At 41.6% G+C, this 495,578-nt stretch overlaps 3 protein-coding genes, 1 long non-coding RNA gene and 1 pseudogene across 19 annotated transcripts; 4 read left to right on the forward strand and 1 right to left on the reverse strand.

The window, feature by feature from the left end:
* The first annotated feature begins 4,233 nt into the window (after nucleotides 1–4,233).
* Nucleotides 4,234–45,548, forward strand: BDH1 (3-hydroxybutyrate dehydrogenase 1). Of its 6 annotated transcripts, none has more exons than XM_087861529.1 (7): nucleotides 4,234–4,441; nucleotides 17,171–17,297; nucleotides 24,016–24,088; nucleotides 24,748–24,858; nucleotides 36,434–36,575; nucleotides 42,754–42,906; nucleotides 44,127–45,548. In XM_087861529.1, the coding sequence occupies exons 2-7, from the start codon at nucleotides 17,215–17,217 to the stop codon at nucleotides 44,594–44,596; spliced, it is 1,032 nt and encodes a 343-aa protein (XP_087717655.1). In that variant the 5' UTR covers nucleotides 4,234–4,441; nucleotides 17,171–17,214; the 3' UTR covers nucleotides 44,597–45,548. The 6 variants fall into 6 exon arrangements, with proteins under 6 accessions (XP_087717655.1, XP_045668580.2, XP_045668578.2 ...); XM_045812624.2 differs by lacking the exon at nucleotides 4,234–4,441 and adding an exon at nucleotides 8,776–8,923; XM_045812622.2 differs by lacking the exon at nucleotides 4,234–4,441 and adding an exon at nucleotides 8,957–9,091 and having other exon boundaries at nucleotides 44,127–45,547.
* Nucleotides 45,549–117,333: 71,785 nt separating this feature from the next.
* On the forward strand, nucleotides 117,334–184,479 carry LOC123802199 (uncharacterized). Of its 2 annotated transcripts, none has more exons than XR_006782455.2 (4): nucleotides 117,334–117,614; nucleotides 129,089–129,253; nucleotides 151,122–151,268; nucleotides 181,372–184,479. It is a non-coding gene; the product is annotated as an uncharacterized LOC123802199 (long non-coding RNA). The 2 variants fall into 2 exon arrangements; XR_015724175.1 differs by lacking the exon at nucleotides 181,372–184,479 and adding an exon at nucleotides 152,894–153,565.
* Nucleotides 184,480–197,699: 13,220 nt separating this feature from the next.
* DLG1 (discs large MAGUK scaffold protein 1) lies at nucleotides 197,700–455,420 on the forward strand. Of its 8 annotated transcripts, none has more exons than XM_045812516.2 (26): nucleotides 197,700–197,872; nucleotides 199,738–199,787; nucleotides 200,450–200,581; nucleotides 220,352–220,518; nucleotides 296,944–297,108; nucleotides 334,957–335,055; nucleotides 345,114–345,167; nucleotides 353,435–353,485; nucleotides 355,769–355,893; nucleotides 358,114–358,283; nucleotides 359,800–359,936; nucleotides 364,352–364,496; nucleotides 376,434–376,554; nucleotides 380,467–380,623; nucleotides 394,571–394,673; nucleotides 412,058–412,172; nucleotides 417,377–417,553; nucleotides 420,321–420,387; nucleotides 424,138–424,237; nucleotides 431,209–431,250; nucleotides 433,600–433,650; nucleotides 434,558–434,659; nucleotides 434,896–435,068; nucleotides 443,761–443,870; nucleotides 452,606–452,697; nucleotides 453,589–455,420. In XM_045812516.2, exons 2-26 carry the CDS (start codon nucleotides 199,769–199,771, stop codon nucleotides 453,693–453,695), a joined length of 2,781 nt encoding a protein of 926 aa, XP_045668472.2. In that variant the 5' UTR covers nucleotides 197,700–197,872; nucleotides 199,738–199,768; the 3' UTR covers nucleotides 453,696–455,420. The 8 variants fall into 8 exon arrangements, with proteins under 8 accessions (XP_045668472.2, XP_045668471.2, XP_045668473.2 ...); XM_045812515.2 differs by lacking the exon at nucleotides 197,700–197,872 and adding an exon at nucleotides 198,848–199,275; XM_045812517.2 differs by lacking the exon at nucleotides 197,700–197,872 and adding an exon at nucleotides 198,848–199,275 and having other exon boundaries at nucleotides 424,141–424,237.
* Nucleotides 214,246–214,451, reverse strand: LOC123802100 (copper transport protein ATOX1 pseudogene; annotated as a pseudogene).
* Nucleotides 455,421–465,343: 9,923 nt separating the features above from the next.
* MELTF (melanotransferrin) lies at nucleotides 465,344–489,831 on the forward strand. Of its 3 annotated transcripts, XR_006782438.2 has the most exons (17): nucleotides 465,344–465,506; nucleotides 466,562–466,716; nucleotides 467,665–467,767; nucleotides 470,069–470,251; nucleotides 472,239–472,395; nucleotides 473,553–473,620; nucleotides 477,096–477,283; nucleotides 477,998–478,178; nucleotides 478,908–479,059; nucleotides 481,374–481,470; nucleotides 482,369–482,563; nucleotides 483,539–483,695; nucleotides 483,784–483,851; nucleotides 485,594–485,781; nucleotides 487,249–487,447; nucleotides 487,933–488,840; nucleotides 488,941–489,831. XR_006782438.2 is itself a non-coding variant. In XM_045812614.2 (16 exons), the coding sequence occupies exons 1-16, from the start codon at nucleotides 465,458–465,460 to the stop codon at nucleotides 488,013–488,015; spliced, it is 2,223 nt and encodes a 740-aa protein (XP_045668570.2). In that variant the 5' UTR covers nucleotides 465,344–465,457; the 3' UTR covers nucleotides 488,016–489,831. The 3 variants fall into 3 exon arrangements, 2 of the variants coding, with proteins under 2 accessions (XP_045668570.2, XP_045668571.2); XM_045812614.2 differs by having other exon boundaries at nucleotides 487,933–489,831; XM_045812615.2 differs by having other exon boundaries at nucleotides 467,668–467,767; nucleotides 487,933–489,831.
* The last annotated feature ends 5,747 nt before the right edge of the window (nucleotides 489,832–495,578 follow it).

Consider the following 495,578-nt stretch of genomic DNA (forward strand, 5'->3'; position numbering starts at 1 on the left):
AATGTCATCTGAGTTAAGTTATGTCAATAATATATATCCTTGATATATGATGAGGAAGGCACTTCACCTCTGTAGTATTCTCCCCCCCCCCCCAGATCAAATCCCGGTCTAACCATGAGAAAAACATCAAACAATTGAGGAGTAGTTGACAGAATATCTGATGCAGTCTTTCAGACTATCAAAGTCCCGAAAATCACAGCAAGACTGAGAAGCTACCATAAATTAGAAGAAACTAGGAGATGACATCTAAATGTGATGTGGTTTTTAGATTAGATCCCAGGACGGAAAAGGGACATTGTGAAAAAAAAACTAGTGTAATCTAAATAAAGCCTGGAATTCAGTTAATAGTGATGTGCCAATATTAGTTTCTCAGTTTTGACAGAAACACTATGTTTATATAAAATGTTCACATTAGGGGAAATTAGGTGAAGAGTATATGGGAATTTTTCTGTACATCTAAAAATATTCAAAATAAAAATTTTATTAAAGCGTAAAAGAAGCAGCATATTTTTTTAAGATTTTATTTATTCATCAGAGAGAGAATGAGAGAACAAGCAGGGGGAGCAGCAAGCAGAGGGAGAAGCAGGCACCCCCCTGAGCAAGGAGCCTGATGCGGGATTCGATCCCAGGACCCTGGAATCATGACCTGAGCCGAAGGCAGACGCTTAACCAACTGAGCCACCCAGGTGCCCCCAAACTCCATTATTATTCTAATAGCTATGGTGTTCACTATCCTGAATAGTCTGGATTAATAATTATAGGGCTGGCGTAATAGTAGCTTTGACTCCTTTCCTTTATACTTCATTTCCTTTTCTTAACTTTCAGCCGTGCCACTGAGTGTCTGGGCGTAGTGTGTCTCTTTGGCACTCCTTTGGGGCCATGACACTGGGACTCTGCCTTCCTGCTGCAAGTCCTTCAACCGTGGGTGAAGCTCTATTACTATGGTGTGCGTGTGAGTGGGACCCATCCCCTGAACCAGCTTCTACTTATCAGAACACACTGCCTGCAAGCATGGCTCACATCCTTCTCTCTTGTGGCTGCTGCGGCCTCACGTCATGCGAGAAAATGAGCAGCCATTTGAGGAAACACCCCTAAGGAGGACCTGCTATACCCCGAATGCCAGCAAACATCTCACTTCCCTTCACACTGCCAGTTCTGCCTTTGCTTCTGGTTCACTCGGTACTAGAAGACTGGGCTGCTCAGTTTGCTTCCAGCATACCCTGTGCCCCTTTGTACGTCTCCTCATGTCCCCTACACTCTTTGATTCCTCTCTCATTGACTCACTAGGATGCCAACTTGTGTGTCCATCCTCCGCCTCCCCAGACCTGAGCCAGCGATGAGGGAGAAGGAACGAGAATGCTGGGCAGCAGCAATGGAGGCTGGCTGCAGAACCTGGTGAAATGGGAGGGATGAAGAAGCAAGGAGAGGTTCCAGAAACTCTTGGTCTGCCTGAAATAGTTTCCCGCTATGAGGAAACATTGTGCTAGGATAACCCAGAGATAGATACCCCAGCTGGCCAGGGGCCCCTAAAAAAGGACAGGTTGCTGGGTGGTTGTATAACCTTAAGAACACACCTGTTATCACCCAGTGAATCCGCCAGGAGTCAGGGGGACACTGCAAACACCATGAAATTCAAGTTTCCCAGCTCCCCAGCCCAGCCCACCCCACCCTAGCCCAGCCACTCCTCAGCCTCATCTCTTTAGACTCTTCATTTCTACAAGCTCTTCCTTCCAGTTTGGCCACTGGCTGGGCCCACAACTAGCCTGGACTCATCGATCTGTCAATATCATGAATGACCCTGTCCCCAAAAAGAAAAAGCAGGCTACCATTCTAGATTAAGAGAAACTAAAGAGATATGATAACTAAATGTAAGTCATTATCCTTAGTTGGAATCTTGACTGAGGGAAAAAACTACAAAACTACAAAAGGACATTATTGGGGCAACTGAAAAACATCTGAGTATAGATAACTGGATCCTGCTATTGTTATCAATGTTAAATTTCTTGAGTGTGACAATATAGTATCATGGTTATGTAGGAGAATTGCCTTATCGCCTTGCTCCTTTGAAATAGATTCTGAAATATTTGGGAGTGGTGTGTCGTGATGTCTGTCTGCAACATACTTTCAAATGACTCAGTAAAGTGTCTAAGTGTTAGTGTATGTATGTGTGTATAGGGAGGGCAGACGTGCCCAACTCTTAACAATTGGGACTTTAGATTATGGCTGTATGGCTGTTCATTATACTTTTCATCTTTTTTGTAAGTTTAAACTCTTTCAAGATAAAAATTTGGAGGAAAAATATTCTATCAGTCTTTGTCCGTATTCCAAGGCAATCACCTCCTCTATGAAGCCTGCTGCTTGGCCCCAATCTGAGGGAACAGCTCCCTCTTCCATCCTCCCAGAGCCCATGGTTTTGCCTGTTACATCATGGAGTCCAAGCTGTCCTGGAGTGCCACAGTCCCTCTCCTTGGGTTGTGAGCACCTGGAGCTCAGTGACTGCAGGGAATCAGGAGAAGGAGAGGGTGAAAAGCAAGACTTGCCATAGCCAAGCTTAGTCTAGCAGCAACCCTCTTGCCTCTGACCTGTGCTCTGAGTCCCCAAGTAATGGCCCTCCCTGCTCCTTTGGGGTCCTACCCTCCCAGACAGAAAGAGAGACCAATTCCAGAGTAGGGGGATTTATTTCAATGTTGTCTCAGGGTCTAATTAGGGAAGCAGACCAGTCTGAGTGGGTGTATTAGGGTTAGGGTTCTCCTGAGGAACAGAACCAACAGGATGTATATAGATGAAGAGAGGGGTGGGAAGAGCGAGGGTTTGGGGGAGGAAGAGGGAAAGAGAAAAAGATTTTAAGGAATTGACTTCCATGATTGTAGAGGCTTGGCAAGTTCAAAATCGTCAGCATAGGCCAGCAGGGTGGAGATCCAAGGAAGAGCTCCAGAGAAGAGTCCAAATGTGGTCTGTTGGCAGAATTCCCTCTCCTGAGGAGGTCAGTCTTCCCATTAAGACCTTCATTTGGTTGGATGAGGCCATCCACGCTATGAAGGGTAATCTGCTTTACTCAAAGTCCACTGATTTAAATATTCATTTCATCTGAAAACATCTTCACAAAAACATTCAGAATAACGTTTGACCAAATACATGGGCACTGTGGACTAGCCAAGTTGACATATAAAATTAAACATCAACAGCCATTCCGTGTCAACTTGGCACCCATACATATCTCCTTAAACCATACTTAGTCTCCAAATACAGACAATAATAAGGTAATAATTCCACCTAACTTGATATGACTACCCTGTATACAATTGAAAATGCACTAACCCTTTCCCTAGAAGAGGATGCAAAGTTTGTGGGCAATGTTTACTCTTCTCCTTGCTATCCCATAACTTAAATACAATGCTATAAAGTTAACAATACTATGATATATATGATATGAAGTCAAAACATCTTATGTTACATAAGGGAATAATAGAGGAAAGAAAACAAAGATATTAAATACACACACACACACACACACCACAAAATAAGGAAGAAATCCTCATGACAATTACAGCCCTTATTTTCTGTAACTGATCACGTGGTTGTAGCTGGTATTTATAATTACTTTTTCCTATTGCCCATTTCATATTCCCTTTGTCCTTGTCTGTTTGTGCTTCTTTACCTGGTAGGATGCCCTGGACCTTCATTCATGGAGGATCAAGGTCATTAGCATCCTGCCTGAATTTGATTGTTGTAATTTTCCACTGACTTTAATGACAGGGCATGGTAATACTAAGAGACACCCTTAAGGGATCTCCTATACTCCAGACATACTCTTCCTTACCTCCATCGTGATGTTCAAGGGGTATGTTTTTACCCCATCCTCTCACAACTAACTCTGTCTAAAGCTACTTGGCCATCTTGAAATCTTTCTCAGGTCCTGATTCTGGGTCATGCTCAGGACTTCTCTGGATATTTCTTTCTGTTCAGACCATTTCCTATGGTCCTATGTCTACATATACCTGGCAGGAGGAGCTTGAGGTGACGTCAGCTGGAGCTGCCCTTTGGCATAATTTTTTCTGAATAGTCCCTAATCAGTGGCGTTTACTCTTGACCCTCTGCTTATCAGAGGGCTAAACTCACAGACATTTTAAGCTTAAAACAAACATTTACAAAGCTGAACTTTGCCTATTTAATGACAAACACACAAACATCCACAACTCTAAACATTGTATTTTGTCATTAGTTTGTTTTATCAAATGAGTGTGAGAGTTTCCCTTCTCTGCTAAAGGCAAGCATTGAAATAATACACATACATTTTGGAAGAGGTTTCCAGGGGTGTGTATTACACCCTATTAACTGAGCATTAAGGGGACTCCAGGTGTATCTGCCTTGGACCTTACCTGGAGAGTACCCTGCGTGCTGATAGTGCTGAGGGGACACTGCTACCCCACCACCGGCGAAGGTGAGTGAATACTGAATGTGAGAAATATCAACAGAAGGAAAACCTTCAAGTCTTGGGAAGAGCCTGGTTGAGGGGAGGGAGTTGGGGAGGGAAAGAGGTTCTGGCAACCCAAAATAGAGAGGCAGCGCCTTGGCAATTTGATTACCCTTTCAAAATAGTAGGCCCAATCCTTGGTGCAAGAAGCAGAAAATACTTTAAAAAGTACATATTCGTTTGAAAAAAATTGAAGAGATGAATAAAAATAAGCATATGGTTTGATATCCTGATTTTTAAGGGTTTACTGTAGCAAATATTCTTTGAAAAAACAGAATTTGAAGGTCAGAAAATTAGATTTAAGGGTTGAGAATCTTGTCCCATATTTTTCTCTTTCGAAGTTGATATGGTCAATTAGAACCTATAATTACTTTTCCTAGGTGAGGGCATCAGATCTTGGCACCTGTGTCGTATTTGTTGAAAGAAATTTCCGTGTAATAAGGCATTTGAGCTCCTGCTAGATCACTTACAGAAACAATGCCCAAAACAATTTTATAAAAAATTCTCTATTCCAAAGACCCTTATAAACTGGAATTTTCATCTTTTGTTTAAGCAAGAACCTTAGGGCAATTGGCGGTAGGCTTAAAAAAAGTCTTTGGAGGGCGCCTGGGTGGCTCAGTCCGTTGAGCGTCCATCTTGATTTCAGCTCAGGTCATGATCTCAGGGTGGTGAGATGAAGCCCCTCGTCAGGCTCCTGCTTGAGATTCTTTCTCTCTCTATCCCCGGCTTGTGCACATTCTCTCTCTCTCAAAAAAGAAAGAAATAAGGAAAGAAAGTCTATGGAATAGGGTGGACTTATGTGGTATCTGTCTCTGTCACTTGCCAATTGTATTCCTGTGGGCAATTTTTTGACCTCTCTAGGCCTCAACTTCCTTAGATGCAAAATGGGGATAATCTTAGGTCACTTTTAAGACGGTTACAGAGATTAAGTGCAATAACGCACACAAAGCTCTTGACGTGGTGTCTGGTACGTAGCAATTAACTGCTAAGTTGTGCTGTTGAAGCCGGGGACCCCACATTCGGTTATCACTGTATACTGAGAACAAAGCACAATGCCTGTAATATATAATAAGGCTCAGATGTAAACTGAAAGAAGGAAGGAAGGAGATTTATGGATTGCGCTAGCTTGGGGTGAATGGACAGAGGCGGGGACACTGTTTTTTACCTTCTCATACTTACCGCCTTCAAAGATTCCAATTACCTCAAAGAAACTTTGCTTAAATTTCCAAACTACTGGGGCATCCGCTTGGCTTACTTCGTAGAGCATGTGACTCTTGATTTCAGGGTCCTGAGTTTAGGCCCCATGTTGGGCAAGGAGCCCACTCAAAAAAAAAAAAGAAAATTTCTAAACCACTCCTCATACCAAACTGTTGTTAAAAAAAACCCCAAAATTTTAGTTAAAGACATTGGAGTCAAGAGACAGAAAGGGGGTGAGGATGCGGGTGCCTGACACCGCCCCTCCTTTTCCAGGAAAGGCCAAGCTCTTGTTTTGCTTGCTCATTCACTGCAGGGCAAAGCCTGGGTCTCCAGTTCTCATTCATGGGCAGAATTCAGTATTACAGTCACGTCGGGATCAAGGGCTCTTTTCAGCGCATTAGATTCTGAGCACGCACGGCAGCTTTTAGAATAATCCTTTGAGCTTTTTCTTCGTTTCACTGTCAATTATAGAAAAAAGCTGCTTGATACTTTAAAAATTCTGCAGAATTAAGAACATGATATTTAGCCACCTCCCCATTTTTTTTTTTAAGAAAATTCAATTGTTTCAAAACAAACAGAAGCCCTGTAGGGTTTGGAATAGTAAACGGTGTTATTCTTCTCTCTTCCCCAGCAACGCTCAGCACAGAGGGCTGCACAGGTGGGCTCCCGGAGGGCTTCGAGGTGGCTGGCCAAGGGCAGGATTTAACCTGCGCCATTTGACATTCAACACTTAACACTGAGGGCAGAGAAGACGAAGGGCATTCAGAGATGGGACAGGGCCAGGTCTAAAGGGGGAGGGCTGGGGCCTCGGAAGATGAGGGAATGATTAGCTTGACTGGGATTCAGGAACTGTGTGAGCCAGGAGGCAATTAGGAACTGATATGGACGGGAGCAAACACTGTGGCTCTCGGGGCAGTGGGGGTCTCTTAAGGGGGCTTCGTTCCAACAGAGTCTTTCAGGATGCTACCTCTTCTACAAAGCCCGTCCTGAAGTCCTGCCAGAACTCCCACTACACTTACATATCCCTCTTTTAGAAGACTTATGGGACTTCTAATGATTCATTAACTTCTGTGCATGTCTCATTTCCCTTGAAGGCAGAGGTGAAGGGCCGCTTCCCTCCCAGACTAGCTGCATAATTTGCAACAGCACCATGGGTGTTGAAATGAGATGAAACGTGCTAGGTGCCTCACACCATGCATGGCCTGAGACCTTGTATCTGGGTAGAGGAACAGCTTTTACAAGAGGGTGAGGGGAAGAGGAGGGCAGAAAGGAGACAGAATCTCAGCACACACTGTATTGGGAGTGAATTGGGTCCCACATCATCTCCGCTTCCATGTTCAACCCCAGAGCTGAGCGTTCCTCCAGTTTCAAAGTCAGCAGCCAGGACCTCGGAAACAGGGGAGAGATTTAAGGGTTGCTGAGAATGACCTTGTCAGACTCATTTAGATCCAGGCCTTCAGCTGGCCCTGTCTCTTGGGAGTCCCCATGCCTTTTGCCCGTCTCCGAGAGCTTACTGGTGATCCCTAGAGGGCAGGGCAACTGGGAGATAAAAGGAGCAAAAGCCCAGGCTGAACAAACTGAGTCCTTGTTAGCAGACTTGGGAACGGTCTGCTGAGAATGACCCCGACAGGTGGGCAGAGATGCCTCTTTTGGGTTGATTGGCTTAGTCTGGTTTCCTGAAAAACACTCTGAGCAAGAATTTTCATACAGGTAGTTTATTTTGGGATCAAAGCCCAAGGAACAGGAATGGAGGGGTGGGAAGATCAGGCAAGGAAGGAAGAACAGACAAAAGCAAACCAAGGGTGCAGTACTGAACTGATAAAGTTGGGCACCACCGTGGGCTCTATCCTCTCAGGAGCTATGCAGAATACGCCTTAGAACTGCGCACCAGAAGAATGGAAGAGGGGAGTATTTCTCCATCAGCTCGTTTCTGCCTCAAAGCTTGTCCCAAGAAGTGTTAGTTCTTTGACAATTTGTAGGTATGCACATGTGTCAGAATGGGCAGGGATTTTCCGCAGAGGTCCCTGGCTGCTGTGACAGGTAAGACTAGAGGCAAGACGACACCAGGTGCAGCCCAGGCAAGGTGCTCACAGGTAACACCTGTATGCAGTCGTTTGTCACAGCAAAGCTCGAACAAAAAGATGGGCTGGGAAGCTGTGAGGTCAGCCACAGGTGCAGTCTGATATAACTAACTGCAGATCAAATGTCCTTTCTGTGTCTTCCATAAATAGAGCTACATTTCCATTTAATTCTCAGTCCAAAGTCAGGACTTCCGGTTTTTCTAGGTGGAAACAGTAATTCCTCCTTTAATTAAATGCTTTCTTAGCAATGCATAACCCTCAGAGTGTAACCAGCAACCCAATATAATGATTTATGTTATGCCTGTGGCTGGGCGTACCGAGTGAGTATTCTGAAACGCAGCACTGAAGAAAGTACATTGGTTTGAGTTTGTCTGTAAAATAGGTACAGAGAATCAAGTGCATCCTGCCTTTGGGACCCTCGCATTCTTCAAGACTCTATGCGTCAGGAGCTGGGGATAAAGAAGAAATAGTAACTCTCAAGAAGCTCATGGAACGGAGCTGAGAAGTTCCTTTTAAAGCCCCACCAGGTCAGCGCTTCCCTCCCTTTTTCATCTGCGTTGCCCCTTTCCAATCAACGCTTCTGTAATTTGACGGAAACATAGCCGCTGTCACGAGTTTGTCCATAGTTTCCTTCTCTCCTTAGGCGGTTTTTCATCCTAGAAACTTGGCGCGGTCATCCTGATCTGTGGGCAATTGGCCCTGACGTTCTATTGTTCAAACTCTGGTAGCTGTGCTATTAAATTACTTTTTAAAATTCATAGGAGTAATTCTTTAAATGCATTTCATCCGATCAAAAGACAAATATAAAAACCACCCAACCAACTCCGATGAGTCCTTAAGTCAGCCAACATGCGCAGAAGCTGGAAGGAGCCTCATTTCTCACCAGGTTCCCTCAGTTCCTGGTGCGGCACCTGCTCCTCCCAGTCCGAGAGCCAGCCTTTCCAGAACGCGGCTGACGATGGAGATCAGCGCCTGGCAAGGGGTTAATCTCGGGCTGGGAGCCGGATTGGTGGTACCCTCTGCGGGAGGAGGGCGAGGCGGGACGCCGGAGGAGGAAGGAGAAAGCGCAGGAGCACTCCCCGCCCCGGCGACGCCCGCCGTCCGCCCCGCCCCGCGCAGCCAGACAGCTTGCACCCACTGTGTCTAGGCTCGGCGGCATCCGGTAGCCCAGGTAGGAAGCCGCAGCCGTGGGAACGTGTACAGGGGGCTTCGAGAAGGAAACGGCGGCAGCGCTCCCACTCGGCGGTCCAAGCCAGGAGTACCCGCGAAGGGTCAGGCTCAGGGGAACGCGCCAGCTGGGCCCTCCGCAGCCGGAACCCCTCCACCCATTTGGTTTGGGGTAAGAGGAGGGGTCCACATCTCTGCAGCGCGGGCGGGATGCGCCGACACCCCCTGCTCTGTTTGGTTTGGCCTTGCGCGGCCCCTTGGCCGCGTCGCCCGGATGCGGGTGGGTAATGCAGATTCCTATAGGTCTGGCCCTGCAGCTGCGGCCGGGGAAAGGGTGGGGAGATGGACGGATCCTGCCCAGATCCGTCTCAATCCCAGGTGGTCCTCACCCACCGCCTTCCTGGGCCTTCTACCCGCGCTCTGGGAGCCTGCCTGGCGTTTATTATTGGGCACAATGTGCTCCGCAGGAGGAGGCCCAGGCTGAACACGCAGCCAGCCGCGAGGCGCCCAGGGGAAACTCTCGGCACTCATCCTTCCCCGCCTCCGCATTTTACAGAAGACCACCCCGGCCCTCCAAAGGGAAGGAAGGGGCCCAAGGTCATTTCATAGTCGGAAGCCGAGCCGGTACCGAAGCCGGGCGTTCCAGCCGCAGGCTCGGCCCACCCCCTTCTTCACCGCATCTCCCTCCTCCTGCCCCACATCGCGTCCTCCTCGAACCCCTGCTGGGGAGTGTTCCTCCTCTGCCGCTGGGCCCTCGGGAAGGATGGGAGACGGTGGTTAGGCTGCCGGTCGAGCACGAGCTGCGCCTGCTGTTGCTGGAGGACCAGACAGGCAGCAGGACGGGGAGGAGAGCGGGGGGAGGGGTGCAGGGGAGGCGCCGCGGGGCCAGCCTGCGGCTGCTGAGGTGCTGTCAAGCCCCGGCCCGCCAAGCCGCCCGCGCGCACCGCGGGGCTTTGTCTGGGCGGCTTCGTCTCAGCCAATGGGAGCGCGGCTCGAGCCGAGCCTCCTGGCTCCCGCCTCCTGCCGGCGGGAAGGAAGGGCGGCGCTGCCATTGGCTGCGCGGCCGTCCGCGCGGTGTGGAGCGAGGTGGCGGCGCCGGCGCCTCGGGCTCCGTAGCGTTCTGCTTGAGTGCCCGAGCGTGCGGGAGAAGGTGTCCTGGCTGTCCGCCCGCAGCCGCCTCGGGGAGGGCTTGGCGCTGCGCGTGTCGTTGAGCTCTGCGCGTTTTTTCCAGCCAGTCGGCCAAAACCGGCCTCGAGTCAGCTGATGGGAGTCATGGGCTCGCCCTGCTTGGGGGGTAGTTGCAGAGGCACGTGTTTCATTACGGAGGGCAGCCTGCAGGCTTCCTGCTGTCACGATCCTTTATGACGCAGCATATGTCCTACTTTCTACCTGAGCTTTGGAGGCCGGCCTTTCATGGGTTTATATACACCCTGGCGGGCGTGGAAGCCGACCTTGGGAATTTGTGCAGCTTTCATATTCTCTCCATACACATGTGTACAGTGGCTGTTTCCTGGCAGACACCAGAGTAGGTATTTTGGAGGAGGCGGAAGTCAATGATGGAACACGCGGATCCTATCTGTGGGGAACTCACAGTGCAGGTGGGAGTCGGTGAATAGGGGCTGTGAATGTTTATAAACAGAAAGACCTCTAATACTACTTGCTTAGGTAAGTGCTGTGCTAAGTGCTGTTACAGAGGCACAGAAGGAAGGGATGGAATGGAAATGTAGGCGAGAGACTGAGTTTTTAAAGTTAGGACGTCAGGAAAGGCATCTTGGAGGAGTGTCCTTTGAATCAGGACTTGGTCATATGAACAAGTCAGATGTGGTATGGGATGAGCAAAACATGGAAACTGGAGAGTACAGGGCTTGTCGAGCCATGGTGTAGCAAATGGTAATGAGTAGATGAGAAAAGTACAGTGATTTGGAGGGGCCAGGTGAGGCCTGGCTTGTTTACCCAGATTTGAAATGTGGGAAGCACTTATAAATAGAATGACTCTTCAATTTCTCAGTTGTGCTGATATTATTATTTTTTTATATCTGCACCACAAATCTTGGAAATATCTTTGATTTTTCATTCTTGCGCATTCTCCATTAAGTTTGTCAGTTAAATCATATGGGGCTCTACCTTCAAAACGTAGCCAGACTTTGACCATTTCTAATTACCTTCCTAGTTTCCACAAGGGCTGGCAGCCCTTCTGTATATCTCCAGAGAGTGCCTTTTCACATTTCACTGGAGTTGTGCAGTGCACAACTGGGATTACTGCCGCAGCATATAAATGGTCTCTCTGCTTTTCTTCATCCTCGGTTTATTCTTAACCTGGTGAGATTTATTGTATTAAAACGTAAGTCTGATCATAGTATTCCTCTGCTGAAAACCCCCTTAAGTAACTCACATATTATGTGCCAACTATGTTGAGAGCACTGTTAGGTGTTGGGAGAATGACAGTGACCAAAGCAGACAAAACCCCCTGCTCTCAGAGTTTACATTCTAATGGGACTGAAAGATAACAAGTAATTTAAATAAGTACAATGTGTATACTGTTATAAGGTAGTAAGTCAAGGAAGGGGGGGGGAGTGGAAGTGGGGAAGGGGGAATAGAAAATGCCAGGGTGGGGGTGGGGTTGAGGGGGTAGCCAGGGAATGAGGGGGTAGCCAGGAAACATCTGAGTAAAAGACTGACGTGAGAGAAGGAGCCCTGTGGTTTGGGAAGGGGGAAGAATGTTCCAAGTAAGGGCAAAGTTTCCGAAGCAGGAGCTTACTTGTCATGTTCTAAGGATAGCAAGAAGGTGCTGTGAACGGGGGTGGGGGGGGGAGGACCCAAGATCATGGAGGGTCTTGGGGCCAATCTGTAGTGATTTGGGCTTTTCCTGCGAGCAAGAGTTTGGTGCAGGAGTGACACGATCTGAGTGGTATTTCACAGGATCATCCAGGCCTGTGTTGAGCCGTGTCTGAAGGTGGACAAAGGTGGAAGCCAGGAGCCAAGTCGGGTGGCGACTGCAGTAATCCTGGCAAGAAGTGAAGACGGCTTAGGCAAAGACGGTATCAGAGGGCTCTAGCTATATTGTGAAGGTGGGGTTAGGATGTGCTCACAGCTTGGCTGTGGAGTGTGCAAAAAACCAGAGGGATCGAGAATGAGGAAGGCGCAGAGAAGCAGATATTCAGTGCCATAGCACAAGCTCAATTTGGGACAGGTTATTATAAATTAGAATAGATAACCTATTAAATATTCCAGTGGAGATGTTGGATGGGCAGGTGGATATGTAAGTCTGAAGTTTGGAGGAGGAGGCAGGTAGGAGGTAAACATTTAGGAGCTGGCAGCATGTAAATCCTATTTGAAGCTCTGAGAACTCACCATGGGTGTGTGAAGAGCCCGCCGATGGAACCCTGAGACTCCCACCGTTCAGCGGTCTGACTTGAATTTGCTAGGCAAGCCCTATTATCCTAGGGATGGAATGCCTGCTTAACCTGGCAATTTTGACGGCTCTGGTAACACTTTTTCTGGGGCAGGACAGATGAGAAGTGGAGAGGAGGAGGCACGGGTTCCTGTTATCACTGCAAGATCTACAGCGTGGCATTCTCAGAAGATGGGGCGAGCTTAAGAATTAGTCATAATGCTCTGCAGAAAAAACCTGTTTCCGTGCATGTCAGCTGGTATTGTTTTGGCTGCAAGGAACAGAGACTTTAGGTTTATTTAAATCCCATGGAGAATAAAGACCTTGAGTGCCTTACAGAGCTGAAGGACAGGAGGGCAAATGGGTCTCAGAAGCAGCCCTGCCCTGAGGAGGCTCTGCTGTTGTGTTTCTCTTTTTTCTCTCTGTCCATCTCTCCTCCTTTCTGCCTGTGTGCCTGACTCTTCTCTCTGCAGGTCGGCTTTCTCCATCCTTTCTGGCTTCAGGCCCAGTGTGGCATGGCTGGGCGCTCCCCACTACTGAGCACTTGTCCCTGCCCCTTCCCCAGAGGCCAGTTTGCATTCTTCCACAGAGCCAGGGGACAGAATGATGGGTTCACTGTGTCCTCCAGTCCTCCATGGCCAGACGGCAGGTCTCACTGGCCAACTACAGCTGCGGAGGCCAAATCCTGTGGGCGAGAGACAGGTCTGAGAGGGCAGGAATCAGGTGAGCAGGACCCAAAAGATGACCACCTCAGAGAGTGTTGGTGCTGTGTTGTCTGAGGAGAGCTGGCATCACCTGAGTTTAATCAGGCGACTGGACTGTCTGTCACACTAACTGAAGTGTCTGCGTTAGGTTTGCCTTCGCTGAACTAGGCTGTACAGGTAAACCCTTGGCTTTTACTGAAGATCTGTCACACAGCTATGAGTCACCTCTGTATCTATGATAAAATGGTGGTGAGACCGTCGTCTACTATATCATTTAATGTTCCTCTATATAAGACTTTGGTTCCAGAATAGTCCTCTCTGTAAGGAATAATGGTCATCTTTTTTGAATTAGGGCTTTAACCCATGTCAGGTTTCCCTTTTGCATGGCCTTAAGGAAGCCCCTGTTAACTGTGCGGTTAGCCTGTGTAGCTGAGCTGGGCTGGAACTTTCAGGCAAGCCTATACTACGTAACCAGAAGGGAAATAGCCAAAGGATAATATATATCTATCTGGGTAGGGGTTTCAAACTCAAATGCCCGCAGAGTCCAGGAAGTTAACAAAGGGGACTGCGGTTAGGCTGAAGATAGAGAGTAAGTGTAAACCTTGTATTGAGTTCAGGCATAACTTAGCTGCCTAGTTACATTGCCTTTTAAAACACTAGGCTGGACAAACAGAAACAGCCAGGTAGGACACATTGGAGGCAGGCTGCCGGTTGTCAGACCTTCGAATCTCACACAGAAGCTCACTGGTTTTAAGCTCCTCAGTGTGGGGTCCCTACATAGGAACATTTCCTGCCTAAACCCTTCCTGCCCTCCTCAGTGGGATAGGGCCTTCCTTCCCCACTTGGTAGTGCCAAGGCTCATCGAGACTTCGCATCTAGAAACACATACGTTGTCTTTCCTGCCTAAGGCCTGCCTCCTGTGTTCCTGTTGCCTGCTGATGGCCTGCTTTTTCCAAGGATTTCAGTATGGGGAATGTCTGTCCCTTGCGAGAGAGACCTTGATCCTAGCCTACAGGAATGCAACCAGCTGCGTCCTCTGCGAGATAGTCCTGGCAGCATGCCACAAGGGAGCCCAGCACTGGGGCCAGGATGCACACACTGTTTTTTTGGAAAGAAGGTACATTCCACAGGTTATGCATGGTTGACACATTGAAAATGGAAGGGGGTGCCCTCGAGAGTAGACGCAGGTGTTCTTAGTGTTAGAAAAGTTTCTCCCTTGGGGTGCCTGGTGACTCAGTTAAGCATCTGCCTTCAGCTCAGGTCATGATCCTGGGGTCCTGGGATCGAGCCCCATGTCTGGCTCTCTGCTCAGCAGGGAGTCCGCTTCTCTCTCTCCCTCTGCCACTCCCCCTGCTTGTGCTCTCTCTCTCTTTCTCAAATAAAAAAATAAAATCTTTAAAAAGATAAGAGAGGAAAAAAAAAGTTTCTCCCAGATTCCAGATTGGCATGTGAGCATCTTGATTTCGTGACAGTATCTTCTAAATTTGGTCCCTGGCAGTCAAGTCCTCTGTGTCAAGTTTCCCTGGGGCAGCTGACTGAGTACAAGGCCCAGGAGACTGTCCCCCCCCCCCACCCCCAAAAGGTGCTCTGCCTTCTTGCAGCAGCCAGCTCTCACAGCCACCTCTGTTTCCAAACCCAAAGGCAAGTGAGGGCTTTTCAAGTTTGAGAACTTCATATTAACAGAGAAGAAAGCCCAGCACTAGGCATTAAGATGGCAAACATCCCCGAGGACTGCATGGGAATCCCACGGCCTATAGCACTGTTTGCTGTGGAAGAAGAAGCATAGTTTGGAAACTTAAAAAGGAAGAAGAGATCTAAAATCCTACCATTCTGTGTGTAAGAGATGACATCGCGAATAGTGCCTTTATTCAAAGGGCCAAGTTTTCATGTACTTTAAGCTATTTTTACTCCAGGACTTTCCGATATTGCTGACTTGAGGGACAATAAACTTGAAAGCAGCCCTCTGTGTGGAGATACCATGCCACAGACACTGAGCAGAAGGGATGAAGGGCTTTAATTACAGACTACTGGATTTGGAGTCCGCCCGTGGCCGTGACCTCAGACTCTGGTCCTGACGGAGAGGGAGAGGTGGAGATGCCTGTGCTCAGCCAGCTCAGGGGCTAGGGTGGGGACGAGGCCCCCAGGTGAAGACTGAGCCACGTGGGCTCGAGCCTTCTCTGAAGGGCCAGCGCGGGCTCCGTTTTGCTGTTGCCTGCCAAGTGCTTGCTACGGCAACTTCAGTGTTGGCCACAGGCCGACTTTCTACACACAGCTCATCACCACTCGCAGAGACTCACTGAATGCATCCTTTGTGTCAGGCTTCTTCTAGGCAGGAAGGATTCAGTGGTGAACAAGACTGACAAGGCCCCTGGCCCCACTGAGCTGATGATCTAGAAGGGGAGGATAAAGTAAAGAAACACGGTGCTTTTGGATCGAAGAGTGATCTTACAGAGAGCAATCTGTGTGTGCTGCATGGGGGATCTGGGACGGCCCCTCTGAAGTCCGAAGAGTCAGAAGGACTCAGCCACCTAGCGTGAGGGAAGAGCAAAGGCCAGGGCCCTGAGCCAGGAAAGAGCTTGGCACACACACAGAAGCTTTCAGAAGGTCAGTGTGGCCATAGAGCAGTGAGCAGAGGGGAAGGTGGTACCAGACAAGGCTGGGAAGGGAGGCAGAGGCCCACTCCCAACAGGCATGGAGAGGAGGCTTTTAGGCAAAGGAGTCACATAAGTTGACAGGTTTGGGTTTTTTTTTTTAAAGATTTTATTTATTTGAGAGAGAGAGGCAGAGAGAGAACATGAGCGGGGGTGGGGGGGAGTAGGCTCCCCGCTGAGCTGGGAGCCTGATGTGAGGTTCAATCCCAGGACCCTAAGATCATGACCTGAACCAGCGTTTAACCGACTGAGCCACCCAGGCGCCGCACTTGACCAGTATTACAAAGATCTTTCTGGCTGCAGTGCCGGGAATAGTGTGGTGAGTAGGGACAGGAGTGGAAGCAAGAGCCTGCTGCATAGTCCGGGAAAGATCACACTAGCCAAGGGATCCCTATTCGTTTTCCTTTCTTGAAGATTAAACAGATTAAACACCTCCCCCTGCCGCCCACAGAGAACCGTGCAGTGGCTAGCCAGGTGATGAATTGGCTCCAGACCTAGTGGCCCAGGTCACCAGTTAGGTGTGGGCGGCAGGACAAGGGCCGGGAGGAGCTGCCTCCCAGGCGCGACCTCCTTCTGGTAACAGTGCTATAGCAAAGCAGGTTCACCAGGAGAAGAGCGACGCTCCTCTGGCTGTGGTTGCCCTGCTCAGCTCCCTCCCAGCCTCCCCTTGCTTCCCCTGGGCCGAAGCTGATGCACACACCAGTCCACGGTCAATCATGCACAGCCAGTCCTGTGCTCAGTAGCCTTAAGGTGACTTAAGGTGACCACGCGGTACATGGCCTTGTTGCAGTAAGGTTGATTTGACTTCAAAAGAGGGTTGGGGGGGGGGAGAGACTCTGTGTGTGTGTGTGTGTGTGTGTGTGTGTGTGTGTGTGTGTGTGTGAATTTAGGTTGATGAACGCGTGTCTCACTTTCTAGCTCCAGGCTCCATGCCCCAGAGCTGCTGATGAGTTGAGCCTCAGAGCCAGACCCTGTGTGTGGTGGGATGGGGGAGATTGGTGGAAGGCTGAGCCCAGTGATACGTGGCACGGGCTGGGAGAGCTGCCTGTGGAGACATGTGGCCAAACAGAGCGCAGGCCGATGCCCTGGGTCACCATAGACTGATGATCTGCTGGTCATTGGGAACACAGAGAAGGAATGAGGCTCATGGAGTTGGAGTCCCCGTGGGGGTGGGTCCCCAAGTCCTCCCCCCCCCCCCGTGGTTGCTACTTCACTTGGTGACCTGTTATAGATGGGTGACAGCTCACCCACAGTTGCCCAAGGAATTGGTGGCACAACGAGAACTAGACCCCAGCTCCTGACTCTTTCCATCATATGAGGGTGCAGCTGGATGAGCGAGGTCCAGGAGGACCCTGCCCGGTACTGTGACCGGACCTGGGCCAGACAGACAGAGCCCAGTTGGACTCTTACAACCTGCAGCAAAAATGGCCATTCCCGCCTCAGCCCCTGAAGGAGACACCCATGGAGGCAACAAGGCAACACTGAGGGTGCATTTTGTGTTTCAGAACCCACCAGGAGGAGGCCCACCGTTCTACCTCTTGTGGCCGCCATGCTGACCGCCCGCCTCTTCAGACCCCTGTCACAGCTCCCAGGGAGAACCTTGAGTTGCTACGATAGAGAAAATGGAACAAGGTAAGAAACAAAAGGGTGGAGGTGCCCTAGAGGGTCACACTTAGTGGGCAAAACAGAGCTCGTTCCACACAGATGCTGCAGAGGTGAGAAGGCCTGACTCTCAAAGATGTCTGTCAGTCCTGCTGTCCCCCAGCGGAGAAAAACAAAGGTGTCCTCAAAAGACAAAGACCTTCACAGGGCACGGAAGAAGATCTTTCATCCCTGTTTTGTGTTTTTCAACTTTTTATTTTGAAATAACTACCCTTATTTGAAGGTTGCAAAAATAGTACAGAGTTCCTGTATCTCACGTCACCTCACTTCCCTGCATGTTGACATCTTACAAACCATAGCACAATCATCAAAACCAGCAAATGACCGCTGCGGTAATATGGTGACCTAATCTACAGACCGGATTCAGAGGTCACCAAATGGCCTACGAATGGACCTTTTCCTGGTCCCAGGTACAAACCAGGCTCCCACAGTGCATTTAGCTGTCATGTCTCCTCAATCTCTTCCTCCTGGGGATGGTTCTTCAGTCTTGGTTTTCATGACTTTGACACTTTGGAGGAATGCCTATCAGTTTGGGTTTGTGTGGTGTTTCGTTGTGTGTACATTCAGATGTGTATGGAAGAACCGCCCCCCCAAATAAGGTGATGCCCCTCTTGGAACGTTGCCTCGGGAGGCATAGAGTGTGTGTGTGTGTTTTAAAGATTTTATTTATTTATTTGACACAGAGAAAGCGTGGGCACAAGCACAAGGAGTGGCAGGCAGATGAGGGAGAAGCAGGCTCCCTGCTGAGCAGGGAGCCCGATGTGGGGCTCGATCCAAGGACACTGGGATCATGACCCAAACCGAAGGCAGAAACTTAACACCCAGGTGCCCCAGGAGGCATAGAATGTTGATGTGTCTGAATACTTTGATCACCTGGATAACTGCTCTTTTCAAATCTTACACATGAAACCAGTTAACTAAAATGTCCAGAGGCTTCCCTGAATGGTGTGCATGATTTAGAGAAAGCATGAAGCACAAGTTAAACAAGCAGCTCTTCTTTGAGAACTTCTGGAATCGCCTTTTCCAAGGGGATGCAGAGTGCTCCGTTACCTCATTTTCTTCTTTTGCAGCCAGAGCAAGGAAAAAAATAATACACTTTCCATTCTTTTATATTTGAGAGGAGTGAAATGAAGGGTCAGGTTAAATGCAAAGTCTCAGCAGCTAGAAAATCAATGGATATTTTCGATGCCAATAAATAAGACTGTCTCGAAGAACATGCATTTAGGCTTTTAGGACCATTTGCTTAAAATCATTTCCATGGGCTACAGAAGCTTGGTTGGAAACGGGCTTCAACTAGCAGAGGACATCATAGAAGAAGAGTATGAAATGGCCCTTTCCACAGAGGCCACATCCCATGGAAGGGGGAATGGAGCCTGGCTCTCTTGAAGGACTCTGACCTGACAGCCTGCCTTGGTTACTGGCTCTGCACCGCCCTCGGATTTTGAGTTTCTGGCTTCAGTAGAAGGCTCTGGCCCTGCCCCGGGAGAGGTGACTTACTGATGCATCCCCCACCTCCTGGATCCTGGTGACACAGACCAGCTGGCCAGTGGTCAGCTCTGCCTGCCTGGGCATGACATGTAATACTCCAGGAGAGCCTGATCTGGGCAGAGTGGGGAAGGGCTCCTTCACCCCTTCCAGCCCTGGTTCACGTAGATTCTGTTGGCAGTCACGTCCCTTGTGATTCATGGTTGACCAGACTCTCTTGTTTTTGCATACGCTGCTGTGTGAGGCCGTATTCCTCCCAGGCTGCACTGTGTCACTGACATTTGGCCCTCTTAGACCCCGTCTCGTTATAGTCAGCCTGTCCAATTACTTCATCACGACTCCTCTCCACAGAAAGCTGGGTTACTCCTTATTGTTGCGGATTCATAATGGGAGAGACACAGACAGGTGAGATGGAGAAGAGGCCAGAATTAATGCCCCGGCCAGCTTTAATCATCTCAAATGACATCTCAAATGCGGCCTGGCAAGTTCCTAGATGACAGGACTCTGGGGACCAAGAGGTTCTTCCACAGGCCCTTGGGGAAAGTGCCAGATTGTACCTTCTCTGCCCCATCTAATTGCACTCATTAGCTGAGGACAGCAGTCAGCGAGCTCTTCTCTGAATGTGGCTGCTGCCTCTTTGGGGTTCGACCCCTCAGAAAACTGAATCAGAATGTCAATGGCAGGGACCTGGGAGTCTGCATTTTAATAAGCTTCCCAGGGGCTTGTCCACTAAAGTTAGGGAATTGAGGTATTGAGGTCTTCCCAGGCCCAGGGAGCCTCCAGACTGAGAGGTAGCCGCATGCTAGGCATCCTGCAGCATCTGGAGTGGCCACGGGGAGAGGCTGGGAAGCCAAGTATCCCCGGGAGGGTACTCTGGTGTTGCTGGACCTTCCCCCTGCTAAGGTCGGCTCCACTCACTCGCCTTGTCAGGGTTCTTCCTCTTGGAGGTTGGGTGTGGAGGGGTGGAGCCTTGTGCTCTCCGGAGAGGAGGAACCCAGCCATTGACAGCTGGGGTTGAGCACTAGAACTTGCTATCCTACACCCAAGGAGAGTCAAGTTTGAGCCGGGATATATTTGAGAACAGGGAGGGAGATTAGAAAAAATCTGGCAGCAAGTCAGTTTGAAATAAATTCTTTCTCTTGCTGTGACCTTTCTGTTACTTTTTAAAGTATCAAGTAGTACAAAGGGGACTTGTGGGCAAAGAACACATATAATCTGGTCAAAAGAGACACCTTCTTCTTTTTGCAGTTTAACCCCTGGGGTCTCGGGAAAACAGTGATTTTCTTTGAATAAAGTCATTTAACTACCTTTGGGTTTACTAACCATACCATTCAGCTCACACTTAAGACCACCATGCACCAGGACTTAAAACCCAAACAGACTCTTCTGTGGCAATTCAAAAGGACAGGAGTTTACCTTGGCAGATTTTCCTAGTGGACCCTCGTTTCTGTCTAATGAACCCATTGTTATTTAAGAATGTTGGATAACACATTTTTTAAAACATTTTTTTAAAGATTTTTAAAATGTATTTATTAGAAAGAGAGCACAAGGGGGAAGAGGGGCAGAGGAAGCAGGAGAAGCAGACTCCCCTGCTGGCAGGGAGCTTGACACAGGGCTGGATCCCAGGACCCTGAGATCGTGACCTGAGCCGAAGGCAGCCGCTTAACCGACTGAGCCACCCAGGCATCCCTGGATAACACATACTTATGAATATTTTAAAAACTTTATGTTTTGAATAGGTAATATATTCACATAGTACAAAATTCAACTGGTATAAAATAATACACAGTAAAAAAAAAGTTTCTCTCCTACCTCCTCTCCCCTGTTACCAGCTGCTCAGCTGCTCCTGCCACCTCCATTTATTGTTTGTGGTTTAATACTCATTTAAAAATTAACAGTACTTCGAGGCACCCGGGTGGCTCAGTTGGGTAAGCATCTACCTTTGGCTCAGGTCATGATCTTGGGGTCCTGGAATCGAGCCCCACATCGAGCTCCATTCTGGGCTTCCTGCTCAGGGGGAGTCTGCTTCTTCCTCTCCTCTGCCTGTCCTCCCTCTCTTTCTCTCTCTCTCTTTCCTCTCAAATAAATAAAATTTAAAAAATAGATTAAGGGGTGCCTGGGTGGCTCAGAAGTGCCAACCTCTCCCCTGCTCATGCTCTCTCTCTGTATCTCTCTGTCTCAGATGAATAAATAAAATCTTTAAAAAATAGATTAAAAAAAAAACCCAGCAGTACTTCTCCTTCTAGAAAGATGGAGTAGATGTACTTTTCTCTATTCCTTCCATTGGATACAACTAAAAGCCCCAGGTTATATAAAACAAGCGTAACAAGTCTCTAGAAAATGGAGAGGAGATGATGGATCAGCCAGGGACCCCAGGGTCCAAGAAACAACACAGTGATGAGCTCTTTAGGTTTACTTTCCTCTTCATCTTCCCCACACTTGGAGCTGAAGATGCTGGCAACCCAGAAACGCCAATGAGCTCAGGACAAAAAGCCCCAGCGAAAGCCTGCTCTCTCTAGCCCAAAGACCAGCCTAGCAAGACAGAAAACTTGAGACAGTAATTGCTGTATTCCAGCCAAACACCACAGGAAAAGCCGTGGCCCCATCCCTACCTGCACCTGCAAAAGTGGGTGCTGAGCCTTGACTTCCACATTCACCAGGCTGCAGTGAGGTACCCCAGTCCCTCCAGCAGAGGTAGCATCCCAGAAAGCCAAGCACGGGCCAGGCCTTTTGTTCTCACCCAGCAGCAATCAGGCACCCTGCCTGCTTGGGCGGGAGTCCGGGAGAGTCAGGACTTTGCCAGCCTCTCAGCAGTAATGACACCACACGTTCCCATGCATGTGGGGAGCGATAGTGAGGTACTCCAACCCCTCCCAGCCAGGGAGTAGAAGTGGAGACCTAGTAGGGAGCGGGAACTCCCATCCCTACCCTACAGTAACACTTCCCAGTTTAGCTTATGAAGGTAGTATTACCTGGATTCCCAAGCCAGACAAAGGCTATACCAAAAAAAAAAAAAAAAAAAAAAAAGAGAGAGAGAGAGAGACCTGCATACCATTATTCTTCATGAATATAGATGCAAAAATTCTTAAAACATTAGCAAATAGAGTTTAGCAATACATGAAAATATAACCCATGGGAAAATGGGTGTGCTCCAGGAACTGAGATAGCACACAAAAATCAATGTATTTTTATATCCTAGCAATGAACCTCAGGATCAAAATTTAAAACAATACCATTTAAAATGCTCAAAAAAGTGAGGTACAGAGGTATAAATACAACAAGCATGTACAGGATTTGTACTGCAGAAAACTATACAGTGCTGATGAAAGAAATCAATGATCTTAATAAATAATGAAAGAAATCAATGATCCCATAGTAAGTTCAGGGATTGAAGGACTCAAAAATGTAAAAATGTCAGTTTCCTCCAAATTGATATATGAGTTTAGCACAATTTCTATCAAAATCACAGTCAGATTTTTGTAGATAAGGACAAGATGGTTCTAAAATTTATATGAAGAGGGAAGGAAAATAGAATAGCAAAAACAATTTTGAAAAAGAAAAATAAGATGAGAGCACATAGCTCAATGAAACATAAGAGAGAATCCAGAAGTAGGCCCACACAAATATGCCTGACTGATGTTTGAAAAAGGTGAAAAAGCAATTCAAGGCAGAAAAGAGAACATTTCCCAAAAAATGGTTCTGGAGCAATTGGACATTCATAAGTAAAACAATAAACTTTGACCTAAGTCTCACATTGTATACAAAACTCAAAATGGATCATGGGCTTAAGATGTAAAACATAAAATGATCAAACCTTTAGGAAAAAAAAAAACAAGAGAAAATATTCGGGTTCTGGGAGAGGCAAAGAGTTCCAAAACTTGACACAAAAAGAATGACCCATAAATCAGACCTCATCTAAATGAAACACATTCCCTCTGGGAAAGGCCCTGTGAAGAGGAGGAAAAGACGGCTTGCAGAAGAGGAGAAATATTGCATCCTGCTAGTAACAGAGGACTAGCATCTAAAATCTGTAAAGAAGTCTCAGAACTCAAGAGTGAAAGAACAAACAATACAATTAGAATATGGACAAAAGAAGGGAGCCTGGTGGGCTCAGACAGGAGAGCGTGCAACTCTTGATCTCAGGGTTGAGTTTGGGTATGGAGCATACTGAAAAGCAAAAAGAAGCAAACAAAAACAGTTGAATGGTGGAACGAACTGTGGTATGCCCACACCATGGAATACAATTTAGCAATTAAAAAAAAAGAACAAATTACCGATATATGCAACAATCAGGTTGAATCCGAGAATTATGTTGAGTGAAAAAGCAATCCCAAAAAGTTATATACTGTGTGACTCCATTTATATAACATTCTTGAAAGGACAAAATTATAGAGATGAACAGATTAGTGGTTAAGGAGGATGTGGGGTGGGGCAGAAGCAGGTGTGACTATAAAAGGGTAACATTAGGGATCCTTGTGGTGATGGAAACGTTCTGTATTTTCACTGCCTCTGTGTCAATATCCTGATTGTGATATGGTGCTCTAGTTTTGCAAAATGTTACCATTGGGGGAAATTGCGTAAAAGGTTACAGGGCATCTCTCTGTTATTTCTTAACTGCATTTGACATCTACAATTATTTCAAAATAAAAGTTTAATTGGAAAAAAACGATCAGGGGGCGCCTGGGTGGCTCAGTGGGTTAAGCATCTGCCTTCGGCTCAGGTCCTGATCTCAGGGTCCTGGGATCGAGTCCTGCATTGGGCTCCCTGCTCAAAGGAGAGTCTGCTTCTCCCTCTCCCTTTGCTCCTGCCCCCACTCATGCTTTCTCTCACTCGCTCTCAAATAAATAAATAACATCTTTTTTAAAAAGGAAAGAAAAAAACTATCAGGAAGTAGCATAAAACCTTGGGGTGAAGACATTGGATTTGCAGAAGGCTTTGTTAACAACGCTGTATCACAGGAGGGCGAGTCCCACACAGTGGCAGAAATGGCCACTGCACCTGCTGGCTGACTTTGTCCCAGCCTAGCAAGCCTGAAGGAAAGAGGCCATCTTCCTCAGTAGTACCAGCGGATTGTCCTCAGGGGCTTGGGGTGGGGAGCAGTGGGGTGCACACTGGTGGCTGAGGGTCCTCTGAGTTGTTTGCCCCAGGAACGAGGTCCAGGGATGAGTGCAGCCTTTGCTCACGGCTTCCTCTTCTCCTGCAGGCCCGTGCTGCTGTTTTACTCCGCCTCTTTGGTCCCTATCGGCCGTCGTGCTTATTCTGATGAGGTGAAGCCGGTGAGTGGCAGCCCTGCTACGGTGGTCACAGCCCTTCCCTAGGGGTCCCCAGCCCTGGGCCACCCTCAGAGCGGGGCTTCAGTGCCTCTGGGATGCTCGAAACCACTTACTCTCTCAGCCGCCCCACTTCTGCCATCAGATGAAGTTTGGGGTTAAGAGTGTAGATTGGATTCTCTCAGTCCTGGTTTGAGTTCCAGCTCTACCACAGACTGACTACCTTGGGCATTTAGAAAACATCTGTTTCCTCACTTGTAACGTGGCGTAATAATCATGCTTACTGTGTGGAGTTACTGTGGGTGTTAAATAAGAAAAATGAGTGCACAGTGACTCGCACATGGTAAGAAATGATAAATACCGTGATGATGGGGGTGGTGATGATGGGGGTTGTAGATGAGGAAACTGAGGTCCAGAAGGGGGATGTGACCTCCCCAGGTAACATTGTCAGTTGGTGGCAGAATTTGGGTTGGAACCTTATCTCCTGATTGAGTCTCCAGCATTTTCCACTCTACTACGGTGCTTCTCTAACAGCTAGAGGCAGGTGGGCAGGGCCAGGACTGGCCCACTCAGGAAACACTAATCATCATTGCCCAGGGGAGGCTTGGTCACCATGCTCTTAAGGCTCCAGGGTTCCTAATGTGGGGTCTGACCTTCTTAAACAGGTTGGCAGCAAAGCTGTCCTGGTCACAGGCTGCGACTCGGGATTTGGGTTCTCCTTGGCCAAGCATCTGCATTCAAAAGGCTTCCTTGTGTTTGCTGGCTGCTTGTTGAAGGTAAGAGATGGGTCCTCTCTGTCACCATTGTCCTTTACACATAGTTACTGTTTGTAGGGTTTTAAAAATTGTAGTAAAATACACGTAACATAAAATTTACCTTAACCTTTTTTTTTTTTTTTGAGAGAGAGAGAAAGAATGGGTTAAGGAGGGGCAGAGGGAGAGGGAGAGAGAGAATCTTTTTTTTTTTTTTAAAGATTTTATTTATTTATTGCACAGAGAGAGACACAGAGAGAGAGGGAACACCAGCAGGGGGAGTGGGAGAGGGAGAAGCAGGCTTCCCGCTGAGCAGGGAGCCTGATGCGGGGCTTGATCCCAGGACCCTGGGATCATGACCAGCCGTTTAACGACTGAGCCACCCAGGCGCCCCAAGAGAGAGAGAATCTTAAGCAGGCTCTGCACCTGGTGCAGAGCCCAATGGCGGGCTCGATCTCATGACTCTGAGATCATGACCTGAGCCGAAGAGTTAGGATGCTTAACCGACTGAGCCACCCAGGGGCCCCTACCATCTTAACCATTTTTAAAGTGTACTGTTCAGTAGTATTAAATACATTCACATTGTTATATAACCATTACTCCCATCCATCCCCATAACACTTTTCATCTTGTAAAACTCTATACCTAATAACAATAACTGTCCATTTTCCCCTCTGTCCACCCCGTGGCAACCACCATTACAATTTCTGTTTTTATGGGTTTGTCTGTTCTAAGTACCTTATATAAGTAGAATTTATAGTATTTGTCTTTTTGTGACTGGCTTATTTCACTTGGCATAATGTCCTCAAAGTTTGTCCCTATTGTGGCATATTACAGAATATGTTTCCTTTTTAAGGCTGAGTAATATTCCATAACATACATATATCACATTTTATTATCCATTCATCTATCGTTGGACACTTGGATTGCTTCCAAGTTTTAGCTATTGTGAATAAGGATGCTATGAACATGGGTGTACAAATATCTCTTTGAGATCATGCTTTGAACTCTTCTCGCTGTATACCCAAAAGTAGAATTGCTAGATCACATGGCAATTCTATTTTTAATTGAGGAACTGCCATACTGTTTTCCACAGTGGCTGCACCATTTTGTATTCTCATCAATAGTGTACAAGGGTTCCAATTTTTCCACATCCTCACCAATACTTGTTTTTGTTTTTGTTTTTATAGTGGCCAGCTTAATGCTGTGAGGTAGTTTTTCATTGTAGTTTTGATTTGCATTTCCCTAATGATTACTGATGTTGACCATCTTTTCATGTGCTTATTGGCCATTCATATATCTTCTTTGGAGAAATGTCTATTCATGTTCTTTGCCCAGTTTTAAACTGGATTGTTTGTTGTTACTGTTGTTGTTGAGTTTTAGGACTTATATATTCTGAATATTAATTCCTTATCAGATATATGATTTGCAAATATCTTCTCCCATTCTACAGATTGCTTTTTTATTCCATGGGTAGTGTCTCTGGATGTACAAAACTTAAAAATTTTTATGAAGTCCAGTTTGCCAATTTTTCCTTTTGTTTCCTGTGCCTTTGATGTCGTATCCAAGAAATCATTGCCAAATCCAAAGTTGTGACACTTTTGTCCTGTTTTCTTCTAAACATTTTACTTTTGGGGGTCTTATATTTAGGTCCTTGAGCCACTTGGAGTGAATTTTTGTATCTGGTATTAGGTAAGGGCCCAACTTCTTTCTTTTGCATGTGGACAATCCAGTTATTGCAACACCATTTGTTGAAAATACTGTCTTTTCCTGCCCCATTGAATAGTCTTGGTGCTCTTGTCAAAAATCATTTGACCACATATGTGAAGGTTTATTTCTGGGCTCTTTCTTCTATTCCATCGTTCTATATGTCTGTTTCTATGCCAGTACTGGACTGTTTTGATTAGTGTAGCTTTGTGGTAAATTTTAAATCAGTAAGTCTGTATCACCCAGTTTTGTTCTTCTTTTTCAAGATTGTTTTGGCTCTTTGGGGTCCCTTGAGATTTCCTATGAATTTTAGGATGTGTTTTTCTGCAGAAAACATCATTAAGATTTTGACAGGAATGGCATTCTGTAGATTGCTTTCAGTAGTATCTACATTTTAACAATATTACGTCTTCTGGTCCATGAATGTGGGATGTGTTTCCATTTATTTATGCCTTCTTTAATTTCTTTCAGAAATGTTTCATAGTTTCATTGTACACATCTTTTACCTCCTTGGTTAAGTTAATTCCTAAGTATTTTATTCTTTTTGATGCTATCACAAATGGGATTATTTTTGTAATTTCAGATTGTTCGTTGTTTGTGTACAGAAATGCAACTGATTTTTGTGTTGACTCGGTGTCCTGCTACTTTGCTGAATTCATTTATTAGTTCCAATAAGTTCTTGGGGGGAATCTTTAGGGTACTCTACATAGAAGATCATGTCATCTGAAAACACAATTTTCCTTCTTCCTTTCCAATTTGGGTGCCTTTCATCTCTTCAACAGACTCCAGAGTTCCAAAATAGTGGGGAACTATTGTCTAGGTGGGGAAAGAGATTCCTCGTGCTTCCCACTCCGCCATCTTCCCAGAATCCTACTTCAAGCTGAGTATTTAATACCAGTACTACCCGGGACTTGGGCCAGGGTTTGTAGTTGTTTTTTAATTGCTTTCCTAACAACTGGGTCATCTGTTGCGTAAAACAGCCCCTACCTAATTCCCTAATGATTCTCTTCACTTCAGTCTCACTTGTTCTGCAGAGCTGCACTCATTCACTCATTCACTCATTCATTTGCCAAATGCTCGTGATGTGCCTGCTGCTTTGATAGGTGCTGTGGAAGAACGTTACCCGGTCCCTGCTTCTAAGGAGCTCGCTGTCCAGTGGTGAAGGACAGCCGTGCACAGACACAGCTGGAACGGTTAGAGTGAAGAGGGTTCCCAGAGTTGTGCGGGGTGTTTAATGAGAGCGCGTACAAGGAAGGGATTGCTCCTGGCGTGACAGAGGAGGTGACATTCGTTCCGGGCCATGGAGAATGAGTAATGCTGTCCCAGGTAGAAACTGAGGCTCCTTTGAGATTCATCAAGTGGCATTTAGGGTGTCTGAGGGGAAGCCCTGGGACATGAGGCTGCGAAAGGAGGAGGGGACGTTCTTCCAGTTTGGAGGGTTGTGCAACCTCACCACGATCCACTTCTCAAACATTTCCATCACTCCGAAATCTCCCTCTTGGCCGTTTGCACCGAAGCCCCACACCTACCTCTGGGCCTGGTAGCGCTGATTTCTGTCTCTTTAGATTGGCCTTTTCTGGACTGTTCATAAACGGAATCATACCACGCACAGGCTCTCGGGCCCGGCTTCTTCACCCGGTATCGTGTTTTTGAGTTTCTCCATGTTGTAGAAAGTATCGTAGTTCATTCCTCGTTACTGCTGGATAGTATTCTATTGTATAGACATACTATATTTAAAACGCGCGTTCACTAGTTGATGGCTATTTGGATGACCTGTTTGGATTTGGGGCCATTATGAATTAGGCAGCTCTGAATATTCACATACATGTCTCTGTGTAGATATGTTTTTACCTGATTCCTTTGAACAGAATTTAGAAACCGACATCTGTGCTCTTTGTCCCTCTCAGTGGACAGAGGTAACGAAGTACAGATAATCACACGCATATACATGCACACATGGTGTTTATTTATATGTCTCCTACGCGCATTTCCTGTAAATACCGCATGCTCACATGCGCGCGCGCGCGCACACACACACACACACACACACACACACACATAATTCATGAGGTTATATTGACCTTCGATTCCTGTTCAACACAACAGCATTCTTCCTTGCTTCCCTCATTCCATATTTGTTTCTTCTTTTTTCTGCCGTTAGAACCTTGATTCCCAACTCTATCAATATATTTATGCATTTGGTTAACCCTATAATACACACACAATTGCTTCGGAATTGCTACATTCATACCAACACAAACACAAAACTCCTAACTTGTGTCAGCTTGGTTCCTCCAAGAAGCAGATACCACAATAGGGTAGAATGTGCAAGAGATTGATTCAGGAAGAGCCTGTAATGGCAAACGGGCAGTAGGGCAGGAAAAGGCAGGAAAATCCTTTAGATTTGCAGGGCCATTCTTAGGTGCCTGACTGGCTCGTAGGGACTGTGTAATTTTACATTCCCACCAGCAGTGTATGAGAGTATCTGTTTCTGCACAATTCCAGCAACAGTGTACTTTTAAGCTTTTGATTTTTGCCAGTTTGGTAGGTGAGAAATAAATCCCAGTACAGTTTTAATTTGCATTTCTTCTGTTGTGAGTGCATGCCCTGGTCTTTAAAGGCATAAATGACCCAGAAGTTGCCATAGAGCAACCTGTGCTCTCACTCTATTGACCAGACTTAGTCACATGGTCTTACCTGGCTGTTAGGGAAGCTGGGAAATGTAGTTCGTATTCGGAGACGTTATGTACCCTGCTTAAAGTCAGGGGGTTCTACCGCTGTAGAAGAAGGGAAGAATGGGCGTTTGGGACAATCTGCTGTCTCTGCTCTGTAGATGAGATATTTTTCTTTATTTTGAAGGCAGTAAGAATCCATATAAGGAACTGTTTTTATACAAGGTTTAATATCTGTAAAAACAATAACTGTTCAATGTAAAAGTTTCAGTAATATAAACAATTAAAAATAATAAGGTAATTTGCATTGCCACAGTTTGAACATATATTCAGATCGGAGGGGGCTTATTTGTCCTTTTAATTTTTCTTCTTTTGAATCATGAAAGTTATATATATTTATAATAGATTCAAACCAGACAGTAGTGGATGATGTAAAAATGTGAAGTCTTTTTACTGCAGTCTCTTGCTCCAGAGTAGCTGAAATGTATGTGTGTACATTATTTGTGACTTTTGCTATTCTATTCAAAGCCACAGCGAATAGTCTTATACATATCTTTGCTTGCTTTCATTAGTAATTCTTAGGAACAATTTCTAGATGTGAAAATACTGGGTAGAACAGTGTGCAGATTTTAGGTTTCATTCACATCTGTCAAACTGTTGCTTCCCAAAGTGACACCAGTGCCTACGCCCTCTGACACGCATGCAAACACCCGTCTCAGGACGGATTTGGGGGTGATGGGTGGGGCATGCTTGGAGTTGGGTTTTCTGCATAATGTGGACCTGCTTCACAGGTCCTCGCAGGAGCTGTGATGCCACAGAATGGTTCATGCCTTTGAAGTTCCTTCTCTGTGTTTCCAGTGCCTGTGCCAACATGCGGGCTTGTCCCAGTGATACAAGGACTATATCCTGACTCCACGGCGCAGGGCAGAGGCTGCTGAGTGCCGGAGAGGAGGCTGTGAGAGAGAGTCAGGGCCTGGGATTCTAGTCCCATATCAGCCACTAGCCCAGGGACTAGGCAGACACTTCCCCTCCCTGAGCTCCTTACGTATAATAAGGGGGTTGGACTGGGTGCGCTGACGTCCTTCCACACCCATAGCGGTGATCTTGATTTAGTGACTGGTGTTTTCTTCAAAATACTAGACAGGGTCACTGCCAGATTATGTCTGTTGGTGTTACTTATTGACTCTTTTGGTGTCATGGTGTGTCTTTGCTGGTCAAAAGCTAGAGGAGGCAGAAGTCACTAGGGGTTTGAATTAATGATGCAAATCAGAAAGCTGTCAGAGCCACTGGAGACCATGGATAAAGTCTTCCAGGCTGCTTCTGAGATGTTAAGCCACGTGATGGATTCTGGCTACATTTGTACCCTAAAACTCTGCCTGCTTTTACTTAGACTCGCCCCTCGTCTTGTGCTTCAGGTCTCAGTGCCTTGGGCCAACACAAGGGCTTGGCTCCAGCAGGTGTCTCTACTTTCCATATCATTAATTCCTCACCCTCTGCTGGATCATTTTGGCACGTGCACGCACACGCGCGCGCGCGCACACACACACACACTGATAACCTGCCATCCCATGTGCACTACTAGCTCATTTCTCTGCACCCCCAGAGGGTTGTTTGGACTAGATAATTTCACCTATTTACTTCCCATTTTCCTTTCAACCCATATGGATTGGGCTTTGGGCCCCTGCCTTCTGTTTATTTGTGTTTTCATCCAACAGTATCTCTTGAGTACCTACAAGAGCCAACAATATTCTGCTTTGGAGATACAATATATACCAACTCAGTGAAGACTTCTTGCCCTTGTGGAGATTACAACGGGGAGGGGAGACACACAAGGACTTAGATCAATAAGCAGCTTGCTTTCCTATGGGGTGTGAAGCTATGGAGGAAAACAAAGCAGGAGAAGGAGATGGAGGGTGAATGTGGTAGAGGGAGTGTTGGGTTTTAAAGAGGAAAGAAAGACCTTACTGGGAAAGTGACATTGGAAGGAGGTAAGGGGTAAGGGAGCAAATCTTGCAGATAGAAGGGGTAAGAAGGGACAGCCAAGGCAGAGCCCCAAGCAGCGTGTGTGCCTTTGTGTTAGAGAACAGCAGGGGGCCTCTATGGCTGCAGTGAGGTTGGGGGATTGGGGGGAGAGTGGTGTGCAGTGAGAGTGGAGTTGGGGGGCAGATCTTGTATCATAGAAGGGACAGATTGCCTCTCTCTGGGTGCAAGGGAAGGCTTGATAGGCCAACGTGGCACCTCACTGCCATCTGGAAGGACAAACAGGAGTGCCCTGTGGTGGGTGCTGAAAGCATATTAGACACCATCAGTAGGCTGAGGAAGCTGAAGCCCAGAGCCCTCATGGCGTGAGAGGAGACCTGCTGGGAAAAGAAGGCAGGGCCGGACCAGGGGGCGCCCATGATGCCTCTGACGCAGCTTTCATCGAGGATGCCAGCAGCCTCCATTTTGCCGGATCGATTGGCCGCTTCTCAGACCATATCGTCCTGAACCTACCAGCAGCTTTAACCAAACAAACCACTCTTGCATGTCACCCTTTGTTTCGTGACTTTGGGACGCCCCGCTCTCTTGGTTTTCTTCCTCTCCCTTGCTAGCTGCCCCACTGCTCCTGCTGTGACTCTTACAAGGCCCCAGGCTTGTTCCTCTTGACTGTTTCTTGGGCGTGTGGTAGATGCTTCCATTTCCCATGCTGAGTGTCCTTATCCTGCCTTGAGGTGCTAGGCCACTTGGCAGGACAATCTGTAAAGCCAGGTTCAGTCCATCACCTGCCTCAGTAGGGTGAGAGATGGAGGTGGAGAAGGTTGAGAGGTTGGGCAGAGTTGTTACGGTGCTGTGATATTTTCCCTCTGGTCTCAGTGAGGTAGGCTTCAGGAATACAACTTGGAGAAACAGACCCTTAACTATGGAGAACAAGCTGACGGTCACCAGAGGGGAGAGGTGGGGGGATGGTGGAAACAGGGGGTGGGGTGAAGGGACGCACTTGTCCCGATGAGCACCGGCTGGTGTATGGAAGTGTGGAATTACTGTATTGTACCCCTGAAACTAATAGAACACTGGATGTAAACTAATTGGAATTAAAATAAAAACTTAAAAAATTATGAGAGAGCTTACCATTTATGCCCCGGAGTCCGAGGCCACAGAATGGTATGTTAATATTTACCAAAAGAATTCTAGAGGCCCAAGAACGAGGCTGGAGCGGCTTACCTAGAAGCAGAGCAGAGAGAGCTGCGCCGGGGGAGCGCTGTCCTGCCTGGGCTGGACTCTCCCAGGAGAGCGCTGTCCCTCTGCCTGGGCTGGACTCTCCCAGGAGAGCGCTGTCCCTCTGCCTGGGCTGGACTCTCCCAGGAGAGCACTGTCCCTCTGCCTGGGCTGGACGCTCCCCGGAGAGCGCTGTCCCTCTGCCTGGGCTGGACTCTCCCAGGAGAGCGCTGTCCCTCTGTCTGGGCTGGACACTCCCAGGAGAGCGCTGTCCCTCTGCCTGGGCTGGACGCTCCGGCCTGGACCCGATGTGGCCGAGGTGGAGAGTGCTTGGAGTCATCGTAAGGGCGCCCATCCAGTGAGCCTCCTAGGAGCAGCCACGGGGCCCCCGCCAAAGGGGTGCCTCACTGAAGCCTGGGCTGCGGGAGAAGAGGCCCAGCTGGAGGCATCCGGTGGAGGGATCTCTGCAGAACCCACAGAAGCACCCCAAGAAGGGAGGGTCAGCTCTCGCGCAGCTGCTGTCCCAGGGCACCGACAGCAGACAACACGACCAGCCTCAGAAGACTCCAGTCTTGCCCCCTAATTTGCCAGCCCCTGGATCCAACCCTGGAGGGGTCAGAGATTAAGGAACAGGTGAGGAGGAGCTAGAAAAATAGGGAGGAAGGCAGTCTTCAACCCCATCTGGCGTCCCACAGGCTTCCCACACTCCCCCAGGCCTGGGTCAGGGCAGGCTTTGAATTGCGTCCAAGCTTGAGAGCTTGGGTTTTCAAACCAGGCTGCGCTGGAGTCACGTGCATAGTAGGCTGAACTGGACTCTTTAATAAAGTCAAGCCAAGAGGCTCTCTATTTTCTGAGAATGTGTGGAAACACTACAAGAACTGCCTAAAATTTCATCCAGGAGTAGAAGAGAGAGCTCGCAGATGAAATGTAAAGGGATAATGAAAGAAGCGGGTCTATCAGTAAACCGGTTCCAGAGGCACCAACACAGCAGGACTGAAAGCTCGTCCCCGAGCAGCAAGACAGATGCAGACGAGCACAGAAACCCTGGAGCCACGGAGGCGGTGTGGCCCATGCAGCGTGGCCTCAGACTGAGAGGACAGGTGGCTCTGGAAGGGGACCGGCTGCCGTGCTGGGCAGCCCCGAGCTGAGGGTGGTCAGGAAAGGTTTCCTCTGACCAGCTGAGGGCAAACCGACAGTGCGTGTCCCCCGACGCGGCCGTCAGGAGCAGGGTGAGGAGGCTGCTCAGGGTCATGAGGGCTCCCGGGGAGAGCTGTCACGGGAGGGGAGGAGCTGGGCTTCTCTCCTGGGGTCCTGCATGCTGAGCCTGAAGCTGTGAGCCATGGGATGAACTCCCGGTTTCCTCCGAGGAAAGGCTCTTAGCTGCCGCGCTACCAAACTGAGTTCACGTGGGCGCCCTGAGCTGGGTGAAGAGCCCCCCACCGGGGACTTAGGGGCATGAGCTCAGTGCTGGCTCGAGGCTCAAGGAGAGGTCTGGTGTGGGGTCTGAGAGTTGCTGAAAGGCAGGGCTCAGAAAGGCCAGGAAGAGGACAGGACGCTAGGTGGCTGTCCTCTTGGAAGTAGGCGTCCTCACCCCCTCAGGGGCTCAGACCACCTGGGCTCCGCTCTGAGGGGCATTCGAGGAGGCACGGCATGAAGACTGCATTCAAACAAGACATGTGTTTTCTTGGTGTCTGTGGGCACCAGCCCTTCCCTCCTCTGGACTGGCAGCTGTCATCCCGGGGAGATCTTTGCTGGCGGGCCCTCTGTGGAAACGGCCGCAGAAGCTGTAGGCCTGTAGATGGAACACCTGCCGTGTTGTCCGGGAAGGTTGGCACCTCCGGGGAGTTTCAGAGCCAAGACTTGGACTAACCGGGCCTCACACCTGGCTGCTCTGTGCCCAGGCGACTCCGGGTGTAGCTGGCATGCCTGGTGAGACTCAGAGGACCACGCATGTTGCTTCTTTTCAGGACCACTGGGGAGGCTGCCTGTAGAGGGTGACTGTTTCGGAGTGGAAGAGATCTTCAGGGGGCTGGGATCAGCCTGACCTCCTGTCTGATGCTGGGTTTTCTTCGCACCATGTCCCCCTGCTGCCCCAACCCCGACCTCCGCCCTCACTGTCTGAACTCCTCCCGGGCAGTCTCCCCATCTCTGGATGGTGAAAGTCACTCTTCATCTTGGGCTGAATTTGGCTTCTTGGCCCTGCTTCTGTTTTGTGGGTGGCATGGGACCAGTCTGCTCCCTCACTCTCATGTTCTCCCCAAGTCTCTCTCCAGAGTGATTATCTCCAGCACGTCTGGCCCCATTTGACACAGTCCCTTCATCGTTCTCTCCTATGTCTCTCTGACGTGGCGTGATGCAAACATCTCATTCTGGGGTTAGGGTTCTCCTGGTTCAGACCACTTACCAGGCTCCACCTGATTCCTAGAGAACTTTCACTGTGGACGTATTCGGACATCCTCGGGGTTCCTACTCTTGGCCTTGCCGGGGAGGTTAGCTTCAATACCACGTGTATCCCAGGCATGCCCTTGGCTGAGAGTAGGCATTTCCCTCTCGTTTCAGCCCCTGGCAGCTCCTGCCGTCCTCCTGCTAGATGCCTTCCTGTTTCTTGCACCACTGAGAAAGTCACTGCCAATTACATTATCACTGATGGTGTTTGATTTTCACATCCATTGTAGTTCATCCCTAAGGTGGAAAAGATGTGGGTCGTAGAATGGATGAACCTGCCTCACGGTGTGCGGACTAACGAGAAATGCCTGTCAAGTGCTTCGCACGGTGGAAAGCACGGTGAACACTCAGTAAATGCTGCTGGGTTTTATTCATGCCTTCCAGTAGCTCACCACTGCGCCCCAAGAAGACCCCCGCCCGCCCGCCTCCCCAGCCTCCTGTGCAACCGCTTCCTTATGCCTCTGCTCGGCCTGCAGAGGCCTTCCCTCTCCCTGAAATGTCCCATCCCCAGGGCCCCTCTGGTCCATGGCCTCGTCTGTCACTGCTCCTGAAAGGCCTGCCCCGGCCGTCCCACCTTCTGGGCAGCCTCTCCCGTCCCGCAAGCTTTCACGCCGCAAATGCTGCCCATACCGTCCGCTTACGCATGCGCCCCCTTCCTGAGAACGTGCCTCCTTGAGCACAGGGGCTGAGTCACTTAGTTTTGTGTCTCTAGTTCTTAGGGCAGTGCCGCAGTAGGATGGAGGCCCAAGGAATGTTTGCCGAGGGAGTGACCCTTTCTCATGTTTAATAATACCTGGATTCACATAGCGCTTTGTAGTTGAACAGGTTTTTAACAGAGATGACTCCCTCATTCCATTAACCTGAGCAGGTCGGGACAGGTGGTGATGTCCTTATTTCTGAACACCTGGAAAGGGCTGCACCTGAGGGCACAGAGCCTGGGAGTAACCAAGGACCTGCTGTGGCCTCTGACCATCTTGGTGGTGACAGGCCCGTGGCGTAGACCGGAGGTGACAAACTGGCAGCCCTCTAGGCCTGTGGATGTGTGTTGGCCTACCCAGTGTGTGTGTGTGTGTGTGTGTGTGTGTGTGTGTGTATTTATTTTTATTTGAGTAAGTTGCCAACACTTAAACAATTGGGAGATCCTGACGACTAGCTTGAACATCTGAGCATCTGGCCAGCCCGGCTTACCCCCATACCCACGCAGGCAGCTGCGGGCAGGGCTTGAGAGGTGGGCATGTGCTGCATTCCCAAGTCCCCACCCTCCCCATTGTGGGGCACCCACATGCTGAGCCCTGATAGGTACTGACTTGGCAACCTTTGCTTAGAGAAAGGCTCCTGCCAATGAGGCCTTGGGGGCTTGTGTCCGTGGCACTCGGGTTGGCTTGATATGTCATCAGCCCTGGGGTTGAAAAGAACCACCTGGCGGTTGAGCAGCCTCGGTGGGTCTCCAGAGACCCCGTCCTGCAGTTGTTAGTTGTTAGTAAGCCAGGCTTTGTTAGGGCCTTGGCCCTGGTCCTCCAACTGGAGGTGGGGGGGGGGAGGGAAGGAGGCGTTTGAGGCAGCTCCTCTCTCCTCCCCAGGACAAAGGAGATGCCGGCGTCAAGGAGCTGGACAGCTTGAAGAGTGATCGATTAAGAACTGTCCAGCTGAATGTCTGCAAAAGCGAGGAGGTGGAGAAAGTGGTGGAGACCGTCCGCTCGAGCCTGGAGGACCCTGAGAAAGGTAGGGGGCCCACTGGGGCAGCAGGGGTAGTGCACCAGCTGTTCCGAGGGTAACTTTCCTAAAGGCTACCCCCGTTTGCCCGCATCCTGCCTAAGGCCACTTTCCCTGTTCTTGAAGCTTGTCCTCTTACACAGCAGGAGGAAGTGGGTTAAATTAAACACACCCATGCAATAAGGTAATGGGAACTAAAGCTGAGGTGGTTTCGAAATCTCTAGGACTGGTGAATAGATGAGCACGGGGGCAGGTCAGTTCAGACAATGCTCACTGAATTCACACCCTGGGCCAAGTGTTGGGGACACGGCGATGGCCAAGACACAGTCCTGGTTCCCAAGGACCTCACCGTTCATTGGAGGCTAACCCAGATGATCTCCACACCCCCTTTCAGGAAGCAGCACACGACCGAGGGACACAGCCCAGTCCTGGGTGGGGTGGGGAGCCCGTTCGCAGGAGCGGATTGTGGCAGGGTGCAGGAAGGCCATCCAGGAGTAGGGGAGAGAAGGAACAATGGTGGGAAGCACACAGGGTGTGCTGGGGGACAAGTCAGCGGTCAAGTCTGCTGGAGGTGGGGGCAGTAAATGGGGTTGAGGATGGAGGTCATCCAGGGGTCCAAGGCCACTCTCCTGAGGGCACCGGGAACCACTGTAGATTTCCCAAGGGGAATGACGTGTCAGTCTGGGGACTGGGGCAGCAGTGTGGAGGGTGGGTTTAGAGGGAGAGCATGAGTGCAAGAGTACTGAACGGGGCAGCGGGTGTTGGGCATGAGGAGAGGTCAGATTCGGGAAGGCACAGCTGGCTGGACTTGGTGATGGAGGCATGCGGGGGTGAGGGCGGGGCACGACGCCTCTCCTGGTGCCTGGTGCCCCCCCACTGGAGGAGCAGGGCGAGGGATGGTGAGTGTCCGTGGGTTGCCCTGCGGGAATGTCCGGGTGGAGACCAGACGTCCAGGGCTGGAGGTGAGGCTAGAGTGGGGAAGATGCAAGGAACATGAGCAATCAGGGGCTAGACAAGGGGGAGAGGCTGCTGGCAAAGAGGTTGGGTACTGTGCTCCCAGAAGCTGAAGGAACAGAAAGTTTGAGGGCCAGGAGCTGACAGGGTCACATGCTGCAGAGAGTTCCAGTAACATAAGGACTCGGGTGTTCAGCCGAGTTCAGCCCATGGAGGGACCTTGGTGAGAAGGGCTCTGTTCAGCAGAGGGGAGGAGACCCCATTCATGGAGCACACAGCCATGATGCTGCTGCATTCTGGGCTACTTGCTTCCTCCAAGACATTTGCCTTTGAGCTTCCTGGCAGACCAGGCAGAAAGGGCTCTCTCTTTCCCACAGATGGGGTGGGGGCATCTTTCCTGAGAGGTGACTTCAGTTGCTAGTAGGGGCAGGGGAGCAGAGGGGACCCCCAGGACTGTGTTGGGCTCTGTTGAGCATTTGTGATACAGGGGGAGATGCTGCCATCAGCCAGCAGCTGCCTCAGGAACTCCTGTGCCATGTGGCTATTGGAGAAGCTGCTGCTTGGGCTGCCAGCCTGTCACTGATGCATCACCGTGTCAGCCCAGGGCCATCCCCACCTCCAACGCGGGCCATTCCCAGGCTGCTCTGCTCTCGGAGGAGAGGCCCGTGAGTTCCCTAACTCCCTGAACATCTGTTTCGTAATTAACAGGCAGAGCCAGGGCTCCTATCCCATTAAAAAGGCAGGATGGGTCCCACTGGGATGATTACCAGCTCAGGGGTACAGCCTGCCTCACCCCTCCCCGGTGGTAACTCCTCCTCCCGCCCGCCTTCATCAGCGATTAGGCAGGAAAACAGCTGCAGTCAACACCATAAAGCCACTTCATTGCAGCCTGAGGGTTTGTGGTGATTTAAAGTGCCCACGGAAAGAAATCCTCACTGTAGACCTGAGCACAGAGTGGGGCTGCTCCGGAGCTGGGGGCTGCTCAGGACCCTGGTCCGGTCGCCTGCAACCAGGACAGAGTCACCTCCATTACTTGTATGGGTCCGGCCAGGTCGCTTGACAGGCAAGGCAGGGCAGACCCGGAACCCCTGCCCTGGGACTGAGCTCAAACTCTAGCACCACTCCGATGCATAAACTTTCCCCTGCTGCTTTTTTCCACATGGCACCTTCCAGCGAGGATTGATAAACCACATCATGACCTTACTTACGCGGTACTGCATTTGCTGGATAAAGATTTGAAGATTTTTTTTTTTAGGTCTGAAAAAGATGAGAAATTTGTCAGACATGTGGGTGTCCAGGTCTCTCTCTCCCCACTTCTCCCTCCACCTCTCTTTCTTCCCTGTGGCCTCCACCCCTGCCCCACCCGGGGCTGTCTTTCCTGGTGAAGCCGCCGCAATTCTCCCCTTCTTGGCAATGCTGTCTTTGAACTCCAGGTGGCGCCCTGCTAGAGCTTTCAGATCAGCTCGTGGTCCCTAAGCGGGTGGCCACTTCTGACTCACCCCACGCAGGCAGGATCCTTCCAGGAGACAATTGGAGTGCACATTTTGATGGCAAGTTTGGTGCCTTTCATCCTGCCTGCATGGAACAGGGAAGCCAGCCTTGGGGGGTGAGATGAAGGGGATTGTCTGATTAGAGCAGGTGAGCCATCTGCCACCAGCCCCTGCGCTGCCAGCAGAACTCTGAGGGACTGGATGGACATCTGGAGCCTGGAGCCAGCACTACCCCCCCACCCCCCCCCAGCGAAAGGCTGAGTGAGCCAACCGGCAGGCCTGATCTTGAAACCATCACTTAACCTCACAGTCAGGAGATACTGATTGAGTACCTGCTGTATGCTTGGTAATGTGCTGAGCACCAGTGAGGGTATGGCCTGGCTGGAGGAGTTTGTGGTTGGATACCAGCCAGATGTAAGTTGGTGGCTTCATGGCAGGACCTCTTCAGAACACTGGGGACATTGTGCCATGGATAGGGAAGACCCTGTCCTATATCTGGGACACCCTCAGTCTGGGAGTGAGAAGACTGCAGTGACTGTAGGCTTCACCTCTTACTAGAAGTGTGACCTTGGGCTTGTACCTTCCCCTGTGTGGGCCTCAGCTTGCCTATCTGTGAAGTGGGAAGAGTGCCCTGCTCACACATCCAGGGCTCACATCCAGATCTGACTGCTGCAGGAACATGGGCAGAATATCAGCAAAAGCTGCCCTCAGGCTGAGGGATGGGGGTGCTGAGCAGAGCCAGGGAGCAGCAGAGGCAGGAGGGGCCACAAGGCAGAGGAGTGGCCAGTTGTTCAGGCTTCCAGAAGGCAGAACAAGAAGCCTGGCAAAGGAGGCCTCCCATACCCTCTATGAGAGGGAACCATCAGAGCAGGAAGTGACTGACGGAGGAGGAGAGTCTGTCTGAAGGGCCCACCATGATGGAGGTGGAGGACAGAGGCTGCGACAGGGAGACCCAGGAGAAGTGTCTCCAGTGATACAGGATGGAGATGACAAGGACCCAGACTAATGCTGTGGAGAGAGGAAAGAAGACACAGATTCTATGACACAGCAGAGGAAGCCAACAGCAGCACAGGGTCAAGCTTGAGAGCTGTGTCTTCACACAGACCTGGGTCCAAATTCCATCCTGTCCCCCTGTTACCTGAGTGACACTGAGCAAGGTGCCTAACCTCCCAGAGCCCCAGCTGCCTCCTCCAGATGTGGGACAGCTTCGCATCGGAATGAATGCACGCAGAGTGCTTAGCTCAGGGCCTGGCTTCTGTCCTTTTGATCTTGATCAGCAGTATTAACAGTTCTCATCAGATGGGGGGAAGCGAGAGTGTCCAGGGGTCTGTTAGCGAAGAGGCTCAGGCTGGCGCAGCTGGCGCTAGCTGGTGTGGGGAAGGGGCGCTGGGGACCTGTGGGGCATTGAGGTGAAAGTGACCGACAGGAGGAGCAGACTGAAGTCGGGAGAGAGCCTTGAGTCCAAGGGGTACACGGGAACTCTTGACGTGGTCATGCGCCGGGGCTGTTGCAGGAAAACAGCTGTCCCCCGGAACCAGCAGGAATGTTCATTGTGAATTTATCTGGAATGTTGGCTGAGGACTCTAGAGAGCTCCTAGGTCCACAAACTGTTACTACTTATCAAGTCAGTGGAGCTATAATCCAGGAGCAATGTGCTTTCACAGGTCAAGTTCAATTATACTTTTTTGGATATCAGTGTCAGATGTAATTAGTTTTTAGCTGGAAAAAAAAAACTGTGTGTTTTAGATGTGATACTTCTCACGTGAATCAAATAGAAAGCAACTGGAAATTTCCATGAACATAAAGAAGACGAGGCTCCCTAGGCATTGAGTGTAATTGAAAGAGGGTGGTCTAGGACGGGACAGTGGCAGATGCCTGTCTTTAGGGGCTGGTAGAACGGTGTCGGGGAGGAAGGAAGAGATGCTTGGGTGTTATTAATGCCAAGGGAGGGGTGAGTGTCAAGAACCATGAGTAGTGCTCATACTGTGGAGAGGTTGAGGGAGGTGAAGATGGGAGCGAGGGATGAGGTGGGACAGTGGCATCCTTAGCATGTCACACCCCAGACACTGTGGGGCAGCAGCAGGGCTGGGACCCAGAATGGCAGGGAAATGGGGTCTGAAGGGTGTGGCTCATGTTCTCAGAAGCCCGGTTGTGGTGGGAAGAAGAACAGACAGCGGTGTGAGGATGTAACATGGTAAAGAGAAGGTTCTTTAGGATCTTGGGACATGGTATTTGTAGACATTCATTCATCTGAGAAACATTTCTTGAGCGTCTAATGTGTACAACGTTGGAGCGAGGAGCCAGGGGCGAGGGCAGGGTTGAAGTTGCATAAAAAAGGAACAAGGAGTGATGGCTTCTGGTTTGGAAGGTGGAGGGTGAAGCGGCAGCCTTGGCAGGTGGAGGGAGGCCTCCATATGCAGTGCAGGCTTCGGGAAGAAGAGAGGGGCGAGGACCCCCAAGGAGTTCTGTGGGGTGGGGCTGTAGTGGCCGTGTCACCGCGAGGTCACTGTGAGACCTGAGGGGAGTGGGAATGAGAGCCTCACGAGCACTTTGTTAACCAGCAATTCCCTTCCCTAATAAATGTCCTTAATTCTCCGTAATTGAAGGAGATGGCAGCAGAGGTCAGTTGAAGCTTTAATTTGGGTAACACGGAAGGAAAGCAGCTAGAGACCAATTACTCTGTCATTTATACAAACTCATTTCCATGATTAACTTGGAAAGCAAAGCGGGGCCAGGGTTCCCACAGGCAGGAGGACATCTCTGCCCTGAGGCTACAGCCCATGCCGTCCTCACACCCCACAGATGGAAATCAGAGACCCTGAAAAGCAAGGCTGTCTCCTTGGTGCCTCCTTCCCTCGTTCAGCTCTGCCTCTGACTTGCTGGGCACGCTGAAGCCCTCCTCCTCCTCAGGGCCTCTGCTTCGCTAGCTGTAAAAGTAGTAGTCAGAGCTCCAAGGATCCTTCTAGCACCAGTGCATCCCAAGTCTGCGGAAGCCCTCTGTCCCCTAGCCGATAGTACAGGGAACAACCAACCCGAGTCACTCAGAGGGTGTATGTTTGCTCCAACTCTGCTCTGCCCGGGACCACACAAGGCTGAGGGGTGTTCTCGACCTGGTGTGTACACGTGGGCCGTGGGGCTCACCAGTGATCACCAGCAAGCAGTGCATGTTTCAGAGAGAGGAAGGTCAGTCTCAGGATGGACCAGGACTGGGGCTCCCCCCGAGGTCAAGTCTTAGCTGAGCCTCTAACTGTTGTGAGACCTTGGACACTGGGTCCCCTCCTTGATCCTCCAGAGAAGTCTTGGCCTGGAAGACGCTTGAGGTTCTCCTGGCTTCTGGTTGGAGGTCGAAGGCAAGCGAAGGTGGGGAGGCAGGAATGAATATGCAGTGCAGGCTGCGGGCAGGTGACTGCACAGAGCCTGTGGAAGGGAGTGAGCTGAGGTGAGACCCCAGGCTGCAGACACCTGGCAGGGCTGGGTCACGCTGGGCCCAGAGTCCATGCAGGTAGGAGCGAGATGGTAATTAGATGTTTGAGACTTCAGAGAGGGTCACAGCCAGCACCGTAGGCCTCCCCGTCTCCTGTTGTTCTTGGTGATTCTAGAAAGTGTCCTGAGAGCCTTGGACAAGAAGTGGCAAGTTTTGGGGAAAAGGGACAAAAGCGAGGAGGGGCATGGGCTGCAGGCTGATGGGTGGTGTCTGAGGCCAAGCCTGCGTGGTGACTGTGGTTCTGTCCCATCCTGTCCAGGCCTGTGGGGCCTAGTTAACAATGCAGGCATCTCAACTTTCGGAGAGGTGGAGTTCACCAGCATGGAGACCTACAAGGAAGTGGCGGAAGTGAACCTCTGGGGCACGGTGCGGATGACGAAATCCTTTCTCCCCCTCATCCGAAGGGCCAAAGGTGAGTTGGAAAGGGATTTCCTCGTGTCCCACCTTTTCATCTTTGCTGAGAATGGAAAGAGGTCTCAGCAGATCCAGCCTCCGTGCCCCAGTGAGGCTGAGCACATGACTCTCGGGGGCCGTGCAGGTCTCGTGGATGGTGGTTGGTGGAGGTGTCGTGGCCAGCCAGGTGGAAGGGGATGCGTGGTTTTCAGAAAGGAGGGCAGCTGAGAGGTAGCAGGCTCAAAGGCTAAAAGATTACAGCAGTCATCGCACTCTGGGGACTTAATTTACAGAAATAACTACCCTTGTGCACAGAGCTCTGTGTACATACATCAACTATCAAGAGAGGCGTGGTTAAGTCAATTTTGGTATATCCGTTCTATGGGCTACTATGCCACAGTTAAAAAATAAGAGCATTGTGGTAGAGTGTAAACTATCGTAATAATAATAATCAAGATTAGAAATTTGGAAAACAGACAAAACACTCACACCGTGTCAGGTTGCCAAAGAAGTCCCTGGTTTAGATGTTCTCCCTAGAGAGCCGACGATGATGGCGAAAAGGGGATGAGCCACACGATCTATCCCAGAGTTTCAGCAGTGATAGGATAAACCCAGAGAACAGCTGTGGGATTTTAGCAGAAAACCCCAACCCTTCAGTGACTTCCAACTTAGAGGTTTCTGAAGGATGCCTTCCCACAGTGCCCAGGATGGGGCTGTGCCTTAACTTGCTGAGGGCACTCCCAGGACAAACACGTCCCAGGTCTGCGTGGGCTTAAGTTGGATGGGCTCCTTCCATCCCACTACCCGAGGCTGGGCCTGTGGGAAAGCCTCTTGAGGTCACCACTCTCTTCCAGTGCCGAAGACTCTGTCCACCTGTCCTAGCCCTGAAATCAGGTTGAGAACCCTGGCCCGGCCTGCGTGCAGCTAGAGCCCTGGCCGGTGCTAGCAATCTACCCATTGTACTGTGCCCTCCTGTGTGCAGACCTGCTCATTTCTCTTCCCCTGTCCCACCTGGCACAGTCAGGGAAAATCAGGGAGGTTGATCTGGACATGTGGGCCTGAGCTGGCCTTGATTATGAATTAGAAGGCTCCCTGCCCCTGGGTCATTTGGGCATCGAAACAGGTGTCAGGGCCAGGAGACCAGGTTCCAGCCAGGCCTCTGGAAGCCTGCCGGGCCCCAGGCCCTCTGCCCGACCAGTCAGCGCCTCCTGAGCAGGGGTTTGCTGTCTTCCTCTGTAGGCCGCGTCGTCAACATCAGCAGCATGCTAGGCCGCATGGCCAACCCGGCCCGCTCCCCGTACTGCATCACCAAGTTCGGGGTGGAGGCCTTCTCCGACTGCCTGCGCTACGAGATGCACTCGCGGGGCGTGAAGGTCAGCGTGGTGGAACCCGGCAACTTCATCGCTGCCACCAGCCTCTACAGCCCTGAGCGCATCCAGGCCATCGCTGATAAGATGTGGGACGAGCTGCCTGAGGTGGTGCGCCAGGACTATGGCAGGAAGTACTTTGATGAGAAGATCGCCAAGATGGAGACCTACTGCAACAGTGGCTCCACAGACACATCCCCCGTCATCAACGCGGTCACCCACGCTCTGACGTCCGCCAGCCCCTACACTCGCTACCACCCCATGGACTACTACTGGTGGCTTCGAATGCAGATCATGACCCACTTGCCTGGAGCGATGTCCGACAGGATCTACATACACTGAAGAGTTTGCCCCTGGCCTTTGTGGGGGGCCCTGGTGGGAGGGAAGTAGGAGGGGCCGGGGGAGGGAGGGTCTTGTGCAGTCACCTCTTGATTATCTACTTGTGCATTATCCGCAGGACCTACTCCCAGTTGTAGCATTAACCAGAGGGGAGAGCCCAGCCCTACTTGTGTGCACAGTGAGTGGTTTGGGCCTTCTGGGTCCGGGTATGGAGTGGTGGGCAGGGTCCCTACGCCTCAGGGCAAACATTGACATCCATCTTTCTGAAGCTGATTTCATACAAAGAGTTTGGGAAGACACATTTGTATTAAAAACAGATCTATTATAAAATACAATACAAATCCTTTACATTTTAAAGCTAAACAACAGTTCAAAAATCTATCTCCTTTGATCCTTAAACCAGCCTCACGGGTTGAGGTAAGAAGGACAGATACTTTTTTTTCTTTTGTACATGAAGAGTTTGTGGCCCAAAGAGGATACATGAGTAACAGTTTGTTGTGTGTTCCTGCCATTGCTGTAGAAACACTTCACGGTTTGTGTTCCAGGGCTGTTCTGGATCCAGTTATCTGAGGATCCTGTGATGAGCTCTGTACCCTCGCCTGAGCCAGGCACACCGCATGCCCACTATGCACCCCTCTGCGTGTCCTTGGTGCTTGTATGTGTGGCCCAGAGCCAGAGCCAGCAATTCCAAGGGGTGGGGATGTTCTGGAAATTTCCATTTGCAATTTCTGCAACCTCTCTTAGGACTTGTGTAGAGGTGCTTGTTGGCCAAGAGGTGGGTTGGTTTCTGGTTTGAGTCTGCTTAGTTTTGCCTGTGTTGGGACCACGTTGATGGGGCATCCTTGGCAGGAGCCGTGGTTCACAGGCCTACACCTGGGGTAGGTTTTTAGGTCCAGGTTCCCTGCCTGTCTCATGTGGTGTACACACACACACACACACACACACACACACACAGGCGCGCGCGCCCCCCCCCCCGGGGGGGGGGCCTTCACTGTATCCCTGCTTTCCTGCTGTGGCCTTATTTTTAAGTAAGAAGCCAGGTCACTGATGGGTAGAGTCTGTGTTATCACTTCTTGGGTTTGGGCTTGAATGCTGCTATCCCTACAATTGCCCAGAGCCTGGATGTTTGGACCGAAACCGGGCACCGCTCTCTCCCCCAGGTGGCTGCAGGCGGTCCTGCGCGCCAGCCCCGCAAATTGAACTAGCACTTCCGCCTCTTCCTGGAAGGGCCAGGCCTGCCGCTAGAGGGCGCTCTGCCCCTTCTGCAGCCCCGGCCGCCTCTGCTGCCAACCTGGTTGCTTCCACCCAGCCTGAGGTCTCAGAGGGTTCGCGATCCCCCTCCTTCCAGTCCGGGCACAAAGAGCAAGACCCCTTTAGAAACAGCGTTCCTGCTCTGTAAGTAGCTGCTTGGAACAAATGTGGAGCCTGGCGCCAGGAGGAGGCAGAACAGCTGGGCAGCCAGGCCAGGCCTCCCAGCTCAGGCAGAGCCAAGGAACAGGGGGCCTCACAGGGAGGAAGTTCAGCCTGCCTTTTGGGCTTTGGTCCCCTCTGTCTTCAATCAGGGATGCCCTGCGCAGCCACCTGTCTGCAAGGTGAGGCCGGAAGGGCCTGTGGGGATGATGGGGTGGGCAGGCAGGGCTGAAGCCCGCCAGAGCCGGACATCTGCTGGCCGTCGTGTTCACATTACGGCACATCCTTTTGAATCACAGGGCTGACCTTTCAGAGTTGCATTTCTACAGCTTGGGAGATTTTGTTTCCATGCTCGATTTTATGAGCTGGACGGATGCAACACTTGGAGTTACACGTGTGTGTGGATACCCGGAAACTGGTGGGGAGGGGAAGGCTCCTGAGCACCAGACAAGCCACATCTTCCTCTGCGGGGGCCTCCGGGACTAGGATAGGACTGCTAGGCTGGGCTGCAGGCCGTCCTGAGATTTTATTTTTACCCCAGTGACTGAAAAGCCCAGAGCACCTTCTTTCCAGATAATCTCGATGCTAATTAAAAGCTCACAATGACCAAATTCACTCTGGTGGCCTGGAGCCCACATGGGTGCAGGTCTAGTTCTGATCCTTACAAGAGACGCAGAAGTAGCCAGAACAGAGGTGGTTGTTCCCATTTTACAGATGACATAACTCAGACCCAAAGAGGGAAAGTGACTCAACCAGTGTCACAGTGGATCTGTGACAAAAGCCTCCTGAATGGTGCTGTTCGCCATCACCTCACTCCAACAGTCCTGGGAACTCACCTGGCACCCAGACCCTCCCTGCTTGCCTGTCATCAGAGAGCTGCCCCTCTTGGGGTGGAGGTAGGGAGGGGGTGAAGGGAGAGAGGGGACTCCCGTTCTGCTGGGTACAGATGACGTCCACGGGGGCTGCCCTGGGTAGGAGCATGATCTCTAGGGTACTGGTCCTGATGATGGCTGGAGGCTGGGTGAGAGCTCTCTGCAAGACACTTCTGATGGGAGGCGCTTACCATTCCACCTGGGGCCAAGAGGCTGGTGAGCGGGTGCTAGGCCAGCCGGGCCCTGCCTGCCACGGGTTCCTGGGGCTGTGTCTCTGCTGCTTGTGGCAGGGGTCTGCCAGACTCCGCGCTCGTGAGGCCTGTTCATGTCCTGTAGCTCAAACAGGGCCTGACTCTGCGAAGCTCTTCGGAGCTCGTCTGGGGCAGGTGCAGACATGAGCAAGGCAGAGGCTCCCTCTGCTTGGGTGGCATCAGGCTCAGGCTGCCAGGTGACAACAGGCACATCTGGGCGGTGCTGGGGGCCTTACACAGCCAGTTCGCTGCCTCTCCCCTGAGTCCCGCAGCAGCCCTGGGAGGGAGGCAGGGTGGAGTTACAGTCTCATTTTACACATAAGGAAACCAATTACCCCAAGTCTCTTGCCAAGGGAGGGACAGAACTGGGTGGCCAAGCCAGATCTAACCTCCAGCCCAGAGCCAGCGCATGGAAAGCAGGGCAGATGGCACCAGGATCTAAAATAAGGAGGGAAAAAAATACCTCAATTATGTAACAGTGAGAAAAATCTGTAAGCATATACACAGTAACAAGCACAGAGAGCTGCCACATGAACCATCCCCTCCTTCCCGGACCCCTGTGGGTGAGGGGAGGCTGGGGGAGCCTGGGCCTGTCCCTCCAGGAGGAAACGTGCCTTCACGGGGGCGACACTGCCCCCCACAAGGGGGGCATGCCCTAGGAATATCGAAACTCAAGCTGCAGCAGAGACAGATTCTGAACTGCTCCCACAGTGCTTGAGGGCTATGGGAGCGCAAGGCTGGAGAGGCCTCAGATAAGGATGTGCAACAAGGAGAGCTGTGGGGTCTGGTGCTCTGCTGGGGTAGGTTGCCAAACAGGCAAGCCCAGAGCATCATAAAGCCCTCCTGGTGTGTGTGTGTGTGTGTGTGTGTGTGTGTGTGTGTGTGTGTGTGTGCGCGCGTGCGCGCGTGCGCTAAGGAAGCTGGTCTGTGGGTGGCAGCTTCAGATGCATTTGCTGGGCTAGGGACCAGGGCTTGGGCTTAGGCTAGGGCCAGGAGAGGCTGCTAGGACCCCCAGAACTTCAGAGAGGGAAAGGGGATTCAACCACCAGCAAGCCTGACTCCCAGCCTCCAGGGAGCTGGACAAGGCTTGAAGCCCTCCGGTGACAAGGAGCTCATGACTTCCTGAGACAGCATGTCCTTTGTTAGGAAGAATTGATTCAAAGACGGAGCTGAAATCTACCACCTCAAACATAACTCCTTTGGCCCTTGGCTGTGACCCAGAACTGCACAGAACATCTGCTATTTGGAAATGGCCAGGTCGGGTGCAAGAGCCCAGGTCCCTCATTTGACAAGATTTCCATACTCCTCACTGCACAGGAGGTCTCCGCTGTGGTTAGCCCATATTTCATTCTTGATGACACACAGCAGGCTGCATGACCACCTGTGTCCCCTCCAGCAGCAAGAACTTGGAGACAGGTTTTAATACCTTCGGTGAGATGCTGACAACTTCTCACGCATGGGCCCCCGCACTACTAAGGGCACTCATGACTCCTCTGTCATCTGCTCCTCACAGCTTATGAGTTAGGCGGGACCACTACTGCCATTTTATAGATAAAGAAACTGAGCCTCAGGGAGGTGAAGTGATTCGCCCGAGATCACAGGGCCAGGAAGTGGGAGAGCCTGGCTTCCATCCTTGGGGCCCCTTCCTTTATTCCTAGGCTGCCTCAGTCTCCCCACAGGGCCTTTGAGATGGGCTGGACCCCACTAAGTCAGAGGCTGGCCATGTAGCCTGTGAGGGAGTCGTGAGGGGAGCACCTAACTCAGCTTTCTCCTAGCCCACAGTTTTGCAGAGAGCAGTGTGGAAGGGAGGCTGGGCCTTGTGTCTCACTGGAGGTGTGGCTGTTGTGTCTGTGGGCTCTGCCAATGGCCAGGACACTGGTGGATGGCCTGAAGGTTGGACACGGCAGGGCCAGGAAGCGTTCCCAGGACCATGGCTGAGGACCGTCCTGCCTCTGCACCGATGAACATGTGTTAGAGGAGAGAGAGCGTGAATGGGGACCCACCTCAGGGGATGTTGGGGCCCAGAAACACCTTGTTCTGCTCTCTCAGACTTACTCTATAAAATGTGAGGCTGCTCCCACTTATCAAATTACGGACGAGCTTAATTACAGCGCACCGACTAACCACACCGGGCTCCTTCAGAAATAGCAGTGGGCTGGGCCAGCTGCAGTCCCCCCGGTTTCTGGCAGAGCTGCCTGTTGTTCGTAGGGCCTCAGTGTTGCTCCACTCTGCTCTCCGACAACGAGAGTGGGCTTGGTGGACTGCTCTGGGCACCCTTCTCTGTGGGCCATCTGGCCTTGTGTTCCATTATTGGGTTGTTCACACTGCGGGGACCTCTCTCTCTCCCACTTCTGTTGTGTTCTGGCCAGAGGTTTTGGTTCATCACATCTGACCAAAGTCTACCAAGTAGCGTGGGACTTGCCATGAGAAACGAAGAAGGAGCATGGCGCCGGATGGATGAGAATGCATGCACCCTGTGAGGCTCTGCGGGCACCTTCAAGGGAGTAGGGCGAGGAGCAGCAGGCCACGAGGTGCTAGTGCTGTCATGAAGGGCGTCGTAAACTTCCCTGCAGCTGGCAGGATCGACAGCCTGGTTCCAATGGAAGAAACTGGCAGAAGGCGCGATGTGATTCCAGGGGGCTTTGATGGGGGTGGAGGAGTGATTGCCTGTCATCATCCAGACGCCCCTCGTGTCCCCATATTCAGAGGATCAGCCCTGTGGTCAGTAGCTGCTGCTCCCTCCCCCGCTGCCCCATGTATTACTTGAGTCTCTTCTCTGTACCAGGCCCTGTGCTGGGCACAGTGTCCAATGGCAGGCAGCCCACTGCCCTCCCAGAGCCCCCGGGCTAGCCCAGGGAGCCAGAAACTTTAATCCAGGGTGACAAGTGCTGTGATGCAGAGGAAGTGAAATGCTTTATTCTACCAGAAATGAATATTATAGCCAGTTTTAATCCACGCACAACCTAATGTGGCTTCATCCTTGCATAACTTTAGAGCCCCGAGGCAATAGCAGATGGGAGGGTGGGCATGAAAGGACAGGGGTCCTTCCCTACCCGGGGAGTCCCCAACTTTCTGAAAGGAAACGTAAAAGTGAATGTCCCTGGAAAAGCACGGCTGGGCCTTGTCCAAATGCCAAAAACATAAGGTAGCCAAGCCAACAGTGCTGGAACCACTTGAAGAATGGCCAGGCAGGGGGCTCGGCCACATGGGGCTGGGCATGTGATCTGGAGGCTGAAGGCAGAACCAGGCCAGATGCTCAGGCTGAGCACTGCCATGGAAGAGGGGACACCACCTGGAGGAATGCGACAAATTGGAGTCTTCAGCTTTGGGTGTTTATCTTCTGTGAAGCTAAATGTACAACAAAAGATAATAGGACGCTGAAGAGATGCTCTTGGGAAAGCAGAGAAAGAAGGAACAAATTTGGGGGTCCTGGAGCTGACAACCCCCGGGGAAGGGAGCCTGCTGCTCGTGTCCCGTTAGAGATGGAAGGACCTCACAGACCCTGTAGTCAGAGGATGGGAAAGAAAAGGCTTTGCTGGAAATTTCATTCTGGGCGAGGTTGGGTAGAAAGAACACACGTTTTGGAGCCAGATAGACCTGACTTTGAATCCTGTTCTGCAACCCTCCAATTGTACAATGTTGTCAAGTCATCTCCCAGCTTCGGGCTCTTTATGTCTAGACTGGGGGTGATAGCGGATCTGCTGCAGGGCTGTTACATAGATTGGGTGAATGTGGAAGCTCCGCAGCCCAGCGCCTGGCACAGAGGGAGAGACGCAGGGGGCACACCAGTCAGCGTAGCCAGGGCCTAAGTAACCCTCTCCTGTCCCCACCCACGCCACCTTGGCCTTTCTGAGAAATGCATAGGCCTTCGTCCATGGGTGTTTCACTCAAGGCTGAACCACAGTGGCCAGAGCCCACCTTCCTGCTCACTCTGCTCCTTCTGGGGGCCTGGGGCAGAGGAGGTAACTTCCTCCTCCCAATACCCCTTCCTGATTGCTAAACACAGAACAAACTTGACAGCCCGACACTACCTCCTTGCAGAAATCCCTAAAGGGAATGCCAGGTGGATTAAGGAATTATTGGCCAGAAGGGCTTCAGCCTGGAAATATAAGGAACAAATGCATCCCAGGCACAGAAAGGGGTATTTTCTGAAGCACTAACTCTTGCAACTGCCCAGGGGGCTCATCCCAATCATTCGGCTTAGGGGAGGAGGATGGTCCGGTTCCTCCTGCCCCCAGCTGTCTGGCTTTGGATTCTTCCTGTTGCCTCTCAGTTACGCTTTAGCCAGGCCTGGCTTCCTTCCCGTCTTTTCTTTCTCGGCATCCAAGTTCTGAGGGTTAAGGGCTATCTAGAATCAGGCTGCAGGGGATCTGTGGTAAGATTTCATTCCTAGCCTGGAGGTGCTCCCAGTTGGGGGGGGGGACAGGTGGGCTGTGCACCAGTCTAGGGGAGCTGACCATCACTCAGGACAACCTGTGCTACACTGGGTGTACAAGCATGTGGGGGAGCGCAGAAAAGGGACAGGGGACTTCTGACGGGGCAGGCTACAGGTGCCTCCTAAAAGAGGTGGTGTGAAGAGGATTTTGGCAGAATCAGGAGGCAGGGCACTTGGCTGGGCCTTCACACCGAAGGGAGCAGCAAGGGATAGGCCCACCTGCTTGCTGCTCCACTCTGCCCCTCAGAACCTCTGTGTTGCTGAGTGTCTTTTCCTTAGCCAGGAGGGGGCAGTGAGCTGCCTCTACTGAAGACTTCCTGCGTTTTGCGTTGAGGCCAAGGTGGGTGTGGGAGGTCATTAACCAGGACAGGACTTTCTCTGACCCGTGGCAGGAGGGCTAAGTTCCAGTGCCTGGTTCTCAGTGGCACACTGAGCCGCTGGGAGGGGATGAGGAAAAGCAGTACGCTCCCATCCCTGTGTTTCAGTGCTTAGGTACCTGGCTGCCAAACGCCTAGCTGCCTGGACAAACCAAGAGGCTTGGAGCAGAGACTGTTAAAAGTTTCTGTTATTTATTCCCCTCTTCTATAGGAATATATCCACCAATGTGTAGCTGGGCATAGGGCTACCCATAATAAAGACTTCATTTCCCAGCTTCCCTTGCAGTTAGAAGTGGTCATGTGACTATGTTCTGGCCAATGGTAAAACAACAGCTTTCAGGAAACTTCCTTAAGAGATCGACTATAGGCACTCTTTGGCTCCTTTATCCCTTCACTCAACTGTCTGGTTGGAACTTGGATGCTGCCATCTTGAATCATGAGGTCAAGGCCATGTGTGGTCTTAGTCCCAGACACTGGTGAACCACTTTCCTCCCTTGACCACCCATTTAGATTTTATGTGAGAAGAAATAAACTTCTCTCTCTTCTGCATTACCACTATTTTGGGATCATTTCTTTGCAGGCAAACCAGATCTTAACTGATGTAGGCCCTTGATGGACAGCAGGTAGGGAAGCCGTTGCACACACATGGGGGCAGGAAGCCACATTTGATAATAATAGTGATGAGCATTTATTGAGCACTTCCTACTTGCCAGGCCCTGGGTTAAGCACTTTATATGCATTATCCCATTTGATCCTCCCAGTGATACTATGAGGCAATATTTATAATCCCAATTTTATAGATGATTAAACTGAAGCTTAGGTTTAAATACCTTGCCCAGTCAGTCAGAAAGTGACAGGATTCAGAACCAGACTCTCTTTAACTGCTGTGTGCAAGCACTGACTATTCCTCAGGCGATGATGGGGGTCCCTGCCAAGCTGGCTGCGGCCTTCCTGACCTCACCTGAGCCACTGGGGCCTGTGGCTCAACTTAGATTGAGAGGAGAGATTCATGAAGTTGTGACTGCACTGCACTTGATCATAAATCAGTCTGAGATCCTAGGCAGCCCAACTTTGGTGCTTAAGTTATGAGGGTGGGGGCCTCAGGAATGGAATTCATGCCTTATGAAAGAGGCTCTGGAGAGATCCCTAACCCCCTTCCAGCATGGGAGGACACAGTAGTGAGAGGTGCCAGTTATGAACCAGGAAGAGGGCTCTTATTGGACTATGCTGGTCTATGCTTTGATCTTGGACTTCCAGCCTCCAGAACCGTGAGAATTACATTTCTGTTGTTTGTCAGCCACCCGGTCTGCGGTACCTTGTTACTATAACCCAGGCTGATGAAGACACCATCTCCTGTTGAATGGCTGAGCTAAGAGGGCTCAAGACCTCTCTTCTGCCACCTCTTCCTCTTCTCCCCACCTTCCTTTCTCTTTCCTTCCCTCTCTCTTCTCTCTCTCTCTCTCTCTCTCTCTCTCCAAATTCCCCCTCCTCCTCCATTTCCTGAGGTTCATGGAGGTTGTACCAGAGGCCCCTTTTATTTTTATTTTTTATTTTTTTTTTAAAGATTTTATTTATTTATTTCAACAGAGATAGAGACGGCCAGCGAGAGAGGAACACAAGCAGGGGGAGTGAGAGAGGGAGAAGCAGGCTCATAGCAGAAGAGCCTGATGTGGGGCTCGATCCCAGAACGCCAGGATCACGCCCTGAGCCGAAGGCAGACGCTCAACCGCTGTGCCACCCAGGCGCCCCCAGAGGCCCCTTTTAGAGCATGGTCTCTTCCAGATGGGCTTTTGTTTATCTGCTAAGATTTCCAGGGAGCATCAACCACAAAACGCCTTAGACATAAAGGACTCATCTAGAGAGTCAGGAAACCTTGATACTACTCCCCACTCTACTACCAAGTTCCCTTGTCACCTGGGCAAGTTCCTTTCCTCTCTGGGTCTCACTCTCCTCGTCTTAAAATAATAGTAATGATAACAAAAACAACAATCTTACCACTTTTTTTTTTACTGTGACACAGGCACCACATGTTCTAAGCACATTTACATGCATTAATTCACTTAATCCCTGTAACAACCCCAAGAAGGAGGTACTATTACTATTCTCATTTTACAGGTGAAGAACCTGGGACACAGAGGGTTTCAAGTTGCCCAAGGTCATGCACAACAAAGTGAAAATGTGAACAATTGACTTGAAAGAGGAACTCAGACTTATATTTAGTAACAGTCTCTTTTAAATGACATCTCATGCAGTCAAGAAGAAAGTGGGGGTCTTGGGTAGAAAGGGAGTGGGGGTCTAAACTCTCACCCCTTGGCCTCCCCTGTGCTCTAGAACAGTGTGAAAGCCACAAAACTCTCTAAGGACCCTCCAGTTGGAACATCCTGAGAGTCTCTCGTGGCAGGGGGTCTCTGGGTTTGGAAGACCCTGAACAGAGCACGTGGTGCCCTGCCATCCCTGCCTGGTCTGGGATTGAAGGCTTGATCAGAACTTGTCTGGGAGTCCGCCTGTACGATGATGAACTCCCCCGCCCCCCCCCCCCCCCAGATGGCCTATTTTCCAGGTGAGCCAAAGCTTCACATAGGAGAGCTGGGGGCCCCCGGGCTTCTTGCTTGACCTCAGCTCCTTGCAGAAAGCAACTTTGCTTCAAACTACTGGCAGCACCTCCTCCCGGGAGCGGCAGAACGGAGGCAGCGATGACCTTTGGATAGACTGGCCGCAGCCGCTGGTCCCGGCAGGCGCGGCTGTCCCCGCCACCTCCCCGGCGTCTCGCAGGCCCCAGGGCGCATTCCTGCCACCCGGGGCGCCGCTCCCCCGCCGCATCCTCAGCGCAAGGACTCGGGGCTCGCCCACCGCCCCGGCCGGGCTCCACACGTGTCCCCTCCTGATGCTTCCCAATCACGACCCTCCCCACCTCCGGGCTGAGCAGCTAGGCCGTTGGAAGTCAGACAAATCAGAGGCCACGCCCTGCCCCAGCTCTGTAGAGCGACAGTGGCACCTGGGTCAAGTCTCGGGCCAACGTCTTAGCGACAGAGCCGTGAGCCTGGCCTTCTGTCCCTCTGTCCTTACCTGTGTGGAGTGTACTTCCCTTCAAGCCCCTTTGCCATATTAACACGGTGTGGTGGTTTGCGTGTCTGACTCTGCCCACTCCCCATCCGCAGGCTGTCAGCTCCCCTCGACAGGAAGCCAACTCCAAAGGCCCACCAAAAAGTCACTCTCTGGCTCATGCAAGTGCCCTGCGGACCGTTGGTGGGAGACACAGGGGCCCTTCTGCAGGTTGGTCAGTCTCCTGCTGGCCACTAGCAACGCCTGGCTGCCAGTGCTCCAGGGAACCACGGAGAAGGCAGAACCAAGGCAGCTGGAAGGAATTTCCGTTTGTCCATTCTTGCCAGGCCTGCTTCTGCTTTATTTCAGCAATGGGCTCAGCGCCTCAGAAACGTCCCGCCGAACATTCTTGTTTTCAAAGGAGGTGGTGAGTCCCTTGCTTCCCAGCCAGATTTGTTTATTATAACAGTGTCAATACATTCCTCTCCTCCATTTACAAGCCATACCCCCTTTATGAGCCTCCTTCCTCAGGCTGTGTAAATGGCCTGGGGATGAAGGAAACTTTCCGTTTCTCTTTGATGCCACACTGAGCTGGCGACACCCGTGCTGTGGGTTAGAGACCTGCGCTGACGGAGGTTTTGAGACAGTTAGGGACCATGGGACCAAGCCCCAAGCAAAAAACATTGTGTACATAGGGCACTTTCTGTTGGCTGTTAGCGTATTTTTGTTTTTTTTAAATAAGTAGGCTCCATACCCAGCATGGGGCCCAACACAGGGCCTGAACTCCGGACCCTGAGATCAAGAGCTGGCCTCTTAGCCAACTGAGCCACGCAGGTGCTTTTGGCTGTTATCTTTAAACCCCTAGTCCCATAGAGCTGAACCAGAATGTGTCCAGGATATGGCTCCATTTACAAGCCGGACTTAAACCAGAGGACCGCGGCTCCAAAAAGCACCAATGAGCTGTGAGAGTTGCCTCCAATATCGACCAATCAGGACGAGTCCCTTCCAACCAATCAGGATGAGGTCCTTCCAACCAATCAGAACGTGGCCCTTCAAGCCAATCAGGACGAGGCATTTCCCCCCTTTGCCTCATTAGTGTATTGGACCAGAGTGGGAACCATCTGAGCGGGAACTTTCTCTACACAAGCAGGGCCTCCTAGCTGTCAGGTGAGGTTGGCGTAATTGCCGTTTGTTGGTGTTGTCTCTGCCCCACAGCTTGGGCTGTAAGCTCAGTAAACCCTTGCTTGTACTTTTGATTTTTGGGTCCAGCTTCGTTATCCATTCTTGTGAGCTCAAGAACCCGACTCCCGTGACAGTATTTTAGGTGTGTTTTCCCCTCTGGTTTGTTGTGTGCTGAGAGCTCCATTTTCCACATCTGTGCAGTAAATCAGCAGCGCTTCCTCGAGTCTCAGCGAGTCTTCAGAAGTAGCTGATAAAGGGTTTGCTTTAAGATCTTGTGAAGAAAGTAGTCTGCTTTTAAAAAAAGGGGGGGGGGGGCGCCTGGATAGCGCAGACGTTGAGCGTCTGCCTTCGGCTCAGGGCGTGATCCCGGCGTTTCGGGATCGAGTCCCACATCGGGCTCCTCGGCTGGGAGCCTGCTTCTTCCTCTCCCTCTCCCTTGCTGTGTTCCCTCTCTCGCTGGCTGTCTCTCTGTCACATAAATAAATAAAATCTTAAAAAAAAAAAAAAAAAAGCTTGAAAACCACTGACCTAGATGACTTCATACCTGCGTCAAGGAATTGTCTGCTTGGGTTTCTGACTGAAGACTTTTCTTAGGCTTAATCACTATGAGGTCCTGGTCTGGCATGTGATAGTGAATGCCTTGGGCTTAATAGTCATGTGATAGAAATTTCTTATTGCGGAACGAGGCACAAAAATGCCAAGTGAACTGGACGGCCGGTCATGTCTGTACTAAGTTGGACTGGCTTGTCAAATGCAGCTATGCCAGTTTTCATTGACTGGGGCGGTTAGATGGGGCTTCTTAGGATGTAAAATATTACTAATGTGAAGATGCACTTTGAAGGTCAGGTAATGATTGTGGTAATTTGGTTAAATGCGCTATAAATATTGAGATGAGAAAAATGAAGGGATGAGGAGCATCATACGACAAAGGACCTGCTGACCCAGGGTGGCCCCAAGGAGAGACAGGAATTCAGTCCTTCTGCAGAGCTCTTGTGCCTCCTGGAGTTGCAGGTCATTTCTGCATCCACCTCCTCTCCCTTGCTTTCCAGGCCTCTGTCTTTTCCTACAAGATAAGGACAACGAAGTCCTCCCACACCCTGCTTTCATTTGACACAGCAAACTTATAATGGAGGGTGGGACAGGAATTAGTTCCCCCATTTTACAGATGAGAAAACAGAGTCAAAGAGGAGGGGATGGAGCAAGGTGACAAAGCATATTTTGGGCAGAATTGTGTCAGAATGCTGGCGTCCTGATAATTTCAGGTAATCCAGGACTCCTGCCAGCTGGGGAAGTGGCTCTGAGACGTGTGATGTGGCAAGATGGAAAGATACCCTCTGAGCGAATCCACCCTCTTGAAGCTGCTCTAACAGGCTGTGGCACAAAAGGTTGGGATGTGACTTCTCTTGGTCCCCTGGGGTCCTCTGAACACTTCCTAGGGCTCCTGAGCCAGGGCACTTTGAGAGATGGACAAAGGTTTCTGGCAGAACCAGACCAGAGATAGGAAGACCCTGATCCGGTGATCCCCACCCCCTTACCCCAGCCCCCCCCTCCCCCCACCAAACGCACCTGCCAGTGAAAGGGGTTCTCGTCCATGGTAGGTTCCCTGACACAGGAGTGCTGTATGAGCAGAAGGGACCTCTTTGCCAGCCAGCCCACAGGGCTCTGAGAATCTCCCCTTGAGCATTGCTGGCAGCTTCTTAGCTTCCTCTGCTGTTTCTAAGATGAGCCTAGCACGTCCTCAAGGGACCCTGAGTGGAAATCAGGATTCTAGTCACATCTCCAGTGTCTGTAATCCCTCCTGCTTGGGCAGCATGTGGGAGTTTACAAAGCACATTCACACCAGAGGCCAGGGAGGCAGGCAGGGTGGACAGCAGAGAACACATTTATCCCCATTTTATGAACTGGACAAAACAGGGACTTGGGGAGGGGAGTGACTTATCTAAGCTCATGCATGGCATTGGAAGACCCAGAACTCGAACCTGGGCTGCTACTGTGTCAGGCTGAGGGCCTTGCTGTGGCAATTCCTGGCTTTGCCTGTGGGGCTTCCTACTCCACTAAGACCACAGTAGCCTCTCTGTCAGAGACTAGAGCAGATCCTTCTTTATTTCCAGCACTTGCCCATGACAAGCTGCACCTCTTGCAGTCAGAAAAGGGAGGGCCTTATTGGGGTCAACAGTCTTGTAACTGGCTTTGGAAATAGGCACTTTCCATGCCCTGACCTGGTCCCCACCAGCCTAGGGGAGTGGGAATCAGGAGGCTGGGACGCGGTGTCTGGCTCCACTGCTGACTCTCTGGGCCCTCGGTCAGGAGGGCTTTTCTTTTTCAGTCTCAGGTTTTTTAAGCTGTAAGATGGGATGAAAAGACCAGAATCACTAGTCTCAAACAATTCCTATTAGGATCACCTGGAGAAGTTTGTACAAAACCCAGATCTTGGGGTTTTACCCTGGACCTAGTGTATCAGCTGTGGGGATGGAGAAAGCTGTGGGAATCCACACTGTTAACTAGTTCCCTGGGTGATTGTGAGGCCCACTGACGTCTGAGACCACAAGACTAGATGGTCCCAAGGGCCTTTCCTGCTCTGACATCCTATTATTTGAGGCATCAGGAAGTGTGGGAAGTGCACTCTGACTCTCTGCTTATTTCCTTCCATATTTAATTCTTTATACTGGACTCAGGGTCCTAGAAGTGGAAAATATCTTGGACAGATTACCAGAGTACAGCCTCTTCAGGAAAAGTACAACAAATATGAGAAGGCCCACGAGGGGCAGGAGTTTGCATTCCCATGAGGCCATGAGCCAACTGTGGGTTTTCTGGGCCTCCACCTATCAGGTGTTTCCCAGGCCACCAGTCTGGGGTGTATTAAATGACCTACCCCATAGGCATATCCCAACAACAGGATGAGTTCTGTGATGTGGCCTTCACCCACAGATTTACGGGAATTCTGATTCCATCCAAAGGCTCTGTCTGCCTCAAATGGCCACCTTCCCTCCCTGTTCCTGAGGAGCCCCTCACTTGCAGCCTGCCCGAACAGTCCTGCCCACAGCTGGAGTGTCTGTATGCTTGGCATCTGCATGCATGGTTTCATGGAGAAGCTAGAGGTCATTACCTGCTGGCCCTAAACTCTACCAGTTATGGTTCTTGGCTGAAAACAACAGAAACATTCCAGCTGACTTAAGCTGAGAGGGAATTTATTCAAGGATAGTGGGAAGTATTGAGACTCGCCAGCAAGGCTAGAGAGCCAGACTTGGAAAACAGGTAGAAACAAAGCTGACTGCCTCCCATAAAGACTCATGCTGTGGAGATTCCCCAAAACTAAAGAGGGGATTTAGATGCTGTGCACTCCACAAAATGACAAATTCTCTACTCACCTGTAGATGGAACAGCCTGAAAGACTCTACACCCAGAGAAACGTTGGTGATTTTTGCTGTGGCTGGTGCCAATAATTGCATTTCCTACTCTTATAGTGAAGTTTCAGAATCCCATGTGCATCCTATCTGAGAAGGGTCCTACCAGGAATCATCTCCTTCCCTCTACCCTATTGATTCATTATGATGCTATAGTCATGTTTTCCATGCTCAGCTAGTGGAGCTGCTAGCTTCTGGCCTCTGATTCCAGATCAACCCTTGTCCGCCTGCCCAAAGACTCATGCCCAAATACCCTATCCCATGTCTCCTTGGTCTGTCCCACTGTCCCAGAGAAAGGGCATTTGATCTCCAAAACCATCTACTAGGATTGTACCTTTTTCTCCAATCACTTTTCTCCTTCATCCAGCCAATCAGTGTTAATACCAGGTGACTACTATGTGCCAGTGACTGTGCTGGGTGCTGAGGGATAGGACAACCCTATCTGCATGGAGCTTACAGTACAGGACACAGGCATTAATCAAAGAATCAGACAGTATCTTTTTTTAAAGATTTTATTTATTTAATTGACAGAGCACAAGCAGGGGAAGCAGCAGGCAAAAGGAGAGGGAGAAGGAGAAGCAGGCTTCCCGCCGAGCAGGGAGCCCAATGTGGGCTTCATCCCAGGACCCTGGGATCATGACCTGAGCCAAAGGCAGATGTTTAACCGACTGAGCCACCCAGGCGCCCCAGAATCATACAATATCTTATTACTGACTGAGATAAATACTAGGAAGAGAAAGCTCACCAAAACCTTAAATGTGTTAGTAGGGGGACCTGATCTGGTCTGGGATGCTTCTATGGAAAGGTGACATTTGAGTTAAGATGTAAAGGATGAGCTAGAGCTAGCCAGAGGAAGGGAAAGGGAGGGAAGAAGGGAAGAAGGAAGGGCATTCTATGTAGAGGGAACAGCATGGGCAAGGATTCTGAGACAGAATGAAGCTTATCTACTCCCAGAAGTCAGATGAAGCAGGGTGGTTGGAGCTCTCACTGCAAGGGGGCGAGTCATGTCCCCCCCAGACTAGAGAGGTAGGTATGGGCCAGACCAGCAGAACATTGGACTCACATCATGGATTTTAGTTTTTACCAAAGAGCATCAAGGAATTTTTTAAAACAAAGTTTAAAAAAAAAAATGTAAAGAGGAGTTGGGGCTGGCAGAGTGGAGAATAGATTGAAGACAGCAGAACTGGATAAGAGGCCTTGTGAGGATCCAGGTGAGAAATAATCATGTTTTGGCCTACTGCGTGGTGGCTGTGGAATGGAACATAGCAAACAGATTCAAGACATATTTAGGAAGTGAAATTGATGGGACATGGTGATGAACAGGATATGGCTTGGGGGTGGGGAAGTGAGGGACATCATGTGTCTAAGATGACTCCAAGGCTTGTGACTAATGCAACCAGGTGGATGGTATTAGGGAACACTTGTTCCCCACTCCTCATGTTTCCAAGCAGAGGGACTTCTATTAGAGTAACACTCCTGGGCTCTGTCCCAATGGCTCCTCCTCATGTGATCAGAGCATTAGGGAGGAGGGACTAGGCTAGTGTGACTCGGAGCCTTCTGGGTTTTCTGGTCACTTCTGCCTGCCACAGACCCGTGTGATCCAGTTTGTTCTCAGAGCCCTGTGGTGATCTTAGTGGGGCCGGCTGTGCCCTGGCAGTAGGAGCCTGAAGCCTGGGAGGCAAGTTCAGTCCAGGCTGGCATAACCAGTTCGGCTAGCCTCAAACCATGAGTTCTGCCCTGGAAATGGAGCCACTCCACACCAAAGTCCCAACAAGGAGAGGCTTATTTCCTGAGGTAGGGAACACTGAAGGAAGAGTAGGTTTTGAGTGAAAGATTGTGAATTCAGCTTTGGACCCCTTTCCCGGCCACTTTGATTTCTTAACTTTGGCTAAAATGTTCTACTAAATCTCTACGCTTGCCCACGTGCCACTTTTTGAATTATTATCTTGGGACAAGGATTTCTAAAATTTTACTTGGCTGTGGTAGCTCAGCCTGGACTTAAAATGTGAGCTAAGTCTCCTCAGAGAGGTGTAAACCTTCACCCCATTCTGGAGGATTATAACAGTAACAAGTACCCCGACTGTGCACTTAACACCCCTCCTCTACTGTGCTAACATGATCTCACTTAATGTTCACCAGTTTTTTTATTCCCACCCTGCAGATAGAGAAACTAAGGCCCAGAGAGGTTACATGGCCAGAGGCAAGGCTGTCTGGCTAATGAGAGCTGAATCTGAGATTCCAAAGCTCTTGCTCTTGAACACTGCTGACCTGGCGGGTGTCCTGGAAGATTTTTAACCAACCGTGTTTAAAAGGAAGAAGCACAACTGTCTCTGATGCTCTCAGCCTAGGGATCCTAGGACCTATTAGCCTCTACTTTTCTCTCCCCATCCCCACCACCTGTCCCATGAGCCTTTGAACTCAGAGATCTCCTTTCCTCTCTCCTGGCATTTTCCAGACGTCCCTCCCCTCCTCTAATGCAGAGACGACCTGTCTGGTAAAGCCTCGCAAATCCAGCCAGAATCATCTGGAAGAGTTTAGCAGGCAGGCAGGCAGGCAGGCAGGCAGGCAGGAAGGCCAACCTGAAATTGAGTTAGCAGGGATTTTGCCCAAGGCCCTCACATCAGCTGTGCAACGTAATCACTGCCCAATGCAAAAAACAGGCCACTCCGGAGCTAGTAATGAAATCCGCCCGCTGTGCGTTGTCACTGGCTTGTCCTCATTGCATCAGGAGGGAAGGCTGCTCTGAAATTCAGTCTCCTAAAGTTCTGCATCTGAAGCGGAGAGGGCACGTGAACACCCTCCTCCCGGCAGACGGTCTCAAAGCCCCCCACACCGGGCCCCAGCCAGGCGCTTCGTGCTGAGCCCGGCTCTGCGGTCTGAGCCTGAGCGCCTGGAGGCAGTCCGATCCCGGGGGGCCTTTCAGGGTCTCTCCCAGGCCTCTGTATTAAACCAGAGCCTGTGTGCTAGCCCCAGGGAGCCGTCGTGAGAATAAACGGCTTAATGTATGTACGTACAGGCTCTTGGCACATAGTGAGCGTTATGAAATGGGCAGCTGTCCTGGTCACCCTCATCCTCCTCATCATCAGGACTTGGTTTCCCACCTTCGCTTTTTTTTTTTTTAAAGCAAAACCAAGTGCTATATGTAATATTATTTATTTGCTACTTCATTTGAATGAACTTTAAATAAACTCACTTTTGAAACATCGCATCCTCCTAAGCAACAGTATCCTTGAAACCACAGGTTGGATGGGTTCAGTTATATTTTTAAAGGCGTATGACAACAGATGTGCGGCATTGAAGAAAAATGCCCACCCTGGAGCCCTCAGGGGCCTCGTGTGCAAGCAGGGGCCTCCTGCCCTTGCTCTGGGGTGCAGCCCCGCAGGGGAGAGCTGGCACCCATCTCCGTTTTCTCATCTGTAAAATAGGTGGGGTGTGACGATGATACTGCTTCGCAGCCTGCCGTCCGATTCTGGGGCGTGTTGGCTGTGACCACACTCGGTGTTGCGCCATTCGCTAGCCTAGTTGATACCCTGTAGGTGCCCTGTCCCAACTCCGTTCCAGGTTTGCATAACAACTCCTTGTCCTAAACTTCCTCGCCCCCAAGCCTCCTCTTCTCAGAATGTGTTGAGCTGTCCCCCAGGGTATATATGTTTTTTCTTATGTGTTTCTTCTTCTCAGGCTAGAACGGCCCCCCTAAACCTATTTTAATCCTTCATCTCCATTCTCATCCCTCCTTCTTATCCTGCCTTGCTGAGGGTGTCAGGCTATACTAAAGGGACAGCACCCCCAGCCCGGGCCCCTCCGGCCAGCCCTGGTTCAGGAAGCAGCCTTTCCAGTTCTATCTCCACTGGCATGGGCCCTCCTCTTGCTTGGTTGTCCACCTAACTCACAGGTCTGGAAACACCTTTTCTCTGGACCTTTCCAGCAGAGGCAGCTGTTCAAATTTTTCTCTTTCCTTCTGTATGATGACTCAGGAGGCATTCCCTCTGACCCAGGCCTCTTCCCCCCTTTCCACTTGGGCCAGCAGGTAAGTCTCCATGAGAGGTCTCAGGAGAGAGTTCCAAGTAGAGAAGGCTGGGGCCTGGGGGTGCTATTCTGTGGGCAGAGGAAAGGGTGGGAGTAAATTCCGGCCTGATGCCTGGGATGCTTTGCATTTCTCTGCATTGCCCTGCCCAGCCAGCACCCAGAGCCTTCATAAATGTCCATTTGGAGAGTTCCACACTGCTTGTGTGGTGAGGTCCCTGAGACTTGCTGGCCTCCATCAGACACAGGAAAAGTAGAGGAAGTTGGGTACTGCCTTTGGAAAACGGATAACAATATGATTCCTCTTATTGTATGAGAGCTAGGGGAAAATGCATGTAAAACAAACCCAGAGGGGCACTTGGGTGGCTCAGTTGGTTAAGTGTCCAACTCTTGATTTTGGCTCAGGTCATGATCTCAGGGTTGTGGGATTGAGCCCTGCATTGGACTCTGCGCTCAGCATGGAGTCTGGTTGAGGGAGTCTCTCCCTCCCCCTCCTGCTTTCTCTCTCTCTCAAATAAATAAAGAAAATCTTTTTTTTTTTTAAAGATTTTATTTATTTATTTGACAGAGATAGAGACAGCCAGTGAGGAGGGAACACAAGCAGGAGGAGTGGGAGAGGAAGAAGCAGGCTCATAGCGGAGGAGCCTGATGTGGGGCTCGATCCCATCATGCCAGGATCATGCCCTGAGTCGAAGGCAGACGCTTAACGACTGCACCACCCAGGCGCCCCAAATAAAGAAAATCTTAAAAAAAAAAAAAAAAAAGTCCCGGAGCTTTTCTCCGAAGAGTGGAAGGGAAGAGCAGTTTTCAGTTTTATAGTTTTACTCTTAGCTTACCCATGTACCATGGTGTCTAAAGAACGTGCAAAACAGCCCTTCAAGTGGGAGTTGTCTCTTCTAAACCAGTCAGAAGCTGTGACTTCAGGAATCAGAAGTGGCTCTTTTACTCCTGGGGGTAGTCCCTGGGCCCTCCTCAGCCCTTGGTCCTTGGAGCTAGGCTGAGGTAGGCTGGTGGGTCCCTCTCATTTGACCTTCTCTCTTTCAGCACCCTTTCCCCAAATCCTGGTCCTGACTCTCTTACCCCACTGCTCCCACTGCCAGGTTCCGCCTGCATCCTCAGCCTCTAAGACAGGGCAGGCATTGGGTCACCTTTGGGTTCTGCTCTGCCTGGGCTGGGCCTGGGGCAGGGGCTGGCAGGAGAAACAAGCCATGAGTTCTGTAAGGTGAGCTGAGCTTGCTCTTGGCCAAGCTGGCCTCCTTGGTATATCCCCAGTGTATTGATGTGCTTATGGATCTCTGCTCTTTCTCCTCCTTGAGTTGGCCTAGCTTTGGTTGGTCAGGCCCCAGGAAAAGGCAGGAGAGTGGGGTGAGGGTTTGTTATCCTCTGAATGTCTGTAGTGCCCCCAGATTGATATGTTGAACTCCTAATCCCCAAAGGGTATGTGCTGGTAGGTGGAGCTTCAACAGGTGATTAGATCCCTGAGGGTAGAGCCTTCATGAATGGGATTAGTGCTCTTAGAAGAAAGATCCCACCAGAGCTCCCTTGCCCCTTCCAGCGTGTGTGGATCACCAGACCATGCTAGCACCATGATCTTGGACTTCCAGCCTCCGGAATGTGAGCAATACATTTCTGCTGTTTATAAGCCACCTGGTCTATGGTATTTTGTTACAGCAGCCTGAATGGACTAAGGGTTAGAGGGATATAAAACCCATTCTGCCCCGCACATATATTCAATTAATTGACCAGAACACTAAATGTCATTTTTCCATGGCATCTATTTCATTGTGTTAGCAATTGTTTTCTCTTCATAAATGACGTTCATAATCAGTTTGTCCAGCTTACAGAATTCTGGGGAAAAGAGCTTCCAGAACAGTGATATGGTGTACTTCCCACAAAATTAAACAGGTTGAAGCTGTCTGTGAGCATCGGTCCTTGGCTGCTGGGATAGTTAGTAGGTGATATGGGGACATTCATAACAGAGATTATAACAATAATAAAATAATAGCTCTTTTAATCAAACTACAGTCAAAGTGCTGGGCTCTGTATTGGATAGTGAAGACTCAGACATAAACAAGACATGATTTCTGTCCTCAAGGGCACCGAGTCTCGTCATTTTGACTCAAAAGTTTGAAATGACCCTTCAGATCCACTCTTTTCTCCTTCCCAGCCCAAACAGACAGCCGTCAGCATGCCTCAGGTGGACACTGGTATGACTGAGGGTTAAGCACCCTCCCCTTTTATTCCTTCATGATGTTCTGTTCTCAGATTTTGTGCACATGGTGCATGTCTGTATGTCTTTTTACACTTCCGTCTGCACCAGTTTTTTTTTGTTTTTTTTTTTGTTTTTTGCTTCTTAGCTAAATTCCCAAAGATGAGAAGGAAAGTGTGTTTATTCATGTAAATCACTTTGTGCAAGGATCTGCTCAGCTGAACACCTGGATCATATTTTGATAATGATGATGTTGATGTTGACAAAGCTTGATAATTCAATAACTATGTAATGTGTCCTAGTTTTCAAAGAAAGCTCGGCTAGGGCCGAACTAAAACCACAGACAATTCAGAAGAGGGTTCTTTTTAAGAAAATGGTGAAAGAAAAGAATTTGCAAGCCCACCAGGTGAGAGAACAGCACTCCTCCCGGCAGTTTTGTCTGCCTTTGGCACTGTCCAGGTCCCCCCCAGAATGGCACACTGTCCCTGTGGTCCTCACCCCACCTGCTTCTGTCTGTCACAGCCCAGGGCCCCTCAGTCCCAAAATGTGAGGCTTCCTGCCTCCGGGCAGGCCTGGGCTTCCTCGGTGAGTCATGCTCACAGCAGTGGTGACCTGTGCAGCAGCTCAGAGTGTCTTGGTGCAACCTTCATAGTTCACCTCAGGGTTCATCCAGACATTTCAGGAAGAAACTGCAAGATACCAGCCTAGGCCTGCTCCAGACCTGTCCTGCAAAAACACTAGCACCATTGAAGATGAGAGTTACTTCCAAGGTTAAACGTAAAGCCAGACAAATATAGTCCTGAGATATCCTGTTGGTCAAGCTGGATGCTTTGCTAGCAGCCTGTCAGAGGCAGCAGCGACACCTTGAAAGCTTCTGGTGCAGATTTCCTTAACTCCTTGTGTCCAGGGCTGATATTCAGCTGCTGTGTGGGAGACCCAGCTCTTTCCTGCTAGCTTCTGTGTGCTGGCTCATCTCTGGAAGCTCCCAGGAATAGGCTAGAATGGCTCCTGCTTAGACAGAATGGGCAGCAGCCACACTGCACATTTAGAGGTGGAAGTCTGTAGATCCATTTTTCATCACAAGACTTGCAGGAACTCTACAGCTACCCCTTAAGTTTTTCCTGGTTGTGTCCCCATCTCTGGCCTGATACTCCAGTGAAATAACGCAGTACAGAGCTCTGTGAGCCCCTGTGTTTCCAGGTATCTGCAAGCTCTGTCCTCCTTGGCCAGGGTATTGGCTCCGGGAACTGGGACTGGATAGGGCATTATCTGGCACTTCCTCTGTGGATGATGCAAATATAAGGCAAGGACCTTGAAAACCAAATTCTAGTAGATAGCAAGAAGACCCAAGTGTAGGAGAAAAGAAAAGACAAGTGACCGAGACTGATGCATAAATAGAGAGCTGGTAAGAAGACATTGCTTTCCTGTAGGAGGAGGTTATCCCATTGGTTCTCACCCCAAGCTGAAAGCCCTCTGTTGGATTGGGAAGACATCTTGGGTGTGTCCAATAACCTGGGTATCTTCTTTGCTCTTTGCTGGGTTCCAGCTTGAGGAACAGAAAAGAGGGAGGGAGGATGATTGGTGCATAGGGCATGTGTGAGGGAGAGAAAGATGTGGATATGAAAGAAAGGAATTCTCCAACTAACGTCTGAGCTTTGCCACCCACCAGAAAAACATTAACGAAGCACTACCCTAGGCCACTTAATGCATGATTCTATACATTCATGGAACAATTTCCATCTGGCAGCTTCTTATCTGGACGTGTATTTCATATTCCTCAATCCCGAGCCAAGGAAGGGAAGGAGGTGAATGGACCTGGTGGGCCTGCAGGTGATCTGGATGGACAATCAGAAAGAGCTTGAGTCTGGTGCTGGCTCAGACACCAACAGTCTAATCTGTCTTTCATCTGATCCATCTTGGATCCCCTGGACATGCTGGAAATAATCTCTGACTGTTTTAGCATGGTTTACTGGCTGAAGTAGCTGGGAGAATGGAAATTTGGAGAGCAAGAACCAGACCACAGCAATATGCTGGCCACAGCAAGCCATGCTGCCGACTGCCCTCAATGCAATTCAAGTCATCGTTTATTACTGACTCTTTCCTGTGGATTACCTGCTGACGGTGGCCTACTGCTTCTCCAACCTGGTGGGAATAAGTGGTGATAAGATACATATGATAAGAGCATCACAGGGTGGTGGTTTCTTTTATTGTTGTTGTTGTCGTTGTTGCATCACAGGGAAGTGGTTTCTTTTATTGTTGTTGTTGTTGTTATTATTATTATTATTTTAGAGAGAGATAGAGTGCATGCATGTGAGCATGGCGGGAGAGGGGCAGAGCAGACTCCATGCCCAGCACAGAGCCCCATGCTGGGCTCAATCCCAAGACCCTGCGACCATGACCTGAGCCGAAATCAAGAGCCAAAAGCTCAGCCGACTGAGCCACCCAGGCTCCCCCGGAGAGCATTGTTTGAATTGAGAGGATCACAGAGTATCAGGGTCAGAACTCCTTCATTTACAGATGAGGAAACCGAGTCCCAGGGAAGAAAATAGCACAGTTATTGGTTCACATTTCTGCTTCCACAATTAGATTACGAGGTTCTCTAGGGTCAGGAATATGTTTTTGAAGCGTCATAGCCTAGCAGAGGATTTGGTCATTAGAAAATGCTCAACGGGCACCTGGGTGGCACAGCGGTTAAGCGTCTGCCTTCGGCTCAGGGCGTGATCCCGACGTTCTGGGATCGAGCCCCACATCAGGCTCCTCCGCTATGAGCCTGCTTCTTCCTCTCCCACTCCCCCTGCTTGTGTTCCCTCTCTCCCTGGCTGTCTCTATCTCTGTCAAATAAATAAATAAATAAATAAATCTTTAAAAAAAAAGAAAGAAAAGAAAATGCTCAAAAAGTGTTTGTGACAAGGAGCAAGTGAGGGAAGATGGGTGGAGGGAAAGAGGCCTTGCCCAAGGGCACGCAGGTAGCTGTGGCAGAGCTGGACCTCCCAGCAGGCCTCTCTCTTGAGGCGTGCTGGCCGCGGGGAGAGCTGCTCATGCCCCTGTCAGCACTGCCCACCCTATTCAGTGCTCTCAGCTGGTCAGGCTGGCTCTCTGTCACCCACAAAAGAGTCACTGATACCAGACCCCAAGGCATCTGCTATTCCGCAGCAGGGCCCAGGAGGGGGACCCTGCTCTGTGATGCGAGCAACAGCAGAAGACCAAACCTGCTTTCTACCAACTCGATTGCTAGGATGAGGCCTGGGGCTTCAAATTAGGCTGGTGTCTGTGGCAATGCAGGACCCAGGGCTGGAGCCTGAGAGCCAAGAGTGAGGGCCCCAGAGTACCTCCAGGGCACAGGCAGGATAGAGCCTAGCAAGGCCTAACAAAGCATCCATGCAAAGAGACATTCCAGAAAGTCCAATGAGGCAGGACGTCAGAAACAGAGGTCCAGAGAGCAGAAGGGACCTAGTCAAGCTCCTCAACTGTCAGAGGCAGAGACAAATTAGAGGCAGGGTTGGTCTCTTCAGAGGACAAAGAGGTAGGCTCAGAATGGAGAGAAAGAGAGGCAGCCGGAGCAATGGAGCAAGTCCCTGAGGAAATGGAGTAGAGCAGCAGATCCTGTGAATAGGACAGCAACAACTTCACCCCAGGCTGGGCAAGGGGAGTGGGAGTGGGGAGTGGGAAGATACTAAGAGAGGGAGCTGAGCCAGTCTGAAATGTCTGTGTTGGCCCAGACTTTCCCCACTTTCTGCCAGCCCTGGGAAGCTACCACGCCTCTGTCCCTTGCACTGCCCCCAGTTTGGGGTGGGGAGGGCCCAGAGTTGGGAGTGACCCTCTTCTAGGCAGCCCTCAACCTCACAACAGTGTTAGGGGTGTCATCGTCTGCAGATGAGCCCAAGCATTGCATGTCAGGGTGAGGGTCTTGAGTAAGGTCACTGTAGCAGAAATATAGAAGAGCTTCTCACGGGCCCAGGGGGCAGGAAGGGTGTCCAGGCAGCTTTGGGATGAGGTGAAGGCCAGTGTTTTTCAAGCATTTTTTTTTTTTTAGCAGTAGAATCCTTCACCCAAAGAAAGATTACTCAGAATGTGTCAACCTGCTCAAAGCAGAACTGCTCAGTCTTCTCAACTTTGCTCTTACCCCAGGGTTAGCCCCCTGAAAATGAATGGAGCTTTACAGCTGGACCAGTTCAACCTCCTTAGCAGACCGGCAGGGAACCTGAGGCGCAGAGAGCACAAGGGACATGCAAATTTTGCTCTCATGAGCAGAGACACATAAGAATTGAGGTCTGTCTCCTCTCCCCAGCTGAGGGCTTCTGCCTAGAACTGACATCCTCCAGGATGGGGCCAACTGGAGAGACCCTCCGGCTAAGGCCTGTGGTTCCACAAGACGGGGAGCCATAGAATGTGTTTAGGCAAAGGCCTCCTTTCTGGCATTCCAGTTTGACAGCCCAGCTAGGGCTATGATCTCCTGGTGTTTCAATACAGTGTATTTGAGAGATGTAGAAGAAATAGCTCCAACAATGCAGGGTCAAAGTGACTGTGGGGATGGTGGCTTGGGCTCAAGAAGGGCAGGTGGCTTTGGTTAAGTCTTGGTAAACAGATGAATTGTCAGTGAATAAGTTCAATGGTAGAATCAGTGCTTCCTTAAGCTGCGGGAGAAATTGTGCCCATTCATGCACTGACCCAATGATGTGGCTTTAATTAGGAACTCAACAGTGATTTTTAAAGCCCCATCTTGAGCTCGCAAGTAGTGCAAAGACCTAATAAGTATATTTGGAAGCCAGACAAGACTTTCTGCTTCTGTCTTCCTTGTGGGTTTGTCTTGGTCACGCCTCCTTGTAGTAGGCCTCCCCCGGATTTTAGGACAAGTCTTAGGGTTGGTAACCTTGTGGCTTGGAAGGTTAGCTGGGACCTGGAGTGAGGGGAAACATCTAAAGTGGGCAACACATGCATTTCTTCTTTTCCTTTTTATTTTTGCTTCTTTCTTTGTATAATCAAGCTGAGAAATGCTTGAATGTCAGAGAATATCAGTCACTTCCTGCGTCTCAGCGTCAAACCACCCCTCCACAGTCACCCAGGAGAACAGCTCTCTGAAGCCCTGACCTCTGCCCCCCACCCAGCACCACCTGGTACATTATACTTGTGGAGCACCTTACAGTTTATAAAGAGCTTTCAAGTATATTCGCTCATTTGAGCCTCACAAAAGGGCCTGAGGCAGACCGGGCAGGTGTTGTCTTGATTTTCAAGATGGTAAAAGCCAAGATTAGAGAGGCAAGGGCACTTGCTCAAGATGGTGTCACTAGTTAGCGTTTACTCAACAAATCTTCATTGTTTTATTTGTACTTATTTATGAATGATATATGTTATTCCAGCATAGAGCCAGATCTGCTGACTTGCTTCCCAGGACTCTTTCAGCCACACCAGGCTCTTTCTCCTAAGGATATAAATAAAAATGGATTTTCCACTGGAACAGGTCAAATGACTTACTATAGCCATAGACAATTCAGAGGGACCTGGTAAATCCTAAATGAGTCATGCTTCATTTGAATAACAAACTAGAGGAACTCTCAAGCCTGCAGCAGAAAGAAATAGAATTATACAGTTGGGGGGAACTTGATTATGGAGAGCAGTGACTTTTAAACATTTTTAAAGCCCAAAAACCATTCCTAAAATAAATCTTACCATGAAACTCAACATGGAAGCCTAGCAATGCAGCATCTTTATAGAATGTGAGGCCTCACTTAATATCTTTAGACAACCCTCTTATTTATAGATGAGAAAACAGGCCCAGAGGCCCAGGGAGAGGTCCACTGGGGATCGGTGCCTGGCGAGGGCTGGAACCCCACTGATGGGTCCCAATGAAGAATGAGCTGCTTGTCTCAACTTGCTTTTTCATTACCCCCACTGTTCCCCACTTATCCAGTCCTTTCTAGTCTCCTTTGCTCAAGCTGTTCCTTCTTTTCAGAATGCATTTCCACTGTGAAACTTGCATTTTATTCCCTCCAGACCAAGGTCAGAGGGATTTCCCTCCCCTATGAAGTTTCCTTAGGGATCATAGCGAGAAAGACCCCGTCTCACTTCTGAATACCTCTGACAATCTTAGGATGTTCCGCTTTGTCTTAGAACTATTTGGGACTTAATTCCAATCTTAATCCTGAGCTATCATCCTGCTTGAGGACAAGGGCCTCTTCCCACAACCTAACAGTGTCTTCTAGCTCTAAACTACCATGAAACTGTGATCTCAAAAGATGTTACTCTAAAATAGAGTTGTTGTTGTTTTAAATGGAATTGATGTGCAAAATCTGTCTCATTTCTGAATATCCAAGTTCTGGCTAGTTAGACTCTATTAAAGCTAATCAAAGTTCCTCCCATCTTGTCTTCTTTATCACACAGCTCCACATGAACACTGTCTGACTGACCTTGACCAGGGCCTGTGAAACCAACACACTGGCTGCCTTCGGGGACACTGGCCAAGGAGTCTGACTGGCCTGGGCCCCCACCCTGCCATTCCTGGGCAAACCACGTCCTCCCTCAGAGCTTCCGCCCCTTCAGCGATTATGCGTGCCCACTCCTGTGAGAAGCTGAAGACAGGTTATAGGTAGAGGCATTTATAAACTGCAAGCTGCCTTGATGGCTAGCTTGTTGAAATCAGTGAGAAAAAATTTAAGTTCAGTTTCTAAGATTTTTTAAAATGGTATAATACCCAACAAGGGGTTTATGTGAATGTTCTCTTTCTAGTGCAGTGCTTTGGCATTATAGAGTTACAGACTTCCTTTCACTTGCAGGGGCAGCCCCAGGCCCTTGTGTTGGCTGCTTACTGTATTCTACTGAGTCCAGTTGAAAATATTCATTCATTTGCAAATGTTTTTTGAGCATCTACTTTGCCAGGCTGTTATGGGTGGAATTGTGTCCCCCACTCCCCCCCCAACCCCGCCACCAAAAGATACGCTGAAGTCTTAGCCCCTGGTATCTGTGAATGTGGCCTTATTTGGAAATAGAGTCCTTGCAAATACAATCAGGTTAAGATGAGGTCATACTCGCCCTACTCCAATATGACTGGTGTCCTTCTAAGAAGAGACACCCAGAGCCAGACACAGACCCAGAGGGAAGAGTACTGTGTGAGAGTGGAGAACTTGGAGTGTTGGTGCCAGAGCCAAGGAAGGCCCAGGACTACTGGAGCTGGAAGACACAAGGAAGGATCCTCTCCTAGGGGCTTTGGAGGGAACATGACCCTATAAGACCTTGAGTTTGGATGTCCAGCCTCCAGAACTGTGAGAGAATAAGTTTCTGTTGTTTCAAGCCACTTACTTTATGGTATGTTGTTAGGGCAGCCCTAGGAAACTAATACCTTGGCAGGCTGGGGATCTGGTGGAGAAAAAGACAAACAGCCTGCCCTCACAGAACTCATGTTCTAATGAAGGAGGCATGACCGTAAACATGGTTGGATAAATATGAACATGGCAGATTCAGGTACTGAGGGGATTAAACAAGGACACGAGATATTTTAGTTCTCACTTGAAGGAAGGGAATCCCACTGAAGGGGAGGCTGGTGGAACTAGATCATAGAGGGCCTTGGGGTGGGAAAAGGGATTGTCATGGAGCCAGAGTGGCTGTAGACAGACTTAACTGGGTTGTTCATGGATAATGGTGGCTTTTGGAAGAGAATGTTGGCAATGGAGATGAAGCCACGTGGGCAGATTCAACATATCTCATGATGGTACAACCAAGGGGTCTTGCTGACGGATTGGTTGTGGAGTTATGAGCAAGCGAGGAATTGAGGATGAATCTAGATTTTTGGCTGAAGCCAAAACCATTTATTTTTGGGGTGAGTGGTGAGGTCATTTATTATAATGGAGAAGATCAGGGAAGGCACGTGCTGGAGGTGAGAGGGAGGGAATCAAGGATTCTGTTAGCTTTAAGATGCTTGTTAAACATGTTTGTAGAGATGGAAGCAAGTCCTTGGCTCTGTGAGTTCAGGGGCAGGAGGGCCCCTCCTCCAGGATCTTTCTTCCTGTCTGGTGACGAGACATCTTTTGAAATCCTAAGGTCTCCAGGGAGACCAGAGAGACGTTCTTCCTACTGGAAGCCTCCTCTTTCTCCAGCGTTATAGCTGGGCACAGGCACCCGGGAGGCTGCGAAAATGATGCGTGTGAAAACTACTTGCTAAGTAGCCCAGAAGTTTTCAAACTCCTTCACAAAGTGTTTTGTGCTTCAAAAGCTTCCTGCAGCATCTTTAGAGCTGTGTCTAGCTTCATCAGCAGAGTTAGGTCTCTCGGGGCTTCTAGGATAAACGGGGTGGAGGAGGGGGAAAGCTGCAGGTGACCCTGGACAGTGTTCCCAGGACACCAGGCTCCAAGCTGCTTGGCTAATTAAGAAAGCAGAAGAAACCTTTTGCTTTGCACAGACCCACTTCCTGCACAAAAAGCTTGGGAGGGGGGAGCCAGAAATGCCTGCACTCTGGGCAGACCAAGCCTCCTGGAAGGCTGCTGACTCAGAAGGAGCAGCTGCTTGCCCTGGGAGCTGGCAGTTGTTGGCACAATGGAAGATCAATTAAAACACGCTACTCTGGTGTTCGCTCCCCACAGCAGTCCCTCCGGGGTACTTCCTCTCACTTTCAGCTCCTCCAAAGACTTCTCCGCTGCCTAATTAACCTAGAGACCAGTGGCCTGAGAAGGAGGCGGGCTGCACAGGAGGGAGGGAGGGGCGCTGCACCAGGAGCCTAAGACCCAGAGCTAGCCCTGCTCCCCGCCCCCCACCCCCAGGAATTATCCTGAGACCCTCAGCAAGTCATTGAGCTCCCTGGGCCTGTAGTTCCCCAACTATGAACAGATCCGCCTTGCCATTCTCTGCTTCTAGGGGTCATCCCAAGAGCGCAGAGGGACTGCACATGGCCACACTCTGTTAAACTGTCAGCTTCTCTCCAAGTTTAATGGATTCTGTGACATAGAGCATATACAATAGGAGAACACATGTATTTTAACCTATCTTAGAAGTAATCCTAAAGGAAAATTAAAAGATAGCTACTTTTCTGTTTGCAAAGTAGTTCAGGGAGGCAGAAATGGACAATTCCGAAACTCCTGAGGTTTCTTGCACTTGATATTACCTCTCCCTGGCCCCAGGGGCCCAGACGGGGAAGCTCTGGGCACCAGAGAATGACTGCAGGAGAAGGTTCTAGGATCTGAGGATGTGTTACCAGATTGAGCAAATAAAAACATGCGGCCTCCAGTTAAATAGGAATTTTAGATAAACAGGACATAATTTTTGGTATAATTATGTTCCAAACAGCGCATGGGTTATACTTATACCAAAATATTTTCATTGTTTATCTGAAATCAAAATGTAACTGAGCATTGTCTTATCTGGCAAGTCTACGGGATGCCTGGGCATCAAACGGGGGTTCAGCAGGCCCAGAAGCCACTTGGATCACTAATATGCCTCACCCATGCCTCCAGGAGAGAGCCCTGCCTTCAGGGTAGGGGCTCCCTACCTTTAAGCAATTTGGTTAAAGGAAATGGTCTGTCTGTACTAACTCAATCCAGCTGCATGAGGGATCCCTTGTGCAAAAGGGGATTGTCTAAATATGTGAGGCTGTAGACCCAGTCACCAGGGGCTCAAACCTCAGAGGGCATGAAAGGGAGAACAGGAGAGCCCATTCAAAGGCGAAACCAGGTAAAAGTTTAGGAGGCTGTTAGCTGCAGAGGAGGACAAAGGAGAAAGCAAGGTTGGGGGGCTTCCCATCCCATGAAGCTGCTGTCCCCACTGACTGGATGCTTGGGACCCATGTTTGTGGGTCCTTATGCAACTCTTCCCCGCAAGGCCCATGCACTGGGGTCGGTAATGGGCTTGGACACACGCTTTTCTGTGAGGCGAGAGGAAACAGAGAGAATTACCTCAGGCAAACGCCTCACCCGAGAACAGCAAATTTGAGATTTTGTGCCGTGGCTTGTCATTGGCAACATAAGAAGTGCGCGCGAAGGAGAAAACAGGGAAAACTGGCCACTGACCCTGCCAGATCCCAGACGCAGAAGACACTTGTCTGGGCCCAGAGTCTCCTTCCTTCCCTTCCTCCCTGCCCGTCTTTCTTTCTTTCTTTCTTTCTTTCTTTCTTTCTTTCTTTCTTTCTTTCTTTCTTTCTTTCTTTCTTTCTTTCTTTCTTTCCTTTCTTTCCTTTCTTTCCTTTCTTTCTTTCTTTCTTTCCCCTTCTTCCCTCCCTTCTTTCCTTCCTTCCTTAGATTTTATTTATTTGCAGAGAGAGAGAGCACAAGCAGGGACAGCAGCAGGCAGAGGGAGAGGGAGAAGCAGTGCCCCCCCCCCCCACTGAGCAGGGAGCCCAACGACAGGGGGCTCAATCCCAGGACCCTGGGATCATAACCTGAGCCGAAGGCAGACACTTAACCAACTGAGCCACTCAGGTGCCCCTCCTCATTATTTCTTGACCAACACCACGTGCAGGGCCCTTATATGACTCCCGGGAGAATCAGCTGGAGTCCCACAAATAGGATGTTTATAATCAGAGGTAAGAAAATTAAGAAGGGAAAAGACTGAGGACTGAGAAATCATGCCCAACTGGGGAATCCAGGAAGGCTCCCTGGAGGAACTAGTGTTTTGTTCTGAGTCCTGAAGGACACATGGGATTTAGACACGTAAAAATAGGGAAGAAAGAGGGCACACGTGAATAGAGGAAAGAGGGTGAGGCAAGGAGCTGACGTGGAGAAGCCTGGAGCACATGAAGAGAGTGGTGGTCGGGATGATTTTAGACCGTTCTGAGGTTGGTTTCAGGGTTTAAACCAGGGACTCATGGGAAAGCAAAGTTTGCATCGTCCTGGGATGCTCAGAGAAACATTCTGACCCACTTGTTTACCTGTTTTTCTCTTTCCCCTCTCTTGAACACATCTTTCTCTGTTGGAGGCTCATTTATAACTCAGGGAACCTCCTTCAGAGGGAGCAGGTGTTTCGCTGGGATGAACCACCTTGGGAAGCAGAACGTACAAGTGGAAAAAAGCATGTCACAGCCCAGCCAGGCAGAGAGAAGCCTGGGTCGGGGCAAGGGCAGAGGGAGGAGGAGGCCAGTTGGCGTGAGGTGACAAGGCAGCAAAAGAGAGAGTGATTCCCTTCCCACCCTCCACTTCTGAAATCTGACATCACCCTCCTTCCGCCCCTCTGTGCGAAATTCTATCATTAGAATGCCTTTCTTTGAGTCTTGACCCCTCTTCCTCCAAGATGTCCCTTTTAAATGCTGTCATCCTTATGAAGAACTGTCGGCCTTAGGTTCCTCAGAAAGCAGAGCCTGGGGTAATTGTGTAAGGATACCGGCTTCATTAGGGGGCGGGATCCCAAGGAGCAGAAGTTAGGGAAAAGGGGCGGAGGGAGAGCCAATAGAAAGGCATGTTTCGAGCTGGCCACAACTTGGTATAAACTACAACTGCTCGTTTCATGACACCATCTTCTGAGAGGTCATAGGATGACCATATGCAACGTTCCTTCTCAGTCTAGAGGAGGAAGAGAGAAGAAAGGATCCGCTGGCTCCTATCTCTTAACGGAGACATTTGGCCCACAGGGCATGCATTCCTCCACTCCTCTACCTTGCACATGCATGAACGTTAGGTAGGCCGCCAGGCATTTTATGTCAGGATCAACAGGGAAGCCCCGTGACTAGCGGCAAATGGCGTGGCCTTGAGGTGAGGCCCTGTGGGGTCAGGCCCAGGTGAAGGTTGTTGGAGCCCACACAGAATTGGTCGCTGCAGTGAAGGCTGGGGTTGAAACACATGGCCTTTGGAGAGGACAAAGAGTTTCAGGGGATACTTAAGAGGTACCTGGTTCAGGGACAGTCCTACACCTTATTCTGAGCGGCTCCCCCCTAGGTGACCAGTTCTGTCTTTAGCCATTGCCTGCCCACAGGGGTGAACTGCTGAGAGGAGGAGCTGAACACAGACTGCACCTGGCTGTGGGGGGATGCGTTGCGAGCAGGGAGGGCGGCCGGCAAGCTCACTTCCCCACGCTCTGGCCCAGCTTGGGGTATGGCTGGGCTGTTGGCCTATGCCTGGGGGTGGGAGGGGGAATCGATAGCTGTTTAGAAAGTGCTTTGGGGAAGAAACTTGTTCTGATTAAGAAAAGGGAAAAGCGAATACCTGCTTTCCATGAGGATGAGAGAATGAGTCAGGATTTCCCCCAGATTAACAGTGTTTCTATAAACCTTTGACTGACACCTGCCAGGAAGGAAGGTCTGTGTGTGTGAGTAGAAATTAACAACTAGATTGATTTCTTAATCTGGTTTTCCCTTACCTCTTCAGAGATTCCAATTGCAGAAGAGAAAATACGCAGTTTTCTAAAATACATTAGGACCTTCTTTCCCCAAAACACTCGGGAAATGAGAAAGGCTTTTTAAAGCTCTGGAGGACACTTTTGAAATGCTGCGTGCTTTCAGTTTGGCAGTGAAAGTGAAAACAAGCCCAGATTCCATTTGAATGGCACAGTGTTTATCTAATACTTTGCTCCAGGAGTTCCAAACTCTGCTGGATGTAAACATTTTCTTCTTTCCCCTAAGGGAAATAGGTGGTCAGCATTATTAGCTCAGTTTGGCAGCTAGAGAAGCAAAGCATGTGAAGAGGGGATGGTTTGTCCAAAAGAAAACAGTGACAGTGTTAGGCAGACCTGTTCTCCACTTAATTTCTTCTTGATTAAGTTGCTGTTTCAGACTAGAACTTATTGTAAAGACCCTTGATCAAGCACCTCCTTGTAAAGGGGCGGGGGGAGGGGGCACCATAGATCACAGAGGGCCATTCCTTCATGGTGTGAAAATTTGTTTGCTTCCTTTTTCCCTCACCCTGCAGGACTAAAGCTGGGTGCTCCTCTTGGGCAAACAGGCCAGCACCCCACTAACCCAGTGAGGGCTCCCCTGGGCCTCCCCATAATTTCATCCATATTAGGATGCTGGCATTCACCCCAGTAACCTAGCGTGGCTTATTTCGTGACCTAATGATACTTAAGTTCAATTCCCCTCTGCTAAGGGCCTTTGATGTGCTATCCTGAGCAGGGCACTGAGGGGCCACATGAAGCTGCACTTGGCAGAGGCAGAAGAGAGAACCATTTGGTGCCGACTCCAGGGACCATGGCCCCTCCAGGGACTGTGGCCTGCATGGGATGCTGGTGTTCTGCTACCAGCGGCCTGGCCATGGGGGAAGGCAGTGTTGTGCTGTGGACAGTTGTTCCAGCTTTGGTTCAAACCCCAGCGCCGTTGTAGTTGTTGGTCTTGGGGAGGTGACCTATTGAGCCTTGCTGAACTTGGGCTTCCTCACCTGTGAAATAAAGGTAACAACCTCTACCTCAGAGAGAGAGGATTGCATTGTATCCTATCTGTATATCCTGGCACCCAGGAAGTATTCAATAATCCAGGCATTGTTATGCCTGGTTTAGTTCTGAGCGTTTCTAGGTGATCCAATTTCATTTGACTGGAAGCTATGCTTCCCTGGTTCCCTTTGTCCCTCCTGTTAAGGCTTGTATCTGTCAGGGAGGTCCACAGGTGGAAAATTACAGGCATTCTGGAGCACGCCTCAAATCACACTCACTGTTCCCACAGGAAAATCAGGAAGCTTCCAGATTGTAGGGCCCAGGCCCCCCATCTGCAGGGTGGGGTAGCATGGTGTTTGAACACACTTGTTTTTCTTTGCAGATTTCTTTGGAAATCTGAAAGGGCGGAGACTGTTGCTAATGAGACAGTGTTTTCCATCTCTGTCTTCTCCATCAGATGTGGCCTATTAGGCTTGGGGTGGGGGAAGGGGATCAGATCTCCAGGGACTCAGGGTCTCTCCCAGATTTCCTAATGGTCCAGGAGCAATTCCTGTAGGAAAAAAAAATTGTCAGGGGAAAAAAGAACCAACATGGCTCCTGGAGAAGCTGCTCGGCTCCCGTCCCTCCCTCTCCCATTCCTCCCCACCACTGCAGCAGCGGCCCTTCAGAGGCCAGCACATCCGACCTTGACACTGATGGACAAGCCTACCTCCTCCTGCACAACCCATTCCCATGGGGCTGCTTTCCCTGAAAGGTATAGCATTGTGCCATTTGTGCCCTTGCATGGGCCACATACAGCCCCATGAGTGGGCAAAACACATATTACAGGTGTGTGCAATTTGTGCAGGAGAAGGGTGTGCGTCTCTGTCTTCCACTGGTGTTGCGGAGGTTCTCTGTGGGCTTTTTATTGTTTCAGAGGTTACATGACGTACTGCGTACCTTCCTCTAATGGGCTGAATTATGTTTTACACCCCCCCGCAAATTATATGTTCAAGTCCTAACTCCTAGTACCTCAGAATGTGACTGTATTTGGAGATAAGACCTTTAAAGAGATAATTAAAGGGACACCTGGGTGGCTCAGTTGGTTAAGCATCTGCCTTTGGCTCAGGTCATGATCCCAGGGTCCTCGGATTGAGTCCCGTATTGGGCTCCTTGCTCAGTGGGGAGCCTGCTTCTCCCTCTGCCTGCCCCTCCCCCTGCTTGTGCTCTCTCTCCCTGACAAAAAAAATAAAATCTTTTAAGAAATTTTAAAAAAAGGTAATTAAAGTAAAATGAAGCCGTATGAGTGGGCCCTGATCTGGTATGACTGGTGTCCTCATAAGAAGAGGAAATTTAGACACGGACAGGTACAGAGGAAAGCCACAGGGAGAGGGTGGCCATCCACAAGCCAAGGACAGAGGCCCCAGTACTAATCAGCCGTGCTGCCGCCTCCATCGTGGACTTCTGGCCTCCGGGACTGTGAGAAAATTAATTCCTGTTGTTGCAGGCACCCAGCCTGTGGTTCTTTCTCACGGCAGCCCTGCGGGACTCATATGCTTCCCGTTTAGAGGTGCTGTCATTTGTGTGGTCTGTTGTTTTGAATTGGCAACCTCTCTTTTCCTTGCATTTGAGGGATATATTCAAAGGGAGCTGGTTTTATTGATGAGTAAGGTGTATTAGAAACCACCTCGTGAAGCTCTTGGCAGATTTAGGAAAGGACAAAATGCGAGCCCCTGCTCGCCAGCGTGGGTACATCTGCACAGCAGGTCCAGCTGTACTGATAATCAGAAAGGATGAATCTATTTGTCCTGACACAGAAGGTTGTGAGTTGAGGAGATCTGTCCTGCCAGGAAAAATGAATGATTATGGTAGCAAGTTCTTCGTCTTAAAAATTGATTTTATAAGCATCATTAGAGAACTTGATATTTGTTTCACTTAAAAGGCTCTTTTTTTTATTTAATAAGAAATATGTTTCTGCCAGTTGTAATTCCAGTTAACCTAATACAGTGTGTTCTGGGCTTCAGTTTTTCTTTCAATTGTTGATAATTTGATAAACCCTTATTACATCTACAGTTCTTTCTGGGGCCATAAGATTCCAGAATTTTTTATAGTAATAACTTTCTTTTGAATAGCAGTTTTAAAGAAGTCTCATAACAATCCTGTGAGGCAGTACATGTATCATTAATAATCATTAATAATTAATAACTAGTGCTTGCATAGTATTTTATCTTTTACAAAGCACATTCATATACACCATCTTGTTTAATTGCCAGGGAAATCAAATGAATTGGTTGAAGATACATAACAATTTTTAATGCTGAGCTGGGATTAGAACCCAAGCCAGAGCTTTTTCTATGACACCATCTTTTTTCTTCACAGATAGGCTTAGAGTTTTGGCCTCTGGTGGTCTAAAAGTCCTATAATTTCTACCCATCCTTCCAGGCCCAGTCCAGACGCCACCTCTTCTGTGCAGACCACCAGGTATGCACAACTCAGAACTAATCGCTCCTTTATCTGTAGCCCCAGTGCACTTTCTTGGGCCCTTTCTCAGAGCTCTCACCCACTGTGGCTTATATTCTGGTTATCTATGTGCCCATTTTATTATCCCAACAGACTGAGCTCCAAGAGGTTGAGGGGAGGACTTATCCTAACCAACCCAATACTCAACCGACAGTGCTCAATGCGGGTTCTGGGTGTGAAGTGGAATGGAACTTACATGCCTCAACTGTCAGGTTCAGAGGCACTGCTTGGCCAAACAGGAGTCCGCTGCTTCCCAGAGTGGATGGGAAGTAGACTCCTCACCCATGAGAATTGGATACATTTTTCCCAGTGGGAGGGTGTCTAATTCAAACCACCCTGCACCTAAGCCATCTTTCTGCTACCCCCAGCTGCATCCTTACTTCGGTTTCTTAGTTCTTCTGTCTTTTCCTTGGGTAGGTTTCAGAGGTTCTAACCACCCATCCTGCATCCTGCAGCCTCCCGTACAGCCTCCCCCCCACCCCCTCCGCCCCGGCCAGGTCTGCAAACCTGGAGTGGCATTCAAAATGCAGACCCATTAACTGTCAAATTCCAATGTGGGGTCATTGAGGAGCTATGGGCAGCAAAAACTTGGCTAGGCTGGGGCCTGTTAGTGAAGTTTACCATTCTCCTGATATCTCCAAAGTGCTACTATTGATAGAATGTGCTTTAGAAAATTTTCAGTCCCTGATTTTCCGGGATGTTGGTGTATAACTCACAGTTACCCATTTCAGCTGCTAAGCGTCCTTTACCCATATAAATATTTCCCATTACTGGTTTCTCTATGGTCTCTAGGTTCTCTAAAGGTGTGAGCTGGACAGTGATAATGGAACATGCTCTAAAATCCGGAATACTGCCACTCCCAGGACCCGGTCCCCAACCCAGTTCTGACCCCTTCAGTCCCTCCCTCCCCTCAGCCAGGTTCCAGACTCTCAATAGCTTCTTGGTTTGGGGGAAGGTTTTCTTAAATCTGCAGGTTGAGCTGCTGGTGCCTGACACATCAGCAGACAGCAGGCTGCACGCACGTCTTCCTGAGCGATTCATTCCGAGCAAAGAGTGATCTTTTTTGAGGTTCTAGGATATCAATATGTGGCTGCTTTGCTAAAATGCTTTCCGTCTCTCACAGTCAGAGAAATCTGCTTGCTTCGAGCTAGCCTCCAGTTTCTTGTTAAGAGCTAATTTTAGAGCTAATTTGGGTTCCATTAGTATATGGTTCTGTTGCAAATCTGACATTAACATTCGCGGCTTGATGAGTAACAAAGGGAGGAACAGGCTTCTAGCCTAACTGCGTGATGGCAACGCATATGCTGCCATTTTCCAAGGAACAGATTTTCGCCTTTCATGCCATTTCAGAGCTGTTTCCCTCTGAAATTACCAGCTCGAATTGAATGCAGAACATGTCTGGATGTCACTGCAGAGATCTAGTTAAACTGAGAGGGCTGGCAGGTCCCACAAATTTGCAAAAACAGTGTTCATTTGTACAGTAGAAAGCTCCCCAAGCCTGTGCTCGTGGACTGGAAATCAGAGCGAGTGTGGGTGCTCTGCTCTCAGAATCAGAGCCAGGGAGTGATTCTGCTTCTACTGTCACAGACCTTAGTGAGGGGACGGGAGGGCATTTCCCATTTCACCCCCCCACACCAGGGGAGACTCTTCTGCTGCCCACGTGCTGGGACACACAGAGCTATAACTTAGATCCCTGAGTCCAGCTGTGGTCGGGGTGCGGGAGACGTGAGACCTGCTTGCTAATTCGAACTCTGCCAGGAGCTGGCTCGTTGACTGACTGTTCCTTGAGCCTCTGTTGCCTCGCTTGTAAAAGGCGGGAATCTGAGATTCTCTGACAACTAAGCCCAAGGCCCTGGAATAGTATCTTACTTTGTACGTGTTTGTTATGTCCTGTGATCATCATAACACCCTGTGAGGCAGGCATTCCGATCCTACAATTGGGAAATTCTGACTCAGAGAGGCAAGGACACTTGCCCAGGATCACACAGCTGCTAAGAGGGAGAGCCGAACCTTGAACCCAGTTGGCTTCACTCCCAGTTCAAAGCTCTCAGAAGTCACAGACGGAAATCAGAAACTAAATTTGAACACTGTATCTTATCACCAGGGGCCATCTTAGAGAGCAGATAGCCATGCCCAACAGGCAGGCCTACCCTGTTCAAACTCAAGATTGCACAATGCTTTGGGAAATTATGGTCTTGCTTTGGGACATGCAGGATCATGAATGAGCACCGCAGAAGGGGCTGAAGTATCTGAGGAAACACACTAGAACTCGTTCTAGTCTTAGCTTTGTCTCAAGTTGCTGTGTGACCTTGAAAAAGTCACTTGGCCTCTCTGAGCCTGTTCCTAAATAAGACAGGTGGATGAACTGCTTCCACTGTTTAGAGGGATAGATCTATGGTTATAGATGTTTAGATGGATAGGTCTATGGTTCTATGGCCATGGGTTCAATGCCAAAACGAAAGAACACAGCAGCGGTATAAGATTTTTGGTTAGGGAGTAGCCTCTGCGTCCAAGACATGCAAACTCTGAAAAAAAAAGCACCAGGCAGTTAAAAAGTGCAACTGACAAAAGAGTGACTAAAGCAGATTACTGCTGTAAGTGACAAAGCAAATGCTAAAACAGTGGTTGCACTCAAACCCTGCAGGAGCCAGACAAGTTAGCAGGGAGAGAGGCAGGCATGGTGTCGGACACGAGGGAGTGACGGGACTGCACTCAGCTGGCAAACGGGGCCTGACCTCCCGGCACTGTGACCTCTCTGCTCCAGGCAAGTGTTGCCAGGCAGGAATGTAGATGGGGTGCAAACAATATTCCAACTTTTCAAGAGAATTGGAGATCTGAATATTCATGTGAAATATCCTAATTTTTAAACATTGGAAACAAATCCAAAGACTTAAAAACCTTTTCATGCCAAACAGAATGCGTCTGCTAACCATATGCTGCCCAAGAACTCCAGTTGGCTGATCCTGTGCTCACATCTTCTGAGTTGGTTTGTGTGTCTCTGTGCCTTAAACAATTCCAGAGGGCCTGTTTCCTGGCCTTGCTTGGGAGCACGCTGCAGAAGTGACCTGCTGGTACCATTTCAAGTCAACAGTACTTTGCATGACACAAATCTCATCTTCCTGTCCACAGCCTTTGAGGCTGGGCCCCTGACTGGGGCCAGCACGCACGACTGGTTCCCACTCTGCTGGCCTGAAAATCACCTTCTCCAGAGAAACAATAGTGAAAAGAGTTTGAAAAGGGCGATTTGGCCTTGCTAGGAGGGTAAAACAGATGAAGTTATTTTCTCCTTAACATCATTTCTACTCTATTGGATCACATAACCATTTTTATTGTTAATTTAGGTGCAAATTAATTGCCGTACAAATGAACGAAAACACAGATGAATGCCCTCACCAGGGCTTGAAGCTTAAATGGCAATTACTCGGCTTTGTAATCCAATATGGCAAATATTAGTGCAGCTGTGGGGCGTCCTCCGTCCCAGGGCACTGCTAATGGGCAGAGTGGACATCCCTGGAGATTCCCCGAGAACCTGAGCAAACCTGCCAAGAAGGTGTTGCTGACCCCAGAGCCTCCCCATTTGCCTGTCTCCTCTGTCCAAGTGCAATCGAATCAAGACAGCAGAGGATCTGACAGTATTTTCATGTACTGTTTTTTTTCCTCTTAAGGATTTCTCATTACACTTGGCTATTCTGGACTTATGTTTCTCTTCACGGTCACATGTAAAATGTCAGTCCTAGAGAGCGCTTCAGAGAGGCTCTTATCTAGGCTACCCCCCAGACCCCTAGCCTGAGCGTGAGAGCCCTGCTGTGTGCTTACACAATCCCAATACCAGCCTGCTTAGGTCCTGATCGCACTGGGCTGGAACTCTCTAGTTATCTGACTGAGTCTCCCCTGAAAGGACAATAAGCATCTCGAAAGTAGGGGCAGCGTCTTACCCATCTCGGTGCCCGTGCTCAGGGCATATGGCACCTGGTATTGGTGTCCGGAGTGATGCTCAGAAACGAAACAAAGGAACTGCTGCCCCCCCCCGCCATGATCTGTGTGGGGCACCTCCTCAGTGTACCCTCTCTACCTGTACACCACACAGCAATTTCCTCCTTTGTATCAGAGACTTTTGTAATTTCCTGCCTAATTTTGTCATCTTCCATGTAACAGTGAAAATATCCTTCTAGAAATACCGCCTTGGTTTCCATTTGCCAGATCAGTCTCATCTCCCCCTAACAAGTAAAACGTAGCTACTTTTTGATCCAATGAAAAGATACTGTATAATGGAATTGTATGGAACACATTATTTTTTGAGACAAGGAAGTCCCTTAGTGGACAGCACTCAATACCAGACTCGAGATTCAATCTAACGAATATTTTTTCCTTGCCCTTGAGATTGTTGCATTGGAAACTCTTTTGAAATTTTTATGTTGCAGATTTTATATTTTCATCACAAAGAACTGAAGGTAAACTGTTCCATGACTAGTTTTCTCTGAACACTATAACCATTGGAGAGCTTGTTTAGAATTCAGAGAATTTCTGAGTCACTTGCAGGAAATTTTCTTAGGCTGCATACTTTACATTCCAATAAAAGAGCCCTTACTTTTCGTCAAGTGGTTTAAAGCATCAATTGTAAGCCAATCATAATGACTTTCTTGTAGTTGTTCTTGATTTCCTTATAGAGGTTAGTTGCGTGAGTTTGTGCTCAATGGACTTTTTCTGTTTTGAAGTCTTGTACTCAGAGCCTAGTACAGTGCCTTAACATTTGATCAATGTTTGTTGAATGACTGAATGGCTGAACGAATAGATGAATGTCTTTCATTTATTCTGGAGAGTTCTTCCTTTGATGATGTTGGTACAACTCATAGATTTAGGCTAACAGAATGTCAAAGATAAAACAGTGCAGAAATATCTGATTCGCTCAGTGTTTTTTTTTACTTTTCAGATTTAGAGAGTGAGGTTCAGAGAATTCTAAGATCACCAGAAACCGTCCAGGGGAATTTCAGAAAATTGTACCAAATTTGAACCTTAAGGTAAGCCTGGTTTCCATGGCAACTTAACATGTGGACTGTGTTCATTATTTTCTGTTTTTTGTTTGTTTATTTTATTTTGTTTTTTACCTTTGTGAAATTCTCACAAATGGGATGCACGAGTATATGAAATGATTAGTTCATCAAAGCTCTTAAATACTTCTGATAATTCTTCATCCACCAGTTACTATGGATTGGAGTTCGGTATTTGATGGGTCAGATCCCTCCAGAGTTTCTGTGACTAATGCAGGAGGAGTGGATAGAGCTCTGAGTCCCGAGTCAGAAGATGGGGTCCAGGACCCAGGCCTGCAAGCAATAGATCCACGCCTTGCCCTCATTCATAAAGTAGAAGTGCCCCTCTTCTACCTTTCTCACTGGTGGTTGGAAGAGCCAATAAGATAATGGATGTGAAAATGTTTTAGAAATTGCAAAGCATGCAAAGGCAAGAGGTTAAGACTCTTCCCCACAGTGTGTCCCTAGGAACAGATGAAGCCGATTCCATGGCGGGGGAGGGGGGCGTGTAAGGCAACCTTGGGGTGCTATGCCTCCCTGCACGAGAGCTAAAAATTATGGAAAATTAACTTTCTGAAAGTCAAACCAGTGGTTCCCAACTTTTTCCAGTGTAGGTCCTCCTTTTTATCATCAAAATATTTCCCATACCTCCTCCCACATGATAATATTTATATTTTTATTATTTGTTGATTGAGAAAATACATGTTGGCAAAAAGCTATTACGAATTGTGACTTTTCAAATTGTTTCTATTTTATTAATTGCTATCTCATAGTAATACTTTTGACAAATACTGGTACTAAATTAGAGCAAACTATGTTGGTTATTGAACCTCCAGGCTCTCAGGGATTAGCTGGCTTCTCAAAATGATTTCCTCTGCTCTCCAATCAGGGAATTCCCACATTAAGCTGTACAGTGTAAACATAATGAATGGATCAGAGCCAAGTAATGCAATCATCTTAAGTAGACTCTGGCGTCCGGTCAAAGTCAGACTTTACCAATGACATTAACCAAAGAAGCAGGGTGTTGGTCACTAGAAGACTTGGTTGCCAGGGGCAGCCGGAAGCAGGAGCTCCATTCAGCGCCATCCCAGTCCTGCCCAAGGAAGACATGCACTGACTGCAGACTCAGTCTCCCCTCCTGGTAGAGCAGCCTACGTTTCACTGCAGGCTCAGCTGAGTATGTTTGCTGCCTGCAGAGAGCAGCCAGACATACCAATTTTTTATTTTTATTGCAGGTGAATGTCCTAGCTATAGATCATATAACCGTCCTGAGAGCTTGGTTAAGGTGAGACCAGCCCCAAGCAGTGGCTGACCAGACAGGCCTCTGAGGCCTGTGAGTAGCCTTGGGGAAGCTACCCCAGGTCCTCACATCCTTTTGCATCATCATGAGCCATGATTCTTCAGCCTCAGCATGACTGACATTTTGGGTCCAATAACTTTTTGTTGGGGAGAGCTGTTTGTGCATTGTAGGATGTTGAGCAACGTTCCTGGTATCCGCCTACTGGAGGCTAATAGCATCTCCCTTCCCACCCCCTAGTTGTGACGACCAAAAATGTCTCCACACATTGCCAAATAGTCCCTGGGGAAGGGGGTGGAATGTTCCCCGGTCCCCAAATTGAGGACCCCTAGTACAAACCATTCCACTGAAATGTCTACAGGATGCAACCACATGAGGTTCTTCTCAAAAGAAGAACTCATTCCTGAATGTGTAATACATTCAGTTTATTTACAGTGTTGCCTTTATCCAAAGGATGTTAGAATTCTTGAAAAATCAATTTCAAGGGGATTGTGGTTAATTTAGAAATACAGTCATGCTCTACTTCCCTAAAATGCAAAGGAAATAGGGATTCTGGCAGCTGAGTGAACTGAAACTTTGTTTTGATGACCTAGTGATTCAAGGGTCATTCTTCTGAACATTAATTGTTCCTATTGTCAAAATGTAAATTGGGATGGATTGTACTGGCCAGGGGAGTTCTTGGAAGCTGTTTTGTTGTTTAAAAAAATCCTTGATTTGTTTTCAATTCTTTATTATAACCTCTACTTCCTAAAAATAGTACAAAAATATTCCAGTTACCTGAGAAATGCAGTTAGTTTTGTGCTGATAAATTGAGGATTTTTGCTCAAATGGCTCCAACTTTTTCTAAGCAGTTCTTCCGTTAAAATTCCTTCATTTGTGGAGCGCATTCCCACCATAGTCAAACCCCTTAGCAGTGTATGGTCCATCACTGCTCCTACTTACAGAGAAATTTCCACCTGGTTCTGTTCAGGGGCAAGGTTTTCCATGTTGGCCTCATCCCTACTCCTGGCTCCCAAGGCCACCATTTGCTGTTCCAGACCTTAAAAGCTCCCAGGACTGATTGTGGGCAGGGTCCCATGCCGAGCCCCATGTTGAGTGTCCTCTCATCTGCTGCCTTCTTCCTCCACCACTCCCCCACGTCAAGGACTCAGGTGCCTTCACTCCTCCAGTCTGGGCCCAGCTGCCTTTTCCTGCTTCCCCAAGCCCAGTTTTGTCTGGTCTTTGGGAGTGGAAAATCTGGTTCTGTAAGCACACTCTCAGGCTTTGTGTCTAAGCCCTGGGCCTGCAGTTTCTGTGAGTGTGTATTTCTGGTAACTGTGGACAGGGGTGCTCTTGGGGACCAGTGAGAGAGCAGAGTGAAAGGGAAACACACAGATTAACCCTGGGAGACAAGACTGTGAATTAAAACCTTTTTGTCTTGGGGGTGACTGGGTGGCTGACTCTTGATTTCAGCTCAGGTCATGATCTCAGGGTGGTGGGTTGGAGCCCCATGCTGGGCATGGAGCCTGCTTGGGATTCCCTCTCCCTCTGCCACTCCCTACTTGCACTCTCTCTCTCTCTCTCTCTCTCTCTCAAAAACAAACAAAAAACCCACCTTTTTGTCTTGTCTCTTGTCTTACAAACTATGTGAGACAAAAATGAAGACAGAGAGGTAATGATCAAGGCAGGCCTGCACAGAAAGCCTCTTCCCTTGCGAGCTACATGCTGAGACTACAGCGTTTCAGGATGGCTGGGGCCTTGAACTCTATCTTTAGTCCTTTATGACTGGGGAAAAGAGAAAAAAAAATCCCTGCTTGGCTCTTTAGTCGTGGTATTAAAAAAGAGCTTCTTTTGTAGCCCTAGGATATAAAGGCAGAGGTTCTGAGTTTGAGACCCTGCAAATCATCCCAATGGGAGTCCCTCTGGGAGGAGGAGTGGTTGCCAGAGCTCAAGTGCAGGCCACGCAGGCTAGCCCCCACTCCGGGAGACCCCTCTGATGAGAAAAGGGGCACTGCTAGCCACGGCAGCCGCTCTCTCCCTCACCAAGGCCTCCGATGACGAGCAGGAGAGGAGAACCTGGCCTTCCAGGTTCATGGAAGTGCTCCTCTTCGAAGTGCCATTGACTCTTTCCCCAGCAGAGTGGTCCGGGTGCTGGCACAGACACCCAGCAGCTGCGGCTTGCCCTTATGGTGCCCTGCTGCTGCCTTTGTGCCGGAGGGACATAGCCTTGGTGCAGAAAAGCCCCACCCAGGGCACCTGACCTGGAGTGAAGTGCCCATGGTATGTCAGTCTCCACCCAGCTGCTCAGCCCGGAGCCTTCCGACGGGGCAAAGTGAGCAGTCTTTCCTGCTGCAGCCCTGCTCTCAAGGGCACGGCTCCCAACCCCGCCACCCCACCCCAACCCCGTGAGAAGTCAGGGCAAATAGACAGCCTACGGGGTTCCAGATACTTTATAGATAGATATGTATAAAGATAGATATAATATATAAATATATACATGTATAATCTCAGTGAATCACTCAACAATTATGTGAAGTAAGCACTTTTGTCCCCATTTTATAGATGAGGTAACCAAGACTTGGGGAGCTTAAGCAACTTGTCCAGAGTCACCTAGCTAGGAAGACGTGGTGAGTCTTTACAGAAAAGGACTGACCTAGAGGCTCGGAACACTGCCGAGGAGAGATTTCACCTGCCCCCTGAGACGGAAATGCAGGAAAGGGGTTTGCCTGGGAAGGTCTGTTAACAGCAGTTCTCAAAGTGAGATAGGACCAGCCGCATAGCATCTCCTGGGAAAAATCACCACTCTCTTCAGAAGTGCACTTTTTTTTTTGGAAATTAAAAAGTCTCCAATTTGGGGTGCATGGGTGGCTCAGTTGGTAAAGAGTCTGACTCTGGATCTCAGCTCAGGTCTTGATCTCAGGGTCATGAGTTCAAGCCCCAGCTTGGGCTCCACGCTGGGCATGGAGTCTCCTTAAAAAAAAAGTCTCTGATTCGCTTCTCATCTGTAATTTTATTATGATATTCACAGCAATAAAATGGCTTGAGGGCCAGTCAGGGGCATCAAGAGTGGGGTGGAGGTGGGGGGAAACTGGGGAATTCTCGGTCCTCATCTGAATCCAGCGCAGGGTTGGAAGGAACCCCAGAGGGAGGAGAGGTGGTGGCAGCTGGAAAGAAAAGACCATGACTCTTGGGTCTGTAGGAAGAAAGTGGTGGGGACCCCCAGAGAGAGTTAAAGGTGGGTCTGTGGGGGGAGGGGATGTTCCCTGCAGGAGGCCTTGTGTGTTCGGCTTTGCCACAGGCCTGCAGGACTGAGCGTGAAGAGCTGTGCTGAGCCCCGGCATCCGGTCGGAAGTACAAGCCTGGAGCTCCTGGCTCGAGATGCTGCAGCTGTTCTGGGGATCTGCACAATTAGAATTCTCCTAGCACTCCGTGCCCACAGGAATCCAGTCACGTGGTAGACGTGGTGCCTGGAGCTGGGGTCAATGAGAGCTCAGTCTGAGAGAAAAAGCGTTCCTTCCCTCTGAGACATATCCTGCTTTGGTTGTGCACTGCTGGGCTTTTGCTCACAGCAAACGTAACCACTTGCAGAAAAAGGATCCTGCAAAGTGACCCTGGCTGGGTTTCTGGGTCTAGCCTGGCAGCTCTCAGGGGCATGGGTGGTGACTGTGGGACAAAGGAAATCACTTTTCCTTCTGAGCAGGATTTTGCCTGCCTACTGTTTCTATCAGAGGCTCTTTATTGATACATCCTCTTTTAATTCACGTTCCTCTCTACCACAATGCTGACTTCTCTCCAAGCTTGCTGGGGTCTGGTCCCTGGATAACTTTAGGGCTACAGCTTTAGAGAGACCACTTCTCTCCTAACCTGCTCCTCTGGTCAAGAATATATAGTTAATTAAGAGGGCAGAAGTTTTCATTAGACTCTCCTGAATCAAAATCAAGTCTTTGTTTTTTCTGGGTTTGGGGGACTGGAAAAGGACCAGATCCCCTTCTCTTCTACTTCCTCCAAGTGTCTGGGTGGGAATGTGTTTCGTAGTCATTTATGCTCACCTCTCTGATATAAATCTCCTAGATACTTTCCTTCCAACCCACTCAATCCCCCTATGTTAAATGAAATATTGGACCCAAGATCTTGCCCAGTCTGAGCCTTCCCTGATCCATCTTGTTACTGATGAAACCTCCCTCTAGACCCAGGACCAACAACTCTTTCTGGAGGGAATTCAATTCCTCCCCCATGTTTCCCCTCTGCTCTGTGCTGCTGCTTTTTGTCCTTCCTAATCAACACCTTCATTCCTGTCAAAGACCTCCTGTCAGAAATCACTACTCTCCTGTGTAATGGGCACTAATGTTCTGTCAGAAATCCATGCTCTGCTATCAGCAATCACTGTTTTCCTGTCAGAAACCACTGTTGTGTCAGAAATGACCACTCTTCTTTTAAAAATCACTGTCTTAAGAGAAATCACTGCTCTCTTCAGAAATCCTTGTTCTCTTGTCAGAAGTCCACTAACATCCTGTCAGAAATCAACATTTTCTGTCAGAAAATCCCTGTTTTCCTGTCATAAACCATTGCTCTCCTGTCAAAAATGCCTGGTCTCCTGTCAGAAGTTCCTGCTCTCCTGATCCTGTTTCTTGTCAGAAGTCATTACTTTCCCTAAGGAAATCTTTGCTTGTTGCCTGAGCCTTCTCTCCACAGGATGTTCTGAGTTGTTCGTCATGCTCTGACATGGGTAGCTTTCCTGTGACTTCCTTACTGCTGGCTGTTCGCACCTGCTTTCCGCATCTTTTTAAGCTCAGTGCTTGGGCAGCGAGCACCGCACTGGGAATCCACAGTCTCTTACGCCTCTCCTGAGTTACAGACAAATCCTTTTTGCTTGCTGGACCTTTGCCTCATCTCTTTGTTAGGGATGATAAAATCCCTTCTCTGCCTGTTTCACAAAGTTATTTAATTTAGATCAGTGACAGTTTTGACTTTCAGAAAGCTGCTACTTTGAGCCTACTCTTTCTTCCTATAATTTTCGCTCACTGTTGTCCCACAGGGCTAGTCTAATACTTCTGTGCCACAACCTTCCGACCCCACCCCTAAATCTTCTCTTACTCAGTGGAAATGCTCCCAGTTCTCTAACATCCAGATTAACCTGTCTGTTCCTTGTATGGCATGGTTTCCAGACCTGTTACCAGCCTCCCTACCCCTCTCCAACCCTGACATATTTGGTTTGTCTGGGTTTCCCTCAGAGTGTGGTCTGAGCAGCTCAGGGGAGAACAGGATTATCATCGCCCTCCTTCTAAAGCAGACTATTAATGTGGCCCAAGATTGCATGAGCTTTTGTACCATTTATCATGTAGAATCTTCCCAGCCAGAAGCTCCATTTACTCAAGTAATTTTTTTTTTCCTTATCAGAGGCTTGTAATTTTCTTTGAATAGATTTTGCATGTCCTTTTAGGTTAATTTCAAAATACTTAATGTTTTGGAGTCTTTAGGGAATGAGATGTCTTTTTTTTATTGTATTTTTTTTCTAGCCTTCGTCACGGGAATCTAGAAATGGTATTGCTTTAATTTTAATCTTATAATCTGCAGTGTTGCTGAACAGATTTGTCATTTCTATTAGTGTTCCTAGAATACTCTGTATCTTTCTTGGAGTCCTACTCATTCTGTCTTACAATGGGGAAAACTTTGTTTATGGCAAGTTGGAGCAGTGCTCCATGCTGTGGCATTTTCTTCTAGGAAACACTCAAAATGGGTGACAATACTCTCTTAAGCAGGAGTTTGGCTGGCTATACCTAAAAATATATATCAGGGAAAAAAAATGAGGATGACATTATTAGAGGGATCATTTTTTTTTTTTTAAAGTAAGCTCTACCCTCAACATGGGGCTTGAACTCACCACCCCAAGATCAAGAGTCACATGCTCTACCAACTGAGCCAGCCAGGCGCCCCTAGAGGGATAATCTTTAATTAATTCTGATTTCTATTTTTAAAAGTAGATCATTCAATAACTCTGGTAATTCAACCATTAATAGCAACAAATTGCTTACCACATACTTCACAACTGAGCAGCGATCACACCAAAATTGAGAACACCTGACCTGATGATTAAAGCAGGATTTTCACTGAATTCTATGCTTTTAAAATGGTGAATGTTAACTTACATGAATTATACGCCCCCTCACCCGCCCCCCAAAAAAATCCCCCACAAAAACTCAGGAAAAATAAAAAAACAGAGGCTTTGGAGGCAAGATGTTGAGTTTTTATCCAGCTCTGCCTCTAATAGTCTCCATGGCCTTGGGCAATTACTTGATTTCTTTGAGTCTCAGTTTCATCCTATGCAGAATGGGATTATGAATTGCCTCTCCTTCATTCCACTGGTAAAAGAAACTCTCCTCCCGCACTCTATCAAGATGTGGAGTGGCCAATCAAAATATCTCTTTTTCCTGGACATAATGATTGGTGCAGATGTGCTCACATGATCCAAAGAAGATCAGTCAAGGTCTAGAAAACGGCTGATGTGGATGTTGACTCAGGGGGCTCTCCATCTGAAATTATAAACTGTAAGGCTCAAGGAGCCAGGGCTACTGAGGTCATCTTTTTCATTACTAGGAAAAGAATGTACTAGAAAGTAAAGCTAACACAGAGGAGATGGAAGGAACGAGAGATTCTGACAACATTGTTTGAGCACATGGATCCAGTCTAGCCAGAGCTAGACAACTGCTGGTATTTTCATTTCTGTGTGCAAATAATTTCCTTTTTTTCTTAAGCTTGTTTGATTTGGGTTTCTGTCATAAGCAACCCAAAGAGGCCTAACATAGAAATTTATTTTATAAGGCTGTTGTGAGAATTATTTGTGATAATACATGTAATGTGCCCAATGTTTTTATATAATGTGTATTCAAAAATTGAAACTTACTATTGTCATCAACACCATGCAATAGATAGGGACAGTTTTGTGCTTGCTTTCTACCCTGCCGTAGTTAAGGCAGTATTGAGTATAAAGTAAAATCTCAATAAATATCCTTATAGACAAATTGATATCTTTCTCTTAGTACAGAATTTTTTTTTTTTAAGATTTTATTTATTTATTCGACAGAGATAGAGACAGCCAGCGAGAGAGGGAACCCAAGCAGGGGGAGTGGGAGAGGAAGAAGCAGGCTCATAGCGGAAGAGCCTGATGTGGGGCTCGATCCCATAACGCTGGGATCACGCCCTGAGCCGAAGGCAGACGCTTAACCGCTGTGCCACCCAGGCGCCCCTCTTAGTACAGAATTTAAACGATGAATTAATCTGAATTTTTTTCTCCTTTCTACTCTTAAGAGATAGAGACAAATCTACAAAATGGAAAGAATGTTGAACCGAGGGTCAAGAGAACAAGGTTCTAGTTCTGACAATGCTCTTCACATATGTGTGCCCTCAGGAAGCCCCTTCCCCTCTCTGGGCCTTAATTTCTCCATTTGTCAAATTAGGCTATAGGTGCTAGATGTTCTTAGTCCTTTGTAAGCTCTAACCCTGAAATTCAGGGGAAAAGACATCAGGGAAATCTTTCAATGCCCCATGTTTTTTAGGGGCTTAAAAAATTGATCTTCAGCCACAAGGCCTGAAATATAACTGGGTATATATATATATATATAAATATAACTCTCTTGGGTGACCACTGGGTGCCAGGCACTGGACAGAGTTTGTGTATGTTGTCTTGTCACTTGGTTAGAACCTTCCTGTACTTGTACCTCCCAGAAACACTGATCTGGCTGAGGCATGGAGACATAATACATCTTTGTAAACCCTTCACACAGAGGCCCTGACCCTCACAGCCTCATCTGCTCTCATCCTTGCTGTCTGATCATAAATGAAGCTTCCTTCTGGGATCAAGCCTGGAGCTGCAGGGCATATAGACATCTGAGACCCCGGCTTTTGTAGAAGACATGATTTTTACTCAAGTATCTGAGTAATCATTTTTATATTAAAAATAAATATTGATAGATCATGGAGTAAACTTTAAGATTTGTACACGTTTAAGATTCATCTGTTTTTTCCAACAAATATTTATTGAATGACTACTGTGTGCCCAGTGTTGTCCAAGGTTGAGCAGTAAATAATTCAGTTTAAAAAAAAAATTCTCAGGGGGCTCACATTCTAGTGACTTCCACAGCCAAAAAGCATAGTGTTTCAGGTGCTCACAAGTGCTATGGAGAAAAATAGAGCAAAGAAGGGGACTTCATAGGCAGGTATGGCTTGCAGAGGATTGCTTCAGACTTCTCTGTCTGACTCCTTGGGGCTCCCTGTCCTTGCCTCTGCCACGGGGGCTGCCTGGGTAGGGGATGAGGGTAGCAGTTGGAGGGTGGTAGGAGAGAACCAAGAGATCTGCTGGCCTAAGAGCTGCATCTTGAGCATATTGACCCAAAGAGAGGAGATGCTGAAGAAAGGGAAAATGTAAGCTCGGCTACCCAGCGGTACCACATGGCTCAGAACCCACACACTACGGGGCCTCACTCTGGGCATGAGCCCTCTTCAGCAGGGTTCTGTCTATATTTCTGCCTCTTCACTCAACACAACCTCTGCTTGCGTTTCTTGGATGCCTATGTGGCTGCCCTAGGGAACCTCCTTCAGCTGATCACTCCCCTTCACCCTGTTTGACCCAAGCCCTTTGCCCTTTGGGCCAAAGACCACCCTGCTCTCTGTCACCATCCTGCGTCCCATGGCTCTGGAGCTGTACAGTGTCCCAAGCTCTCCCCTAGCCATGCACAGTGGTGGTTTCTCGTAGCTCACTGCAGGGCACGGGAGAAGGCAAATCAGAGAGGGGAGCTCGACCAGCAGTGAGATACAAGGACATCTTGCCACGTAGGACAGACACTGCAAGCCAGTGGCTCTTAAACTTGACGATGCCATCAGTGCCACCAGTGTGCTTGTTAAAATAGAGACTCTGGGCCCCACCCCCAGAGTTTTCGATTCAGTAAGTCTAACAGGATCCAAGTGACCCCTGGGCTGCTGCTCTTGCTGGGGCCTCAAGGAGCTTCCCTGTTCTAGGCCAACTGGTGAGGCAGGCTGTCTGCCTTCCCAGCCCCAGCCTCCTGCTGGGCCCTCCCCTTCCCTCTAATTCTTGAACCTTTCTCTCCCTCTACTGTCTTCCCTTCCTAGGCCATCTGGTTTTTGTTCTCACTCTAAAAAATGCATCTGGAATGTGATCTGCAAAAAATTCTACTAAGTGGCAAATGGCTGGTCATAGTTCTCGTCCCCTCCAGGAATATTTGAATTTTGACTGTCCCATAAACCCCAAAGCTAAATAAATAAAACTCTGATGGTAGGCTTCAGAGGTCAGCTAGTGAATGGTGGCTGTGTTTGGGGGCCCGGAGCCTCTGACACTGTGTAGGTGGCCTCTCCTCATACCTCCCACTGTGCCTAGGGGGGACTGTCTCCCGCCTTGCCTGGGTAAGAGCTGAAATCCTGTGACCCTCTTCTCCAGAAGCAGTGAGGCAAAGATGCCATTACTGAAGAGGAGAGCAACTAATGGCAATAATTAAATCCCCCAAGGAGACAGGATCCTCAGTGTCCTTTGTGTTCTGGGAGTGTCTCTCGCTTTGGTGGAAAGAAAGAAAATCTGTTGTGACAGGCTCTGATGCCCCTGCCGAGGGAGGCCCTGCTGTGTTTGCGTCAGGGCCTGGGTCTGACTCGGAAAAATAAACAGAACAGGATTTGAAGAATTAAGGTCATGCCCCCCTACCCTGTGTTTAAAAAGAAAGAGTGGGCCTGCTCAGAAGGGTCAGGGAGGGATGCCTAAAGAAGAGGCTGGAAAATAAGGTGCGTGGAGGGAAGTCAGCTATGGCCAAACTGCTCATCTGTCCAGAATTTCACCCCTGAGCTCTTGCCCTCCAATCCTGAAAGGCATGTCTTGGCCTTACTGCCTCTCACCCTTCTCCCGAGAGGCATTGTCTCCTGGAAAGAGTGCAACTGCTGGAGAGAAAAGGAGCAGAGAAGAAGGAGCAGGGTCTGTGGGGGGCCCCAGGGGGCTGTGCCCCCAAGCTGACTGGAGGATGGTGATGTGGAACAGGTGGCGAACACCAGCCTGGGGGCCAGAGGCCTGGTTTCTTGTCCTCGTGTGGCCTGGTGCGGGTCCCTGTCCTCTTCACCACCCACCAAGGAGTCAGCTGACGTGACTTCTAAATATCCCTGCAGACCCTGAAATTCTCTGACTTCTGCCATCATCATCTGCCATGAGAGGTGCTTCAGGTAAGAGTGCGTGCATGAGGACTACTCAGATGACACTCTTTTTTTTTTTTAAATCTTTTCTCTTGCCCCCATGGAATTGCACATAATTCCATGTCTGGTGCAAAGCATTTCTCTGATCTGACTTCAGTGGTTATTTCTGAAGCCATGTTCCACACTGGGAAACCCTCCCCATTTTCTGCCCTCTGCTCCACCACCTACCTCTGTCTCCTCCTTGCCATTCTCATTGGTTTTGGCCAAGGAACTCTGCACTCATCCCATCTGCCCTGGTCTGCCCCTGAGAAATACCTTTCCATCGTGCCCACGGAAGCAACCAGAGTGTGACTTTGTTTCATGACATGGAACTTTGGTAACATGCCTCTGTGTGTGTGTGTGTGTGTGTGTGTGTGTGTGTGTGGCACCAAGACTTACACTGGAGGCACTGTAACATGGAGGCCAAGATCTGAATAAGGTTTTGGCATCACACACACCTAGATTTAAATCCTGTCTTTGCTGGGCACCTGGGTGGCTTAGTTGCTTAAGACACCAACTCTTGATTTTAGCTCAGGTCATGAGATCTCAGGGTTGTGAGACCGAGCCCGACGAGGGCTCTGCACTCAGCAGGGAGTCTGCTTAAGATCCTCTCTCTTCCTTTCCTTCTGTCCCTCTCCCCCCACCCCTTCAAATAAATAAATAAATCTTAAAAAAAAATTAAACCCTGCTTCTGACACTTGTTAGCTGGATGATCTTGGGCAAACTGCCTAACCTTTCTTAGCTTTAGTTTACTTATCTGCAAATTGACAATAATATGTACCCTAGAGTTTGCTGGGGGTCACTCTCTTCTCGGAGCACAACACTTGTTTCAGAGATAATCAAAATGTTCCATCAGTGTCTTGGGCATGCCTCCTTTCTTATGGATGGTAGCACTTCTTTCTACTGCTGCTGTCTCTTTGTGGGGCACCTTTCTGTACCCCCAAATCACCTAGAATTCAGAACCAAAGTTCCCTAGATAGGCCATGGCATCCAAGAGGCAAGTGAGTAGAAGAAGCCCCTCTTTTCCTGACCTACTGGCCCATTACCCTTCATAAGATCACGTCGGGCACATGCAGATTTCTTTCCTGAGGGTTTAGGGTGACTTCAGAGAGTAGGAGCCGAAGCTAGAGCACTAGTGTTTTGGGGCTTTTTCTTGAATCTACAGGGAAAGACTTCAGTCTTGGATGCCACCCCCCACTCCTATGACTTTGGACCTCAAGTGCAGAAGCACACTGTCCTTTTTGGCCTGTGTAAGGCCCTGCTCTTATGTTAGTTACTCATTCCCTTCCCCACCCCCCGCCCCCACACCCCTCCCATTCTCCTTCCCCTGTAGGCAATTGTGGATTTACTCTGCATCTTTTTTTTTTATGCTAATTTCCTGTGATGTGTGTTTATTTTACATAAATGGTTCAGTGTCATATTTTGCATTCTTCTTCTCCCTTCTTCCCCCCACTCCCCCCCCCCCCAGGCACTATGCTTGTAAGGTCCGTTTGTGTTACTGTGCTCACTTCTAGCTGGCTTTCTTCCTCCACTTACCGCACAGTTGACTCTGACCTTCAGCTTCCCTGCCACAGAGAGCAGTGCTGCCATGAGCTTCCTCTGACAGCAGCACTTCCTTCCTCTCCTAACCTGAGTCACCCACTTTCAGGTTGGTCAGCACAATTTCTCATCTTGGAGTCCAACAACTCATAGAGAGCGTGCTCTGCCTACATCCTTCTTGAATCGTGAAGACCCTGGCAGAGAACTGATGTATGTGCCACCTTATCTCATTGGGCCCTCGGGGAGGGGGCTCTAGACCCATGGTCCTCAACAACAGGAGCTCTTACGTGAGGTCTATACCAGGCCTCGAGCTTCCTTCTAGTGGTTGACCATTTCAAGGAAGCCCACCTCCCAAAGGCAAACAGTTATCCGCCTCAGAAACATAATGAATGTATCCTTCACCCGCAACACATTTACTCTGCCCTTGGGGTCATCTTGAGATTTTGGGTTCTTTTTGGGGGAGGGGGGCTTGGGGAGCACAAGCAGTGTTGCATCTCAGAAGAGCTACATTTGATTTTCATGGCTGTTCTGGGCTCTTAAGGGGAAGGGCATTGGCCTCAATTAAATTCTTTCATCAGTAATTCCATTCTAATAAGAAAGGCTCAGTGGTTTGCCGGTTCCTCCCAAAGTTCTATCAGGATTAAATACTGTTCACTGAATGATATCTATTATTATTCAGCAAACTTTCATGGATTTCCAGGCGGTTTTTTTTTTTTTTTTAATCCTTCTTGTCCTTCTTTACTCTGGCTACTTCCTCTGTCAAACTTGTCTCTTCTTGGGGGTTCAGAGGTGCTGCACAAGGCTCAAGGAGCTCCACACAGGGAGGCTCGACCCTGGCCATGCCTCTGTATCCCTCAGCTATTGGCTTGTATGGCCTGGATCTTCTGGCTTGACCTCCCAAGGCCTCAGTTTTCTTGTTAAAATAAAGGGGAATGTTGGAGAGTTGAGGCCTTCTGGCTCCTGATGTCTAGGAGCTGACAAAGTGTTTAGTACCCCTTGGCGTTTCCAAGATGTAGCACCGTTTCTGTCCTTACATTGGCTGTGACTCCCAGCCTCAAACCACTATGACCATAGCCCTGTGATGAGAGAGCCCCAACTCTCTGTCATGTCCTCCTGCCTCGCTAGCCCTCAGCCCCTTTCTGAGGACTCTCCCCATCTCTCACCTCTTCCTCCTGCTCATTCTCATATACTTTCCTTAAGGAATTCCCATCCCCTTCTAGCCTTCCATCATTAAAAGGACTGTTCAGCCATGCAGCGTGTGCCCTGCCTTTCCCAGCCCTCTCTGGAGTTCCACATTCCCCCCGGGGTTTCTTGCTAGGTAAGTGGAAGCTGAGTGTTCTTTGAATTCTTTGAAGGTGCTTACCTTGCCCTAGACTTACCCCAGATTCTTGAGGCTTCTCTTCTTCAGGAGTAACCTGGACCATGCTGGAGTTCTCACTGTCATGCCAGAGTCTCAGGCTACCCCAAGATCCTATACAGCTTCCCCAGACCTGTTTCTTAGGTGAGGAAAAGACAGGGACTAAGAAATCGCCTCTGTGGCCACCTGATAGGCCTCTTGACCATTGGCCAGTCCAGTCAAGCCCACAGGGGTTTACCGTCTTTGAAGAGCTTTGTGCTACTATCTCTGCTGCAGACTTACTCATGTACATTTTCATGCATCACTCACTCATCAAACCTGGGGACGACCGCCAAGATGGATACACTGCAGAGACCCGGCCTTCCAGAGCTTACAGAGGGGACACACGGATAATAATGGATAGTGACACGCAGACAGGTCCCATCCCCTGCTACCACATGCAATGCTTTCTCCAGAAGAGTGGGAACCAGGAGGCAGGTTGGGGTTAGGGGAGGGTTTGACTAAAGCTCTTTAAGCTATCAGCACTCGATTGCAAGTTTGCTCACAAGTACACTCGTTTCCCTAGACACAGTGGCATGTGGAGCAGAGCACAGAAATCAATAGGAGGAAAAAGCAGAGGGCCGTGCCGTCATAAACAGGCACGCTCATCAACTTGCTCTTCTGGTGGAGCTTTCCCCCTTCCATTCCACCTTGCCTTCGTTTTCTCTCAAGAACCCATCCTGCTGCAATTCACAGGGGAAGGTAGGAGCCTGGAAGACAACCCTGAGGGGCATATCTTAGCACACATGGGGAGCCAACTGTGGCTCTGTACAAGCAAGCAGGGAGATATCCTGTATTCTTAATAGAATGACATAGACTGAAGTACTCTTTCAAGCTTGATGTCACCTTGGAACCACAACCATTTGCTAGATACCAATTTTTAAAAGGCTTCTAAAGGCACCCAAAGTTTCTGGTGTCATTGGCAATTTTAACATTAGACCATACATATTTTTATGAAGCTTTCTCCTCAGAGATGAGGAGAAAACGTGGGTTTTTTTTCAGTGACTGATCTAATCTTTCTCCTGAGTCCTGTCTCTGTTGGGGAATGGATGTAGAGATGATGGTGACCTGCCAATCAACAGTTTCACAGTCTGCTCCAGTTCTGAGAAGCTCATTGGGGTGAAAGCTTTGAAGTTCTGATTCCTTTCCCCTTCCGCCATCCTCCCCGCCCCCCCATGGTGGCAGCATATGGGGAATGGCCTTAGAGCTCTCGCTTGTCATGTGCTGGCCTCTGGGCCCTTGTGGGCTCCTATTGCTGGCCAGGTGTCTGACCAGTGTCTGGTTTCCACAGGGGACCTTGTGGTTCAGTCAGAGCCTGGGGTGCCTGCCTTGCTGGCCAGCAGCCTCTGAGTCTCAGCCTCTTCTACCATCAACCCTAAAGCCACTGATGTGGACTCACTCCATTCCTCACCACGGATCCCCCTGTCAGGCCCGCTGGCTTGTTCCTCAGCTACCATCTCAATTTCCCCAGGAGGCATATGGGAACTTCTGAGTCCTTCCATGGTGCATGAACCTTGAGTTTGGTCTGGGAGCACTGCTACAGGCCATTTTCTAAAGGGGCTCTTTTTTGCTCTTAATGTGGCTCTTAATGTAGCAATGGGGGCTGCAAGCTGACTTCCTCACAGAGTGCCATATGGAAGAGAAAGCTCATAAAAAACCTTTGCTTTTGGCTTTCCCCAAAAGCTACCTCGCATCCCCACCCTCCTGGATTTCAAACTTGGGGTGTAAGGTAAACTCTGAACTTCCAACCTGATTATTTCCTTCCCCAGTTTTAATCTTTTTTCCTTCTCTCAATTCCCGCTGGAGTGGGAGGGAGAGGATCTCCACCTCTGCTCGTATTATATTCTCCATCTTCCATAGGGCAGCAGCCCTCACAATCAGGCCGTCATGCAGAAAATTGGGCTCTGCTCTACCCTAAGGAAGGAATTAAGGATCTGAGGCCCCCAGGCTTGGCTTCTTTTGTGGGAGCTACCAGACAACCAGCATCTAAGGACCAAAACGCAGTGCTTTACCATCCCGTGACTATCTCCATTCCGTTTTGTATTTATGGATGGCCCCTGGTCTTTCTCTAGATTAGCACTGTTGCTTAGGCAGGCACATTTTTAATTTCTACTACATGAAAGTCACCGTGCTTAGGGAGGAGGAGACAAATGACCAGATGTGGTCTCTGAACACATGGAACTCATGCTCTAGGAATAGTGATAAATGTAAATCAGCAACTAACCTGCAGCAGGAAGTTGTAAGCGCTTGAGAGGCACAGTGCATTGGGAGTTTTGCAGAGGACTTGTTGTGCTTTGGCCGAGATGCCAGGGGAGAGAGTGTTGAAGCCACATTTGACTACAATTTCAAGACTGGCTTTGGGAGTGTGGAGTATCTAGTTCCCTCCAGTAGCCTCTGCTGCCGGACTTGCTGTTCTAATTGCTCATTACCCACGGGGCCTGGGTCTGGGGGTTTCCGGTAGTTCAGTGCAGTTCCTGGGAGAGGCATGGATTCGTGCTCTCTATGCCTGACCGGTTCCTCATGACAAACTAAGTCCATAGCAAAACTTGGTTCTTTCAGAGTTCACCCAAAGGGGAGAAAATGGCCTTAAAGGTGAAGGTAGCCTATGGAATACCTCCAGAAGTTACCTCTCCTTTCCCCCAGCAAACAGATCGTCTGGTCATCCTCATCGGAGCCAGCAGCAGCAAGAGCTACAGCTAGAGCACCCAAGATGTGGATTGTGAAGAGCCAGCAGGGCCCACAGCAAGATGGCCGGGAAGGTGGATGATACACTCTTTAGGCCCTGGTGGTGAGGCTGGGAGGCCCCAGGGAAGTTGGGGTGCATTAATGCAACAAATATTTACCGAGAGCCTACTGTATGCTAGGCTTTGGTCTAGACATTGAGAACACAGTGGTGAGAGGGAAACAGAAAAGGGCTCTGCTCTCCTTACATTCTAACAGAGAATGTAAACATCAAATAAGTAAAAAAACACAAACTATGAACAAGAACTATAAAAGTCTCAGAGTGGGAAGTGCTACACAAAAAATTAAAGACAGTGATGGGCTGAAGAGAAGTTAGGTGGCGTTTTTGGAGGAGCTAGGCAGGGAAGTTCAGCCACATACATAATAGTTCTTGTGGACCTCTGAATTGAACATAAATGACCCTACAATTGTTATTGGAGTAAATTATGTTAATGGTCTCCACATGCCCTAGAGCGTTTATATGTATTATTCTTGACATCCATAGTTTAACTATTTAGCAATAATTCAATAACAGGCCAAACTTACCTTGTTTTCTTCTAAGCTTCTGTTAGTTTGGGTTAAGACAGGTCTGTCTATTTCTAGTTGAAGTGGATGGAGTTAAAGAAGTTACTTCTTTGGCTCAAACTGCAGAGAAATCTGATAGCCTTGCCCAGAAAGCAGTGCCATGAAGGGAAAAAAATGGAGGAAGCCATCAATTGATTAAAGAATGAATCAGAGGAGAGGAAATGGAGGTGCTGGAGATAGGGAATATGGACCAAAGCTGTGAGCAGTCTTCTCATTTATAGTGGACGGGAACATTACATCTCCTTTCAAAGTGGTCATTTAACAGAGCCAATCATCAGCCACGGGTCATTTACACGTAAAATAACCTCTTGTTTTCTCTGAAAGGATCCTCTTAAGAAAGCACAAAGCTCAGGCACTAAGAAGGTCTAACAATAACACCCTACAGCAGTATCAGCTGCTGCGACCTAAGGGTTCTGACTTCACAGAAAGAGAAGAAGCAAGTGCAGGGAAAAGTTCCACTCATGCCAGTTTGGAGGCTGGCCTGGCACAGGCAGGGCAGCTGCAGCCACCTCCTCCCCCAGGGAACACCGCTCATTTGCTCTGCTCCGTGATTTAAAGTGCTATTGATTTGTCTGTGACATTCAAGTATTTCTGAAGATTAGGATTTCAAATATTCAGTTTCAGAGCATTTTGCCTCAAATGACCAAACCTAATGGAGATTAGAATGATATACAGAAATGAGAGGCGACTTGAACCGTATGCCTTAAATCTCATTATCCTTTTGATAGACCTGTTAGCTTTCTGTTCAACACTCCATTTAATTTTCTTTTTCTCTATGGCGAGATCAATAATCTTAAGCATTATTTCTCAAAGTTTCCATTACCAGTGGGAACCTCAATAAGCAAATAGCCACCACATGCTTAATAGCTTAAACTCACAATACCAGATGGGAGGGATCTAATTCTTCCTTTCTAGTCTGTGAGAGGGAAAATTCACTATGACTTCAGAGTGGGAAATCTAGGTCAGGATTTGTAAAATCCATCTTCTAGTAGGAGGAGACATTTGTATTTTGGTTTCTCAGGGGACTAGAGCCCTCCATGCCAAGCAGAAGGAGGAGAGCTGGCTATGTGGGAGAGAGAGGAGTGCATGTTGATCCAAGGAAGCTGCCTTCTTTATGCCATTTGGGTCAGTCAATAATAGAAACCACCCCTGCTGAGCAGGGAGCTAGAGCTGAGGCTCGAAGTGCCAGAGCTGGCACATTGGAAACGTAGGTGGTTACACACAGGCGAACCTTGGAGGTATTGCGGGTTCCATTCCAGATCACCGCAATGAAGCAAATATCACAATAAAGCGAGTCAGATGGAATTTTTTGGTTTCCCAGTGCATGTACAAGTTGTGTCTACGTTATACTGTAGTCTATTAAGTGTGCAATAACATTATGTCTTAAAAAAAAAAACAACGTAAATACCTTAATTAAAAATACTTCATTGCTAAAAAATGCTATCATCTGAGCTTTTGGCAAGTCAGTCACTGAGCACAGATGACCATGATAAATATAATAATGAAAAAGTTTGAAATGTTGTGCGAATTACCAAAATGTGACACAGAGACACAAAGTGGGCAAATGCTGTTGGAAACGTGGTGCCAATAGGCTTGCTCCATGCAAGGTTGCCTCAAACTTTCAATTTATAAAAACAAAACAAAACACCCCAAAAAATGCAGTGTCTGTGAAGTGAAATAAAGCTAAGAGCAAAAAAATGAAGGTATGCCCATATATGGGAGTACTGGCATGCAAGCCCTCTCCTGAGAACCAGCCATATCTCCTTCTCAGAATCTACTCCCTGCTAAGACCTCCCATTACCCACTGCCTTACCTTCTGCCACAGCTGATTTGACATGTGTAGACATGTGACCCAGATGGACCAATCAGATGCCCTCTCCAGGGAATGTGGAATTGGGTCTCAGAAACTTTGTAGGTTTCTGCCTGGCATTTGAACTGACTAGGATATGAACCTGGGATTGGGGCACCCATGTTTGGATGTGGTTAAGTGAGCAGAGAAAGATAATTATGAAAGCAAACACTTGCAAAGTGCCAGACACTGTTCAAAGAGCTTGATGTATATTGATTCATTTAATCTCACAACAATCCTATGAGGTAAGAACACAATTACCTTCAACCACACTTTATAATTGAGGAATTTGGAGAAGCTTAAGGAACTTACCCAAGGTTATGAGCAATTAAATGGTGGGGCTAATATTTGAATCTATGCATTTTGACTCTAGATATTGTTCTTAGCCATATGCTGAACTGCTTTCTGGAGCAATGGAGGGAATAAGAGAGAAAGAGAGACTGGATTGAGGTATGTGCCCTATAGAGTCAGCTATAAGAGACAATATGGCTCTAGAGAGAAAGATTGGAGAGACAAACCAGCCTAATTGTCATCAGTTTTGCAGCTTCTGGCCTCAACCCTTATGAAACCTAGCCGCACTTCTTGCCTTTGTGTTCCCTCAGATCCCTATATTTCTATTCAATTTTCTTTTTTGCTTAAGCCAGCTTGAATGGGTTCTGTTCATTGCAAACAAATGATCTCTGACTCAATAAAATGGAATAGGAGGGAACGTTTTCCAGCAGGGGGTCTGAGATTAGATAAAATTGTGATATGTTAATCAGCTAGAGAAGTATGTGAGAGATGTTTTAATTTTGCTCTTTCTGAAATTCACAGAGTATACTAAGCAGGGATGATATAATTGCTTTAATAACCAAGATTAAGTATTACACAAAAGTATGGTTTAGAAAAAAGAATGAAATCTCTGCCCGATAACTGGGGCCTAATACAATCATAGCTTCACTTCCACCTGAATAGGAATTGGATCTAAATTATAGGGATGGGTTTTTAGAATGACAGTAAGCCAAGGACTAATCAGTATAGGGTATAAATGAAGGATATAGATGATGCGTTCTTAATTAGTCTTCATTTTTGTTTCTTATTTACTGCATTTTTAATTATTGCATGAATTCCCCATTTGCTGCATTACAAATCATCCCCCAAGACTCAGTGGCTTAAACAAACATCACTTTATCCTCTTTTGTGGTTTCTGTGGGTCAGGAATTCGGACAAAGCTGAGATGGCTTGTTTTTGCTCTGCAATGTCTAGGACCTCAGTTGGGAAGACACGAAGTCTGGATGTGATTGCGGGCTCTAATCATCTGATTTGTGAGGTGTATCTTCTTTTAGTTATTGGCTGAGACCTTACCCAGGCTGTCATCCAAAACACTGACATGTGAATTTTCTATGTGGTTTTTCCATATGACCCAATTGGTCTTCCTCACAGCATGGCTGCTGGGTACTGATAGTGAAGATCCTCAGAGGGGACTAGGTAGGAGCTGCATCACATTTTATGACCTATCCTTGGAAGTCACAGAGCATCCCTTCTTTTATAGAACAAGCCTGCCCAGATTAAGAGGTGGGAACATAGGTCCCACTTTTGAAGGGAGAAATGTCAAAGTCACACAATAAGATTAAATTGGATGGGAGATATTGTTGCAGACATTTTTTGGAAAACTAGCACAGAAACAAAATACAATGACAAGTGTTGACTTTTTAAAATAGACATTCCGTGGAAGTCTATAAGTTCCATACTTTTTTAAAAAGCAGAGCATTTAGTAAATTCTTTTGTGGTCTGATTGAGAATTTCATCACTTGAATGGAACAGTTCACAGCAAGGGGAACTGATATTCCAGATTTGATTCTGCCAGCAAAGGGCCATTACTGATGTGAAACTCATGAGAGTTTGGGAGACAGTGCCCATTTCCACCAAAGCTGACAAGTCAGATGTGTATCTTCAGACTTTCAACATAGATGATCTCATGGTGAGAACCTCTGAAAGGGAGTATGGCTAAAAAAGGATGGCTCTAAAAATAAAATTCTGAACCTAAAATTGTGAATGATCCTAATGAGGAAGGAAAAGAAAAGATATCTAAAGAAAACAGTATTTCTGCTGATGAGCTCTGATTTTAAGAGGACACACATAAAGATGGAAGGATGTATATAGAAGAATGTCACAAATCTTTCACATTGTCAGAGGAAAACCAAAACATGGGAGAAGTCAAGTCTTCAAGGGTTAGGAGAAACTAGAGATCAATAGCCAGGAAGATTCTTCTGATTATGTACAGGAGAGGTAGAGAGAGAATCTTAAGCAGGATCCATGCAGTCCAATCTCACGGCCCTAAGATCATGACCTGAGTGGAAATCAAGAGTCCGATGCTTAACTGACTGAGCCACCCAGGAGCCCCTAAATGCAGTATGAGAGCTTTTAGTTGGCATGTGGAATCACCGAAATTACACAATTCCTATTTTGTAGTTCATACATGTATATGTATTCTATTCTTATCAAAACAGTGGAAATGCAGCAAAACATAGACTGAACTGTTGCTATTTAAATTTTTGACGTGCACATTCTATCAATACTCACCTTTGGGTTATTGAGGAGAAAGGAACAAAAGGGAAAGGAACTATAAGCTGTCCTATCTTTCCTCTTCCTTCTGTGTCATAATTTGCAGTGTAATTGGCTAATATGGGAAAGTAACATGAGTATGAAAGGGTGTGATAGAGTTCCTTGGTCATTTGCGTTTTTTAAAATACCATTGCTGGGGTGCCAGGGTGGCTCAGACGGTTAAGCGTCCAACTCTTGATTTTGGCTCAGGTCATGATCTCAGGGTTGGGAGATGGAGTCCCCAGTCAGCTCCGAGTTCAGAGGGCAGTCTGCTTGAGGATTCTCTCTCTCCCTCTGCCCCTCCCCCAACTCATGCACTCATGCTCTCTCTCTACTAAAAAAAATACCATTGCCTTCTTCTGTGCCCAGAGCAAATCTGGTTCAAAGGGAGAACATAACTTCTCAGACCTCTTGTTACACCACACACTCAGTTGTGGGTGTTACACACTTCATACTCACTTGAGTCTGGCTGAACTCCATGCATTATGGGTCTTCTGGAATTCCGTTCTCAGGATCTCAGGAACACTATTTGTGAATGGAGGGCTGAGGGACCGTGATGGACACACATATTAGGCATATCTCCCTTGTGTGCATGCTCCACTGTCTCATCAGACTTCACTTGCAAAACACAAGTTCAAAGATAAAATCAAGAATTTCAAGACAGTGATAAGGAGATTTATGGTCATATGCCCATGAAGCCGGTTCTGGGTAAGATAAGGATTGTGTGTGTTTTCATGAACTTAAGTGGAGGGCTTGTGAAAGCACGGATTACTGGGTCCCACCCCAAGTTTCTGATTCAGTAGGCCTGGGGTAGAACTCAAGAATTTGCATTCCTAACAAATTCCCAGGTGATGTTGATGCTGCTGGTGCTGGGACCCCACTTTGAGCCCCACGAGTTAAGAGCAGTGCGTCTCACACTTGATTGTGCAGACACATCACCAGGGTGTTTGTTAAAACACGGACTCTGATTAAGCAGGTCTAGGGGTGGGGTGGGAGAGGCTGACACTGCTGATCTGCCCCCACGCTTTGAGTAGCAAGGGTCTAGAGGAGATAATGAGTACCAGAGGAGGAAGAGGGGGTGGGACTTGAACTGGACTTTAAAGCCTGGGTAGGAATTGCTTACGTGACGAAGAGGACAGAATGCATCCCAGGCAGGGCAAAGGGGAGTGTGTAAAGAGAGGAAGCTGCAGAGCATGGGGAGGCGGATTTGACTGGTGCAGAGGCTCTTGCTGGGCAACAGGAACCTGAGAGCGGACAGACTGTCAGGGCCAGAATGCAGAGCGTCCTCAGGTGGGTTGGAGGTCTCCCTAGAAGTGGCAATTTTGGAGAGTCTGCCTGGGATGCAGATCTCCTAAAACAGTTCTCCATACCCATTCTCATTAAACCCTGATCTGATAAGGAGCCAAACCAGCAGCGCCTGAGGGACCAAACACTCCAGGAATTTCATTTCCTTTGAGGGGCATGCTGTGCTGAGCTCTAAGCAGCGTGGAGGGGGAGCAGAGGCTGGAGTCAGGAGACCTGGCTTCAGGATCTGGCTTGGGTGAGTGGCTGCAGGTGCGGCCTGCTTCTCTGTAGGATCCCTCTAGACCACAGGGGGTCTTAGATGACCTTTCAAGTCTCTTTAAACAAGAAGTTTCCATGACATTGGGAACCTGGGTGTTCCACCCCTGTCAGCACCCTTGTCAGGAGGGTCTGCCCTATCACACCCTGGTGTGCTGGGTCAAGACTGAAGAGGAGCGTGAGAAGCCTGCTCAGTAGTCCCTAGAGCAAGAAGAGCTTCATGTGCTCCTGCACCCTACTTCTTGGTGTCTCTTTACAGGAGTAGGTGCTGAGTCCCCAGGGACTGAGGCAGTGCCAGCTCTCAAAGCAACATTCCCAGGACTTTCACCTTGACCACTAAGACCTAAAGCAGATCCAAGTGTACCCAGCAAAGTGTAGAGGGTGGCAGTGAAAACAAATGGAGCCAAATGGATGAAGCTGTGGCCTGAACTGATTCAACACACCCTGCAGCTTCTTCCCACTTCCCTCTCTGCTCCCTGATATCCCAGACCCAGGGCTTAGGGGGAGATTGCAGTGCCTTTGGTGGGGACAGTTGCTTGGGTTCATCATGGGTGGGAGTGAAGTGAAGGTTATTGACCAATAAATAAACATGATTCTTACAACTTGTAGATATTAACTGAAAGAGTACAAAAGATCAGAGAATTTCTCTTTGAAGGCTGGAAGACAGAAAATTTATCTTCTCTGCTGCAAGAACAGAGGGAAGGCACCTTAAATTATCCCTGGTTTCTGTTTGACTCTGCTCTTGTCATCCAGAAAAGGCTCCAGACCTCCCCCCCACTCCCCCCCCCCCCCAGAGGTGGGTAAACCCACTTCCCTGAGGTTTTTAATTCCTGGGGTAATCCCTTCCTTCCGAGCCAGGTGAGGGGGTGGGGAGACCCCTTGCATCCAAATCTTTGATCTGAGTTGAAGCAAAAAAGACTTCTATAAAACTGTCAGGGAGATGGGAAGGGGTCTTGAAAGAGGGCTTGTAAATGGCCAGTTCACCTTTGATCAGTCGCCCTGGACTCTTTTTATAGCCTAGGATTATGGGTTTAAGTGCCCTTCGTGTGTCCCCACAGGAATCATGTGATTTAAGAACAATTAGATTATTCTAAACGTTTAGAGGGATTGTGCACAAAGGACTTTCATTTTCATTAAAGAAGAAAGAAAAAAAAAAAAAAGAAAGAAAAAGAAAACATCAATCCAAACCATGAAGTTGATTCCTGAGTTAGTAATAAACTGGAAACCCAGTCTGTTTCTTTCCATGTAATGGGATACTCTCTGATCTGGCAATTCCACTAAAATCTATTAATGACAGGAGTATGAGATATAATTTTACTCCCTGCTCCCTCACCCGCCAGACAAAAGAAACAAAGCATTTGTTGTCTTTCATTGTTGGAGTTTTTACTTCGTGCTATTAAAATGTCAGAAAAACAGAAATTTAAGAGTTTGATTTTCTCCACTTGGGTATAAACAGATATTAAGGCTGACTGCTGATTTCCAGTTAATTTAATGAGTGTGGTCAAATACCTCATAGGAAGACTAATTCATCATAGCTGCGTCTGTGTGTGTTTCTATGAATCGCCTCCTACCCTAATACCACATGAAGGGGAAGAAGGTTTATAACCTGGTGTTCGTCTCCAAATCTGGCCAGCAAAAGATGAAATATAAACAGCTTCATGTCCGTGTTTAGGGAAAGTTTGTGATTTGGAGGAAGGAAGAAACTTTTCAAACGTGGGGGGAGGGGCAGTGGAAGAGGGAGAAGTAGGCTCCCTGCTCAGCAGGGCTCCGGGCTCCATCCCAGGACTTCAGGATCATGACCTGAGCGAAAGGCAGATGCTTAACCGACTGAGCCACCCAGGCGCCCCTAAATCAGCACCTTTATTATCTGACTCTAGTTGCATACCTCCTTCTCCAGCGCTTATGGCCCCCACTAAGATAGAAAAGCAATCGACTATTCCATTGGCCAGTGCTGAGCCATGGGTTCCACCTTTCCTGCAGTGGGTCTAGCCCTCATTATGGAATTACCTGACGCGTGTCATCATCCCTGAGAGGGGACAGCAAGAGTCTGGGGGACAATTAGGATGCTCTTCCCTGTGGTGAGAGAGCAGGGAATGAAATGCTGCCTAAGGCCCTGAGGTCTGCAGAGCTGGCCACATAGACACCAACCTCTTGAGAACAGGAGTAACCCTACAAACTCAGAGCAGACCCTAAAGACTGATGGATGGGTGACGTGAACTGCAAAGTATGTCCTGATTATGGGAGTCCTCATCAAGAAAAATAGTTAAAACTTGAAATTTTCCATTTTTTAAATAATTTTATCTTCTTCCCTGTCCTTAGCTACACACACAGTCATCTCATGGTTATCAACAAGCACCAGAGATTTTTTTTCTTGCTTCTGACCAATAGAGCATAGATTCCTATGGTGTAAATGACAAGGAAATTTGTGATTTCTATATACTTACGTATGTATTTAAATATTCAATGCTTGAGTCTTTATGACCTCAAAAACCTCAGGCAGCTGGAGACCAGTGAGTCTAAGTATTCACATATTCATTTGTTCATCCAACAAATAAATGCTGAGGTCTTGCATGTGCCAGGAACTACTGAGGGAATACAGAGGCGAATAAGACAGACAATTGTTTGGTGACGCAGAGACCAGCCCTGGGTGAGTTCATCCGGCTTCTCCCATTCTTGCTGCTTTTGACTCCTTACAGAGCCTTCTTCTGTGTCCCCAGTCGTGCTGAAACCACCGCAGGCTGTCAGCTCGTGTCTCGTGTGCACGCAGTGTGGGCTGCTCGGAAATGGGGTACGTTCCCAGTCAGTCTCGTGGTGATGGCATCTATGTGCATCTTGGAGTTTTACTTTCTTTCTGCTGGAGGTTACTGGTTATCTTAAGCCTGTGGCTGGGAAAGCAGATTCCAGAATAAGCTCTTAGTGACAGACAATGAGGAGGCCAGAGGGCCCAATCCTGTGGGGAAGAGAATGGTAGGGCAAGCTAGGAAAAGGATGTGCTTTCTAGAGGCTATTATTTCTGTTGTGTCCAGACTTCCCTGGGCTTAACAGAAGTAGGACCTGGAGCCCTATTTGGTCTGCCACAGGAGAAGACGTTTTGCCAAAAATCTGGAAAGTGAAGTACCTCAGGATGGAATGAAATGGGAGGTGTGTGGATTTTGGTGGGGGCAGACTTCCCAAGGGCAGGAGGCAAAACTGAGTCTAAACCAGAGGGAGCCGCTGAACCAGGGAGACAGAAGCAAAGGCCTCTCCTCCGAATGACCCCTCAAGTCTCATGGCCCAAATGGACCGGCTTCTCAGGTTCTCAGCATGGAAGGCTCTCACCATCAGCAGGTTCTTAGTCACGGTGGCTTGGAAACTTGGATCCTTACCGGGGGATCTTTTCACAGCTTTCTACCCTTAGTGATTCATCAGGTCTTTACCCTCATCGACAGCTGTCCAAGCGCCAGCCCCGGGAGGAGGTAGGAACCCAAAGGGATCCCACTGACCCTCATCCTTATCCATGGAAAACCAAACATGCCAATCCCCCCTTACTAGGTAAAGCCAAGAAAAAAACTCTACCGTGACAGGATTTGCAACACAGATTAGTAATCTTTATGATTTATGCATTCCATTTTTTATTGGCATAGGGTCAAAAAATACTTGCTGAGCACCTGCCTGATAAGCTCTTCCTCATTCTCCTCCTCCCTCTCTCCATCCCTGCTTCTTTCCCTCAGCCCTCCACTTCCAATTGAAGTCTTCCTCAGCTCCCTTCAAACCCTCACACTGTCAGACCTAGTGCTTCCCTGACACGGCCCCCTGTGGCATTGGACCCTTGGAAATGCATTCATTGGCGCGTTCCTCCACCACACTCTTCGGGTCCTGGGGTTGAAAGCCCTGACTTGTTTCTCTTCACCCTTCTCAGTGCCCAGCATTACACTCAGCACAGAGCGGGGGACTCCACTTAACATTTGCGGGACAAGTGAATGATGTCGCTGATACGGATATCAGTGACTGGGGCAGATGCCAACAGCCAGTTTGGCATAAGTGTGCCAGGCACTCGCTTTGTGCCAGGCACGGTGCTGAAAGGACATCACTGCTGCTCGGTCACCTTCCTCCCAGCCAGAAAGGCTTCCAGGCCCCTGGGGCTTGCACCTGGTAGGGTACGGGTCCCGGCATTCCCAGGGCCTTGATGAACACAGAATGAATGCTCCTTCAGATGGCATAGTCATCAGTTTCCATTCGAATTGCCCTCTCCCGCAAATTAAATTATCTTTTCTTCCCCTGGGGGTATAATAATCCCTGCAACAGATTGTTTCCTGTTCTATAAAATGATTCCCTTCTGCTTGCCACATCCCTGCCGTGGCATTACCTTCTTTCTATGGTTTCTACAGTCCTCTCTTGGGCTCCTTCTTCCTTTGCAAATAAGCCTCTCTGTCCGTCAGACTGAGCACTTAGGTCTGAACATCTTAGCCTGGGAAGAGTCCTGCCCTGCCCCCACTCATTGGCCTACTGGTATCTAGAAGGACGCCAGGCACTTGTGGTTGGCCAGCAAAGAGAAGCAGTACTGGAGTGGGGTGGGGTGGGTAGGGAGGTATGGGACAAGGTAAAGAAAGAAGAGGCTGGGGGTGGGGGATAGGAGCCAGGGCAGGATTCAAAGGAAGAGGGCCACCAGCTGCATTGTGGATCACCTCTGCAAGTGAGGCACAGAGACACAGGGAGCTCCTACCCAGGGCTAATATTGAAGGAAGCATGTTCTGGAAGGGACAGAGATGATAACACAGGCATGTTTGTGCACACACACTCATGTACACACACACACACACACACACACACACACACACAGCAACGAACCCTCTGAATTTACCCCAGGCTTGACACCCAGATAGGATTGAAGGATTGGGGTGGGGTGCCCTGTAGTCGTGTCCACCCAGTCACTGTAGGGGCCAGGACTGGACACTGGTTACATTAGGAAGGAATCAGGCTGACGTGGTGCCAGAGAGCTACCTGCCCCTCCAGATTCACCCTCTCCCTTCACTCGGCTTTGGGCACTGAGAGAGGATTCAGCCACAGGGGCTCATCGTCCTCTGGCGACCCATTGGTTTCAGCCAATGAGGAGCCTCAGCAGTTACTGGGAGAGGAGGAGGCCTTCGGGTATTTATTCTCTTGGCTCCATCCCTGTGACACGGCCCTAGTCCGGCTGTTCCCTTCCTTTCAATGCGTCCCAGCTCTGCAGGCTCTCTCTTCCCTGTGCCCGAGGGATGAGGGACGCAGGGACAGTAACAGTCTGGGGCTGCTAGCCCTGGGTTTCTGAACTGTCTTTGTAGTTCTCTCACACTCCAACCTTTCATTTGCTGGAAATGAGCTCCTTTATAAATCAAACCTCCTTGATTTATCCTGAGTTGATGGCACTGTTTGTCTCCTGTTGGGACCCTGACTGATACAGATGGACAATTGTGTTTCAGTAAGATTTCCATTTTGTGTTCAAAAATACTGTCAGGAGCTCAGCTGAGCTGAGAGAGGTGAGGCACAGGGAGCTCCTACCCAGGGCTAATATTGAAGGAAGCATGTTCTGAGAGGGACTTGATGATAACACAGGCACGTTCGTGCACACACACTCGTACACACACACACACACACACACACACACACACACTGGGGAAAGCTGGTTAAAACAACGATGAGCCCAAATGAAAGTAATGGTGAAGGTTTCAATCACTGTGATAGTATAAGCTAGAGGCAAAAACCAGAGAAGACGCTGACTCCCTCGTGTTCGTCCCCCCAGGAGGGGTATGCGGGTGGATCAGCGCAGATGTGGGGTCTTCTCATGGCTGAGGGAGTCCCCAGTAAAAGGTTTGGTCAGTTTTATGGCCCATGGGGTGGGGGGAGGGCTAGGAGTGGAAAAGTGCTGGGTTCTGAGTCACCGTGGGCGGAGTGTCTTCAAGGATCTCCCTCCTCCCTCTGTAAGGAAATCTCTGCAGAGGCCCAACAGAAAGATGTCTGCTCAAGGCCTCAGCCAAAGAGACCTAGGAATATAAATATGTGAAGGGCACGGATGGCCAGGGGGCCAGAGCCCCAGGCTGGAGCTCCCTCCAGAGACAGCGGAGCACAGGCGGCCTGCCAAGGCCGGAGTGGGGAGGGCCATGTTCCTGGTGGGGCCTGCCAGCTAAAGCCTCTCTCACTGCCCAGGGTCAGGCCAGAAAAAAATCCTATGCGGGTTTGTAACCAGGATTCGGGCTCCTCAAACACAGGCACACACACAAAGCAGGAGAAATACACCCAAATATTAACGGTGGTTTCTCTCCATCAGGGCTATCCAGTAGAAATGTAATGTAAGTCACATTTGTAATGTTAAGGTTTTTAGCAGCTATGGGAAAAGAGAAACAGGTGCAATTCATGTTAATAATACATTCGAGTTAAGCCAATATGTTCAAACTATAATTTCAGGCATATAAGTATTTTTAAAGTTATTAACAGTATATTTGATATTGGTCCATTCGGTCCAGCCTTGGAATGTCATGAAGAGGAGGTGTAGCTGTGGCAGACAGGCGTATGGGGGGGTGGGCACCGGGCCGGCCCTCAGCCACCTCTCTGCCGGCTGTGCTCCCTGCGTGGTCTGAGCAGCACCGGAGCAGAGCCGCCCTGCCCCACTTGAAAACATGCCGTGCTTTCTAACTAACTCTTGAGGCTTTTCAAGGAATAAGTGAAACAAGTTTCAGCTCCGGAGATGGAAGGAAAAGTCAAAGATGCAGGCCAACTCTGCTCTGTGCCAAAAGGTGAGTGTTTGCTGTTGCACTTTGGGACTAAAGAAAAAAAAATCCTTATTTGCAGCAGCATACATTGTCCTAAGCTCGTAGGAAGCACTGGCAGGACAGTTAGTTAGTCGGCAGTGTGGCTGGTTTGGAAACAGCGGCCATGAGAAGGTAGCAGAGAATTGGCCCTAGGGCTGGAGGCACCGTGGAAATAGAAAGAACCCTGAAGTGGGTGTCAGCACTCCTCCCCTCCCCCTGCCCTGCATGTGACCTTGAGCAAGGCCTTTCAGGCCTGGGACGTGTCTGTGTCTCCACAGACAGGGGATTCAGTTAGGATCACAAGATGATTCCTGAGACCCGTTCCAATGAAAGCGTGTTGTGATTGCCTCCGGAGGAAGCATTTAAGGGTCTGGCAGTCCCAAGGTGAATTTGAAGAATGACTTCCAAGTGGAATCCTGGGACAGCTGGGGCCAGAAGAGGAGAGAGCCTGCAGTGATCGTGAGGAGTGGCGTCAGGTGGAAAAGCACTGCCCTGGAGCCCAGCACCTGAGGAGGCAGGATTCGGTGAGAAGTGCCTGAGCAGACAGCGTTAGCAGACACAATACTGATGATCTTGTTTTTCCAGTGGAAAAGTCCTTTTTTGTCTGAGGCAATGTTTTCCACAGCTCCAGGGGGCTGTGGTCATTTCCTAACAAGATTTTTCCTATTTCGTGCAGCTGTGGTCTGGCATTTGCGACACCAAGTGTTTTTAAGCTGAACCTCACTTGGGTCCTCCAGGGTGGAGGGCTGGGGGGTAGAAGCAGGCCCAGTGCATTCTGTGCTGTGTCCGAGGGCCTTCCAACTGCAGGTACGCCCTTTCCCCCAGTCCCTTGGAATCATGGTGTGAGATGTGTAAAATTACAAGGTGCGTGAGGTGTAAGGACCTTGAAAGGCCATTTAGTGTAATCGTATTTCATAGGAGGGGAAACCACCAAGGCCTGTCCACTGCTCTTCCTCCTTTGCAGATGTGGGGAGTGAGGTGTCATGGGGGGGGGAGAGAATTTAATTTGCTGTGAATGGTTTAATATGTTTCAAGACTATATTTTTACTTCTTTATCACCTAATACCTCTTTCTCGGTTTCCTGATTGCTCCATTCCTGTCCTTTGGCTTTCAGTGTTTATTAGAGATGGTAGATGGAATACATGGACATGCAGATTCATTTAATAGACACTTGCCAAGAGCTTTGCGCTGCTGACGATGCAGGATAAGTAAGACACTGGTCCATTGTAGCCTGGGACATTTGCTTTCCCTGCCAACCACAGCCCAAGGCAGCAAGCTCCATTACATTCATGGAAGGCCCTGCTTGGGGAGCTTGGAGGAGAGCTGGTTTGCCCCGTCCAGAGCAGGTCAGAGATTGCAGAAGGAGTGCCATCTTAGGTTGGCAGACGGAGATCTACTTGTATATGATAGGAACTGATATTTTGTTTATTTGGTAAAGGAGTTGAATTCAGCCGGCGATGTGGAGAGGTGTTTGTATTTAACCCATGGTTCTCAGGCAAAGGCCATGAGAAACAGGACCTCCCCAGGCTCTGGTCTCACAAAGTTCTGCCTCTGTCTGCAATTATGCAGCGCCTTTCTCACCTTATCTTTCTGGTACTCGGTTTACACTGCTGACGCGATGCTCCTGGCTTATTCACAGCCTAAAAGCCTCCGCCAAAGCCTTTCTCATCCCACCAAAGACACAGACCGTGGGGAGGAAGAAGAGCAGGACAAGCCAAGGCCATGACTGAGTGTTATTCAGGAACCACAGTGGGTCTGGGGATTCCCTTTCTACCGAGGCTGGGTCAGAGCCTGATGGGAGTGAAAGTTAATCTTCTGGATCTCTTTGAATAGAAAGTCAGTTTGAAAATGTCAAGCACCCAGCACAGTTAGTCCTTTCTCCAGGTTGTCCTTTACTTTTAAAAGGAGCACTATTCAAGCCCTAAATCTCAACTTCTAGCCTCTGCACAAGTGGAATCAGGTAGCCCCCTGAGTACTTGAGCCTGGACCCTTACACTGAGGCCTGGGCTCTGTGGGGGGCAGCTAGCCAGCCTGGGACTCAGCCCCAGAAAAATGGCCCTAGGTACTGAAGGTTTGGGGGTGTTCGTCCTCTGTGAGTTTAATGCATCTTCTTCCTGAGAGCAGTTCCTAACTCTTTACACTTAGACATTTAAAAGATGACAACTCTTTAAATACACAATTAGATTGGGGCTTTGATTCCCAAGCTTGGGTTTCTACCTGGCAGTTGTCCCTGTATCTGGCCCACTGCTCTCAACTGCCTTCTTTTTTGTGAGCTGAGCTCTCTCTAGGCTCTAGTCTGTTAATGGCCTTCCCCATCCCCCTGAGGCACCATATGCTTAATGACATCCTATAAAGAGGACGGATCTCCCTTAGCTGTCCTCTAACTTTTGGAATGCACCATCCCCTCCGTAGTGTTGGAAAAAAACAAATTAAGCTTGAGGCAGCCAGAGAGCTAATGGACCTGACTCTCCCAGGGAAGGAGGAACAAAGGCTCCGACCCTTTGCAGCTCCCGAAGATCCCAGGGAGAGGTGATCAGTCTCAGGCCCCTAACAAGCTCAAACTCACCAGCTCAGTCATTGTCCTTTGCTCACCTCTCCTGTGTTACCTGAACTGTCTTCCCCAAGCCACCTCCAGACACTCTGAACCCAGAATTTATCTCAGGGGCAAGACATGCTGTCTTGTCTTCGTAAATCACTAGAGTAACATCTCGAAACTCAAGGCGGTATAAACCTCTGCCATTTGGCCTATGATGAGCTGGTATTACCAGAAACATTTCCAGTGCAGATTATTTTAAATGAGAGAATTCTTTTTTATTGTGTCCTGTCCACTCAGATCATAGACTGATTATTATTGACTATTAATGGACTCCAACTATATTTCTAACACATGAGGTTCCCGCTCAAATATTTCCAAACTACTACTTTAGATGAAATACACATACAGTAATGAGTCAGGTTTAGGAGAAATGGCTTACCCTCCAAATCTTACATAACTGCACTATAATCTTGGCTTTGTTCCTATCCAGATACTGGGTTGAACCCTGACAAAACAAGCCAGCCGATTGAAACTAAGATCCTATTTGACTGTTTCCCCCTCCCAAGCCTCCACCCCCCACCACACACACTAAATTAGCACATTTCTCAGGCATCATTCAGAACAATGGTTCTCAATCCTGGCTGCAATTAGAATCATCTGGGGAGCTTTAAAAAAAAAACAAAATCAATGCCCAGGCCCCACTCCAAATCAATTAAAATAGATTTTATGGGGGTGGGCCTCAGGCATGGGAATTTTTATAAAGCTTCCCTGGTTATACCAATGTTGAGCCACAGACGTGAATCACTGCTTTAGACATGAGCAAAATTGATGATTATAGGTTTTGTTTGCACAACAAACTTAATTTAATATTTGTATAAGACTTAACATGGTCAGGCTTTCAGTCAAATAAGCCAAGAGGAAGGCATAGCTATCTAGTGAAAAGTAGAGATAGGAGCTTCAGTCCCATCTAGATTACGCTACCTGGATTGTTGGAGGTCATAAAACAGTAACAGAAACAAGTTTGGCCAACTAAGTTTCCTATTTGGCATGTTTCTAGTAGAGCCAGGGCTGTATGAATGTGGGAGGCAGTCATGATTCACGCTTTATTCTCTCCATTGAGGAGCCTGGATGAAAGCCAATGGTCTATGTGCAGCCCTGGGGGGTGGGGGCGACTGAGAGGGGACTCGGGACACAACTTCCTCCCGCTGACACTGGGACCACGGACGACTATGGCATCTTCTGGAGAATTCAATGACGGCCTAAAGCATCCGTTCTGAGGATGTTTTCCTAAGCACCGCATCCCCCCAGCACACACACCCTGGGCCAATCCTGCCGGCGACTCTGTGTCCTGGGCACCACCACACTCCGGAAGAGGCGTCCTGGCTGCTACAGGTCCGTAGCTTCCCTGCTGAGGCAGAGCCTGCTTTCCTGGATCTGCTCGCCAAATTCATGTGTCCCCAAATGGTCCTTCTCGCAGAGAGGTCCGATCTGCAAGCCTTACAACGTCTTCGTTGCTTTAAAAGAATGGAAGAAATGTCTGCTTCTAATTACCACATTGACAGCTCCTTTTTTCTCTCCTATAGAAAACAGACCTGGCTCCTTTTGAAAACTTGCAAATATTTCACATTTGTTGGGAGCGCAGACTTTTTTTTCCAGGTTTTTGGAAAGCTGAAGTCACCGACACATGGCTGCTGGGTGATATTGTTGCTGAGTGCAAACATCACTTGTTCCTAGCCCAGCCAGACCTGCCTCCTCAGCCCTGCTGGGGCCCGGGAAGGGTAAGCATGCTGTGCCACAGTCCCAGGGGCTGTGGGAGTGGTATTTTCTGTCTGTAGTGACCTCAAAGAGAAGAACTGACCAGGTAGAGAGTGGTCTGTCTTGAGCCCTGTCCCCACCCCAACTCTGTCCCAGGCATCGATTGATTCTAGGTCAGACCTCTATTTAGCATGGGATTAAAGAAACACCTTGGGACCCTTTGGGACTAAAAATGGAATGGCATAGATCCTGGGATATTAGGCCTCTGACCTGCTTCTCTGTCCATTCTGAGTCTGGTCCCAGTTACCATTTGGCTCCCATTAATCTGTTGGACCCTTTTCTATTAAGGGCATACATAGAGCAAGATCTAGTCTGGGGTAACTGGCTACTGAGGTCAGGTGCTTTGGTATCCTGTTCATTATTGTGATCACCTTGGTCCCCGGGTCAAGTCTACAGCTGTGCGTCTTCATGATGATCAAGTGTCATGGGGATTGCAAGACTATTTACAATAGACACCAGAATGTTAGCAGGAGACGGAACCTCTTATGCTACAGAGGGGACTGTGAGTCTCAGCCAAGACAAGTGACTTTCTCAAGGTCACACACTAGTTAAGGCCAGAGAGAGGCTGAGAATCCAGAAATCCTAACTCCCAAATCAGTGTTCTTTCTGCCACCTTTTGCTGTCAAATTTTAATGAGAACCAGAATCCATGTATGATTTGATCAACATATTCATTTCCAGAAGAGAGGTCTACTTGGGGGAAATAGCATTATTAATAGGATGTTATTTGGAATAGACGGAAGGCTAGTCCCGGGTTTGTGCCGAAAAGAAATGGATGAAGCCAAGCGTCAGAGGTAGGAAAAAGCCATGCTGAGAAAGCCACCCAGAGAGACGCTCACTCCCCACGGTGGGCCCAGGGAAGACCAAAGCAGCCAGGAAACTTTCTGTAACCATAATGGGTAGTCAAGAAAGAAGCGAGGCTCCGAGAGGAAACCAAATCCCTGACTTAGAAGTGGAATTATTCTGAGAAAGAAGAGAGAAATCAACAGAGGGAAAAGTTAATCCCTTCTTAACTGCTCTTTGTTCCTGGACATAAGCTGAAGTAAGTAGGAGGAATTTCCAGCCCAGAACCCCCAGTGAGAAAAGTCTGGTCAGTTTAACCTACAGCCAGTCCAAGAGAGGAGCACTGCACTGACTTAAAGGAACACTGCCATTTTATGGTGAAAAACCCCAATGTGGAATGAAGCTACAGTCGTGTGTTTGTTCCCAGGTCAGCCCATGGCCACAGCTGGTGGGGGTGAGGGGGGCTTCCCTTGGTGCTGGGCATGGGCGACAGAGTCTGTAGGGGCTGCTGGCAGGATATGGCTGTTCCCCCCCTGGACTGTCTGGAAAAATACCAGCAGGGAAATTTGAACTTGGCTCTTGAATAGGCTCATTTTGTATATCAGTGTAATCCGAGCACCAGGCAAGCCCTGGGGCCTGGTCTCGGGTGACTTGCCCCTTGAACAGCTCAGGAGACTGCCAAAAAGGGCTGTCCACTCAGAGCCCAAGCCTGGTGTCCACTCGCTCCAATCCAAGCAAACCACGATGGGTGACTAGAAAACCATGTCTGATGGGCTGGAAGTCAATCCTAGGGCACAGCCCTCCACTTCACACAGGAACCAGTGTCCTATTTGATGGGATTCCTAAAGGCATCTCGGTAACAAAGAAAATGAGCTCAAAAGAAAATTTCTGAGAAAATGGTGAGGTTTGTATCAAATCAAGAGTGAGCTGGAGGTCCATTAAGTGTAGCCCCAAGCAGCCCCTCAGGACCCCACCCTTGGGGCAGTTGCCCCCACAGCAGGTGCGGACCAACTGCCTGGGGACTTTTTCCACTGAAGGTCCTTCCCTCTTCCCTGCAGGGCAGGATCAGAGCTGGCAGGTGCATTCCAGAGACTGAGAGTGGAAAACCCGGTCTCTCCTTGTGTCCTCAGTTCCGGCCACTGCACTGTGGAAGTCCCCCATTCCCCCCAACATTCTCCGTTCATTCCCAGATTCTGAATAACAGCACTGCAGAGCAAGGGTGTATTATGAAAGGCACAGTTGCCCCCTCAAGGACTCTGAAGGAGGACAGGCATGAAGAGAAGAGTAAGGGGTGAAATGAAGTTCTGACGTCCTCTGCAGGCAGCCAACCCCCATCGCTGTGGTAGCAGCAGGAGGTATCTCTTCTCTTCCAAGCGAATCCTGAGTTGGAGAGCACTGGTCGATGGCCTCAAAGCTATGACGTTCCACACCCTGAGGAATACTCAGGGCCCCCTGGGACAGTGCTGGTCAGTCAGCATGGACGTATGGCCCATCTACTCTGTTACCTAGCTCTGGGTTGGCACCGGGAAACCTTGGGGAGGAAGCCAGACACAGCCCCATGCTCATGGAATTTACATTCTTGTCAGGAAAATGGACAGTAAACTGAAAATCACAGGTGCAACAAGTGTGAAGGAGACAGGAGGGAACAAAGGAGACGGGAGGGCCGGGGAAGGCCTCCCAAGGAAGTGACATAAATCTGAGATCTGGGGATGAAAAGTCATTAGACAGGGACGCCTGAGTGGCTCAGTCATTTAAGCATCTGCTTTGGGCTTAGGTCATGATCTTGGGATCCTGGAATCAAGCCCCATGTCATCGTTGTGGTTGGGCTCCCCTTTCAGTGGCAAGTCTGCTTCTTCCTCTCCCTTTGCCCCTCCCCTGCCTCGTGCACATACACACACTCTCTCTCTCCTGCTCTCTCTCCCTCTCAAATAAATAAATAAAATTTTTTAAAAAAAAAGTCATAGGTAAACAAAGGAAGGTTGGCAGGGACTGTAAATTGTCCCTCAATATCCATCTCCTCTTATTTCATAATCACAGAATTTTCAGTTGAGTACGTGGCTTCTCAGAAAATGACTACATTTCCAACCCTTCCCTACAGCTGGCTGTGACCTGGTATAAAGTTCAGAATGATGGGGGAGGGGCTGGCCCTCCCAGTGCTCTCCCATTGCCCCTTTGCCCCTCTTTCCTAGGAGCAGCACGGGAGTGGTGGGGAGGCTTCGTGGAGCCTGCAGGGGAAGGGAAGGCCCTCAGCGGTAAGACAGAAGGTTCCTGGGCCTGTGACGACTTCTCAGACCAGAGCTGCCATGCCAGCTTGGCGTTTTATAAGAGAGAGAAATCAACGTCTATGTTGTTTAGGCCATTGTTATTTCGGTCTCTGCTGTAGTAACCAAAGCAATATCCTAACTTATACATGGTCTTAGGGAACAGCAAAGGGTTTTTTCATATCTTAACTTCATCTGATCTTCCCAAGAACCCCATAAGTAGGGGACTATGGTCAGCATTTTAGTGTTAAAGAAACTGAGGCTGAGAGAAATGATTGTCTTCTCCAAGGTCACACAGGGGCGGAGCCAGGGACTCACAACTCAGGTCTTGATCCTTCCAAGTCCCGGGAATAGGCACTGTGCCATGCTGCCTCCCTCTCTCTAGGACGGGTTTTAGTGCTTCCTCCATTCACGGGATGAGTTTTCACCAAACCAACCGCACTTCAACTTCCCCCTCCTCCCACCTGCCAGTGTAGCCACCGGCTCACAGTCTTGATTGCACCTGCCCTGACCAGCCCCATCGACCTCTGTGGTGTGGTGCTTTAAGGTCAGGGCTGGAAGACTATTGTCACTTTTCTCAGGGAACCTCTTATGTTTTACTCTAAAAGGGAATACTTGAAATAATCCCCCCTCCTCAGCTTAACCTGCCTTCCCTTGTGCGAAGAAAGGACCCAGGAATTCTTGATACCAGCCCTTGGAGAGCCCAGGGAATCCTCTGCTCCCTCATTAGGGCAAGTTGCTTCTCTCCTTATTACCTCTTTTCACAGAATGATCTCACAGTTCATTCTAGATCTAGACTTCTCCTCCAGGCTCTCCTCAGGACACTGTTTAAGAACAATTCTGTTATTTTATCTTTTGTTAGCTCTTGACTGATAGCAGGAGACATTGTGGGCTGAGCCATGTTCACAGAAATCCTCAGTGGCTGTTCTACTGAGGTGCTCCTCAGGTTATGAATCACCTCTGGGGTACAGCATCTGAATAATTCAGATTTTAAAATACTGATTTTTCTTCCTCACAGCCAGGAGACAGCTTTACACATGCATTTGGCTTGATCAGGCCATCTTGTGCCTCACGCCTGTAACTTGCAAAGATTTCATGCGGCCTTCAGTGTGCAGAAGACTGGAGCAGCCAGGGATGCTCAAATGGACACCCCTGCGGAGCCTGTGGCTTCATGTTGGACTCAGGGGTGGAATGGGGGTACAGGCCTCATCCTGAGCATCGTCTCAAAGGAGCAAAAATCCCTTAGCTCAAGCAGACCTCCTCTGGAAGCCTTCCTCTTTCCTTTCATGAAGTGCCTTTCGGGTCCCTTTGTTACTGCCCTGAAAAATCCAGCTCCTCTGTCTGTACTGCTACTTCTCTCTAAGTGCTCTTCTCTTGACTTGTCATATTGCTTTGGGACAAGAGGCTGCTCTTAATTGGTAATAATTCTGAGGCACCCAGAGGATTCTTTAAAATGTTTTGGAAATCTTCTCAAAGGATGACTGAGACTCGCAGATGGCCCCTTCCTCTTCCCATCCCACACCTTCTCCTTGGGTGATTCGCACACTCCCACAGTTTCACCCTCTGCCCCTGTTCCCTAGAGGCTCCTCGGTCTGCATCGTGGGCAGTTCCCTTCCTTGAGCTCCCGACCCACATGTTCATCTTCCTCTGGATCAGCCTGAATGGTCAGCCTCCCCATACCCCGGATGGAACTCACTGTCTTCACCCCCTATCCTGTTCTCTCACTCGGATGAGGGCTCCACCCACCCAGTCACCCAAGGCTCAGCATAGCCATCTGCTCACTGAATTCTGGCAGCTACTTTTTAATGTCCTTTATGTCTATTCTCTATATTTACTTTCGTTCCAAATAGTCTCCTAACTGGTCTGCCTTACAGCATTCTTGTTCCTCCAAGCCACTTTCTACACTGCTATAAGAATAATTTTCTACAATGCAAATTTCATCATTGTGGGATTTTAGAATTCTTTCAATGGCTCCCTCATGCCCTCAGAGTAAAATCTAAATTCCTCGGCAGGGCCGTTTGAGGTCCTTCCTAATCTGGCCCTGCCTACATCTCTCTTTCTCTCCCTCCCACTCCCAGACACTGTCCTCCCAAATTGCTGTGTTCTCACATCCCCGTGCTTCCACCCGGGTTGTTGCTCTGCCTAGAGTGGCATCCCCTCTATCTCCTTACCTGGACAGTTTCCCCAGGACTCAGTTCAGTCGTCTCGCCTTTCAGGAAGCCATCTGACCCCCCAGCAGCCTCTGCACGCTTTTGGACACACACTCCACCAGCTTGTCTGAGAACTCCTTAAGGTCGGAAACTGTGTCTTGTTTGTCTTTTCCTAGAGTCTGGCAGATACATTGCATGGGAGCTGGTTTGGAAAAATTTGGAAGAATTTTCTGTCACAAAAAGCTATTCTATGTTATGATACGGTGACGGTAAATAAGTGATAACATAGAAGCTTGTAGAAGAGATTCCTACAGTGGGTTCAAGGAGGTTAAGCCAAAGGACCTTTAGGTCCTTTCCAAATCTGAAATTTCATCATTTGAAAACACTGACGTTCATCCAAAATGTTCAGCCGTCAACATAAGGGGCAAATAGGTCACTTTCTCCAGAAGGGGAAACAAGCCAACACAGTCACCATGGCAGTTTCACAGCACTTTTAGCCTAAACATTTCGGTATGTGGGGACTTCTCTGTCTCCCTTGGAACCTAAATCTCAGCTTCTGCCCAACTCCAATTCTTGGGAGGAAATCAAAGGACAAGAGGATGAACTGGTGTTCCAAAAAGGAGAGAAATTCACAATCCTCCTGGACTGAATAAGTCCATTTGATAAAATATTGTTTAGCTGACATAAAGAATAAAGTAGATTTATATATACATAAAAGATATAAGTCAAAAAAAGAGCAAATTAGAGAATACCATAGGTGGTATGATCACGTGCATATTTTTAAAAAAGAATATATGTAAGTATTATGTGTAATTTTTCTGGATGGAATTATAAGAAACTGTTAACAGCATTTACTTACTTTGGGGGAGTTGTTATTTACTGTGGACAGTGGGAATGGGAGAAAGTGACTTTCAATGTTCATCTTGTATGTTTTATGTTTTATGTCAACTTTTATGTTGCTATTGCTTTCTAACATCCTGTCTTTTTAATGCCAACAGAGTTTACCTAGATTGTGGGATTAGGCTGATTTTATACTTCTTCTTTATAGTTGTCTATTTTTAAAAATCTAATAATATTTCTTTTTTTTTTTTTTAAAGATTTTATTTATTTATTCGACAGAGATAGAGACAGCCAGCGAGAGAGGGAACACAAGCAGGGGGAGTGGGAGAGGAAGAAGCAGGCTCATAGCATAGGAGCCTGATGTGGGGCTCGATCCCATAACGCCGGGATCACGCCCTGAGCCGAAGGCAGATGCTTAACCGCTGTGCCACCCAGGCGCCCCAAAAAATCTAATAATATTTCTTATTCCTTAGAGGCTGGAGAAAAGGGGACGGGGGCTAACCTGGCCACAATCGAGACAGATTTGACTAACTCCAATTCTAAACATGAGAAAGTAGAGTCAGGGAAGCAGAGGGCTGGGGAAGGGAGAACCCCTTGCCTGAGATCATTCTGTGAAAAGGTGTTGGAGCCAAGAACAAAGACCAGATCTTCTGGGTTCCAGAGTGACTCCTCCACTACACCAACAAGAAAAGGGTGGTGGGGAAGGGAGTTAACATTTGCAGAATGCCTACTGTGAAGGCATTTTATACAGTCACCAGCCAACTTCTGTCCTTAGAAAGCCATAGGCGGTATGAACAGCAAGATGCAACTTACCATGAACTTCCTAGAACTCAAAGTCCTAAAGCAGGCACAGAAGTTTACTTTCTGGACCCAGAAGAAAACACAATAAAAATGGTACTCATGCAAACTCCCTTACCATGTATCTTGGGAGTCTTGTTTTTCCTGGGGATCCTTTTCACTGCAGAAACTTATTTGTGAAACACAATGCTGGTGTCTCAAGGAGACCTTTCCTCTAGTGATAAGTGAAGAAGGTCTAGTCTGGGCAAGTAAGGGTTAACCTGGGAGTCAGGGCCTGCTGCCAATGAGAAGGTTTAGAGCAGTATTTTTGGCCACTTTGATATTCTGGTCCTCTCTCAGTCTTCCCAGATCAGCTCTTCTCTGCATCCCTGGATCTTAATCTCTGTGTTCCTCACTTCGGACAAGTAACCTGACCCTGGTCCTCAATTGCTTATGGGATAGAGTTGGGAACTTCAGGGACAGGAGTTGAGGTTTGGAATAGCCACCACGGGGAATGGGACCCGAGACCAACTGATAAGCCTCATTGTTCTTCTAGCTCTCTCAGGATCTCCAGTTTTTCAGGGACTGATGGGTCAGGCAGGATCGATTTCACACATCCCCCACCCCCCATTAGCAGAGAGAACTTGCCAGACCAGTGGATCAAAGTGAGCCCATTTCCCAGTGGGATGAATGTCACCTCACCATTCTGGGCCCTCTCCCAGGTGGGCAAGATCTAAGACATCGCTCTGAGTTTGCTGTCTTTCCTCTGTTGTTCATACCAGCTTTGATCAAAGAGGGGCATTGGCAGTTAGTAATGTCTACTGCATCTCGGTTTAGGTGATGACTTCGATTGGAATCAAAGGTAGCGAAGTTCATGTCGTAGAAAATAAAAAGACATCCTGTGAGCAAAGCCATTCTGCCTGAGAGACGCATGAACCTTTATCCGGGTGCCAACCTTTTCATCCCACGGAAGATTGGAGGTGGATGTCATTTCATTCACAGGTAAAAGCAGGGAGTTGTGTGTGGTAGGGCTCTGCAATTTTCCAGTGACTCAGCCTGTGCCCTTTTGGGAGAGATCTCAAAGAGGGGGTGAAGCATACGGGCTTGCTTTCCCAAGGTGCAAGTGGTGTTTGTCTCGGGGGCTTGTTTTAGAAGACAGGTGTTGGGAGTGGAGTGAATCCAACTACTTGGGTCTGGGATATTTGTATCACTGGTCCCTGTGAGACCCCTCTCTTGGATTTATTTACTTCCTTATTCCTTTTTTTTTTTAAGATTTTTTGTTTGTGAGAGAAAGAGAAAGAGAGGGAGCACAAGTAGGCAGAGCGGCAGGCAGAGGCAGAGGGAGAAGCAGGCTCCCCGTTGAGCAAGGAGTGTGATGTGGGGCTCAATCGCAGGACCCTGGGATTATGACCTTAGCCGAAGGCAGATGCTTAACCAACTGAGCCACCCAGGCACCCCTTCCTTATTCCTTTTACTCCCCATCCTGCCATTCCATTCCCCTCTCTCACACATAACGATTTTTGTGTCTATGTTCGTCCTTTTGTTTGCATGTTTTCATACAAACAGTATTTGTTTGCAGCATTTTTAATTTATGTAAATATTCTATGTCCTTGTTTCCTACCTTTTTCCACTGTTTCTCCCCCTGTTCTTTCCACTGCCTTAAACATCCGATTGCTCTGTGTACAACTAACTGATCATTTGCTTCAGTCCTCCTGCCTAGTACTCCCTGGTGTGCGTTCACTAGATTTTATCTCTTGATCCCGATACTGCTGGAAACTCAGATGGCCCCCAAATCCCACCACAAGTAACTGTGCACAAAACATGTGTACACGTGTCTCCGAACCCAGCGTTGTCTGAGGATTTCTTGGGCTGTATACCTACTGGAGGAATTGCTAGTAGGCTACATGGAAAAGGTGACTCATAACGCCAGATCATTCCCCCAGCACGTTTGCCGACGCACTTCGCTGATGTCTGTCTTCCCACCAGCAGCGTGTAAGCGCTGCCATGCCCCACATCTCTGCCAATGCTTGGCGTGACCCTTCTTTCTACATGTTGCTAATATAAAGGGCAGACAGTGATATCTTTGTTGTTTTAATTTGCATTTTTCATACTTAGTGTAATGAACCGGCTGCTCACAACTCTTTATCTCAGAATCTGCTTCCCAGGAAAATTGACCTACACCAACTTGTCCACTTTTAGAGTTCTTTCTTCTGTACGATGTTTGTTTATATCCTTCCCTACGTTTTCTGTGGCAGTCAGAAATGCTTGAGATCCTTGCATATCCTTCATATCAACCCCTTGTTCGTTTTAAGTGTTACGGATCTCTCTTCCGATTTCCTCATCCGTCTGTTAACATTGTCCAAGGGGTCTTTTGCTGATTAGAAATCCTTAGGTTTGATGTAATCGAGTTCACAACATTTTGTATTATGGTTTGTGTTCCTGAAATTTTGTTTTAGAACAGCTTCCCCGAATCACAAAGATATATCCCTTCACTTAATTCTACTAACTTTATTTCTACTGTCTTTCTTTAACTTTTCATACTCTGGTCTTTTTTTTTTTTTTTTTAGAGATTTTATTTATTTATTTGACAGAGATAGAGACAGCCAGCGAGAGAGGGAACACAAGCAGGGCGAGTGGGAGAGGAAGAAGCAGGCTCCCAGCGGAGGAGCCTGATGTGGGGCTCGATCCCAGAACGCCGGGATCACGCCCTGAGCCGAAGGCAGACGCTTAACAACTGCACCACCCAGGTGCCCCCATACTCTGGTCTTTAAACTGCCCAGAGCCCTCTTTGTGTGTGGTATTTAGTAGGGATCCAATTTTTTTTTCCTCCATATAGTAAGTCAGTCTCCCAAATGCCATTTACTAAATGCTCTACCCTTCCCACAATGATTTGTGGTGCCACCTTCATTCTATTTTAAGTTCTGACACTTACATGGGTATATTTGAGCTGTCTCTTCTGTTCTGTTGATCTATTTGTATGTTTTTTCAATTACTATTTTCATCAGGTTAGCTTTATAATATATCTTAATATCAGAGAGGTTAGGAGCCCCTCTTCTCTCTCCTCTTTAAAAGTTGACTTAGCTGTGCTTGTGTCTAACCTGAGTGTCTTTCTCTGTTCTGTCCCACCATAACTGTGAACATAAGTTTAGTTCAAGTGTTTTGATTGAGCTGAGAGCAGTGGGCCTGCCAGCCAGCACTCCAGAATGATGACTTGTCATCAACAATGCACACAGAGGCACAGGGGAGAAGCTTCAGGATGGAGTCAAGCCAAGAGATGATATCAGGCCTGCACTGGACACTAGAAAGTCCTGACAATTCTCTGCAAAGTGGAATCCAATCTGATCCAAGAGAAACAGTCAAAGGCACACAGGTCTTAATGAGCCTGGGAACCTAATCAGAGGCAGTAACGAATGATATTAACAGTACAGTCTTGCCAAGGAGAAAACCCTCTCTGCGTCCTTGGTGGCTTGGCCCATGCCTCTGAGGATTACGAAGGCCTGTCAAAAGGTTAGCTCATTGCGACCTTGTCTCTCCACTGCTTCTGTAGCTCTTCCAATGCACTGTTCCCAAAACCTCAGCTTTCAGGCATGTAACATTTTTGTTTTGTGATAATTAGGAGACTGTGATCAGGCCATGGTTAGTCATCCGTGGTGTGAAGATGACGGGTGCTCCAGCTCTGGAGGTGCTTACGGGTTCAGACACGTCAGGCTACAGTTAAAGACAGAAACTGATGAGGGAGAATGAGGTGACTCATCATTAAAACCTTGAAAACCAAGTTCAAGGAGAGGGCCAAGGCTTTCCAAATGTAGAATCCGCTTTCTGGTGGTGCTGAGGCTTCACCTGGGCATGGGTTATGCTGTTAATGTCCATTTCCTCCTCACCAAGGACTGTAAGGCCAGGGGAATCAGCTCTGTTTGGTTTAGTCTGAACAGCTGACTTAGCATTGACCCAATTCTGCTAGATCTGTTCTGGGTGTTTGTGTCTCCCCACCCCCTTACCCTCGTGATGTTCTCATCTTCTGATGCTGGATGATGCTCATGTCCCTTCCCTTTTTCAGAACTCTTACTTCTAAAGAAGTTCATGGTCTTTGAGAACAGACATTTTCAAGTGGTTTGTATGAATGGTGTTTCTTCCCCCAAGTGTCTCTGCAAAATGCCGGTATTGGCTGCACACGTTGACATCCATGTGTGTGATGTAATACACGAGTCTGATTGCTGTGGCCCCATGGCTTGATCTGTGTGTGTCCCTGTCCTGCACCCATGCTGGATCCCACACTGTGGGAGGGAGGGGAGGTCTACATCATCTGCTCCCTTTGGAGAAGGGTCACATTCTGATTAGGGATCGACCTGGGCAGTGCCTTCATTTGACCTGTGTAGCAATTCTGAACCCCGGTGGCCTTAGTGCTTTGCTTCTCTGCACCTGGGGAATAGAGCAAAGGCCTTAATCTCTCCTCTTCATTCACCCCTCTTTTTTTGGTTCTGGGCATATGTTGAAAGCTCAAGGAAGTCCATTAACTGCCCTTCTCTTTCCTTTAAGTCTTCTTTAAATGCAATGGTCAGTATTCAGAATCTCTAGAGGCTGCATCAGAGACCAGAACTGTGTCTTGAACAAATTCAGGCTTGGCTAAACTGACATTTAGTGGACTTTTGGGGTCCTTACTCTGAGGGCTATAGGAGGGCTTTAACCAATGTTAGCCTGCCTAGAGTGACAGAAGGTAGGAAAGGGACTGGGGATGGCTTCCTTTCTCAGAATCGGTGAGGGAAGGAAGCAGGCTAGGCTGTGTTATAAGAGACCTAATGTGATTGTCCAAGAAGAGTCCATTCAGAAGCCCTGGGACCCAGCACATAGGTAGGTAAAATATTCACAGAAAGAGACATCTCAATGATAGGGACCAACTTGTTGACTAACCCCTTGGAAAATTAGATCACCCATTCCCCATCTCCACTCTCTTTCCCCCATCAGTCCCAGCTCTTCAGGAGGAAAGAAGGATCTCAGTCCAGCCCTTGGTCATGCCTTGGACAGGACGCTGGGTGGCCTGAGAGTTGTTCGCAGTCTGCTCTAGTGCCAGTCAGATGCTGATCAGATGGGGCAGCAAGACAATGACCTTGTTTGGGGCTTTGAGGGTCCTGGAATGTTCCTCTACCTCTAAAGATTCTGCTTGTCCACATGTCTTATTAAAACTAGAGAGTCTGTGGCCCAACTCTAGAGGCCTGTGAAGTCACCAAATACTTCGGCAGAGATGCTTCTTACAAAAAGAGCAATTGCATCCCACAAATTGGCTTTCCCATATTTGGTCTTCTCCCAGGGATATTAAATATAACTTTTCATATGTTGCAGACTTCATGTAGCAGACCATGTGGCCAACAGACTTGTTGGCATGGGCTCTAAATTTGGCCTAGCAGTCCCTGAGGGGATCTCTGAAAGTTAGGCTGTACTAAAGCACTCTGAAAAAAGTGGGATGTGGGTGAGAACAGGTGGGCAAAGGCAGAGATGGGCCCAAGTAGGTGTGTATCGGGTTCCTCCCTCTAGCCCACCGTTTCTGCTCCTTGGCTACAGCTTTCTCCCTTCAGCTTCCGGGGAGCTCAGTTCAGCTCTTGTCAACTTGGCCAGACCAAATGCAACCAGCAAGAGCCGTGTTTCCAGGAATGGCACTTGGGAGGCACTCTGCCATGCCTTCTTGTGATCTACGGTGGCCGAGAAGCTAGTGAGGAAAGGTACTTCTGCTCCTTTATGATTCAGAGGCTCTGATTTTGACTTGCGAAAGCAGGGGAAGAAGACCTCAGGACAAGGTATCCATGATAATGCACAGAAGGATTGCAGATATAAACTATCCACAGATAGTTTATAGAAAAGACGCATAGGCTGGCTAAAAAAGAAAAGAAATGCGAAGATAGAAACAAGCCTCAGGCTCCACTATACATTTGCTAAACTGGTGTCCCCCCGACTCTAAATTTCCAACCCAGGCCAGCCCACTGCACACCCAGGGATCCTCCCATTCACTCTGTCTTACATGGAGCATTTGTCTTAGCTTCTGCGCAGTTCTGCTTCTTGGCTTCATCTTGCAAATCCTCTCCCTTGACTCCTGTCCTATATCCTGACTGTCTCAGTGTCCCCAGTTTGACAGGGCAAAAATGACTACAAATGACAAAACTCAGTGACAGCACAGTTCCATGCTGGGGAAAATGGCACATTTAAATGGAGTTGGAGACCTTACAAATCCATTGCATCTTTCTGGAAAGTAATCTGGCAAGAGCAAGAACTGAGTCCTAGCCTTGATCCATTCATTCCATCTAAGGAAGCACATCTGGAACAAATAAACACAAAGGGATGAAAGAACTATTGGTACAAAAATAACCATGTTGATGTTATTAATACCAATGAACTAGAAATGATACAAATATTCACCCTGAGGAAAATTATGATGTACCCACATAAGGGACACAGCATTACAATTAAAAGTGACAAACACGAGGACCTTTGACACAAAAAAATCTGCGTTTGAAATAATACTGGAGAAAAAACACACTGAGAAGTGTGTCCTCATACTGATGGTACAACGTGAAAACTTGACAAGCATTGGAAGGGAATGAACAGAAACATAAGCACATAATAACATGCAATGGGTTTTTGCCTCTGGAAAAGCTGTACAAGTTTATTTAAAAAGTGTGCCCTAAATAAAATGGAAGGTGGGAGGACAAGACCACCTTCTGGTAGGTGTTCCCATGCTGGCCTGGGTGACGGGTGTGGTTTCTTTTCCTGTTGTTTTGTTTTTGTCCCGGATGTTCTCAGCTCAAGGAGAGGGCAGGAGCTTTTCTAAGATCTCTCACCTCCGTGGCACTGCCTTCCACCCTCTGCTTCTGCTACCCAGTAGTTTGGTCTGCAGAAAATCCTTGGTTTCCTTTTCCCTCTCCTAACTCATTTTTCAAAAATCAACCCAAGACTGAGAGTGGCTCAGTTAGTTAAGCATCTGCCTTTGGCTCAGGTCATGATCCCAGGATCCTGGGATCAAGCCCCGTGTTGGGCTTTCTGCTTAGCAGGGAGTCTGCTTCTCCCTCTCCCTCTGCCTGCTGCTCCCCAAACTTGTGCTCTCTCTGTCAAATAAATAAATCTTAAAAAAAAAAAAAAATCCACCCAAGCCAAGAGCCTAGTGGAAACCACCCGGAGGGATTTGTCTGCAGCAGGGGGTGGTTGAGATGGCCCCAAACCAGAGGTCAGAGGGCCATGGTTCTAGCCCTGTCTTTGCCACCACCTTGCTGGGTAGTCGTGGGCAAGTCATTCTAGACGTGGGCATGTCGGAGCCATGGTTTCTTTACCTGGAAAATGGAAGTGTTAGAGCAGGTGGTTTCTAAAGTCCCTGGACATTTCTATGGCTCTATCTTTATTGACCCAGGACTACGAAGAGTCCTGAAATGGAATTCATGTCACTCTGAGGCTGAGCACCAGGTCTGCCACCCAGAGCCAGCTGCCTAGAAACACTGGAGGCCCGGGTCCCTCTCACTGTAGGTGCAAGGGCTCATCAAGAATTAAAAGAAAAAAATTTTTTTGCATGTGTTGGTCCTTCATTGATTAGTAACAATTAATAACAATTCAATGTTTCTTAAAAGCGTTAAGGGCCTGACGTTTCCAGCAAAAAACTATTCATACCAGAAAAGCCCCCCTTGACTCTGGGTTCCCAGACCCACAAGACACTGACCAGCTCTGAAACAGCTTATGGGGTGGCCATGATCTGAGTTTGGTGTCAAACTTTTCCTCTCATTGTGCCTGCCCAGAGAACCAAGCAAGCTGAATGGGAGTGGAGTTGCAGGAGCTTTGGCTAACCAGAGAAAGAGCACTTGAAGCAAGTCAGAATTCTTCCAGGTACACTGTGATCAAGAAGAAAAAAGTTGGTGAGAGGGAGTTAGAAACTAAGGAAAAGTGGCTGGCTGTGGTACGCAGGGAAGGGCCTCACGGACACTTCATCCCCCAAGTCGAATGAGCCTATCTGTCTTTGTGCAGTGAAAAGTGGATGATGCGGGGCGGACAAAGGGATGGGAAGAGGGCAAAGCTTTTGTCTGCTTTTGACAAGATGAATGGCCTCTTGACTGCTTCAGTGGCTGGGCTGCCATAAAAGAGTAGGTAAAGCTCTTCTCACTAAGAAGAGGGGTGCTGCGGCCCAGGAGTGTCCTGCCGGCGGTAAGATCTTATGGGACAATAAATAGAGCCTATTTTACAACATGGAACTGTATGAATTAGTTTTCACTAAGTAAAAAATCATCCCCCAAAGTAGCTTAAAACAGCGACCATTGATTTCAGTCTTAGTTCTGTGAGCTGGCTGGGCAGTCCTGGTCTGGGCCAGCTTGGCTGAGCTCTGTTCTTGTGCATCTGTGGTCAGCTGGGGAGTCGGCTGGCAGTTGAAGGATTGAGGACGGCCCCACTCACATGTCTGGCGGCTAACAGGCTGTTAGTAAGAGTTATGGAGCAACTGGGCCACATGCCTCTCATCAGCCGGCAAGCTAACATGGGTTTGTTTATGTGGCAGCAAATTTCCAAGAGCGGCAAGAGAGGAAGCTGCAAAGCCCCTTGAGGCCTACACTTGAAACTTGTATGTTGTCACTTCCAAAGTATTCTATTGATCAAAGCAAGACACAAGGCCTGCTAGAGTGACCAACAGTTCCAATTTGCCTGGGACTGAGGGGTTTCCCAGGACATGGGACTCTCGGTACAAAAACTTGGAAAGTTCTGGACAAACTGGGACAGTTGGTCACTCTAATGGTCAGCCCAGATTCAAAGAACGGGGAACTTGCCCAGGTATTTCTCCAAAGAAGATACACAAACAGCTAGTGAACACATTGAAAAATATGCACTAATCCTTAGAAAAATGTGAATCAAGCCACAATAAGATATCACTTCATACCCATTAGATTAGCTACTATCCAAAAAACACAAGAAGTGTTGCAGAGGATATGGAAAAATCGGAACGCTGGTGCATTGCTGGTGGGAATGTAGAATGGGGCAGCCATTGGGAAAAACAGCATGGTGAGTGATCAGAAAAATGAAACATAAAATTATCATATCATCCAGCAATTCCAGTTCTGGGTATACATCCAAAAGAATTGAGAGCAGGGGCTCAAACAGATATTTGCACACCCATGGTCACAGCAGCATTATTCACAATAGCCAACAGGTAGAAAGTAGCCCAAGTAGCTAATGGATAACCCAAGTAAGAATGAATTGGCAAAATGGGGCACAGACGTACACTTGATTGTTATTCAGCCTTAAAAATGAAGTTCTGACACACGCTACAACTTGATTGAACCTTGAAGACCTTACGCTCAGTGAAAGAAGCCAGGCGCGGCATGACACCTGCTGTGTGATCCCACTTCCATGTTCTCCCAGGAGAAGTCAAATGCATGGGGATAGAAAGTAGAATGCTGATTGTCAGGGGCTCCGGGGAGGAGGGAAGGAGTTAGTGTCTACTGAGCATAGCATTTCAGTTGGGGAAGATGAAAAAGTTCTGGAGATGGGTGGTGGTGACGGTGGCACAATGTGAATGTATGTCATGCCACAGTGCTGTGCATTTAAAAATGCTTCAAATAGTCAATTTTATGTTAAGTGTATCTTACCAAAATAAAAAAAAAGGCACACGGAAATGAGCTCCCCTAGAAATGAGAGGAGCTACGAACTCTTGTGGCCACTTTTTGCCATCTGGCACAGGGGTGAGCAGGCATAGAATCAAACGAGGCTGAACGACTGCAGCCCATCGTAGTCTTTGAGGAGGTGTGCTGGAAGACGGCAAGACACCCAAGTGTTGGCTATTTTGATACTCTTCCCTTTGGGAGGCAGTTGTGACTTGTGGCTATTCATCTGGGGAGGGAAAAAGAGGGAATGAAAGAAGATACATGTTGACGAGTGGAAGTGGCGGTGAGGACATGTGGTAAGACTTTGGAACCGACCAGAAAAGTCAAATAAAATCAAAATACGTCAGAACCTTAAGGAATCACTCACCTGTTTAGAGGGGTCCCAGTTGCCTTTTCATGCCTCCTCGACGCCCCTGGCAAACTGCAGCTGACAGAGCAGACTTTCAACAGGGACACACCCGAGGTATCCCAGGAGCAGGGCTCCTGGCAGCCTGGCTTACGCGCTGCCTCCCCCTCTTCGTCCCTCTCTGTCTGGTGTTCATGGGAAACTCTGAGTGTGCCTGATCCTCTGGGCCAGTGGTAGGAGAAGCAGACGGCAGGAAGGGGTGAGGAAAGGCAGTGGTGCGTGTGGGTGGCCAACCAAGGAGCCGAAGGAGGCCAGGAAGCAGATGACCATGAGAAACAACCAGACTCCCAAGAATGCTGTGGCTGGAAGGGACTTAGAGAGCCTCTCGTCTCCTGTCCCCATCGGAGGATGAGGAAAATGAATCCAGAAAGCTTTAGGGACTTGTCCAGGGCCACCTGCCCAGGTAAGCGGGAAGTGTCACAGCTCGTAGCTGGGACTCAGTGTTCTCGTTTCTAAGCTGGAGCTCCATTCTCTGCCTCCAGTGGCTTCCCATTTCTCACTGAATCTTCTCCATGATAGTCACCGGATGAGGGAGTGGTGGTGACGGTGTCTTCACTGCTCAGATGTGATCTATGGCAGGGGAACCAGGCCCTCTGGTACACACATACACACACACACACACACACACACACACACACACACACACACACACCTTCTAGCTCCCTTGGCCCTGCCATGTCTAGTATAGCAGTGTACCTGTCCTCTTACCAGCTTTTTAATTAAGGTATTCTACTATATTTCCCAGTCAATTTCCCCACTCAAGTCCATGGGGAGAGGTTATTTTTAGGTGTTACAAAAAGTACAGTGCAGACCAATTCTTTCTTCTCAGCTCAGTGACTAAGATTTAGCTTGGTCTGGGTTTGTTGTTAACACTTAAAGGTCAATGGTGGGTGGGCATAGCTTGTCTTGGGAGACTGGAGTGCTGGGGGATTAAGTGGGACTGATGCCATAACCCACTCCTTTTTTTGGGGTAGGGGAGGAAAACTTCTTAGAAAAACCCCAATTGAGAAGCATGTGGTGAATTAATTTATTGATCCTATTGCCTTTTCCAGCTGAGAAGGTTTCAACAATTGGTAAAAGCTAGTAACAATCCCACTGCTCTCTGCAATGTCCAAGACTCGCTGTGGTGCCCTGGGAATCTCAGGATGTGAATCTACACACATTGATTAGGGACCTGCTATGGACAAGTTACTGGAGGCTTTTCAAGAGGGGACAGGTACAGTGCCTGTCCTTGAGGAGCTCACGATCTGGTTGCAGGGAAATAAGGCAAGGATCCAACTCAAGACAAGTGGACAAAATAAGGGCTCAGGAGGCACCAAGCGCTTAGTATCTGAAACACAAGTAGTGGAGAGAACCAGAGAGCAAATGATCTGGAAATGCCAGCTTGGCTACCACCATCCTTTCCCTAATGCTTGCCTGTTAAGCCAGTGCCAGAGAAAGGATCCAAGGCTACCTTGAGACATCAGGTCAGGCCAAGTGGGGAGGAACAAGCCAAGAAGCTGGGAGATGGAGCCGTGGGCTGAAAGTTAGAAAGGCAGGGAGAAGCAGAACAGGAAGCCAAGCATTAAGTGGGGTGGAACATTATATTAGTTAGGAGGCAGATTTAGCTGCATGGGACAAAGACCCAGAGTAACTGTGGTTTGTTTAAACAAAATAGAAGTGTGTTTCTCAAGTAAACCCTGAGCTGAGAAAATGGTTCCACTAGTGAATCATCAGGGGCATGGGCTTCCTTTCTTGCTCCGTCATCTCTGGGTTGTCCTCATTTGCATGGTTCAACATGGCTCACCACCACATCCACACTCCAACCAATGGGTAGGGGGCAAGGAATCCTGGCCAAGAAGCCTCCTTCCCTTTAAAGGCGAAGAGATTGCCCTTGCCATGTCCACTCACATCCCATTGGCCAGAATGTGGTCACATGGCAATGCCCAGCTACAAAGGAGAAGGGGGTAGTCATCTTTATTGTGGGCGACCAAGTAGTCTACTAAAGTTTCTACCACCATGGAAGAAGGGAAGAATAGGTATTGGAGGACACCAAGCACTCTCTCCCACAGAGACGTGGGCTCTACACAGAGTTTATCCCTCCCCAAGAAGAGTTGGACCTCGCTGATTTTACATAAGCAGGCACTCTGTCCCACTCCGCTCCAGGGAGAGCCTTGCCTTCTCTTCCCATTTAGTAGGTGAGATGGCTCTGCCCTCTAATGTCCCACAGAGGCATCCTCCCAGTCTCCCTGAGCCCTGGGTGCAGATGCGTGACACTGAGCCTTAACCCGATGCTCTGGTTCCCAGTTGGCATCTCTATGGCGATGGAGAATGAGAACGGGAGCCAGGCTGGCATCATTCTGCGTACGTAATAGAGCCGGAAGAGTTGTGAAACCCAGGAGGTTCTGCAAGGCTGTTCTGCAGTAAATACTTGTTACAAAAATAAACCCATCTTGCTATTCAACAACAATGAGCAATACCCTAGGGTTGCCAGTGCCAGCAGTACTCATACGTCTCTGGGCACACTGCTATGGGATACGGGCCAACCCATGGCAGCACTCGCAAGCACAGCGCTCTCCCTGACAGCCTTCTGTGTCTCGCTACAGACTCAGACCGCCTTCAGGTTTTCAGCAGATGAAAGGTTAGGACTGCAGCAGGTAGACAGAAGTGTAAGTCCTACCTTTGAGTCAAAACCAAAACCAAACAGTAATTGGCAAGGTAGGGGATGGGGAGCTCGACTGCAGCTGGGGTACCCAAAAGATGGAAGGGTTTTCATACACTCTGCCTTTAACAGGAGCCAATGGTTGGGAGTTAGCTTGAAAATGCTAATGTGAAGCCAGGGGAGTATCCAGGACAAAAGGGGTTGTTGATCCTGTTTCAGATCAGAGCAACCTATGAGGTACATTCAGGAAGAAGGCTCCAGAATGGTAGGAGAACTCAACACTATGGAGATGACCAAACTGAAACCCTGAAGCCTGGTGGAGGCCCGAGACTCATGACCATATTCACATACCTGAAAGGTTGTCATGGGGATGAGGGAACTTGTTCTGTGTGGGCTCCAAGGGGAAGTTATAGCCTGGCCAATTCTTTTTCAGAATAGAATTAGGATTGTCTAGAAATGGAATGCTCTCTCTCTCTCATGAGAGAATGAGTTCTCCATTGCTGGGGTTTGAAAAAGGCTGGGTAAATCTGTATATGGGATTTGGGGGCAGAAATTCATGCTTTGGGTAAAGACAGGACTAGTGGATCTCTTCCTCTTCTTCCAGACAGAGGAAGAAGTAGCCTCCCCCCTGAGCAGGGAGCCTGATGCGGGGCTCGATCCTGGACCCTGGGATCATGATCTGAGCCGAAGGCAGATGCTTAACCGACTGAGCTACCAAGGTGCACCCATGTTTTGCTTTTTAATTACACTTCTTATTTGGAGATAATTATAGATGTATATGCAGTTATAAGACATAATACAGTGAGAGCCTGTGTACTATTTACCCAGTTACCCTCCATGGTAAGACTTGCGAGACTGTAATACAGTCTCACAACCAAGATATCGACCACTCCAACAAAGTCTGTGCTTCCTCAGTAGGCCCTGCCCTTGAGGAGCTACCAGTGTAAAGAAGAGTAGGACACATACAGAATCAAAAATAGTGCAATTTGGGGTATAAGAGAACCAACTAAGTAGGACCAACCAAATGCCATGGATGACCAGAAGACGAAGAGATCGCATCTGCTTAGAGATGTCAGGAGAGGCTTCCCAGGGGAGCTGAGATGGCATTGAACCTTGAAGGAAGAACAGGAACTCAACAGACAGAGGTGGGCATTCTTAGTTAAGGACCTGTGGCCATCCAGGGTTATTAAGAGCTCGAAGATAAGTCTCTCTGTGAATGACTTCCTCTGGTTGTAGATCTGCTACAACATAACCTGAAAATGCCAAAGAAGTGAACATAGAAGCTCAAAGAATCTTTGGCAGCCTCTGGGCTGTGCTTCATGCTGTTCATGCATGTTCATGCCGTTCCTACTTCCTCCGTAGGGCCCACGCATTACAAGTGCTTAGCATGTGCTGTTTAGCCTGTGCCTGACTGAAGAAATGAATGAATAGATTTCTGTCCCTGTTGCTCCAGATCTGCTTTCCTTCCTGCTTTTTCTTGCTTTTCTTTCCCATTAGAGCGTGCAAGAACATGAAAGCAACGGCATTGGTTTAATTTGGGCGATTGCCTAAAACCCATGTGGTTTCCTAGTGTTATAGGTTGAGCATGTGATGCTGATGAAGTCTGAGGTCACAGGGGCCCCACAAACCCCCCAGAGGCCAGTACATTTTTTTTCCTCTGTGGCTACAGGTCCTACACTGCATCCAGGGTGCACTGCTATTCAAAGGAATCTCATAATCCACAACTGGTCATCTTTTCCTTACGCATTTTGATAATCGAGCCCGCAGAGCAAGTCTCTGTACTTGGTTACCTTTGCCCCGCCTCACCTGCCTCACCTCTGGGTTTGCGGTATGAGAAAGGAATGTATTTCCTGGAAGCAAAGAATGGCAGAGCTTGGGGTGTTGAGGAGGGAAGACTCTGATTTTAGAGATCATCTGGCTCCACCCCCTTATTTTAAGACTGGGAAATAGAGGTCAGGAGGGGGCATGTCCTGCCCAGTGTCATCTTGTGAGCCACTGTGCAATGGGGAGCAGAGCTCCAGCCTCTTGGCTCCTCTTCCGATGTTCTCTCCAAGGCATCCAGCTGTCTCCTCCACCGACAAAGCCAGCCCCTCTCAAGCCTCCTACCCGTGGCCATGTGCCAAGAGTTTCTAATGCTTATGACAACACGGCATAGGAATTAGGTGTACTTAGTTTTCCTTATGTACAGAAGCGTAAAAAAGATCAAAGCATTTACAGTTTGATGATGTTCCCGAATGCAAGTTCAAATTGCTGAGTTAAACAGCCAGCAATTTTTTTAGGGGGCTTTCCGGAGGAATTACTCAAGATGGAATTAAACCATATTTGCATTTGGCTCCTTCCCATTCCCTCCCACTGCCTGGAAAGGGGAGGAGGGGCGAACCAACAAAGAAAATCGTGAGAGACTATGGCTAATTACAGATTTTTACCTGCCTGATGTTCTTTTGCTTTGCACATTAATTAAATCAAGACCAGGTGTCTTGCAGATGGGTTAGCTGCTGGCTATCAGAAGAGATTAATAGATCCAGCAAACGGGTGGGGAAAGGGCTCTTGAGTGTTATGGGTCATTGATGCTGCTTCTCTCAGCAGAAATCAAGAGGGAGAGAGAAAGAACTTGAGGTGAAGTGGCCTAGTTCATTAGAGATGTCAGTAGCTGCTCATGTGTTCACTATCTCCAGAGCCCCTGAAAGCAAGCAGAACCCCCTAGCCCCCAGATCTGGCCGAGCCATTAGATCAGAAGAAAGTCAGACCTCAGATTCTTATTCTGAGGGAAATTGGTTCAGGGTTTGGGGGTTTGTGACTGGGACCTGAGGCTGCCAACAGGGCCCTGAGCAGCGACTGGGGGTCGTCAGCAACGTGATCAGGAGCCAAGCCTCCTGCCTCCCTATTTCCTCTACTGACTCTGAAAGGTTCCCCACTGCTGTCAAAGCTGAGAAGGAGGGGATGCCGGAAACAGACCAGACTTTAAACGGTGCTCCAACACGGCTCGGAACACAGCTGTGCTCCTTAAGGCCATGGCCTTTGTCTCTACCCCGGTAGGAAGGACTTCGGGCTAAAACACAAATGACGTCCCATCCCAGCGATGTCGAGGCTCAGAGTTCCTGATTCCATTGACAAGGCCAGATCAGATTTCCTTCTGGAGGACCCAGGATCCATGCCGAGGCCAGGATGAAGCAGGGAGGGGGGAGGAGGCCGGGCAGAGGGAAACAAAGGTCACTTATTATTTACAAAGAACGCATTTGTCCTAGCGTGTGAAGCCCTGAGTTTTTGCACAGTACTGGGCCATTCACTGGAGCCCTGAGCTCACATTAACAAACTAATCGGTTCCAAATGCTCCTAAAAAATCTGCCTTCCACAGGGCTGATTTCTGATTGGCTGCCCGTGGGCCTGATTTCTGGGTGAGGCAAAGGATGAGCAACCGAGAGCGGTGCAGGGGCCCCCTGAGTTTCACCCACACACTATTTAGAGGCCGGCACACACTCTTGTCTTTGTGACTGTAACAGAATATGAACACACTTTGGTTTGTGTAACTTGAATCCCTTTCTGAAGAACCCTGGATCCAGTCCACCCTCCCCCACAGTGAGTTAACCACGCTGTCCTGGCTTCAGGGGGCTGGTAGAAATGACTAAGCTGTATTTTGCAGCCAATAGTCATGTCATGTCATTCTTGTCCCGGAAACCAACAAAGCACTTAAGGTAATGATTTGGTCTGTTCATTCTTTGGTTTTATGCCCACTCTTTTCCCAAGCCCATTCCCCAGAAGGTCTCCTGGCCCCATGAACCTTTTGTCGCAACCTTCTGGTGCCTTCCAGAGGAAAGGGACTCGTGGCCTGAGTCACCCCTTCAAGTCAGGCCAGGGAAGGGCCCTACCTAGGGAGGAGGTGGAGCAGAAGCAGGCTGAGGTGCGGGTAGCCCCTGGGGCCATGTGGGAGAAGAGGTGCCCACCCTGCACGTGCCGCACGGCGACAGTAAGCGCCTCCCTAGGTCTCGCGTCCTGCGCCGCTCGCTTGCCTCACCTCTGCGCTGACACTGGCGTGGAGGCTGTTTCTAAGCCTGAAGGAAGTGGTTCACCTCCCTGGTTCACGAGCCCAGGAGGCTTTTTAAAAGGATAAAAAGGGCCACAGTTTCACCCAGGCCAATTGAATGAGAAGCCTGGCTGTGGAGCCTGGGTTCCCACATCCGGGTGACTCTCTTGTGGAGCCTTGGTTGCGAGGGGCTGCTCCGAGGCCTCACCCGGGGCTGCAGGTAATGGCTGCAGGCTCCGCTGGTGTCTGCTGCGATCCGGCCACAGCTCAGCTATCTTCGTGCTGACTTGGCCCCTCCAGGATTTTCTCTGGCCCCACAAGACCTGAGGTCTGGCTGGTCTTCCAGGCAGTCGGATCTTGGCTGCAGTGCCAGGCACCCCCACTCCCAGCTCCCCAGCCAGACTTAGTCAAGTCCCTCCGCAGTCTCTAGGAGCCGCAGAGATCCCCATGCGAGGCGGCCCTTCCTGTGATGTGGCCGCAGGCCACCCCACGGCGGAGCAGGGAGTGTGTGAGGTGGTCCTCGCAGATGCCAGGACAGGGTGTTTTCCTCAACCTGTCGAACACGTCTCCCCCAGACTGAAACCTGGGGTGGGGGATGGAGACCTGGGCCTGACTGATGGCCTGACCACCCTCTCTGTCTCCCGTTTCCTCACCGGCTGTCAGAAATAAAGGGATGGGCTTCTCCTCTTCCTCTTCCTGCCTCACGGGGACCGTTCATTGATAAAGTTCCATAATCGGACATTCCAGGCCTTGAGAAATTCCTCTCTACTTAGCATTTATTTGACTCTCAAGTCTCAAGCCCACTGTCATTTTGGAGACTCACAAAAACCTAATGTGACAGGAAAGGTCAAGAATGGCAGTGATGGGCCCTTCCTCCCAAAACGCTGATACTTCCAGCTACAAAGAGCGGGAGGCCTTAGAACAACAAGATTTATAGGCTACAGAAACACTTCTGAAAAGATTTCAGAACAACATTATCTCCACTCTACACATTTTGTGCCAAGACTCAACAATTTATACAGAGCCTTGAGATGCATAAGCCTCTTTTCTGGGTCTCCACTCATCATCTCGGCGTTGGAGAGGCAGGGAGAAGGGGGGATATTTTCATTCCCACCTCCTATTTGTACAATGAGACAGAGGAGAGAGTTCAGTGAATACTGGGGCCCTGAGGATGGGGGGTGGGGTTGTCAGGCCAGAAAGACAGACACAGGAGTTCTGAAGTGGGTCTTGAGTTTCTGTTAATGTACTTAATTTATTAGCCTCCTTAAGCCTCTGAGCAGATCTGGTATATTTTGAGAAAGTTGAAGTCTTTGGCTCAGCTATGAAAACTGAAAGATGCATAAGCCATCTCTTCTTAAAGCTGGGTGAGCAGTCTGGACTGACTGCCTGGGTGTAAGCTTGTTTGACTCTTCCCCCACCCCCACCTTCTGTCGCTGTCATCCCTTCTGCAAATACTTCTGTCACAGGCTGGTCCGGGCTCACCCCTCTGTCTGCGGAGGGCTCATCCCGCCTCTCACTGTTCTCTCCCACCCTGCGCAGCTCTCCCGCCCTCCTGTCCACGGCCAGGCAGGGCTTGGTGCCAGCCCACAGGCCCCATGTGTAGAGCTACACAAACGCCACTAAGCCCTCTGGGCTTCTAGGAGCTGGGCCTGCCCTCCACAGAGATTAAGGGTCCACCGCGAGTCAGCAGCCCTGCTGGGCTTGAAGCCCAAGACTCTTGGCTGGGCCTCTATCAGCAGAGACATTCCCTGTCCCCTCCTCCCACCCTCTCTCCTGTGGACCCCTTCTCCTCATTCCCCCAGAACTTAGGTGGGCCTCTGCCCCACACAGGGCTGTCAGAGTCCCAGTGGGTCTCCCTCCCTACCCCATCCCAGCTCTGGAGCTGTCCTCACCAAAGCTCTTGGCCTTGATGGTTGGCCACGCCTATACGGCAGAGAAGCCTGGGTTTGGTGGCAAGAGTGGCATTCCGGAAGAATGGGGGTGTGGGGTGTGTGTACCTCCTCTCCTTGGCTGTGAGTCTCTGGGTTCCAGGAGGGAGAGCAGAGCAACTGCCAAGACTCACCCACAGGCCTTCGGTGCCTACACTGTGAATCACAGCTACTGTACGGTGTGCTGAGTCACCACCAGGGATCTGGGAGACAATATAGGCCTATTTTTAAAAGATTTGCTGGTATATCCAGGCTCTTAGAAAATGCTTGATAATTATCGCCAAAAATAGGTATTGGCCCAGGGTCTCCAGTGGTATAGCAGGCAGCTCCTCTAATGAGGGGCCTGGACACCACGTGTGCAGCCCCACCCTGGCCACGGTGCGGGGCGGGGGGGGGTGTTCTGGATTTCAGAAGGTAGGGTGTCCCTAGCCACCACAGGGCGGGGAGTATTGTGGACCTGACCTTTGTTTCTTGAGAGGAGGAGGGGACCTGCTGGAGAAGCCCTCAGCACCACCTTCAAGGAACAGAGACAGCATCTGTGTGCCAACTGCTCTCTGACTCACCTCACTCTCATTGCCATTCCCATCCATGGGAAGAGAGAGATCCCGTGCATAAGAGTAACTGGTTTGAATCTCCAACCTCTTGGTGATCCAAGGATTTTTAGGTGTTGATAAACAGAAGTTCCCAAAGCACTCTTTCATCCTGTGGGGGATGTCCTCCTTGCGATCTTCTAGCCCATCAATGAGCCTGTAGCAGGCTATGGACCGTGGGCCTCAGAGCCACCATGCTGCTAGAGATCACCTCGTCCAACTTACTGATGAGCAGACTGAGACTCAGAGCAGGGACAGGACTTGTCCAGGTTGCAGAGCTTAATTTGCCAGGTGCTCAGCCCTGCAGTGAACACTGTGGAGAGGAAGTTGGGTAAGACACCGCCTCTTTCCTCAAGGAGTCCTGGATTCGCGGGGGAAGTGGTCATTGGCTAATAGAGTAATGATATAGGTAGAATGTAATTAGATGCAGAAGAAATTGAAATGAATTTGCATGGGAGAGCAAAAATGCCAGGTCACTCCTGCACAAGAAATCAGGACAGGTATCATGGGGAAGAGTATTAGAGTTGACCTTCCAAAGATGGGTTAGATGGACACGCAGGGGTAAGAGAAGGGGGAAAGGAGTGTGTGGATGAAAGAAAGACCATGAGATGGGATGCCCAAGCAATGTAGGCCATTTTGGCTTGTTGTACAGGATGCTGAAGCTGAATAATGGCAGGTGGGGAAGGGAGGGGTTGGGGGAGGGGGAATCAGAAGATGGAAGGTCTGGAATGCCCAGGGTGAGAAATTTAAACTTTACCATCATTATTATTGTCTAAAAGCACCAGGTGGCCATGCATTTTACTGAGCAATATTAATCATGTAATGCAGAGTCTGCACTTTCTGGGAGCTTAGAATTCAAGACAAATGATGAAATTATGGACAGATATTAAAGGCACATATTAAACATATGCATAAATCAAAAACTGTTTAACACGTGAGTATTTAAGTGCAAGTAAAGGAGTAAGTGCATTTAATGGGCTAGTGAGGGAAGGAGCCATCTGGGGATTTGTTCCTGGAAGGTCTCTCTCTGTTCTCAGCCTTCCCTGGGCTCTGCAGCTCTGAGAAAGGCCCAGAAGGGCCAAGACATCAGTCTTAATATTAGACACTGGCTTAGTGTGGCTTTGTCTTCCAGATGGCTGATTTCTGATATAGAACTGTCTCTCAAGCCTCCCACTCATTCTCATTAATTGATCCAATCTTCTATGTCCATTCCTGAGCTCATAGCACACAGGAAACACAGCTTGGAGAGGACAGGGGATCGAGATCAGGGCCACTGAGTCCAGTGGTGCATGTTATCTACTAAACAAGAGAGAGAAAGTGGGAGCTGAAGTCCAGACCTCAAGCTTGCTTCAAATCAAAAGAGTGGAGGGTCTTTGTCCACCTAGAGCAGGGGGTGCCTGTTTCTCATCCACACAAATGCATCAGATGGGCTTGTGGCTCTGATGGGAAGGTGGCCAAACACCTTCTTCAGATAATGCTTTCTGTCTTACCCTCCCCTCCACCTCCCACCATGGGACATGGGAAATATTTCCAGCCTGATGCTCTGGGCCAGGCGCCAGCACGGAGATGACTCTCAGCCACCCAGCCCCTAGCTCATTTTATGCTTCATTAGGCTGGAGAGCTGAGAAAGGGCAGAAGAAAATCTTTTCTTAAACGTATCAAAAAACAAGAAGAATCCACATACGTGCTCTAAGCACTTACTGGTTCAGGCCCTTTCTGCAAACTGTTAAACAGACGTCTGACTGTCCTGGTGCACGGTGGCAAACACAGCACTCAACACTTCATTACAGGGCGAGTTGGAAGCCCCTCGGGGCCCCCAGTCAGCCGCAATCACCCCCGCCACCGCCTGTCCCCCACATACCATCCCTGCTTGGAGTCGCCCAACCTCTGTCTGTCTGAGGATTTTAAGTGGCTTTGAGCTCACCATCCCCCAGACAGCCCCTTCTATTGTGAGTGAGCTCTGGCTGTGTTAACATCTCCTTTCTTTGTTCGGCTGCAGTTCGACCCCTGTAATTTCCCATGTTAGCTCTGGTTCTCGCCCTTGTTGCCATCCAGATTGGTAGGTAAGAAAAGAAAAAGAAAAAAATGACACTGTCTCCAAAACAAACTATTTCTTCTTACTCCTCACTCATCTTTCCCTGTACCATAAGAAGCAGCTCTCAATACTCCCAGCCCAACCGTTGCCCATCGTCCTTGCAATGTGACATTCTTTGCCCTGTTCCTATTCTCAGTGCCTGACTCTTGTGCTGCTTTCCTGATTACAGGCTGGCAAGACTCATTTGGACCTGACCTCCTTAAGCAATGATTCCTGACTTCCTTCTTCAAAGCCTCCCACCCCTTTGTTTCTGCTCCTCCAAGCAGCTCATGATAAATACCTTGCCTGGATCAGCACCAGGGCTTTCATGAACAGTTGTACAGGTTGTGCATTGCTCTGCTGCACATCAGCCTCCAGACCCTATTTTTATCCCCTCAAGTCCCTGTCGTGGCAGTCAGTGTCCCTGCCGTGGCAGTCAGTGTCCCTGCTGAGTTCATTGGGTCCCTTTTGAGGGGGCAAGATATAGGCAGAAGAAAATGAGGTCTTCTCTGGAGTTCCTTGGTCCTCCAACTACCCACCGACTTTTCTCAAATGGACCGTGAACTCTCAGAGGGCAGACTACACGTCTTAACTATCTCTGGGTCCTGAACGGCAAATTCCAACACAGTGCCCTCGCCTCAACATTCAAGAAGTGTTCCTTGAATAGGTGGACGCATGAATAGATCCGTGAGGGATGGAAGAGTAAGATTTGACTGCTCGGGTGACAGAGGAGCTGTTGAACAGCAGGAACAGGAACCCTAACCTCCCTGTTTCAGAGACTCTAAAGGCCAAGGCAGGGGCACTTGGGTGGGCTCAGTCCGTTAAGCGCTGACTCTGGATTTTGGCTCAGGTCCTGATCTCAGGGTTGTGGGATTGAGCCCCACATTGGGCTCCACACTCAGCGCAGAGTCTGCTTGAGGACTCTCTCCCTCTCCCTCTGTTCCTTCCCTCTCTCTCTATCAAATCAATAAATAAATAAATCTTCAAAAATAAAGTCCAATGCACTTTCTGTATTAATAAGATTTCAGCAAAGGGCTGGATCTAAGACACGTACCTCAGAGAAGTAGCTTTCCCATAGGTCAGCAATAACCAGCTACAAGACCCAGCAAGTAGCCCCCTTGTGCTACCCTGGGACTGTAGGGAGCAGCCTACATTCAGCCTACCCTAGCATTTGTGCCTTTTTCTGGCTCGATGCTGGGCTGGGTGGCCTGCACGTACCCAGGGGAAAGCCTGGGAGGTCTGAAGTTGCAAAGGAAATGCTCAAGCTGAAAGTTTTCTTTTTTTTTTTCTTTTCTTTTCTTTTTTTTTTTTAAGATTTTATTTATTTATTCGACAGAGATAGAGACAGCCAGCGAGAGAGGGAACACAAGCAGGGGGAGTGGGAGAGGAAGAAGCAGGCTCATAGCGGAAGAGCCTGATGTGGGGCTCGATCCCATAACGCCGGGATCACGCCCTGAGCCGAAGGCAGACGCTTAACCGTTGTGCCACCCAGGCGCCACAAGCTGAAAGTTTTCTGTGGGGTTCGAGGACTGTCTAACGCTCTGAGGAATGACAAGCAAGACCTTCTCTGCCACTTCGGTTTTTCTTTTTCAGGAGAAAATGAAAGAAGCATAGGATGCTGGCAGGGGCTGGGCACTGTCTCACCGTAAAAGCAGCCGAACCGAGTGGAAATGCCCTCTGAAATGTGAATCCAGAAGATCTACGTTGGGTTATGGCTGTGGCACTATTCGCTTGATGAAGGTATGCACCTTTCTGTCTTCACTTTCTTTACCAAAAAGGAGCACCCCCTACCTCCCAAGGACCAGGAAAGCACTTTGCAAACTAAAGAACAATGGAAACAGTAAAACAGCTGCTATTGATGAGGGCTCCCAGCCACACGCTGTGCCAGCCCCCTAACCGTCCCCAGGGTGCATCTGACCCTGTGTAACGCTACACTGAGGCCCCACACAGGCCTCGGGCTTTGGTGAACTGACCTTACGGAGCTGCGTCAAACCCCTGTGGACTGGTGTGGTTTGTGAGGGCAAGCACGGGAATGAGATATTCTTGCAAGTTTACCCGAGATCAGTTTCCTAATCCATAGGTGGGTCTTGATTTCTCTGATGGGTTTGTTTAAATTCCAACTTCTACTTCCTAGGGTCCAAGAGGTAGCAATTTTGGGGGTATCATCTCCTTTTCCAACAGAAAGATGGTAGCCCATCCCCTGGAGCCTTGAGGCAAAGCGTCGTGCTCCTGTCGGGGAGTGGGTCTGCCCAGCAACAGAGCTGGCCACCTGCAGCAGGGTCCCGGCCGAAGACCAGCCCCTGAAGAGTCTGGAAGGGTGGAAGGGATGGGCAAAGGCTGGGAGGGAGGAGAGTGAGTGGAGGAAGAAGCCTCAGTAGTCCTTGGAGCTTGAAGGGGAGCAGGCAGGAAAGGGAGGGACACAAGACAGGTCAGGGAGTGAGGATGAGGCAGGAGTGAGGCAGAGGCTCTGGAAACAAGGCCCTGGAATGATCTCGTAGTATCTCAGGTGTTGTGGGGGGCAATCCCCCTGCCCAGATCCCCTGCCTTTGGGGGCCTCCAGGAGGTCCCATGCTGAAACCAGCCAGACTTCCAGCTGACTTGGCCCCACTCTGCTGGGAAGTATGGAAATTCTGTGGTGGCTGACTTTAATTATTAAGTCCTCTCTGCTTCGGAGGAGCCATTCCCCCAGCAGACAGGCAAGTGTCTGTTTCTGTGGGCGTGTTCCTGCCTGGTGGGGAGGAGTTTGCTTAGCAAATGGACTGGCTGCTCCCTACATTCCCGGCTGACCGCAGATGCCTGCCCTCCCCACCCCTGCAGCCAAGGCCAGGCCAGCAGCTGCAGGGTGCCGGCCCCAGGTCCCTTGCCTGCTCCTGACCGACACATGCCAGCGTGTGCACACACGCACTCCTTGCCCTCGGCTCCATCAGACCCAGCACCCGGGGTCCGGGGTCCTTGTCGGGGTCCCGTGGGGAGCTCCCAGGTCTTGCCTGCCACCCCAGCCCGAGGATTCAAGTGTCGACTGCTGTAAAGAACAGCACAGGCCAGCTGTCCCTGTCGCCCACCCAGCCCACCATCCGAAGCGTGTCATCTGCACATGACTCCCAGTGGGCTGCTGTGGGCTACGAAACCACCTCAGTGGGAAGGCTCCTGGCGGCCCCTCTGTGCCTTTCTCTGTGTTTCTGTCACTCCCTTTCCCTTGGTCTGTGCATCTGTCTCTGTGTCTCTCGCTCTCTGCCTCTCAGTCTGTTTCTGAGTGTCTCTTAGTCTCTCCCTGCCGCCCATATATCTCTTTGTCCCTCTGTCTCTCTCTGTGTCTTTTAGACAGGGTCTCCCTGATTCTTAGTCTCTCTCTCTTTCTCTCTCAGCCTCTCTCTGATCAGCCCTCCCCGTTTCTCTCATCCTGGAGGAAAGAGTGTCCCCACCAAATGTCCAACAAGACCAAAGCCCTCCCAGGGGCCCCACAGGACAGAGCAAGGTGGGCTACTGGGCTAGGTCCATGTCTCGTTGGTGCAGCGGTTTTGCTGAAATGTGCCCCTGGCCACTGGAAGCCAGTGACAGCAAGAGAAAGCAGCATGGAGCAGTGTGGAGTGGTGGGTGTCCTGGGCCTGCAGAGTGGGGCTCTCTCCACACACACAGCCCAAGCAACAGCAGTGCGCACCTGCTCTCCCGCCAGGCAAGAGCCGAAAGGGGATTACGGCTCTGTCCGCTCGCTCTGGGAACCCCGTGTCTCCCTCCAAGGAGTCCATGTTCTCCTTCCTTGTGTTCTTTGGTCCTTCCAAGTGGCAGGAAAGACCTTTAGAAACCAGGGTCTGAGCAAAATGCTCTGCTTTCTGAGCAGGAAGGGGCAAAGCTGGGGCTGAAAAATGGATATAGCATTAAGGAGAGCTTAATAGGTAAAGCAACACAGGGCCCCATAACCTGAAAGCTTTTGAAAGGACAGCTGGAGCCAGGGCTTCTGACTATGCACACCTGTGGCCAAGTTACCCCCCCACCACAGCCCCCCCAACGACCAATATATAAATCAGAGTAATGATAATGTCCACTTGTCTTGAGTTAGGGGTACGATCAGCCACTCTTCATATATTATCTCAGTCAATCCTACCAAAAATCCTGGGGAAGTAGTCATCTCTCTGTTTTGCAGAAGAAGAAACTGAGGCTCAGAGAGATTAAGTAACTTGCCCAAAGTTATAACAAGTGGGTAGACCAGCTAAGATTAGAACCTCGGACCATCAGACTCCACATTGCATGCTTGCCCCATTTTTACACCAAAGAAAAATTTTTAGTCAAGCAGAGATGGTTCTTTTCATATCTGAGTGTCCTTTCTGTGGGTGGATCAGAACAGAGGAACATGTGGACGCAATTAAGCGTCAGGTCAAGCTGACCTCCTCTCTCTGCCTTCCAGGCAGCAGGTGGCTTCTGAGCATGTCCGGGAGCAATGCTGTTTCCAATTAGTCCAGGTAGCAAAGGCCCACAGCGATGTCTGTGGAGCTTCGAGAGATACTCCCACTTGCTGCGCCTTCATCTTACCAGTGCTCAAAAACAAAAACCAAAACGCAGATGTCGAAAGCTTAAGAAAAATGTAGGGAAGAAAAATTTACAATTGATAAAATTCTATTGTTTTTTTTTTTTCTTTTCTTTGAACTGGGATAAAACAGATATGTTTCTCCTTATTGTGGCAGAACACTTTTTCCACTAGATTTGATCTCAGTCTAAGACGAGAAGGTAGGGCCCCCTGGAAACTTCCTCCCAAATGTAGCACCTCTTCCGGTCAGCAGTGATGGGGGAGCCTGTATGTGCCTTACAGTTCTCAGGCCAGAGAGAACTTCAGAAACAAGCAGGTGAGGGGGGAAAAGAAGACCTTTGACCCGTCAATCTCTAGACTTCCCATTACTTCTTCCAGTGGGGAGAAGACTTCCATTCACTGTGATTGCTTCTGCAACCAGAAGGGAGACAGGGCGGCTTGAGAGGAAGCCAGGCGTGGAACATGCCGCACACACTCAGGGATATTTAAACCTGCCCAGGCCCATGGAGTTAATCTCTCCCTGCAGTGACCTCATGGGGACAAGATGTGTATATCTGGTGCCAGGATGAGGCTGTGGCTTCACACACAAAAAGTTTATGAGGTTTGAAAGAACTCATGTCTCTAATCATACAGCCGTGACCCCGAGAGTACACCCCCAAAGTGGATTTTGGCCGAATTGCCAATTTAGCCGTCTTTACTGATGACATCAACCAGGTTCCATTCCATTCCACAAATATTTCCTGCGTTCCTACTGTGTGCCAGCGCTGAATGAGATGGCGAGGCTGCAGATATAAATCAGCCATGCCCTCTGACCCGAAAGAGCTCATTACCTCTGGGAAGAGACACCACATAAGTCACTTGAAGAAGGAGCGCCATTGGACAGTCAGCAAGTGTGTTTTGAGGGCCCACTAGGTGCTGAGTGTGCAGAGCTAGGGGTTCCAAAAAAGGGTTTGGGGAGGACGTCTGATGGCAAATTGACTCACTTTTTGATCATACAAATCATATTCAGTTCAATTTTATGGACAAGTTCTTATCACTTAGGAACTTTTAAGAATGGTTTTAATGCCTTTTAATTTTGATTTTGAATGTCTTTTTTGCCAGACTGTAAGCTTCCTAGGGGCTGGGCTACAGATATGCCTTGTGCACAGTATGCCTCCAGTGCTGAGACGGTGTCTGGTCTAGCGAGTAGTCAAGAAAACCATGAACCGAGGGAAGCTCGCGGGCTGTGGGGATGGACATGAGGTGGAGAAGGAGTGAGGAACAGAAGTCCTGCTCACCAATTACCTTACGAAACACCAGTGAATAATAGCAAAGTGTCTCTCTCTCTTTCTTTCTCTCTCAATCACACACACACACACACACACACACACACTACAGTCAGTTAAAGGCACGGGATGAATTGTGGGCTTCAAACTTCCAAGGTTTTCAAGCTCTGAACCATCAAAAGGCACATACCTTGGTTGGATCTCTCAACATCCTCTTCAACCCCCTTTCTCTTGCCATCTCCAGCATAGAGTCTAGAAATCTACAATACTTACCTACCTCCCCAACCTCTGTGGCTGCTAGGGATGGTCACAAGACATGCCACAAAGACTGGAGGTACAGCAGCCCTCCTGCAACCACGAGGACAAAGCCACATCCAAGCTAGTCGGGCACGGAGGCAGTAGAAACCCCTGGGGTCCCGGCAGGCCTGTGCAGAGCTGCCACAGCAGCCCTTGGACAACTTACCCCTGGGTGTCTTGTTACGGGAGGGAAAAGATCCCTTCATTGTTCAAGTCACTCTAGTTGGCGTATTTCACTTGTATCTGGGCACAAGCCTAATACTAATGAACTAGCACCGCCGAGCACTTTACAGGTAGCCAAGGCTCTGCGATCATCCACCCTCACGATTTGAGGCACAACTAGCTAACATTTATAGAGCATTTACTTTGTGCCAGAAACCCTTCCAAGTTATTTACCTGTACCAACTCTGTACTCCTCCTTTACTATCAATCCCATTTTGCAGATGAAGAAACAGGCTTGGACAGGCTACGTAGCTTGCACACATCTGGGAAAGGACAGAACCGCTAGCTGAGTCTTCAGCAGCCCCAGCAGCCCTTGGCATGTCCTCCCAATCTCTGCAATGAAATCATTCTCAAAGGGTGCTCCCCTACACCTGCAGCATCAGCACCGCCTGGGAACTTGTTAGAAGAGCAAATTATCAATCCCCACCAGAGAACCACTGAATCAGAAAATCTGGGGGTGGGGCCAGCACTCTGGACTTTTCACAAGCCCGAAAGGAGTTCCTGATGTGTGCTAAGGCTTGAGGAACCACTGCTTTAGAATATGTGGAGAGCCTTTGTTGTTCTCTTCTGGACCTTCCCTTGTTATACCTGCCGTCAGTCTCCACCCTAGGTTCCAAATCTTGCAGTCCTTTCTTGATCCTGGGTGCTAGTCGATCTCCACAGCCATCTTTATGCATGAGGAAAAAGGATTCTTTGCTGTTATGGCCCCACGCCTACCTCGGGCCTCAGGCGCGTAGCCACCGAAACTCAGTGGTGTCCCAGCTCCATCCACGCAAGGTCCGGAATAAGTCCTTCCAACTAAGGTAGCCCAGCCCAACACCGCCCCAGGCTGGATCAGCTCATTTGCTGTTCCAGGCACTCCAGTCTCATTTCATTCATGCCAAAACAGCTTCCAGATTCTATCTTGGGAAGCCATCAGGAGCTCCCACTTCCCTCTCAGCTCTATCTTTGGCCCCGGCAGCCTTAAAGAGTCTGAGTTAGGGCCTGGAGCCACACAGGTGCTTCTAGTTTCCAGGTTTTGTGACTTTTTTCACCACCTCAGAGCTGGAAGGGGATTTTGGTACCATCCAGTTCAATCCCCTGATTTTACTGGAAAATTGAGGCCAAAGGAGAAGTGATAGGTCCACATTTATCAGAAAGTTGGAAGAATGAGGTAGAGCCCAAGTCTGCGGGGCAGGACGCTGCGTCTCTGACACCCGAGGGCAACTTCATGTCACCAGCTCAAGACACATGCCTACTAATTGTTCGGGGGGCAAAGAGGCCCAGTTGCTTCAGCTTCTGCTGGACGATGTTCAAGCTCAAAGCCTGGACTAACCTGCACAAGAAATCTCAGGCCAGTGGAGTGGGAAAGAAGTCCGGGCTACTGGCCTGGTTGGGAAGAGACCAAAACATTTCTGTAGCAACAATGGTTTCCTTTGGATGTACACTAGCCCAAGTGTGAGCTGTCCGTGGGAAAATAAAGGGATATTTCGGGTGCTGGTGCGCTGAGGAAGAGAAAAATGGGGATCATAAGTAAAGGGAGGGAGGGCAAGAATGATTGTGTTTGTTTTCTCCAAGGCTGCTGGGGCGATATATGCAGGCCCTTTCGGGACGGCTACTGCTATGTTCCCATTTCTCAAGGTAACAAGGGCAGAGGGATGCCACACATCCAAGCTAAGTCCCACAGAGAGGGTCTGCCCTAGAGGATGACTCGACAGAGGCCAAGTTAATTTACTTAAATTAAATTGCCATACCCGGGTGCTCAGTATAATTTTAAAGTGATATGAACATCAGAGCCCTTGTTTCTGGGTAGGTTATCTAGTCATGGCGCCTCCTGGCATTCACAGGCAGCCAGTTTCTTCCCGAGGAATTTCTACTAATCTCTTCTCCAGGAATAGACCTTGGCTCCCAAGAAGTATCAGCGCGTTCAAGGCATAGCTTGACTCCAGCCCTTAGCATGGCCAAAGCAAAACACCCCGCCTATAGCAAGTGGATGGAGATTTGCAAGGCCTTCCTCAAGGCCCCCCAAACCAGGATGGTTGCAGTGGTCTGTGAGTTTTGGAGTCCTCCCTGCTTCCGGGGCCTGGGGACTAAAGGTTTGAAGGAGAAGAAGGTGACAGTAAGGAATAGCAGACGTTCACACACATGTGACAAGCCTTAGCCACTCTGACCTACTTCTCCTTCGTCATCCACTCCTTCTGTGGCAGCTTTCCCACATCATCTGTACTTTGTCTTTATGCCAAACAGATTTAAGCTATGTGGGGTGAAATCATATCGGTTTCTGGGCTCTGAGTCTCCCTGGGAATACACTTCAACCAAATAGAAAATATCATTTGCAAAATACCCCATTCAGATTTGCTTCAAAATAATATGGAAGGGGAACATGGTGGGATTATAGATGAAACAGGATTGTCTCTGAGTTGATCATTGTTAAAGCTGGGTGAGGACATTATTCACAAAAGCCGAAAGGTGGAGGCAACCCACGTGTCCACCTACAAGTGAATGGACACACAAAATGTGGTCTATACATACAATGGAATATTATCCAGCCTCGAAAGGAAAGGAAATCCTGGCACACGCTACAGCGTGGATGGAACTTGAGGACATTACGTTAAGTGAAATAGGCCAGTCACAAAAAGACTAATACTGTCTGATTTCGATTACAAGAGGCACCTATGGTAGTGAAATTCACAAAGACAGAAAGGAGGACCGTGGCTGCCAAGAGCTGAGGGGAAAGAGAGATGCAGAATTGTTGTTTCGTGAGTAAAGAATTTCAGTTTCCAAGATTGAAAGAGTTCTTGAGATTGCTTGTAGAACAATGTGAATGGACTTAAGACTACTACACCATCCACTTAAAATTGTCACGGTGGTAAATTTTATGTCATGTATTTTACCACAATTAAAAATTTAAAAGAAAAAATATTTTCAAGCTAAGTGATGGTCACATGAGTGTTCATTACCCTATTCTATCTACTTCTGGCTGTACTCAGAATCTTCTGGAACGAAAAGCTAAACATGTTTCATATACAATAGCAACAGAACTTATTTAAAAATCCAGTAATAAACTTAAAAAGGAATGTGCAAACTCTATATTAAAAATACCATAAAACTTGGGGCACCCAGGTGGCTCAGTTGGTTAAAGCATCTGCCTTTGGCTCATGTCATGATCCCAGGACTCTGCTCAGTGGGGAGCCTGCTTCTCCCTCTGTCACTCCCCCACCATGTGCTCTCTCTCTCTCAAATAAATTTTAAAAATCTTTTAAAAAATTAAAAAATAAAAATTCCATAAAACTTTACTAAAGAATATAAAAGACGTCTTGAATAACTCGGGTTATCTTGTTCCTGGATGGGAAAATGTAATCTTGGAGTGATGTCCATCTTTTCTTATATTTAAATTTAGTTCAATTTTTCCGAAAAGTCAAAAGGAAGCTGTTTTGAGGAACAACAGGATGATTCTAATATTCCTCAGGAAGAGGATATGCGGAGGCAGAGCCAAGTGAATGGGAGGAAGAGAAGCAAAGGGACATGGGAAAGAGGGAAGACACGCCTCACGGGGGAGGAGATCTGACTTTGATGCTATGGTGATTAAGACTCTGCCGCAGCAGCACAGGAATCTGTAAAGACCCCAGAGACGCTCAGCAGAGAGTGAAGAGATGGATTCTGGGAGCAGCTTAATGTGTCCCCTTGCCCTCTTCCGGGCCCAGCAGCTGTGGAGGGCTGCCAGCAGGCAAGGGACCGGAGGAAACAGGCCGGGTAGTTGAGGCAGGGCTCTCTCTCCCTAAGAGAGCCTCGGGTGAGATTCTGAAGGAAGTACGACTCTGGCTACATGTACCCAGGCAAGCCCCCACCCCATCCCACCACTCGACCTGCCCCCAAGAAGCTAAGAAGGGACCCAACAGTGAGCTGGGGGTGCGACATCTTTGGGACCTTGAGACCCAGGAGCAGTGAGTTCCTCCCGCGGCCTCACCAGGGGCCTACCTGTCTGCTCTTGCACAAGCCCCCTCTACAACCATCAGTTCTGCAGCCACTGAGCCGCAGGGAGCAGGCAAAGAAAGGAAACAACATACCCCAGACACCTGTAGCCCCAAGGAGAGAAACGTACGGAATATCCAGAACAGGCTTCTGAAGAGCCAGCGGGGGAGACAGATGACAACTCTAACAACAAAACAACAAAAAGACCCCAATGAAAACATCCTGAAACCAAAAAACATGCTTTGGGGGGGGGGGGGGATAGAAAAAGGAAAAAAAGTGAATAATTTAAGGGAAAAGGTAGAGATGAGACTCGAATTGGTGTGAGCTGGAAGATAAAGTGGGACAAATATCACCAGCCACAGAGAAAAATACAAAGAAATTGAAATCATAAAAAAAAAAAAGTTGAAATCATGAGATTTTGAGGGCAGATCTAGGAGATCTAATACAAGACTAATTGGGTCCTAGAGAACAAAATAAGATGGGAATAACATGTACAGACTCTAGGGGTCAAGAACAGCAGTCCCCAATCCTATACCTAGACAAATTGTCATTCACCCATGAGAGGTGAAATATATACATATGTATATTTATAAATATGCATGGATTAAAAAATTATAAGACTGTCTGAAGAAAATAGTTTTTAAGACTCCAACCAAAATCAGATGAATTATAACAGAGAAAAGAGGAAACAGGATGATTGGTAAACCATGTTTAATACACATGTTTTACACACATGCACACGCATATATACATGCTTACCTATGTACATACACACATATATGTATATATGTGCATAGATATGTACACATATATATATAGTTCGATATAAATGGATAATAATAGACTGTGTGAAAAATGTGTAATGCTCAATAAGGCTTCTTAAAATAGAGGTGAAATACTGCAAAAGAAATGCTAATAAGATCTAGAAAGAAAAGTACTGCTCAATTTCAGCAAAACCTAGGAGTTGGGGGCAGGGCATGCAGAGTAAAAGCATCCTCAAGGCTCTTGGGGTAAGGAGAAGAAAACAGGAAAAATGAAAGTGTTCTAAATATTTCCTTGGTAGAGGGAAGAAGCACCTAAGTGGGAGAAACAATAAAGGAATAGAGTATCTAAGTGGGAGAAAAATATCTCCTTTTCCTATAATAGCATTCTTATAATAGTAAAGAAGAAGAGCACCGGAAAAGGAAAGGGGAGATAACCATTAATGAGATGGAAAGAGTGCAGGGGAACGCCCCCGTTAGCTTGGGTGGAATGGAACAGCAATTTGAGCTAACTAGCAAAATCAAAGGAAAAGAAAAAGAAAAAGAATTATCACAAGCATAAGGAGTCAAACCAAGTGTAATTGTTGTTAGACAAAGTGTGAATGAACTGAATTCTCTGTTTAAAAAACAGAATCTATAGAGTAGGCTAGAAAAAAAAAAAAAACCCAAATCTATCTTAATGCTATTTAGAAGTAGCATACCTTTAAGTGACAACGAAAATTTAAAAGTCTAGAAACAGATCCATATAGATAGGAAATTTCACTATCTGGTAAAAGAGACAATTCACGTCATCAGAGAATGGATGAGTATTTCATAAAGAGTGTTGGGACTCAGATATGTATTAGGGAAAATTCAAAGTTGGATCAAAAAGAAAATATCTGTAGCCAATGAGGCACCCTCAAGAAAATTAAAAGGGAAGCAACCGATTCAGAGGAAATATTTACAACAAAGAACTAATATCCAGAATTTGTAAAGATATCCCACAAATCAGTAAGAAAAAGAAAACTGCCCAGTGCAGCGATGGACAAAGGATAATGATCAAAGCCAAATGATCAATTCACGCATAAGATGAGGCTCAGTATTACTTAGAGTAAATGGGGGAATGCACGTTATTACAACACAATGCCATTTTTCTCTCATCAGATTGGTCAACGTGTTTGAGATTTATAACATCAAACTATGGCAAGGGATGGGGGAGTATAAATATAGTCTCTTTGGAAGTCAAATTGACAATATCTAATACAATATTTTTGGGTTGAATCAAATACAATGGTAAAAGTGCATTTCTTTTGACTCAGAAATTCTATTTTTTAAATTCTTATTCTAGAAGAAGGTACATGTGTGCAAGGAGGCATGCTCACAGCAAAACACCGGTCATAATGTAAATATGCATGAGTAAGGGAATGGTTAAATAAGCTGTGGCACACCCCAACTATGGAATCTGGCAGCCACTAGAAGGAATGAGTTACCGCGTACGTACTGTAAAGAAAGATGGAAAGATATTGGTGACATATTGTGAAGTGAAAGAAGCAAGCTGCAGAATCATTTATATAGTATGTCACGGTTGTAAACAAAATCCCACAAAACTATATTATACCCTTATTGTATAAGTATGTAAATGGTGGGGGGCACCTGGGTGGCTCAGTCAGTTAAACGGCCAACTCTTGGATTTCTGCTCTGGTCATGATCTCAGGGTCCTAGGATCGAGCCCACCCGCAGCTCTGCACTAAGCAGGGAGTCTGCTTGGGGATTCTCTCCCTTTGCCCCTCCCCCTGCTCGCACTTTCTCTCTCTAAAATGAAATAAATAAATCTTTTTTTTTTTTAAGTATGTAAATGGGGAGGGGACTGGGACTGGGGACAAGCAAAGGGAATATTAGTTTCATCTATATTGTTTGAGTTTTTACCGTAAAAACGTAATCATGAATCATATATGTGTAATTAAAAAATAGGTTTACCCATAACAAGAAGAAATACCTTCACGCTTTGAAGGGCAGACAGGTCCATTAATCCATTCATAAATGCCCACTGTAGGTCAGTTGCTACTGGGGAGAAAAAAGTGACTCATATACAGCTGAGTCCCAGAGGCATTCTCTGTCTGGTAGAGAAGATAAGGCTTGTAAACCAGTATGTGAAATATGTCAGCAAAATATGATCCAAGCCCTAGGAGGCATACAGACCAGTGCTGAGGGAGTTCTGAGAGGAGATTAGCTCCTGGGGAGAGAAGAGGGGGAGAAAGAAGCAGGAAGGTCTTCATGGTGAAAGTAGTGTGTGTGTGTGTGTGTGTGTGTGTGTGTGTGTGTGTGTGTGCGCATACGCGTGCACCTGACAGAGGTTGGGAAGCAGTGGCTGCTGGGTTAGGAAAGATCCCCAACGGGAGACCTACACGTACAAGTGCAGATAAGGAGAGAACTTGAGCCGGAGAGGTAAGAGAACAGCAAGCGCTGGAGTTTGAGAAGCCTGAGGGCGGTGGGGGGAGTATGGGTGAGTAGTGGGTGATAAAGCTAGAAAGAGAAACTAAGGCAAGAGTGTTCATTCAGCTAACACTTCCGGAGTGCCGGTGAGTTTCACTGGCTGATGGGGGGAGGGGAAGACGGTGTCTGGAGCAAGCAATACATACATGATTAGGTATTTACAAACAACTGCAATCACATACATGCTTCATTACCCAATAACTGTGGCCAGGCTGAGAGATTGGGGTGCAATTTACAAAGCGTCTGGAGCCGTGGAAGGTTTTTGAGGAGAGGAGTGCATGATCTGTTGTAGGAAACTCTCTACGGCGCTGTGTGCGGGCAGATTACAACAGGTGCTTACCAGGGTCTGGACCAGAGGCGATCAGAGCCTAGTAAGGGAGTGACCGAGAGAAAGAAGAGGAAAGAACAGACCTGAGCAATAGTATGAAGGAAAAATTGCTAGGATTTAGCGAGCTTGGTTTTGAATACATTGCGTGGAAAGTATTTGGGGACACTCAAGCAGAGATGTGTCAGATAAAAGAGCAAGTTGGACAAGAGGATCTCGGGAAGGCCTGCTGGCTGGAGAGAGTAGATTTAGGAGTCCTTATTTCTGGGCGGAGGATAAAGTGTTGGAGAGATCAGTCCAGGAGAGCACTTGGTGTGGGATGAGAAAAGGGGAGTCATTCTGGAATCTGTTGGGATCTCAGCAGAGCAGAAAAGATCCAAGAAATGATGCCAGGATTTCAATGACCCAGGAAGGTCACAGAGGCACTAAGAGAGGAATTTGGTTCTGACCTCTCCACCTCAAACTTGGACTCTCCGAGGCAGGAGGCCCATCTGATTCTGTGTGTGCAGAGCTGCACCTGGGAGCTGACCGAGGGAGGCAGAGACAAGAAGGCCTCAGTCACAGCAAGGAAGCAGGGTGAACGTAAACTGGGCATTCAGGATGGAAGAGCTGCTCAAATCATGAAAGGCGTCACCGCAGCCTCTGATTAGGTCACATTTCAATGTGACTTTTTTGTACATTCAAGTCATGACCTCAGATGAGTTGAAGGTGGGAATATTCCTGGAAGCCATTCCTGCATGAGGACAGCTAGCAATGAATTAAATATATACAGAAGTGACTGTGAGCGGCCACAATATATCCCATCACGCCCTAACTCATCTTCCTCCTAACCAGATCCTAAAAATGCCCACGGCGACTCCAAGCCACCCAACATATGAAGTGTGCAGTGGAGGGAAACTGGGATAGAAAATATCCCACTTTTGCAAAATTTACCCCCCCTATTTACAAAAACATGTGATGTATGAATACATCACTAGGGCTCTTCCTCAGGCCTGAGAAGGGGCCTGTGCAAATGTGGGGCCCCTGTAGCTGAAATGTCACCTGTTTTGCAGTAAATGTGCCTGTGCCTGGATCTGCCCCTCCAGGGGGCCTCAAGCTGCACATGTCCTTGACTGAGAGCTCGCTTCCCTCTAAGGCGGCTGCCCTGCATGATTCGCTGTCTGTTCTGGTCACTGTCTCTGCGCCCAGAGGTTTTAATGCCTTGGCTCCTTATTGCGCTACTGTTGGACGTTCCCCTAGCCCATACCTTTGCAAACAAACCCTCCTCAAAGTATCCCATTCTGGGTGTGCCCTCTGTTTTCCTTTGGGACCCCGGCCAGTCATCACTCCCTCCTCCCCAACAAGCACCTTTGCTCCCCTCCAGCTGCTCCCTCATTCTCTCCCTTCCTTACCCCACCCCCAGGTGACTCATTCCCTAGGGCCTTGGCTTATGTCACCTCGGCAGCCTGAATGTCCTGAGCAAAACCTACCCTTTTCCCTGGCTCAGCTCCATCCCAGCCTCCTCCCCAGGCAGAGTGGTGCTCAGGAAGCCTGCTGGGTGAATGGTTGCTCAAAGATTGTCTGAGCTGGGTCTGCTTTGCAGGCAGTCCAGGGAAGGGGGAGGGGCTCCAGGAGATATCGATTTCATAATTAACCCCCGGAAAAGGAGGCCCTTTACAACATCTTTCCTAGAGACTAGAATCCCTGTTTACCCCACCACTTAGTGAGACCCTGTCAAAGCCAGGGAGGTCCCTTCCATCCCCGCTGGGTGAGGAGGGCGGGACTCCCTGTGTCTGTGAGTATGTGAGTGATTAAAAGCCAAGCTGGCCGAGTGCCCTATACAAATCATTTCCAGCCACAGTGCTCAAGGGACTCTGCTGGGATGCAGGGCAGGAACACAAATGGATTCTTACCAGGCAGGCCATGGGGAAGAAAGTCATGTCAGACCTAGAAAAGGGAGATTCTGTGAGAACGGGGGAGGGGAGGGGGCAGCACTAATCCCCAGGGGGAGGAGTCCAGGTTTCCTTCTCTAGGCTCCCTGAAATCCTTCATTGCAGGAAGTGATGGGAAACAATCTCGGCCTGGGTTAATGGGAGTACATCAGGGCCCCATTGAACAAGGAGGCTGGGAGGAAGGTGGGCTCCCCAGGCCTTTTGTTCCACAGGGCAGAATAGCCTGGGTGGCTTGCTGGCTGCCCAGGCAGGAGATGGCCGAGGAGCTATGCATATTCCCAGGGGGGGCGGGTGTGTGTGTGTGTGTGTGTGTGTGTGTGAAAGTTAGGGCAGGGTTTTGGCCAGAGAGGAGATTCTTGTCACTGAGAGTGCAGGAAATCTGCTTAGCATTTGCGAAGCTTCATGAAAAATAAGATGGAGTTTGGGAGCCAACTCTGCTTTGACTTTCTGAAACTTGGGTCGAAAATGTAGGGACTCTTAAACCAGCAAAGTGCCAGATGTCTGGGGAATTGCTTTCCCTGGTTGATTCGAAAGTAGAACATATTTTTATCTCTTTTATAAAATCAGAAAGGTATGCCTGTCTAAACAGTGAGGAAGTAACTGATTAGTTCTTGACTGTCCACATGTGAGTATGTGGGGGTGGGGGTACCGGAGTGGGGGGGTCATAATCAGTGGGACACAATATTAAACCTTTGCGGAAAGAGCACCAAGCATGGGAAGCGGATCTGTGACATAGACCAGGCTCCACCGCCGAAGTTGTTGTGACCTTAGGCAAGTCAATTTCCTATTCTGAGCTTCAGCATTCTCATCTATAAAATGAATTAATTGGACTAGATGATATTTACCATCTCCTCTCGTTGAAAAGAATTCCATGATTCTCGTAAACGCAAGCACGGGCCGTTGAGAGCATAAACTGCTTTTAGTCCTCCAACTAAGTGAGTTTATTCTCCTTTGAGCAGCACGGTAACAAAGCCGGGACCACAGTACTTGGGTTCTCATCTTGACTCTGCCTCTGTGTGACCCTGAGTAAGTCAACATGCCTCTCTGAGCCTCAGTCACTTCCCCAAGGCTCATGAGGTCAGATCTGGTTTCTCATTCCCCAGCATTGTGGTGCAAAACCAAAAACGTCTCACTGTACCGGTTCCAGCTGAAAAGACAGGCATTTCTGAGTCTTCTCTCAAATTCTATCACACAAAAAAAGTGAGTCCATCATATATTCTGACTTAAGATCCACCTCAAAATGTAATCCCCTAGGACTTAAATGGAGCATAAATGTACAGAAGATGAAAGTATCTTGAGTTTCCTACTTTTAGGCTCCTATTAACCTTCTTAAGATGGGTCTCAATCCCTGACACTACTCTCCTTGAGTGGCTCAAGATTTCTAGAACATCCATGGGGCCATTTGAAGGAGAAGATACATCTCCTTCTGGTGGTTTTCTAAGACCCTGAATCCCGGAACCAAAAACATCTCCCCGTTGGGTCTCAGTTCCTCAGACTGCTTCCCATCCCATCCTTCCTGCTAATTTATTGGTAACAGAACTTCCTTCAACACAGGAGCTAGAAAGAAGTAGTGCTTTCACAAGGAAACAAGTAGAACAGGAAAGCATAAAGGCCCTGTCTTACCACACTAGTTTTGGATCAGGCAAACCCAGATTTGACTCTCAGTGGATTACTTTCTAGCTGTGTGGCCTCGTGTATGTTACTTAACCTCTCTGAACTTCAGTCTCCTCCTCTGTGTATACCTGCCTTCCAGCATGGCCGTGAGGCTTAGAAATACTATATATAGACCGATGGTCTCAGGACTCTGGTTCACATGTATCTGGAGCTCAATACATTTTGGTTCCTTCTCCTTCTCTGTACAAAATGTTATGAGAAAGTGAAAAGTTGATGATTGTTAGCTTGGTAGCATCATGGGTCCATCATATCCAGCCTGTTTCCAGCTCTCCATCCTATTACTATGCAGCAACTTTCTGTCTTAACTGATCTGGTGACACAGAATCCCCCATCCATCCTCAAGACACACCCTACATTATATTGTACCCTTGTTTTCATAATTCTCGGTCTAGACTACCCTCCCCAATCTCTACCTGCCTAAGTGTCTCTTATTCTTCAAGGTTCAGTTCAAATGCCATGTTACACAGGAAGCAGTCCCTGACTTCTAGCTGGAGATCACCCTGTCTCTTCTGAGTCACCACAGTTCTTTTGCATTCTTGCTTATCATTTTTCCTTTCTACAAGAAAGAAGTAAGAACATTGTCCCCCTCCTCACCACCAACAGCCTGTGAATGACATACACTGTACATGTATCATCTGGGGAACCCTCAGGACAGTGACTGACACGCAGCAAAAACTCAAGAAAACATTCTCGATTAAATAGATGAATAGAGATGTATTTATTTGAGGTAGAAGATGAGATAAGATAAACTGTAGCTCTTCAGAAAAAGGAACAGAGGGGGAAACAAAAATTAACAGTATCTGTTGAGAAATGGAAATTGTACTCCCCAATTTACAGAGATAGACAACGAAGCTCATGGAAGCTAAGTAATAATGTTATGGGGCCATTCACGGGCACTGCTGTGTGTTGGGCGCTGCTCCCTGCGCTTTCGTGTGCATCATTTCATTTAATACACACAACATCCCTTATGACCTAGTGTTATCCCCATTTCGCAGATGCAGAAACTGAGGCTTAAAGAAGTCAAGTAGATAGCCCAAGTTTACGAAATTCACCAGGGAGGTGCTGGTGTAAATTCATACACTGTACCTTAAGTATGCATCGTCGGTGGGATCCTTGTTTTTTGTTTTTTGTTTTTTTCCCCTGTAACTGATCATTTTGTCCTGCACAGACCCAAATCCCGTTGAGGAGCAGGGGAAAAAAAACTGGTCAAGTCACAGCTCTCAGATTTTTTGTATTCCAATTTCTTGGTTTCTTTTGAACAAGTATTCAAGTAATTCCAGGCTCAAACTTTCCCTACCAGGCTATTTCCCCTCCACCTCCCAGGAAGGCTAGTCTCTGCTCTCTTCTCTGGGTTCTCACTGCCCGAAGTGGAAAAGCCCCTACTGTGTTCACACCTGCAGCTGAAGTCCATGCTGTGGAAGCCTGCGGTCCATTCTCTTGTGATGTCCCTCCCTCTCTCCTTCCTGCTGTTGGCCTCCTGGAACCCCAGCTCTCACTAGTACGGAACACCTGGGTCTCAGCCTGTGTCCTGAGGCATGGGCAGCCCCCTTCACCGCCTCTGCTTAGGGTCACTTCCCCCTTGCCACAGAGGCTCATGGCAGGCCTGCTGGCCTCAGCTCTCAGTGACCTTCTGCATTTCCCACTGGGGGCCCTCAGGAGCTTCAGGTCCGGCTGGAGAGCCCCAATCTGAGGGGTAGGCCCCACCTCAGTCCCGCTCTCTGTTCCATGAGCCACTCGGGGTCAGTGCAGGTCGTCTAACGGCGGTCTCCTCACGGAGTCTCTTCTGCAGGAAGGGGGTCACCAGCATGCTTCCTCCCTCCTGGCCGAGCAGAGTCCGCAGTACCTCCCGTGCCGGCTCACAAGCGCGTCAGGGGCAGAAATGCTAGAAGAGCTGTCTTTGAAAGCACCTGTGCCTTTGCCGGCCTGCTTTGGATCACTTAAGCCAGGCTTGAACAGCCTCTTAATCGGTTAGTTTTGTGGCTGACGTGTTTCTCCAGTGGGAAGTGGCTTTCACTCAGCTGCGTAAAGGAAGAAAGGCAGTTCGCGGGCCCAGTGCAGCAGCGAACGTCAGACCAGGCTGAAGGATTTTGAATTTGCCCACCGATCGAGAAACCCTCTTGAGAAACTTACTCTGCAGGTTTGGTGCACACCTTGTTTTATTTTGTGTTCCCCTCGGCCAGATAGTCACAATCTGTTTGCCTCACCTGGAAAGTTGCATAGTCTTGACAAGCCCGAGGCATCTAAGCGTTTGCTCGTTCCTGGGGCTACTGTATATTAGCAGGTGGGCAGCAAGGACGGTGGGCCTCTCAGATGTGCCTTCACTGGTAAATAGAAATGCAGAGCCGAGACAATTTCCCAGATCCTTCTAATAAACATGAGCCATATGTGCCCCAAGTATTTGGGGTCGTAATTTTCATATCGAGGCAGAAGTGATGCATCTCTTGATATTCTCAGCTCTTTCCTTCAGGCCTGGAGAAACCCAGGCTCAGGATCCAACTTAGCAGCAGCAATTGTTGAGTTTCTGATGCACAAGGGAAAGGGTCTGGGCAGGTGTGCACTTTCACTGCAAAGACAAGTAAGACATGGTCTTGAAACTCATGTGGTTTCCGGCTGGTGGTGAGAGAGGGGTGAGACATATCATGCCTGTCCACTTTAAGAAAACCCTCCCCGTCTTAACTCTGCCCCCTACTCTATTGCTTCACGGCCTGATTTCTAGAAAGAATGGTTCACATGCTTTGTCTCTCAATCCCCTCCTGCTTCTGCTCCCTGCTTTAACTACCTGCTTTAACTACCACGTTTATATGCACTTTTAGTCCATATCTTGCTAGGGTTGCCATATTTAGCAAAAAAAAATTGGGGACATACTTATACTAAAAAAATTCATTTCTATCTGAAATTCAAATTTAACTGGGCACTCTGTATTGTATCTGGCAACACCATGTCTTATATGAATTGTCTGCCAGCTCTTACCTAGGAACTGTTCCTTGTTGAAATGATTTCCTCCTTTAGCAAATGCAACACTGACTGACACCACTCTTTCCTGGTCTTCCTCCTTCTCCTAGACTACCCCTCGATCTCTTAAATGTTGATCTCCTGCCTGTATTCTCTCTCTCTCTTACTCTTCCCAGCATACCTTCAACACCATCATGGCCTCGGCTGTGGTGGTGTTGTATCAATGACTTTGCTTCCAGCCTAGAGAGCACACGTGCTGCACTCACTCCAAATCTCTATACCTCGTGGTCTCTTGGGCAACTCCAAGATGTTGCAAACTCAACGTGTTGCAAATTTTACTCATCTTTTCTTCTTTACTTCTGCTCCCATCTCAGTGCATTTATAACACCATCCAACCCACTGCCAAGCCAGAAATCCAGCAGTCCCTCTCATGTCTGCCCTCTCCCTCCCGCCACATCCAATCTGTCTCCATGTGTGATGGATTCTGTCTTCTTAAGATTCCCCAGCTGTCTCTCTCTGCCATTGCCCTATCATAAGCCATCATCATCGCTCGAGTAGATCACCGTGGTAGCCTCCCGATTGGTCTCTCTCCTTCCCTTCCTCAAGTTCTCCCTCCCCTCTATCTTCCACACTGTCCCCTGGAAGACATTGCCAACACAAAAGGTGCATTATGCTCTTCATTGCTTTATTGGTTTTATGTCAACCGTTGGTTGCTTGTCATATTGGCCTCTTCGCCACCCGGTGAATCCCCACTTCTCCAAGTTCATCCGCTGACACAGAAGGACCCCAGCCATACTGAAACACACTCCCTCCCCCAAGCACGCGCATAGTCTCAGCGTCTGATTCTACACACGCCATGGCTTTTCCTGCAATGCACTCACTTACACTTGAAACCACAGAAAACTACTCATCTTCCCAGCCAAGTCAATCTGTGTCTCTTGGCAGAAGCCTTCCTGCATTCTCTAAGAAGACATGGTTGGGGAGGGAAGTGGTGATCCCCACTCTGTGCTCCCCCAGCTGCTAGAGTCTAGCGCTTGTATTAACCTTTGTTAAAAAGCTGTCTAAGGCAACGATCTGTTTGCAAGTCTTGAATGTCTTGTAAGAGTTTGTACATTATGTCAGAGCCTGAGTTCCTTGAAGACAAGAACCATACCTTTTGTTTTGTTCTGTTTTGTTAATATTTAGAACTTTAAAAAAATCTGTAAGGATACAGAAACTAATACAACCAACACCTGTGGTTCAATACTGTGTTGTATTTACTTCCAGTCTTGCCCCGGTGATCCTACTCTCACCCCTCAGAGGCAAAATTGGAAGCAAAAGAACCAGATGAAGGGATCCCAGAGTAGGTATCAAAGAAGTTCCGGAGTAGGGTTGGGGTGGACCTGGGAGGAGCGGGAAATGGGTGATATGTAATCAGTTAAGGCATTCTTGTAATGAGATGTGGAATAGCAGAAACCCACATTTTTCTTTCCAAACGCCCATTTTCCCAGAGACTGATGGCCCACCTGAGCTGTATATTGGTGGCAAACTGAAAACATTAAATGAAAGAAAAATCTTTCTGTGGTTTTGGCTTTTTAAAGAAGAGATTTTGAAGAACATGGCCACACGTAAAGCCTTGGTGAAGCTCACTTTGAATTTGTTTCGGAGGTTGTTCAAAGAATTCTTTCAACCAGCTGAGAAGACTGGGCACCAAAACACTAACTGGGATTACCCTTGGGTGGGAGAATTGCAGGGAACTTTTTTTTTTTCTGTTTGCCCATCTGCGTTTTCTTACAGCAATGAAGAAGATGAAAGTTGCTTTAGAAACTATATTCAAGGACAATTAAATAGCTTGAACAATTTTTTCATGAGAGACATAGAGGATTTGCAGAGAGGGAGATTATACGTTGACAGCCTAGAATTTGAAGCTTGAATTTAAATGAGATTTCTCCCCGTCAGTATTATGGATTGACTGACTGTACCATCCAGGGAACGAACAGCTGACCTCAAATCACATGCCAACATATTCACAATTAAACACTCAAGAAGCTATAAAGCACACAAAATGCATAGTGGCTAAAAATAATAAACAAATGAAGCTTCTGTGTTTTCTTGCCTGAGAACAAGGGGCCTGTTCTTTTAGTATTTATAGTGAAATAGTGAGACTCTGTGGAAAAAAATACAGCAGTTGGGAAATGTTCTGAGTGAAGCGTTGCGAATGTGTCATAGAATCTGAGGGCTTCTGGCTTCACCTGTGATTGGCTAAGAATGAAGGATTGGCTATGAGCAGGTGACGAGTGGACCTCTGGATTATCAATTCAATAAGGAGAATGACCATTCTGAAATCTCATTGTTTTTCCTCCTTAATTTTTTCCTTTCTGAATTTTAAAACAGGAGAAGTGTTCCAGAAAGAGAAAGTGATTTATTTAGAGTTTCCCCACATATGCTCCTAAAACAGGTTGTGCTTTTTCCCCCCTAAAGGTAACATCTCTGTTCTGGGACAGATTACAAATGACAAAAGAGTTTAGAAAGCCTTGCAAAATTCTGAAGCGTTTTGAAAGCAGGACACTTTTCTCTATGTATTTAGTCCTGTGCATTTGGCATAGAGAGAGCAACAGAGCAAAATGCCCAATTTGGTTTCTTTTAATTAGATGCTCACTTGGGTTTCGTTGTTTTTAGTTCCCTGTGCTTCCTGGGGGAGGAGAGTCGTGTTAATGCTGGCTATTTGCGCATCCAAATGGCGGGGTAGTTTTTGGCAACCTCTGCACTCACCAGTCCCGAAATTCCTTTGAAGCATGGGGTCAGACATCCTCATTTCCCTGAGGACACTTTCCTGGACAGCTTGCCAGGACGCCACGGGGTGCAACCAAATCCTATAGTGTGAAATGGAAGAATCGGTGTGGGCATTGGTGTTGGATGAGCAGAAAGCTGAAGACGGCAGGTCAGCCTGCCAGGCTCCGTTCCAACGAATGCCCTTGAGAGAGTTGACCTTCTGTTTGCTGGGCGTCTCTCTACTAGATACCACGTGCAATTCTGGTGATAAGAGGAAATCATTTAAGGCATTCATTCATTTATTCTGTCAGTCAACAAATCTTTACTGGGCATCTACAATGCGTAAGGCACTCATAGAGACGAAGAATTTTACAAGAATAGAAACTTGGACACGTGAAAGCATTTCATAACTTATGGTGGGCTTTCCCACTTGTGTTACTTCAAAGATGATAACATAGCCATGGTCCTTGCACTCAAACAGTTTACAATATAGCAGGGAAGATGAAGCCTGTAGATAAATTTCCGCGTTGCAGGATAGAATGTAGTACGTGTCGTGAGGAAAAGAGCAATTCCAGATCAGGGAATGGACAGCTATCCTGGGGTCCCAAGTCAGCACGTTCATGGTTCAGAGAGTTTGAGAGAGGGAGATGCCCGCATCCAGCCTTGTGGTCAGGGCTGTGTCTGGCCCCAGGATTCCGTGGTGGGATTTGGACGTTGAATCTGGAGGACTGAGTGGCTCTGCTCTTGTTACCTTCTAGGTTTTGGAAGGTGCGCTCTCTTGGTATTGGGGCTCAACATCTTTTTCAGGACGATGTTCCTACCAACACGTTGATTGCCTTTGCAGCACCTGTACTTTGAAATTTAGGAACATTTTTGGAGCCTGGGGGATCATCATTTGTGGCCCATAATTCATGTAGAATTAGGGGCGCCTGGGTAGCGCAGTCGTTAAAGCGTCTGCCTTCGGCTCAGGGCGTGATCCCGGCGTGCCGGGATCGAGTCCCACGTCGGGCTCCTCCGCTGTGAGCCTGCTTCTTCCTCTCCCACTCCCCCTGCTTGTGTTCCCTCTCTCACTGGCTGTCTCTCTGTCACATAAATAAATAAAATCTTTAAAAAAAAAAAATTCATGTAGAATTAAACCTACTGATAGCAGGTCTAAGTCTCACACTTGGGCCATTTCAAAAGCCACAAAATTTAGGGGCTGATGTTTTTGTCAGATTCTGGGGGACTAATTTGCGGCTCTCCATGGCTTAAATTGTTAACTTAGTCCTAAAATTTAGAACTCTTTAATACACTCTCACAAAGATTTATCACACTGCCTAGGGAATGAGACCTCTCCTGACTAAAAGATAGTTAGTTATCCAGTAAACACTTTGGTTTCAGTGTTTTATTGAGGTATTTGTTCTAATACGGTGTAGAAAGATTTCTTGCTTTGATAGTAAGTATGATATTTTTTTCCTTTGGTGACTCAATATCTTGTGGTGTCTCACATTTCTCATTCTGAATGCCAGTTGCCATTGAACAAGACTGTAAATAAGGAAGATATAGGTATTTTAGGTAAGTGTGTACTGACACCAGATGATTCCTCTGGAAAAAAAATTACTCACTAAGTCCTCCCTGCCTGCCAATATGAGAGAGAGAGAGAGAGTAATATTCTTCTTTCTTCCAAAAAGATAATAAAAATGAGAATTTTTTTTAAATGAGAATTAAGATAATAGCTCATTAGGAATTCTGATTAGTCTTGTATTTTGCCTTTCTGACTTTACTTGTACTCTGCAGTATTCATCTGGTTTTCATGAGTCTAAAAGTCCTACTTGTCTACGTTTAGGAAGCTGCCTTAGAAAGTCTTCCATACTCTTACACCAAGAAAAATGAGCGGACTTGCCAAGTTCTGAGTTTGATGCAGCCTTCTTTTCCCAACTGATCGAAAAAAACAAACAAAAGTATGTTTCTTGAGAATGCATACAATAATCTGAAGCCTTAGTTTGATTGAATAGAAAGTGTAAATTTGTCATGTCTATTTCCAGATAATTTTCTTAAGCTTAAATGCCAAAATCAACTATGACCACCTGACGTCAAAAACCATGTAGAATGAATTTTGTTCCAGTGGGTCAAAGCATTTCTGTGAATCTCTAATACTCCTCTGTGATGAGGCAGAAATGAAGATGAGAAGCAAACTTCGGTCTACTGACAAATATAGAAAATGTTTCACGTACCAAATGAGTGTGTCCATGTTTTTCTGTTTCCATCTGGATCCTTTTCAGTGTGATTACTTATTTTTAGGTTGGCATTTTAGAAGGAAGATGAAATGGCTTTAGGAAATGATGTGAAAGGTTAAGAAGATGGATGAGAAATGTGAGTTCAGGGCTATCATGACAGAAAACGTAGCCTCACAGTTTTGTGTTCAATGTATTTCTTAGAAAAACCAGATACTCATATTTCTGCTAAATCTAAATTTTGAAGCTTGCAAACTTGAGTAGCTAGCCAAGGTGTAAAGGACTTTAAGGAAAAATGTGTAACTTTAAGTCACATTAGCATAGGGGGAGGCCACGTTACTAAATATGAGGTGGGAACAGGCTGACACTAATTTCTTTTTAAAGACTTATTTTATTTATGTGAGAGAAAGAGAGAGAGAGAGAGCACAACCGTGAATGGGGGGAGGGGCAGAGGAAGAGGGAGAGAGACTCTCAAGTAGACTCCCCACTGCGTGGGGAGCCCTATGCAGGGCTTGATCGCAGGACCCCAAGATCATTACCTGAGCCAAAATAAAAAGCCAGCCACTTTTTATTGATTGAGCCACCCAGGAGCCCCAGGCTGACACTATTTAAAACACAAAGCCTTGGAGTCCTGGGGGAGAAGGAGGTATGAACGAGAGCAAGATGGCAATTTGTTTATGTTCCTCACGTTGAACCCAGTCAACCTACCAAAGCCAAATGACATCATCTTCAAAATGGCGTTGAGGAAAGAAGCCCTAAGAATCTGAATAAATATTAACTATTTTACTAATACTTTGAGGAGTCCAAGACAGTCTTGAAAATTTCCTATTCTTGTAACTCTTTTATAGAATATGAAGTAGCAGCTCTGATTGTGTTTGTAAGTCAACCAGGTAGGCACATGGACAGAGGGGGGCAAGGAGCGCCTTGCCAACTGTTCAGATGCTCCACGTTGGTTTTTGATCATGCCAGTCCTGTCCCCTTCAGACTTCTGATTCTCGGTTCCTCTTGGGTTCCACGCTGGACTTCTGAACTAGCTTTGGAATCTGTTCTTCTTTGGCTGAATCTGGGCTCTTTGTCAAGACCTCAGCTCATATTCGTCCTTAAAATCTTCCACTACGGATGGCTTCAGTGACTCTCTCAGACCCTCGCATTCCCGGCCTGGCTCTAGTCTCTACACATGCAGCCTCAGTGGGACACTCTTGTCCCAGCAAAAGGGAAGTCCGGCAGGAGTTAGGATTCTCATTGTCCAAGGATGTGGAGGTTTACACAGGGGGCCTTAGCCTTCCTTGCCCTCAATCCCTCCATTACGTGGAATTGGTCCTGTACCCAAATCTGTTATTAACTAAACCCAACCTTTCTACACTGACACAAAAGAGAAGACACTGTCCAAAGTCGATCAGAGGTTTCTTCCCTTTCTTTACCCTTCTGCTTCCCTCCCTCTCCATCTGCTTTCCTTGCAAAGGCTTTTGCTGGGCTCTCCTAATGAACCGGGCCTTATCCTAGGTAGTAGAATTGTAAAGACAGTGTCCCTGACCTTCGTAAACTCGAATTCTGGTGCTTTCTGCCTCGAAGAAGTAAGACCAGTCAAGACCACATGTTCATAGACTTGCTCAACATCTGTGGGTTTTGCCTTTGTTTAATATGGGTGGGAATATGAATTTGTTTGTTCTCTGTCTCATACAGGCTAATAAATTAAAGTTGTTTAGGAAGAACTTCGGGGGAGACATGTGTCTTAGGGGGCTTTAACTTCACTAGCCCAACCTGAAGTCTCCAGAAGAGGATTTTATTGTGGTTGTTGTTTGTTTGTTTTTTAATCTCCATTATGCATGTTTCTAAGGTTTTTATTTTGAAATCATTATAGATCACAGAAAATTCCACAAATAGCTCATAGGATCCCTTGAACCCAGCTTCTCCCAGTGATGACTCCTTACAGGACTGCAGTACTGTATCAAAACTGGGAAACTGACATTGGTGCAATACTGCTAAGTAGACTAAGACCTCATTCAGTTGGCAACAGGTTTTACATGCACGTGTGTGTGTGCGCGTGTGTGTGTGTGTGTGTGTGTGTGTAGTTCTATGCAATTTGACCCCACATTGTGCAACCACTGCAACAATCAGGATACAAAACTGTTGCATCACCACAAAAGAGCTCCCTTGTGCTTTCTCTCCAAAGTCACACTTCCCTAACCCACCCCTGGTTCCTGGCAACCACGAATCCACTCTCCATCTCGACAGCTTTGTCACTTGAGAATGATTATAAATGGAATCATTCAGCATGTAACCTTTTTAGATTGCCTTTTATCACTAAGCATAATATCCTTAAGATCCTTCCAAGTTGTTGCGTAGATGAATAATTCATTCTTTTTTATCGTTGAGGAGTTTGCCATAGTATGAACGCACCAGACTTGGTTTAGCCACTCATCCTTTAAGGATATTTGTGTTGTTTCCAATTTTTTTGCTAATATGAATAAAGCTGCTGTGAACGCTCATGTGGAGATTTTTGTGTAAACATCAGTTTTCATTTTTCTGGGAGAAATGCCCAAGAGTGCAATTTCTGGGTATGGTAAGTGCATGTTTCGTTTTAAGAGAAACGGTCTGTTTGTTAGCTTTTTAAAAACAGCTTTATCAAGGTATCATTGACATATAATAAACTGCAAGATTGAAAGTGTACAATTTTATGTTTTGACAAAAGTATATACCCCCAAACCATCACCACAGTAAAGATAATAAACTTTTCCCACCAAAAGCTTCCTCATGGCTCTTCATAATCCCTTCCTCCTGCCCCTACTTGTCTCCTTCCTCTGCCAACCCGTCCCAAGGCAACCACTGATCTGCTTTCTGTCATGATGTTTAGTTTGCATTTTCTAGAATTTTATACAAATGAGATCATGTTCTTTGAGGGGATAGGGGTGGTGTCTGGTTTCTCTCCTTTCACATAATTATTTTGATATTCACCCATGTTGTTGCCTATAGCAATAATTAATTCCCTTTTACTGCCAAGTAGTAATCCACTCTATGGATATACTGCAATTATTTATCCATTCTCCTGCTGATGACCATTCGGGTGGTTTCTGGATCGGGACTCTTACAAACAAGGCTGTTACGAACACTGACAAGCAGAGTTTGTGTGCAGACATGCTTTCATTTCTCTAGGGTAAATTCCAAGGAATGAAATGGGTGGGCTATATGGTAAACACGTATTTAATTTTTTAAGAAACTGCCAAGCCATTTTCCCCACAGTCATTGTATCATTTTTACTTTCTCCTGGAAGCATGTGAGAGTTGTGATTGTTCCACATCTTTACCAGCACTTGGTTTTGGCAGTCTTTTTAACTGTAGGCATCCTAGTGGTATTTCATTGCGGGTTTAATCCCCATTTTCCTAATGATTGTTGATGTTGAGCATCTTTTCATGTGCTAATGTGTCATCTACATGTCTTCTTTGGTGAAGTGTCTAATCAAATACATGCCCTTTTTAAATTGGGGTGTTTGTTTTCTTATTAAGTTTTAAGAATTTCCCAAGTATTCCTCCAATAAAAGTTCTCCCCTTCCTATTTTTATTTTATATTTTTATTGGCAGATGAAGCTTCCTTTACTTTATTTTTTTTTAAGATTTATGTATTTATTTTGAGAGAGAGCACAGGAGGGCGTGTGGGGGGGAGGGACAGAGCGAGAGGGAAGGAGAATCACCTCCAAGTGCAAAGCCGGATGTGGGGCTAGATTCATGACCCATGAGATCATGGCCTGAGCTAAAATCAGGAGTTGGATGCCCTGGGGCGCCTGGGTGGCTCAGTCAGTGAAGCGTCTGCCTTGGGCTCAGGTCATGATCCCAGGGTCCTCAGATCAAGCCGTGCATTGGGCTCCCTGCTCTGTGGGGAGCCTGCTTCTCTCTCTCCCTCTGTTGCTCCCCCTGCTTGTGTTCTCTCTGTCAAACGAATACATAAAAACTTCAAAAAGAGTTGGACACCCAACCACCTGAGCCATCCAGGTACCCCAAGCTTCTGTTACTTTAAAGCAACATAGACCTAACTAATTGTGACCCCACTTTGTGAGGTAAAAAGAAGTAGCATTGTGGGAACCGAGGGAATGTGGCGGCAGCAGATCTTGGCTCCAGGTGAGCTCAACAACATGCCTTCCGTGAGGAGCAGACACCTGTGCGAAGGTTTTTTCCTGCCTTCCCCACCTGCTGTCTTGATCCTCTTTTTTAAGTCTCTGACTTCTTCTTGTTGATTCAGCCTCAGCAACTCAGGCTTCTTTCTCCTCATTCTCTGCAATATTTATCAAGCACCTGCTAGGTGCCGGAAGTCCTGTCAGAGACTGTGGGGAAAGTGATGGAAAGCGCCCCATCCATGCCCTGCGAGAGCTCTTCGTTCTAGCCTAGCGACAGGCACGTACACCGACACATTGCAAGCAGACGGTGAGAAATTCAACAACAGAGAAAGAAACAACACCGATGACAATAGAGAAGAGAGCATCATTCTATCGGGTTGAAAGTGAAGGTTGTAAGCGGTACAGCGATATCGAAGGTTTCCCAGAGGAGGCGGCAGGTGAGCTGGGCTTGGAAAAGTGAGTAAGATTTTAACAAGTGGAGAGAAGGAAGGCGTGTGCTGGCAGAGGGAGCAATGAGTGATGGTATGGAACCTGCAGGGACAGAGCCCGCTCAGGGAGCATCAGCCCGGTGCCTGGAGTGTAGGGTGTACGGGAGGAACCAGGGTGGGGTGCAGTGAGGGTGAGGCACTGCTACGGCTGGGCAGTCAAGTGAGGGCTGAGGCTAGAGATGGGGTACCCAGAAAGCCCCTCAAAGGAGCTCTGGAAAGTCTCTAAACAGGCGCTTACCACGTCAGTCCCTTTTCCTATCAGCTACTCCTTTCCAGCTTACCCAAAATAAAAGAATACAGGGAAAGTTTAAAATAGTATTTCACCTGCTGTTTTTCTTTAACAGTAAAGATAACATCATTTAAAAAGTAAAGACAAATCATTTCATGCAATTTGTAATGATGGTCTTTTATTTTTCTTAAGGTTTTCTCTGAATGCTAAAGTAATACGCATAATGTGTAGAAACTTGAGAAGTATTTTTTACAAAGCATGATGACAGTTAGAAACTGGCCATAATCTTTCCTCTCAGAGATAACTTCCATGCATTGACATTTTTCTTGTATGTTTCACCAGGACCAAGGCCCCCTCCGTGGTGCGTGGTATTATGGTTGTATTCTATGAACTTCAGCTAGCGCCCTCGAGTCAGGAGAATGCTTCCAAAGGCCCTTGATCTGAACCTCTGCTGTGGCATTTAGCCTTTCTACCCTATACTGTAGTCCTCTGTGGACTTATTCCTCCTCAATTGTGAACTGCTTGAGGTGTGTGCCATCTGCGTGCTCTCCCCACTATCCCTTACCCCGGCGCCCTCCCCCCGGCAAGATCCAACACGGTGTCTCTCACAGAGTGGGGACTCAGTAAATATTGTTTGGATGCAAGGAAGGATAAATAGATGCTTTAATTTTATTATACAGGCCAGTGTTTTTCCCAGTTCTTTGGAGTTATAGGGTTATTGTGCGAGAGGTAAGCTCTTGCCAAGTAGCTGGGACCCTGGCAGCTCCATGTCCCCCACCCCACCCTATTCAACCAGATCAGTTCCTCTTTCATCTGTGTTATGTAGTTGGGCTCCACATTAGATTTTATTTTTTAAAAAGATATTCTTCTGGAGAAAATAAGAAGTTTTAAAACTACTGATGTAGATACTGATTTGCTGGTATAATTCCTTGAAGAGAGAGAAAAAAAAGAATGAATCCAAGTGCAATCTGTACTACACTGGGTATAAATCACTCCGTCGTTTTTAGACTAGACTGTCTGAAGCTGGAAGCGAAGGCTGCAATGTAACAATGACGCGAGGCTAATTAACGACCAACGGTGAGGCAGATGTCCCAGGATCATCGTAAGACGTCCATGGACTCCCTGCTAGTAAATGCCGACATGTTCATGAGAATATTAGGAATCCTCCTAATCTACTACACAATGTCTTTCATGCTCTGGGAGTAGCTAAGATATTGGGGGTGGTAGCAAATATCCTTTAGTCTTCCATAAATAATTTAACAAAGGAATGGAGGCAGGTTCAAGGTTTGTGTGTGCCTCAACATTTCTTGAGGTAAAGATTCTGAGCTTTTTTTCTAAACACCTGAATGGAAGACATCATAGGTGAATAAGAATGTTAACAATGGCCCTTGGACTTCTGAGCATACGTGAGTCTGGCCAAGTCACTTAAATATGTCTGAGCTCAGTTTCCTCACTTGTAAACTGGTGATAAAAATATCTGTCCCAATTTCCAGGAAAGGATGTCCCGTAAGTTATGGAGGGTAATGAAGGTGAACCTTTGTGAACCTTGAAGTGCCATACAGATGAAAGATGCTATTGCTGTTGCTTCTGCTCAGAATCTTGTTGTTCTCGATCTTTCTTTGACAGAAGGCTGTGTTGCTCCTCCTTACTTCTTCTCCTCCTCCTTTTTCTCGGTGCCTCAGATTCCAGGGAGTCAGCCCATTCCTGAGCAGGCATCCACCTGACATGCGAAGAAGCCAGAGAATACAACCTATAACAAGGAGAAAAAACAGTAAAGAGAGATGGGCCCATAAATGACAGAGGATGGAATTAGCAGACAAGGATCTTAAAATAATGAATACAAATATGCCCAAAGATTTGATAGAAAACTAATGTCATGAAGAGAGAAATGGAAGATACGATAAAGAACCAAATGGAACTCTGTGGAGTTGAAAAATACAATATCTGAAATGAAATGATTATAATTTCACATGATTGATAGCAGATCAGACATGGCAAAATAATGGGTCAGTGAACCTAAAAACATAGTGATACAAACTTTCCAAGCTGAAGCACAGAGAGAAAAAAAAAGACTGGGAAAAAATAATCAAACCAAGTCTTAGTGATCTGCCAGACAATATCAAGCCGTTTAATATACTTGTAATTAGAGTCCCAGAAGGGAAGGAAGAAAATCATTGAAGATATAATAGCCAAGTGTATTTCAAATTTGATGAAAACTATAAACCCAGAGACTCAAGAAGCTCAACAACCCACAAGGTAGAGTGAACACAAAGTAAACTACACTAGGCCATATCTCAATCAAACGTCTGAAAACCAGTGATAGTCTACTGGAGAAGCCCTTTAAAAATCAGCCAGCAGCAGAGAAGCCTACTTTCACTCTGAACTTGTTCTGCACCAGCCTCTTCCATGTCCCCTCCTCCTCGGGATAGAATAGAGGAACAGTATTATCTAGTCCTCGACACTAGCAATAAGAGGCATTACGTAGCTGGCAGTTAGCATGTGCCGGGCACTCACATGATCTCACCTAACTTTCACATGAACCCAACGAGGTGGGAGCTATTATTAGGGGTGAAGCAACAGCAGCACAGAGAGGTTAATTTGTTCAGATCACGTAACTCGTTCTGTAAAGCCAGCCTTCAAATCCAACAGGCTGACCCCAGAGCCCACCATGCTTGACGCCACCCTCAAGCAGCTCGGTGGAGGTCATCACACACTTCCAGCGGCAAAGGGAAATACTGTTTGTATTTCTGTATTATGTATCAGTCACAAAATGGCTTCCTATTAAATCACAGCTTTCAGCCACTTTTTCCAAACCAGTACTGCCTCTTTCTAGAAACGTCTACACTATGCTTACTCATTATGATTAGATCTCAAGGACTGGTAAATGAATCATCTGTAATTTGAAAAGCAATGAACATGGAACCAGAAGACACTGATTATCAGCTCTGTGACCTCAGGCAAGTCACTTCTCCGGGCCTCACTTTCTTCATGTGTCAACCAGGGCAGAATAATAACTAACAATAAGGAATATATAAGAAAACCTTAAGTGGAAGTAGTTTGTAAACTGACAAGTAATATACAAACTTGAGGGGCCTTTTCATGTTTACTTAGGGAGGACCATTTAAAAATGGAATTGATATCACTTAATTGAAAATGTAGGCAGCAAACTCTGATCATTCATTTTGCTTCTTATGACTGATGACTCACAGTAATGCCTATTACTTCTGAAAGAAGAATTTTGGTATAATGATATATCTTCTTTGGGGTCAAGTTTAAAGACACCACAGGATCCTCAGGCTGCTGCACCCGGCCCTGCTGATAAAGGGTACTGGAAACACAGGCTGACAAGTCATGCAAAGGAGCCTTTAGAAGCTTGTGCGTGCGCTGTGACACTGCACATGGTAACCTGAAAACGCCTCCCCCTTAACCCAGTAATTCCACTTCCGCGAATTCTTCTAATGAATACTCATCTAGCATTGTTTTTAATAATGGAAAATTGGAAGCAACCAATTAAGTAGAGTTACTTGATAAAATATGAATAATAAAAGTCATTCTGTAAACGAGTAGCTTATTAATCTAGGAAATCATTAATCTGGGGAAAAGAAGTATAAGAAAGCAAAGTTTAAAAGGAGGCGACAAAAATAGAATTATCATATGATCCAACAATTCCGCATGTGGTTGTATAACCCTGCAAAACGAAGCAGGATATCGGAGAGGTCGGTGTTCACCCATCTTCGCAGCAGCAGCAGCGTTCACAATGGCCGAAAGGCGGAAGCATCACAAGTGTTCCTCAGCAGACAAATAGACGAATAAAACGAGGTATATACATACAATGGAATGTTAGTCAGTCTTCAAAAGGAAAGAAATCCTGGCACATGCTACATGAATGACCCTTGAGAACGTTATGCTAAATGAAAAAAGCCAGTCACAAAAAGAAAAATACTGAATGATTCACTTTACAAGAGGCATCCAGAGTAATCAAATTCATTGAGACAGAAAGTAAAATGGTGGTTGTCAGGGGCTGGGGGGAAGACGGCATGGAGAGTTGTTCAATGGGGAAGGAGTTTCAGTTTTGCCAGATGACAAGCGTTCTTGAGATTGGTTGCACAAACTGTGAATGTACCTAACACTAATGAACTATACACTTAAAAATGGTTAAGATGGTACATTTTGTGTTATGTGTATTTTACTACAATTTAAAAAAATTTAAAGCAGAGAGGAGTTAATAAGGCATATCGGAAGGAGTGTTTCAGGTAAAAAAAAATGTTTAAAAAATATGCAAGCACAGGAGAGCATGGTACCTTCTGGGAACTGCATGTGATTCTAATATGGCTGTATAGACCAGACCATACAGGACCTCATACACCGTGTTTAAGAAATTGGACTTCATTTAGAGAAGTAATATTGAATTGATTTGCTTCAGGTTGTCTATCAAGTCGAGGGCACGATATGACAGGATCACTCAGATCTCCTGATTCCCAGGTTACTGGGTATTTGTGTAGATGTATGATTCATGTTTAATAATCATCTTAAATAGGTAAACATCTATATGAAACACCAATAATGCAGTGTTTAATGTTTAACCCATTAATTAAGTTGTAGCACACACATTTTCCAAGGAATAAATATCACTCATACAGATCCTTAATTTCCTCTTATTGTCACTCATTAAGCCCTCTGAAGCTGAAAAAAGAAGTGTAAATTCCCTTTTTAAAAAGAAGGCTAGAAAATAACATGTATGTTACTATTTTTGTAAGAAAAATATATATGCATGACAAATACTAGAAATATCTACAGCAATGCTGCTAGTTGTCTTTCGGTTGTGTGATTTTGTTTAATTTTTGTCTTTTTACTAGTTTTTTTGTTTTGTTTCTTCACTGAGCACATAACCTGGAAGAAATGTTAGTAAAGAAAAACTAATTCTAAGGTTCATTCTATCAGATGGCAAATTTTTCAAGACTTTGGCAACTGTGTCAATCTGTTCTTTTGACTCAAAAGCTAATAATCCCCTAGTCGGTCAGCTTGGATCTGCAGAACTTACCAATATCAGAGAGCAGCTACTATCCCAAGAAGATCCCAGCCCTCAGTGCCCCCATCTACCCCCACCTTCCTTCCTGTGTGATCCACCCTTTTCATTCTGCTGCTCAATTAGGCAGTCTTTCTAGAACTAACACCTGCTTGATGGGATCACTTCCCATATAGCCTGACACCAAGGTGCTTAAGGGGCGCCTGGGTGGCTCAGTCGGTTAAGCATCTGACTCTTGATCTCAGCTTAGGTCTTGATCTCAAGGTCGTGAGTTTGGGCCCTGTACTAGGCTCCACACCTTAAAAAAAAAAAAAAAGTGCTTAACTGCCGTGGGAGCAGAGTATGCTGGAAACTCCAAGGTCTCTCACAAATGAGGCCTTGTTAGAGACCTACCTTCAGTTCAGAATTCCTTGCCTTAAAAAAATGAGGTCATTTTGGGGAAGCAAAGGAAAGGGAGGGAAATAAGATTGACAAAGAAATGTCAAAAGGCATGAGAAGCTTCTGGGGAAGGAAGGAAGGGGGAGGAAGGGAGGATGAAGCCTAAGCCCCAGCCTGTGTGCATGAGGACACAGCACCTGCTTCAGCAGGGACTTGAGCTTGTCATCATGCTATCCTACGCGACTGGAGAGACTCAGACTGTTCTCAGAAATCAGAGAAATCTAGAATTCTAAATCTGTAATAATAGGAAGAACCCTCACTGTGCCTAGCTTGCCCCTGATATCCCGAGGCCTCATTCCTGCTTTTCATCCTCCTCTTTCCAGACTGGAAACGTGTTCCACCTTTCTTCCTTTGGCTGAGTTATCCTTCAAGGCCCAGCCCAGGTTTGCTTTCTTATCATGTATCACATTATACTTAAGTTCTCTGTACTAACTTCCCTCATTTAATCATAGCTCCTTGAAGGCAAGAATTGGGTTATATTCACCTTTGTGGTCACAGTGCCCAAAACGCAATAGGTGGTATTAAACATTGCTTGGACCGAATTGACCCGATCGAACAATGACGGCTCTCTTGTTGCTAACACTTCCACATTTTCTACTTGAAGGTGAGCAACATTTTCACTGACGACTGAGCTTGGTACATTGAGCACCCTCCAGAGCCTCCAGAGACCCAGCCTCCTTCTAGAGCGACCAAGGTACTATCCATTGGCACCATTACAAGAGTATCCTGTACTGACCCCTTGGGACAGAAGGGTTTTCCCTGGGGCAGAAGGACTGATGCAGTTTCCCTGCTGCTAGCACTAGCTCGGGACTATCTAAAGTCTCTTATCCTATAATATAAACTCCTGACCTAACCACGTCTCTAGAAAGCAATATTTTACCTTTAAGGAGACCAGGGTTAAGAACTTTAAAGCAGCCTGCTCCTTGAGTATGGAGGATTCTAGGGTAAGACCTTTCTCTGAATAGGAGCCTCCCTTGCTCATTTCTGCACAGCCTTCTCACCATGACAAGATTTATAAGGTGCTCAATGAGATTCTGTGCTCAGAGCCCAAATCCACCCCACAGTACAATTTTGCTTACCAGCCAACTGGTTAGGCTTCGGAAAACCGCTCTACTGATCCCCAGTAACCTGTGTGCCTCAAGAGATCCCAGCCTGAAAAAGGACAAGTGAAGAGGCTAATCTCAGAGTTGACCTGGCCTGAACTTGCCCTTGACCTGAGCTGAACTTCCTGGCACTTTGGGCCCAAACAGCACTAGTCCCAAGCTTCCAGTATAATATGGTCACCACGTGAAAAGGGGAATCAGAAGCACTGATCTAAGGAGATCTTTCTAAATGCTGTGCTATGTTTGTTTTTGTTCTCTCTTGATTTGCTCACAGTTAACTTGCAAAGTTAAGTGTGAACAGGCAACTTCATGAGCAGGGATAATGAAGCCTAGAGACCAATTATAAGAATTGTGTACTCTTGCAGCATTTCCTTGCAAGATCTTTCAAATTAAGCCACGAGCTGCTTTTCTTTCTGGCTTTAATGTAAAGTCACCAAACTGTAGAACAAGAATGATTCACCAAACAAACTTTTGCCTTCCTCCTTCTGGTGCTTCATCTAACTGGCTTATGCCTCAGAGTAAAGCTATTATAATGACATTATCCTTCTAATGAACAATGGTGCAATGCTTTGCTGATGGCAATACCCAGAATTATGCAGTGTTTAAAAGCCACGATGACTTTAGGGAATACTCACTAATTTTTCTATTGCAAATACTGTAGTCATATTCAAAATGAATGAGTGTAATTCTTTTGGCGTTTTTTCAAACTTTTAATTCTTTTAATAAATCACAGTTCCCCAAAGGAATAAGCATAGTTCATTAGCAGTGCTAATGAAAATGTCATCTTCAGTAAAACTTACTAGAATATCATTCCCTGGATGTTTTCAGATGCTTTGTTTGCCGACTTTATTAATGAAAAACTTTGCGGTCTGCATTAGTAAACTGAACATAATTCTTTCGTGGATGGGGGGGCAATCATCTTAAACAAGTAATTATTTATATAATTCTAAAAACAACTCTAACAATAGCACAATAGTGTTACCAACCTTCAGGGGTACTAAGAGATTTTTTTAAAAATAAGACTAGCATGAAACACATTGTTGTTAGTAATTCTTTTCTGCCATTATGTTAATTGCTGAGGCCTTCTCTTCATTCATATTTAATGAAGGTACTTTGGGAAGTTTGAAGTAAATAGTTTACCTGCTTCAGACCATAAACAATGACTGAAGATTTGAATTTGCGACTCCCAAGGCTTCAGCTCTGTAGTGTCCGTCTTAGACAAGTTTGTCCTAGTGAAATACAATTTACTTTAGCGCCTGATTCATACGCACATGGTACATATTAGTTGAACCCAATGACTGAAGGTGCTATTGAAGTAGCAGACTAAACAGTTATTCTGATATCATTTTTGTTCTTTTTGGGAACTTCTTGTCATTGCTGAAATAACAGATGACCACCTAAATGAGAACAGTGGCTAGGTATCAGAGCTCGCTATAACTCGAGAGTCAGCTACTATCTCCTGTGTTTGGCACGGACTCAAAGGTAGCAGAAGAGTGGAAAAACATTACAGCAAAAAAAGGGAAAGCTTCAGCTATGCTTTAATCGGAGGTTATGGACATGGGAAAGCCGAAAGCAGGATACCTAGAAGTAGGACATTTTATACTGATCTGGGGAGCATATTTGGCTGTCCCTGGTTAGTCCTGAGTTAAAAGCAAGGGCAGAAAATAGGGAAGAGGGCAGCCATTGAGCAAGTCCTGATCATTCTAGACCAATTGCTGCAGAGACTGTCACTAGACTCTCTGGACTGGTTGCTGCAGAGGTTGTGGGTCAGAGATCTATTGTCATATACAGTCTAGCCAGTACCTGTGGATATATTCACTCTCATCACATATAGCGCTCAATTTCTTGGATTGCTTTCTCATCTCCATCCTTCTTGAAATCTCAAAATGTAGTGACATGCAAAGCGATTTACCAAGCTATTGAAATCCACTCCTAAAGGGCAGAAGTCAGAGAAGAGGGACAAAAATAGGAATGAAGGACAAATTTTACATTAAGTATACATGCTTCTCAATTGTTTGAAGTTTTATTTTTTAAGCATAAACAGATATCAGTTACATAATTTAAAAATTGTATACTTATTTAAAATATGTACCTGTAAAGAAAGCATTAGAATATGAACTAAGGCATACTAATATTTTATTTTATTTTATTTTATTTTTTCATTTGTTTTGGCGGGGTGGAGGGGAAGGATAGAAGGAGAGGGAGAGAGAGAATCTTACGTAGGCTCCACACCCAGTGCAGAGCCCAATGCAGGGCTCGATCTCATGACCCCGAGATCGTGACCTGACCTGAAATCCAGAGTCGGACACTCATGACCTGACTGAGCCACGCAGGGGCCCCAGGCATACTAATATTTTAATACATGCTAATAAGGCCTGATTTTACTTGGAGTTTTTTGTTTTTGTTTTTTGTTTTTTTGTTTTTTTTTTTAAAGATTTTATTTATTTATTTGACAGAGACAGCCAGCGAGAGAGGGAACACAAGCAGGGGGAATGGGAGAGGAAGAAGCAGGCTCCTAGTAGAGGAGCCTGATGTGGGGCTCGATCCCAGAACGCTAGGATCACGCCCTGAGCCGAAGGCAGACGCTTAACAGACTGCGCCACCCAGGCGCCCCTTTACTTGGAGTTTTTATGATTTAGCAGGGAAGACATGACATCTTCACTCTCCAAGGATCTTTTCTTTTGTTTCTGGGAATTTTAGAGATTTATGCACATATGATGTTGGAAAGGTTCTAAGAAGTGATTTTACAACTGTTGACAAGCAGAACCACATCTAAACCTTCCTAGAGGGAACACCAGAGACCCCTAGAAAAGGAAGCTCTGCACTCTTGTCATTCTGGTCCTGTGATGGCCACTTCCTCCAGCGGGCTCATTCTTCAGGAGCGACGGCTGCCACAGCAGTGACAAGAGCAGACAAAAGCTGCAAGTGGAGTTTTCAGATTCTTTATATCTACATTAACAGTGGAATTCTGCTTAAGGATTCAATGTGGCACGGAAGTCAGTGTGCATCCTTTGACTTCTCTTTATATAAATTTTAAATAATCTTTGTCATGAATCCAATTACTGCATGCAAATAGTTTTTCAAATGTCAAAGAGTGCTAAAGCTTTACAGTAATAATAATAATTTAAAAAAATAACTCCTTGCCTTCTCCTCCCCTCCGCACTGCCCCCATCCCACTCTGGAGAGGAATCTTCAGTTCTTTTAGCTGTTTCTACTGGAATTTACTTCTGTATTACTAAAATCATCTAGGAGACTGAGACTTGTTCATCAGTTGAAATTATCAACTAGCTATCTCCTATCTATCTGAAAGTATCAGTTAACTGATTCTCATCCTCCTATCACAATTCTCTTTTTGTTGCTGTCGAATCAGTGTATTATTTTCATTACTAGGGCTACAAAAATATTGCACTTCTGAGCCAAACAGTGTATGGTCATTTTATTTTCTTTCTTACTCAATTTATTTTCCTGGAGTGAATAGATGTTTCCGTTTGTTTAGTTTTCTTTCAACATCTCAAGTTTCCCCACACCATCCAACAGCTCTGAAAAACTGATACATTTTTCCATATGACCAAAACGAGTTTACCAATTCCATGTCTATCTTGGATACATTGATCCCGAAGTCCTCCAACCTTCCAATCTGTACTGCTTCCTCTCAGAGTTCCACTGAGCAGCTATAGGCCTAAAATTGCATTAAACCAACATCCTGGTCCCATTCTATGTTGGATTCTGTTTCTTGGATCCATGTCTCCTTCTTTTTTGCTTTTTGTCCTCATTTTACTAAAGCACATTCATCTAGAAACCTCCTAAAAAAGCATGCATGATTCATGGGAGGTCAATTTTTTGAGACACCAAAAAATGTTTCTTTTTTCAAATTTTACTCAGATTGGTAATCTGGTTAGATATGTAATCCTGAGGAAAAGTAATTTTTCCTTAGAATTTTAAATGCATTGTGTTACTGTCTTCTAACTTCCAATGTTAGTGAGAATTCTGATGCCATTCTGATTTCTGATTCTTTGTTCATGGACTGTTTTTTTCTCTCTCTGGAAGCATTTAGGATGTAAATTGCATTTTGAGTGTTCCAAAACATCACAATGTGTTTTGGTGTGGGTCTCTTTACATTCATTATTGCTGATGCTCAGGAGACTTTTTTGATTTATAGACTCTTGTCTTTCAGTTCTGATAAATGTCTTGTATAATTTGCTTAACTTCCTCCCCTTTTTTTAGTCATTTCTTGTATTACTTACTTAATTTCCTCCCCTGATCTCTCTTCTGGAATACCTATCATTTGATGTCCCTTATTTACCAAACCTCTCACTTTCCTGTATTTTCTTTCTTATTCTTTCTTTCTGGAAATTTCTGTGACTTTGTTTTCCAACCTTTTATTGAATTTTATGTTTTGTTTTCAAATTGTAATTTCAAAGAATTTTCTTTTTATAGTCTTTACTTCATGAGTTTAAGATCTCTGAAGATATGAGTTATAATTTCTTGTTTTTTTCCCTCTATTCCTTGCATTGACTCTGAACTCCTATTTTCTTTGAGTATTTTCCCCCTGTTTTGTCGATTTTTTGGTCTCCATCTTTCATGATGGAGACATTCCCCAAATGTCTGGTGATCTTTGGTTGCCCTTTCTTGTAGAAAGCTGAGCTGATAGAAGGCCCCTGTTACATGAAAGGGCTTTGTTGACTGGTCAGCATTCTTGAAGGGCAATAAGGTGGTCAACATGACTTTTTAAAAAACAGCTTTACTGAAATATAATTCACATATCATACAAGTCACCCATATAAGGTATACAATTCAGTGGCTTTTCAGTATATTGACAGTTGTGCGTCCGTCACCACAGTCAATTTTAGAACATTTCCATTAACCTCAAAACAAAGCAAAAGAAAACAGTCACCACTTAGCCTTCCGCCACCAACCCCTCCCCTCTCCTTGTCCCTTAACCCTAGGCAACCACTAATCTACTTTCTGTCTCTGTAGATTTGCCTATTCTAGACATCTCATATAAATAGAAGCATATAACTGTAGTCCTTTGTAACTGGCTTCTTTCGCTTAACATAATGTTTTCAAAGATTATTGATTTTGTAGCATATATCAATACTTCATCTTTTTTCATTGCTGAATAATAATTCATTGCATGGACATATCACATTTTATTAATCCATTCAACAGTTTGTGGACTTTTAGGTTGTTTTCACTTTTTGGCTTTTATGGATACTGCTGCTATGAACGTTTGTATATAAGTTTTGCATGGACATATGTTTTCAATTCTCAGATATATACCTAGGTGTGGAATTGTGTCATATGGTAACTATTCTAAACCATTTGAGAAACTGCCAGACTTTTCCAAAATGGCTGCACCATTTTACGTTTCCACCAGCAATGTATAAGAGTTCTGATTGCTCCACATCCTAGAGAGCACTAATAATATGTATGTCTTAACAGATATGTCTTTTTTATTATAGCTAGCCGGTGGCTGTGAAGTTGTGTCTCATTGTGGGTTTGATTTGCATTTTCCTGATGGCTCACCGTAACTTTTGTAGTGACTCTCTCAACTCTAACTCTGTATTGATCTTTTTTGCTTTGGCATTTCAGTTTTCAGCCCAGCTATGGCTCCTGGGGATGGGGTTTGTGAGGGAAATTCTCTGTGTTCAGTGTGCAGATTTTCCGTTGGTCTCCTTGTTTTGTACTGTAACCACCATCTTCCTCCATGCTGGTGTCCCCAGATCTAGAGCTTCTCATTTTCTCCAGGAAATAAAGCTCTTGTCTTTTGCAGCAAAAGGGAAAGGTGGTCGCCTGAGTGTGGGGGAACCTAGCATCTCAGTTCTCCTTATATAGCTTCTTAATCATTCTCTTGTTTTCAGATCCTGCCCCACCATTCCTAGCGGCACCTCATTATCAGTGGTATCTGGAGCCTTTATTTCTTCAACTTCTTTAGGGTTCTCTAAGATAAGTGTACCTGTTTTTTTGGGGGGGATTTAAATTTTTAATTAAGAAATATTTCAAATATTCACAAAATACAGAGGATAAGTAGAAGAGACAATGTTGCATTTATAATGAACATGCTAACATCACACACACACATGCACACACACACACACACACATTTTTTTTCTCCCTACTTCATTGTTGTGGGTTTTTTGTATCTTGAGGGGTGGTGGTATTTACCACTTCCCCAAATCCCAACTCAGGCACTTGAATTTGACCAATTCTCCAACTACTTTCAGTCTTGGTGTGGTTACTAAACACTCTTATTTTCATTGAAGTTGGAGGAACAAGTTTCTTCTTGTTCTAATATTTTGGGAGCGATTTTCTGAAGAGGGGAAGAAGAATGGAGACATAGATTTATTCTGTTCCCTTGAATCTAAAGCTTCTCTAAATTATTATGGCAGCATTTCTTATTAAATATTTGTTCCTCTCTTATTCTTAAATTACTTTATTCATCTTCATTTGTAACAGATAATGCCTCCCCCTTTTTATTTCTGTTCTTGTAGTTATTATTTTGTTGTTTCCCACCAGTCTTGGGGTTTACTTTATTTATTCATATAGTAATTTGCAATTTGAAATGATATCCAACTGGGGGAATTTTTGCAGAATTTTTAAAAAGGATATTGGAAATTTCCTCAACTATAGCCCAATTTATTTGTAAAAGGTAGAGAATATTGTGATTGCAAATAATTAATCTCAGTTGATAAAATTATCTTTCGAAATAAATTAATCTAATTTAAAGAAAATTTAAATAGAAAGTTAGATTTAAATGATTCTTTGTCTTTACTGTTCTCGTGATCTTAAAATAAGGGAATAATAAAGAATTCAAGGTTACACAACATGAGGAACAGGAAAATTACAGCTTTCGTGAGTGTCATTTCCCAAAAATGAAAGACTGGCACAGAAAGCTTTTGGAAGACCGTGGCAGTTTTTCTGTGCTACAGGAGATTGATCACTGGACTTAATTCATGTTCAGTTATGAAGAATCTTGTGGCTTCTATTGCTATCAGAATTCTATTAGCCAGGCCACATCTCAAAAACCGAATACAAATGACTTCCTAAAATTCTAATAGTGTTTCTTCAAATTCCAATTAAGTTTCCAAATTTGTGTTCTCTGCCTATGAAAGGATAATCTGGCCAAGGGGCCCTCCCCTGAACCTTCTTTGAATAGATACTGGTAATCCTCTTGGCAGGGAGTGAGTGGGGTGAGGAGGCTGCCTCAGGTAAGGAGATTTGAGGATTAATCCCAAGGATTTCAATAAGGGATCCCAGGGTTCTGTCAATATCCCAAGTTCTTCAAAAGCATAATGGCAAATTTGGTTAAACTTAGAAATGTATCTTCAGAAAAGATTACTAATTCCCATTCCGTCTCCCAGCCAAGAGAAAGATTGATTATTCCTGAAATGCTGGTGGCATGCTGCTATCACTAGAAAGTCCTTTGATAATTGTGTGTTGATACTGTCTAGGAGCTCTTCTGGAGCTTACTTCACATGTCTGCCAAATGAGAGGATGGCATTAGATGGTGTCTGAGGGCCCTTCCAGGTTGGATGTCCGATATGTGAAACCTCTCATTCATACTCAAGGGTACTTGTCAGGGTAAAGGAAGGAGAGAAGGAAGCTAAAGTTGTTTAAATAAAAGACTTTGCATTGAAAAAAAACCCCAGACCTCATTTAGTCATATAACTAGGGTGTGGATATTTATTTCTTTGCGGTCAGAAATAGGTAATATTCCTATTTCCATCAAAATTGTCTCAGCTGTTAAAGGTATTCAAATGTATGATAAATAGGTAAAGACTAGCCTATTACGTGTGCTTTATTTTATCAGAATATCTCTCAGTGCTTTTCTTTCTTTCTCTAATTATCTTTCTCTCTGACTTTCTGACTCTGTCTCTCATACACACACACACACCCCCACACACACACGCATACACACACACACACACACACACACACACACACACACACACACAGTATGTGCTTCTTTTTTTTTCCCCCTTTTAGGAAAGGCGTCAGGTAGAGAAAAGGAAATAGTCTAATGGAAAAAACAACGAACTAATGTTCAGTCCCAGCTCCATTACCAGCTACCTGTGGTGTCCTAGACAGCCTTCTTACTTTCTTCCTCAGTGTCTTCCTCTGTAAATTGGGAGATCATAGCCAATAAATTCATCTCATAAGTTGCTGTGAGACTACAACGTGTTAAATCTGTCTTTGAACACTATATGAAGGGCTATACCAGTTTAAAAGTATAACAGTTTCATCCCATACCCACTTAGGAACCCATTATACCATAATATAGAAATTTGAGGTAGATTATCCATTAAAAAAGTATGATCAGGGGGGCGCCTGGGTGGCACAGCGGTTAAGCATCTGCCTTCGGCTTAGGGCGTGATCCCAGCGTTCCGGGATCGAGCCCCGCATCAGGCTCCTCTGCTATGAGCCTGCTTCTTCCTCTCCCATTCCCCCTGCTTGTGTTCCCTCTCTTGCTGGCTGTCTCTCTCTGTCGAATAAATAAATAAAATCTTTAAAAAAAAAAGTATGATCAGGGACTAATTGTCATGGAGATGAGCGACTGTCCACATTTTAAAGGGAATTGAATTCAACTTGTAACCTTTTATTCTGATAAGAATTATCTACAGAGAAGGAGATCAGTCTCAGTACCACTTAAAGTGGATAGAATGGATTCTTGATGTAGATAAAATGGTTCTAATACCACAACAGAGACTGAGGTCTCAAATGCTTAGAACTGTGATCTCAGAGGTCACTTAGACCAACTTTATGTCCTGGGTATGTACCTCCCTCTGACAAGGAAGCTTTGCTGGATTCTTTTGGTCTCTGCTTGATAGGTAACTCACCAGCTTGGGGCACTCTTGGCAATTTTGGACATTTCTGACAAATCATGTTAAAGACGAACTTCTGTGTCTCTGTAACTTCACTCCTACTCCTCAGATACACAGAATAAACCTCTTTGAAGATTGAAGTCAAGCTCCGCATATCCCTCTCTTTTCTCAAAGAAATGACTCTAGATTCTACAGTTGTTCCACTGGGTTAAGACTTCATATCCCTGATTGTTCTGGTTATTTTCTTCTTTCCAGATGTTAGTTTAGGTAGACTCTTCCTAAAGTTTGCTGCCAGAAAATGCCCCCTGAGCAATTTGTGGAGTTCTGACCAGCAAGGTTACTCTCACATTCTCACCACTGTTCTTCTTTTTGCAGCCTAAGCTGGCATAAGCATTTTTGACTGCATCAAATTCTTTTCTTTCAGTGATGGCTTTGCACAAGCAGTACACTGCCACTCTGTCAGAGTGAGAAAAAATGATGCAGTAGGTGCTGGCAGGACCTGAACACCTTTACAGAGGATAGACTGGGGACCTGAACACAGAAAACAAAAAGCCAGAGATGTGAAGCTTGTGAGTGGCTTGGGTAGAAGGATAGTAGGGGAGGAAAAGTTTAAAACTGAGAGACAATATTCTTAGAGATCAACTCTCCGACAACTCAATAGAAGAATGAGAGCTTCAGGCTTCTCCCTGTGGTCCTCTGACTCCTCAGTCTTTCAAGTTATTTGAAAGAAAAGTTAACACGGTGCTGGAAAGTTTATATATTAAATTTTTTTTTTAAATGAGGACGTTGGAAAAGTAATCAGATCCTATACTGGATTCTATTCAATGGCAGCTGCTATCTGCATAAAGTAAGAAAGACTTCAAGGAAATGGAAGTTGTTTGGAGAAATCCAGATGTTATTGCTTTGTATGTTGTGATGATGTGGCAGGCAGCCCCCAGAATGCACCTAATGATTCTTAAGTCCTGGTATTCATACTCTTGAGACTGACCTAAGTAACCAATAAGATACCGTGGAAATGATGGAGTATTACTTCTGAAATTAGGTCATGAAAGACGTGGCTGCTGTCTTGCCCTGTTGGATCATCTGCTCTGGAGGAAGTCAGCCACCACGTCATGAAGACACTCAAGCAGCCCTATAGAAAGATGTTCATGGTGAAAAAAGGAGGCCAACATCAGCATTGGCTTACTAGCCATGTGAGTGAGCCATGTTGGAAGAGCATCCCCACTAAACCTTTAGATGACTAGCTCTGGTAGACATCTTGACTGTAATCTCTTGAGACCCTAAGCCAGAACCATCTAGCTAAGGTCCTCCTGAACTCCTTATCTGCAGAAACTGTGAGATAATGTTCATTGCTGTTTAAGTTACTAAGCTACTAAGTTTTAAGCTACTAAGCTACTAAGCTTGAGGAATTTATTATGCAGTTATAGATAACTAATACAGGTGAATATAAAGGAGGAATAAGGAATAAAGACCTCTCATTCTAGGTCTGGACTTACTCTGGCCCCTAAGGATGAAAGAAGTGCTAGCTTCATTTCTGCTTTTGGACACTGCTGACAACCAACAGAGCTAGAGGATAACAAGAAGGAAGGGCTTCATGCCCACTTGTCATCCTCTTCTTCCTCTCCTTCCTCTTTGTCTTTAGTGGAAGACTAGGATGACATTGAGAACTCACACAAATTTTGCTTTTGACTTTACAGTGGCCCTTGAGAAAAGCTGCACTGGCCTTTATCCATTTGTTATAGGCTGTGGTTCCTTGAGAGCAAGGCTTGGATCTTAACTATTTCTATCCTCATTGCCTAGCAAGTGAACACATATGAATAATGAATGATATCAAGGGTGAGGGCAAAATTCCTCCTTCCTCCTGAATTCTGAAGAGATTCCATTCTTAGAGTGCTTCCTTAACTGGAACTATTCAATTCACAGTTCATCAATGAAGTCTTGATAATAATAGCATGCATGCCATCAGTCATTTTCACTATCACAAACCTCCCTAGTTCACTATTTTAAAAATCTCTTCATTTAAGCTCCTTGCTTTTAGGAGCTTCCTTTCACTTTTTCATCCCATTTCTTCAATGGAATGTTGCTTTAAATTGTTGCTCGAGCTCCCAAGATGCTTGACCTAGGAAAGCATAGACATCTGCTGCTAATATACCAACATACCACTGTCAAGTTGTCCAAAATCACAGTGGAAAGAGCCCTGTACTGGAGATAGAACTAATTCTGGGCTGCTGTCACCGATTAGCCTCTATGGCCTTGGGCAAATTGCTTCCCCTCTCTGAACCTCAGATTCTTTATCTTAAACTGAGAGATTGGGTTTAGATGGGCTCTAAAGTCATTGGGTTCTCTCAAGTTAGAATTCCAAGGTGCAATCCAAAAGTGAAACCGGGTGGTCAGCGTACCTCTGAGTAACTGTTATGGTTACAGTACAAGGTTTCCGGGACTTCCCTTTATTAGCCCAAGCATATGGCCTCGGCGAAAGGCTGTCAGGTTTACCAGGAAGAGTCTTCCGGTTTTGAAAGAAGATCTTCGTGTTTCCAGTTTTGTTACTAACTCTGAGTGACCTTGGGCAAATTCTCTCGGACCTCAGAGGAGGGAGGTCCCTGTTATCCAGACGAGGCTGGAAGACCTGAACAGTGACGTGGAGAGCTTTTCGCAATTTCTCCTTCTACAACCTGGGTGGCTCAGACCCAAAACCGGGTTCTGGCCGACCCGAAGTCTCTCTCTGACGTGCAGTCTGCACTTAAACCAGCCGCGCCTGCTAAAGGCGGCTCGGTTTCCGAGGAGGTAGCTACAGGTGAGTTCTTAAAGGGGCCCGCAGAGCTTGGGTAATACCTAAGACCGATGACTGGGCGGGGGGCACAGGCAAGGGGGTGTGAATGAACGAGCGAGTGAAAGAAGAAACGAAAGTTGTCTTTCCATCCTTAAATACATTCACACTTAGAATTAATCACTTAGACTTAAAAACTCTCTAGTAAACCCCTCAAACTCTTAATCTATCTCCCTATTTTACGTGCCTTTCTTTATTCGACCTCCTCTCCCAAAAGACATTTTACTGAAAGGCAAATAATTAAAAAAAAAAAAAATCAGTACAAAGTGGAAGACAGTGTAGCGATTGCATCCCCCCAACCCCCGCCCAAACTCCTCCCCCTTCCCCCCTTCCCCCCTTCCCGGCCCCGCCCGCCCCCGCCCCTAATGTGGGTGGTACAGTCTTCTCCTTTCCAAGACCGCTTTTCCCGGTTGGGGATCCACCCCCGGGGGCGCCAGGCACTCTCTCCTGCCTAGGAGTTGAAAACAGCACGTGTTTAGTGAGGTTAAAGGGTGTCTCGGAATGTGTGTCTTGGATCTGGTGTAGGTGAAGTCACGTCTCTCTTCAGACACCCGGACCTTTTCGGGCCTGGCGCGTTACTCGCTCTGAACCGCGGGACACACCGGTGGGCTAGGGCGCGGTAAAGGCGGGCTCTTCAGGGCCACCACGGACCACCTGTAGAGTCTGTGTGTCAACTCCTTTGTCTTCAGAGCCACTTCGGTGGCCGCCCCTTTAAGAGAGGAGGTTCACTTGGGATGTTCCCCAGGTCCCCTTTCCCGTTCCCCAGCCCCCTCCCGGCCCTCCTCCCCCTTCCAACCCAAAGGTAGCAGCGCGGAGAGCCCGGGGCTCGGCGCCAGCCGCCTCCTCACTTCCCATTGGCTGAGAGCGCCGGGAAAGCGGTCACGTGGGGGCGCGGCAGTCCAGCTCCGGGGCCGCCATCTTGGCGGAAAGTTTGGGGGGAGAGCGGTTGGGGGCGCGGAAGGAGGCGAGGTTCCGGGGGTGGGGCGGCTAGGAGGGGAGAGGGCGAGCGGGCTAGTGGGCCGCGGCAAGTGAGGCGGCCGCGGCGGAGGAGGAGGAGGAGGAAGGGGCGGTGGGGGTGCGGCCGCCAAGGGGAGCTCCTCCCCCGTTCCCTCACCCCCTTCAGTTCAGCTCCTCGAGCCCCGGGCGGGGCGGGGGGACGTGGAGCGGGGCAGGGCGGGGGAGCCGCCCCGACTCGGCCCGGAGCGCACCCCAGCTCCGAGCGCACGCCGCTTGCAGGAACTTTGTGGTGGCGCCGCAGGTGTGGGGGCCCGCGGAGGTGTGCATGTGGGGCGTGAGGGCGTCGCGGAGAGCGGACGCAGCCCTGTCCGACCCCCGCTGGAGTAGCCCGGAGGAAGCGAGCTAGGAGAAAGGCAAGCGAGAGGAGGGGGCCCGAGTGGGGTGGGGTGATTAGCCCAGCTGGTCCTGTCTTTAGCGCTGTACCGTCGCTGCTGGCTTAGGGGCAAGGGTCGGAGCGCCTTTGCACCCCCCCCCCCCCAGTAGCAGGTGGTAATATACATACTTATGCCAGGGGAGGGGTGGCCCCACGTCTAGGCATTTAGTACCCTTTGGAGAGGGAGCAGCTTTCGAGGAGAATTTGGAAGCAGGCTTCTGTCTGCTCTTAATGTGTAGGGATACCCACCCTTAGGTAAAAGCTTTCTAGGTTGACTGACACTGCTGGGTTTTGAGGCTCTTTCTTTCACTTGGGAAAACTTCGCCAGGTGGTGGCCTTTTCAAATAGGGCTGGGAGTTTTTCCATTTGAGATTCAGGGGGAAATGCTAGTTTGACCACCATTCTGTTCTTTGCTTTAGTTGTTTCTTTTCTGTTTTTAAAGGTGTGTGCCCTCTTGCTGATACTGGAGAAAAATGCCAGTCCGGAAGCAAGGTGAGAATTTATTTCATAACTCCCCTGTGTGTGTCTGTGTCTGTTTTGTGATTGCTGTGTTTTAAAAATGTTTGACTCTGATGAGACAGCATAGTTTTAGCCTTATTTCTTAGGGAATCTAAGCCTCATATCCTTCAGAAGAGGGAAACATCTAAATGTTTTTCAAACTTTGTTTTTTGACGTCTCTCTAGTGACTCGAGAGGCAGTTAATTTGCACTCCTTTGAAATGATTTTTTTAAAAAACTCTGGTGTTTTAATATTTTACTTTGTCATTCTTATTAAACACTCTTTTGTGAGCATTTGTGGGATCCTGGCTAAGAGCTAGTATTTTGAAACATTTAAGATTTGGATTATAATGACAAATTGTAGATAATCTGCTTTTGCATATCAGATCAGTTGAAGCTATGTTAACTAATATCTTGATCAAACAGTCTTTTATTGTGGTAGACTACTAGTACACATTTATTACCAACTGCTTATCTTCCTCCTTTTTCTGTGACATATTTTTGAAAAATTTTTGATTATTCTAGGGAATACATATGTTTGTGAACATAGTAGCATTGATTGACATAGAGGATTTGGGGAAGTGTTTAGATTTCTTGCAGAATTACTTGCTGCATAAATAATGTGTAATTTTAATCAGACTCTTCTTTTCTTTTCAGACACCCAGAGAGCTTTACACCTTTTGGAAGAATATCGTTCAAAACTAAGCCAAACTGAAGACAGACAGCTCAGAAGTTCCATAGAACGGGTTATTAACATATTTCAGAGCAACCTCTTTCAGGCTTTAATAGGTGGGAATTAAAACTTTATTCGTGACCATTATGTGTTAGCTAGGTTAATGCTCCTCTGAATTCATTTATTTTAAACTTAGCAGAGTGATGTGCTTGGTTCTCTCTGAGGCATTCAGTAACTTGAACATCTAGTGACTTGTATGTTTGATAGGCCAATATCCTTTCCAAAAATATCTAATAACCAAAAACACTTTCAGTATGATTATTTCAGTGGTCTTTGGTGACAGTATTTTATATCCTCAGCATTAACTATTAAAAGATGGAGAAGTTGCAGAAATGTTTCAGGATCCAAAAAATAAAGACTGAATAACTGACTTTTAGCTTATTTCTGTATTTGACTTCTTTTTCTCTGGAGTCCCTGAAAATGAAGAGTTCTGTTATGTTTAAAGACATATATTCCCTTAATATAGACTTCTGTTTAAACTTGGCATTCATGGAGTCAGAATTTTAGACCTGGAAAATTATCTCAGAGATGATTTTGTCATTTTGTCTAATATTATTTTGTAGCCAAGAAAATTGAAACAGTATTATTCATTACTAACTTAAATTTAAGGTGGTGCATTGTTTTAAAGTAGAACCGGGCAAATAGTCAAGAGTCCTAAATTCTGTTCCTTACACTGCCATTAATTGAATGGTGATATATGTCATTTAACCTGTTCTAAATCACTATATTTGCTGTAGAATATGAATGCAATAGAACAATGGTTTTTAGCCCTTCCTCCACCCTGATTGTAAAGTAGCTAGATTCTTTTTTAAAACAAAATCTTATATTTTGTACACAATTCTCGATTTATGAAACAAGATGATTTGTCTATTTGTCTCTGTCCTCTCCTGTAGGTACCTAGAAAAGTGTGTGGACCACTGAACTTGTCCCTTCCAATTCTAAGAATGAATTTTTTGTAATTAATCATTGACTATATAAATACGACATGTACTTCATTGCATTACATTTGTTTCCTTAGTAACTTCTAAGTCGATATGACTTAATATCTATTTATTAATAGAGTAACTTTTGATGTGTTTGTGGACTACCATCAAGTTAGTGTACTCTGTCAAAAAAGTTAATGCTAAATTGATACTCTCTACTAAATTTGTTTTAAAATTAAAGATGTTAAGGAAGACCACTCAGTACACCTGAATAATTTTTAAATCTAATATTATTGTAGACTTTAAAAAACCTATGCAAGAATAGAGAGAACAATATGATTGACAGCTATATATAATTAACAATATAATTAACTGTAACCCATCTAAAAAAATTATGAACATTGTCTTTTTTGCTTAAACTGATGGACTTTACATTTGAATTTCTAAGCTCTGATGTTTAAGCTACAAATGGATGATCAAATTGGATTCCTCTGAAAAAACAGCTAAAAAGGAAGGGAAACATTTTTAGTTATTTGGTTTTCTAAATCAATATTAAACCTAGGAATGTTTTATTTAGTAGAGTCACTGTTCAGAGAAAAAACAGTATGACTTGTAGGTCTTTGTTTACCTATAGACGTAGGTAGTCCTTCTCTGTTTGAAGTCTGCGACTTAAGAAAATTAAATGGTCCGTAAACAGAATCTACACTTCTTAAAATCTGTGGATTGGAGGTAGATTTAGAGGGTATGTTTGGAGGTATTGTTAAAATATATTCCACCTTGCCTGTTTTGAAAGTTACCTGTTCTTATACATAATTGAATTCTAAGAGAATTAGTCTTCTAATAAGTTTGTATTTGTCGATCTTCTTAGTCCTATATAATTTCATTGGTTGTGAATTTACCTTGATATTTAGATTTACATATATTTTAATGTTTTATAGGATGTGATATCAAATTCTGGTGAAAGAAAAGTAATAGATTTTAGGAATTTTGAAACGGGTAAATTTAGTAGAGATTTTTTTTGTGTTTCCAACTGTAATTGAATTAACTGCTAAATTAATAAATGCATTCTTTTGTATTTACTGAAATTGGGTTAATTTATTAACCTTTGTTACTTTTGTCAGTTTGTGAAAATTTTTAGGTCACTAAGATTTTCTTTTTGCTTTGCACCTGTACCATTGTTCTTTAAACAGCATATTAGTGTACTTTAAACCTGTACATTGCCCTCAGCTAAACTAGAGTCTACTGTGTTCATAGTATGTGCTGAAAAATCCTGGATTAACTGTTTTTTCCTTTAGTAGGTGGCATTCTGTTTTCTGAGCTGGTACCTGTGGACCATTGGATTTAAGAGACATGGGTCTTGACCACCTGAGTTGTTTGAAAGTCATTTGGTGCTTAGGTTTTTGACTGCCTGAGTTTGGAAATCATTTCCTTAGTCTGTAGTGCATTGTGTAGTTACTTCTTTGGATTTGCTGTCTGCATAGTTATTTATTGATTCTTTGAGCTGGTAGTTTATATTGACTGTTTTCATGCATTTAAAAGAAGTTCGTGTGGGTCTCTAGGATTTTGGTGTTACAGAAATGTTGATTTATTTTCTTCTTCCCTCTGTAGTTGAAATATGTTAATTAGATTAGGTTTCTTTCTTTTTTTTTTTTTTAAGATTTTATTTATTTATTTGACAAAGAGAGAGACAGCCAGCAAGAGAGGGAACACAAGCAGGGGGAGTGGGAGAGGAAGAAGCAGGCCTCCCACTGAGCAGGGAGCCCAATGCGGGGCTCCATCTCAGGACCCTGGGATCACACCCTGAGCCAAAGGCAGATGCTTAACGACTGAGCCACCCAGGCGCCCTTAGATTAGGTTTCTGGAACCTGGGGTTTATTCAGAGGAACAAGCATGTACATATTGCGTTACATCTGTTCTGAGATAACAATTTTTGAATATTTTAATATCTTTGAATTTGGGATACATTTTATGACTGATGTATGTCAGAAGTGATTTTACATTCTTAGTGGCACATGAAATAATGGTGCATCTTAGAATTGATACCATCAATTCGATGAAACATGGGAATTATTGTCCTACCTCTGATGTTTGCTAGTAACATTGAAGGATGGTTTGAAGATTTAAAAATTGTTGAAAGCAGAACAGCTTTTATTAATTTTGAGTTTCAGCTGATAAGTTGTTTCTTTAGAGCCGCATGTTTAAAGTTACATCTAGGGGCGCCCGGGTGGCTCAGTCGTTGGGCCTCTGCCTTCGGCTCAGGGCGTGATCCCAGTGTCCTGGTATCGAGCCCCACATCGGGCTCCTCCGATGGGAGCCTGCTTCTTCCTCTCCCACTCCCCCTGCTTGTGTTCCCTCTCTCGCTGGCTGTCTCTCTTTCTGTCAAATAAATAAATAAAATCTTTTAAAAAAAAAAATAAAGTTACATCTAAAAAAAAAATCCATTAGCTATATACACTTCTTTTAAATTTATTCCCCAGGTATCTGGTGATCATTTTTATATAAATGGAAGAGAAAGTCTGCCTAATTTTATTTTATTTACTTATTTTTTTATAATAATTTTTTATTATGTTAGTCATCATACAGTACATCCTTAGTTTTTGATGTAGTGTTCCATGATTCATTGTTTGCGTATAACACCCCGTGCTCCATGCAATATGTGCCCTCCTTAATACCCATCACTGGCCTATCCCAATCCCCCATCCCCCTCCCCTCTGAAGCCCTCAGTTTGTTTCTCAGAGTCCATAGTCTCTCATGGTTCATTCCCCCTTCTGTTTACCCCCCCCCTCATTCTTCCCTTCCTTCTCCTACCGATCTTCCTGCTATTTCTTATGTTCCATAAATGAGTGAAACCATATGATAATTGTCTTTCTCTGCTTGACTTATCTCACTTAGCATAATCTCCTCCAGTCCAGTCCATGATGCTGCAGATGTTGGGTAATCATTCTTTCTGATGGCCGAGTAATATTCCATTGTATATATGGACCACATCTTCTCAATCCAGCCATCTTTTGAGGGGCATCTCGGCTCCTTCCACAATTTAGCTATTGTGGACAATGCTGCTATGAACATTGGGGTGCATATGGCCCTTCTCGTCACTACGTCTGTATCTTTGGTGTAAATACCCAGTAGTGCAATTGCTGGATCATAGGGTAGCTCAATTTTTAACATTTTAAGGGACCTCCACACTGTTTTCCAAAGTGGCTGTACCAACTTGCATTCCCACCAACAGTGTAAGAGGGATCTCCTTTCTCCACATCCTCTCCAACATTTGTTGTTTCTTGTCTTGTCGATTTTTGCCATTCTGACTGGCATAAGGTGGTATCTCAATGTGGTTTTGATTTGAATTTCCCTGATGGCTAATGATGTTGAACATTTTTTCATGTGTCTGTTAGCCATTTGTATGTCTTCATTGGAAAAGTGTCTGTTCATACCTTCTGCCCATTTTTTGATTTGATTATTTGTTTCTCGGGTATCGAGTTTGAGAAGTTCTTTGTAAATCTTGGATACCAGTCTTTTATCTGTAGTGTCATTTGCAAATATCTTCTCCCATTTTGTGGGCTGCCTCTTAGTTTTTTTGACTGTTTTCTTGGCTGTGCAGAAGCTTTTTATCTTGATGAAGTCCCATAAATTCATTTTTTCTTTTGTTTCTCTTGCCTTTGGAGATGTGTCATGAAAAAGTTGCTGTGGCCGATGTCAAAGAGGTTGCAGCCTATGTTCTCCTCTATGATTTTGATGGATTCCTGTCTCACATCGAGGTCTTTCATCCATTTGGAGTTTATCTTTGTGTATGGTGTGAGAGAGTGGGGGTCAAGTTTCATTCTTTTGCATATAGCTGTCCAATTTTCCCAGCACCATTTATTGAAGAGACTGTCTTTTTTCCATTGGATGTTTTTTCCTGCTTTGTCAAAGATTAGTTGCCCACGAAGTCGAGGGTCCATTTCTGGAGTCTCTATTCCGTTCTATTGGTCTGTGTGTCTGTTTTTGTGCCAGTACCATGCTGTCTTTGTGATCACAGCTTTGTAGTACAGCTCGAAATCCGGCATTGTGATGCCCCCAGCTTTGTTTTTCCTTTTCAACAGTTCCTTGGCGATTCAGGGCCTTTTCTGGTTCCACACAAATTTAAGGGCTGTTCGTTCCAGTTCTTTGAAAAATGTCATTGGTATTTTGATCGGGATGGCACTGAAAGTGTAGATTGCTCTGGGTAGCAGAGACATTTTAACTATGTTTATTCTTCTGATCCATGAGCATGCAATATTTTTCCATCTTTTTTTTGTATCTTCTTTGATGTCTTTCAAGAGTGATTTGTAGTTTCTAGAATATAGATCCTTTACCTCTCTGGTTAAGTTAATTCTGAGATAACGTATGATTTTTGGTGCTATTGTAAATGGAATCGATTCCCTAATTTCTCTTTCTTCAGTTTCATTGTTTGTGTATAGAAACGCAACTGATTTCTGAGCATTGATTTTGTATCCCGCCACATTACTGAATTGCTCTGTAAGTTCTAGTAATTTGGGGGTGGAGTGTTTTGGGTTTTCCATATAGAGTATCATGTCATCTGCAAAGAGAGACAGTTTGGCTACTTCTCTGCTGATTTGAATACCTTTTATCCCTTTTTGTTGTCTGATTGCTGTTGCAAGGACTTCTAGTACTATGTTGAATAATAATGGTGAGAGTGGACATCCTTGTCGTGTTCCTGATCTTAAGGGAAAGGCTTTCAGCTTTTCCCCATTGAGAATGATATTTGCTGTAGGCTTTTCATAGATGGTTTTTATGAAATTGAGGAATGTACCCTCTATCCCTGCACTCTGAAGGGTTTTAATCAGGAAAGGATGCTGTATTTTGTCAAATGCTTTTTCTGCATCAGTTGAGAGGATCATATGGTTCTTGACTCTTTTCTTGTTGGTATGATCTATCACACTGATCGATTTGCGAATGTTGAACCACCCTCGCATCCCAGCGATGAATCCCGCTTGGTTTTGATGGATAATCCTTTTAATGTACTGTTGGATCCTATTAGCTAGGATCTTGTTGAGAATTTTGGCGTCCATATTCATCAGGGATATCGGTCTGTAATTCTCCTTTTTGATGGGGTCTTTACCTGGTTTGGGGATCAAGGTAATACTGGCCTCATAGAATGAGTTTGGTAGTTTTCCTTCTGTTTCTATTTTTTGAAACAGCTTCAGGGGAATAGGTATTATTTCTTCTTTGAATGTTTGGTAGAATTCCCCGGGGAATCCGTCAGGTCCTGGACTCTTGTTTTGGGGGAGGTTTCTGATCACTGCTTCAATCTCTTCATAAATTAATCGGTCTGTTTAAATAATCAATTTCTTCCTGTTTCAGTCTTGGTAGTTTATAGGTTTCCAGGAAGGCATCCTTTTCTTCCAGGTTGTTTAATTTATTGGCATAAAGTTGTTGATAAAAGTTTCCAATGATCCTTCCTATTTCATTGGTGTTGGTCGTGATCTCTCCCCTTTCATTCATAATTTTATTAATTTGGTCCTTTCTCTGTTCTTTTGAATAAGTTTGGCCAGTGGCTTATCGATCTTATTTATTCTTTCAGAGAATCAGCTTATAGTTTTGTTCATCTGCTCTACTGTGCTCCTGGTTTCTAATTCATTGATCTCTGCTCTAATCTTGATTAACTGCCTTCTCGTGTGTGGGAAAGTCTGCTTAATTTTAATCCATGATTTAGGTGAGAACTATTTGAAAAAATATATTTGATTTTGTATTCTTACCTTCTGTACTTAACATTTGAAAATTTGTAAGTAAAGTAGACTGGATACAGTTTGATTATAGGTCAGAGACCAGGTGTTCAGGTCCATATGGATTTGAGGTCCCTTATGATTCTTGGGTTTCTCTGGAATCTGCGATGACCTTAGCAGTCTTCAAAGATTTATTACTAGTCTAGATCCCTGGAGTTATTTATGGGGTTAGAGAATTCATCTCCTTTTCTTGCACACAGGAGAAAAACCTGGGTTCAAGATCAGGCTGACTTTAGAGACTTGAGTAAGTTGAATCATGCAATTTGTATGGTTTGCAATAAATAGCAAGCTTGTCTGCAATAAATAGCAAGCTTACTTTAATGCAGTTTTTATTTTTGTCCTGAAATTTTTCAAAATGAAGATGGATTATGTAATAACACTATCCATTTCTGAGATTTTTGGCTCCATTCATTTGTTGGTACTCTATTAATTAAAATTTACTAGGCCTTGTAAACATGGGAAAGGAGATTTAAATTTGTAGATACTGGGTTTCAAACGTATGACTCCTTTTTTTTTTAATTGTGAAAAGAAAATGACATTTATTATCTTTTTTTTTTTTAAAGATTTTATTTATTTATTTGACAGAGAGAGAGAGACAGCCAGCGAGAGAGGGAACACAGCATGGGGAGTGGGAGAGGAAGAAGCAGGCTCCCAGCAGAGGAGCCTGATGCGGGGCTCGATCCCAGAACACCAGGATCACGCCCTGAGCCAAAGGCAGACGCTCAACGACTGAGCCACCCAGGCGCCCCAGAAAATGACATTTATTATCTTAACCACTTTTAAATGTATAGTTTGATAGTGTTAGGTATATCCACATTGTTGCAAAAAACAGTTCAGAACTTATTCCTGTTGCAAAACCAAAACTCTACCCAGGAAACAATACTCCCCTTTTCCTTCTGCCCCCAGCACCTGGTAACCACTATACTACTTTCTGTCTCTATGATTTTGACTACTGTAAATAGCTCATATAAGGGGAATTATGCAGTACTTATCTTTTTTTTTTTTTTTTAAAGATTTTATTTATTTATTTGACAGAGACAGAGACAGCCAGCGAGAGAGGGAACATTAGCAGGGGGAGTGGGAGAGGAAGAAGCAGGCTCATAGCAGAGGAGCCTGATGTGGGGCTCGATCCCAGAATGCTGGGATCACGCCCTGACCGAAGGCAGACGCTTAACTGCTGTGCCACCCAGGCGCCCCTTTGCAGTACTTATCTTTTTGTGACTTATTTCACTTAATGCTCTCAAAGTTCCTCCATGTTGTAGCCTGTGATATAATTTCCTTCCTGTTAAAGAGTGAAGTTATTTTACTGTATGTATATACCACATTTTCTTTATCCATTCATCCATTGATGGACATTTGGGGTGTTTTCACCTTTTGGCTATTGTGAATAGTGTTGCTTTGAACATGGGTGTGCAAACATCTCTTTGAAACTCTTCTTTCAATTTTTGGAATACCCAAAAGTGAGATTGCAGGATCATATGGTATTTATATTTTAAATTTTTTGAGGAACTGCTATACTGCCTCCCATAGCAGTTGCATCATTTTACAGTCCCACCAACAGAGTACAAGGGTCCCAGTTTCTCCATACTTTTACCAACACTTGTCATTTTCAGTTTTTTTGATAGTAGCCATCCTAATGGATGTAAGATTGTGACTTTTTCAAGTGTATTTTAAAAGTGTATTTAGGGGCGCCTGGGTGGCTCAGTCGCTAAGCGTCTGCCTTCAGCTCAGGGCGTGATCCCAGGGTCCTGGGATCGAGCACCGCATCGGGCTCCTCTGCTGGGAGCCTGCTTCTTCCTCTCCCACCACCCCTGCTGTGTTCCCTCTCTCATTGGCTGTCTCTCTGACAAATAAATAATCTTAAAAAAAAAAGTATTTAAAAAGCACTTTTTGTGTGTGATACAAGTGTCTCATTTAGTCATCTATAATCACCTCTGAGGTGATTATACCATTTAAAGATTAGGAAACTGAGGCACTAAGAGATTACATATCTTGTTCAACGACCCTTGGATACTAAATTGTGGAGCCTGAAATTGAACTCAGCTAATCTGAATCCAGAGCTTCTCCTCATGTTCAGTTATTAGGATGTTTTTTGTCATAAAGTTGAATATTTTAATGTGGTAAAGAACACTAACAACAACTGCGTTTAACATAGATGTTGATCTGTAGGGTCAGTGGTATTTTTTTGAAGTTTTTACTTTGAAGGAGAATATGATGGAATGATGCTTGTTTTGAAAAGTATATTTAGTAATCAAGGTTTACAGACTTCTGCCTGTAATGGTAAAATGTCAAAGTTTCTTAGTTTTTGTTTGTATGTTTATTATTGGTCCCAGTCATACTATATTTTAGTTTGTTGCTAACTTTGTGTAAATGACTTTGCAGGCTAGGTTTGAGAAAGGAAAACGTTTAAGACAGTATATGGATCATTCTATTGGCTAAAACTTTATAGACTTGGAAGACTATTTTATTAACTTTTCAGTTGGTGGTTTTGATTGAACTGGATTGTTATTTATTTCCTAATAACTTTGCTTACTGCTGCTCTGAAGCAGTGCTTTATGTTGAATCTGGTTGAATTCTCTTTGGAACCTTGTAATCAACAGAGCTGTAAAAGCATCTGTAAATAATTCTAGTTTATTTCATCTATGTAGGGTCAAATTTTTCCTACTAAATTTTTTCTTTTCCAGTTATTTAGTTTTTTTTCAGTACACTATCCAGTCTAAGACCAGGTATTTCATTTATTTGTCACGTCTCTATAGTCTGGGCACATTTCCACAGCCCTTTTTGGTCTTTTATGACAGTGACATTTTTGAAGAATACGGTACCCCTCTGCTCTTATTTTTTTATATAATGTTTTTAATTTTAGGTTTGTCTGATGTTTGCTTGTGATTAGATTCAGGTTATGTATTCTCTAGAGTTCTGTACATTCAGAGATACAAGATGTCTTCTGCCCTTTATTGGCATTGTTTATTTGGATCACCCATTTAAGGTGCCTGATTTCTCTACTCTATAGTTAGTGTTTTTTTCTTGCATTTTGTAAACAACATGTGGGGGACACACTTTAATACCATGCGCATGCCCTGCTCTTTAGCAAAATTTCCCTCTAGACTTAGCATCTATTGATGATGCTTGTCTGAACCAGTTTTTACTATGGTGAAGATGACAGTTGAAAAATGACAGTTTTGTAACAGTAGCAGTCTTTTACATTCTCTAGTTAATCCCTGACATTTTACTGTAAGAGTTCTCTTTCCCCATTTATCTGTGTATATGTCTGTATCATTTTTCTTTTAATCTTTGATAATTTATTACCAACCTTAATGATTTCGGTGCTCAGATTGTTTCAGATTTATCTGGTAAGAACTCTCTCCAGCTTGCTCTTCTATTCTTAATATATGCCCCTGTAACTTTGAGTACTTTCTCACTTTTTGGCATAACAAGATATTCCAAGTTTATCTTGTACATATCTTGCCCCAGCCTTGGAATCAGCCATCTCTCTGAGAAGGTCTGGTTCCTTTTGCTACCTTGTTTTAAGAAATATGTGTGTGAAGATACCCTATGACTGTTAGTCAAATAGTATTTCAAATGTGAAAATAGTTATTTTTGGACATTGGCTTGACATTTTTCTTGTTTCTAGTGTGCAAAACACAAATTACAATACATAATTTAAAATTTTATATGATATTCTTTTTGGGGATTAGAATGGCTTTTTGAATGTACGTAAGTTTAGAAGAAAGCAGAGCATCTGTTTTTGTGTAGACTTGACTATTGCATGTTTTAGTTTATGAAAACATTGTACTTGCTTTTTAGTCAATTAGCTGATAAAAGTTTTTCCTTCTGAAGTGGCCAGGTTATATTTCAGCTTTCTAGTTATCTTCTTTCTAACTCCAAAACAGAATTTATTGTAAAAAAAATAATGCATGTTCCATGTAAAGAATTTAAGATCAGTTATAAATGTACTTCATATAAAATATTATAATCAAGAAAATTCTCACACCAGAGGTATCCTAGTTCTTCCATAGGGTGAACATCCTTCTCGAATGTTATTCCTTATGAATTTATACACGCTTCCATTTTGTAAAACAAACTCCCTACATAAGTAAAACAGAATTGTTTCCTATATAGGAATTGATACTTAAAATCAGCGTGTAAAGTGAAAAATCACATCAGGTTAAAATAACCCTTGAAAATCCTTCTAGATATTAACTCTCATTAACTACAATATAGTTGTTTTTTCTCTAGTGAAAAAAAATCATTGTTTTTCTTCAGTTGGGCAAGAGACATAGTAGTTGGCTTGTGATCTCTTGTACTAAAAGCACATAATTCTGGAATCAGACTCAGTGCAGTGAGGTATAGAGATGCTCACATTATTAGGGGCACGTGAAAACAGACTACCTGAGGGAACAGTTTTTTCTCTTCTCCTTTTATATTTGTGATGTTGATTTATTGGGTGGACTGATAGGTAGAATTGTCTTTTTTGGTGAAGGGAGGTGCTGAAGTTAAATTTGCTTAATTGTACATAGGGTGCATGTACATATTAACTATTTTTAATCTCAAAATTTATCATTGGGTATCTTTTCATATTTGTACCATCTTAAATGACTGTATTTATATTGTATAGATGTGGTGTAATTTTATTAATGATTTCCTAGGAGCACTTAGGTATATAATTTTTCTGAATTTTAAACAACATTGCATTTGTATTTGTCTCTTTGTTCTACATTGTTTATTATATCCTTTGGATAAATTCCTAGAAATGAATTGCTTGGTAAAGGGGATTTGCATTTTAAAGAGGTTTTTGATGAAATTTGTTAAATTTACCCTCAGGAAGGTTATATTCAATATAATTTTTTAGGCAGTATGTGAAATAATGACTAATTCACTATACCTTAAACAATGTAGGTATCATTCTTTTTAATATTTTTTCTATTCTGATATATGGAATATACTTTTAGTCATTTTGATGTTTATTATATATTTATTTGATTAAACAACTAATGTAAGAATTTTCAACGACATAAGAATTTTCTTATATCATTTAAATTTCTTTTGTGAATTATTTGTTCATGTCATTTGCCTCCCCCACTAATTTTTTCCTTTTTTTTTAAGAAGTATAAATCATAGAGGTATAATATCTACATTAGGGGTATCAACTCTGTCTGCCATGTAAGTTGCAAATGGCTTCCCTTGTTTCTCATTTGTTTTTAAACTTCGATTTAAAAAATATATATATGGTTAGATCTATCAGATTTTTTTGTGCTTTCTGCCCTTGGTATCTTGCTTAGAAAAGCTTCTCTAACCCCAAGATTATAAGAACATTTACCTGTATTTAAATTCTTTCGTGGCATCTCTTTTTAACATTTAAATCTTTAATATATTTGGAAATTATTGTGACATAAAGTAATATTGCTTGTTTTTTAAAATATAAACTTATTATTTTGTAAACTCCCTTATGCACTTTTTAAAAATTATTAGACTTTAAATTTTTTTTAGTAGTTTTAGGTATACAGAAAAATTGAGTGGAAAGTACGGTTCCGATACCTTCGCCACCCCTGCCCCCCATTCCATTTCCTCTCTTACTAGCATCTTGCACTGGTGTTACAGTTGGTAAGCCAGAATAAATATATTGTTATTAACTATAGTCCACACTTTATAATAGGGTTCACTTGTTGTGTTATACATTGGTAAGCTTGGCATACATATTTGTTGTTCTGACATGTGTATCCACCATTATGGTATCATACAGAATAGTTTCACTGCCCTAAACATGTCTTGTGCTCCACCTGTTCATCCCTTTTCCCCTCCCTTTGAACCCCTGGCAACCAGTGATCTATTTACTGTCTTTATAGTTCTGCCTTTTCCCGAAATGTCATATAGTTAGAATCCTAAATATGTAGCCTTTTCACATTGGCTTCTTTCCCTTAGCAATATGCGTTTACATTTTCTCCATATCTTTTCATGGCATGGTAGCTCATATCGTCTTGTATTTTTTGAAGACTTCATTTTTTAGAGCAGCTTTAGAGTTCACAGCAAAATTGAGAAGAAGGTACAGAGATTGCCCATATGCCTCCTTCCCCCACAGATACATGGTCTCCTCCATTATCAACATTCCCTACCAGAATGGTAACATTTGTTACAGTTAACAGACTTAACATGGACACATCATTATCCCCCAAAGTCCGTAGTTCACCTCAGTGTTCCTTCTTGGTGTTGTACCTTCTATAGGTTTGGACAAATATATAAGGAGATGTATCCACCCTTATAGTGTCAAACAGCATAGTTTTACTGCCTTAAGAATTCTGTGTACTCTGTTTATTCATCTCTTTCCAACTTCCAACCCTGGCAATCACTGATCTTTTTACTGTCCCTGTTAGTTCTGCCTTTTTGGGAATGTCCTATGGTTGGAATCACACAGCATGCACTTAAGGTTCCTCTATATCTTTTTATGGCTTGATAGCTCTTTTTTTTAAGTGCTGAATTATATCATTGGATGTATCAGTTTGTTTATCTGTTCACCTACTGAAGGTTATCTGAGTTGCTTCCAAGTTTTGGCAGTGATGAATACAGCTGCTGTAAATATCTGTGTGCAGGTTTTTGTGTTGGACATAAATTACCCTCTCCTTTGGGTAAATACCAAGGAGCATGATTGCTGGATTGTATGGTAGGAGTATGTTTAATTTTGTAAGACACCACCAAAGTGTCTTTCGTAGTGGCTGTATCATTTTGCATTCCCACCAGCGATGAGTAAGAGTTCCCACTGCTCCATATCCCTCAGCATTTGGTATTGTCACTGTTCTGTATTTTGGCCATTCTAACAAACAGGTGTGTGGTGGTATCTCATTGGTGTTTCTTTTTCCCCCCAACAAAAGTGGCTCAACTTTATTGCAGGAAAGCTCGGGAGAAGCAGGGCAAGTGGGGGTCTGTGCAGGAATTCCCATCAGCTGAGCAGGACTGCCAGGCCCCAGGTCTGTCTGTAAGGCAAAAGAGGATCAGTCTCCTACCCCCTTTGGTCCATCTTGGGCCCAGGGGTCCAGGCCCTCGCTACTTGGGGTCAAGGTAGGAAACAGCCTTTCCTATTTCCCCAGGGTTTCTAGCAGAGTGTCCATGCTGTGCTCAGAGTTGATGCAAACCTTGTTTTCGGGCAGGTCAATGTCAAACGCAACTCCTCCCAGTTTTTTGAGCACCCTACTCACTTCATTAGTGTAACCTTCACAGGTCATGTCCACAGAGAGCTTATCCTTCAGCATGACTATGGTGGTGGTGGTGGTTGTGGTGATGGTACCACCTCTGCCGGCTCTGAGCATTGGCGCGGCCTTCATTGATGTTTTAATGTGCTGATGACATATGTGGAACATCTTTTCACGTGCTTATTTGCCATGTGTGTATTTTCTTTGCTGAGGTATCTGTTAAGGTCTTTTCTTAATATTTTTCCGATGGAACAAGGTTATTTCTCATAGAGATGTCTATACTATGTTAAATTGTTACAGATTCTTGACTATTTAGACTTCCTACTCTGATCCTTATTTCTTTAGTTTGAGAAATGTTTGTGAGTTTTACTGTTTAGGATGATAAAAGTGGTAACTAAAGCTAGGAAACTTTCCTCAACCTCCTTTGAGGATGTTTCCAGGATTCTGTACTTCCTTTACTCCTAGTGTTTGCAGACTGAATTCTGCAAGAAAATAACAAAGATAAAATGAAAATGTTTTCCTTAAAGTTCTACTTAAGTTTGGAGAGTTCTGAAATATGTGATCTTAAGAGATTTCCTGAAATACACATTATTTGGTGGTAGGAATGAGTCTTCTCTGTTCCATTGGACTAATTGTGTGTGTCCAAATTTAATTTAGAATTTTCACTTCTATAGAAAATTTCTGTTGTTCCATTGTTTCTATATTTCTGATTTTATATATTGTAAGTATTGTAGCTTTTATAATTTAGATCTTTTTTCAGGAACTGTACTTGTGGGGACCCAGTTTAGTTCAAAACAGAGAAAGCACTTGTCAGACTATAAATGGCAAATAGGAATAGACTGTTAAGACTGATCCAGTAGGCTCAACAAAATTTATGTTTTCAGTTGTGAATCAACTAAAGGGTAGGTTTCTCTTATACATGTTTTAGTATTCCTGTATTTTCTCATGTTCTTGCTTGCTTTAGTGCATCATTATTTTAAAAAAGTAAGTTTTTTCAGGGTAGTAAATAAAAATGTAGTCAAGTCATTTTAATTGTATGTGGTGTGTATCTGCATGAACTATATGGATTTTCAGATGAGTATGAAATTATTGTTGTCTTAAGTGGCAGTCATTTTGACTACCTCTGTATTCTCCCATTTTCTGTACATTTTCATATTAAAGATATGAGATTAGAGTTGACTCAAGTGAAATGTTTGCATAGGTTTGTTGAAGGACTCTGTCATTTTTTTTAAAAGATTTTACTTGTCACAGAGAGAGAGAGAGCATAAGCAGGGGGAGTGGCAGGCAGAGGGAGAAGCAGGCTCCCTGCTGAGCAAGGAGCCCAGTGTGAGGCTCCATCCCAGTATCCTGGGATCTTGACCTGAGCCCAAGGCAGACGCTTAACTGAGTCACCCAGGTGTCCCAGGACTTGGTCATTTTACACGTGATCATAAATTTGGCAATTTCTAATAAAACAGTTCTGAGAGATACGACTATTGAAATTTTGCTTTGATTTCGTTTTTTTCGTAGTCTGTATATTTTGGCATAAGTATGAGTAGCCTTTATTATTGACATTGGATATAATTGGCTCGGAAACATATAAATGACTTACATAAACCAGAATTGAATAAGAATTTTTCATTGTCTATCAAAGAGCTGGTTAATTTACTTTTCAAAAATTTTAATACATGTATAGTAATAAAAAGTTTAAATGTGTGTTAAGGTTCTGTAGCACCTTAAAATATAGCCATCAAAGTTTTATAGAAATCTGTCTTTTTGTTTTATTAAAATGGTGTTATTTGGTTTTTAAGTGTTAATATATTTTTTCCTCAATTTTCTCCATCTCTCTAAGACATTATTGTTATATCTCATTTTTTAGTTCTTTTATTCCTCTTCTAAAATGTATTCACTCCATTAGTATTCATTGATTGAATGTCTTAAGTGTTCAGAGTAAACTCATTAGTTTAATTATTTATTTTCATGAAGTTGGTCTTTCGAGAATAACTTGGAATTTCAGACTTTAGCATTTTAAACAGATTTTTAAGAACTAGGAGAGATTGGGATTATATTAGATTTCGTTTTTGTCTTATATTTGACTTCTGTATATAGTGGTAACTTCTGTTTTACTTTAGGCTAGTTAGCTTATGGAACTCAATATTATACTCCCCAGTTTAGAAAAACCTAAAGAAAAGGTAGAAAGTAATGTTTTGAATCTTAGAATGTTATTGTAGAAATACTTCTCTTGTCCCAGTGATAATCTTTTTTCTTTGCTAAATCTTTATAGTTATGATCAGTGATGTAATTATCTTCTGACATATAAAATGTAGATTATAAAGAACAGTGACTACTGATAGCATGGGAATATAAAATAGAAGTACTTTGGACTCATAAGAAAAGCTCAGTCTGTGTCCAGTTTTTCCAGAGTGCCCTTTTTGATCAGGTGCACCTTTGAAAAATCTTTACTGATACAACTGAATAAACTGTGATGGAAAAATCATTTCTGAAGAAGTGTTATTATGTTGCTCATCTTTATAGTCTTGAGATACCCTAAAGATGAAGAAGTGTGGTGGACAAATGAAATAAAATGTATGGAATGTTGGTCAAGATGGAATACGGGTCAAAATGAAAGGGGGGTGTGTGTGTGTGTGTGTGTATTTGTATATTTTAAAGGGAAGTGATAATAACTGTTACAGATTGTCATATCAGAAATGGCACCACACTATACATGTGTTAACTATTTCAGTACTTTTGCCAAGGGTGGTAACAAATCTCTTTTTAAGTTGGGGATAGATAGTACTCTGGGAATGGACCGGCAATGTCAGTTATCCTGATCTCAGTGAGAAAGATATCTAAGTAGCTAAAATAGATAGTGTAATACCTACATATTAAGTCCCATGCACTTCATTCATCTAAGCTCCCTTAGATTCTTACTCAGCTTATTTTTTTATTGTGATAAAATATATGTAACAAAATTTACCGTTTAAGTGTACAGTTCGGGGGTATTAAGTACAATCACATTATTTTGTGACCTTCACCACTCACTCTTATCTCCTGAACCTTTTCATCATCCCACACTGAAACTCTACCCATTAAAAAATAACTCTCCATTTCTTCCTTACCCCAGTCCCTCCTTACCCCATTTTTTCCTTACCCCAGTAACAGCTGTTCTTTCTGTCTCTATGAATTTGACTAGTCTAGGTTCCTCATGTAGTGTTTGTTTTTTTGGTCTGGCTTATTCCACTTGGCATAATGTCTTCAAAATCCATCCATCCATTTTGTAGAATGTACCAGAGTTTTATTCCTTTTTAAAGTTGAGTAATAGTACATTGTTTGTATATACCACATTTTTTTTTTCACCATTGATCTATAGATGAACATTTGGGTTGTTTTCACCTTTTGGATACTGGGAGTAATGCTGCTGTGATCATCGATGTACAAATATCTGTTTGAGTTCCCGCTTTCAATTCTTTTGGGTATAAAACCAGAATCTAATGCTGGATCAAATGGTGATTCTATGTTTTAATATTTTGAGATACCACTGTACTATTTTCCACAATGGCTGCAACATTTTCTATTCCTACCAGTAATGGACAAGGGCTTAATTTCTCTACATCCTCATCAATACCTGTTATTTTCTGTTTTGTTGATAGTAGCCATTCTAATGGGTGTTTACTCAGCTTATTTTGTCTTAAGCCTGATATAGTTAAAATAATATGACTATTTGATTCTCCAGTCCATAAGAGCTCAGATACAGCAAATTAGAAAGGACTTTTTAATAGATGAGCATTTCAATTGACAGTAGCAGGATGTGAGTGAACTTTTAGAAAATTCACATAGGGAGCGCTTTATTCCTTGATCTTCCTAGATAGTAAAATGTTACTCCAAATTATACTAGTCTAGATCTCTATTGTCCTATATGATAACTACTAGCTGTATGTGGCTATTTAAAGTAATTAAATAAAATTATAAAATCAGTTTCTCATTTACACTAGTCACATTTTAAGGGCTTAATAGCCATATGTATCTAGTGGCTACCATATCGGAGAGTGCAGCTATAGAACGTTTTTATCATTGTAGAAAGTTCTTTTGGACAGCACTGATCTAGATATTTGTTAGAGATGTTATTGAAGGGTGATACAGTAGTATTTCTGTTAAGTGTAGAATAAAAGGTCACAGAAGGTTACGATTTCAAACTTATAATAATGGAAAATATAATGAAGTTTTTATATAGTGATGTGGGCTATTTACCTTGAGATTGGTAATCATCCAATTATCACTCATTTAGTTCTCTTGGGGGCATAATTACACTAGGAGCTCTGACATTTTTATTTTCTTGTAGAAGATACCTCTCCCTCTCTATAGATCTAGAAATATATGTCCTACCACAGAAATGTATACATATTCTTATATGTATATATCTTCTATAAAAAAAATCTGTAGTATTTTTAGAAAATAGTCCATATTTAAATTTCCCTAATTATCACAATGTCTTTTATATCCCCCTGCCCCTCCCCACCAGTCAAGCCTCAGATATTGCAGTTGATCGCTATGTTTTTTTTCGTTTCCTTTATTTAAAAAAAATCCTTTCAGATAATTTCTCTTCCTTTTCATGACATTGACTTGCTAAAGAAACTGGCCGGTTGTCTTGTGGAATGTCCCTTTCTGGATCTGTTTTTTTCCCTTGCTTTTTTGGTGTCATTCAACTTGTTTCTCTGGCCTCTGTATTTCCTGTGAACTATAAACTTGGTTCTGAAGGCTTGATTTAGGTTCAGGTTAAGCAGTTTTTGGCAAGAACACTTTGTAGCTGATGCTCTGAATTTGAGTTTATTATTTTTTTCATAGTGGTTATGTGAACAGTTTTAAATAGTAACTTATGGTTTATAAAATACTTTCACATACAATTTTCTTTAGTAATATTCTTAACACCTTGTAAAGTAGGTTGATACTGTCCTCACTGTGCTGATCTTAGTTTTTATGAGCTCTTTACTTAGAAAGTTTTACATTTCTACTGGTTATTAAAAGGGAGTTGTTTTGTCTCTGCTGTCTTCCGACATTGTTTTTTAAAGGAGATATTAATCTTTTCATCATAGAAATAAGTAAAAGTTATTCTGTCTTAATGTTATTTGCAATCGTACAGGATAATGCCCCACCTTTGCTGTTAAAATAATAATTTCTCCCCTTTAAAAAATCAGCTCAAAATATACCACTAAGTGAATAAAGAACTAATAGTGGTGAACTTAAGAATTACGTAACTACCACTCAGAGCTTCGGAATGGCATGAAGAATCAGTGTTAATACGCTAAGTTTATATAACTCCAGCTGATAGCAAAGTAACTTGATCTTTTAAATTATCCTGTGCTACTTTAAGTAAATTTATGGATTTTTTTTAGAGTTTTGTCATTTTCAATTGATTGTTTCTAAAATGTACAATTTTTAATTTACTATTTAACTTGTTTGCTTTATGTTGGTTAGAAGGACAGTTAAAACTATGGGAGGGGATTATATTGAGGAGATATTGGTGGTGTAAAGGTAAAATATCAGTAATGACTCATGTCTTCAAAATTCATAGTAATGATACTAGCCTCTGTCAGTTGGGAACCTGTTATGTCAATTGTGCACTTTACATGTATTACACTCAGTCCTTGTAACAATGCACGTGATGAAGAGGCAGATTATCAGAGGTTAAGTAACTTGCCTAAACAGGCAGCTAATTTGTGATGGATTAGAGATTTGAACTCAGCACTGACTTTGAAGTGTAAAAAAGCCTGTGACTTTTACACTATGCCTTGCAAGTTCTGATGTGATTGTGACATAATAAAATGAGAAAATATTCACTGTTTAAGTACATTACAAGATTGGTCTTCTTATTTTACTAATCTAGACTAAAATCTTGCTTTTGAGTTATGTTGTTTTAGCCGTGCGTGGTTTAATTAGAAAATCTAAATACTTCTGATTATTTTTTTCCTTTTCTTCACCTCTAGATATTCAAGAATTTTATGAAGTGACCTTATTGGATAATCCAAAATGTATACATCGTTCAAAGCAGTCTGAACCAATACAGCCTGTGAATACTTGGGAAATTTCCAGCCTTCCAAGCACTACTGTGACTTCAGAAACACTGCCAAGCAGCCTTAGCCCTAGTGTAGAGGTAAGATAAAATTTTTCGTGAAGCTATTTTTCAGTAATCAATTTATTGGGACTGCTAAATTTTTACATTTTATTAAAATGGGTATTATTTGGAAATATCATGGGATTACAAATATTTTTGAAGAGAAAAGCTCAGAATCTCTGGTACCCCTTTCTTAACATGTTGTAAATGGTTTGAGGTCTAAAGTACTTGCTTTAGACTATTAAAAAAAATACTTTGCATGAGAGACCTCAATGAAATCTTATTCTGAAAAGGTGGTTTTGATCTGGTATTATTTATTTATTTATATTTATTTAATTTTTTTAAAATTTTTAAAATTTTTTTTGAGAAATAGAATATAGTTTTATCGTCCTGGGCAGATTGGTTGCTATATTTACCCCAAAGATTCTCTGTTTATTTGGTTTGAAGATTGTATTAATAAAACTCACTAAAGACTGATCAGTAAATCTTAAGGTTAGCATCAGTTTCTGCATTTTTCTGTAGTTAAAACTGTATTTAAGTTTTAAAAACTTAGTAATGTTCTTTTTGTTGTTGTTGCTAGTGGAGTTAGGTAGAACAGAGATATATGAAGCATATTGTAATGAGGCTTCTGTCTGAGAAACATTAGTCATTTGAATGTGGTTGTCTGACTGAATTTGATTCTAGTCCCTTCTAGTTTGTACTAGAGAAGTGCCTGGAAAATTGAATCAGCCTCTGTTCGGCGAATAATAAATCAGGGAAAAGTAGTGGTGGGCAGCAACCAGACAACCCTTTGGTAATGAAGTAGACTGCTTCTAAGTTTTCTTTTTTATGTTATGTCACATGGAACTATAAAATTTTAGACCAGGAAGCACATCTGATCCCTCTTTTTCATTTTAAGGATTCGGAAACTGAGATCCAAAAGAAAATGAATGACTTGACCCAGCTTATTTAGCTAGTTTGGGCAAGTCTACCCTTGGATTTCAGACCTTTTAACACCCAGTTCACAGTTCTCTTTACTAATCCTGGTCTGCACTTACATGTTTTTCTTTGATTAGAAAGAGATTCTAGTGTTATCTTGTCTTTGTGTCTTTTTTTTTTATTATTATTATTAATCACTCTCTCGGATCATTTCAGTTTCCATTGCACTTGCATGTTTTTCTTTGATTAGAAAGAGATTCTAGTGTTATCTTGTCTTTGTGTCTTTTTTATTATTATTATTATTATTATTATTAATTACTCTCTCGGATCATTTCAGTTTCCATTGCACTTACATGTTTTTCTTTGATTAGAAAGAGATTCTAGTGTTACCTTGTCTTTGTGTCTTTTTTTTTTTTTATTATTATTAATCACTCTCTCGGATCATTTCAGTTTCCATTCCCTTTTGTTGATATGTCATTTGCAGTTATGATTGATTCCAGATAGATTTTTTAAATGTTAACCAGTAATACAATTTTTATTTCACATTTATTATCCTAGGTTAAAAATTTTGCATTTGAGGAAACACAAATTTTAAGAGAACTGAGTTTCTTATTCAATTACTATTTTTTTTCCTGTTGTCTGATTTATTATGTTCAGCTATGAGTATAGAGCAATACAGGTCTGACAGTCGATTTGCCTATCTTTATAAGAGATTGTTTAGATAATGCCTGGCTCAATGTAACCAGTAAAAGTAAATGTTCATTAATTTAAGTATTAAGGATACTTCATTAATTAAGTATTAAGGATAATACTGCAAGCTGGAAGTTAATTTCCATATAGATTTCAGTCAAAAAGATCAACAATGTATTGAATTCCATCAAGAGTAGTATTGAGGGGCGCCTGGGTGGCATAGCAGTTAAACGTCTGCCTTCGGCTCAGGGCGTGATCCCGGCGTTATGGGATCGAGCCCCACATCAGGCTTCTCCGCTATGAGCCTGCTTCTTCCTCTCCCACTCCCCCCTGCTTGTGTTCCCTCTCTCGCTGGCTGTCTCTATCTCTGTCAAATAAATAAATAAAATCTTTAAAAAGAAAAAAAAAGAGTAGTATTGGAAAATTTCAGGGGTGCCTGGCTGGCTCAGTCAGTGGAGCATGCAACTCTTGATTTCAGGGTTGTGAGTTGGAGCCCCACGTTGGGTGTACAGATTACTTAAGATAAAATCTTAAGAAAAAAAAAAAAAGAAATAGTATTGGAAAATTTCAACTTTTATAAAATGAGGCACTGGTACCTAGAAGTGCTCTGTGCAGTGCTGGTTTCTGCGTCTTCTAAAAGGTGTATTATGGACATGTTAACAGGAGAATAGGAAAATAAGAATTTTCAGACTATAAATGGCAGATCTTATTAGTTAGAAAACGGACGAGAAGGAAATATGATTAAGATGTTGCTTAGAGCTTGGCACATGGAAAATGCTCCAGTATACTTGAAATTTATACCCGTTCATGGATGGACTTAGTAATGAGATCAAGGAAATGTGTCCGTTCAAGTCCTAGGTTTTTTTAAATAGGGGAAGATCTGTGTGTGTCAAATTTGAGTGAGCTAAGTTCAGTTAAAGAGAAGTACTGTTTTACAGAGAGGACAGAATACCCTGATAGATGCTAGTCTGAAAATGTAACTAGTTTTGAAACACAGTGATGGATGACAGTCATAAGGACTTAAAAAAAAAAAAAAGAACCCTGGAATGTTTAGAGATTTCATTTCTACTTTTTTTTTGAGAGTACTGTAAGAGAAGGAAAGTATATTCCCCTGTTCCCCATTTATTTATGCTTAATTTGGACAGAAAACTTGGCTAAGTGTCCTTTGACTTGATCTCTTTAGACTCTTAGAGGCATAATGTTTGGGACTGAAAAGAGACTTAGATCATTTAATTCACCTTATTTATTTGTTTTGTAGTTGAAGAGAATCCACTGACCCAAATTAAAACAAATATAGAGGAAGTTTTTATTGGACTCTAACTTGAAAAATAATATGAAAATCCTTTATCTTGTACAAAATTTAGGTTATTATTGCACTTGTACTCTAATTCTTGGATAAAGAAGTAAGGTAATGCGAGTGTCTGGGTGGCTCAGTCAGTTAAGGGTCTGACTCTTGATTTCAGTTCAGGTCATATCTGAGGGTTGTGAAATCCAGTCTCTAGTTGGGCTTTGCTCTGGGCGTGGAGCCTGCTTAAGATTCTCTCCCCCTCTGCCTCTGTCTCTCCCATCCTTCTCTCTCTCTCCCCACCTCTTTTAAAATAAATAGATACACAGTAAGGTAATGTTTTTGTGACAAAGTTGCGTGCAACACAATCTTATTGTCTCTTTTACTTCATGTTCGCTTTTGTAGGGTTATCATAAAGAGGGTTTTTGTTTTTTTTTTTTGCAAAAAAGTATTTGAGATTGAGCAGTTTCCAGGGCTGCTTCTCTTACTCTCTTAAAGTGAAAATCTTTGTCTTGTAAAACATTTGTTCACTTTTCTTTCTTGTCTGTTTTATTGTTGTTGTTATAGTTGGTAACTGATCTAACTTGCTGGATCCTCATTTGTCAGTTAATTTGGTGTAACTTTATTTCTTCTATTTCTTCTGATGTAGTAAAATGAAAATTAATGGCATTTATTTTTACAGTGACATGATAGTATCCCATTTTCTTAGAACTTTTTTGTGTTTGGTTGTCTGTCTTCTACATTGAACATATACCTAGTGCGTTGTTTGGAATAATGTTTGCATAATATTAATGATTGTTTCTGGGTGATAGGGACTTTTTTCTTTTTAGTGCTTTTCTGTTACTTTATAAAAATGAGTGCATGTCATTTTTATGGAAAGAAGTCTATCCTAAAATAAGAGTGAATTTTAGAGATGGTAAGGAAGTGTATTTGAAAGGAAACAAGATGAAAGAAGTAGGAGAGATTTAATGAGAAATTCCAACAGAAAGGGGTGCAGTATCCTGTTTTAGTCTTTTTGGGCTATAACCAGAGTGTCACAGTTTGGGTAGCCTATAAACAACACAAATTTATTTCTCACAGTTGTGGAAGCTGGGCAGTCCAAAATCAAGTCACAGGTAGATTCACTGTCTAGTGAAAGCCCATTTCCTGGTTCATAGTTGGCCCTTTTCTCAATGTGTTCTCACATTGAGGAAGGAGTAAGGGAGCTCAGTGAGGTCTCTTTTATAAGGACACTAATTCCATTTGTAAAGCCTCCTCCCTCATGGCCTAATCACCTCCCAAAGGCCCCACCTCCTAATACCATCACATTAGAGTTTAGCATTTCAACATGTGAATTTTGGGGGGACACAAACATTCAGTCTATGGCAGTTCTATTTTTGATAATACATTGCAAGCAGACCAAAGAGTCAGAGGTGGGGTTTTTTTGTTTTTTGTTTTGTTTTGTTTTAAATGAAACCATAAAAATGACCATTTTAATGATTTTTGGATAGGAAAAGTTTTTGTAAGCATGACGACAAACAAAATCCAGAAAAATTAAAAGAAAAGGTTAAGAATGCTGAGTTTGGGGGCACCTGAGTAGCTCAGTCAGTTTAAGTGTCCAGCTCTTGATCTTAGCTCAGGTCTCGATCTCACAGTTGTGAGTTCAAGCTCTGAGTTGGGTTCTGCTTAATAAAATGAAAAAAAAAAAAAAGAATGCTGACTTTGTGGGATTTCTTTGTGAACATCACAAAGTTTGATTATTTGAAGTTTGATTATGGAACTTCTGTATCTTGAAAAGGTACATTAAACAATTGAGAAATAATATCCCGGGGTGGAAATTTGTTACATTTATGAAAAAGGACTAATTTCCCCCCCTTCTCCGCTAAAAAAAACTCTTTACAGATCAGTAAGAAAAATCATCAACATTCAATAGAAAAGTGACCAATGGATGTGAATGGGCAGTTTAGAGAAAAGAAATAACCATTGGACCAAATAAGCCTTTGAAGAGATGCTCAGCCTCACTTTAAAAGCATGCATATCAAATTGACAATGGGAATATTTTTAACTAATTTGATTGGCAAAGATTAATTAAATGTGAGGAAACAGAAACTCTTAACACTGCTGGTAGGAGGTACAGTAGTGCAACCTTTCTGAAAGACAGCAGTATATATTCATATCCTTTGGTCTAGCATATGTTACAGATATAATCACACAAATTATTGATATATATTTAGTTATATATATATGTATATATTTGTAATATTGATAAAAATCAACAGGGAAACAATCTAATGATTATTGGTAAGAAACTGTATATGAGTGCCTGGCTGGCTCAGTTAGTAGAGCATCCAGCTCTTGATCTCAGGGTCATGAGTTCAAGCCCCACATTGGGTGTGGAGAGATTACTTTAAAAATTTTTATAAAAAAAAGAAATTGGATAACACATTATGGTACAGCCTTAATGTAATATAAAATAGGCATAAAAGTACAGCTTATGTTTCCTCTATATGTTATTAAATGATTACATATCAGGAGGTATAGTATGACTGTAAAAAGAAAAAAAATATTGTTAGGTATGTTTAGAAGAATACCCACTTAGTCTGCTTTCAGTAATGTACTCATTTTCAGTTATCCCTGCTATCTCCAAGCCCCATGTTTCAGCCCTTCTGAGTTCATCTTCAGGGGAAGGAAATTATCTGACTGAGTAGGGAAGATACATTCTTTTCCCTTTGCTTTGACCTTTTGATTTAGTGCTTTAAAATAATCCATCTCCTTTAATTTAAGTAGAATTTTAGGAGATAGTAGAGTTAAAAGCATCTATTCAGTCCACCAGGTTTAATCTGAAGTCCTCTAAACATTGACTTTAATTACTGAAGTACTGGGTAGTATTTATACATAAAAGTGCACAAATCATAAATGTATAGCTTGATGAATTACTGCATTGTGAATATACAAGGTCAAGAAAAAGAAAATGGGGGGCGCCTGGGTGGCACGGCGGTTAAGCGTCTGCCTTTGGCTCAGGGCGTGATCCCGGCGTTCCGGGATCGAGCCCCACATCAGGCTCCTCCGCTATGAGCCTGCTTCTTCCTCTCCCACTCCCCCTGCTTGTGTTCCCTCTCTCGCTGGCTGTTTCTATCTCTGTCAAATAAATAAATAAAATCTTAAAAAAAAAAAAAAAGAAAAGGAAAATGGAATGACTGCTAACGGGTTCTGGAATTAGATAGTGATGATGGTTGCACAACTCTGAATATACTAAAAACCAGTGAATTGTATGTTTTAAAATTTGGTGAATTTTCTGGTATGTACATTATATCTCATTTTAAAAAAGAAACATACTTGTACCTCAGAAATCTTCCTTGTACCTTTCCTAGTCACTACCTGTATCCTATTTCTCAAAGAACCATCCTGATTTCTAACACCATAAATGAGTTTGCCTCTTCTAAAACTATATTTTAATATTTGTGCAGTATGTACTCTCTTATGTCTAGCTGCTTTTTTCTTATATTTGAGAATTTCATCCACAAATGGAAGTTTTTGTTCTCTGATGTATAATATTCCATTGCATGATATACTTACGTATTTATCTGTTCTATTGATGGCTATTTGTGTTGTTTCCAGTTTTGGGTTAGTGCTGCTTTGAACATTCTTTTATAGTCAGTTCTGCCATAGCACAACATATATGTTCTTAAAAATCACTTCATAATGCAAAATTGTGCTAAAAACTACAGGGCTTATGTAGAAAATGGAGTTAGAGACTCAAAGCTCAAAACTTGGGTGAGTGACGTATAAAAAAAGATAAGATCTTAATAAAAATGGCAGCACAGTTTCACACATGTTAAATGGTTAAGGAGTACACAAGTACTATAGTAAATACAGTATTCTACCCTGGGGAAAAAATCCTGCTTTCTCATGGAGTACGTGTCAGGGTTGCAGCTTGTGAGTTATTGTGTAGTGCTGGCCCAGGGATTTATCTGAAATTGGATGTAGAGTTGTTAACAGAACAGGTGTGGGGGAGTATGAATCCTAACATTGAATAAGCTAAGGTCTGAAATGCATGTTTTTTTTGTGTATTTCTATATGGTTTGTTTCATCTGGGTGCAATTTTCTGTTCTCACCTAGTGTTTCTCATGGACAAGATTGGACATAATTACCACCAGTATGTACAAGTTACAGTTGCTTTACAAATTTACCAACACTTGTTATTGTCAGTCTTTTTATTACTAATTTAAACTATGTCAGTGGTTGTGTAGTGGTACTTCATATTGTTGTAGTTGCATTTTCCCTATCATTAACAAGATTAATAGTTAACACCCTTTCATGTGTTTATTGTTCATATTGCTATCTTTCGTGAAGTGTCTATTTAAGTTTCTTATCTTTTTTTTTTTTTCTTCTGGATTGCCTTTCATCTTACTGATTTGTAGGAGATCTCTATCTGGATATGATTCCTTTGTTGGATATATATATAATAATATACATTTTCTCCCTCTCTGAGGCATGCTTTTCCTAATGATATCTTTTCAATATTTCTTAAATCTAATATAGTCCAATTTATGGTTGATGCTCTCTGTGCCCACTGAAATGTTTTTCAGCTTCAAAGTCATAAAGTTATCCTTCTTTCTTACTTGTCAAAAACTTTTTATATCGCTTTTCACATTTACATCTGTAATCCATGCATTTCAGTGCATCTCTTTTCTTGGCACTTTAGTCTAAACCACCCTCACTTTTTGCCTAGATTATTGTAAGGGTTCCTTTAATTGGCCCATCTGCATTCACACTTGCCCCTTGGGTTCATGACCACTTTGCCTCCAAGGTTATTTTTATAAAATGAAAATCATTCATTACCTTTCAATGGCTTTCCATTCCTCTTAGAATGAAGTGGGAGATCCCTGACAAGACTCATAAATCCTGAATTATTTGACCACTGCCTGTTTTTCCACTCATCTTTTAAAACTTCCATTCCTTAGCCACTGGTTCCTCTTAGTTCAGGGTCATAATAATTCCTCAGTATGGGAAGTTCTTTCTTGCCAACTCCTGCTTACTTTAGTATTTTATTTTAAGTGTCATTTCTTCAACAAATATTGAGCCCCTGTTATGTATCATGCATTGAACAAGGTGCTTGAATAAAAGCAAAGATCGCTGTCCTTATGGAGCATACATTCTAGTGGCAATGCAGGTAATAAACAATAAATTAATCAATTATCTAGTATATTAGAAGGCCATAAGTAATATGGGAGGGAAAAAAGGAGAGCAGAGTGAGGGTATCAGGAATATCAGATTCCTTTGCAATTTTACAAAGTACATTGCAGTACACTTTGCAGTTTTTAATAGGGTATTCATGATAGGCCTGATTGAGAACGTGGTATTTGTACAGAGTTGGAAGTTGATGCAGCTATTTGGGGAAATAATCAGTGCAAAGACTATAAGGCATAAGGCTAGAATGTATGAGAAATAGCAAGATGGCCAGTATGGCTAGAGCACAGTAAGGGAAAGAGTGGTGGCAGATGAGGTCAAACGGTAAGGCAGACGCAGATCATGTAAAGCTTCTGCAGGGTTTTGGAGTGGAGGAGTGACATTATTTAACCTAATCCTTAAAAGGATCACTTAGGCTGTTTTGTTGAAAATAGTCTGTGGTAAGAGTAGAAGCAGGAGACCTGTTAGGAGTCTGTTTCAGTGATCCAGTTAAGGATGCATGTAGGCGTGAACCAGAGTGCTGATAATGGAGGTGCTAAGTGGCTGAATTATGGATATTTTAAATGTAGAACACATGGATTTGGGACAGATTGGAAATGGGTTGTGAGAGTAAGATGGAGATCACTACAAGAGAATTAAGGATGACTATGAGGTCACTTCCTAATAGAAGCCTTTCTTTACCTCTCAGATTAGCAGAGCCTCTATTATAGCACTTTCTGCCCCTGCCTGGTAGCGTTCATCGCTGTTGTAATTAAATCTTGTGAAATGTCTATTGTTTTATGTTATTTTGGTCTCTACTAGGCTGTCAGTCCTTGAGGCTAGAGACTGTCGTATTTACTAAAATATATGTAGTACTTGCATGTGGTAGCTGTTCAGTAAATAGTTTTCAAATGAAGTGATTATTTGATAGTGATATTGTTATTACATAGTAGGGTAAAGGTGATTATATTTTTTCCAACTTTATCATAAAAATCTTCCAACTCCAGTAAAATCGAGGGAATAGTACAACATCCATATAGTACAGCAAACCTCCAAATATCCACAGAGTCAACAATTACTAACATTTTGTCATACTTGCTTTTTCTGTGTATGTGTATTTTTGGGAAACTATGTGAAAATCAGTTGCAGACATCAAGCACTTAAACTATGAAAACTTAAGTATACGTTCCTATGAGTAAGAATAGTCAAACATAGGGGTGCCTGGGTGGCTCAGTGAGTTGAGTGTCTGCCTTCAGCTCAGGTCATGATCCCGGAGTCACAGGATCAAGCCCCGCATCGGGCTCCTTGCTCAGTCAGGAGTCTGCTTTTCCCTCTGTCTGTCACCCTGCTCATGCTCGCTCTCTCAATCTCTCTCTCAAATAAAGAAATTAAAAAAAATAGTCAAACATTCTCCTGTATAAACAACCCTAGTACTGTTATCACTACTAACAAAATTAATACCATTTTCTCTCCAGTTCGTTTTTACCACTGTCCCCAGATATATAAGCTTTTTACACTGCTCTTACAGAAGGAACAAAGGTTCTTTTTTCCTTTTCCAGGGAAAAGTATTCTTTTACAGAAGAGTACCAGCTAATAAATATAAATGAGATGATAAAATTGGGGCGTGGGGAATCAATATTTTGAAACCTAGTGAAGTAAGTGATTCAGGGAAGGATCATTAATGAGTCAATCAGGTAAAAATTCACTCAATACAAGTTGCTGAAGTGCCTACCTACAGATACTTAATAACTACAAAGAAAAAACATACCTATGCAGTGGAATATCGTGTGCTTCCTGGTGTGATACAGTATGAAATTCAATATATCATTATGAAGTTTGCCTGTGAAAAATGAGTCTAATCACCGTTTACATCTGACTTCCTGTTACCAGAAATACGGGACTTCGTGGAATGACTTAACGTGAGGGGACAAATGAAACAAATATAGAATCTGTGGTGGTATTCTGTAAGACAGCTGATACGGTCTCTTCAAAAAGTTAATGTCATTTAAAAAGGAAAGGAAAAAAGATGGGCAGGGTAAAGCTTGTATTTTCTTTTAATGTTAGTATGTAAATTTGTGCAATATTCCCTTTCAAAATTGGCTAATAAGTTTTTCCCTTTTTTGTTCTCTCCTTTTTTTTTTCTTTTTTAAAGATTTTATTTATTTATTTGAGAGAGCACAGAATGGAGGGAGGGACAGAGGGAGAGAGAGAAGCAGACTTCCTCCTGAGTGCGGAGTCCAACACAGCCCAGTCCCAGGATCCTGAGATCATGATCTGAGTCGAATCCAGACACCTAACCGACTGAGTGCCCTTTTGCTCTCCCCTTTTTAAAAAAATTATCACTAATTTAGTGACTGAGAGATTTTTATTTATTCAGTGTTTATAGGATACTCAAATTACTCCACATTTGGGGAATCCCTTGAAGGGGTCTGTGTCCTTTTGACATGCCTGCATGAGTTTTTGAGCATGTACTTTCTTTCTGGCACAGTTTTCCCAAGTTCATTTTGAGCTTTCACTGCCTCAGAACTAGTATCAGCCAGCAATAATGGCTTCTGTTTGTTCCATGAGATTGCCTTTTCTTTGAGGCATTATCTTTGAGAGGTAAGGGTATATACAGGCAAGGTGACAGTCTTTCAGCTGTAGCCTTTTGCCCCAGAACTGGTAAAATAAAATTTGAGAAATATTACTGCTCTAAACACATTATGGCATTAATATTTTAAAACTATTTAATATATTCTTTCTTCCTTTCTTTAAAAAAAACCCTCATGTATTCTATAAGAATGGATAATAATAATAACCGTATTTTTAAATTGCATAATTTTAAAAGGGCACATTCACAGACATGATAATACTTTGAGATAATGTTGGAGCATGAATTCTTGTGTAGTCTCCTAACGTATATAAGACAAGCCAGGGTTTGGTCTTTAGTATTTGGAGCTAATATTCACTTTAGAATTCAGCAAACTGTCATTCAGGGATGTTGTGAATGCCCAAACTTATATTATTACCATATAGAAAAACAGATCAGGGGGCACCTGAGTGGCTCAGTCGTTAAGCGTCTGCCTTTGGCTCAGGGCGTGATCCCGGAGTTCTGGGATCGAGCCCCACGTTGGGCTCTTCCGCTGAGAGCCTGCTTCTTTCTCTCCCACTCCCCCTGCTTGTGTTTCCTCTCTCACTGGCTGTCTCTTTCTCTCTGTCAAATAAATAAATAAAATCTTTAAAAAAGAAAAAAAAAAGAAAAACAGATCAGAACTCAGAAGTTTGGGCTTCAAGGCAGGTGTTTCTTTATTTAATAACTTTCTTGGTAATTGGACTTGTCACCTAGACAAATGAAAATGTCGTAATGAAGTTAGTAAAATAAGGAAAGAAAGAACTAATTAGAGATAGAAACATAACAAGAAAGTTTGTTAAAAAGTATTTGCAGAAATATTTGACATAAGAAAATGAAATCCTCCGTGCAGCAGTGGCTGCCGAAAATGGTTTGGTGTATAATATATTCTGCCATGTTTTTCTTTCCATATATCTAGTATTAATTTTTAAAATAATCATATTATACTAATACACTGTTTTTAGCTTATGCTTTTGCACAAACTTTATGTTTCAGCATATCTTAATAATGCTTTAGGTACCTTTCCATATCTATCCACATCTGTCACATTCTTATTGATTGCCTGGTATTCCACTAGATATTTGTCTTTTCGATAGGCATTTAGCCTATTTCTTTAATTACCAGCTGCTGAAGTGAATCTGGAGCCAGTTATTTAACTGTATTTGAGCCATTAAAAAAACTTGGACACTTTATTCTAAGATCTTTTTCTGCTAATAGACATTAGACTGATTTAAAATATTTATTTTAATCTCTTCTCTGAAATAAGGTGGGATTTTTAAAATTTAGCTTTTAAAACTTTTGCTAAAAAAAAAAACACCCAGAAAGCCAAGAACTATTTTATTTTTAATCATTTATCACTCTTTCATTTTTCTTAAAAGAAAATCACTTCACTGTTGACAGCTAGGTCTTTAGTTTACAGTAACATTTCTAAAACTCATTAAGTTGTGAGCAGGTATAGATAAATTCCAATTAAGGTTTTCACTAATTGTTAAGGTTTTTAGTTGTTAGTTTACATCATGAATTGGGAATACATATTCATTTTTCACTGCCTTATTTTTCTCTGAAAGATAGAATGAAATACTGTTCAGGGGCGTCGAGGTAGCTCAGTCGGTTAAGCCTTCGGCTCAGGTCATGATCCCAAGGTCCTGGAATTGAGCCCCATGTAGGGCTCCCTGCTCAGTGGGGAGTCTGCTTGTCTCTCTCCCTCTGTTCCTTTGCCCCCACTTGCTTGTGTGTTCTCTCTCTATCTCTCAAATAAATAAATAAAATCTTTAAAAAAATAAATACTGTCCAGTTAGACTGATAATTTCTTTGTTTGTTAGAGTAAACTGCTGTTTTGGTTTGTTTTCAGGAAGAATGAAAAGGAAAATTATTAAATAGTAATCTCATTTGCTTTATTCCTTTTTTAAAGAAAATAACTAAATTGCTCAACCCCTGTTTCCTTGGGAAGAACATTTAAAGTTATATGAACACTACCACCACTACCTTTTACAGATTTGGGATGAAGTAGAGTATTTGTTTTTCCTGAAATTCTCTGGCTTCCATGTCCTTCCTTGTGCCATTCCTTTCAACTGGAATGTCCATATCTTACTCCATCGTGCGTGGCCTAGCTCGGAAACCTTCCATGTGAGGTCCTCAGCCCATCTTTTAGCTGAAACTAATCTCTCCTGAATGCCTGTAGCCCTTTCTACTTTTCTTATGAGACTTACATTTTACTGTTATTTGGGCTCTATTTCAGTCTCTCTCTTTTAAAAAATTTAGTATTTTGAAAAAAATTTATATCTTCAGAAGAATTGCAAGAATAGTTAAGATAAACTGTCTTGTCACATTTGCTTGCTTTCTATATGTACATACACATATATATTATTGTAAATGCTTATAGCTTTTATTTTTGCTGACCATTTGAGAGCAAATTGCAGGCATTATGAATCTTTTACCCTTAAATACTTCATGTGTCTCCTATGAACAAAGATTTTTCTTAAAAAAATATTTTCTTTATTTTATATGAATATATCTAAAAACACCTAGTGTACAATTATAAGACAGGAAATTTAAAATTAATATAGTGCCATTATCTATACAATACTGTTATTATCAGTCCATATTCAAATTCAGTGCATTTTTAATCTTTGGCACTACCTATCCTATAATTTTGTATTCCTGAAGCAGACCTCCACTTTGGTTCTTACTGTGGACTTTGGAAGACCGCTGACAAAATTTTAAAAATACAATTTTAAGAACTGTCACAATTTTGAATTCCTACCTTTGACATAATTGACAATCATGTATTGGTGGTTGGTGCCTTTTCCTATTTCCTTTATCACTGAACTCAAAGGTTCTTATCCTTCTTCTTAATGTTCTACTTTTCTAGCAGACATCTCTATCTCTCAGAGACAGTATGTCACAGAGACACTAGTCTGAACTCTCCTTTACTCTTCCCACCACCAAATTTACAGTGTTGTTTCTTTCCAACTTTTAAGCAGTATGTTATGAAATAGTAAATAAAAAATGCAAAATTTGAAATAATGCACAACCCCTATGAATGGGGTTGAATGAAAAAACTGGTAGGTATACTGAGTGAATTATACATGAGATATCAGCAGGTGATTTCAGTGACCACTCTGCTGTTATTTTACATTCACTGTTACATTGTATCTTCATGTTAATATCTTAGGACAGTCTTATCCCAGCATTTAAATGATAGTTGCAAGTACTAGAGCTGAAGGACATACCCCCAAGTCATTAACTTTGAAATGGAAGTGAGGTATAAAGAAATGCTGTGAAAGAAGTGAAACGACTGCCATATCATGCCAAGCTGTTAATTTAGGAGAAAACTTGGCAAAATGTTATCCAGTTAGTAAGAAAATAAAAGTCTTTGTTAAAGCTTAGGTATGCCACAGTGGTTATAAATTTATATGCTGCAAGAAGGCATCCCAGTATGTCTTGAATTATGAGTTATGATTATATGATGTTTCCAGTAGCTAATTTAGGTAATTTTGATTGTTCTATATCTGTGTTGGCATCTATTACTATCTTTAGTATTAGAATAATGGTATCTCCTCATGTGCTCTTAAACCCTGCCCACCCCCTTTTTGGATTGGCAAAGTGATACATGCTTATTGTAAAAATTCCTAACTTTATAGAAGTATGTTTTCAATTATGTGAAAGTCACCTTGTCAGGTAATTAATGCTAACAGCTTCTGTTCTGCTCTTGATCCTTTTCTCTTTGGAATCTCATTCTCTACTCTCATTTAATATCTGTAACCTATTTCTTTTTCTCGGGCCTTTGCACCTTTCTTTATCTTATAAAATATATTCAAAGATTCTGCTAAAAGAAAAACAGAAAAAAGTGCTTCTTAGTAGGACCTGATAGCTTAACTTCTCTTCCTACCTAAGCTTCTTGAAAAAGTAATTAACCTTTTTTCTTTCTTTCCTTCTCATTCTTAATATACTGTAACCTGGCTTCTGACACTCCTTTTCCAAAGTTACTGCTCTCTCTCTCATTTTCAGTTATTTATCTTAAAAAAAAAATCTGTGATTACAAAAATAATTCTGGCATATCTTAAAATATACATATACCGAAAAGTTATTAAAAGTCAGTCTTTTTTAAACATTCTTTCTCCGAGATAATCTCTTTTAACCATTTGATATGTATTTGTTCAGCTAATCCTATATGTTAATTAATGTATTATTTAGCTCATACATACATATTGAAAATGAGAGACATATACATATCATTCTGTAACTTGGCTTTCCGAATCTGTGTTATTTAGATAGTTGTACTACATTATATAATGTAGAGCAGATTGCTTAATTTTGCTTCTTTAGTTTCATCATCTGTAAAGTAGAGATGATAAAAGAGATCACTTCGTATGGTACTTGTAGTATGAAATGGGATAATTTATGCAAAACTTAGATCAGAGTCTGACACACCTATTAAGTGTTTGATAAATGGTAGATTTTAAAAATAAAGGATATTTGTATTAAAATGTTGCATACTCATTAGTGATTTATTGATGTAGCAAAGGATAAAGAACCTCTTTTTTCAGTCTTTTCCCTGTGTTATATTTTCGACAGCAGCTTTTCATCCATTAAAGTTTTGTTACGAGGTTGTAGCAGTTCAGTCACATCTGCAGGCTTTACTTGTAATTCTGGTTCTTCTGTTGTTTCCACCACATCTCCAGTTACTTCCTTCACTGAAGTCTTGAACCCTTCAAAGTCGTCCATGAGGGTTGGAATCAACTTCTTTCAAACTCCCCTTAATGTTCATATTTTGAACTCTTCCCATGAAAAGTGTTTTTCTTATGCCACAGATTTGTTAATGGCATCTAGAATGGAATCCTTTTTCAGAAAGTTTTCAGTTTATTTTACTCATATCCATCAGAGGAGTCACTATCCATGGCAGCTATAGCCTTACAAAATATATTTCTTAAGACTTGAAAATTGAAATTACTCCTTGATTCATGGGCTACAGGTATGAAAACAACATTATTCTCACTGTACATTTCCATCAGAGCCCTTGGGTGACCAGGTACATTGTCAGTGAACAGTAACATTTTAAAAGGCATCTTTTTCTGGGCAATAGCTCTCAGCAGTGGACTTAAAATATGCAGTAAACCATGTTGTAAAAAGATATGCTGTCATCTGGGATTTGTTATTCCATTTATAGAGCACAGGCAGAGTAGATTTAGCATAATTCTTATGGGCCCTAGGATTTTCAGAATGGCAAATGAGCTTTAGCTTCAACTTGCAAGTCACCAGATGCATTTGCCCCTAACAAGATAATCAACCTGTGCTTTGAAGCTTTCAAGTCAGACTTTTCCTCTAGCTACGAAAAGTCCTAAATGGTATCTTCTTGAAATAGAAGACTGTCATTTACATCGAACATCTGTTGTAATGTGGTCACCTTCATGAATTATCTTAGCTAGATCTACTCGATAACTTGCTGCAGCTTCTATATCCATACTTGCTGCCTCACCTTGTTCTTTTATGTTATGCAGACAGCTGCTTTCCTTAAACCTCGTGAATCAACCTCTGCTAGCCTCAGACTTCTGCAGCTTCCTCACCTCTCAGCCTTCACAGAACTGAAGAGAGTTAGGGTTTTACCCTGATTAGGTTTTGGCTTAAGGGAATATTGTTATCTAGTCTTCTCTTCTATCCAGACCACTGAAGCTTTCTCCATGTCAGCAATAAGGCTCTTTTGCTCTCTTATCATTCATGCATTCATTGGAGTAGCACTTTTATTTTTCTTTAAGAACTTTTCCTTGCATTCACGACTTCTCCGTTCGGCACAGGAGGTCTAGCTTTCAGCCTTTCTTGGCTTTTGGCATGCCTTCCTCACTAAGCTTAATCATTTCTAGCTTTGATTTAAAGTGAGAGGTGTGCGACTCTTACTTGAATGCTTAGAGGCCATTATAGGGTTATTAATTGGCTTAATTTCAATATTGTTGTATCTCAGGAAATAGGCCCAAGATGAGGGAGGGAGATGAGGAGAAAAACTGGTCAGTGGAGCAGTCAGAACATACACATTTACTAAGTTAGCTGTCTTATGTGGGTGCAGTTTGCGGTGCCCCTAAACAATTACATTAGTAACACCAAAGATCACTGATCACAGATCACCATAACAAATGGAATAATAAAGCTTGAAGTATTGCTAGAATTACTAAAATGTGACACAGAATCACAGAGTGAGTAAATGCTGTTGGGAAAATGGTGCCAGTAGACTTGCTTGACATACAGGGTTGCCACAAACCTTCAATTCGTAAAACAAACAAACAAAAATCCATAATAAAGTGTAGTAAGATTAAGTGAGCCTATACTTTTCTGACTACTCTACCCAGTTCTGTATATTAGCAGTTTTTCCATTGTTTTTGGCCCTGTGAGAGCTCTCGAGATTGTTCTCCCTGCTTCTTTTCACAGTTCTTTCCCCAAGTGTCCTTAAATATATGACTGATCAGAAGCAATCTGAAGACTTGAGAAGAATTATCCAGATCTGTGGAGCTCTTTGTAGCTCTCTTCTCCCTGGTACTCTTACCTGTGAATTTTAGATACCTTGGCCTTCCTGAATTCTCATCTGTCTCCTTTACCTTAGATTGCTGGCCTTTGTTTATTTCACCCCTCCCGCTGCTACAGCCTGGAGACTTTTTTTCAGGCAGTTACCTGAGAGTTTTTGGGACTCACCTCATTTGTTTTTCTTCTCACAAGGATCACTATTTTGTACTGCCTTTTTTCAATATCTAAAAATCATTTTTTTCTTATATGTCCTATTCTTTAATTTTAAGAAAGGAGAGTTGATCCTTTCTCTGTTCTGTCATGGTTGAAGCAGTAGCCAAATACAGAAAGCTGTTGGTAATCTAAAATACTGTTAATTAACTTATGTGCCTAAATACTAGGTGAGGTGTTGCCATCCCAAAATGCTTATATTTCAGACCTTCTAAAGTTGCTCGTATTACAGGGTAATTTCTAAGTTATTTTGCACACAAACGACAGTTTAAGAAGAACACAATGGCTTGAAATGTCCTTCGTGCAAGTTTGATGTTTATAGAAAATGCAATGAGTGTAGAATATGACACAGATTAAATAATCATGGCTGAGTATGACCTTAAAAATCATCAACTATTAGATATTATATATAAGCTTTTTTGAAAGATTAAAAAGTATATTGATGAATAAGTGGCTATATTATAGAGATTCTAATATATACCTACAGAACAAATGGGGAAAATTGTCTATTATATTAATAGGTACTAATAGTGATTTGAGATAAAACGTCAGGTGACATTTTAATGTATGGAGCATCTAAACGACTTAGATGGAAGTGAAATTGGTGTTTGAGGTCAAAATGATTAGATGATTTAAAAAGTGACTGTATTACAATGACGACCCTAACATTTAAAGTGAATATGAAGAATTTGACTGTAATTGTTTTCTGAATGTGAGTGGAATAAAATATTTTAGCCATATTATTTTAATAATATGTGTTGTTAAATACATATATTAATTGAGTCGATTTAAAGTAGATATTTGATTATTTCATCTGTATTCTTACAGGCTTTTATTTGATCTGGCCAAACTATCGTAATTAGTTTTTACTGGGAAAATGGGGTATCTAATTTTCATGGTGCTTTCAGAACTCTTTTTAATTTTGTAATCACCAATAGTTTAGATATTAGAAGGGCTATTCATTAATTCAACAAATATTTATTGAGCCCCTGTTATGTTCTGGTTACCAGGTGCTAGGGATAAAATGGTAAATATATGAGACATTCTTGAGTCTTGCTACATTGGAGCTTAGAATCCAGTGAATTGAGAAATTGAGACATAGGAATTTTGTAAGTGAAAGGACTCTTAGAAACTACTGAGTTTTTTTGTTTCATAAAGGGGAACATTGAGGCGCACCTCCTGCGCCAACAGAAAATGCCTACTTGAAGTTACAGAGCCTGTTTCTGACTCTTGGTATGGTGATTTTCAACCTCCACTGTTACGAGTTCTGCCAAACTTAGGAATGCATTCTCTCTGGGCTAGATTATTTTAGATACAATAAAATTTTCACATAAATTTCAGAACACTAAGAGAAACCAGCTGAAGAGTTTCACATACCTCTTTATTTTGCCTATTACCTAAATTGTTTTCAGTATTTTTCCTAAAAATGATGAAGTTTAATTATTTGAGGAGTTGTTAGCCTTGAGTGGGCTTTACTCTTTCATGTTGGGAGCAAAAGATTGTTGGGGTGGTAGGAAAGGAAGAAGGGGTACTCTCAATCTCCAACTAAGCGTGTAATTTCCAGGCTCTCTGTTCTGCATGGGGGAAAGGATTTGTTGGCCCGTGGTGAAATTTACTTCTGCCCATCCCAGTCCCCTGTAGCTACATTTATGTATATAGATTTACAGCTGTAACTGGCATTTATTGAGCACTTAACAAGGTTGGTGATATTTTTAGTGCTGTGCATGTATTTTTTAATTTAATCCTTGCAGTAGTCCTGTTAGACTCTGTTCAAGGTAAACTTTCACTGGATATGTCTTAGGTGTTTCCTGTTAGGATTGAAACAAAAGGCTATCACCTGATAACCAATCAATAATAATAATGATAATGCTTATTATATGATAGATAGAAGTGTATACATGTATTAACTGTTTCTGGTAACTAACCCTTATAATGAAAGTTGCTGATGTAGCCCATGATATCTGAAACATTAGGCATAGAAGTTGGGGTATAAGAGGCAAATGGGAGCAGTTTAGTAATTTGAATTGAGGTCATTCATAATACCTGTAGACCATGAGGAAACCTGGTGGACAGAAATTGCAGGTAGTTCTCTTCCTTACTGTACATTTTTAAAGGGAGGCGGCATGCTTATGAGACTGAAAGCCAGTTGGATTCCTGTGCCTTGTCCCCTGCCCCTGTCAGCCTATCTAGCTCTATTTCACGGTGATCTTGAGGACAGGACATTAATTCATGATTCAGAAGTAGTTAGGCTACTGCTGGGTTAAAACAAAGTCTTGTTGAAGAGTTTGAAATGCTACAAAGTTAAAATTATCTTTTTGTGGTAATTTTTTAATTTTTTTGGTAAGGGATTAGGTGAAATGGGTTTAGTAAGGTACTAAAGTTAAAATCTGGCTTCATTGGTAAAATGTTGGGGTTTTTTTAGTAAAGAGAGAAGAGGTAAGTTTTAGAGATACTATTTTAAATTATTGCATTTTGTTCTTCCTTCTCCCCTTCTCAAAAATACCACATGGAATATTCCATTCATTACTGCCTGAGAAAGTCATTACTTTGCAAGCTGCAGTTGCTGAAATGGTTTAGTGGAAGAAATGTTTGCTTGCATTTTTTTTAGTGATTTTTCTTTTTTGGAAGTTGTTTTTTGAATACCCAAACTGTAGCAAGCAAGAAGCAGTTTTAAATTTATATCGGGGAAACCTCTTTGTGGAACATTTCATCAGATGACTCCTTGTCAACCTCATATCTTGGAAAGAGGGATTAATGAAATAGCATCTGAAGCAGCAGTGAACTCCTATGGAATAAACCCTGACAGCTTCCACGGTGTTTTGTGGGATAATTTCAAGTTCTTCAGATATAGATTACATAAAGAAGATCGCAGGGCACATGACACATTCTGGTTTCTTGTATTTTAGATAGTAGAAAAATTGATACCTCTAAGAATGGATCCTGGAGAAATCTGATCACAGTTACAACTTTTTATCTATGGTTTTATCTCACAACTTTATTTTTAATTTTTTTATTTATATGGAACTTAAAATAGTTTGCAGTAAACTGCTTTATGTATAAAATATTGTAATGGTAAAGTAATGGATTGCCTGTGCATTGTAACCACAAAGGTAAGATACAGTATGCTTTCTCCATTTCGTTGTTAGTGACAGAATATGAGAGGCCTTTTTGTTCATAATGTATTTTGAAAACAAAGTGTAACATTGTTATATATTTGAAAATAGGTAGTTGAATCCATGTTCATATTCTTTAGGGAGGGTAGTATTCTGAAATGTGTTTTAGATAGCTAAAAATAGTGTATTGAATGGATATTTTTTCTCTGAGATCTATAGGAAGCTTTTTTTCCTCAACAGCAAAGGTTTATAAGGCCTTGATTATATTTAAATCTTGTAAATATATTCTGAAAGTTCTCCCCCTCTATTTTATTTTTTGCCCCAACATGTAATATTGGTTTAAAAGTATAACTCACTTTGAGAACATTTTCTGGACTCTTCCATCAATTGTAAAAATAGTTCATTTTTTTCAGGAATTAAAAAATAGTTCTGATTGTGTTGCCTTTGGAAAGATGTTGATTTGGATTTAAAATGATTAAAGTTGTACAAGTACTCTTTAAGGAAGTACTTGTTTTTAAGTCTGTTTTACTCATTGTCCTCAAAGTGCAGTATACTTAATCTCTAAGTTTGGTTTCTTTTATTTCTGAGCACCAGTTTGTGGACAGTATGTGATAGTGTAAGATTCAGGATGCTTAAATTTTCAATTTATATATTATTTTTTATGGAATAGTTTACTTTGTTGGTTCTTATTTCTGTAACTTAAGATGACAGTGATTGTTAGACAGAATTGTTGAGATTATAAAATAATGTTCAGTAATAAGAGTAAGTTAATTTGTAAATTCTGAAAGTATGCTGTTCCTGTATAGTGAATTGTTTCTCACAAAAGGAAAAGTGAGAAAATTGATGGAAATTAGTTTTCTTTGCTTGTTGCTCAAAGAGTTATAGTTCAAACAATAGGAGTTTTAATCAGATACAAACATGCCCATTATCTGGTCCCATCCTGTTTATAAAGGGTTGTCTTCTGTGTACCTCTAAGTAAAATGTCTTATTAAATATTCTTAAAGAATGTATAAAGGGCAAAAAGCCTGGAAAACAGGTTTTGGGTTTTTTTCCTCCAGGAGTTCTTTTTTCATGGTCGTCTGTGGTTAGTTCTTCCTGTGATTTACCTTTTAATCACCTCACTCATTTTGTTTTTTATTTTTGATATTATAGCCAAGTTATTTGAAATGCTTGCTCTTCTCTCATCCTTATCCTTCTTAATAAAAAAATGTTTGCACTTGACCCTTTCTAAACAAAAGAGAGCTGCTATTGTTAAAAAAAAGTTGTATGGAATCAATATCATAAAGTTTTTATAAATTTTTATTATGTAACTGTTAAAAAATAGAAAAGATGTAGGTTGGAAATTAGGAAGCCTAAAACATTATTTGTAGTTACTTTTGAAAGAGCTAAATTAAAATAATTTCATCTATATTAGAAATAAAACCCTTTAACGTTTAATGATTTACAGCAGGAAGGGGAAAATTTTTAATTTTCTTTTCAACTAAATTGCTACATGTTTTCTCTCTTGGATCTTTTCTCTTTTCTGATCTTTAGAGAGCTTTATGATTTTTATATGTGTTTTTAAAGTCTGACAATATAGTTGATGTAATCCTATCACGTTAATACTAAAACACCTTTCCAAGTGAGATTTTTTTCCATCATCCGCCTCCCCTCTCTCCCACTTGTGTAGGCACGGTGAGCTAGGTTGGCATGTTGCATCACTGCTACCATGGATACCCTTAAGAAGAGGCATGTGGGTTGAGCTAAAGCAATGATGATTAGTTTTCTGGGCTTCCCCCCCCCCCATAAAACTGTATGTTCTTCACAATGAAGACTCTTATTTTAAAACGTTTGCAAATGACTAGGTTGTGAGATGTGATGACTAAATCATTACTGCTACTGAACTGCCAAATCTTGGCCTCTATTTACAGTAGTATTAATGTCATTTACTAATTTTAAGATGATCATAAATAGCTCTACATTCTTTTTCTGATTAATATGTTTTAAACACAAATGTTTGTTTTGCTTCTTAGTGAAAATGAAAATGTACTTTCTCTTTGAGTTTTTAAAAATATTGTTCTGAATTCAGATATTTTGCAGGGGAAAAAATCCTAGTGAACATTTCTATCATAGCAGTATTTATGATTATTGTTAGTAAATATACATAGATTTTTATGTAGTTTAATCAGCTTGGATACAATATTTTGTGCTTTTCACATAATGTCTTTCTAAAAGATACTTATTTTTGTGTTTATATATTCTTATATTCTTAGCTAGCTTCTTTGTAAATATGTCAGTTGGGGTGAAGTTAATATCATCAGGGAGCCAGGCAGACAAGTGTGGTTTTGTCAGACTCCTTATCACTTAGGAAAATCAAATCGGAAGAGCATACAAGGTACAACAAGAATGATTTGGTAGTATTGTTATATATGGTATGTTTTCTTTTGTTCGCAGTAAAGCACTATGTATAAACTATAGCTAAGGGCATTCATATTCTTTAGTATAGAGGTTTCCCAGGTGTCCATTCACTTCTGAGAGAAGGGAGTTGCATAACTTTAGTACCAGAATTTCTTGCAGTTAGAATCGTGTCCTTTTCCATCTTTTGTTATACTGCTTCTTTATAAAGTATATCAAGTTCTCCATCTCTTTTCCTTTTAGGACCATTTAGCAGAAGTTTAGGTGGCAGGAGAAAGACCTGAAAAAAAAAAATTATCCTGTATGTTCTTGATTAGGCTTAGAAAGAAGAAAAGGAACTTCATATTTCAGGAGATTCTCTTATACTCAGTACCAGTCGTTGTTATTTTATTATTTAACTTATTTTCCAGAACTTGGAGTCCATATTAGCTGCTGTTGGGGTGATAGTTGAAGTTGATACATGTAGTCTTGGGAGTCTCTTCCAATTAAGGATTCCCAATACATGTGTTTTAGGAGTTGTAGACCAGGTTTTCATTATTTTTGTTATCAGATCCCTTTTTTTCCCCCCAATTCTTGTGAGGTGTTTCCTCCCTCTTTGAGATCTTCATGCATAATAATTTCCTCTGTTAGCAAGTGCATACCCCCAAATCTTAACTAATCCTTCAAATTCCAGCTTATATATGACTTCCTCAAGGAAGCCTTCCTTAATGCCCAAGATTAAGTAAGTTTCTTCTACTTCTATAAGTATACTTTACTATTCCTTTATAACACACACTGTATCAGATATTTGTGTGATTCTTTATTAATATATGTTTCTCTCACTGTATGATAAGCTTTAAAAGTAAGACTTTTTCCCCCAAGGATCTCAGATGCCCAGCCAAGTGTCTGAATATTTACTTACAGGGGATTCTCAGTAAATAATTGTTGAATGAATGAAGCTTTGGCACAGATGTTCCAAATTTGTGGATTAAAGAAGAATATTTTACTTTATAATGGATTTTAAGTCTTATTTTGAGTATGGTTATATGTTGACATCCTGGAAAATTGTCACTAAAATTTATCTCTCTATATTTATAATGGATTCAAAAGGATCCAGAAAGTGGCCTGCCAGTGTTTTCCACCTTTTTCTTAGTTTATTGTGGGGATGTAATATATCATCGTGTCTTGACACTTGACTACTAGTTACTTAAATATTTGACTGATTTTTTGACTGATTATATATATAAAGTGTATATTTTCTTTGTGCCTTATACCTAATTTGGGGGAGACAGATCCTTTTCCATTCTTTAGGGCTTACTTCTGTCTGTAGGCTGAAAATGTTAACTAATAACTTCAGTACTCCAGTAGAACTTTATGCAGTGACAGCAGTGTTCTGTATCTGTCCAATCCACCAGCACATGAAATGTGGCCAGTTTGACAGGGGAACTTAATTTTAATTTTAACTAATTTAAATGGACTTAGATTATTGATCTATAACAACTATTCCCATATACCAGCTAACCCTTCACTTATTTACTCCCCCTGTATTTTTTGAACATTTTTTTGAGTGGGTAATAAACTCACATATTACTCAAAATAAACTCAAATATCGAAACTATCAAAAAGTTTATATAGCTATGTTTCATTTCTTTCTCTCCCTAGTCTTCATAATAAACTGTTTTTGTTTCTGTTTTTCTTGAACATTTTTATTTCTCCTTTATGCAGTGTGTCCTGTGTTGTTCATGTTTTTACAATCTTGTGCCCCTTGCTGGTTTTACTTATAATACCCTGAAGTTCTCCATTTTAGCACACACAGCTTTTTCCTCATTCATTTTTACAGAAATACAATATTGTATTGTGTGGATATATCATACTTTTTTTTTAACCAAACATTAACTTTTAAATAAATGTCATATAACAACTGGTTCTAATTGGGGAAAGATGAAAGTTGGATCCACACCTAATACTGTGTATCATGAGAAATTCCAAAATACTCAGAAGATATAAATGTATTTATGCTGGGCACCAAAGTTCGTTCTTTTACAGTTAAAAACAGTGCTTTGGTAAACAACTTCATAGGTATGTCATTTTATATTTGTGCAGGTATATCTATATGATATTAGGATTGCTGCTTTAGAGTGTAAAGGCATCTGTAATTTTAGTAGCTATTGCCAGACTCTCCTCCATTGGAATTGTGCCGTTTTGCATTCCCACAGCAATGTATCAAAGTGATCATTTCCCCGAAACTTTGTTGATGGAATATATTTTCAAATTTTTGGATTTTTGACGGTTTGTTGGGTGAGAAATGTTGTATAAATACAGTTTTAATTTGCATCTCATATATTTAAGCAAGACTTATAGTTTTTCTTTTGGGTTGTTGGTCTTTTTCTTAGTTTTTAGGAGCTCTTTATATAGGAAGATTAGTCTTTGTCTGTGATAGGAGTTGCAGGTTTTTTTTTTTTTTTTTCCCCTACCCTTCCCTTTCTCCCTCTTATACTCTAGAATTTCATTTTTAGATTTTTGGACCATTTGAAGATTATCCTGATGTATAGTGTTAGTTGGAACTATTTTTCCAGTGGTTACCCATTTGTTCCAGTGTTGTTTATTAAAAAGTCCATATTTACCCCCACTGAATTGAGATGCCACTTTCTGACAAATTATCTTAAGTATTTGTGTCTGCTTCTGGACATTCTGTTCTGTTCCATTGGTCTGTACATTCATGAACCAACTTGACAGTGTTTTGCTTATGGAAGCTTTTTAGTATGCCTTAGCATATATTCTCTTTCATTGATCTCTGTTTTTGAGCTTTTCTCAAAAAGGAGGTGGGGAGGATTTTTTTCCCCGTTTGTTTTTCTAAATAAACTTTAGAATCAACTTATCTAGCCAAGAAAGTGTTTTGGTATTAGAAATACCTTCTAAATAAGCAGTACACCTTAAAGAATGTTCCCTGCCCAGAAGAGAGAGGCAGGAAAGCTGGTTAAGTTTATCTCTTATATACCTTTCCCAACTATTAGTATAAACTCCCACTAAGAGGCTAGACAATAGTCTTGATTCCCTAGCCTGGGAGCAGGATTTTAAATTCATCGCTTAGAGTTCTTAACTATTGGTTTTGTTTAATCAGAGGTAAATTTCACCTATTTCATAAATTTTGCCTAGCCTTTTGCTCCATGACTTTACCAGTTGACTCAAGTTACCTGCCTTTGACTAGATGAAATAGATTTATTTCTAGTGCCAACTCTGGTTGGTGTTGGATGCCCAGAGGTCTGTCTGTATGGGGAATTCTAACAGGTTGAAGGAAAGAGTGCTGTCATCAGGTAGTCTTTCCATGGCTGAGGGATTGGAGAAATACTGGGGAATCGACAGAACAATGGGATCATTTGTATTTAATAAATTTTGAAAATCCTTACACACTGAGTGATCACCTAATAGCATTTAAAATGACTCCATGAAAAAAAATGACTCCATTGTTTGGATGCTTTATAATTTATTTAATGAGTAAGCATTTGAATTATTTCTATTTTTTTCTCTTAAAAATGATGTACTTTATGCTTAATCTCTGATCATAACCATGATTCTTATGTGAGGAATTTCTAGTATAAAAGGTATGGGCATTTTCAGTGTTTTCATAAATATTGGCACAGTCTCTTCACTTTTATCACCTTCAGACTTTTCCCAGTTAAAATGCCCTATTTTATATTGAATGTGTTTTCATTAAATTGTTTCTCCATTTACATCTGGAAAGGCTCATTACAGTTCGTAATCTTATTCATGATTGAATTTCTATGAACTTTCCAGAATGTATTGTTTTGTTTCTTAACTATTTCACCTTTTCGTTAATTTTTAATTTCCAGTCAGTCAGTGTTCATCTGGGTTTCACCTTATTTGGGATCTACTGAATTGGAATAATAGAGATTGCATTTCAAGTACTACCCTTTCCTTTTACAATCGGACTTTCAAGTGAATGGAGGACTAAGACTTCTGTTTTTCCTGTTTTGTTACTCTTGTTTTAAAATTTCTTATAGTCTGCATTCTGTAGCAATCACTCAATTAAAGTTGTGTCACTTAGCTTGGGCAGAGAGAGTAAACAAAAGAGCTCAGGCTCTAGAGACCTTTGAAGTTCTAGTCCCAGCGCTTGATTCCTGGACAAGACACTTAACCCTTCTGTTTCAGTTTTCTCATCTCTAAAATGGGGAAAGTAATGGCAGCTACTTTACAGGGTTGTTAAAGATTAATTGAGCTAGTACCTGGCAAGTGTGTGAAATGACGACTACCACATAGAAATAAGACTTTACTAATTGTTAGATCTTTGTATAATTTTTATTAAATAGTAATACAATATATAACCTTCTGGCTGGACGAAGCAGTCTTTTTCAGAATCATTCTCTTTGACACTGTTTTCCTTCTTTTCTAATTCCTGTTCCTTGCCTCTTATTAGGGATGGTAGATGGTTTAGGTACAGCGCTGTCATTAAGGCATTCTGGAAATAGGAATAAAAGGAAAATGAAAGAGTAGAATTTAAGGACACTTCTACCCTTGCCTGTTTCTGTTTTATCTACCTGTTCTTTTGCTGCTTGGATATTAGAGTTAGGTTAATGCTCGGTCTTTGAAGACAGCTTGCTGAATCTTTGGTTGCCGAAAGTTCATGAATGTAATAACTATGAGACTTCTTTTGGTAATTACTATGTAGCCATCTTACATGGATAAAGAAAAAGGATTGCCAGTATGTGGGAATAGAAAGTTATTTGTGATTCCAGTGGATACTCAGCAACTGTTTGTTTTAACTAGGTAACTGATAGAGTGGTAGGAAATAAATCACCAGAGAAATGTTGACTTGTTGGCTTATTATTGCTTGGGATTTAGAATAGAAAATTTGGCTTAAGGGTGAAACAACTGTCTTTTATTTAAATGTTCATATTTGTATGTCAGAGCACTTTTAGTTGTGCTGACTTGTATTAAAATTGTATGTTAGCCAGTAGCTTTGAAAGGGGTGTTGTGAGACCTTTTAAAAGAAAGTCCCTATACATGGATTTCAGAGTTTTTTAGATTTTTAGAAGCTAAATTTTAATAGTGAATAGAAATGGTGCCCTCTACTGTTTGCTCATTGTTTTACGGCCAGGTAAAAATGTGCGGTAACCTGTAGTAGGATAATTTTTTGAAGTATATGTATTATTAGATTGGAGTATAATTGTATAAACATTATGATAACTTAGTTGTTAAAGTGTATTTATCACTTAATGCCAGTTCCCATTAAGTATGTTCATTGTCATTTTGCTTTTAGAAAAACTTGGATCCTGGAACAAAGTTCAGTTTAGTCTTAGCTTCCCATTTTATGTGGTGAGCTTTAAGTAGGTGCTAGATTGATTCCTTATGGTTGCGTGATTCAGAGTTTGTATTGATAGCTTATAAGCAAACTAAAAATAAATTTTATAGGTAAAGATAATTTTTCTAAAATAATCTGTTTTAATTTATCTTATATTTAATGTATTTGAAATTTTAATCACTATTAAAGAGGGATGTGAGATTTTTATGGGTTTATTAAAAGGCACTGCCTAAACAATAGTGATACTAAGCAAATTTTAACTTGGATTTCGTGTTTTTTTATGTAAGATGAAGGGACTAGAAGAAAGGATTTTTAAGATTCCCTCTAGCTTTGTTTTGCTGAGTACTTACTGTATATGTAGTGCTATACTGTATATAAGATAGGCATGAAAAAACAAAGATGATTATTGTGGTTCTTGCTTTAGATCAGGGGTCAGCTGGGCCAAATTAGATCATGCTCATTCATTTAATTATTTTCATGGCTGCTTTTGTGCTACAGTATCAAATCTTCATGCCTTTTTAGAACTGTGATCACTACCCACAAAAAAAAGTAAAATATTTAGAGCACCCCAGAAGACTCCCTTCTGCTCTTTATAAAACAATATGCTCTCCCCAGAGGTAATCTATTTTCCTGACCCGCATCACTGTAAATTAGTTTTGCACTTGTTACAAATGTAATAATGCAGTGTATATAGTTGTTTACAGCTTCTTTTACTCAGTATCTGTGTGACTGTGCTTGTCAGTAGTTCCCTTTTATTGCTGTGTAGTATTCCACTGTAGGAATATACTACAACTTGTTTATTCTGTTATTATGGGAATTTTGGTTTCCATTTTTGGGACTATTATGAATAAAGCTGCTTTGAACATTTTTATACAAGTTTTTTTGTGGACATATGCACTTATTTCTCTTGGGTATTTATACCTGGGAGGTTGAAGTGGAGGAATCAAAGACACCGTTTCACGTACTTTATGTTTATCCCCTGCTCCATTATAAAGTGGTAACTTTACATTTCTTCATAAACCCCGTGACTAAGATAATCTACCTTTTATCTAAATAAAACAGGTTTTATTTATGATATCAACTTCAGTTGATACTGGTTGTCTAGAGGTCTTTGCTGAGAATTCTCATAACAGGGTGAAGGAAAGAGTGCTGTCATAAATTAGTAGTCTTTGCCATGGCTGAGGGATTGGAGAAGGCTGGGGGACTTGGCAGAACAATGGGATCATTTGTATTTAATATATTTTGAAAGTTCTTCCATGTCATTGAAGACAGTTCTATAGCATTTAAAATTTGTTTTGATAGGTCATAAGACTTCCTTAATTTCATTTATTGTACCTTTCACTTTGAGAATGTCTATTTGCTCTTTTTTTGGAAATTCCATTTTTCTTTTTAAATTCATTATTGTGTCTACTTTGTATATCCTTTCCTCTTGTGTTGTTATTTTACACACTTAAAATTGCCGTTTTTGTCTTTCTATGCTAGTTCTAATGTCTGTATCATCTGCGGTTCTCCTGTGGGTCTGCTTTTAATAGTTCTTCCCTTATTCGTGTTTTCCTGATTCTTCTGATATCTTGAAGTTTTTGTTGTGTGCTTTACGTGGTAAGAAAAAACCATTGAGACTAAACCCTTATTCTTTCCCTTTCCAGAAGCTAGAATGAAACTAATCAGTTAGGAGTTGAGTTTGTTTAGGGCTACGTTGCTGCATTAGTTATTTTCTGCTTACTGCTATTTTCAAATATCCTAAGAATGAGATCAGTTCTGTGTCTTTTATAGGTCCTTTCAACCAGCAGGACTTTAGGTTCTAAGAACTTTGAGACTATGGAAATGTTCGACTGCTTTTCTAGCCCAACTCCCCACCTCCTGTGCTGCAGTAGCCTCAGTAAATGTTCCCGGGGCATGAGCCAGGGCATGGGCACAACAAACTCCTCAGTTTAGGCTTGGAGAGGTTCTAACTTGTCATGCCAACCCACATGTCACTAAAAACTCCACTCCTTGGGGTGCCTAGCTGGCTCAACCAGTAGAACATGCGACTCTTGTTCTCAGGGATGTGAGTTTGAGCCCCACGTTGGGCATAGAGATTACATTTAAAAAAATCCACTCCTTATCCCAGCAGAGTTTCTTAACCCGTATCAGGGCCAATCCTTTGCCTCCTTGGGTCTAAACTTGCCAAATACTCATTTATATAAGTGTCTGCCTTCTTAAGAAAAGGCTCATTTCCTTGGGATTTGGATTCTTTAGATTAACTTGTATTCACAAATTTCCATTTTTTTCTTGGTTAAACTTTTAAATTTTGTGATGATTATAGATTCATGTGGTTGTAAGAAACAATACAGAGGTCTCCTGTGCTCTTGACCCAATTTCCTGCAGTGATAACCGTAGTATAATATCACTAACCTGGATATTAATACAGTCAAGATACAGAACATTTCCATCACCACAAATATCCCTCAGTTGTTTTTGCCACACCCACTTCCCTCTGACTCCCATCCCTTTCATAATTCACAGCCACTACTATTTTATACTCCATTTTAATATTTTGTCATTTCAAGAATTTTATATGAATGGAATTGTAAGTGGATAAACTTCTGGAATTGGCTTTTTTAAACTCAGCATAATTTTTTGGAGATTCATCCAGAAAATGGTTGTTGTATATATCAGTAGTTGTTCCTTTTTGTTGCCGAGTGCTATTCCATGATATTTATAAAACGCTGCTTAACCATTCACCTGTTGAAGGATATTGGAGTTTTTCCAGTTTGGGGCTGTTACATATAAAGCTCCTATTAAACATTCATGTATAGGTTTTTAATAAACTGCTCAACTGCTCTCCAGGGTGGCTGTACCATTTTACATTCCCATCAACAATGTATGAATGATCCAGTTTCTCTGCATCCTCATCAGCATTTGGTGTTGTCACTATTTTTTATTTTAGCCACTTTCATGGGTGTGCAGTGATATGTCAGTGGTTTTAATTTATATTTTCCTGATGGCTAATGATATTGAACATCTTTTCATGTGCTTATTTGCCATCTGTATATTCTTCTTGGTGAAATATCTTTTCATGGTTTTTGCCCATATTCTAATTGTTTTGGGCTTTTTTTTTTTTTTTTTACTGTTGAGTTTTGAGAGTTCTTTAAATAATCTAGTGTACGAGTCCTTTGTCAGATATTTCATTTGCAAACATTTTCTCCCAGTCTGTGCTTGTCTTTTCGCTTTTCATCCTCTTACTAGGGTCTTTACTATGAAGCAAAAAGTTTTAGTTTTGGTGAAGTTCTGTTTATTAACTAATGCTTTCTTCATGGGTCATACTGTAGGTAAATCTAAGATCTCTTTGCCTGGTCCCAGGTTCTGAAGATTTTCTTTTTTAAAATAAGTCCATGATTTATTTTGAGTTAGTTTTTGTGTAAGATGTGGGACGTAGGTTGAGGTTCTTTCTTTTTCTTTTTTTTTTTCCTGTAGATATCCACTTGTTCCACCACTATTTGTTGAGAAGGCTATCTTTCCTCCATTGAATTGCTTTTACAGATTTGTCATAAATTGGTTGGGCATTGTATAGAGCTGTTCAGTTCCATTGATTTACATATTTATTCACCACAAATACAATACAGTCTTGATTACTATAACTACATATATGTTCTGAAATTGGATAGACTGATTTCATCCATTTTATTTTTTTTTCAAAATTGTTTTAGCTTTTCTAGTTTCTTTTTCTTTCCAAATTTTATAATAATCTACAAAATGTCTTGGGATTTTGATTGGATTTTAATTGTCTTAAATCTGTATATTGATTTGGTGAAAATTGACACTTTACTGTGTTGATTGAGTCTTCCAGTTTATGAACATGGTATGGCTCTCTATTTAACTTATTAATTTCTTTCATCAGCATTTTGTAGCTTTCATTGTACAAGTCTGGTACACTTTTATTAGATTTACACATTAGTGTGTCATTTTTGTTTTGAGTGATTGTAAATGATAGTGTAATTTTTTTTTTTAAGTCGGCTGCACACCCAGTGCAGGGCTTGAACTCCTGAACATGAAATCAAGACCTAAGCTGAGATCAAGAGTCAGACACTTAACTGACTGAGCCACCCAGGTGTCCCAATGTTACTGTATTTTTGAATTCAGTATTCACATGTTCATTGCTACTATATAAAAATACAGTTGACTTTTGTATTTTTATCCTGTGATCTCAATGAACTCAACCTACTACTCTAAGAGTTTCTTTGTAGATAATTTGAGACAACCCTGAAAATTGGGACAGTTTTATTTCTTTTTTCTACTCTATGCCTTTATTTCCTTTCATTGCCTTATTGCACTGGCTAGAACTTTTAGCCCTATGTAGAATAAGAATGGTAAAAGCGGACATCCTCCCTTGTTCTTGGTATTAGAAGAAAAACATTCAATCTTTCACAATTAAGTGTAATATTTACTATAAGCTTTTTGGTAGCTGCTCTTTTCCAATTTGAGCAAATTTGCCTCTATTTCTTTTTTTTTTTTTTTTAAAGATTTTATTTATTTATTCGACAGAGATAGAGACAGCCAGCGAGAGAGGGGAACAAAGCAGGGGGAGTGAGAGGAAGAAGCAGGCTCATAGCGGAGGAGCCTGATGTGGGGCTCGATCCCAGAATGCTGGGATCACGCCCTGAGCCGAAGGCAGACACTTAACCGCTGTGGCACCCAGGCGCCCCTATTTCCTTTTTTTTTCTGAGTTCTTATCATGAATGGGTGTTGGTTTTGTCAGATGCTTTTTCTGCATGATTGATGTTATGTCATTTTCCTTCTTTAACCTGTTAACATGGATAATCACACTGATTGATTTTCAGATATTCAACTGGGCTTGAATCCCTGAAATAATCTCACTTAGTAATGGTTTATAACACTTGCTGTATGTTGCTGAATTTCATTTGCTCATATTTTGTTAAAGATCTTTGCTTCTATATTCATGAGGGTTATTGGTTTGTGGTTTTCTTTTTATGTACTGTCTTTTGTTTTTGTTATCCATATAAACTGGTTTTGTTATGAGGGTAATGCTTCATAAAATTAATTTAGAAATTCTCTTTTTTTCTGTTTGTTAGTCTTACTAGGTAGTTGTCAATTTTACTGATTGTTTCACAGAACCAGCTCTCTGTTTCGTTGATCTTTTTTTTTTTTTTCCTATTTTTCTGTTTTCAGTTTCATTGCTTTCTGTTTTATCTTTGTTTTCTTTCCTTCTGCTTGCTTTGGACTTACTTTGTTCTTTTTTCCCCTGTATTCTTGAGGTGGGAGCTTAGATTATTGAGACTTTTTCCTCTTCTTAGGTATGCATTAGTGCTATAAATTTCCCTGTCAGCACTATTTTAGTTGTTTCGAACATATGTTGATATGTTGTATTTTTATTTTCCTTTATTTCAATGGATTTTTTTCACAATTGCCCCATTCATCCTTGGATTATTTAAAAGTGTGTTATTTAGGGGCGCCTGGGTGGCTCAGTTGTTAAGCGTCTGCCTTCGGCTCAGGGCATGATCGCAGAGACCTGGGATCCAGCCCAGCATCGGGCTCCCTGCTCTGCTGGGAGCCTGTTTCTTTCTCTCCCACTCCCCCTGCTTGTGTTCCCTCTCTTGCTGGCTGTCTCTCTCTGTCAAATAAATAAATAAAATCTTAAAAAAAAAAGTGTGTTAGTTTCCAAGTGTTTGGAGATTTTTCCTTTTATCTTTCTGTTATTAATTTCTAGTGTGATTCCATTGTGGTCAGAGAACACACTATGTATGATTACAATTCTTTTAAATTTGTTGAGGTTTGTCTTACAACCAAGGTACTGTCTATCTTTGTATGTGTTCTCTGGGCACTTGAACGGGTGTATATTCTGCTATTGTTGGGTGGAATGTTTTATAAACAAATCTATTAGATCCTAATTACTGGTGCTGTTGAGTTTTTCTTTATCTTTCCTGATTTTCTTTGTAGTCCTGTTGCTTGTAGAGAGCCCTAGGGTTGTTGAAGTCTCCAAGTATAATTTGGATTTGTCAGCTTGTCCTTACAGTTTTGTCAGTTTTTGCTTCACACACTTTGCACCTTTGTTGTTGGGTACATGCACATTTAGATTTAGAATGGCTATGTCGTCTTGGTGAAATGACCTTTTTATAATTGTTTAATGTTTGTCTCTGAGCTATGTGTCTGTCTGTTTTTATGCAAATACCATATTGTTAGGATGACTATAATCTTGTAATGTAGTTTGAAATCAGGGTGCACGATGCCTCCAGCTTTGTTCTTTTACAAGATTGCTTTAGCTATTTAGGATCTTTTGTGGTTCCATACAAATTTTAGGATTGTTCTATTTCTGTGAAGAATGCCATTGGAATTTTGCTGGAGACTGCATCGACTCTGTAGATTGCTTTGGGTGACAAGGGTGTTTTAATAGTATTCTTCCAATCCATGAGCACTGAATATCTTCCCATTTATTTGTGTCTTCTTCAGTTTCTTTCATCAGTGTATTACAGCTTTTAGTGTACAAGTCTTTCACCTCCTTGGTTAAATTTATGTTTAGGTATTCTTTTTGATGTAGTTGTAAATATAATTGTTTTCTTAAATTATCTTTCTGATTGTTAGTGTACAAAAACACAACAGATTTTTGCATATTGATTTTATACTCTGTGGCTTTACTGAATTTATTTATTCGAACAGTTTTTTTGGTGGCATTTTCTATTTATAAAATCACGTCATCTGCAAATAGAGTTTTACTTCTTTCTTTCCAATTTGGATACCTTTATTTCTTTTTCCTGCTTAATTTTTCTGGCTAGGACTTTCAGTACTATGTTGAATAAAAGTGGCAAGAGTGGTCTTATTACTGATCTTAGGGGAAAAGCATTCAGATTTTCACCATCGAGTATGATGTTAGATGTGGACTTGTCATATATGGCCTTTATTATGTTGAAGTACATTCCCTCTATACCCACTTTGTTGAAAGTTTTTATCATAAATCAGTGTTGAATTTTGTCAAATGATTTTTCTGCATCTGTTGAGATGATCATATGATTTTAATCCTTCATTTTATTAATGTGGTATATCATGTTGGCTGATTTATGGATATTGAACCATCCTTGCATTCCTGGACTAAATGTCACTTGATCATGGTGTATGATCCTTTTAATGTAGTCTTTAATTCACTGTGCTAATATCTGGAGTATTTTTGCATCTATGTTCACCACAGATATTGGCCTGTAATTTTCTTTTTTTCCTTGTGGTGTCCTTGTCTGGCTTAGGTATTAGGGTAATCCTGCCCTCATAAAATGAATTTGGAAACATTCCTTCCTCTTTAGTTTTTGGGAAGAGTTTGAAAAGGGTAGTAGTAAATCGTCTTTGAATGTTTGGTAGAATTTACCATTGAAGCCATTGGGTCTTGGACTTTTGTTTATTGGGAGGTTTTTGATTACTGATTGAATCGTGTTACTAGTAATTGGTTTATTAACATTTTCTATTTCTTCCTGACTCAGTCTTGGAAGATTGTATGTTTCTAGGAACTTACCCATTTCTTCTAGGTTGTCCAGTTTGTTGGTGTGTAATTATTCAGAGTAGTCCCTTATGATCCTTTGCATTTATTTGGTGTCATTTTAAACTTCTCTTTCATTTCTGATTTTATTCACTTGAGCCATCTCTCTCTCTCTCTCTCTTTTTTTTAAAGAGTCTAGAGAAAAAGTTTGTCAGTTTTATCTTGCAAAGAATCAGCCCTCAGTTTCATAGATCTTTTTTATTGTTTTTTCAGTCTCTTTCATTTGTTTAGTTCAAATCTTCATTATTTCCTTTCTTCTACTAGTTTGGGCTTTGATTGTTTTTTTTCTAGGTCCTTAAGGTGTAAAGTTATTTATTCAAGATTTTTTTGTTTCTTGAGTTACACCTGTAGTGCTATGAGCTTTCCTTTTAGAACTGCTTTTGCTGAGTCTATTATGTTAACCTTAAAACTATCGGTTATTTAGAAGCAAAAATGGATTTATTCAGGAATAGTAAGAATTGCAATTGAGGACAAGGAAGCTGCAAACAAAAACCATGGGTGGGTCTGTAGAACAAGGGAGAGGGATACTCTTTTATAGATGAAAGAGGTAAGTTGGGAAGGCTGTTGTGAACAAAAAATTCATTGGAGTACATTGGGGGTTTGTAGTATAATGGCTTTTCATTGGCTGAGTTGTGACAGCCTCTCATTGGCTGGGAGGAGCTCCTCTCTCATTGCTGCTTTGGGATGGAACGTCTTGTGTGTGTATACATAGGGTGGGGGAGGGAGAGAGTGAGGAAGGGAGAGAAAGCCCATCTGGTCTGACGTTTCATTTAAGGCCAAGGTTTCCATATTGATTTTCTGTCTGAATGATCTAGCCATCAATATAAGTGTGGTATTAAATTCCCCTATTATTGCATTGCTGTCAGTTTCTCCCTTTTAGGTCTGTTACTGTTTGCTTTATATATTTAGGTGCGCCTATATTGTATGCATAAATATTTATAAATCTTACATTTTCTTGTTGGAATGACCCTTTTATCATTACATAATGCCCATCTTTGTTTTTTATTACAGTCTTTCTTTTAAAGTATATTTGTCTGATATAAAGTGTAGCAACCCCACCTTCCTTTTGGTTTCCAGTTGCATGAAACTTTTTCCATCCCTTTTTCTCTGTGTGTCCTTCCATCTGGAGTAAGTCTCTTGTAGGCTACATATAGATGGGTTTTATATTTTTATCCATTCAGCCACTGAATGTCTTTTGATCTGAGGATTTAGGTCATCTGTATTTTAAAGTAATTATCAGTAGGTATGTGCTTAGTGCCGTTGTGTTCATTGTTTTCTGGCTATTTTGTAGTTCCTCTTTGTTCCTTTCTTCTGCTTTCTTCCCTTGTGATTTGATGACTTTCTTTAGTGTTATGCTTAGATTCTTTCTCATTATCTTTTATATATCTACTAGCTTTTTTGCTTATGGTTACCATGAAGCTCACATATAACAGCCTATGTATATAACAGTCTATTTTAAGTTGGCAGCAAGTTAAGTTCGAATGCATTCTGTCTACTTTTTTACTCCACCCCATTTATGGTTTTTAGTTCACATTTTACATCTTTTTATTTTGGGTACTCATTAATTATTGTGGTTATTTTTACCGTTTTGTCTTTTAAACTTCATGTTAGTTTTATAAGTGATTAATCCATTACCTTTACTATGTATATTTACCTTTACCAATGAGATTTTTACTTTTGTGTGTTTTCTTGTTACTAATTAGTGCCCTTTCTTTTCAGCTTAAAAAAAGGCCTTGTAAAGCCAGATTAGTGGTGATGAATTCCTTTTAGCTTTTGCTTGTCTGGAAAACTCTTCATCTTTTTTTTAATTCTGAATGATAACCTTGCCAGGTAGAGTATTCTTGGTTAGATGTTTTTTCCTTTTAGCACTTTGAATATATCATGCCAGTCTTTTTTGGCCTGCAAAGTTTCTGCCAATAAATGTGCTGCTAACCTTCTGGGGATTCCCTTGTATGTAACAAATTGTTTTTCTCTTGCTGCTTTTAAGATTCTTGCTTTAACTTTTGACATTTTAATTATAATGTGTCTTGGTGTGGATCTTTTTGAGTTCATCTGTTTTGAAGCTCTCTGGACTTCCTAGATCTCCATGTGTTTTTCCTTCTCCAGATTAAGGAAGTTTTTGGCCATTATTTCTTGAAATGAGTTTTATGCCCCCTTTTCTTCTGGGACTCCTAAAATGTGAATGTTACTCTGCTTGATGTTGTTCCATGGGTCCTTAAGCTGTCTTCACTTTTTTTCATTCCTTTTTCTTTTGGCTGCTCTGGGTGAGTTCTGCCTTGTCTTCCAGAACATTGATCCTTTCTTCTGCTTCATCGCTAGTCTGCGGTTGAGCCCCTTTAGTATATTTTTCAGTTCATTTATTGTATTCTTCAGCCCTGTGACTTCTGTTCGGTGCTTTTTTATATTTCCTGTCCCTGTTGAAGTTCTCACTTTGTTCATGCATTCTTCTGAGTTCAGTGAGCATTTTTATGACCATTAATTCAAACTCTGTCAGATAAATTATCTTTATTTCATTAAGTTTTTATTCTCAGATTTTAGCTTATTTTTTCATTTTGAACATATTCCTCTGTTTCTTCCTTTTGCTTGATTCTGTTTCTATGTAATTAACAAAACAGCTGTCTCTCCCAGTCTTGAAGGAATGGCCTCATACAGAAGATGAACCTTATCACTGAATCTTACTTAATTTTGCTCTAGTTCTTGGTTCTCTCAAATATTTGTGATTGTCTAATCATCCTGATTTATTCTCGTTAGGTCCCAGTTGTTAATGGTATGACAAAACCTGTCAGTGTTCCAGAGGAAGGCATCTTGGTCAGCAGCTAGTTTCAGGTTAATTGCAAGCCACACTCTGAGGCAGCAGTTTTTAAAGTATCAAATATATACCATCCTGTGGCACAACAATAGTAAACCCTGCTGGCTTCCAGATCAAGCAGACTGGAGGTACCCCCTTCATAATAGTTGGGAAAAAATTGGGACTCCAGACAAGTTATGAGCACCTTCTCAGGAGGTACCAGTGGGCTGTAGCGAGGTCAAGGGAGAGTGCAAGGATGGTGTCCCCCAGCCCCCATTCTGAGAGCATTGTGGTAGCCTCTAGATGTGTTGTAAGCTTGATATTTCTCAGGCTGAATCTTTAGGACAAGTAGATAGGCCTTTTTCATAGAAAAACTGGTGATTTGTTTCATTCTGCTGTCTGTGCCGTGCCCTGGGGGTGGTAGCCTGCCAAGAACTGTCACCACTGTTTCAGACCCATGGAGCCCAAAAACGCAGGTACCCCTAACCACCAGAGCCAGGTACTGATGGAGCATTGCCCATGTACACTACTTGTGCCTGCTCACTTTAGCAGAGCTGAGGGTGAGCTTGGGGATGAGGTGCATCTGCTGGCTTTTTGGGGACCACTGGTGAGTGTGGGGGTAAGGTTCGCCCGTTGGTGCTAGCAAGGTATAGTAGTTCTTTCTCATCCACAGTTGCTTTTCATGAGCCAGTATTGAATATTAAAGTCCACAGTTTTTACATTGGTGTTCACACTTTATGCTGTACATTCTGTGGGTTTTAAAAATGTATAATGACATGTGTCTACCATATTATCACACAGAATAGTTTCATCACCCCAAAAATCACCAATGCTCTACCTGTTCGTTTTTCCCTCCCACCTGCGCCTCTGGTGACTACTCATCTTTTTCTCTGCCTTCGTGGTTTTTTTTCTTTTCCAGAATGTCATGCAGTTGAAATTATACAGTATATAGCCTTTTCAGTTTGTTTTCTCTCATTTAGTAATATGGATTTAAGGTTTCTCTGTATCTTTTCATGGCTTGATGATGGCACATTTCTTTTTACTGGCAAATTAAGATTCCATTGTATGGATGTATCACAGTTTATCCATTCATCCATTCAAAGACATCTTGGTTTCTTCTAAGTTTTGGCAGTGATGTGTAAAGCTGCTACATCCATGTGTAGGTTTTGTGTGGATATAAGTTTTTAAATTGTTTGTGTATACACCAAAATGTGTGGTGGCTGGATTGTATGCTGAATACATTTAATTTTGTAAGAAACTGCCAAACTGTCTTTCAGAGCATCTGTCCAATTTTGCATTCCCACCAGCAATGAATGAGAGTGCCTGTTACCTCCGCATCCTCACCAGCATTTGGTGTTTTGGTTTTTAGTCATTCCAGTTGGTGTGTGCTAGTATCTTGTTGTATTTTACAATTCCTTAATGATGTATGATGATAAGCATCTTTTCATAGGCTGTTTTGCCATCTGTATATATTCTTTGGTAAAGTGTCTATTTAGATCTTTTGCCAATGTTTCATTGTTTTTGTTTGTTTTCATACAACTTAAATTTTAAGAGTTTGTGTATTTTGGTTATTTGTCCTTTATCAGATAAGTGTTTCGCAGATGTTTTCTCCTATCTGTGGCTTGTCTTTTCATTATATGAACAGTGTCTTGCAAGAGAAGTTTTTAATATTAATGAAGTCCAAATTAATTTTTTCTTTCATAAATCATGGCTTTGGTGTTACATCTAAAGAGTTATTGTCAAACCCAAGGTCACATTGATTTTCTTATGTTTTTCCCTAGGAGTTGAGTTTTACAATATTATCTTCTAAAGATATTAAAAATCAAGACTAAAGTGTTTAGTCTTCATGCAGATATTTACCATTTTTTATGGCTTTTGTTGTATTGTGTAGATCATCTGGGTTCTTTTTCTTCATGAAGAACTTTAACATTTCTTGAAATGCACTTCTGTTGATGAATTCTCTTAGATTTTGTTTGCCTGGAAAAGTATTTTGCCTTTATTTTTGAATGGTGTTTTTGATGAATATAAAATTCTAAGTTAACAGGTTTTGTTTTGTTTTTTTTCAACGCTTTAAAGACCTGACTTGCAATGTTTCTGAGGAGAAGTCCACTGTGGTTCTTATTTGTCTTTTCCTATAAATAATGTGTCCTTTTTCCTCTGGTTGCTTTAATCTTTGTTTTTGACAGGTTTTTAGTAATTTTATTATCATATGTCTTGATATGTGTATGTGGGTGTGTGTGTGTGTGTGTTCTGTTTGGGATTTGCTAAAAAGTCCTTTGGTGAAGTGCATTTATAGTTTTATAAAGTTTGGAAAATTTTTGACTATTTTAAAAAAAGACCTTTTTTCCCTGCTTTCATCTCATTTCTGTCCTAGGATTTCAATTACATGTTTGTTAGATTTCTTGATATTGTCCTATAGTTCACTGTGGCTATATTTATTTATTTTTGTTTTATTTTTTCCCCTCTGTCCTCCAATTTAGATCATTTCTATTGTGACTTCAAGTTCACTCATTTTTGGTGTCTAATCTGTTGTTAATCTCATCTAATAGATTTTTCATTTCAGACATTGTGTTTTTCATGACTAGAATTTCCATTTGCTACATTTTTATTGCTTGTGTTTGTGTCATTATGTTGATTTTTTAAAAAATCCTTTAACATGGATCATTTATAAAAGCATTTCAAAGTTTTTGTCTGCTAGTTCTGTCATCTGACATTTTTAGATATGTTCTTATGGACTAATTTTCTTCCTGTGATGGGTCACAGTCTTATGCTGCTTTGCATATAGAGTCTTTTCATTTTTCACTGGGTCAGACCTTGTGAATTTTGTTGAGTGTTGCTGAATATTGTTTTCCATAAAGAGTACCAGGTGTTTTTTGGCAGACAGTTAAATCTTTTGCAGATAAGGTTGACTCTTCTAAGAGTTCTTTTTAAGCTTCTTAAAAATTGGGTCTCCAGTTGCTTTTTTTTTGGTGTTCTGTCTTGCAAATTCCAACTGCTTCACACTCCCTGAGAACTGGTCTTAATTTCTTTAATTCAGTGAGATGGCTGTGTTTGTTTGGGTTTCCTCATTGTGTGCCAGGTTCCCAGATCTGCCTCCTGGCAGAAGGCCAGAAAAATAGTAGAGCTGCACCTCATTTTTTTTTTTTTTTTTTTTTTTCTCTTCGGTATCACAGTCCTGCACTCTGCTTACTGTCCCAGTGTCTGGAAACTGTCATCGTGTGTATTTTTTCCTCGTTTTCTAGTTGTTTCTAGGCAGGAGGACAAGTTCTCTACCACTTATTCCTTTGTAACCTGACAGTTGTTCTTGTTGTTGTTGTTGTTGTTGTTGTTCTCTTTTTTTTTTTTTAAGCTTTTATTTATCAGAGAGAGAGTGCGCGCGCGTGCAGGAGCAGGGGGAGGGGCAAAGAGAGAAGGAGAACCAGACTTCTCACTGAGCGGGGAGCCCCACACAGGGCTCAATCCCAGGACCCTGAAATCATGACCTGAGCCTGAGATCATGACCTGATTGATTGTGATTAAACATCTCGTTTCCAAAGTAAGAACTTTAGTCAGTAAAGACTATACTCCTAAATTTCATTTTTTATACTAAATTCATCTTTTTATTTATCTGTTATTACAGATATTTTGTCCTTGCTTCATATGTTCTCTCCTCCCTGAGAAAAGTATTCTGTGTAGAAATTTTGGACTCATTTTGGTTTGAGAAGTGTGCTTTTTCTTTTCTTAATTGAATAATCTAGGTTTGTAAGCTTGTCCATTAGAATCACATAGGGAGTTTGTTAAAAATAAAGATTGCTAGGTTTGAATTAGATTGAATACCTGGAAATTTATTTGGATAGCTCACCATTTGGGAACCACTATTCAAAACCTGGTATCTGGTATTCTAGGATTCCTTAAAGACCTGTGTGTTAATCGGTTCAGGAGCACATACCGAGGACTTGTGATGGGACACACTGGTCCTCCACCAGAGCCTCTCTTGCTTTTATCTGTTTTGTTTTTTGGGACATCCACCTCAGATGTGATTTCAAAGAAGTTTTATGCTAAAAAGCAAATGTGTTTACCACAGATAGAGCTTATAAGAGCTCTGCTACTGGTATGTGATAGGCTTATCTCTATAGAGAAGCCTCTGGAAACTGTGTAAGGTAGAAGCTAATGGCTTGTTGAAGCTTATATAAAATTTTTAAAATGGTTATGTGAACATTATGTTTCTCAAATAATGTACTCTAAGTTACAGTTTTCACTTTATGGTTTTTCTGAGTATACTCAACAAATTTTTAAAAATCTTTGAATAGATGAAGTTGAAAAATGGTAGTTACTACCTTTACATGTAATTCTTTCAATCCATGGACATAAATGTATTTATATTATGTTTTTAGTTTACATTATTTACATTATTAAATGCTTTATAACTTTCAGTGTATGACTCGACGTTTTACTGTATTTTTTCCTATTTTATCCTTTTTGATGGTAATGTGAATGGAATTAATATTCTTAAATTCAGATTGTTCATTGTTTGTATATAGAGTTACAGTTCATTTCTGTATGTTGCTCTTGAACCCTGTATCCTTACTGAACTTGCTTACTAGTTCTAGGAGGTTTGTTTTGTTTTGTTTTTTGTTTTTTTTTTTTTTGTTTTTTTTTTTTTGTGGGTTCCTTAGGGTTTTCTACACGTAGGATCATGTCATTTGCACATAAAGGCAGTTTTACTTCTTCTTTTCTAATCTGGATGTCTTTTATTTTTCTTGTCTGATTGTACTGGCTAGAACTCCAATACAGTTTTGAATAGGAGTGGCTAACTTGTACATTCTTTACTTGTTTTTGATCTTAAGGAGAAAGCATTCAATCTTTCACCATTGAATATGGTGTTGATATAGGTTTGTTTATGTAGGTACCTTTTATCAGGCTGAGGAATTTTATTTTCCAAGTTAGTTGAGAATTTTTATCATGAATGGATGTTGGATTTTGTCACATGCTTTTTTCTGAAGATTTTATGTATTTGTTTGAGAGAGAGAGCATGCTCAAGCAAGAGCAAGTGCAAGCACCAGCAAGCATGAGTGGGGGGAGCAGCAGAGGGGGAGGGAGAGGGACAAGTAGAGTCTGCGCTGAGCAAGGCGGTGGGGGGGGGGGGCGTGTCGTCGCATGTCGGGTTCGGTCCCACGACTGGAGATCATGACCCTAGCCAAAATCAAGAGACAGACATTTAACTGACTGAGCCACCCAGGTGCCCTTCATGTTTTGCTTTTTAATATAGGGGTGATGGTTTTAAGATCAGCTGTGTACTGTATATCATATAGCCTTAAATGAGAACCATGGGAGTTGATTTGATGTCATTCATTCAACAACTGTTCATGAAGTTCCTGCAGTATGTGTTTCTAATCAGTGCACTAGATTCTGATGAACACTAAATAAAGATTTAGATTTACCAGGTTAGTTTCAGGCTCATGAAAATAAAGTTTTGTTCTTTCTGTGATACTAATTTTTAAAAAACAGTTTAAAAATATCTAAGTAAGTAAAACCTGAGTAAGAGCCCAGTTCCACCTTTTTCTAAAATAATAGCTTTTTGTTATTGTTGTTACCATGGACAGTATCATTAGCAGAGCTCTTAACCCATATTTTTCTTGTGTTCAGATAGTGCTAGGTTTCCTTTCAGAACTGCTTTATAAGTAATAGCCATATGCACAAAGCAAATTATTTGCACTAGTTTGGTGGTACTCCTATAATTTCACTATCTCACTCTCTTTTTGGCTGTGAACACTGAGGTTTCATGGTACAGTTTGCAGCATTTCGATTTGCCCCATTACTGAAATTGTATGTAGCCACAGTTTAATTTGTTCATTTCTGCCAGTTGGCTATGTTCAGCTGTGAAAGCAGTTGGAATTCTGTGACTAGTTGAAATTAAAGTAGTGCAGTTTGCTCAAGAGCGAATAATGTATTTGTTTTGACATTAGTTTTAATTTTCATTATTTAACATTTTGACAGAGTAGAAATTTAGTATTATTAATTACAGCAAAATGTATTTAATCAGTTTTATAGTACCTTTGCTAAATCAACATTTTAAGCCTACTTAGAGATGTCCACATTATCTCAGTCTACTCTTCGGCAGAAAAAAACTGATAGCAAATTCGTGGGTATATGATGTTGTTAGTGCTATATTCCTACTGTTTAAAAAAGAAAGCAAATAAGCAAAACCCCAGCATTAATTCTTCCTTTATGCGATTTAAGAAAAATAGTGTTTCTCTAACTCCATTAAGCACATCAATCCCACATGGTCCCCTTACAGCATTGTGATCTAACTATTTTCTTTATTGTAAGAATTACTAGGAGCTTCTCTTGGGAATAGCTTCTAATGTTGAAATTATCAGTGAATGTTCATTGATTCTTCATGTATGGAAACTTAGATGTTACATCAACTACTTATAATCTATAATCTATTTACATAGCATTAAGATAATGAAATAATATATATATACATATAAAGCAGTTGGAAGGGTCCTGGCAAATAGTGCCCTGTCTTAGCAGATATTACTATTGTTTTATTGTTGTTTTTTGGCAAGCATGAAAATTAAATTCAGATACTCTTTAAGATTCAAAATTTTGTATTTTAGATGTAGCATCTCTTTGTAAGAATTATAATCGTTCATTTCAAAAAAGAGGCTGGTACTGTCCTCAGTGATAGATTGATCTGTCTTAATGTGTTCAAAGTGAGTGGGATGGGGGAGCGGGACAAAAGTGGGTGGGATGGGGGACCAGGACATGTCAAAACCATCTAGGGATCTGAAAAAAATGCACATCTCTGATCATTTAAGGGTCGCTGGTCTACAAATTTAACTTCTTAGGGCCTTAATAAGAAAAATCGGTTGGCCCAGCCTAGCTGTGTGATATTAACTTAATAACTCGGCATGTTTTAGCAACTGGAATTTATATATAATGAAATTCTTCATGACTAAATAATCTCATTTTCCACAATATTGAAGTCTGATCTTTTGTTAATGTGATAGGTAAGAGTTTGGTTGGATATTCTTCTTGTGTTTTAACCCCTCACCCCTTTTTGTAAGATTATAAGTGAAAATGAAATCTTAAACATGGAACTGTATGTAATATGTGTAAGTAGCATTTTATTACCAAATAAATTCAGATTTATAGCATTTGTTATAAATGTAAACAGCGAGGCAGTTTTGAATAGTGCAAACATTTTATCAGACTCAGCATCTATTATTTTTCTAATTTTGTTACACAGTATTGAGAAAACCCCAACTTAAACAGATAAGTAACTGACATCAGTGTTTTAAAGCTTGCCTTATAGTGTTAAATTGTCATTCTAGCAGCTAGAAAGAGTAGTAAGGATGTTGAATTTTAAAGTTGACTCACTAAATATCTAACCATTACTTGCATTTAGTAATTGTTGAAAATGGGCTTTGAGGTCAGACATGATTTTCTTTTCTGCTGGCTGTGACGCGTTGGTTAAATTATTTAACCTCTCTAAGCCTTGGATTCCTCATTTACCAGGTGGACATTATGATACTTTTTACTTCAAGAGGTATTTGAATTAAATCAGTTAAGTACATGCGTTAAAAGTCTGATTTTTCAAAAATGGAAAATCATTTCTCTTAGGCAAATATAAAATAAATGTGTCACAAATTGTATTTCACTCATTTATTAATGAGGGAACCAGTAAGATGTTAAACCAGCCCAAAGTGCATGTGTGAATCTAGATGTTCATAGGCAATGTTGACATGAAATTGCTGAGTTAGATTAAGAAACTGGCTAATGTCCAACAAGACCATGGACTTAATCTTTATGGTTATCTTTTCTACTGGGCAAAAATTATTTGTTTCTCTGCTGGATAAAAATCTATAAGTAAACATATAACTTCACTAAATCTGACATTTTTAATCAATAGCAAGTAGTAAATTGAAGTACATTCCTGTAAATCAGGATTTCTTAATCTCAGCACTGTTCACACTTTGGGTGATGTAATTCTTTGCCATGGGGGGCACTGTCCTGTCCATTGTAGAACATTTAGTAGCCTGGCTACCCACTAGATGCCAGTAGACTCTCCTTCCCTCAGTTGTGGCAACAAAAAATTTCTCTAGACATTGTCATTTGTTCCCTGGAGGGAAAATCGTCCTTGATTGAGAATCATTGCCCTAGATAATCATAAATGGCCTTTGCTCCCATGTAACATTGAAAGAATATGCATCTATCTTCCCCTTTTTTCCACATTTTTGATAATTTTTCTTATACACGTAAAGCACTTCACATAATTTTTGACAAATAATGGCTAATTATTAAATAACTATTAATAACAAAGATGACACTGTTATTTGTATTGTTACAAATAGCATTTTTCTTGGACAGTTATCTGTGAAGTTTTCTCAGAGTTTCAAAATGGTTAAAATTGCATTTTGCATGTTAAGACCAAATTTCACATTCTCGCATTCTCTTTGCAGTTTTAAGTGAGGAAAATTTGACTCAGAATATGTAGAGTGACCTCATTCATTTTATTTGAAAATCAGACAAGAACCATAATTTATGACAATCATAAATTCCTAATAATAATTAAAATTATAACAGTATTACTATAGCTGAATACATTACAGTGTCTTATTTATTTATTTATTTATTTATTTATTTATTTATTTATTTATTTATTTATAAAGATTTTATTTATTTATTTAACAGAGAGCGCCAGTGAGAGAGGGAACACAAGCAGGGGGAGTGGGAGAGAAAGAAGCAGGCTCCCAGCGGGAGAGCCTGACGTGGGGCTCGATCCCAGAACTCCAGGATCACGCCCTGAGCCGAAGGCAGACGCTTAACGACTGAGCCACTCAGGCGCCCCAACAATGTCACATTTATTGTACAGCGAACTTTTAAGCCAAACCATATTAACAACATAGATTTGTTTGAACTTTGCCTGGCATTTTATTTAGTGAGACATGCTAAATAATGTACTTTTTACATAATTTTAGGTGAACATATGTGTACAGGACTGAATTTTTATGAAGGCCCGGTGCAGAACTACAAATACATGATCAATGAGACAATTCCCACATGCGTACAAAAATTGGAGAAGTTGTATTTTGATATCTGCCAAGTTTAGTTGGTAGTATAAGGAAAAAAGTTGTTATAGATAAATACCAATATTCAGACTGGTTAGGGGTGCCTGGGTGGCTCAGTTGGTTAAGCCTCCAACTCTTGCTTTTAGGCTCAGGTCGTTGTCTTCTGTTGGTGGGATCAGACTCCATGCTGTGCACAGAGGCTGCTTCAGATTCTCTCCTTCCCCCTCTGTTCCCCCCCCCCACTTGTGCATGTGCACCTGCACTCTCTCACTCTGTCTCTAAGATGGATAAATAAAAAAAAAAAATAAAACAAAAACAAACCTTGTTATACATTTGTGCTTGTGGGTTTTTTTAAAAAGTGAAAATGAAAGATTTAAAGTGAAAGAACATCGATGGGCCCCCTGAAGCACTGCAGCAAAATATCCTGAGAATTACAGCTTGATAAATATAGTTCTGATTTAGTAAATGTACCTTTAAATATAGACAGTTCATCCTTGAACACGGGGGTGTTAGGGGCACCAACTCCCCACATAGTCAAAAATCTGCATATAACTTTTGATTTCCCAAAGACTTTACTACTAATAGCCTGCTTTGACTGGAATCCTTATTGATAATGTAAATAGCTGATTAACACATATTTTGTATGTTATATGGATTATATACTGTATTCTTTCAATAAAGTAAGCTAAAGAAAGAATGTTATTGAGAAAATACAGTACCATGCTGTAAAAAATCCTTGTTTAAGTAGACTTGGACACTTCAGACCTGTGTTGTTCAAGGGTCAACTGTAGTCTTCTAAAGAACACAGTTTTTTATTGCCCTAGTTATATTTGACACTTGACCTTTCGTTTAAGTTTCACAAAACTGATATGATTTGCAACTGTTTACCTATTGGAGTCATTAGACTGGGGAGCCAGCCGTTTTCTATATTGTTTTAGAAATTTAACCTAGTTTAATCTTCTTTTTCATGTCCTTATAAAATTGCTTAAGTAGGCTGGAACAGAATAGAGGATCCTTTAGGAAGTTAGAATTAAAAGTATCTTTGGCAGGTTTGGAATTGGAGTAGTGATTGGTGATAAGGGAGTTCTCTTGTATTTTGGCCCACAGTTGTTGGGATATAGCCAAGTTTACCTTTCCATAAAAAGCTTATTTATTAAGTTAGTAAGGTCTCTGAGGACAAATATATGAATTGATAACTTTAGTTTTACAAAATTCAGGAGTTCATTAGCAGTTACCCTAGTCATTTCCTAACTGTAATACACATATATTGCTTAGAAAGCCCCAAATAAAATGGAAAAAGGAAAATAATTATTATAGGATGAAGCATTAATATTCCTTTCACTGTTTCCCAGCTTTTTGCTGTCATTGGTTAATACTACTTCTAAGTTTAAATAAATATTACCATTGTAATTATAACAGAGCTATGGCATAAAATGTAACATTTTATATGTAAGATTTTAAATATGAAATACTCTAAGAATGACATTTGCACAGTATTTTGTTGCTTTGGATATAAGTTGGTAATTGTACTTGTCTGCTAATGGGTTGATTAAAAAGCCAAAGTACAGAAAATAATCTTTGGATGACCAAATAAATCTGTGATATGTAAGTGAATTAAATTGCTTGATCTTTTGCCTTTAAATTTTTAAAAATGATTTTATTTATTTATTTGAAAGTGAGAGTGTGCGAGGCAGAGGGAGAAGCAGCCTCCCCGCTGAGCAGGGAGCTTGATGTGGGGCTTGATCCCAGGGTCCTGGGATCATGGCCTGAGCTGAAGGCGGATGCTTAACGAGCTGAGCCACCCCGATCTTTTGCCTTTAAACTGTATATACATCAAAATTGGTTCAGTCACATTTCCCCAAATATTGTTATTTTGATATATTAAAAAATATTTTTAACCTCACTAAACTTTCTTACTCTCCAACTTGAATTCTGTTGTTATTCTGTTTAGTTTTGCCACATAATTGATTTTTTTGGTTGCTTGAATCGTTTAGAGAGAGGAATCAAACGACAGAATATAAGTGATTAGACACTCTTTTTACCATTAAAGTATATTTTAAATTAGCCTACAATGTTCAGTGTTGTTTTAAGAAAGTATGATGTACAGTAAGCTCTGGGCTCATCTCTTATGGAACTATGTAACAAGTCTCTTGCTGCAACAGCTTGCCCCTCTTCCAAAGCAGCCAGCATGTATTTGAGCATAGTGGTTCTGCTCAGATTGTGTCTTTTTCTCATGGAGGAAATGGCAGTGCTTACACTGCAGCAGGTGGAACTCCCATGATGAATCTGATCCTGGATTAAAATTTAAGGATATTAGCAAGGCTTTGGGCCCTTATAAAGTGGTGCTGAATAAGTATTTCATTTTGGGGGATTTGATTATAATTTTATTGAAACAGTATTATTATATAAGAAAAAGAAACAGCATCTTAATTCCATTCATAATATGCCGGCTGGATATCTGCTGTGGGGGTGGAAACAGCTGAAGAATGTAGCATTTTAATATAAATCTTTTTTAAAGAGTGCTTTGGATCTAAATTAAATGTTCAAGACAGCAAGCAACACTTCCCAAGGTATTTTTTCCTGGAGTTTCATTGAAGTGTTCATGGTCTGAAAAAAATGTCTCCTAGCATCAAAAACGTGGATTGTTTTTCTCCGATGTTATACCACCGTAAAGTAGCATGTACCAACAGCACAATATCCTTAATGTTTGGATGTAAGGTGGTTTGAATAATACTTCTAAAAAAGCTTAGTTTTAAAATCCAATAGTAGTTCAGCAAAGGAATAATTGTGATTTAGGTTAGGTGGCTTGATTGACTCTTTTCATGGCATATAATTCCCTCTCGTTTGTGTGTCTGACACAAGTGAATAATTGGTTTATGTACAGTGAAAGTGTAATGGAAAAAGATCTGAATTTTATGAAGGCTGCGTGTAAAATGTCATTCTCCATTAATGAAGATTAATTATTGACTTGGTTTTAATGTTTTGCTACCGTGGGCATTAAGTATACAGGAAACAGCATTGATAGGCAGGACTCGAAATGCCTTCTGATACCATTTTGATGGAAAAAAATGTTGGTGGCAGCTTTTATGTTTAAACTAATGCCGTTGGCATTGTGACGTGGTACTAAATCAAGAGCTGGTGTTTAGATTGTGTAGAGGGATGTGTAGAGGGAGAAAAAGCTTTTAAACAAAACAATAAGAGAAACATGACCTACCCATCCTCTATAAGTGCAACAGTGGTTATTAATTTAATAATGTGATCTAAGTAAAGGAAATAAATGTGAAGTTGGCCTTAAAGATAAATGGTTTCTTTAAAATATTAAATGTCATAAAGAAGTGATTTTTTTTTACCTGATTTATGCAATTAAAAACAACATGTAGTTTAAAACCAAGTTCAAAGCAGGAAGAGCTTCCTAGTGAATATAGTATTTGGAGAATACTTTAAAGTATTGTTTTCTTAGTTTTTGTAGGGCTGAAACTTCAAAATTGATTATGTGAAGAGGTCTCCAAATTGCTAGTTGACTAAGTTATACTGAAACAGTGTTTTACTCCTTTATTAAAGAATATATTGCTTTTCTGGTAACCTAAGTTCCCTCCCCTCCCACCCCACTGCCCTTTGAACTTTTTGCAGTGTCAGAGAATTCTTATTTTCCTAGTGATACTTAATAGAAATTTTCTGAAGTATTTTCTGAAATATAACATGGAAATGGTTGCACAAGAAAAATATGCCACCTATAGAAACAGATTTTTACTAGTTTGCTTTTTCCATTTGTATTGGTCATTTAACTGTCAGCCAATGTAAAATTCGTATGTACGATTTAAATAGCTTAAGCTACCTTTTAGTTTACCCCTGGTTAAGCCTGCTATTTCATGTGATACATACAGTAGGATGTCTAGGAAAAGAGTTTAAAATTTTTAAAACAGTATTTTTTTTTAAAAGATATTATTTATTTATTTGACAGAGAGAGAGGCAGTCAGCGAGAGAAGGAACACAAGCAGGGGGAGTGGGAGAGGAAGAAGCAGGCTCCCAGCAGAGGAGCCTGATGTGGGACTCGATCCCAGGACTCTGGGGTCACGCCCTGGGCCGAAGGCAGATGCTTAAAGACTGCGCCACCCAGGCGCCCTTAAAACAGTATTTTTAAAAAGTTAACCGCACTAAAAATTTCCCACCTATTATATTTAGGCAAATTAAACTTCTTAATGAAGTATTATAAGATGTTTTAAGAATGCTATCCTTACCATAGACCCATTTTAAGAAAATATAATACCATTGCTTGTAATTAGTGTAATAATTTCTATGAACTTCGAATCCCTACACCCCCACCCCGTAAACCGCTTTAGATCTGTTACTCATCACCAAGTACTACTTGAGGTTCTTGGTTGCCCCCTGGTGGGAAAATTGAGAAAATGTTTTGTTGAAAGCTTGTGGTCCTACTTGGCAATCAAAGGTAGTTAGAAGGGTATCTATTTACCTTTTTAGGACATCATCAGATAATTTGGGTAGTAAAAAGAATCTTTTTTCTTTGCTTCAGCTTTTGTGGATAGCACTTTTAAAAACTTTTTTCCAGAATGTTTGAGTTTTATAGCAGGTAGCCTTAATAAAAGACTATATGTAGAAATACAGCTTCTAAGACTACAGGTGTCCTAGTTGTAGTTTTCATTGGCGTATTTTTGTGTATTCAGAATTCATCATTTAAAACTTTATATTTAAAGTCAAGCAGAGAAAGACAACTATCATATGATTTCTCTCATCTATGGAACATAAGAACTAGGATGATCGGTAGGGGAAGAAAGGGATAAAGAAAGGGGGGGTAATCAGAAGGGGGAATGAAACATGAGAGACGATGGACTATGAGAAACAAACTGAGGACTTCAGGGGGGGGTGGGGGAATGGGATAGACTGGTGATGGGTAGTAAGGAGGGCACGTATTGCATGGTGCACTGGGTGTTATACACAACTAATGAATCATCGAGCCTTACATCGGAAACCGGGGATGTACTGTATGGTGACTAACATAATATAATAAAAAATCATTAAAAAAATAAAATAAAATAAAACTTTATATTTAAATGCAACCAAATTTAAGTTAAACATTTTAATATGTAGTCAAAGCAGGACAATTTATGGGGGCAGTGGCAATTATTAACGAAAAGGGGAAATCATCCTACAACTTGTTTTAATACATATTAGAAATAGCTTGAAATGATAAGGATAAACAAATCTTTCTTCCTAATGCATAGACGTAATACCAGTACTGTATATATGCAGGAGGTGTATTTTCTAATACCACTGGTACTTTCGATATCAACTATTAATTGTTTGCTTCCTTAGTTTATTGGTAAACAGCAAGTAATGTACCTATGTAAAGTCCAATCACATTTTAAAATAAACTTTGTATTTTCATCTATGGCTGTTAACTTTTGAAAAGTAATAAAAGCACCACCTTATTTGTTGAAAATGAAATATCTTTTTGAAAAGTCAGATTTCTGTGTGACTGGAGCTTATCTTTATACTGTTCCTTACTAGACAACCATCCAAGACAGTTACATCAGTAGGTTGTTGTGAGGCAATCATCTCTTTACTATATACAGTCAACCTTGAACAACATGGGGCTTAGGGGCACCAACCCCCCACACAGTCAAAAATCTGCATATTAACTTCTGACTCCCTCAAAACTTAGCTACTAATAACCTACTGTTGACCTGCGCAGCCTTACAGATAACATAAACAATTAACACATGGTTGTATATAACATATATACTGTATTCTTACAATGAAGTAAGCTAGAGAAAAAATGTTCAGGAAATCATAATGAAGAGAAAATACACTTAAAATATTGTCCTGTATTTATTGAAGAAAACTCACGTGTAAGTGGACCCACGTAGCTCAAATTTGTGTTGTTCAAGGGCCAACTGTAATCTTAAAGCGTGTGTGTGTGTGTGTGTGTGTGTGTGTGTGTGTGTGTGTAAAGGTAGATAGAGCAGTATTTAATTTCTAGTTTTAGTCTTCAGAAAGAGGCTTGCTTATCTATCAGCTCTACTGTTAGAACTCAGAGACAAGACCCTTGGGAATGTAGGAAGAATGCTGACGGTTCTCACATTCCTAATCTAGGGATTACAGAGCTGTCTAGGATGCAGTTACTTGGGGATAGATGTTAACAGAAATGAGTGTATTCTAAGTGCTTCTAGGGTATGTCAACTCTATAGGTTAGAATTAGCTATTTCAAACTTAGTAGGTGCAGTAAGACCAGAGCCTGAGATTCCTTGGGAGGAAATTAGCTGTGTTAGGATCAGAAACCTGTATTTTGTAACAGTTTACATTTATTTTGTTTTTCTGTAATAAGAGTATTTGCTTTTGCTAACTGTTCCTAAGGGAAGCCATCATAAAGCTCTTTGTAATTGAGCATTAAAGTGCATTTGGTGGCAGCAGTTATGAAAGTGTGAGACTCCCAGAGAGAAGGTAACACACCCAGGAAAAGGAATATTTTTGTGAGTATTTTCTCCTTACAGGGAGATAATATAAGGTGCTTAAACCTTGGTGATTCTATTTTGTTAGAAGAGGTACAGTTCCTGTGCATCCATGATTCTTGACCTGGAATACAAATAGCTTTTAGGAGTAAACATGGTGCATCAGTGGATACCAAAAAGTCATCCTATAACATCAGCTTCTCTTGAACTTATTTTTAAATAAGAAAAAAAGACTTTAAAATCTTATTTTCCTATTGAAACTTGTGGTACATCATTGGAGTAGTTAATGTGTGATTTGTAGAAGTGTAATTGTGCATGTGGGATTCACATAAAAAATAGGAATATCAAGAAACACTGCGCATGTAGCTATGACTCCTTGCTATGTCTCCTCATATTGTTAAAGTAATTATTTGTTTTTTGCTATCAGAAGATATTTGGTGGAAAAGTTTGAGAAGCACTGTTTTACAGTTACGTAATTGTTCTACCCTTCTCATTCCTCCCTTGGGGCAAAAAGTCTTACAGCAGTATGGCCCATTTACTTCACTTAGTTCACTCATGCTTAAGATTGTGTTTGCAAATAATTAAATACTAAATTAACAATGGCTTTGAACAAGTGGGTCTTTATTTTTTCCTAATTGTAATTAGTTTGGAAGTATGCAGCTGCTGCAGCTGCTGACATCTCTTCCTTTCACTTGGCCTTTGCCTCTTTGGAGCTCTAGCCCTAAAAACAGGAAGAAGAGGTAGACAAGGGATGTGATTTATAAAACTAGAAAGCATCTGGTTCTATTTCATTCATTAGAACTGTGTCACAAGGCCTCTCATGGTAGTATGGGAGAGTAGGAAACCTAGTATTTGGCTTTTTTAGCTTCTATAATAGAGAAAAACAAGGAAAACAGATTGTAGTGTTAGGTGAAGCAACCTACAGTGGCTGACTTAGTGCATTAAGTGCAGTATTTTTTTACTAAAGTCTGATTAATTTCAGAGGTGTTAATTGGTACTGCTAATAAAGTAGTGTATTTCTTTAGCTAAAATAATGCAGTTCACTTTCACCTTGGTCCAACCTTCAGAAGCAAAGCTAAACATTGCAAAAAAGCTACTTTGGGATTAGTTCCGTACACACTGAAGTGTAAGGAGCATGTCCTATTAGTCTTAGGTTATGATATATAGTGTTTAAGGCTTTCTTCAGAGCAGTTTACTAAGCATTAATAGGTGATTTAACTATATTCTTAAACAAGAATATTTTTCAAAATAGATTTCAAATTGAGATATATTCTGTAATGAATAATGACCAGTAGCACACTGCTCATTCTAATTTGATTAGAATAATTTTAACAGTAATTAAAATTAAATACCTTCTTATGCTAAAGCACAAACTTCTTTTAATATCTTCCTCCTTGTTCTAAGATTAAATGTACTCTCTCTTGGCAGTGTTGCCAAACTTTGACATTGAACCAGTTCTTTAGTGTACTGTTCTATTTTGGAATCCTTTTTTTATTGACTGCATGGTTTCTCCAAAGCATAAAAATTATTCTTCTGTAACTCTGGGACTCCAACTAACTCCTCAGTCTTTCAGGATGCTATATTAAACTCCTTCCTTAAAGTGAATGGATCAAATAATTCTTTCGTGTATTGGTAAATGGTTTCTAGTAGCACTTTGCTGATAGCAATGGGCCCATAATGGTGCAACCAGAAATAGTTACTTGTTTATTGCTCTCTCATATCTATTTAGGACTATATACTGTAATATATTAATAATTAACCTTTTAATTTCTTTATTTAAAAATTTACCGCTTTGAGATGTAGTTTTTCTTGTGTTCCTTTAAGAACGTATTTATGAGGAGTACCTGAGGGGCTCAGTCAGTAAGTGTCTGACTCTTGATTTCCGCTCAGGTCATGATCTTAGGGTCCTGGGATCGAGCCCCATGTCGGGCTCCGTGCTCAGCATCTCTCTCCTCCTGCCCTTCCTCCTGCTTGCACACTCTCTCTCTCCCTCTCTAAAATAAATAAAGTCTTTTAAAAAACCGAATGTATTTATGTAATTTTCTTTTTCACAATTGTGTTACAGAGGGAAAGCTTGACAAATTTTGAAAGAATAGTTCACTTTTATCTTTTTTAAAGATTTTATTTCTTTATTTGAGAGAGAGAAAGTGTGAGTAGGAGGGAAAGGGAGAGAGAATCTGAAGCCAGTTCCACACTGAGTGCAGAGCTTGACATGGGGCTCGATCCCAAGACCGCAAGGTCAGGACCTGAGTGGAAACCAACAGTCAGATGCTTAACCGACTAAGCCACCCAGGCACGCCAAGAATATTTCACTTTTAAACAATACCACTTGTTTGACCATATAACATTAAAACAGGAAATTATTTCAGAAAGTTAAAACAGGATATATGTGTTTCTAATCGTTACAAAGAAAGTCATAGTCATTAATTGACACATTCTTCCATGCAATCTCTCATCATTTAATTATTGAGCGTCTGTGTGCTGGGGATATAGCAGTAAACAAAGGAAATCCATGTGGAGTTTATATTCTAATCATATTTCATATTGTAACTTTTCTTCTTTATAGCTCTTAATTTAGATATTCCATTGGTGAGAATGTTGGAATAAAAATTCAGGAAAAACTCCACCATCTGCATAACTAGCAATTGCTTTTTAAGCTCTGTATTAGTTTGTTAGGACTGGGAGATTTGAGTGGCTTAAACAACAAAAATTATTTTTTCTCATTATTCTGGGAGAGGTGGGAAGTCTATGATCAAGTTTCTGGCAGAGTTGATTTCTTTCTGGTTTATCTCGGCTTGCAGATGGTCATCCTCTTGCCACCTCTTCTGTTTTCCCTGTACTCGGGTGCCTCCCTCTGTCTCTCTATGTATCCACATTTCCTCTTAGAAGGACACCAGTCAGATTGGATTATCGTACCCTAATAGCCTAATTTTAACTTAATCACACCTTTAAAGGCCCTATTTCCAAATACAGTCACATTCTGACATACTGAGACTTAGGTCTTCCACATATGAATTTTGAGAGACAGTTCAGCCCAAAACAATGTTTTTATTAAGGAAGAACTTAGGACTTCAAAGTTCCACAAGTATGTGAAGGAAGTTTTGAATGTAAAATTTTTATGACATATCACATGATTGGAAAACATTTTGTTATAAAGTTTACTGAGCATTCATAAACTTGAACATACTCTGTCAGTGGAGATTGACAAATGAATAAGTAAGGGTACTCTGATTTAAGAATATATAATTTAAAAATTACTTGAATTTTCAGATTAAGAAAGTCAGTGTGACCTGCTGCTCAGTTTGGCCACCCTGTGCCTATCTGCTGCTACCAAAGAAGAAATATCTTGAGCATGTATTTGAGAATAGAAGGTAGGGAAGAAAACAGAATGTTTTAGTATTTTGAATTTTAATTTCATAACAGTATTATCTGTACACATGCATATGTGTGTATGTATGTGTTTGATGGCCACCTATGTTTGAATTAATATATGCCTCCGGTACATTGAGTTAAGTAGACTTTTTATGGCCTGGCTTAGGAATCTAATCATAATTTATATTGGTATTTCAAGTTGTTTCAGACAATCAAAAAGTACTGATTTTTGGAATACAACCTATTCATCAGTTGGGAACTGTCTCTATAAAAACGTATTAGGCTCCAACAGAAGTTGTAGTTCCTGGTTACTTGTTAATCTTGCAGAAGTAGAAAATATGATAGCTTTTGTTTGATAGTATGTTTTGAGGAGTGAAGCAAATTGGCTGTTTTTCTGGACTTTAGGTCTAGGAGTGGATTTGTTCTGACACTACATTTGTATGTTTTGTTTGTTTTTTAAAATCTATTTTAAAAGAAATCTCCCTTTAAGTTTCACAGCCATTAAACTACTGGGTATTTATCCCAAAGATACAAATGTAGTGGTTCAAAGGGGCACCTGCACCCCAATGTTCATAGCAGCAATGTCCACAATAGCCAAACTATGGAAAGAGCCCAGATGTCCATCAATAGATGGATGGATAAAGAAGATGTGGTGTGTGAGTGTTTCCCTTGGGTTTTCTTGGTTTACCATTAGTTCATCTGCAAATTGTGATAATTTTATTTTCTTTCTAATTTTTATATATCTTAATTTCTTTTCTTACAACTTCTAGACAACATTAGCAGTAGTTATGATCGTCTTATTTTTTCCTTTTTGCTGACTTTAATGTGAACAGCTTTAGTGTTTTTCCATTAATTAGAATGTTGACTTTTTGGGTGGATAAAAGGTTATTAAATCAAGGACGTATCTTATGTAATTAGGAAGGTTTGTTTTTTGTTTTTTTTTTTTTAGTGGGGAGGGGCAGAGGGAGAGGGAGAGAGAGAGTCTTAAGCAGGCTCCACACCCAGCATGGAACACAGCGTGGAGCTTGTCTCAAGACCCTGAGGTCATGACCTGACCCAAAATCAAGAGTGGGATGCTTAACATACTGAGCCACCCAGCTGCCCCAGGAGTTCTTTATAAAATTAGGAATTAATACTGAGGGGCACCTGGGTGGCTCAGTCGGTTAAGTGACTGCCTTTGTACCTGGTCATGATCCCAGGGTCCTGGGATTGAGCCCTGCCTCAGGCACTCTGCTCAGCAGGGAACCTCCTTCTCCCTCTCCCTCTGCCTGCTGCTCCCTTTGCTTGTGTGCTCTCTCCCTCTCTCTGTCAAACAAATAAATAAAAAAATTTTTTAAAAAGAATAAATAATGATTTTTTCAATGTCTTAGAAGAATCTGTGGAAATTATTTGATTCTTTACATTGTAGATTATTTACTTATTTATTTCCAAAAGGCATACTGTGGTAGGCAGGATAATGTCTCCTCCTCCACAGATGTCTGTGTTTTAGTCCCTGGAATCTATAGCAAAAGGAAATTATGGTCAAGTGGAAATAAGGTTGCTAATCACAACAGAACCAAAGAAATAAATATGTGAGGACTTTGACTGACATTGTTTGCTATGAAGATGAAAGAAGTGGGCCGGTAGTCAAGGACAGCCTCCAGAAACTGGAAGAGGCAAGGAAACAGATTTTTACAAAAGAAGTACAACCATGCTGACACTTAGATTTTAGCCCAGTGAAACCCATTTTGGAGTTCTCAGGTACAGAACTGAAAGATAATAAATTTGTGTTGTTTTAAGCCACTAAATTTGTGGTAACTTGTTATAGTATCCATAGAAAAATACACAGTTGGTTTTATTTCTGATTTTAATGAGTATATGGCTGATATTTTGCCATTAATTATGATGTGGTTTTTGGTTTGATTTATGAGGAAATTGTCCATCTATTCCTGTTTCACTCTAAGAGGTGGTAGTGGTTGTAAAACCATCAGTAATGGATGTTTTTTATTTGTTGACTATTTGGCATTTGTTATTATAATTTTTTTTCCTCTTACAGTGAGGTCAATTATATTTCTTTTTTTTTTTTTAAGATTTTATTTATTTATTTGACAGAGATAGAGACAGCCAGCGAGAGAGGGAACACAAGCAGGGGGAGTGGGAGAGGAAGAAGGAGGCTCATAGCGGAGGAGCCTGATGTGGGGCTCGATCCCAGAACGCCGGGATCACGCCCTGAGCCGAAGGCAGACGCTTAACCGCTGTTCCACCCAGGCGCCCCCTCATTATTGTTGATATTTAACCATTCCAACATTTTTGGAGTATGTTCTGCTTGGTTTCTAATATTATTTTGATGTTCTTCCAGCTTCTGTTTGCTAATGTTTTATTTTGGAATTTTGCATTTACATTTCTTTTTTTTTTTTTTTTTTTTAAGATTTATTTGAGGGAGAGAGAGAGTAGTGGGAGGGGCAGAGGGAGAAAAGAGAATCTCAAGACTCCGTGCTCAGTGTGGAGCCTAATGTGGGGCTCCATCTCAAGACCCAAGATCATGACCTGAGCCAAAATCAAGAGTTGGAGGCTTAATGGACTGAGCCACCCAGGTGCCCCACATTTACATTTATGAGTGAGATTGGTTTCTAGATTTTTTTGTCCTTTCCGAGGAATTATTTTTTGAAGATGCTCTTTTTTTTCTTCATGGTTATTGTTTCAGGTTTTTATCTCATCTGTGGCTAATTTTGAAGTGTGTATATTCTTATAAAATCATAAAACAGTGCAATTTTATTTTTGTATTTTGTCATTCCTTCTCTCCACCCCCTTCCAACCCAGGCTTTGTTTCCGGGGAAGGTGAAGGCAAAAAATACCAATATTGGTAAGGCAGACTGTTTCTCACATGCATGGCTTTATCGTATAAAGACCAAACACATTATCTGCAAGCTTAAGATCATTTGGTGTGGGAAAATCTTTTATCTTGGTTTGTCACAATTCCTTTCTTAAAATGCTTTGAATTAATGATTCTGTTTTTGGGCCTTAGCCTTTCAGCAATTACTGAGTTCAGTAAGTAATTGCTGAAAGGCTAAGGCCCAAGAACGGATCATGACCTGAGCCGAAGGCAGACGCTTAACTGACTAAGCCACCCAGGCACCCCTTTCCTTTTTTTGCTTTCAGCAGATTGTTTTGAAATGCTAGAAAAATGTTAAGAGTGATATTGCTTTGATCTTCACTTTATAGAAATGCTTTTAATGTTTCATCATTAAATATGATGATTGGTGGTAGATGCTTTAAATGTTTCTTTTTCTCTGTTAATAAGAGCTCCTCCCCCATAATTACAATGGGTTTAACTTTAACTTTGTGGTAGATACTTAGAGTGTTCTTTAAGCATCTACTAAGATGATCATATGAACTTTGTTCTTTGATCTGTTCATATGGTTTAAAAAAAAAACAACACATGGACCATTGTATAATTTGCTGTTTTGCCTTCCAAAGCATCTTTGCCTTCATATATGAGGTAAGATTGGTTTCTTGTTTTAAGGTTCTGTAAACTGATTGTCTAATGAATTTAGTTTTCCGTCATCCTCAGGAATGCAGGAATGAGCTATTCCTTGATAGAATTTAAATGTACTTATAATACATTTACATTTATTGTGATCATTCATTTTTTAATTCCTCACATCATATTTTATATTTATCATAATGTTCATGTATATGTTTTAATTCTTTCTTCCCATTTCCAAACTTCTTTAATTTCAATTTTTTCCTTCCTTCCTCCCTTCTTTTCTTTCTTCCTTCCTTCCAGTTTCTTCTCTCTCCTAATGCTTTGTGAGTTCTCTTTCTATACAGATCTTTACCATTGAATTCTAACAAATATTTAAAATATTTTTATCAACATCTAAGTTTTATTTATCCCCATATTTACAAACACCCACAGTACATAGCCAGCACAAAAGTTTTTATTGAAATTTGGAAGTTGGGTTCCAAACTGTGGTGATTCTGTCTCTGCATTCCTCAACATATGGTTATCTTCATCTGTTTTAGAAGTTAACATTAAAGCCACCACTGCATTTAATGTTGATGTCTTATTGCTTTTCTTGTAACAGGTATGTTGGGGATACATAGAACAATGTGCTAGTAAAATATATGTGGTGCAAAAATATTTCTTTTTAATTTATTACAGAAACAAGTATTTATAGGTTGAGAGGTAGGTAAGGAGATATTTACACACTAACAACTCTGTTTATTCTACTGATCAGCATTAATTTAAGAACCTTATACTAGTAAAATACTTAGTAAGTTTTTGGTTTTAATTTAAACCATTTTAAATTTTCTGATAGATTCAGGAATCTGTGTGGTGTCCATTATCAGAAAACTTACTGTTTCTTAAGAAACATTTCTGAAAAATACGTAACAGCAGTGAAGTAGTAACATATTTACATTCCAAATTAAAATTGCTTTCAAGTCACTGTAGTCAGTAAGTAGTAAAGTAATGTTGCCAATACTGTTAGCCAACATGAAGAGCAGTGGAAGGTTTGATACTGAAGATACCAACCTTAGAAACAAAAAAGAATGGGGAAGTTTCTAAATGGGGAAAATTCTAAATTTAGAATGTTCTTAATATAGTCATTTTTAAATCTCCTTCCTTCTCTGTCCCTGTCCTCTCATCCCCATTTTGTCATTCTTTTCTAGTATAAATGTTAGCTAATTTAGATGTGGACCATCCTTGTAGGACGCTTAGTTTTATGCATTCTACTGTATGAGCAAACTGGTTTTATATGAAGTTTTCAATTTAAAATTTTTTTGGTAATTGATTGAGATCAACCTTTAGATGATAGATGAATATTACTATGCAGTGTAATGGTAAGCCTGGAAAGCTACTTGGAAATACTTTCTCAAGTAATAATTGTACCTCAGGGAATCCCTTCTTTGGAATCATTAATAAAAAATGGAGTTCTCCTTTGGTAACCATATTTTGTTGTATTAAGCTTTCTTAAAAGTGCTGGGTACAAGGGGACTCAAAGATGAAGAGAGTCCTACTGGCTAGAGATAAGACAATTTGAACTTCCAAAAGGATGTTTGCAATTGATTTAAGCCAATCAAATATGTGTAATTCATTCCCTTATAATTTTAATAATAATTTTTTTATAATGATTTTTTATTATATTATGTTAGTCACCATACAGTACATCCCCAGTTTTCGATGTAAGGCTCGATGATTCATTAGTTGTGTATAACACCCAGTGCACCATGCAATATGTGCCCTCCTTACTACCCATCACCGGCCTATCCCATTCCCCCACCCCCCTCCCCTCTGTAGCCCTCAGTTTGTTTCTCATAGTCCATAGTCTCTCATGTTTCATTCCCCCTTCTGATTACCCCCCCATTTCTTTATCCCTTTCTTCCCCTACTGATCATTCTAGTTCTTATGTTCCATAGATGAGAGAAATCATATGATAGTTGTCTTTCTCTGCTTGACTTATTTCACTTAGCATTATCTCCTCCAGTGCCGTCCATGTTGTAGCAAATGTTGAGAACTCGTTCTTTCTGATTGCTGAGTAATATTCCATTGTATATATGGACCACAACTTCTTAATCCAGTCATCTGTTGCAGGGCATCTCGGCTCCTTCCACGATTTAGCTATTGTGGACATTGCTGCTATGAACATTGGGGTGCATATGGCCCTTCTCTTCACTACGTCTGTATCTTTGGGGTAAACACCCAGTAGTGCAATGGCTGGATCATAGGGTAGCTCAATTTTTAACTTTTTAAGGGACCTCCACACTGTTTTCCAGAGTGGCTGTACCAACTTGCATTCCCACCAACAATGTAGGAGGGATCCCCTTTCTCCACATCCTCTCCAACAATTGTTGTTTCTTGCCTTGTCTATTTTTGCCATTCTAACTGGCGTAAGGTGGTATCTCAGTGTGGTTTTGATTTGAATTTCCTTGATGGCTAATGATTTTGAACATTTTTTCATGTGTCTGTTAGCCATTTGTATGTCTTCATTGGAAAAGTGTCTGTTCATATCTTCTGCCCATTTTTTGATTTATTTGTTTCTCGTGTATTGAGTTTGAGAAGTTCTTTGTAGATCTTGGATACCAGTCCTTTATCTGTAGTGTCATTTGCAAATATCTTCTCCCATTTTGTGGGCTGCCTCTTAGTTTTTCTGACTGTTTCCTTGGCTGTGCAGAAACTTTTAATCTTGATGAAGTCCCATAAATTCATTTTATCTTTTGTTTCTCTTGCCTTTGGGGATGTATCATGAAAGAGGTTGCTTTGGCCGATGTCGTAGAGGTTGCTGCCTATGTTCTCCTCTAGAATTTTGATGGATTCCTGTCTCACATCGAGGTCTTTCATCCATTTGGAGTTTATTTTTGTGTATGGTGTGAGAGAGTGGTCAAGTTTCATTCTTTTGCATGTAGCTGTCCAATTTTCCCAGCACCATTTATTGAAGAGACTGTCTTTTCCCCACCGGATGTTTTTTCCTGCTTATCAAATATTAGTTGCCCAAAGAGCTGAGGGTCCATTTCTGGGCTCTCTGTTCTGTTCCATTGGTCTATGTGTCTGTTTTTGTGCCAGTACCATGCTGTCTTTGTGATCACAGCTTTGTAGTACAGCTCGAAATCCGGCATTGTGATGTCCCCAGCTTTGTTTTTTCTTTTCAACAGTTCCTTGGAGATTCGGGGTCTTTTCTGGTTCCATACAAATTTAAGGACTATTTGTTCCAGTTCTTTGAAAAACGTTCTCGGTATTTTGATCGGGATAGCATTGAAAGTGTAGATTGCTCTGGGTAGCATGGACATTTTAACTATGTTAATTCTTCCGATCCATGAGCATGGAATATCTTTCCATCTTTTTATGTCTTCCTCAATGTCTAAATTTTAAGAGTGCTTTATAGTTTCTAGAATAAAGGTCCTTTACATCTCTGGTTAAGTTAATTCCAAGGTAACGTATGGTTTTTGGTGCTATTGTAAATGGGATGGATTCCCTAATTTCTCTTTCTTCGTTCTCGTTATTCGTGTACAGAAATGCAACTGATTTCTGAGCATTGATTTTGTGTCCCGCCACGTTACTGAATTGCTCTATAACTTCTAATAGTTTGGGAGTGGCTTCTTTTGGGTTTTCCATATAGAGTATCATGTCATCTGCGAAGAGAGACATTTTGACTTCTTCTTTGCCGATTTGAATACCTTTGATCCGTTTTTGTTGTCTGATTGCTGTTGCAAGGACTTCTAGTACTATGTTGAATAATAGTGGCGAGAGTGGGCATCCTTGTCGTGTTCCTGATCTTAAGGGAAAGGCTTCCAGCTTTTCCCCATTGAGAATAATATTTGCAGTAGGCTTTTCATAGATGGCTTTTATGAGATTGAGAAATGTACCTTCTATTCCTACACTCTGAAGGGTTTTAATCAGGAAAGGATGCTGTATTTTGTCAAATGCTTTTTCGGCATCGATTGAGAGGATCATAGGGTTCTTGAGTCTTTTCTTGTTGATATGATGTATCACGCTGATTGATTTGCGAATATTGAACCACGCTTGCTTCCCAGGTATGAATCCCACTTGATCGTGGTGGATAATCCTTTTAATGAACTGTTGGATTCTATTAGCAAGTATCTTGTTGAGGATTTTGGCGTCCATATTCATTAGGGAAATCGGTCTGTAATTCTCCTTTTTGAGGGGGTCTTTGCCTGGTTTGGGGATCAAGGTAATATTGGCCTCATAGAATGAGTTTGGTAGCTTTCCTTCTGTTTCTATTTTTTGAAATAGCTTTAGGAGAATAGGTATTATTTCTTCTTTGAATGTTTGGTAGAATTCCCCAGGAAAACCGTCCGGGCCTGGAGTTTTGTTATTTGGAAGGTTGTTTATCACTGACTCAATTTCTTCATAATTAATTGGCCTGTTTAAGAAATCAATTTCTTCCTGTTTCAATCTTGGTAGTTTATAGGTTTCCAGGAAGGATTCCATCTCTTCCAGATTGCTTAGTTTATTGGCATATAGCTGTTGATAAAAATTTCTAATAATCCTTCCAATTTCAATAGTGTTCGTCGTGACCTCTCCTTTTTCATTCATAATTTTAATAATCTGGGTCCTTTGTCTTTTCTTTTGGATAAGTCTTGCCAGTGGTCTGTCAATTTTATTGATTCTCTCCAAGAACCAGCTTCTCGTCCTGTTGATCTGCTCTACTGTACTTCTGGTTTCTGCTTGATTGATTTCAGCTCTAATTTTGGTCAACTGCTTCCTCGTGCGTGGATTAGGCCTGTCCCTCTGTTGCTGTTCCAGCTTCTTGAGGTGAGAATATAAAAACTGCATTTTAGATTTTTCTATTCTTTTGAGTGAGGCTTGGATGGCTATGTATTTCCCCCTTAGGACCGCCTTTGCAGTATCCCATAGGTTTTGGACTGTTGTATTTTCATTCTCATTGGTCTCCATAAATTGTTTAATTTGATTTTTGATTTCCTGGTTTATCGAGTCATTCCTGAGCAGGATGGTTCTTAGTTTCCAAGTGTTTGAGTTTCTTCCAAATTTTTCCTTGTGGTTGAGTTCCAATTTCAGAGCGTTGTGGTCTGAGAATATGCAGGGGATAATTTCAATCTTTTGGTATCGGCTGAGACCTGTTTTGTGTCCCAGAACATGGTCTATTCTTGAAAATGTTCCATGGGCATTAGAATAGAATGAGTATTCTTTGGTTCTGGGGTGTAGTGTTCTATATATATCTAAGAGGTCCAACTCGTCGAGTATGGCATTCAAAGCCTTTGATTCTTTGCTTAGTTTTTGCCAGGGTGTTCTGTTTATTTCTGAGAGTGGAGTGTTGAGGTCCCCTACTATTAATGTATTTTTATTTATATGTCTCTTTATTCTGGTTAAGAGTTGGCTTGTGTATCTTGCTGCTCCCCTGTTGGGGGCATATATATTTATAATTGTCATATCCACTTGTTGAATACTTCCTTTAAGAATAATATAGTGCCCTTCTGCGTCTCTAACTATAGTCTGTAGTTTAAAATCCAGTTTATCTGATATGAGAATTGCTACCCCAGCTTTCTTTTGAGGTCCATTTGCGTGAAAGATGGTACTCCATCCCCTTACTCTCAGTCTGAATGCCTCTTTGGGTTCGAAATGAGTCTCTTGTAGACAGCAAATGGATGGGTCATTTCTTTTTATCCAATCTGCAACCCTGTGCCGTTTAAAGCAAGAATTTAAACCATTAATATTAAGACTGAGTACTGAGAGATATGCTTTTAATTCTGCCATGTTGTCAGTAAAGTCTTTGTATTGGCTGTGACTTTCTGTTTTGTATCACTCTTGGGGCCTTTTTACTTTTATAGAACCCCCCGTAATACCTCCTGTAGGGCTGGTTTCATGGTTACGAAATTGGCTAGTGACTGTTGATTCTGAAATGTCTTTATTTCTCCATCAATTCTGAATGACAGCTTTGATGGATAAAGGATCCTTGGCTGCATGTTTTTCTCTGAAAGAGCTTTAAAAATGCTCCCCCAACCCTTTCTCTCATTCCAGGTCTGTGTAGACAGATCTGATGTAATTCTGATGCCTTTGCCTTGGTACGTGAGAAATTTCTTTACCCTGGCCGCTTTCAATACTGTATCCTTGGATCTAGTATTTGTGAATTGCACTATTACGTGACGTGGTGTAGGTCTGTCATGGTTGAGCTTGGGAGGGGTCCTCTCTGCCTCTTGGACACGAATTTTTGTTTCCCTTGCTAGATTAGGGAAGTTTTCAGCTACAATTTGTTCAAATATCTCTTCTAGACCTCTGTTTTTCTCCACCCCCTCGGGGATGCCGATGATTCTAACATTGGATCGTTTCGTTGAGTCAGTAATCTCCCGTAGCCAACATTCGTGGGCGTGGATTTTTTTAAGACCATCTTCTATTTTTATTTTTTCCTCTATTAACCCATCCTCCAATTCACTAACCCTTTCCTCTGCTTCGGTGACCCTGGCCGTCAGAGCCTCTAGTTTTGTCTGCATTTGGCTCATAGAATTTTTAATTTCTGTCAAATTCGCTCTCATTTCCGCCCTTAGGGATTCTATATTCTCAGTAACATTTTCCTTAATATTTTTTTCAAGTCTACTCATTATCTTGACCATTGTTACTCTGAATTCCATTTCTGATAATTTGGTTACATCCATATCCGTTATTTCTGTGGCAGAGGCCACAGACTCACTGTCTTTTCTTTGCTGGGGGGGGGGCTTCTCCTTCTTGTCATTCTAATGAGGAGAGGTTGCGGGGTTGTCCAGAGCCCAAATTATTGACTGGGTCCCAGGCCGTGCCCCTTGTTTTATAGGGATCTTAGAGATGTGGGCTTCTTCTTTAAAGATTTTATTTATTTACTTATCTGAGAGAGGGAGACAGACAGTCAGCAAGAACGGAACAGAAGCAGGGGAGTGAGAGAGGAAGAAGCAGGCTCCCAGCGGAGGAGCCCGATGAGGGACTCCTTTCCAGAACGCCGGTATCACGCCCTAAGCCGGAGACAGGCGCTCAATGACTGCGCCACCCAGGCGCCCGGGTTGTGGGCTTCTTGATTTTTCAGCCTGCCTTCTGTGTTCTGGGGGAGGGGCCTGCCGGACCAATACTCAGGCAACCCTTTTTGGTTAGAGTCTCCGTGTCCCCTGCGAGGGAGGATGGGGATGGGCACTCTCTGAGCCGGTGTTTCCAGGCTTTTGTTCTCTGGCGGCTTTCCCTGGCGGCCGGCTATGCCTTTTCTGAGAGTCAGAGCAGCAGAGGCTGCATTGTCACAGAACAGAGGGATTGTGGCCCGTTCTCCACTGATGTTCTGGCCACTTTAACTCTGTTACTGTTGGTACTGCTCAACCCTGCAGCGTCCCGGGATGTGCGCACCAACCCGGCGTCCCTGCCCTCACTTCCAGGGCCGGCGCGTCTCTGTCCTTTGTGTTTCTAATGCCGCCAGCCACCGGCCGCCCCGCGCGCTCCTGGGTCTCCCGGTCTCAGTCTATGCCCGGTGAGCACACCTCGATTCCGGAGTTTCGTGAGAAGCCTGGTGGCGCGCGCACCCGGTTCAGGGTCTCAGTCTGCTGTTTTGCGGGTGCCGACCGCGAGTCCGCCCGCTCCCCTGTGCAGGTGGCCCGCCAGCCGCCCCGCGCGCGCTCCGGGAGCTCCCGGTCTCAGTCTGGATCCCGTGAGCACACCGGGATTCCGGTGTTCCGGGAGATGCCTGGTGGCGCGCGTTCACGGCTCACCGGTCTCAGTCCGCTCTCTCGTAGGTGCCCTCTGTGAGTCCGCCCGCTCCCCCGTGCAGGTGGCTGCCGCTTCCCGGCACCCAAACGCGGCGGCTCCCTCCCCCTTCCGTTTATCTTCCGAATATCTGTGCACGGTTTACAGCTCCCCTCTTCGTACCTCAATACTCAGCGCTGGAGATGTTCATTTGTAGAGATCCAGATGCATCATCCTGCGTCTCAGGCTGATTCCATGGTTATTTAGGCTGGTCTGGTACCTATCCAGCTCGACTCAGGGGACCGGCTGAGAAAGGGGTCCCCTACTCCTCCGCCATCTTAACTCCCAGCCATAATTTTTAAATTAATATATGTCACCTTAACATTCATCCTTTTAAAGTGTATAGCTCTGTACACAAGGTTGTGCAGCCTTCATCATTAATTCCAGAACATCTTCATCTCCCAAAGAGAAACTCTGTACCCACCAGCAGGTGATACCTATTTTTCCCTCTCCCAGTCTTTGGGAATCACTAATCTGCTTTCTGGTTCTATGAATTTGCCTGTTCCGAATATTTCATACAAATGGAATGATACAGTGCGTGGCTTTTTGTGTTTGGCTTCTTTCACTTAGCATAATATTTTCAAAGTTCCATGTTGTAGGATGTATAAATAACTTATTTATTATAGCTGAATAATATTCCGTTGTATGGATATACCACATTCTATCCATTTATAAATTGATAGACATTTGAGTTGTGTCCACTTTGGGGCTATTATGAATAATACTATGAATGTTTGTGTACAAGTTTTTGTGGATTCTCTTGGATATATATGTAGAAGTGAAATTACTCAAATGGTAACTCTTTTTACCTTTTGAGGAACTACCAAACTGTTTTCCAGAATGACTTCACTATTTCTAGAATGACTACATTCTCCCCAGCACCGGCAGTTCCCATTTCTCCACGTCCTCACCAACATGTGTTGTTATTATCAGTCTTTTTGATTATGGCCATCCTGGTGGATGTGAAGTGATAGCTCATTGCGGTTTTGATTTCCATCTCTGTAATAACTAATGATGTTGAACATCTTTTCATATGCTTATTGTCCATTTGTATATCTTCTTTGAAAAAATATCTGTTTAAATTCTTTGCCCATTTTAAAATTCAGTTTTTTATTGTTGAATTGTAAGAATTCATTATGTGTTCAGGAGACTTATGTTTTCTAGATACTGTTATCAAATACATGATTTGCAAATATTCTCTCCCATTATTCTGAGGGTTATCTTTTCACTTTCTTGATATGCCCTTTGATGAACAAAACTTTTTATTTATATCGAGTCAAATTTACCTCCTTATGCTTTAGATGTTGTACCTAGGAAACCATTGCTGAATCCAAGGTTATAAAGATATGTATTTATGTTTACTTCTAAGAGTTTTATGTTTTAGCTCTTATATTTAGATCTTGATCCATTTTGAATTAATTTTTTTACTTAGTGTTAGAAAGAGTTCTAATTTAATTACTTTGCATCCAGTTGTCTCAGCAGCATTTGTTGAAAAGACTGTTCTTTTCCCTATTAAATTCTCTCGGCATACATGTTGAACATCAGTTGACTGTAAATGTAATTATATGTTTCTGGACTCTTAATTCTGTTCCATCGATACATGTCTATCTTTATACCAGTATCACCATCTTGATTGATAGAGCTTTGTAGGGGCACCTCGGTGGCTCAGTCAGTTAATCATCTGCATTCAGCTCAGGTCACGATCCCAGAGTGCCGGGATTGAGCCCCACATCAGGCTCCCTGCTCAGCAGGAAGTCTGCTTCTCCCTCTGCCCCTCATCATGCTTGTGCATTGGTGCTCGCTCTCTCTCTCTCTCAAATAAATAAATAAATAATCTTTTTAAAAAAAATACAACTTTGTAAAATGTTTTGAAATTGGGAAGCGTGGGTCCTCCACTTTGCTCTTCTGTTTAAAGATTGTTTTGACTATCCTGGGTCTTTTACATCTCTGTATGAATATTAGGATCAGCTTGTCAATTGCTTAAAAAAAAAAAAAAAAGCCAGATGCCAGATGACATTTTGATCAGGATTGCATGATATCTAAAAACCTCCTAATTGCTTTAAGAGGATGATAGGGAACCAGTTTTTTTTAAATCCATCTTGAAAACTGGTACATAAAGGAACAAATTTTTCTCCTGTTATTCATGTGTGAATCATATCAGCAGGTAACCAAATAGTAGGTGAAGAGAAATATCTCTCTATATATACACCATTTAATAAATGAAAATGAAATAGTAGAATTAGACTGTCACCATTTTATAGCCCCCAGTGAATGAACTGATTTAGGTATTGAGTATTAAGGGCTCCTAACATCACAAAAAGAGATTAACCAGACATGATGTGCTTCTTGATAAAAAGACACAGTACAGTCTATAGTCCTGCCAAAAGGCTTAAACATGAGACTGGTCAAACTGTTGCATTCGGCTGCCACTTTGCAGAAAATACAGAAGCCAAAGGGCCACATTGAATGGTTCCATGAGTATAGAGTGATTTTTACTGGGAAACCCCAGGTCAAGATGCCTTGAGTTTTTCAGTAGTAACAAGGGGTAGCATCTATTAAAAGATACTTAAAAAGACAGATTTTTTTTAGTGATTTCTTTCTTTCCTTTTCAGAATGAACCATTTTTTTGTTTTTAAATCCTTTTAGATTCCCTCAAATTACTTATGTACATTCGTGGATATGGTGAGAGATGTACATATACGTACGCACATATTGTATATGCATTTACATTTTATACATATACATAAGTGTACTATTGCTTTCCTTTAAAATGTTCATACTGGGGCACCTGGGTGGGTCAGTTAAGCAGCTGCCTTTGACTCAGGTCATGATCTCAAGGTCCTGGGACTAGCACTATGTCAGCTCCCTGCTCAGTGGGGAGTCTCCTTCTCCCTCTCCTCCTTCCCCCCCTGCTCATGCTCTCTCTCTCTCTCAAATAAAAATGTAAAAAATAAATGTTCACACTGTTAGCTTCAAAACATGCTTTCCTCATTCAGCAATCTTATGTTTTCAGCTTTTCTTATTAAAAAAAGTAGATATTTACCCATTTTAATGTCTACATAATTTTTTGTAGAATGTACCATAATTTATTTATTGGGTTTTTTGTGGGTTTTTTTTGGTGTATTGATAGGAAGCTTGTGTTTCCAATTTTTCTTCATTCCAAACTTTACTATAGTGAATATCTTTCTGCATGTACTCTCTCCAAGGTACATATTAAGTTGTGGAGTACCTATAAAGTTTGAAAAGATGACTATGGGGGAGCCTGGGGAGAAGGAAAGAAAAAAAAAGATGATAATCAGGTTTCTTTCCTTATAATCATATCTACTATTAAAGCGTAAGCATACTTAGATTTTGCTTTTGTCCAACTGAATATTTAAACTGTTAACTTTTGTGGGGTTCCTGGATGGCTCAGCCATTAAGCATCTGCCTTCAGCTCAGGTCATGATCCCAGGGTCCTGGGATCGAGCCCCACATCGGGCTCCCTGCTCACTGGGGAGCCTGCTTCTCCCTCTCACACTCCCCTTGCTTGTGTTCCTTCTCTCACTGTCTCTCTTTGTCAAATAAATAAATAAAATCTTTATAAATAAACAGACAAGCTGTGTTAACTTTTGAGAGTATATTTGTAACTTCAGCCTTACTCAGGATCAAGTTAGAGAATTTTTTTCATTGGTTTTGAAAAATAATTTGAGGTTAATGTGTAAAAATATGTCTTACATCATGTTAAATGAACTAGCTAATATTGGTATGAGCCTGATTGTTTTCCATGTAGTTACCATTTCACAGAAGGATGTTATTTAAAAAGTGATGCTGGAGGGGCGCCTGGGTGGCTCAGTTTTTTAGCGTCTGCCTTCGGCTTAGGGCGTGATCCCGGAGTCCTGGGATCGAGACCCACATCAGGCTCTTCTGCTGGGAGCCTGCTTCTTCCTCTCCCACTCCCCCTGCTTGTGTCCCCTCTCTCGCTGGCTCTCTCTCTGTCAAATAAATAAATCAAATCTTAAAAAAAAAAAAAAAAAGTGATGCTGGAGGTTGTGTAATGACTTTCCGCACTCAAATTCACAGTTAAAGGGATTTTTTATATATTTTGCAATGTGCATATTTGTCTATATACAACAAATATTTATGCTCCTTACTGATGCTATACTTAAGATTAGTTTCTAGAAGTGGAATTATTGGATCAAGGAGTAGAAAGATTTTCAGGACTTTTGAATCATTGCAATCTGCCCACCAGAAAAAGACCCCTACCAAGAATGTGATGATTTATGCCCATTTCTCTGAATGCTAACACGATAATTTTTACTTACTAGGGAAGTTGAGCAAGTTTTTCCCAAAAGTTTACTGATCCATTTGTATGCCTTTTGTGAATATCCCATTATTATGTTTGCTATGTCTTTTTGAATGATTTATAAGAGCTACTAATAGTGGCTAATAATTTTTTGTTTGTTATAAAATTTGTTTCTGTGTTTCTGTTGTGGCTTGTTTGTGTCTTTTTCTTTATAAGTGTGTTTCTTGGGGGAAGGGAAAGAATATTTTAGTTTGTTTTGGTTTTGTGTGTATGCATACACATTCTCAGCGTGAGTTGAAGAACATGTACTTTTATTTTCTCCCAGTTCCTATAATTAGGATTTCCTTTACTTTTGTGTATGGGGTAAGGTAGATTTGGTTTTCTTAAAATTATGTTCCTTTAAAAATAGATTGCATAGAATTATATGTGTGTGAGAGAGCAAGAGAAAGAGACAGAGATTCTCTTGTAGATAAAAAGAAAAATACTGTTCTCTAATAGACTAATTTTCAGTTAGGATTTGAAAAGACTTTTTTCATTTTTATACGAGTTACCTGAATAAGAAAACCAAATTAATTTAGCCAAACAACTTTGGCTTTTCATTTTGACTTCCCTTAAACAACTGTGTATTTAGAGATACAGTGTTCAGCTGACATTGGGTAAGAAATGAGCAAATCAGTATTCAGATTTTTCACCCAGCTCTGAATTATTTCTTAAACTTCTTTTTTCTTTTCTTTTTTTTTGTGATAAAGTACACATAACAAAAAGTTTACCATTTAACTATTTTTAAGTTTACATTCACATGGTTGTGCAAACATGAGCACCATCCATCCCCATAACTCTATTCATCATGTAAAAGTGAAACTGTGTGTCTGTTAAATATGTCACAATTCTCCCCTCCCCCCAGCCCCTGGCAACAATCATTATAACTTTAGGTCTTTATGATTTTTGACTACAGTTGAGCCTTGAACAACATGGTTTTGAACTGCACAGGTCCAATGATCTGCAGATTTTTTTCAATAAATATATCGGAAAATCTTGTAGAGATTTGCAACAGTTTGAAAAAACTCACAGATGAAATACATAGCCTAGAAATATTAAAAACATGAAGGAAGAAGTATTTATGAATGTAAAATATATGTAGATACTAGTCTTTTTCCATGATTATAAAATTATAATTATATATCATTATCCTTTATGATTTTCTCAGCATGTTCCTAGCGTTATTGTAAGAATATGGTATATAATACATACAACATACAAAATATATGTTAAGTGTTTATATTATTGGTAAGGCTTCCCAGTCAATAGTAGGCTATTAGTAGTTAAGCTTTTGGGGAGTCAAGGTTATGCATGAATTTTTGGTAGGGGGTTGGTATCCCTGACCCCTTGTTGTTCCAAGGATCAGCTAAGTACCTCATATAAGTGGAATTACACAGTATTTGTCTTTTTTGTGACTGGCTTGTTTCACTTAGCATAATGTTCACAAGGTTCATTCATGTGTAACATACTGCGCAGTTTTTTTCTTAAGGCTGAAAATACTCCATTGTATGTATATAACCACATTTTGCTTATTCATTCTACACTGATGGACACTTAGGTTTCTTCCATGTTTTAGCTATTGTGAATAGTGCTACTATGAACATGGGTATACAAATATCTCTTCAGGACCCTGCTTCCAATTCTTTCGGGTATATACCCAGAAGTGAAGTTGTTGGATTCATAGGGTAATTCTATTTTTACTTTTTTAAGGAACCACCATACTACTTTCCTCAGTGGCTGTACCATTTTACGTTCCCAACAATGCACAAGTGTTCTAGTTTCTCTTGGAATTTGTTTTCTGTTTTTTTGATAGGAATCATCCTAATGCGTATGAGGTGGTATCTCGTTATAGTTTTGATTTGCATTTCTGTAAGTTAGTAATGTTGAGCATCTTTTCATGTGCTTAGTGGTCATTCATTTGTCTTCTATGGAGGAATCTCTATCCAGGTTCTTTGCCCATGTTTGAATTGTTTGGTTTCTTTTGTTGACTTTTAATTAGGAATTTTTTATATATTTTGGATATTAATCCTTTATTAGGCATGTGATTTGCAAAACTTTCTCATCTGTGGGTTGCCTTTTACTCTATGGATAGGGTCTTTTGATGCACAAAATCTTTAAAATTTTTATAAAGTCCAATTTGTCTATTTCTGCTTTTGTTACCTGTGCCTTTGGTGTTATGTCCAAGAAATCATGGCCAAATGCGATGTCATGAAGCTTTTGTGTGCTTTGTTTTCTTTTAAGGGTTTTATCGTTTTAGTCTTACATTTAGGTCCTTGATGCATTTTGAATTTTAACCATGGTAAAAATTAGGTAAGGATGCGACTTCATTCTTTTGCCTGTAGGTATCCACTTTTCCCAGCACCACTTGTTGAAAAGATTGTCTTTTTCCTATTGAATAGTCTTAGCACCCTTGTTGAAAATAATTTGACCATTTATGTAAAGGTTTATTTCTGGACCCTTATTCTTTTCCACTGGTGTATACATTTGTCTTTATGCCAATACCAAACTGGTTTCAATACTTTAGCTTTACAGTAAGTTTTGAAATGAGGAAGTGTGAGTCTTCCAGCTTTGTTCTTTTTCACGATAATTTTGGCAATTCAGATTTTTTGAGATTCCACATGAATTTTAGGATGAGTTTTTCTCTTTCTGCAAAAAATGTCATTGGGATTTTGAAAGGGATTGTTGATTGCTTTGGGTGGTTTTGACATCTTAATGATACTAAGTCTTCCAATCCATAAACACAGAATGTGTTTCCATTTTTTTCCTGTCATCTTTAATTTCTTTCAGCAGTGTTTGTAGTTTTCATTGTACAAGTATTTTACCTTGTTTATCCCCAAGTATTTTATCCTTTTTGATGCTGTTGTAAATGAAACTGTTTTTGTAATTTTCTTTTTAGATTGTGTATAGAAATGCAACTGATTTTTGTGTATTGACTTTGTATCTAGCTACTTTGCTGAATTCATTAGTTCTAACAGCCTTTTTGCTGAGTCTTTAAGGTTTTACACATACAACATTATATCGTCTATAAACAGAGATCATTTTACTCCTTCCTTTCCAATTTGAGTGTCTTTTATTTCTTTTTCTTGCCTAATTGCTCTTGGTGCAACTTCTGATACTCTGATGAATGGAAGTGGTGAAGTTGATCACAATTAATCACAATTAATCACAATTTACCATCACAATTAATCACAATTTACCATCCCAGCTATCCCCCTGGAAGTTGCAAGCCTTCAACAGACTCCAGAGTTCCAGAATAGTTACATTAGACAGATTCTGCCTAGGTAATTGTTTAAGTGGAAAGACAAATTCTTTGTGCTTCCTATTCAGCCAACTTCCCACAATCTGAATGAGTTCTAATAATCAGATATTTTATTAAAAATTAGCACGACTTTGGAGGCCTATTTCTCTCAGACTTTATGCATTAAACCATACAATACACTTTCCATATAGTTAAATATTATTGAGTATTTGGCTAGTTATGAAACCGTGATTTGAATTGAACTCACTTTGCTTTTCAGGATTTTTTTCATATTTAATAATTTTCTTTACAGAAATACCGGTATCAGGATGAAGACACACCTCCTCAAGAGCATATATCCCCACAAATCACTAATGAGGTGATAGGCCCGGAATTAGTTCATGTTTCAGAGAAGAATCTGTCAGAAATTGAGAATGTCCATGGATTTGTTTCCCATTCTCATATTTCACCAATAAAGGTAGGATGATAACTTTATTTTGTTGTTATGAATTATACATTACTTTTGTTACTAGTATAGCTCATGCTCAGAGAGAACTCTTCTTTCATGTAGAATTTTCACCCCTTGATTGTTTATGGTTTATTAGTTATAGGGAATTTCATAATATTTATTAACATTCTAAAAACATTTTTAAGGATATATTTTATAAATGAATTTTATTGAGTGATACTATCTTTAAGCCTAAAAATTCCCACAAAGGAAATTATTATATTTCAAATACTGCATGTTGAAATATTTTAAAAATGTGTTTTAAATATTAGTAAGTACAGAAAAAGAGCATTAATACTAACATTAACTCTCCTCAGAAATAACCACAATCCTGGTTTCTTATAAAGCTCTAGCACATATTTAGATCTCCAATCAATACATTGTTTATTTTGCCGATCTTAAATTTTATATAAATGAATTATACTGCATTTAATCTCAGCTTGACTTTTTTGCTCAACATTATATTCCTGAGATTGTTTTCACTGCTCTGGAGTTTTTTCTTTTATTAATACACTATAATTTATCTTACTTTTGGTGGATGTTGAGTTATTTTCAGAATATTACTAATATAAAAAGTACTGTTTAAAACGTAGGTTATGTATACATATCTCTGTAGATAACACCAGATTGTTTTCCAAGTGGTTATATGATTTACATTTTCAGCAGCAATATATAAAAGTTTTAACTGATCCATATTCTTATCAATACCTGGTATTCTCATTTTTGCCATTGTTTGGGACTTGAAATAGTATCTCATTGTGATTTTAATGTGAATTTCCCTGTTTGACAATGTGGTTGAATATATTCATTCAGATTTTCTATTCTGTGATATAACCTCTCGAGATTTTTGTTCATTTTTGTCTTTGGTTGTCCTTTTAACTGATCTGTACAAGTCCTTTTTTTTTTTTTTTTTTAAGATTTATTTATTTAGAGCAAGGGAGTGAGTAGAGGGAGGGGCAGAGGGAAAGGGAAGAGAATCCCCAAGCAAAATCTGCTCTGAGTGTGGACCCCAAGGTGGGACTTGATCCCAGGGCTCTGAGATCATGATCTGAGCCAAAATGAAGAGTCGGCTGCTTAACCGACTGAGCAACCCAGGTGACCCTACAAGTTCTTTGTATATTCTGGATAGTAATCCTTTGTTGGTTGTATGTATTGTGAATAAAGGTAATTTTTTCCTAATAAAACTTAACCTGTGTTTTATAATTCTCTTTGAGGGATGATTTAGTATTTTTAGTTAAAAATTTAACGGTTATACCATTTAGATTTTATGTTAATAGTTTTACTAGGTTAATTTTTCTGGGAATTTATTCATTTCATATTTGTTTCAAAATATTAATATCCTGGGGGTTTTGTCTATAGCATATTTAGGTATGGCCCCCTTTTCATTCCTAATAATGTTTATTTGTGCCTTGTTTTGTTTTTCCCCCTGTGACCATTCTTGCCAAAAGATGGTCTTTTCAAAGATTCATCTCTTTTTAAAAAATCTTCTTGTGTCCCTCCCCCATGTGCTGCCATCCCCACCCTCCCTGTTTTCACACACACATTTACCTACATAATACACGTGTTCATGTAAATCTATAAATATAAATGTGTGGATAACCTACATATGAACTAAGGTTGTGTTTGGTAGAAGCAAGCTGACCTTTCCTTGGAAGACTGAATGAGAGATACAGAGAGGAAAAAATTGGTGGCTATTAGTGACAGAGACAGTTCATCTATTCCCCCTTCTCTTACTGTTATTATTATTTTTTTGTTATTATTTTTTCTGTTCTGCTTTCTTTGAGTTTATTCTATTTGGGTTTTGGGGGTTTTTCTTGTTTTTTCTAGTTTCTTTAGTTGCATATTATAATAGTATCAGCCTTTTCTAATAGTATTTGAGTTTGTAAACTTTCCTGTAAATATCACTTTACTTGTATCTGCAAGTTTTAACATGTAATTTTTTTTATCATTCTACTTTCTTTTATTTCCCTTGTGATTTTATTTGCCCCATGAGTATGTTTCTTAATTTTTAAACACAGTGATCCAGGCAGTCTGGGTCTGACACCCCAGAAGTGGGGGTCCTTCAGGACCAGCAAAGAGAGTGCTTGACTTGTGCAGGATAGAAATCAAACACGAGCTGGAGAAAGTGAAAGCAGAGTTTACTGAATAGCATAAATGACAGAAAATAGCAGGTGGAGTGTCTGGAAGACTCAGGAAGGAAAGGAGAATGAGTCTCTTTGTCACTTGGGCCTCAGGGTTTGTATTGGAAAGGGGTCCAGAATAAGTGTTCCCTCAGGAATCCAGGGTAGGGTCTAATCAGAGGCGAATAACAGGTGAATAGTAGGTGTTATTTTATAAATCATTGAAGGTAGAGGATATTGATGCCAGAGTCAGCTGCGGTTTTTTCAAAGCTAAGGTCCTAGAACATGTTTAGGATCTGACTCTTCTTAGTTGTTATCAGGTGTTTGAGGGCCTGCGACAAACCTCAGAGAATGATTAACTTTCTTGTTTCCCTTCCTCGGAGTGGGAACATAGCTTCTTTGGTTTTTACTCAGCTGCAAAATATAGAACGTGAATAAATGGGACCTAGCAGAAAAACAGCAGAAATAGAGCCTTTCTAAAATGCATGCAGTTCCTTCAGCTTCTTCCTTTCATATCTTACTTTAGATTATATTTTCTCATGTCTTACCTCTATCTTATTTGCTTGGAAGTCATTTCTTTCTCTTCCTTTAATGGTTATCCTAGAAATTTTAATATACATTTTTAACTTACAAAAATCTAAAGTCAGTAAATATCTTCTATCTTCATTCTGAATAACATAGAACTTTAGAACACTTGAATTCTAAGCATGCTGTCCTGCTTTATATGCTGTTCTTGTTTATGCCTACTTTGTCTTGACTGAATTAATATAAACTATTTAGTCAAGAAACTCTCCCACGTAAGTATAATTCTTTGTTTATGATTTGAATTTGTGGTCATTCTGGTGGTTACAAACTATGCAACGTCAGTTTGCACACATTCAATTCCTTGCTTTTTTGGTAGGGTGTTTTGGTAGTTACCTCCATGTGTATGCAGATTCTGACAGGGGCATGGGCAGTGAGAGTCCCGCCCCCTTTTTAAAAGTTGAATATAAATAAACTGATGAACATTTTAGCAAATTGATAAAATAAAAATGAGAGTCTTATTAATTTCATTTCAGGAGAAGGTTGATAGTTGCTGGCCCTTAGATTCAGTGCTCATGGTCAAACTAGATTATTTGTTCACTTACTTTTAGATCGTGGTGTCTGTTTTCCTGCTAGAAAGTAAGCTTTACAAAGACAAGCATATTTGTTAAATGACAATGAGGAAGGTCGTGGTGAAGATTAAAGAGTACACGTAAAGTCATTACGGTTGACCATAGGCATTGCTTAACTCAGTATAAGATTGAATGCACCTATAGCCAATATCAGTATCTGGCAGATGTGAACTTTCGCATTGACTATTGTCAGGTATAAATTTTTGAAAACTGAATAAAGTTGATTATAAGATTTTGGGGAAAAAATCAACTTCCAGAATATTAGTTTTGTTTATCAAATAATACATACATTTAACAAACATTTATTAAACATCTGTGCTAGTAACTTTATTAGATTTCAGTGATTAGTATTTTTAATGGAGAGTTATAACACAGTATGTCACATGAGAAAATAAAGAGAAAAATTAAATTTTTGGAGTATTCTGAAAAAAGAAAATTGACATTTGGACAAGATGTTGAAGGTGTGGACAAGATGCCAGTTCAGAGGAGGAGGCAGTTACTGGGGAAAATAAGTGTAGTATCAGGGTGATAATCAGAGGAAGCTGTAATAATGCAGAAAAGTACATGATACCGTGGTTGGGAACTTGTTAGCAAATGAAGGCCTTAATCGTGAGCTGATGAGTGGCCCTATGAAGGGTTTGCCACCGTGAGATAGGCTACAAAATAATCTCTTAGGTTCTTTGGTACTGGTGCTGATTCTTATTACTGAAATATTGAATGAAATAAGATGGTGATTGAAAGTTACTTTATTCAGGCCTTATTTAGCGTAAAGGTAATTACGACTTAAGACTCTGAAGGGGAAACTTTCTTGCCAGTGCTGGGCAGTTTCAAGGAAGAAATTGGCATTATAATGGTGAAGAATTCTGTGGAAGGGGACAAAAAAAAGATGGCGGAGGAGTAGGGGACCGCTTATTCAGCTGGTCCCCTGAATTGAGCTGGATATCTACCAGACCATCCTGAACAGCCATGAAATCAGCCTGAGACGCGGGAAGATACATCTGTATCTCTACAAATGAACATCTCCAGCACTGAGTATTGAGGTGCGAAGCGGGGAGCTGTGAATCCGCGCACAGATATCGGAAGATAAACGGAAAGGGGAGGAAGCTGCTGTGCTTGGGTGCCGGGAAGCGGTAGCCACCTGCACTGGGGAGCAGGCTGGACTCGCGGACTGGCCCCTGTGAGAAAGCAGACTGACGTGAGCCAGGGAACGTGCGTGACCAGACTAAAAACTGGAGTTCCGGAACGCACACTGGAACCGGACTGATACCGAAGCTCGGGAGCGTGCGCATGACCAGACTGAAAACCGGAGCTCCGGAGGGCACACTCGAACTAGACTGAAACTGGGAGCTCAGGAGCGCATGTGCAACCAGATGGAAAACCGGCGCTCCAGTGCGCATGCGAACCACACTGAAACAGGGAGCTCGGGAGCGCGCGGGAACCGGGGGTGGCTGGCGGTGTTAGAAGCACAAAGGACAGAGACGTGCCAGCCCTGGAAGCGAGGGCGGGGAGAGTGGCTGTGGGGCGCACATCCCGGGACGCTGCGGGGTTTTTAGCAGCACGGACAGAAACAGAGTTAGAATGACCAGGAGAGCTCAGTGGAGAACAGACTGCGATCTCTCTGTTCTGAGACAGAGGCTAGGATACAGCCACTGCTGCTCTGACTCTCAGAAGAGGCACAGAAAATCGCCAGGGAAAGCCGCCAGAGAACAAAAGCCTGGAAATACCGGTTCATATTGTGCCCATCCCCATCCCCCCTTGCAGGGGATGGGGCAACTCTACCCAAACAGGGTTGCCTGAGTATCAGTGCGGCAGGCCCCTCCCTCAGAAGGCAGGCTGAAAAATCAAGAAGCCCACATCCCTAAGGTCCCTATAAAACAAGTGCACACTACCTGGGTCCTGGTCTATAATTTGGGCTCTGTGCATCCCTGCAACCTCTCCTCATCAGAATGACGAGGAGGAGAAACCCTCAGCAAAGAAAGGAGACAGAGACTGTGGCCTCTGCCACAGAACTGATGGATATGGATATAACCAAATTGTCAGAAATGGAGTTCAGAGTAACAATGGTCAAGATGATGGGTAGGCTTGGGGCGCCTGGGTAGCGCAGTCGTTAAGCGTCGGCTCAGGGTGTGATCCCGGCGTTCCGGGATCGAGTCCCACATCGGGCTCCTCCGCTGGGAGCCTGCTTCTTCCTCTCCCACTCCCCTGCTGTGTTGCCTCTCTCGCTGGCTATCTCTCTGTCACATAAATAAATAAAATCTTAAAAAAAAAAAAAAAAGATGGGTAAGCTTGAAAAAAATATTAACAAGAATATAGAATCTCTAAGGGTGGAAATGAGAGCAAATCTGGCAGAAATTAAAAATGCTATGAATCAGATGCAGTCTAAACTAGATGCTCTGACGGCCAGGGTAAATTAGGCAGAAGAACAAATTAGTGAACTGGAAGATGGGATGGTAGAAGAGAAGATTAAAACGGAAACTTGGCTCAAAAAATTCCAATCTCAAGAATGTAGATTACGGGAGATTACTGACTCAATGAAACGTTCCAATGGTCAGAATCATCGGCATCCCTGAGGGGGTGGAGAAAGAGAGAGGTCTAGAAGAGATATTTGAACAAATTGTAGCTGAGAACTTCCCTAATCTGGCAAAGGAAACAAGCATTCGTGTCCAAGAGGCAGAAAGGACCCCTCCCAAGATCAATGAGAACAGGCCTACACCACGTCACGTCATACTGTAATTTGCAAATATCAGATCCAAGGATACAGTATTGAAAGTGGCCAGGGGGAAGAAAATCCTTATATACAGAGGGAAAAATATTAGAATAACGTCAGACCTGTCTACAGAGACCTGGCAGGCCAGGAAGGGTTGGCAGGGTATTTTCAAAGCTCTATTTGAGAAGAACATGTAGCCAGGGATCCTTTATCCAGCAAGGCTGTCATTCAAAATTGATGGAGAGATAAGGACCTTCCAAGATTGGCAGAAACTGAAGGAATTCGTAACCACCAAACCAGCCCTACATGAGATATTAAGGGGGGTTCTGTAAAAGTAAAAAGGCCCCAAGAGTGATACAGAACAGAAATTTACAATCTATAGAAACAAAGACTTCACAGGCAACATGACATCATTCAAATCATATCTCTCAATAATCACTGTCAATGTGAATGGCCTAAATGCTCCCATAAAACACCACAGGGTTGCAGATTGGATAATAAGACATGACCCATCCACTTGCTGTCTACAAGAGACTCATCTTGAACCTAAAGATACATCCAGACTGAAAGCGAAGGGATGGAGAACCATTTTTCATGCCAGTGGACCTCAAAAGAAAGCTGGGGTGGCAATTCTCATATCAGATAGATTAGATTTTAAACTGAAGACTGTTGTTAGAGATACAGAAGGACACTATATTATTCTTAAAGGATGTATCCAACAAGTGGATATGACAGTTATAAATATCTATGCCCCCAACAGGGGAGCAGCTAGATACTCAAGTCAACTCTTAACCAGAATAAAGAGACATAATAATACATTAATAGTAGGGGACCTCAACACTCCACTATCAGCAACAGGCAGATCACCTAAGCAAAAAATCAACAAAGAAACAAGAGCTTTGAATGACATACTAGACCAGATGGACCTCATAGATATACACAGAACACTACACCCCAGAACAACAGAATACTCATTCTTTTCGAATGCCCATGGAACTTTCTCCAGAATAGATCACATACTGGGTCACAAAACAGGTCTCAACCGATACCAAAAGACTGAAATTATTCCCTGCATATTCTCAGACCACGGTGCTTTGAAATTGGAACTCAATCACAAGGAAAAATTTGGAAGAAACTCAAACACTTGGAAACTAAGAACCATCCTGCTCAAGAATGATTGGGTAGGGGCGCCTGGGTGGCGCAGCAGTTAAGTGTCTGCCTTCGGCTCAGGGCGTGATCCCGGCGTTATGGGATCGAGCCCCACATCAGGCTCCTCTGCTATGAGCCTGCTTCTTCCTCTCCCACTCCCCCTGCTTGTGTTCCCTCTCTCGCTGGCTGTCTCTGTCTCTGTCAACTAAATAAATAAAATCTTAAAAAAAAAAAAAAAAGAATGGGTAAACCAGGAAATTAAAAATCAACTTAAACAATTTATGGAGACCAATGAGAATGAAAACACTTCGGTCCAAAACCTCTGGGACACAGCAAAGGCAGTCCTAAGGGGAAAATACATAGCCATCCAAGCCTCCCTCAAAAGAATAGAAAAATCTAAAATGCAGTTTTTATATTCTCATCTCAAGAAGCTGGAGCTGGAACAGAAGAACAGGCCTAACCCATGCATGAGAAGGCAGGTGATCAAGATTAGAGCAGAGATCGGTGAATAGAAACCAGGAGCACAGTAGAGCAGATCAACAGAACTAGAAGCTGGTTCTTTGAAAGAATAAATAAGATCGATAAGCCACTGGCCAAACTTACTCAAAAGAATAGAAAAAAGGCCCAAATTAGTAAAATTATGAATGAAAGGGGAGCGATCACAACCAACACCAATGAAATAGGAAGGATCATTGGAAACTTTTATCAACAGCTTTATGCCAATAAATTAAACAACCTGGAAGGAATGGATGACTTCCTGGAAACCTGTAAACTACCAAGACTGAAACAGGAAGAAATTGATTATTTAAACAGACCGATTAATTTATGAAGAGATTGAAGCAGTGATCAGAAACCTCCCCCAAAACAAGAGTCCAGGGCTGACGGATTCCCCGGGGAATTCTACCAAACATTCAAAGAAGAAATAATACCTATTCCCCTGAAGCTGTTTCAAAAAATAGAAACAGAAGGAAAACTACCAAACTCATTCTATGAGGCCAGTATTACCTTGATCCCCAAACCAGGTAAAGACCCCATCAAAAAGGAGAATTACAGACCGATATCCCTGATGAATATGGACGCCAAAATTCTCAACAAGATCCTAGCTAATAGGATCCAACAGTACATTAAAAGGATTATCCATCAAAACCAAGCGGGATTCATCGCTGGGATGCGAGGGTGGTTCAACATTCGCAAATCGATCAGTGTGGTAGATCATACCAACAAGAAAAGAGTCAAGAACCATATGATCCTCTCAACTGATGCAGAAAAAGCATTTGACAAAATACAGCATCCTTTCCTGATTAAAACCCTTCAGAGTGCAGGGATAGAGGGTACATTCCTCAATTTCATAAAAACCATCTATGAAAAGCCTACAGCAAATATCATTCTCAATGGGGGAAAGCTGAAAGCCTTTCCCTTAAGATCAGGAACACGACAAGGATGTCCACTCTCATCATTATTATTCAACATAGTACTAGAAGTCCTTGCAACAGCAATCAGACAACAAAAAGGGATAAAAGGTATTCAAATCAGCAGAGAAGTAGCCAAACTGTCTCTCTTTGCAGATGACATGATACTCCATATGGAAAACCCAAAAGACTCCACCCGCAAATTACTAGAACTTATAGAGCAATTCAGTAATGTGGCGGGACACAAAATGCTCAGAAATCAGTGGCATTCCTATACACGAACAATGAGACTGAAGAAAGAGAAATTAGGGAATCGATTCCATTTACAATAGCACCAAAAATCATGCGTTATCTCAGAATTAACTTAACCAGAGAGGTAAAGGATCTATATTCTAGAAACTACAAATCACTCTTGAAAGACATCGAAGAAGATACAAAAAAAAGATGGAAAAATATTCCATGCTCATGGATCAGAAGAATAAACATAGTTAAAGTGTCTCTGCTACCCAGAGCAGTCTACACTGAAAAGTGTAGATCATTGAGGAAATTAAAGAATCCAGCCATCCTGATCAAAATACCAATGACATTTTTCAAAGAACTGGAACGAACAGCCCTTAAATTTGTGTGGAACCAGAAAAGGCCCTGAATTGCCAAGGAACTGTTGAAAAGGAAAAACAAAGCTGGGGACATCACAATGCCAGATTTCGAGCTGTACTACAAAGCTGTGATCACAAAGACAGCATGGTACTGGCACAAAAACAGACACATAGACCAATGGAACAGAATAGAGAGCCCAGAAATGGACCCTCAGCTCTTTGGGCAACTAATATTTGATAAAGCAGGAAAAAACATCCGGTGGGGAAAAGACAGTCTCTTCAATAAATGGTGCTGGGAAAATTGGACAGCTACATGCAAAAGAATGAAACTTGACCACTCTCTCACACCATACACAAAAATAAACTCCAAATGGATGAAAGACCTCGATGTGAGACAGGAATCCATCAAAATTCTAGAGGAGAACATAGGCAGCAACCTCTACGACATCGGCCAAAGCAACCTCTTTCATGATACATCCCCAAAGGCAAGAGAAACAAAAGATAAAATGAATTTATGGGACTTCATCAAGATTAAAAGTTTCTGCACATCCAAGGAAACAGTCAGAAAAACTAAGAGGCAGCCCACGGAATGGGAGAATATATTTGCAAATGACACTACAGATAAAGGACTGGTATCCAAGATCTACAAAGAACTTCTCAAACTCAATACACGAGAAACAAATAAACAAATCAAAAAATGGGCAGAAGATATGAACAGACACTTTTCCAATGAAGACATACAAATGGCTAACAGACACATGAAAAAATGTTCAAAATCATTAGCCATCAAGGAAATTCAAATCAAAACCACACTGAGATACCACCTTACGCCAGTTAGAATGGCAAAAATAGACAAGGCAAGAAACAACAATTGTTGGAGAGGATGTGGAGAAAGGGGATCCCTCCTACATTGTTGGTGGGAATGCAAGTTGGTACAGCCACTCTGGAAAACCGTGTGGAGGTCCCTTAAAAAGTTAAAAATTGAGCTACCCTATGATCCAGCCATTGCACTACTGGGTATTTACCCCAAAGATACAGACGTAGTGATGAGAAGGGCCATATGCACCCCAATGTTCATAGCAGCAATGTCCACAATAGCTAAATCGTGGAAGGAGCCGAGATGCCCTGCAACAGATGACTGGATTAAGAAGTTGTGGTCCATATATACAATGGAATATTACTCAGCAATCAGAAAGAATGAGTTCTCAACATTTGCTACAACATGGACGGCACTGGAGGAGATAATGCTTAGTGAAATAAGTCAAGCAGAGAAAGACAACTATCATATGATTTCTCTCATCTATGGAACATAAGAACTAGAATGATCAGTAGGGGAAGAAAGGGATAAAGAAAGGGGGGGTGATCAGAAGGGGGAATGAAACATGAGAGACTATGGACTATGAGAAACAAACTTAGGGCTACAGAGGGGAGGGGGGTGGGGGAATGGGATAGACCGGTGATGGGTAGTAAGGAGGGCACATATTGCATGGTGCACTGGGTGTTATACACAACTAATGAATCATCGAGCCTTACATCGAAAACCGGGGATGTACTGTATGGTGACTAACATAATATAATAAAAAATCATTATTAATAAAAAAAAAAAAACAAAGACAGCATGGTACTGGCACAAAAACAGACACACAGACCAATAGAACAGAATAGAGACTCCAGAAATGGACCCTCGACTTCGTGGGCAACTAATCTTTGACAAAGCAGGAAAAAACATCCAATAGAAAAAAGACAGTCTCTTCAGTAAATGGTGCTGGGAGAATTGGACAGCTATATGCAAAAGAATGAAACTTGACCACTCTCTCACACCATACACAAAGATAAACTCCAAATGGATGAAAGACCTCGATGTGAGACAGAAATCCATCAAAATCATGGAGGAGAACATAGGCTGCAACCTCTTTGACATTGGCCACAGCAACTTTTTTCATGATACATCTCCAAAGGCAAGAGAAACAAAAGAAAAAATGAACTTGTGAGACTTTATCAAGATAAATCTGCACAGCCAAGGAAACAGTCAAAAAAACTAAGAGGCAGCCCACAAAATGGGAGAAGATATTTGCAAATGACACTACAGATAAAAGACTGGTGGTATCCAAGATCTACAAAGAACTTCTCAAAATCAGTACACGAGAAACAAATAATCAAATCAAAAAGTGGGCAGAAGATATGAACAGACACTTTTCCAATGAAGACATACAAATGGCTAACAGACACATGAAAAAATGTTCAACATCATTAGCCATCAGGGAAATTCAAATCAAAACCACATTGAGATACCATCTTACACCAGTTAGAATGGCAAAAATCGACAAGGCAGGAAACAACAAATGTTGGAGAGGGTGTGGAGAAAGGGGATCCCTCTTACACTGTTGGTGGGAATGCAAGTTGGTACAGACACTTTGGAAAACAGTGTGGAGGTCCCTTAAAATGTTAAAAATGGGGCTACCCTTTGATCCAGCAATTGCACTACTGGGTATTTACCCCAAAGATACAGACGTAGTGAAGAGAAGGGCCATATGTACCCCAATGTTCATAGCAGCATTGTCCACAATAGCTAAATTGTGGAAGGAGCCGAGATGCCCCTCAAAAGACGGCTGGATTAAGAAGATGTGGTCCATATATACAATGGAATATTACTCGGCCATCAGAAAGAATGATTACCCAACATTGGCAGCATCATGGTCTGGACTGGAGGAGATTATGCTAAGTGAGATAAGTCAAGCAGAGAAAGACAATTATCATATGGTTTCACTCATTTATGGAACATAAGAAATAGCAGGAAGATCTGTAGGAGAAGGAAGGGAAGAATGAAGGGGGGGTAAACAGAAGGGGGAATGAACCATGAGAGACTATGGACTCTGAGAAACAAACTGAGGGCTTCAGAGGGGAGGGGGGTGGGGGATTGGGATAGGCCGGTGATGGGTATTAAGGAGGGCATATATTGATTGCATGGAGCATTGGGTGTTATAGGCAAACAATGAATCATGGAACACTACATCAAAAACTAAGGATATACTGTATGGTGACATAACATAATAAAAAATTATTATTAAAAAAGTTCTGTGAAAGAAAAGGACGCAGTGGATAAATTTTTGTGGTATATGAGAAATCTTTACAGAAAGCTTAGATTTTAAACAGTTATGAATAGTATATCATAGCAAGAACAGTGTCATGATTCCTAAAACTGAAAATGAGCTGGGAAGTAGGAAAAATGGTCAGAACAGTAAATTGAACAAATAAAACTCCATCCTATTTCAAAATAGGTTTAAATCAGGATGAATTGACAAGGAGGACAGTAGGTTAGTATGGAATGTTGTGTTGATCATTGAGGAAATTAAAGAATTCATATTTGGCTTTTGTTTTCAATGGCAAGGAAGATTATGTTCAAACCAATATGTGCAAAGTAAACATAGTTGAGCAGGACTTGAAATCGAAGATAGAATAGAGTATGGGAGCAGATAATTATTTTAAATAAGTATATCACCTAGTGTGGATACATTTCATCCAGCAGTACTGAGAATAGTATCAAATGAGATCACCAGCAGTAGTTGGTAGTTTTTCTAATATTGTGAGAAATGAGGGTAGCAGAAAAACAGACATAAGCAAATATGAGCCTATTGAATAGAATCTTTCCCATTTTGTGTATATAATGAGTACTTTTTGAAATGAATTTTGTTTTCACATCTCTGGAATATATTGAAATGTTGAATTTTACTTTTTTGGATGGCCCTGGTGTTTAAGGTAATCTTATAGGCTGCATGCAGTTTGACCACAAGATGGTGCTCTTACAGAAGCAATTTGTATATATATGAGCTGAGTTTTTTAAGCAAATAACCAGTCTGTGTCATCAGTCTTCTCAGCTTAGTCTCATCCTAGGAGAAAACTCTTCGAAGAAAACATAGGCAGTAATCTTCTTGACATAGGTCTTGGTGATGATTTTTGCAATCTGACACCAAAAGGAAAAGCAGCAAAAGCAAAAACAAACTAATGGGACTACATAAAACTAAAAAGCTTCTGCACAGCAAAGGAAGCTATGCCACCAAGATGAAAAGGCATACTACTGAATGGAAGAAAATAATCACAAATCACATATCTGATAAGGGGCTAATATCCGAAATACAGAAAGAACTGATTCAACTCAGTAGCAGAAAAACCAAACAACTGATTTTAAAATGTCAGAAGATCTGAATAGACATTTTCCCAAAGAAGACCTACAGATGGCTGACAGGTACATAAAAACATAGATGCTCAACATCAGTGATCATCAGGAAAATGCAAATCAGAACCACAAGATACTACTTCACACCTATTAGAATGACTATTAACAAAAGGCAGAAATAATAAGTGTTGGCAAAGATATGCAATAAAGGAAACCCTCATGTACTGTTGGTGGGGATGTAAATTGGTGAAACCATTGTGGAAAATAGTATGGGAGGTTCCTCAGAAAATTAAAAATAAAGCAACCATATGATCCAGCAAATCTACTTCTGTGTATTTATTTGAAGAAAATGAAAACACTAATTCAAAAAGATAAATATGCACCCCCATGTTACTGTAGCATTATTTACAGTAGCCAAGATAGGGGAACAGCCTAAGAATCCATCAATGGAAGAATGAATGAGGAAATTATGGTACATGTGGTAAAAGAGAATGGAATTTTGCCATTTGGGACAATATGGATGGGCCTTGAAGGCATTATGCTAAGTGACATAAGTCAGAGAAAGACAAATACCAGTGATCTCTTTCATAACGTGGACAAAAGATTGGTTGTAAGAGGCAGGGGAGTGGGAAAAGTGGGTGAACTGTTTGTTCTTTGTTTTGTTTAAATAAATTAGAAAAAATTTTTTGAAGGCTTAGTACAGTTGCATGTTTTGAAATTTAATAGGCCATATCATAAAGATAAAAGTGTAAGGAAAATGCCTGTTATGTTGCATTTATAGTATGGTAGCTTTGTAGTTACTTGTAATTTTTTTTAGTATTTTAGAATTTTAGTATTGTTTTTCCTCCCAACCTTTTTTTTTTTATTTTTTTTATTTTTTTAAAGATTATTTATTTATTTATTTATTTGACAGAGACAAAGACAGCCAGCGAGAGAGGGAACACAAGCAGGGGGAGTGGGAGAGGAAGAAGCAGGCTCATAGAGGAGGAGCCTGACGTGGGGCTCGAACCCGGAACGCCGGGATCACGCCCTGAGCCGAAGGCAGACGCTTTAACCGCTGTGCCACCCAGGCGCCCCATCCTCCCAACCTTTTAAGTTTTTCACTGAGATTATTTAATCCTTGCCTTTATTACTATACCTGAAGACTTCTGGGTTTATTTGTGGGTTTGGAATGGTAAACAAATAATTGAGGGCCTACCTATTCTATATATATATTTTTTGAATGGTCCTTAGTTTCATTTAATGTTACAAAATAAATTTCTCTAAATTCTTCATAATCATATTTTTGGTTATATAATAATCCACTAAGTGGACGTACTCAGTTTACTTACGCTTTATTGTTTAGAGACCTATTATAGATAGTATTATCATTTTGTGAAAAAAAGTAAACTGTACAGAAAGAAATATTGAAATCATATTAAAATGTTAATAATTATTTAGTGATTTCAACATTGTGTATTTTTTTAATTCATTACTTTAAATAGACTTTCCAGTTTCCATAATGAGCTTAAATTTTGTTTTGATGACATAGAGTTTATTTTTCAGCTCTGCTATATGAGTAGGGCCATTCTCAAGTGGAAATCAGTGAGGAATTGGTCACCTTTCATCTCCCAATCAAATCACATGAAACCATTTGTGATTTAAGTACGCGTATGGTTTTGTATGCATGCATTGACTACTGGACGATGGATAAGATGATCCTAGATTTTTGTAGCACAGGTAATAGGTTATTTTCATAAAGAAGCCTTTCTCAAAACTCAGAGTTGCTTTCTTAATGTCAGTGGATTTGATTAGAAAATCTGTGCATTGAAAAGTACTTTTCCCAGTACGTAGGGGATATATGGGATGGAGTGACCTTTCGGCTTTAGATTGTTTTTGAGCTCTTTGGCTCCATAGGATAAGAAATGTATGTACACAAATGACTTAGTATTCATTGTCTGTGTTACTATTGTTTGCAATGTGAGTAGGAAATTTGCGTTCAGCACTTGTGTACAATATCCTCATCCATACCAATCCAGAATAACAGAACCTGTATCAGTTCTAGGGTTCCCCCCGTCTTGAGTTTTCATCAGACATGGATCATCAAGGCACATCTTTTGGAGCCAAACCAATTACTGGAGCATTTGTAAACCACACCAACCAGTTGTTTATTAAGTACCTGGTCCATATTACTGGTTTCTGGTATTGCTTTTCTTTTTTTAGGAGGTTTAATTTTTTTCCTTCAGAGGATTCTCAGCTCTCTGTTTAGTCTTAGTGTTTTCCTCTGTTGCCTTACCCCCAAATGGACAGGACCAATCTGTCTAGGGTCACAAAATTGCCAACTACTCTGCAGAGTCCTTGGGAAGAAGCGCCAAACTTTGTGCTATAATCTGTCACAAATCGTCTTAGCTCTCAAGAGTCCCACATGACTCTCAACTCTTTTGGGCATGTGTCTGTATCTTAGGGATAGAATCAGAGAGAGTATTAGCATCTTTGCTTGCTGAATCAAGATTTGCAATGGATCTGGAGGTCATAGTTTGCCAATACTACTTTCTAGTAGACTGCATTTAGTTGGTGCGGTAAGCACACAGTAAGCAAGATTTTTTTGTCAGTCCACATATGAAAAACATTATAGCTGAGGTTAGGATTTGTGATGTGCTTATATCAACTTAACGACTAAATTACTCAACCATTAGTAAATTATCAAGTAGCATTTTATTCATATATTGCTTTAAAACGACCATATATTTTATTATATACTAATGTAGCAGTGTTAACAGGGCAGAGTTAGGAATCTATGGTTCTTAAACTTGAGGTTGCTTAAGAGTCACTTAAGGGCCTTTTTAAAAATGAAAATTTCAAGATCCCTCTTACCCTAAAAAAGTTCTGGTGAGGAGGGGATACCAGTCTGCATTTTTAACCAGCATCCTAAGTGATTCTGAGGTAGACTACTATGTTGAGAAACACAGACCTAGATATTAGATGTTAGAAAATGTCTATCTAGCAATCAAACAATATTATTTAGTGAACCCCAGAGTATTATTTATGTAGCATTGGCTAAAACATGTGTTGCTGGTTATAAAACAAAAAATTTACTTTTAATTCTACTGCATTTTTAAAAATTCATAACTTGTTAATCTAAGTACTTATAGTATATGAGAGAGATGATGGTGATAATTTAACAGTTCTTTTTTATCACAAAAGTTCCAGAAGCCAAATATTTATTTTGCTGATTAATCTGTTTCTGTCTCCAGACTCAATTATCAAAGCATTAAGAACCAGTATATTACATAAAATGATCATGCCCCATTACAAATGGATTTTCCTCTAGCATTAGATCCTCAGAGTTGAATGTAAATAGGTTCTAAGTTTTTTAAAGGTACTAATTAATGTGAGCTCCTTCTGATGTGGAAGTTCATATGGGAATGACAAAGCCTCCTTCAGTAAAATTATTTAAACAGTCAGAACTATTGGCAAGAGAATCCTTTTGTATTTTTAAATTCAGTTCATATTTATAATTATTTAAGCAGAGATGATGCCATTGGATTTTACTACAGACTGTGATTTAAACTTCATAATCCAGGGTTTCTCCACCCTGTGCATTAAATCAGGCAGCCCCAAAGGGTCTTGGTAGTCCAGTGTTTATAACATCCTTCTTTACCTGCTAATCGACCTCACTTCCTGGATTTCATTCCGTCTAGTTATCAGCTAACAAAAGAACAGCTTTTGGTTCCTGCAGACGCTGGTGAAAAAATAATCATGAGAAAGACATCAACCTTATGCCGTCTTTTTTGTCTGCAAATATAAACTCAGCCATCATACAACTAGCAGGTACAGAGGGAAGATACAAGCTCTTTCATGGGAAGAAATTACAGAGAAAATGAGCATCATTTCTCAAGGTTTTTATTTTCCCTGATCTACAAGTGATGCTGCTGTAATTCTAGCTGCAGTTTTTACCGATCATTCACCACTCAGCAGCTGGTAGAGAAGTAAGACTGCTTGGCAACCACCTGCAGGGCTGCAGAGATGAATTACATTTTCGGGAACAACACACTTCTATACTCTCGCGCCAGTCGAGGAGGCAATACTAGCTCTAGCCATGGCTCAGTAGGCCCAAAGCAGAAACATTGGGCAAAAAAGGGTTCATCAGATGAACTGCAAGCTGAGCCAGAACCTTCACGCTGGCAGCAGATAGTTGCATTTTTCACTCGAAGACACAGCTTTATTGACTGCATCTCGGTAGCCACCAGCTCCACCCAGGTAACATACCACTTGTTGAAATTATTTTCAATATATTTTGGTTTACGTTTGCTTTGCAAATGTATTAATATAGATTTCTTATTAAAAATATAGTCTTATGCACTGAAACCTTGGATGCACAGAAATATGTGTTTTCAGTCCATCTGTGTAGGTCTTTAGCATAAAAGGGGAAACAATGTTTTCTCTTTTGCTCTTATGTAATACCAAACAAAACAGTCTGATTCTGTTGAGGGACTTCTCTAAAAATACAAACCATTGATACATAAATTACAGTGTAAATTAATAATGCTTGTCTCCTTATTTTTAGACTGTTAAATGCTGTAAGGTATGATGTCTAACCAAAAAAAAAAAAAAACAAACCAAAAACCTCTTTAGCTTTTGTATGTCATTAGATAACCTTAGGAAGATTGTTACGGTAAAGAAACAGAAAATAAAGATTTTTATTTTCCAGTGTTTCATAATAAATTGAATACAGCTGACTGTTGTTATATACTTATATCTTATAAAGTTATACTAAATTATGGTTTATTCAAGGATTTTAATGAATCCTTCCATTTCTATAAATATATATTATCTAGGGTTAATTTAAAAAGCATTAAACTTATGTAATTACACTATTGTAGGAATATTTTTTCAGATAGTCAGTTGACAGTTTAAAGAGATGAGCAAGCACTAAAAATCTCCCAAATTAAAAAAAAAATTCACATAAAACCAAATCTTTTTGAGGAAATGAGTATTAAAAATAATGGGGGAAATAGAAAATTAATAGTAATTTAAGTGAAATATTTATTTGGCATTAAAGGAGGTTGGGGGCCTATTCATATTTTAAAATATTTCTATAGATATTTATTAAACTTTAGTAAAAATGAAAGGCTAAGAAATAGTCTAATTTAAAAACAAGGAGAGATTGCTTTTGTCCTTTGACATCAATAATACTTCATAAAATTTATACACATATCCTAGTGCTTTTTAAAATAAATTTCTTTAAAACCATCTTTTTCTAATAATTAGAAGCAACACAATAAATATAAACTGTCAACAGCTTCTTTCTTGCTTTTGGTTACTAGAATTGTCTTTCAATAGTTTTGATTTTAAAATATTGTCAAATTTATTAAGAAATTGTACTTATTTCTCTTAAATGTGTGAGAGAAATGGAATTACTAGGCTGGGGATAGTCATTAATTGTTCTTATGTAGGCAGTGATGTTAGTTTTAATCAAAACTTCAGAGGCAATGATATGACTTAACTCTTAGATTGAATACTGCCCGAAGAATTTAACTAACTTGATTTTGACTACAATTATACATACCAAAAAGGGATGCAAAGACTAAGGCTTGGTGTTGTTAATTCATAATAGATTAATATTAAATGATATTTTCTATTGTCAATAGAAAAAGGTGTGCTAAAAACTTTTAAAAACTTACATGTAGTTTATATAAGTCCACAGTACTCTATATGTATACATACACACTACCACTGATACATAATCTTATTAGGGGTATACAAATGAAAAGGCAAGCAAAATAGTTCACATAAAAAACTATTGAAACCACAGAATTACATTATAATTACTTAGGAGTTGGAGAAAAAGCTGCTGTTGTACTAAAATAGAGTCATAATTGCAATAAAAACTTTTGTTCACAATTAATTCTACAAAGCCATTTAAAATTTTATTTTTCTCCCATTTGGTTCAAATCATTTGTTATACTGATAAATGACTTAGTTTTTATTTCTTTCATACCTCTTTTTTTACTTGTCTTTTCATTACCTTTGTATTTCATCTCTAGAAGTATAGACGTTAGGGCACAGGTTTTAGCTTTTATTTCTCCTGCTCTAAAGTACCATCATACCATTTTTCGTTCTACATATTTTACTAACTGATGAGTTAGATGTTTTATATATCCAAGTCTTTTGTTGTAACTCACTGGAATTCATTTACTGGATAAAATATGATAGGACCGAGATAGAATATTAGACAGATTTGGATCTTGGCTGATGGTAGACTACATTTTTCTGTTTCATCTACTGACCCATGGCTGGCAGTTTTTAATTTGTAGCACCAGAAGGATTTGCATATTGTTAAAAACAAGGTAAATTAATGAAATTTCATAATTTATTGAACATATACTATGTATCTGTGAAGATAGTACTATGATAGTTCTCTGATTGATAAGTAGCAACAGTGATTACCAGGTTTCCTATTTCACTCTTGTTAGAAATATTTTTTGTAAGATTTGATAGCAAGATTAAGTTTGAATCTAATTCCTTGTTACTGTGCAGCATGATACTTTTAGCAGTTTGGAGAATTGCTATTAAATCAAGTTTTATTAATTTGAAAGTCATTCTGATTTAATATCCCCCCAAATACCCTCTATAAATAAAAAGAAAATTTATTTAGAGATTCATTTAAATTGCTTGTGTGTTGGAAGTATTCACATTCATAACTCCGATTATGTGCTAGGTTCTACTGGAATATCTGTAATTTAGTATGAAGTCATTAATGTGTTAAGGAAGCTAAGTGGTTATAAACTTCTGCAACACACTCAGCTTCTAGGATAGGGCTTGGTATATAGTTGATGCTCAGTAAATGTTTATGGAATTGATTATTAGCCATTTCAGTCACCAAAACCTTGTTAGTTTATGGCCTTCCAAAATACAGCACCTAATCCGAAACCTCCCGGGTACCTATTTTTCTTGGATCCACTTTCCTTTCCTCACCAGGGCCTTTAGTTCTTCACAGTAGCCCATTTCTTTCTATGTTTCCCTTTTCCTCCCCTCCATTCTTCATATTTCCTTCAGGCCACACAAATCCCCATGTACCTGATTTCCTCACCCCTGTGAGTCCCTACACAATGATGGTAACTGTACAGCTTTCTCATTTTTGTCATTGGGTTATATCCTAGAAGTTCACATGGGTTGCCTTTTTTTTTCCCCCAAAGATTTTATTTATTTATTTATTTATTTATTTATTTATTTATTTATTTGACAGAGAAAGAGAGAGAACAAGCAGGGGAAGCAGTAGAGGGAGAAAGAGAAGAGGGCTCTCCACTGAGCAAGGAGCCCTATGGGGGGCTCAATCCCAAGACTCTGGGATCCTGACCTGAGTTGAATGCAAACAACCAGTTGAGCCACCTATGTGCCCTTGGGTTGTTTTTTTGTTTTTGTTTTTGTTTTAATGTTAAATTAAGAGGACTTTCTAATTTTTTTACTTCGGTGTAAGTTTTTTCTATTTTGTGCTTCATACTAATGTTTTTAATTTTGGATAATACAGAAAAAAAAGGCCTACATGTTGTCAAACCCTCCCCGGTTCTTTACCTCAGAATTCCCTCTGTTCTTGCATTTAGGATCACTTAATGCCAATATGCTCTGTCTTATTTAGCACACTCACCTCTATTCCAGTCTCGGACCAATTTTTATATTCATGAGTGTTTTAAAGAACTCCAGCATTTCTAGTCTTTGCTACTTGATTAGCCCTTAGGTAAAAAGTTTTTCCTCCTTGGCGATATCAGTGTTTATTAATGAGTATAGTAGTCATATAAACTTTGAACAGCTGTGAAGTGGTAGGTCATTTTGAATGTGTGTTTAGCACCTGTGCCTATATTTTGGACTATTCGAAAATCCCTAACATGGATCATTATAAATAGTCAAACAGGATTCTGCCCTCCCCCAAACAACTCACATGCCAAATTGAGCTGAAAACAACAAAGTTCTTTTCCTGCGAGTGAATGGAACAGACATGATGACTTGTCATAATTGAAGTAGAACAATAAAATTTTAATAAGAATTGGATAATTTTTTTAAAAGGAAAAACCCTGTCCTACATTAAAATGCAGGAAAACACTTTTCAGATACCCATGTGGAAAAATATAGAGGCTAATTTGTGTAAAAAGAATACTATTTGTCCTAAACAGATACATTCTAGATTATAAAGGGTTTAATTTTGTAGAGCTGTGCATTCAACATATTGTCCAAAAATGCATATAATAGTATCAACCTCATGAGTTAATTTTATTAAATGATTTAATATATGTATCATACTTAGAACAGTGCCTAGCAGTTTTACTTCATTATATTATTATTTTCTTTTTATATTACTTTCGATAGTCCATGAACAAATTTAAATACAGATAATTAGGAATTACAGCACCTAGGGTAGTAGAGTTTATTCAGACATTCAATAAATAGTGTTGACTGAATAAATTAACTGTAAGTACAGCCATGTACTTTTTTAAGAACTCCAGACCTCAACACCTTTAATTGTAGGATTTAAAGGGGGGGGCCAAAGAGCACCTCCCTTCTTGGTGAGACCACCAATTCCCTGACTTTTCCTCTCCTCCCAACATTCCCTTTTGCAAATTGTTAAACCAGTCACAAGTAGACAACTAAGTTTAATTGATTATTCACCTTTTACCAGGCTTTCCTAGGTATACCATCAGGACTAATTTTATACTCTATATCCTTTTACCCTTAGTCACCCCAAAAAGTCCAAACCTTCCAGATCACTCTCATTCATTTCCTTATCTCTGAGTGATTCTGCTATATGTCTAATCTGTTTTAAACTCCCATTTCTCTCTGACCTACCAAGGCCTTTCAGTCTGCCTTTTGGAACTCCCAATTCATCATCAGCAAAATTTTCTTTATCCTCAGATTCTTCTTTGGTGGTTCACCCTTTTTTTCTCTCACAGACACCTGGCATTTCCCTGGCGATACTGTTTTGTTCTATATCACTCACAAAAAGGGGAAATCTTATCTGTCTTCCTTGCTTATCATTGATATTTATGGGTGACTGTATCTCCTCTTTCTTTAAAAAAAAAATGTGTATGCCATCAGACAATATTTTCTACTTCCCCTCCTTTTTTAGTCATCTGCATCTCTTTCAGTCACTCCTACTCATTGATGATTTGATCACCTGGTTTACTATCTCTTCTCTGCCCACTTTTTCTGTCATTATTCTTAGTGATTTTCAGTATCCTAGTGTGATCTATCCGAAATCTTGACTTCTCAATTCTTTGATATCCTTACCTCTAGGAATCTAGTCTTCTTCAGTTGGGTGACCCCCTTAAATCGTTACATTTAAGAACTCATTACCATTGACCGTACCACTTAAAAAATCTCATTTGCAAGCATTTCAAACTATCTGACTAGCACTTACTTTCTTTTTAGCTCACTTACCCTATTACAGTGATTTTTTAAAAATTTATCTTCTGAAGACCTTCAGCCCAACTTTCCATTATCTGTTACTCCTTTCATGCTCTCACTTCCCTCCTTGCCTTGCTCAGATTCCTTGGTCCATGATTAAAAGTGCTGCCTTTCATTAACTCTGTTGCCTTTCCGTCACTTCATTGGTAAGATTCAACCTAGGTTAATTGCAACTCTGCCTCCTCCACACTGCTCCAAAGTTGCACAATAAATTTCCAGTACTCACTTCCTGGCCCTCATTCTCAGTTGATGGTCTTACTCTGTATTCTCTAGCCTGTTGATATGAATGATCCATCTGTTCCTACAGCTCACCCTTCACTTCTTCGTCCCTTTGACTATTCAAGGACTTCTGAAATTCTCTCTTCTTCATTGCATTATCTGTCTTTCTCCCTCTACTGAATTATTCTCATCAACATGTATACCTCCTATAATACCTCTCATTAAAACTACCAAACAAATAATCCTCTTTTGGAGTGGATTGTCAAATCCGATGATCACTTGAAAGTTTTTGTTCTACCTGACCCCACAACAGCTTTTACGCAATTGATGGTTCCCTCCTTTAAATTCTTTTCGCCTTTTACTGTTGAACACTATCTTTCCAATATTCTCCCAAACTCAGTTTCCTTTGCAGTATCCTCCTCTTTCTGCCACTAAATGTTAGAGTGCCTCAGGGCTCAGTCCTTGAACTTGTCTTTTTATACTCACATTTCAGGTGATCTCATCCACTCCTGTGCCTTTAAATAACATCAGTATTTGTATCTTTAGCCTGGAGCTAATCCCCATACACTAGACTTGTCTATCTAACTTCCTATACAATATCTCCGCTTGGATTAAGTATCTGAAAGTTAACATGTCGAAAACAAGTCTCCAGTTTTATTGTTCTCCCTATTGTCGTCTTTCATCATCACTCACTGAGATGCTGAAGATAGAAACTCTTGGAATCGTTTTCTATTATTTTTTCCTATGGTCCACATTCAGTCTAATGGTAAATCCTATTGGCTGTATGTCCAGGATATATTATGATCTGACCACTTTTTACAATTTCCACAACTACTAGTTTAAATTACTTAATTTGTTGTCTGAACTGCCCCAGTAGACCTCTGACTGGCCTCCCTGTCTCCATTCTTTCAACAGTCTGTTCACCCATCAGCCAGCGTCATCCTTTCAGAATGTCAGTACCTTATTTTTAACCCTTCCATGTCATCTGATCCAGTTTATAATTCTTCTTAACCACAGACCAAAACACCTGTATGATCTTGCCCCGGCAGTACATCCACTTGTGTTTGCTACTGCTCCCTCACTTAACTCTACTCCAGCTATACTGGCCTTGTTACTGTTCCTCAAATTCATCAGTTGTGGCCATTTAAGAACCTTTATCTTGATGTTCTCTTCTCTCTGCCTGGAACATTCTTTCCCCTAGACATTCTCATGGTTCATTCCCTCTGCCTTCAGATATCTCCTTATCTGTGCCTTTTCACAGGTCGTTCCAGGATTCTTATCTAAGGTTGTGCGGATACTCACTCCAAACATTACTCTGTGTTCTTACCTTTAAAAAACTGTTTCCTTATAGCATTCAATATTATCTGATACTTTATTATTATAAATATATTTATCTGAATTTCTTCCTTAGGCCTTCTGTGAAACATATATCACACTTTATCTAGTGTTATTCTGATCCTCTAGTTGATGATTCTCTTCCTGTTTACCCCTCTAGGAAGAGAGATTCATGAGGAGGTGAGACAGAGAGAGAAGAGAGAAATCATTCAATTTCCTTATTATTAGGATGACTGTGTAACTCATCGACGAAACTGAAGTACTTTTGATGGAAAGAGAAAACTATTAATAATTAAAGTGGGACAACAGGCATAAATATAGACTTACCAGGCAAACAAAGGCATATGGCACATCATTTATAGCCATTTATCTGCCGATTTTCCCCACCAGGCGGCAGGTCTAGTCACACCAAGACATCTCCACCTTGGACCATTCTGAATTGGCCTAACCTTCCTCTATACATGTTTCATACATTTAGACTCATGCGTAATGATAGTTGTATTTTGAAGTGTTAGATCAAATTTATATATTTTTCTTCATCTCTATGGAATGAAATTGGTTATATTCAGCAATATAATGCCTTCATATTAAACTAGAATATATAGAAAGTAGGGAGACAGTCCTCTTAAACTACTTTGGAAATGCTGACTTTGATAGAATAGCTTCTAGGAGAATAGTTAGAAATAGTCTCCTTTGGGTATTGGCTAACCAAGAAACCAAGGTTGGTATAAAAACTCTTTTATACTGGTTGTGAGGTGCTGCCTGTTAGCACTGTTTAAGTGCCCACTCAAAAGGCCACTAAAGCTAAATGGTAAGATGGAGACCATGACTCGGATTTAGAAATTAATTGTTCCCCTTTTCACCTGAAGAACATTGTGAAATTTCTATATGTACCCACTAAAAATTTGTTCAAATGATGTTTAAGACCCAATCATTTGTAGAGTAGGACACTTTAGAAAAGTATAGAGATGAAGATTAAACAAAAAATAACTGTTTACAATGGTTATATAAGCCTTTTTAAAAATACCAAATTGACCATAGTGTCCAGCAGTTGCACTCCTTGGTATTTACCCAGATGTGTTAGTATGTCAACATGAAAACCTGCACACATTTATAGCACCTTTATTTATGATTGCCAGAACTTGCAAGCAACCAAAATGTCTTTTAGTGGGTGAATGGATAAATAAAGTCTGGTACATCCAGACAGAAGAATTTATTTATCCCTAAAAAGAAATGAAAAAACATGGAGGAACTTTAAATATGTATTACCAAGTGAAAGAAGCCAATCTGAAAAGGCCACATACCCTGTCCTTCCAACTGTATGACGTTCTGGAAAAGGCAAAACTATGGAGACAGTACAAAGATCAGTGGTCGTCAAGGGTTAAGGAAGAATGATGATGAATAGGTAGAACACAGAGGACTTTCAGACAGTGATACTATTCTGTATAATACTATATTGGTAGGTGAATGTCATTATAAATTTGTTACAACCCATAGAATGTCCAAGAGTGAACCCTGAACTGTGAACTTTGGATAAAGTGATGTGTCAGTGTAGGTTCATCATTTGCACAAATGTACCACTCTGGTGGTAAATGTTGATAGTGGGAAGGCTCTGCATGTGTGTGGGTGTAGGCTATATAGGAGCTCTGTACTTTATGCTCAATTTTGCTTTGAACCTAAAAACTGCTTTAAAAAAATAAAGCCTATTAAAAAAGTTAATATCTTAATGGAGATAGATTAGCTCTAACTTAAAAAAACTAGTTTTTTAAGAATAAAGAATTATTATATATATATAAAGAATAAAGAAATTTTTTTAATCTCTTTATAAATAGGAAGTATGTTGTATTCATCTTTGTAGCTTCTGTATAGTGTCATGATTGTTAGATGGCCCTTTTGTCAAGGGCAAATAGGTAGAAAGAGAAATTTCACAAGCTGCAGCTTATATATTTTTAATAAATTCAAACAAGTTTTAAAGTTAACCTTTTAAATAATGTGTTAGTAACAGTGCTGAAAAATTATCCACTTCTCATGGGGTCAGGATAAGAGATTCAGCGTTTGTAACATTTTGCCTGTATTTTCAAGCAGTGTGTGTTTTCATGAGATTTGTACTTCATACTTCTTATCACAACTATAGTCAGTTTATTTCAGGTAATCAGTTGGTAATGATTTGTTTAATATTAGCTGCTGAACCATAAGTTTTATAAGAGCTGATAGTACAAGATGTGTATTTTCTTGTATCCCCAGAGCCTCGCATGGTGAATGCACTTGATAAGTATTTGTTGAACTAATAAACAAATGTTATATACTTGTTTATTTTCATTTAATCTGATGCTGGCTATAAGGAAGTTTGGAGCTTCTGAATATGGTTTGGCCACTGTAAATTTCCCAAGCCACTTTTATGTAGAACTATGGCTTAAAATTCTTTAAAAATTTTTTTAATTAAAAAAGTCTACACTACAAGATTTTGTAAAATCATGTATATTTCAAAAGTAATCCAAAGCTCTTTGTGAAAAAATTAGGCATATGTATTCTTATACATATGAAGAATTTAAATTCTTATCGTTAAAATTTGACTTAGATTCATTTTCTTTAAAGATTTTTTTTTCTGTGTTATTCTTTGTGCTTCCTGGCACTCTAATTTAGATTACATTTCAGTCCTCCATTTTTATATCAAAATTTAGAATTTTTATAAAGGTAAAAATAGTTGTTCAGACCATGTGGAGAACAGTAGTCTACAATTATCACCTTATTTAACAAACTTTAAATAAACCAACTGATGTAATAATTTTACAGGCATATGCAAATCAATCAAAAAAGACTGGACCTATTTTGTGCAAGTATAAACCAACTGGCAATGACATCTGGAGGTAGTGGAATTTTAGGAAAGCCTAAACACAACTTCTTCTGCCTCTAGATAAATGTGTTTAAAAGATTTTTCTCCCTACCTCTTAAAAGGAGTCCTGCCTATTAATTCTTTATCCTTTAGTAAACCCCAATTTAATACTATTTCTGAACAATGTTTTTTAGTTTTTGTGACATCTAAATTGTGGCTATTGATTCAGCCAGCTCTGGAGTGTGAAGCAGTTATTGTTATGACAGAATAGGACCAGTAGATTGCCTTACAGATTTTTTGTTGGTCTTGAGAGAAATAACTAGAGATTATAATCTGAGATTTGGATCAAAACAGATCCCAGCCTCATTTTTCTGTATTTAACTCTGACTGATCTTTGGTAGAACCACCTAATGTATCAAAGTGTTATAAATTTGAGGGGCGCCTGGGTGGCACAGCGGTTAAGCGTCTGCCTGCGGCTCAGGGCGTGATCCCGGCGTTATGGGATCGAGCCCCACATCAGGCTCCTCTGCTATGAGCCTGCTTCTTCCTCTCCCACTCCCCCTGCTTGTGTTCCCTCTCTCGCTGGCTGTCTCTATCTCTGTCGAATAAATAAATAAAAAAAAATCTTTAAAAAAAAAAAAAACAAAGTGTTATAAATTTGAAAAAGAAATCAGTTTGAAAGTATTTTGAAAGCTAGAGGTAAAACAAGCAAGATGCATACCGATCTTAGGAATTAATTGCTTCATCTATACTAAATACCATAAGCAGGATTTTGGAGGGGGGTAGGAGTGGGAAGGAGAACAAAAATCATGTAATTTAAACACTCTTCCCAACCTGGAAGGCTACATACAGTATAGAGCTTAAATTCTTTCAGTTATAAGAACACTGCTTTATTTTATAGGCCTTTTTTGTAAAAATATTTTATAGAACTACAGATGAAACTTGAAATTTCCATGTGTATTGTTTGTTTTTTTTACTCTCACTTCCATGATCTTATGGGAGGAGTTGCATATTTTTATTATCATAGATAAAGCATTGCAACAAAATTAAAGCAATTGTAATTAGTAAAAACTAGCCTGAGTATCATGAAGTCATTTTCTGTTTTCTTCACCAATCTGATCAGCCTTTTTTTCTTTTTTAAATCACCAAAGTGGGAGTCAGCACAAATCCAGCCTGCCACTTGTTTTTGTAAATAAAGTTTTATTGGAACACAGCTATGTCTATTTGTGTATTGCCTATGGCTATTTTTAAGCTACTACAGCACAAAGTTGGGTAGTTGCAACACAGAAACATGGCCCATAAAGTCTAAAATATGTATTATCTGGCCCTTTTTAGAAAATGTTTGCCAGTCCTTGAGCTAAGGATTGAAGTATTCTGTTTCTTTTTGGGGTATTATATATTGTCTTTGCAGTAAAATATGATAGTAACAGTAAGGACAAAATAACTCTTTATGAAGTATTTTAAAAAGACAATGTAGCATTCTGGTAGAACAAACTGTCTTTGGAGGATGGTGGCCTGAGTTTAAATCTCCTTTCTGCCATTTACAAGCTGTAGCACTTTAGACAAATACACCTAAATTCTCTGAGTCTCTTTCCTCCACCTGTGGAAAATAGGGATGAAAGTGTTACTTGCATCAAGATTTTGTGAGAATTAAATGAGACAGTACAAGCAAAGCCCTAATAATACCTGATAATCATCATGATTACCATCTTCATCACCACCATTATCATTAGTTCCACAAAATAGTCTGTTTTTTTAAGTGAGGAATGGAAAGGTAGGAGAAGCAATCTAATTATAGAACGATAAAAAATTGTGTTTTAGCCAGAGGTAACCTTGACAGGGTCCAGCCAGGAAAACAGGAACTACAGCAGTTATTTTAACAGAATGTAATATTGGGGGGAGGGGGGGCTTAAAAGAGAATTGGAGAACTGAAAAGGAAAAATGAGAACACCAAAGTAAAACAAGTAGTAACCACAGGAAGGAGCTGCCATATGTGGTAGGGACCTAGGAACAAGTTGAAATTAGAACCTAGAAGTTTGGAAGATGGGCACCATAGCTTTTGAATATAAGCTGTCAGTAAGAAATACTTCCTAATATAGTTTTAAAAAGAGAAGAGGGGCACCTGGCTAGCTCAGTTGGAAGAGCATGCAACTTTTGATGTTGGGTGGTGAGTTTGAGCCCCACGTTGGTTGTAGAGATTACTTAAAAATAAAATCTTTAAAAAAAAAAAAAGATGAAAATTTATTGAGCAAATATACTTGAGCAAGACATGTTTATTTTCAAGTAGGACATTATTAGGCAATTAGCTATTGCTAGATAAAGAAAAATATGAAACTGGCAATTCTTTGGCATTTTTATATTTTTGAGACTTATGCCCTAAGTTCATCAAATGATGGAACATCTTGAACACCTTCTGATTGGTAGTGGCTACCCAAGCACACAGAAAAATCTTTTAGCAATATCTGCTGTGTATATTTGATATTTGAATAAAGTCATGAAAGAAGTAATGGAATTGAGCCATGTAATGGCTAGGGCAAGAGCATTCTAGGCAGAGAAATAGTAAATAAAAGACTGAGACCAGAACATGGTTAGGGTATTTGAAGAACAGCAGGGAGGTCAGTATGGCTGAAACAGTAAGTGGTAGGAGAATAGTAGAAAGGCAACAGGGGCTGGAATCGTTAGGGACTTGTAGAAGAATGAATAGGATAGGGTGAATGCATGATTACTAGGAAGCATAGAGGGCCCATTTTATATTTGTTATCATGAAGTCCATGGCTGTGCAGGTTTCTTTAACCATATTCTGGTTTGAAAATCAGGTTAAAGTATATTGCAGTTTGTAGTTTCACACCTACTTGTTAATTATGTAACCATTTCTTTAAATCCAAGTTTAAGGTCTCTTTAAATTTTTGTGTTGTTGACTCATCCTTCTACCAGTACAAAGTGACGAGCTGAATGCTGATAGAATACCATCTTTTCATAATAAAAAGAATGATAAACTTTAACTCAGTATCATGAATCTTGCAAGCAGAAATAGATTCATGAACTAGGTGATCTGTCTGTGTGAAGTAACGAATTTGTACCCATGTTTCTATAATAGGATTATTAATCACTAGATCTATTTTCTGATCTCCCCTTTGTTATTTTAAAATCGAAACTTTGTAATTTAATACTGTTAGTGATTTGTTTTAAAATGTACCTGGTTTATTGATGTTTGCTTCTGAGATAATTATAATATGGATGTCACATGCAGCTGGTTCAAATAACATTTTCCCCCTGCACCAGTTTATGTTGAAGCTGTTTACAATAACTGTGGCCCAAAAAAAGTCATCTGAATCAAATAAAGAGTCAGATTTAAGTAATGAAAAATACCTTTATTCTGAAGGTACTAGATTCCTGTTGAGTGTAGTGATTACCAAGCAGACTTTTGATGAATCTACTGTGCTGTATTTTATTCTTCTATAAACATGCAGAAGGCTTGCCGGATTTTTTCTGTTTTCTACCCCCTTCTTAAATAGCTTCTTTGACATATGATCAGAGAAACGTATCTCATTGCTGCATAGTAGATACGGAGGAACTTGGACTAAGAATATTAACTATGCCATACAAAACCAAAATAAGGTACTTACTGACCAACAGTGGCACAAGAGTAATGACTTTTCCATGTTATCTACGATATTAACAAAAGATTTGCTAATTCATGTATTTCATTTTCCCTAAATGTGGTATAAATTTATTTAGACCTTATTGAATCTTTGTATATATTCTAAGCTCAGTTTACCTCATTCATATAACACGTTAATGTTAGATACAATTATAAATTATCCTGTAGTATGATTTTGGTTGTCTTTCTTCAGAGTTTCATCTTATGCTATGAAAATCATTTTAATAATTTAGTGAGAAAACATTAGAAATATATTTATATAGCCTTGCATATCTTCTCTGCTTGGGTCTAACTATGATGTAAAAGATCATTTTTAGTAGCCATTGTGGGTGTTATTCTTTTTTTTTTTTTTTTAAGATTTTATTTATTTATTCGACAGAGATAGAGACAGCCGGCGAGAGAGGGAACACAAGCAGGGGGAGTGGGAGAGGAAGAAGCAGGCTCATAGCAGAGGAGCCTGATGTGGGGCTCGATCCCATAACGCCGGGATCACGCCCTGAGCCGAAGGCAGACGCTTAACCGCTGTGCCACCCAGGCGCCCCTGTGGGTGTTATTCTTAATAGTCCTTCCTAACTCCCAGTTTCCCATTAGTCACCAGATAACACTAGTTGTACATTCAAAATCTATCTTGGTTTGACTACTCATGTCCATTTTCACCAAGCCATTGATGACCTCTCGAGAATCTGGATTATCACAGCAGCCTAATTGTCCTTTCTGTCTCTTCCTGTATCAGTCAGGATTCATATGCACATATAAGAACCTCTTGAGCTATTTTAAGCAGAATGCGATTTAATAAATGGGGGCTCACTCAGTATACATTCCTGAATGTATCCTGAATTGGTTACTACACCTGGATTGGTTATCAGCTGTGACTAGGAAATTGTGTGTGTTGATATGTTGTTTGAAGAGTTTCTCAGCAGTATTTGCCTTCTTAAGAGGCCAGGGGCATTTATTGTTGCATGAATAGAGATGAAAGAGGGTGGTTCATAGTCATAAATGTTGATGTACAGTATACATTATGCACGTGACTGTACCTAATAAGGCTTCAGACCACTTTAATGAAAATCTGTTATATTTTAAAAGCTGATTTTGTAATTTTAAGATTTACATTGAATTTAAAATGTAAAACTATGAAGAAATTTAATGAGAATGTCTAAAAATGATTGTTAAAACACTTTCCCAAAAGCTGTCAATTTCATACTGTCATAGAAAAAGTACTTTTAAAATATGTACAATCCAATTACTTTACAGAAATTTACAATTTTCTGCAATGTTCTTTGAGACACTGTTAATATTATAGCCTCTGTTGTCATGGAAACAAGTCTCTGAAGGCAGCCTCAGAGGCTAATGATTCTATGGTGTTGCTATGGATAGAAACAACTGAGACTGTTGTTAGTCACATGGTCATGATTTAAAAAAAAAAAAAACTCTTTGGAGCTGATCTTATTGAGTGATACAAATGGAGCAGGAAAAGGATAATGGTATAATAGTTACCATTGCCTGACGAAATATGTATATGTATATAAGATTTTTCAAGTTTAAAATGCTTATGCTGAATTTCTCCTTTTCTGTAATAACCCAAATATAATGGTTACTGTATTTTGCCGTCTCATTGTTTACATTAGAATCGAAAGCATGACATTTTCCATTTTAGAATCTTCTACAACACCCCAGAATTTTACACTGCTCTAAATTCTGCACTTAAAATATCCTCTTACCTTTTTTATTTTACTCTATTATTACTCTGTTATCAGATCTAACATCTATGCTGTTCTGCATCACTCAGCCTTCATTTGATTATCTATTATTTGTTTAGGGCTGTATTTTCGTTTCAGATGGACTAAATGAATTATTTTGTTGTTCTGTAAATCTTTGTTACCTGAATTGGTTATCAGCTATGGCTAGGAAATTGTATGTATTGATATGTTACTTGTTTTCGAAGACTTTCTCAACAGGATTCACCTTTTTTAAGAAACTGGCAGAAGCGTATGTTCTTTTTCAAAGTACTTGTTCATTGCCCTTTAGAGAGTCGGGTGGATTAAGATGGCGTAAGTTGTTTTAGGATTTTTTTTAAATGGTATTCAGATCCTTATCTAAAGGAGATAGCTTTAGAAGAGGCTTAGAGCCAAGGTTACAGTGAGGTTTAAACGTAATAAATATTAAAGGATTTATAGTTTATCATAAAGGGTTATGAAGAGCAGCTGCCTAGTGGAGGAAATTTTTGTGCTTGACCTTGAAATTTGACGTAAGCATTTAGCTCTTATTTTTATGTTAAAGTAGATTATTAATCAGCTAATATCTGACCCCACTAAAGAGGCATAAGGAAACTTTAGAGGTGATAGCTGTATCGGTTACCTTAATTGTGATGGTTTCACAGGTGCATGCATATATCCAAAGTCATGAAGTTGTTTACATTAAATAGGTGAAGTTTTTTGAATATCAGTTATACCTCAATAAAGCTGTTTAAAAAAAAAACTGAAGTTATAAAAAATAATGATAAACTTTAGACTTTTTTTCCTTTGATACTTTGGATGACTGCAGCAGTTATTTTATAGCGTATCGGTCAATTTGGGTTTGTCTGATGTTCAGTGACTGGATTCAAGTTATGCATCTTCGATTGGAATTTCTTAGAAATGATATGTTTTTATTATATCCTATCAGGTAGAATGGTTTTGATTTGTCCCATCCTTGGTAATGTTAACTTTAAGATAGTATCTGCAAGATTTCTTCACTGTAATTAATAAACGTTTTTAAGAGAAATGCTTGAGTGGGTCCATGTTCATCTACTAGAATGAAATGGAAGGTTCATTCAGCAGCAGTGGAATTTTTACATCTGTTGATGTTTTTTGAATGTATTATTTCTGTGATGTTTGCCAAATGATGATTTTATAACTCTAGAATTTCTCTACATCTTTTAGTTGGCATTCTTCTATTAGGAAATGCTTTCTGTACTCTTCATTTATTTTTATAATTATTAAACCAATATGGACTCTTGGAATCCTGTTTTTATTCAGTGTATGCCATTGTTATCTTTATTTTGAATCTCAAATTGTTCCCAGTCTGACTGATGAAAACCCTTCACGCTAACTCCTGTGTCTTTTGTCCTACCCTCATTATTCCTTGAGCACTTCTGTATTTTCTGGCACAGCAGGTTGTTCTAGAATCATATTGTACTTGCTAAGCTCTAGCACTGAAATTCAAGCCATTTCTCCAAAGACTCCTATTTATTTTTTTATTTGAGAATGGGTATTTAGAAACCATGATCTGAGTGCTGGGTGTGTTCATGCTATTGGTGTGTTACTGCCCCCAGATCATCTTTGTGGGCAGAGCTAGGGAATATATGTACATATAATTTATGTACATTCCTGTCTGTGTTCCTATGTCTATATATATTGAAAACCATGCATTCATACTAATACCTCCAGTTCTGTTCTAGAACCTTAGGTATCATGCTAATTTTTTCCCTTTCCATATTTGTAACTCCTTTCTCTGACATGAGGAATCTTGTTCCCATTATCCTTTATATACGCATTTATTAGATCAAAATCTCCTGTAGGTAAGCATTCTCCCATCACTGCTCCTCTTGGTGGGACACCCTCCTTACTCTGCCCAAGCTCCAGCAGATCCCCTTTTTACTCCACTGAGGTCCCTAACTTCATGCCAGATGACTCCTACTGCCACATTTAGGTTCCAGCAAAACACATCAGGCTGCTGCCACTGCTCGGCCCATGTGGACACCCTCCTTACCCTGCTCAGGCTGCAAGCACCCTGTGCTAGACCACTGCCACCCCTCTACTCCCTGCATACAGACACTCTCCTCACCCTGCTTGGCTTCAACAATCTGTACCTTCCTGTTAAGACTTTACCTACACCAAGGTCATGATGATATTCTGTCATTATTATTTTCTAGAAATCTAATTTTTGTACTTCTCTCAATTGTGTTAGCAAACAGTCTGCAATTAATCTTTAGTATTGTGTAAGGTAGAGATGGGATTCATTTCATTTTCTGTATGTATACCCAGTTGATCAAGTGGCAGTTCTTTTAAAAGTATCTTTTTCTCACACTTTGTTGTAAATCAGGAGTCAGAGCCTCTGGGTTTTCAAACATTTTTAAAAAGTGATATAAGTATTAGACTGAAAGTTGGTTAGCATTTAAGTGATGCATTTTAAACTCATGTGGAGTTTAAAGATTTTTTTTTATGGAAATGATATATAATTAGTGACTAGAGTCCCAACCAGACCTACAGGGACTTTATTGACTTACAAACTGTTCTTACAAATGATTTTTAATTGTTGTGTAATATTTAATCTTATGTAATTATCATTATTTATGAACTTAACCTTTCCAGCACCTTTGGATATTTAGGATATTCCACATTTCCCCAAGTATGAACAATGGTCAATAGACTGTATTACGATTCTTAGAATACTAGAATTAAGTCTAAGCGCTCAGACATTTTTAAGGCTGTAGATAATTACTACTAAATTGCTTTTCTTTTTTTTTTTTATTTTAATGATTTTTTTATTATGTTAAATTGCTTTTCTTAAAGTTTGTATGAATTTATATATCCAACAACAGGAAAGGACCTGTTTCCATGCATTAAAATTTGCTTTGAGTTTTTTTATTGTGGTAAAATATACCTAACATAAAATTTGTCATTTTAACCTTTTTTAGTGTATAATTCTGTGGCATTAATTGCATTCACAGTGTTGCAACCATCATATTAGGTTTCCAGAACCTTTTCATCACCTCTCACAGGCTCTGTGACCATTAAGTGATAACTTCCCATGCTCTTCCCCCTAACCTGGTAACTTCTCTTCTACTTTCTATCTCTATGAATATACCTATTCTAAATATTTCATATAAGTGGAATCATACAAAATTGTCCTTTTGTGTCTGGTTCATTTCACTTGAAAACATAATGTTTTCAATATACATCTGTGTTGTACCGTGTGTCAGAATTTCATTCCTCTTTATGACCGAATAATATTCATTATATGTATATACCACATTTTGTTTATCCATTTGTCTGTTGATGGACACTTGGGTTGTTTCTACCCTTTTGGCTGTTGTGAATAATGCATTGCTGAACATTGTGATGTAAAGTATCCAAGTCCCTGTTTTCAGTTCTTTTGAGTATATATACTTAGGAATAGAATTGCTGGGTTATATGGTAATACTGTGGTTAGCTTTTTTGAAGAACCATCCAACTGTTTTCCACAGCAGCTTACACCATTTTCCATTCCTACCGACAGTTTTTGAGGATTTGTTTCTGCACATTTTCACCAAGGCTTGTTTCTTCGTTTTCGTTTTTCTTTTTTTATTACAGCGTCCTAACAGGTGTGAAGTGATATATTGTTGTAACTTTGATTTGCATTTCTCTAATTTGTTGAGTATCTTTTCATGTGCTTATTGGCCATTTGTATATCTCCTTTGGAGAAATGACTACTCAAGTCCTTTGCCCATTTTTTAATTCTCTTTTTGTTGTTGAGTTGTAAGAGTTATTTATGTATTCTGGCTATTAAAGCCTCATCAGATGTATGACTTGGAAACATTTACTCCCATTTTGTAGGTTGTCTTTGCACTTTCTTGATAATGTCCTTTGGTGCACAAAATATTTCATTCTGATGAAGTCCAATTCATTTATTCTTGTCACTTATACTTTTGACATATTTAAGAATCCACTGTCAGATCCAAGATCATGAAGATTTACCCCTATGTTTTCTGGTTTTATGAGTTCTAGTATTTATAATTCAGTTGTTGATTAATTTCTCATTAATTTTTGTATATGATGTGAGGGTGATATAACTTCATTTTTTGGTGTGTGGATATCCAGTTGTCCCAGCACCATTGTTGGAGAGAACCCATACGTATTTGATAAATTTTGATTGATTGATTTGATAGACCAAGAAGGTCTACATTGTAATTTTAATTTGTATTTCTTTGTTAGGAAAAGCATAGTTTGGATTTCAGCAAAGTTGTTCTTCCTGTTTTAAGTCTCTTTTAATGCACCTTGTCCTGTTATCAGTTTGATTTTAATGTTTTTCTTACACATGTAGAACGTGTTATTGGTATAGTAAATGTTTATGAATTAATCCAATTTACAAGGATTAGGACAAGCTACAGAATACCTCTTGTTTTACATTTACATCTTTGTAAAATTAATTTAATCAAGCCAGATAGAGTAGCAAATAAAATATCAAAGCCTCTTAGTTTATGTCACTAGAGTTCCTCTTTGTTGATTTTTTCCAGAATATGTCTGGCACATAATAGTTACTCAATGAATGTTAGTTGAATTAATGACTTTAAAGGCAATTGTTTTAAAAGATTTAATTATTTATTTGAGAGACAGAGCAAGGGCACAGGGGGAGGGGGACAAAGGGAGAGGGAGGGAGAAACTTAAGCAGACATCGTGCTGAGCGGAGCGCAGGGCTTGATTCCACAAGGCTGAGATCACCACCTGAGTCGGCTCTTAACTGATTAAGCTACCCAGACACCCTCTTAAAGGCCATTTTAAGGCAGGTTATTGCAGTTCTTGATAGTAGAGGTCAATAGCATAGATTTTAGGAAGTGGTATAGATTTAAGTCCTTTGAATCTTTTGTGAATTTCTAAGCCACAGTTGCCTGCCTGATGGGCTAATAAAATTGCTTTTGACTCCTTGAATGTAAGGAGGAAAGTAGTCAAACATATTCTTAATGCTGGAAAAATACTTTGTAGTCTTCGAAATGAGTGTTTTGTCTCCTAGAGGAGAAAATTCTAAGTCATTATCTTTTATTATTTTCATTGAAACATCTAAAAAGTAGTCACTCATTTTACAGTTCTTAAAATTATTATTAGTGGTGTAATGATTTCTAAAATAATTTCTGAAGAGCATTTTCTCATTTAATTTGAAGTAACATATTAATATTTTACCTATTTCTCAGTTATTTCTGAAAACTATAATTTATGACAAAATTTTCTGTTGTGTGTTTTTCTTTTATTTTGGTATTTTTCCTGATTTTTTGTCGTTGATGATTTTTAGCCAACAGAAGCTGTACCTCCCTCTTCTCCCACTGTCCCTGTGATCCCTGTCCTGCCAGTCCCTGCAGAGAATACTGTCATCCTACCCACCATACCACAGGTTTTTATTAGTTTCTTTTTTCTTTATAAAAATTTCATTTGCTTTTAATGTTTCATTTGTATTCTTTTCAAACTGTTTTAACTATTTCTTTGTTAGATTTAGTAATTCATTTTGGACTTCAACTGGTGTTTTTAGGGAATTAAATATTTGGGATTTAATATAAAATGGGTTCAATATGTGCCATTTTTAAGGTTAACTATGAAATAGGACACATTCTAAACTTTGTAATATTGAACCTCCTTAGATTTGTATGCATTTTGTACTTATAAATTTGTTTGAATCAGTTTTTATTTGCTTTAGGAAATTTTATTTTCTTAAGATAATAAAAATTATTATCCTCATATTCTACTGGATGTGTCATTCATACAGCTTTTTGTTTCCCAATATATATTTATCTTCTTTGGAAATATTTGTTTTTCTATCATTTGGTTAAATAACATTCACATTTATTAGTTAAAAATAAGAGCCCATACATGTAAAGTACATGGGAATTCTTTGTGCTATCTTCGCAACTTTTCTGTAAATCTAAAATTATTCCAATAAAAGTTTATTTTTAAAAAGGTAATGTTTGTGTGTGTACACACACACACACACACACACACACACGGTGGAATATTACTCAACCATAAAAGAATGAAATCTTGCCATTTGCAGTAACGTGGTTGGAACTAGAGTGTATTATGCTAAGCAAAATAAGTCAGAGAAAGACAAATACTGTATGATTTCACTCATACGTGGAATTTATGAAACAAAACAGATGAACATATGGGGGGTGGGAAAGAGAGGGAAACAAACCTTAAGAGACTCTTAAAGATGGAGAACAAACAGGGCTGATGGAAGGAGATGGGGGATTGGGCTGGATGGGTGATGAGTATTAAGGACAGCACTTGTTATGATGAGCACTGGGTATTGTATGTAAGAGGTGAATCACTGAATTTTACTCCTGAAATCAACATTGTACTGTATGTTAACTAACTAGAATTTAAATAAAAATTTGAAAATAAAAAGATAACATGTGACAGTCAAAAAATAAAATGAAATGCTAGACAGATGTTAGAGAATATGAACTTTTTTAGCTTCAGAGCTTCAGTAGTTCAAGGGATGACTTATTAAGATACTAACTATCCTATCAACTAAGTCATCTAAAGTCAAAATAATGATAGTAGTATTGCATATAGTAACTCAGATCTCTATTGTAAACAACCTCAATCTCATTTAAAGTATAAATAAATGCATCTTTGACTATTTTTATCATTACTGATCTGTGCATAAAATCTAGATAAAAATAGTATGCTTATTGTGTAAGTTCCATTGGGAGTAATATGAGATATCAATTGTGATTACTTGTTGCAGTGCCCTTCCCCTCTCCTAAAAAATGAAAATCAATGGGAACATTATGCAAAATAGGATTCTAGGGGAGATTACAGATACTACACTAAGACTTCGGTCTGTGTTATTATGTTACTACTTCTACATAATCTTTTACTCTATGAAAATCATTAAAAGTTAAATCATTGTAAATGATTGAATAGATAAATTCAGATGGATTTTTTCCTCTTTGTTGCAGAGAAGAAATTGAATTTATAAATAAAATATAATTCTAAGCAAGCAGCCTATGTGTTATGTGATATTGTAATAATATAACATCTCTCCAAGCATCTAGGATTTAGTAATACAATATTTTTTTCAAGTAGGGGATTTGGAAGTTTATTTTACTCTTGTCACTTCAATTCCTCTTTTGATGTTAAAGTAGTTTCCTAAAATCCTTTGAAATTTTGTAGTATTTTCTGTTCTTATATTCCATGAGGAACCTGTCCTTTCCTGCTCAAAGATCTCTGACTTATTTACTCCAAGTGTCCCTAACAACATCACACTATATTTGGAAATTGTTGAGACATTACATAGCCCTGTAGTTATAAATGAGAGGTCTTAGAGGCAGATTGATCTGGTTTGGAATTCCAGTCCTACAACTTTACCAGCTGTGTAACTCTGAGCAGTTTTCTGAACCACACTGAGCTTCTGTTTACTCATCTGTTAATACTGAAGATGATAGTAGTACTAGCTTGAGATGTTGTTGGAAGAATAATAACGTATGTGCAGCTGGCACATGATCTTGGCTGTTCATATTATTAGTGTTATCTCATATTTCTTTGAGACAGTGAACCAGGGAACAAGTTAGAAAAACAAACGAGGATATGTGCACAAGAGAAAGGCTTATTTATTCTACTTTGCCTCATTCTAAGTTTTAAATACACTATGAAAAGTCCATGTAGGGTAGATTAATCATGTATGTTGTATAATGCGAAGAGCCTACAGGTGTGCCTCGTTTTTCCAGAATCAGTAAGTGTGTTCCTGATTAATCAAGTATAATACGGACATTATAAAAATTAGTATAACTGATTAAAATGTCCTCAAATAAATTTGAAAGCTATGCTTAATCTATAACACAATTTTTAACATTTTAAATGAAAATAATTTTTCTTCTAAAGATCTACTACTTTACATTTTAGATGCATCAGGATATAATAGATATAGAAGTAGGAGACACAAGATTTGGAGTCTAGTCCTACCTTTGCAATTCAAATAAGTTACTTAACCTCTACATTTTATACTCCCTTCATCTATTAAAATGGGGGATAATGCCTCCCTGACTACTTTAAAATGAGTTTGAGGATTAGGCAAGTTAGATAGAAACCCTAATTATAGACTGTGTGTGTATGGTCTAATTATTTGTAGAAGTTTTGTACTTTTCAGAGTACTTTTATATTGATCTTTTAAATTTTTGAAAGCTTTTCCACAATAGGAATTATTATACTTATTATACATAGTGATACAGAAGGCCTAATGATAATGAATGGCTGCTTGCAAGGTTGCATGAAGAGCACAGACTTTATAGTGAGACCTGACTACCACTTCCCGGCCTCACCCCTTTCTGGCTGTGTGATAGTGGAGAAATGACTCAGCTTCTCATAGCCACAGTTCTCCACATAGATACTGACCTATTAAATGTCTTTTTTCCACCCCAGAGTAAATGATTTGCTTGAAACCAGATGCTTTAGACTCTATTTCTACCAATTTTGGGGATCTGTCATGTAATTAAGATATTGTTAAAAATGCTTTGTAACTAATTTGTGTGTGTAAAATTCTTTGTACATACTCGTTTATGTGCTTTTGGAGGGATTGGTGTTCATTCAATTTTTTGTTATTGTTCCAATCATGTCGTTACTAAGATGAATATAACATTGTCCTTGACCTCTAGGAGCCTATTGTCTGTGCGAGAGACAAGTTAACAATTCCCACATGACATGAGAGTAGTTACATAAGAGGTACAGCCAGTGCAGACCATTTTTTTATTGCTTTTGGACCATTCAGGTTTCACAAAACATCTGAGCATTGAATCTCAAATCATTTGATCATTAGTATAATCTAAAGTATATTTTCATTTTACTGGTAATCTTAAACAGAAGAGCATACTTCGAGTTACCTTGATGACCCTTTTTAACTACATACTACTATCTGACTGCAGTGCCCTTATTCTGTTTGTATTTTGAGGGGTTTTTTTGATTTGTTTGTTTTACATTATTTTCAAATTTCAGACTTAAGAAAGTTTCAATAATAGTGCAGTGAATTCCCATATATCTTTACCCAGATCCCCCAATTCTTAACCTTTTACCTACCATATTTGCTTTATCATTTCTCTTCCTATATAATTATATTACTTTTTCGAATCATTTCAAAAGAAGTTTCTCTCCCTTTTACTTCCAAATACAGATATTTTATAACACTATATATTTTTTCCTAAGAACAAAAATACTACCACAGTATATGAGCTATATCAGAAAATGAACATTAGCATAAAACTAGTATCAGATTAATCTGCAGACATTAATTATATTTTGCCCATTGCCCCAATAATGTTTTTTGTAGGAAAAACAAAAATAGGTCCAAGATTTTACACTGCCTTCATGACACTTTAGTCTCCTTTAATCTGGAGTAGCCCCACTGTCTTTCATGAATATGGCATTTTAGAAGAAAGCAGGGTAGTTATTTTGTAGAATATATTTCAATTTGTCTTTAATATGTCTTTTGCATAATTAGGTTGAGGTCATATATTTTTCCCAATTTTTTTTAGTTGTGGTAAAATACATAAAATGCAAAAATTTACCATTTTATAACCATCTTTAAGGTTACATATCAGTGGTATTTTTTGAAAGATTTTATTTATTTATTTGAGAGAGAGAGAAAAGAAGGGGAAGCAGCAGAAGACAGAGGGGGAAGTAGGGAGCCTGATGCGCGGGTCTCCATCCCAGGACCGCAGGATCATGACCTGAGCTGAAGGCAGACACTTAACCAGCTGAGCTACCCAGGCATCCCTACGTATCAGTGATATTAAGTACATTCATATTGTTGTGCGACCATCACTGTCATCCATTTACAGAACTCTTTTCATCTTTCGTATGTGAAAAACCCACTGCAAACATTGTAGTCAGTGGTGAAAGACTGAAAGCATTTCCTCTAAGAATATATAGAAAATAAAAAGTGATGTTACAACTGCTGCAATAATATTAGCTTTTATAATTTCCCTTGTATTTATCTTTACCGAGATCTTTATTTCTTCAAACACCTTGTGTTACAGTCTGGTGTCTTTCATTTCAACCTGCAAAACTCTTTAGCAAAGAATTTTTTTCAGGGCAGCTGTACTGGTAATGAATGTGCCCCCCACCAGCTTTTGTTTATCTGGGAATACCTTGATTCCTCCCTCACATTTGAGGAACAGTTTTGCCAGATACAGGGTTCTTGGTTAACAGAGGTTTTTATTTTAGTGCTTTAAGTATATTGACCCACTGCCTTCTCACTTCAGAGTTCCTGATGAGAAACCTGTTGATAATCTTATTGAAGATCCCTTGTATGTAATGAGTCACTTTTTTCTTGCAGCTCTCAAAATTCTATGTCTTTGTCTTTCAACAGTGTGATTTCAGTGTGTCTCAGTGTGAATCTCTTTGAGTTCATCCTATCATGAGTTTGTTGGGCTTCTTGAATGTTTGTATTTATGTGTTGTTGTTTTTTGTTGTTATCAAATTTGGGAATGTTTTGTTCATTATTTATTCAGATATTTTCTCTGTTCCTTGATCTCTCCTCTTCTGGGACTCCCATGATCTGTGTGTGGGTCTGTTTAATGGTGAACCAAGATCCCTTAGAATCTGGTCATTTTCTTTAGTTCTTTTTCTTTCTTTCTCAGACTTAATAATTTCATTGTCCTATCTTTAAGTTTGTTAATTCTTCTGCCTGCTCAAATCTGCCTTTGAATTGCTCTATTGAATTTTTCATTTCATTTATTGAACTTTTCTGTTCCAGAATTTCCTTCTGATTTTAGGTTTTCTGTCTTTTATAGATTGTTCTATTTTATCTTTTAAATTTTTTCCCATTTTTTTTCATTTTCTTTGTCCACCTTCTTAGTTCCTTGAACATCTTTAATATGGTTGTTTCAGAGTCTTTGTGTAGTAGATCTGGCGCCAGGTTTTTTTTAAAGGCCTTTCCCCTTCCTTCCTTCCTTCCTTCCTTCCTTCCTTCCTTCCTTCCTTCCTTCCTTCCTTCCTTCCTTCCTCTTTATCTTTGAATGGACCACACTCTGCTGTTTCTTTGCATGCCTTTTGATTTCTTAGCTGAAAACTGGATGTTTTACTCTTATGATGCTGTAATTCTGGAAATCAGATTTTCCTCCTTTCCTAAGATTTGCTGTTGTTTGTTTTTATTTTTTTTGTTGTCGTTGTTGTTTTGGGATTTTTTAAATTATTGTAGGCTATCTCTGTGCCAAGAATCAGTCTGCAGTATAAACTTAAGGTCTTCCTCAGGTCTTTTTTGGGCCTGCACGGTAACATTCTAATTTCCCTTGTATATGTGGCTGCTTTTGAATATCCTAGGTTTCAGTGTCTGACTCTCAAAAGGGAAAAAGAGAAAAATGACATGGTGGGAGGAAATGTTTGCCCTTTAAATCCTCTGGAGTCACTTCAGCCATAGGGGAAGAAATTTGTATCAATTATGGGCAGTTCAATAATGGCCACTGCCTCTTTGTCTGCACTCCTGTGATCAGAAGCAGCGATTAGTGATCAGAGCACAGATCCCATATATTTGAAGGATAGTTTGTTTTTGTTTTTGTTTTTTTGCCCCTCCTGGTTTGTGCAATTTTTGTGCCAGCTGCTCCAGGAAACTTGCCCAACTAGCTGTTACAGGGCAGAGGGATGGGAGTAGGATAGTTGCTACTGTGCTAAGAGCTGAAATTGACTGAATTAACCACAGTTTACCATCCAGTACTTCCCCTGGAAGTTGCAAGCCTTCAATAGACTACTCTGGAATTCAATAGAATTCCAAAATAGTTACATCACATAGATTCTGCTAGGGCAATTATTGTCTGGGTGACAAATTTGTGGTGCTTCCTATTCTGCCCTCTTCCCAGAATCCATCCTATTTGTTTTTACATTCACTCTTACTTACATTGATCCCCTAAGTGATAGCATTTAACTTTTAATGCAGTGTGTCTCAAATTAGAATCCAAGATGTGTTCTCTGGGGTTTGTGAGTTCTTCATATGAAAAACACTTGTTTATAATTTAGTAGGGGAGAAGGAGACAGACACTAAAATAGCATAATGAAACTTTGATAAATGGTAAGAAGGAGAAATACAATGCACAGCATAAAAGTATTTTCTAAACTCCTAATTTTGACCTGTTTTTAAATAGCTAGATTTTAGAATTATTTAAAGTTTTTTTTTTTAAATGTAATATTGCTTTCTGAAATAGTGTAAGGATGCTGCAGTGTGTTACAGCAGCAATCCCTGTGAGACCCATTATTAATGAAGTGGAATACTAAAAGTTGCATGAGCAAAATTATGTTTCTTAAGTCTTGTTATTGATACTTGGTCAAATTCTTTAGGGGTTTGTTAGTTCCTCTTTTTTAGAATATCCCTGTCGCTTTACTAACCCCTACCCCCATCTCTAATCGTATTGTAGGACTTCATCATTGTTCTAGTTGAAACATACACAATGGTATATGTTGTTAATAAATAATAATAGATTAACCATAGGTTTCTATGGTTTATAATAAATTTTCCTTTGTATTTGCTGGATCCTCACATAGTCCTCTTGGGTAAAGGCATGTGTTGCTATCTCTGTATAGATGGAGTACATGAGTTTAAATAACACTTGTGACTTACCTATATAGTCAGAGTTACTGAATGGTAGAGTGAGATAGAGACAGCACTAGAACCAAGTCTTTTGATAAGTGTCACTTGAAGCAAGGTGTGGGGGAGGGGTTTCTTCGTTTGAAGTAACTTTCAAGTAGATTCTTCTCCAGTCTTCTTGTTGTTTGATTGACTCCTAAGTAAAGCTGATAATTTTATGTCACCTGTTCTGCTACCCATTGTCCTGGTTACAGATCCCAAGGTCTTAAACTAGTCAGATTTGCTACCATTTCTGATTTTAGCACTCTACCTCAGCTGTTTTAAAGTATGTGTTTTCTGTGGCCAAATTTTTCTGCATCTCTTCTTTTAGAAGTACCCCGTTCTTTAGCTTTGTTGCTAGGGTATTGTGTCTTTCTGAATTGTGTGTCATACCCTCCAAACCCATTCAAATTGTCCTACCCATTTATTTGCATTCCTACCTCCTCCAAATTGGAGAGCTAGGGAGTATTACTTTGTCAGATACCATTTCTGTATTTCGTAATACAAGAATTTAGAAAATCTCAAGTTATTAAGTAAAAGTATAGTTTATTCCAAGTTAAATGTTTTTATGCTATTACTGCTAATGCAGTCTTACATATTTTTTATCTTTATTTTAGGCAGCTAAACTTGAGGCAGTCAGATCATGCCTCTTTGAGCTTCCTTTATATAGGCTCTTATTTGAGTCCATCTTTTATGATCTTTTTGAAATAGCTAGGTTTTCTGAAATTCTTGCTTAATCCTCAATGTGAACACTCTTTTTTGTCCAATTTCATGTTCTTTGTTACCATCATTTCCCTTCAATTACGATCATTCACTCATGTTAATTCTAAAGATACATCTAAAAATAACTTATTGTACATATATTACTTATCTGTTCTTTAAGTCAGAATTACAAATTATTTCACTAGTCAGTATTTTTTATTTTGAACTGAACTTCAAAATTGAAATCAACTTTATGGTGTGAATGCTAATATCTTAATAGCCACTCTAACCTATAGTATTTTACAACTGCCTTAGTTATTAACCTCCTACAAACTGAGCAGTTGACTCAATATAATTTTTTTGCTTTACTTTTGTTAAAAATTTCAAAAATACTTACATGTAGAGGGAATAGTACAGTGAACTCTCACATATACTCATCACCGGACTATAACAATCATTAACTCATATGCACTCATATGATCCATAATCCCTCCCATTCCTGACTTCTCATTGTCATTATTTTATTTTGAAGTAAGTTTAAAATACTTTATGTCATTTTTGTATATATTTCAATATCAAATAGACTTTTTATATGACTAGAATCAAAAGATAACTTCTATACAACGATGATGATAAACAACTTTTTTCACTATATGTTTGGTAATAAATGGGCAGAGGGAACCAAAAGGGTTTGTTGCTGTAATTTTTGAAGAAGGTAACTTCTTTCGTAACTTTAAATACCCTTTTCTTTCTTGCCATCCTCTGTAATTGCTTAAACAAAATACGGTGAAGTTGTGCCATTAATTTTTTTAATGAAATGAAATATTATCAATTTGAGGAATCTGTATACGTCATTGGATAATTTCAGATAGTCATAAAATCTCAAATGTCTGTAAGTTGACTAGTTTTATTTAAATAGTAATCGTACAAATAGTATTTGTATCATGTTGATTAATTGAATTTAAATAAAAAATTAAAAAAAAAATAGTATTTGTATTTACTAGGTTTGCTTTTCACTAAATCATTTGAAGATAGATTATTACATTCAAAGGTAGGACCTGCATATAAAGTAGTTAATGTCATGTTTATATATAATAAAGTATTCTCATTTTTGACCAGTTGCTTCATGTAGCCTAAATGCATATTATATAATTATTAAGCCATGCAACTGTGTTGTCTTTAAGCATTTTGTCATATCATCCAGATCTAGTACTTTGCTAAAAATAGTGTAAAACGTTTGAACCTTTTAGAAAAGCCTAGACACTTGGAAGAAAATGGTTATTTTGTGTATAGTGTTTCTTTCATACAGTTTTTATGTTTAATTCTTTAGTTAATTGGAATAGCAGAATTCTTAATGTTTATAAACATACCTCCTAAAATATGTTTAAAGGATAGTCATTTTTTTTATTCTAAGAAAATGTCATTTGAAATGGTACTTTTATATTCTTAAATATGCAGGAGAAAGATAATTTTGAGGGGGAGCACGTCAGTTTTCTGGTATGTTCATAATATGTTCTGATATGTTTTTCATTTGGTGTTTATTGCATTTTATTCTTTAAATTTTATTTCATCTACATAATTATTACTTTACAGCTTAACAGAAAACCAAGCTTGTTTCAATCCATACTTAATCAGACATGTCTGTTTTTATGTTGTTGTTTTGCTTTTGGTTTTTTGACTAATGTTATTCTGTGAGTTGTCTAGAATAACAGGTGGAAAGCAATAATTGCAGCTGAAAATAGAATTTTTTTCTGGGTGATAGAAGATTGGAATCTTCATGGTATCCTTGGGAATAGAAAAGCTAATGATTTCTGAGCAACTTGGGAAGAGTTCTTATGCAAAGCATATTTGTGGATTTTTTAAGAAGGCTGGTGAATTTCTTTATAAATCTTAAGAAAATTATGTCTGTTTTAGCAGAAATAATTTATTTCTCAAAAGCAAATTAAATTTAACTGTTATACTTAACTCTTTTCATCTGCTGCTGGAAACTGGATTCATTGGTTAACATATGGAAAGCTCATATAAAATTATAATTTAAGAAATAGCAAATCTTTCATTTGCTTCTAACATTTGTGAACATTGATATGGAATGTGTCAATTTTTCCTGTTAAGCTAACAAATTTACAATTCTTTTCTTTAAGGCAAATCCTCCTCCAGTACTGGTCAACACAGATAGCTTGGAAACGTCAACTTATGTAAGTTCAATTTTCTCCACACATTTAAATAATTCTGCTTTTCCTCTTCAGTTTTTGATACATATACAAAGATCACAGCTTCATTTTTTTTAATACATTGTACTTGTGATGTTCTTTCACTGATCTGTAATTGTTAAAGTATGTGAAGCAATACTGTCCCTTTTTGGTTGTGTTTTTCCCATACTTATGTAAAGCAGAAATGTTAAAATAGAAATTGATGGTTTATTTTTAAGTTAAAATGATTAATGTTCACTAAAGGCTTTCTCTGACCCGTGGTCACTTCACACTGTGTCATATATTCAGTCATTTTAGAAATCTAGTTGAATGACTAGATTTTTAGTGCCCAGTTTTATATGTATATTCAAATATTAAAATAGTTATAACTTCATACTAAATGAGTAGTGCTTCTCTGTAAACTTCTGTGTTAAAAAGCCCTTAAAGATAAGCAGACAGAACAGCATAATCTAATCCAACATTTTTTACTGCAAAGAAAAATGTCTTTGGAGATATTTAAGTAGAAATAGTTTGCATGCTTTTTTTCCAATCAAATGGTGCATAGTTTTATAGACTGTAAAAGTCCTTTTTTCCCATTTTTTGAAATGTAGTTGATTACAGTTTGTACTTTAAAACATTGCCTAATTCAAGGTCATGAGGACCCTGAGGTTTTCTTCCAAGAGTTTTATTGTTTTAGCTCTTAGACTTGGATCTTTGATCTATTTTGAATTAATTTTGTATGTTGTGGGAGGTAAGGGTCCAACTTCATTCTTTTGTACGTGGGTACCAGTTGTCCTGTCCCATCACCATTTTTCAAAAAGACTATTCTTTCTACATTGAATGGTCTTGACATCCTTGTAGGAAATCAGTTAATTATAAATATATGGATTGGAGCACCTGGGTGCTCAGTCAGTTAAGCCTCTGACTCTTGATTTTGGCTCAGGTGATGATCTCAGGGTCGTTAAGATCAAGACGTACATCTGCCCCAGTGCTGGGTGTGGAGCATACTTAAGATTCTCTCTCTGTACCTCCCCCCCACCCCCCAACCCCGCTTGTGTGCACTCACTCTCTCTCTCTCTAAAAAAATAAAAAATAAAAATACGGATTTATTCTGGATTCTTAATTCTCTACTAGTGAGTGATCTGTATGTGTATCCTAATGCCAGTACCACGTAGTATTGATTACTGTAACTTTGTAATATATGAAATCAGAAAGTATAAGTCCTGCAACTTTTTAAGTTTGTTTTGGCTATTCTGGGTTCTTTGTGTTTCTATATGAGTTTTAGGATTAGCTTGTCAATTTCTGCATGCAATAAAAGGGCAGCTAGGATTTTGATAGGAATTGATTTGAGTCTGTAGGTAAATGGGGGCGGTATTGCCATCTTATCAATATTATGTCTTCTAATCCATGAACACAGGATCATGTTCCATTTGTTTACATCTTTAATTGTTTTCAGTAATGTTTTAATTTTCAGGGTACAAGTCTTAGACTTCTTTCGCTTAACATTTATTCCTGAGTATTTTACTCTTTTAATGCTGTTGTAAATGGAATTGTTTTCTTAATTTTATTTACGGATTTTTTGATTGCTAGTGTATTAGAATATAATGGATTTTTAGGAATTCATTTAGAAATATAATAGATTTTGATCTTCTGTCCTGCAACCTTACTGAACTTATTTACTAATGTTTTTGTGTAGATTCCTTTAAATTTTCTATATAAGATCATGCCCTCTGCAAATTGAGATAGTTTTACTTCTTTTTATAATCAGGATCGATTGATCGATTGGTTGATTGATTGCCTAATTGCCCTGGCTAGAACCTCCATTACAATCCATTACAATGTTTAATAGAAGTGGCAAGAACAAATATCCTGGTCTTGTTCAGTCTTTTACCATTAAGTATTATGTATTATACTCAGTTTTTAGTATTAATTGATATAATTTCATTGGCATTGGGGTTGATTCTGTCTCTGTGTGTTCCTGCTCTTTTTTTAAATAGTGAAAAATATTAAGGTAAGGCAAAGTTAAAAACAAAAATTCTTAGTTCTTACTGGTTTCAGTATTAAGTTGGAAATGAAGTAATTTGTTGAAATAATACTCATCTGTTTGTCTTTTTTTTTTTTTCCTTAAGACATCCTACAAATAGTGAAGGTTAGGAAAATTCATTCAATTTGACTTTGGTACTTTTCTTACATACTAAAAGCTTCTTCACTTTTTCCATGTATAATATAATTGATAACTCCCAGTATTTATAAATCAACCTAAATGTTGCTATTCATTATTAGTAAAATCTTATAAGTAAGTTCTTTAGAGGTTAATAGTTTTGTATTTAGTTATGTTAATTTTTCATTAGGAATAACATTTTCTTCTTCCCATTTTTATTTTTAGATTCTTACCTTGTGTTGGTATAGACTTTGAAGTTTTTAATTGCCTGAGATTATGCATGAATAGGAACTCTGAATCACATGACTATTGATAGATAAAATCCTGACTTTCAATATATTAATCTAGAGTTAGAAAGGAATTACTGAATTGAACCTAAACAGCAAGGAATTAATAAATTGGGCTTCTTTTTAAATCTTCCTTTGGAGAAGTCTTATACTGATTATGTAATAGGATTTGTCTGTCCTGTTCAGATATATTGGTATAGGCTGATGAGAAAATGAAAATATTTGGGCCTGTAAGGGACTGAGGACATCTGTGTTATAAATTTTCCTCTGCCTTTTTATAGCATGTATGTACCCATAATTAAAGCAAATTGTATTAAAAAGAAAAAATTTATACAACTTAAAAATTAATAAGTGCTATTCCAATATACTAGCAGCAACTAACTGTAAATAAATCCATTAACTCTATCGACAAAAATATGAAATACCTAGGGGCGCCTGGGTGGCTCAGTCATTAAGCGTCTGCCTTCAGCTCAGGGCGTGATCCCGGAGTCCTGGGATCGAGCCCCACATCACGCTCCTCCCCTGGGAGCCTGCTTCTTCCTCTCCTACTCCCCCTGCTTGTGTTCCCTCTCTCTCCGGCTGTCTCTCTCTGTCAAATAAATAAATAAAATCTTAAAAAAAAAAATGAAATACTAGCAATCAGTTTAACAGAAAATTATAGAGTTTGTAGTAAGAAAACTATAAAACTTCGCTGATGGCATAAAAGAATACCTAAGTAAGCAGAGAACAGATTTTATTGCTGAATAGGAAGATAATGTAGAGATCGTCATTTTCCCCAGATGAATCTGTAAATTTGGTATAGTACCAGTTATAGCCCCCAAAAAGAATAAGTGTGTTTGGGGGATAGGGAAGGAGGTGGGGAAGAGAGGGAGAGGGGATGACATAAGAAGAAAAAGGAAGAATTTTAGAATTTAGTTTCTCCGTTGTACTAGCCACATTTCAAGTGCTGAGTAACCATATGTGGGTAGTAGCTCCTGTATTGGACAAGGCAGATTATAGAACATTTTATCATCACAGAAACTTCTTTTGAACAGTACTGATGTGTAGAAAAGTAAAAACTCAGGAATAGTCAAGTAAAATTTAAAGTAAAAGTAATTGAGAGATTTACCTACCAAATAATAAAACATATTATAAAACATCATTAATTAAAGCAGCAGAGTTGTGGTCCCAAACTGGATGGATCAGTGGAGTATAACTTAGACATATGTTGTATAATTCTGATTTTCTTTCCTGGTCAGCTTTCTTTTAGATTATGCTCTTAGTTACAGCTTCGTAGGTTTTTTTCTCCGTGAATGTTAGGGTTTTTTTTTTTTTTAATATTTAGAAATTTACCGCCTATTCTTAAATGTCTTTGTAATTTGTGCCTTTTACCCAGACTACTGCCATAACTTCTTCACCAGTTTACTATTCTCCAGTTGCTCTCCATCTATTCCATACTATCATAGCTCCTTTTCTGGAAAATCTATTAAACCTACTTGATGCTCAGAAACTTTCAAAGAATATTTCTCATTGCTTGGTACAGCATTCAAGACCTTTCATAGGGCCCAGTCAGCTTCTAGTTTCTGCTCCAGCTTTGATCCCCTACACAATCCCATTTTGTTGATAAGCTTAAATTCAACACCTAGAAAATATTAGCAGTGACAGTTCTCAGGAAATATTCTAGATCTATTCTCCTATTTTTAAAGAAGAAAAGTTATTTTGTCAATGTATTCATATTGCCTAAAGATCAGTCTCCTCAGGTTTTATTCCCATGTTACCTCTAACCCTGTCCTGCTAATTGAGAGTAATAAACCTTACATAATGATGTAAATAATATATTAGGCAAGAATTTCATTCCTATTGGAAGCCACATTTTATAAAGATATAAAAAGAAAACTAAGCAAACCAACCATTTTGTAGTTTTGCTGGAAAACATACTGCTGTTGAAAATATTACACCACCATTGGTTTTTTTTCACTTTTAGTGTTGATGAATTGATACCTACAGGGTAATTTGTAGTTTTGGTAATGTACTCTTGGCATTTTGAAGCCCACTTTGACAGTGTTTAAAGTTGTTATCACATCGTCTCTGTATATGAAATTATCAGACAGTTTTATGTTATTGAAGGTTTAGGACTAAAGTCATTCAGAGTCCCTATGGTCTTCTCACTTTTTACCTTTTTACGATCACTCTATGCTACCTGGAATCCTCACTAGATCTCAATGACTGAGCATTAAATTAAACACCAAACACATGTACCATATATTTATCTTTTGAGAAAGATTAATGGTGAAAATCTCAAATTTCTTAAAACAGAAATCATAAGGTCACAGTACAGAAATTTTACTTAACACCGAAAGGGCCATATAAGCACACATGTTGAAATGTTTTCCAGAATAAAATTTCAGAGTATTTAGAAATAAACAAATGAACAAAAATAGAGCCCAGTGTAGCAGTTTTGAGATTTGGCCAAAGCCATGTGCCAAGGAAAATTTATTAACTTTAATGATGTTTTTAAAAATAGAAGAATAATCAGCATAAATGAATTGGGCGTTCAGCTCAAGCAGCTTTAAAAAAAAGTCTAAAGAAAGAATAAAGAATTGATAAAAATAAAAGAAAGTGATAGCATAGAATGTGATAGCTTAATCAGTATTAAAACTACTTTGATAAGGACTGAGACTTTTAGCAAGTCTGAGCGAGGAAATATAAAGATGATACAGATAACCTTTAGAATAAGGAAAGTGTGGGGCGCCTGGGTGGCTCAGTCGTTAAGCGTCTGCCTTCGGCTCAGGGTGTGATCCCGGCGTTCTGGGATCGAGCCCCACATCAGGCTCCTCCACTGGTAGCCTTCTTCTTCCTCTCCCACTCCCCCTGACTGTGTTCCCTCTCTCGATGGCTGTCTCTCTCTCTGTCAAATAAATAAATAAAATCTTAAAAAAAAAAAAAAGAATAAGGAAAGTGGTATAGCTGCAGATAAGGGTTTTATTTTTACTCACAAAAAAAGGACTTCTAGTCAAGTTGGTAGAATATGTATATGGATAAACCTCCTGCATTCTAGACGCATAGAAATCTGTTAGAAGGTGGGGGAGGGACAATAAAATATCCCCTAAACTGAGCAGACACTTTGAGACGAGAAAATGAAGCAGACTGCTCCATACAGTTTACACAGTTCTATGCAGGGTGACTTACTGACCAGCAGAGAAGGGTGAGTTTGGGTGGTTGACAGTCCATGGCAGCTGCTTGGCTATTCTCCATAAAGTCTGGACCTTAGTTCACACAGATTTTATAGAGCGAGGGGACTTACAGAATGGCATTGTAGTGAGATCAAAGGGTTCACATGCACCTGATTGACTACTAATCTTTAACTGGATCTTGTGGTGCCATTTGTACATCTGGGAGGGGAAAGACTATATTATCTCTTAATAGATTTGTGGGAGGCCAAAGGAAGCCTCCCCACACATCCAGGCCTTGGTGGGCATTTCTAAGGTATGTATATTAATCTCCAAAGGGCGTGGAACTTGTGGTGCCCAGAAGTCATCAAGCAAACATATGAACAAGATGGAGGGCCAAAGATGGAGTCGGTATTGTCAGCACTCCTACAAAATGAAAGATTAAAAAGAAAAAGTATATGTGTATATATAAGAAGAAAAGCTCTTTAGGTGAGAAAGAGAGTTAAGAAAGTAACAATTGGGTTTGAATCCATTAGAGCCATGAGAACCCAAAAAGGTAGAAGAGATGGGTTTCAAAAGCCCCCAAGAAAAAACTCCTAGGCCCTAAGCTGGAGCTGAATTAGGGGTGCTTTCTTAGAGTATGGTGAAGAAAGCAAAGTAGCTTACATAGATGACATTATTCCGTTGTTTCATTATTCTGTTGCTGTATAACAAACCACCCTGGAGCTTTAGTGGCTTAAAAAACAGTTCATTATTTCTTGCGATTTTTCGGGTTAACTGGAAGGTTCTTTTGCTTCATATTGGCTGGAGCACTGGAAGAGGCTGGAAGATCCAAAATAGTCTCATTCATGTGACTGGCAGTTGATTGTTGCTAGTTAGGAGTGCAGCTGGGGCTTTTGGCTGAGGACCTTAATTCTCCTTCATTTGAATCTTCCCATGGGCTATTTGATCTTCCTCACATTACAGCTCCTAAATTATTTTATTTTATTTTATTTTATTTTATTTTATTTTATTTTATTTGTTTATTTGAGAGAGAGTGAGAGAGAGCACAATCAGGGGGAACTGCAGAGGGAGAGAGAGAAGCAGGCTCCCCACTGTGCAGAGAGCTGGACGTGGGGCTCGATCCCAGGACCCTGGGATCATGATGGGATCATGACCTGAGCCAAAGGCAGACGCTTAACTGACTGAACCATCCAGGTGCCCCATACCTCCTGAGTTCTAAGAAAGTACCTTCTAAGACAAAGGCAAATATTACAAGGTATCACATGACCTTCAGAAACCACACAGCATCATTTGTGCCACATTCTTTTTAACAAAGCTCATCTAGGACTTTCCTAGATCCAAGGGAAGGAGAAATAGGTGACATCTCTTGATGGTAGAATGGTTTAATCATATTGCAAAAGAACATATAGGATGGAAGATGGAGGCATCTAGAGAAATGCAGTTTGTCACAATCCCTGTTTGACTTGATCGAGTATTTTGCATGGCCTCATTTCATCAGAAATGTTAAAGCAATGGCATGAACCTGAATTAATCTGATCCCAAGGATTATTCACCTTTCACCAATGGCCCTCTCTGTGGAAATTACTGCTTTCAGGAGGGAGTAGGGAATAAATCGGAAAGAATAAGATTAAGTGCTTGGTCTGTAAGATGTGAGCAAGAACTTGAATGGGGAATCAAATTTGGACATGAAATAATATAAGTGAAATTTGTGACAGGAAGCACTAAAGTAACAGATGCAGAGGTGGGAACTTGCAAGATACGTAAAGGAAAAAGCAAGTCATTCAGAGTTGATGGTATGTAACACTCATGAAGAAGTGAGTTATGTATTTTAGGAATGAAGCTAAGTGATAGATTGGGGTCAGTTCGTACAGAGCCTTTATGAGAGTTTCTGAAAGGTTTGAAGCAAGTACATTATTAGATATAGGCTCCAGAAAGATCCATTGGTGTAAAACACATTAGAGTTATTTGGGCAGCACAGAGTACTAGTCCAAGAGTTGGATAGATTACATTGGCAGTAGTCCAGAGGAGATTAACAAAGGTTTGAATCAAGGTAATAGAGATGAGAATGAAGAGGTGATGGTTTTCAGAAAAATTGAAGTATTCAAATCAATAAGAATTGGCACCTGATTAGATGTGTGGATCAAGGCAGTGAAAAGAGTTGAAGTTCCATAATATTAAAAGCTGTACGGGGGCACCTGGGTGGGCTCATTCAGTTAAGCATCTGCCTTCAGCTCAGGTTATGATCCCAGGGTCCCGAGATTGAGTCTGTTGTCGTTGTCGTCCTCCTCCTCCTCCTTGGGCTTCCCTGGTCAGTTTGGGGGGTGGGGAGCTGCTTCTCCCTCTCCTTCTGACCCTCCCCACTGCTCATGTGTGCACGCTCTCTCCCCCTCTCTCAAATGAATAAACAAAAAAAAATTTTTTTCTTTAATAAAAAAAGCTGTATGTACCTTTTCTATATTTGAGAGTCATAATATCATGAATGTCAACTCATTAATCACATTTGTACTGTTCTATTCTTTGAAAATTTTACCTAAAATTATTAAAATGAAACCAAATTATTTTATTACTATCACATTTAACAGGTTTGCATTAATAAATCATACAAAAATTATGTTTTGACATTTCAAATTTTATACTTTAAATTTCTATGCTACTTCTTTTTTCCCCCATTAGGTTAACGGCACTGATGCAGATTATGAATATGAAGAAATCACACTTGAAAGGGTAAAAACTTAATTATCTTAAGTTTTTATGCATAAATCTGTTGCTTAAAGAATTCTTTAAATATACTGCTCTTTCATATAGAATTCAAGGGAAAAGATCTTTCAAAAACAGAACCATGTAATATTAGTTTCTTTTATAAGTATACGTATTATAAAACTACCCATGCTATTTTTAGAACATGTTGCTTTTCTTTAATAACTTTTTTTTGAAAAAGAAACTTTAAAGTAGTTTTAGATTTACAGAAAAGTTACACCAAAAGTTTACATTTATCCTGGCCTCAGTTAACATCTTACATTACTAGACTACATTTGTTTCAACTAAAGAACCAATACTGGCATATTATTATTAACTAAAGTCTATACTTTATTGGATTTCCTTAGTTCTTATGTTTTTCTCTTTCAGAATCCCTTCCAGAATACCACACTACACTTAGTTACCATGTCTCCTTACGCTCCTCTAGTCTAACAGTTTCTCAGATTTTTGTTTTTAAGTTTTATTTTTATTTTTCATATAAAGCATTATTAAAGTATTTCATATGCTAGTAATATGCTTATTGTTAACAGTTTTCTTTTTTAGCAAAATGGTAACTATAGTTCTAGTAGACAAGATCCTACTGAGAATTTATGGGAAAATTTCTGACTGGGAATCCCCAGTCAGAAAATAGTTTAAGTGTACGATTTAGATGTGTAAATTTCCTTGTAATATTTACCCCTTAAGAATATCTACATTCAAATGATGATGTATTTCAGTAATGCCACCTCCTCTGACAAGCATTTTTGAGAAATAAAGTGTTTCACAGAAGTAAATTTCCTAAGTAACTGTCTAAGACTGAAATCCTAGATAATTAGATTTGTCTATATGTGAAGCCAGAGTGGTCTCTAAGTGCAAATAGACCTGACAGGGTCTTTTACATGTATACCAGATCTTTACTGCCCACTACCTGAATTTGGGTTACTAAGATGGATGAATAACTCTCAGGTAAGCACAATATTAATGTAGCACACATATTTTAATGTGGTATTTTTTATTTAGGTTTTTTCCAGCAATATTGAGATATAATTGACATGTAATTCTAACTTTATCTTATTCATTTTGCATTCTTTCCCAGTGCCTTTTAAAGTTATTTAGTTAGGACTGGACATTGTTTTCTCACTTACTAAAAATCTTGAGTTCCAGGAATTGGAGAGATGTTGTTAAAGGATACAAACTTGCAACTAGAAGATGAATTAATTTCTGGAGATTTAATGCACAGCATAGTGATTATAGTCAACAAGACTATATTATTTACTTAAAAATTGCTAAGAGACTAGATCTTAAATGGTCTCACCACAGAAAGAAATGACAGTTATGTAACATGATAGAGATGTTAGCTAAAGCAGGATTATAATCATATTGCAATATATAAATATGTCAGATCAACACATTGTACACCTTAAATTTATACAATGTTATATGTAAATTATATCTCAATTTTTTAAAAAGCAAAGAAAAAGAATTTGAGTACCTTAGTGACTTGGTAACATCACACAACCATTGATACTATTAATCATATTCTAGTAACTCTTATTAATAAAAAAATTATTAAAATAGAATTTTAGGACCCATCATAGTAGATGGCATATTTAAGCTATTTAATATTAAGTTATCAGTTCAGATGTATCTGTTTGAGTTGCCTGAAGGCCACAGTTAGAACATTTTTGCAAAAATAAACAAATTTTTAATACCATTGCTTAGAACAATTGTCCAAGGATGATGACTTAACAGATATAATTTGGTCATTTTAAAGTCAGCTGGTGGCAAGATTAGTAAAAGAAAAGCACCATCCCCTACCCCGTTTTTAAAAAGGTGAAATAATGTTACTTTTACCTACTCAGAAATAATTGCAACAGGAAGATCACTTCACTTTTTTCTCTTAGGAGACATTTGCCTTACCAAACATGAGTGAGATACATTCTAAAAGAAAGAGACCTAACAGTGACACCTCTGCAGAGGGGTGACTGATCCAAGGGCAAATTGCACATACTTTAAAAGAAAGAACCATAATAGACTATACTTCAAAAGTACTTAGTACCTACTCAGAAGGAATGCCTTTGAATTCTTCATAGAGAAGAAAGAGCTTTCCTTATATTTCTTAATTCAGAATCTTCATATCCCCTACATATACACCTTTATGTATATGTTCCCTGTGATAGTACAGTTTCTAGGTTCTAAAATGACAGGAACCTATCAATAAAGGTAATTCTTACTCAGGCTCAATTTTTTTTTTTTTTCCTTTATCCCCAGGGAAATTCAGGGCTTGGTTTCAGCATTGCAGGAGGTACAGACAACCCACACATTGGAGATGACTCAAGTATTTTCATTACCAAAATTATTGCAGGGGGAGCAGCTGCCCAAGATGGAAGATTACGGTACATTTTGCATTTTATGTTATGATGCTGAATACACTTTGTATATTTTTCTTTAGGCAGATTGAACAAGGCATCAATACAAATAAACACTATCATAATAACCAACATAAGGCAGATGCTTAAATAACAAATGAATGAAATAATTGTGCTCTAAGCATTGTTTCCTCTTTTCATTTAGGAATTTAGTTTTATCTCAGATATTATAACATGTTGAATAATAAATTTGATCGATGGTTTTAAATGTGAGCAAATTTGGGGTGCCTCGGTGGCTTAGTTGTTAAGCATCTGCCTTCGGCTCAGGTCATGATCCCAGCGTCCTGGGATGGAAGCCCGCGTCAGGCTCCCTGCTCAGCAGGAAGCCTGCTTCTCCCTCTCCAGCTCCCCCTGCTTGTGTTCCCTCTCTTGCTGTTTCTCTCTGTCAAATAGATAAATCAAATATTTTTTTAAAAAATGTGAGCAAATTTATAGAAATCATAGAATTCCCTTTGTATTTTTAAATATATTCACAAAATGTTTTCCATTTATTTCCTGGGTAGGAAACATATATATAAACTTAGGTTACAAGAGATGGTATATATCTGAGTTTATATCCCATACCACCAAAAGTAAAAAGTAAAGTTTATGCAAACTCTTGTTTAAATTCAGTGTTGCATTGTAGAAGATATCTTTAGCATACTTTGTTGTTTCCTTGGGCCATAGATTATGGCACTTTTCCTGTTCCCTTGTTTGTTGGTTTTTAATTATTTATTTATATATATATATATACTTATATACATATAAATATACATATATAGTAACAGTCATAAGTTTTAGAACTAAGGATTTTTATATGGTCTGTTAAAAATAACATCTGGGGGCGCCTGGGTGGCTGTCGTTGAGCATCTGCCTTCGGCTCAGGGCGTGATCCCAGCATTCTGGGATCGAGCCCCGCATCAGGCTCCCTGCTCAGCGGGAAGCCTGCTTCTCCCTCTCCCGCTCCCCCTGCTTATGTTCCCTCTCTCGCTGCCTCTCTCTCTGTCAAATAACTAACTAAAATCTTTAAAAATAATAATAATAACATCTGATTTTAAGGCTGTTGTTACCTTCTGCAGCTCTTCAGTTTCTAAACTTCTCACTGGATATGATAGGTGATAGATTAATTAAATCAGTTGGGTAAAAATTAATAATTTGACCATTCATGTAAATGCATACATTTACTTCCCGATTCTGTTACTGACTTTTTATTTGTGCTTATGTGAAAATTAATGTGTCCCATTTATTTCACTGAAGAACATACCTTTAATACTTACTCTAATATATCACTGTCTTTGCATACAGAGTTTTTTTCCTCTTAAAGCTAATTACAGAGAAGCTTATCAGGATGAATTTTAGTATTTTAATCATCTTTTGTTCTCCTTTCCTGCCCAATTTCAGATGATTTTCCCCCCCAATGGAATGCTGTGCAATTTAAGCTGAGGCCAGAGCTGTGGGGGAAAATTAGAACTAGAACAAATCAAACTTTAAAAAAAATATATTATTGTGTCAAATTAAATTATTTACATGAGAAACCTTTTAATTAAATGATATAATCTCTAGCTTCATATAAATTCGAAGAAATAACTTTATTTTTTTAAATGTATCTAGTTTGAAAAAGCAAGTCAAAAAATTATTTTTGGATATATCAGTAATTATCCTAGTTTTGCCACCGCTGTCTCTGTAACCTTAAACTATAATTATTTAGTCTGAACCTCCATTTTCTTTGAGTCACAGCTCCGTCCGTCAGTCATTATTTGAACTCTTTTTGCCTCAATTTCTCCATTTGTGAATATAAATATATAACCACCTTACAGGTTGTTGTAAGGGTTAAAACACTAAAAGAAGTACCTGGCATGTGGTTATTGCTAAATAAATACTAAAATGCTGAATAAATAAAACAGTGTCTTAATGCTTACACATAATAAGCATACAAGAAACATGCAAATTGTAGCTGTCTTTATTATTTAATATTTTTATGTGATAATCTGTTATTTGCACTGTTTCTTTTGCTGTCCCTTGGAAAATATTTGTATTTATTTATATGAGTATTTGATGTGGTAGAATTTAACATGAAGTTTCTTCATGTATATTTTCTTTAGTAAATAATTCTCTTTACCTTAAAAATGAAAATGACAAATTGTCAAAGTGAAAATTTGCCATTTTGATATTTAACTTTTATTTTTAATATTTTGGGTTTTTTCTCAGGGTCAATGACTGTATATTGCGAGTAAATGAAGTAGATGTTCGTGATGTGACACATAGCAAAGCAGTTGAAGCATTGAAAGAAGCAGGGTCTATCGTACGCTTGTACGTAAAAAGACGGAAACCGGTATCAGAAAAAATAATGGAAATAAAGCTCATTAAAGGTCCTAAAGGTATGGGGTTTCCTGGGTAGCTCAGTTGGTTAAGTCTGCCTTGGGCTCAGGTCATGACCCTGAGTCCTAGGATTGAGCCCCACATCGGGGTCCCTGTCAGCAGAGAGTCTACTTCTCCTGTGCCCTTCACCCCACTCATGTGCTCTCTCTCTGTCAAATAAATAAATAAAAGCTTAAAAAAGGTCCTAAAGATATGAAATAATCAAACTAAGACAAATTATTAAGTAAGAAATTACTGAGATAAATGTAGCTATCAACTTGTTTATTACACACATTCTAAGATTAACCGTACTGGTAACCTACAGAACGTGTGTGAATTTTTAGAATTTCTCTATTATAATTTCTGCTGATTTTTGTAAGTAGTTTCTGCTTAAGCACTTCTAAGTCATGTCTAGTGTTGCTATTAACTTGTAATCATCGATCTACAAAGTACATTTAAATGCAGATACACAGGCTAAGTTAAAAAAGGAAAATATTTATGAGTGTGTCATTAGTAGTTACATCTGCAATGAGGACAGTTAATATTTGATTTCTGAATTTTGAAAACATTGATGGGATTGAGGATAAATGGAAATATTGATTCTAATTTGTAGCTTCATGGAAGAAGTAGTAGTCCAACAAATGAAAAAAGGAGTAGAGAGCTACAAATTTGTCTAGTTTTGAAGCTATGGGATTTATGAATTACAGAAATTCTTTATTTAAAAAATTCATAGAAGGGCGTGTGGGTGGTACAGTCAGTTAAGCATCCAGCTCTTGGTTTCAGCTCAGGTCCTGATCTCAGGATTGTGAGATATCCTGCCCATGCTGGGCTCTGGGCTCAGGGCAGAGTCTACTTAAAACTCTCTCTCACTCTCCCTCTGCCCCTTTCCACCTCTACCACCCCGTCCTCCTACAATCGAGCTTTCTCTGTCTAAAATAAATAAATCTTTAAAAAAAATAAAAGTAATTCATAGAACATTGGGAAAAGAACAAAATTATCCACATTTCTGAAGCCTATTAGTTCTGCCCACTACCAAAATTTTATTATTTTTCTCAATTGTTTTAATCTTGTGAAGGTATTAGAAGTGTTAGAAGCGCAATCATGATGGCAACAAAAGTGAAACATAATTTTGTAATGCCTCTTTGAAACAAACAAATGGGTTTACAAAAAGACTTTAAGAAGTAACCTGGGGGCGGGGAAGGAGCTTATTTGTAACTATAGGAACACCTATATATATAATTGTCTACCAGCTAGAAGGCAAATACGTAAGACTTAAAAAGTAGGCAAATAGAGACACCTGGGTGGCTCGGTCACTTGAGCATCCAACTCTTGATCTCAGATCAGATCTTGATCTCAGGGTTGTGAGTTTGAGCCCCCTTATATTAAAAAAAAAAAAAAAAAAAGGCAAGTAGGTTCTTTTGTGTTTTAAAAAAGACATGAATGTGATGAGACAATTACCTTCTAGTTTTCAACCATTTCTTTGGACTTAAATTTACGTTAAATGATGAAATTTCAAAACTAGTGTTTTCCAAACAGGTCTTGGGTTCAGCATTGCTGGAGGTGTTGGAAATCAACATATTCCTGGGGATAATAGCATCTATGTAACCAAAATAATTGAAGGAGGTGCAGCACATAAAGACGGTAAACTTCAGATTGGAGATAAACTTTTAGCAGTGAGTATAAGAAATCTGTTCTTTTAAAAATCATTTTGATGTCTTCTCCCTTTTTTTTAAAGCAAATTTCTACTTCCCAAAAATGTTTAAACAATATTTAAATGAGTGAATACTAATCTTGCTTTAATCAAAACCTGAAAAATGATTCTTGGTATTATCTTATTAGCCCTTTTTTTCCCCCTCTACTAGCTTCCCTCTCTTTTTCTTTTTTTCTCCTTTTCTTTTTTGTTGAAGGGTTAGGGAGAGTTGGATACACAGAAATGTTTAAACAGTATCAGCTTTGACTTTCTTTTCCCTTTATTTTTTAAGTTAATTATAGTATAATGAAAACTGTTAACGTCATTACCCAACCCAAAACTAGAATATCAACAATTTGTGTTTTTTATTCTTTTGCTTTTTAAAAATTGTGTAATCATGTACATATACCTAAATATTTTAATATTAATTTGTCCTGAAAATTTTTAAAGGCTGTTGTGCTGAATGTAGTCTTTTAATACTTTCTTTTTATTCATCCATATTGTTGCCTAGAGCTAAAATATATTCATTTCACCTCTACATAATATGCTGTTCTGTACTATACTGCAGTTTATTTGTCCAGTCTTCATCAATAACTGTCCTAGTCTATGTTCCCTGGAAAAAATACCTGAAGAAAAGCTACTGTGCTAAGGTTTTATTGGGAGGTGTAATATCAGAAGCTTAGAGTGAGTGAAAATGAAAAGTGAGGCAGAGAATAAGGGAAAGTCAACACAAGCTATTATGTTTCTGAGCTGGCCATAATTTCATAAGAAAATACCGCTAATTTCCTGTCATATAGGATAGTCTTCCAGGCAAGTGATGTGACATTATTAAACTTTAGATCCAACCATCCAAGGAAAAGAAAGGATTTATCTCACTGTCTCTTTGGTAGAGTCTACCCCATGGAGCTAACTGTTCCAAATTTCTGGACTGTTACTCAGCTCCTCTGGGCAAATGCTAGGGAAGCCAGCTCCCATACTCCTTGGCGTAGCACTTCCTCTGAACTCAGAAGTGGTAGAAAGAACCAGAGCCTCAGTGATCTACACAGATCAGACACAGGCTTTTGACATGTTACAGCTCTCACTCTATGGAGTAACACATCAGCCATGCCCGAGCACAGCCCTTACCCTAGAAGAGATTGAAAGAGCTGATAACGGCTGGAGACAGGGTGAGAGAAGCAGTAGCCAGGACTCTCCAGTAAGCACACAGCCAAAGCCTAGTAGACAGGTAGGCTCCAGCAAATCTGAAAAGGCACATAAACTAGGTCTGATATAGTGGGGTGTTGGGTTATTTCCTTTTTTTTTTTTTTTTTTTTCAGTAGTATGAATAACTCTGCCAGAGAGAGCTGCTGCGTATTCTGGTGAACATGTACATACAAGCGTTTCATTTAAGTATTTATCCTAAGCAGTGGTCATGGAATATCCTCTTAGTAACATTATAGCAAAAACATATTGTTTTCTAAACCAGTTATAAAAATGTACACTTCTATCAGCAATATATAAATGATTTCTTTGTTGTACATGCTGGCCAGTACTGCTTATTGCTGCAGCAAGGAGATAGACTGTTTTCGAGTTAATAATGGGGAAGAGGAAAGAGCTGACTTGGAATGCTTTTCTGCACACACACACTGGTTGAAAACAGCCTTCTTTCTCCACTGAGTTTCTCATTTGTACTTTTTAATTTCTTAGATACTGTGTTTTCTTTTATGGTTTTTCCAGAATCAGTTTTAGTGGTTGGGAAGCCAGCAATGTCTGCTGATTGACCATTTAGTAAGGCTTTGGTTGCCATAATTCCACTGAAATTATCGAATTTTTAGTTCTCATTTTAATTGACTTATCAGGCATTCAACACAGTTTCCTCCTTCAGACGCTTTTTCCAATTTACTTAATAGTTACCCTCTTTCTTGGTATTCCTCATATCTCACTAGTCTTTCCTTCTCATTCTCCCTTTTGGTGCATCTTCTCCCTAATCTCTAAACATTGAGGTGAGACAGGACTTGGTCCTTGTACATTTTTTCTTCTTTTTGATAGGTGGTCAAATAATGTACTGTCTCATTGCACATGATAGGCATAAGTATTGTTTTCTGACTTCAGTTTTACTTTTACACACATACACATATATTTTGTGCTTGGCTGAAATATAAAAATTTTTCAGAGTGGTTCTTGGTAAAACAGTTGAAAAGCCCTAGGAGATTTCATCTAGTCTCCTTTCATATGCCTCAAGAGTCATGTCAAATTTAATATATCTAAAAATGAACTTCTGAGTTTCATCCTACGCCCCACCCACCACCCTCAAATCCTATTCCTTGCACAGTCTTCACATCTCATGAAATGAGAACTTCATCCTTCTATTTGCCCAGGTCTAAAACTTCAGGATCATTCTCCTTCATACTCCTTATTGAATCCCTTAGCAAATCTTGTCAGCTCTTTTATCTGTTACTAATGCTGCTTAAGAAAACACAAGAATTAGTGGCTAAAACAACAACAATATTTATTTACACTTCTGTAATTTGGGTAGGATTTAGCCAGGACAGTCTGTCTGTTCTGCATAATGTCACCTGGTAGCTGAGCTAGAGCCAGGAATCGACTTCCAAGTTCACTCATAACTTTGCACACAAGTTGGGTTGGCTGTCAAGTGAGAGCTCAGCTGGAGCTGTAAGCCGGTTGTCTCCCCACATGACTATGTTAGGCTTCTCACAGGATGGTGACCAGGTTACAAGAGGGACATGCCAGAAACACAGGCTCCACTGTGTGGCATTTATCAGTCCTCTCTTTGCATCATAATTATTAATGCATCATTGACTAAAGCAAGTTACGTAGCCAAGCAAGGTTCACTGTAGGAAGGGATTTTTACAGGGGTGTGAATACCAAGATGCACGGCTCACTGCAGGCCACCAAAGGAACAGTATACCACAGCTGTGTACTTCAAAATGCAGGCAGTCCTTCACTGTACCTCGTAGTGTGGGACCATAAAAATGACCATGTGGCTGAAACCCTGCAAAGCAGTATTAATAATTGGTGGTGCAAGTTAATGATTGTTTGTGACCTTTAAAAATTTCTGTCAGAACATGAAAAACTCTCTGTCAATTATACAGGTACAAATTAGGGAAATGAAAAATATACTAAAATGAGTATTTGTTTAGTACATTGTAATTTTAAAACATTAGGAACATTTTTGGTGTTTTATGTCTTTGCAAAAAAAAAAAATTACCAAAAAGAAGAGCAAAATTAACCTAAAGCTAGCAGAAGGAAGCAAATAATTAAGATTAGAGCAGAAGTTAATGAAATAGGTAATAGGAAAACCAGAGAGAAGATAAACCAATACTTGGTACTTTGGAAAGGTGGACAAAATTGACAAACCTTAGCTAGACTGATCAAGAAACAAAGAAGACTCAAATTTTTAAAAGTAGGAATTAAAGAGGGGACATAAGGAAATACTTTTATTTATGAACAGTTATATGCCAACATATTAGATAATTTAGATGAAATGAACAAATGTCTGGAAAGCCACCACTACCACTTTTATTCAGACTGTACTGAAGAGTGTAGCCAGGAAACTAAAAAGACATTCAGATTGGGAAGGAAAAAGTAAAAATTGGTAGATTACATCTACAAATACAGTTTTACTTGTATAAAGAAAATCCTAAGGAACTTACTGATGGAACTAGTAAGTTTAGCAATGTCATAGGATATATATCACTACCTAAAAATCAATTCTGTTTCTATAACAGGAGATAGATGAACGGCTAATAAATAACTGAAAAAAGTCTCGACTATTAAATAGTGAAAGTAAAAACTTAAATAGTAATGTATAAATTGAAACATGCTTTTTTATAAATTGATACTGTTCCATGTTGGAAAAGGCCTGAGTAGATGGGATGACACACTCATATTCTATGGTAGTGAGTATAAGTTTACTGAAGTCATTTATTTAGAACAGTTTAAATATCTGTTAATATTGAAATGGCTTAATAAATTATGATATAACCACACAATGGTGTACTGTGCAACAGTTTTTTAATTCTATGTGTCCCAACATGGAAAGATCTCTTAGATACCTTATATTAAAAATCCAATTGCAGAATAAAAACTTAAAATAGTCTCATTTTCTTTAAAAAAATCTAAAATATACTTACATATATTCATAAATACCTAAGAGTAGAAGGACTAGGCTTGGGGATTGGGAGGAATAGGCACTGGAATTAAGATTGGCTATTCCATTAACACACATAAACAGCTTCCTGATGTGATAGACAGTAAAATTGGGGTTTTCTTTTCATATACCTTTATATTCCTTAAATCACTTCTGCTTTTTCCCTGTGTTTTGGTATAATTGTTTATAACCAAAAAAGCAGAAAGGTAATGAAAATGTCCTAAATGTCTTTTGGGATTTTCTTTTAGGTCAATAGTGTGTGTTTGGAAGAAGTTACTCATGAAGAAGCAGTAACTGCCTTAAAGAACACGTCTGATTTTGTTTATTTGAAAGTGGCAAAACCCACAAGTATGTATATGAATGATGGCTATGTACCACCTGATATCACCAACTGTAAGTCTGTTTGCTTAAATCTATCTTATTTCCCTATTTTTAAATATTTTAAAAACTATATTAAGCATTTTAACCTAATAGTTTTTAAAAACCAAATTTAAATCAGAATCTTGATAGTAAGAAGTGATGTGTCCTTTTTCAAAGTTTTACATAGATAACAGTCACCAAAGGTATTTGCAAGTAATGCACATTCTTGTTTTGTTCTAATAGTTTTGGGATGTAGCACAGAAATTTACTTTAACAAGCAGTTCTTTAAAACCATGGTAATCTTGAGGTTTCTGATGCTGCTAGTTCATGGACTACACTTTAAGAAATACTAATATTAAATATTTCTAAAATTTGGGCTTTTCTATGCTCTGTTATGTGAGCACAGATATTATTTTTGTACAAGCTCCTAGTGTATTACCTAACTGTATTTGTATACAGTACGATTGTGTTGCCGAGAAATGAACTGTTACAAAAAGTACTAATGTAATTTTAAGTTTCCTGTTGGATTTTCAGTTTCTTTTTTAATGTACAAGCTGGGATAAGATTTAAATAATGTGTTTGTGTTTGTTGACAAATTGAAGTTTTATTTCTTTGGTGCACTGAGTTGATATTAGAAGCACCTGTGCATACCAAAGATCTTATATGTACTCTCTGTAGTCTGCTTTTCCAGGTCTTCCTCATTTAAATTGTAGAGTTTTAGAGATATTTGTGGTTTTATAAATGGCAAGGTTCCAGTTTTAAAACTTCAGAGTTCATTACTGTCATTAATCATTATAAGTTAAATATAAATTATATTTTGAAATGAATATACTATTGTCCAGTGATAAATCTTCATTATCTGCCCATTGCTTTATTAATTACTCAAGTATAACCGAAATTTTTAAAATAGCATTCAGTCTCTTTAATGGAGAGGGATGATGTCTTTTTTTTTTTTTTTTAATACTTCATTTGTGTCAGAACAGAACTTTGCTACTTGTTTAAAATTCTCACATACAGTTGGTCTTACACATGAACTTTCTATAAGGGCTTTATGTATTTTTATTTGTGATTAGACATGCAAATTCACTAATAAGCTATTTTATGCACCAGTGTAAATACCAGTCTTATTTATTTATTATGCTGCTTTATCTGTTCGAGACAACGATGCATGTTTGTAACAGTTGTTCCATGAACTGAGAATTGATGTCCTGATTATGACCAAATACACAAACAGCCAGGGTGCTTCTTATATGTTGAACTGAAAAAAAAGTTGTCATTTTTTAATTGAATTATCCCTTTTATACATACTAATATGACATATGAAAAATGGAAGAGCTAGTCCTAAAGAGTAATAATTAAATAATGATTTATTGTTTTCGTTATAGGCATAGATATAATCTTCCTTTTTTTCATCTGTTGAACTAATAGAACACTGTGAAAAAGTTGTCCCTTGCTAGTTCAGCTCTTTCATAAGGTTCTATTTCCATTCCCCTCTTTTCTTAGGCGACTACAATTACAAATTTTGTTATATACGTCAGCCCACGTTCATACAACATAGGCTGTTCATATGTCATTTATCTGTATGTTTTTTAAAAAAGCGTTTGTGATTCAGGCCACCTAGGTGGCTCAGTTGATTAAACATCCAATCTTGGATGCTCAGGTCATGATCTCAGGGTCTTGAAATCCAGCCCTGCATCAGACTCAACGCTCAGGGCAGAATCTGCTTGAGATCCTCTCCCCTCCCCCACATGCACACGCTTTCTCTCTCTCTCTCTCTCTCTAATATAAATAAATAAATAAATAAAATCTTTCTTTCAAACAGGGATTTGTAATTAAAAACTTTTTACAGGAGTGCCTGGGTGGCTCAGTCAGTTAAGCGTCTGTCTTCTGCTCAGGTCATGATCCCAGGGTCCTGGGATCCAGCCCAGCATTCAGCTCTCTGCTCAGCGGGGAGCCTGCTTCTCCCTCTCCCTCTGCCTGCTGCTATGTCTACTTGTGATCTCTCTCTGTCAAGTAAATAAAATCTTTAAAATAATAAAGAAATAAAAATAATTAAAAACGTTTTACAGAAATTATTTTTACCTATCACCTTTTCTGAAGCCCTTGCCATCAGACTCTCCAGCTTACTACCTATCCCTTATGTTGTCATTTAGTGTCCTCCTCATCAGTCTGGCTTTAATCGCTGAAGATTTTAGTGTCAAGCCCATTGTCCTTGCTACTACTATTCATGTTGTTATTCTTAGTGATGTCCAGCCAAAATTCACACTGATGATTTATTCAACAGTCTTGGCCTCTTTGTTTCTTGATCTTTTTCTTCCTAACTATCCTACCCTCACTCCACCTCAAATACATGCTTCCATATAATAATTTAGATCTTATCATCATTAGGGCACCTGGGTGGCTCAGTTGGTTAAGCGTAGAACTCTTGATTTTGACTCAGGTCATGTTCTCAGGGTTGTAGGATCAAGCCCTAAGTCAGGCTCTATGCTCAGTGGGAAGTCGACTTGAGATTCTATGCTCAGTGGGAAGTCGACTTGAGATTCTCTCTCTCCCTCTACCTCTGCCCCTCCCCAGGCCCATGTACTCTCTTCTCTCTCCCTCTCTCTTTCTCTCTCTCTGTCTCTAATAATAAATCTTTAGATCTTTTCATTATCAGTGTCTTCACCACCTCAATTCTTTGACTGGATACCTCAGTTCATTTATCCTTATTCTGACAATTCATCCTCATTTTGACCTTCCATCCTTTGACACTACAACTTCATTGCCCTCTTGTGTCTCCATTTGTCTAAGTTTTTTAGCTTAACTTCCGTGATTTGTCATGATACTCTCTTCCTTGCACATATCTTCTATTCCCTTGCCCCCACTGCTACTTCTCCCCCTCCCTTGACAGAATTCCAGCCAAGGTTCAACCTGCTGTCTTCCTTCATTCCTGCTCCCTAAAAAGCAGAACATGACTGGAGAGAAGTGCAAAACTAGTTTAAATTATGACCATAAATTTCAGATGGGGTCATACTCTTGTGGTTGTAACCAAAATATAGATGGTAACCAAAATAGGGTACCCAGGAATAAAAGTAAGTTTCTTATTGAAAGGAAAAAAAAGTCCATTAGATCTAACAGAGAACATAGTTTCTCTGCTGACATTAGAATGCTCATTCTGGTGCATTGTGTGTCTTCTCACTTTTAATTTATATTCTTTTCAGCTGGAAGGCCTCATTGAACTTCTGACTTGGTCACTGATCTCTTTCCACTTTCTCTTCAAGTATTTCTAACTTGCTTCTCTTCCAAACCTTGGAGGGCTTGGATCATTAACCTTAATACCTAAGGATTAAAAAATTAGGCTCCCTTCCTTTATAGTTCTCTGGGGAATCTTTTCACTTAGGATTTGGGGTATAGGAAATAACATTGTTTTATCTGATCCTTCTTTGGGGCTGTCATTCCTTTGATAAGAACATTAATTTTTAGTTCCTGTTGTGTTGAGATACTGTGCCTTACAGGTAAGAATGACTCTTCCAGAAAAGATCCATTGAATAAAGACACAGTCTGGCTATAGCAGGGGGAAAAGTACCTTTTCTGGTTTGGGCAGTTGACTGAATTTCTTGTCCAGTTGTATTTTGTTGTCATTGTTCCAACCAAAGTTAATGTGGCAAAGAAATTTGAGTCAAAAATAAGTAAACGCTAGACTTTAAAAGGCCGGTGATTTACAGAGGTTCGCATAAGTATCTGTTGCTTTGGAGCAACATGCCAGTTCCCTTAAAAATCACAGATGTTCTTGCTTATCACCCAGGAAAGACTTTGGACTTTGAAAGTCAGGAGCCATGGTAGAAAGCACCTTGACTGGAATGCAGAAGAGCATCTTATATATGAACTAGACGGAAAACAGTTACTGTTGGACACTGCAAACCTATAAAATGAAAGCTACACTAAACTTTCAAGCCCTATACTATCAATAGACATTGTAACCTTTTCCTTTTTGTATGATTAAAGAGAGAGAGATGTACACATGCTGATAGAGCATACATTTTTTCCAGTACGCCATGATTTCATTTATTAGCAGCTGTCTTTTACAGAGGTCACTTCACTCCTTTTGCCTCTCAAGCTACTATAATAATTTGAACTAATGATCCTTGCATTTTTGTACTCCTAATGTGTGTTATAATGCTTTGTGCATAGAAGACCGTTTATAGTGAAAGAGACTGATGGTTAAGTTATACATATTACAGCTAAATTTTGAAATGCTTTGTAACTTTATCATAAAGCCTCAGGAAGTTCAATATTACATTCAGTGTGTTTTGATAATGATGCAATAGTTCAGATGTGTTGTGTTTTTAAAAGCTACAACTGAAATATGTTGCTTACCTGAGTAAGGAATAGCTTTATAATTTTCTCTCCTTTTTTTTTTTTTTTAAGAGAGAGAGAGAGCACACAAGTGCAAATAGGTGAGGGGCAGAGGGAGAGAGAGACTCTTAAGCAGACACCATGTTTAGCATGGAGCCTGACATAGGGCTTGATCTCATGACCCTGAGATCATGACCTGAGCCAATTCAAGAATCAGGCACTTAACCTACTGAGCCACTCAGGCACCCCTATAATTTTCTGTTCTTGGCTCTCACTAGAATTACAATCTGTCTATGACATTTACTATTAAAAGGAACCAAGAGATAGTTTTTGCTTATTTTTTATTTTTCCTTTTTACCAGGTTTCCATTCTTTCATGGGTACATTTAAAAAAAAAACAATTATAGGGGTTCCTGGGTGGCTCAGTTGGTTAAGTGTCCAACTCTTGATTTCTTTTCTTTTTTTTTTTAAAGATTTTATTTATTTATTTGACAGAGAGACAGCCAGCAAGAGAGGAACACAAGCAGGGGGAGTGGGAGAGGAAGAAGCAGGCTCCCAGCGGAGGAGCCTGATGCGGGACTCGATCCCAGAACGCTGGAATCACGCCCTGAGCTGAAGGCAGATGATTAATGACTGAGCCACCCAGGCGCCCCTCAACTCTTGATTTCAACTCAGGTCATGATCTCAGGTCGTGGGATCGAGCCCCACATTGGGCTCTGTGCCTATTGAGGAGTCAGCTTGCAGTTCTCTTCCTTTCCTTCTGCCTCACCCCCGCTCATGTACATGCCTATACTCTCTCTCTCTTTAAAATAAATAACTCTTGTTTTAAAAAAGCGTAATTATAAATTGGGTTGACAGATCTGAGCTGGTGTCAGGGCATAGAGGTTTTTCTTAATAGATTTTATATTTTAGAGCAATTTCAGATTATCAGCAGAATTAAGCAGAAAGTACAGAAATTTCTCATACTACCTGACCCATCCATGCATAGCCTCCTCTATTATCAACATCCCCCACCAGAGTGATACATTTGTTACAACTGATGAACCTACATTGCCACATCTTACCCAAAGCTCACAGTTTACCTTAGGTTTCACTTTTAATTATACATTCTATGGATTTGGACAAATACATAATGATCTGTATCTACCATCACAGAATCATACATAGTAGTTTCACTTACTTAAAAATCCTGTGTTCTGCCTGTTCTTTTCTCTCCTGTAACCTGTAGCAACCACTGATCTTTTTACTATTACCATAGTTTGGCCTTTTCCAGAATGTTATATAGCTTGTATCATACAATATGTAGCCTTTTGAGGTTGGCTTCTTTCACATAGTGATATGCATCTAAGGTTTCCCGTATCTTTTCATGGCTTGGTAGCTCCTTTCGTTTTAGTGCTGCATAACTCTTTGGGTGTACCACAGTTTATTTAACCATTCACCAAAGGAAGAACATCTTGGTTTCTTAGAAATTTTGGAAATTATGAATACAGCTGCTTTAAATATCTGTGAGCAGGTTTATATGTGGACGTAAGTTTTCATCTCCTTTTAGTGAATACCAAGGAACATGATGGCTGGATCATATGGTAAGAATATGTTTAGTTTTATAAGAAGTGGCCCAGCTGTCTTCCAAATTGACTGTACTCCAGCCATATAGTATGAGAGTTCCTGTTGTTTCACAGTCTCACCAGCATTTGATGTTATCATTGTTTGGTATCTTGGCCATTCTAATAAATAAATAAATTAATTAGCATTTTCCTATTGACATACGGTGCGGAGTGCCTTTTCATATACTCATTCACCATCTCTGGTCTTTTGTGAGGTGTCTGTTAAGGGTCTTTGGCACACATTGAAATCGAGTTGTTTGTTTTCTTACTGTTGAGTTTAAGAGTTCTTTGTATACTTTGGCCAACAGTCATTTATCAGGTATGTCTTTTGCAAATATTTTTCTCCCAGTCTGTGACTGGTCTTTTAATTTTTTAGACAGTGTCTTTTTCAGAGCAGAAACATTGTAATGAAATCTAGCTTTTTTAAATTCTTTTTTTCATGGATTCTGCCTTTGGTGTTGTATCTAAGAGGTCATTGCCACATCCAGAGTTATCTAGATTTTCTCCTATATTATCTTCTATGAGTCTTATAGTTTTGTGTTTCACATCCAGGTCTGTGATCCATTTTGAGTTAATTTTGTAAGGTTTATGTCTAGATTCATTTTTTTTTCTTTTGCATGTGGATGTCCAGTTGTTTCAACACCATTTGTTGAAAAGACTGTCTTTGCTCCATTATATTGTCTTTGTTCCTCTGTCAAAAATCAGTTGACTATATTTATATAGGTATGCTTTTGGACTCTCTATTCTGTTCCTTTTATCTATTTTTATGTTCTTTTTCCAATACCACACTGTCTTGATTACTCTAGCTTTATAGGAAATCATGAACTCAGGGAGTCTTAGTCTCTAACTTTATTCTTCAATATTGTGCTGTCTTTTGTGGGTCTTTTGCCTCTCCGTATAAACTTTAGGATTACTTAGACAATATCTACAAAATAACTTATTGGTATTTTGGTTGGGATTGTATTGAATCTGTAGATCAAGTTGAAAAGAACTAATTATCTTGATAATATTGAGTCTTCCTACCATGAACATGGAATATCTATTTATTTATTTAGCTCTTCTTTGATATCTTTCATCAGAATTCTGTTGTTTTTTTCACATAGATCTTCTATACATTTTATTAAGTTTATACTTAAGTATATAATTTTCGGGGGTGCTGATATAAATGGTATTGTCTTTTTAATTTCAAATTCCACTTGTTCATTGCTGTTATATGGGAAAGCAGTAGACTCTTTTTGGCAATTGACTTTTATATATTAACCGTGTATCCTGCAAACTTGCTATGAATGCTAATTAATTCCAGGAGGTTTTTTTTGTCCGTTCTTTCAGATTTTCTACATAAATGATCATAACATCTTCAAAGAGTTCTATTATTTCTTTCTCAATGTATATACCTTTATTTCCTTTTCTTGTCTTACCACATTAGCCAGGACATTCTTCACTTGTTCCTGTTCTTAGTGGTAAAGCTTCAAGTTTCTATTAAGTTTGTAGATACTCTTTTTAACAAGTTGATGATACTCCCTTCTGTTCCTAGTTTACTGAGAGTTTATATCATAAATTGATACTGGGTTTTATCAAGTGCTTTTTCTGCATCCATTGATATGATCATGCGACCTTTCTTCTTTAGCCTGTTGATGTGATAAATCATATTAATTGATTTTCAAATGTTGAACCAGCTTTGCGTACCTGGGATAAATCCCATATGCTTGTGGTTTACAGTCCTTTTTATACATTGCTAGATTTGATTTGCCTATAGTCTGTTGATTTTCCCATCTATGTTCATGAAAGATATTGTTCTATAGGTTTTTTTTCTTGTTATTTCTTTGGTTCTGTTTGGGGTAATGCTGACTTCATAGAATGAGTTAGGAAGCATTTCCTTGGCTTCTGTCTGCTGGAAAAGATTATAGGGACTTGGTATAATTTCTTCCTTAAATATTTGTTTGGTAGAACTCATCAGTGAACCTAGCTGGGCCTGGTGGATTCTGTTTTGGAAGGCTATCAATTATTGATTCAGTTTCTTTAATATATATAGGCTGTTTCGATTGTCTATTTTGTGTGTTTGGGTTTTGGGAGATTGTGTCTTTCAAGGAATTGGTCCATTTCATCTAGGTTATCAAATTTGTAGGCATAGAGCTGTTACTAGTATTTCTTTATTATCCTTTTAATGTCCATGGGCTCTGTCATGATGGCCCCTCTTTCATTTCTGATATTAATAATTTGTCTTCTCTTTTTTTTCTTAGTTAGCTTGGCTAGAGGCTTACCAATTTCATTGATCTTTTCAAAGAAGCAGCTTTTGGTCTTACTGATTTTCTCTGTTGATTTCCTGTTTTTTAATTTCATTGATTTCTGCTCTGTTTTCTTCTTATTTTAATTTGCTCTTCTTTTTTAGTTTCATAAGGTAGAAGCTAAGATGATTCATTTTAGATTTATAGTATTGAATGCATTCACTATAAATTTCCCTCTTAGCACTGCTTTCACTGTATCCCACAACTTTGGTACATCGTGTTTTCATTTTCACTTACTTCAAAATATTTTTTGATTTCTCTGGAATTTTTTTGATCCATATATTATTTAATCCCTACATATTTTGAGATTCTTCGGCTATCATTTTGTTACTGATTTCTTTTTATTCCATTGTGATCTGAGAGCAGACATTGTATCATTTATTTTTTTTAATTTGTTAAGATGTATTTTATGGCCCAGGATGTGGTCTGTCTTGGTGAATGTTCCATGTGAGCTTAAGAAGAATGTATATTCTGTTGTTGGATGGAGTAGTCTGTAGGTATACATTATATCCTGTTGATTAATGATATTGTTGAGTTCAACTATGTCCTTATTGATTTTCTGCCTCCTGTATCTGTCCATTTATAATAAAAGAGTGTGGATCTATCTGTTTCTCATTGGCCTCACATAGCTTGACACTATTGTGAGATGCGTGCATGTTAAGGATTATTATGTCCTCTTGGAGAATTGACCCTTTTGTCATTATGTAATGCCTTTCTTTATCACTCATAAATTATTTTGAGTCTTCTCTGTCTGGAGTTAATGTAATTACTCCCACTTCCTTTTAATTAATGTTGGAATTGTAATATCTTTCTCTCCATCCCTTTACTTTTCATCTGTATGTGCCTTTATAAAGTGACTTTCTTATAGACAGTATATAATTGGGTCTTGTTTTTGATTCACTCTGATAATCTCAGTCTTCTAAGTGGTACATTTAGACCATCGATGTTCATAGTTATAATTGATGTAGTTGGATTAATATCTTTTACATTTGTTACTGTTTTCTATTTGTTGCTCTTGTTTCGGTATTTGTCATCCACTCTTTTTCTGTCTTTTACAGTTTTAGTCAAACATTTTATTCCATTTTCTCTCTTTCCTTAACAGTTATAATCTCATTTTACTTTTTTTCAGTGTTTGCCCTAGAGTTTGTAATATACGTATCAACTAATTCAAGTCCACTAACACTATACAATTTCACAGGTAGCGTAAGTACCTTAAAATAATCCTAATTCCTCTCTCCCATCCCTTGTGCCATTGCTGACATTCATTTCACTTATGCATATACACATATATATACATAAGCAAATATAGTTGAATACACTGTTGCTACTATTAGTTTCTGAGGAGAAGTAAGATGTAAGTCTTATCCTTGTACCTCTATCAGTATAGTGGGTTTTTTCCCTGTGACTTCTTTTAAGATTCCTCTCCTTCCCCCCCACCCTTTTTTCCCTCTAGTTTGAAAAGGGTATTTCTACACATAATTTTCTTGGCATTTAACCTAATTGGTGTTTCATGAGCTTCCTAGATCTATGGTTTGATGTGTGATGTTAATTTAGGGGATTTCTTAGTCATTATTGTTTCAAGTATTTCTTCCATTCTTTCTCTCCTTCTAGATTTGGTATTCCCATTTCATGTATGTTACACCTTTTGTAGCTGTCTCACCATTCTTGGATATTTTGTTTTGGGTTTCTTTTGTTTCATTCTTTTTTTTTCTTTGCTTTTCAGTGTTAGTGGTTGCTGTTGAGATATCCTCAAGTTCAGAGATTCTTTTCTCAGCTATTGCCAGGCTACTAATAAGCCCATCAAACGCATTCTTCATTTCTGTTAACAGTGTTTTTGATGTCTAGTATTTCATTCTGTTTCTCTTAGAATTCCCATCTCTCTGCTTACATTGCTCATCTGTTTTTGCAGACTGTCTACTTTATCCACTAGAGCCATTAGCATATTAATCATTGTGGTTTTTTAAAGATTTATTTATCTTAGAAAGAGACAGCAGGGGGGAGGGGCAGAGGGAGAGGGAGAGAGAGTCTTTTTTTTTTTTTTTTTTAAAGATTTTATTTATTTATTTGACAGAGATAGAGACAGCCAGCGAGAGAGGAAACACAAGCAGGGGGGAGTAGGAGAGGAAGAAGCAGGCTCATAGCAGAGGAGCCTGATGTGGGGCTCGATCCCGTAACCACGGGATCACGCCCTGAGCCGAAGGCAGATGCTCAACTGCTGTGCCACCCAGGCGCCCCAGGGAGAGAAAGTCTTAAGCAGACTCCACACTGAGCACCAGCCCGATGTGGGGCTCGATCTCCTGATGCTGAGATCACGACCTGAGCCAAAACCAAGAGTTGGACACTTAACTGAATGTGCCACCCAGGCACCCCTAATCATTGTTGTTCTAAATTCCTGGCCTGATATTCCAACATCGCTGCTATTATCTGAGTCTGTTCTGATGCTTGCTCTGTCTCTTCCAACTGTGTTTTTGCTTTTTATTATGTCTTATAATTTTTTCCTGATAACCAGGCATGATGTACTGGGTAAAAGGAACTGCTGTAAATAGGCCATTAGTAATGTGACAATAAGGTGTTGGGGAGGGAAAGTGTTCCTGGTCCTGTGATCAGGTCTCAAGTCTTTTAGTGAGTTTGCACCTTTAGAATGTAAGCTACACAGTGCTTCTCAGTTTTCTCGCTTCCTCCCTTAGATGGGATAGGATGACTAGAGTGGACTGGAGTTGATTATTTCCCTTACCGGTCACTGGTCTCTGATAAAACCCAAGCAGGTTAGGCTTTGATAGTTTCTCCTGAGGGCAGACTCTTATTAAAAACAGAATGTTCTTGTGTATTTCAAAATGGTTTGTTTTCCCTTCCTCCTATCAGTAACACAAGGAGATTTTTCTCCACTATTCACTATGAGAGCCTGGTAGAGATCCAGGGAGTAAAACTCACAAATGTTTGGGCTCCCCCAATAACAGGGTCCCCCAGGAGTGTTTTTACTGGCCCATACTGAACCTCCAGCAATTTGCCAGTTACAGTTCAGGTTCCTCTACCCCAGTACTAGCTTCCACAGAGGTTTCTGCTCTGGCAAGTTACAATTCTCTGTATTTGTCTACCATTTTCTCCAACTTGGGGGGCAGTAGTTTGCCCTGTCGTCACCCTTAGCTTAAGGATTTAAGAAGAGTTGTTGATTTTTTAGTTTGTTTAGTGTTTTAGTTGTTGTTAAAGCAAAGAGCGATGACTTCCAAGCTTCTTATATGCCAAACTGGAAGCCAGAAGTCCCTTAATTTATTGTAAAATTTTGTTGAGCATAATCTTTTTGAGCATATTTTTAAGCTTTTGGTTTTCATTATTCATCATTAAATTTTAAGTAATAGAAATTTTTTTAAACTTAACCTGCAAAATGACTTCTCAGAAAAATTAAGTTACTGTACTTTAGATTTTGTATTATAGTCTTTTCTAGGACAGTCTTTTAAATGACCTTTCCTATACTGTGCAAATCAGTTAATGTAAAACTCCTTTTTAGTTCTGTTTTCTCAAGAGAAACCAAATGGTATAAGTTTGCTTTACTGATCTGAATATCTATACTAGTTTTAACCTGGAAACTTGAGCTTGTCTAATTTTTTACCTGGTAAGTCTTTTCTACCAACTTACATAAATAAGTGGGTATGAGTTATACATTAACTAACCTTGAAATTGATAATTCACATATGCAGTACTGAATGGCTCATTTCACTTAAAGTGTTTTTTACTTTCTTTCTTTTGAAGCTTCTTCTCAACCTATTGATAACCATGTTAGCCCATCTTCCTACTTGGGCCATACACCAGCATCACCAGCCAGATACTCACCTGTTTCAAAAGCAATGCTTGGAGATGATGAAATTACGAGGTAAGGAACTGAACATTTGTCCTTCTTAAATAAAGCCGACTGTTAGGAGTTATAATCAGCCAAGTAACATAGCCACAATTTTCAGCAATAAAAGATTTTACTGACAGATAATGAACTTAAATCTTAATTTTTTCATTGGAGGGTTCATTGAAGAGGCTGAAATATAAAAATATTTTATATTCCAAATAAATCACTTCCCTTTTTAAAAACATTACTTTTATCTCAGGAATGGTTAATTGTGCTTAGAAATTAACATAGGTAAAACTGAGTTAAGAATATACATATGTATATTTTAAAACTCACTTTTCACATTTTCCTCTTTAATATATATCATAAAATTTGTATAACGATCATTTGATTCATGTTTAGAATTCAACAAGCGATATTTTCTTTACTTAATATGTGTCCTTGATATCCTCACTTCTAAAATTTACCTTGATCTGACTTTACTGTTTTAAATAAAGTTTGTAAATTAACTGTCTTTTTATTCCCAAAGAACTCTTTAAGTAAGTGCGAAAAAAATAAGTGAAAAGTATTTTAGATCTCTTTCACATTATTTAATATAGTAATAAGACGTTATGTTTATACAGATTGCTTTATAATTTGTACAAGTATTTCATAACATTTGACGTTAAATGTTTGCTGATTAACGTCTATTTTATGTTTTTATTAATTGCATTATTGTTGGCATTATTATTTTTGAGCTTTCATCACTGTAATAATTCTTGTCAGACTCCTGACTCTAGGCAGTGATCTCTTTAAGGTGAGAAAGGAAAGAATATTCATCTATGCCCTTTTTGTCAAGAGTTAGCAATATTGAAAATTTAATTTATAAATATGTGCTCAGGCATTGTGTTTGGAGTGAAAATAGAAAAAACAGTGTTTGTGGTTATCTCTTTGTGATATGAATTTTCAAGGCTGTTAGTCTTTAGGCTATGCTCCTATACTGATCTGTCATGGCTTTGTTGTTGTTTTCTAATAGTGCCAATTTATAGAAGTAAAGAAGAAAAATAGTTAATGGCTTATTTGGTCTTTAATTTCTGCATATTTTTCAAACTAAAAAATAGGTTATATTGGTGTCTTGATTGCTGTTCCACATCTTTTTTCATTATATATCTTTTCTCTAGAATATTGTATTGGACTTTTTTAGTAATACACAAGTCTACCTGTTTTCTTTACCCTTCTGTGAAAATCAGGTAGTTGATTACTGCATATGCCTTCCTAAAACGTGTTTTATCACTCCCTTTTGATAATTACACGACTTTGTCCAGATATAAAGTACAAAAATCTTTACCCTCACATTAGAATTTCTCCACAGTTTGACCCTAAGCAATCTTTCAGAGGTTATCTCACATGACCAATTTTAAAAATGGGAAAGAGGGCGCCTGGGTGGCTCAGTTGGTTAAGCATCTGCCTTCAGCTCAGGTCATGATCTCAGGGTAGTCCTGGGATCCAGCCTTGGGTCGGGCTGCCTGCTCAACAGGGGAGCCTGCTTCTCCCTCTCCCTCTGCCCCTGCTCATGTGCTCTCCCGCTCACTCACTCTGTCTCTCAAATAAATAAGTAAAATCTTTAAAAAATAAAAAAAATAAAATAAATAAAAAAGGAAAAGAAAAGAAATCCCAACGTACAGGATGATGATTCTAAAGTTTATTTTTAACAGCTTTGACATGTGATCCACATATCATACACTTCTCCCATTTAAAATGTAAACTCAGTGATTTTTGGCATATTACATTATTAATTTTTTTAAATGTGCGATTCAGTGACATTAATTGCATTCACAGTGTTAGGCAATCATCACCACTACCTATTTCCAGAACCTTTTTGCCCCCTCAAACAAACTGTAGCCATTAAGCGATAATTCCCATCTCTCTCCTCCCAGTCCCTGGTGACCTCTAGTTTAGTGTACTCTGTGTCCTATGCATTTTCCTGTTCTAGATTGTTCGTATAAGTGTAATCTTAAAATTCTTTTGTGTCTGACTTCTTTCATTTAGCATAACGTGTTCAAGATTCATCCATGTTGTAGCATATATCAAAACTTCATCCCTGGGGTGCCTGGGTGGCTCAGTCAGTTAAGCGTCTGCCTTTGGCCCAGGTCATGATCCCAGGGTCCTGGGATTGAGCCCTACATCAAGCTCCCTGCTTAGCAGGGAGCCTACTCTCCCTCTCCCTCTGCCTGCCGCTCCCACGCTTGTGTGTGCTCTCTCTCTCTGTCAAATAAATAAAATCTTAAAAACAAAAACAAAAAAACTTCATTCCTTTTGGCTGAATAATATTCCATTATGTGTATATACCACATTTTATTTATCCATTCATCTGTTGATGGACACTTGGGTTGTTTCCACCTTTTGGGTATTGAGGATAATGCTCTGATAAACATTGGCTTGGAGCGCCTGGTTGGCTCAGTCAGTTAAGCGTCTGCCTTCAGCTCAGGTCATGATCCCTGGGTCCTGGGATCAAGCCCCACATCGGGCTCCTGGCTCAGCGGGGAGCCTGCTTCTCCCTTGCCTTCTGCCTCTCCCCCCACTCATGCTCTCTCTCTCTCTCTGTATCTCAAATGAATAAATAAAATATTTAAAAAAACAACAACATTGGCTTGCACGTATCTGCTTGCATCCTTGTTTTCACTTCCTTTGGATATATACTGAGGAGTGGAATTGCCGAGTCGCACAGTCAATGTATGTTTACATTTATGAGGAACCATTTGTTTTTTATAGCAACCATGCCATTTTACATTCCCACCATCAATATATGAGGCTTCCAGTTTCTCCACATCCTCACGAACACTTGTTTTTTCTGTTCTGTTTTTTTTTTTTATAGCCATTGTAGTAGGTGGGATGTATCTTGTGATTTTATGCATTTCTCCAATGATTAATGATGTTGAACATCTTTTCGTGTGCTTATGTCATTTGAAGAATCAGAATTTATTTTCCTCTGAGATACTGTTGGATTTTAGCAGAGTATTTTGAATTATTATTTATATAAAACTAATGTATATATGTGTGGCTTTTTGCTTCATACATATATATTTTTTTCTTTTTAAGTTTTTATTTTAATTCCAGTTAGTTAACATACAGTATAATATTAGTTCCAGGTGTAGAATATAGTGATTCATCACTTACAAACAACACCCAGTGCTCATCACAAGTCCTTAATACCCATCACCCATTTAACCCATCCTCCCTCCCACCTCCTCCATATATGTTTTAAAGTAGTAGAAACCTTAAACTATTAGTCTATCATCTAACAGTGAAATAAAACATCAATATAGTGAAACCTATTGTGCCCTGATCTTACCATGCCTCTCCTACACTGCCTCACCAAGTGAACTGTCTTCCTGAATTTGGATTTATTATTCCATTTTTTCTTTTATATATGTGTATATGTGTTTAATATTTCCCAAACAATTTATTATTTGGTTTTACTATTTTTGACAAGAAAATATAATTTTATTAACCGTGTAAGTGAACTGGCAAAGCTGATTAATGATGAAAACCTCTCTATGACTAGAAAATGCCAGTTTAGATTTTTATCAAATAGTTAAGATTATTCCACATTATATGGAAGGATCCCTAAAATATCTTGAGTAGGTTCTTTATGTCATTACTTTTTTTAATTACCACATTTTTTTCTCCTTTTTGTTTTAGTTTCATGTGTGTTTTGAACAAAAATCTTTGGTTTTTAACATGAGTTTTTTGCTTTTATTTAAAATTAGAATTTTTCCTTTTAATGTCTAAGCCTAATTTGTAGGCTTAGAATCTCTACTGTTTGTCTTCAAAACCTTTTTAACTTTCATCTAGCTTTCTTTATAGTTTAATAATATAAGACTTATCAATAGAGAATTTTCACTGATAAAATGTCAAGTTGTGTATAAAATTTCTAAGGTGTTCAATACTTTTCTAATTTTTTAGGGAACCTAGAAAAGTTGTTCTTCATCGTGGCTCAACAGGCCTTGGTTTCAACATTGTAGGAGGTGAAGATGGAGAAGGAATATTTATCTCCTTTATTTTGGCTGGAGGACCTGCTGATCTTAGTGGAGAGCTCAGAAAAGGAGATCGTATTATATCGGTAGGATATGTTAATCAAAATAATGTTTTTATTATTATAACTATGACCTGTTATTAAATGTTTTGTTTTGTTTTTTTTACATCCTAAAGTTATGGGAGATATTTTGGTTATTTTCTTACCATTTTGCAACTTAATTGTAGGATTTCAGTGTTGTCAGAGAACGTGTTTTCTTTTGATATTTGACTTACCTGTAAAGGGATCTGTCTTTATAAATGTGCTTGAAGAAAGTATATATTTTCTATTTGTTGACTGCAAGGTTATCTGTATGTTAACTAACCTTGTTATTTATGTAGTACAGATTTTAATCTATTGTCTGTTTGATCTATTATTAAAAGAAATTTTTTAAGCTATCTGAATGTGATAGTGGGTTTAGCAGTTTGTCCTTGCAGCGATTTTGAATTTTTATGTCTTTGAAACTACGTTATTGGATGCATCTAAGTTTAGAATCATTACTCCTTCCTGGTGAGTTGAATTTTTTTATCATTATGTAATAATCCTCTTTATAATAATAATTTTTACCCTAGAAGCTATATTGCCTGATATTAATATGGCTCTTTTTTGCTTCATATTTGCCTCATTAAATTATCTTTATTTCACCCTCACTTGTAAATATAATTCAGTCTAAAGTGCTAGGTTGACAGCTGTTGTCTGTCAGTACTTTGAAGATACTGTTTTAAGCTATCTGGCTTCTTTTGTTGCTATTTACAAAAAAGATCTGCACTGTGTATTGTTTGCAAGTGATTTGGTTTGTTTTTCCTTTTTTTCACTGGCTGCTTTTTAAAGTCTCTTACTCTTTGGTGTACTACAGTTTAACTAAAATGTGTTTATGTCTAGCATTTTATTTATTCTGTTTGGGATTCATTGTGTTCCTGGATCAGAGGATCAGTTCCTTAATCAATTCTGGAATATTAGCCATTATTTTTTCAAATTTTGCCTTTCCCACATTGTGTGGATTCTGTCCTTCTTTAATTCCTATGAAAGGATATTATCTTTCTGTTCTGCAATCTTTTAACCCCAATTTCATATTTATCAGCTCTCTCTCCTTGTACTTAATTTCAGTTAGATCTCTTTTCTAGTTCATAAATTTTCTTCATCTGCTCTTTAAGCCAAAGCTAATTTTTTAATTTCAGAGTACCCTTTGCTTTCTAGAAATTCTTTGTGGTTCTTTTTTCAGTCTGTCTTGGTGGTTTTGTGGATTCTTTGTTATTTATAGTTTCTAATATTCTTTTAGATTTTTCCTTTAATCCTATTTATCTTTTTTTTTTTTTTAAAGACTTTATTTGACAGAGAGAGACACAGCGAGAGAGGGAACACAAGCAGGGGGAGTGGGAGAGGGAGAAGCAGGCTTCCCGCTGAGCAGGAGCTCGATCCCAGGGGCTCAATCCCAGGACCCTAGGATCATGAGCTGAGCTGAAGGCAGATGCTTAGCGACTGAGCCACCCAGGCACCCCAAACCTATTTATCTTAAGTGCCATAAATAATAGTTCTATTTTTTGAAGCTTATAGGTAACTAATACATGTGACCTGTGATAAATTGTTTTATTCTAAATTTTGCATTGTGAGTTTGTTTTCAGTAGTACTTGATAGAGTGATGGGAGAAAGAGAAAGAATAGATGGGGATGAAGAAAACCAGCCAAAACTTTATCTAACATGTAATGGCATCACTGGACTAGAAAACTAATAAAAATGCTAGGAAGCCACAGAGCAAGTCTTACACCTGTCAGCTCTTTCCTATTGGTCTTCACTGAGTGCTCAGATGCAATAAACCAAAGGTTGGGAACCAACAGAAGAGAATTGAGAAAAAATCATTCCTGACTCATACAAGGCACCTGCTCAATAAAAATAGGGACCTTGGGCAGATCTGTGAAAACCAGCCCTTGGAACTCTGTACTTGAGCTGTTAAGAGATGAGAGTGGGGGGAGGAAAGAGAGTTCAGAAAAAGCCCTTTGAGACTATGTGGACAGAGTGATATCTCCAGGACACAGCAAGCCTGGGACAGGTCTTGAGAACAAAGAGAACTTACCAACAACTCAGAAAGCTGGCAGCAGGTTTATAAAGCAGACAGTTTGAAAAATCAGTAGTTCAGCTATAAAACATTAAGTGATCCTCGTAATCTCCAGGATCTAGTGCTAGTACTCCCATCTTACGTCCCTCAGGGGAAAAAGTCGTAATCCTGCTCTCAAAACATGAAACTAAACTTAATTTAAAACTACAGTAAAATGCAGTTGTAGTTCCCTCACTGTCATGGCCCAACACAAAAGTTGTACCCTGTTCTGGAATTAAATAGTATTTGTTTCAGCCTCTATTGTTGTTTAACCTGAAATTGTCTACTTTAGAATTAAAAATTACAAAATATGCAAAAAAGAAAGAAAAGAAAACTAGTTGTCAAGGCAGAAAGCAGTCAATAGAATTAAATCAAGAGAAGGCTTAGATGGTGAATTTATCAAACAGGGACTTGAAAATAAGTCTGATAAATTCATGATGATGATGATAAATGCTAAAGAATATAGGAGAAAAGGTAGAAAATATGGATAAAAAGATTGGAGAATTTAGGCAGAGGTATCAATACTACAAAAAAAAGATCACATGGAATGGCTAGAAATAAAAAAAAAAAACCTGTCACAAATGAAAATTTTATTTAAAAGACTTAATAGCACACTGGACTCAACAAAGTGAAGAATCCATGAACTTGAGCATAGGACAGACAAAGTTTCCAAGCTGAAATATAAGGGGCGGTGTGTAGAATTTGGGAAGAAAAAGCAGACCAGAGCATCCAAGATCCTATGGAACAGTATCAGTCTAATAAGGAGGAGACAGAATCTTTGAAGACATAATGACAATTTTCTAAAACTGATGAAAAATACCAACCCAAAGTCTATGAAGCTCAGCAAATGAGACCTACTTATAATAGCTTAGAGAACTTGTCCCTTGCAAACCTACAAGAAATACTAGAAGAAATTGTTCTGGTTAAGGAGAAATTATACCAGATCTGCAGAAGGAGATTAAGAATAACAGAAAGAGTATCTGGATAAATATAAAAGATACATTTTTAAATTAAAAAAAAATAATTGTACATATTTTATAAGACTAATAGCTATTTAAAACAAAAATAATTGCCTTGTATATTAGGGTGTTACGACATGTCGAAGTAAAATGTAAGGGCACTAGAGCACAAACTGACAGGGAAAATGGAATTATACTAGTGTTTCTTATAGTTTGTGAAGTGATATAAAATTATTTGAAAGTGGACTGTGATATCTTCTATTTACATGTCATTTCTGGAGGAAGCCCTAAAATACTCCAAGGAGCTATAGTTTTAAAAATTCAATACAGGGAATAAAGTGAAATATAAAAAAAATACATGCAGCTTACAAACAAAGGCAGAAAAGGAGGGGGAAAAAGAGTAAGTAAAAAGCAATATGAAGATGTGAGATTGAGATCCAACTCTGTTAGTATCTGCATTGCATTTAACAGTCTTAATTAAGATGCAGAAATTATCAGCTTGGTTCAAAAAAAAAACCAAGACCCAAATATATACTCTTCACCAGAAATTCACTTTAAATATAAAGACTCATATGTTCTAAGTAAGAGTAGAAGAAAGTAAACTATATAAATAACATATGAAAGATGGTGTGACTACTCCTGTGAGGCAAAATAAACTTCAAGGCAAATAGTATTATTGATAAATTTTTATAATGATGAAAAACATTATTTCATCATGAAGACCTAACAGTGTTCAGTGTGCATGTGCCTAATAATTCTTTCAAAATACATGAAGCAAAAATTGCCAGAACTAAGGAAAGAAATGGAAAAATCCGCCATCAAATTGGAGATTTAAACACCTTCTTCCATAATTGATGAAATAAGTGTACAAAAGAAAAAAGAAATTTGTGTTCTTATCATTCATCATTTATAAAAATTAATTGAAATTGGATGATAGAACTAAATTTCTAGGAGAAAATAAATATACGAGAAAATCTTAGTGAACTTGAATTAGACTAAATTTCTTAAATGGACTAGGGGGCTAAGTCAGTTCAGTGGTGAAAAGAAAGTCCTTTGTAAACATTTATTTATTTTAGAGAGAGAGAAAGCACGAGCGGTTGAGGGCGGAGAAGAGAGAATGTCAAGCAGACTCCCAGCCAAGCACAGAGCCCACCGCGGGGCTCTATCTCACAACCCCCAGGTCATGACCTGAGCTGAAATCAGGAAAAGAAAATCTTTTTTAATAAATGATACAAAACAACTAAATATCTATATGAAAAAAACATGAACTTCAACCCCATCTTAGTCCAGATATAAAAATTCTACGTGGCTTATAAATCTAAGTGTAAAGCCCAAACCATAATCCTCCGAGAAGAAAACATAGGAGGATATCTTTGCAACCCTGCAGTAGAGAACGGTCTCTTGGACAAGATACATAAAATACTAACCATAAAAAGGGTGCATTAAAAAACCAAATTGGCAAGCAACAGAGTAGGAAAAAATATTCTTACTGCTTGTATCTGACAAAAGACTTGTATCCAGAATACATAAACATCTCCCACAAATTAACAATAAAAAGATTGAGTAACCCAGTTTTTTAAATGAGCAGAAGAATTAAACAGATATTTCACAAGACAAGATATATGAATGGTTTATAAGCACATGAAGAGGTACTTAACATGAGACATCAGAGAGTGCAAAAAACACAGGAAATAAAGGGATTTGTAGGAATTTAGGTGGGAGTGATTTAACTTTTCTGTATCTTGATTGTGACAGTGTCTACACAACATATGCAGTTGTCAAAACTCTTAAGTGTAAACTAAAAAGATTAATTTATTGAAGGTAAATTATGCCTAAATAAAAGGAGATACAGGTGATCCTTGAACAACACAGGGTTGAACTGCATGCGTCTACTTATATGCAGATTTTTTTTTTTTGATAAATACAGTCCAGTGTGCTAAATGTATTTTCCTTATGCTTTTCTTTTTAGGATTTATTTATTTATTATTTGAGAGAGAGAGATAAAGTGCACGAGTGAGGGGAGGGGCAAAGGGAGAGGGAGACAATCAGACTTCCCATTGAGCAGAGAGCTTGATGTGATGCGGGGTTCAACCTGAGCTGAAATCAAGAGTTCACTTAACCAACTGAGCCAGGTGCCCCCTGCCATGATTTTATTAATAACATTTTCTGCAGTTTATTGTAAGAATAAAGTATATAATACATATACAGTTGGTAAGACTTCTAGTAAAGAGTAGGCTATTGCTAGTTAAGATTTTGGAGAGTCAAAAGTTATATGTGGATTTTTAACTGTGGGGTCCAGCATATATCCCGTATCTCACCCAGTTGAATGGCTAAAGAAAAAAAATTGATGACAAACATTGGTGAGGTTGTGGAGTACTGGTAGCTCTCGTTCATTACTGTTGGGTGTATTGTACAATCACTACAAGAATTTTGGGGGAAGTTTTTGAGAAATTAAACATACAGCTAACCTTATCACCCAGATTTTACCCAAGAAATCATGTCTACAGAAACAGTTAACAGAAATGTTCATAACAGCCTTGTTAATAATAATTTAGATCTGGAAATGACTCAAGTGTCTATCAATAGTAAAATAGCTAAGTAAGTTGGAGTACATTTATACAGTATAATGCTACTCACCAATAAAAAGTGATAAACTACTGAAACACAACAACATATCATATTAACATGTGATAAAGAATATCACATTGAGTAAAAACACCACAAAAACATGTACAGTAAGATTCCAGTTACATGGTAATCATGAGTACACAATAATTTCTATTGAGAGAAGTCAGAGAGTGGTAGCTGGTGGTTGTCTGATTATAAAGAGGTACAATGAAAATTTCTGAGTTGGATGATGGAAAAGGTATATATCTTGTTTGGAATTGTGGTTTCATGGTTGTATACAGTTGTTGAAAATTCTTTCAACTGAACTGTTTCAAATTTTTACATTTTACTCCTTTTAATTTTATACTGTAATTTAAATTTTTTAAATAAGTTACAGTATGATAAGGACAAATTGGTGGAATGAGTTTGTTAAAAATAAATGTTAGACAAATTAGCTAGTTGTTTAGGGGAATAAAATTAGCTTAGAGCCTCACTTCACACTTTGTGTCAAAATAAATTTTCAGTTGGCTTAGAGTTAGGTGCAAAAAATTCAAAGCAAAAATAGGTGTTATTTTAAATTGTCCATGTGGGACAACTTTATATGGGTCACTGACATATTGCTAGGGTATGTTAGACTGACCAACACAAACTTGTTCACCCAGAACTTTCCCAGTTCTAGCACTGAAAGCCCCATGTCTGGAAGTGCCTTTAGTCTTGATTTTAAAACTGAAAATCCCAGGCAGTTCAGGCTACTTGCTCACCCTAATGTGAGTGTAAGTTACATACAGCCTTATGTTAGGGTGTATGCATTAATAGCCTTAAAATATTTATGCTTACTCATCTTCTCTAGGGAAACACCCTGAGAGCAATAGGAAAGACCGCAGGAGGAAAACATGAAAAAAGATATTCAAAACTAAAATAAAAGCCTGTTAGTTAGGAACAAAGTACCTCCTTAGACAAGTTTTCAATTCAGTATGACTTGGTTAGGATCTAAAATTCTGTATTTCTAACAAGTTTTCATGAGATACTGATGTTGCTGCTCTAGGGACCAAACTTTGTAAACTACTGTTCTAAAGACCATCCTTTTTATTGACGTTCTTAATGATAACCCGCATCACTGAGAAAAGTATAAGTAAGTTATTTGGGAAAGCATGGAAATAAATCATAGGTTTTATAAAATATTGTTTTTGATACATTTAATTTTGTGGAAGAAAGAAGCTTTTGAAATCAAGATTCATTACATATATAGAACGCTGTAGTTTTCCATTTGGTATAAATTAGGTATTACTCTTATTCCAGTTATGAGAAGTATGGTGTAGAATACAATTGACAATTTATATTTGCTAAAAATTTAGACTCATAGAATCTTAGAATCACAAGTGACCCAAAAGATTTCAGTGAAAATTCTCTCCCCTATAAAGAAAGTGAGAAAAGTGGCCAGAATTGTCAGAATGAAGTTCTTCAGAACTCTGGAATTTAACCAAAGGCTTGCAGCAATTCAGGAAGTTTATTCAGAAAAAAAAAAAAATGCCAAATCTTCGTAAGAGTGAGCTTTTGGAGTTTTAACTTGCTTAAGTCCCATCCTCTTTTCTCCAGCATCTCATTAGCCTTGAGAAATAGTCCACATTTATAATGAAAACCAGTAACCTCACAACCAGTAGAGAGCAAGAAAGTAAAACTTTCAGATCCTCTTTCCCAGAGAATTGTCATAATCTGATCTGTCTGATGGTTCTTTAAAAACCCATTTGCATAGCTCTCTGTTTTGACCTGAATCAGAGCTCCACCAGTGCAAAAGCCTTTTCCCTGGGGTATTTGTTCAAAACAATTATAGGCACATTGTGGCTGCCTGCGACATTGGATAATAGTTGGAGCAAACAGGAGATTAATCAAAAGCTTAAAAGGACAAACTAGGGAATGAGCTCTCCATTAAGGCCTTTGAAAAACTCTGACATATTCCTTGGAATCTAGGAATTTATGTTCTGGACACTGTGCATGCTCAGGAAAGACCTGAAAAGGTCCTAAACTCTCACATCTGACTGACCATGAGGCTCTGGGTGGACAGAAAGTGACAATTAAGGCAGAGTTATCAATTGCCTAGCTGTGTTTTGAAGGCATTACCCAACATGCATACAGAGCCTTTCAGCAAAGAATCAGGCATTAAACAAAATCTCTTTCCAGTCATTAACTGGCCACTTAGCTAACCAGGCAGAGACTTCATTGGCAAACACACAAAAAAATACAGATTTCATAGAAATTTCACCAAAACCAGAAAAGCCACCAAAACAACTATCATAAGCAGCAACAATAACACACCCAGGGCAGGGGACATATCTGATTTCCAGAGTTGCTACATTATATTAAGTGTCTGGTTTTCCACAAAAAAATCATGACACCTGCGGAAAAACAAGAAAATATGGCCTGTACACAGGGGGAAAAAAGCAATCAATAGAAACTGTCCCTAAGGAAGCAGAACATTGGATTTACTAAACCAAGACATTAAATCAGATATTTTAAATACGTTCAAAGAGCTAAATAATGAAAAGAAAAATAAAGGAACAGTATCTCAGCAAGTAGAGACTACCAATAAAGAGATTTGTATTATAAAAAAGAACCAAATAGAAACTCTGGAGTTGAAAAATACAATAACTGAAAAGCAGAAGTGCTCTAGACAAACTCAAAAACAGCTATGAGCTAGCGGAAGAAAAAATCAGCAGACTTAAAGATGCATCTCTTGAGATTATCCAGATGAAGAACAGGAAAAAAAATTAAAGAATGAAGAAAAATTAAGAGCCTCAAAGACTTGTGGAATATCATCAAGTTTACAGCATATACATAATGAAGTCACAGAATGACAGGAGAGCTAGGAAGCGGCAAAGATTATTTGAGTAAATAATGACCGAAAACTTTCAAAATGTGATGAAAAACATTGTATACATCTGAGAAGCTTGGTGATGAACTCCAAGTAGAATAAACTTGAAGAGATCTAATACCATGGACATATCATAATCAAACTGTCAGAAGACAAATAATGAATCTTGATAGTAGAGAGAAATGATTCATTACATACAGGGGATCTTCAATAAGATTAACAGCTGATTTCTCATCAAAAACCATGGAAGCCAGAAGACAGTAGGATGACATACTCAAAGTCCTGAAAGAAAAAAGTTATTAACCAAGGATTCTATATCCAGGAGCAAAACTGCCCTTCAGAAACAACAAATCAAGACGTTCCCAAGTAAACAAGAGCTGAGGAAGTTAATCTCTAGTAGATCTGTCCTACAAGAAATACTAAAGGGAATCCTTTAGACTGAAATAAAAAGGACAGTAGACAGTAGCCTAAATCCATATGAAGAAATAAAGAGTGTTGTTAAAGGTAACTACATAGATAAATGTAATACAGTCTAGGTGTATTTTTTGTTTGTAACTTCTTTTTTCTCCTGTCTGATTCAAAAGACGACTGAATAAAGGAATAATTTAAATCTGTGCTTATGGGCACATATTTTATAAAGACATAATTTATGTGACAATAGTATCACAAGGCAAGTAGAGGGCACAGAGTTATATAGGAGCAGAGTTTTATATACCAATGAAATTAAGATGGTATTAATCCAAAGTAGAACATTATTTAGTTATAATCCAGAGAAACCACTAAGATAAATAACTGAAAATATATATAATAAGCAAGGCAGTTAAAGTGGTATACTAGAAATTATGTTTAACAAAAGAAGGTAGAAATGGAGGAATAAAGGAACAAAAGATATCAGACATGAAGAAAATAAATAGCAAAATAGATGATACAAATCTTTTTCAATAACTACATTTAATGTAAATGAATTAAACACTCCAGTTAAAAGACAGATATTGACAGGATAGATTTTAAAAAAACAGAATCTGGGGGGCACCTGGGGGTCTCAGTCAGTTGAGTGTCTGACTCTTGGTTTTGGCTCAGGTCACAGTCTCAGGATCGTGAGATCGAACCCTGTGTCAGGCTCCACGCTCACTGGGGAGTCTGCTTGAGGTTCTCTACCTCTGCCACTACCCCTAACCCCCTTGCACATGCGTGCACGTGCTATGCCTCTCTCTCAAATCTTTAAAAAAAACAGAATCCAACTATATGCTGTCTATGACGGACACATTTTAGATGCAAAGACAGTGGTTTACTTTTCAACAAAGATTAAAACTAAAAGGTTGGAAAGGATATACTATGCAGGCAGTAATCAGGAAACACCTGGAGTGACTATACTAATATCATACAAAGAAAACTAAAATAAAAATTGTTACTAAAGACAAAGTACATTTTATAATGTATATGCTCTATAGATTACATGCAATATAGTACATAATGTATATATCATTGTTGATGAATTTCTAGAAAGACATAAATTATTGAAACTGACTCTGTATAGACCTATAACAACTAGGGAGACTGAATTGAAGAAACATTTCACAGAGGTAAGACCCCAGGACCAGACGGTTTCACAGGTACGGTTTACCAAACATTTAAAGAATTAAAACCAGTCATTCACAAACTTCCCAAAAAAGGAATAGGCATGAACACCACTTTCCAACTCATTCTAGGGGGACAATATTGTTCTTTTATCAAACCAGACAAAGACATAATAGAAAGAGAAAACAAACCAACATTCCTTACACCCTTATAGATGTAAAAATCCTCAACAAATTGCAAACTGGAGGCAGAAGGATAAAAAAATATTATATACCAGCATAAGAAAAGGACTATACACCATAACCAAGTGGAATTTATCCAAGAAATGAATAGTTGGTTCAGCATTAGAAAACCAAAGTAAGCACTGTATTAATAAAGGACATAAATGACACAGTCATCTCAATAGACACAGAAAAGGCACTTCTCGAAACCAACAGCACCACATCGTTCCCTCTGAGATCATAAACAAGACATGAGTGTCTACTCTTGTCACTTATATTCAACATTTTACTGAAGTTTCTAAACAGGGCAGTTAGGCAAGGAAAAAAAAAATAAAAGGCTTCCAGCTTTAAAACAATGAAGGAAAACTACCTCCATTTGCACATGTCATGATCTCTTATATACAGACAATCTTAGAAAATCCAGCAAAAAAGCTATTGGAATTAATAAACAAGTTCAGTAAGTTTGCAGGACAGAAAAATCACTGTACAAGAAAAAGCTTTATTTCTATATACCAACATTGAACTACCTGAAAGTGAAATTAAGAAGGGGTGCCTGGGTGGCTCAGTCGATTGAGCATCCAACTCTTGATTTCGGCTCAGGTCATGATCTCAGGGTCCTGGGATCAAGTGTCACTTCGGGCTCCCTGCTCAGCAGGGAGTCTGCTTTGAAGATTCTTATTCTCTCCCTCTGCCCTTCCCCCCTTACACTTTCCCCCCGCCCACCTCCCCACCTCTTTCCCTTTCCCCCTTAAATTAAATAAGTCTTTAAAAAAAGAGAAAGAAAACAGTTTCACTTACAAGAGTAAAATAATTAGGAATAAAATTAACAGTGTAGATAAAATGTGGAATATCTATACAGTAGAAAATTATTCAGCCATAGTAAGTAATGGGACACTGATAAATGCTGCAACAAAGATGAACCATGAAAGCATGCTAAGTGAAAGAAGCTGGACACAAATGGCCACATATCATAGTATCCCATTTATTTAAAATGTACAGAATAGATAAATCCATGGAGTCAGAAAGTAGATTAGTAGTTGCCAAGAGCTAAGGGAGAGGGGGGATGGCTGCTAATGGGTAGTGGGATTCTTTTTGAAGTGATGAAAATGTTTGGGATTAGACCATAGTGATAATTACACATCCTTTTGAAAGTACTAAGAACCACTGAATTATACACTTTAAAAGTGTGGGTTTTATGTAAATTATATATATATATATAATTATATAATTTTATATATATATATATATATCAGTTTTTTAAGTGATAGTGTAAAAAAAAAGTGACCTTAAGGCTGAGACAAATATGTGTCTCCGTGCAAGGATTTCTTTTTAAATTATCCTTGATAATGTATCTTCTGTTAAAATGGTGATATTTTAGAAAGTTTTTATAATTTGTAGTCTTGTTAACAAATTATTCTTTTTTGAATCTATACTAGATGTTTTCAGATCTTTTCTGTAGCAAAAAGATTTGGTGCTCAGGAATAATTTGTTAAAAATTATAATCTTTTCAGGACACTTGGGTGGCTCCAGTTGGTTAACCATCAGACTCTTGATTTTGGCTCAGGTCATGATCTCAGTGTCGTGGGGTTGAGCCCCGTGTTGGGCTCTGCACTCAGAGTCTGCTTTATCCCCTCCCTCTGCCCCTCCTCCTGCTTGCTCGCTCTCTCTCTCTCTCTCAGAGAAATTAAGAAGGAAGATCTTAAAAAAGAACTATAATCTTTCCTGCAATTATCTATGAAATTTTATCTTCCTTTATATTTCTTCCCTAATTTGTTTTTCAGGGAATTAGAAATTCTACTTTATGCTTTATAATTCTACTTTATGCTTCTATAATTCTACTTTATACATTGGGGTTGAGTTTTTTTTAAAGCCTTCAGCTAGAAATAATCTCTAATAAAAGCACATTACATTGTGTTACATTTCTTTAAAGTTTCTCGTATCTTGATTTTCATCAAGAACTATAGGTATTTACCCAAAGAATACAAAAAATACTAATTCAAAGGGATACATGTACCCCAATATTTATAGCAGCATTATCTGCAATAGCCAAATATGGAAACAACCCAAATGTCCATCAACTGATGAATGGATAAAGATGTGGTGTATAATATATTTATTTATTTATTTACACACACACACACACACACACACACACACACGCACGCACGCACATGCACTGGAATATTACTCGGCCATAAAAAAAAAGAGTGAAATCTTACCATTTGCAACTACAAAGATGGAGCTAGAGAGTATTATGCTAAGCAAAGTAAATCAGTCAGAGAAAAACAAATACCATATGATTTCACTAATATTATGAGGAATTTTAGAAACAAAACATGAGCAGAGGGAAAAAGAGGCAAACCACAAAGCACTCTTAACTATAGAGAATAAACTGATGGTTACGGGGTGAGGGGGGGTAAATAGGTGATGGGTATTAAGGAGTGCACTTGTTGTGATGAACACTGGATATTGTAGGGAAGTGTTGGAGACATTAAGTTGTACACCTGAAACTAACATTACGCTGTATGTTAACTAACTGGAATTTAAATAAAAGCTTCTTTTAAAAAAGTGTGTTTGATTTAACTTAGCTGCATGATGACATCCTTTATAGATAATATCAAATAACAGGTCTTTACATGGTTAAAATGTTCTTTTATATAAATTTTATAATCCCAAGAATTTCTGGGCTCGTAGTCATTTTTTTCCAAAATTGGTATATGATCTTTAACAGGTTTGAGATTTGATGTCGACAAAACACACTTTCATATAAAAATTGCTTGACAGTTCTTCCTTTCCAAAAATATTTGATCAAGGTTTCAAGCATTACTGTAGTCTATTCACTGCTGATTTTTAAGGGAAAAAAACAACTAAAGTATTTAAAGCTATTACCATTAAAATACTAATGCTCCCATGAATGTCCATTTAAGTTTTGCTAATAGTGGAAAAGGTAGTGTCTTAAGGTAGTGTGCTTGCAGTATATACTAGGTATTGGCAGCCTTTCAGAAATAAGAATTAAGTTGCTTACTTTCAAGTGGAATTTATCACCTCAGTAATTACTTCACCCAAGGGAGGGCCCTGTCTTCAAAACACGTCCCCTTGTTCATTTGATAACATTTACTCTAGTTAAATGTCAGTCTCTGAAATCTGAGCTGTTTTAATACTTTTAAATACTTGCCTTCCTGTTACTCCACAAGAACGGAAGCTTAGTTTGGGGAAGAGAATTGGAACTGAAACGAGGAATAGGAGTGAAAGTATGGTAGAAGATGAAAGGATGCTACATACAAAATGAATGTCCTTCCCATTGCTTGATTTGCTACTGAAATAAGCTGTACAAAATGATGGCATTTGTTCATATTTCAAGTTACCACATTAAGGTGTGTTTCCCAAGAGATCGGTAGACAACTTCCGGAAAACCTGGAAGAAAATGTTTTGGTTTTGCTCACTCGATGTTAAGCAAAGTATTCTTAGTGGATAAAATTGCTTTCATTGATATTAATATTTTGTTTTACTGTATGATATACTTTAGTAAATTGGAACAAGAAGATATTTTAGTGATAAAGTTATTGCATGTAATTTTTTTTTTCTGTGCCTACTCAAAGAACAGGCTATTGTGGTTTCTAATCAGTGTGAATAATTTCTTTCAAATTTAAGATTCAATTTGATTTACAGGTAAACAGTGTTGACCTCAGAACTGCCAGCCATGAGCAAGCAGCAGCCGCTTTGAAAAATGCTGGCCAAGCTGTCACAATTGTTGCACAGTATCGGCCTGAAGGTAATAAAATTCCTACTGTCTGTGTTTATTGTTTCACTTTTTAAGAATTCTTCTTCTTAATACTAAACAGTATTAAGCTTTCCAAGCTTAACATTTTTATGTTTTGATCTCTTTTATTAATCTAGTATTTGTTTAGTCTGAACCTAATTCACAACCCAGGTCAAAGTGTGTTCAGTAGGATATAGGAATTCGTTTGAGTATTTCACTGTTATTTGGATTAATTTTTAAGTGTTTATTTTTTTTAAATCTATCCTCTAACCAAACACATACCTTTACTAACTCAGTGATCCCAAAGGATCATAAAAACCATATGCAATGACAGTAGCATTGCCAAAGAAAATTAGGTCGTCCCAATTTTTTCTGACTTTTTAATTAGATTGTTTGTTAATATCAAGATTTAAGATAACGTTTATTATATAGCCTTTGTTGCTGTTTAAAATAAAGAGAAAAAAAACACAAGTTTGGTATGTAATTTCTAGATAGTGACGTTTCATGGACATGACCTAAGTTCCTAGGGGAAGAAGGTGATAATGGAAAATTCAAGGTCATTCCATATTTAAACATACGTAAAACTCTAGTGGTGTACATCAACATAACCACTTCTCCAATAAAGCCTCAGTGGAATTTAAAAAGCTTAATACCCAGAAGAATACACAGCATACAGGCTCGTGTTCATAAACAAGGTGAAGAAGGAAAGAATGATGTGACTAAAGGAGTCAGTGAAACAATTTCTAATTTAGCAACTGTTAAATTTATTATTTTTTTTCTTAGATTGGAATTTATTTTTGAAACAGAACCTAATAAATTTTTTTTAGGTAATCAAAACAGCATGTAGGGCTTTCCATGCTATTTCATAATATGTACAGTTGTAAACCTCAGCATTTTATTTTAGGTCCATTAACTGAACAGATGTAAATCCATTTGAATAATGGATAAATTCCAAATAAATTCACATTAGCCAAATAGAGACTAATATATGAAATCAGAATGCCAGTTTGTTAATTCAGTGAGAAACAAAACCTCCAGTGGGGCCACGCATGCTTTTATCTTCTAGCCAACACATTCTTGCCCTATAAGTATACTATATGGAAGCCAACTTATCAATATTTACTAAGATTGGCTTTTTAGTATTATAGAAGGGTTCTCATTTATTTACGTGCATAAGGAATATAGACTATTTAGGTATGATTAAAGGTAAGTCAATATCTGACCTCCCCCAGAAAATACATAAAAGCAACAGGGAAAATAAAACATACATGCACTTCTGCCAACAGAACTCCACCTCACATTAAGCAAAGCTAAGATGACAGATGGCTTGCTTATGCAGCTTGAGATCTGGCAGAAGCCACACAGAAAGAGGGAAGAGTAAAAACATGGAATGTTGAGAATTCTCAGTGGTGGCAGAACTTAGAATATGACAGAAAATTACTCATTCTAAAGGTGAGGAGCTTCTTTTTGAGGTATAAAAACATCATCCTTTTGGTTTTGGCAAGCATCATGGGAATTGGAGTGAACACGCTGAAACAGAAGCCATCCTTGATGTGATTTGATTTAGAGAAGTGGAGTAGTAGTATTTGGGTAAAGGAATCTGTCTTGATAGCATCAGATAATGTGACAGTCCTTTGGTTTCAAAGGCCATGAAGATACTGTGCTTCCATCCCTCCTGCACCCCTTAACTTTCTGGTTCAGCCAAATAGCTGGTCCAGCAAAATCCAACTCATTCAATAATAAGTAGTTAAAAAGTAACTGTCCTAGCATTCATACAAAGATAATAGTAAGAAGTGGAAACTGCAAAGCTTAGCAACAGGTACTTCACACACACACACACACACACACACACACACACACACACACACAAAACATTGGCATAGATCAGATGAAAATTTGATCTTAATATTTTCAACAACTAGTGCATTCATTTCTTTGAAAGACCACTAAATAGAAGTGTAAGAACTGTATGGAAAAAAACAGCTTCATAACCAAGAGATTGATTTTGAGATAGCAGAACCCAGGAAAGAAAAAAGAAAAGCAATTTCTTAAATTGAACACAAAGACAAAGAGATACTGCAGAAAAATCAATAGAGGTTAGAGGATACAAGAGGAAAAATAAAATGAAACAAGGAGAATTTTAAGATCGAGAGAAAATATTAGCAATGGAAGACTGGCAAGTATGTATATGCAATATATACATAATTAGACTTTCTAAAAAAAATTTTTTTAAGAGGAGAATGTTTGAAATTACACATTGAAGAAAATTTTACTGAATTGAAAAGAAGTGAATCTTTCTATTGAAAGGACACAAAATGATAGGAAATTGACTCAGAATCATCAAAATTCAGACATATTCTAGTTAATGTTTGCCAAGAAGGAATCTTCTGAGACACAGGTAAAAATATTGAGTTACGTTTAATAAGGAGTTAAAAATTGATTAATGGAAGAACTGCTCTAATGCTTGGTAAGCATAGACCAGAACAAGGATAGTTAACTTTATCATTTTTTATATTTAGCAGCTTTTAACTAAGCCTAATTTCCATCTATATGCCCTAGATATACTTGCCCCTGATGGTTGGTAAGGGTAGGCTACTGTTTTCCTAGGATGGGCCGTATTGAATGGGCCCAAGAATCTTCCTTTCAGATTGTCTTTTTCTGTGCTTGTACTCTTTTTCTTCTCTTTTGTTCTTTTTTGAGATTTCCATACTTCTGTAAGAACCTTTCTGATTGATACTTTTTCTTTACTTGTATTCAAAATTACTGTTCTCTTTATCCAGAGGAATTTACATTCTGCTTTGATTATTCAAGCAGCTACTATTTAGTAGGTGTTTCTGTTTCCAGGTTAGACCCTTATGTTGATGCTCTTACTAGATGTATTTTTTTTCCAAACATCTCCTGAGTATCAGACTTACTGTGTATCTTATGTGATGTCACTAGCTGTATTTCTCCGTAGTGTTTGCAATTGAGCATTCCTAAAACAATTATTTTACTATTTCAGTACATGGTACCTGCATTGATTCTTAAGGCAGAAGCCTCAGAGTCATCCTTGCCCTCCCTCCGCTTTCTCAACCTCTGTGTCAACAGATACTTCCCTAACCAAAGCCACCTCATCTGTTACCTAACCTATTCTAATAGCGTCTGACAAGTCTCCTTATTTCTTTTCTTGGTTTTCTCCAGTCCATTCTCTGTTCATCAAGCAAAGTGATCTTTTTAAATACAATGATTGCATTGTGTCATTTCCCATTTAAAACATTTTTCATTAAACTCTGCATAAAATCTAAACCCTTTCATAGGACCTGCAAGAAAGGCCCTATGTGATTGAGCACAGCACAACACATGTGATCACTGCATGCCCTCTTCTCCTTCCTTTGCTCCTTAGGCTGTAACCATACAGGTCTTCTTTCAGACCCTTTATTGCATCATAAAGTAGTCTAATTCTCTGATCATTTCTGTACTTTCTTAGAGTGTTCTTTTTCCTTGTTCTTCATATGGCTGGCTCTTTCTCATGATTCCATTTCTGATAGCGCTGTGGTATTTTTTCTTTATAACATTTAACACAGTTTATAATTAGATGTTCATTTAGGTGCCTGTTTGGTTATTATTTATTTAAACCTTGCTCTAGAGCCTTATGAAATACATACAGATGATGAGTTGGCTCAGATAACAAAGCTAGTAATAGCCAGGATTCAGTCCCCGATCTGTTATCTTCAAAATCTAGATACCTTTCACTGGGAATATTTTAAATGAGTGCTTAGTCTGGCAATGTTGATGTTTACTGTATTCTTTTACCATAGCTATGATACTGTTGCCTAATAAAAACATGGTAAGTACCAATAGAGCACAGAAGAGAGCCTTTGCCTTAGGAATTCAAAAGAAAGTACTTCATGTTGCCTGGCATGAGGGAAAAAAAACACCTTAGAGTAGGATTGGGGCTTAACTGGCAACCTAAAGAATGGATAGGATTTAGATGGGCAGAGAGAAGAAATGATGTCATAGGTTGAAAAAAAAAAAAAAAAAGACCAAAAATAGGAGAGTTAAAATTTAAAAGCAAGTTTTGGATACTTTGAAAACACCTGTCTTCCTTGCTGTATTGCTACGTATGTTGTTTATAAGGCAATGATGCTGTAGTTTTATGTTTCATTTTAATATTAATAATGTATTTTTAACAAATATATTTTTGTTATACAGCATTTTTTTTTAAATATATTCCACATCATTAGTGTGTAACTGCTATGAGGGCCAAGGATATAAGTTGAAGGCTCAGGTTTTCTTTCTCAGTGAACTGGCCATTTTAAGAAGTATAAAAGGAGTCACCTGACACTCTGCTAATCAGTCATCTCTCTGCAGTTAGTATCTTCACTTTACTAATGATGAACCCCTTGGGATTCTCTGCTTCACTGATAATCTGACATACATGTATTCATACAAACAGACAAAGAGCAAAGAGGTAAGCTTTTGGTAGGAGTAAATTTTTATCTTTAGGATAAAAGGATCTATAACTCTAATCAAACACAGGCACTGGAATTACTATGCTAGTTTTTTACTCCATTCAGAAGTTAAAAATTTGTCAAATAGTTCCTGATCTGTGTAGTTCAAGAGCTTCCTATGGGTTGGGTAATAGAATACAATAGAAAAATTGTGTGCCAGATATGGTACTAACCATGTTACATTTATTAACTCTTTTAATTCCCATAAAACCTATAAGATAGGCACTGTTATCTCATTTTACATTACAGGTGAGTAAACAAAGGCACAAAAAGTTTAAGTAATTTGCCAGTTAATACAGCTATTAAGTGGTTAAGATTTCTTCTAGCCTCTTTGTAGAGGAGGAAAAACTTTCTCTCTAACCTTTTAGTTTCACTTGCTGGGGACTGCAGCTTAAACTGACAAAAGACAGATTCACATGAGAAAAGGTTTATTTTTATATGCGTATGAGGAGCCAGCAAAAGAAGTCGGGCTCATTAATTCCTTATATACCTAACTTAGTAAGGAAACAAGAGTTGAAAGAAAAACCTTCTGTGGGAAAAACAAATAGATGTCTTTAGGAAAAACAAATGGGTTTTTAGGAGAAAGTTTGTAATAATGTTGTCTAAGACTACTAAGAGTAGTCTTTCCTTCTCAAAGTCAGAATATGCTCCAGGAGAGGGTATTTATGATAGCCTCATTAATTTTTGGTCAGATAAGGGACACTCTGGGAAGGCTTTTTTCCTGCATTTGTTGAATCTCCAGTGTCTTCAGTTTAAAATAATCCTTTTAGGGGCACCTGGGTGGCACAGTCGTTAAGCGTCTGCGTTCGGTTCAGGGCGTGATCCCGGTGTTATGGGATGGAGCCCCACATCAGGCTCCTCTGCTATGAGCCTGCTTCTTCCTCTCCCACTCCCCCTGCTTGTGTTCCCTCTCTCGCTGGCTGTCTCTCTCTGTCAAAAAATTAAATAAAATCTTAAAAAAAAAAAAAATCCTTTTAACAACTCTGGGTTCCAAGTGGGTCCCTACACCCTGGAAAGCCCTAACCTCAGATATTTTATCTCATTGTTCCTCAAGTACACTTTATGAGCTTTCAGACCTGAAATCTAAATTTTTGGTTGAGGGGCGCCTGGGTGGCTCAGTCGTTAAGCGTCTGCCTTCAGCTCAGGGCGTGATCCCAGGGTCCAGGGATCAAGCCCCACATCAGGCTCCCTGCTGGGAGCCTGCTTCTTCCTCTCCCACTCCCCCTGCTTGTGTTCCCTCTCTCGCTGGCTGTCTACCTCTCTGTCAAATACATAAATAAAATCTTTAAATTTTTGGTTGAAAAATACTGATTATATTGCAGTGATACTATAAAAGAAAAAGAGATAAAAGAAAAAGAATTAAACTTAACACGAAACTTACTTTCTCTTTCCCATTGGTTGTCTTAAAGTTGTGATTTTTTTTCCACAAGAAAAAAAAATTCCTTGAAGTTGATATTATTATTCCTAATTTTTAAGTGACTAAACTGAAATCTAGAAAAGTGAGAGGTTTGATCAGAGCCACTTGTCTGAATTCCAAAGCTTTAATTTAAATCTTAGCTACAGAGGTAGAGTTTTAACCCCAGTCTCCTCATTTTATTTCCGTTCTCTATTCTGGTAACAACCAAAGAAAGGAGAAGTACAAACCAAATGGAGACGTTGTATTGGACCAGTGGCATTTCTTTGTAAACAAGCATTTGTCATCTCTTCAGTGATTTTCTGTAGCTGATTCCTAATTAAATTTTGTTTTAGTCTCTTACTTTCCTTCCTGTATCTTTCTACCCTTTCCTGCTACCTAACCAGCCTGCCTTCTTACTCAGAACATTTCCCTTTTTCTCCTCTAAACCAGTCTTAACTATTCTCTGAGAGTTATTGTTCTCAGATGTTAAGTTCTACATTTAACTAATATATTTCATTATAGAGTACAAATGAGTTTTATTCTTCGTAGTTGGGATTGCAAGTTTAAAGAAATTGGGGGAGATATAATTTATCCCCACTCTCTTCCCCTAATTTCTTCCATCTTTTCACTTCTAGCAGGGTCAAAACAAAGATTAGAAGTTGAAAAGGGGAATAAAATGCAGAAAATCAGCTGTTAAACATTATATCTCCTCTTACAAGCATACACATATCATTTAACTTAATGGCCGGCAGTTCAGAGACTCCCTAAATATATTTCATGACAAGTGTGAAAATTTCTGAAATGCTGAATGGAGAAAACTTTCTGTATAGTAACATTTCCGTTTTCTCCCAGTGTAGCTTTCCTGTAATGAGTTGTGATATGATTTCCAGGAGAGGGGTATAAATGACTTAACTGAAAAAAGAAATTAAACTCTCCCCCCAGAATAAAACGTGAGAAAATGTATACAGGATGGATATACAGTGGAAATTGATAGAGCTAAAAGTATAAATTGATTGGAACAGACAGGAAAGAGAGGAATCTTAGCTATGTAAATGAAATGGGGGTTTAAAGGAAAAGTAAATTTGAGGAAAGTGTTGGAAGTATGTTCTGAACAGACAGATGGTTAGGAGGAATTGTTAATATTAAGTAAAGACCATAAATATGAAAATCTGAATAGAGTCAGCACTGTAAATGCACAAATTTAAGAAATTAACAGGAATTGACTTTGCTCTCCAGTATCTTAAATGTTGAATATCTGAGACTTTAACTGCTTCTTGTAGTGACTTAGTTACTTCTTAGGAGAGAGTATTGTTTACTGTAAAAAATAATGTAAAAAAAATACATGTTCTTTGTACAGAAGGTTTTTAAATTTCTGAAATATAGAATGTTTTACGTCACTAGGGCTTTCATTAATTCAACTGGCAAAATCACTGAAAACTAATAATGCTACATGAAATATAATGAACATTTCATTAAAAGCATCACAGAGCTGTTAAGGCAGTAAGGAAGCACAGACATTGCTTTTGTATAAGAGCTGTGGTATAATGGCTTACAAGAGCCAAATTGTTGAAGTTTAAGGAATTTTATGAAGTAGTTGTTAAACACAGTCATTATTAAAAATAAAATTATGGGGCACCTGGCAGGCTCAGTCAGGAGAGCCCATGACTCTTGATCTCGGAGTTGTAAGTTCAAGCCCCACATTGGCTGTAGAGATTACTTAAAAAGTAAAATCTTGAAAATGAATGAATGAACAAATAAATGTACAAGTAAGATTTTTAAAAAATTAAAATATTAAAAACAAAAGTAATAAATATTGAAAACTCATCACTTCCTAATAATTTTCTGAAACAACCATTAAAATAATGGATTGATAGAGCAGTGGGACAAATAGAAAATTAAAAATAAGATAGTAGATTTAAAGTTGAATTGCCCAGAACTAAAAACTTGGATAGCAAAACCAAAATTTATTAACAGCTCATTAACAGAACTAGATGAAAAGGTATCCCATGAACCCCAAAATACAAGCAAGTATAAACAAGTTATCAACAGCTATGAGACCCTGTAATACAAGCATCTGTACAAGGGGAAGCAGTACAAGAAGCCCAAAAGCCATCAGTACTCACTAGAAAATGCAGTGGCCAATTTGAGAACAGCACCTACAACTGTAAGGGTTTTTGCACAATTTACATTTTAAGTGCTGGGATCTACAGTCAGGTATGAGGGAGATGGAACAGTCTGGGCCCTCTGGCACATTTAACCAGTGATAGCTCCATTTCAGTTCAAACCCCCCCACCAAGAGGAACACTGAGAATAAAATCCAAATTGAGCAGGATAGGGATAATAGGGCCAAAGGAAATAGAAGGTACGGATGAGTAGGGGGAAAGTACACCACCAGGAAATCTCACGGTGTATGCGATCATATCTTTGAATATTTGTCAGAAACAACAAAAGAGGGAGCTCCAGAGCTGTGAAGATAGAAAAGCTATCCTAACCCAAAATAGTCTTATCTAAAAGTTCAGGAAAACTGGGGCACCTGGGTGGCTCAGTCAGTTAAGCGTCTGCCTTCAGCTCAGGTCATGATCTCAGGGTCCTGGGATTGAGTCCCATGTTGGGCTCCCTGCTCAGTGGGGAGTCTGCTTCTCCCTCTCCCCCCGCCCCTGCTGCTTGTGTGTGTGCTCACTCACTTGCTCTCTCTCAAAATCTTTAAAAAGAAAAGTTCAGGAAAACTAATTCCTCATAAAAATGAACAACAGAAAAGGATCAGTATTGAATCCAATGGAAATCTGTTTGAAAAATGAAAATAAGGATCAGAATAACATCTCCATAATGAAAGTATGCCAGAAAAACATGCCCATGAAATAAATGAAAAGTATAACCTTAATATTTCAAAATAAGTTAAAGAATAATTATGGAGTATATGAAAGAACAACATAAATGAGTTGATAAAACTTAGAAAATAATTAGAAATAAAGAAAAATTTTATTTCAAAAATTAAGTTTAACAAAGAGGAGAGTTTGAGCAGAGTGAGGAGGTAACACATGGGACTGGTTAGAGTTCAGTCAAGGAAGTGAGTGGTAGTAGAGTCAGAAGACTCCTTACATACAGAGAGGTTGATCCAATGAATACATATATGCTAAAAGTAATGTTATCTATAATTTTCATTTTTAGAGAAGTGCTAAATATGGAAAGGGAGAAACCAAAATATAAACCCTATAATATTAGATTAGAATTGGAGAAATTGGTATAAACATAAGGTATTCAATTTATATAAACAAATATAGTTATAAATGTGTTTTTTATATATAATATGTGTGTGTATACATGAAAGCAAGGAAACGCTCAAGGGATGATGGAGACATGTCAAAAGGACAGAATATCCAGTTTGAAAGGGTTCCCACTGGCTAAATTGAGAACAATTTGACCTAAATTGAGCAACAATTTGAGGTTATACTGCACTGAGTAAATTCGGAAATCATGAGTCTTAACTAATAAAAATTTTTGAATTAGTTGGACGTTTGATGAGAATGGAGAAGTGTATATTATTTCAATAACTTATTATTTGCAAAGGGAAAAAGTAATTTTACAGTAGAGAAACCTGGCAGATACAGCCTTCATCAAGTGCTGAAAGCTAATAACATTAGTAATGAGACAAATCAGAATTGTAAACTACCTGCTAGGGTGCAATGGAGAGAACATAACATCTTCTCCTTGATATTCCTGACAAATTTGCATAACCAGAATCTAATCATGTGGAAACATCAGACAAACCTAAAGTAATCTTCAACAGTATCAAGATTACAAAGTCAAGGGAAGACTGAGGAACTGTTGTGACTGAAAGAAACTAAAAGATCTGACAACTAAGTGCATATATGATCAGATGTGACAACTCGTCATTTCAGACTAGATCCTTTTGCTATATAGGGCATTACTGGGGAAACTTCAGTGGAGTGTGAGCATTAGATAGTACTAATGTATTGATATGACTTTTTTATTTTGATGGTTTTGTTGTTATATAAGAAAATATCGTTATTTATAGGAAATACATACCGAAGTATTCAAGGGTGATGAGACATCAAGATAGCAAGTTACTGTCAAATGGCTCAGGAAAAACAATTTGTGATTGCTTCAATCTTTAGAAAATATATTAATAAAAGAAGAGAATAAAAAAGGATTTGAGAATGACAAAGTAGACAGAATATTCAACATGTGGGCGTTTCATAGGAAAAAAACAAAACAATGCATATAAAACAAATACTAACGGTGTATAAACAAAAGAACTCTCCCAAAATTAAAAAAAAATATCAAGCTACATATCAAAAAGACATTCTATTTACCTAAGGTGATAACCAGCACTGAGAAATATTCTCATAAAATTATTGGGATTAAAAGAAAAATACACACACCCTGCCCTTCAACCCCCAGGGAGCCCCTCAGCCTCTCTGCTCTTCCTTCTCTGCCCGGCTCCTTTCTCCTGGAATCCCCGCCCTCCCAGGACTGCTCTGTCCTGTTCCATCTGTCAGGACAGCATTGAAATCGAAAACAAACTGAGAACAAACCAAAAGTTGTATGGCAGTTTTTACTTTCTGTCACTCATTTTTAACTTCAAAATAAATAATAAAATCTAAAAATAAAAACAAATACAATTATAAGAACATGTTATGAGCAACAATGTACCAACAAATTAGACAATCTGGAAGAAATGGATGCATTCCTTGAAACATATAAACTACCAGAACTGAACCAGGAAGAAATAGAAAGCCTGAACAGACCCATAACCAGCAAGGAAATTGAAGCAGTAATCAAAACTCTCCCAACAAACAAGAGCCCAGGGCCAGATGGCTTCCCAGAGGAATTCTACCAAACATTTAAAGAAGAATTAATACCTATTCTTCTGAAACTGTTCCAAAAAATAGAAATGGAAGGAAAACTTCCAAACTCATTTTATGAGGCCAGCATTACCTTGATCCCAAAACCAGACAAAGAGGAGAATTACAGACCAATATACCTGATGAACATGGATGCAAAAATTCTCACCAAAATACTACCTAATAGGATCCATCAGTACATTAAAAGGATTATTCACCACGACCAAGTGGGATTTACTCCTGGGCTGCAAGGTTGGTTCAGCATCTGCAAATCAGTGTGATACACTACATTAATAAAAGAAAGAACAAGAACCATATGATACTCTAAATAGATGCAGAAAAAGCATTTGACAAAGTAGAGCATCCTTTGATGAAAACCCTTCACAGTGTAGGGATAGAGGGTACATACCTCAATATCATAAAAGCCATCTATGAAAAACACACAGCAAATATCATTCTCAATGGGGAAAAACTGAGAGCTAAGGTCAGGAACATGGCAGGGATGTCCACTATCACCACTGCTGTTCAACATGGTACTAGAAGCCCTAGTTCTATACACCAACAACAAGGCAGAAGAAAGAGAAATTAAGGAGTCGATCCCATTTACAGTTGCACCCAAAACCTAGGAATTTATTCCTAGCTACCTAGGAATAAATCTAACCAAAGAGGCAAAGAATGTGTACTCAGAAAACTATAGAATACTCATGACATATTGTAGAAGACACAAAGAAATGGAAAAATGTTCCATACTCGTGGATTGGAAGAACAAATATTGTGAAAATGTGTATGCTACCTAGAGCAATCTACACATTTAATGCAATCCCTATCAAAACACCATTAACTTTTTTCACAGAAATGGAACAAATAATCCTAAAATTTTTATGGAACCAGAAAAGACCCTAAATAGCCAGAGGAATGTTGAAAAAGAAAAACAAAGCTGGTGGCATCTCAGTTCCAGACTTCAACTCTATTACAAAGCTGTAATCATCAAGACAGTATGGTACTGGCACAAAAACAGACACAGATCAATGGAACAGAATAGAGAGTCCAGAAATGGCCCCTCAACTCTATGGTCAGCTGATTTTCGACAAAGCAGGAAAGAATGTCCAGTGGAAAAATGTCTCTTCAACAAATAAATGGTGATGGGAAAATTGGACAACCACATGCAGAAGAATGAAACTGGACCATTTCCTTATACCACACACAAAAATAGACTCAAAATGGATGAAGGACCTAAATGTGAGACAGGAATCCATCAAAATCCTTGAGGAGAACACAGGCAGCAACCTCTTCGACCTCAGCCTCAGCAACTTCTTCCTAGACATATTGCCAAAGGCAAGGGAAGCAAGGGCAAAAGTGAACTATTGGGACTTCATCAAGATAAAAAGCTTTTGCACAGCAAAGCAAACAGTCAACAAAACCAGAAGACAACCTACAGAATGGGAGAAGATATTTGCAAATGACATATCAGATAAAGGGCTAGTATCCAAAATCTGTGAAGAGCTTATCAAACTCAACACCCAAAGAACAAATAATGCAGTCAAGAAATGGGCAAAAGACATGAACAGACATTTCTGCAAAGAAGACATCCAAATGGCCAACGGACACATGAAAAAGTGCTCCACATCACTCGGCATCAGGGAAATACAAATCAAAACCACAAGGAGGGGCGCCTGGGTAGCGCAGTCGTTAAGCGTCTGCCTTCGGCTCAGGGCGTGATCCCGGCTTTCCGGGATCAAGTCCCACATCAGGCTCCTCCGCTAGGAGCCTGCGTCTTCCTCTCCCACTCCCCTGCTGTGTTCCCTCTCTCGCTGGCTGTCTCTCTGTCACATAAATAAATAAAATCTTTAAAAAAAAAAAAAAAAACCACAAGGAGATACCACCTCACACCAGTCAGAATGGCTAAAATTAACAAGTCAGGAAACAACAGATGTTGGCAAGGATGCATGGAAAGGGGAACCCTCCTACACTGTTGGTGAGAATGCAAGCTGGTGCAGCCACTGTGGAAAACAGTATGGAAGTTCCTTAAAAAGTTGAAAATAGAAGTACCCTGTGAACCAGCAATTGCACTACTGGGTATGTACCCCAAAGATATAAATGTAGTGAACCAAAGGGGCACGTGCACCCCAATGTTCATAGCAGCAATGTCCACAATAGCCAAACTGGAAAGAGCCTAGATGTCCATCGACAGATGAATGGATAAAGAAAAAAAAAAAAAAAAATATATATATATATATATATACACACACACACACACACACACATTGGAATATTATGCAGCCATCACAAAGTGAAATCTTGCCATTTGCAACGATATGGATGGAAGTAGAGGGTATTATGCTAAGCGAAATAACTCAATCAGAGAAAGACAGTTATCGTATGATCTCACTGATATGTGGAATTTGAGAAACAAGGCAGAGGATCGTAGGGAAAGAGATGAAGAAATGAAACCAGACAAAACCAGAGAAGGGGACAAACCATAAGATACTCTTAATCTCAGGAAACAAACTGAGGGTTGCCGGAGTGGAGGGGGGTGTAGGAGGGATGGGATGGCTGGGTGATGGACATTGAGGAAGGTATGTGCTATGGTGAGTGCTGTGAATTGAGTAAGACTGATGAATCAAAGATCTATACCCCTGAAACAGTACCTTATTGTTAAATTTTAAAAAGTAAAGAAAAAAATTCAGTGGAATTCCAGACCCCCCCCCCAAATGCCCTTTAAAGGAAAGGAAATGAGGTAGTCATTAGAATTTCATCAGCAGTGGCTCATAGGAAACAGTGGAGTCAGCATACTCAAAGAATCAAAGAAAGAAACTGAATCAAATAGACTTTCACATATAAAGGCTGCAGTCAAATGTATAAACAACAGAATGATATTCAGGTCACTCTCTGAGAAAAAAGAACAAACTTCAGACACCCAAAATGATGGGAGAGATACTGATCTAAGGACTAGTTCTAGCAATTAATTAAGATAGTTGTAAGGAGGAGAGTATATAATATGAAAAGACTGTATGCTCTGACAATTTGGATAAAGTACAATGATCAGAAAATGGGAGAAATTTGAAGATGCTATGAAAATAGCATAAGCTTTCCAATTGCTTTAAAGTTTTTAACTGGATATAAAAGGATAATATTTCAGTGCAGCTCTGTGGAGATCACTCATGGTGAAGGGGGCAAAACCCAAACAAAAGATTACCACTAGAACAAAAGAATAAGCCTTCCTAATTTTATATGTATATATTTATCTTTGAAAGTATATAAAATTTATTTATATTTTATTAAATATTTATGAATATTTTATGAAATCCTAATGTTGGTGTTTGAAATTAATACATTTATAAATATATTTATAAAATATAAACTTAATTTTATATATAAATGTCTACATATTTATATAATTCCTTGTTTTAGGAATTTAATATGTATTTTTAAATTTAGGAGGGCTTGTCCTTTTGTTCGTGTGTGTGTAAACAGAATAGATTGCACAGCGAGAGTGTGTTCTGGTTACTGTTGTTTCATAACTACTCCAAAGTTTAATGGATTAAAACAGTTAACTTATGAATTCTGTAGATTAGGAATTCGGTCATGATTTTGTCTGGATGGTCTTTGTGGCATAGGCTGAGGTCACTTAATGGGTTTCAGCTGGTGGATGAGGGTCCAAATGGCTTTACTCCCCTTGTCTCATGCCTTGGTGATACTGGCTGAAAGTTTGGGCTCAGAACACCATCATGGGACCTCTGCAGCATGGTGCTTTGAGGGTTATCAGACTTCTTCATGGTATCTGACTTCCCCCAGAACAAGCATCCCTAAAGAAACAGGTAGAAGTTTCATGGCCTCTTCTAATCTAACTTTGAAAGTCACATATAATCATTTCTACCATGTTCGTTTGCGTGTGAGTCATAAGGCCAGCCAAAATTCAAGGAGAGGGTGATTAGACTCCACCCTCTTGATGGGGGAACATCAAGGTCACATAGTACAAGGACATGTGGGATGCAAGCACGTATCTTGGGAAAATATACTCTGACACAACTATTCATACAGAAGCCTTGTGTATATATAAATAAAGCATAAAATAGTATAAATAGAACTGAGATCAACTTCAGTTATATCAAAAGTTACCTTAATTGTTCAAAGAAAACAATTTTCCGGTTTGCTGATAAAGCAGAATCTAACTCTTTACAGTATTTTGCTGTAACAAAGAAATAAAGGTTAAACACAAAAGAACTATATAGCTATTAAAAAAGAATGAGAGATGCCTATATACGCTACCAAACAGTGTTCTTACTATTACTGTTAGTAAGACTATTACTGTACTTACTGTTAAGTAAAATAAGCATGTTGGAAGAAATGTGTAGGTTACTGTTTAATAAAGGAGCAATATGTGTGTCTATATATGTTTGGGTGAATATGTAATGTACACATAATTGTATGTTATATATATTACATAAAATAACAGAATAAGTGTAAATATATTTATATATACATGTTTCTGCTTCTGTTATTAAAAATGTAAGAATACCTTTATTTTTTTAATTTTAATTTTTTTTTGTTTTTTAGAAGAGGGAGGCAGAGGCAGGTGGTGGGCCAGACGGAGAGAGAGAATCTTAAGCAGGCGCCACACTCAGCATAGATGACCTGAGCCAAAATCAGGAGTTGAATGCCCAACCAGCTGAGCCACCCAAGTGCCCCTGGAAGAATAAACCTTTATTTAAATGTTTATAATAAACCTTTCTTTAAATGTTTATAATAAACCTTTCTTAAAATGTTTATATATAGTGACCAGGATAGAGTAGGGTAGAAGAGAGGGCTAGAAGCTAAACTTTTTCTTTAATATCCTTGTTTTACAGATGCAACCTTGGAACTATTTTACCTACGTATTAAAAACAATGAAAAATTTAAAAAGCAACCCCTAAAAATTGAAGTTGAAACTAAATAAGAACAAATTAACCTAAATGTATATCCAGTTGGCAACATTTAACACCTAGGGAGAAACTACTCAGAGTCACTTTAAAACAGCCATCAAACTGTGAATATATATATTTCTTTCTCTACTAGACCATGCTCTAAGTAACATAAAAAGAAGTAGGGAAAGTAATTAGCTGTTTTCAGTAATGATGTCATGGTCTTAGTTGCTGGTGATGTTATTTTAAGGCTGTTGTGAATATAATATTGGATAAAATTTAAGTCACCATGCAGTACTCTGTTATTCCCAGTGTCTTGAGAACTAGAATTTCTCTTACGCAAGAAAGCACATACAGATACAAGATAGAATAGATTAATTAAAAACCTAACAGTCCTAATTTTTAATTAGAAGAACCAGTATAGGGGCGCCTGTCTGGCTCAGTCAGAGGAGCATGCCACTTTTGATCCAGGGGTCATGAGTTTCAGTCCCACGTTGGGTGTAGAAATTACTTAAATAAAACTTTTAAAAAAGAGGAAGAACCAGTATAAACTCGAAGTTCACTTTGTATTTTCATCCGTATCTCTTTCCATCAGTCTGTCTGTATCTTAGCTGTGTCTACACAAACTAAGGTTTGCCATGAGTTAATTGTTGAATTCTAATGGATACATTATACTGTCTACTAACGTTTATATTTTAAATTTTATATTTTTAAAGGACAATAAAATAACATTTTATTACATATTAATGTGAGCTTTTAAATGTTTTTGGGTGTTTTGATAAATTGTTGCTTCAATTAATCTTAGTACCCATAAAACAAACTTGATGACTATGGTGAAAGGAAGAATAACTCCACAGTAATCATGCTTACTCTTACTCTGTCTTCTTAAACTATACAAACTCCTAAGCAAGGTACTTGCTCTTGCTTTAAGACTGGTTTTATAAGAAAATCTGATGAGCTCTAACCTAATTGCTATAAAATAATTTGTTTATTATAAATAGAGAAGAAGGTATAAGAGTGTGTAAGTATATAATTGCAATATATTTGAAAAAGTACTTAAGTTTTTATTAATAGATTTGGTCGTTTTTATGATATAGTCTAAAATAGTTCATCTTCAGAATCATACTTGTTTTTATATAAAAATGATCTTAAAATGTTTATTCAAATTGCTTTGTGACTTATTTTGGTATTTTGAAAATTTACAAATTACAAAATGAATTGAAGTCTATTTAATTTTTTAATTTTTAAGGCATATTTTTGCTGTATTTTTGACTGTACACAGGTTCTGCATTTACGCACATAAGAGTAACGATTTCCTCAAGGGGAAAAAGGCAGTAAACAAAGCATCTATTACAAATCATTATAGGATTGTTCTTTTTAAGTATAAAAATCAGAATAAATTATGAGTTTTAATTTTTTAAATTTACAGTTAAATTAGATAGTAATATGAGATTGATACTGGTATTTGATGCATGAAAGTTGTCTTTTAATTGATTAAATGTGATATGAACTTTAAAATAGCATATGGGAAAATTCTAATTCAGTCAGTTCTAACTTACAGTACATTTAGAAAATTAATTTTTTTTTGAAACTTGCATATTGGCCAAAATCTTACACAGGTTACTCTTTCAAGGTTCTAACCACATTTAATCAAATATAAGACAGCTAACATATTTAATACTTTATTTTCAAGTAATGTACTTTTTAGAATGTAAAGTATAAATTTATTTTTTTTTCCCATCAGAATACAGTCGTTTTGAAGCCAAAATACATGACTTACGGGAGCAGATGATGAATAGTAGCATTAGTTCAGGATCAGGTTCTCTTCGAACTAGCCAGAAGCGATCCCTCTATGTCAGGTAAATTTTTTTACTTCTAATTATGGCAATCCTTATTTATGCATGCAAAGTCCCTCACATTTTTTACTGTGACTGAGTTAGTTTTCCTGTAGAAAAATACTTTGCAAGGGCTCCTGACTGGCTCAATCGGTGGAGCATGCAACTCTTGATCTCGGGTTGTGAGTTTGAGCCCCAGATTGGGTGTAGAGATTATTTAAAAATAAAATATAAAAAAAAAAAAAGAAAAATATATTGTATACCAAGGAAACATTTTATGATTGGTTTCCTGAGTGTGTCTTTCAAGAGTTGGAATGTTATTGTATTAATGAAAGTTATACAACCCCTTGAATAATAATGAGTGACTATACTGCAGCTTGGTATGTCATAACATCCAACACTTATTTTTACTTATATTCTTTATAATAAAATATTCTTTGAGTAACATTTAATTACTATAGCAATTTCCATAATAGCAAAGAGAGCTTATGTAAATAATAGTTTAAAATATGAATAGCCTCAGTAAAGAACACAGATTCAGGAAATTTCTACATGTATTTTTTGAATACTTGGGAGAAGACAAGCATTGTTATTTTTCTATAATTGATTCATGTGATAGCATAAATCTAATAATAGTAAATAGATACCATTAGTATATAAACTGTTCTTTTTTACTTCACTGGGCAATAGGGCGTAATACTGATGACCTATTTGTATTCTGTATACTTTTTTTAGTAGAGCTTTTACTCAGCACTTTATCATACTATTATTTTAACTTTAGTAGATGATTACAGGTAATCTCTACCTGTAGAGATTTTTCTCACTTTCTTCACTTGTTCTTTTCCTACCCTTTTCATTCCTTCTGCCCTACCAGTGATCTGGGAATCCTTAGTGTATCAGATTTTTCTTTCCTTCCACTAATTCTTGCAATATTTATTAAATTCTTCTGTTCCAGAGTCCTTAAAGTGTTTTGTGATATTGATATCCACAGAAAAAGGAATAACATTTCTGTTTATACTCTCGTTTTTTCATTTTCTTCTTCTTTCTTTTCTAATTTTAGTATAATTAGGTGTTGCCTTTAATAAGTGATTCATTAAAAATTTCCAAAGACATAAAAATCAAAACATTAGGTTATATTTGTTTTAGGTAGATTTTATGAATCATCTTTCCTTTTTGTTATTTTTTAAAGAAGTAGATATTTTTACAAGTTATATATTATCAAAAAACTTAATGAAAAACAACTGTCACCTCCCAACAGTCCCCAATTTCATTCTCTAAAAATAATCATCTCCATTTTCTTAGCAAACTCCCTTGCCTTTCCCTCCACGTTTCTAAATAATATGCGTATACTGCTGTTCTCTAGGTTACCAACTTTGGACACTATGGACTTACTGCCATAGTAGATAACAACTTTCTCTTTCATATCAAACCATTCTGCCTCTTCCTCTATCACTCAAACATAGTGCCATCACTGTTAATAAAATTAATAGTATTTAGAGTCATGTGACTGTGTAGTATCTGTTATTACTTTCTCAAGCGGTGTATTATGACCATGCTTCCTTTCTTTTGCAACCCTTCATTTTTCCTGGGCATAATGATTGTGCCATTTTTATTTGCTTAATTGTCCATGTACTTATTACTAAATATCTTTCTTTATCTTACAGTACTCTGTAGAGTTTTTCACATGATGAAACATGTGGTTGCGCATATGATCTTATCACTTCAGATTTTTTCCATCTTTCTTTTTTTTTTTTTTTTTTTTTTTTTTTTTTTTTTTTTGAGAGAAAGAGACGAGATGCGTTTGTGAACAAGGGGGCAGGGAGAGGCAGAGGGAGAAAGAGAATCTTAAGCAGACTCCTTGCCCAACATGGGGCCTGATCTCATGACCCCAAGATCACGACCTGAGCCAAAATCAGAAGTGGGATGCTGAACCAACTGAGCCACCCAGGCATCTCAGTTTTTTCCATCTTTCTGCTCCAGTCTGGACCAGTTGCTCTATAGACTTGTACAGGTCTCACGTGGGACTTGCCTTTGCCACTGTCTTATTCCTTTTAGCTTTCTGCTGTGTCAGAGTGTGTTTTTGAGATGCCACCTTTTCTTTCTCAACTTTTATTTTACCAAAGCACATTCTTCAATAAATTCTTGAGGAGAGGGTGTGTGGGGGATACTTTTTGAATCTTAGCATGTCTGAATATGACTTTGTCTTTTCCTTCTTAGAGAATTTGGGGTGTGGAGGAGGGTATAATATCCTATTTTATTTTCTGAGAGCCGCCTCTTACATAGTTGATCCTTGTTTTGTCATCTTCTTCTTATTTCATAGATATATCTTCTCATGTTTCTGTAATATTTTCTTCTGCTTCTCGAATTCTCTGCTTTCTCTGTATTTTTTTCTAGTTTACTTGTTTTCTTGTTTTTTATATGTGAGGCAATCTTTAAATATTTAGTGATCCTTATGAATGGAGAATGAAGCCAGTGGATTTAACTAAAAAATAATTATCTTTGTTCATTGCCCTCTCCCACCCCAGGTCATTCTTTGGGGTCATTAAATATCTCTAGAAAAGAACCTTTAATCCCTTGCCTGCACTATGAAACAGGTTGCTAGAATTTCAGTTTTCAGTGTGCAGATTCCTTTTTAATCTATCTGTTTTTAGGGGCACCTGGGTGGCTCAGTCGATTAAGCCTCTGCCTTCAGCTCAAGTCATGATCTCTAGGTCCTGAGATTGAGCCCTGAATCAGGCTTCCTGCTCAGCAGTGAGTCTGCTTCTCTCCCTCTCTCTACCCCCCCGCCCCTCCCCACCACTCGTTTTCTCTATTTCTTTTTTTTTTTTTTAAGATTTTATTTATTTATTCAACAGAGATAGAGACAGCCATCAAGAGAGGGAACACAAGCAGGGGGAGTGGGAGAGGAAGAAGCAGGCTCATAGCGGAGGAGCCTGATGTGGGGCTCGATCCCATAACACAGGGATCACGCCCTGAGCCAAAGGCAGATGCTTAACCGCTGTGCCACCCAGGCGCCCCAATCGTTTTCTCTATTTCAAATAAATAAAGTCTTTTTTTAAAAACCTGTTTTTAGCCTAGCACCTTTCCCCTCCCCATCAAGTTCCAAAGTACAGAGCTTCCCAAATTCATTTTCTTTAGAAACTAAACGTCTTGTCTTCTATAGGTTTAGGAATAGAAGGAATCTGGATGGTCTAAGTGCTATATGAAGTGTTTCTACCAGTTCTTCTGTTTTCACTGCTGTAACTTTCTCTGCCTACCTGGATTCTGTACACTTCTGTTTCCTGAGCATTTCTAGAGTCATGCGGAGTAAATTATTCCAATATCCCTCTCTTCAGACACCCCATTTAAGCTTCCTCTAATCTTTAGCACTGAACAGGAATTCCATAAGATCCAGCAATAGCACTACTAGGTATTTACCCAAAGAACACAAAAATATTAATTCAAAGGAATACATACCCCCACATGTTTATAGCAGCATTATCTACATTAGACAAATTAGGGGAACGGCCCAAGTGTCCATCGACTGATGAATAGAAAATAAAGTTGTGGTGTGTGTGTGTGTGTGTGTGTGTGTGTGTGTGTGTGTAATGGAATATTATTCATAAAAAAAGAATGAATTCCTTGCCTTTTGCAATAACATGGATGGAGCTAGAGAGTATTATGCTAAGCGAAATACATCAGTCAGAGAAAGACAAATGCCATATGATTTCAACCATATATGGAATTCAAGAAATAAAACAAATGACATGGGTGGGGGAGGGAGAGAGGCACACCAAGAAACAAACTCAACTATAGAGAACAAACTGATGGTTACCGGAGGGGAGGTGGATGGGAGGATGGATTAAATAGGTGATGGATATTAAGGAGAGTACTTGTGATAAGTACGGATGTTGTATGGAAGTGTTGAATCTCACCATATTGTACACGTGAAATTAATATTACACTATATATTAACTAACTAGAATTTAAATAAAAACTTTTTTAAAAGATAGGTTTAAAAAGGTGGTTAACACTCGGGGTGCCCGGGTGGTTCAGTTGGTTAGGCATCTGCCTTCGGCTCAGGTCATGATCCCGGAACCCTGGGGTCAAGCCCCATGTTGGACTACCTGCTTGGTGGGGAGCCTGCTTCTCCCTCTCCCTCTGTTGCTCCTCCCTGCTTGTGCTTTCTCACTCTTGCTCTCTCTCAAATAAATAAAAAAATCTTTTTTAAAAAGTTGGTTAACACAAAAAGGAATATGATTTGTATCCTAATGTCCATTTGCCATATTAGAACAAAAAAATGAATAAATTGTATTATAAATGTAATTGCTAGGATTCTTTCCTCAAGAGAACTATTTTGGATAAGAATTTAAGTATTGTACATTGATCAAATAATAGAACACAATTTTTCTTCTTATAAAATTTTAAAAGATAACATTTTAGTATTTTTTTCCAAAATATTTGGCAGCAGTAAAAGTCATCTGTAGTTAGTTTTCATCATTGTTATTGACTCTGAAAGTTCTATTGACTCGAGCTTTGTGAACAAATGGAAGGATAACTAACTGACAAAATAGTCACTCTCTCAATACAGTCTTACAGTCCGTAACTCATGACTCAAATCTGTCAGGGAGTTTGTTTTCCCCAGTGTGTATAGCCAAAATAAAGAGAAGAGTACTTTTTATATTCACTCTTTGTTTATTAATTTAGAGCAACACTCTAGGTTTGTCTTCATTTTAGAATTCAATATGGCTTGCCATTGGATTATACTAAAAGCATTTTTTAAAATTCCTCATTCAGTATTGAGAGAAAGAAGGTAGTATACCTAATTTTAAAAACTTACTATAAGTCAGTGTTGCTATTTCTTTTTTGTCTGTCTTTCTGTATATAGTGCAAATTCTTGAGCTTGGCATTATTTTGCCTACTATTTGTTTAATTATTTATCTAGGTTATATACACTTTCACAATCCTATGTTAACATTGGTAATATGATAACAAATAGTCATGGGGGGCACCTGGGGGGTGGCTCAGTCAGTTGAAGATCCAACTTTTGGTTTCGGCTCATGTCACGATCTCAGAGGCTGTGAGATGGAACCCCTCGTTGGTCTCCTTACTCAGCAGGAAGTCTGCTTGACGATTCTCTCCCTCTGTCCCTCCCCTCACACACATTCTCTCTCGCTCTAAAATATAAATAAATCTTTAAAACAAACAAAAACACCAAATAAACATGTACTTTTTTGGTCTTAATCTAGAGCCCTTTTTGATTATGACAAAACTAAAGACAGTGGCCTTCCCAGTCAAGGGTTGAACTTCAAATTTGGAGATATCCTCCATGTTATTAATGCTTCTGATGATGAATGGTGGCAAGCCAGGCAGGTTACACCAGATGGGGAGAGTGACGAAGTTGGAGTAATTCCCAGTAAACGCAGGTAAGTAAAAGTCCATTACAGTCTTACCACTTGAAAGTAGGGCAACATAGACAAATAATTGTTGATTTTTAAAATTATTTTACTGAGGGTGATTTTATGCTTGGTTTTCTATATGTTTCACAAGCATTTAATTTTGTTCACCTTATATTATAACCAATGACATAATTAAAGAATATGATGCCCCCAAAGAGATCTCTCTAAAGCTCCTACTTAGTTGCTTAGAACAAAATAAACATATTTAAATAACTTTGCTATCTGTCTATACCATTGGATGGAGAAAGATGTAAAAGCCTCTGTACTTATCCATGTAGGTGGTAATGAAACCTACTAAACTTTCAGGATTTTTGATTGTGCGAATTGCCTCCTTTAGACTTAAAAATTGAAAGTGTAAATCAGAATTTTTAGAAGTATCTGGTATTTGCTTCACATCTCTTTTCTTGCTTAATTTAGAAGTATTGATGTATTCACTGGTCTTTCCTCTTTCCTTTTAACCATTTATTATAGCGATACATACTTACTATCTACTGGCAAAAGTGGTTAAGTGGAGATAGTCTTTGAACAGTATGATCCCAGCATAAAGAACCCTCTCTAGGTCTATGAAATGCTGCTGAATGTCCCTACACATGTGGGAAAGGTATTAAAATGTCAGTTCGTAATTCTCCCCAAATAACTTATTTGCGAGGTCTGATTCGTGCAGATCATTGCCTGAAAGTCTTTTTAAGTTTTAAGATAGCCAGAAAAAATCATTAATGAGACATTAATGTTTATTCTAGCTGGTTAATTCACTTCAAGTCAAGCTTATGATGTAATACTTATTTTAAGAGTTTATAATTCATGTAAGTATGCCAAATCATATACCTACTTATAGACCTCTACCTATATATATTTATATTACTGTTTATAGAAGTTGAAATGTAGGAATATTAAAGTATTATCAAGATTTGTAGTTGTGGTTTTGGGATTTATGGCTATTCTTGGCTAGATCCATGTATTTAACAAGATCCCACTATTTGGCTAGATAGATCGTGTATTTGGTGGCAACTCCTCTTTTAGCAATGCAGCCCTCAGCATAACTTTTTTCCTAGAATAGAACATAGTCTGTTTTAAATTCAGAAATGCTTCCTCTGTCTCTGTGCCTCATTGAGTCAGTAGAAACCTCACATCTTAAATATCAAAGTCAGAGTTCCTAAAAATTGTCTTATCCTTTGGCACCTCCTATCTTGCATAGGCTTTATGTGTGCCTGCAACAAATGAGAAATACACTGACTTTGGTGGAAAGAGATTTTTTCCTTTTGTATAAAAATTCTATGAAGTTGGGTTTTTAAGTCAGAAGTGCCGTAAGAGACTTATCTTAAGACCTCTCTAAATTTCCAAATTTATAAATAACATAGAATATAATTTTTCTTCCATAAACTACATATGAAACCACGACTGATTATGCCGTTACATTCTTGAATGTATTTAAAACTTTTATTTTCTTAAATAGAACTATCTTAGACATCTTTACTTCTAATAATAGCACAAGGAATTATTGTTACTACAGTTCTCAGCTTTTATTCAGGGACAGTATTTACAAATAAACACAATTTAAGTCACTCAGCTACTTAGTGTACAAGGTAACAATGAGAAAACAAAGCCATTTTGAATTGTAAACGTTTACTCACTAAATGTTAGTTTTGCAGTGCCCTCAGTAAGTGCCTAGGCAAAATTACAGATCAGTTAATCATGTCGTGGACTCTCTAATCATGTCATGGATTGTTCTAGAATAGTAAAAACAAGTTTTAAATCCATGACTGCTAAGGTTCTTCGGTACCCACAGTTAAACTATGTCACTAAATAATGAAGAAAATGCATTTATTCATAGACTATTTTGGTAAGTTTTTCTGCTATATACTGACATAATTGCTGTGTTGAATTAAAGATAAAAAGCTTAATTTACATGAAATTTTTCAAGGTTCATATTGGTATTACAATCTGCATGAAACATTTCTTTTGATGTAGTTTTTTGACTTGCTTATTTTGAATAGTTAACACTTTAACAAGGTTCAAAATTCAGAAGATCTAAAAGCTATACAGGCTTCCTCTTACCCTTGTACTCACAGCACCCTTTTCATTTTTAGAGGGATAACTAAGGTTACCAGGTCTTGTATATCCTTCCACAGATATTTTAAAGCTCTTTAAAACTCTTTTTGTATACTATAATTGGTTACTTTATGTATTTACACAAATCTATCACTGGAGTTAAATTTAATTTTTGTATTTCCCATTTTTTAATAAAAATTTCAGAGATACAGAAAAGTAAGTTCAAGAGGAGGAATAGTACAGGGAATACCACCCACATATCCTTCACCTACTTTCACCAGTTGTTAACATTTTGCCCTATTTGCTCTCTCTCTCTTATGCTTGATTTTTAGCATATATGTATGCCCCATGCTAAGCTAACATTGAAACAACAAAAACAAAATCCAGAAAATTGCTAAACTCAGAAGTGGTTCCTCATAATAATTTCAGTATCATTATGGAATGTGAGTGCATCTATAAGTACACATGTACTGTATTTTGGTACTTCACAAGTGGTTTTGTTTCGTAATAAGCCCTGTATTTTATTTTCAGAAATTATAATTAATTTTGGGATACAAACCTTGACGGCTTCTGAAAGTTTTAAAATATAAAAATGCCCCATACTAAAGTATCAGTTCTGATGATTTCTTATTAGACCCTTAGATATTTTGGTATACTTTAAAAATAGCATTCTATACTTTGACAGAGTTGAGAAGAAAGAACGAGCCCGGTTAAAAACAGTGAAATTTAATTCTAAAACAAGAGATAAAGGGGTGAGTATATGAAATATCTTTTTCTAGATATTAGTAATTGAGAATAATAGGCTTTTTTATAATTCTTACCAGAACTACACTATTAAAATTAGAAGGATTTTGCCATTAGAGTTAACTATCACCAGCTCTTGCCATGGTACTTTGTAATAGTAGATGCTGAAGTAAGTCATTTATTAAATTAAAGCAGTCATTTTACAGACCTTTCCAGGTTATCAAAACTGTCATTTGATATATTCTTAACAACATACTTTGGTGAGGTTATTTTTACAAGTGAAATAAATTCAGCCTTCCTTCAGATATCCAGTTAGAAACTTGTATTAATCATGATAGCTAATTTAATAATGCATCTTCTGAGAAAATATGCCCCAGAATATTATTAACTAGGTCATAATGTAAGTTTCTATTTCCTCCTTCATGCCTGATTATAATTTATTAAGAGAATCCATGCTTTAAATATATAATCAATATGAATTTTTATTTTGAGGGAATAAAGAAAGAGACAGTAGAGGATAAGTTTATAGACGGTCAAGAAATACTTCTAAATTCTTTCATACATAATTTTAAAGGTGTTTTTGTTTTCATTTTTAAGTTCTGCTTGAATCTAATGGATGCCAGTGAATGAAAGAGATACTGCAGGCTTTGTCCTGCACTATGTGTGTAATTACTACAATGGAATATTGTAGTGATAAGCCTGAAGAAATAAGCTGAACACATATGTTGTCTTGAAATACTATTTATAGGAATGTTTTATGTTTGCATTTTTTAATCTAAAGCAAAAGTTTTATTCATTTGATCGTATTTCAAATGAATGTGGAAAGTTAACTTAGCAAGTTAATTAACCCTATCATCTGTACTTCTTTGATAGCAGTAAGCACTCAAACTTAAAGGCTTAAAATTTAAGATAAGCAATATCCTCAATCAAAGAAATTAAATCTAAGTAAATTGTATAATGTATTCAGTTATTTTAGAAATGATAATTTCCTTTAAAATTGCAGCTTTCAGAAAACAAAAAATTACATAGTGTGATCTGAAGCAATATTTAGAATAGAAATTTGGGGGAAGGAAAAAAGCCCAAGTAAATGCTCAAGATTTGAAATTTATACGGTGCTTTTGGTGCTTGTTTTATATATGTCTTTAAAAATAACTTAGTAAAATACACTGTCAATGTATTGAAAAAGAGATTGCATGTTGTAACTTTTCTTTCATACTGTACTGTAAGAAGTTAACTGAATTAACGACATATTTAAATCTTAGTCTTGTTTGTTGACTGTAACCAACCTTATACACAGTCACTGTGTCCTAACTCAGCGCCAGAAGGATGCATGATACTGAGTGGGGTAAAAATACGCTTGCCATTGATGCAGAACTGCATTTCTTTCTATACTACCATTTCCCATTCTGAGTTCCTCTTTTCCTTTCCTTACATGGTGATTTATGGACTTACTTCCACTGCGGACTTATAACATTTCAGTTTCTCATTAACATTTTTAACATTCATTTAGCTATTTTGACATACCACATGTAGAAATTATATACTATATATATAGATATATATCATGATTTTGTGATATTTTATCAGTTCTTATATTTATTACACGATCTCTCCTGCAGTATAGCATTAATAACAATAAGTAATTAGACTATTTTGTATTGAAAATGTAGATAATCCAGAGGTAGTATGTTTCTTCAGTTTTGTGTTTTCCCTACACATATTCGTCTTCTTTGCTTTGGCTATTTTCACTTTTAATAAATTCTTCATCTGAAGGACGTTAAATGTATTAAAATTAATTCTTAACTAACAAGCATTTCTTCCTGTCCTATATTATGGTATCTTTATGATATCTCATTTTGGCTAACTGCAAAGATATCAAAAATCAAAACATTTTAAACTTCATGTTTCTTTTGGTTGGTTGCTGTGAAACTGACTCTGACCACTATATATGCAGTAGGAGGGATAAATACTTTTTATTAAAAACAAAGCAGTTTAGTTAGATAACATAAAAATTATTACTAAATTCATTAATGATTTTCATGAACAAGAAGATTTAGGCGTTCCCTAAATTAGATTATCATAAATTTTTCTCTATTGAAACTTAAGTTTTCTTCTGTTTCTCTTTTCTAAAATTTGGATTCAAGCAAAGATTTTATTTAAATAATGCTACTTGACAGTCATAAGTCCAAATTTCTTGCAGTATTTTTCTCATCAACTTAATTTTTAACTTCTGCTTAGAGTTATCAGAGCCTTCAAATTTTAGGATTGCAATCAAGACAGTCTGTTGGACTAATGAACTATGAATTTATTAATCCTGAATTATTGATATGAAAAGGTAAAAATAAAAGTTTAACCTTGTTTTTGTGTTAAGATTTCTACCAAAACAAATCATTTCAAGTAATAGATTTGAGCATAAATTACTTTAATCTACCTCAGCACCTTATTTACCTGTCATCACATGCTTAAAAATACAAACATGCCAAAACATACTTCCTGATGTGGATATACTTCAAAATAATGATGACATTTCATGACATTGGATTAAACTCAAGGAAAGTCAGAAAAAGATTTTTTATCCTTTATATTGTTCCTGCTTCAAAAGTAATAATTCCTAGTATCATTGGTAGGTCAGGCCATTTCCTTCAAGACATGGATATCTGTGACAGAAATTTAAAAAGAAGTTATTCGTCTTCAATAACATCACCTTTCTTTATGTGACATGGTTTTAAACCTGTGAAGGCACAGATGGGACATTGAAGAAGGGAAAAAAATCTGTTTCCAACATCTGTGTAGTAAGGAACATCATATCAGCTGTGCAGCTCCTCCATAACAGTTCTGGATAACTCTTATAATCTTTTTTCTTAAAGCTATTAGAATCTTCATTGCCTTTTTGGCTTTTATGGGCACTAACTTTTTATTCCCTATTCAAGATACAGTGCCAATGAATTAAATCTTGGTTCCAGTTTATTTACATATACTTTTAAAAATAGATAAATATAGTAGAGCTTAAAGACAAATCAGTTAGGATGGCATGCAAGTTGGCAAGGAGAGCTCTGACTCTTCTTTCTTTTTGGTATAGCATCGATAAGTCTTTTGCTGGAATTCTGTGTGCTTGATGGACCCCTCTTAGTTTTCTTCTCATTTTCTGATTCAGAATAAGCATTTAGTTATCTTTTTTCTGTTCCTAAATAAATAAATAAGATTGGTTCATTGTTTTTAAATATTCAGAACTAGCAGCTTTCTCAGTTGTTTTGGTTTTCTTTTTTTATAGTGGCTTTTTTTTTTTTAATTCATTGGAGCCACAAAAAAAGGGGAGGGAGGGAATATGCTCAAGCCAGAGGGAAATGGAGACTATTACTTGCTGCATAAAAAATACCTGAATAGCCTACAGTAACAATTTAAAACAACTTTTGCTATAGAGAACTTCATACCTGGGAATCTTCTAGAAAAATATGGATTGATAAGAACAGATGTTAGCTGGTTTGTACTACAGTAGTAGCTAATTTGAGTTACTCTTCAAGTAGCACTTCTTATTTCTAGGTATTACTGAATTACACTGTAAATTTTTAAATATTTTAAGTTGAGAAACGTTAGAGGAGTTAATACAAAGTTAGAAATTCACTTTGTGATTGATAAAATTCATATACAAACTGCACACTGTGGTCACAAGAGTCAGCTTCCACAGAGCTGCTAGGCTGGGCCTTTGTACACACAGATAGTAGACATCCCTTTGTTTTGCCCCTCCTTCTCTTCTTCAGCAGTCATTCAATGACAAGCGTAAAAAGAACCTCTTTTCCCGAAAATTCCCCTTCTACAAGAACAAGGACCAGAGTGAGCAGGAAACAAGTGATGCTGACCGTAAGTATGTGGATCCAGTGGTCAACTGAAAATGAATGTAGAGGGACCTACTGCCCTGCAGTTGGTTGTTACCATGGAGACAGTTTCAAGAGCTGCAACAGGTTACTAATTGTCTTAACCAGGGATAACTTAAGAGACAAATAAATTTGCATACCAGTCTTAACTTTTTCTGGCACCTTAGGAATTCTTAATTTAAAGTTAACAGTACTTTCAAGTTATGTGTTTAAAATAAAATAATTTGATGTAAGGGTTCTTAGAAGAAACACTGAAAATACTCTCAAAGAATATTTTAGAGGAAAATTACGGATACCTGAGAAGCTGCTTAATGATCTAGGTATAGCATTGACAGTCTTTGAGCATAGATTTTCTGGAATCATTTCATTTTATCCTATGTGTTCACTATATGGAGACAGTCTGAATTTTACTTTTAAAATAACAGGAAATCTCAAATTTTGCTTCTCTGCACTAAATCAGCCTCTAAGCTAGAACTTTGATTCCTTTACTTTAGTACATTACATTCAGCTGCTAGCTTATTTCACACTTTAAGAAATCTACAAAAATGCTCTAAAATACGTGCACCTGTAATGGTCTTGGAACTGTCTCTTATTGTAGCACCAATTTTATGCATTACTGACAACTATTTTCTTTGATTATCTTTTTATTGCTTGCTCTCTGGGAACTACTCTCTACAGGAGATCCCTGACGACATGGGATCAAAAGGCCTGAGTAAGTGATCAAAATACTCCCAAGTTATTTTTTAACCTCCATCTACAGACCTACCTTTTTCAGATACATTTTGAGATTCATGGTAGCGCCTTTCTGGCATGAGGAGGTATATGATTTAGATTGCTTTTAGACTTTTCATGTAAATAATGTGCTTGGGATTTTTATTTCTATAATACATACCTTTTGTTTTTCTAATGCTCCATTTTTCACATGTCATTTGAAAAACTGCTCAGAATTACATTTTCCTTTTTGTAATTTTTATGGCAATTTTGCTAGGGATTTTTTTATGTAAAAGACTTTTTTTTAAAGCTTTTTAAAATAGTACTACCTGCCTTCATTATTAGAATGTAGAAAATAATCTTGCAGTTTTATGTCCACTGGGGTTTTTTGTTAAAACAAGTTAAAATTACTTTGATTCTGTATTAGAAGAGCATTGCTATAATGTAAAACTGTAAAATATAATGAATCTTAATAGAGAAAAATTGTGGACCTCAAATTCAGTAACAGTTGATGTAGGGGGTCGGAAATTGTAGATCTCTTTTTCTTGGAGGTTGTAAATTATTAAAAGAATTGTAAGAAATATTATCCTTTATTTTTCCTTTAATCAAGATGTTGTCCATGGTTTTGGGTTTTGTGTTCTTATTTAATTTTCTAACTAGTACTTAATCTTCATGTAAAACTTGGTACAGTTTGTTATATAGGAGTCATTCAGTAAATGGATGAAACAAGTCATTTTTTAGCAAACAAAATTTTAAATTTAGATGTTCTCAAATTGATTATATATGATACCGAATATTACTAAGTTATTTTAGGTGACAGTGACTCATAGAAGTAATCTCATATGCTAGAGTTTTTTTCCTGGATAGTTCTAGGATTATTAAGCATTTTGAAAACTTTCTGTAATTCATTGGTCATTAAGGATATAACAGTATTGGGGCACTTGGATGGTTCAGTCAGTTAAGCATCCAACTCTTGATCTCAGCTTGGGTCTTGATCTCAGGGTCGTAAGATCAGGCCCCATATCGGGCTCCATGTCCAGCATGTGTAAAAAAAAAAAATTATATATATATTATACACACACACACACACACACACACACATAAAACCAATATCTTTAACTTTCTAAGATCTACATTAATAAATGTTATATTTCATAGAAGGTTTTTTTCCTTGATTTATGCTAACTTTGTACTGGAATTTTAATCTAAAGTATAGGTACTTTTATTTCAACCTTAACGATTAAAGGTTTGTGTTAGAGTGGAGGCGGTATGCTTTATATGTAATTATTTCTATATAGACACACTTGGTTATTTTTGCCTGTGCCTTTTTAGGTTTCAGCAAGAGCCACAAATTTACTTTACTAGTGGCAACCTTTTTTAATATTTTTACCTTTGGGGAAAATAATCAGTGAAAATCTTTAAAACTGGAAAATATTTCCACAGATTCTTAATGCTATAGAATTTATTTTGAGAATGATTTGTTTAAGAGGTATGATTCAGCATAAGGACCCACAGATTTTTATTATCTGCTGAATCATTAGAGACTGTGGAAAAACTCATTGGAAAGGAACTAAATGAAGAATTTGTTTACTATGTTGATACTGTTATGATGGATGATAATTACACCTTGACCATATCTTAATTTCATCTCTCATTTTGATGATTGGGACTTGATCTGAGAGACAAATGAAAAATAGTAACTGTTGATCAGCAGTGTCCTTTAGAAAAGGATTTAATTTTTTGAACAGAGACTCAAGATCCCTTGAATGATGGGTTTTATGCTTCATCTCACAGGAACTAAGATAATTTATTCACCTGGTAACTTGATGATCAGATCAAGATTTTGTTTGGAAAATACTGAGGGAGATGGGAAAATATCAGTAAAAATTCTAAACCTGGTTAAAACAGATGACTAGCAGTTGACAAGGTGCCAGTTATTATACAACAGAAAATGCTGGGAAAGGGTGGTCAGGGACATTATTTGTAGCCTCAGTAATACAGGAAATAAACTAAGCAGAATCCTGTGAGATTTTAATATAAAGAAATAAATGTGACTTCTGTAGGTATTTATCAAGCCTTGTTGAAACAGGACTCATAAAGGGACTGAGAAGAAAAGGCATAAATTGTTTCAGAGAAACAAACCCGATGAGAAATAGAATAACACTGAATATCAAGAAAGATGTACATCTACGTGTAATTTCATATAACCTGTGAAAAAATAGGGCATTTGATTGAAGAGGAGAGAAACAAAAGTGATATCCTAGAACACTTTTCATAGACATGAACTCAGTGAGTCTACAAAAAAGAGAATCAAATAAATCATTGATTTGCCCTGTTGAGAGTAGAGGAAACAATGAGAGAATTTGCCTTTCCAATCCTAATTTTGACTAACAGAACTAAATAGAATATGATGGAAGTCTGAGAGAATGCAAGTAAATCATCATAGCTTGTGAAAAGCTAGATAGAAATAGAAACGTGTGCAGCTTGTATGTCTTAAGGCAACTTTGTAAAAGGTCAGAAGGAAAAATGTAAGATTCCTTTAGCAGAGACTAAAAAGAAATAAATTTCAGGAGAGGCTGTATAAGGTGCTCAGAAGTGAAATCATGATACACAGTTTCATCCAAGGTTTGTACCTATAGCACAATTTTTATAGCTTTCCATTTTGTAGAACACCTCAAAAACTCTGTCAGTTAGGCACATAAGAAAGATATGTAGGGGCACCTGGGTGGCTCAGTCGGTTAAGTGTCTGCCTTTGGCTCAGGTCATGATCCCAGGGTCCTGGGATCGAGTGCTGCATCAGGCTCTCTGCTCAGCGGGAAACCTGCTTCTCCCTCTCCCTCTGCCTGCCACTCTCCCTACTTGCGCGCACACTCTCTCTCTGTCAAATAAATTAAAGAAATAAATAAAATCTTTAAGAGAGAGAGATGTAATGGGAAGCCTTTCTTCTCATCTCAAGGACTTACAGAAGCAAAATTGTGTGGAGCTCTTAGATGCCAAAACCAGACTTATTTTTATTTGTATAAAGAATAAGTGTAAGAGTAGGAGTATTGTTTGAGATTGGTGACAGGTAGGTAGTAGTTCGGGAGAGCAGAGAAAAGGCATATAATATGTTCTCAGGAATAGATGTTTGATTAGAAAGGGGAGACTTGGAGACTTGGTTAGAGAAATTTGAAATGTCTGTGATCATCAAACAGCAGAAACAAAATCAAATTAAAATTTGAAGAATATACCATGTATGTCAAAGGGATATCTTTACAGTATGAATTTCTAACAGATCAATAAGAAACAGACTAATTCTCTATTTGATAACTGAACAAAGGATGTCAGAAGAATGCTCAAAAGATAACAAATGAAATGAGTATATAAAAATACTTAATGTCCCCAGTAATCAATAAGCAAAATGATAGTTTCTACCCATCATCTTGGCAAACATTACTTTTAAAGGAGAACCCAGTGGTAGAGTTGTATGGAATGACTAGTTTTAATATATTGCCATTATGCGTATCTGGAAAAGTGTATCTTTTGACCTACTAATTCCTCTTCAAGGAAATAGGATATCCTAAGTATGTAATCAGAGAAAGAGATAAAGGTTTATATATCAGGAAGTTTATTTTAATTTTATTGAGAAATTACAGTAAAAAAAATTGAAACCATTTGGGAAGTGGTTAATGTAGTTTGATTTATCTATATTTTGTAATATCGTGTAACCATTGAAAATCATATTAAAATATGACATGGGAAAATGCTAATAATATAAATGAAAAAATAAAATATGAAACTATATATATTATCTCAGACTACATAAACATATATTTAGAGCTGTTTTGAATAGTGTTGCTTTGAACATTCTTGTACATGTCTTTTGGTCAACATGTATATGCCTTTCTATTGGGAAAATACCTGGGAAAGGAATTTTTAAGTCATACATACATACATCTGTTGAGCTAGTAGTTACTGCCAAATAGTTTTCCATAGTGGTTGTACCAATTTCACCACCCCCAGTAGTATATGAGTTCCAGTTGCTACTTACATTCTCTGTGTTTGGCATATCTGTTTTTGTTTTTGTATTTTTTTTTTCAATCATAGCCAGTTCTAGTGGATGGTAGAGATGTCCATTGTGGCTTTATTTTGCATTTCCTGATAAGTAATTACAGGGAAAATTACAGGGGAAACTTGGAACATCTTTTTATATGTGTACTGGATAGTTGAATATCTTTTTTGATGTAGTTTCTTTAAAAATATTTTTTTAATTATCAAGAAGAAAGCATTTTACTTTTCTAACAAACTCCCAAGCAGTGATGATGGTGCTATTCCAAAGGCCATGCTTTGAATAGCAAGATTTTATTATAGAGTTACATAAAAGGGTACTTGAAAGAACTTGAAGAATTTGATTGTATAACAGCTATCGGTAATCTTAGAGAACTTGAGATGAGTAGGAGAAGTCCCCAGAAAAGACAGAAAAGAGATTTGTAGTAGCTTTAACTTTTTACTATATAACATGCCAAATATATTCAGTAGTAGAAGAATAGCAAAATAAATCCTGCAAATATTCACTTAGGATTTATTTTTGTAATTGTCAACTCATGGTCAATTTTGTTTCTTCTATACTCCCACTTAATCTCCCCCTTCCCTTATTCCATTGCAATAACTAATGTTTCTCTCTTTTATGTATTAGAGATTGTAGAGTACAGTACTAATCCTAATATAAATTTAAGAATTCTTTTTATGTGTCATTCCTACTTCAGGGAATGAATTTTAAGGAAATAGGACAAGATATAAAAAGTTGTATAAATAAAGACATTCCTAATTGTTGATGTTGATAGAAAACAATTTAAAGCAAACTAAAATGTCTGAGTAATAACTAGTAAGGTAAATTATGATTTATCAGTTCAACAGAATATTATGCAACAATTTAAAATGATTGTTTTGAAGTTCATGTGGTAACATGGGAAGAAATTTTTAAATATAAACTTCTAAAAAACATCATTTTACACATGCTTGTCATATGTTATTCAGTCTTTTAATTTTTAATGTCCCTGCTATATTTAAAATATTTATAATCATAATTAAGAAAGTTATATCCTTACACCTGAAACTAATACAACATTGTATGTCAACTGTACTGCAGTTTTTAAAAAGGAAGAACAAAAATTATATCTTGTCTTTGCAGGTTAGAATAACAGACTTATTTTTCACTATGACAGCAATTCAAGAACTATCATCTTCATATGAAATCTTACATTCTACCATTCTCAGAACTTTTCAGTAGTGCATCTTGATTTTAGGAGACTCTGTGGGTGGTATGGTACAGCAGATATTTCTCCTCAAGCTGTTTTCTTATCCTTTAAAAATGTTCTCCTTTGCTTCACATAAGAAATTTAGATTTCTCTTTCTCCTGTGGAAAATTTTGTTTTTTAGTTTTTATAATTTTTTTTTTACTCTCCGGAGATACTTATTGAGAGAACATTCAAGATTACATGGGAAAAGTACCTGGTGTTTATCAGACAATCAAGTTATGAAATGGGGTCACTTTCAAGGAAAGTCCAGGCAATTTGCAAGTAGATGTATTTGCTTTATCTTTTTTGTTTGTCACATCAGAGTTTCTCAGAAATACTAGTCTATTTTAAAATACAATCCTACCTTCTAGAATTCCCTTCCGTTTGACTTTTTTTTTTTTTTTTTTTTTTTTGGAGCATATGAATCTGTGACATCTAAGATGTTTTATCTGTATGATCTCAGAAACATGGATTTTCATTTCTCTTCAGGAACAAGAAAGAAGCTGAACTTAAAGCAAGATCATTTATTTTTTAAGATATCCCTTCATTAAAATGGGCATCTGTTTGTTCAAATATAACTTGTCTCTTTTGTCAGTCATTACTGTTTCATAAATTAAATGGTGCCAGTTGCATTTTCTCTTTTTGGGTTCTGTGTCTACATTTGGACTAATTTAGGATCACTTTGCCCTCTTTGTCATATTCTACTTATTTGTCGTAGATTTTGTTGATAAACTGTGTTGTACAAAAATGGAGCATTGTCCTTAATTACAGCGTTTCTTTCCTTTCGAATTCATATTTATTTGGGAAAAAAAACTTTTCAAAGAAAATCAAAAATGCTTTTTAAAAATTCTTTGAGTATGTGTGATTTATATCTCAACATTTTGTAATGTCACCTTGTGTTTAATAATTTGCTTTTTTAAACTCATGACACTGTGTTTTCTTTATTTTTTCCATTGTCCTGCAATTTCAGAGCATATAACTTCTAATGCCAGCGATAGTGAAAGTAGTTACCGTAAGTGTTTTAAGTTACTTGTTCTTTTGTAATCACAAGTAATATATATCCTTGGGGACTTTTTTGTCTTAGTGATATATTCTAAAAACTGAACATCAGATGCTTAATATTTTAAAATCAGAGAGAACCAAGTAAAATTCTGTACTTGAAAAATAAAGTCATACTATGTACAAAAGTTAACAGTTCCAGAATTTTAATAAAACTCTAAAATCCTTTTTACAAGCAGTGCTATTCGTGTACATAGTACGTGTGTGTGTGTGTGTGTGTGTGTGTGTGTATCTTTTACAAGAAAATATCTAGTACAGTGAGGGGTAAACTTGTATTTTGCCATTTTCTGTAGTAAATCTGTTTTTAATATGAGCATTAAATTGTTTTTCAGTAATGCTAAATTATAGTTAGCTTTATTTCCTTTTCTATTCTTTGTCACCAGTTATGATCTAGATCAAGTTATTGTTTACTACCAGCTTCTGGTGAACCTAAGCGATGAAGGAAAAATTTTCAACAGTTGCGCAAACAATAATACTGATTTCTTTTTTGGTGTCCTTATGTTACATTTTTGGTATTATATTGTTAAGTGAACTATACAAGCATCTGGAGTTTCTTAACAGATTTGGGCATGGGAGGAGGGGGGAGTACATGAATATTATCAGCTGTGGTACCTTAAAAATTAAAATTGCTTTTCTAACTTTTTTTTTTTACTGCTGTCTAATATGAAAGTAATCTTGATTACAGATGAGTATGGCTGCTCAAAAGGTCCTTCCTGTTAATATCAGTCTCTGATATTTTTCATGTTGACAATATATACTTTTAACCCTCATTCATTTGATTGGTTGTGGGTTTTTTTGCATAATAGTTACATAATGATTTTCTTTTTTTTGGTGTGGGAATGTAATTTCTTATTAATGTTTTATTAACATATAAAGAACTCACCATAGAGTAGTTGAGTAACTTTCTGGACTTTAAAAAAAAAAAAAAAGAGGTAATGAAAGTATATACTGTCTGTCTCACCATTTGCATGAATTGTTAGGTGTGAAATACTCAAATTGCATGTTTTTGCTAATATGTAAACCCTGTTTTATGTACAATATTTTTAAAAGCAGCTTGTAAGTATATATTTTATATATTATGAAAATAAATAAAACAGTGAAATACACTTTTAAAGCAGGAAAGAACACTTTTAAAGCAGTGAAATACACTTTTAAAGCCAATATATGAATTTAAAAGATCTACAGCTACATACATATGATATAAATCAGTGCCAGATTTAATGAAAAAGTTGTTAATAGAATCTTGATAATCAATGAGAAAATCCTCAAATATGTTACCCAACATTATTGTTTTCATTGAACCACTTGAAGTAACAGTCCTTCCTAGTTTTCTATACATTTGTGTGTGTGTGTGTGTGTGTGTGTGTGTGTGTGTGTGTGTGTGTGTGTTAAGAACTGGAATTTTTAACTCTTTCAGTTCCTTTCGCTGAGTCAAGATACAATTTGTAGAGTTTTTTTATTGACGATATTCTCAAACTCTAAACCTTTAATCTTAAAGGATTTAACTTCTAAAGTGCTTTCAAATCAAAGCGAAATATATCTTATTTCATTTGCTATCTATTTGATTCATAGTTGGAGTGGGAAGGGAAGGATTTAGTTTTATCCAAAGCTTTTTTTTTTTTTTGAAGATCTAATTGGCTTTATTAAGCAATTCATGAAATGTGCAGCATCCCATTCCGGCAAGTAGAAGGGAGCGCCCTTATCTAAAGCTTTTTAAATTCATTTTAAATGCTATTTTTTTAATTGGATAGATGAATTATTAGAACAATCAGTTTTTTCATCAGTGAAATAGTGACAGTAGTTTTACCTTTACATTAAAATTTTTTATTATAAGATAGTTGTAATTATAAAAATGTACATATATCCTGTTAAATATTGTATCTGGTGGGACCAGAACATCAGCATATTCTTAATAGCAGTAAATTACATAAATACTCAACATATGTAGAACTTTTCATTAAAGTATTAATCTTTAAGAGATTTAATAGTTCTTCTAAATAAAAAGTATCACATATGACGTCACAATGAAGATTTTAAAGATATGATAATTTAAAACACAGAATAACAAAGTAGTTGTTAACACATTTATATTTTGTTTTTACATTTATCAAACTTATCCTTATAACTTCATAATTTGCTACTTTTTTTAACTTAATCTTGCCATAAATAATTTATAAAGTACCTTTTTCTACCTCTTTGCTATTTTCTGAGGAAAGTCCTGGCAATTTATATGTTATGTATGAAGAATTAAATTAGCATTAGTTATCTTAATAGATTTTCTCATCTGTATTTTAACTACTAGGTGGTCAAGAAGAATATGTCTTATCTTATGAGCCAGTGAATCAACAAGAAGGTTTGTGAACCCTATTGATGTTTTATAATCTTCTAGAAAAATATACTTCTTAGTTTAGAAAATAGGTCTAACTCCTACCTCAAAATAATATTTTATTAGAATTTTGCTGTATATTTTTTTCTGTAAGTATATATATATAGAAATACAGAAATTTGCTGTATGTATTTTATGAAACATAGTTTGGTTCATAGTAGGTTGGAATCTAGTCATTTTATATTAACTGTTATATAATGCTATTTTATTTCCTAAGCAACTTCTTTCTAGTGCTCATGATAGTGTCACTGTCCTTCAGTGACCCTTATTCAGAATTTTGGAAATGTCTTTGATCTTTCTGTTTTTCATCTCCCTTGTCCAGGTTCTAGGCCCTATTTGTCCTTCTGTCATATCTTCCTTATTTATAACCCTCTTTTCATCCTTCCAGCCATATTGTTAATTCTGGTTCATACTATCTATCAATCTCCCTGCTTCTAGCATGATTCTTACAGTCCAGTGTAAGGTGTAATCCACTTCTATTAGATCATCTTCCTAGATCACGACTGTGATATCACCTCTTATGCCCAGTTTCTTTTTTGCCCTTCTTTGATCTGACAGTTTCTACTTCAGAAAGGATCAGTAAAACACTAAACTGTGTTTTCTCGTTTGTAATGAGGTGATATTAGCAATGTATAGAAACACTGCTAAAATTCTGAATTTAACTTGGTTGAATTATCAAGTGTATGACTTCCAACAGGAGACTGACTTAAGTTTAAGATCTTAGTGAAGGTTCATAAACTAGCAAGTTAGGCATCATTGGTGGAAAAAGAAAAAAATATTTTATAATATTTAAGGATACTTTTGTTCTCAGGTTTGAAGTACATTGGTATTTGTTGAGTGTTTATTCCTTCTAACATGCATTTTATCTTTATAGTTAATTATACTCGACCAGTGATCATATTGGGACCTATGAAAGACAGGATAAATGATGACTTGATCTCAGAATTTCCTGACAAATTTGGATCATGTGTTCCTCGTGAGTAACCCACATAAAAATTCTTAATTATCACTCTTAACATTTTGTCACCATGTGTGGTAAAAGTAAACTAACATTATTTAATGGTTTATACTAAGTTGTCAGTTATTCCTCCATATTGTTGTCCCTTTTTAAATTTCAATTAATTGCCATTGTATTGAATTTTACAATTGTTGAAGCAGAAAATGGATTTGTTGTGTTTAATACTAAACACTTCAAGTTATTTTCTATTAAAGATACCACTAGACCAAAACGAGACTATGAGGTAGATGGAAGAGATTATCATTTTGTGACTTCAAGAGAGCAGATGGAAAAAGATATTCAAGAACATAAATTTATTGAAGCTGGCCAGTATAACAATCATCTGTATGGAACAAGTGTTCAGTCTGTGCGGGAAGTAGCAGAAAAGGTAAGCGCCAGGGGTGGTGCCTGACTGGCTCGTTCAGTAAAGCATGCGACTCCTGATCTTGGGGTTGTAAGTTCGAGCCCTGTGTTGGGTACAGAAATAACTTAAAAATAAAAACTTAAAAAAAAAAAGGCACCAAAGTGATCCCAGAATATGGTTTCTAATCAGATATGCCTTTGACAATATAAAAGAATTATGAAATAGAAACTTCTAATTATATTTTTTTAGAATATAGGATATTATAGCATTGATCATTTTAATTTATGTTATGAATTTATTCAACTGAATATTTAATTGTGGTGGCTTAAAAAATGCATATAAAATAAAGTAGATCAGGGGTACTTAGGTGGCGCATGGAGCCTGCTTAAGATTCTCTCTCTCCCTCTCCCTCTCCCCCAGAAAAAAAAAAAGTAGATAAGATCAACAAAGAAAATGAGAACAGAAATGGTAACATGAATCTAGGAAGGGAGGTTATTATTTTAAGGTCCTATACATTTGCTAGACATAGACCTTGTATTTAGCAGTAGCTTTCCAACATCTAGCATAATTAAAGAGTTAAGACCAGCAGTTGTTCATCAGTAAAAATGAACCAGATGTAAGTGTAGTTGCTCCTGTACTGAGACTAGACAAAAATTTCTCCTGGAGAGTCATATTTAATTAACAGCAGTGTAAAAAATACTCAGTAGTACTGTAACAGCAACAGATTTTCTTAAAACATCCTTCAGAGTAGTCTGATGATATATTAACATTGGGTTAAAGCAGTTTTATGGTGAAGCCAAAACATTGTACTCCAGACACACTGCTATGCTTAAATTACTTTTGGGGCCTAGAAAATTAACATCAACAAATTGTTTCATACCTTTAAAGCTAGTAGTTTAAGACCCAGTAATGAAATACCTATAAAACATAAAGCAGTAATTCAGCACGTCAGTTTTCCATCTGTAAATACTACTTTTTTTATATGAGAGGTTTGGTTAGCTCTGATCAGTTCTAAAAATTGAAAAAATGGAGCTGTCCAGTGATGCCAAGAATTTGGGAAAATAGGAAATCTTAGCTATTATTAGTGGGGATATAAATTAATAGAACTTCTTTTGAGAAGAGTTTGGCAATATCTAAGAAATGTTTATACTCTAGACTCAAAAATTTACTTCTTTTTTTTTAAGATTTATTTATTTATTTTAGGGAGAGAGAGGGAGAGCATGAACAGGAGGGGCAGAGAGAGAGGGAGAAAGAATCTCAAGCAGACTCCACACTGAGTGTGGCACCCCACACAGAGCTGGATCTCACCACCGACCTGAGCCAAAACCAAGAGTCAGATGCTTAACTGGCTGTAGCATCCAGGCGCCCCTCAAAAACTTACTTCTTGGCATCTAAGTAGAAATTTACTCAAGATGATCATGTATAAAGATTCATAGTAGCCCTTTATAATAGTGAAAAATTGGAATCAACAAAGGGGAATGGTAATTGTTGTTCATGCAGTGGGATACGGCAGCTAGAGTGAATAAACTGTAATATTCACTAGTGAGGTGTATCTACATTAATAAATCTCAAAATACAATAGTAAATGAATAAAGTTGCCAAGAAGATATACAGTATGGTACTATTTACATAAAATAAAATAACAAAACAGCCTATATAGTTTATGGATGCGTATTTAGTAAACATAAAAACATTCATGGGAATGATACACATCTACTTCAGAAGTTTACATAGACATTATCCAGTGGTTTTTTGGGGGGGGGAGGAGAAGGAAGGAAATTGTAGCTTTAGCTTTATAATGTTATAAGTTTATATGTATTTTATGTATTTTTATGTATTTTAAATTTTGTAAAAATGTAAAACCACATCCTCATCCTACCTGAAAGATAATGTTCAAATTTCCAATTACCGACAATTGGAAAAGTAAACACCAAATCACAGCAAGTTATTTCTTTTTTTTTTTTTCTTTTTTTTTTTTTTAAGATTTTATTTATTTGACAGAATAAACAGGGGGAGCTGCAGAGGGAGAGGGAGAAGCAGGCACCCCACTGAGCAGGGAGCCAACATGAGACTCAGTCCCAGGACCCTGGGATCATGAGCTGAGCTGAAAGCAGACACTTAACTGACTGAGCCACCCAGGTACCCCACAGCAAGCTATTTTGTGCACAAACCATGTAGAGAAGAAAATACCAGAAAGTTCCACAAAGTAGAAATATTACAAATAATACTCTGATCACAATGCAATAAAACTATAAATGATTAGAAAATAAAAAACAGGCCCAGCAAACTAGAAATTTCAAAACTGTTAACTCTTATGTGAAAGAGAAAGTACAAAATGAAATTATAGATTTTCTTAATGAAAACAACTCATATCAGAATCCACGGGATATGTTTAAAACAGTGATCAAAGGAAAATTCATGGCCTTAAAAACTTCCAAACAAAAATGAATAAGAATAAATAAATGCCAGGTGTAAAAGGCTAGAAAGAAAGGGAGGACATAATGTAAATAAAAACAAGTTATGTGATAAGCAGAAGGGAAATAGTAAAAATCAGAAAACAGAAAAGCAATACATAAAATAAATGAAACCAAAAATTGGTTCTTCGAGAAGATCAAAGTCATTGATAAACCTTTAACCAGACTGATCAGGAAAGAAAAAAAGGAGAAAAGACAACAAATTACCAATATCAGGAATAAGAGAGATGACAGAATTTATAAATATTAAAAGAAAAATCATGGGGCGCCTGGGTGGCGCAGTCAGTTAAGCATCTGCCTTTGGCTCAGGTCATGATCCGAGGGTCCTGGGATTGAGCCCCACATCGGGTTCCCTGCTCAGCAGGGGAAGCTGCTTCCCCCTTTCCCTCTGCCTGCCGTCCCCCTTGCTTGTGTGCACGTACATGTGTTCTCTCTCTCTCTCTCTCTTTCTGTCAAATAAGTAAAGTCTTTAATTTAAAAAAAAAAAAAAGAAAAATCAGAGAATATTAGGAGCAACATTACACCACTAAGTTCAACAATTTAGATGGATAAATTCCTTGAAAGAAATAAACTACTTAAGCTCACATAAGAAGAAATAGATCATTTGAATAGTCTTGTATCTACTAAAGAGATTGATTTGCATTCCATTTAAATATCACACATAAAAAAATCTCCAGACCCAGGTGGCTTCACTAATAAATTCTACCAAACATATAAGGAAGAACTAATACCCATTTTCTACATAAAATTTAAAAAGAGTGAATACTTCCCAGTTCATTCTGAGTCCGACATCACCTAAATTTCAAAACCTGAAAACACATTATAAAAAAACTACAGATCTCTCATGAACACAGGTGCAGAAATTCTAAACAAAAATATAGCAAACTGAATCTTAACAATATATAAAAAAGATAATATGCCATGACCAGGTAGGGTTTATGCAGTGAGTACAAAGTAAATTTAAACATTAGAAAATCAGTTAGTGTAACTCACCATATTAAACTGAAAAAGGAAAATCATAACAATCATCTCCATAGTTCAAGAAAAGCATTCAGCAAAATCCAACACCCATCAGAAACATATCAAGAATATCCATTTTTACCACTTGTTTTCAGCATTATACTAGCAGTCCTAATCAGTGCACTAAGTCAAAAAAAAAATTAAGAAAAGTTCAGATTGGAAAGGGAGAAGTAAAATTGTGCTCATTTGCAGATGATATGATTGTCTATGTAAAAAAATCTGATAGATTCTACCCAAAAAACTACTAGAATTAATAAGTTTAGCAAGAATGAAGGATACAGTATCACTCATTATACAAAAGTCAGTTGTATTTCTATGTACTTAGATCAGTCATAAGCCAAAATTTTGAAAAACAACATATTTACAGTGGCATCAAAAAATAATAAATACTTAAGAGATAAATCTAACAAAAGATTTACAGATCAGTACACTAAGAACCACAAAGTATTGCTAAGAGAATTAAAGACCTACATAAATGGAGAAATACATCATGTTCATGGTTTCTAAGCCTTAATATTATTTAGATGTCAGTTGAACTTTTAAACTTAGTACAACACCAGTAGAAAATGGCATGCTGATTCTAAAGCTCATAGGAAATGGAAAAATCTAGAATAGCCAAAACAACTTTGAGAAAAATCAAAGATATGAAAGACTCAACAGTACTTGATTTTGAGACTTATAAAAACACAGTAATCAAGATGCAATGGTACTGGCATGAAGACAGATAAGTAAATCATGAGGACATACTAGAGAATCCTTAAATGAACCCACATATATATGGACAACTGTGGACAAGAGTACAAAGGCAGTTCAGTGGAGAAAGGGATAGTCTTGGGGTACCTGGGTGGCTCAGTCAGTTAAGTGTCTGCCTTTGGCACAGGTCATGATCTCAGGATCCTGGGATCTAGCCCTGCATCAAACTCCCTGCTCACCAGGGGAGCCTGTTTCTCCCTCTCCCTCTGCTGCTCCCCCTGCTTGTGCTCTCTCACGCTTTCTGTCAAATCTTTTAAAAAGGGGGAGGCATAGTCTTTTCAACAGATGGTGCTAGAACAATTGACTAGCCATGCCTCTCATCATATACAAAAATTAACTAAAAATAGATCATAAATGTAAAGCCTAAAACTATAAACTTTGTAGAAGAAAACATAGAAGAATCTTCATGACTTGGGTTTGGCGAAGATTTTTAAGATAGTATACAAAAAGCGCAATCCATAAAAGAAAAAAATGAGAATTTGGATTTCATTGAAATTAAAACTCTGCTCTGAAAAACTCTTAAGAGAATAAAAAGGCAGGCCATATACTAGGAGAAAATATTTTCAAATCCTGTATCTCGTGAAAGACTTGTATCCAGAATATGTAAAGAACTCTTGCAATGTAATAATAAAAACAACCCAATTTAAAAATGGGCAAAGTATTTAAAAAGATATCTGTCTAAAGAAGATGGCCAATAAACACATAAAAAGATAATTCAGCATAATCAGTATTAGGGAAATGCGAATTGAAACCATAATGAGTTCCCATTACACACCCATTAGAATGACTTAATTATTTTTAACTGACCATTACCAAGTTTTGACAGAGATATGGGGCAATTGGAACTCTTATACTTCACTAGGTGAGAATATAAAATGATACAACCACTTTGAAAAACAGGTTGGGGGTGCCTGGGTGGCTCAATCAGTTACTCATCCAAATCCTTATTTCGGCTCAGGTCATGATCTCAGAGTTAGGAGACTGAGTTGACATCCACCTTAACACTGGGTGTGGAGCCTGCTTAAGATTCTGTCTCCCTCTCCCTTCGCCCCTCCCCTACCTGTCCCACCCTATGTGTGCTGGCGCTCTCTGAATGAATGAATGAATGAGATGAAAACAGTTACCTAGCATATGATCCATTTCTGGATATTTACCCAAGAAAAAAGAAAGTATATGTCCATACAAAGGTATCTATAATAACAGACCAGTGGTTGCTTGGGAAAGAACTAGAGGGAGAAGTTACAAAGAGGCATGAGGAAACTTTTGAGGGTGACTAATACGCTTATCCTATTCACCTTGATGATGATTTCAGGGTGTATACATATGTCAAAACTTAAATTTTATACTTTAGGAGCACCTGGGTGGCTCAGTTAAGCATCTGCCTTCAGCTCAGGTCATGATCTGGGACTGCCTGCTCAGCGGGGAGTCTGCTTCTCCCTCTGCCCTCCCCCCCAGTGTTGATGCTCGCTCTCTCTCGCTCAAATAAATAAAATCTTTTTAAAATTTTTTTTTAAATTGTATACTTTAAATACATGCAGCTTATTGTATGTGTTAAATACTTGCAGCTTATTGTATGTCAGTTACACCTTAATCAAGCTCTTTTAAATAAAAACTGACAATCCTCTTGGTGCTTTGAGGGGAAAGAGAACGTATAACTTTAACTTTAAATCCTTGCTGAACTACTTAAATGTTTTGTCAACTCACATGTACATTTTACAATAAAATAATTTAAAAATTTTTTGAGAATGTAAGGTAGAAAATAGAAAAATAGAAGATCTAGAAAAAGTTGATACAGTAGACAAAGCATGAGCTGACCTGATTTTTTTTTTAAAAGGAAAAATCACAAATAATAGAAACAAATGACAAGGGGACATGCCATCAAAATATTAGGAAGTCATAAAAGACTACTTTGTATATCTTTATATAAATAAATGTTAAAACTTGGTTGTAATGGATAATTTTTTTAGAAAAATGTGGTTTACCAAAATTGTCCTATTAGAAATGGAAGGATTTCTTTAGAAGAAATAGAGCAAGTTACCAAGGAACTACCCCACAAAAGAGCACCAGACTCAGATGGCTTCACAAGAGAATACTACCAGATCTCAAAGGTTAGATTGCTCTAAAGCCTTGTAAACTGTTCAAGAGCATTCTTTTTATGAAGCAAGTATAATATTGATATCTAAGCCTGCTGGAGACAGGAAAAATCATAGACCAATATCACTTAGAAATATTAATGCAAAAATGTTAAATATTTCAGTAAACAGAATCCAGTACCACATTGCAAAAATAATACACTATGACCAAATGGGATTAAAGGAATTTAAGGTCAGCTCAAAGTTAGGAAGTTAATAATGTAATCTTCCACAAATCTAAAGAGAAAAATCATATATCCATGGATGCCTAAAAAGCTTTTCGTAGAATTCAGTACCTTTCCTGGGGGGAGAAAAACTAAAAAATACAGAGATTGATGTAATATTTTAAAAAGGAAGGGGCGCCTGGGTGGCACAGCGGTTAAGCGTCTGCTTTCGGCTCAGGGCGTGATCCCGGCATTATGGGATCGAGCCCCACATCGGGCTCTTCCGCTATGAGCCTGCTTCTTCCTCTCCTACTCCCCCTGCTTGTGTTCCCTCTCTTGCTGGCTGTCTCTATCTCTGTCGAATAAATAAATAAAATCTTTAAAAAAATATAAAATAAAAAGGAAAAAGATTGAGATGGATGAATGGATGGATAGATTTTTTTTTTAAGATTTTATTTATTTATTCAACAGAGATAGAGACAGCCAGCGAGAGAGGGAACACAAGCAGGGGGAGTGGGAGAGGAAGAAGCAGGCTCATAGCGGAGGAGCCCGATGTGGGGCTCGATCCCATAACGCCGGGATCACGCCCTGAGCCGAAGGCAGAGGCTTAACCGCTGTGCCACCCAGGCGCCCCGGATGGGTAGATATTCTTAATTTAAAATCCTTAATAGGAGAAATACAAGGCAAAATACACGGCAATTCCATTATTGAGGAACAAGGCAAGAATGTCCATTATCTCTACTGCTGTTCCACTTGTACTCAAAGTATTCATTGTACTTGAGGCATTAGTCAATGCTGTTAAGACAAGAGAAATCAATTAGAGGCATGAAAATTGAGAGGAAAAGTAAAACTATCTCTATTTTCAAATAATAGTATACCTGGGAAACCATACAGAATCTATCATAAAATATCATAAAATTTATTTTGTAAAATAAATTATAAATTCATTATAAAACTGAAGACTTATAAAATGAAAGATACTTTAAGAAACTAGAGTAAGGTTAGATAAAATTAAGATGTAGTGCTCACGGGGCAAATGGGTGGCTCAGTCAGTTGGGTGTCTAACTCTTCATTTCAACTCAAGTCATGATCCCAGGGTTGTGAGATTAAGTCCTGCTTTGGGCTCCACGCTCAGGGTTGAGTCTGCTTGAGATTCTCTCTCCATCTTCCTCTCACCCCTTGCTCTCGCTCTCTCTCTCTAAAATAATAAATAAATATTCCTACTAAATTGAACTTGTTCATTGAAGTATACTTAAGCCCTTGGATTACAAAATGCATTATGAGGGGCACCTGGGTGGCTCAGCTGGTTAAGCAGTCAACTCTTGATTTTGGCTCAGGTCATGATCTCAGGGTCCGGAGATCGATCCCTGCATCAGGCTCTGCACTGAGTGGGGAGTCTGCTTGAGGATTCTCTCTCTCCCTCTTCCCCTCCCCCTGGGCTCACGTGCTCTCACTCTCTAAAATAAATTTTTTTAAAAAGCATTATGAGGCAGTACCTGATTTAAAATATGTTATAATAAAATCTATTTGATAAGTTATGATTACTACCCTATTTAACATGGAAACACTTTTCATAAAGTTAAAAATCCAAATGGCCTTTGTAAGTAAATTTAAGCATGTCAGAAAAAATGTCTTAAATCCAGAAGCGGGGTTCCCAATTGCCAGTTTGTGATAAAGTTTTTGCTAGTCCCCAATAAAATGAGAAATAGATTAGTAATAATGAGGTTTTATAAATTTAAATTTATTCCATTTTAAAGATTCTCCTTCATTTAAAAAGGTTTTTTACCTTCTTGTTGATTGTATATTCTTTTATGGAATGATAGTTATGGTAAGATGGTAGCTTGGGGTGGTGGTTTTTCTTGGCAAAATAAAAGTTAAAAGCCCCATATTGGTTGCCATTTTGAGACTGGTCTATGAAAGCTAGGAGTAAGGGAACTGTATTTTCATTCCTTTTTAAATGTAATATTTGAAAATGGAAATTAATTATTCATAGTCATTATTCATTGTCTTCATTTCCCCTCTGAAATTTGCTAACAGAAATGACAAGTTTGCTTAAAGTGAACAGGATCCAAACATATCATAATCCAGATTTTGTACCTGTAGGAAATGTACCTTTGATATAATTGAAAATACTTGGTTCACTTGTTTTTCTTCTTTATTTCCTCTATTTTAGGGCAAACACTGTATCCTCGATGTATCTGGAAATGCCATAAAGAGATTACAGATTGCACAACTTTACCCAATCTCCATTTTTATTAAACCCAAATCCATGGAAAATATCATGTAAGTGTAAATGCCTAAGGCACAAGTGTGTAAGTACAAATACAGAGTCTGTCACTTACTAGATGGGATAGTTTACTTACCTTCCTTGCATCTCAGTTCTCTTATCTGTAAAATGGAGATAGTAATCATATACTCAATTCAAGGGTTATTGTGAGGATTAAATAAGTATTCTGTGATATTGGCTATCATCATTATCAACATTAATATACTAAAGTGTATAAGGTAACATGTATTAGAATTTTAAGTCTAAGTAGTGACATGTGGCTAGCAATTACTGACTGGAGGCAGTGTAGCTATGGGTAACCACTGAAAGAATAAAATAATGTATAACTACTTACTAATAGAGGGCAAAAATCTAATTTAAATAAAAACTACAAGAAGATAAGAAAGCAAATAGAAACATAGAACAGATGGAACAAAAAGGATACAGATAGTAAGATGGTTTAAATGAATCCAAATATTTCATTAACTAAATGCTAGACTAAGTGGTCTGATTAAAAGACAAGGATTGTCAGAATAGTTGAAGAAAAAATAAACTAGATGCTGCTTTTGTAGGAGAGGAAAAAATTCTTTTCTCTCTCTTTGGTTTTCACGTGGACCTGTGTAACAAAAGACAGATTAACATAGAGATTTATTTAATTCAAGTTTCATGTGTCGTGGGAGCATTCATAAGGAAATAAAGACCCAAAAAATCAGTTAAACTTGAGCATTTTTATAGGTTTGGTGACAAATGGACAGTCATGGGAAAATGTGATAGTACCAAAGAACATAAGCTAAGAGTAGCAAACTCGGGAAACTTAGCAAGGCCTTTTTGTTCAAATTCTTCTCCGTGTCCCTCCATCTTCTGAGGTGAGGATATTTGTTTCCTCCAGGTATAACAATGCCACCTCTCACATGAGGAACTTGGACCTGCCTCAGGGAAGGTCAGAGTTCTTAATATATACCCGCCATTTTTCAAATTCCTTCAGCTTAAAATATTCAGTATGCCAAAGTGCCATATTTTAGAATAGTGTGTTATGATACGCATCAACTATATGTTGCTTTCATAAGACACACCTTAAATATTAGGCTATAGAAAAGCTGAAGGTGAGAGTCTAGAAAAAAGATATACCATACAAACATTAACCAAAAGTAAGTTTGTTTATATTGCTATCAAAGTGTATCTAAAGGCAAGAAATTACTTCCAGACATAAAAGTGGACATTTCATAAAAATGAAAGAAAGGTTCACTCCATCAGGAAGGTGTATTTATACATTTGTACTTACTACAGTCTCAAAATATGTAAAGCATAATTGATAATTATACAGGAAAAAAATAATTCCAGAATCACAGTGGGAGAACTTAACATAACAGTCAGGAAGTAATAGAATAAGAAAACAAACAAAAAATCAGTATGGATATAGAACACAAAGTAAAAACTTCACCTAATTAACATATGTAAAAAACACTGCATTCAACATCTGCAAAATTTACACATTAATTTCAAATGCACATAGAACAATTATCAAAACTGATTATATGCTAAACCACTAATTTCAGTGATTGAAAACAAATATTCTCTGACCATGGTGAAATTAAAATAGAAATCAATAATTAAAAGATCACTAGAAAATTCCAATATATTTGGAAATTAAGCATTTTACTTCTGGATGGGAAGAAGAAGAAATAACAGCATAAGTTAATAAATGTTTTAAACTAAATGGTAACGAAATTGTCAAGTAAATGAATTTGGTTATAGTAGGCTTGGTGATGGAAAATCCACAGCCCTAAATATTAGGAAAGAATGTAGGAGGAAGTCAAATAAATTTTAGCAGTCTATAAATTAGAAAAAAACCAGTCAGTGAAACTCAAAGAAAGTAGAAATACAGTGAAAGAGGAAACAAATATGGTAGACAGGATCAACAAAATAAAAAATGTTTTCTTTAAAAATACTGTATACCATTAGTGAGAAAGATCAAGAAAATACAGGAGGCATAAATAATATCAGGAATGAAAATGGGATATCACCGCACATCAGATAGACCTTAAAAAGGTTAACACAAGCAACCCAATAGAAAAATGGACTTAGTTCAAGAAAGGAGATATCCAAATAGTGAATAAACATATGAGATGGCACTCGATTAAACATGGAAACACAAGTTAAAACTATAATGTCGGGGCTCCTGGCTGGCTCAGTCAGTAGAGCACATGACACTTGATCTCAGGGTCATGAGTTCAAGCCCCAGTTTGTTTTTTGTTTTTTAAATAAGATTTTATTTATTTGTCAGAGAGAGAGAGTGCTCAAGCAGGGGGAGCAGCAGGCAGAAGGAGAAGCAGGCTCCCCACTGAGGAAGGAGCCCTGTGCAGGACTCAGTTCTAGGACCCTGGGATCATGACCTGAGCTGAAAGCAGCCACTTAACCAACTGAGCCACCCAGGCATCCCTCAAGCCCCACTTTGGATGTGGAGCCTACTTAAAAAAACACAAGAAACACAAAAAAACCCTAATGTCATATACTACCACCCACACACCAAAAATATCTAAAATGAAAAAGAAAATATCAATTGTTAGCAAGGACATGGAACAACTGAAACTCATAGCACTGAGGGGAATATAAATTGGTACATCCACACTGGTAAACTGTTTACAGTATCTCCTAAAACTGAACATACACATAACTAAAGATCCAGAAGTCTCATTTCTAGATATGTACTCAACAGAAATGTTTACATATGTTCACCAAAGACACGTACTATATTGCTGACAGAAGTACTGCTTAAATAACCAAAAACACTATCCAAATGTCCATTAGGGAATACATAAATTATGACATACTCACACAGTGAAATATTCTACAATAATGAGAATGAGCAGTCTCCAACTACACACAAAAGTATGGAAGAATCTCACAAACATAATTTGAGTAAAAAAGAAATCCAGACCTAAAAGTATATATAGTCTAGATTCCTTTATACATATTCTATGATTCCAGTATAATCATTGCATATAGAAGTCAAATGGAGGTTACTCTTTAAAGGTAAGTAGGTGACTGGAATGAGCACACCCAGATTCTGGGGTACTGGTATAATGTTCTAGAACTTGATCTAGGTACTAGATAGTACACAAGTAAGTTTAAGTTGGTTAAAATTCATCCAGCTGTATATTTACAATATTCCTTTCCTATGTTTGAAAGTTATACTTTAAAAAAGGGGGGGGTTGTTTTTTGTTTTTAAGATTTTATTTATTTGACAGAGAAACAGCCAGCAAGAGAGGGAACACAGGCAGGGGGAGTGGGAGAGGAAGAAGCAGGCCCCCAGCGGAGGAGCCTGATGCGGGGCTCGATCCCAGAATGCTGGGATCACGCCCTGAGCCGAAGGCAGACGCTTAACGACTGCGCCACCCAGGAGCCCCAAACTTTAGAAAAGTCTTAAGAAACAGAAAAGGAAAAAATGAAATAGAAAATCTAATCCTGTTCCTATTAAAGAACTTAACTCTCCTATGAAAAACCTTCCCAGAAATAAAACACTAGGCCAACAGGATTTACTGAATTCTACCAAAAGCTGAGTAATATAAATTTTACACAAATTCTTCAACTAATTTTATGGACATTAATTTAATACCAAAACCTGACTAAGAAAGACCTCGTAGGAAATGAAAATGATAAGCCAATCTTAACACAAATACAGATGCAAAAATCCTTACCCTAATACAAATAAATTGAGTTCAAGAATTTTTTTAACAAGATAAAATAACCAAGTTGGGTTTATTCAAGAATGCAAGAGTAGTTAAACATTTAAAAATTAATCAGTGGTAGAGCTAGAGAGAAGATAGAGTAGGAAGCACCAGGAGTCCATTTCCCCACCTAGACACACTTGGACTTAACAGAATCTGTCAGAAGTAACTACTTTGGAACTCAGGAGTCTGTTGAAGGCTTGCAGCTTCTAGGGGAAGGTTTGAGTGGTTAATTTTGGTTAATTTCAGCATTTAGCCTGGTAGCAGTTACTTATCTCCCCACTTTCAGCCCATAGCAGGCAGCCATGCATGCCTTTCTTGAGCGGTTTGTGGGGGCCAAGGTGGGCAATAAGGTTTGGTTCTCCAAATTTCAGACAACTGTGCTCTAACAGCTGATTGCTTCTTTTGGTTGTGGAGGTGCAGACACAGAGGCAGGTAGCCATTGTCATTGTTGCAAGTCCCTACCCCTAGAAAAAGAAAAACAATCTACACCCAAAAGTAACAAAAGGAAGGAAACAATAAAAATTAGAGCAGAGATCAAACAAAAGACAGAATAGAAAGTGATAGAGAAAATCAATGAAACCAAAAGCTGATTCTTGGAATAAAAAAGACAAACCTTTAGCTAGATGGACTAAGAAAAGAGATTTAAATTACTAAAATCTGAAATGAAAGTGGGGACATTACTACAGATTCTACAGAAGTAAAAAGGATTATAAGAGTACTATGACCAAATGTGCACCAAAAAATTGTATAACATAGATGGACAAGCTCCTAGAAACACAAAGCTACCAAAACTAAATCAAAAAGAAAGAGAAAATGTAAATAGATCTATAATGACTAAGGAGATTGAATCAGTAATCAAAACCTCCTAACAAAGAAAAGCCTTGGAGTTGGTGGTTTCACCGGTATATTTTACCAAGCGTTTAAAGAACTAATGCCAGTCCTTCTCAAACTTTTCAAAAAAAAATGAAGAGAAGGAAACACTTCCTAACTCCTTTTATGAGGCCAGCATTACCAACGTACAAAGGCCATACAAAGACACTGCAAGAAAACTACAGACCAGTATCTCTTATGAACATTGATGCAAAAATCCTCAACAAAATTCTAACAGAACTCACCAACATATTAGGAGGAGTACACACCATGACCAGGTGGTTTTATTCCTGGAATACAAGGATGGTTTGACATATATAAATTAATCAACATAATATACTGTATCAACAAAATAAAGGAAAGTGAAGGAAAAAACACAAATCATCTCAGTGCAGAAAAAGCATTTTACAGGGGCACCTGAATGGCTCAGTCCGGTAGAGCATGTGACTCTTGATCTCAGGGTCATGGGTTTGAGCCCCACATTGGACATAGAGATTACCTTTTTTAAAAAGGCATTTGACAGCACCCTTTCATGATTAAAAATACTTAATAAAATAGGAATAGAAGGAAGCTACTTCAGTATGATAAAGCCACATATGAAAAACACAGAGCAAACATTATACTCCATGGTAAAAGACTGAAGGCTGTTTCTCTAAGATCAGGAACAGGGCAAGGATACCTGCTTTTACCACTTCTATTCAACACAAGTACTGGAAATACTAGAATATGGAATCTCAGAATATGGAATCTCAGAGGACCCCCAAATAGCCAAAAACAATATTTTAAAAGAAAAAAAAAACTGGAAGACTCAGGGTTCCTAATTTCATAATTCACTACAAAGCTACAATAACCAAAACTGTAGTATTGTCGTAAAGACAGATATATAAGACCAGTGGAATACAAAACTATAATGAGATATCATCTCACACCTGACAGAATGGCTAAAACAAAAGACAGGTGTTGCCAGAGATATGGAGAGAAAGGAACCATCATGCGTTATTGGTGGGAATGCAGATTGGTACAGCCATTTTTGAAAACAGTTTGGTGGAGGTTCCTCAAAAAATTTAAAAACGGAACTACCCTATGATTCAGGAATCACCGCTACGTGGGTATTTATCCAAAAATACGAAAACACTAACTCAGGGACACCTGGGTGTCTCAGTCAGTTAAGCGTCTGCCTTCGGTTCAGGTCATGATCCCAGTGTCCTGGGATCGAGTCCCACATCGGGCTGCTTGCTCAACAAGGAGCCTGCTTCTCCCTCTTCCTGCAGCTCCCCCTGCTTGTGTGCTCACTCACTCTCTCTCTCTCACAAATAAAATCTTACAAAACACTAACTCAGAGGGATACATGCACCCCTATATTTATTGCAGCATTATTTACGGTAACCAAACTATGGAAGCAGCCCAAGTGTCCACTGACAGATGAATGGGTAAAGAGGAGGTGGCATGTATATACAATGGAATGTATATACAATTCAGCAGTAAAAAAGAAGATCTCTTCATTTGCAACAACATGGATAGAGCTGAGCAAAATAAGTCAGTCAGAGAAAGACAAAGACCATATAATCTCACTCATATGGAATTTAAGAAACAAACAAGTAAAAGAAAAAGAGACAAACCAAGAAACAGACTTAACTACAGAGAACAAACTGATGGTTATCAGAGGGGAGGTGGGTAGTGGGATGGAGGAAATAGGGGATGGGGATTAAACAGTACATTTTCATGAAAAAAATTTAAAAGACCAATGGAGTAGAATAGAGAGGTCAGAAATAAACTGTTACATATATGATTTTTTATTTTTAACAAGGATACAAAACCATTCAGTGGGGGAAAGGGCAGTCATTTCAACAAATGGTGCTGGGAAAACTGGATATCTACATGTAAAAGAATTAAGTTGGACCCTTACTTAACATCATATGCAGAAATTAACACAAAATGGATCAAGGACCTAAATGTAAGACAACAAAAGTCTTAGAAGAAAATAGGACAAAAGCTTTACAACATTGGATTTGGTATTGGTTTTTTGGATATGACATCAAAGACAGAGGTAACAGCAACAAAAATTCCATGAATATTTTTTTTAAGATTTCAATTATTTATTTGAGAGACAGAGCACAAGCAGGAAGAGGGAGAAGCTGACTCCCAGCTGAGCAGGGAGCCTGATGTGGTACTTGATCCCACGACCGTGGGATCATGACCTGAGATGAAGGCAGATGCTTAACTGACTGAGCCACCCAGGAGCCCCATATTTTAAAGTTTTGTATAGCAGGGGCCCCTGAGTGACTCAGTTGGTGGAGCCTGTGACTTTTGATCTCGGGGTTCTGAGTTGAAGCCCCCATTGGGTGTAGAGATTACTTAAAATCTTTAAAAATAATAAAATTTTGTATATCAAAAGACACTGTCTACAGAGTAAAAAGGCAATCTACAGAATGGGAGAAAGTATTTGCAAGTCATATATCTAATAAGGGATTCATATGCAGAATATTTAGAGAACCCCTAAAACAACAAGAAGACAACTCAATTCAAAAATGGGAAAAGGACTTGAATAGACATTTCTCCAAAGAAGATACAGCCAATAAGCACATGAAAAGATGCATAGAGTTACTATATGATCCAGCAATTCCACTTCTAGGTATATGCTGCTGTTCTGAAGAGATACTTGTACATTCATGTTTATGGTAGCATTATTCCCAGTAACTAAAATGTGGAAGAAACCTAAGTGTCCATCAGTGGAATGCATGGATAAGCAAAATATGATACATACATACAAAGCAAGGAAATTCTGCAGTTTGTTCATTGATGATCCTTGCAGGCATTATGCTCAGTGGAATGAACCAGTCACAAAAAGACAAATGCTGTATGATTCCACCTTTTTGAGGTACTCAGAGTGGTCAAAATCATAGAGACAGAAAGTATGATGGTGGTTAGCGGGGGCTGAGGAGAGATGACAACGGGGAGTTCTATTCTTAATAGGAATAGAATTTTCGTTCTACAAAACGAAAACAGTTGTAGGGTTGGATGGTGGTAATAGTTGCACAACAGCATGAAGATATTAATGCCAGTGAACTGTATACTTAAAAATGGTTAAAATAGTAACTTATATGTTATATACATTTTTTCCACAATTTTTAATGAATCTTTTAAAATCCATGTAAGTGTGCCACATCAAGAGATTGTAGGAGTAAAAGTATATGATCGTTTTAATAAATGAAGAGAAAGCATTTAATAAACATCCATCCATGACAAAAAACATTTTGCAAACTATGAATAGGAGGGAATTTCCTTAATCTGATAGAGGTCACTTATAAAATATCAAAGCAAATGTCATATTTAATGAAGAAATATTGGAAGCTTTCCCTTTAAGTTGGAAACAGACTCTCATATACCCATCATCCAGCTGCAGCAATAATTATCAGCTATGACCCATCTTGTTTCATCTATCACCCCTGCCCCCTACCCATCCACACCAGATTATTTTGAAACAAACCCCAGACATTATATGATTTCATCCATATATTTCAGTATATATTTGAAAGATAAGAATTATGTTATTAGAAAACATCTGATGTCACACTTAAAATGATTTTTTATATCAGATAGTGCAAATTTTCCTGATTGTCTCATCAGTTTTGCATATTTTTTTCAATTTATTTGCTTAAATCAGGTTCCCAATAAGATCTATTTGTGACAATTGGTTAATTGTTTTAATCTGTAGAATATCCCTCCATATCTTTTTTTTTTTTTGCCAATTTATTTGTTAAAGAAACCACGTCATTCTTCTACAGAGTTCTCCCCAGACTATATTTTGCTGATTGCCTTCTCATGATGTTGTTTGATATGTTATGGTGTTATCTTTGTTATCCATATACTGGTAGGTAGACCTCTAAGCTATATCTAATTTGAAATTTTCATCAAAGTGAAAAACATCAAATTAATGCTTAGGGGGTTTTTGCCTTGAGCCAATGCAATAATCTGTTGAAACCCTCTGTCAGTCCAAGCATAAAGCTTGATGTATTTAGTGACTGAATCTAATTTTTAATGACGTATTCTCAACAGAGCTCAACTTTTCGTGATTTTATGTTTTATGTGTCTCTTTTGTCATCTTTTTTTTAAAACGTACTGATAGTTAATTTCTAAATTTATTTGCATAGGGAAATGAATAAGCGTCTAACAGAAGAACAAGCCAGAAAGACATTTGAGAGAGCCATGAAACTGGAACAAGAATTTACTGAACATTTCACAGGTTGGCATCATGAGTGTCAGTGCCCTGACAGAATTTTGATTTGGAGCCATATGAACTGACCCACTGAACTTTGAACTATGCCCACATCTACCAGTAATTAATCACTATGGTCAATACTATGTATTAATACTATGTTATTAATACTGTGGTTTTCAGAATAATTTATCTAACCTAAGTAGTGGTGATGAGGAATCCTAAAAGTGTTTCTTAAGTGGTTCAGTAAGACATACTAAACTGGAGAAGAATAGATTCAGACTTGATTTCTTCTGTGAAAATGACTTCTGATCTTATGCTTTATAAATTTCGATCCATTTTAAGATATTGTTTGTTTAAAAAAAAAAAAAAAAAGAGTGGGTAGCAATTCCCAAACAATCTCTCATTCATTTTGTCCTTTAAATTATTCTTCAGGTGGTCACACTACGTCAAATGCCATGGTGTTGTAACCCATGTGCTGTTTTCTTTTTTTTTTTTAATAATTTCAGACTTACAGAATATTCACAAGAAAAGTACCAGCAATTCTCATACATTTCTCACCCATATTTTCTAAATGTTAACGTTTTACCACATTTCATTTTTTTCTGAAACATTTAAGAGTAAGTTGCAGGCAGATGCCCTTTTGCTTCTAAGTACTTCAGTGTATCTACCAAATACACAAAACTAAGTAAAAATCACCAAATCTCACTTTTTGATCCATATTTAAAATAAGAATCCTTATATTTTTCAAGTAGGAAAATTAATGAAATGAGCAGCTATTACTAAGCAAACAATATGTAAATGGTCTCTTGCTGGATGATTAACTAGTTCTAAGATTTAGCTTGTATTTCACCAATAATTGTTATGGTAAAGGGAGACAATTAATGGAGGTTTCTAATTTTGCTTCTATTATTACAGCTATTGTACAGGGAGATACGCTGGAAGACATTTATAACCAAGTGAAGCAGATCATAGAAGAACAGTCTGGTCCTTTCATCTGGGTTCCAGCTAAAGAAAAGTTATGAGGACTGATGTTTCTCTGTTTCTCTTTTCCACAATCTTATTTTCTCTGACACTTCTTTGCCCTTTCCTTTTGGAGTCTGTCTACAATGCTCCTTCCACGTTGAATCATATCCCACTCATCATGGTCTGCAGTTGTGCTTAGTTTTGACATCTAGGGTCTCCTTCAAGTTGTAGCATCTGTATTATTTTATGTCACTATTGGTTTGTGGCCATTTTTCAGAACTGAAGATGGAATGGCCTGACCAGCTATTAAGGATTTGGGGAGACTGGGAAATTGTGGTAAAATTCCTTAATGTTTAAGGGAAAGTAACTTTAAGAGATTTTCAGAAAAGCTTTATATACATTCTTTTCAAATTTCAGTATAAATGAAAGAAAAGTGGTGTTAATCAGTGATTTAGTAAACTTTGAGCAACAGTGCACGCTTAACTTTAATAGCATGGTTTGGCCAATATACTAACTCTCAAGTCCTTTTCTCAATTGACTTGTGTTATCAAAGCAAATATTTCATTATAGACAAATAAGGAAAATATGTTTTTTAATTTCAAAATTAATGTCTGCATTAACTTCATGGTTTCACAAAGGATATTCATTTTTCATAAGAGTTCTTCATGTCTTTTATTGTTTGAGGGTTTTTTCTCAATACATTTGCTAGGAATAGCAGTGTTATAAATGTTTTTAATCTACTTGTGCAGCACTATTTATAGTGTTTTACAAAAGTCGTTCATACATAATGATCACATTTTCTGAATTGAGGCCATGTTTAGGTGCTAGGGGATCTCACCTTTTTACACATAAGGCTGAGAAAATTTCATAGACATAAATACAGACAGAAGAGACATTATAGTGGTGATGTAGTAATCATTATGGCAATGGAAAAGGAGTCCAATTCATAGTCTAAAACTTTAAATGTATTCTTAGGGATCAGATTTTAATGAATATTTTACCCACAGTAACTGCCTATTTTGTTATAATAAAATATATATATATATAAATATATATAAAACTTTCTTTAAACTCTGTAACTATGGGAATTATTTTCTTTACATAGTTGCACACACACGCAAACATATATATATATTTAAAATATATTTTTTCTTTTGCCACCTACTCTTAACTTTTTGTTTGGTTTTTAAATTAAATATTAATTGATTAGACTTTATCTTCCTTAATCATGTGAACTGAAAATGGGGGTATGGTGGTTGTGGAAAGAAACCTTTAGGGAAATTAGATTACATACAGAAGCATAGGCGTGTTCTCCTCTTTTCTACAAAAGTTTTCAAATGGTTCCTGGTTTTGTTTTTGTTTTTTTTGTTACTGTTGTTCTTGTCATTGGGTTTGGATTTGGTCTTCTGCCTCTCCTTCCAGTTCTCCTTTCACTAATAGGCAAATAAGCAAAAGCCTCGTGTGTGTGTGTGTTTCCCCCTCAGACTGCACACTTTCACCTCTCGTAGCTGCTCTGCACTAGAGTTGCACAGGTCTTCGTGGTGAGCAATTTTAAGAAATTTTAGTGAAAGGTAGATATGATTCAGAAATCAACTTCTCTGGTCTTTTAATAATATTGTTTGGCTTCCCTTTGCTTTTTTGGAGTTGTTTATTAAACATGTGTTTTTGACAGCCTCCTCATTACAGTTTCTTAAATGAGTACTGGTTTGTAAAGGATTATCAACATTATCCATTCCATTTATAAGAAAGAGGAGAACAGCTAATAAACTTTGTTGTAAAATCCATATGTTAAATGTGTCTTGAATTCTGAAAGAAAATACTGTTTACAAGCGAACATTTTCTTGAAACAACTTGGAGCATCATGTGATTTATAAACTGGATTCATGGGCCATTAGGGAACCTAATCAAATTTTCTTCTGTAGGTTTTGAAATCGAATATGTTAACACATTGAAATATATACTATGGCTATGACAATAATTATAGTAGGTTGTTACCAAACATAAAACAACTAGAAGAAAATTATTGTAAAATGATCTCAAAAGTCCCAGAAATCACTCTACAGCAAGACCCCAGCATAAGCCATTTTGAAGTATTTACTGGTTACATGTTCTAAAATATCAAGAGCTTATAAAAACGATGCCATTTATCTGTTACAATGTGTATTACATTGCTTTTGGATGTCCTTGTTAAGTGATGTTTTTGTAAGAAAATACTTTTGTGCAGCTTTCTAGATTGTATAGAATTATTAATAAAAGTACTAATTGCTTAGTAGTACTGTGTAACAGCCACTTTAGTATATTATCATTTAATGTTAAAAGACAAGAATTTAAGAGTTCCTAGCCCCACTATAAGGCTTAAATGAAATCACTTGCCCAAGATGACTTAGCTAGTAAGCGGCAGCGCTTGGTATTTGTATCCAAGTCTTTCTGCCCCAAGTTCTAATATGTGCTGCCTTGTTTTTCTCAGCCCCTACTATGTAAGGCATTATGACTTAAATTATGTTATGTTACTGCCCCTTTACAGAGACAAACGTAGAAGAAGGTCCTTGCCGAGTCACACAATAAATAAGGATAGACCCATAGAACAAGTCACTTTTTATCACAGCTGAAAGAAATGTTTCTGGGAAATAAATCAGCCTAGCACCATCACAGTGACATACAAAAACCTTCTTTGGAACCAGAAATGGGGGGAGGTGGGGATTAAAAAAAACAAAAATGGAACAGTGTTCATTAGAAAAGTCCATTAGTCTGATACAGAGGGAATAATATTTCAAATCTTTTATGAGATATTCCATATTTTTAATACACTTCTTAATATTTTTAAGTTGGCAAAAATTAAAATGCCTCTTATGTGACTACACATTTCTGGGCTCTTCAAAAATGATGGAAGCAAGCTTGCAGAACAGACTCACAAACACCTGGTAACCCACTACATAGCATTTAAATTCCAAAGATGGCAATTTGGGACTTGTGAGAAAAATTTGTTTTCTAAAGTATTAAACAATTTACCTTCCAAAATTCTATCTTGAATACTCCTATTTTACATGGGGTAAAACAAGCCCAGAGATCCCCATGGCTTTATCAACGTTACACTGCAAATCAGGAACAGAGCCAGGATTAGAACATTTGATTTCTGGTTCCTGGGACAGTGGTTTTTCTACCATCCAGTTTCCTTTTCTTCCCATGCTGTAAGCTGAATTTAGTGGATTATTCAGTCCCTCAAGATTTGAATTACTGATTAAAAGAAAATAAATATCCATAAACTTAAGAGATTTTATTGAGGTGCTTCAATTTGAAAGATAGGGAAAAACAGGAATGTCACTTTTCTGACCTAAGTGTAGATTATCTGGTGTTTTGGTCCAATGTCAAAGATTCCATTTATCTCCCTCCAGAATTGCGCAGTATAGCTCCCATTGGCTTTGGCAGTGGAGTACTGTAATGTGAAGAATATAGGCTATGGAATCAGAGCTTGACTCAGTGCCAGCTCCACCACTCACTGGTTCTGGTTATGTAACTAACCTTGGACAAGTCATGCCATCCCTCTTTCTGTTTACTTATCTCTCAAATGGAGATATTTGGGGGCACCTGGGTGGCTCAGTCAGCTAAGTGTCCCAAGTCTTGGTTTCAGCTCAGGTCATGACCTTGGGGTTGTGGGGTTGAGCCCGCATCAGGCTCTGTGTTCAGTGGGAAGTCTGCTCCTCTCCCTCTTCCGCTCCCCCTGCTCGTGTGATGTCTGTCTCTCTCTCTCTCTCTCTCTCTCACACACACACACACACTCGCACATACACAAAATCGTTGAAAAAAATAAAATGGAGAAGATCATAAAGGAGCTTAGCACATAGTACATTCCAAAAGTTAATTTCCTTTTCCTTTGGAATCAGAAGCCTGGAATTGTTGCATCTCACTTTGTACAGATTACCTTGAGTCTTCATTTCAAATGGAATTTGACTATGACTATCTTGCAGGATTGTTTTAAGGGTTAAATAAAGTAATATGTACAAAACACTGATCACAGCCTTTGATACTTGACTCTTACTACCTTGCTCTGGAGTGTGTTTATGATTGGTAGCAGAAAACAGAATAATATGGTCCACCATTCTTCGTCAACTACAGAGAAATTTTCTCTGATGGACTTTCAGTGAAGACATTATTTACATTTCAGTCCCTAGAATCATGTGTACGTCTCTTCCAAGCATCCCTACTCTGTTAGAGATGTGACTTTTGCCTACTCTACCTCAGTCTTAAACACGGAACTGGAAGACATCAAGATTTCACAAGCCATCCTCACAGCTGTGCAGTGCTAGATACAACAGTCCCTAGCAGTTCTCTCTCTATTGAGAGTCTAGAAACAGGCCTGAAAAAGATTACTTAAATCACCCAGGTAAGATACATTTTCTTTTATTCAGTTTGACTTAGAATAGTCATTACTTACCCGTGATTGCTTTCTCAGTGACTTTCCGCTACCAGCTCTTTCTTCATTCCACCCCCAAATATGGTTACCTGAGAGTTGGCAAAACAAATCCTGGTCTGCCAAACAGCATTGTGAACGGAATTGGTAGGTAAACTGATGTTTGAAACTTTTAGGAACAGGTACCAAACCTGACCAGGGAGAGTTTCACACTAATAATTTTTCTAGCAGTTTCTATTATGTATAGTAGAGTATACAGATGGGAGAAGATGAGCCAGAGGAGACTAGAAGACGGTGAAGGCTGGAATTCTCTCCTACTGTCATTTGTTGTTGTTACTTGTTATTGACGTATACATATGTAAAATATGAATATCATAAGTGTACATACACCTCAATGAATTTTTATAAATGAACACCCATTGTAACTATAAGCATGAAGCTCGAACAACGTGACCAGCAGCCCAGGTACCCCACCTCATCTCCCTCCCAGTCATTACTCCTACTCCAAGGGAAGCCACTATCCTCTTTTTTTTTTTAAGATTTATTTATTTATTTATTTTAGAGAAAGAGAGAGAGTGGGGAGAGGGAGAAAAACAGGCTCCCTGATGAATATGGAGCCCCACGCAGGGCTTGATCTCACAACCCTGAGATCATGACCTGAGCCAAAATCAAGAGTCCCATGTTTAACCGATTGAGCAATACAGGTGCCCCCCTAATTTTCTTTTATATCTTTTTAATTTATGTACAGTAAAATTCTCTATGGTGTCCAATTCTGTGAGTTTGGGCCCATGTATATAGCATGGAATTGCCCCCAAAACTTCTAGTCCATACCTCCTCCTACCCCCAACCTCTGATAACCACTGATATTTTCTCAGTGCCTATAGTTTTGCCTTTCCCAGAATGTCCTATCAATGGAACCATATCCTATATAGCATTTGGGGTGTGGCTTCTTGGACTTCGCAAAATGCACCTGGGCTTCATCCATGTTGCTGCAGGAATCAAGTTGGTTATTTTCATTGCTAAGTAGTAGTCCATTTTTTGGATGTATAATTCATTTATCCCTTCACTGGAGGACTTTTGGGTTGTTTTCAGTCTTTTCCACTATATTTTTGTGCTTCTTTGCAACTTTAGATCTGCAGGAGCAAGGATCAAACCAGAAATGGGTTTCTGATCTGACAGCTGTGACAGGCCCTCCCCCACTCCACCTCCCTCTCTACTGTGAGCATTCACACATTTGGGCAGTTGTACAGGAGCTTATTATCCCAAAACAAACTTTAAATGCAGAAAAATATATCCTAAGAGACTCTTTACAGAACAAAATTATGTCTAAAGTAGGAGAGTACGAGAACAAACAATTTCAAATTTTTAGAATTTCAAATTCTCAGGAATAATAGATGGTCCAAAAGCTGGATGTGCTAGTGACCCGTGCCAGATTCTCATTGCTAGTGTCCAAAGGGAAATAAATGTAGTCTACTTAGGACAGTAAGTAGTAAATGAGAAGAAAATAGTCTGAGCAACCAATGAAAACAGCCATTTGTTAAACGTGAGACTAACAGCCTTACAATTTAGAAAACAGTCCATGAAGACAGTCCTAATCTTTCAAGAAAATCTAGTTTGTTGAACACCAAAAGGATTGTAGCTTGTTTTTTTAAATTAATGACTACCAGTTTCCTTTAGCTGGTAATGTCTGTGTATCTTAAGAATTACTAATATTCTGAGATTAACAGCAAGCTAACTCCAATGCAGCATATTTAAGGAATCCTTGAACCAGAGCTGCCCATCCCCTTCATTAATTGCATGCCGATAGCACAATTGGCCTCGTCCGTGTTTTCCATTCATATCATAATATGACTCGATTTCTCGTGTGTGTTTTCAAAAACAACAACAACAACAGGTCATTCTTAATTGGCGCTAACTAAATCTTAGGAGCTACTGGTGTTACCCAAAATGGGAATAAGCTACTCAAATTGAGCATTTATTCTTCCCTGTTTCTGCAAATCAACTGTTAACGACCAATATCATTTGGACAGTTTTTACCCACAGTAGAAAGATTTTTTTAAAAACCATATAGAAGTCCATGCACAAAACAATCAGCATGTGAAACAAGACATGGTGAATTCTCTGACGGAAGGAAAGATTAGAACAAGTGATGTCATCTTTCTTCGGACGTCTAAAATCAGGTTCATTCACCTCACAGATGGGAGGGTTAAAGACGACGAAAGTCCTGTATGTTTCACACTATGAATCTCTACGAAAGGTTTTCTAAATCTTGTGACAGTCATTTGATCAAAAATATCTACTTCCCTGGTGGTATTTAAGACTAGAAAAGATATGTCTTAATAACAGACCCCTTTCTTTCTCTCTGAAAGTTCAGTGCTTGCTTCGGGTCTAGTTTATCTGACGTTCCTTACCTACTCTTACTAGGAAAAAACTTTACTAACCTTTTAACTATCTTTCTACCAGTAGCTAATAATGGTTGTACTTAATAGAATATTCTCTCCATCACCCACGTTTTAACCTTAATGTTTCTTGACATTTCTCTTCCCCAAATATTCAGTCACCAAATACTATTGGTTATTCCTTAATGTCATTTTACTTGCTATTATTTCCACTGTCATCGCTCTAATCCTTAACCCACCCTCAACCCCAGGCCTGGATTACTGAGGTGGCCTCTTAATTCATCTCTCAGCCTCTAATTTACCCCCCTGCTGACCCAGCCATCACCAGATGACTTTTCCTAAAATGCAGCTTGGATTGTGTTTCTCCGCAGTGACCTTCATGGGTCCTAAATCCAAACCAATTAACTTACATGTCTAGTATAGTTCTGGAACATAGTATGAGGTCAGTCAGTCATCTCCCACACCTACCTCACCAGCCATACCTCAGCAGTTCTTGTCTGTGGCTGTTGGTCATGCAAAGCCCTACCTTTCCTCAAGGCCTACCCTCAGTCCCTCCTCCTGCAGAAGACTCCCCAGTTACAGCCCGTGAAGACTGAACGCCTGCAGTATACACTGCGTGTCCACTTAACACCGAGCATGTTCTCCCTGGTGCTTTTACCTCTAGGTGTTTGGTTTGTCTCCCATTGGGTGGTCTTGTATTCGTCTGCCCCAGTAAGGCACCTATGGCAGGTGATCAGAGAGCACACAGCTTGCAGGCCTCTCGTACAGCAAGACTGTCTTCACGGTCTTGGCTTCTCATGACCTGAAAACTTCATTGTGTAAGTGTTAGCGGTGACTTCATTTGCAAATCGATAGAGTTGGGATGGAAGAGTGGATGGGAGTGAGTAAAACAGTCTGACTACAGATCTCTAAGTCAGCCAATTTTTTAATTTAATTATAGTCCTTTTCTTTCTGGTCCCTGGTACAGTAATCTTCCTTCCTGAAAATGCTTTGTGATTTTTCTCTTTGTGTCAATTTTGTCTTCCTTGTGAATATGTTTTCATGATAAGTCATCTGAAACCCTCCTTGGAAGTAGCTGGGGTAGGAATAATTTCTCTGTAAAGTCTTAGTGACAGGGCCAAACACAGTACTCTTGATTTTATTTCTTTATTCTGTAGCTCCTTTTATACTGGTTCCCACTCATTTAATCTTATATTAAGTGAAACAGATGGAGATTTATTAATGGCTTTAAGACTCTCTCTCCAGGACTAATCTTGGAGCCTTCTAATCCTTTACAGTTTAAATTCTGGGTTGCAAGGAAAGTTTTCAGGAGGAAAAAAAATATTTCTTGGTTTGATATTAAAATAATAAACCAAGCTCTGGGATGCTGGACTTGCATTTGAATGCAGGTTTGACTCAGAGTTTTTTCCACCCCTCTTCTTTCCCATCTCCAAGGAGGAAGCATTGTTCCTTTTCCTTTAAGATTACCCTCTCTGCTTATCCTCCTGATCTGATTTCTTACATCCTCTTCAATTACCGCTCCCCGTTTTCCTGTATCTTTAGTCTCCTTCCTGCATGGGCTACTTGTGCTCTGATTATATGATCAAATCTCTCCTATCCTATAAAAACTTTCTGTTGACTCCTAATCCCTTTGAAGCAACCTCCCTCCTCTGCCTTTCTTAAGCCAAATATCTTTGAAAAGACACTCTGTCCGTTTTCCATTCATTTGTAATAATAATTTGTTGAATGCCTGCTGCATTTTAGACAGGAAGGTAGACATCGGGAATGATGGCAGACAAGACACCACCCTGCCCTCGTGAAGCTCAGCCTCCTGGCCAAGCCTCAGCCCTTGCCATGCCACTGGAACTGCTCAAAGCTGTCTGTGGACCTCCTACTCCCCAAATTCTGTGGCTCTTCTCAGTCCTTCCCCCTCAGCAGCATCAGTCACTTGAACAGCAATTAATAACATCCTAAAACATAATAGAAATTGTCCTCCATGCTCAAGGCCTGTGACGAGTACAGAGAAGCACAAGCATAAAATCTGCCTTTGAAAAGCTTACACACAGAGTATCGTGCAGCCCAAGTGAACAGGGCTTCCCTAAGTGAAGCTTCATAGGGAAAACACTTTGAAAGAGGCAAAAGCTTGTATTAACAAAACTTGCTCAATATATCTACCATTGATCTCAATAAACCAATTCAGATGTATTAACCAGTTAGCAAGTACATGGTGGATGAGGTCAAGAGTAAGAATGTAAAGCCTTTGATAGCACATGTACTGCTGCAAATGTTCACCACTGCTAATATTCTCTGTGCATACCAGTCCTTCCAAGTGTTCCCCAGTTAAAAATTGTTTGGGCTTGTTCTTAATTAGTCAAAGATATTATGGCTCATAGAAATAGAAAAATACAAACCATGGTTTGTTGAGATGAAAAAAAATGAATTTTCCTAAGATTCTGGGTAAAAGAATTGGGCATCCATATTTTGCTGGCTCATGAGCCAAACAGGTTCTCTATCCCCTGTCATCAAAGGCCCCCTCTTCTTTCTGAGTCCCCAGAGACTATCTTTAACGTGTTCCATCCCATAGCACTTGCTACCGTTCCTCAGTTCCCTGGCAAGCAAGCTCCATGTGTGGGGGGGGCACCCTGAATCCTTGGAGAGCCAGAACTGGGTCTTTGGCAGAGTGGAGAAGAGCTCTTTGTATTTCGTATTATGGAATAGAGTCGGGGGCGGGGGGGGGGGGTCCCAAAACAGTGTTGTTTAGGTCCCAACATCTTATAGAGTCTTAGTGAAACTAGTTCTTGTTTCTAGAAGGAAGCTCAAAGGCACTCTTCCTCTCCTCAGTATGATCCAGAATAGGGACCAAACCATCCTCAGCGCTTCTGCTCCTCTATATGGCTGTTTCTAGGTGAGATTACTGGCTCATTATTCTCTCATTGCATCCCACCCATTCCTCTGATACCTCAGAAATGGCAGGATCCAGCCTCAACCCAAATCAAGAGCTCCCCATTACATATGGATATCTATGTGTGTAATGTCCATGGCCAAAGCTATGTCCATGCTAAGGCCGAGCAAATGAGTCAGACACAGAAGCCTCTGGAGCCCAGAGACAGCAAGTTCAATGATGAGTCACAGTTGGGGAATGACTCCCCAGAGATAGGGAAAGGACCTCATTGTGAAATTGCTCACCCAAGCTCTTAGGTTGTAGCTGTCTGACACCTTATCAGTGTCACCTGGAGTTCTGCTAGAGGAATAACTTAATGAACACAAATCTTGCCAGTACTTTCTGGTTGCTTCAGGAGTGTAACAGAATGAGCCTTTTCATCCTCGTGGTCAGGAGGGTGAGACTTGCTAAGGATGCTTCTATTTATTTCATCCTCTTAGGACAGGCCATAGCCCCTCTGCCAGGGCCACCTGCTAGTCGGTTTGTATGAATCAGAAGGAGGTGCCCCTTCCTGATGGACCCAGCTCAAAATGGAAAAACAGCTTCTACCATATATGTCCCCCTCCGATTCTCCAGACATCTTTTGGGAGAAGAAAAATGACATATCAGAGCCATCATAACCTTTTACATATGGAGAAACTGAAACCCAGAGAGAGAAGAATGAACCTGCCCAAGGCCACACAGTGAGCCAGTGATAACGAAAGTATATAGCTCAGGTCTCCTGCAGTCCGGCTGGTGGAATTGCCACAGATCATCTCAGGGTGTGATAAGCAGCAGCTTCCTGGCCCGTTCAGAGGAGCCAGGGCTCCCTTCCCCACAGACCAGAGCAGGCTCGAGGACTGACAGATTCAGACGCAGGGATCCCTTCTCTAGCACTCAGTGTTTTTATTACATGTGTCCTCTACCCAAGACAGCTCTCATTCCTGGGTACTCGTGAGAGGGCGAGGACAAAAAAATAAGGACACCAACGGAAGCAGAGAAGTTAGTAAGAATCCCGGCGGTCCACTCCCCACATTCCCAGCACACGTGGAGAACTGCACTTCTGGTCTACCTGGAACGGTGCTTCTCAGACGGCGTTGTGCACTAGAATCAAAAGCATATGCTGCTGGCCCTCCCCCCAGAGCTTTGATCTAGCGCCTCAGAGGCGGGCCTGAAAATGTGCATATCTAACACGTTCCCGTGGGTGCCCATGCTGTGGGGTCTGGGGACACACTTTGAGACCCTGAGGCCTAGAAAAATAGACAACCCAGCCTTTCCTCCCTCACCTTCTTCATTCTCTCTCTCCTTTCATGTCCCTCTCTGTCCTTTTCTGCTTCTTCCTCCTCCCTCTTTTTGGTCTTCTTCCCATCTTTCAAAACAGGATGGAATGAGCCAGTCTGCCAGGGATCCGGGTTCTAGTTCCAGATCTGTTACTGACTAAATGTGTGAACATAGGGTGAAATCATTTTCCCAGCATAGGCCCAAGGAGAGAAACCCCACCCTCCCAGCCCCTCCCAAGCCAGGACCACATCTCCCTGGGCTCATCCCTGTATCCCCAGACACTTTGTGCAATATGTACTTGCGGAGAGAGGCTGGTGAATGAATTCGCTGGCCTTTCAGCTTCCTTGCAGCTCAGACTCCTGGATTCTGACTTCTTCCTTCCAAGTCTGAGCTTTTCCCTCTTCAATTCCACGTGATATTTAGGATCTTTCTAGAACAAGGGGAGGGGCCGATAGTTGAGGGGAGAGACCTCTAGAACAGCCTGTGAGCTGGGGTCATCAGACCCCAGACAATGGGTACCTGACATTCAGGGACAGATAAGCGCGTGTGCCCAGAGGCTAGGAGCACCTGAGACCCTGAGAGCTGGCGGCTCGACTCGGTCAGGGCGGCCGAGGTTCCAGCAGAGGGCGCCAGAGAGAAGGCTAAGCCCCGCGTGGTCAGCCCAGGTGTCCAGCCCGGGGTGGGAGGGTGCGCCCGAGGGGCGTGGACACGCCAAGGCACGCCCCGGTCGCACTTAAGTAGCCGCAGGCCCGCTCTGGGGAGGTGAGGGGGAAAGTTCGGCTGCTGCTGACCCACCCGCACCCAACCCGGCCCCCGCTAGCTCTAGACCGCGCCATGCAGGGCCCGAGAGTGGCTCTGTGGCTCTTCCTCGCTCTGCGCACAGGTGAGGCCCGGCCGCCCGGCCTTGGAAGGAGCTGGGGAGGTGCAGGGTCTCAGGCAGCTGGGAAGTCTTGCCGTATCTCCCCGGAAAGGGGGGAGGCGGAGAAATGCGCCAAGCGCCGCTGAAGGCGACGGAGGGAACTAACACTGACCCCAGCTGACCGGGACGTCTGGAGGGCTTCCTGGAGGAAACGGCATTGAGCTGGGCCTTGGAAAAGCGGGCCTTCTGACAGGCCAAGGAGAGCGGCAGGAGGAGGCGCGGAGGGGAGAGCCTTAGAGGGTCAGGAGAGCTGGGAGGGTGAACGCTCTTGACAGGCCTGGAAGCTCCAGGAGGGTTTGGGGGCCAGAGCGCCTCTGTTTCTCCCAAGCCCTCGCGGGAGAAGATTCTCAGGGACTGGAGGGGAGGGGCGCGAGATGCGACGGGGAGCCGGCCCCAGGGCGCCCTCCAAGGTGCGGGGAGGAGGATGGGGCCCTGCCCGGTCTCCTCGTGTCTGCACATCTGTAATCACAGACGCTCCAAGAGGGCGCAAGGCTCCTCAAGGGCAGCCACAGCCCCTTCCCAGTCTCAGTTCCCCGTTCATGAGGAGGGCTCAGGGACACCGAGGGAGAGAACTTATCACCTTCTGGTTGGAGACACAGAGGCCCCAGAGGGGCAGGAACTTGCCTCCTCACAGAACCAGGCAGCACTCCCCAGCCAGCGTTCTTCCCCCCAGCAGGCTGCTCTCTGCCAGTGAGCAGGGCTGGGGCTAGCTGAGTGCTACCCTAGGAGACGCCCCCAACCTTGGCCTCTGTAAAGTGCCAGGCTCTGAGCTGCACGTCTGCCCCAAGTGCGGCCATATGCATGTCCCCACACACAGCTTTGCCTATGAGCCCGGCCCCTTTCTGGTCTGGGACACCTCTCTTTGCCTCCGTTCCTCCGAGTGGGAGGGCAGGGCTGTTGCACAGGACTGGCTCTGCATGTTCCTGGGGTCCCACAGGGCTTCTGGAGCCACCCTCCGTGGGGGGCGGGGAGGGCAGGGGACGCCGGGGCCCCTGGGCCTCACTGTCGCCCGCCCCCAGCGCTCAGCGGGCTGGAGGTGCGGTGGTGCACCACCTCGGACCCCGAGCAGCAGAAATGCGGTGACATGAGCAAAGCCTTCCAGGAAGCCGGTATCCAGCCGTCCGTCCTGTGTATCCAGGGCACCTCCGCCGACCACTGCGTCCAGCTCATCGCGGTGAGTCCTCTCCCCTCTCTCTGCCACTGCCGCCTGCCAGACCGGAGGGCTCTGACTCAGGAGGGAGTGCACAACAGCGTCATTCACGGAGAAGGGTGCTGGCTTCCCCCGCCAGGACCAGGCCCAGGAGCTCCTGAGTTTCCCCGGCAACAACGGCCGGCTTGTTTCCTGCCAGGGCCCAGGCCAGGCACTGGGAGGCCGCAGGGAGGGCCCCGGCTCAGATGCGCGCCGGTAGGGAAGGGTATCAAAGAGGCAGAGTTTTCCTTCCACAAGGCCCCTGCTAGAGCAGGGACATTACCCACCCCGTCAACGGGAGCCCAGACAGCAGACCCCTCAGTGGCGATTTTCCAGAATGGGAAATTTCAGCGCAGCCCTTGATTTCTCCCCAGACCTAATCCAAGTCCCACATGGTCTGTGGGTTTAAGTCAGGCTCCATGGTGAGGAAAGAAACCATACTGAACTAGAACTTTATCACGCACCTCAGGACACTGAGAGCATACTGCCATGTGCATTTGAAAATAAAAAGGGAAAAAATGAAGAGGGCACTTATGGGACTCCATCTGCATCCTAGAAAACCCAAGAAACAGGTTAACAGTGGAGTCAGGGCGCTGAGAAATAGGGAAATGAGGGAGACTCACTTTCTACTACGTGCCATTTTGTACAGTATGATTTTTTTTTTACCATGTAAAGCCAATAGAAGCCCTAGAAAATTAATAATTTTTAAATAACATAATTAGAAAAACAAGGCAAGCCCTTGGCCTAGGAGAGCTGTCCCCTAGGACCTGATAAAGGGTACCCTCTAGGCCTTGGTGGTACAAGGCCGAGCCAGGGCAGGGTTCCCGGGCCAGACAGAGAGGACCAGTATGGAGCTCTGTGGCTTTTCAAGGGGCTCTAGGCCAACTATTGGATGTCCCTGAGCTCGGGGCTGAATGGGCCACATGTTCCCAGCAGGCCCGGGAGGCTGACGCCATCACCCTGGATGGAGGAGCCATTTATGAGGCAGGGAAGGAGCACGGTCTGAAGCCCGTGGTGGGCGAAGTATATGATCAAGGTCAGAGGGCTGAGCGGGATGGAGGGGCGGGAGGAGAAAAGGATGTCACTCTGCAGTGTGTCCTTGCTGGGCCTGGCCACACCCTACAGCCCTCAAGCTGGTCAGGAGCCCCGTCCCCACAATAGTCCTGGGGTCCAGGCCAGACAAACCTACAGAGGCCCCGGCCCGTAAGTCTCTCCTGACACGCCCCTCCGAGCAGGGGCGCCAGACCCTCAGACGGCTGACTGGAGTCTGTTCTTCCTTGTGGGGAGCCCATCACCCCTGTAACTTGCACCCACAAACTCTTACTGAGGGGCTGCCCCATGTCTGCCGTAGTGTTGTTAGGCCTAAGTTCAGTGGGCCCCTGTCAGAGGCAGCAGGGAGGAGGAATGGGGTCGGGCCAGAGAGTTGACCAGGACCCGCAGAGCCCAACAAAGCAAGAACACGTCCCAGTTCTGCCATAGCCTTCCTGCGAGCCTCTGTGGCCTTGAACAACCTTCCTTCCTGACTGTAAAATGGGGGTAATGACCCTCATCCTGTCACACAGACTAAATGAGTCAGCATGGCACACCTGACACGTGGTGTGTGCTTAGAAATGTGAGTTCCTTCGCCCCAGTCCCTGCACCTCATGCCAGACATGCCTCTAACTCAGCCAAGCCTTGGGAGCTCCCCCACCACCTCTACTTGTCCAAAGGGCTAGCCCCTGTCACAGCCCAGCTCAGCTGTCACCTCCAAGAGCTCCCCTGGCCCCTCCCATCCCTGAAAGGGCTTCTCTTTCCTGCTTTCCCGGAGCTCTGACTCACTCTATTAAGATCCTGTCCTCTTCTGTCTTGTTGTCTTTGTCCTCACCACAGTGAGTCCCTTGAAGAGGGCCAGGTCCTCATCTCTGTAAAGCCCCAGGTACCTGGTACCCAGCACAGGGCCTCACGTGGCTACCTGGTGAACTGATGACCATCAGATGACACAGGACAGAGCCTAACCCTGCAACCCCACCAGCCTTTCCACTCGAAGGCCAGAAACTGCCCTGCCTCATTGGCCCTCTTTGATTAATTCAGCACACTTACCAAGCACCTGCTGGCGTGCCAGTCATGAGCACAGAGTCGGAAGCAAAAGAGAGCCAGTTCCTCCCTCAGAGAGCCGGAGTCAGATAGTGAACAAACACACACAAAGAAGTGTAGTTAGCACTGCAGTAGGGGCTGTGGAGGAAGTAAATGCCTCAGGAAGAAGAGAAGAAATGTGGGGGCCCTTCTGAAATAGAGCAGACAGGAAGGCTTCTCTGAGGAGGTGACCTTGAAGCTGAACCCTGGCAAGGGTCCCAGGTGGGAAAGAATTTGGTATTCAAGGAACCAGAGAGAAAGGGCACGGGGGTAAATCAGAGGGTGGGGCCAGGCCTGGCTGCTTAGGTTGTCAGGGCCTAGCTCAGGTGTGCAAGAAATAACACTGGCTCTGTTTGCTAGAACTCAACTTCATTCTGACCGTGGGCATCCCACCACTACAGGGCAGTCGGGGTGGGGGCGAGGGGGAGGTGAATGTGGGGGTGGGTAGGGGGATGTGATGCCTTCTGGTCATCAGTCCCCATAGATAAAGTCATCCCTGTCTTGTCTGAATGGCCCCTTGTAGGCCCCATTTGGCCCAGGCAAGGCTGCCCACTCACATGCATCCCATTGACGTTTTTGAGTGATTTGGGACGTTACTAGTTTCATACATTCTTTCTCCCTCTCTCTCTCTCTCTCTCTCTCTCCCCCCTTCCCCTCCTCTCACTCCTTCCCTCACTCTTCCTACCTTCTCAGCACCTAATCTGGGTGAAATCCTGTCTACGTCTCCTGCTCCTCCCACCACTCTTCTCCCCATAACCATGGTACCATCCCCTCAGTCCCTCTCCGTTCCCCCCAGAGGGCCTGGATTTTGGAAAGCACAAGACTTGCAGGCCACTTCCGCTCTCAGTGTAGCTGCGGAGCTCCCCTGACAGGCACCAGCATCGACTCAGCTAAGTGCCAGCTGACTTGAGAAGGAAAAGAGAGAAATGAGCCCCTCGGGATGACACCTACCATGTGACTGGAGGGGGCCAGGGTCTCGTGCTAAGGCATGTGGATTGTTCCCACTTGCTCTCTCGGCAACTAGGTAGACCGTGTACACATGCACGTGTACACGCGTGCACTCACACATACGTGTGCATGCGTGCCCAGGTACCTGTACGCACACACTCACATGCGCATGCATGCACCCACACACCCCCGGGTCCCACAGCCTTCCTAGGCAGGGTTCCAGCCTCTCATGGCTTCTCCCCTGCCACCCTCACTCTTCTCCTGTCCCTTCTCCTAGAGGTCGGTACCTCCTATTATGCCGTCGCTGTGGTCAAGAGGAACTCCCCCGTGACCATCAACACCCTGAAAGGTGTGAAGTCCTGTCACACGGGCATCAACAGGACAGTGGGCTGGAACGTGCCAGTGGGCTACCTGGTGGAGAGCGGCCGTCTGTCCGTGATGGGCTGCGACGTGCTCAAGGGTAAGGGCTTCAGGCCAGGCAGGAACTTCTCCTGCAGGAGCGCTGGGTTCCCTTCCTTTCCACTGCCCTGCCTTCCCCCAACGGGTGACCTCCCTCGGGCTCACCTTGAGCCTCCCGTAATTAAGGAGCAGCGCCGGCGCAGCTCCTCCAGGGCCTTCCTGGTTCGTGGTATCAGCCCTTCCTTGCTGGTGCCGGCCGGCCTGGTGCTGCTACCATGTAAGTTCTGGGGGATGGGCCCCTCCAGGGCACTTGACGCATGACCCTCGCTCGCTCCGCATGGTACCCCAGAACACAGCCAAGCACAAGACCCACCCACAGTTGGGAGGCGATGATGCCCAGGGAGCAGCTGTCACCTGCGTAGGTCCCTATTTCCAGACACGTGTCCTCAGCTTGACAGATGAGAAACGATTTTTTCAGAACCCCGAACAAGCTGCTGGCTTGCACCCAGAAAGCTCACAAGTGGGTAGAGACCTACGGCTCCCCGGTTGATTCATTTATAGTGAGAAGAGGGATGTCCTGCAAATAGAATGTTCCCCCGTGGAAGGGAGTTGAGAGTGATCCGAGAGGGGTTGTTGAGAATAGAACACGTGCGGAGGGAGTGAGGTGAAGCTCTGCGTGCCCGGCTGGAGCCCCCAGCACTCATTCTGGTGGCCTGGCCAGAAGTCCTGCTTCTCATGCTTTGGGCTTCTTTTCCTGGCCACCCCGCTGTGACAGTCTGCCCACAGTGAGCTCAGGACTATGATGTGGCCCGTGACCTTTGACACCACATTTGTAAACTGCCCTCCTGGGATCACCCCCCCCCAACAGTTTTCCGTGAGTGTGCTGCCTCCTGGTTTGTCCCCCAGGTGACCAGTACTTCGGGGGGTGGGGGCCGGTGGGAGAGCCCTCGGGAGAACATAATGGTCTTTGAAAGCCCGGTCTTTGCTGTCAGAGAGCGGTACCTTTCAACCCTGGCTCAGCATGGTCTGCCGTCAAGTACGCGGCTCTGCCTCATTGAACTTCAGTTCCCCGTCTGTAAAATGGGACAATGAAGCGCTGAGATAGTTCACAGGACATCTCTACGCGTGGCACGGAGTATGGCCTCACCGCGTGGAGCCGTTATTGCTATGAGCTCAGCCTCGCGGGGGCACCTTGCTGTTGCGGGTGGACACGTGCACGCACACACATGCGAACCTCTCTGTGCGCATGTGCACACATGCACGCATGCACAGTCCTACACTGCCGCCTACAGCCGCAGCTTCCGTGTAAACCAGCACGACCCCCAGGAGCTTGGAAGCCAGGTGCTTTCGGATGGTGGCCAGATACGCGTGGTCTGACCGTCAGTCAGCACATTGATTAAATTTCTACTCCCCTGGGAGAATGCAAAAAAGAAGACCAGGAAAGGGAGCCCACTCTGGAAGAGCTTGGTCTAGCTGGGTGATGCGCCAGCATCCCGCTCAACCCTGTGTGGCACGAAGGTGACCTTAGCGCAGGATAAATATTTGCCAGCAGGGTGGACGCTGGGCCACGGTGCTGGCAGGGGCCCCAGAGCCATGCAGATCCCTACCACTTCCCCGATGAGGCCTTCCTCCCCGTTCCCCTGGCCTCTGCTGTGTTTTGAAAAGCGTTGTCTATGAAATTATAGGCATAACGTAATAATTTCTTTCTTTCTCCACTTGCATTGATTACATATAACTGATTCGAAGGGAAACCCACGATGAGAACAGTATGTATTTGATAGTTGTCATATGTGGCCGTTTGGGAATAAACGTTTTCTTCCCTTGAGCCATTTTAAAATAACAACATCACTCCCACCCCCCCACGGGGCTTTTGTGGCCCCAGTCTGGGAATCAGTGACCAGGTCCAGTTCCCCTGTTTTGCTCAGTCTGCAGCTTGGAGGGTCCAGCGTGTCCCTGGGGGGCCCAGCCCGGCTGGATTGCGTGTGGCTGGGCGCCTGGGGGCCTGCCGTGTGGCTGACCGACCGCCCTCTCCCTCCTCCTTCCCGCAGCTGTCAGCGACTATTTTGGGGGCAGCTGCGTCCCCGGGGCAGGAGAGACCAGCTACTCGGAGTCCCTGTGCCGCCTGTGCAGGGGCGACACTGCTGGGGAGGGTGTGTGTGACAAGAGCCCCCTGGAGAGATACTATGACTACAGCGGCGCCTTCCGGTGAGAGGGTGGGGGCGGGAGGAGCCAAGTCTGGGGACTTTGAGGCCACGGAGCGGGTGGAAAACAGCAGGGCACTGAGAGGGCCCCTACGGGAGTGGCATATTAGCTGCACCTCATCAAAGCTCCCTTTATATAGTTCGTGTGCCTGGTTAGTTTACAACCGTCCAACTGGAACATGCCAGACTGGGTTTGCTCACAAAGTCAACATGTTTAGTATATTTAGAGAGGTGAGGGCTTAGAGAGAAGAAAATGACAAAAACAGTGTTTTGCCACTTTTAGGTCCCCATTCTGGTGTCTCAGACCAGTGGGGGGGGGGGTGTGGCAGGAACCCCGAAGTCTCGACACTCAAAGCTGGCATCAACTCTGCACCTGACAAGGGCTGGCACTTTGGGTAAGCCCTCCGCAGAGCCAGAAGAGTCTCCAGCAGCTGTGGGACAGCTGCCTCTGTCCACAGATGAGGGAACACGCTCAGCAGGGCCTGGAATGGAAGCCCCCGGAGCCCCTCTAACCGCCTTGGCCTTAGCGTTTCCACCTGGAAGCGGGGAGCCGGCTGCGGCCCCATGCCTCAGAGTGGGATCTGGGTAAATGCAGTTTGGGGCACAGAGAGAAGCACAGTCCTCGGTCCTCCAAACCAGAGACTTTGGCCCACCCCACTCTCCTGGTGTTCGCCCAGTCCAGGCCTTGCTTCTCTGCTGCCTGTGGGGACCCAGGCAGCCCTTTGCCCAGTAGGCCCTGGCCTGCCTCCCTCACTGGCAGTGACCTATAAAGGATCCAGAGAAGTCCTGGTCCCTTCCCCTCAGGGGTGTTTGGTGTGATATGAGAAGGTCTTGTCTAATCCCCTGCCTCGGGGCAGACTCCTCTTCCAAACACCCCAAGCATTAAAGCTGTTGATCATAGCATCTGTCCTGGGAGCACCTGTACCGTCAGGCCCCCAGCTCGTCCATACAGGATCTGTACTGACCATAAAGCGTCTCTCCCCATGGAGAGCTACTTTCTCAGCCCCACTGGACAGGTGATAGAGCCCTAGGAAGACTCCACAACTTGGCGAAGCCACACAGGACACAAACCAGGGAGCTCAACCCTGGGACAGCCTGACCGTGAAATCTGTGCCCACCATGACCGACCCCTGCCCAGGCTCACTGGTTTCTCCTCTGCAGGTGCCTGGCGGAGGGGGCAGGAGACGTGGCCTTTGTGAAGCACAGCACGGTGCTGGAGAACACGGACGGTGCGTGGCAGGGGCTGGCCGCCGGGAGCGGGGTCTCAGGCCCTGTAACTGCCCCTGGAAGGAAGAGATGGGTCTTATGAGCAGTGTTCAAACAGCTCTGTGGGGTGAGGGGGGCTGCTGAACACGTCTGCCCTGCTCTGGTTTGTGTCTGGTGCTGCCTTCCACTGTAAGATTGGGTTCTGATTGTGCAGAACGTTCGCAAGTCTGCCCGAACGCACATCTGCCCTTCCTTCTCCTGTTATCTGTAGGAGCCATTCCCGATCCCTGAATGAGGTCTTAGTAAAATGGGTTAGTGTTAGGTGTAGGTCCCTTATATCATTGTCATTTAACATTTTTTTTTTATTTTGCAATAATTGAACTTTAGGAAAGTTGCAAGGATAATTCAAGGAACTCCCCTTTTTTTTTTCCCCAAAAGATTTATTTATTTATTTTAGAGGGGGCAGAGAGAATCTCAAGCAAACTCTCCGCTGAGCCCAGAGCCCGACTCGGGGCTCGATCTCTTGACCCTGAGATCGTGACCCGAACAGAAATCAAGAGTTGGATGCTTAACCAACTGAGCCACCCCAGCACCTCCTCCATTTATTTTTTTACCCAGATTCCAACTATTAGCATTTGCCACATTGGATTTATCATTCTTTCTATACCTGTATGTATTCTTTCTTTAGAATACACTTGCCTGCATCACACCCTTTAATATTTTAGCGTGTACCTAGCCTCAGTACAGTTATCAGATTCAGGAACTATGACACTGACACAACACCGTTATCTAATCCACAGCACGTATTCCAGATTCCCTAATTGTCCCAATTCTATCCTTTGTAGCAATTTTTTTCAGGCCCAGGACCTCATCTGCGATCAGACGTGGTATTTAGTTGTTAGGTCTCTTTAGTTTCCTTTAACTGCTAAGCAGTGTCTCCAACTTTCCTTATTTTTGTGGCACTGACATGTTGGAAGAGTCAGGCCAGTTATTTTCTAGAACATCCCCTAATTCGGATTTGCGTAAGGATTGTTTGTTTCTTGAAGGTGAGGTATAATTTACACGCAGCAAAATGCACCCTGTTTGAAGTACAGTTCTGTGAGTTGTATAACCATGACCACCGCAATCAAGGTAGCGATTGTGACTGACCTTTGACCCCACAAGTTCCTTGATGCCCCTTTCTGGCATTCACCAATCATGTTTGTCTCTGTAGTTTTGCCTGTTCAATAATGTCTGATCATTTTCTTTTTTTTTTATCATAATCTCTTTTTTATCACAACCTTTACCTTTAAAAGCCGAAGGTCCATCATGTGATCTGACATTCAAAAAGGCAAACAATATGAACCAGATTTGAAAAAGAAAAAAAAAAACTGATTTGAGTAAGGAGGAAGCACATAGGATTATCTCCAGAGCAAGATGATCCTGTGAAAATGGGCAGCTGGGACTTGGGCCTCAAGACCAAGCAGAGGAAAATGTTAAAGGTGGAGAAAGAATAGGGATGTGTTGGTTAAAATCAGCTGTTTATTTATTTATTTTAAGAGAGGGAGAGAAAGAATCTCAAGCAGACTTCCCCTGAGTGTGGAGCCCAACTCAGGGCTCGATCCCAGGCCCCCAAGATCATGACCTGAGCTGAAATCAAGAGTCGGATGCTTAGCCAACTGCGACACCCAACTGCCCCTAAAATTGACTCTTTTAGAATGTTGATGGTAGGGACGCCTGGGTGGCTTAGTCGGTTAAGCGTCCAACTCTTGATTTCAGCTCAGGTCATGATCCCAGGGGCCTGGGATCGCGTCCTGTATCGGGCTCCATGCTCAGTGGGGAGCCTGCTTCTCCCTCTGCCTGCCATTCCTCCTGCTTGTGCTCTCTCTCTCTCTAACAAATAAATAAGATCTTTTTAAAAAATTAATTAAGTAGAATAAAATGTTGCTGGCAATCTAAGGAAGTCTAAGGATGTAATTTTTTAAAGACTGTCTTCATGCAAAATATTGGTAAGAGCAAAAACGGGAATTGACAGAAATGTCTAAAGTGGTGAGGAGGCTCTGACTGTCCCTCGCCAACGAAGACCAGGAGAGGCAGACTGAACACCTAACCGGTGCGTTTGTGTCTCGGGGAAGGCGAGATGACCTCCCGGAGTCTACACAAGGCTTCGCAGCAGATGAGAAGTCGAGAGCGGGGGAGGAGGCGAGCATGGCACAGTGTGGTTGTTGAGAGCACTGTAAACCATCCCACGGTCGTGAAGCCTGACCTTCCTGCAGGTTTCCACACTGTGACTCTCAGTTTTGGGGTTTCGTTTTGAAATAGCTTTGGAGTGAAGAGCTTTCATGACCCCACAGATTATTTTTACCCCTCCTATTTCCTAGCAGAAGCTTGTCCTCCTCAATTGAAAATTTTAAAAGTCATAAAAATATTGTTATATAAGACCATCTGTTGCGTTACAATTTTAGAATTAGTCTTCTTAATATTCCTGTTGGTGTCGATATTCACTCTTTCAGATAAATCTGGCTTTCTATTATGAGTTTTATGGAAAATTTCCAAAAGGGTGGGGAAAATACTTTAAAATGACAAGTGGGAAAAAAAAGAAGAAGATGCGAGGGGCGCCTGGCTGCCTCAGTCGGTGGAGCCTGTGACTCTTGATCTTCGGGTCATGAGTTCAAGCCCCATACCGTGTGTAGAGATTACTTAAATAATTTTTTTTTTTAAGTAGTGGGGCGCCTGGGTGGCTCCATCAGTTGAGCGTCTGACTCGTGATTTTGGCTCAGATGATGATCTCGTGGGTCGTAGGACAGAGCCCTGTATTCGGCTCCATGCTCAGCGGGGAGTCCGCTTGGGATTCTCTCTCTCTCTCTCAAGTAAATAAATAAATCTTAAGAAAAAGAAAGTAGGATGTGGGATTGCCTATCAGGTATGTCCTTAACCATGTTACAAATGGTTAGAAAATAGAAGAAACAACTTGGAGGAAATATCCCAAAACATGAATAGAGTAATATTGGATTAGTGCATGGGCAAAGCTTTGGAGAGCTACCCTTTTCTCTTGGGCTACCGTTCTTGGTCCTTTCCGTCTGACTGTGTTCCCACCGTGGCCCCTGCCTGCTGCTCAGAGCCAAATTGAGTGCCCAAGGGCAGCAGGGACCTCCTGGTACCTTTCTCTCTCCTTGAGCTCCCCTGATTCTCTTACTCTTTTTAATATTTATGAACAGTTAAATGTTTATATGTGCTATACTATTGTCAGATACCTCCAAGCCATGTTCTTTAGAGAAATTGGTGAGAGGTCGGAAATGTAAGTAAATAAAGAGTCCCTTGAGATACCTGGTCATGTGGAGTGCAGCCCCCAAGCTCCTTGTCATTCCCAGCTCTGGGTCGTCACCTCCTGGAAGAGTTTCTTTTCACCTTGAGTCTCTGGCCCTCTCCATCCTAGCCTCTGCCCAGCTCCGTTTCCTGGGCCTTCCTGAGGTCCTCCCCATACCCCTGAGGCTCACTACAGGCTTTCCATCTTCCCAGGGAAAACTCTTCCCTCCTGGGGCCAGGCACTGCTGTCCCAGGACTTCGAGCTGCTGTGCCGGGATGGCAGCCGGGCTGATGTCACCGAATGGAGGCGATGCCACCTGGCCCGGGTGCCTGCTCACGCGGTGGTGGTCCGGGCCGACACAGACGGGGGCCTCATGTTCCGACTGCTCAATGAAGGCCAGGTGAGTTCAAGGCACCCCCCCACCCCCGCCGCACAGGTTCCCAGATGGTACCAAACCTTGTCTCTCGCGAGGGTAGGAGCTCAGGCTAGAGCCATCATGGGGCTGGGCCAGCCAGGCCAAGAGGGGCAGGACTGAGAGACCCTCCCCTGGGCTAGACCACAGCTGGGGAGGTCTCCGTGGTGTCCAACCTCAGTGTGAAGGAGGGACCAACTGTGTGAGCTGGCAGCCAGAGAGGGGAGACCGAGGCCTCAGGAAGCGAAGAGGGCCAGCCAGAGAGCGAGACCGGGAATGCGGACACCCCTCAGAGAAAGCTGCTTAAAAGTAAAACCAGACTATATGAGCAAATAAACAATGTGACAAAGCCAATTTCAAAGTACGCCGTTAGTTAAATGTGAATGATGTGCTGACGTCACTATTTACAAGAACAACACATTTCTGACTGGACACCCCAGCTTTAGCTAGGTTTGCCCCATCCGTGCCACCACGGCCAGCCCCATCACGTGTCCTCAGTCCCGTTCCACGCCTGGGCTGTGAGAGTGACAAGGCGGAGCACAGAGGACGGACGGCGGTGGTGCTTCACCCCTCCTCAGAGTGGGCGCCTGGCCAGAGGGCACAGGAAGAAGGTGCTGCTGGCTGATCCGGGAGGAAGGGATGTGCTCCCCCGCCCCGCCGGCAGCACCTCACCGGCCCCCACCCCCATCCCTTGCCACACAGCGTCTCTTCAGCCATGAGAGCAGCAGCTTCCAGATGTTCAGCTCCGAGGCCTATGGCGAGAAGAACTTGCTCTTCAAAGACTCCACGTCCGAGCTGGTGCCCATCGCCGCACAGACCTATGAGGCCTGGCTGGGCGGCGAGTACCTGCATGCCATGAAGGGTCTCCTCTGCGATCCCAACCGTAAGTCCGCCCGTCTCTTGTCCAGGGGCTCCAGCCCAGCCTGACCACAGGCGTGACAGTGCGTTCTGGACAGGCAGCTGGGAAAGGACGCTCACCCCAAGAGCGGTGCCCTTCGGCCACCATGAGAAACAGTTTCTTCCACCTCCCTGCCTCAGGGGGTTTGGGGAGGAAGCTTCTCCAGAGTTGCATGGCCCACTGTACCCTGGCTGCCCCATCTGCTCCAAGGGGTGGGATCTAGACCATCAGGCTCGGTCTTGGGAAGAGTCCCCTTGCCCCTCCACACAGAAGTCATCAAGTCCCAGCATGCTCTCTCCTCAGTGCCTTACTCTTCCTCCTCCCCACCCCACAGCCAGGGCCCTGGCTCAGGCGTTGTGTGTTGGCTGGACCATTGCAGCAGTCTACAGATGGGCTTCCTGCCTCCTGCCCCCTACAGCCAGGGAGACGGTGCGCCACTCAGTTGCACACACGACAGCCATGATCTGCCTCAAGCCTCCTCACAGCCCCATGAAAGAGGCACAGTTATCCCCTTTCTGTGAGAGGAAACAGGATCAGAGGGTTAAATGACTTCTCGTAGCTAATGAGGGAAAGAACCAGAATTTCCCTTGGGTCTGACTCCAAGCTCTTCCTACTGAGGTAGTAGCCCCCATGACCCCACCCCACAGGCCATGCTCGGGGCCAGCCCCCGAAGCAGGTGAGTGTGGTGGTGACCACAAGCTCGCACACACACAGGGCTGCCTCACTACCTACGCTGGTGTGTGCTGTCCACTCCTGAGATCCAGAAGTGTGGAGACATGGCTGTGGCCTTCAGCCGGCAGAGGCTCAAGCCAGAGATCCAGTGTGTGTCGGCCGAGTCTCCCCAGCACTGCATGGAGTGGATCCAGGTGGGGCCGCACCCAGAGGAGCGGAGTTGGCCAGGTGGGCAGGCGGTGGCCGTGCCCGGGATGGTCCTTGCCAGCCCTCCCCCTGAGCCACCTGGTCTGAAGCCTACAAGGCAGCCGGGGGCGGCAGTCTCCTGTGATAACCTCACAGAGAAAAGGGAGGAGGAAGGACCGGCAAGGACCAGCCACCCCACCCCAGGGGACGGGGCTGGAGGGGGGGCTGTTTCCTTTCAGGGAACCCAGGAACCCTTCCTCGCCGAGTGGGTGAGCTGAGAGCAGAAGGAACATCGGGAGGCCGGCCCGGCTAGGCACTGGTTGTCCTGTAGCCTTCAGTAGAGGGGCATGAAACAGTGTTGGCCCCCTAAGTACAACATCCCCTGATATTTTCCATTGTATTCTGTCCTGGTCTTTGTTTCTAAGCTCATCATGGCCCCATATATTGCTTTGGCATCCACTAACCTGGTCACCGCTGCAGTGAAGGGCCCTGCCCTGCTTAGCTTCTCTGACTGGAGACTGAGGCCAGAGCTTGGAGGTGGCCCCGGGGCCCTGCAGGCAAGGGTGCCAGCCTGGTCACAGATGTCCCAGCAGCCCCTGGGTTCCTGGACTCCTCCCTCCTCTTTTGTTTTTTTTAAGACTCTATTTGAGAGAGAGAGAGAGAGAACAGGGGAAAGGGCAGAGGGAGAGGGAGAGGATCTCAAGCAGACTCTGTGCTAAGCCCCACACGGGGCTAGGTCTCACGACCCTGAGAACATGACCTGAGCTGAAACCAGGAGTGGGACACTGAACAGACTGTGCCACCCAGGTGCCCCCTCCCTCCTCTTTCTTAAGAGCAAGTAGGTAGGGCCTATGGTTAGGAGCCCTTATCAGGGCAATCCCTGAGTGCAAGCCGGACCACTGCCTCTCAGGAGGGTCCGCCCTGCCCCAGCCAGGCAACCACGCTGACTTAAAGGCCAGGAAGAGGAGAGTGGGCAGGAATAACAGGAGGCCAGGATCACGATAGAGGACAGGCTCACAAGCGTGTGAGTGCCATGTGCTGCACGAGGTGCTAAGACTTCTGGTGGACACCTTCACTCAACCCCCACAGCAGCACTCCGGGGTGGGTGTGATCATTGTCAGGAAACCGAAGTTGGGAGAGGCTGGAGAAGCAACCTGCCCAGAGTCACCCAGCTCAGGGTGGGGCAGCCCCTCGCCCCAGGGACCCAAGGAGGCAGTGCTAAGGGAAGGGGCGCTCGGCTGGAATGGAGGAAGGAGAGACTGGAGGTAGAGGGCAGGCTGTCCTGTGCGGGTGGCTGGGTCCACGGGCTACAGAACAGGGAGAGATGCAGGAGGGAGGGTTCAGCTCCCTACAGGCAAGAGCTTGTCACTGTCCAAACTCAAACAGGGCCCAGGGGCTCCCCAGCAGAAGAGGAGCAGACTTGGGGGTTCCTCAAAAACCCCAGCAAAGGCTCAGAGATGCTTAGTTCTCAGGCTTTGGGGGATGGTGTCCAGTGGAACTCTGACCCCTGTCTCCTTCCCAGCCGCAGTGGCCCAGGGAAGGGGGTGTCAGCCGGACTGGGTTCTGCCTGGCCCTCACAGTGGCTAGGAGGTCTGGGTGGGAGGGAGAGGGCCCCCAGAGATGGACGCTCCAGGCTCAAAACTCAGTACCACCTGCCTGTTATTCCAGCATCACAACTCCATGCCTCTGGGCCTGATCGGCGGGGGGACACCTTCCCAGGGGGCGGGTGTCCCCTCTCTCCCCCACCCCACCCCCTTTCCTTGTCACACTACTGTGTCTTGATTGTTAGGTAACCCCTGTTCGGGTCCAAGGGGCCGCCTGCCCAGAGGCTTCAGAATGGACAAGATGGGGGGGAGCAGGGGAGACCTGGGGTACTTCAGGAGGGTCAAGAGAAGGGAGCCTCCTGGGGCAGAGCTTTAACCATGAAACTGTCATCTTTAGAGGCCGGGCTCGTTCATACATTCACAGACACATTCAACAAATACATATCGCATTTGTGCGGTGGGCCAGCCCTTGGCCGGGGGTGGGGGGGACAGCACGGTGCCCCGGGCCTCTGTGGGCTGGCAGTCCCTGGGCGGGCAGGGGTAGGGCACCGTTCTGCCCAGAACAGGGCCCGGCAACAGGAGCAGCAGACCCCCACGGATGGAGTGCGAGCGCCGGATATCTCAGGCCTCGGGTCCTGCAAGCAGCTCTCTGGCCCACAAGGGTGGGGGTTCCCCAGGGAAGAGAGCCAGAGGCCAAAGCACCCTAAAGACCCTACCCTGGCACCTCTGTCAGGTTCCGACACCCCCCTGCCCGATGACCCTTTCTGTCCCCCTTCAGGCTGGACAAATCGATGCTGTGACCCTGAATGGCGAAGACATCTACACAGCAGGAAAGAAATACGGCCTGGTCCCAGCAGCAGGGGAACACTATGCCTGTGAGTGTGGGGCTGGGCCCTGGCTGCTGCGAGGAGGCAGCTGATAGGTTCTCGGTATCAGTTTCCCCCCGGGCCCTTTTCCACAGCTCCCCATCACGGTCTCTCTCCCGGGGCTGGTTGCTCTCTGTCACAGGCAAGCCCTCCTGCCTCAGGCCTCAGTTCTCCCATCGAGTCATTAAAAGTCTGGCAGGTGTGGGCAAACTTGCTGTAAAAGGTCAGGGAGTAAACACTTTAGGCTTTGCAGGCCACATGTTCCTTGTTAGGTTTTTTGTTTTTTGTTTTACTACCCTTTAAAAATATAAAAACCATTTTATGCTTCTAAGCCAGGTCGTACAAAAACAGGCTATTTGCCACCCCCTCAAAGAGAGGGCCTCCTCTGCTCTTCCCGCCTACCCGTTGTGGCTCCTAGAAGGTGGCCCTGGGGACTCTCATTCCAGTGGCCTGGGCTGGGGCCTTGGTGCTCTGTCCTCCTAAGTGGTGACCTCAGGTCTTTCCACTTGGATGTGAAAAATCTCTGGGCTTAGGAAAAATGGCGTCTGCAGTCCTCAGCTGTGCCTCCACCTTTCTCCCAGGATGTGAGAAAAATACCACCTGGGTATAAGAAAAGAAAAATCCCTTTGGGTGAGGAATGATGGGGGATAGGTTGGGGGAGACAGAACTCTGAAAAGCAGAGCCAAGGGCTGCTTCTCAGCCTTGGGGGGTCAAGCAGGGGTCCCACTGCTGGATGTGTGGCTGGGGCCAGGACACTAAGTGGGGAGAGGCGCTCGGGGTGGGACCACAGCTCTGACGCAGGAGCCGCCTGAGGGAATGGGTTGAGGGCACGAGGGGACTTGCCCCAGGCTCTGGCCTGGCCAGGCAAGCACAGGCGAGGGGCCTCACGGGCGTCCCCCGCCCGCAGCGGAGGACAGTAGCAACTCATACTTCGTGGTGGCCGTGGTGAAGCGGAACAGCTCCTACGCCTTCACCCTGGACGAGCTTCGGGGCAAGCGCTCCTGCCACTCCGGCTTCCGCAGCCCCGCGGGCTGGGACATCCCCGTGGGCGCCCTGGTGCAGAGGGGCTTCCTCCGGCCCAAGGACTGTGATGTCCTCACAGGTACCACCCTTGCAGGGACACAGACGTGCAAGCTCTTATGGGGGGGGAGGGTCTGCTGCATTGGGGGGGGAGTTATCTGAGGGTCAGGGAGCTGTCCCCCAGCAGGATCCCACAGAGCAGCCCAGAGAGATTTCCTCGTCCTCCTTGATGTACCCTGTTCTCCTGAGAAGGTTGGGAAATAGTCTTGGCCACACTTGTAACAGTCTGGGGGGGGTCTGTCTGGTGGTTCTGTGGAGGATGCCGTGGTGCCCCCTACCCACTTACCAGGCACTTACCCACTTACCCAGAGTGTAACTGGCTCCAGTGGCATGAGGAGCAGGGGGCGTGCATGGGCTCTGGGCCCGGCCGGATCACCGTCCAGTCATGGGGCTGTCCCCACATCCCAGCAGCCACGGGACGTCTGGGGGACCTTTATGGAAAGTGGCCGCCATCTGTGTATTGCTGAAGAAGACACGGTTACCGAGCAGCTGCCATATGCCATACCCAGGGCCCTCCCCACGTGTTAGATCACACGCAGTCATGGTGAAAGGAAGGCGGGAGGAAGCTGGCAAGATCCCGGGCTGACTGCACACACACCTCTGTCCCGTCTGGCACCTCAGGAAGAAACCACATTTTTCTCTAACCACCTCCACAAGCACACAGAGAGTGTTAGAGTTGGCTGCTCCCACTCCTACACAGGGGCAGTGCCCTGACTGGAACAGAATAGCTTATGAGGTAGTGAGTTCCCCATCCCTGAGGGAGTCCAAGGGAAGGCTGCGTGACTACTAACCAGAGGTCGTCCATGGGGTTCCTGTATCTGGACAGCCTCTGTGTTCCCCTCATCCCCGCAATTCTCACAGGAGGAGATGTGCCCTGTGAGCTGGGTGGGCAGTAGAGCCGCAGGGCCAGGCAGAGTGGGCAGACCTGTGGGGATAGGGCGGCCCTCCCGTCTTGCTCCTGCCAGCCCCTTGACACGGCCCTGCCCCCCTGCCCCAGCCGTGAGCGAGTTCTTCAGCGCCAGCTGTGTGCCCGTGAACAACGCCAAGAACTACCCAGCCTCGCTGTGCGCGCTCTGTGTGGGGGACGAGCGGGGCCGAAACAAGTGTGTGGGCAACAGCCAGGAGAGGTACTTCGGCTACAGCGGCGCCTTCAGGTACTCGGCTGGCCTGGCGGGTAGGCCCGGGGCCAGCGCGGAGGGTGCGCCCTCCTGCCAACACCGGCCTCGGCCTCTCTCGTGGCAGGTGCCTGGCTGAGAATGCAGGGGACGTGGCCTTCGTCAAGCACACGACTGTCTTTGAAAACACAAATGGTACATGAGGAGGGGCTGGGGCCAGATTCTCGGGGTGGGGGGGCGGGGTTCCCCATCTCCAACATGGTCCAGGCCCTGGGTGTTGCTGGGATTGGGGCGGAGCAGCAGCTGGGAAGGACAGAGGCTAGAAGGCTGTGCCCCCTGGGAGACCCCAGAGGCTCCAAGGTCCTCTCAGTAAGATCAGACCCCAGGCCACACGTCCAGGTGCAGAGGACACATGACAGTCTTTACTGGGCTAGAAACTCCACCTCAGTCAGTTTGGAGAGATTCCTTCTGGGGCGTTTACGTAGCACCGAGGTGCGTGGTGCAGGGCGTGGCAGCATCATCGGTTCCCGTGGGCATCTGGGCTTTGGTCCTGAGCTGGGCAACGCCTCGTGCGGGGAAATCGGTCTGCAACCCCTAAGCCATGAGAGGCAGGGCACACCCCCATTCACATCACATGGGTGGCTTTTTCTCTGCAGTCACTTTCCTGGGCCCCGCCTGGGAAAAAGATCTCTGAACCTCTATGCCCCAGACTCCCCTAAGCCCACACCTGGGTCCTGTCAGGGTGCAGGGCCCTTTAGCCTGCCTCACTTCCCTCCCCGCTCCTATTCCATTTTGCCTCCAACACCTACTGTTTGTTCTTTCTCTATACGCTGCCTCCACCCAGGCTTTGAAACCCCAAATGCTGGAGGCTCAGTCTTCTCCATTCAGAAATTCTTCCCAAAAACTCAGTGCAGAAAGGCATAATGTGGTCCGAAGGGGAGATGGAGACTGGAGGAGAAGCAGCAAGATGCGCAGGGAAAAAACATCAGTTAGGATTTCAAAACTCAGATCCCACCATGCCTGGGAAGGTCACCACGGCTGGGAGGGCTCCTAGGCCCTGTTGCCACAGCCCCTCACCCCTGCCCAGCTCCCATCAAGAAGAACAGTTGGGATCATCCCCCGGGGGAGGAAGCTGTGAGGAGCCAGTGAGCCCTGTCTGGCCCCGGCCCTCTGTAGTCCTGGGATAGGGTTAGGGAAGGGCGGCTCATGGAGGGGCCCTTTCAAGATTCACCTGCAGCGGGGCCCTCACCTCCCAGGGCTGCTCCATTCCCTTTATTTTTATCTCTACTTGCGGGCCCACCTGGAATTCCTTCTGGAAATGAGAAGAGGGTGGATACTAAGTAAATACCTGAAGGCATAAAGATAATGAAATTCCCAGGAGCAGTGTTTCTCAGGAAGCCCTTGGGCCAACTTCAAGCCCTGCGGAAGCCCTGCTTCAGCCTCAGTGGGTTGTTGGTTTAAAACACAGATTCCTGGGCCCCACCCCAGCCGTACCTTTGAAACTGCCCCCCGCAGATCAACACATGATGTTATACCTGGTCAGGTTTGAGAACTTCAGCCGTTAGGGGAAAATGTCAACCACCACCTTCAGAAGCCCATCCCCAACTCAGGCCCGAGACCTGAAACACACAGATGGGGCTCCTTGGGAGTGATCAAGAGCCTCAGTTTTTCCACTTGTGCAATGGGGGCGATCACACTCACTGGCGTTGCTGTCTTGAGGCTGGAACAGGTGCCTGTGAAATGCCTGCCCCGTTCTCGGCGCTCCCTTCTCCCCACCCTCCAAGGCTGCGACCAGGGTTGGCAGAGCGACTGGGGAATGGAGTTGGGAAGCTGGCCAGACGTGGCCACCTCTCCACCCCCCGCCCCGGTCAAGGATTTGGGGACCCAGGAGGAGAGCAGCCTCTCTCTTCCTCTGTCCCTCTGCTGCTTCCCCTCAGGCCATAATTCTGAGCCCTGGGCCGCTGAGCTAAGGTCGGAGGATTATGAGCTGCTGTGTCCCAATGGGGCCCGGGCCGAGGTGTCCCAGTTCGCAGCCTGCAATCTGGCGCAGATACCGTCCCACGCCGTCATGGTCCGGCCGGACACCAACATCTTCACCGTGTATGGACTGCTAGACAAGGCCCAGGTGAGCCAGGGCGGGGGCGTCGGCACTGGGGGGATGAGCAACGAGGTGAGCCAGGGCCCCGGGTGCCTCAGTCTACCTGGAGCAAACCGAGGAAGGCTGAGGGAAAGTTCGGAGATGTTCACTTAGTCAAGCCATTCCTCCAGCTGTCCCTTCTGTGTTTGCATTGTTAATGTTTCCTTCTCAGCCAGCCCGTTGTCACCAACGTACAAACCTGCTGCTGTTTCCATCACCTTTAAAAGACGAGCCCCCTCTTGGTTCCACATCCTGTTGTAGCCCTAATCCCACCCTCTTAGAGCAAAATTCCTTCAAAGAGTCATCTCTACTCGAGTCACCAACTCCTCTCCTTCTGGTCTCTCTGCTCTGGACGGGCCCCTAGCAGGGCCTTGAACCTGAGCAAGATCGCAGTGGCCCGTGGTGCCAAGTCCAGTGGCTGCTTCTCAGCCCACATCTCCTGACCCTTTAGCAGCACTGGCCACAGCTCCAGCCTGCTGGAGGAGATTCTCCCCTTGGCTCCTGGGTCCACACCTGTCTGGCTTTCCTCCCAGGCTCGGTGGCCACTCCTTCCTCCTGGCTTGTAAGCACGGAGAGCCCCCGGGCTCCATTCTAAACCCTCTTCACCTGCCCCTACACTCCTGTTGACATCACCTGACAGCCATCTATTCACTGACAGCTTCCAAACACACCTTCAGCCCTGCCTTCAGCCCACCCTTCCATCTCGAACAACTGCCTGCTTGACATTTTGACTAGGATTTCTAACAGGCTCCTCGGCCTGAACAAGCCCACAGCTGGCCTGCCCCGCTTCACTCAGACTCCCCCAGGGCTCTGAACGGCAACTGCAGGCTTCCCATTTCCTCAGGAGTCATCTCGGACTACTCTTTCTCTCGTATTCTACATCTAGCCCCTCCGCAAGTCATGTTAGCTGTGCTTTCAGTAGACATCTGGAAGGAACCCAGACTGTCTGACAACAGGGCCCTTGGTTCCCAACCACCACCCACCCCCCCCACCTCCTCATCCCCCCTTCTCCCCTCAGAAGTGATATGGGGAAGAACCCTGTGGCAGTGAGCATTTTCCTGGAGAGAAGGCTGACCTGCCCTCAGATCCAAAGATTGGTGGCCACTTTGATCCTTTTTTTTTAAGATTTTATTTGACACAGAGAGAAAGATAGTACAATCAGGGGGAGAGGGAGAAGCAGGCTCCCCACTGAGCAAGGAGCCCAACGGGGGACTCGATCCCAGGACCCTGGGATCATGACCTGAGCCGAAGGCAGCCGCTTAACCGACTGAGCCCCCCAGGCGCCCCACTTTGTCATCATAGCTTTACTCCAGAGCCCCTTTGATGACAGCTTGATGAGTTGTGGGGCTTACGATGTCAAGTCAGTCTTGGTGCCGTGAAACTCCTTGCTCTTTGGTTCGCCGTATAAAAGCCACGAATGTATAAAAGCAGCTGGGTGACGGTGGGTGCTTTCAGGACCTGTTTGGAGACGACCACAATAAGAATGGCTTCAAAATGTTCGACTCCTCCAACTATCATGGCCAAGACCTGCTTTTCAAGGATGCCACGATCCGGGTGGTGCCTGTCGGCGAGAAAACCACGTACCGAGACTGGCTGGGCCCCGACTACGTGGCTGCTCTCGAAGGGATGCTGTCTCAGCAGTGCTCGGGCGCAGGTAGGGCTTGGCCCGCTGGGCAGGCAGGTTCACACCTCACAGAGCAAGAGCAGGTGTCCTGCCACACCCCCTCCCCCAGCATCCCTCCCAGCCTTTCACCCCCAATCCTTGAGTGCACTGAGGGATGCTCTGGCTGGTTCCAGACGATCCAGGTAAGGTGGGGGGTGGGAGGGTGGTCTGAACGGGAAGGCTGCAGACCTGGCCGTGTCACCCAGACAGACCTGGATGAAGGATATGAATGCTGCAAGTGATGGCCCAGAGAGGACTGAGGCAGCTACGTACATATACGTGAAGTCTCCTTTTGAAAGGAATGACTATGGAAAGAAAGCAGGGGAAAGAATTCTAATAGGGCAGAAGGAGGGAGCCTGGGTGAGTCGAGAGCAGAGAAACACGCCCTGGGTCCCGTCCTGAGTGCCCGTGCCAGCTGCCCGCAAACGCTGTTCCAGGCGTTCGGAAGCCCTAACTGCCTGTGTTTGCTCCCTCAGCGGCCCCGGCCCCCGGGCTGTCCCAGCTGCTGCTGCCGCTCCTGCTGTGCCTCCCGGCCGGCCTCCTCCAGCCCAGCCTCTGAAGCCGCCCGGGCAAGCCAGGCCTCCCTCGGAATGGAAACCTACTGGGAAATCTCTATGAATAGGCTGTTCTCCTGGGTGAGGCCGGCGGGCTGCTCGCAGGGACACGTGTGCTGGGAGAGGAAGCGTGAGAAAGCCCGGAGCTCCTCGGGCTGCGATTCTGACACCGAAGAGAAGCTGCTGTGATTGCCTCAAACCGGAATAAAGATGCAAGCGAACGGAAAGTGCCCCCACCTCCAGCTGAGTTGGACGTGAGCAGCGCTCCTGCGTGAACCCAGCCTCTGCCTCCCCGGCACCACCTGTCCCCCTGCCACCTGAGGCGGCCCGCTGGCCGGCCTCCCAGTCACGCCCCACCCACGGGCTGGCAGCCGCCTCCCTGCGCCGACAGGCTCCCCCACCCCAGCCTCAGCCCTCTCGGGATGCGGGAAGGCCAGTTACCAAGGCAACAGGCTGAGCCCGGCTTCCCACTCGGCCCTCCCTGCGGAGCCGGCCCTGCCCCGGCACCCAGGGGGCCCCTCCCCTGCTGGTTCCCACGTCCCCTCGGGGAATGGACAGGCCCCGGTACCTCCTGTCAGCCCCGGCTCTGGGCTCTAGACTTCCTCTACCGGCCTCCCTCCTTAGGACACGGGTCTGTCCCGGAAGGGAGGGGGGCATCCACCAGATGAGGCTACAGTCAGGCCTGCCAAGGAGGTGAAGCTGCCGGACACAGCCTTTGTCCTTGTCTTCTGGGGCTTGGCATGGCCCAGGCCACTGGCCACCTGACTGTGCCGGGCCGACCCCAGGGGTGAAACCCTCACGGGGTCCTCAGGCACAGGAAATGCTCCTCAGTAAGTGTCCCCCCCCCCCGCCGCTGAGTTTCCATCTCACATTCTCCTCCTCCCCCCATGCGACGCCCACCGCTCCTCAGCACCCCTGTACTTCTCGCAGGGCTCAGCCTTGAGGACGCCCAGAGAGCTCGCGGCCGGAGCAGGAGGCGGCCCAGGCCTCTGAGGCCCCAAGAGCCCTGTGAGGAGCCGGGAACGGGGAGGTGCCGTTCTCTTTGTCAGAGGGGCCACGGCCCGGGTCAGGCACCTGTGGGGACACCACCTCCTCAGTGTGAGCAGGGGGTCTCCTCACCCAGGCCTGTGCCGGGGGGCTCCTTCCCATCCCCTGTGAGTCAGAGAAGGGAGCCCGCTGAGGGTCTCCTCTACTCCATTTTTGCCACGGTTGTCTGGGGGCCAAAAAAGTTTCCGGAACTGCCAGCTCTCTTCCTCTGAATTTTGCTCCCTGAGAAAAGAAAAAAGAGAAGAAACAGGAGCAAGCCACCCTCTCAGCAGACTGGGAGCTGCGTGGGTCTGGAGCTATTTGTGGCTCGATCTGCGGGGGCCTCGGGGACGCCGATGACAGGCTGGTTCCTGGTGCTTCGCCCCCATCCATGGGGGTGGATACCTTCCATCTCCCAGCCGCGAAGGAGGCCCCTGGCAGCCTCCTGGCCACAGACCTGCCATCCGCCATCCTGAGGAGGGAGACCGCGGCCACTGCAAGGGGCCGGAGGGAGCAGCCCCCGCTGCCAAGCTTTGTACCCTCTTCACAGAGGGGAGTGAATGATTGTCTGACCTGATGATTGTTTGTTTGTTTAAAGGGCGATTTGTGCAGTAAGAGTGTATTTGTTTGGCTGCCCTGGGCTAGAGTGACACCAGTAACTATAAGCCACTGTGTGACCTGTGTGAATGCTCTGTGACGTGGGATTTTCAGGTGACGGCCTGGGGGCACCTCTGTGTTAGTGCTAATAAAAGATATTGGTTTGTTTTTTAAATAAAGCCAAACAACCCTGTACCAGCTGAGGCTTGGAATCTGATAGAAACTTTTTGCTGCGGATTGATTTGTCTCCTTAGGTGGTCAGAGGCCTACGTGCCCCACACCACTCTCCTGCCCAGAATGGCCCTTTCCACTCAGAGCCCCGTGCCCTGAGAGCCAGAGTCGGGGACCAGCCCGGGCCTCCAGCCAGTGGGGCCCCCACCTCCCTACTCCACTCTGAACCAGCCCCCAGCACATCTCAGCTGCCTCCATACCTTCTTGGGGATCAGCAGTCCTGGGGACCAGATACAGAGGAGGCTGCAGACTTCTGCCCCCACCCCTGCCATGTGTCCCCAAAATAAGCGGCCCACACCTTTGCTTTGGCAAGTTGGCTAACTCACCCAAGGGGGGAAGGGGAGGGAAGTCCGATCTCCTCCGTTCCTCCCTCTCGCCTGTCCTAAGTGTGTGGTGGGGCTGGGCTTGGTCCCGCGCACCCTGCGCTGGCTGGGGACCTGGAGGTTCTCTGCGCTCCCCCCTGCCCCGGACCCCCTCCCTCCATCCCTTCAGCCCTCTCACAACGCTGGGTCTCACTCCCACTGCCCTCAGCCCTGTAACTGGGTGGTCTGCCCTATCTCACAAAGCTGGGTCGGGACCTGGGCCTCAGAAATTGTCCACATGGTCTCCGCCATATGGCTCTCCGGGCACTGCCATGCCGGCTCTGAAGCTTCGGGGGAGTCACCCGGCATCCGAGACCCATCCCCGCATCTGAAACAGGAGCTGGATGGCTCGCACGCACCTGCGAGGTTGCTGCCCAGATCGCAGATGGGATTCGACAGTATGTAAAACACTCCGCACCGCGCTTGGCGCATCGCAGGTGCAGGAAAGCTGGCCACCATAACTACTGCTATTACTACTACTCCGAGAGCTGGTGGCGGGGCTGAAGGGTCAAATTCCTGGGAGAATCGCCTGATTGGCCCAATGTGGGTCAGGTGTCTTCTGGACCACTCAGCTCGGGCCAGCATCAGGTCCTTCAGCAGCAACGGGCCACCGAGGCTCTGCAGCAAGAGGAAATGGAATCACTGTGAGCCACGCAGCATCCCCACCTGGTAGCTACCAGGCCTGCTTTAGGCGATAGCTGGCATTTGTTGAGCACCTGCTGATTAATATCTACTGTTAGTACCGCCAGACGGGGGCAAGAGGGACCCTGGCCCTGGGTTTTGAGCTTTAGAGCAGTGCTTTCTAAACCGTGCTGTGCCCATGGATCTCCACGGGATCTTGTTAGAAACAGGTTGTGATTCCGTTCGCGTGGAGTGAGGCCGCAGCTCTAACCAGCGCTCGCGTGGGGCCCACACAGCTGCCCCGGGGACCACATTCCGAGAAACAAGCCTGCAGAGGCCCCTGCTGACGCCCTCCTCTGACCACACTCCACCCACAGTGGGAAGAGTCCCAGGGAAAAGGGCTGTGTCCACCCAGAGCCCATAACCCATCGTTTAGACCATGCTTTCAGAATTCTCATTCCAGCGAGCCCTGGGCCAACTTCCAGGTTTGGACTTCTTCAGGTCCTGCCTCCAGAGGGTGGTCAGGAGGCTGCTGGCTGAGGAGGTGTAGAATGAGCTTGATGGACGGACCTCAGCATCCACGGGTCTGTGCACGAGGTCCTCAAAGTATGGGGTGGAGCCTGGATGAGAAGAGAAGCAGGGAAGCGATGGAACGGGAGCCTGTTCTCTCTGCACCTCAGAGTCCAGCCCACCAAGTCTTTATAAAGGTTTCTTGGCCAAAGTAGAAGGACAGGACACGTTTTATTTAAATGTTTTAGCTTGATTTGTAACTCCTTAATTTGTAGCCACATGGGAGGCGAGCCTCCACTGGTACTCTGGTCCTGGGCCCAACAAATGCTTGGGGTAGGCCGGCCTGCTGTCAACCTTCCAGAGTGCTGAGAACAGGACCGTGGGTGCTAAGGGCCACTGTCCCTGCCTTTGGTCTCATTTGGAGAGGCCACTGGGCTGGTGTGGTGGAAACAAGGATGGAGACAAGGTGAGTGACCCCCCGCCCCGCCACATGGACAGGCAAGTCCTCCTGGCCCGCATATCACAGATAAATCATCACCTCCACCTTCAGACTCCTCTCCAGGGCTTTCTTCACATGTTTATGATGGGGATGGATTCCTTAGGACCACGTTCTTGTAAAAGGTACGTGCATTAAGTATAAATGCCATGCTTTTTTTTTTTAAAAGATATTTCAATTTGAAAAAAAGAATGGATCACTTACCTAGGGTTCAAGAAACTTGCCTTCTAGTTCCGCCCTTGCTATTCACAAATACTTTCTCCTGCCTCGACCTCAGCTCCCAAATCCGCGCCCTGGAAAGTCCTGGACGGCCCCTCAGTGGTTCTGAGCTCCCACAGTTCTTAGACTCAACGTCCCCGTCTTCGCAGGATTATCTCCTGGTCTGTGTGGAAGCACAGAGGGGCCAGGAGAGCTGTTCCCTTACCTCTGCCTTTCCCAGCTGCCTTTGGGTTGCCACTAACAGCCCAGAACTGTTTCACGGGCTGAGAGTCATGATGTGCCCATGGTTCTCCAGCTTGACTGCATTGGAATCACCTGGAGGCCTAGTTAAAACACAGAGTGCTCCCCCCCCCCCCACCGCCCCAGTCCCTGATTCCAAGGGCTGGGAACGTGCGTTTCTGGCAAATTCCCAGGCAGTGCTGGTGCTGCTGATCAGGCCACCTCTCTTGGAAGACCACGGTTAAGGACAGCGTGAGCTCGCACCCCACGAGAACGTAAGAAGTCCCTGCCCAGGGAAGTTGAGGATTTGGGTGGGAACGGTGAGTGGTGGGGAGGTCCTCACGGAGGAAGCTGGGCCCACCCTGGAGGAAGGAGCGGGCCCATGTGACATGGGGAGAGGTGGGATGTGCAGGATGACCCCTACACACCTTGCCCAGGGGTCCCAGCTAGGCAGCTAAGGGTCTGGGGCAGCATTCTGTCTTCACTCTCCCGCCCCCGCCATCTCTGGGGAGGGCTCTCCGGAAGAGGAGACTGCAAGATTAGCGTAAGGACGCCGTGGGGTCAGAATACCCCTCCTCCTTCTTCCCAGCTGCTAATGGCCCCAGAAACCTCCAACTTTATATTCTCTACTGTAGCCGACCTTTGGGACCCTGGGGGACGAAGACAAGGGCCTGGGGACGTACTGGGCAAAATCCCAATCCAAGCAGCTTCATGGCAAACTGCCTGTGGCCACCCCACGTCCTTCTCCCCACTTCCTTCCTGGCAGTTTGGCTCAGGACGGCAATGTGCCCAGCCACAAAGATTCACTGCGGGTGACGCCACCCAGTTCTGGCTGGTGAAGCCTCAGCGCAAGTTCCAGGGTAGGGATTTCAGGAAGGCATTTTAAAAGGAACAGGGCTAGCACAGGCTTTGCCCCTTCCTGCCCAGAAAGCAGAGGCGAAGGCCGGAAAACGGAGCAGCCATCTTGCCATGTGAGGCAGCAAGCAAACAGAGGAAGGAGCGGTGAGCAGAGCAAAGGAGAAAGACCGAAACCCTAGGGTCAAGCGGTGACACCCAGGCCTAGACTGGCCTAATCCAGTTCCCTGACTGCTAATCCAGGGTTCTGTTGTTTTGGCTGAAAGTATTCCTGACTGATAGCCATGGTAAGTGTGGAAAGTCCACAAGATGGGCCCCTGGGACTTGTCCTGGCTTTGGAACAAACTGTGTGACTCAGGGAAAGTCATGGGCCCTCTCTGCGCCCCTGTTTCTTCATCTGTGGGGATGGATCACGCAGTCTTCAGGGTCTCTTTATGTTCTGGGGCTCAGAATCAAGACCCAGAGCCTCTTCTAGGTGAAAGGTCTGGGCATAAGGTCGAGACTCCAGTGACAGGGCAGGAAGTCACCTTGGGAATGGTGACATTCTGGGGTCTTATGGGTGGCCAGCCAAAGGGAGATACTAAAAGAATAAGGGGCACCTGGTGTCTCAGTTGGTTAAGCATCTGACTCTTGAGGTCGGGTCATGATCTCAAGGTCATGAGATTGACCCCTGCCCGAGTCGGCCCGGTGCTGGGCATGGAACCTGCTTAAGATTCTCTCTCTCTGGGGCACGTGGGTGACTCAGGTGGGATTCAACTCGAGGCATCTCTCTCTTTCTCAAATAATAAGTCTTAAAAAAAATAGATTTAAAAAACTGGCCTTGACCGACTAAGATTTAGGTGAAAGTCTGTTCATGGAGTAAGTACCCCCAACAGCCCTCCAGCCCTGCTTCCTCCCGCCAAGCCCATGAGAATTGTCTGTCACCCTCTGGTTCTCTGTGATCTCTCCCCTACCATCTGTGAGCCTTGTCCTCTTCGATCCCACGTCCCGGCCCTAGTGCTGTGGACAAGAACGAGTAACAGCATGAATCCACGGAGAACCGAGCCCAGACCTCCCTCCTGGCAGGCGCTCCGCTGTTCCCCTGGCAGGCCTCACCCGAGTTTCCTCAGCCCCTGCCTGGCCCATTTGCCTCCCTGAGGGCAGATCTAAGCCCCTCGGAGTTGCAGGCCATCAGAAGCCCCACCAGGCTCTGGCAGCACTGATTCTTGTAGACTGGCCGTGTCCTTAGAGTTGGACTTGGAATTTCGCAGCTCAGGAAGCAAGGGCGCATCCCTGCCTCTTCCCCGGGGCTGTGCAACGGTAAAGGGGCATTCCCGAGCCCATGTGTCTGCTGACCTGCAGGAGGAGCACCGGGGGAAGGCCCCTGGCCCCCAGGGAGAAGCTCCTGGAAAACAAGAATGTGCTACTGGAATGAGGCAGCAAAGTAACGGCCAGGGCTGTGGGAAATTTTCTGTAAGATCGGCAAGCTAGGATGTGCCCGAAGACGGTCGGTGGACCTGTAATAGCATTCGACCTAGAGTTTTTGTGCTAGCAAAATAGTGGAAACAATCTAAATGCCCTGCCGGATTGGGTTGGATCAATAAAAGATGGTACGTGCTTTTATTTGCAAGGAAATACAATGGATAGTCTGCAGCCATTAAATAAGGGATAGAGCTATATTTACTGATGTGGAAAGATTCCCATGACATATTGTTGAGTAAAAAGAGCAGGTTATGAAACAGTATATGATCCCATTATAAAACCACACGTACACACACACACACACACACACACAGAGCCGTCTGGAAATCTGTTCACCAAACTGTTAACAGTATCTCCAGTTGGTGGAATTTAAGGTAATTTTTACTTCTTTAAACTCTGTATTTTACATTTAAAGCATTCAAGATAACTAATCATTTTCACTTGGGAATGAATACGTAACAAGCAAACAAAAAACAAGATAAAACCTTCCCCTGTCTCGATCACAGTCCTGAGGCTTCCTGTCTCCTCATCGCGTGCATACAGCTGTGAGGTGGCCCCACCAGGAGGCCGCGCAGGGCTGCCGAGGGAGCCAGGCTTGGAGCCACGCAGACCTGGATGTGGCTCTACCACGAGCCGTGAGACCTCCAAGAAGCCACTTAACCGTTCAGAGCCTCCACTTCCTCCAGGAGAGTCTCTTCTTGGGCTGGTGGGGAGCCGTGCCTAAGAGGCAGGTCAAGAGCCCACATGGTCTTCTGGACAGGACAGAGTGAGGCCCCTGCCGGCCCTGGCCAACCCAGGAACTCAAACCCAAGGCCTCACCGACCAGAAACAGAAGCCTTAAGCATCAGACATTCGTATGATTGTTGGGATTGAAGTGTGCACCGTAGTTTTGACCTTTCCAATGGCTGCAACTGCGTGTGACCCTGAGCCCACAGCTTCCTGCCAGGCTGTGGATAGGCATGGAGGGAAGA

The sequence above is a fragment of the Ursus americanus genome, chromosome 4 (assembly GCF_024610735.1).
Source record: "Ursus americanus isolate L20-20 chromosome 4, mUrsAme1.1.p, whole genome shotgun sequence".
NCBI lineage: Eukaryota > Metazoa > Chordata > Mammalia > Carnivora > Ursidae > Ursus > Ursus americanus.

Excerpts from the sequence above, each read along its gene's own strand:
- BDH1 (XM_087861527.1), top strand. The coding sequence starts at position 10,333 with ATGGGTTTATATACACCCTGGCGGGCGTGGAAGCCGACCTTGGGAATT. Across the intron at positions 24,089-24,747 it reads ATTCTGATGAGGTGAAGCCG|GTTGGCAGCAAAGCTGTCCT; the intron begins GTGAGTGGCAGC and ends CTTCTTAAACAG. Across the intron at positions 42,907-44,126 it reads CCTCATCCGAAGGGCCAAAG|GCCGCGTCGTCAACATCAGC; the intron begins GTGAGTTGGAAA and ends CTTCCTCTGTAG.
- DLG1 (XM_045812516.2), top strand. Across the intron at positions 335,056-345,113 it reads TCCTACCCACCATACCACAG|GCAAATCCTCCTCCAGTACT; the intron begins GTTTTTATTAGT and ends CTTTTCTTTAAG. Across the intron at positions 358,284-359,799 it reads GCTCATTAAAGGTCCTAAAG|GTCTTGGGTTCAGCATTGCT; the intron begins GTATGGGGTTTC and ends TTTTCCAAACAG.
- MELTF (XM_045812614.2), top strand. The coding sequence starts at position 465,458 with ATGCAGGGCCCGAGAGTGGCTCTGTGGCTCTTCCTCGCTCTGCGCACA. Across the intron at positions 485,782-487,248 it reads GACTGCTAGACAAGGCCCAG|GACCTGTTTGGAGACGACCA; the intron begins GTGAGCCAGGGC and ends GGGTGCTTTCAG. Across the intron at positions 487,448-487,932 it reads TCAGCAGTGCTCGGGCGCAG|CGGCCCCGGCCCCCGGGCTG; the intron begins GTAGGGCTTGGC and ends TTGCTCCCTCAG.